At 44.5% G+C, this 576,716-nt stretch overlaps 1 protein-coding gene and 1 non-coding gene across 2 annotated transcripts; both read left to right on the top strand.

The window, feature by feature from the left end:
* The first annotated feature begins 113,929 nt into the window (after positions 1-113,929).
* LOC129402741 (5S ribosomal RNA) lies at positions 113,930-114,048 on the top strand. Its single transcript, XR_008628794.1, has one exon. It is a non-coding gene; the product is annotated as a 5S ribosomal RNA (ribosomal RNA).
* A 168,472-nt stretch (positions 114,049-282,520) lies between these two features.
* On the top strand, positions 282,521-557,308 carry RUNX1 (RUNX family transcription factor 1). The gene is made up of 8 exons (XM_055127814.1): positions 282,521-282,655; positions 282,822-282,941; positions 454,445-454,698; positions 460,578-460,734; positions 484,048-484,152; positions 511,642-511,833; positions 549,885-550,046; positions 556,735-557,308. The coding sequence occupies exons 2-8, from the start codon at positions 282,884-282,886 to the stop codon at positions 557,211-557,213; spliced, it is 1,407 nt and encodes a 468-aa protein (XP_054983789.1). The 5' UTR covers positions 282,521-282,655; positions 282,822-282,883; the 3' UTR covers positions 557,214-557,308.
* The last annotated feature ends 19,408 nt before the right edge of the window (positions 557,309-576,716 follow it).

The raw sequence follows: 576,716 nt of genomic DNA, 5'->3' as shown, positions 1-576,716 counted from the left end.
TTAGAGAGCCATCGTGAGGGTACAGTTACAGATCCATATATCTTTGTGCTCATGTTTCCCCCATACAAAGTTCGATAACCCATCCCTTCACCAGTGCCCATTCTCCACCACCAGTAAACCCAACATCTCTCCCCCCCTCCCCAGTCCCGTCTCCCCCGACCCCACCCTGTCACTATGGCAGGGTATTCCCTTTTGTTCTCTCTCTCTGATTAGGTGTTGTGGTTTGCAATAAAGGTGTTGAGTGGTCATTGTGTTCAGTCTCTAGTCTGTATTCGGCCCGCATCACCCTTCCCCCACATGACCTCCAACCACATTTTACTTGGTGGTCCCTTCCCTGAGTTACCCAGAATGAGAGACCAGCCTCCAAGCCATGGAGACAACCTCCTGGTACTTATTTCTACTATTCTTGGGCGTTAGTCTTATAGTCTATTATTCTATATTCCACAGATGAGTGCAATCTTTCTATGTCTGTCTCTCTCTTTCTGACTCATTTCACTTAGCATGATACTTTCCATGTTGATCCACTTATATGCAAACTTCATGACCTCATTTTTTCTAACAGCTGCATAGTATTCCATTGTATAGATGTACCAGAGTTTCTTCAACCAGTCATCTGTTCTAGGGCACTAGGGTTTTTTCCAGATTCTGGCTATTGTAAACAGTGCTGCGGTGAACATATAAGTGCATATGTCACTTCGACTACACTTTTTGGCTTTTCTGGGATATATTCCCAGCAGTGGTATTGCTGGGTCAAATGGGAGCTCAACCTCTAGTTTTTTGAGAATTGTCCATATTGTTTTCCAAAAGGGCTGAACTAACCGGCATTCCCACCAGCAGTGTAGAAGGGTCCCTTTCTCCCCACATCCTCTCCAACAGCGGTTGCTTTTGTTCTTTTGGATGTGTGCTAGTCTCTGTGGTGTGAGGTGGTATCTCGTGGTTGTTTTGATCTGCATCTCTCTGACGATTAGTGATGTAGAGCACTTTTTCATGTGCCTGTTGGCCATTCGTATCTCTTCCTTGGGAAAGTTTCTGTTCATTTCTTCGCCCCATTTTTTGATGGGGTTGGATGTTTTCTTCTTGTAGAGTTCAACCAGTGCTTTATACACCATTGATATTAACCCCTTATCTGATGGGTATTGTGTAAATATCCTTTCCCATTCTGTAGATAGTCCTTGTATTCTGGTCACTGTATCTTTTGCGGTGCAGAAGCTTTTTAGTTTAATGTAGTCCCATTTGTTGATCTCTGTTTTTACTAGATTGCTTAGTTCCATGTCATCTTTGAAGATACCTTTATCTTCAATAGCGTAGAGGGTTTTGCAGACCTTGTCTTCAATGTACCTTATGGTTTGTGGTCTGATGTTGAGGTCTTTAATCCATTTTGATCTGACTTTTGTGCATGGTGTCAGGTCCAGTTCTAAGCCCATTTTTTTGCATGTGGTTGTCCAGTTGTGCCAGCACCATTTGTTAAAGAGGCTTTCCTTGCTCCACTTCACATCTCTTGCTCCTTTATCAAAGATTAGATGATCATACATTTGAGGTTGTGTGTGGGGATTTTCCACCCTGTTCCATAGGTCTGCAGCTCTGCCTTTGTTCCAGTACCATGCTGTTTTAATTGTTACCGCTTTGTAGTAGAGTTTAAGGTTGGGGAGGGTGATGCCTCCCATCATCTTTTTCCCAAGAATTGTTTTAGCTATCCGTGGGAGTTTATTGTTCCATATAAATTTCAGGATTGCTTGCTCCGTTTCTTTGAAGAATGCCATGGGTATCCCTATAGGGATCGCGTTAAATCTGTATAATGCTTTTGGGAGTATTGCCATTTTGACAATGTTTATTCTCCCTATTTATGAGCAGGGGATATGTTTCCATTTCCTCATGTCCTCTTTTATTTCATGGAGTAGCGTTTTATAGTTTTCTTTGTAGAGGTCCTTTACTTCTTTAGTTAAGCTGATTCCAAGATATTTGATTTTATGGGGCACAATTGTGAACGGGATTGCTTTTTTCATGTCCCTTTCTTCTGTCTCATTGTTTGCATATAGGAAGGCCATGGATTTTTGGGTATTGATTTTATAGCCTGCGACTTTACTGTATAGGTGAATTGTTTCTAAGAGTTTCTTACTAGAGCTTTTAGGTTTCTCTAGGTATAGCATCATATCGTCTGCGAATAGTGAGAGCCTGATTTCTTCCTTTCCGATCTGAATCCCCTTAATATCTTTTTCTTGCCTGATGGCTATTGCTAATACTTCCAATACTATATTAAAGAGAAGTGGTGAGAGTGGGCATCCTTGCCTTGTCCCCGATCTTAGAGGAAAAGCCCTTAGTTTTTCTCCATTGATGATAATGCTTGCCCTAGGTTCGTGGTAGATGGCTTTGACTATCTTGAGAAAAGTTCCTCCAAAACCCATTTTGGTGAGAGTTTTTATCATGAATAGGTGTTGGATCTTGTCAAATGCTTTCTCTGCATCTATTGATATGATCATATGGTTTTTATCTTTACTTTTGTTGATGTGATGGATTATGTTGATTGATTTCCGAATGTTAAACCATCCTTGCATCCCTGGGATGAATCCCACTTGGTCATGGTGTATGATCTTTTTGATGAGTTGTTGGATTCTATTTGCTAGTATTTTGTTGAGGATCTTTGCATCGGTGTTCATCAAGGATATTGGTCTATAGTTTTCTTTGTTAGTGGTGTCTTTGTTTGCTTTTGGTATTAGGGAGATATGTGCCTCGTAGAAACTGTTCGGAAGGGTTCCTGTCTTTTCGATTTCCTGGAAAAGCTTGAGGAGAACTGGCAACAAGTCTTCTTTAAATGTTTGGAAGAATTCGCCAGTGAATCCGTCTGGACCTGGGCTTTTGTTTTTGGGGAAACTTTTGATTACAGTTTCGATTTCCTTGATATTTATGGGCCTATTGAGGTATTTCACGTCTTCTTGGCTCAGTCTTGGGAGATTGTAGGAGTCAAGGAATTCGTCCATTTCTTTTAGGTTCTCTTGTTTCGTGGCATACAGACTTTCAAAGTAGTCTCTGATGATCCTTTGAATCTCCTTGGTTTCTGTTGTGATGTCCCCCTTTTCATTTCTGATTCGGTTTATTAGGGTTTTCTCTCTTTCTTTCTTTGTGAGTCTTGCTAGCGGTTTATCAATCTTATTTATTTTCTCGAAGAACCAGCTCTTTGTTTCATTGATCTTTCGGATTGTTTTTCGGGTTTCCATATCGTTAATTTCTGCTCTAAGTTTTATTATTTCTTTCCTTCGATCTAGTTTGGGTTCCTTTTGCTGGTCCTCTTCTAAGATCTTGAGCTGCGAAGTCAAGCTATCTATATAGGCCCTTTCTTCCTTTCTGAGGAAGGCTTGCAGAGCTATAAATTTTCCCCTTAACACAGCTTTAGCTGCGTCCCATAGGTTCTGGTAGCTTGTGTCTTCATTCTCATTTGTTTTGAGGTATCTCATAATTTCTTCCTTGATTTCCTCCGTGACCCACTCATTGCTCAATAGTGAGTTGTTTAATTTCCAAGTGTTTGATTTGGTTCTCCGTGTCTGTGCATGATTAACTTCCATCTTCAGTGCATCATGGTCTGAAAAGATAGTTGATACAATTTCTATCTTCCCAATTCTATTAAGGTATAATTTGTGGCCCAGAACATGGTCTATTTTGGAAAACGTTCCGTGTGCGATGGAAAAGAATGTGTATTCTTTCTTTTGGGGGTATATAGCCCTGTATAGGTCTATTAGCCCTGTCTCCTCCATTTCTTCCTTCAGGGCCATCGTTTCCTTGCTGAGTGTTGTTCTTGTCGATCTATCCAGAGGTGATAAGGCAGTGTTGAAATCTCCAACTACTATCGTGGTGCTAGTTATGTCCTCCTTAAATTCTGTTAGGAGTTCTTTTAAGTATTTAGCTGGTCGTTCATTAGGTGCGTATACGTTTAGGAGTGTGATTTCTTCCTGTTGTATATATCCCTTGGTGAATATAAAATGGCCTTTGCTGTCCCTTCTGATCTTTTTCAGCCTGAAATCTATGCTATCGGATACTAGTATGGCCACCCCTGCCTTTTTTTTTGAGGGGGCTGTTTGCTTGCAGGATTGTTTTCCATCCTTTGATTTTGAGTCTGTGTTTGTTCTGACTATTCAGATGTGTTTCTTGTAGGCAGTAGAAAGTTAGGTTTAGTTTCCGAATCCATTTTGCCACTCTGTGCCTCTTGATTGGTGCATTTAGCCATTTAACATTAAGAGAAATTATTGCCATGGGATTTTGTGCCATTTTTCTGTAGGGTTTGTTGTTCTTATAGGTCTTTTTCCTTGTCTTATAGTAGCCCTTTGAGTCCTTCTTTTAAATTTGGTCTTGAGTCTATGAAGTTCCTGAGCTGTTGCTTGTCCATGAAATAGTGTATGGTTCCTTCAAGTTTAACTGAGTGTTTAGCCGGGTAGAGTATTCTTGGTGAGGCATTCATTTCATGAAGTTTTTTCACTATATCCCACCATTGTCTTCAGGCTTGGAGGGTTTCTTCTGATAGGTCTGCTGTGAATCTAAGGACATTTAATATTGCCTTTGTATATGATCTCCTTCTTTGATCTTGCTGCTTGCAGTATTGTGTCTCTATCCACAGCATCCATCATTCTGACTATGATATGCCTTGGGGATTTTCTATTTGGGTCCCTTTTAGCTGGCACCCTTCGGACTCCTTGGATCTGGATGTCCGCATTCTCTAGCTCTGGGAATTTTTTAGCAATGATGTCTTTAATGGTGCTTTTTTCATTGGGATTGGTTCCGTGTGGTTCCGGCACTCCCATGATTCTTATGTTGTTTCTCCTGAGGTCATCCCTAGGACTCTAATTCGCTCTAGAGCCATTTTGAGGTCTTTTGCCATTATTTGTTGATGCCTATATGCTTTGTGCAGCTCATCTTCAAGCTCACTGATTCTGTCTTCGGCTGTAGTCATTCTACTATTGAGGGCTCCTACGGAGTTTTTCATTTCATCTACTGATTCTTTTAGTTGTGTGACTTCTGTTCGTAGCTTTGAAATTTCTGCTCTCATTTCTTCCTGGATTATCTTGGTGGAGCGTTCCAATGCTGCATCCATATCCTCCCTTAATTTATTGGATGTTCGTTCCATAGTTTCTTTGAGTTCGTGAACCATCCTCACAATTTCCTCTCTGAATTCTTTATCTGAGAGGAGGATGTATTTCTGGGAGGTCGCTGCTGAGGTTAGTGAGATATTTTCTTGGCTCTCTCCTGGTGGTGGGGATTTTTTCTGTTTCTTCATGTTGTTATGGGCTTTATTATCTGGAGCTCTCGTTAGCTTGGGAGGAACCTCAACTGAAGATTTGGGGCTATGCTCCTTTGACAAAGGATTTTTGTGTGCAAGTTGATGTGTTCATTGACAGTTTTCATGAAGTTAGGATAGACTGGGTTAGTTGAGTATTAACATGTAGTAACTAAGATGATCAGGGAGTTCTTCGGAGGAATGAATTCTATCAATTGTGGCCAAAGGACAATGCATGGAATGGTAAAAAAAATAACTGCGGCCGTGTTAGCGGCCATGCTCTGGAAAGAGGCCACGCCCACTTTTTAGGCCACGGCCCCTAAGATGAGGACACGCCCCTAACCAGCGGAGTGGGGATTGGTCAGGATCCGATGGCGGTGGGGAAAGGTGCCAGGCGGGGGTTTCAGGACAAGCCCCAAGCCGAGGTGGGCAGGGGGTGGGGAGGGGGCTTCTCCGCGCTGAGGCAGGCTCTCCAAGGGATTGCCTATTTACCTGCAGGGTGGAGACTGGTCAGGATCCGACGGCCTATTTCATTGGTACATATTTTAATAATTAGTTTAATTGTTTTTCTCTTAACATTAAAAGTTTTTGTGACATTGAATAATTTTTAGAAATCTTCTTTAATAATTGTGTATGTTCTTCATATGGAGACTATAATTATTTTCTATAGTGTTTATGTTCCTATTTTATCAACTTTTATTTTTATAGTATAATAAGAAATTCTGTTCTAGGCAATTTTGTTCATTTATCTTTAATAATACATCTAATTAATCATACATCATAAGTTACCAAAAGAGAAACCATTGTTAATAGTAATATTCAGTGCTTGGGATTGAACCCAGGGTCTCACACATGTAAGGCAAATTCTCTATTTCTGAGCTACATTGCTGGACAAGTTTCAACAGTCAGATATCCTTAGTACGTTTGCTACATTGATTATCAAGATATTTATTCCAGTTTATATGCTTTCCAGCAGAGATGAGATCTCTCACCAACATTAAGCAATCCTAGGAAAATAATTTCTAGTTGTCTTTTGAACAACAGCTAATAAATGTCATCAAAAATTTTAAGAGAGGTTAAAGCAACAGTACTACAGCTGGTAGACCACTTGCCTTATCCATGGTCAACCCAGTTCAATCCCTGGCTCTACAGATGGTCCATTGTGCCCACCAGGAGTGATCCCTGAGTGCCAAGCAAGGATTAAACCCTGGACACTCCTAAGTGTGGCCTCAAAACAAAAACAAAAAAGTACTTAGAGAGGCCAAGAGACAATACAGTGGGTAAGGCACTTGCCTTTCATGCTGCCTACCCTTGTTCTAACCCTGGCACTGCTATGGTCCCCTAAGCGTCTCTAGGAGTGATAACTGAGCACAGAACTGAACCGAGTAAGCTCTGAGTATTACCATGTATGTCCCCAATACAAAAACACTGTCACTATCACTGTCATCCCATTGTTCATTGATTTGCTTCACCGGGCACCAGTAATGTCTCCATTGTGAGACTTGTTACTGTTTTTGGCATATCGAATATGCCATGGGTAGCTTACCAGGCTCTGCTGTGCGGGCAAGAAACTCTCAGTAGCTTGCTGGGCTCTCCGAGAGGGACGGAAGAATCGAACCCAGGTCGACCACATGCAAGGCAAACACCCTACCTGCTGTGCTATCGCTCCATAAACAACATAGAAACAGACATGTACAGATTTTAATGAGTCTAGTATAATTTTGTATTTTGAATAAGCAACAGTAGAACATACGTTTGGGTGACAAATAGTTATAAAGATTTAATAGTGATTTAGTTATAATATACCCAATGTTAAAACTGCAACCTTTGCTCATAAAATCCTCATGGACTTATTCCCTGTCCATAGGCTTGCTAGTTTTTTTCGTTTCCTTGCTTACATATAGACACACATGTTTTTATTTGTCTCTAGGGGAAGTTTCACTTTTATATAGAAACATATCACAAAAGGCAAGTGAACAACATAAATTTGTCTTGAAATCTATAGAGGGGTTGCAGAGATAGTGTGATGGGCATGCTTTAAATGTGGTACCCTTAGTTCCTTCCCTGGCACCATATGGTCTTCTGAGTACTGCCTGGGGTGACCCCAAGGATATAGCTGGGGTTAGACACCTGAGAACTTCCATGTGTAACCCCAAATCAATCAATAAATAAGTAAAATCTGCTGAAATATTTTTACTTTGAAGAACAATAAAGTTCAAGGTAATAAAACTGCATATCAGTATCCTGGAAAAATTGGTTCTTATGAAGAACTTTAAGCATCAGAATTGCTACAGACTATTTAAAGTCCTTACTATCTATAAAGGATGAGAATTTTATAATTACCTTTATGGAAATAACCTCTATGAATTAAAATATAAGAAAGTTATTCTCAAAATTTACACTAATCAAAAACAATCTAAAAATTTCTATCAAAGATTATGATTCACAGTATAAAACTTAAATAAGAAATTGTGAGGAATTTCCACATACTGAGTAATTTCATAGATTTTGGTTACTAGCTACAGTGATCTGTACATTGTACAAAAATCACTTACAAATACATACACATACATATGTATACACAGCTGTTAAAACAAAACTAGACAATATAATTTGACCACAGAATCCAGAGATGCTAAAAACCAAGACAGTTCCAATTATTTAACCACAGAAATGCAGACTAATTTAGCCACATCATACAATGAATATAACCAGAAATAATAATTTAATACTTTAATCCAGAATATTTTGAATAAAAATATGGTGATTGCTTTTAATCTTCCCAGCCCAGCTATCTTGGAAAATTGCCTGCCATGTTTATTTTTGTCATGGACATTTAATATTGCCTAACAGAACATAGTTTATAGATAAAACACTAAAAACATAAAATGGTTCAGTGTTAGGCTAACTCAGATGGTCTGCATAGATATTTTTGTCTCTCTAAAATAAGTGAATATAGAATGGGAAGGTGGAATTCAAGAAAGTCTTATTTGATGGGGCCTGGAGCGGTAGCACAGCGGGTAGGGCATTTGCCTTGCACCTGGCCGACCCGGGTTCAATCCCCGGCATCCCATATGGTCTTCCCCACACCACCAGGAGTAATTCCTGAGTGCAGATCCAGGAGTAACCCCTATGCATTGCCAGGTGTGACCCAAAAAACAAACAAACAAACAAAAAAGTCTTATTTGAGTTCAATAATAACTAAATCATGCCTTATATCCAGTGTCCAATACCATGCATGGCAGTGCAGATGCTCTCAGGAGGTGTTAGTTAAATAGAAGGAATAATGTATTAGCAACCTGCTTCCATAGAACACTATGATAAAATATAAATGGCACAGAACAATAGAAATTTATCACCATGGATTCTGTCTGTCAGGATTTGGGGCACAATTTTATTGTGTCCTCTGCCTCAAGGTTTCAAATGACTGCCATGGCAGTATTGATTTGGATTATGGTCTCAACCAAAATTCTTCTGAAAAAATGACTTACTTCTAAATCTATACAGTTGTTGGCCCAGCTCAGTTCCTCATGGTTGTTGGACTAGGACAGATAGACTTACTATATTGAAGGGATTGACTGGATTGACTAGAGATCCTTACGGACTAGACACTGGCTTTGGGGTTGCTTCATCAAAATCAGAAGGGAGAGAGATTTCAGCAAGAGGTGCTGTATAATTTTATGTACTCACCCACATCATCCAGCCCCATGTAACCTGTGTCCTTTTCACCATAGTCATTGGTTAGCTTCAAGTCATGGTTCTATAAATCATTTGAGATGAGGGATCAAATGAAGGTATGAATTATGAGAGGTAGGGATATGTTAGCCACCCAAAGATTCTGTCCATTACAGCTGGATACCCAGGTACAAAATGATCATTTTTTCACAAGGCAGATTCTACATTATCTAGAAGAAATTGGAATATGTACACCTTTCAAAAATTATTGTGGGAAAGACACCCAATGGTGCCTGAGCAGAGGATGGTGTGTAGAGCCAGAATTGAGTACAGGGCCTCAAACATGCAAGACATATGTGCATCTTTTGAGCCATATTCCCAGTTCCTATATGCATAGGAACTATATATCTTTGAAATGTTTGAATGATGTCTTCTATTTAAAACATTAATGATGTCGCATATAGCATTCAACTTCAGAAAAAAATAAACGTATGTTCCCAAATTCTGGTTGCCTCTTAAAGAAATATTTGATGCCTACTGTGGTTAGGACTGGTTACCAATTAATAGAGTAGTAGCAATAAAGTTTGACATACAATTAGTTTGTCTGCTAAACATCTGATTTATGTCAGGCCCTCTCTGGACCAAGTACCTAGACATATTACTCAGGAAAAAAGTCAGATTTTTACTCTACTCTCAAGTGTAGGGACTTACTGGAAAGTAGGGTCACATATCAATGGTATTCTCTCTGGAATTTTCCATCCCATAGGCCACTAAACAATGAGAGCTAGTGTTTAGAAGATACATGGTAAGCTGGAGAAGCAAAGAAGTAAAATGTCAACTAAGTAAGAAATAAGAAACGAAAGGAACAGAATCTAACGCTTATTAGTTCAACAAATATTAAGCTGAGTACTTCAACATGTACAAGCATTTAAAGGGAGACAGTTGCCAACCTTGAAATGATGAGAATTTGTACCCAATTGGATTCTTAACTTGGATTCTTAAATAGTTCCAAACTGACATAAGCCACAATGTTCACTCAAAATATAATGGTGAAATAAACTATGTTATGACCATACAATGAAATATTACACAACTATAAGCCAAGGGACAACTTATTTTCCACATAGATATATAAGATATTTGAAAACATTCTGTTGAATTAAAAAAAAACATACAACATAGTACATCCTATGTGGTTGCATTTCCGTGAAGTTTGGAAACAGGCAAAACTAAACAAGAGTAGAAAGAATAGTGGTCAGCCACAGAAATGGTGGAAGGAAATACTATGGAAACAGCTTTGGAAAGGAAACGGGGAAGTTGTGGTTGTAGCAATGTTCTCTTTCTTGATCTGAATAGTTGTGATACAGGTAAAAAAATCTTACTATAAACAAACTTCACTAAGCTTAAAATCAGTGTACTTTTGATTAGAAATGGAATAAAAACAAAACAGATGAAGATAGTCCTAAGAGTTTTATTAAGAAAGAAAGAATGTTAGGGTTGAAATCAAGGACCCCCATGGAGTAATGCCTTGGCTTAAGTACCACGGCCTGGAAAGATATCTGTGCAACTGTCGTTTCTTCTGAGCACTATAGAAGGTCAGATGGGGGAGTCCAAGATGAAGTGAAAAGATGCTTTGGCAGGGATGAGTTATGCATGACGTATAGCTCACAACTAATGTATAAAGTAGCCTGAGATGAGGAGAGGAGTGGGCAGGGATGGGGTCGTTCAGGGCCCTGGAGCGGCCATGAAGAGTTTAGGTTTTACTCTAAGTGCACTGGGAAACCACGGAGAGCTTTAAGCAGAAAGTGAGATGAACTCATTTGTAGTTTGAGAAGCAGTCACTTGTGGCTGCAGAACGTAGCATGCGTGGATGAGAGGCAAAGGGGGTGCAGATAAAGAGACAAAAATCTGGGGAAGGGGGAAGAAAACGTCAGGTTTAGGATGGAATCTCGACGTGGTGTCCGTAGATCTTGCTGGTGAGCTGAGTGTGGTTGACGGCTCTGTAGGGACAGAGGCAGGGTTACCCTTGGATGGCGCCATTTTCCGAAATACACAAGCTCGAAGAGGGTGTTGGAGGGGGTAGACAGGAAGCAATAGAGCTACTTTGGCAATTTTAATGTGGAGACCTCAGTGGGCCAAGCGGAGGGAGGTTGATGCATTAGGCTGGAGCTCAGCAAAGAGGCATTGCCATTAAGTTTAGGTAATATTTTTCCTTGGGAGTGGATGCACTCACCCCAAGCCACTGTGGAGTGAGAAAATGACCACAAGATGATTGGGTTATCAATACAGCATGAAGCTGTCTCATCTGAAGGGTTCTAAGGTCAACCTCTCTTTGCTTACTCTGAGAAAGTCCTGGATGCAAGCCCTCCATTTGGGTCATCCCCCACCTTCTTTTATGTAGACTCTACCAAGCCCCATCCTCGCTGAAAAGGATGCTTTGAATGAGTCAAAGAAACAAGAATGCCCCCATCTGTACTTACTAAAATCATTAGATAGATATGCGCCCAGCTGACCAGTGAGGGAAGTTAGTTGGAGGTTAAGAAATAGACCCTGGGTCGAAGCAGTCGAAGCAGGATCAAAAGTCATCACTAGAAATTGACATCAGGTTACTTCTAAAGCATATGTCCAGAGCAGCAAACTGAAGGAAGAATCCACTCACAGCCTATAATTTACATTAAAAAGACCATATCCCCAGATGGGGATACAAAATGATTCTTTCAGTGACACCATGGGCAAAGCAGAACCCAGCCCATCAGAAGGTGCAGGTCATACCTCTTCCCATGAGAGGAATTCAGTTATTCCTGAGATGGAAAGAATGGAAGAGTCTTTGTGCTTAGATAAAAGTTAAGATAAGGGTCTGGAGCGATAGCACAGCAGGTAGGGCATTTGCCTTGCAAGCAGCCAACTGGATTTAATTCTGGACATCCTATAGGGTCTCCCAACCACCGCCAGGAATAATTCCTGAGTGCAGAGCCAGAAGTAACCCCTGAGCATCGCTGGGTGTGACCCAAAAAGCAAAAAAAAAAAAAAAAAAAGTAAAGACTAGGCCTCATAACCAAGTCCCAACTCTGTAGACTGCATATCAACTCTCTAGGCTGAGAACAAAGGAGAAAAAACTGAGAGCCTCCAGGCTAGCACTTGCCCAGGACGGCTCATGGTCTTCTTTCCTTACGTGGACAAACTGGTGAGTCAACTCACAATCTGCTTTGTGGTCTATACCGATGCTTCTCCTATAGGGCCAAATGCCCCCACATCAGGAATCAGGAAATTCCAAGGGGGCTCTAGGTGAGAATGATATCAGAGCTATGGAAAGCAATTGACAGCTTGATGGGGCACAAGAAGAAAACTAGATCAAAAGCGGGTCATGGTCAGAAGATGATTGAGAAGTACTCATCTGGACCTATCATTTTGTAAATGTCTGGTGCATGATACACATTTCCTCTTGTTGCACGTCTAGTAATCATGATACAGTTCTTCAAAGAACATCATGAATTTCTAAGCATAAGAGCTCTGAAAGCTGTTTCATCAAGGCACCAAATTGGAAGCAAGATTTTCAGTGTGTGAAATTCAGAGAAGAGTAAAATAATATCCCATATGAAGGTCCTAATAAAAATTGCTTTTAGTGAAGTTCAAGACTGTTAGTTGTACTGCAGTTGTACCCCAAGCACTGCCAGGAGTAATTCCTGAGATGCAGAGCCAGGAGTAACCCCTGAGCATCGCCAATTGTGACCCGAAAAACAAAACAAAAAACAAAAAAAAATAAAATAACCAAGACTGTTACTTGTACTATGTTAGAAACAAACACCACACACACACACACACACACTTGGTGTGACTTCCTTTTCAGTAATTAGGGTAAATGGTTAGTTGCATTTTGGGAGTTATGCCATCTGTTTTTATTAAATCTCACACATCTGCTTACAAAAATGGAATAGAGATTTTCTTGAGTGAGATCTGAGATACCGAATTTGCATGAACTTTATTCAAATATTTTGAATTCTAAGAAAATATGAACAAGAAAGTGCATCAAACCTTCCTCTTTTTGAACACATTACCTCTTTTGTATGGCAATGCCACTTCTGTTCCTCTTTCTTTAGAGCATGATCAATCTTTCTCTTCACTGTCCCCTCCCTTTCTTGCCCAAACCTCCATGTGTTAGTGTCCTGGGTTGCCATAACAAAATACCAACTGGTTGGTTTGAAACTCAGAAATGTCCTTTCTCACAGTTCTTGAGACCAGAAGTGACAAATAAAGGTATCAGCAAAGCCATGGTTCCTCTTGGTGCTAGGTAGAACTTTCACCTGTCACCTCCAGGGTCATTACCAACCCTTGGCGTCTTTAGTCTTGCAGCAGAATATTGCTGCCTGCCCCTGTTGTCAGAAGGTGCCCTTCTGTGTGTCTGTATCAAAATTTCCCTTCTTTCAAGGAAATTGATCATATTTATGTTAGAGCCCAATGTTATAACCTTAACTTTCTTTAATTTGCTAGGAACTTATATTCCCATATAAGGTCATATTTACAACTACCAGGTGTTATAACTATAGGACATATTTTGAGAGTGCACAATTTAATTTATGAGATCCCATATCATTGATGTATACTTGTAGTATGAGTTCAAATTTTAAAAGAAAGACAGTTAACAATTTCCTTAATCTACCTATAGAGTTTTATTATTAAAATACTTCCAAATGCTACTATTGACAAAAATTATCTTTTCAAAAGATAATTAAGGAAACTTTAGCATTTACTTGCATTTTACAAGTGCCCCCACTCAGAAATACAGAAATATCTCTCTGTGTCTTTATCCTTCTCTATCTATCTATCTATCTATCTATCTATCTATCTATCTATCTATCTCCTTTCCTCTACCTCCTCCCATTTTAATTTATATTTTTAGGTTTTGGTAAGATTTCTAAATATGCATCTTAAAATATGATGAATATATAATCGAGAAGGTTTTTTTCTTTTTCTATTTTGCTCTTTTCCTGCTTAAATAAAACAAAGAAATAACTTAAATGAATTCTAAATCATGGCCAAGGAAATCAGTCATCTTTAGGTGACTCACTTTTAATTTTCCATTCTGGCCCTCTTTTCAGCCCTAACCCTCAACACAAGAAGGACCTTGCTTTAATAAGATCTTCTATTAGATGACTCTTCCTAGAATCTAACTTTGATATTAATAATAACTTTGATTTGATTAAGCTTGCTGGCATGAAACTGTCTTTTGTTCAGAAAAAGTGTATGATATGAAAGCAAACCAATTCTAATCTGCATGACACTGAATGGTCACTGAATGTTTCTGAGTTTCAATTTCTTCATCTTAGAATAGGGATTGTTAGGAATGGAGATGGTGAGAGCTTAAAGGCCATGACTCAGATTTTCAGAAAAATAGGGTGTTATTTTCCATAACTCATTCTGTTTCGGAGCTTCCCTATTCACTCATAAAAGAGGAAGAAGAAAGCTTAACTAGGTTGGTGAGCATATCTTAGTGCCTTCTTGCCTTATAACTCTCTTTTAAAAGGACTCAGTTCTTAATAAATGGTCAGACTTCTAAGAGTTTGAATTGAGTCAATTTTGTATTTTTCCCTGGCCCATCAAAATCCTTGGTGCACTTCTCACCCAAGTACTAAGACGTGAATAGATGGTACTAGAATGACTCTGGGTCCCTAGTCTACTTATTGGGGAAGAAATCTTGCATAACAGCTCCATATTTGTTTGGTTATATTTATTTCAAATGTCTGACATACATATGTCTGTAAAGAGAAAATTAATTAGTTGTTGATGAGAGTTGGGAGTGAAAAAAAATACTAGGAGTGAGTCCTAATGGATGTGGCATTATTTGGGGAGTGATGGGAATGAACTGGAATTAGTGCCACTAGCATGAATATACTAAACATTGCCAAACTGTATACTTTAAACCAGTATTTTTTGTATGTTGGTATGTAAGTCCTTTCTCAATTCAAAGCTATCAATTATCAGAATTATAATTGGTGTATTTTACTTTGTTATTAGGTCTTTCATGCACATTTTACTGTAATTTGGATTCACTGTTTTTGAGAACATGGAAAAAATTTCAGCCACATATCCTGTGATCCTGTGTGGGTGAGTTTGTTTTGGGTTTTTTGTTTGTTTGGTTGGTTGGTTGGTTTTGTATTTTCTGTCCTGCTACATGGATATTAATGCATTTTTTATTCTTTTGACCACACTCTCCTTATTACTGCAGCTACATAATAGACTTTACCATCAAGTACAAATTTATTCCTCTTTATTTTAGCAATTGTAAAACACTTACCTTCCCATGAAATTTGAGAATTAATGAATCTAAAAAAAATTAATGAATCTATATACACAAAAGATCTTTTAGGAACATTGACAGAAATTACATTAAATTTACAGATTATTGGGATGAGTTAGAAGATAAACTATATTATGTCTTAAAATCCATGGGGAAAATGTCTCCATTAATTTATTTACATGATGTTTGATTATTGTTATAAGAATTTTGAAATTTACTGCATGCTGTTTCTATAAACATTTTGTAAAACTTATACCTAAATATTTTTTATCTTCTATTACTGCAAATGATATTTAATTTTTTTCAATTTCCACATGTCCATGTCTAGTATATAGGCTATGTAGGGTTTTTTGTTGTGTTTTATTTTGGGCCACACCCAGTTGTGCTCAGGACTTACTCCTGGCTCTATGCTCAGAGATAACTCTGGTGGGGGTGGAGGCACTGTGTCTCCTGGCAAGGCTCAGGCGACCATATAAAGTGCCAGGAATCAAATCCAGGTAAGTTGTACACAAGACAAGTACCCTGAGTACTGTAAGTCTCTCTTGTCCATAGGATATATAGTTTTTGTTTGCCACAATATACCCAGCAATGTTACCTAATGTACTTTTAATTTATTTCACTTTACTGAAGCAAAATTGTCTTATTAAAAGCAATTTACTTAGAGAAACATGAGGGGACAGAAAGAGAGAGAGAGAAGTATGTTTAAGAAAGATGGTGGGCTTATACAGAGGAGAAAAAGCCTAATTTACTTTCTTTTTTTTAGTTCTACACCTTTTTTATTGTCAAGGTGTTTTTAATTTACAAATTCTTTGAGTTAATTTAATGTGGACATGTTATTTGCAAATAGAAACAGTTTTCTTTCTTACTTCTCTACATATTTTTATATATTTTTTCTTGCCTTGTTGCAGTGGGCTACATATTTCAGTATTAGACTTATTAAGAGTAATGAGATCTGGGCTGGGAGGATTGGTCCCAGGTTCAAATCCTGGGGGAGAGAGAAGGGACCACTATGACAAAATGATCAAAATGATCACTTTGAATAAGAACTTCACCCTGAAAGTAGGGAAAGGAACAAACATGATAAGCTCCAGTATTATCTGTATTGTAAACCATAATGCCAAAATGGAGAGGAAGAGAGAGAGGGAAAGAGAGAGAAAAAGACATAGAAAGAGAGAGAGAGAGAGTGCCTGCCATAGAGACAGATTATGGGGGTAGGGGAGGGCTGATGGAGAGATGGGTGTTGGAACCCCATCATGAACAGTTTTGTAACTGCATCTCATGGTAATTTAATTTAAAAAATAAATTAATTAAAGAGTAATGAGAGTCTATATGCCCATAAAATATAGTGGAAGGTACCAGGTCAGGGACAATGCCTTATAATCAGAAACCAGTTATATTCTCACTGAAGTCTCATAAATTCATTACTGAGAAAATACGATCACGTTTAAAAGATGGTCTGCAAAAGTCTGTAATGTTAATGCAATAGTGAGAGTTGGGGGTCAGAGATCCAGCTAACTCCTAAGCAACATAAAGAACTTTGGGGCCGGGGCTGGAGCGATAGCACAGCGGGTAGGGCGTTTGCCTTGCACGCGGCCAACCCGGGTTCTAATCCCAGCATCCCATATGGTCCCCTGAGCACCGCGAGGGGTGATTCCTGAGTGCAGAGCCAGGAGTAACCCCTGTGCATCGCCAGGTGTGACCCAAAAAGCAAAAAAAAAAAAAAAAAAAAAAAGAAAGAAAAAAAAGAACTTTGGGGCCAAGAGTGAAAATTACAGATCAAACATAAAAGTATCGGGCTTGATGGGTACTCAGCTTTCCAGGATACCAGAGACATTGCCCAGTAAGGAAACTTCCAGAAACTGGGTGCAGTCACTAGATTCTGAAGATAAATTATAGCAGACAATAGTATGACAGGTCGCACTCCCTATGTATGCTCAGTCCTCACTCCACCATCAGTCCCAAGGCCCATGTTTCAAAACAAAACCATCAGTTCAATTGTCAGAGAGAAGTCACTACTGTCCAACAGGGAAAGAGACTGGACTTGGAGATCAAGCCAGTCTCTTGGCATCCGTAAGCCCCTTTCAGAGGTGACACTTCCCAAGGTAAGGTGCGGGAAGTAGACTGAAATCCCAATGATATTAATAAGCAGAATAAGAGAGTTAAAACTTCTCCCCTGGTGCATCTGCCAAAGTCTCAGGCTAAAAAGCGTTGCCCTTCTGTGATGGAAGAGAGAAACTTTCCCACCATTAGAAACCAAAGCAAGAAAGTCTTTATATCCACCAATGAAAGCAGTTATTTGGAGCTGGTCCTAGAGAAATGAGCTAGAAGCACTCGACAGGCTCAGACAGAGGAGAGACCTGATCGTGATGATCGTGAGTAATTTTGTACTTACTGAACCCCTCTTCCCAGGGCTTACATTTTTTAAAATTTCCAAAAGATGGACCCCTCGTCCCCCACTACTCAAAGGTGCTGGAAAATAAAACTTTAAATGAAGGAAATAGAGTAGGTACCAGAGAAGATTAAATCTGTAACAGAATGAGAAAGAAAATTTCTTAGAAGTAAATCTTTTTTTTACTTTTTTTCTTTTTGGGCCACACCCAACAATGCTCAGGAATTACTCCTGGTGGTGCTTGGGGGACCATATGGGATGCCAGGGATCGAACTTGGGTTGGCCTTGTGCAATGCAAATGCCCCATCTACTGTACTATCTTTCCAGCCCCAGTAAATCTTCTTGAGGGTCAGAGTGAGAGTGAGCAGGTAAGATGCCTGCTTTACATGTGACTAACCTGGCTTCCATCACTAGCACCGTATATAGTTCCCTTAGCACTGCTACGGGTGATCCCTGAATGCAGAGCAAGAGTAATATATGAGCACTGCTGGGCGTGGCCCCAAAAGAAAAATAAATTTAAAAATTATACAGAAATGGAGAGGCTAAATTGATACAGAAATGGGAATCTAAAAGACATTGAATTAAGAAAATTATTATGTATAAAATAAAAAGGTAAACCAAATGCAAACTAATACAGAACAAAGTATTAATCAAGTAAGGAAGGAAAAGCAGGAACAGAAGAAATTCTTTACTAAAGAGATTTAAACCATAAAACCACAAACACACATTAGACATAAAAAACACAATGAATAAAATTAAGACTACTATGGAAAATATAAGAAACACACTTATTCTCACATAAACATAAGTAAAATTGTTTTAGGTTAAAATTACAAAAAAAAAGGAGACAGAAATAAGAAGACAAATGAAGAGACCCTATAATAATTATCAGTTCACATTAGAACTGAGAACTTAGGATAATGGGTATACCAAAATATGGACAGAGAATGGAGGGAAATATGTATTATTTAAAAAAATAATAAACTTGAAAAATGACCAGATTTTATGGAAAAATACAGTAAATTGATCAAATACCTGAATTTCTAAATGCAAAATATCATATACCAAGAACATCATTGTTAAATCATCAGAGTAAAAAAGTTCATGGTAAAGAAAAATATTAAAGTGATGCTAGGAAGAATAGGTGCAAAATATAGAGGCACTCTGATTAGTTTACCATCATCAGATTTCTCAGCAGAATGTTATATTGTAAAAGATTATTATTTAAATATGGTGGAGAAATAATGTATTTCTCTGATAAATAAAAGTTATTTAAATTTATTGCCATTTAACTTGAACTGCAAGACTCTAGAGGAGTTATTTTTTAGAAAAAGTAATAAACTAAAGAAAATAAATCAGGGGTTGAAGCAGTAGTACAGTGGGTAGGTCATTTTCCTTGCATGTAACTGACCCAGGTTCAGTCCCTAGCATCACAAATGGTCCCCTGAGCACTTCCAGGAGTAAATTCTGAGTGCAGAGCCAGGACTAACCTCAGAATATCAGCAGGTGTGCCAGTAACTTTCCCCCCCCCCACACCAAAACAAACAAACAGACAAACAAAAGAAAACCCAAGAAAATAAAAACTTAAACTATGAATATGTAGCATTATTAAATCAAAAATACAAATAAGAAAAAATAGCACAACAAAACATCAAAGGGAAGGGAAATAGAACATCATATGTTTAGTCTAAAGACGAGGAATTGACACTATACTGACATGATTGTCTTAGGAAAGATAGACTGATTCTGAACACATGATGACAAGAAGAGAAAAAAAATCTAGAGCGGAGACACTTAGAAGAAAATTGAGAAAACTGAAAGACTCACCAAGGAAACCTAAATAAAAGAGAAATTTATGCAAACACTAAAACTACAAACATCCAGAAAATAAAAAGAAAGGATGACAGTAATGAAGCCACATATATCAATGTAAGTGTGTAATCCTATCAGTCAAGAGACACAGGATGACTGTCTGAGTCAAAAAGATGATTCAGGGGCTGGAGCAATAGCACAGCGGGTAGGGCGTTTGCCTTGCACTCGGCTGACCTGGATTCAATTCCCAGCATCCCATATGGTCACCTGAGCACCGCCAGGGGTAATTCCTGAGTGCAGAGCCAGGATTAACCCCTGTGCATCGCTGGGTGTGACCCAAAAAGAAAAAAATATTCATCTATATTATATGGACCAAAAAATCAGATCCAATGTTAAGGCAGACATAGATCCACAGTGAGAGGCTATAGTCTCAGTATAGCATTCATAGTATAGCATTTAAAAACAATGACACAGAGAAAGGGGGAAGAAGCTGTTATACTGACATACTGAATTGAGTAGTTCTGGTATTACACTCAATGGAATACTATTCACTTATTGGAAAACTAAAGTCAGTGTCTTTTGTGACAACCTGGATGATTCCTTAGGTGAGATTGTGTTCAGTGAAACAAGTCATGAAATAAAAAAGAATGGCCACCAGATGGTTTCACTCATAGATGGAATACAAATACCAAAGTAATTCACTGACAAAACACACCAAAGATGACTTTGAAAAAATACGGTGCTGCCAGAGGATAAGTGGGAGTGAGCAAGATGAATAGGGGGTGATGGCCCTGGTGAGGGATGGTTCTGGAAATATGGTGGCCCTGGAGCTTTGGTAATGATTATGGGGAGATTTAGATACCTAAGATTGTGCAGTATATATCTAAGATTGGAAAACTAGGACAGAGTATTGTAAATGGGTGAAAAAATCCATAAAATTGAGTTTTAAAAAGCCCTGAAAGAATAGACAACCTTGCCATGGTTCGATCTTCCGTAGCCAGGGTCCCATGTCTCACCATTAGGATATATTGTTATGCAAAAGCCTTTTTGATTCACATCTTGAAGAGCAACATGTTAGTCCTATCCTATGCTAAATACCAAGCTTTTTCTTTTCTGGGATATGCTCTTGGAAATAAAAGCAAGGTTATACCTTAAACCTTATTGGAATTTCCTCAAATATTTCTGGCTGTTTCAAACACCATGTTCCGCCCCGCCCCCCGCCCCCGCCAATGTCTCCATTCTATAAAGCAAGAAGAACTGGGTCTATGATTTTCTCTCTCCTCTTTGTTCATCCTTAAGTGGCTAAAATATTTACCTTCTATCCTCAAGCTACAGGAAATGGGGCTCACATTCTCTGAGTTCCCCAGGACAGTTCCTGCAAAGTTTTATATGTAAACCAGGAAAGCTGGGAGACTACTGGAGAAGAGTCATGAAGTACAAACCAGTTTCAATAATACTCAAACATTAATTATCTTTTAAAAGATGCATTAGCATTCTCAGTAATGTTGCAAAAACAGTCTTGGGTCAAACTGATGGCAGTTTGGAACAGTTCATACAATTACACTTGACACTAATAATATTCATTATGTTTGTTGCCATCATTACTCAGTAATACATATATTTCATAAAAGAATGCTCTGAATGAAACTATGAAAATTATTGATGGTATTAAATAAATACTGATGTGTATACATTTTTAACATTTATATAACAGATAACAGGACTGGAAGTAGCACTGTCACTGTCATCCTGTTGTTCATCAATTTGCTCGAGCAGGCACCAGTAACATCTCCGTTGTGAGACTTGTTACTGCTTTTGGCATATCGAATATGCCACTGGTAGCTTGCCAGGCTCTGCCGTGTGGCTTGATATTCTTGGTAGCTTGTGGGGATCTCTGAGAGGGGTGGAGGAATCGAACACGGGTCGGCCCTATACAAGGCAAACGCCCTACCCGCTGTGCTATCACTCCAGTCCAGGACTGGAAGTATGTGTTACTGACATCACCCTTTTTTTCATGGAACATCACTATTAGTTGAAGGAATTATTGGAAGACAAATTATAGCTCTTTAGACTTGGGCATTTGATGCAATTTTCTCAAAACTGAGCAAAGTGAACCCATTACTTTAAGAAAAACCACTGGGAGTATTTGTTGCTAGCATGAAATTGGAGCTTTCAAATTAGAATTTCAGGAAATTAGAATATCTGATTCAAATTAGAATTACAATTCAAGTTAGAATTTCTTTCAAATTGGAAGTTCAGGAAACTTATAGTCATCATATGAAGAGACGTCCCAAGATTAAAGACAGTCTTAATGTGATGGGTGGTGATATTAATTAACACAATATTTTAAATATTGAGTAATAAAAACATGTCAACCTTTGAAAGATCTACATAATTTAGCAAACTCATATTTTCCAAAAATCAATGCATGATATTACAAAACATACATGAGGAAAGAATCTATTTAAAAATGAAAGATGGATCAAGTAATTTTAGTATAACAGAATATAAGACTAATAGTTATGGTTTATATTCAAGATTGCAACTAAAACTTTAGAAACTCCCACTTGTCAAGTGTAATATCAATTAAGAATTCCACAATAATCTGAGATGGCTATTCTCATTCTCTGGCTTTTATTAAGAACATATGTGAAGCTTGATTTTCCTTGTATAACTTCAGCCAAAACAATCTGTGTTCAATAGACTGAATATGGAAGCAAAGTCCAACTTACATTCTTAAAAATAGCAATACTTTGTCAGTAGTAGTAGTAAGTTATTATTATCATCATTATTATTATCTTGGTTTGTGGGCAGTACTCCAAGCTCAATGGTCAAGATCATTCCTGGTGGCATTCACAGGGCCATCTGGTGCTAGCGGTTGAAACTGGGTCTCCAACAGGCAGAGTACACACTCAGCAGCTCAGGAGTCATCTCTCCAGTCCAATGCTAACTTTCTTTATTGAACTAGAAGATAGATTTTCAAGACTATAAAAAGTAATTTTTGGTTTGAGTAATGTAATTCTCACTAAATTGTATTTTCTTATGTAATATGCAATATTCTTACCATTACTATTTTTAAATAAATATTTTAAAACTTTCCATTTTAATGTAAACTGGTGTCTATTAGTAATCAAACTAACACTGTAGCACTGCACTGTCATCCCATTGTTCATCGATTTGCTCGAGCAGGCACCAGTAATGTCTCCATTGTGAGACTTGTTGTTAATATTTTGGCATATCGAATACGCCACGGGTAGCTTGCCAGGATCTGCTGTGAGGGTGGAATACTCTCGGTAGCTTGCCAGGCTTTCCAAGAGGGAGGGAGGAATCGAACCCGGGTCAGCCACGTGCAAGGTAAACACCCTACCCACTGTGCTATTGCTCCAGTCCAAGCTAACACAACAAAACTAAAACTCTATGATGCTTTTACTAATTTTCAGTAATCCTGAGGGATTCTGGGGCCAAAAAAATTGTAATTGGAAAACTTTTTTATTCCAATTACAAAAAGGAGACTGGGTATCTATCAAATTCTTTTAACTTCAGATGCCTAGTTTTTAAGATGTTTGTTTAATTTGACCTTAAACCTAGTTCATGCCACAAAACTGACCAAATTTTCTATGTTGGGGTAGTATTTGCCTTAATAGTGTTAATATAATAACAATAATGTTTTTATTGTATTACTGGGTATTAAGTGATACTTGAATAATTGTTAACTGAATGGGTATATTTTAGAGACTACTCAAAAATATTTTTCCATCCTCCAGTTATCTTTCCCCAAACAAGGTAAAACAAAACTCTAAATAAAATCAAGCAACAATATTGGCTTTTCCCAGTACACATATGACCTTTTATGACTTTGTAAACTGAAAGTAGCCCTTCTCAAATCATTGTTCAAGAAGTATTTACTAAATAATTGAAATGTAAAAGTACTTAAGTAGTGACGTGTTAGCCAGGAATACAAACACCATTAAAACACAATCACTCTTTTATACACTCCAGAACTACAGTTCTTAGCTATGGGGATACATTGTAAACATCTAGGGAGCCATTTAAAAAGTACCTATACTCAGGTTCTAATTTAAATGGTCTAGGTGTGGTTCGGACTTCAAGAGTAGTTAAAAACTCTCCACTGAATTTTAATGGAAACTCAGAGTGGAGGGCCATGGACTCAAACTTTAAGCTTTTAAAAACACTCACTTATAGTTAGAGACTTGTTCATTTGTCCAACGGACATATAGTGAGAAATTAGTGTTGGTCCAGGTACTAAGGTGTTGGGGATAGTGGTAAGTAAAACAAGACATCACATCTACTCACTAAGCTAATTCCTAGAAGAAGACAGACAAAAGCTGTATATGTAAACACTCAAAAGCCTATCATACCTTTGGTGATAAGAGGGCTGAGAAATATAGCAAGGTGAGGGAACAGATAGGATGCATGAGACTTTCCAGATGGGACCTAAGTTTTAAAAAAGAGAGAGAAACTGGGAAAAAAAATAACTAAAAAAGTAACTGGAAGACCTGGGGGATTGAGAGGAAGGGAGGAAGAATGCAGGCAGGCAGCTGTCAGTCAGAGGAAGGTACCTCAGGACTTATCCCGTTCAGAGAGTTTGAAGGAGGCAGTGAGGAGAGGGGTCGTTGAAAGCAGATTGCAGGAGGTGGGCGGAAAATGCCTTCGATAAGATCTCTGCTTTTCATTCTGAGAGAGGCTCAAGGACACAGGGAAGGGACCTTGGCTTGAGAGAAGTGACACTGAGAGATGCCTGGGAAGGAAGCTACAGAGAGCATCAAGTAAGGACAGGGACATATTTTGAGAATGTGTTGGGAGCCTCTTACAGCCACCCAGGGAAGCAGTTCTGAGGGGATTTGAGCCAAGGCAGGAGCTGAAGTTAAGTTTTGCCCAGTACTCACGGTAGGTAGGGGGAAGAGGGTGCTATAGCATTGAATTTGGGAGTCAGGTAGTGGTGACTCAAGGCTGACCCAGGAATTTCTTCCAGATCAGACACCTATATTCTCCAACGTAGCCCAGAAAGCATCTTCCCCAATTTTAAAATGAGTCATGAGGCCCAACGTGGGGGTGAGTGAGCCATATGAAACTCTGAAGCTAACTCCCATGAGACCAAGAGCAGATGGAACTGTTTCCTGCCAACCAACTCTTCAGACTACAGCTCTATAATGTCCAGATTACAAAATTAAATCAGGTAGTGATGCTAGAGAGCAAATCCCACTCTCCCCAAGTTTATAATCTAGCTGTAAAGCCAGGATGCAGAGATAAATATTAAGCCACGAACTTCTTAAGTACCAAGAGCTAAATGATCAGGGAGGCAATAAATACTTTTCCATATCTGAGGACAAACGGAGCTTGGTGAGCAAGGAGAATTGAGTCAGGAAGGACACAATAAATGGAGGTTTTAATGAGAACCACCACTGCCAATAGAGTCAAAGGCAAGCAGTGCCCCCCCCACACACACATACACACACACACACACACACTCATTATTTCTAGGTTTCAATATCACAGTTGGTTGGATCAGAGGGTTCATGTATGTGTGTGTCGAGGTGGTGGGGGTGCAGGGGAATTCAAGGGGGATAGAAAAAGAAAGGATCTAAACCTGAGGTTAAAAAGATAATTGGAAACCACATTATAAGAAATATTAAATGCTCATCTCATTGTGAGTGAGCCCATATCACCATCCTCATATAGATAATAGAGATTAGAAAAATATTAATGTGATTTCAAGGTGATAATTAAACTTATTAGGAAAGCAATAATACAATCTTCATTAGAACAAGTTAAGAATATAGCTCTAATTTAATAACAAACCAGATTAATCGCCGAGTCCTCTGAAGACATTGTGTAATCTGGAGAGCCTTTGAACTTGATGGGCAATTATTGTCAATAAGAACAGAGATTCCTTTGAAATAATAAGACATTACAATAAGGTGCAAAAGCAGTTGAGTGACTTCCATTTGTACAAAAACAGAAAAACAGCTTCAGGCCAAATGTGTGACTGATTCTGGAGAGGTTGGACTCAGAACTGTATTTGGTCTCAGGGCCAACTCTAGAACATTTTCATTTGTTTGGTGGGTGGGACCAAAAGGGAACAACTGGGGAAATATTTGAATGGCAAAACTCTTTCAATAGTGCCTGACTGGTTTGGGAAGTTTGAGGGTGTGTATTCAGTATAAAATGGGGGCACTTAGGTCCTCAATCTATCATAATATTATGGAGGGAATTGCGTAAAGAGAAAGGGCTAGGAAAACTGGCTAGTTATTTCATCACGCTTTTGACCTATGAGAGGAACATGTTTATAAAACAACATTGTAGACCACTTGAGAAAAATCAAGGCTATACCGAGACTATTTAAAAAAGAAACCAATGTATTAATTCATCCCATTCAGCCTTTAAAAATTATTAAATATGCTGGCGATATTTTCGGCTGTCCCTACGGAACAAACAATGTGAGTCACAGGGTTTAACATCAGAGTGCCTTTAGCAGTTTGAAAGTGCTTAGAGACAAAGAAGATGAAGTTCATTGAGGTAATGAGTTGATAGTGCCCAACAAAGAACCGGTCTGACTGTCTTCACACCCGCTTCATCCAATGCACTTGGGTGCTATTGTCGCATATTCAATGTGAGTGAAATTTCAGTTACCCAAGGAAGTTTGGGGGATTAAAAATCAGAAAACTCGGGGCCGGAGCGATAGCACAGCGGGTAGGGCGTTTGCCTTGCACGCGGCCAACCTGGGTTTGATCCCTGGCATTCCATATGGTCCCCCAAACACTGCCAGGAGTAATTCCTGAGTGCAAAGCCAGGTGTAACCCCTGAGCATCGCTGGGTGTGACCCAAAAAGAAAAAAATTCAGAAAACTCTAAAAATCGTGTAAGTAGAGGGGGAGCATCTTATAAAAAGAGAAATAAACTATCAACAAAAAAACTACCTACACACAAACACACAGAAACAGAAGTAAAGGTGTTAGCTCTGTACTAATAGACAAGCGATGCCACAGAAATTCTGTTGTTGGTGTGCAAGATAAAGAAAAGAACCCACTTGGGTTAATTCCATACCCGTGATGCAGGCGAAAGGGAAAATAAAGGCAAGCTTGGATCAAAGTATGTGGGAGAGGGAGTGGAAAACTTGGCTCTTTGTTTCCCTGCTGCCTGGCCTTTGCTGATGGGTTTGAGAAAGGTCAATCCAATGAGGCATTTCTCGTCTCAGACCCATTCCACCTGGGGGTAGCCAGGGGGAAATGCACTAAATTGCCACCTTGATGGAGGAGGAAGTGGAAGGAAGATGGGAAGGGAGGGCTGACCTACCCATCCCAGTCATCTTGTGGCTGCTGTGGACAGATCCTTGGATGTGGAAGAAGATCTTATTTAAAATCCAGTGCTACCACTTACGTGTGATGAGTTGTGGGCCAATTACTAAACCCCACTTTTCCTGTAGCCACATCCCCTCATTTCTAAAATGTGAATTATGACTACTTCACAGTTATGCGTGTATGTTGTTTTATCTTTTGGTAGATAAGCGTGCGAGAGCTTTCAGGAAGGGAACGAGATTTAATCCTAATGAAAATCGAAGAGCACTCCATATGTGGAAAGTACTATTATTCTATTGTTACTATATTATTATTATTATTATAGGTAGTGGCTTGGGTGGGAAATATAAGGGTTGACTAGAGGGTCTCAGGACTGGTTTGACAAAACTCTCATATTTTTTCCTCAACACACTCTGTTTGTAGTGAGAGGAATAGGTTTTATATTCTTTTATTGTGAAAGTCAAGAGGTTGAGGGATGACAGGAAAATAAATTGATAGTCACAAGGGATGGTTTCAGGTGAGCGTCAGAGAGTCTGACTTTCTTGTCAGCTTTTCAGGACACAAAACAATGTGTATTTTATGTTTGATGAAGCAATCGTCTCTCTTTGACATTTCAACCACAAATTGTGGTTCTGCATAGTAGTCTTAAAATTTTTAGTGTAATAACACAGAGGAAAATGCATTTTCATTGCTATTTGTAACAGAGAGAAACAATGGCTTATTTGAATTGCAATTTAGGGGTTTTCTTTGTGATAAAAAATAATTTTTGATGTTTTGATTGAAGAATTACTACAATGGATTCCTAAGAAAGTTGGCTTATCTACCCAGGATATATTAAAAATGTATTTATTTATTTTTAATAGATGGCAAATTTCCATGTAACATTAAGAAAACAGATTACAATTCACTTACACTAATTGATTATGTTGGCTTGTTAATCAGTTTAATCAACATTTTTTTCTGACATAAGTGGGACATCATTAAATTGCATCCTCACTAGAATATAACCAGATTCAGACTATAATATAATATAAGATCTCAGATCTTGTGCATGGCCTGGAAGAATGCACAGGGATTATAAACCATTGAAGTCAATACACCTTTATGTATTGTGGTTTAATAATGAAATTCAGCCTGCGCTCTGTTTGCCAATATTCACCAAAAAATAAAAATTAAAAAATTGCACAAAAGTATTAAACACGTGAATTTTCTAGGAGCTTTCAAAATTGACACAAATATATGAAATTCTGGACTATAATCTCTTTACTTCTAACCCATAGAAGCAGAATGAACAATAATTTTAGTCATAATTCATCTATCTCTCTAGAAAAATAATTATCAGATTTTTTCCAGAGAAACAACTTTTTTTTGAGTTATACCTATTGACTTTTAATTGAATTTTTTCTCTTTCTGATTTATCTTTAAGCTCTTAATGATAGTAACAATGGTAATTAATTTTATGTGTCAACGAGGGTTTGTTTTTAGATGAGATTAACATTTAACTTGGCAAGCTTTGAATAAAGCATATTGTCCTTTATAATGTGGGTGGGCCCCATCCAGTCAGTTGAGAGCCTTGAGCAGAAATAAATCCAAATGCTTTCTCCAGATGGCCTATGGACTGTACCGGTGACATTGGCTCTCCTGAATTTCATCCTTCTGGACCTGGGGCATTGGCTTTTTCAGAGCTCATATTTAAGATTTTGGACACACCACTCTTCATAGTCAGTTGATCAAATTCATTTTAATAAGGGCCAGGGATGTAGTTCAACAATGAGCACTTGCCTTGTGTATATGAGACAATAGGTTCAGTCGCTATCATTTCAAAAAAAAAAAGAGAGAAGGGAGAAGGGTGAATTATTCTTTAGGACCAGAAAGTCAGTAACAGCTGGTAAGGTATTTGCTTTGCATACAGCCAAACCATGTTAGATCCCCAGCATCACATATGGTTCCCGGGGCCCCATCAGAAGAAAGTTCTGAACACAGATGGGCATGACCCCAAAACCAAACAACAACAAAAAAATCACTATAATCAATCTCTTTTCCTATAAGTACACACATCCTATTGGTTTTGTTTCCCTGGATAATTATAACGAGTACAATATATTTATAAAAATGTCTTGATGATGACATAAAAAATCAACGAATGGCAAGATCTCAGAAGGTTGTGTTAATTATGAAGATTGTCAAGGGGTGAGGGAGCTAATCCTCACCAAGCATCCATTATGCAAGGTGATGGGTGCATGTGAATTTTTCTCCTTTGATCTTCATGAAAATCTTGACTCATGGGTATCACAATGCCCGTTTAACAGATCAGCACATAAAGTCAGTGTATATGTTACCTGGGAAGTTAGCCTGAATATTCTTTATTTCTTCCCAAACGTTTCAAAAGAAAAGTCAGTAATAACCCTTCTACCCCCAAGTTCAGCTCCTTTAGGCTAAAGTTACAAGACAGACCCTAAAATTCTCAGGCTAGAGGTTTAGCAGAACTGGCAAATTGGAACAGACTCGCACAGTCTCATGATAGTTTATAATTTAACTTTGAGTAATTTTGTTGCAGATCAGTTGTTAAGCATTATTTAAAAATTGAATTATGTTAATTTAAGTAAAATGTATTAAAAACAATGGCCGTAAATGTTCAAAAGTGAGAACGAAAATGAAAAACAAAAAACACCTTTCAAAGTTCATGACCATCTCACCCCAAAGCCAACGCTTACAACAGTCTATAAATGTTGTTTATTTACCCATCACTTCTAAGGTATCTTGAGCCAACCCATGTTATTGCTAATTTCTACTTTGACTGGGTTACTCCAGAGATACGGCAACCAATTTAAAGGCCATATGGGGAACAAGAAAAAAGGAATTAGAAATCTAGACATTTTGTAAATTAATCTAAGTCCAGAGACTACCAAGTGTCATAAATTTATTTCAACTATTTTAGTGTTAATGTTCCTGTAGCATTGATAAGATACAATTTTGATAAGAATTTTTTATGTACACTGGCAGAGAGATGGGTGCTGGAATACTGTATGACTGAACCCCAATCACAACAGCTTTGCAACTGTATCTCACTGTGATTTAATACAAAATATAAATTAAAAAATAATTTCAAATATTGAGTGATCAGATTTAACATATTGATGATGCAGCTATCATATACCAGAATCATAAAATGGAGTGAGAAGGTTCTCAAGAGAGTCATGACAACATTTTATGTTTTCTTATCTAAATGGGAAAGATGACAATTACGCCTCAGTCATTTTATACACATTTTACATGTCCTACTTTTTTTAAAAGTTCCCAAGAGCCCTAGGGGGTAGATACTAGGTTTATTGCTTTATGTGCATTTAACAGAACATGTCCTTGGAGAGATCAACACCAAGTCCAAGTTCAGTTTGCTATTAGGAGTGTTTCAAGCTAGCCCTTGGGCCCGTCTTCATAAGGGCAGCATGACATTATTCAATGTTGCTCATTCTAACTCCTAGTGGGATAGAGACCAGACTGATACTAAGCTAAAATCAAAGCGCTGGAAATATGAGAGATTCCTTTTAAGCAGAGAGGTCAATGATCTGTGGGAGAGATGACATCTGAGCTGCCACTTGGAAAATAAGGTGCATTTCTTTGTTCTTATTTTTCAAAATTTTATTTAATTAAAGCACCATGAATTACAAAGGTATTCACAGGTTGATTTTGGACATACCATATTCCATCACCAGTTCCACCACCAGTGTCAATTTCCCTCCGCCAGTGTTCCCAGATTCCCTCTCCTACCTCCCCCCACCACACACACTCCATCCCCAACCTGCTGTCTTGACAGGCACCTTTGAAATTGGATTATTAAAGTGTGAGTCTCGTGATTTCCATGTTGCTAACTCTGTGATTTGGATATTTAGCTCTGCCATTCCTTAACACCACAATGTGCATGGGTCCTCAAATCCCTACACCTGTTGCTTCTTGTCTAACTCTTCTCGCCTTCCCTTTCACTCTATTTTTTTCCTTTCTTCTCTATTCTCTGGAGTGAAGGGCGATCTTCGTATCCCACCTTAAACAATTGCATTTCCTCATCCAGTTTGTCTAAGTACCACATATATGTGATATCATCCTGTGTTTGTTCTTCTCCTTCTTCATTTTTCATATGGCATAACTTTCATGTGATAATCATTTTCATATGATAATCTCCTCATCAACCACCGTCCAGAACTCACAGCCACATCTCCCGGAAGGCAACATAAAATGAGGCCCCCATAACCAAGCCACCAGACTCCGCACCTGGCTGTTTTCACTTGGAGTGCCCCAGAGGGGGGCAGGTGAGAGCCCTTCCCGCCCCAAGGGACCTAACCCCAGAGCCGACCTCCACAACCAAACTACTGCCATGCTCCAGGCCACTTTCCACATGCTTGAGTCAAGCTTCATGTATGAGTGAAGATATTCCTAAATCATGTGGCTGCAAAAGCATCATAAGACACTCCCTACTCATTTTCCATAATTACCACACCATATTTGATTGGAGGTAAGATGGCGCCAATGCCACCCAAACTCTCATGCTCTCCTGACTCTCCTGAACCTGGCTCACCATCTCGCCTTAGACAACGTGCGGCTCAGCACTCCAGGCATGAACGCTACACGTGATACCCACGTGATTCCTGATGGACATCACCAGCTAATTTTGCAAGGTTCAGACAGAACGGCATCTGCAGGCATGGAGAAACCACGGCGGCAGCTGCAGCATCACTACCTGCCCACGCCGGACCGAGTAGCAGCACCAACGGGCATACAGCCGTGGCGGCAGTGCACACAGTGGCTCATCCACTGTGGGGTGCTGTCAGTCAACCACAGGTGACCTGGGACTCAGCGCAGGTGTTCGACCTGGCACAGACCCTCCGTGATAGGGTCCTGCTCTGCCAGCTGCTCAACAACATCTGGGCACACTCCATCAACCTTAAAGAGATCAACCTAAGGCTTCAGATGTCCCTGGTGCTGCCCAGAGGCACAGGTAGGTGCGTGTTTGTTAGTGTGCAGATCATTGCAACATGCCAGTTGACCAAAGCTTACATTTGGTAGGCTGGGAACACCTGTAAAGGCAATTAGAAGAGAGGCCGCCCCAAACGCCTCTGCCTCTGTCCCTCTCGCAGAGCCGGCATGCTACCAAGACTATTCCACCCTCATGGCAGAGACTGGCAAGCTACTGGTGTACTCAATATGCCAAAAACAGTAACAACGACAGTCCTCATTTTCCTGATCCTGAAAGAGCACCCAATACACCGCCAGGCTACACTAGCATGCGACAGGGATGAACGGAGATGTTACTGGAGCCCATGTGAGCAAAACAATGGGATGACAGTGATACGGTGATATTTAAATATATGGATGAGAGGTAAACATGGCATGCAGAGAGATAATGTTGGAAAACTTGAGATGGGAAGCTACTAGCAGACCGAGGTTGAACAGGTGGACTTTCTAAATGGCATTTAGACATGTGAACTAAGGAGGAAAACAAGGAAGGTGGCAAGGACAGACTCATGGCAAGAACTCTTATACCATTCTTCCGGGGTTGGGTTTTATTTTATACACAATGAAGCCAATGAAAGCTTATCAGCAGAAAAGTGATCTGATGGCTAGAATATGCTGGGTTTACAGGAGGGATGTCCAATTCTGATCAAGCCTAGTGAATCTCATAGGATTCTTTTTCAACTATTCTAGGATTGTCACACCCATCTGGTAGGAGTCATAGAAGACCTGAATCTATCTAGTTTACTTAAAAGGTGTGTTTGCCCCAAGGGTGGTGAAAGAGATACTCTACTTCCTGATATCACATCAGAATACTTCAAAAAAAAAGTTTTAAGTTTGTTGTAATAGTGATATCATGACTACAATAATATTAACCTGTATGCCTTAAATATAAAAAGTTAATACACCTGGCTGCAGAGTAGTACAACCAGTAAGGTAGCTTGCCTGGCATGTGGCTGACCTGGGTTCAATCTCTGGAACCCCATATGGTACCTTGAACCTACCAGATGTGATGCCTGATCACAGAGCCAGGAGTAAGCCCCAAGCACTATGGGTGGACCCCAAATCCCGCATATATATTATATGTGTTTTACATATATATGTATATATTTCACTGTATCACTGTATCACTGTCATCTTGTTGTTCATCGATTTGCTCAAGCAGGTGTCAGTAACATCTCCAATTGTCCTAGCCCTGAGATTTTAACAGCCTCTCTTTACTCATCCTTCCTAACAGTGCCCCACTGGAGGCTCTTTCAGGGTCAGGGAAATGAGACCCATTATTGTTACTGTTTTTGGCATATCAAATACACCACAGGGAGCTTGCCAGGCTCTGCCATGCGTGCAGGATACTCTCCGTAGCTTTCCAGGTTCTTCAAGAGAGAGAACTAGACAATAAGATCACGCTTCTGGGAGCTTTGTTTTATAGTCTCTGGATCTTGGCTGTTGAGGGGGTTACATGGTGCCAGGGGCAGTTTGTGGGTGTGACTGCCAAGCTACTGGGAAAAAAGGGGGATCTAGGAGGAAAGGCCCAGTCCCGATCAGAGCAGACTTGGAGATCTCAACCCCAGGTCCCGCACACCTGGGTTCCTCTGCCGGTTCCTTCATGTGTGAGGCTCATCTGAGCGTGTGGAGAGTGGCCTTGTGTATGGCTGTGGTTGGGTTCCAGAGGTTTTCAGGTGCCGGGGCTCTGCTTGGGGCAAGGAGTGAAACTCAACATGCTCCCTCCGAGGGGCCTTGGTGAAGATGGCCAGGCACTGCGGCAGGAGACTCTGCATATATATATATATATATATATATATATGTATACATATATATACATATGTACACATACCTATACTATCATCAAAGTGTCAAATAGCCTCAATCCCTGTTTTTAAACTACTTCTATTTTTATTAATTACTATTTTACAATCACAGAAATATTGTTCTATACTTGCAGTGCTGCTAAGCCAGAAGAAAGAAGAAAAGCACAAGTTAAAATCATAATGTCAGTGGAATTATCTTTTTTGATGAAAAAAATGACAGGTTTTCCAGGAGTCTTTCTTTGTTGGCATCTACTAGTTTGGGTGGTAATGACAAGAGTTATGTGGCGATATTTCTTTTAGCTGAACTCTATGATAAACCAGTAATATTTTAAGTAAGAAGAGTGATAGAATAGATATTAGATAGATATCTATTAGAGGTAGCATGGAAGGGATAATAAAAGATGAGACATCTCCTAGGAATCAATTAAACTTAGTTTACAATTTCTTTAAAGAAGGGAAAAGAGTCTGATCTAGGCTATTAGCAGGTACAGAGAAGAGAAACCTTGAGGATGAGGTGTTGAATGGTAAGTGATAACCTCTGAGTACTGAGTTTGTGCTGGACATTCCGGTGCATTTCACTTAACCCTCACAACAGAACACAACTGTTGTTCTGTCACAGAAGAGAAGGAGGAGCTCAGGTATGAAGTCACATTCCAGCTGCAGAAACACCAGGAATCCCCTAGCTTGTATTCTTTCTGATGCCCACTATGCACCTGGGAGAGGTCCACACAGATTTCTTGGGGTTTCATCTGGTAGAATGGGGTGAATGCACCACTTGCCAATTTTGGACTAGGTTGTGAGCCTTTACCAGGGAAGTTTGAAGTCCTTTGAAGATAAGCCATGTGACAACCACACGGTTTTACTGTCCAGACTTCAGCTTGATTATATTTATCCTGGAAGGAATCCACAGGGACGGACAGACACACCGCTTTTTAGTGACTGATTTCTGAGGCATATTTTATATCTCAATAAACATTACTGTAACATGCTTTAATTGCTTGAGATATTTTTCCTAGAGATCAAAGACATAAGTTCGGAAACATGTACACTAGTTTCCTTCAGCTTCTCTTACAACATATTAATGGAGATGACCTGTGTCAAGAAAATGAAGGAACAATAACAGTTTTTACCAAGGTCTCTTTGGGTGAGTTGGTCATTCAGGGGTACGAGAACCCATAGAGTGTCAGAGATCAAATTGAGAAGAAGCATGAGGAGTTTTCAAGTCTACTGGCGGAGGTAACCCTAACTCCTGGTGGGATAGTTTGATCACCTACTCTTAGCGCTTCAGTTTTTCCTAAGTTCTAACAAGCTTTCTATTCCAGAAAGTGAGACAGAGAGAAGCAATAGGGTATAGATTCAAGACCTCTACACAGAGATGCCAACAACCTAGCCTTTTCCCACATAGCAATCAGCATAGGTATGTAGTCACTTTTGTTTTCCAGAGGCATAATAATTCTTGCTTTTTCTTTCAAAGCCTGCCAGTAAAAAGAAGAATGAGCTAGGCGAATGTTCCTCTTTGTGATGATGAAGATGGGAGGAGTATGAAACCTTTGCCAAATGGATTCCAGAGTCCCACGTTCCCAGGGGCAAGAGTCCATGAAATTTTGCATCAGACAATGCCATGAAGACTGTCTAACTTTGAATATTTACCTCAGCCCAACCCAAACCTGCAATCATCCCCTCCACATCTGCCTGTTTTTTCCCCGACTTTAATCCATTAAAATTATTTGTGTTCTTGACATTAGAAAAAAAAATGCATCCAAAGACAGACTGACTAGGATCAGCAAACAAACCTCAATAAAAATATTAAACATATAATCATATCTCTTTATATTGAATTACTCAGGTAAAAAAAAGTCATCCAAAAAGATTTAGTTCTAGGCTGAATTATTTCAAAATGACACAAGCTACACCTCACCTTAGTTTTCTTTACTGAGAGTTATTTATCTATCTATTTATGGTCTTCCAACGGTGCTCAGAGGGCCCCAGTGGCCCTCCCAGAGAATGTCAGGCAATGGGGCCAGGGATTCAATGTGACGGCCCATGGATGAGATGCTACTTGGACTATGTGGTGTGGAAGATTACATGGGAGACCCCAGACATGCGCAGGAGGCCTCTGGGACCATTTTTCTAATGTCTGTAGACAATTATCAGATGCCTCTAAGACTACATTCCCATGACACTTTTGGGGAGCATGTGGTAAAACCAGGGTCATGTGTACACCTTAACCCCTGTATACTCTCTCTAGCTCTAGTTTTCCTTTAAATTTAGAAACCAAAGGGCATAATGTCAGATTTCTCAATGGCAGAATCAAGGAGGAACGTTACCGTGCTGGAGTAACTTTAGGCAACCTGCTAGACAGTCTGGATTCTGGACTATCCTAATGGAGTAAAATGATGGGGGGAAAAAATCAGTGAAGGATAACTAAGAAGATGCTCTGGGAGTTAAAATAATCAACCACATAGATGAAAAAAAAGGGGGGAAAACTATTTAAATTGAAATTCTTTGGGGAAAAGAGCTGAGTTGACTTCAAACTCAGTTCCTGTCAAGAAAGCCGAAATGTCACAGACTATACGACAAAGTTAGAGTTTCTATAAGCATTTGCAATTATTTATAGTCTATACATGTGTTCTTTCACCCAGCCACCAGCTGATATAGAGGCATAGTTAACAAAGAATGCAGTGAGTGTCCAGTCAAGGGCTGGGTCACTTCAGCTTAAGTTAATGGTGTTGGGACTCGAGAGATAGTACAGTGGGTAAGGCCAGGATCTGATCCCCATCATCCCATGTGGTCCTCTGAGCACCACCAGGAGTAATTCCTAAATGTAAAAGCCAGGAATAACCCCTGAACACAACCAGGTGTGACTAAATAATGCATCCCCCCTCCACAGCCACCAAAATTGTTAATGATGTTGTTCCAGAAATCACTGTATCACTGTCATCCCATTGTCATGTATTTACTCGAGTGGGCACCAGTGATGTCTCTATTCCTCCCAGACCTGAGATTTTAGCAGCCTCTCTTTACTCATCTTTCCCAACAATTGGAGGCTCTTTCAGGATCAGGGGAATGAGACCTATGGTTACTGTTTTTGGCATATTGAATATGCCATGGGTACCTTACCAGGCTCTGCCTGTGTGGGTGGGATACTCTCAGTAGCTTGCCAGGCTCTTCAAAAGTTGTATATAATATATAATATACACGTAGTATAAGTAATATAAATATTACTTTCTATGATTTGTTGCCTACTGTCTGAACTCCATTAAATATGGTGTGGTAATTATGGGAAATGAGTGGGAAGTGTCTTATAATGTGTCCCATGACTGAGAAGTGGCCACGCAGTCCAGAAAGTGGCCTGGAATATGGCGGTGGTTGGGTAGTGGAGGTTGGCTCCAGGGGCTGGGTCCCTTGGGGAGGGAAGGGTTCTCACCAGTCCTCCTTTGGGGTGCCCCAAGTGAAAACAGCCTTTCGAGGAGTCCCAGGAAGTTTGGATTTAAATATGTTAATATCAACCGCCCCTCAATTTTTCAAATACTCTGAAAGTGTAAAAATACAGACTATATCTAACCAATTTTTTTTCTTAATAATCTGTTATTACATGTTTGTCTCATGGGAGAAAGACTAGACGGAGATAGAGGCATAGAGTTGGTCATTTTCTAGGTTATAGTGGAAGTGGAAGTTGAAGCAATGGAAGTGAATAAAACATCCAGGAAGTTTATCTATCAGGGAAAAGTTTTAGAATTTAGTGCATCTATTGATTTGTAGCAATACTTCTTGTTCCTATGTTGCTTTCATAGCTATTACTCTAAGAACGACTATCTACATTCTTACATTTTCAGACTACTTTTTAAATACCATACTGCTTCATAAAATATCTGAACTTAGAAATTGTACAAGTCATTCACTATCTAATAGTACAATTATTCGTTCACTATCGTTTATGCTATAGGTCATATGTGTGTATGCTTTACAAATATAATATTAGAGTTATAAAATTTTACTTTGAATTTTTTAATTGAAGAATATTGCATCGTAACTGATATAGTTCAAGAGATTGTGGATGGCCATTAACATGTGCCTGCATTAAGTTAACTTTACCACGAAAAGTTTCATCCCGCCACCCACAGGCGTTTCCACTTTGTTCTGACTTACAATCTTGTCCCACTTCCATTCTGGTTACTGATATAAATGGTTTACCCACACAATTACTTTTGAGTATTCGTTATCCTTTTCTTAAGATCCAACTTGTATCAAGTATAAATTCTCATCAGTCTAAAGCTATTCTTAAAGCTTATCTTTAGTGACCATATTTTACCTTTCTTATGATTTGCATAGTTCCACCAGACAAGAAGTTAACAGTAATTTATGTTATTTCCCTATATATAATATTCATTTTCTTCTGTCTTACGGATTTCTTAATTTATCATTGATTTCTTAAGATACTTATGATATTTTTGTTTCTTAAATTCAATTTTATGAACTGTTTAAAACTTTGTGTCTTTAAGCAAATAAAAGATTTTTAGTGTTACCATTCGAAATGCTTTATTTTCCTATGCTCTTCCTCTTTTTTTATAACTTAAATTACACAACTGTTAAGACTGTTTATATGAGGTTTGTCAACTTTTAATATGACAACTTCTTTTCCTCTTCTTCAGCTTTTTGAACTGCCTTATTGGTCTTCAACTCCACTGTCTTGTCATTTGAACTCTGTCACAAACCCATACAGTTAATTTTTTAAGTTAAGTTATTTGCACTTTTCATTTCTAGATTTTCCACTTTATTGCTTAAAGTTTCCATGTCACATTTTCAAAATTTTTAAATACATTTTTTATGTTTTCAAATCAAAGTTAAAATATTCACTTGGAATTCATGTTCACCAGTTCCAATATCTGGGTCCATGGGGTATCAGGGGCCAGATTCCATCATCTATTCTTGGATTTGTATACTATCATTTTCCCTTTGTATTTGAGTTCGATTCCACCATCCCTCTCAGAGAGCCTGGCAAGCTACTGAGAGTATCCGCCTGCATGGCAGAGTCTGGCAAGCTACCAGTGGCTTATTCAATATGCCAAAAACAGTAACAATAAGTCTCACAATGGAGACGTTACTGGTGCCCGCTCAAGCGAATCGATGAACAGTGGGACCACAGTGCTACAGTGCTTTGAGTTGTTTTACCTTGCATGTTGACTAATCCCAGATATTGTGATAAGTTTCAGAGACATTAGAGTCTGTTATATTTCTCCAAAGAATACTAATTATTTTGATGTAAGCAGTGGTTAACTTGGCTGGAACAGAATTCTGTTTTTACCATCTCTGTGATTTGCTAAAATCTACCTCCACTTCTTTTAGCCCCAACTGAATGCTTAATTTGCTTTATGGTGCAAATTTCAAGGGTCATTTAGGGCTGTGAATGCAGTTTTTATATTAAAAAGAAAATGTGTATAGGATTCTCTGGCTGTTTCTTCTCTTGTTTATTTCTCCAAAATGTGCTTCCAGGTTCTTCAAGTCTATGACTCTTGCTTCGTATCCAAGTTTCCGTTGTTCAGTGTTCAGTGTAATTGCCACTGTTGTCTGGAAAATAAAACAAGGTAAAGTGCATAAAACTCATCAGTTCCGTTTCCTTCTTCAAATAATGTCTGCAGATCTCTGCATTCTTTTGTTCTCTCACCAGTGTCTTAGCTTAATATTTGTCCAAAGTTTATAGCTGTTACCTGTAATCTAATTTGTATAATGGAAATTACTCTTTCATTATCACACATAGAAATTCCCAGCAAGTAGAATATGATATTGGGCTTAATTTCTCAGTTCAGGACCTCCAGCAGTTTGAGCCTAACTGGACTATTTACAATAGCTCACCTCCTCAAGGATTGCTTCTCTCAGAGCTCAGACAGCCAGACACCTCACTGTAGAGAATCCGAACGCCACAGGGAACACGTAAGTGGCTGTCTTCATGTGAGATTCCCTATTTCCAGAATTGTTCATTCAAATTTACTATCTATGCCTACATGGTTAGATAGTATCTATTATTTAATCTCTATTAAAATCGATCTTATCCTCCTTGAAAATTCTTACACTGTCTAGATTTTCTTACTAAAAAAATGATAAAATAAAATAAAAAGCAATATTTTTCTTGGTCAGGGTGCACAAGATTATATTAAACTGGAAATGTTAGCACCTAACCTTTTCTGTTGTGATTTTCCTACCCCGTTTTCACCTTTGTTCCCAGCATGTAGATTGTGCCTTAAGAACAATCATATCCTGCTGATGAATCAAAATCACCAGCAGCTTTATACCTCTCTGTACTTGGAATTGACACTTTCTTATCCTGATTAAATTTCTCTTTAGCATTTTGTGACACCATAGGATACAGTTATATAATAGGTCTATCTTGACCATTTATGTTACAATGACTAGCATTGTAATCCAAACCTGTGTTTATTGTTGTTGCTGCTATTGTTGTAATTTGTCTTCCACATTGAAATAAGGTTGGAGACTTGCTTTGACTCTATATGGGCCAGGGAGATAGTAGTTGGGGGTTAAGATGCTTGCTTTGCATGCCCCTTAGAATGCATGTCAGGGACCTTCCACACTTACAGTTCCCAGAGCACTGCCAGGGGTCACTACTGATCAAAGAGTCGGGAAGAACTCCTGAGTAGCACCGGGTGCAGTTCCAAAACAAAATAAATAAATAAATGGCATCTCCAGCTTTCAGAATGGTGTCTGGCCTTTGCTTTTCAATTCAACCAATACTTGGTGAATAAAGGTTGTTCTCATTAGCTATAATTTCATCTCACTTCTTGCCCAGAACAGCCTTGTCAAGGTATACTGAGAATGGGACTGAACGGTTACTTTCCCTTGGAGATTTCCTCTCAACATCTCCTTATAAGGATGGAATGAATGACATATGTATAGCTCATCATCTTCCTGTTTTCTATTTCTTGTTATGATGACTATGTTTGTTTAGTACCCGGCCATGGTTCTAAAACTGCATCCCTCACGGACAGACTCATCCATGTCATCCATTGGAAGTCTTCCCACTCTAGCCTTGGGTTCTTTCAGAATGGCAGCCAGTCTGGTGGGGCTGCCCATGTGGAGAAAAGCTCCTTAGTTTCCATGAAGCCTACAAATAAGGTCCAGTATAGACTCGATTATGCAAAATTCTGAATTTATCACATTTATATTTAAGTGTTATTTTGGCATCTTGGAGAAACTGATTATAGTTTATTATTTATCAAGCAGTCTTAAATATTAGTTGGGAAGTTATTAATAAGCTTAAAAGGGGGGTTCTTCAATTGCTTTTATTTTGGGGCCCTAAAATCAGTGAATACCAATCGAATCATTTCCTTTGCAGTTGCTATTTTCAAGCCTTCTCATGATTAAAGCTTTAGGTGTATTATGCTTTTCATATTGAATTTGCACTCCGATCTCATTTGCTAACTCTCAGATTAAGCATGCTCATCCAGTAAGCAACCATAACCCTGACATTTGGAGAACACCCTCTCTTCAACGAGACAGCATCAAAGAAATATAAATTCAAAGCATGAAATACCACTTTATTGTTTGCTAATTTGGAAAAAAATATGGAATTTCCATCCTATGCTAAAAAATGTAAAAAACAGTTAAATTATTGCCATCAAAGAAGGTAGGAATCAACCCATCTTTTTTGCTTCTTCTGAAATCTGCTTTTAATAGCAATAGGATAGAAAACGTAGGGAGGAAAGAACCTTCAAAATGAAAGAACACTCTTTATGCTCTTTATGCTGTTAATTATTTTTTTTACCTCTTTATAAACCCTAGGAACACGGATGACCAGTTTTTTTAGTGCCAAAATAAGGGTAGATAAATGTTCCCAAGGGAACAAGTACAGGGACAGCAATTTCTCAAGGTCTCAGATTATATGAGTTTTGAAAGCGATGCATACATGCACTTGTGTGCACAACAATGCACATATAAATCACGGACTTTCCCTGAAATGAAATACTGAGGTCATGTGAGCATATTTCAGCCTTTAAGACACTTCGGCTGCCTGCCCAACTATGACACACAGCCCATGTTTATAAAGTCAATTTAATTTCAGTTGTTAGTATCAGTTACCATCATTCCAGATTTCAAACCACCAGGCCAGAGACTTTCCCTGAGTTCTTGCAGATCTTAGTAGCTGTACCAGGCATTTGGCACTTTTTTCCTACTCCCTGATGGTTCCTGGACCATCTTTTTGAACAGGCCCTTTCTCTTCATTTTATTATAAATTCTTGAATCCAGGAATCATGTCTGATGTTTCTCAGAACCCTTGCTAATGTCTACTCCAGAAGCCAGCTCTAGCACTGGCTCCAAAAAAAGTTGTTGATTGATTCAAAAACAGTTTTCAATGTTATGAAAAATTACTCTTAAAAGGAAAGAATAACTTTTGTGATTGAAAAAATAAGATGGATAGGCAAAAAAAAGGTGGGGATGGGGGTGACATCTTAAGGGTTGCTTATTTCTGTTTCAGCACACACATAATTTTGGTATGAACTCCAACCCCAATGCCATGAGAAAAGTAGGGATAGATTGGCAAATCAGGTCTAGTGTTTTCACTTCTTCAAAATTTGTTTCCATCACAATCAATGGGAAAAAACCAAAGCCGTCCTTGAGAGAAGGCACGTTTTCTCGTTCGCTCTCCTTCTCCTTCCCTCCCCCCATCCCTCTTCAGAAGCTGAGTCAGATGAGGCCAAATTTCCAGTTAGAAGTTGGCATGGGAGCCGAGCAGCTGCTCAGAAACATCCAGTGGACAGCAAGTGGCACTGATGGAGTTAATAGCTGTGAGTCACTTGGGACATTCACAGCTAGTTGGGGGGGGGGGGGCGAGGAAACCAGCTGAAACCGTCCCTTTGCTGCAAAGAGAATTTAGACCCATTGAACAAGCACCAAAGAATATGAGTAGAGGTTGGTAACAGAGCTGCATCTCTTCATTGCCTCTGGATGCTTCACTGTTCTCCATTTTCAACTCTTTTTTTTTAGGTTTCTTTTTTTTTCTATTGAATTCATGAACAGTGATGGGAAGAACAGGATGAGCAGCTGGTGGACTGTTTGGAGTAACAGTGGGGGCTGGGGGTATCTGGAACTGCTCAACACAAGTTGTCCTGCAAGCTTTGATGATGACTTGGACATATAAAATTATGGGTCAGAAGCAGGAAGCTGAGTGTTCTTCGTGCCAGTAAGACTTGCTTGGCAAATGTCAGGTTTCAGAAAGCTTTTATTCATCTAGGAATATATTCCCACAAATGTTATAATATTATCAAAGGGGCTCAACTGAACAACAATGAAAACACATTAAAGTCATTCAAAAAAATCCAAAAAGTATTTTGTGAACGTGAACATATGCAGCTTTTTTCTTAACACAGAAAGTGTAAAGACATGATGGAAAGCTGCTGTGTGTTGTATTAAAAATATGATAGGAAAAGCTAATAAATACGCTTTAGAGAAAAAAAGTTGCCTGAAACAACATAATCCTGGAACCACACCTTTTGCCCCCTTCAAACTATTTTTTAAAAATCCTTTCAAGACAATGATCTCGGCTTTATTATTTGTTTATTAGTTTTTATAGATAATTTAATTTCTTAAGTTGTCTTTCTTTTGGAACCACACTTGGTAGTGCTCAGTGACTACTCCTGACAGTGCTTGGGGGGGACATTCTCAGTCCCCGGAATCTAACTGGAGTCATTCTGTGCAAGGCCAGCACCTAAAACCTTGCTTGCTCGCTCTCTATCTATCTGTCTCTCTCTCTGTCTCTCTCTGTCTCCCTCTCTGTCTCTCTCTGTCTCTCTCTGTCTCTCTCTCTCTCTTCTGGCTCCAAATAGCTCAACTTTATATTTCTCACCATGAAAATTCCAGTCAGAAATAATATATATATGTTACAAATGGTCATTAGAACTAAACTTAATAGTTCTAAAGTTCTTGTGTGAGGTGATTTCCCCATTTTGAAGAGATCTTATTCTTCCCATTGCCTGATTTGTTGCTAGCTGTTTTCTATAATTAAATTTTTTGGGAGGCTTGGACCTAGAAGCTAATTTTGAAAGTTTTAGCCTGTACTAAAACAGAATTAAAAATAAGTTAACTGGGGCCAGGAAGGAAGCCCAAAGGCCAGGGGTGCATGTCTTGCATGGATAGGGCCCTGGTTTAATTCCCTGCACCGCACGGTCTGCTAAGAATCACTTGATAGAATTTGGATGGTCCCGAGCACCTCCAGGATGGCCCTGGTGGTATCCAGCACCACAGAGCCTGGGCAGCACCTCAGCCTCAGAGCCAAGCATTGGGCTTAAGGCCCGGTGGGACGAGTTCCATTTGGAATTGCCCCCCAAGCTCCATGAATACTGCTTGGAAACCAAATCCACCTGCCCCCCCACACACACACACCACAAATAAATAAATTTCTTTCCCAAGAATAAATTTTTTGTACTTACTAAAGCTGGGTAAATTAAATTACTCTTCACCAACTGGTAGAGTTTGCTAAATGCTTTAATGCGTTGAATAATTTTAAAGCACATGATATTCAATGCATTTAAAAAGTGGGCTCTGCTACTTTGCAAATGCATACCCTAAAAAAAGTGGGCTCTGCTACTTTGCAAATGCATACCCTAAGTTTAAAGGAGAATCCCGCAGCATCTATTATCACAGAGGACTGTGTGTATATGAAGGGGCTCTATAAGGGCAGGAATTGTATGGGTGTCACTCACCAACAACCTCATGGTAGGTGCTTAATAAATATTGGTTGAATTAATTAATTTCAACTACAGAAACTGGAGGGCTGACAAGGACTGTCATCTTTTCTTGGCGGAAGAACAGCTGAGTCATTAGGATCAAGGAGAAGAGAATGTGGGGTTTAGCATGATTTAAATCAAGATTAAAGAAGCCATTAGAACACAAGGCGGATAGTGGGAAGTAGAGAAAACAGAAGACAATTGTATAAATATGTTTGTTTTGGCCTTAGCTGAGCCTGTTGTTTCTCATGGGATTCAAGGTCAACCCAAAATCCCAATTCCACAACTGGCAAAATGAAAACTCATTTTATTTTTCATCCAGGCATCAGGGATCAATGGGGCAGAGAGAGAGAGGGGTGGGGGGAGAGGGAGAGAGAGAGAAAGATGAGAATAATAAAGTGAGGGAACAAATGGGCCTTGAGAATATATCACGTGATTTCTATTGTCCGGGCATGAGAGTCAACATCTCAATTTTTCATCTCATTTTCACCTTGCCTTGATTTTCATGAATAACTCATAAATATGAGGGCTCAATGTGGGAGTCCCTTAGAATATCTTCAACATTCTCATGTTTTTGCTGGGTGTAAAAACTTACTCAGGACTAGATAAGCTTGATTGTCTTTTAATTGTGATGATTAAATGGAGAATGGCAATACTCTTGTCAGGTAAAAGAACTTTTTCATATATGTGGAGATATATAAATCCATACTCTATATTACTATGTACATTCTGAATTTATCGCTATGATTAGAAAAAACCCTGATTTTCTATAAAATAAAAAGGATCAAGGGGTTGGAACAATAATGACAGTGACTCGTGCCTTGCATGCAGCCAATTTGGATTCCATCCTGGGCACCGCATAAGATCCCCCGAGTCCCCCAGAACTGATCCCTGAGCGCAGAGCCAGGAGTCAGCCCTAAACACAGACAGGGGTGGCCAAGAACAGCAACAAAAGCTGAGCAAATCTTTGACCTTAGAACTATTTTGCATTTACTCTCATTTCTTTCTCGAAGCACAATTTTGATTGCTACTACCTGATAAACGCACTATAAGATACTGTGATTGGGGGATAGGAAGACAGCACAGCGTTCAAGGGTGCACGCTTTGCATCCAGAGGGCCTTCATTTTGTGGTTGCCACATGTTCTCCCAGCACCACCCTGAATGGCCCCGTGACCCCCGGCACAACTCCCAAGCAGTGGTGCACCCTCGGGTCCTTGAACTTAACCGTCTGGTCTAATTGGCTGAGAGTCACTGGGAGAAATGCCCACAGCCCCTGAGCACGGCTAGAGCCCCCCATGCTTCAAACTGTGGATAATAATATATAAAATGATACCTGTTTTCATTCTGGGTGCTAATCTTCCTCCCTCTCCGTAATGGAAAAGCCACTTTGTCTTGCTGTCATCAGATTATTGGGAAACCAAAGTTTGATGCTAATGAATAGAAAGATATTTTCCTCTCTAGATGATAACTAGGTCTTACATCATAGACAGACAGACAGACAGATAGAGATAGATAGATAGATAGATAGATAGATAGATAGATAGATAGATAGATAGATAGATAGATAGATAGATTAAACAGGCCGATCAAGGTTTAAAACTTAAAACCTAACCCTTCTGTGAAGGCCATTTATTATATGAAATCAGTATGTGCATGTTGTTGATAAAGCTAGAGTTGGAGTCATATAGCTCCTTTTGTCTGCTTTTATTACCCTATTTTTTTCAAACAAAATGAAACCAGACTCTCCCGCATGCGAATCAGCTTGTACTTGTCACATCTATATCAAGCATCTGAACTCATTCCATTAGCAGCCTATTTCCCCATTGGACTTCCTACATTTGGTAAAGCAAACAAGCACTGCATTGTGTCACATCGATGGTGGCACTCCTTAAGCAAGCCAGTGAGTATCACAAGCTGCAATGAAAGTCAATGGCACTTATTAATAAAAGAAAAAAACAACCTTTAGGTACCACTCCCTGATTTAAGGGCCTGCTAATCTCAAGGTATGAGGTAATTCAGACCCAGTGGCACACAACCTCTTCTCAGGCATCTGCCTTTTCCACACTGCCCTATCCTGGGTGCCACATCTTGTCTAAAACACAGTCAGAAAAGACAGCTGGCTACTGGACAACTGGCTTGAAACCTATCAAGAGGGTTCTTTCCAAACCAAAAAAAAAAAAAATCTTATGCAAACTGAAAAAAAAAAAAAAGGCTACCCTCGAATCTGATATCAATTCTTTTTTCTGTGTTTTTCTGAAATTGTCCTTATTTCTCAATCATGGCCTTAGATTCGTAAGGTATATTTTCAAAACCTCAAAATATGTTTGGAGCAAAAAAGGTCAAAGAGCTTAAATCAGGGCCAAGGAGAGAGTCCAGAGGGTGGGTGTATATAGTTTGCATGTTAGATTCCACCCCCAAGACTGTGTGGTTGCCAGAGTACTGGGGATCTCTAGGGGGGAGCCTTCAGACACTTCCAGGTGTGGCCCCCAAAGGGAAAACAAAATAAAGAGCTTCAACAAGCTCCAGGCATCACAGAGAATTGTTTGTGTGTGTACTCAGGGTCTTTACAGCCTCAGTCCAGACAGAGTCTTCCCAGCCCTGCAATGACATCTCAACGGTACCAAAATAAATTTTAAAATAAAGTTCTGGCAGCTGCCAATATGAAATAGTCCTGTATATAAACCTCATGAAAAAATCTTTCATGTTAATAAATGAATTTATTAATTCATTTCTCATTATAATTAGTGATTCTTTTGAAAGGTAAATTTGAAGCTAGCACTTATTCTTAACGCGAAAACTACCTAAGCTCCCAAGGCTCACATCTGGAGAGAGACTGGGTTTGAACGGTCCCTCTAACAATACTGGACATATCATGATTTGTCCTAACAGAATAGCAGGGAGGGGTGTTGTCCCAAAGTTGACTCCATCAATGAGAAGCATGAGATTATCTCTTTCTAGAGAGTCGGTTTCCACAACCTAGTCACCCTCTTCCTGTCAATAACTGCTCAAACCAGAGAAAGAAAGCCAGCAACGGGGACGCTGGCTTGAGACTCTGCTGTGTCATTCACCAGCTGTGATTTGGACAACTATTTATATTTAACTCTGGGCTTTGTTTGCTCTGCAGATGCCCTAGGGATGGGATGGGGGAAGACTGGGGGCATTGGAGAGGCCGTGGACCACCCTGGAACATTCGGCGAGCACTCTGCTGTGCTTTTACTTCACCGTCCTTGATCACTTAGTTCATGAAAATGATTTCCATTCTCGTGGATGACTTGCCTCCGATTGGGGATGAATCAAAAATAATCTGTTTCTGGAGTCAAGTACCTGCACCCTAAAGATTGCCTGTTTTGTTCAGTCCTCAGAGACCATATCCACCCCTGTTTCCTCTTGCCATGCTGTCTGATAACTTCAAGTTGTCTCCCAGTGCCCCCCCTCCCATCTCCTTCCCATCCCCCAGCCCCTGCTCCCATACATCTAGGTTTGCATTTCCTTTGGTCCACAGCTTCACAGACTAAACAGTATCCTACTGGTGAATAAAGATGCCTAGGTGAATGTGTCTGGAAGCCGTGAATATGTTCCCTTGTATAGTAAGTTTTTCAAAGTTTCACTAAATTAAGTATTTTTTAAATAGAGAGCTGATTTGAATTAGCTAATTGTGTCCTTAATATAATCCCAAGTATTATTCTTGAGAAAAACGGGGGAGATTTTCTCAAGATAAAAGGGGAGGCTCCAGCAATGGAAAACAAATTACCCAATGCTTTCTTTTCAGCAGATCGACTTTAGGGGGGAGGAACTCCAAATCAATGATAGTGAATTTTTTGTTGAGATATTGAATGTAATCAAAGTAAAGTAAATTGAAATTTACCAGTTACACATGCGGGATGGGGGGCTGGGGAGGTGGGGGGAAGGGGGGAGGTATACCGTGATTCTTGGTGGTGGAATATGTGCACTGGTGAAGGGATGGGTGTTTGAGCATTGTATAACTGAGACTTAAACCTGAAACTTTTGTAAATTTCCACATGGTGATTCAATTAAAAAAATAAATAAATAAAATTAAAAATAAAGGGAGGCTCAAGACGACCCTAGAGGGAGAGATTTAAGCGTTGTAACTAGAAAGTTGCAACTAGAAATCAGAGGATGTCAGCAGTCACCAGAAGCTGGAAGAGGCAAGGGACAAAGCCTTCCCCACAGCTTTTACAGGGATCCTGCCCGTACTTGTACCTTAATTTTGGTTTAGTGTTTCTAATTTTGGACTTCTGGCCTCCAGAACTCCAGAACAGAAAATATTCTCTGTTCTTTCTTGCCATCTTGTTTGTTATCATTTTGTTACAACAGCCAAAAATGATTCAAGCATGTAAGAAGTATCATATAATAAGTAGTATAACAAGAAGTATAATATAAAGTTGGCTTTTTTTGTTATTCTTATGGTGCCCTGCTGGTTTCTTTCTAGTAAATCTCCAAAAGGTGCAGAATTTTGCTTGCTTGGTCCAGTTGCATTCCCGGTGCTTAAACCTAGTGCCTGCATATAATCAGCCCGGCGAAATCATTATTGGATAAGAGGTTAATGAGTTCTCTACAACTGCTTACATTTTTTTCAGGTTTCCAACCCCATACACAAACCTAAATAGACCATTTAGTGGATGCCCCAATCCTTACTTCATGCACCTCAAATCTTTGTTGGACCTCACTTCCTGTCTCCAATCAGTGGTCACACTCATTTGTAATAGTCTGCTGATCCTTCCCACATCTGTCTGCAAACGTGACCTTGGTTGACACCTTTCATTTCTTTTCTTCATGGCAGCAGACTCCTGAGCTTCCTTGAGTATGTCTGCCCTCCCTTCTTATAGGCAGTAGCTCACCGTTTCGTCTCTGACCCTCTGCAGCATTTGATTACATTCCTGTAATACCAAAAGCCAAAGATCGCTGTACCAGCACCTTTCTTTCTTCTGTCCTTTGAGTGGGCATGCTAGTTCCCAGGGTCCACCAACAGGATATGGCCTAGGGACTCCCTGGTTCTGATTTTACTCCAAAGTTGGCTCAGAAAAGTTAGCACAGCAAAGTTTGTGGTGTGACAGTTACATAAGCCAAAGTGCACTGTTGTTCATTGTTCAGAACGTTTTTGTCTGCCTGTAACCTTGGCAAGGTGACTCCGTAGCTTTCCCCATCAGAGAGTAAAGTCTGTTTGCCCTTGGCTCTTTCCTCTTCGCTTTCTCTCAGCCTTCTCGGTCTGGTAACATCCAGTCAGAGTCATGCCCCAGCAGCTGGCCGCCTCTCCAGGAACCTGACCCCTCCCTGTGAATAAGCCCGGGCCTGTCTGCTTGGGGCCAGCATCCACAAGGGAGACTAAAGTACCCACCCTACATCAGCAGAACTGCCTACCTGTATCACAGTTGACCTTGGAGGCTTGATTGCACCCAGCCCATTCCAGGAAGCCCATCTGCAGAGTTGAGACCCATGAGCCTTATCTAATATTTTAAGCCATTCCGCCCCCCCCCCCGAATATTGTAGAGCGATAGGTTGCTAATGCAAGAATGGAGAGTCAAGGTTTGCTCTTATTCACTCAAATTCAGATAGAATTATACCCCTCCAGCAAGTATTTTCAATTTCTTTCCAGAGAATTAAGTTCCTTTGAAGTCCCATGATACTCAGTGGATGGCATGTCTTCCCCCTCTTGTGCTTTTGTTTTATTTATCACCTTGGCATTGATACTATTTGTATGTTATCTCTGTGTGAGGCGGTGTGTTGTAATAGTCAATATCAAAGATTCTGGAGCCAGACAGCGTAGGATTTACTCCTGACTCCACCTTTATAAGTGCATGACCTTGGCAAGCTCTTCATTTATCTTTTGTAATTTTCTCATCAGTTAGATGGGGGTAACGATAATATCCGTACTTCCTATAATTGTTGATCAATTAAATTCATATTAGTAAGTTTCCAGGTGTGCATACTTTGCTCGGGGAATGAATGTGGGGGAGAAGGGGAAGTTTGTTTCTCTCACATGAATGACTAACTTTTCAGGAGGGGAATCTCTGTTCTTTGCGTCTTTGCGTTGCTTAGCACCCGACAAATTCTAAAACACAAAAGAAAGCAACCCCTATTTTGTCCTGATTGACTATCTTTATTTTTATTTTGTACTTGAGAGGAACTCACTGGAGGAGAGTTACCATATAGTTAAAAATTCTTGATCCATTCCTTCTTTGTTGGCTACTTGGGTTGTTTCTGTATCTTGGCCGTTGTACTAGTTTTGGAAGTGAGCATAGGTATTCTTATATCCTTTTGAATTAATGTTCTTGTGTTTCTCACTCATATGTGAGACCAAAAGATATATAGCAAGGTAGCAATAAAGGGCCAAAGGCAATATAATGGAAGAACTAAGTCACACAACTGAGTTGTTTTTTGGGGGTGGGGAGCATTTGAACGAGAGTTAGGTAGGTGTCCGTGGTGTGGGGAGATAGGTAGACTGGTGATGAGTGTGGTATTGGAATTATGTGCATAGGAAACCACTAGTAACAACAATGCTGTAAACCACAAAACTTCAATCAAAAAGAAAGAAAGAAAGAGAGAAAGGGAGAAAGAAAGAGAGAAAGGGAGAAAGAAAGAAAGAAAGAAAGAAAGAAAGAAAGAAAGAAAGAAAGAAAGAAAGAAAGAAAGAAAGAAAGAAAGAAAGAAAGAAAGAAAGAAAGAAAGAAAGAAAGAAAGAAAGAAAGAAAGAGAAAAAGAAAGAAAGAGAGAAAAAGAAAGAAAGAAAGAAAGAGAGAGAAAAAGAAAGAAAGAGAGAAAGAGAGAGAAAGAAAGAAAGAAAGAAAGAAAGAAAGAAAGAAAGAAAGAAAGAAAGAAAGAAAGAAAGAAAGAAAGAAAGAAAGAAAGAAAGAAAGAAAGAAAGAAAGATAGGAAGAAAGAGAGGAGAGAGAGAGAGAAAGAAAGAAAGAAAGAAAGAAAGAAAGAAAGAAAGAAAGAAAGAAAGAAAGAAAGAAAGAAAGAAAGAAAGGAAGGAAGGAAGGAAGGAAGGAAGGAAGGAAGGAAGGAAGGAAGGAAGAAAGAAAGAAAGAAAGAAAGAAAGAAAGAAAGAAAGAAAGAAAGAAAGAAAGAAAGAAAGAAAGAAAGAAAGAAAGAAAGAAAGAAAGAAAGAAAGATAAAAGAAAGAAAGATAAAAACTTACCTTTTCTCTGGAAGTCAAAATTGTAATAGAGGAGCCCCAGGGATGAAATTATGGGGTCAGCCAGGGTTTATTAATTTCTGGAGGTTCTAAGGGAGAATGTGATTCCTTGATTTCATTGCTTTCTAAAGGTCTCCTGAAGGCTTTGGCTAGTGGTACCTTCCTCCATCTTCAAAGGTGTCAAGTTTCATCTCGCTAAGGTTTCCTACTAGTCATCCCTACCTCCTCCCACAACCAGGAGAAGTTCTGGGTTTTCATGACTGGTGTGATTGGACTGACCACACCAGAATAGTCAGGATCAGCTCTTCGTCTCTCAATGCTGACCTGACAGCTAAGTGTTCGGTTTTGCATATGCCAACGTTCACATACTTACACATTTTAGTGATAGGAATTTGGAGACACCTGACAGGCTATTGTTTTGTCTGGCACAAGTGAAGACAGCATGGACCAAATCTCTAGGGTAGGCATGGCGTAAAAAGGGAAGCAAATTGAACTCTCAAACACCATCCTTTTCCCACCACTCTGAGACCATATTTATATAGTGTGACATCAACAGAGTAAAGAAAAATCAGCAGAGCTACCTAAAGCATGTACAGAAAATAGATCAATTCTTTGTGGCATGATCTTAAGCTTCAGTTTTGCATTTGCCCTTCACAAAAGGTGTTTTATGTATTTCCAATCATCGTGGTGTAATGGGAAAGAGTCCTGATATTATTTATGTCGTGAGTTAGTAATTGTTTTTCATATGTGTATGTCTATACTATATATGCATATATTACATAACCTACCTTTGGAATTTTATTAAACTTTGATTAGAACAATTTTTAAAGGCAAGCAGTTAATGATCCTTTTAAGTTCAGTCTTGGTAGATAAGATCAGTATGAACAGCTACATACCAGAACATTGCTGTCAAGCTGTGTTTAACACCATTCATGTATTTCAATTTTCATTTAAAAATATGTCAGATACTTGGGGCTTAAGTGATAGAACAGTGGGTAGGGCATTTGTCTTGCACATGGCCAACCCAGGTTTGACCACAGCCTTCCATATGGTTCACCCATAAATCACTAGGAGTAATTCCTGAGTGCAGAACCAGGAGTAACCCCTGAGCACTGCCGGGTGTAAACCAAAAGCAAATAAATAAATAAACACAAAACTTTCTAATAAGACTATGATGATGACATGCTACTTATTATCTGACTTTTGATATTCTTATTGTCAGTGAATTCTGTGACGTATGTATTCTGCTCTGGGTTATCTTCCTACAGAAGTATTTCCAACCAGTTTGATTCAATCAGAAAGGGTTCTGATATGATTTCTGTCTCATGAGTTAGAAATATTTTTCCATATTGTACAACAAAAATAATAGCAATGAAAATGAAATAAGTTACAATTCTATCAGTAAGCATCTATGTGGTGTTGGTTACAAGTCCAACACTGTTGTGAATGTTTTCCTTGCAGCCAAACATCAAAGCCAAAAAATCTGTGAAGCTTTACAACAATCCTGTGAGGAAGGTATTCTTTCAGAAATAGGATATTTAAGTATGGAAGACTGTGTGGTATTCTTGGAGTCAAGTACTGATAACTGGCAAGAAGAGGGAGTAGCTTTTGTTCTGGGGGGAATGGATCACACCTGGTGAGGCGCAGGAATTACTCCTGGTGGTGCTTGAGGGATCATATGGGATGCTGGGGATCGTACCTGGGTCAGCCACGTGCAAGGCAAGTGCCTTACCCACTGTACTTGGACCCAATATGATGGAGTTTTAAGCTGTGCATTTTTTTTCTTTTCTTCTTCTTCTTCTTCTTTTTTTTTTTTGCTTTGTTTTCTTTTATTTTTTTTTTAATGAATCACCGTGAGGTACAGTTACAGACTTACGAACTTTCATGCTCACGTTTCAGTCATACAATGATTGGGTACCCATCCCTCCACCAGGGTAATTTTTAGTGGGGCCAGGGGCAATGCTCAGGGATCACTCCTGGCTCTTCTTATGCAGCAATCACTCTTGTTGGGCTCAGGAGACCCTATAGGATGCCAGGGATCAAACCTGGGTCAGCCACATGCAAGGCCAGAGCCCTACTCACTGTAAAATCCCTCCTGTAAGTTGTGCTTTCAGCACAGTGCTGCTTTGTAGTTGCAACTTTGACAAAAGTTGCATCATTCACACAACTCACTGAAGGAAGTCAATAGAGCTGCTCCTGCTTGGAGAAGAGTGAGAAAGCACTCTTATTCTCCAAGTTTCATCAAATGAGAGATAAGCACAGGAGTGAGAGCTTTGGAGCAACCTCATGGGGTCAGGGAATGAGGGACTAGGGTGGAGGCCAGGAATGTGTTGACTTCCTGTGAGCCTCAACACCCCAAGTTCTTGGGTACAGTCCAGGAATCCTACAAGCACCAAAGCATTGCCTGAATTGCCAGCCGGCTGGCTGAGAGAGCGACTCCTGAACCTCCTGTTTCAGAACTTATCTCCTCTGTTTTTGTTTTTTAAATGCAGCTTCACAGCCAGAAGCAGTGCAAGTGGGTAAGATACTCACTTGCACTGACTATCCTGTATTCAGTATCCTGCACCCATGGGTCCCCTAAGTATCACCAGAAAGATATCTGAGCACAGAACTCAATATAAAGCCTGAGCACCATCAGGTGTGGCCCAAGACAAAACAAAACCCAGACAGCCTCATTCAGTGCAGTGAAGAAAAAGATCAATATTGCTATAACGTGTCACTTAATATTGTACTTTGAAATCCAATATTTAAAATTTGCATCTCCAGTATAGATTATTAATACTGTGCTGTAGAATCAGGTCAATTAGCGCTGTACCTGGTATTGGCTGATGAACTTTGCACTCCAGCATTGGCTAGTTAATAGGGACCCAGAACTGGATTTTCCCATCTATGTGATAGTCCACATCCCCCCTATAAGGGCTATGCTGATGGCAAATCTGAGTTACACCCAGCTACATCTCCTCCACCTCCCAGTCTCCGGGTGATCTGTAAGAGGACAGAGAGGAGGAAGTGCCTACATTAGAGCAATTGGAGGGGAAAGAGGAATTCTCCAACATAAACTTCTAATCACAAAGTTAATCAGCAGGCATAAGAGTTGAAAGCAATGATCATCTGCATTGCCCGAAGCAGTTGTGAGCCATTCTTTGAAAAACATGCAAATGTGTTGCATCCCACTTCAAACTGCTCCATTTTCACTTTTCACAAGCAGAATTTCTGCAGAATTTTCCAGCAGATCTTGTTTTTCCTGATAGACAGGCACTGCAGGTCTGATGAAAGGAGGCAACTGCAGGTCTGATGAAAGCTTGACTTTTCTTGGCCACCTATGGTGCTGTCTACAGCTGCCTAACACCAATGTATCATTGGTATCACTTATCATCCCATTGCTCATCGATTTGCTTGAGCTGGTGCCAGTAACGTCTCCACTCGTCCCGGTTGCGTGCTAGTGTAGCCCAATGACATCTGCTCACTCCAGGAACACAAATTGCCTCAAACCACTCAGTCAGGGTCTTGATGAAGAAATCTGACCATCTTGTAGGTGGGCGGCCAGGCATTCTTTTGACATCCTGTGGAATCTGGTCAGTAACAGCTCTAGTTCAGTGGTCATCTTCAAATCACATTGTATGTCCAGCCCATCTGATTTTCAACTTCTTGGCAAACGAGATAGCATCCCTGATTCTCAATTGTCAACAAAGGTTGGAACTCTGGATTTCTTTTCTCACTTGAGTGAAATGTGATACGCCAAGCATAACTCTTTCAATTCTTCTTTGAGAGACCCGAATAGCATTCTTATCCTGTTTTTGAAGGACCCAGGTCTCTGAGGCATAAGTTAGTGCAAAAGGAACAGTGGAGTAGAAAAGATGTGCCTGGAGTTGGGGGTTCTTCATCCTCTTAACTTCTTCAATGCTCTAGAAGGCGTTCCATGCCACTCTCTTCCTTCTGTGCAGCTCAGGTGCTAGGTTGTTCGTCATGCTGTGTTCTTGATCTAGGTACGACGTACCTAGGTATGACCTAAGTATGACCTAGTATGATGACTGGAATGGGGAGGAATGGGAGTGAAGATAGACGGTCAGCAACTACGCCACCTTCACTTCTCTGATGACATGTTCTAACAACATCAAACATTAGCCAAGTGGCACAAATGGTGGCCAACTTCGACCGTGAGTGTGGAAACGTCAGACTGCAGCTGAATCTCATGGAGACAATGTACCCATGCATACTTTTCATAAATAATGGAATTGCAAGTGATTGGTGAGGCCTCGTGCCAGCAAATGACACAAATCTAAGACCAGATTTCCATATCTGAAACCTGGAAATGTATGCTAGACAAATTACAGACATGGAGAATGGATGTTGTTAGAAGAGGTGAGTTGAATGCCCCTGGAACTCACCAGTGACCCAATCCAGGGCCAATGCAGGGAAAGAGCTCATTGTTGAGTCATATCCCTGTTTCACCCATACTGCATTCTGTATCAAAAAAATTTTTTGAGATTTTTTGAGTTTACAATGCTATTAAGAATGATTTCTCATGCACATATTTCCAATACCACATGCATCACCAGTGTACCCCCTCTGTCTCCTAAGACCCCAAATACCACTCTCTCCCACCCCACCCCCATTCAATTGTGTAGATCCGTCCTTCCATTATGTTGAATTTGATCCTTTGTTGCTACCTTGCTACTTATCTTTAAGCTCCATATATAAGCGAGATCATTCTATATCTGTCCTTTTCCTTCTGACCAACATCACCCAACATGATATCATCTAATTCCATCCCTATTGCAGCAAGTTGCATGATTTTGGTCTTTCTTAGAGCTTTATAATATTCCACTATGTCTATATACCACAACTTCTTGGTATATTCAACTACAGTTGGGCATTTGAGTTGTTTCCATAGCCTGGCTATTGTATTACATATGGCAATAAGCATAGGCTTTCATATATTCTTTCAAATTAATGATTTTTGAGATTTAGGAATATATGCCATGAAGTAGTATCACTGGTTCTATTCTTGTTTTCCAAGAGATCTCCACACTGCTTTCCATAAAGGGTCAACCAGATGACAATCCCACCAACAGTGGAAGAGGACTCCTTTCCCATCACATCCCCACCAACACTGACTGTTTCCATACTTTCCAAACCACTTTTTTAGTTAAAGTGGTTTGAGAAATAACTGAGACCCAGTTCTATGGGGACCCAATTCCACTGATCTGTTCATAGTCTATGAATCCATTATTTTGAACATACTTAGAATAGAAAGAAAATTGATTTACGACCAAAAAATATGAAAGATATTCAAAGGAAAACTAATTAAGATTAAAATAGCCTGAATCTGTTTATCAAAACTCTGGTTTTGAGATTATTGAAAACAAAGGCATGGGTCAGTGTCGGATAACATAGCTTCAGGTAGTTTAGGTTTATTGGGTTACTCCCATTACAGTGCTCCTATTCCTCTTTGTTTATTTGTAGCTTCTTTCTTAGTGTTCTGTTGACTTGTAAATAATGTTTTTCTCTTCTCCTTGAGTCCTTTGCATAGTTTATTCAGAGCAAGTCCTTTTTGTATGGACACAGGAAGACTTAACAAATGTTATGCTTTTGTAACCTGGGAGTCATTTGACTCTACATGATATTTTCCTCCAGGGCATCTGTTCTCTTGACCTAAGCCTCAGCTGCCCTTACTTCCTAGCATCCCCAAAGCAGGGTCCCGACAACGTGGGACAAGAAGGACCCAGGGCAAGCGGTGAGTTGTGTGCTACCCTGGCATCGAGATGGGCCTGGCCAAAGTGCCTAATGCTTAACTATAAGTTAAGAGCTTGATCATGGACAAATGTTGTCATGATCCAAACAGTGATAACTAGATTCGGACCCTGCTAGGGTGAGGAATGATTAATCTGGCCTGAGTGCTGTGGTCTGAGCCTGTGGCAAGATGTTGCCAGGAGAGCTGCCTTGCAAGCCTCAATGTATCCCTTGCTATGTCCATACAAAAATAACTAGTATTAAGATGTTAATAAGTTCCTGGACTAAGGAAAAGAAAAAAACCTTAAGAGTGAGGAAGGGCTTTGGAATGCCCTGCCCTCAGGAAGGGCTTTCTTATGTTGATTTTCCTACCTGGCTGGGTGTAGGCTAGAAGGCAAGGTGGGAGAGAAAAGGAGGAGGAGACAGAGAAGCCGGAATGAGGCAGCAGTTGATCCAGAGAGAGGACGGAGCTGGGAGTGGGGGAGATGAGAAAGGTGGAAGATTGAATAAACGGTAACTAATCAGCAACCAGCTTGGTCCTCGTTCTTCCTTCGCCTGTCCTTGACCACCGGCCGCCCCGATCCAGTCCACACACGCCGGTTCCAGAGCACCGAACTCGGGTGGTGAGACAGAGCCTCCCGGAGAGCCCGCGAGTGCTCGCGCCCCTTCGGCTAGCCTTAGTTTTTTTACAGGTCAGAGAGGTAGTCCAGAGGTTAAGGCATTTGCCTTGCATGAGGACAACCCAGGTTCAACCTCCAGCACCTAATATGGTGAGTAAAGTCCTGAGCATCACCAGGAGTGACCTCGGAGCATAGAGTGATGACTATCCCTTGACCACGTCTAGGTGTGGTCTCCAAAACAGAGCATCAACCACAAAGGCAAATGACACTCAGGCAGCCTTCGAGGGTAAGCCGGAACCAGAAGCGCCTGCCTGCCCAGATCAAGAATCCTGTGTTTCTGCCTCAGTCTTGTGAGCCTGCACTGGGTGCTCTGGAAAGAGACACCCGGACAGATTCAAGTAAGAAAAGGCTGCCTCTCCTGGCCGGTCATCAATGGCAGAAATCCCCTGGCTCCCTCTCCTAAACTCTCGACACCCACAAGCATCTGTTATATGCCCCTATTTGTGCAGCCATGTTCTGGGGAAAATGTGGACATGCAAGAATTTCTGTCACTCATGTCTTTATCATTTATAGAAGGATCCAGGATAGAGGACACTAGCTAAGCAATTCAGATGGCCATCCTGGTGCCATCTGACTGGCTAGATGGTTGAATGAATGATTACATCTAACGAAAAAGATCGGAACCTGAAAAGAAAATCTTTTTGAAGTTATCTGCATGCAACACCATAGCAGTGTATGGTAATCTTTCATTTCACCTCAGGAGGGAAAGGATTATCTCATTCATCAATTTATTTTATAATCACCATATATAAATTACCAATAAACAGAGAATTAGAATACAATGTTATTATTCGATGAGTAGCATTTAGTCTTTTGATGAATCAGAAGGCATATGCTCCTAAGCATCAGTAAGAAGATCATTAGTGTTACAGAAGGGGTGTTCTGACAGCCTTGTCAATTATTAAACACCCCAACCTAATTAATCTATTAACCCAATTAATAGGCTGACAAAACATGCTTTATCAGCATGATCAGTAGTTGTGTATTCTCACCCTAAGCTGTTGAATATATTGCACAAAATATTTCCAACTAATGCATCCACTAATAGACCAAATCACAAATTATGGAAACTAGTCTTGATAATGATCTTGTTTTCTGTAACCCAAATCCCAGTCCTTCCATGGAAATGACTCAGTCATACTCTAAGCAAACCAATAAGAGCTTTGGGGTTGGATGATTGGTTGAATATTGGGTATACCACTGGTTGATCTTTCTGATGACCATGCAAAAAAAGATAGACACTACCCTCATCTTTTTGATAAATTATTTATTGTTCACATGAATCTAGACTTTAAAAGTCTCTTCACAGTTCAACCTCAAGTGTGAATGCTTCAATACTCTGTGTCAATAGGATGGAAATAGATCTAGAGTCAGCTAATTATTGCATGTTGTTGTAACTAGAAACACACCCAAACTAAATTTGGCACAGCAGGAGCTACCCACATGTGCCCCCAAATCTGATAATTAGAGTCTATTTTTCTCAAAATGAAAATGCCTTTATTGTTTCTGCAGATTGCAAGAAACAGTGTGATTTACACATTCTCAAAAGATATATATAACATAGAGAAGGAAAAACTCCTGAGACATTGCTACTTATAGGTAACAATTTTGCTAAATATCTATCCAGATACATCTTTGTGCACCTATTTTTTACAGAAATGAAACTTCAATGTTTACTAACTTGGTTATTTAATAGTAAAGGTACACATTTGTGTCACCATTTTAGATAACATACTAGTATTCTATTTTCTAGTCGACTAGACCAAAGTTTGTTCCTAGTTCTTCAATTTAGAGACTTAAGAATTGTCTTCAATATTATTAACAACATTTCATTGACTCTATGAGTGTATTTATAAAATGTGGAGCTGCAATGCCCCTATTGCAAACCACGACACCCAGGAGGAGAGAGAGAGAGAACAAATTGGAATGCTCTGCCACAGGGGCGCAGTCGGGGGGATGGGTTAGGGGGGTGGGAGCGATACTGGGTTCATAAGTGGTGGAGAATGGACACTGGTGGAGGGATGGGCTCTCAAACATTGCATGAGGGTAAAACAAGCATGAAAATGTGTGAATCTATAACTGTACCCTCACTGTGACTCACTAATTAAAAAATCAATAAATTATTTAAAAAATAAAAAAAAATTGGAGCTCTATCAAAGGTGCTCAGAGCTCACTCCTGGCTTTGCCTGAGGGATCACTCTTGGTGGTGGGCTGGAGCACCATATGTAGGGTCAGGATCAAATCCGAGTTGACTTGATTTGCGCAAGGCAAGCACCTTACCCGCTGTACTATTGCTCCTGTCCTATGAGTATCTTTTGCGTATCTGGTACTAATTTGTCCATCAATCTCTTCATGCTTATGAATACATTATTTTCTGCTTCAAATCAATTCTCCAAACTGAATTTGGGTCAGCTGGATTAATGACCAACCTTTTATTTTTTAATTTAAACACCCTGGTTTGTAAAGTTTTTCGTAATATAGTCATTACAAGCATTCAATATCCAAACACAAACTGCACCACCAAAGTTACCTTCCCTCCACCATTTTCTGCGTTTTCCCAACCACCAAACAAGCATGCCCCCTTAGCAAGCACAAAATGATTTATTTTATATTGCTTGTTACAACCAAGTGGCTAATGAATCACCATCACGAAATCCTATTGATCATTGCTCGAGCGGTCTCAGTAATCTCTACATTCGACCTAACCCTGAGATTTTAGAAGCCTCTCTCTTCTCGTCCTTCCCAACGATGCTGCATTGGAGGCTCTTTCAGGGTCAGGGGAATGAGACCCAGCATTGTTACTGGCTTTGGCATATAGATACACCATGGGAAGCTTGCAGGGCTGTCCCATGTGGGCAGGAAGCTTTCAGTAGCTTGCAAGTTTCTCCCAGAAGCTTCTGGGAGCTTGCTTTTAAGTCTCTGGTTGTTGGCCGTTGATGGGATTACACACACCTGGGTTCCTCTGCGGGTACCTTCATGCATGAGGCTTGTCCGAACGTGTGGAGAGGGGCCTTGAGCATGGCTGTGGCTAGGTTCTGGTGGTTTTCGGCCACCGAGAGCTCTGCTCGGGGCGGGGAGGGAAGCTGGAGCCCATCCCCTCTGAGGGGCCCCGGGGGAAGACAGCCAGGCGTGCGGGCAAGAGACTCTCTGCTAATGAAATTATCAAAAATATTTCCATAAGAGAAAATTGGTGAAAATTGTTATATCTAAGCATGGGGCCTATCAATTTTTAAGGTTTTGCTCTTATTGCAAAGTTGCCTTCCTCCAGGAAGACCACCACAACTCTCTTCTCCATTGGAAATATTTGAAAAGTATCAAAATATTATTTTTAATAATCGGGCACAATCCACATACCTCAGGTGTTATTCTAACCAACTGAGAATTATTTACTGTCAGGCAACACACACACACACACACATTAAGTTTAGGTTCAGAGTAACTGTATCTGATCTAGAATAAGGTCTTCCTAGCTTCCATCACCTATAAGAAGCAATGCCCGATGCATTTTCACCGACTGATTCTCTCTCCTTGTCCTATCTTACCAGGTCTAAGTGGATTCACGCTGGGGTCCCATACTGATCATCCTGAATTACCCTGGAAATTGGCTCTGAGGTTCCTGCTTCTTGCTCCAGCTGATATTCTTGATCATGGGAGGTTTTCCATCTTTGCATGTCAGTCAATCCCAGAAAAAGCTCTTTCTCACTCCAGCTCTATATCCTGAAGCTGAGCTCTGCTTACCTGGTCTGAGGCCTCTTTCCTATCTGTGATTCCCCCAACAATCAGTAGCACTGTAGCACTGTCATCCCATTGTTCATCGATTTGCTCGAGCGGGCACCGGTAACGTCTCTATTGTGAAACTTGTTATTACTGTTTTGGGCATATCGAGTATGCCATGGGTAGCTTGCCAGGTCTTCCCGTGCAGGCGGGATATTCTCGGTAGCAAAGGCAATATAATTTCTATAGCAGTCTTTCTGTAGAAGACTTTCTTCTTGATTCAAGTTCTAGATAGACATCCATCTGCGTGCACATAGAATTCTGCCTCGTCCTTTACAATACTTTGAGTAGGTTTCTCATGTGTATTGAATGGGGACATTGTTTCCTGAGCATCTGTATACTGACCTTTCGCTGCACTTGTATTGAGGCCACCACGAGCATAGATCTGTGTTCTGAGAGCATCTGATTTGATCTGTCGTGATCGCTTTTCTTTCTGGGTTTGCTTGGTAATGCGCCTTTGGCTGTGCACTTCCCCCATTTAGTCTACAGTGTCCACCCTCACACACCAGTGCCTGGAGCTTTTTATTTTTGAATGTTTGAATATTTATTTTATGGAAGACTTATTGCAGGTTCAATTTTTTCATGAAAAATTCAATATTTTAACAGTGTATGCACTGCAATAATGTCTTAAAATTTTTAGATGACTGAGTGTAAAATTGTTTAATCAAATGTCATTCATAGAGAAAGTAAACTTTTTAAATATATTTTTAATGAATCACCATGAGATACAGTTACAGACTTACAAACTTTGATTATATTTGTCATACAATGATTGAGTACCCATCCCTCCACCAGTGCCTGTTCTCTATCACCAATGTTCCCAGTATCCCTCCCGCCAACCCCACCCACCCTGCTCCCCAGCTCTGTGGCTTTTGTCTCCAAATAAACTATGTACAAATCCTTGTCTCACTCTGTTCTTTGGAAGAATAGGAGTAGATACTACCCATCACTGTGACTTGTAATGAAGTAAGGTAGCTGTAATTAGCAATTATCATTTACTTTCAACTATTGATTTAAGATGTACCAGGTAGGCCTTCTTAAAGCAAAAGTTGGCATTGACATTTCACAGAGGCAGTAGGTATTATGAAATTAAGATGCCAGGGATTTATTGGGAAACCCATGACAAAATTGATGCAATAGCTATAATTCCATTTTGAGCATATAGAGATGGAATGATGTACTCAAATACCTTCTCAGTGATCCTACACTGAAAGCTTACCCTTTGATATACAGCAGAGGGTCTCATTATCTATACCTATTTGACGGATTTTTAAATTAATTGTCTTACATTAAGTAGATATGAATACTTTATGGATTTTTAAAAAGTAAAATTATATTAAAGGATTTTATTTTTATTCCCCTTTACAATAAATAGAAGAATATTCGTTGGGGGAGGTATGTGTGCTCCCAAGCAGTGCTCAGTGGGTTCTGGATTTACTTCTAGTGTTTCTTGGTCAAATGGATCACTGTATCACTGTCGTCCCATTGCTCATTGATTTGCTCGAGCAGGCACCAGTAACATCTCCATTGTGAGACTTGTTTTTACTGTCTTTGGCATATCAAATACTCCACAGGAAGCTTGTCAGGCTCTGACCGGTCAAATGGATTGTATGGTTCAAAGCTCAGACCTGGCAATGTGGTACTATTCTGACTCTGGTTCTGGGGGTTGCCCAATCGTTTTTTGTTTTTTGTTTTTTGGGTTTTTTTTTTTTTTACACAGAAATGCATACAGACGTATAGTTTTAAATTTAGAAGATCAAGGTTAGCTCCAAAAATTAAATCAAAAAAATTTTAAGCCACAATTTCTAATACTTTCTCAATAAACTGCAAAAGACTTCTCACCAGGTAAAAACAAAGATAGCATCGGTTTCTATGAAAATGTCCTTGGTTTTAATACTCAAGGAATAGAAAGTGAAAGATGTAAGTTGATGTTTCCTTGACCATGTACACTCTCTTCTGTGGTCACTTCCAAAGTTCCAATGACACATTCCAGGCCATTCTTTTGCACTCTGGTCTTAATGCCACCCTTTAATATTTGGCAGCTAATAATCCATATTTTTAATCAAAATGTTCCTATAAGGAACAGTTAAATCCGCAGACTCTCAAAATAGATTGGTAGTTGCAAGTGACTAGGGACTGGGAATGAGAATAAGTTTTAGTACGGGTATTTTTAGTAGGTGATAAAAATATTCTGAAATTGAAGGCTGATAATGGTCACACAATTTTGTGAACATACTCCAACCTCTGAACTGTATACCTTGAAAGAGTGAGTTGCAGGTAAATTGGATCGCAATGAAAAATAAACCAGAGAAACGAAAAGCTTGCTAGACATAGTTGTATTTTCTCTTGGAAATTTTTGGAACACCTAAGTTCATTCTTTACTCTGTTCTTTTTCGAAGGAGAAAGGAAGAAGTAGAATGAGGTTTTCTCTAATTTCTCTGGCGGTCACGATTGGCCATTGGCCGTGAAGCGATGAGATGTTAGCGTCTGGGTACCTCTCTGTACATTGTAACATACTGCACATTGTAACACCCTGACTTCCCAGAAGCCTGACCACATTATTCCCTTGATCCAGACTATGGCTGTCACACTGTCTTAATGTCAGGATGGCACCAGGGACAGCTGTAACCATCCCCAGGACCTAATCCCTCCTCTGAGCCACCGAGCACCAGAGCCACAAGTTAATAGTTAGCAGAGGAACGGTGGGGGCTTGGCTTTTTATTCATCTTCCTATTGGCAGCTGAAGAGAAGGCCCCACTGGGGACCAATTATTCTATTTCGCACAGTACATACAGCAGCAAGCTGCCGCCAGCCCTCCCGGGAGCCGCTCTGCTGGGCTTCCCTCACAGTGGCCGGGCGGGTGCTGCAGACACAAGTTGTTCTTCATGTCAAAACTACTCCTAATGACACAATTAAATAACTGGGGACCACAGAGAAACTCTTAATTAGGTAAACACGGCTCGCTGAGAAATGATTGCCCAGTTTTAGACTGGCCGTTGCTGTCAGATTGCTGGAATAAGCGTGCTCTGTGATAAATGAAGAAGTAATTTTTAAGGGCCCTGTGTCCCTCCTGGTTGTTTATTCTAATTTAGAGTGGGTTGTTCCATTTCAAGACGTTGCATTCTTTAGTCAGCCAAGGGAGAGAGATCGCATGGGTGAGGAGAGAATCACTAAACATTCTCCCAGGTACCAGGCCGCAAGGGACCATGTTTTAAAATCTTTAAACAACTGGCATCATTTAACATTTCCCAAGCTACATTTAGAATAATTTCCTTTATTTAGTAATTAAGGTTTTTATTTATGGCTTTAAAATATTTTATTTTATTAAAGCACCATGATTTAAAAAGCTATTCAGTTGAGTTTTAGACATATAGTGTTCCATCACCAACCCACAACCAGTGTCAACTTCCCTCCACAAATGTTCACAGATGTTCTTCCCCCCGCTACACACACACACACACACACATAAACACAGACATTTTTTTTTTCTCCTTCCTATACACCTGGGCCAAGGGTGATCTAGACCTGCCTACTACAAACCATCGCATTCTCCTTTCCAGTTATTGTAAATGCCACATATCATCCTGTGCTTATCCTTATTCTGGCTTACTTCATTTAACATATCTTCTAGTTCCATCCATCCTGCAGCAAATCACATGGTTTCATCATTCCTTATAGTTGCATAGTATTCCACTGTGAACCAATAGCACATCTTCTATTCTCCATCTTCTAAGCCACTTAGGTGGCTTCCCTGGCCCACCAACCCCAATCAGCCATGCACTAAGAAGCCTAGAACCCAAAAACCTTTCCCTCTGCATCTGTCCCCCACCCCTAAATTCAGTTCTTTGTTTGAGGAATGGGGTCACAGTCAGTGATGCTCAGGGATTACTCCTGGCTCTGCACTCAGGAATTTATTCTTGTGGTGCTCAGGGGACCATCTAGGATGCTGGGAATTGAACCCAGGTTGGCCATTTGCAGGGCAAATGCCCTATCCGCTTTACTATCACTCTGGTCCCTAAATACAATTCTTATTTGTAATTTCCCTACTTCTTTTGCTCCCTACATCCCGCAAAGAATCATATGCTTCATTTTTTTACAAATAATTATTTTATAGATTATTTATAGTATAAGTTTATATTCATGGGCTGTTGACTATTTTTTTTTAATTCTTTTATTGATTCACCATGTGGAAAGTTACAAAGCTTTCAGGTTTAAGTCTCAGTTATACAATGCTCAAACACCCATCCCTTCACCAGTGCACATATTCAACCACCAAGAATCACGATATACCTCCCCGCCCCCCACCTCCCCAGCCCCCCACCCCGCATGTGTAACTGGTAAATTTCACTTTACTTTGATTACATTCAATATTTAAACAAAAAATTCACTATTATTGATTTGGAGTTTCTCCCCCCTAAAGTTGATCTGCTGAAAAGAAAGCATTTGGTAATTTGTTTTCCATTGCTGAGAATGAAGAGATATGAGGTCAGGAGGCCACACTAGCAGCAGCATAGTTTTGGATTTCTGTATTTTAGTATTTTAGTAACTTTGTCCAGAGAAATGTCTGCCAGGAATCGCAACATTGTAAGCTTGTACCTCTCAGCTACTGTATATTCCACATATGAGTGTGATCTTTCTATGTCTGTCTCTTTCTTTCTGACTCATTTCACTCAGCATGATACTTTCCATGTTGATCCATTTATATGCAAATTTCATGACTTCATGTTTTCTGACAGCTATGTAGTATTCCATTGTATAAATATACCAGAGTTTCTTTAGCCAATCATCTGTTTTTGGGCACTCTGTTTTTTCCATATTGTGGCTATTGTAAACAGAGCGGCAATGAACATGGAAATGCAGATTTCATCTCTACTATACCTTTTTGCCTCTCCGGGATATATTCCCAGGAGTGGTATTGCTGGGTCAAATGGAAGCTCAATTTCTAACCTTTTTAGAATCATCCATATTGTTTTCCAAAAGGGCTGAACCAGTCGGCATTCCCACCAGCAGTGAAGGAGAGTCCCTTTCTCCCCACTTCCACACCAACACCGGTTGATTTTGTTTTTTAGGATGTGGACCAGTCTCTGTGGTGTGAGATGATATCTCATTGTTGTTTTGATCTGCTTCTCCCTGATGATTAATGATGTTGAACATTTTCTCATGTGCCTCTCAGCCATTAGGATTTCTTCTTTGGAAAAGTTTCTGTTCATTTCATCAGCCCATTTTTTGATCGGGTTGGCAGTTTTCTTCTTGTGGAGTTCAACCAGTGCATTATATATCCTTGTTATCAACCCTTTATCGGATGGGTACTGCATAAATATCCTTTCCCATTCTGTAGATTGTCTTTGTATTTTGGTCACTGTTTCTTTTGAGTTGCAGAAGCTTCTTAGTTTGAGATAGTCCCATTTATTTATCTTTGTTTTCACTTGCTTGGCCAGTGGCGTGACAGCATTGAAGATACCTTTGGCTTCAATGTCGTGGAGGGTTTTGCCGACCTTATCTTCAATGTACCTTAGGGATTCTGGTCTGATGTTGAGGTCTTTAATCCATTTTGATCTGATTTTTGTACATGGTGATAGATGGAGGTCTAAGGCCATTTTTTTGCATGTAGCCGTCCAGTTTTGCCAGCACAATTTGTTAAACATGCTTTCCTTGCTCCACTTCACATTTCTTGCTCCCTTATCAAAGATTAGATGATCATATATTTGGGGGTGTATGTCAGAGTATTCAACCCTGTTCCATTGGTCTGCAGCTCTGCCTTTGTTCCAGTACCATGCTGTTTTAATGACTACCGCTTTGTAGTAGAGTTGGAAGTTGGGGAGGTTGATTCCTCCCATTTTCTTTTTCCCAAGGATTGCTTTAGCTATTCGTGGGGGCTTATTGTTCCATATGAATTTCAGGAGCGCTTGCTCCATTTCTTTGGAGAATGTCAAGGGTATCCCTATAGGGATCGCATTGAATTTGTACAATGCTTTGGGGAGAATTGCCATTTTGACAATATTAATTCTTCCAATCCATGAGCAGGGGATGTCTCCATTTCCTCGTGTCCTCTTTTATTTCCTGAAGTAGTGTTTTATAGTTTTCATTATACAAGTCCTTTACCTCCTTTGTTAAGCTGATCCCGAGGTACTTGATTTTTTGAGGCACAATTGTGAATGGGATTGCTTTTCTCAGGTACTTTCTTCTCTCTCATTATTTGCATATAGGAAAGCCATGGACTTTGGGGTATTGATTCTATAGCCTGCAACTTTACTATACGAGTCAATTGTTTCTAGGAGTTTCTTGGTAGAGGTTTTAGGGTTCTCTAGGTATAGTATCATATCATCTGCGAATAGTAAGAGCTTGATTTCTTCCTTTCTTACCTGAATTCCCTTAATATCTTTTTCTTGCCTAATCGCTATTGCAAGTACTTCCAGTACTATATTGAACAGAAGTGGAGAGAGTGGGCACCCTTGTCTCGTCCCTGTTCTCAGATGGAAGGCTCTTAGTTTTTCCCCATTGAGGACAGACAATGCTTGCCATAGGCTTGTGATAAATGGCTTTGACTATATTGAGGAAGGTCCCTTCTAAACCCATTTTGGCTAGTGTTTTCATCATAAACGGATGCTGGATCTTGTCAAATGCTTTCTCTGCATCTATTGATATGATTATATGATTTTTATCTTTTCTTTTATTGATATAATGGATTATGTTGATTGATTTCCGGATGTTAAACCATCCTTGCATCCCCGGGATGAATCCCACTTGGTCATGGTGTATGATCTTTTTGATGAGTTGTTGAATTCTATTTGCTAATATTTTGTTGAGAATCTTCGCATCCGTGTTCATCAGGGATATTGGTCTGCAGTTTTCTTTTTTTGTGGTATCTTTGTTTGCTTTGGGTATTAGGGAGATATGAGCCTCATAGAAACTGCTTGGGAGGGTTTCTGTTTCTTCAATTTCCAGGAAAAGCTTGAGAAGGACTGGCAAAATGTCCTCTTGAAATGTTTGGAAGAACTCGTTAGTGAATCCGTCTGGACCTGGGCTTTTGTTTTCGGGAAGACTTTTGATTACCATTTCAATTTCCTTGGTGTTAATTGGACTATTCAGGTACTCCTGGTCTTCTTGGTTCAGCCTTGGGAGATTATAGGAGTCGAGGAATTTATCCATTTCTTCTAGGTTCTCTTGTTTCATGGCATAGAGATTTTCAAAGTAGTCTCAGATGACCTTTTGAATTTCATTGGTTTCTGTTGTGATGTCCCCCTTTTCATTTCTGATTCGGCTTATAAGGGTTCTCTCTCTCTCTTTCTTTGTGAGTCTTGCTAATGGTTTATCAATCTTGTTTATTTTCTCGAAGAACCAGCTCTTGGTTTCATTGATCTTTCTAATTGTCTTTTGGGTTTCCATGTCGTTAATTTCTGCTCTAAGTTTTATTATCTCTTTCCTTCTGCCTGGTTTGGGCTCCTTTTGTTGGTCCTTTTCTAAGGTCTTGAGCTGTGAAGTCAAGTTATTTATGTGTGCCCTTTCTTCCTTCCTGAGATATGCTTGCAGAGCTATAAATTTTCCCCTTAAAACGGCTTTAGCTGCATCCCACAGGTTCTGGTAGCTCGTGTCTTCATTCTCATTTGTTTCTAGGTACCTTTTGATTTCTTCCTTGATTTCCTTCCTGACCCACTCATTGTTCAATATCGAGCTATTTAATTTCCAGGTGTTTGATTTGGTTTTCTGCATCTGTCCACGATTAAGTTTTATCTTCAGTGCATCATGGTCTGAAAAGATAGCTGGTACAATGTCTATCTTTTTGATTCTGTTGAGGTATGCTATGTGGCCCAGCGCATGGTCTATTCTGGAAAATGTTCCATGTGCACTGGAAAAGAATGTGTATTCCTTTTTTGGGGGATATAAAGCTCTGTATAGATGTATTAGCCCTCTCTCTTCTATTTCTTCCTTCAAAGCCAGTATTTCCTTGGTAAGTTTTAATTTTCTTGATCTGTCCAGAGGAGACAGTGTGGTGTTGAAGTCTCCAACTACTATTGTGTTGCTTGAGATGTCCTTCTTAAGGTGTGTTAGCAGCTGTTGTAGGTATTTAGCTTGTCCCTCATTGGGTGCGTAGACATTTAGGAGTGTGATTTCTTCCTGATGTACACATCCTGTGATTAATAAAAAGTGGCCTTCACTATCCCTTCTAATCTTTTTCAACCTGAAGGCTATGTTGTCCGATACTAGTAAAGCCACCCCAGCTTTTTTGAGGGAGTTGTTTGCTTGCAGGATTGTTTTCCATCCTTTGACTTTGTGTCTGTGTTTGTTCTGGCTATTCAGATGTGTTTCTTGCAGGCAGCAGAATGTTGGGTTGAGTCTTTGAATCCATTTTGCCAGTCTGTGTCTCTTAATTGGTGAATTCAGACCATTGACATTAAGGGAGATCATTGTTATGGGATTTTGTGCCATCTTTGTGCAAGGGTTTGTTGTGCTTGTAGGGGTTGTTCTTGTCTTACAATAGCCCCTTTAGTGCTTCTTTTAGGTTTGGTTTTGAGTCTATGAAGTTCCTGAGCTGTTGTTTATCCCCAAAGTAGTGTATGATTCCTTCTAGTTTGAATGAGAGTTTAGCCGGATAAAGTATTCTTGGTGAAGCGTTGATTTCATTGAGTTTTTTCACTATATCCCACCATTGCCTTCGAGCTTGGAGGGTTTTCTCTGATAGATCTGCTGTGAGTCTAAGGGGTGCTCCTTTGTATGCAATTTCCTTCTTGACCTTGCTGCTTGCAGTATTGTGTCTCTCTGGTTGATGTCCATCATTGTAACTATGATATGTCTTGGGATTTTTCTGTTAGGATCTCTTTTAGCTGGCACTCTTCGGGCGCCTTGAATCTGGATGCCCGCATTGTCCAGCTGTGGGAAGTTTTCTGCAATTATATGTTTGACTGTGTCTTTTTCATTGGGGTTGGTTCCCTGTGGTTCTGGTAGTCCAATGATTCTAATGTTGTTCCTCTTGAAATCATCCACTAGGACTCTGATTCTGGCTAGAGCTATTTTGAGGTCTCTTGCCATGGTTTGTTGTTGCCTGTAGGCCTCTTGCAGCTCATCTTCAAGCATACTGATTCTGTCTTCGGCTGCAGTCATCCTATTGTTGAGGGCAGCCAGAGAGTTTTTGATTTCATGTACCAAATCCTTCATTTCTTTTTGAAGGTTTTTTATTTCTGCTCTCATTTCTTCCCGTATTTTGTCGGCTGTCTGTTGTATTGTTTCTGCCAGGTCTTCCTTGAAGTTGTCCATCTTTGCATTGAGTTCATTGAACATGTTGAGGATTTCAACTCTGAATTCTTTATCAGAGAGGTCAAGTTTGTAGGAAACGCCCATTGAGGTTTCTGGACTCCTTTGATCGTCCTCTGCTTGCACTGGGGATTTTCGCTGTTTCTTCATGTTGCTGTTGTGGTATGAAAGAGAGCCCTTGAAGATGAGTATCCCTGTTTCCTTTTGTTGCAAAAAAGGATTGTGGATAGGCTCAGTTAATAGTGGTTGCCTTTTTTACTTGCCGGTTGTAGAACCTGGTCTCCTACCGAGATGTTTCCTTCAATTCTTATGTGAAGTCTTGTGTTTTATTGTGCTACTGCTTGCGAATTGCTAGGATGTTAGTCTTGGATAGGATGTTGAGGAAACTATCTGCCCCTGCATGAGCGGTGGCCGGCTGGCAACGAGGCCACGCCCACTTTTCTTAGGCCACGCCCCCCGACGATTAGGCCATGCCCCTTTCTCACAACCGGACAGCCGTCATCGGGCTGGGGGTGGCGAGCCGGCCACTCAGCCGGCAGTCCGGAGGGGAGGGAAGCCCGGGGTGCTCAGGGCCGCGGAGCAGGCTCTGTTGACTATTTTTTAATAAGCTCCATTTTGGTCAGGAAGCTGGAAAGGCGACATGCCACAGGCAGATCTGAGCTTGAGCATCTCCGCGATGGTGTGAAGCAATGCCCCCCCCTTGACTCCCAATCTCTGACATTGTGTGAATTGGGTCTTGCTTTCTGTATTATAACAAAAAAATCCATTTTCTCTTTTTATGCAAATAGGTTCTGGGGGACACAATTGTTTCCATCATTGAGTAACTGTTTCCTTTTTTAAAATGTGGTTGTTGTTGGATGTCTGAGGGTTGTTGGCTTGCTTGCAGTAGAGCTCAGATACTCTTGTGGTGCTGAGGATAGACCTGGAACTATCAGGGTGACATGGACTGGTGCTGAGGATGGAAGCAGAGGCCTCCTCCATGCAAGGTCCCACCCAGGTCCCAAGTGAACATCAGTGGTTCTCCATAACATTTTCTTTCTTCATAAATTAGCTTAGATAACTTAAAAGTTATCTTTTATATAACAAGATGAACAAAGTTTTCTCCTAATCTGAATACCATTATTTATTAATCTCATTCATATGTTGCCATGCAATTATATTGATGGAAGTAACACACATGACCATTGTGATTCATTGTTATAACAGATTAGCTGAATATATTTTAAAGAAGAAGTTTAAAGATTCATGGGGAACATGAAAATGTGAAAACAAAATTCTTAGAGGTAGGAAAATTAGATGTTGAATACCTTAAGCCATATAGATGTCAGAGTGGTCAATTTTTATTATGATTCTCATTATATAGGTCCCAACTGCATTATTCCTCTTAATGCTGGTTCTTTAATTAATTCAATCTTCTATATATAACATTACTCTCATTGGTAGATGAGAGACTGAGAAATCTGATTCTGTGCCTCTGACTGGCCCACTTGTCTGTGAACCTCACTCTACTTCCTGTGCAATAGGACTGCTATTTGGCCAATTTCTACACATCATCATCTTTCCGTGACAATCTCAATAATTGAAGCAATTTCCCTTTCTAAAGCCTAGCTTACAGATGACCTCTGTTTTCACTGACAGTCACCTACCAGTTCAGTGAACTATTCCACTTTCATGCTTTTTGTCCCAATAGGGCCTCCAATATCTTTCTCTGCTATCCTCCTTTCTACTCTGTTTTCCCCTATTTCAAACTCCTCAGTCCTGCTCAGATGACATCCTGTGGTCAGACACTTCAACTTTGTTCTTGCACTCAGCAGGGAGCCTTGAGGTTCCTCTGACCTACTCTTGGTTCCCTGACACCAAATGCAATCCCACGTCCTCCCCAAACCCTTCCTCCCAGAAGGATGCTTTTCACTTCTTGATCTTAGACTTCAGAGAATCACTGAAGAAAGAAAGATACAGACATATGCAAAAACCTAGTCTTTTATTTTGTTGTTTGCTTTTTGGGTCACATCTGGTGATGCATAGGCACAGGGGTTACTTCTGGCTCTGCATTCAGGAATTACTCCTTGCAGTGCTCAGGGGACTATATGGGATGCAGGGAATCAAACCTGGGTCAGCCACATGCAAGGCAAACACCCTACCCACTCTGCTATCACTCCAGCCCTGAAAACCTAGTCTTCTATGAGCTAATTTTATTCCAATGATCAATAATTCCTTTCTTCCAACTGTAGCTATAGTACCCCTCAAAGAATCTGTATAGAGGCTAAAGCAGTAGTATGACAGGTAGGGCACTTGCTCTGCATGCAATCCCTGCAATCCCTGGCTCACCGTATGTTCTCCTGAGCTTCACCAAGAGTGATCCCTGGAGACAGAGTCAGGCTTAAGTCCTGAGCGTGGCCCCCAAACAAACCAAAACAACAAAAGAGGCTATATAAAGCCCTTATTCTTCAACACCCCTGCATCCCAAATACATCCTACCTTTCACTCACTTATCAAAGGTGTCTCTGACAATATTCTGTATGCTCTAAATGAGTGTGGAGATGCTGAAATTACTAAAGAAAGCAGACACTGGACTCCCATTCAAAGAGTTTTTATATCTAAAGGTGGAGAGTTTGTGGTAATGGAGAAAAGACATAAATTCAGACTGTCAAGAAAACCCAGGTGGAGGAGATGCAAAGGGAAATCATTGTGATACTTAGGTCTGAAGTCAGCAACACCCAGCATGAATCTTATTTATCTAATTTCCTTGGAACAACAATGAATTTCACTTTCTGATTCAGTCTTTAATTATATTTCCTCCTCCAAGGAAATGCTTCCTATTCTTCATTATAAACCAGTCCCAACACATGCTCTCTTGAACACATTCCTCCTAGCCTGCTCAGTCATCCCACTATTATTTTCAGTTATCTCACTTTTGATAGAATATTTTCCCATTAGTTTCTTTTCCCTCAAAATTTTACAAGTCACATCAGTAAATATTAAATTGAATTGTTTCCCTCTACAATGGCTTCTTTATCTATCAACTATTTAGAATCTGTTACCAAATTGTTACCCAGTTTACCTAATTTTTTCTAGTTTTTTAAAAGAATATTCAATATTTTACATATAAAAAATGGAACAAAGAATATCACTGTCACTGTCATCACTGTCATCCCATTGCTCATCAATTTGCTCGAGCAGGCACCCGTAATGTCTCCATTGTGAGACTTCTTGTTACTGTTTTTGGCATATCGAATCCGCCACTGGTAGCTTGCCAGGCTCTGCTGTGCGGGAGGGATACACTTCGTAGTTTGCCAGGCTCTCCGTGAGGGGTGGAGGAATTGAACCCGGCTTGGCTGCATGCAAGGCAAACATCCTACCTGCTGTGCTATTGCTCCAGCCCGTAACATATATGTAACAACAAAAAACAAAATCCTCTATATAAATCAAAAATCCATAGATACAAGCTTGAAGCCATCACATTTTTAGAACAAGACTAATTCTTCATAATCTTAGATTTAGCAATAGGCTCTTAAATATGGCTACAAAATAAAAATGTGGTGAACTGGACTTCAACAAATTTTAATTTTTATCATTAATTTGGAGAGGCATCAACCTGCAGTGCACAGGGTCTACTCCTAGCTCTGTGATGGATGGGGGTTTGTTCCTGAAAGTAGCTTGGGGGACCATACAGTGACTGGGATGGAACCTAGGCTTCCTATAGGCAGTAAGTGCAAGCCAGTCCTTTGAGCTGTATCTCTGGCCCTTCTCCAAAATTTTTAACTTCTGGACCAGGGAGAGAGTACAAGGGCTAAGGCATTTGTCTTCCATGCATCCAATCCTGGTTTGATTACTGACCTGGTTCTTTTTCCAGTGTTACATGGTCCCCAGAGCAAGCCCCCTACCTCCCTCAATGCTGAGCCAGGCCTAGCACCTGAACTCCACAGGGTGTGACCCCTCTTCCCCAGAAAGGCAGATGTTATGTTCTGTGTATTCTGCCTCAAACAAAAGAAGAAATACTTGGAGTAGTCTCTGCCCCTGGGAGAAAATCCACAGCCACAGACTTTAGTTAATTCCTCTCATCAGTAATAGCAGAATTTTGACCCAAACAAAGATCGCCTTATGGATTTACCAATTGCTCCAGCCCATTACATATATGTAAAAACAAAACACAAAATCCTCAATATAAACCAAAGATTCTTGAAGATTCTTGAAGATTATATTCCTCAATATAAACCAAAGATTCTTGAAGATTCTATACACAGGGTCAGCAACTTCCTCCTTTCCTCTTATGTTACCTTACACATGTGCCGGAAGTCTTCCTCAGAAGTCCTCAACTGTTTCCTGCTAAACATTGTAAAGGCAAACAGCTTCATTCTGTGGTAGCTAATCCAAGCTGAGGAACCACGGTAATAAAAGCTGGCTACTGAGATTGTGACTGGGAAGCAGTGGTAAGAAGACACTTCACCATAATGCCCCAAAGTAGAGAGAGCGTATGGGGAATATTGTCTGCCACGGAGGTAGGGGGAGGGTGAGGGAAAGGGGGTATACCCGGGATATCAGTGGTAGGGACTGTGCACTGGTGGAGGGGTGGGTGTTTATTTATAAATGTCTTATCATAGTGAAGTGTCTTATAAATATGAAACAATACAACATTACGTAATTTTAAATTCATATTCTTCGACCAAAGTTTGTCCATCTTTGCTGTGATTAACATTCAGGTCTGTATAATTGGGCGTGAGAAAGTGTGTGTCGCATGAAGGGGTGGGAGGGAATCCTTATACCCATAAAGCTTTTACATCTTTAATAGATAACGAGAAATGGGATTACTCCATCATATGGTATTTCTTTGCTTAATATTTTGAGGAACCACCATATATTTTTTTAAATAGCACTGTAGCACAGTCCTCCCATTGTTCATCAATTTGCTCAAGCGGGCTCCATTGTGAGACTTGTTACTGTTTTTGGCATATCAAATATGCCACGGGTAGCTTGCCAGGCTCTGCTGTGTGGGCGGGATACTCTCGGTAGCCTGCCGGCCTCTCTGAGGAGTGGGACGGAGGATCATACCCACTTGGTCCCATGCAAGGCAAACACCCTACCCACTGTACTATTGCTCCAGTAAATCTTGCGAAAATACATCTTCCTTAACAGTGAGAAGGATCCCTTTCCTCCACACAATGAATTTAACACAACCTTCACAACATAATTCCAAGCACAACAAAATATAAATTAACATGTAAACACCAAATAGAGTTCCAAGCCTATGTATCCTTCTTCAAATTGTTATTTTCATCTGGCATTTTGTGTTTTGAGATAAATCCCTGTTGATATGTACTTTTCAGTCATGAATTGCATTCCAGTGCCTCCCTCTGTATACATTTCTTTATACACTCAAACATAGATGGGTACACCTATGTCTCATCACTGTCCATTCTGGTGTTACAAGTTTAAATTAAAATTACATTTACAATTGTTAACCATGAATATCTTTGGTGCCTTTTTGTGTTCTTATGTAAATGTACTTCACAGTAGGGCTGAGAAGTAGAGTTTCTACTATGTAAAATGTAATTCAAATTTTAATTTGAATTAATGAATACACAAATTTTAAAAAGCACTATTAGGGCCAGAGTGATAGTGCAGCAGGTTGAGCATTTGCCTTGCATGCAGCCAACCCAGGTTTGATCCCTAGCACCCTATATGGTCCCCCAAGAGCCCCCAGGAAGTAATTCCTGAGTGCGGAGCCAGACGTAATCCCAAGGTATCACCAGGTGTGACCGGAAAAGTCAAAATTAAAATTAAAAAGCACTATCAACAGCCTAGGAAATATGGAAACAGCCTAGGAAACCACTTTGTTGCTAATATAAAAAAATAGTGAGGCAGGAGAAGATAACATGATATGATAGAGAAAATATGTTGAAACAGAAACTACAACTCTTCATTCAAATTCCTTATGCCATAATCCTGTCATCTTGCTTCCACAGGTAAGTAAAAAGTCATTGCAAATGAAAGTTAGACTTCTAGACTCGGATTTCCAATGAAGGCATTTTTCCTTTTGAAGACATTATTCATGCATTATACTTTTACCTTTTTGTCATCACGTTGTTTTCCATTTTATTTTATGAACCAGACTAGTCTCTTCTTATTAACCTCGCCAGGCCAAGGTTGGCCAAATGCTTCCCGAAGGCCTGTGTGACTCTGCAGGTTCGGGGCCAAGTTAGTCCAGCAACCTGCTGTGGCCATTTGCAAATTCCTTTCCCTCCCCTGAGCAGCTTTTTCCTGTGCTTAAGGATGGTAACTAACAACTGTGCCATGGTTCTGAAACCAAAACCACAATTGCAGTGCTTAAATTTAGGCCATTGCCTTGTGTTGCCAATTTAGAGATGATGTGGTTAAACCAACAGTCATTTCAACGACTGCTGACATTTCTGATGTTTTGAATTAAAAATAAGCCCTGTTTTTTCTCTAACAAAATTAATTTGCCATTGCCATAGGAATAAAATGACACATTCATCAAGATACTTCTCACCCACATAACAAATTGAACATTTTAACCCCAAGGCCTCGTGGGATAACAATTTGCCAATATTTAGGCCTTAATCCATTTCAGTGCTTCTGGGAAATATAAAGTGCTTTTTATTTCTTAAAAGTATGATCTGTTTGTTCTTATTTGCCATAACTTGTGTTGATGAATGGTGATTTCTGTCTGTACTGATGACAGTCTTATTGAAGGGACAAAGACAAATCCACTGAGGTGCCTGGCAGTTGGGGTAGAGATTTCCCAAATAAAATAAATAACACTATTTATTATTTATTATTGATTTTCCTCTTGCCTACCAGTATATATTCATATATATTATCAATACATAAATACACAAAACATGTGTTATTGACAAACAACACACTATATTATGTGTGTGGGACCCGGGGCTGAGATCTCCAAGCCTGCTTGGATTAGGACTGAGCTTTCTCCACCCAGACCCCCCATTTTCCAGTAGCTTGGCAGCCACACCCACAAACTGCCCCTGGTGCCATGTAATCTCACCAACGTCCAACATCCAGAGACTGTAAGACCAAGCTCCCAAAAGCTTTGCGGCCGCATGACCTCTAATAGCCTTGTTCTCCCTCTTGGAAAACCTGAGAAGCTACCAAGAGTCTATTGTCGCGCCAGAGCCTTGCAAGCTCCCCATGGCGTATTAATATCCGAAATACAGTAAAAGATATATACATACCTCTCGGAGAGCCAGAAAGCAACCGAGAGTATCCCACCCGCAAGGCAGAGCCTGGCAAGCTACCCGTGGTGTAGTCGATATGCCAAAAAAACAGTAATGATAGGTCTCACTCTCCTGACCCTGAGAGAGCCTCCAATCATTGAGAAAGACGAGTAAAGCAGGCTACTAAAATCTCAGGGCTGAGTGTAATAGAGACGTTACTGGTGCCTACTTGAGTAAATCAACGAACAACGAAATGACAGTGACGTGACAGTGACAGTGACATTTGCTATTAATCTATGTTGGATATATATGTGTATATATATACATATATATATGTATAAGTAGACTGCCATAGACAATGATATGAAGGGTTGTCTTTTTTTAATTTTTTTACCAGATCACACTTGGTGGTTCTCAGAGCTGACTTTCTAGTTCTGTTCTTAGGGATCACTCCTGGCAGGGCTCAGTAGACCACATAGTGCAGAAGAATAAACCCAGGTTGGCTGCATGCAAGGCAAGTGCCCTACCCACGGGCCCCAGTGTGGGAGCTTTCCTATCTCTGGAGAATGAACTGGTATGCTCTTCCCACCACTGTACATAGAAACAATGAGAACAAACTGTTTCCTTAGAACCGATCCTGATATGGTTTTCAGAAGACTCAAATCTATATTTGGATGCATATGTTATCTTTCACAACCTAAGACATATATAGGGGTTTAAAATACTCTGGATTTGGAGATATTATAAATGTACACAAGTATAAATAATAAAATTTATTTTCAAGAGAAAATTGTGTATTTGGAGACAAATCTAGTTCTGTAGGAAGGGCTATAGCTGAATAGTTGAGAAACTATTTTAATTGATGTCATCATACTTTTTAAAGCATTTCTAATGTTTTAAAATATTATTTATTTTATGCAGTCACCATGACTGACAAAGCTGTTAACAATAGAGCTTTAGGCATATAATCTTCCAACACCAATTCCACTATAGGCTCAACTTCTTTCTTCTAATTATAGAGAGAGAGGTCTGTGAATATCACTTTGCACATGAGTAGAATTTTGATTCTGATTTAATTGTTAGAGAGAATTATTAAGCCAAACCAAAATTTAATTTATAATCACTGGATTCTTGTCAAAAACTTCATTTCTTTATATTGCCACCTGAAAGTCATATATTAACCTTAGGTCCTCCTTGTTCTTCAATGGGTGGTATATGGCACAAATAATTATATCTTTTGAATAATCAAGACCAGACCTAAAGATATCTCCTAGCTCCTATGTGATAAATTTCAAGAATAGTTAAATTGGACTTGCAAGATGATATAATGAATCTTTATCTTGCTTTGGTTTCCTGTTTGTTCATCTGCAATTTCTTGTAAAAAGTAGGTGATGTGACAGACAAATATTTGTGAATACTCAGAGAAGCAAATTTCCTTAAATGCTTTAGGCAATAGGAATGTATTTTGTAGAAGTCCTAGTATCAAATGACTGAAAATAAAAGAGATGAATTGAACAAATAACAAATCTGGGTAAATAACATTTCAATTTCTGTAGACTACAGAAACAATAAAGGATCAAATTAAAAGGATATAAACTCATTAGGAGAGGTTTGACTTTTAAATTGAATTATTGAGAAAGACTTCATTTCCTTTAATGAAAATCAATACCATTTTAAGACCTGACACACTACAGAAGGGCAAACATGTTTTTCAAAAGAGTGGGTCACTTGCTAACTTGAACGGGGTGATTCTGAACATTAATACAAGACATTAAGACAAGACAAACCTATATCCTCCATAGATCGATCTTGGGAACACTATATGTGTAGAAGATGGATTAATGGTGGGTGCCGTTGATGAAGTAAATGCAATTCCCTTCCTCACTGTTAGGGAAGAGGAGGCCATGGCTAAATCCTAGGAAGTTCTTGCCCTTCAATGTGGCCTTTCACCCAGCTTCAAACCATTGCCTTCACCTGCTTTAGAGTTGTTGGAGAGAATATCAGATGTATAGGAGCCTTGACGTGGATGTCTTGACCACTTCCGAACTCAGAAAATTACATTCTGATTATCAATGCTCCCTTCTTGTGGTTCTATTTTAAAAAGATTAATGACTCTGGCTAGAATCTAATTTCCTCTTAGAATTAATGCTGCAGAATGAATGGGTCTGCTGGTCACATTTCAAAGGATAAATAAATGGATATCCTTGTTATGGTCAGGGTCACAGCAATGACTCCTCAGTGACTCACGAGTCATTGGTGTACACAAATGACTTAACTTGGGTCCTAAGAAGCTACCAGCAGCATTGAGAGGGACCAGCTGGAGTCACTGAAGAATGTGTTCATCATCTGGGTTCTAATCTAGTCCATAAACTAATTTGCCCTTGAATCATGCACTGAAGTTGCTAAGGGTGGAAAGCACACATAGACCTGTGAACTCATTTGCTTTCTCAAGAGGAAGATACACACATATATGTCCATAGCCCACTATATATTTCATTGGAGCAGGGGGAGTGTTTTCCAACTAGCACAATGCTAGTGCATGGAACTTGCTAAATAGACAGACATGGAAATAGGTAAAGATGGAAGAAGAGAAGAAAAGAGGAAAATAAAGGAGGGAGAGAGGGAAGAAGAGAGGCAATGAGGGAGGGAAACAGGAAGGAAATTAGGAGGGAAGGAAGGAAGGAAGGAAGGAAGGAAGGAAGGAAGGAAGGAAGGAAGGAAGGAAGGAAGGAAGGAGGGAGGGAAGGAAGGAAGGAGGAAAGAGGGAAGGAAAGGGGATCGAAGGAAGGGAAAGAAGGAAGGAAAGGAAGGAGGGAGGGAAGGGAAGGAGGGAAGGAAAGGAAGGAGGGAAGGAAGAAGGAAGGGAGGGACAGTGAGAAAGAAAGAAGGAAGAAGGAGGAAGAGAAGGAAGAAGGAGGAAGGCAAAAAAGACAGGAAAGAAGGAAGGAAGGGAGGGAGGAAGGGAGGGAGGATTTTTCTCTCTCCCTCTGCCGACTTCACTCCACATGATATCCTCTAATGCCATCCACATAGCAATGTGATTCAATAATTTCTTACGGCTGAATAATATTCCACTGTGTATACATATACCATAACTGCTTTATAATCTAAACTTTAAATAAGAACAAATATTCCTTTTTCTATATTTTTCTCATAACACTGCACTGTAGCACTGTTGTCCTGTTGTTCATCAATTTGCTCAAGTAGGCACCAGTAACATCTCCATTGTGAGACTTGTTGTTACTGGTTTTGGCATAATGAATATGCCCTGTGGGCAGGATACTCTTGGTAGCTTTCCAGGCTCTCCGAGAGGGATGAAGGAATCGAGCCCTGGTCGGCTGTGTGCAAGGCAGACGTCCTACCCGCTGTGCTATTGCTTACAATACTATATTTTTCTCATATAGTTTTATTTTATTTTTTTATTAGATACTAAGACACCAAGGTTTTCATAGTCATTCTTAGCTGAATTTCTGGTGTACAGTCCCACCCCCACCGCCCCCAGGTTCCTTCCCATTCCCCAGACTGTCTCCTGACAAGCTGAATGTAAATTTGACTGTTGTAAGAATAAACATTCCAAATGCCACATAGAACTAAAAAAACTCTGCCCTTGCTACTTGGAGTTCAAAGTGCTACCCTTCTTCTTTTGAATCTACTTGAAAGACAAGTCTAGTATAAGGACTAGAGAGTGACCAGCACAACCAGTGAGAAATTTTCTGTTCAATAGAAGTAATGTGCTGAGTCCTCAGGAATGGTTAACCACCTATCTCATACTGGGGGACTTAACTCTCCTAGAATACAAAGCTTCTTAAAGACAAGTAATAAACACTTTCTAACCAAACTTGATACTTTTACTATGTCAGTAACTGCAGGAACCCTCACACTTTAGATCAGCAGAGGACAAATCTCTCTGTAAGGGTCAGAAAGCACAAAAAATCATTCTTAAAAGTCACCTGGCAGGCTGGAGCGATAGTACAGTGGGTAGGGCATTTGCCTTGCATGCGGCCAACATGGGTTCGATTCCCAGCATCCCATGGACCTCCTGAGCACTGCCAGGGATAATTCCTGAGTGCAAAGTCAGGAGTAACCCCTGTGCATCACCGAGTTATGATCCAAAAAGAAAAAAAAAACTCACCTGGCCTCCATCATAACTGTTTAGAAAGAGTCTCTAGAAAATAAATAAATAAATGAAAATAAGTGACTGCTCTAGTAGATTTACAAAAGCAGACAGTTGGCTAGATTTATCCCATGGGCAATAAATTGCCAAACTCTAAATTCAATGACATCAAAATATTTTCTTGGGAGAAGGAGTATTTAATTGTTCATATCCTTTAGAATAACTAATTTTCCATCTGTTTCATTATTGTTTTAAAATTCTCTTCAGATAACACACCCGCTGATGGCCACTGCTGTCTGCCCCTGATGTGGCTTTTTGGCATTCCACTCCCTACTTCTAACTATGGTGTTGTCCCTTGAAGACTGCCTTTATATCCCAGGCACTTGGTGAGCCTAGATGGACCACAGAACCATGCCTGTTATGAGAAATTAATTCTGAAATAGATCTGTACACTCTCTGTTCAACACTTAATATATTTAAATGTCTTCTAAATATTTGTCATTTTTCCTCACAAAACAAATTTCTCCCAATGTTCTTCAAAACTTTTCCTCACAACTGCCATTATTTTGTATACTCTTGAGTAGCTTTGCTTGAGTCCATAGATTTAAAATAATTCTATTTTCTTCCTTTGCTTCACCAGTCCATTCCACCCATTTCCATTTCTGCTGCAGCTGTAAGTGCTCTGTGGCCACTCGGGGTTCCTTGTCCTGTCTTGCCCTGCCCCGCAGACTCCTTCTCTGAGGCCAGACTTTGCCTGTGCTTGTCCTGAAGTCTTAAACAACGGTCTCAAAGCCTCAAAAACACACAAAGAGAACAGGTGTGTCCTTGCCACTCCTCCCCCTCTCCATCAGGAGCAGGTGCTGCTGCTTCTAGAACATTCCTCCTGTTGCTTTTGCTAATCAGCTTGCTTTATAAAATGTCTCAGGTGCTGTCCAACTTTAGTCTTAACTCTCCTGTTTTCTGAAGCCTGTAACTTTCCCGGGATGTGCTTCATTGAGTCTGTCAGGTTTGGGGGCTCAAGGTGGGGGCATTGGGGTGTTGTATTGATACAGAAATGACCCTCTGCACTTGCTTTCCTGAGCCCATGGAGTGTAGGTTAGGAGCAGAGCCCTGGATGCCAGCTTCTTCTTAGTAGCTGGAATAGCTGAAGACTTTATCTTTAAGCTTTGATTTACCTTATATTTAAAATAAGGTAAATAATTCCTGATTTTCCAGTAGATCTGAAAATGTATTGAAGAAACGTGAGAACCTAGAAGCTACTTTAAAAAAATATTTTATTTTATTTTTTTTGCTTTTTGGGTCACACCCAGCGATGCTCAGGGGTTACTCCTGGCTCTGCACTCAGGAATTACTCCTGGCGGTGCTTGGGGGACCATATGGGATGCCGGGGATCGAACCCCGGGTCGGACACGTGCAAGGCAAACGCCCTACCTCCGGCCCCTATTTTATTTTATTTTAACTCCCGGACTGGAGCAATAGAACAGCGGATAGGGTGTTTACCTTGCATGCGGCCAACCTGGGTTCGATTCCTTCGTCCCTCTCAGAGAGCCCAGCAAACCACCCAGAGTACCCCACCCACACAGCAGAGCCTGGCAAGCTCCCCGTGGCATATTTAATATGCCAAAACCAGTAATAACAAGTCTCAAAATGGAGATATTACTGGTGCCCGCTCGAGCAAATCGTCGGACAACGGGACGACAGTGCTACGGTGCTATTTTAATTCTCAAATAGTGCTCAGGAGGCATGGGGGTCCCTCCCAATCCCAAGAACTTTGTGGGGCCAGGAGTCTTGTGAGAGGAATTGAGGGTTTGGTGCTACTTGGGCTCTGGAGCGCTGCAGATACCTGGGCCATCACGATGATCGGTGCTGTCTTAGGGCCTCCAAGACTGCACCCCGCCATGTTTGGGGGTCTCCAGGGATGTCCTCAGTGATGTTACAGAAACCTTATAGTGCCAGAGGGGTTGAACACACACCTGGCATACCCCTTGACCGCTGTAACTATCTGTCTGGACCTTTCATGTTATTCTTTTGGCCACCCTGACTGGTTGCACAATTTATGCACTGCACAAAAGTGTTCAATCAACTCTCAGGAGGGGGAGCTGCAGAAAAGAAGTATTTTTCTTCCATGAACTTTTCTTGAGGGTTGTCCTTTTGCAGGAGTCCTCCCAGCTGTCTGTCTTCGTCTCCCGTGGCGTACCAGGAGGGTTTCTTTAAGGATGCCATCTTCTGCCTAACTAGACTTCCCATCCTCTCTGGGCCCTACTGAAAGTTTTCCCTTCTTGAAAAGATGTCAATAAACCCTCACTAGCCCTGGCAGAGTGGGTAATCCTGCTCTTCTCTGTGCAGAGAGGGGGTACTGGCCTGGGCTGGGCTGGGAGGGACCTCCACTGCCTCCCTTGGCCCATCTGAATGGAAGAGTGAGACGTGCAAAGGGCAAGTGGCCTGGGCAGAGACAGAGACTTCCAAAGAGCTGAATAAATACATACTAACTAAAGCTGATACTTATATTATCAAAAGTCAGTTGCTGCAGGAGCTCCCACACCTTAGACCAGCAGTGGACAAACCACTCTGTAAGGGTCAGATAGCACAAAAATTATTCTTAGGATTCGCCTTGTTTCCATCATAACTGCCTGCAGGAAGTCACACCCGTGTTGTATTTTGTATCATTATTTTTAACATTTGAAGAAATTTTAATTCATTTATCTTCCAAAACAATAACAACAGCAACAACAACAAAATCATCTGTTACTCCCAATCTTTCCTTAAATTCCCTTCCCTTCACCCTTGACCTGGACCCCCATCTTTTTTGCTCTATCCCCCTCATCTATGCTGACAATGTCCACAGGTCTAGTTTTATTTTGTCTGTCCATCTGTTTAATTTCCTTATATATGCACATGCGGATTGGAGCGATAGCACAGTGGGTAGGGCATTTGCCTTGCATGTGGCTGACCCGGGTTTGGTTCCTCTGCCCCTCTCAGAGAGCCCAGCAAGCTACCAAGAGTGAGCCTGGAGAGCTACCCGTGGCGTATTCGATATGCCAAAACAGTAACAAGTCTCACAGTGGAGAAGTTACTGGTGCCCACTCGAACAAATCGATGAGCAACGGGATGACAGTGATGCACATGGATGAAATCACCCAATACTTGTCTTTCTCTGTCTAACTTAATTTGCTCAGTGCAATCTCCTTGACTTTGCTTTATTTAGCTACGATGGCCAAAACGTTCACTTTCTTTGCTAGTAACTGAATGGTATTCCATTGCCTAAATCTACCAGATCTTTATTCACTCCTCCATCCATGGGTGCTTTGGTGACTTATATATCTTCACTGTTTGTAAATAATGTGGCTACAAACATTAGGTTGCCTACAGCTGTGTGGAATCTGACAAAGCAAACCAGAAGTGTGCAGAGAGATTCAAAGGACGGGAGAGAAGTATTCTGGGAGCAAAGAATCTCGCATTTCTGCAAAAGTTTGCGTTCACAAGGTAATGTGCCTGACTGGGGAGCAGGCCCCAGAAATGGATGCACTGGAAGGTTTGAACCCTCACATGCTTCTTCCTTTCCTCCCTCCATTTCAGGCGCTGTCAGGACCCTCTGAGAGATAAGGAAAGGGGTTCCCTCTTGGCTGAAGGCAGCGTGGCGAGCTGGTTTCCAGATAGATCTCAAGGCCTTGCTTGACCCCAGGCCTCACGTTGCTCCAGCTCAGCAAGGCTGTAACAAGATCCCCGTGGCCACTTGCAGAAGCGCCAAAGCCCTGGTCCCAGAGGAGGAGGTGCCAGTGCCTGCTGGGCGGGGGAGCTCGGCCAGCACCTCTGACCCAGTTCTCCCAGGAACACAGAGCGGCCCAGTCCCGGGCGCCCTGCAGCTTCCTCCAGCAACTGGTCTGGGGAAGCCATTATGCTTTGCTCAAGATGGGTTTTTCCACACACACACACACATAAGCAATTGCCCAGAAACTACGAGGCAATCAAGAAGAGGCAAAAGGTCTTTGGGTTTTTGTTATTAACTCACTGTCTCACGGGATCATGTGAAACATCAAAGTAGCTGCTAGGAATTAAGACATTCGGCTCCGAGGGACAACTTCCTGCCTTGTGGTGGGAGTTTGTTCTCCCTCAAAAAGAACCCTATGGGTAGAATATGCTCCTAGGTGAGGTCGTGTAGCACTGGCACACTGTCATCCCATTGTTCATCGATTTGCTTGAGCGGGCACCGGTAACGTCTCCATTGTGAGACATGTTGTTACTGTTTTTGGCATATTGAATACACCACAGGGAGTTTGTCAGGCTCTGCCATGCAGGCAGGATACTCTTGGTAGCTTGCCAGGCTCTCAGAGAGGAACAGAGGAATCGAACCCTGATAAGTTACATGCAAGGCAAATGACCTACCCCCTGTGCTATCATAAATATCTGCCTGTTGTAAAAATGTGCCAGGTAGGTGTAGAATAAAGTTGTTCAGGGTCTTTTAGATGTAGGGGCAGGTGGGCAAAACTAGAATAGGAAACTGCCAGGACTCTAGATTTTCATGGTGCCTCTGATAGCGATGTGGAATACCCCAGCCTCCCATCTCCATGCAATTATTGGATGTTGATGGATTCACTCACTCTTCTTAATGTCTCTGTCAACGCTGGCTCCCTGTTGGGACCCCAGTGAGGCTGGGAGGGTGATAATGAATCGAATGAATGGCCTTTGTGACTACTGATGGCTGCTCAGGTGACCCTAAGCTTGGACAGTCTATGTGTGTATGTCTGCATCCTTGTGTGTTTATTTGTCTCATTTGCTGTTTCCACAGAAGCTCTGCTGGACAGAGATCAAGGGTACCAATTGGATTGACTTTAGACAGAGATCAAAGGTACCAATCTGATTGGCTTCAGACATCCTTTAAATGGTTTCCAGTGCTCTAGCGGGGACACACAGAACTTGCTAGTTCCCCAGGGATTTTTTTTAATGGCACCCCAAGACCTCAGGTCCCAAACCCTAACCCCATCTCCAGAAAATCACAGGGAGGGGCTCATAGCATGAGTCTCCTTGTGGGGAACACTGTCAAGTCTCTGGTCTCTTGCTAGCTCTGTGACCTGGGGGAAATTATTCACTTTTCACATTCTTACTTTCTCCTTTACCTAATCTATAGTACTATATAAAAAACAAAAACAGGAAGTCAGAGAAGAATGGAGACTGTACAGGGATAGTTAAAGGTCATTAAGACATTGAAGGATCTAGGAAAGGAGTGAATGTGGAAGGGAGAAAATGGAGATGAGAGGTGGGAGGAGGTGCAGAGGAGAGAGGAGGAGAGGGATGAAGAGAGGAGGGAAGAATTTGGTTTGCCTCTCTGATGGGTTGACCCTAAGGAAAAGAGACTTGAATTGACCTCTATGAGATTATGACAAAACCTATTCCTGTCTACTACATTTCTCATGGTTCACAAGATACTCTCCTAGTTAATAACTTTTCTTGAAAAATCAAAGTTTTTCATATTTGTAATCATCAGGAATGTCAACCCATTCAAATAATGGCCTACTTTATTGAGGAGGAGAGAAAACACTTAGGGGAGAAGTGGTCCAGAAAGGAACAGTCTCCAATAGCATGGTCGTGTCCATCTGCAGAAGACCAGACAGGGATATACCAGGTAGAAACATTGTAAAATGAAGCAAGCCCTGGATTCTAGATCCCAACCCTGCCCTTCCTTGCTGGGAAACTTGGGACAAATGACTAACCCCTCTAAACATAGGTTTCCTTACATGCAAAATGAGCATAAGTCTCTGCATGACTCAGAGGTGGTGGAAAGCAATAATAGTGATCAGAATTCAATCATGGGTGTACTAAAAGGCATTGTCCAGCAGGAAACACTTAAAGCCTGAAGAGTTATGGTGACTGTTTGGTTTTAAAATCTAGCAGTAATTTTACAGCATCTGACTTTCTTGGCATACACAACACTTAAAAAGCATGTTGTCAAGAGGACAGTTAAGGACAAGCTGGAAAACTGCCCGGTTCCTGAACATTTGATCTCCATGGAGCATGATGCATAAGGAAGGGCTATTGGTACAGAAATCCTATTTCTGGGGAAGCTCTTCTAGGTGGTTCTATCCTTTCCAGCTATCTCACCTTCTATTGCCTTCCGCCCCTAGAGAGGGACAGACACTTCCTTCTGTCCTATCCAACTTTAAGCATCTATGATCCTGAGACCAAGACGGCCTATAGGGAAAGTTGAACCAGATTCCACCTTCCTTTTCTCTCTTTCCCATGCACTTATTATTTATGTACAAAGTTGCAAATGAATGCCTTGCTTGGAGGTGTGAGGAGAGTGGGACAGGTGTCCAAGAAGGTAAGATTGTTTATGAGAATGTACTCATGAATGCCATAAGATTTGTCAACTTCTAGATTTTGGTACTTTCTTTAAAATGTAGGCTGAAGGAACTTTTTTTGTGTGTGTGGGAATTTGTATTTAGTCCTGGTCAGTGTGTCTAACCATGATAGCTCATAGACCACCTGATAGCTTATAGACAACAGACAACCATGACTGGGATCTCAGAACCATGTACAGGAAAGAAAAAAATTTTTTCAAGGGAAATTTCTTTCTCCTCTTCCTAGCATTGCTGATACTAGAAACTCCCATGATTTGTGGGAGGAGGACAGATAGTGGTCAACCCTCCCAGGCTTACAGAGACCCTCGTTTCATACAAACCTCGAGTTACTGAGAAAGCTGACAGCTTTGACACTCCCATCCCTTACTTAGCGTTTTTCTGTCCCTACTAGCTTTTTAGCTTCCAACCAGCCCTTTAAGATCACTTCGTATTTTACTCACCATTTTGGCATGTTTTGAAGAAGGATGCTCAGCTATCACAGCTCTTCACAGGGGGCAGGTGAAGCTTTGATGTTAGGAAACTTATTCGGGGGCTTGGAGTACAGCTCAGCGGCTTAGATCACCTGTCTGGCAAGTATAAGGTCACAAGTTCGATCCCTGGTGCTGCCAGTTGGTCCAGGTGAGGTTCCTCATGTCTCTCCTGTTTGAGCTCAGCAGCTCGGCTGTCTCACAATCCCTGTTGCTGTCAGTGATTTCCAGGCACGCCACAGCCAGGTGTGTGTGAACTCTGCAACTTAAAGGAGCCCATCTCATTGCAAGCACCGCCAGGAACAAAGATGTGCAAGTCAGTGGCCAAGTGTGGAAGTGCCACATGGCCAGATGGGGGTGTGAACCCTGATTGTCTCAACAATAGTAACAAGAAACAGAAGACACAGAGTCTGAGGGGAAAGTTTATTTGACTCCCCTGGACTGAAAAGCAAGTGAAGGAACAGAGAACTCCGGAGACAAGAGGAAAGGGGGGACATTTACAAATGGTCTGGCCTCAAGGAGCCATTGATAAATGGAAACCCCAACCAACTCGTTGGTGGGGATGATTTTGTCCTCAAAAACTAAGTTTTCTGGAGTAAAGAAATCCATCCACAGTATCCGGGGAAACTTGGGGTGCAGAAGCCTCTTTTGCGGCTTCATGGGTTTTTTTTTCCTCAGTGCTTCCCTACCCACGCAAGTAATTTTTCTTCAGTACTTAGAAAGTCGAACTGGAGTGATAGTACAGTGGGTAGGGCGTTTGTCTTGCATGTGGCCAACCCCAGTTAGATTCTTCCATCCCTCTCGGAGAGCCTGGCAAGCTACCGAGAGTATCCGCCCACACGGCAGAGCCTGGCAAGCTCCCTGTGGCATATCCGATATACCAAAAACAGTAACAAGTCTCACAATGGAAAAGTTACTGGTGCCCGCTCGAGCAAATCAATGAACAATGGTACGACAGTGCTACAGTGCAGTGCTACTCAGAAAATCAATCTGTGTCTTCTTCAATCACATGAAAATATTTCTTTTGCTATTTGGTGTCAAACAACCTCATGCAAATTCTAGCCAACTTGTGGAAAACCTGATTACCAATATCTTCATAACATCGAAAAAGAATACTATGTAGATATGTGGGTATATATGGATATATAAACACCTGTACATATATGCACTTGTACACATATATGCAACACTGTCTTATAGCCTAGTTCTCCCTCTCGGAGGACCTGGCAATCTACCAAGAGTTCCCTGCCCTCATGGGAGAGCCTGGCAAACTCCCCGGGGTGTGTTCATATGCCAAAACCAGTAACAATAATGGGTCTCATTCCCCCCAACCCTGAAAGAGCCTCTAACGTGGCACCATTGGGAAGGACAAGTAAAGAAAGGCTGCTAAAATCTCAGAGCTAGGACAAATGGAGACATTACTGGGCCCCCTCAAGCAAATTGACAATCAATGGGATGACAGTGACAGTGACAGTGGCAGTCTAGCATATATGTACACATATGTGCATATAATATCCTAGAAAATAGTAAATAAACCTTTTAAGTAACTTGGAGGCAGAACATCCTGGTATATCTTCAAATTCTTCACAAGTCCTAGGACACACAATCCCCTAACATGATCGATACTCTGTGAATATATTTTTGAATGAACAGAGGCTATTATTCATGATTGCAGGGCCAAAGCCTGCCCACAGACATTAATGGCATGGATAATCTGAAATGCGTTGAGGCAAATTTTCACAGCCTAACTAAGACACATGTCTCCAAGATTAGGGTTTGCACATTCCAATCCACCCTGTTCTGCTTTTTACCACATTTCTATTTCCTGAGTCATTATGCCTCTCTCCTAATGCTTTATCATGCACCGTGCTCTGTGCACTCACCTCTGGAATTTGGGGTGGAATTGAATCACAGATTTTAGTTATTCTGCAATGTATCTCTTCAGTTTTCTTCCCCCCTTACCCTTTATCGATGAATGAAAATATTGGTTAAAAAATAATCCGCTATTTTACACATCTTCTCCAATGCCATCTTTGCTACACTATTTACCCTTTCTCTCAGGTACCGTGCTTGATCTAGGCACCCCATCCTCCCAAGTTGTGTCAGTACTTGGGGTCTTCAGCTGCCCTGAGCACCCCTTGTGGAGAACTATTGTCAGCACAGTCACACACAGAGCTGAGAGGCCTCTTCTTCTGTAGCTCTTATATTCCCTGAAAGGACTTCTCAGGCTCTGTGGTGCTCATCCTAGGGTGCTCACCCACAGAAGACAATATTTGCTTCTCTTTGGGTACAGTTTCCAGCTCTTCTACCAGGGCCAACCTTCCCACGTGACTTTGGGGGGAAAAAAGCCTGAGTTTTTCCTTGAGTAACTCCTCAAGGAAAAGGTGAACCCACAGAAACTCCAGCTTCGCTTTTCTTTGCCAAAGAGACAAGAAACCAAACAAGTATGTTAATATCCTTGAACAATGACGCACAAGACTGCCCCTTGGAACCAGGAGGGGCTGATTTGCAAGTGCATAGCTTCTGGGAGGCTGACAACAAAGGCTCTATAGACATGGAAGAGGTGGAGACAAGTTGATTGATCCAAGAGGAACCACTTGAAACATTAGCCTCTTCTATCTACCTTTCCTCTTTAGGTATAAATAGCTCAGCTCAGGACTGGGAACATCTGGGATGCTTGGAAGCCCATATTGTTACATTGGTTCACCATGTTCTAAAGAGATTAGTTAAGTAGCATTTTCAGGGTTGAGGCGGCTTTCCAAACTGCTTACCCTCACCCATTAAAGCATTTTATAAAAATTAAAATAAAGGCTAGAGAGGTAGTACAGAGGGTAGAGCACTTGTCTCACAGGTGGCCAACCCAGGTTCAATCCCCAGTTACACCATATGGTCCCCAGAGCCCTGCCAGCAGTGATTTCTGAATACAGAGTTCTGAGCACCACCAGGGGTGGCCCAGAAATAAGAACAACAACAACAACAATAATAATAACTGTTGTTCATCGATTTGCTCAAGCAGGCACCAGTAACATCTCCTTTGTGAGACTTGTTGTTACTGTTTTTTGGCATATTGAATACGCCACGGGTACCTTGTCAGGTTCTGCTGTGCGGGCAGGATACTCTTGGTAGCTTGCTGGGCTTTCTGAGAGGGATGGAGGAATCGAACCCGGGTTGGCTGCGTGCAAGGCAAACACTCTACTTGCTATGGTTGGAGAGATAGATAAAGCAATCCTTGGAAAAAAGAAGATAGGAGGCATCACCTTCCCCAACTTTAAATTGTACTACAAAACAGTAGTAATTAAAACAGCATGATATTGGAATAAAGACAGATCCGCAGACCAATGGAATAGAGTTAAATATCCTGACACACACCTTCAAATATATGATCATTTAATTTCTATAAAGGAGCAAGAAACATGACATGGAGCAAGGAAAGCTTCTTCCACAAATGGTGCTGGCAAAACTGGACAGCTACGTGCTAATAATAATAATAATAATAATAATAATAATAATAATAATAATAATAATACCTCCTTGCCTTCCAGAGAAGGGAATAAAGCATGTTATGAGGGAAATATAAACTGATGCAATCATTTTGAAAAATGGCATGATGTTTCCTTAAGAAACTACTGTCACTGTATCATTGTCATCTCATTGCTCAATGATTTGCTCAAGCGGGCACCAGTAACGTTTCCATTGTAAGACTTGTTGTTACTATTTTTGGCATATCAAATACCACTATAGGGCTCCAAAATTTCACTTCTAGTATGTAGTCAAAGAACACGAATAAAGTTCGTAGGGGATTAAAAAAAATAAAAGTCCTCTCTATGCCACTGTTTGCTGCAGCATTATTTACAATACCTAAAATATGGACGCAACCCACTTTCCCAACACTTGATGATTGAATAAAGATCTGGTACTTTCCTTCAGTGGAATGTCAGCTATAAAATATGATGAGATTTTGTGACTTGCAGTCAGAGGATATGGTTCAAATAAAATTAGTTGGTAAAAAAGGCAAGCATTAGGAAGTATAACTCACATGTACAATCACTGTATCATTGCATCACTGTCATCCTGTTGCTCATTGATTTGCTCAACCAGGAACCAGTAACGTCTCCATCGTGAGACTTGTTACTGTTTTTGGCATATCAAATATGCCATAGGTAGCTTGCCAGGCTCTGCCGTGTGGGTGGGATACTCTCGGTAGCTTGCCAGGCTCTCCAAGAAGGATGAAGGAATTGAACCTGGGTTGGCCGCGTGCAAGGCAAAACTCCCTACCCACTGTGCTATTGCTCCAGTCCCACATGTACAATATAAAAAAATAAGACAAATGAACAAATAAAACAAAGGAAAACTGGAAATTAACAAGAGAAATGAAGTTACTTGAGGGGAAGAGCACGGCCCATGGGAGAAAGCGTGAAGGAAGGGTGTTGGAATTTATTTCCTTTGTTAAAAATATTTCTTTTCTCCAAGAGAAAGACCTTGCCTAAACCAGTGAAATGACTATGGTGCTCCAAAATAAAAGGTCATTGACACAAAGTCTTACTGGGTGGCCTGAGTAACCCCTGGCACTACAGGACCTGAACACCAACACAACCACATCCAACCACATACTTAGTTGATCCACCTGGGTACTGCTTGGAACCCCCCGCAACACGCAAACAATAGTTAAAATATAGATTGATACAGTGATGTGGGCCAGTGAGAGGGACCCAGGAAGCAAGAAATGAGCATTGCTGAGAGTCAGGACCGCACTCTGAGGAGCAGTTGGGCTCTGCAGAACACAGAACACTTTTGTTTAGCTCTTTCCTCCTCCTTGTCCTCCTCATAGAACCAGCGCCAAAAGGATATAGTCACAGCTCTAGGAGAGGAGCCATACACAGTGCTGGTCCCCATGCCATCCCTTCTGCATGCTCCAAGCATCCCTCTTTGAGAGGCGGAGGGGTGGTTCTATTCTAGGGAACATACACATCCAGGAGGCAAAAGGAAGGCTACATCCTCTCAAACTCACAGCCATGGAACACGACAGTGGTGCTCCCGTTCAGCCACTGCTGCTCCGGAGTGTATTAAAAAGTCAGCAGTGCCCCACATGTAAATAGGTCTATTCTGAAATGAAAGGTTGTCATTTCTATTTTCACCAATTCAAGAGCTCACATCTGTCGCGTCTTTCCAGAGGTGCACATAGTGCTTAAATTCTCTCCATTCAGCTCATTTCTCAAAAAAAAAAAACTGAACTGAAACATAAATAGATCTCTCTGCATTCATACCCCCATTCCAGTTGAGGGGAGCTATTTCTGTATAAACATTTTTGGTTAAGTGGTAATGTGGCACCTGGCAGCAAATTCAACAAATATCCCTGTAAACTGTGTCTAAAATAGTGATCATTTGAGGACATTTATTTGCTCTTTGGAAACCATCCATTCATGATCTGGAAACAGTTAGTCATTTCTTTACTTGACATAAGAGAGTTGAGTGTGCCTTTCAGATCCATAGTAACAAGTATCTAAGGGCTCTGATACTGATCCTTCTTGTGTCTGAGGTGGTGACCGGCAGATTTTTGATTGGGAATTGAAGGGTAGGTAGACAAACAGTCAGAAATTTGCCATATGGCTCAGGTCTAACGAATAGAGACTTACCTTTGGACACTGCCACCACAGAACCCTCTTCTGCTAATTTCTTATTCTCTGCTGTCTCTGCATCCTCTTTTTAGGATTCTAGATGAGTGACTAAAAGACCAGGAAACCAATCTTATATATAAAATAAGAGTGATTTAAAAATTCATTTGAAGCAATTTTGATTTATATGTATTATATGAATTGTAAATATTATATTAATATATGTTTTTTGAATTATATATAAATAAAATCTAACATGGTCTCAGATTATCTTTCATATCTTTTTCATAAGGTCATTAGTTATTTGCAGGGTTTCAATCTACCCTCCAAAAATCAAGGTTCAGGAATAAATATATATATTTATATATATAATATATGTATGTATATTTATATATCTTAATAGTAACACAATCTTCAACACTAATCAGAGTAGTGCTTATGTCTGTGCAAAGTAAAACAGAAAACAGATCCAATTATAAACAAATCGATTTAATCCAAAGCAATTTAAACATTATTCACACTTCATTATTTTCCTTCTCTTAAATCTCTTGATAAGTAATGATGCCCTACTTTGTCACTTGCTAAGTGACTGGAGGAATAGATGTCTTGAATGAGGAAAACCAAACAAAGATGAAAGCACACGCACATGCCTCCAAAGAAATGGGGAAGTGAAAAATTTAGTTTCCTCTACATACATAAAATGTCCAGAGAGAATTACTACCATTTGCCTCTAATAAAAAACAATAATAATAAACTCCATGGGTGGCAAGATGTTTCAAATGATAGAGCAAATATCTACCATGTTCTAGGTCCTGAGTTGGGTCCCTAAAATCCCAAGCACCAATTAGGAGGAGACTCCAAGCCCATTTTAAAAGGGTCCTACATTAGTAGCAATAATAATAATAATAATAATAAATTCCAAAAGTTCACTAGACATAGCTTATAGGATTTCCCAAATCTTTGCTCTTCCTTTTGCCTAACCTGAAATTATCTTCCATTCATCTTATTCAAAAGAAACTTCAAGGGCCGGAGCAATAGCACAGCGGGTAGGGTGTTTGCCTTGCTTATGGCCGACCTGGGTTCGATCCCTGGCATCCCATATGGTTCCCCAAGCACCGTCAGGAGTAATTCCTGAGTACAAAGCCAGGAGTAACCCCTGAGCATCACTGGGTGTGACCCAAAAAGAAAAAAAAAAAGAAGCTTCAAAATATAGAATAACATTTATCCTTTTATAGACACTTTACTATTTCCCCCCCCCAAATTAATCATTTCCTCTTCACTTCCATTTGGAACATGTTTTTGGTAAGGGCTGTCCCAGGGAACCGGGGGCTACTCATGGTGATCCTCGGACAACCAGGCTGAACTGTTAATGCCGGAGCCCAACAATCCTTCGCTGTGGTCTTTAGGGGACCATGTGGTACTGGGGAGAGAATTCCATCCCTGCACACAAAAGACATGTATACCTGGCCCCTAGACCAATTCCCCACTTCTAAAAGTGTCTCTTGTTAACCTGTCCTGGTGTTCTCTCATTACTCTTCTTTCGAATGTGGTTGTCCATTCTCACTGAACATACTGCAGTCTTCTTTATGTTTAAGATGTCACATACAGTAACCTGGAAATGAAGGATGCATCACAGATCATTCTTAAATTTTACCGACCTTGAACCTACATTTCTATGGGGCTCATTTGTTTCTTTTAACTCTTTCTTCTGAGAACCACAATTCTAGCTTTCTTTCCCCTCCGATCAATGCCCCTTTTATCCCCCTTCAAAAAAACATAGAATAAGTCCATTTCCTCTTGCAAATGATCCCTGGGAAAAATGGAAGGCCCCATTCATCACAACACTCAGGAATATATATCTCCTATGACCTTTTGCTCACACTCTTCACCTGTGTGTGCCCATGATTGCTGGTGCCTTCTTCTTCCGTGGGTGTGTTGTCAGGACGAGATACCCTGGTACACAGGTAGACTGGTGAGCATTGTACAACCACCAAAATTATCTAGGATTGTATCAGATAATACAATTTTTGTATTTTTGTACAAATAATGCTGTTATTTGTAGCAAATAATGCTGTTCTATGCCTCCCACTGAAGTGAAATTTATTCAGTTAAGTAATCCAGCATTTTTGTTATTATAGTTCTTGTGTGCCTATATTACCAATGGTAGTTACTTTCCCTTTAGAATCTAAAATGATTTCTCAGACATAGGCAAAAATAATCAGGTCTCTGGCAACCAAGGAAGGCCTTTCCTTTCTTTTTTTTCTTGTCTTTTCTCCCTTTTTTCCTTCCTTTTGGATTTTCTTTCTTTCTTTCTTTCTTTCTTTCTTTCTTTCTTTCTTTCTTTCTTTCTTTCTTTCTTTCTTTCTTTCTTCCTTCCTTCCTTCCTTCCTTCCTTCCTTCCTTCCTTTCTTTCTTTCTTTCTTTCTTTCTTTCTTTCTTTCTTTCTTTCTTTCTTTCTTTCTTTCTTTCTTTCTTTCTTTCTTTCTTTCTTTCTTTCTTTCTTTCTTTTTCTCTCTCTCTTTCTTTCTCTCTCTCTTTCTTTCTTTCTCTCTCTTTCTTTCTTTCTTCCTTCCTTCCTTCCTTCCTTCCTTTCTCTCTCTCTTTCTCTTTCCTTTCTTTCTTTTGTTCTTTCTTTCTCTTTCTTTCTTTCCTTCCTTCCTTCTTTCCTTCTTTCTTTCTTCCTTCCTTCCTTTCTTTCTTTCTTTCTTTCTTTCTTTCTTTCTTTCTTTCTTTCTTTCTTTCTTTCTTTTTCCTTCCTCCCTTCCTTTCTCTCTCTTTCTCTCTCTTTCCTTTCTTTCTTTTGTTCTTTCTTTCTTTCTCTTTCTTTCTTTCCTTCCTTCCTTCTTTCCTTCTTTCTTCCTTCCTTCCTTCCTTCCTTCCTTCCTTTCTTTCTTTCTTTCTTTCTTTCTTTCTTTCTTTCTTTCTTTCTTTCTTTCTTTCTTTCCTTTCTTTCTTTCTCTCTCACTCTTTCTTTCTTTCTTTATCTTTCTTTCTTTCTTTCTCTCTTTCTCTTTCTTTCTTTCTTTCTTTCTTCTTTCTTTCTTCGATTTCTCTCACTTTCTACGTTTTTCTTAAGGACATTGTTTTTTGTGCAAGTGGCAATGCTCAGGGGCCACTCTTGGCTAGAGGCACAAGGATCTCTTTTTGGTGGTACTCTGGGGCTCATGCATTTCTGGGAATCAAGCATGAACATCCTGAAGGCAAAGCATGTGCTCAACCCTTTGGACATCACCCTAGGCCAGGGAAGACTTTCTGAACTTAGAAGTCTGCGGTTTTGATCAACACATCTGCAAAGTTGCCAAGCACAAGGACAGGTAGGCAAGAGAATTATGAAATTTCAGTCTGGGACTTATCTGCAGGAGTGTGCAGAAACAGACCTGCCTGAAGATGTGAAAAGAACCCAAATGTCCTACTCCAGTAAATGTCCTGCATCAGTTGGCAAATTGTTTTTGCCCTGGGTCCTCAAAGTCTATAAAAAGGGATCTTCAGAATCCTTCTTGATTTTTGTGACTAGAGTTTATTTAGATTGGAGAATTCTGCCGAATTAACAGTGGTTCCATCTCTCCAGTGCCTAAGTGACCAGTCCCATTCCCTTGAGTTGAAAGGGACTTTCACTCCTGACCTCTCAGTAAGACAAATAATTCAATAAATTATACTTGGTTAGTCTCCTGATCCACAGGGAAGAAAACAAAAGGAAATGAGGACAGCTAGAGCTAAGACTTTGTATGGCCTCCAGAGGAATGGGGTAGTAATGAGGAGGGGTCCCCTTCTCCCATTTGGTCAGACTTGGTCAATCCGATGAAGCCCCCCGGGTTCTGAGTACAAAAGCACAGAACCGCTTGAAAAAGGCTCTGCCTGGTTTCTCAGGGTCTGTAATCTCCTAGGCTCGAAGCCAAAGGAGAGGGAGCATGTGTGGGAGGAAGCATTATCTAATATTAGTCTCTCGACGCATATAAGAACTGAAACAAATGATCGTTTACTGGTATCTTGCACCAAACTCGCCTGAAGAAGAGAAACTCTCAGATGTTTCAACTCAACAGCTGTGCATCAGAAATAGCAGTCTTATAGACACCAGGGACTTTGAAACATGGATTCCAGAAGTCGGTCTTCCGTCATGGATACTCGCTCTCTTGTTTTCTGTTCTTGGAATAAAATGGGGCCATTTTGCAGGCACAGATCTAATAAATGCATCTATGCATTAAACACTGTGTATTTATTTGTGTCTTGATGTGTGTGTGAGTGTAAGTAAGTAAGTGCTCATAATCTCTCAAATGCAGATGGAGAATGGCTAAGAAAAGTACACGTTAGGGGTTAGAGTGATATTACAGAGGGTAGGGCGTTTGCTTTATGTATGACAAGCCCAGGTTCAATCACCAATGCCCAACAGGATCCCCTGAACACTTCCAGGAGTGACCCTGAGAGCAGAGGTAGAAATAGACCGTGAGAAACGCCAGGTGTAGCAAAAAAAAAAAAAAAAAAAGTGCATGCTAAAGAATAGTTCAATCAACTTTAAAAGTCTATGCAAAGAGATACACGAGTTTCATTTTCTTCTATGTTAATCACTTCGAAAAATAATCAAATAATGAATCCATGAACCTGGACATTTTGTGCATGATGGTTATTTCTCTTACACATTCTCTGCTGGACATCTCCCAAATTAGGGTATATTGCCCATGTCTCTATCATGAAGTAAGCCAACTGTGGTCACTTACTCAAGAAGCATGGCTTCCCTATGCAGGCTCCATTGATTTCATCATTAACATGCACTAGAATTGATAGATTAATTTATCCTACAACCATCATCTGCTCTGCCTGGTCAGTATTCAAACAATTCAAACTCAAAATTTGATAAATATTTTGAGTGTTGTTTTCCATTTTCCTGGGCTGATGATTAATAGAGAACACAATAAACATAAAAAGAAAGGGCATATGTTTGACTTTGGAAAACACAGATGCTTTCTAGAGTAACTGACAGTGAAAATGACATTATGTTCTTTGTTCACTGGTAGCTGTTGTGAAATTCTCTGCTTTGTGTTCTGAATCTAGAAATTAATCAATTTCAGCTTGGTTTTTTCTACATAACTTGTTGATTTTAAGTTTGAAAAATTCTTTAATTACCATCAATAAAAGTTGTAATTTCTCCTAAATTCTATGATGGTAAGATTACCACAAAAATGAGTATGAAATGTTTATCACTTTTTCTGAACTGAAAACACTGTTTTCTCAATGTGAGTCTTTATCATTAAAAGATTTATTGGTTCAACTGTGAATAACTGTAAATCACAGTGATCAAATTAAAAATAAAAAGGATGTATTCAAAACGCAGCTTCAAGTAACAGGACATAAAAGGAATAACTGCATACACAAATGAAAAGCTCAGAATGTCAGCAGTTCAGGGGTGATGCAGTGTTTGGATTCTTTCGAGCATTCATGGACCCAGTCTCTTTTCACTTCTGCATCTCACCATTACTAAAGTATGGTCTGGTTTCTCAAGGTCCAAAAGGTTTCTCAAGGCAGCCAAAGAATCACTCATCACATCTATATTCAAGGAGTCACAGATAGATAAAGAGAACAAAAAAAAAAGGAACACATCTAGGAATACATTGCTAAGCTCTTGTCAATCAATATTTGGTGCCGGATTCTGTTTGCTGCACAGCAGATGACGTGGGGGAAGATATGACAACTTTGGCCATGTAAGTTTAGTCTGGATTTTACAGAAGAGGAAGAGTAGCTATGTTTAACTTAATCTGCGTTTATACAAAACGTGTCACACCTAACAATAAGAGATATTGGGAAAATGAAGTTTTTTCTTCTTTAATTAACCATGGAACCAACTTCATATGAACATTTCTGTTATTATGGGGGAAGAGGAGACCCCAGTCAGGGAAAAACTAGTCATCATTTTATGAAATTCTAATCCTTTAAAGGGGAAATGCTATCCTGTTCACTTCTAAACAGGAGACTCACTTTCTACTCCTATTCTATTCAGATGCATTTATTTCTGATTTGGGTAGTCTAGGCTGAGGGTCTTTGTGTCTGTTAAGTGGTTTTATATGTCATTTCTTAATTCAGTAAATATTGATGAGACATCTGTTAGGTGTTAAGAACTGGGTTAGAGTTTAGGGACAGTAAGATGGACAGATGACTCCTGGTTTCGTAGAGTTCACAGTCACATCAATGCTGGTCCAGATCAAGTAAATGCAAGAGATGATGGGGCAAGAAAGACCCAACTGGGTGCTGAGGTAGCTGAGGTATTTAAGCCTATATGTAGAAGAGTATAGGAGGTGTTGATAGGCTTTTCCAATAAAAGAAGGTCTATATCCACGGCCTCAAGGTAAGGGACAGCAGCGGACTTATGAGGAACTGACAGATTTTTCAATAGTGATTCCATAAAAATAAATAAATATATGATAAATAGAAAATAAATAAACTGGTGAGTGGTACTGGAGACAAATTATCAGTATTAAGTGTTATGGAGACATAATTGCCTGGGCATTATGGTTTAAATACAGATAGTGAAAGGCCATCCTGTATATCTCATTACCTACTTTCAACATTTAGTTCTTGTCCAGAGTGAGCATTTCCAATTAGTATCATCATACTAGTCTCTTCTCTAACACACACACACACACACACACACACACACACACACACACACACACACACACACACACACACACTTGTAGCAAGATTCCGACCATTGACCGGTTCTCTCAGCCTCTGTTTTCCTCGGCCTTGGATATTAGTCTCATACTATTTCTTTATATCCCACAAATGGATGCAATCATTCTATATATTTCTTCTTTGAGGAAATTTCTGTTCATCTCTACTCCTCATTTTTTTATGGAGCTGGATGCTTTCTTTTTATTTTTGGGTCACACCCGGCAATGCACAGGGGTTACTCCTGGCTCTGCCCTCAGGAATTACTCCAGGCTCTGCCCTCAGGAATTACTCCTGGCTCTGCCCTCAGGAATTACTCCTTGCGGTGCTCAGGGGACTATATGGGATGTTCGGAATCGAACCCGGGTTGGCCACATGCAAGGCAAATGCCCTACCTGCTGTGCTATTGCTCCAGCCCCTGGATGCTTTTTTTGTAGTAAACTTCTACCAGTACCTTGTACATCTTTGATATATAAGATGTGTGTTGGATAAATAATTTTTCCCATTCTATCTTTATATCATGTTCATAATTTCCTTGGAGGTGCAGAAGCTTCGTAGTTTAATGTAGTCTCATTTGCTTATCTTTGTTTCCACTTACCTGGTCAGTGGTGTTTCATCCTTGAAGATGTCTTTAGCTTCAATTTATGAAGAGTTCATGGAGAATTTTCCTCTCTCTACCTTATGGAATCAAATTTGATGTAAAGGTCTTTAAATAATTTTGATTTGACTTTTGTGAACGGCATTAAAAAGAGGTCTGAGTTTAATTTTTGCATGTAGCTGACCAGTTTTCCCAACACCATTTGTTAAAGAGACTTTCTTTGCTTCATTTTATATTTTTCACTTCTTTATCAAAGAAAACTGATCATATAACTGAGGGTCTGTCTCGGGATACTCAAGTCTATTCCACTGATCTGAGAGTCTGTCTTTATTCCAATACCACACTCTTTTAATTACTACTGCTTTGTAGTACAATTTTAATTTAGGGAAAGCAATGTCTTCCATCTTCTTTTTCCCAAGATTGCTCTAGCTAAACTCTTCAGGGGGATTTATGTTTCCATATGAACACCACTTCACTTTAAAGCAAATTTCCCCCTAGCCTTTTCCAGCCATATTGCCCTTCTGTCAGTCTTGAGAGAGCTGCATTACCTGACCTGTAAGCTGCAAGCATGCTGAGCCTTTCAACACTTGCCCATCTCCTTGACACTGAGGGGTCTGAGACTTCATAATCTGGAAGAGAGGGAAGAATTGCAGATAGCAAAAGGAATGAAAGAATTAGGAATACCCTAATTCTAAGACATTTTGGGTAACTTCTCTTTTGCTCTTGTTTTAGATGCCTCTGTGTTTAAATGCCCAAGTGAGCAACTGATGAGGACTCAAACTTGAGTAACCTTCAGATTCAAGTGTACCCTTAGATGAACATTCACTTCATCTAAGAGATGAACTTGCAGTTCATGTACGGAGGGACAGTTAGTCAAAGCGCTGGGGGTTGCCCCTCTCCCCAACCTGCCTGCACCCTCTTTGGGATGCAGATATTTTAGCAAGGCCAGCAGTCACTATGTCAAGTTTGCAGACGCTATTGTTACTATTTTTGAGAGCAGCAGTAAGTTACCACAAAATCTTGATCTTGGAGGGTCAGGAAGGCACATGTTCTCCTTCACATCTGGGGCTGCTGCTAAAACCAGCTCTGTTGTGTCTGTATTGTCTGTGTTGACGCTCTTCAGGATTCCAAGAAACAGAAAACTTGACAAGTGAAAAAAAAAAATCCTGGGTGATGCACAGAAAAGTTGAGCTAATGGGCTTATGTATTGCACAGGCAGCTATGTTTCCATTAATGTTTGTTTGGTGCAACACAAGGGACGCTCCCTGTTTCCCGAGGAACACATGGAATGTACCATAGTCTCTTCTCTCAGAGTTTTATCACTCCTAACAATGGCAAACTGTCTATGGTTCTGCCAAAAGTTTTAATCCTCTTTGTCTGGATCTTCAACTAGGTGACGTTTTACAATCTCAGATAAGATATTTCCTGAATCACATGCTTCTCTTTGTGAGGAAGTCCTCTCTCCACTTCTAAAACATGAATTCTCTGATGGGAAAAAAATAAAGAAAGAAAAGCCCTGAGTTTATTCTGATGGAATGTTCTATTATGCCAAATACTGTCTTCTTTCTGGGTGGAATCAGAATACATTTCACATTCACTTGATATCCACTGAACCATAAATATTCTCAGTGAGAGTGTAGTGTTGACACTTCTCTATAGAGATAGTGCCGAATGAGAATCATGTGATTATGTGGAGAAAAGAGAATGTTCCTTTGGTTTCTACCACAAAACAAGTGACAAATGGGGCATGCAGTGGCTTTTGTCTTTCACTTTAGATGTGATAAAATTAGTGTACAAATTCAGGGGGCGTTGGAGTCAGAAAGAAGATCCCAGAATTCCCAAGTTGGTTGTAACATCATTGGTATTTTGTGATTGGTGATGGATTTTCTGAGAAGGAAGACTAGGAGAATAAAATGAATACCAAATAGTGCCTCCCGCCCCCAGTCAAAACCCTCAAATCATCAGAGGTAGACCCCATGAGAGTGAAATCTTGTGATCTCAGACAGCCTTTCCAAATACAACAGAACTTCGTTTTTCATCTACATTTTCCATATTTCTCAGAACCGTGGGCTGTTTACAGAGTCGGAGAACTTTTTGCTTTGACATGAAGCAATCCTGTCCTTTGGGAGCCCCCCAAAGGTTTGAGAGAGTTCCAGGAACTGAATTTTTAGTGCACTGTGGGTTTGTTTTCTTTCCTGTTGTGGGTGCTTATGTTGGAGGCACTAAACAACACTGCTAGCACTTTCACAGCTTCTCTCGGTGGGAATTTATTTTTCCTTACAAAGTCGTGACTTTGTAAGGAAAAATAAAATCATGAAGACTACTTCAAAATGTGTGTTGGTGTCATCAAAATCAGCTTGTTGCAAAATATTATGATGTCTAGATTTAATTAGACATCAGTGACATATTTCAGGATTACTAGGAACTGAAGAACATAAATAAAAACAAAAAGTTTGAAACAAGTTCATGAAGCAGAATTTTAAATGGAATGTATTACTTTCTATTCAGATCATCTAACCCTAAGCAATAATGTCTAGTGCAATTTTACCCCTAGAAAGCACACAAACTTAGGAGATAGCTTTACTGAATTCTGTGCTCCCAGTTCATGGGAGACTATGCTTTTGTTTTGTTTTGGGGTGTGACCCACACCTGGGGGTGCTCAGAGTTTACTCCTGGCTGTATGCTCAAGGATCATTTCTGGTGGGGCTTGGGGACTCATATGTGGATAACAGGGCTCAAACCTGGGTCAGCAAGGCAAGTGCCCTACGCCCTATACTCTCTCTCTCTCTCTCTCTCTCTCTCTCTCTCTCTCTCTCTCTCTCTCTCTCTCTCTCTCTCTCTCTGTCTCTGTCTCTCTGGACTGCTCATGTGACTATGCAAGGTTCCAGAGAGTTCCAGAAAATTCTAGAGGGTTAGAGAAGGTTTCATCTCTTCAGGAAGAGAGGTCACATTAGAAGTAAATGTAGTCCACTTCTCATTCTTTCTTGGAGAAATAAACCAGTGACAGTCTTCTTCTATGGTAGTAAATCAGATAATTTCCCCCAAAGGGAGCCGTGGGAGGCAGAGGGAGGCCAGAGCTCCAGCAGATACCACCTGAGGGTCTGGAGAGAAAGTCTGACTGAACTCACCAGCCCCTTGATGAGTATCGTGAAAGGCTGAGCCATGGGGGCTGAGGATGGACCCCAGGGTGTGACTTGAGCTCTCCAGGTGGTGCTGCATGCTGGACAGAAGATGATGAGAGAGGAGGAGCAGCAGAGGAGCAGAGTGTCCCCGCAGAGTGTCCCCTCAGGTCTCCCTAACGCACCTGGAGGTGCCAGCTTCAGCTTCAGGACTCTTGTGGGCCCCAGGTGACCAAGCACCCATCACTAACCCTCTGAGCAGCCATTCTGCAGGGATCACGCTCCAGGGTACCAGGAGCCCAGAACTGGAGCCCAGATGCCGCTCCCCTGGGGTTTGCAACTCTCATTCTATGCCCTGGTCTCCTTCAGTCAGACGGCCTTTCCCTGGGGGCCACCTTGTTCTCTTTTTTTCCATTTCAAGAAGCACACCGGGTACCTGTGGCATCAGTTACTTCGCTCACAGAGAGACGGGAATGAGCGTCCCCAAACTCAAGTGCTCTGTGGTGTAAATCTACACGGTAGAGTGATCTTATGTTCCTGACGATAGTTGGAATTTGGTTCTTGTCAGGTTTCCCAGACCAAGAGAGAAGGAGCGTGGACAGACAGGGAGAGCCCACAGGTGAACTGCATGGGGACCAATAGCCATACTCATCCGTACCTTCCCAGGCCATGGTCAGTATCACCTGTGTCCACCCTCTCTCAATCCTTCCTCTCGTCTCACCATGCCCATCTCTTCTCCAGAAACCCAAGGAGGAAGCCCCATTCCTTCCTTCCCAACACCGTCTAACACAAGGAAGCCCAGTTCTGGGCACACACCTCTGTTCTCCCTACCCCAACCTGGACTCTGGTCCTCAGTCCTCTGGTGGCCACCACAAACCCCTCCCTTGGACCTCTTCCTTCCTCTGTGTCCCCAAGGCCTCTGGAGAGCCAGGTGTGTGTGTAAATCCCAGCAAAGCCAAGGAAGCAAGAAAGAGCCACTGAGACTAAAAATAGGGTAAATAGGAACTGAAAGTCAGTGTCTCTCTCGTCTTTCTTTCCTCATGTCTCCCCCCATTAATGGGGCGGCCTCATTCAGCGGCCACTGAAGTTGGGGATTACAGCAAACACCTTCTGGGACCCTCATCAGCCACCTTCAGAAAGGGTCTATTCCCAGCACAGATGAGAGCCAGCCTCTGGGAGGAGGGGTGGGGGAAGCAATCTCCTGGCGTTGGCTGGAAAGATTAATAGAGATCTCTCCTGAAATGTCTCTGTGCAGAACGATTTAAACCTTAGAAACAGCCCAGGATCCCCATACTTGGAGTTAACCCTCCTCTCTCCCCCTCCCCTCCCTATCCACTGGGGCAGTTCTAGGAGGTGAGTTTGTAGCATGAACAAGACCTGGAAAATTCGTTAAACTCCCCCTGGCCGGGTCAAGGCACAGGCCCTGTGATGTGTGTGCGGGTTCGTGCCATCCAGGGCCAGGGCTTCATTCATCACTGCCTTTGCCTCCTCAGACGGGAAGTGAGGGCACAAAAGCTCAGCAGGCCTGCAGGGTAGGGTGGGGGCTGCAGTATCCTGGCCAGCTGCGGGCTATCTAAGGCAATTATCCCAGGGATGGCCACTAGCCCCAAAACCACAGCAGCACTGGCCCCCTGGGCAGGAAAGGGCAGTCCCTCTCACACAGGGGCACAGAAGAAACTACCCCAGTCATGGTGGTGGCCATGGGGACATGTCTCCAGGTCGCCCCTCACCCCCACCCCCCACCTCCGCATGGGAGCCCATCAAAGCGCAAAGTGACAGATTCCCCCAGCCTGGAGCATCTCACTGAGGGGTCACTGTTTATCATCTTCAGGGGGTGCGTGGGGATGGAGACTGGGCTCTACTCTTTTGCAAGCCCCCAAACTGGCTCATTGTTCTTGACCCTGCTCTCCCCACCTAAGACCTCGGTGTCGCACATGGACTGAATTAAAGACAGGAGACTGTTTCTGTCTCCAGAACTCAGCAGATGCCAAAACAAATGTACATTAAAAAAAAAAAAAAAGTTGGGCTTTTGCTTTCCTTTATCTCCAGGCTTATTTCCCCCTACAGGAGGCAGTGAAACAGGAAAGGGAAAAAATGAGGCATGTGGACCCTGCCTCTCTGGATAACTGGCCGGATCGGGGATGGGTCCTGGTGGAGGCTAGGTCACTCCAGGATTTATTGCACGCTCCTGGAGCTTTTCCTTTGCCTCCTGCTGCTTTTTGTAGGTGTGGCTTTTCCCCTGGGCTTGAGGGTCTGGGAAACTACCTCCTGCGAGAGGGTTGTCTTGCTCTGATTAAATAGGTTTGATGTCTTTTCTCTAGATTTTTCCAGGTCTTGCAGGAAATGATTCAGAATATGTTTTCAGGGAAATAGTCCCTCTGAGGGGCTCCTGCATTTCATAGCATTGCCGGGTCAAACAAATATTAGGTATCCTTGTACTGCAAACCATAATGCCCAAAAGGAAAGAGAAAGAGGGAGGGAGGGAGGGAGAGAGAGAGAGACAGACAGACAGACAGACAGACAGACAGACAGACAGACAGACAGACAGACAGAGACAGACAGACAGAGAAAGACAGAGGCAGGGGGGCGGGGGGAGTGCTTGCCATAAAGGCCAGCTAGGGAATTGGAGCTATTAAGGGGGAACTAGGGACATTGGTGGTGGGAAATGTACACACATTGGTGTACATGAAACACATTGTATGACAGAAACATTGTATGACAGAAACCTAATCATGGACAACTTTGTAACCGTGTATCTGATGGTGACATATAATAAATCACGATCACGATATCCCGTTAATCACCGATTTCTCGGGCAGGCTCAGTAACATCTAATTTTGTCCTTTCCCTGAGATCTCAGAAGTCTATCTCGACTTGGCCCTCCTAATGATGTTTCACTGGGGGCTCTTCAGGGTCAGGGGAATGAGGTCCAGCTTGTTACTGGATTTTGCATATGAATACACCATGGGAAGCTTGCAAGGCTGTCCCATGTGGGCAGGAAACTCTCAGAAGATTGCCAGTTTCTCCCAGAGGGAGAACTAGGCTAAAGATATCACTTCTGAGAGCTTGCTTTTAAGTCTCTCTCTGGATGTTGGCCATTGATGGGATTACACACACCTGGGTTCCTCTGCTGGTACCTTCATGCATGAGGCCTGTCCGAACGTGTGGAGAGGGGCCTCCAGCACGGCTGTAGCTAGGTTCTGGTGGTCTTTGGCTGCTGGGAGCTCTGCTCGGGGTGGGGAGAGAAGCTGGAGCCCATCCCCTCCAAGGGTCCCCGGGGAACACAGCCAGGCATGCGGGCAAGAGACTCTCTAATAAAATGATACATAAATCAATATAATATAATTAAAATAAATAACAAAATGAAATGCTATGTATCTGCATTCAGTGTAAGAGAATCAAGGAGTCATTTTTGGAATATTCAGGTCAATGATGAATAATGAAATGATGGATAGGGCCCATGGCATGTAAATGATTTCCTAAAATTTAAATTTAACTAGGTGTTGTATCTTTTAATGTCTTGTCCTATTTGACAACACAGAATAGGTAAGTGCATTTGGCCATCAGAGGACATAGAAGATTGGAGATGTGCTAGATGTAGCTACTCACTGGAGCAACTGCTTTATTTCTCACCCCTGCTTAGCTGGTACCAGACATGGTAGCAGCTTGACTAAAGGAATAGAAACACACTTTGTGATCATATCATAAGAGACATCATCGGCAAGTCCTGAGGAGAATCTGGAGACTGTTCCAACAACAGTTCCTGACAAGCTCAAATTCTTGAGATCTGACTAGAAGAAAGTAAATCGAACTTTTACCCAGGAAAGGAAGGGACTAGATAATTAATGAGCAAGACTTGGGGATGGAGAAAGGGAACCATGCGTCTATGTGTGACTCAGCATCAAAGTCAGCAGTGCTCCCATTTGGATGATCATTTCAACCTAAGGTGTTTTTTTTTTCTCCCCTAAACCCACTTTCTGGATTGTATGGAATCAAGCAAGAGAGTAGTCTCTGACTTAAGACCTTTTCAAATCACAAGTGCCTAAGTTAAAGAAATCTACTCTGGATTTGAAAACATTCCCAGGTTCTGCTCACCAGAGCTAAAATTATACTGAATTATCATCCCTTCTCCATGCTCAATTAGAGGGAAAGTGTGACTCAGCATGCGGCCTCCATGAAGACTCTCATCACCTCCTGTGAAGCAGCCCTGCCAAGGGATGGTGACACCATCACCTCACTGAGCTCAGACCCTGCTTGGGAGCCAATAGGTTCCTCTCAGACTGGAATTTTCTTAAATGTGAAATATCACGGGATGATTTTCTTCCTTTACGAATGAGGGCACCTTCTTGTGCTTTTAAAAATGTCCCTCACACTCTGCACATCCCTTAGCAGCTTGCCTGCTGCCGCTTCCCTCAGAACGCCTCCTGGGAAACTCTGAGAAAGGCTTTATTTAGAAGCAATTCAGCCTGTGAGTCATGCCACATTTTGCTTGTGTTTTTCTTCTCCAGTCGTCCTGCTACCATAAACATTTATACAAAGCCAGGATATTTTATAGCACTTCCAACGTCCATCTGCTACAGCTGCTCCTTCCCCACCTGAAGTCATCAACTTTCACATAAAGAAAGAGCTGGTTTTCTTTCAGATGCTGATGGAAGGTGCTGGAAATGGTGACTGGCGATCCTTAAGCAACATTACACATTAGTGAGCATTTCTTGTCAAATACTGGAGGAGCCTCCTCCTCAGAGACCTGGTCCTCTGAAACTAGAACTCTGCCCTTTTTGGAAGAGCAGGAAATGATTCCTTTGTCTTGGAGGGGAGGATGGGGAGAGAGGGCTGTGGGGCAGTGTAGAAAATCAGACTTCCATTTCCTGACCCCATTTTTCTCTTAGGTGTCCCATATTTCTCAAAAACTCAAAGGAGTTGACTGACGATGACAGTCACACAGTCCCAAGGTCAGATACTTCTGATGTGATTTCACTGATTCCGACTGGATTTCAGTGTCATATTTAGATTTGTGACATGGCAAATTCCACTTATGATCCACTTCTGATTTTACCTATTATGTTTATATCAAAATGCCAATTCTGTTTAAATTGCAGAATCCCAATTATCCCTTACTTTAACACACACACACTTTTCATTTTTCCTCCATCACACAATTTTTTATGTTTCCGTCAATTCCTTGATTGACCCTTGTCTCTTATTTGTTCAAATGATGCTGTCAATTTTTGTTGTTTTTGCTTTTATTTTTAATTGATATATCTTTTTTTTTTTGCTTTTTGGGTCACACCCAGCGATGCTCAGGGGTTACTCCTGGCTTTGCACTCAGGAATTACTCCTGGCGATGCTTGGAGGACCATATGGGATGCCGGGGATCGAACCTGGGTCGGCCGCGTGCAAGGCAAACGCCCTACGTGCTGTGCTGTCGCCCTGGCCCCGATATATCATTTTTTTACTACATGATAGAATTTCAGGTTTTCCATCATGTCTATATGTGTGTAATATTTACCGCATCTGCTGCTACAGTTTCAATGTCTTTCTGCTGCATAAAGGATCCTTCAGTAAGTTCCTCCCCTACCCTTTCCTCCTGTCACCAGCAGAATTTACACGGTGTCTAGGAGTTAGTTTTGTTGTGCTTTGTTACTGTGCTTGATTATTCCTGTTCCACATAATGGCAGCATGTTCCGGTGAGAGTAGAGACCACAGCTGCTTTATGCAGTCATCTATCAATGGGTGTTTCGGTGGATTCTATGTTTTGGACTTGTTGAATAATGCTCTAGGAACGTACGGGTACAGACATCCTGTTTAATTCTTATTTTCTTGCCCTTTGGTTAAAAGTCTAGGAGAGGGGTTGTTGGATCACATGGAGTTTTCATTTTTGTTTTGTTAAAGAAGCTTCATACCATTTTCCATAGACTAGAGCTGCCAAATTTCTCCTGCATGTTGCTAAGTTACTGAAAGAATTGGGTGTTAAGAGTCTGTTTTTTCTCCTACTCAGTACAAAGTTGATGTCAATGGTAAAATCTCATTGAAGGTGTGGGAAATGGACCACTGAACTATTTGTATATCAGAGATTGGTACTAGAATGTCTTTGTTGTTTGAGAACTAAGGAAGCGGAGCAGAGCAGTATAGAGCAGCTTCCAACGAGAACCCTATGGTGCAAATTGCAACTCCATTCTTACTAGTTTGGTAAGTAAGCTTCAGAAAATGACCTGAAGTATGAAAGACTCAGTTTCTTCATCTGCGAAATGGGTAAAGGAGTAATATCTACCTCAATGGCTTGTTGTAAGGTAGTGCTTAGAATATTCTTCTTATAGGAGGCTCTAGATTGGTATTGGATATATATATCTGCTCAGTTAAAATTCATTGAATTCGGTGAATATATTGCCTTTTCTGACAGTCATGATGGATTAATCTATCCTTATGAAAGAAGGTTTTTAAAGGATTTTAAATAAGGGAAGGCACAGTCTGAGTTTCATGTTTGAAACCATTCTGAAAATCTTGTTGCAGTTGGAGGACTAGTTTCAATAATCTGAACTTGTGGGTACACCCATGGAGTAGAAAGCAATTGGAAATGAGGGGAAGCCGGAAAGGCACTGGAGACAGACTGGGTGACAGGCAAGAGGGAACAAAAGAACAGTGGAAAGTTAAGGCATCTGGCCTGAGCAAACCAGCACAGCATTCACTGTGAAAGGACAAGAAAGGACTCAATGAAGTCAAGAAAAAAAAAATCTAATGCTCTTACTCCGAAAGGATCAAGGACATCATAGATGCTAAGTAGCTGATGACTGATTGATTGAAAACATAAGGGAAGAAATGGGCTAGTCGAATCCTATTAATTATTAAACCGATAGCTTCCTGAATTACTTGTGGTCTAAAAAGGTGATGAGACTGGAAAAAATGTCTTGCTTAACAGGAATGAGAAGATTTAAGCAAAAAAAATATATCTGTGAAGCGCATAGAACTTCCTGAAAGACTGTATTTCACTTTGGCATCATTTGTTCTAACAGTGTCTGCTTTGTCTGCTCAAACCTATTTAGTTATGAGCAGTGAGTCTAGTTTTCATTGACTGACATCTGCTAGGGAAGCTGAAGAACAAGTAAAACCCAGAAATAAAAAAGCTAACCATTTCCCTTCAGATTCTTTCTCCAAATGCCCAAGAAGGCAGCTGTGACATGAGGCAGTTATCAACCCTCCATGAAGACCTCCAGGTGAAGTGTACATCTACTAGGTCTCTTGTACATGCAAATTTATGGAGACATGTTAAGCTACCAGTCCCAGTTTGTGGTAATGTTTTTTGTTTGTTTGTTTGTTTGTTTTTTACCAGATTGTTGAACTACTTCTGCTCTGTGCAGAGAGCTGGGCTTACTGGAGGTCATGTGCTCGTTGGAGGTTGGAGGAGGTATTCATGGTCTTCTGAAGACTAGCTTTAAGCATGCAAGTACAGGCTCAGCAGTGATAGTTGTAGCCATCATTGATGGTAGGAGCTCATTTGCTGGGATACCCAGAGAATCAGCTGGTATATAGGCAACAACACTCCCCTACACTGGTCCAAAAATTGTTGACATTTTCATCTTGGCTTTCATAATCCAGAGAAAGAGGATGAGTATACATGTATGCCTTGTGTTGGGAGACTAAAACAGAGAAAGAACATCCCAGTGCCCAGTGCAAGACTGGACGGAGAAGAGCAAAATCAACGGCTCTTAGGTTTTTTAAGTCTTTCTGGTGTTCAACCCTTCTCTTTATCTTGGAAAGTGTTAGCAAGTCAAGTGCTATAGAAGAATGGGTAAGCTCATGATAACCTTTCAGTATCTGTATTGCGAACCATAATGCCCAAAAGGAAAGAGAGAGAGAGAAAGAGGAAGAAGAGAGAGGGAGAGTAAGAGACAGAGACAGACAGAAGGAAAGTGCCTGCCACAGAGGCAAGGGAGGTGGGATGGGGCCAGATCAGAAACTGGGGACATTGGTGGTGGGAAATGTACGTGACACTGGTGAAGGGATGGGTGTTGGAACATTATATAACTGAAACCCAATCATGAACAACCTTGTAATTGTGTACCTCACTATGATTCAATTAAAAAAAGAAAAAAGAAAAAGAAAAAATGGGTTTGTAAGTGAAGAAAGTAGAAACAAATGAAACATTATAAAGTTAAATGAGAAAAATTTGAGTTTATGAATCATTATAAATTTTATTTTTCTTTTTCAGGAACAGGGATTAAAAGTAGGGCATAAGAGCTGCATTTCTGGCCCAAGATGGTGAATTCTATGAACTGACATCTTTTAACTGAGATATATAAACAATTTTTACTTATATGTAAAATAGCAGAAAACATTTTTTACTTATTGTTTACTTTTTGTGTTACTATTTGGAGGGAACCGCCCGAGTGGTGCCCAGCTGACTGGGAGCCACTTCTGGGGAGAGTAGGGCCAGTGGTTCAGTGCGAGGGTTCAAGAATGTGCAGCTGTTTGGGTTCTATTTTGCCAGGTCCATGAGGGCCACCCCCAAAGTGATTGTGGATCTCCAGGGTCTCGTGTGGAGATGCGGAGGGCCTTGAGAGTTATGTCCAGTGATGCGTGGGAGGTCGTATGATGCGGGGGCTCAAACCCAGCTTGGGCATATTCAAGACTTCTTGTGATTTTAGAAGTTTATTGTGTTCTTCAATGCACTTTTGCATAGATATAACTTTAAAATTTCCTTTTAAAAAATCAACCCTGATTTTGCAGTGGAAATCAATGAAAAGTATGGTTATACTTTTGCTGTCATCCTGTTGCTCATCAGTTTGCTCGAGCGGGCACCAGTAACATCTCCATTGTGAGACTTGTTACTGTTTTTGGCATATTCAATATGCCACAGGCAGCTTGCCAGGCTCCGCTGTGCAGGCGGGATACTCTCAGTAGCTTGCTGGGCTCTCCAAGAGGGATATACTATGGCCATACCTCCCTGAACGCACCCAATCTCGTCTGATCTCGGAAGCTAAGCAGGGTCGGGCCTGGTTAGTACTTGGATGGGAGACCACCTGGGAATGCCGGGTGCTGTAGGCCGTTGTGGGGTTTTGGGCCTTTATACTTTTCATAAGTTCATCATATGGAGTAATTGAGGAAGGCCCACATCTAATGAGAAACCCCAGTCAGCAAGACTTATCAGTACCTCATGTTACTTTTGATTTTCTCTCAGTAAAATTTGATCAAGACAGTATTTTTAAAAAAAAAAACTCATGTATATGCTTCCTTGCTTATAGTTTTAAAAGTTTATGTTCTACTTGATTTACTAATTTAAACTTTTGACACCTATATTTTGTCTTGTTTTTTTTTCTCAGCCTTGTTTTATTTCATGTCTTGTATCTTTTACCATATATATGTATATATGTATATATGTATATTTACATATATATATACATGCACACACAGGCCATGTTCTATGAATTTTCATAGCATGTGACTCTAGAAACTACTGTGGTGGGTCAGGACATTTTATTCTCCTCCATCCCTTGTCTTTCAACTCCCGAAGCAAAGAATCCAGAAGAAAAGATACTTGCCAGAAATTTCCAAGTAGCAATCAAGCTGTTGGAAAACATTTTCCACCTCTTATTTCATTCCTTTTGAATCTATGACTGTTGCAGTTTTCCACATTCTTATATTGACTCAACAAATGTCCCCTGGGTATTTCCATCTTCTAACTGTTAGTTCACTGTCTTTGCTTATTCATGTCCAGTTGCTTCATGGCCCGAGCCAGGGTATCAGTGATTAATGACTCAGTGCTATTTCAGGAATCCCCAGCATTTTCCATCTGCTGACTCACCTAACAGTTTTCATGCTCACCTGTTGGGAACATGGCTGTGGCCTAACACATGTAACTTTGGAGGACAAGAAAGCTGCTGAAATTTAGACACAGTTGAAAAGCTATATCCTGGGTTAAGCCTTTTGTCTGCTTTGCTTTCCATTTCTGTAGATCTTCCTTTTGAGTTAGTGCCCTGAGATCGTGAGAGAGATTTGTCTTACTCATCTTTGAATCACCAGTGTCTGCCATAACACCTGGAACACAAAACAGCATCTGTGCTCAATAAATATTTGTTGAATGATGGAATCATGTAAACTTGAGAAATCTTAAAGATTGTCAACTTTGGTGAATTATAGAGTTGGTTTTTGTGAATTATTATACTTGCAACATGGGCGGAAATTTTGGTAGATAAAGGTTTAGGTCAATATTGAGGAAGATGTTTAAGCGCCTAAGTTTTGGGGGTAACTTGTGAAGAACCAGAAACTCATAAAAAGAACCAAATAATGGCTAAAGCAGTATCATGAATTTTAAAAGTTTTAATTCTCATGAGGGCATTCTCTTACTCCTTGTGTTTCCTATATCCATCCTTAGTTTCTTTCTGACTTTAACATTCAACCTGACTCATATTTATTCCAATCTCTTTCTTCAAATATACAAAAAGATTTTCATGAAATACACAAAGATGGCATGTTAAGGGCTTTCAATACCATACCCAGATTCAAAACTTGCTAGAATAATTCATGGGACTCAAAGCATTGTCACATTCATGGCTACCATTAATTAAAATGAAAAAAATTTTTAAAAATCAGCAAAGGAAGAAAACACAGGAAGTGCAGAGAATACCCAATACAGGGTCCTGAGAATCCTCTCCTAGAACATGGAGCAAGGTGTGCTTATTTCTCCAACATCAATCAGTGACAAGACGTATGCACAGTTGGTACTCAGAGCTGTGCCTTGGAACTTATCATGTAAGCATTCACTCTCCCTCTTCACATACCAGAATTCCAGATTCCCCAAGAAAAGAAAAATTTAGCATGAAATACATTGTGTATATAAACAATGTAGGTGCCACAAACTGTGCTTAGTTAGAAAATGGTCAGAAATCCAAATTCGAAATCAAGGTTTCCACACATCAGCTAAAAGTTGACCTTGCAAGAAGACCTTTGTACAATTAGTAGTCTTGGGTTTCTGATTTCTTTTCTGCATACATGGATAATCCACACTCATCCTCTATTTGTACTGTTCTCCCAAAGATTGCTCTCTGAAGGATTGTCTTCATTATTCAAACATTAATTCTCATGGCGCCTTCTGAGAAAGTACTTCTCTGATCATAATGGAAGTCATTCCAGCACATGCATTACTCTTTGCTGAATTTTAAAAAAATTTCCCGAATTTAACTTTATGTTTTATCTTAGCAAGCACATTTACCCTTTTTTTAAAAAGTTTGTTTCAACATTCTATGTCCAGGACCAAGAAGACCACCTGGACCTTTCACTCAATAATGTTTATACAATTTATTACGTGACGGCATGGTGTGAAATTCTCTTATTTGCTTCTGCATTGAATTTTCTATTACCAGAGAATATTTGAACTCTGGAATTCAAGCTCCACTAGACCAGAAATGACTACTGTCTTGTTTGCACCCAGCACCTAGCAAGATAGCTGTGAATATTTCCTAAGTAGAAATGAATATGCAAGCATATTTATATACATTTAGGTTCTATGTTTTTCCAAAGCATAGTAATTATTATTCTACACTTTCTAATTAGCTTAACTATAAAAGACATAGAACTCTTTTTAACTGAATCTTTTTCTTTGATAAATATTGGTGGAATATATAATTTTTCATTGAATCTGGGTACTGCAGTACTCATTGGGAAGGTTACTATACGTCCAAACAGTTTATGACCAGATTTAACATGTGCCCAGGAGAAAGGTTAAATAGATTTAGAAATTAATAGTTATTAAAGAGTACTTATTATATTCTTGATATCAACCCTTTATCTGGTGTATTGAGCTTATTTTTCCCCATTCATTTAGGAGTCTTTTAGTTTAAACTCATGTTTTCTTTTTCATAAAGAAACTTTTTAATTCGATGTAGTTCCTTTCTCTTACATTTTTATTGTTTCCTTTGCCAATAGCATTGTATCATTGAAGATCCCTTTGAGCACAAAATCTTGGAGTGTTTTTTTTTTTCTTTTGGGGTCACACCCGGTGTTGCACAGGGGTTACTCCCGGCTCATGCACACAGGAATTGCTCCTGGCAGTGCTCAGAGGATCATGTGGGATGCTGGGAATTGAACCTGGGTCAACCACGTGCAAGGCAAATGCCCTACCCACTGTGCTATTGCTCCAGCCCCAATTTTTGGAGTGTTCTCCCTATATTTTCCTCAGTGTACTTACTTTACAGATTCTAGTCTTTGATCCTCTTGGTATTGACTTTTGTGTAGGGGGTAAGGTATGGATTTAGCCTTAGTTCTTCTGATTAAATTCCTGTGATTTATGTGATTATCCATTTTTTTCTGACACATTTGCTGTAGAGGTGATCTTTACTCCATTCCAAAGGAGTTCTCAGCTCTTTTGTCAAAACTTAGTTGACCATACACAAGGTAATTTTTCCTAGGTTATTTGATTCTGACCTATTGATCAGAGAGTCTCTATTTATACCAGTGGCATGCTATTTTTGTCTTGATAGCTTTATAATGTAGTTTCAAGTTAGGTACCACTCAATTTCTTATTTTTCAGTATGACTTTGACCATTCAGAGTCTACTATGATTTCACATAAACTTAATTACTGATTTTTCTAAGAGCTTGAAGAATGTTATCTGAATTTGGATAGGGATTGCATTGAACTTATATAATAATTTAGGTAAGATTGACATTTTGACAACATTGATTCTTCCAATCCACAAGCACAGAATAGTTTTCCATATCCTAAGGTCTTCATCTATTTCTTAAGTGATTTAAAGTTTTCATAGTACAAGATTTTCCATGTCTTTTGTTAAGTTGGTTCCTTGATGTTTTTGAATGGGATGGAATCTTTGATCACTTCCTCCTCTTATTCATTATTTGCATATAAGAATGTGACCAATTTTTTTTTTAATTTTATTGAATCACCATGTGGAGGGTTACATAGTTCTCAGGATTATGTCGGTTATACAATTCTCAAACACCCTTCCCTTCACCAGTGCCCATCTTCCATCACCAACCCCCCCAGTATGCCTGCCGCCCCCTCCCACCTCCCCAGTCCCCACCCTTGTACTTGATAAGTTTCACTTCGTTTATGCCTTATCTCGATTACATTCCATGTTTCAACACACAACTCACTACCGTTGTTGGGGTTTCCCCCAAAAAAGAAAAGCAGTCCTATTGCCAAGGAGGCATTTGATAGTTCTCCACTACTAAGAATATAGAGATATTAAGTCCCGCTGTTTGTTACATAACTTTTCTTTTTCCCCCTTGCCCCGCGCCACCGAGTTCACGCCTGTTTAGTAATCGTCACACTGCCTGACAAGGGAAAAAAAAAAAAACGAAAACAAAAAACGAAAAGGATGGTTATTTCCCGTCATCAGCAGACGTGGGGCTCTGGCTTAGTTGATAGACTAGTAGAGTGTCTGCAAGCAGTTTCTGGAACCGAAGGTCTTGCGCTGGTATCGGCTCCGGCTCGAGATTCCACCAGCGTCCCACTGTTCCATGTACATAATTTTCCCCCTTATATCCCATTCCCACGCCACCAGGTCTGTTTGCTTAATGGACATCACACTGTAGTTGACGACACGCCGCGTTTCTTCCCGAGAAAGAAGAAAATTTCTTCTCAGCTGGCGTGGGGATATAGCTTAGTTTAGTCTAGAGAGATGGCTACCGTTTTGATTGCCTTCAATATTTCAGCAACAGACTTACTATTCTTGTTAGGATCTCCCACAAAAGTCCGACCCATTAAAAGCGAACCATTACATATTGCTGATGCTAAGATGACATTAGGTCGCGTGGCCGCAGCAGCGGCTGCGCGGTTTTGGGTTTCTGTATAAAGTCCAGGGAAAGTACAACCAGAAATAACATCACTACAAACTTTTACCCTTTTATGGTGCTCATAAGATGGAGAAGTCCTGCGCTGTGTTCAGGAGGGAGGAGTTGAGAGAGAGAGACAGGTTAAAAGAATTGGGGGATGCCCGGTTCCCACTGTTTCAGCGCACCGTGGGGTCTCTGGGCCCCTGCCGGAATTAGTTCAGTGGGCTGCCTGGAGTCCAAGGGCGCTCCCTTGGGCTCTTCCATCATGCTCGCTCCGCAGCCGGATCCAAAGGGAAGCACACGTGGGGGAGGTGGGTTTAAATATCTATCTGTGGTGGGCGGGGGTCGCCGCCCCCGCCCCCTGGGGTCTCCCGCAAGCGCGCGAAATCGTCCTGTTTCAGCTGGATCGCCAGCTCCATTTTGCGCTCAGGAAAACCGCGGATCCTGCGCTGTGCTCAGGAGGGAGGAGTTGAGAGAGAGAGAGACAGGTTAAAAGAATTGGGGGATGCCCGGTTCCCACTGTTTCAGCGCACCGTGGGGTCTCTGGTCCCATGCCGGAATTAGTTCAGTGGGCTGCCTGGAGTCCAAGGGCGCTCCCTTGGGCTCTTCCATCATGCTCGCTCCGCAGCCGGATCCAAAGGGCGAATGTGACCAATTTTTATATACTGACCTTGTAGCCTGACACTTTGCTGTATTGATTTATTATTCCTAGGAGCTTTTGGTGGATATGAGGATCTTCTATGTATATTATCATGTAATATGGAAACAATAATAATTTGACTTATTTTCAAATTTGAATCCTTTTGATTTTTTTGTTTGTTTGATAAATGCTATAGCTAGGACTTCTAATATTATATTGAATAAATGTGGAGAAACTGGACATTTTTGCCTCTTAAGGAATTCCTTCTGATCTCAGAAAGAAAGAATTCTTTCAGTCTTTTACCATTAAGATCAACAACAAAAATAATTAAAACTCCCAAAACCCTTTTTAAAAATGGGGAGAGAAAATAAACAGGGACTTCTCTGAAGAAGAGAGATGGATGGCCAATGGGCACCTGAAAAATTTATCAATATCACTTATTATTAGGGGAATAATCAAGACAAAAAATAAAATATCATATCACACCAGTAAGAATGTTGCATATTTAAAAATACGGAAACAATAGGTGTTGGAGGGAATATGGTTAAGAGAAATTCTTATCCACTGCTCATGGAAATGTTATCTGATTCAACCCCTGTGGAAAACAGTATGGAGATTTCTAAATAAGGTAAGAATTGAGCTGCTACGTGGTCCAGAAATTTCATTTATCCATTTCTGTGTATCTACCCCCAAAACAAAACCAGGCTTGATTCAAAAGGACATATCCACAATATACATTCATTGAGCACTGAATACAGTAGCATTGAGGATAGTACCTAAGATATAGAATCAACCCAGGTTTCCAAGAATAGAGGAGTGGGTGATAAAGATGTGATATAGATGTATGCAATGGAATATTATGCAGCTGCAAAGAATGATGAAATTTTGCAATTTACTGCAACTTGGATGGAACCAGAGGTCATCGTGCTAAGTGAAGCAAGCCAGAAGAAGGACCAACACAGGATAACCTTAGTTATCTGTGGTATATAGAATAACTGAATGAGGAAATGCGAGGTACTAAAGAAGAGATAATTCAATCAACCTTGATCCCAGAATATTGGAAGAAGGACAGAGCTTGGAAAAAAATCAAGGGGGTAGTATCACTTGTCATCCCGTTGATGTTCGATTTGTTCAAGCGGGCGCCAATAACATCTCCATTCGTCCCTGTCCCGTGCTAGTGTAGCCCAGTGATATCTGCTCACTCCAGGAACAAGAAGACCCTCAAAACGTTCATTCAGGGTTTTGACGGAGAAGTCTGACCATCTCATTGGTGGGCGGCCACGTGGTCTTTTGACATCCTGTGGAATCCAGTCGGTAACAGCTCTAGTCCATTCGTCATCTCTGAATTGCATTATATGTCCAGCCCATCTGATTTTTGACACCTTGGCAAACAAGACAGCATCCCTGATTCTTGACCGTGGACAGAGGTTGGAACTCCCAATTCCTTCTCTCACTTGAGTGAAAGGTGATACTCCAAGCATAGCTCTTTCGATTCCTCTTTGGGTACCCAAATAACATCCTCATCCTGTTTTTGTAGGGCCCAGCTCTCTGAGGCATATGTTAGTGCAGGAAGAGCAGTGTAGTCGAAAGATGTGTCCAGAGACAGAGGTTCTTTGTCCTCTTAACCACTTATTCTTACTACCACCCCTCCCCCACCCGATTTAAAAGGGGTAGTAAGAAGAAGCAAATGTGAGGTAATGGGAGACAGGGATCAAAGACCCTGGGTACATTGGTGGTATAAAAAAAATGATATAGCTGTATATTCAAATTTTAATCAATTTGAAAATGCAATCATTTTGAATTTAAATCAATAGCACTTAAATTAGAATATATAAACCAAGACTATAACCAAACTTAAAATCATGCCTGTCAAAGATGCAGGCTGGACAGTGGAGAGGGAGGCAGAGAAGGAACCTGGGGGAACCAGTGGAGGGAAGTTGACACTGCTGGTGGGATTGACCCTGGAATATAGTATGCCTAAAACTCAACTATGAATAACTTTGTAAATCATGGTGTCTTGATTAAAATTAAAAATTAAAAAAATTATTATCGATAATGTTCAAAATTCTATTAGGTACCTAGACATTATATGCATCAATATATATTTAAACACATATATGCCACCATTTAAGTATATTATAAGGTAGATGAAATATTAGAAGTGAGCATGGATTTCAGTCAACTGAAGAAAAAGGGTTTAACAGAGTCTTAATAGAGCCTTATAAAAGCATTCAGAAGGAGATAATCCCTAGTTGAAATAATGACCAGCAGAGAGTAATCAGAAACTTCAAGCATTACATATTGGTGAAGCATGTGAATCAGCAAGAATGAAAGTTTTAGGCAGGAGTACAAAAGCTCTGTATTGGTTACTTCTCCTTGACTTCTCAGGTGATTGTAATCACTGAGTGACTCAAGCATCTAGTATGCGTGTAATTTGGAATTAGGTGCGTCTTATGACTCCATGAGATTGTATGTAATGGAATATTATGCAGCTGACAAGAATGTTGAAATGATGCAATTTGCTGCAACTTAGATGGTACTAGAGGTTATCATGTTAAGTGAAGTAAGCCAGAAGGAGGACAAATACAGAATAATCTCAGTTACCTGTGGTATAAAGAATAACTTGATGAGGGAATGTGAGTCCATGAGAAGAACCGATGTTATAGTGTGAAGAATGGTTTAGAACATTTCTCAATCTCTTTTTGAATATGACCTTCTTTCTCCCTCATTTTCTTCCTTTATTCCCCTTGTTCTGCTGGTACTTAGTCTCATGACAGAGCTCACCATCTACTCAATTTCACCGAAGGGCCTTCTTAGAGTAACATATGGGTCCTGCACAGATGGGAAGTGAGAAAGCCTGATTCAGAAGTTCCTGTAGTAATCAAGTAATCAAGGGTATGAAGTAATCCTTGAGAAGAAGCCTTGATTAGAAATAAAGAAAGAATTCCATCCCACCTCTGACACCTGCATGATAAATAGATAAATGATCAATATTCTCTCCAGGGGCTGCAAAGAGCAAATAATGTTCAAAGAGAAAGTAAGCCACTCAACTGAAACACTGTTTTACCCTGAAGTTCTATTATCTTCATTATTTTATAAATTAATCACATGCAGACATTTCGCCTTCTCTGTAGCCGTTTTAGTGATTGCATTGATAACTTTCAATAACAGTATAACTGCATTTAAGCCAACAAAACATAAACAAGCTCTACTTACAAATTCTACTCAATTTTTAGGTAAATAATCACAGTGTTTCTTTACCCAACTCTGACAATTAATTAAAAATAAATAGTGGACACTGGTTCTTCGAAAAAAATCTGTATTTCATAAAGTTATCCCTAAGGATACATCTACTTATCTCAATTTTGAGACAATTTGGTAGATAATTATATTTTGGAAAAAGTCAGAACGTAGTAAGGACTAAAGTCTGGGGAAGGAGCAATAGCACAGTGGATAGGGCACTTGCCTTGCACACAGCTGACCCGGGTTCAATCCCTGACATCCCATATAATCCCTTATGGACTGCCAATGGTTATTCCTGATTATAGAATCAGGAGTAAGCCCTGAGCATCACCAGGTGTGGCCCCAAAACAGACAAAACAAGACAAATAATGGCATAAAATCTATTTTCAACAATATAATATTAATAACATGAAAATCTAGTTATAAGATTAATGAGTAATTATTTATTATTAAACACAGGTTAAAATTATTTGGCCACACCATCCTGGTATCCGACAACATAGATTTCAGGATGAAAAAGATCAAAAGGGACAGCGAAGGTCATTTTCTGTTTATCAAGGGATATGTACAACAGGAAGAAATCACACTCTTAAACGTATATGCTCCTAACAAACGACCGGCTAAATATTTAAAACGACTCCTAACAGACTTCAAAGAGGACATCACTAACAGCACAATTGTAGTCGGAGACTTCAATATGGCCTTATCACCTCTAGATAGATCCACAAGAACAAAACTCAACAAGGAAACACTGACTCTGAATGAAGAAATTGAAGAGAGAGGCCTAATAGACCTATACAGGGCCTTACACCCCAAAAAGAAAGAATACACATTCTTTTCCAGTGCACATGGAACATTTTCAAAAATAGACCATGTACTGGGCCCCAGAACATACCTCAATAGAATCGGAAAAATAGAAATTGTATCAACCATCTTTTCAGACCACGATGCGCTGAAGATAGAAGCTAACCACCCACAAATACGGAAAATCAAATCAAACACCTGGAAATTAAACAATTCCATGTTGAACAATGAGTGGGTCAAGAAGGAAATCAAGGAAGAAATCAAAAGATACTTAGAAACAAATGAGAATGAAGACACGAGCTACCAAAACCTATGGGACGCAGCTAAAGCCGTGTTAAGGGGAAAATTTATAGCTCTCCAAGCATTCCTCAGGAAGGAAGAAAGGACCCACATAGATAGCTTGACTTCACGACTCAAGACCCTAGAAAAGGACCAGAGAAAGGACCCCAAACCAGACCGAAGGAAAGAAATAATAAAAATTAGAGCAGAAATTAATGACATCGAAACCAAAAAAACAATCCGAAAGATCAATGAAACAAAGAGTTGGTTCTTTGAGAAAATAAATAAGATTGATAAACCGCTAGCAAGTCTCACAAAGAAAGAAAGAGAGAAAACTCTAATAAATCGAATCAGAAATGAAAAGGGGGACATCATAACAGAAACCAGTGAGATTCAAAAGATCATTAGAGACTACTTTGAAAGTCTTTACGCCACAAAAAAGGAGAACCTAAAAGAAATGGATGGATTCCTTGATTCCTATAATCTCCCAACACTGAAGAAAGAAGACCTGGAATACCTGAATAGACCCATCAATGTTAAGGAAATTGAAACGGTAATCAAAAACCTCCCCAAAAACAAAAGCCCAGGCCCAGATTGTTTCACTGGCGAATTCTTCCAAACATTTAAAGAAGACCTATTGCCTGTTTTCCTCAAACTTTTCCAGGAAATTGAAAAAACAGGAACTCTCCCAAACAGTTTCTATGAAGCACATATCTCCCTAATACCAAAAGCAAACAAAGACACCACTAAGAAAGAAAATTACAGACCAATTTCCCTGATGAACACCGATGCGAAGATCCTCAACAAAATACTAGCAAATAGGATCCAACAACTCATCAAAAAGATCATACATCACGACCAAGTGGGATTCATCCCAGGGATGCAAGGATGGTTTAACATTCGGAAATCAATGAACATAATCCAGCATATCAACAAAAGTAAAGATAAAAACCATATGATCATATCAATAGATGCAGAGAAAGCATTTGACAAGATCCAACATCCTTTCATGATGAAAACCCTCGCCAAAATGGGGTTTGGAGGAACTTTCCTCAAGATAGTCGAAGCCATCTATCACAAGCCTACGGCAAGCATTATCCTCAACGGGGAAAAACTAAGGGCCTTTCCTCTGAGATCAGGCACAAGACAAGGATGCCCACTCTCACCACTCCTCTTCAATATAGTACTGGAAGTACTTGCGATAGCTATTAGACAAGAAAAAGAGATTAAGGGCATCCAGATAGGAAGGGAAGAAATCAAACTCTCACTATTTGCAGACGACATGATACTATATCTAGAGAAGCCTAAAACCTCTACTAAGAAACTCTTAGAAACAATAGACTTATACAGTAAAGTTGCAGGCTACAAAATCAATACCCAAAAATCCATGGCCTTCATATATGCAAACAATGAGGCAGAGGAAAGGGACATGAAAAAAGCAATCCCATTCACAATCGTGCCCCAGAAAATCAGGTACCTCGGAATCAGCTTAACCAAGGAAGTAAAAGACCTTTACAAAGAAAACTACATAACGCTACTCCATGAAATCAAAGAGGACATGAGGAAATGGAAACATATACCCTGCTCGTGGATAGGGAGAATCAATGTTGTCAAAATGGCAATACTCCCTAAAGCATTATACAGATTCAATGCGATCCCTATAAGTATACCCATGACATTCTTCAAAGAAATGGATCAAGCAATCCTAAAATTCATATGGAATAACAAACGTCCAAGGATAGCTAAAACAATTCTTGGGAAAAAGATGATGGGAGGCATCACCATCCCCAACCTTAAACTCTACTACAAAGCAGTAACAATTAAAACAGCATGGTACTGGAACAAAGGCAGAGCCGTAGACCAATGGAACAGGGTGGAATATCCCTACACACAACCCCAAATGTATGACCATCTAATCTTTGATAAGGGAGCAAGAGATGTGAAGTGGAGCAAGGAAAGCCTCTTTAACAAATGGTGCTGGCACAACTGGACAACCACATGCAAAAAAATGGGTTTAGACCTTGACCTGACACCATGCACAAAAGTCAGATCAAAATGGATTAAAGACCTCAACATTAGACCACAAACCATAAGGTACATTGAAGACAAGGTCGGCGAAACCCTCCACGATATTGAAGATAAAGGTATCTTCAAAGGTGACACGGAACTAAGCAATCTAGTAAAAACAGAGATCAACAAATGGGACTACATTAAACTAAAAAGCTTCTGCACCGCAAGAGATACAGTGACCAGAATACAAAGACTATCCACAGAATGGGAAAGGATATTTACACAATACCCATCAGATAAGGGGTTGATATCAATGGTATATAAAGCACTGGTTGAACTCTACAAGAAGAAAACATCCAACCCCATCAAAAAATGGGGCGAAGAAATGAACAGAAACTTTACCAAGGAAGAAATACGAATGGCCAAAAGGCACATGAAAAAGTGCTCTGCATCACTAATCATCAGAGAGATGCAGATCAAAACAACTTTGAGATACCACCTCACACCACAGAGACTAGCACACATCCAAAAGAACAAAAGCAACCGCTGTTGGAGAGGATGTGGGGAGAAAGGGACCCTTCTTCACTGCTGGTGGGAATGCCGACTGGTTCAGCCCTTCTGGAAAACAATTTGGACGACTCTCAAAAAATTAGATATTGAATTCCCATTTGACCCAGCAATACCACTGCTGGGAATATATCCCAGAGAGGCAAAAAAGTACAATCGAAACAACATCTGCACATGTATGTTCATCGCAGCACTGTTTACAATAGCCAGAATCTGGAAAAAACCCGAATGCCCCAGAACGGATGACTGGTTGAGGAAACTTTGGTACATCTATACAATGGAATACTATGCAGCTGTTAGAAAAAAGGAGGTCAAGAATTTTGTAGTCAAGTGGATGGGCATGAAAAGTTTCATGCTGAGTGAAATGAGTCAGAAAGAGAGAGACAGACATAGAAAGATTGCACTCATCTATGGTATATAGAATAACAGAGTGGGAGACTAACACCCAAGAACTGTAGAAATAAGTACCAGGAGGTTGACTCCATGGCTTCGAGGCTGGCCTCACATTCCGGGGAAAGGTCAACTCAGAGAAGCGATCACCAACTACATTGTAGTCGAAGGCCATGTGGGGGAAGGGAGTTGCGGGCTGAATGAGGGCTAGAGACTGAGCACAGCGGCCACTCAACACCTTTATTGCAAACCACAACAGCTAATTAGAGAGAGAAAACAGAAGGGAATGCCTTGCCACAGTGGCAGGGTGGGGTGGGGGGGAGATGGGATTGGGGAGGGTGGGAGGGACACTGGGTTTACGGGTGGTGGAGAATGGGCACTGGTGAAGGGATGGGTTCCCAAACTTTGTATGAGGGAAGTATAAGCACAAAAGTGTATAAATCTGTAACTGTACCCTCACGGTGATTCTCTAATTAAAAATAAATAAATTTAAAAAAAATAAAATAAAATAAGTAAAATTATTTGGCCACAGAGGAACCCACTAAAATGGTGATAAATGAAACCAAATATATCCATAAGCAGTTAAAACATAGAAATATTTAATCTGTCCATCATTTGAAAAATTATTATTCAACCAAGCTTCCAGAAGAGAGCAACGAAGAGAGTTTCTTGTCCCCATGCCTGGCTGTCTTCCCCGGGGTCCCTTGGAGGGGGTAGGCTTCAATTTCCCTCCCCGCTCTGATCAGAGCTCCCAGGGCCAAAGACCTCCGAAACCCAGTCAAAGCCATGCTCAAGGCCCCTCTCCACACATTTGGACGAGCCTCACACATAAAGAACTGGCAGAGGAACCTAGGTGTGTGGGACCCGGGACTGAGACCTTCAAGCCTGCTTACATCAGGACTGGGCCTCTTCTGCCCAGATTCCCCATTTCCAGTAGCTAGGCGGTCATACCCAGGGACTGCTCCCGGGCCCGTGTAATCCCATCAATGACCAACATCCAGAGACTATAAAACCAAGCTCCGGACATCATATAGTCTTCTCTGGGAGAACCAGGCAAGCTACCAAGAGTTTCCTGCCCACATGGGAGAGCCTGACAAACTCCCCACGGCATATTCATATGCCAAAACCAATAACAATGATGGGTCTCATTCCCCTGACCCTGAAAGAGCCTCCAATGTGGCACCAGTGGGAAGGATGAGTAAAGGGAGGCTGCTAAAATCTCAGGGGTAGGACGAATGGAGACATTACTGAGACCGCTCGAAAAATTCGACGATCAACAAGATGATGATGATGATGATGATGATGATGATGATTCAACACTGAGAATTCAGTATTCTTATATTTTATACAGAAATCATCAATTTGGCAGATTTAACTTAAGAGAACTGAGCTGTCTCATATGCTACCCAGGTGTCTGACTCAGATTTAACCCTCAAATACTTTAAAAAATATATCACTCTAGAAAAGCAATGATTAGTGTAAGAAATGTAGTAATTGGCAAGTATTTTTGTCCTGTAAGCATTGTTATTTCTATTGAACATATGGAGCTGCTTAAGAATTATTATATCCAGAACCATAATATCTCACAGTAAGAGACAATGAAAAATCAAGTAGCTGAAAAGTTTTGCACATTTTTTATGCCCCTGTCATGTTTAATGGGTTTATTTGCATTATTTTATTTATGCATCACAAAAATACCCATGAGACACATACTATTTTTTTCTTTCCATTCTTTTTAGATGAAGAAATTTAAGTTCAGAGAGTTAAGTAACCAAATTCAGAAAATGATAGATAGACGACAGTCTGAATGTATACTATGTGCCTGATTATTTAATCAATCTCAGAAGTTTAATTGCCTTGCACAGACCCTCATATAAAGAGAAGAGATAAACTACTGACCCTCCCTGAATTTTAACTTTATAAACTCAAACTTCCTTAAAATTCAGAGCATGATGTTTTAAACTAATTAATGAATTCTATTGATTTATTCACTTATTTATTTTGGCATTTCCTTAATGATTTGTGCATGTTTCTAAACATCAGGCAATGCTACAAGTTAAAGGAACTTTAGGTCTGAGTGTGAGATCTATATTCAATGCAGAAATTTAATCCGCCCACCCCTTTAACTTTAAAGCATGACTTTTGAGTTAATTACTACCTACTACTATACCGTGCTAATTCCTTTCTTCTTACTGCCATCTCTGCCGTCTTGATTCCTGGTTTTGCCTCTCTCTTTGAGCTGCCTATATCTTGTAAGCAGGTCTTGATGTTCTTGTTCCTTAGGGTTCTTATGTTCAATGAACATGGAGACCATTGATGTCTACCTGTGGGCACAAGGAAATTATGAAAGGAAGCAAACACTTTATCTCATCTGCTTCAGCTAAGATGGTTTTAGATACATCCTAGACTCACAGGACGAGAAGTGAGTGGGTCCAGAGTAAGCTTGGTGTCCCACTGAGTCCTCAGAGTTGTAGGTTCTCCCCTTTTGGAACTCCATACTCTGGTCACAAAACAAATGCAGCTGTTCCAGAGACCACTTATAGACACAGCCATATTTGAGCAGAAACTACCATACTAAGTAGTGATCTTTTAATAGGGAATCAAATATTCCTACAATTTTCAGGGATAGCCTCTCTTCAGGTTCCATTGTACTAATGATCTAAATGTCACTGTCACTGTCATCCTGTTGTTCATCAATTTACTCAAGCAGGAACCAGTAACATCTCTATTCCTCCCAGCCCTGAGATTTTAGCAGCCTCTCCTTACTCGTCTTTCCCAATGATTGGAGGCTTTTTCAGGGTCAGGGGAATGAAACCTATCATTACTGTTTTTGGCATATTGAATACACCACGGGTAGCTTGTCAGGCTCTGCCAATGTGGGCAGGATACTCTCAGTAGCTTGCAGGGCTCTCGAAGAGATAAATGATCTAATTGTAAGGAAATTAATAAATCTATATCTATAGTGATTTCCAGACACTCTGTGGGGCCAAGGAGGCATGAGTCCTGTGAGCCAGTTAAGTTCAGAAAGAGGAGATAGTTAAGTGTAGACAATCCAATTAGCATGTTGGTTTACCGGATCTCCATGCTTACATACTAGCTGCTCTATATTTACTTGGGGTTAATAGGAATAAGAACTTTATAAGTACTTGTATTTCATGAACCATGATTTCTAAGACAAACAAAGTAAACATTGGGCTAAGGTTTAAATGGATTAGACCTGGAAAAATTTAGTTCTGTAACTCTAAATGATCACTCTCAAAGAATTTTAATTGGGAGATCGATTGGATAACTTAAAAAAATCTACCTTTTAGTAAAGTCAAATATTTCTCATATTTGGAATAACCAATTGGCATGAAGACATTCGCCTTTTATTCAAGTCTAGTTTATTTTTATGATTGTCTATAGCTATTGTGTATGGACTCCAAGAATAATTGTCAGAAGATTACAATCTTACCTACTGATAAGCCAGACTCATGGTTGTTTAGTGAAACATTAAAAAAATTACATTTACAATGCTGTTAATTATAAGATTTCATGCACACAATGGCCCAATACCACACCCTCCATCAAAGTGCCTGGCCCCTCAATCCATGATCCTGTTTGGTGAAACTTTAACCTGACATAGATGAGTATATGAATAGTATTTCTAGGCTTTTTCAAGTTAAATGCAATCAAAAGAAATCCATCAGGATACTAAAAACACAGTATGAACATCTTTATGTGAACCAGAATTTCACTGGGTCTTTACTAGGTTAAGATAAGTAATAGTAGCTAGCAGGAGACAATGACTCATTTCTGAATAAGTAGAGGTAATTTTCATACTTGTGCGTGAAGAACATTGCTCTAGGATCCTGGCATCCCAGCACAAAGGCAATCTGTTCATTTATGATAGTCTTTCGAAAGAAATGGGGTCACACTTAAAGACCATGGGACATCGATTGTCTGGAAAGTAGGGAATGACAGGGCTGTGCCAGAATTCCACAATTCTATTGCTGGGAAAATTTTTATCTGAATTCAGAACTCCCCTTCTGGGAGTAGATGAAGTTATCTTGAAATGAAGTTTAAAGGGGGAATTTGACATGAAGTGTATAGGCACTAAGCATATCTACGTGTCTTTCTATTACAATGTGTGTGTGTGTGTGTGTGTGTGTGTGTGTGTGTGTGTGTAAAGGCCTCTACCTTGGTGTCCATGCCTTCAGAATTATAGATATATGACTGGTGACTGTTTGAAAAGGGAATTGTTTTATAAAATAGCACCCATATATTTAGGGTATACATAGACATGTAGACAATTTCTTATTAATATGCCTGTGATGACAATATGTCACTTAGAGGGTAATGATGGCTTTCAGGTACTTGGGTAAAGATAGCGAAATAAAATAGCTATCTCTGGTTAGCCTGAAAGTGTCCATCCATCTGAAGAATGAAGCAGAAACTTGGGGAGTATTTATGAGCAATTTTCTTTAAGCCACTTGAACTTGAAGGGTAGTTTCTTTATTAACAAGCAGCGAATTATATTCTACCCTATGGAGCTTTCAGCTATGAAATTAACTTCTCCTAAGCCTTGTTTGAGTGAGACCAGGTGGTTCATGCTTTTCCCTCCCACCCCCAGTGAGAATCCCTTCGGGAAAAAGGGAAGTAGTGAGATTTTAACATGTGTATGGTGGAAGATGGTCAATAGACAATTCAAAAATGACCAGAGTCATTTTACCCAAACCCAGTGAAAATGATCTAATAAGCCCTAACGTTTTGAATGTAATATAAGACTCATCTCCCTTTCTTGCTTAAAACCCGAAGCTCCCCCTTTCTCATATTTAAACACAGTTATCAAAGATTTAGTGATTGCACCATTGGACTGAGTTCAAACAATACAGGCAGGAAAGAATGCCCAGCTGTCAGAAGTGCCCCAGACAAATCACTGTACATCATGGACTGGTTTTAATTAACTGCAGGCTCTGAGCTGTTCTTTATCCTGCCCTCTTTCCTTTGGTAACTTTAAACAAAGTGATTTGTAGCAGTCTGTCTTCTAGAGTCTGTACCTCCGTGGAAACGAAGGATGTTCATGGAAATAGCTTGAGCCAAAGTTCAAAGCAGATTGTAGCCTCTGAAGGATACCTTGAAAGTTTTGTCTTGCTCCTGAAAGAATGATTGAAGCTCATCCTTTTTTGTTTGTTTGTTTGTTTGTTTGGCTCCTAGAGGGCTGAGTGAGTCTCTAGTGCGGAATTGTTGCATGGTTGTTTAGAGTGCTGATGTAATTCTAAGAACTTGTTAAAATACTGTAGGTAATGGGGAAAAAAAATAGCTAATGCTGCAAGTCACCACACTGAAGAGAGATTTGGAGAATGACAGTCAATGGAGGACTTGTCAGTCTGGAGAGAAGCAGATGGGGCATTCGCCTTGCACTTGGCTGGCTTGGGTTCAATCCCTGGCACCCTACGTGGTCTCCTGAAGTCCCAGGAAGGATTCCTGAGTACAGAGAAAGGAATATATCCAGTGCACCACAGGGTGTGACCCAAAAACAAAGCAATAGAAGACATCTTCTCATGAGTTCACACATTTCTCAGAAAGGAAAGATATCTCTGGACCAACAGACACTGTAGTATCCCTCAAATAATATAAATATTAAGGATGGAAGCTACATTTCAAGTCATGCAGCCTGACCCTTGTCTCGTGTCTCTGGAAAGCTTGGTTGCTGCGTGTTACCATTTGGAGCATAAGTGAATGAAGCAGATGTCCCAGATAGAACATTGCTGAGGTCACAGGGCCGGGTGCGGGGAATGCCACAGATGCAGGCATCTGACTCCCACAAGAGAAGGGGGCTTCCAGCAATTAAGAAAGCACTTCATGTAAGGATGCAAAAGTTCCTGCTAAGGACTGAAAAATCCTCTTTTATGTGTGAAGAATTGCAGGCATATCTCTTAATGCCACAGTGATCAATCAACCGGGGAAAGCAGAATTAGAACCCTATACTCCCCTGTTTCCGTGAATATTCCGAAACCATTTTATCTAATGCTATCCGTTTACCAATTAAGCCCTGTTCTTCATGGAGCAGAACCAGAAGTCTAACCATTTTCTGACTGCTGGAAAGAAGATTGAATAAAGTGGCCAGGATCAGGAACTCTTAAGCTGGTTTCTGGCACTGAGTTTTACAACTGCCACTTGTCAAGTAAACTCAGATGAATTATCTATCCAGCTCTCCCTGTCTTGTTTTTTTCCCATCTGAAAAGTAAGGGAATCTATTGCATTTCTCATAGAATGATTGTGAGGATTAAAGAAGCTATTATGTGTATGGGACATAGTAAATTCTATAGAAATGTTGACTATATTTATTTATATGGTCTTTAATCCTTCCTGACCTGACTTCCAACAGGATGACTCCAAAGATCCAAGGTCTCGGCTATGCTCATGTTATTCTATGCTAACAATCTTGGCTTTACGTCTTTCTCTTGTAGCTTTTGATGTCTTTGGACAAAGACAAGGCTTGGAAATAGTCTTTCAATTTCAATAAAACATCTATCCTTTTAATATCAAACTGCCAAGAACAATGGCATGCATAGTTACAAAGTACCACCTGGTGATGTTTTCAGGTCCTTAATGGGACTTGAAGGGGACTGACTGTCCTGCTCCGTGGCAGCATCTGGACTCTCCTGTAAACTTGACTATGGTCCCAGGTTACAGAGGAACCCATCTCACGGAGAACATCCCTCACCCAAATGCTCCTTCCGGTTTCAGCAGATTTCCACTGCCACAAAACAGCTCTGCCCCTTATACCAAGATTTGAAGTTTCCAGTTTGAGGAGTTCCATTGGCTAAATAATGGCCTGTGGCCAAGTCTGTTTTGAGCTAATAATGGTCTTTACTTTTTTTTTTAATTTTTATTAGTGAATCACTGTGAGGTACAGTTACAAACTTAAGAACCTTCATGTTTGCATTCCATTTACATCCCTCCACGGGTGCCCGCTGGTCTTTACATTTTTAGAGGACTGTAGAAATAACAACTGTCACTGTCACCCCATTGTTCATCGATTTACTCGAGCAGGCACCAGTAACGTTTCCATTCATCCCAGCCCTGAGATTTTAGCAGCCTCTCCTTACTCGTCCTAGAAATACAACAACAAACAAACAAAAAAAAAACTTGAAAGAAGTTGTCTGTAGCTGTCAAAGCCTAAAATATGTGTTATGTTACCCTTTAGATAAAAAATGTTAAACATTGATTTAGAATATAGACAAATTCATTTCTTTTTTTTCTTTTAAAAAGTTATTTACTTTTTTAATTGAATCACAGTGACATACACATTTACAAAGTTGTTCATGATTAGATTTCAGTCGTACAATGTTCCAACACCCATACCTTCACCAGTGTACTTTTTCCACCACCAGTGGTCTCAGTTTCCCTCCCTCAACCCGATCCACCACCTGCCACTATGGCAAACACATTCTCTCCCTCTCTTTCTCTCTACCTCTCTCCTTCTCCCTCCTTCTGTCTCTCTCTTCCTCTCTCTCTCCCTCTGTCTCTCTCCCCCCACTCTCTCTCTCTCACTCGCTGACTTGCTCCCTCTGTCTCCCTCTCCCTCCCTTCCTCTTTCTTTCTCTTCCTCTGTCTCTCTGTCTCTGACTCTGTCTCTCTCCCCAAATACATTTAACATTAAAAATCTCAGGGAACATAAGTTAACATTGTATGAATCAGAAGGCATATGGACTCCTAATATGTCAGGTTCAAGATGATGTATTCTAAGAATTTGTAGCAGTGATTTGTAGCAGTCTGTCTTACAGAGTATCAAAACTTATATCTTACAGAATATCAAACGCTTTCAGTTTTGTTTGGATTATAAAGTGTTAAACATATGGATTCCAAAATCTTATAGCCTTGGATGAAATCTAGACCCTACTATGTATTAGTTGTCATGTGTTTCATACTCTTTTCAAGTCTGGCTTTCCTTGAACGTAAAAACTGAGCACGTTAGAAGTCACCGCAGCCCACTGGGGGAAGGCTTCAAGGACCAAAGGAGATGATGGCTGTGAACCACTCTGCACGGAGTTCATTAAAATTTACTTGTCACTGGTCTTCCTCCAGCAAAATAATATTAATAATAATAACAATAATAATAATGTCTGGAGAGCCCGGCAAGCTACCGAGAGTATCCCGCCTGTACGGTATCGATTGTCCATCAATTTGCTCGAGTGGGAACCAGTAACGTCTCCATTGTGAGACTTATTGATACTGTTTTTGGCATATAGAATATGCCACAGGTATAGTGGCATAAAGTAAAGAAAGTGAAAATAGAATTATTTGCAGAGAGAGAGAGAGAAGGTTAATAGAAGGTTTGGGTTCAACTTTGCATGGAACTGACAGCTGTCTAGGGCTATCAGCATGGAGGTTCTCCTTTAATTCAGATGCTGGGATGGAAAAGATACATTAAATAGAACAGCAATGAAATAAAGAACTCTGGGGTTGAAGTAAAGTATTTAGGGCTCTTGGTTTTTCTTTGGCTGACACTGGTTCCGTCTCCAGTGCTGTCTATAGTCCTCTCAGATTTGGGAGTCAGGCTAAGAGATTATTATAGCATAATTTCACAAAGTGTGTTTGGTGCCATGACTTTAGAGGAAAAATGTGTTTCTGTGGAGTTGTCTGACAAGTCTATATTCTTCAAGTGAAGTTCATTCATTGCTGTATGTCTAAATACCAAATAAAAGAGAGAAGCTCTTGAGAATGATCATTTGGAAGTATGACTCAATTAGGGAAAGGTAAAATTATGAACCTTTTGTTGAATGGCAAAGTGGTGTTTAATTTTTGTGTTTGAATACTCTTACATGTTGACATCCGTGCTTCAAGGGTTCAAAATGAAAGAATGGGGGCTGGAGTTATATTACAGTGGGTAGGGCATTTGCCTTGCATGTGGCCAACCTGGGTTCTACTCCCAACATCCCATATGGTCCCCCAAGCACCTCCAGGCTTAATTCCCGAGTGCAGATCCAGGAGTCACTCCTGTGCATTGCCAGGTCTGAACTAAAAGGGGAAAAAAAGTAAGAATGTGTTCTTTCAGTTAACATAACAAATAGTTTCTTTTAGCACTTTAATTTTTAAAAAAGGATATGGAAATTTTCTATAGATCCCATAGATCTTAAAGGTTGACAAGCAAGACAGAATTTCCACCCGATATTGGAAGTGGGCCTCCCAGATGGAACAGAGATGGGAAAACATCTCTGGAAAGGAATTCTCTTTTATAAGGCTTGGAAGCCCAATAAAATATCTCCAACTCTCAAAACAGTCTTTGAACAAGGGTAAAAATGTTCTTGTACTATTGAGAAAAATGCAACCCATGACATAGAGGAATATTGGAATAAACTATTTGAGCCTCATGCATCCCAAAACACAACATCAAAGGGCTTGTATTTGGGGAAAGATAAAGCAACATTCCCGTTTACTTTGTGCAGCAGAGACAACATAAATATACTCCATAAAACCTACCATGCAAGTTTAGTTAATATGTAAAGTCCTAGTAGGAAATTATTTAAATTTGTTCTCATTAAACAAGAACTAGCATTTTATTCATTGATTTTAATCACTCAGTTTGTCACCTTCAAAAGCTTAGCTGAGAGTCCTTGACCCCAGTAAGGAATAGAACTTCACCAGATTTTGCTCTGATATTTATGTGTTGGCAAAATTTTCCACAGCGGGCTGGAGTGATAGCACAGCAGGTAGGGCATTTGCCTTGCACGCGGCCGACCCAGGTTCAAATCCCAGCATCCCATATGGCCCCCTGAGCACCACCAGGAGTAATTCCTGAGTGCATGAGCCAGGAGTAATCCCTGTGCAATGCCGGGTGTGACCAAAAAAAATTAAAATTTCCCACAGCATTTTATTTTATGAAGTCCTAGGAAGACATTAGTGGAAAGAGAATTTGGGCTGTACATTATGTGCTCTTTAGTTTCTGCTGCAAGTACAGTAAAATGATTACTTTCTGCATCTTTCTGAAGCTAATTCAGCTTTGTAACATTGCCCCACGAATGCCAATGAAAGAGTTATTCATCTTTGTACGCCAAATCAGTTCATTAAATGGGTTCATATTTGTCCTGTTGTTAGAAGCAACTCTATCCATCCTGGACACAGAAAGTGCTCTTCTTGGATACTCTTCAACTTCCTAGGGAATTAATTCCACCTTAATCAACTGGTCTCCGCATACATTTTCAGAGGCATGTGTTTAGTCCTGTTGTTTTTCTGGAAATTGTTTTTCTACCCTTTGACCCAGCCCTGGCATACATCCATAGTCTTCAAATTTTCTATTTTACCCTCTAACCACAATTGCCAATGTGAGAAGCAGTTAGTGATGATGGAAATATGAAATGTTCTTTTAATTACGTGTGCAGGTAAAGCTTAATTAACTGTGCTCTAATTCGGGATGAGCAGGTTCTTCATGAGATTCCTGGGCTTCCTTGTTCTTTTCCTGCCTTTTGGAGATGATGGCAACTATCATTTGTTCATTTTCACATCTCTAAGGACAAGGCTCTAATTCTCTTCCAACATTTTCCAGAGAAGAAATATTCCAAAGAAATTTCTAAACTCCATAGCCAGTTTTTTTAGGCCTCTTTAAAGGGTAGAGATTTTCTTCCCCCTTCCAGCTATGTCACCCCAGCAAGTGACACAGCCAGGCCAGCAAGTCAAGGTTTCTGCTGATTCACTCTCCTGTGTTTGGGAGGGAGAGTCTCATATTACCATCTGCCAGGAATTTATCTTTAAATAAATATATGTATATATTTATTTGTATTTATATAAGTAATTCTCAAAATGACTCCAAAGGTAAATTATATTTTGTTTTTAACATATAAAGAAACCGATGCTCACAAAATTTAAGCATTTGTCTAATGGTCAGACAACCAGTAGTTTAGGGAGCAGCTGTAGAATCCCAAAGCCATTATGGTACTGTCACTTCTCCCTCCAGATCTTTTCTAGGTTAATCATTTTATCCACGTTAATGTCTTCCTTGACCTCACTTTGATCTCTATCAGACTCCCTGTCTGTTTCATTGAATCACCTCTCGTTCCTTTCTTTCAAAGAGTGCCTGATAAATCTCAACCTCATGTCCCCATTGATTCTCTTTCCAAACCAGTATTTTCCTCAGCTTTATTGTTGGGAGTGATTGACACACATAACCAATATTTAGTAAGCATCTGCTTTACACAAAACACTCTACCACTAATTCTCTGCTTTAAATTCAGATGTTGACCTAAAAACAACCAGATAACAGTCACTCTAAAAATCACCAAGATGTTAAACTATCAACAAGTCAAACTATACACATTATATAAAGGATAATGAGATGAAGATTCTGATTTACCTGTGTTTCAAAAAAACTGGACACCTGAGTTGCTTTCTTTGTTCTACTTCACAGAAGACCATGAGTTTACCCTTAGCTCATGAATGGATCAGACCCTCAATCATATGTGAAAACATAAACGTAGTGGTTAGCGAGGGAGAGGGCAGAAGATTGGTTTTCTAGGGGTAGGGACAGAATTAACTTTTAGCCCCCCCTCCAATTTTTTTTAGAAATAGCCTCTTCAAAATCATCTACTTTTTGAAATCTAGTTCCCATCATGCATCTTCTAACATAAATCCCAAATTATCATTTTAGAAATAAGTTTTATGAGAAGACTAGGTTTGGGGGGGCATTTAATTTTACTTTGGATCACCTATCTCTTAGTCTATGAGGTATATTGTATTTTTAAAATCAGAATTTTGTTACTTTTAACAGCCTGCCACCACTCAGACCCATCACCTAGATTATACAAATAGTGGTTTGTTTTACTTCCTTTATATATCTCTTTCCAACTAATCATCATATCATCCACCAGATCATAATATTTTTGATGCATTTTAAAATAAATTGCATAAATCAGTTATTTTATATGTAAACATTACCAAAGACATATCATTCACAGAGCTCAAGTCTTATGTAAACAATATTTTAGGGGGCAAATATCTGAAATAAAATACATACATGAATCTTATGAACCTTTCTAAAAGTTCTGACGTAAGTTTACAGGCTTATAATTCAAATACTGTGCACATAGTGATGACATATAGTTCAAGGAATAAGTTAAGTATATAAGGAACAAAATATAGAACAATACCAGTCTTGCACATAACTCTCTCATAGCCTTTATCCAACCCACTCAAAAGAATGAACTTCTAAAATCTTTTAGTTATACCAAAAATGACATTACTGTACTTTGCAAAATATTTTGTGGATCTCTTTGGTTCTCAAATTCACATTCACAACAGGAGAATTCACACTTGTACTTATATTCCAATTGCAATACAATTTAAATAAAAGTCATTTCTCATTACCCAGAGTATGGAAATCTCATAAATAAGAATCTCAGCCAGAATGATAGTCCAACGAGGAGGGCATTTGCCTTGCATGCGGCTGACCTGGGTTCAATCCCCAGCATCCCATATAGTCTCCCAAGCACTGCCAAAGGTAATTCCTGAGTGCAGAGCCAGGAGTAGCCCCTGAACATTTCCAGGTTTGGCCCCAAAAGCAAAAGCTAAGCTAAAATAAAAAAGAATCTCATATTTGTATTTCTTATCACAGCTTACTCCGTTTGTTCCTCCTTTATGTGTTTTTTTCCACCATTAGTCAATGGCTTATCCATATGAGATTTCCAAAGATGCTTGAACACATTTCAAGGAAGTTCAGCCTGACATTCTGTGCTTCTTGTTTGGCTTCAGTTTCCGTTTTGCAATTGAGACTCCATTTGGCTTTGGACATGGTCTCATTATCAGTCATTGAGTATGTGCCATGTGTGGAGAAAACTGTGGCAGGCTGACACTAGAGATTCTTCTGAATTCACTCATGAGGATTTTTGGCTCTACTGGGCATTGCTCATTGGACACGGAGTCCTGTAGAGTGATCGGGGCACCTGCTGGAGCCATGCTACACAATGCTCAATTCAGGCTCACTTATTAGTCATATGGCACATGCTTCTGACTAACTTGATATCACATGTGTCACAGGATGCCATGCAGTGGAGTGACCTTTTACAGCATGAGCTGGTACATTCCATTGTCATAAGTGACTTTTTTGTAGGATTTTCTAGTTTAGGAATCTTCAAAAAAAATAGAGAAGGAATAGTGTGGTAGAGTGCTTCCATCTTCTTGGAGAAGAGAGATGGTTAATAGTTTACAAACATGGATCCAAATTGAATATTTTCCTTTTAGGTGTCCTTGGTCTAAAGGATAAGGAGACTCATGACATTTCAATGACAGATCTCAAAAAAAGTTGCAAGTGTTCCATCAGAAGATAGAAACTCTACAGAATAGGAGGCATAGTTCAAAGCAAGGTGTTTTCAGAGTTCTCAGGATTTTTTTAAGAAGAATAATTTCTCTGTTGGTGGAGCAAATGTTCAAGGGCTAATCTTGTTGTTGCCTAGAGTTGATAACTAGGTTCTCACTGGATAATCCAGAGCCAGAGTCAGAGATAACATCCTAATCATTATAATGGGACAAATAATTATAAATATTTCTTCATTCTTGCAATATCCCTAAGGGCCTAGTCAAGAAACATCTTGTAAATTTTTGGACACAGGAAAGATTTCATTGAGGCAACTGTGTAAAGATGTGTACTTTAGAAGAAGACCTGAAGAACAGTAAAGCACTCTCAAAGTTTCTATGTTTAGGACTAAAAGAACAAGTGGGAAGATGTATGCCCTCGAGTAAGGTAAAAGCTAAAACTGCAGAAGAGGTTGCATCCAAAACAGGAACTGTAATTCCCAATGGAACACTATTCAGCTATAACAAAGAACAGTGAAAATGGAAGGAACACAGGACACTGTGTTAAAGAAAATAAGTCAGAACAAGAAATATCAATGCTGGATGAATTTAGTATTTGTAAATGGAAGGAAAACGTGATTTATGAGTAGATAAATCAAAATAAAAATGAACAAGTGGACCCTGACAGTATAATTAAAGGTACCTAAAAAGAAGCATGTAAGGAACCAAGGTGGGTTTTATTTGTTCTTGATTATTATTCTTATTAGCTTTTGGAAACAGAAAAACAGAAACTGTGACCGTATATATTGGTCCCTTGTGGACCAGGGAGGAAGCAGGGCAGGAAGAAGAAAGAGAGGCTGACTGTTCTCGCCCCCAATTCCTGCCCTCTCGTTCAGAAGAAAGCCTGGACAGTGAGTTAGTGATTCACAGACATCAGGCCTGAGGACACACGGAAATTCAGTGCCCAGGAAACAGTGACCATGAAGAGGAAGGGGACCCTTTGAGAATCACAGGACACTTATCAGAGTCCCATTCCATTGCACCCATGCTACAGACAGACCGTTCTGAGAATAACCTCCTCCAAGATAATCCCCAAAGTAGAGTTGGAAATCAGACATAGCTACTTGGTTGTGATTCACAATCAGAAATCTCCCCTTGTCCATGAAATGAGCCCAGATTTCTTGTGTGGTTCTGAGCCCCACATCTTCTGTGTGGTTCTAAATTTAATGGTAGCGTAAAACACCTAGAAGGAACACAGAGCTGTGACCTTACATAGAATTACACTCCCAAGGATCACTGCTTCTATATCACTAAGATCACCTACTCCTGACCTGTAGGCTAGTGGTCTCAGTGAGAATTAGACCAGAATAGTTACTAGGGACAGTGGCCCAAAGCCTCACAAGACCCTTCACTCTCAATCCACCGTGGGAAGACCCAATTCATCCCTTAATAATAAACATCCCTTTCTAATAAACACCATTTCCAGTGGAAATGAATCTCTTTAACTATTCCAGAAGTAGGAATAAGGAAACAGGTTCAAAAATGTGGGCAGACAGGAAAAGGGAAAGCAATGGAGATGACATCACACCTCAGAGGAGGACATTCCCAGAATTTAAAAAAATGTCCAACAAGAAAAATTCAGAAAATACATAAGAGGAAAGAAATGGACATCTGTTAAGATCTTAGCTCACGTAGGCTCTGTGCTAAGCTAGCGCCTCTCATTTATTAAAAAAGCACAGCGAGGAGGTTGTTACTCACACTTTGCAGATGAAAACAATTGAGTTAAAATGGTTCTGACCAAAAATCATGCTTCTGGGAATTAGAAAGATGCACGGCAATAAGTTTTATGGGCAAAAATCAAAGCCTCCTTGATGAGGTTTTCTACTCCATGTGTTAGACAACAGGAGAGATAGAGCAATGCCAGTGGTAAGAGCAAGGTGGATGGAGCAGGAAACCAAGAATGGACAGTCAACATATGGACTGTAGCATTCTATGGAATGACATTTCAGTTGTCAAGTGCTTGTCTGAGCATGATACCCAAGTGTGGTAGAATAACTTTCCACTTCCACCAGCATATATCTACATCCTAACTGTGAGAGCTGTGAATTTGTTAACCCAACACGAAAATAGGGATCATGAAGATGTGATTCCATGACAAGTCTTCATGGGGAGGCTATTGGATAGTCCGGAGGGGCTTCTTGTGAAATCAAATATGGTTATGAAACAGAAGCATCTCTGAATCAGAGGTGAAGACATAGAAGAATCAGAAGTAGGAATGAAGGGATCCCATGAGCTTCAGTGCTAAAGGAGTCAAGGGGTCAGATGCTTCACAGAACCACAGAAGTTTCAGAATTCAGATCTGGGCCCAAGAGAGTACAGTGGTTGAAGTACTTGCCTTGAGCACAGCCAACCCCTATTAAATCCCTGCTATCATGTATGGTCTTTTGAGTAAAACCAGGAATGATTCATGAGCACAAAACCAGAAGTAAGTAAGCCCTGGGCCCCAAACCAAACAAGACAAATGCAGAATTCAGGTATGACGATCCCTTAATAGTTGGGTCTGCAAGACCCATCTTGAAATGACTTTCAAAACTGGTACACGTTGCAGGGGTATATAATGCAAATACAATATGCTTTTAAGATCACAGGTAAACTGTGTTTTCATCTGGTCATTAGTACCCCTGATGCTGATCTTCCCTTACCCAGTCCTGGGGAATGTCATTGCTCCCATCAGCAAAAGAAACTTTCCTCTATGTGTGAGAATTTCCCCAAATTTTAGCAGCGAGCATGCCTGTACCTTCGGATTTCCTGAGCTCCCTTCCATCTTCCAGGTGAATTAAGCCTGCTAATGAACAAAGACAAGGGAATTTTATCTGGAGTGTGAGTTCCCCCAGCAGGGTACCCCATTGGAATCTCTGGAGCCTGATTCCCTTATAACAGGCCCAGAGATCATGTTTGGTTTGGTGGGGTGTTAAAAGTCAAAGATACCAGAGAAGAGAGTGAGTCTACGGCTGGCATAAGGGTGTTGATGATGTTGTCACACAATTTGGAGGCATCGTTGATCTCTAAGTGCCTCTAGACCATAACTATTTAATTTCATCACCTTGTAGTCACCAGGACTTCATGCCAATGGCAGTGTAAGTTAACCTTCCAGCTGAAGTAGAGATGAAATAACAGTCAGTAAGCAGGGAAGACTAGGATGTTCCAATGACTGATTCAAAACTGACATTCTACAGGATGCCCTGGTTACCAGAGGCCATGAGTCTGAGCAGTTCAACCCTACCTCACCTCACCTGCACATTTCTTTTTTCTTGTTTTGTTTAATTTTTTAAATTTTTTATTAGAGAATCACTGTGATGTACAGTTACAAATTTATGAACTTTTGTGTTTGCATTTCACTCATACAGTGATTGTTGACCCATCCCTCCACCAGTGCCCATTCTCCTCCACCAATGATCCCAGTATCCCTCTCCCCACCCTATCCCATCCCCCACCACCTCACCTTGCCTCTGCGGTGGAGAATTCCCTTTTGTTCTCTCTCCTTTTGGGTGTTGTAGTTTGCAATAGAGGTATTGAGTGACCTTCATGTTCGGTCTATAGTCTACTTTCAGTTCGCATCTTCCAACCCAAATGGGTCCTCTCAACATCCTCTACTTTTACCTGTACATTTCTTAATGCAAGGAAAGAGATGATGGGAGACTGAGACTCACTTATATTGTTCCATGGCAATAGTTCATAAATTGTATGGACAAGCATTTTTTCTCAGTCTGACTTAACAGTCAAAGGAAAAAGTCTTGAGCATAAAATGCTGACAAAAGTCCTTAGGGCAGAAGAGTACCCTGGTATTTGTTCAAGCATCTGCATGTTCAAACGTGTTCTAAGAGCGGCGAATGTGTGTATTTTCTGTAGATGCTATAACTAAATACCACAAGCTGGATGGCCTTACAGCAGAAGAAATTAACTTTCTCATAAACTGGAAACCCCAAGTCCAAGCTCAAGGTATAGGTAGAATCATGTTCTCTCTGGAACCAAGAGTACGGAGCCTTTCTGCCTTCTTCATCTGGGGCCCTGTGGTTTTTTAGTGTTCCATGATATCACTCCATCCACTGTTACTCCACATGATCACTGTTACTCCACACTTCCCCAGGGATATTCATCTTTTCTCTGTGTTCATCTGTCTCTCTTTCTTTTTTACTCTTGTATTAAGACCTGCACTAATAACTTACATTACATTAATTTTATCTATAAAGGGGCATGTCTGTATATTCTGAAATTTCCATAATAAAATGGTATAGAGTTGTGCTTAAACAATGGAAATAAATTTTCATAGTCAGGGATATTTTAAGTCTTAGATTATGAGGCTGACCAGTCTGGTGTCTTGTGGCCTCTTCCTGACTTTCAGGTGGCTACCTTCACATGGCAAAGTGTCTGTGAACTTATCTTTCCTAAAAGGCTATGGTTATGTAGGATTCAGTTTCCATCCTTCTGATCTACTTTACCTCAATTAACTCCTAATGACATTACCACCAAGTGTAGTCACGTAGTAAAGTTGTGACTCCTACATAAATATTGCGGGAGACATAATTTGGCCCATAGCATTCCATCCTTGTCCTCCTTAAATTCTCACATGAAAAGTACATTCATCCCATAACACAATCATCCAAAATCTTCAAGCATTGCAGAAAAAAATTCTGAAGTTCAGAATCTTCTCTAAATAATATCTAAATCAGATACAAATGGGACACATATATAGCCTGAGTCAAATTGCTCTCAAGCTTTGAACCTGGGAAACAAGGAAAGTTATCTGCTTCTAAAATACAGTGGTGGGAAATGCACAGGGCAGACGATAGGGAGAAACTGAGTGATAAAAGAAAGGAAAAATGGAAAGATGGAAGACAAGATGGAAGAATAGATGGAAGACAAAAGATAAGGATGAAAGGAGGAAGGGAGGAAGGAAGGAAGGAAGGAAGGAAGGAAGGAAGGAAGGAAGGAAGGAAGGAAGGAAGGAAGGAAGGAAGGAAGGAAGGAAGGAAGGAAGGAAGGAAGGAAGGAAGGATGGATCAGGTAAGTAAAAGCCTAGCAAGGCAATTTTCACAGAATTTTTAATCCATTCATTCATTTAAAATATTTTATTATCATTTATATAAAATGGCTGCTATATTGAAACCATACAACGGTAACTTACATGGCTTCAATGAATAAACGTACTGCACTTTCAATACCACCAAAGTGCCCAAGACCCTCCACCTCCACTACAATCTCCTAATCAGCCCTCTCCCTCCCCTCTTCTGCCCCCCTCCTTATAATCTGGATTCTAGCCCTCTGGCTAGATAGCCTGTCGTCCATTGGAGTGGCAGCATCATGCACTGGCTCTTCGATGCAGCCTGCTCACTCTTCAAAGATTAGTCCACGTGGGTTTCTACAAGGATGGCCCACCTCTTCAGACCTTAAACAAACTCCCCATGACTCACTGAAATCCGAGAGGTTACCTTATCCTTTAAACTGGCAAAGGAAAGAAACCTTCCCCGGGGCATAGGGTAAAGACGGGCAACCCGAATGATTTCTGAGTGGCCTTTAATCTCACCCTTTCCTTTCCTTAAAGAATAACCAGGCGTGTGTGTAAGTGGCTTGATGGTCCAGTTCTGCAGCATGCTAATCAAAGAGTCCCTCTTCATTCCACCCTGCTGTCAGCTCAAACTGGCAGTGTCTTCTGGGATATTCCCACCTCCACATCTGTCTTGCACTAAGATGGCCCACTCATTCCTGAGTCACACCCCTGATCTCTTTATCAAATGATGACTCAGTCTTGCTTGTAATGCTCTCTCAAAGACAAAGCTTGCAATTATTTTTTTAGATATGGAGAGGCTAAGAATTTTCACTATTTTAAGTTTGGGTTCCTCTGTGTATAACCAAATCTTTCTTGAATTTACCTTTCCTTTTCCACTTGGAATCTCAGCAGCCAGCAAGAACATATTGCTAAGAAATCCCCTCAGTGAAAAACCTGATTTTATTTTTCTCCCACGAAGCACCAAGATAAAGGTAGCTTCTTTGCCACTCGCTAGCAACCATCTCCTTCCCCTGGTTTCCAACATCATGGTCCTCCTTTTCATCCCAGATCTCACCACAACCACCCTCAAACTCATTTCTAGCCTAGACCCCAAAACTCTTCCAGCCTCTTCTGATACCCAGTTTCATAGTTATTACTGTAGGTTTCAGTGTCTGCTATAGAAGTACAAGGTACAAAAATCCATGATTGGGTTTCTGAACACACTTTTTTCTGGGTTACCCCCATCCCATTCCCAGAAGTGTCTCCACAGCTATGGAGAGATGAAGAGTGTTTCCCTGTAGGAATAGAGGAAGGTCAGGTGGGGTCATGAGGGTGAGGTTAGTTAGTGGGATTGGTCAAATATTAACATTGCAGCCATTTTATATAAATTAAATGAAATATATAAGACGTAATTAATTAAAATTTCTCTGAAAATTTCCTTTCCATTTTTCTTTTACTTGCCTGTCACTTCCTTCTGAAGAAAAAACCCTCCACAGAATTATTTGTTCATGTTCTTGTAAGGCCAGGCTCCTATTGGCTCAGGACCCCACTCTTATCTTATTTAAACTTCATTACCTCTTAAAGATGTGGCAAACAGATATAATTCCATGAGGGATCTGGGCTTCAACTTGTGGAGGACATGGTTCCTAGCAACCTTATCTTTAAATGAGATTACATTCACGGGTACTAGGAGTACGACTGAAGACGTCAACACATCCTTTTGTGAGATGCAGTTCAGTCAAGTGCACATGCATTTCAGCAAGTGTCTGGAATAGCCATTGCCCCCTGCAGGGTACTGAAAGAACTGCCTTTCCGTTCTTGTCCTGGTTATTGTAATGGCACCCCACTCAGTGTGTACTCAGGAGAGAGCTTCTGGGGGGTTCTGACACCTGGAGGAAGCTCAGAGCAGAAAGGCAACTGTGGCTGGGGTGAGCTGCCAGAAGAGGGATCCCTCCCCACATCCATCTGCCCATGAAGGCCCAGGACAGACCCCCAGGCTCAAGACTGCAGCATACATCACTCTGGCAGGGGGCAAGTCCTCCCATATGGGTTTAAGCTGCTGCCCCTGACCTAAGGCAGTAGGGGCCTTCACACCTCTTTCTTCTACTGCTCAGATACCTTCCACATGTTGTACACACACACACAGTGTGTGTGTGTGTGTGTGTGTGTGTGTGTGTGTGGTGGGGGGGCTGGGGGGATAATCATTTCCTTATTTTTTAAGTACACTGATTGCTTTCATATGTCTATTCTTTGGGGGAGGGGGAAATCTATATTCTAACATACTCTTAGTCTATTTGAACAAGCTTAAAATAAAGAGACCTGGAAGTCAGGTGTGACAGAGCTCACCAACTTGGGAAAACTAAACGATATGCCCACGCTCTCTGATCAAGAGGTGTCCTTAGCTGGGAAGTTCATTTTTCACTGAGAGTCGGGATTATAAGATCATCAAGAGTCAGAAAGACTGGACCTGGCGCCAGGCTAAGTCTCATCCAGGCCACCCACCCAAACAGAGTCCAGCAGGCAAAAACCTCCAGAATCCAATCGCTGCCATGCTCACGGCCAATTTTCCCAGGCTCGGGACAAGCCTCATCTATGAGCAAATCTGTTGGAAAACTCAGGGGTGCAGGTTTTGTGACTGAAATCTCCAGGTTCTCCTGGGGTTGATAACGGTGACCTCCCCCATCTCTTCCGGGAGCCTGGCAGTCATTCCCACAAATGGCCTCTGGCACCGTTTAAGCTCATTAATGGCCATGATCCAGAGACTCACAAATACATCTCAGAAGAGATCAACAAGCTGCCGAGATGCCTCCAGACCCCAAAGTCATCTCCAGTTAAAAATTTAACTCTAGCTGTATCACCCGATTTTAAATTTTAGAATTTCTCAAATGTGTGGCCGCACAAATCTCATGCTCTACGCCACTGATGCACCAGGCCTAGCACACCACTTTGGATAGGGTATAAAGGCAACCAATCTCAATTAAAACAAAACAAAGCAAACAAACAAACAGTATATATGCACACAAGGCTCAACCTGTAATAACATGTTAGTAATCTCTTATACAAGGGCTTAATGGCTCCAGGGTAAGGCATAACAATCTTCACATACTTTCTTCTAAGGAAACTTTTCTCTTTTTTTTGATCATTTTAGCAGATTATTCATAACAAGAAATACAAAATAAATTATTTAGGGCATGCTGTTGGTGGGAAAATTCAAAATAGTGGTGGTGGGAAGGTTTAATGGTGGTGGGATTGGCATTGCAATACTGAATGTAATAAATTATTGTGAACAACGTTATAAAACATAAAATTAAATTAAAAGAAAATGATTCAGAAAGATTTACTTTCCACACAGCGTTAAGTCTGTAGGAAGGAAAAGAATAGCTACCGAATGAGGTCTCTCATATGCGGGACTTCAAAGACACACAGCAAAGAAGCAGCATAGATCCAAAGGAAGAACTGATCCACACTATTGAGTTGGGGGTGGGGGATTTGAGAGGGAGGGTTGTTGGAGTCCTTGGGAAAGGCAGGTGAATATGTTGGTGATGGGTGTATAGTTGGAATTATGTGTATAGAAACTCTTATTAATAGTGTTTTGAACTATAGAATCTCAATAAAAAATTATTTTTTTTAATTTTTATTTTTTTGCTTTTGAGGTCACACCCAGCGACGCTCAGGGGTTATTCCTGGCTCTACACTCAGTAATTATCCTTGGCGATGCTTGGGGGACTAATATGGGGTGCTGGGGATTGAACCCAGGTCAGCCATGTGCAAGGCAAACAGCCTCCTCGCTGTGCTATCAATCCAGCCTAGGGGGAAAAATAAATCTTTAAAGAAGTAAAATGGGAAGATTTAGACAAAAAAAAATTTTTAGAGATTTAAAAGTCTTGGTTTCTTGCTTTTGTTTTTGGGTCCCACCCAATGGTGCTCACTCCTAGCTCTGAGCTCAGGGATTGCTCCTGGCAGTACTTGAGGGACCAAATATTACATGCTCTATTATCTCTCTCGCCCTCTCCAGTCTTAATTTTCACATGACTCAAGGGAAGTACGTTAGGGTCCCCACAACTATCCTTTCTTATCTGTAAATCGGAGTTATCAGAGCCAACCACAAAGGAAGACTGAGAAAACAAGCTAAGATGATACATGTATGGTGTTCAATGCAGGCCCAGGGGAAAAATTCTTCAAGAGCTGGAGTCCGTACTGTGTAGGTGGAGGGTCTAAATTTGCTCCTTGGCATGTCAGGGTCCTTTGAGCATATCTTGAACGACCCCTTATGAAAGAAACCAAAGGAGAAAAGAAAGAAAATGTAATCAATTATTCCATGATTAGCAATGTTGGCCATTTCGATGTACACCTCTGTCTTGTCACGTATGTACACCAGGAAAACACAGAACAAAGAAAGAGATGCACAAGTCACTTGTCCACGCAGTCTGAGGTCCACCTACACAACCTCCCAGGATGCCACGGTCTCCCAAGTGCCTTCACGAGCTGGAGTGGACAGAAGGTCGTGTCAGACCTCTGGGCCATTTCACATTATTCTCCTCCCTATGTGGCTCATCTGACTGAGTTGACTGAGGTAACATCTCTGATGTGACCTCCAAGGATCTCTGAACCCTTTGGAGTGGATTTATTGAAGTCACTGCTCTCAAAGCTGAAAGCTTGATTTATTTTGCCTCAGCCACTTTTATTATTATTTTTATTATAGGCTCGGTAACAGAGTTAAGTGATAGGTTAAGTAATCCTGTTACCTTACATGCCTGCGGTATTTAAACTTATGGCATCGATGTACAGTGACTGCACAGTCCTACCACCACAGTCCCCATGACTCTCCACCCCATCCCTATGTCACCCCTGACCCAACTTTCTTCCCCCATTGTTCATTGTTTGACAGTTATGGTTGGTTTCATACTATTAACTCCCTACAGTACCTCTGTGCGTTAGACCCTTGCCCATGCTCCGATGTTAGCTCTCGGGGCAGTTTTTCACAATGATAAACGTGGTTTCAGCGTATTACCCAACACTCCCACTCCTTGGTATTAAAGGGAATGAAAACGCGTGTCCAGAAAAGACCTCTGAAATAATGTTCATGGGAGCTTTAGTCATAGTGTCCCTGAAATGAATGGAGCCCCACTGTCCATACGGCTGAGCAGATGGATTGAGTTACAATACTGCCCTACTCAGTAGTGACAAAGAATACAACTCATACATTCCAATGGCACAAATGACTCTGAAAACATGATGGAGGAAAGTAACCTAGACACAAAAATAATCAAGTGATTAGGTCTTTGGGGCTGGAGAGATCACGTCAGAAGAAAGTCTCTGGCCTTGCATGTGGCCTACTCTGGTTGGAATCTCAGCCATCACCTATGAGAGCACTGCCCAGGGTCACTCCTGAGCAAAGAGCCAGGAATTACCCCTGGGCACTCCTGGGGGTCCCATGGCACACCTGGTCATTGAATCTGCTACACAAAAATTTTTAAAATAGTTCCTTTGAACTGGAAAAGCTTTCCCAAGGAGATAAACATTAAACAGCAGTTGCTGTTGGCTTTTATTTGTTTTTCTGGGTTTGTCTGCTGGGCTGTGCTCTCGGGAAGGAGACGCCTACTAAACTGAAGCACAAAAGCTAGTTGTAAAAGGATCCTATGGTGATACTCTAATCTGGAAGAGCTGTCCCCAAAGCCAGAGCTACTCGTATACAGAGCACAACACTCATTGTGCATGTTACTAGTCTGCTGCCACATTTCACTGTGTCATTGGGAGTGGTCCTCTCACTTTTAATTCAGAGAAAACTTAGACCTAACTTAGGGCAAGTCCCTTGATTTACTTTTGATTGTTGAAGTTATTGCTCAGAGAATTTTCATAACATTGATGTCAAGAAATTGGGAACTTAGGGGCTAGAGCAATAGTAAACCAGGTAGGTCATTTGCCTTATAACTGGTAGACCAGAGTTCTACCCCTTGCATCCCATATGGTTTCCTGAGCACTGCCAGGAGTAATCAATTCCTGAGTGCAAAAGCAGGTGTAAACCCAAAGAATTGCAAAAAAAAAGAAAAAAGAAAAGAAATTGGGAAATTGAATTCTGCTTCCCGCTGCCTATTCACTTGATGATGTTGATACATTTATCAGTTTTTTGGCTGGGGGCTCCAAAGCAGTGCTCAGCTCATTTGTGGAATGTAAAGTAACAGAATGGGAGACTAACACCCAAGAATAGTAGAGATAAGTACCAGGAGGATTACTCCACAGCTTGGAAGCCGGTCTCACATGCTAGGTGAAGAAGCAGCTCTGATAGATAAGGGATTACCAAGCAAAGGGTGCTAGGTGGGCCCACTAGGGATGGGAGATACGGGTTGAAAATAGACTACAGACTGAACATGATGCCGACTTAATACCTCTGTAGCAAACCACAACACCCAAAAGGAGAGAGAGAGCAAAAGGGAATGCCCTGTCACAGAGTTGGGGTGGGGTGAAGGGGACAGGGTGGGGGTGGTGGAAGGGATGTTGGGACCAGTGGTGGTGGAAAGTGGGCACTGGTGGAGGGATGGGTACTCAATCATTGTATGACTGAAACGCAAGCATGAAAATATGTAAGTCTGCAACTTTATCTCACGGTGATTCACTAATAAAAAAAAAGTAATAATAAAACAAATAAAAACAAACAAACGAACAAAAAAACCCCCAAAGTGCTCAGGAAGCTCAGGGGCCCCGGTAATGATTCATGGCCAACAGAACCAGTTGTTGGATGCAGGAGCCCTGGGATTTGGAGCTGCTCAAGTGCTGCAGTGCTGGGGGTTACCTGGGCCACATCCCGGCAGAGTTCAGGGGCCTTCAGGTCCAAGTCTGAAATACTCAGGGGACCGTGGAGTGCCAGAAATAGAGCCCAGATTGGGTGCTTGTTAGGAAGGCGTCCCAACGTTCTGTGCTAGCTCCCGGCCCAGACATGTTCATTATTATTTTATTTGGACTTCTACGTGTTGACCTGGGCTTGACCTTATATAGTTTCATTGTCATTGGGGAGAAGAAAATAGGTAGCATATATAAAACCACAGTGCTGGGTACACTGCAGGTAATCTTATCGGAAGCAGTGAGAGGTTGGCTGCCTACCAGCCAACCGGAGGGCCTGTCCTTCAAATCCTTGGCACCTAGGTGGGAGCAGCAATGTTGAAGGGCGATGAAGCAAATAACTACAACATCACAAAATCCTCTGACCAGGGCCAGAGCAATAGTACAGGGAGTCGGGCATTTGCCTTGCACTTGGCCAACCTGGGTTCGATTCCCAGCATCCCATGTGGGAATCCCCCAAGCACCACCAGGAGTAGTTCCTGAGTGCAGAGCCAGGAGTAACCGCTGTGCATTGCTGGGTGTGACCCAAAAAGAAAAAAAAATTTCTCTGACTCTGTCACACTTTTCAAAGCAATTTGACTATGCAAGCAGCAATCAATATCCCATAAATGGATCACCGTGAGTCTCTTCCAGTGAAACCGTACTAGTAAAAACACAGTAAGCCAAATACAACTGTAATCTGAAGGCCCTTTTAAACAGACGGCTTCATATGGTGTCATCAATGAAGCTCTCAGGTAGATTAACCCATTTGTCCTTGGCCATTGCAGTTTCTTTTTTTCTTTTCTTTTCTTTTCTTTTCTTTTCTTTTCTTTTCTTTTCTTTTCTTTTCTTTTCTTTCTTTTTTTATTGAATCACCATGAGATACAGTTACAAGGATTTCATGTTTGAGTTTCAATCATACAATGATCAAACACCCATCCCTCCACCAGTGCACATTCTCCACCACCAATGCCCCCAGTATACCCCCCCTTTCCAACCCTCCCCCTGCCTCCATGGCAGATAATTTCCCCCATACTCTCTCTCTACTTTGGGGCATTATGGTCTGCAGTACAGATACTGAGAAGTGATCATGTTTGGTCCTTTATCTACTTTCAGGTCACATCTCCCATCCCAAACATTTCAATGCTACCATTTCTGTAAAAATTTTCACCTCTGTCAGTGCTGGGAAGATTAGGACTTCATGTTCTCGATCCTTGGAATATGGTCATATGACCACATTTTCCCATCATGAGGAGAATGTAGGTACCATGTCCCAGTGGTCTGTGAGGTCCTAGAAGTCAGGAGCTACTTCTGTTTGGGAGATTTTTTTGTTTATTTGCTTGTTTTGTTTCATGGGATCCACGCCAAGTGGTTGCTCAGGGTTTACTCATAGGGATCACTCTGGCACCACACGTGATGTCAAGATCAAACCCGGGTCAGTGGCATGTAAGGCAAATGCACTAGCCACTGTACTATCACTTCAGCCTGACTCAGAAACTAAAATATTCCTCAAATATTTAAAAAATGATGAGAAATCACCTCGTACTTGTGAGGATGGCACATGTCACGCAGATGCAGGAGCAGAGGCAGGGGCCGAGCTGGGGAGTGAGGAACATACATTCGTTGTTGGTGGGAAGGTAAATAGGTTTCGCCTCTATGGAAAATAGTAGAGATTTCTCCAAATGAGAAAACTATATCTACAATGCAATCCAGCAATTCCACTCCTTGGTATCTATCCCAAGAACACAGAAACACTAATTCAAAAAGATAAACGCACACCTGTGCTCATTACAGTGCTATTTACTATAGCCAAGATCTGGAAACGACCCAAAACCCAACAACAGATGAGTGGATAAAGAAGTTGCAGTCTCCATACACAAGGGAATGCTTCACAGCTATAGGGAAAGATGAAATCTTGCCTTTTGCAACAACCTGGATATAACTGAGGGGGGAGGGGGTTATGCTAAGTGAAATAAGTCAGAAGGAGAAAGACAAATTCCAGACAGACCCATTCATGGATGGAATATAGAGACCAAGTCCAGGAACAGATAAAACCAAACAAAAACAAATCCTTGAATTCTGACCTCAAAGCTGATTAGGTGGAATAAAGATGTAGAGGATCTGATAGATTGCAATGGAAATATATGGATAGCTAGTTGGTGGGTGTGGTGTGGCCAAATATTTTTAAGCAGTTTAAGCAGTGTGGCGTTTTACCCCTAAAACATATACCATCTTGCAAACTAATGTTATCTCAATTTAAAAAATAAAACTACAACTAAATAAGAATAGGAATTGAATAGCCATACTTTTCATTTCCTCAGAGGATTTTAAAAAAGTGATGAAACCGTTTAAACGGAAGTTGTGGACATGCCAACTCTACTGGGGGGTGATTTTTTTGAGTACTCATAAGTGAAGGGAGAAGGTGCTATTGGCATCAATTAAGTAGAAACCAGAGACAATTAGACACTACTAAACATCTATAGTGCAAGGAACAACCACTTCCAAGGGGAACAGTATATGCATCCCAAGCATCAAAGAGATGAAGTTGAGAAATTCTGCACTATTACAGATGAAGTCTTTTATAGGCCATTAGTGCAGACCATGCACCAGGCCCTTTGCAGTTGATGCAATGCTTCCTAGACAGTCCCACCCAAAGGTGCATGGGGAGAGTCAGAGGAGATCCCGGGGATCAGTCTGCATAAATGATTAAGTCTGTGCACATGTAAAGACTCTTCTGTCAGTGAACCGATCCTGGAATGCTGATACTGTGTAGGTTAATTCTGGAACATTCTTCAGTTTATCCTGCCCAAATCCTCCCCTTCAGTTCAAGCCCTTTTCCTATCACTCTCTTCTCAGCAGAAAGAGGAGTGCCTTGGCCCTCTTTCAAGTGCGGGGGCTCTCGGATGCCACACCTCAGCCGGCTTTAATGTAGGCGAAATTATCAAATTCCTTTTAGCTTTTTCTCTAGGTCCTGTTCCCGAAGCCTTTAATTATTTTAGTTTTTACAAAGATTCTCCTGTGGATTTTCTCCTAGCTTGCCACATACCTCCCACAATAGTCAGCCTTCACCTAAAAGGGCTTCCAATTAATCTTCCCCTCAGACAGAATTACCCCCTGGTTTTTGCAAGCCACAGTGACTTTCATCTTTCATCCACATATGCATATAACTTTGGTGATAGTCTGTCTTCCTGCTGAAAAAAAAAAGTTCTCTTTAATGTCAGTGGATTAAGAGAAAAAATGCAAAGTTTGTAATTTGGGGGAACCCCTAAATAGATAAAGGGTAAAGTTTCTTGATCGGTTAACATTTAAGGAGATTCTGTGGGACCCTTGGTGGTGCTGTCTCTCCTTTGGTTACGTGATAGACTGCATTATGTGCTCCTAAAATATGATACAACAGATTCCACTTTCTCTTTTTTTTTTCTTTTTGGGTCACACCTGGCGATGCACAGGGGTTACTCCTGGCTCTGCACTCAGGAATTACCCCTGGCCGTGCTCAGGGGACCATATGGGATGCTGGGATTTGAACCCGGGTCAGCCGCGTGCAAGGCAAACGCCCTACCCGCTGTGCTATCGCTCCAGCCCCCAGAGTCCACTTTCTAAGGTGGGCTCCTAAACAAGATAACCAGGAAGTAAGGGGAGAAGTTGGAACACTTAGAGGAAAGATGACGTGAAACTCCACAGTGAGACAATGGTACCTTCTGCAAGGCAACACATGGACAGACTCCTTTATCGTGTATGGCCCTGTGGACACAGCCACTGTGACCTCTGGCCTCCAGAACTATGAGAAAATCTACAACTCAGTTTGTGGGTCTTTGTTCCAGCAGCCATAAGAAACCAGTACAGTCACTAACGCGCTGACCAGGGTTCAGAGTCACCTTGGAGAATGCAAAAACTATCCACCACCATTGACCTGTGCAAAACAAGGTGTCGGTCACCCAGGGTCACCCACTCTGCCAATCCCAAAGTTCAACCTGAAGTCATGGATATGGCTTTCAACAGCTTCTGACAAAAAATATCCTCTGATCATAGACAGACAGATATGTATACATATGTTTAAAATGACTTACACACACACACACACACACACTGAATTATAAGTTCCAGGGATGGCCCAAATCAATGAGAAACAGCAGTTGTGAATAAGTACCCTGACTTCCAATGTAAGCCCCTGGAGTCAGGTTGGCTTCTGCAACACTTTTCCAAAGGTCCTCAGCAAATAAAGCCAAGCTTGCCCCTAGTGAAACCCACTAATTAAGGTATCCTTCCTTTCTTATCTATCTTCCCTCCACTTTCTGACTTCCCTACTCTCTCCTGGTGAATACCTACCTAACTTAAATTCTTGTCTTGGTTCTACGTTACGAGAGTTTTAGCTAGAAAAGGGAAGATGAATGGCTGGGGTTGGAATCTTGGAGCCAGCATTGTCCCTATGGCTAAAAAACAAAGGAAAGGAAGAGCCACGAGGCACTAGGATCAGTCCAAGAACAGACTTAACCACGTAGCTCCGCAAAGCAAGATCAAAAGTCAGAGCCAATGCCTGAATAGACCATTGCTAACATCCAGAGGTTCCGGGCATGGCCATACTTAAGAATTCAGGATGGCTGAGTCCACAAGATGACCATGCTTGTGTTCACTGATGTAGTAACCATCTATCACACACTGGGCTAAGAGCTAGAGACACAGAAAGCATAAGGTTCACCCCCTAACTGAAGAAGATTGCCTTCATGCAAAAAGAAACTCAAGCACGGGAATGTGTAATTCAAATTACAGGAGATACAAGCTAATTGGGACCCCGGGGAACCAGTCTCTGCTTTGCAAGGGTAGGAGGTTAGTGTAGAAAGTGAGTGATTGGGAGGAGAAAATAGATTAGCAATTGGGAGGAAGCGAAGGAGGTGGGGAGAGGTGTTACGATGAGCAGAGCCGCAAGAGGACAGCATGTTGCAAAGGCTTCTGGGTAAAGAAAATATTTGTTCCCCTAGGAGTCCTGATTTGTAGGCAGCCTAGCATAAAAGGATGCCGGGTAGTGGTGATGTTCTAAAGGATTTTGTATGCTGTACTAAGAATTTTCTTTTCACATGGTCAGTACTCAGAAGGGTTGGCTCTGTGACCTTGAGGTCTGGCCTGTTGCACAACACTGGGTGTTTCAGAGACGCCACACTAGTGTTAGAGCTCTCCTGTCACCACCTCGAGATTTTTATTTATTTTTCCTCCTAAAGTGATTTGCCTTTGCACTGGGCTCTGAAAAATTATATAACCAGTCATGAAACCGAGGAACCAAGCAATGAATATCCTAAAGAGTCCTTTAAGCCAGGTCTTTGATATCTGAGTTAAACATTTCTAAGGAAAGCAGGGTGCTGAGGGAATGTGTCTGGGAACCACAGAGCTTTTGCTCCATTTGGAGAAATTGAAAAGCTCACTGGCCAAATCTGAGTTTTTCCAATTATATTTAGCATAAAGGAAGTTCAGAAATCTAAATCGTTTCATCCTCCTTCCTTCATTCATTCAATATGCATAAACTATTTAAAACACTTCAATATATTCAGACACATTACACAACATTTATTATAAAGTGAGAATTCATGGGTAAGTCATGTCAATCTGGCAAGACTTCAAAGTAATTTAGTCTATGCTCTTTAAATCTACCATAAATTATGAAGCCTTTCTCCACCCTGGAATAGAAATCTTTCAACTTCTTTATGAGGAAGATATTGCTATCTTTAATTTCCAAATGATAAGGCAGAAGTTCAGGGTGCTTCTCTGTTATCCAGAGTAAGTTTTCCAGAAAACATTTTGAGGATCGCCTTCCATAGCAATGGTTAGCTAAAACCCATTCAGGTCTTTCTTGTTTAAGACCCTACTTGAGAGGTTAACAGAACTCTGATTCTTCTCTTACACACACACACACACACACACACACACACACACACACACACACACACACACATATTCCATCACCACCACCACCAAAGAGATCTGTTAGGCCTAGATAATCCTTCTCACCTCCTCTTGTTGTGATTGGCCTACAAATATACAAGGGATCTGATTCTGACCAATGAGATATCAGGGGAAGTTAGGAGGGATGATTCATTTAGAGAAAAGTTTTCTCTTTCTTAAGCATTACTACAACAAGACTCAAATACCCTCTGACATCTATATAACATTTCAACTATACAACTTTCAATCACATGAAGATCTTGCGTAAGTCGCTGAAAAAAGGAATCTATTCAGATCAACTATTTCATAGGTTTTGTTTCTTCTTACAAAGGTTAATTTCACTAACTGAATTGAAAACTTTAAAGCGGAATAAATCGGTGATATCTAGTGCATTCGCAACACTGTGCCACCACAACAACAATTCTAAAAAGCATATTTATCAACCCAAAAGGAAAATGTCTACTATGTTTTATTCCCCACTCTTGTCCCAGCTGGAGCATTTGTAAAATGAAAGTCTCGTGTGGGACCTTTTGTGCCTGGTTTCATTCGTTTAGTATAAAGTTTTAGAAAGACAAATCTGCTATAGTATGAATTAACTTTATTCCTTTTTATTACTGAATAATACTCTATTGTATACACAACCACTTGCTTTTGTTTTTACCCACAGATGGTCAGTTGGGCTGTTTCCACCTTTGGGCTACTGCAAATAGAGCTGCTGTGAACAAGCATTTTCATGTATTAGTCTGAGTAACACCGTAGCACTGCCATCCAGTTGTTCATCGATTTGCTCGAGCGGGCACCAGTAACGTCTCCATTGTGAGACTTGTTGTTACTGTTTTTGGCATATTGAATACGCCACGGGCAGATTGCCAAGCTCTGCCGTGCAGGCGGGATACTCTCGGTAGCTTGCCAGGCTCTCCGAGAGGGACGGAGGAATTGAACCCCGGTGGTCTGCATGCAAGGCTGTGCCAGATTTTAATTCTTTTACAATAGACATAGAAATGGCATTGCTGAGTCATTCGATAATTTCAAGTTTAAGGAACTACCAAATTTCTTCCTGCAGTTGTTGTACCAACTTACCTTCCCACCAAAGCAATGTGCAATTCATTTCATTTTACCAATTATGCCAAACTGATGAGGTTAGGCTACTGACATTGGAGGGTCTGCACCTAAGTTATTTGCCTTCTCAAGTTTTCCCAGTGTCAGAATTTGATTTTACATTTTTCACTCAAGTCCAATTTCTTTCCATGTTTGAAATTCTCCATTTCCTGGTCCCTTCTCTTAGAGAAATCACAAATTTAGCATACTAAATTAGTTTGTCCAGATAGTCATAAGAGTTATGAAAAAAAATCCCAGCACGGGTACCAGGTGAATACTATGCTGTTAACACAGACATATATGTTTACTTTACAAAACTAGCCTCATGAATAAAAAGTAGCTCATAGTAAGTGTTCAGTAAACATGTATTGTATCAAAGAATTGTGTGCTTTCATCTGAGGGCATTTTATGTCTCTGGTGGCAAATAATCTAGATGCTGCCTTTGTTTTAACATCTTTCTTTGTCTGGGCAGCACTCCCAGAGAAGTGGGGTGTGGACTGGATGTGACATAACTCCAGCAATGAGAGAACGAATCTCTAACCCTCTAAAGTGAAAAATAGTGCCTTTATGTGGCAAGACCTTTCTCAATTTGATTTACTATTATCCCATTATTTAATCCATAAACACATATATCACTGATATATTTTAAACAACACATTTCCGATTTATTTATAAGGATTTATTTATAAGTCCATCTTCATCTCTCAGAACTTTGATGTTTTACTGCCACCAAGTAACTAGTCCTGATTTCAAATAATGAATATTTTGTAGTGAATAAAATTCTTTCTAAATCAATAAGGTTAATAAGTGATTCTGTCACTTGGGCTTGTTCCTAAGTTAAGGAGGGGGGAAGACAGAGCTAACTGAAAAGCTGGAACTGAAAATAGATTATAGCATTTTGCCCTAAGGCCTTGGCAATGATTGAAACAAAGTGTTTTGAAACAGAGCAAATTGGCATTTCTCTGACTTCTGATGTTCAGTCTCTCCTAGCAGGACACCTGGTTCAATTATACAAAACAGCCATTCAGAATTATAGCCTGGGCTTTTGTTATGCAAAAGGTAAATGAGGGTGCCATGAACTCTTCCAGGAAAAGCTGTTTCTACTTTTTCCCTTGGGAGAGCTCTCCACTCAAAAGGAAAATAAAAAGGGGGAAAAAGTCAAGAAAAAAGCAAAGGAAAACTGGTGTTGACAGGAAATTAGAAGGCTTGAAGATGAGTAGGTTCTGAAATGACTTTATAGAAGAGTTCATACAATGCTATAAAGTGTCCTGTCTCCACTGCCAGTGAATTCAATTAAACCTCCCTCCCCGCCTGTGTTGGAACATTAAGTTATCCTAGAACATTTTGAAAAGCTTCTACTGGCTCTCCCTTCCCAAATTCTCCCTCTACAAACTTGCTTTGATTTTAGCTGCATTTATATTCTGACAGAAATGATTTGATTGTAGAGAACCTTGGCTCTAAGTGATGGTGAGACTGTGAACCACGCCCCAACACTTACGGTTTGCATAAGACAATGCTAATAAATAATTTCGGAAGCAACGCTTGAATTTAATATTTGAGGTTGTTTGCACTCAGGGCTCCAAGTTTGACCCAGGTTGGGCCCAAGTAGCCTGACGCAGAGCGGTGCCTGGTCCCTGAGCACTGTAGGGGAGATTCTTTCCTCACCAAATTAAAACTATGAAAGAGAGGAGGGCTACTTCATGAAAACAAGTGAAGCAAGACGTCCTACTCCTTACCTCCATGACTAATTTTTTCTTTAATTTTTGTTTAGCCATGGTGGTTGACAATACAGCTAACGATAGTTTCACGCACACCATATTCCAACATCCCTAAGACTTCATCCCTTCATCAGAGTCCCAAGGTCTCCTACCCCAAGTCAATACCCACCCTTGGTAGATTCAGTTCTGGAGAATGACTCTTGGATTCTGTGCCGTCGGCCAATTATTGTTTCCCCATTATGCTATATATTTTTAAATTTTATATATATGAGAGTGATGGATCTATATTTATCTCTTTCTTTCTGACTGACTTCACTCAGCATGATTCTCTCTAGATCCATCCACATGGAGGCAAATGCCACAATTTCACCTTTTCTTAGAGCAGAATAGTATTCCATTGCGTGTACAGATCACAGTTTCTGGATCCAATCATCTGACCTTGGACACTTGGGTTGTTTTAGGATCTTGGTTACTGTGAATAGTTCTGCAATTAACGTAGGAGTATAAGTGTCTTTTTTACAATGGTGTTTTGGGGCCCTTGGCATATGTGCAAGAAGTAACATTGCTGGGTCAGAGGGAAGCTCAGATTTTTCTGAGAAGTCTTCATGCTGTTTCCACAGAGGCTTAAACAGTGACCATTCCAACTACAAGTGAATTAAGTTCTTTGTCCCCCACCTCTGCCCTAGTACTAGCTGTTTCAATTCTTTCTGATGCAAGCCAGTCTCACTGATATTGTTTTGATTTTCATTTTCCTGATAAGAGACAAAGAGCACTTTTTTGGGTACCTATTGGCCGTCTGTATGTCTTCTTTGAGGAAGTCTGTTCAGCATTTCCCTTTTTTTATTTTTTGGTGGGGCTATTTAGTTTTTGTTGTTAAGTTTACTCAGTGTTTTATATATCTTTGTCATTAACCCTTTTCTAGCTGGGAGATGAGAAAATCTTTTTTCTATTTTGACAGATGTCTTTTTATTCTAGTTTGTATTTATTTTGCAGTGCAAAAGCTTCTGAATCTTCTGTCACCCATTTATTTATTTTCACTAACCAAAACTACCTCTGTGACTTTAACCCTTTGGATACAATGGCCTCCCTTGAGGGTTCCCTTGTGATGTTGTGGAGATGTTGAGCACTGTGGAATCAGGAAGTTCCAAAATATAACTAAAGCGGGGCAGGAGTGATAGTACAGCAGATAAGGCAGCTTGCCTTGCATGCAGCCTACCCAGGTTCAATCCTGTATGGTCCCCTGAGCACCACCAGGAGCAATTCCTGAGTACAGAGCCAAGAGTCTAACTTCTGCATCTCCAAGTGTGGCCAAAAAACAAACCAAAAATAAATGCAACTGAAGTGCTTTCACTCAGTGAGTATTGAAGGGGTAAGAAAACAATGCATGATACCCCAGGAAGCTTCCCAATCTGACCTTCATGCCCTCCTGAGCTCAACAGAATTGTTGTATTGAATGCTGAGTGTGGGCCTGCTTTGAGAGTGGACCACACAGCAGTAAATGGAACCAACTTCATCCATAATGAATATTGTCTATTTGCAAGTACACACACAAGAAGGGGCCATGTGTGAAGAAGAATGGGGGAATGTGGTGTGAGGGAGGGAGTGGTTTCCAATGGAAGCACTGCAGGAAGTCCTCAGGATGAGCAAACTGGGCTAATATTTCAGGGAAACATAGAAGAAAGCAGCAAGAACCCACGTCCTAACGTAGCAATGCTGTGTCTGGGAAAATCAAGACTGTCCTAGAGGTGAAAGAGTTAGGAGGAAGGAAAAAGAGAGGATGAATAGATAGAAGGTGTGGAGGACTGTGTGTGACAGGGATCTCAACATGATGACAATTGGGGTGGAACTGACATTTGAGGGGCAGAGGAAAGTGACTCCACACCTGGCCTTTACCTCCCGGATACCATAAGTAGGGATATCAGCTGTCCTCTAAGTCCTGACAACTCAAAATGTAGCTGAGTGCCCCTGGAAGGGAGCATGCAATTTAAAGCAACACACTCTGATTCATGGCAAGAATAGAGCCTGGCCATGACCCTGGATGCTCCGTCTATGTGCTGTGGGAATTTGATGGAGGGTTTGAAGCAAGAGGATGCTGCAACCTCATTTGCACTTCAAAGGGAGCACTGGCTGGTGGGAGTGAGTGATAGAGGAGACCCCTAGAAACTCAAGAAGAGATAAAAGGGAGCCCCCATCTTCACACATGCCCCGCCCCCAGGTATCATTGCACCAAGGTATAAGATGACCCTTTTTTCTCATGTCCAACACCAACTCCAAACGCTGAGCCACCAAGGAGGTGTTCAAAGGTACTTCCTGGTGGGAAGGACATCCAGAAAATGATAGCTTCTTGGGTGGCTCAAGACTCAGGGCTATGAGGTTAAGGTGGTGTGCTATACAAGTAGATCTGTACAAGCTGGTTCCTGTGTGCATGAACCTCTCTAGCCCACAGCCAGGGGATTCACAATTGTCAATATTGCTTTGACTCAAAATGCACAAACAACAGAAAACAAATAATTGCACTGAATAGTCTCTTTCTTCTCATTCCCACCCCTCTCTGAGGTATGAAGACTCCATCTTGGCTGTGGTCTTTGGAGAGACTCTGGAAGTTGGTGATGGGTCCTCTTAGGCTGCAAAGCCAGATTTTCTTTAAGTATCTCATCAGAGTAACCGATTTACAACCCAACTCTGGAACATTGGATATTGGATCTTTTCAATTGAATTCCCATACTCTGGGTTGAAGGAAATGCTGTCCCTTCCACATTCCAACGTTAAAACCACACTCGCGCGCGCGCGCACGCGCGCGCACGCACACACACACACACACACACACACACACACACACACACACCGGTACATTATGAGGTAAGATCTTATGAAAAGGTATTTGTGTTCAGTGAGGTTATGATGAGGAGGGTAGCTTATTCCACTAGGATTTCTCTCCTCAGACCAAGAGGAAAATATACAAAGTGTGTCACAGGGAAAAGGTCATGTGAGGACACAAGGAGAAGGCAGCCATCTGCAAGCCAGAGAGAGAGAGAGAGAGAGAGAGACCTCAATAAAACAGTCAGCACCTTTCTCTTGGTCAATCAGCCTCCTTAACTATGAGAAAATCAGTTGCCAAAGTTCGCATCTCCAGTTCTCTGTTAGTCCCTGCAGACTCCAGAGCCCCTCCCCCTCCCCCTCCCCCTCCCAGATGTCATCCTTATGTGGACAATGACACTTCACCTCCATCCAATGTAGTCACCTCTGATCTCAGTCACTGTCGGACTTTTAAAATTCTTATTGAAATTCTCCCCCTCAAGTCCCCCCATCCCTCCCACCTTGCCCTGAGTTGCCTCATATGGTGTGTCTTGATTCTCCAACGAATTCTCTGACTCCTCCCCTTTGGTTTCCTTCACTGACTCATCTTTCTTGGCACTTATCTTACACGTTAGCTCTCCCCAGGGTTTTGTCCTCAAAGCTCTTCACATCTCAAGTCTAGACACTCTCCTAGGAAGACTTCTTTATTCCCATAGCCTTAACTACCACTTCCATAAGGATGACTCATCCATTTATTTTCCCAGACTTGATATCTCTCTTGAGCGTCAGACCTTTACTTTCTGACTCTAACTTGACCTTCCACTGAGGATGTCACCACCAAACCTCTCATCTAAGCAAGGAGTTTTAAAGGCACCGGTGAGTCTGTCCTTTATTTTTTCAACAAAATCCAGTGGATCATAGGATATTCATGACTCCATTGTCTTGCTTTAATGTTACCATCTCCTGAGTCATCTTTCGAGCATTTACATCTGCTCAGGCTATTACCCCTGGCTTAAAAGTTGTCTGACTTTCAATCATGACTTTCAATTTCCTGTTGGAAAACCCTGAGTTCCATCTCCAGAGCATTCTACCTTCCTAACAGCACCTTTTCAGTACCCTAAGACACCAGTTATGAGCCCTGAAACACATGTCTCTTCATCCTTTTGCTTCCTTTGATTCCTTGTCCTTTGTCCCTTCTCTGCTTAAAAGATAAACAAACAAGCCAACAAAAATCTTTTTGCAGACCAGATTTAAATGTACCTTCATCCCCCAAACCTTTTCTACCATGCCAGGCCGAATCTGCTGCTCCAAATTCTGTGCCTCTGGAGAAGCTGTCGCATGCTGTATCTATACTGCTGGATAAAAGCCATGTTCATCCTTGGTGGTCTAACTAACCTGGCATTATTCTTGACATGCAACATGGACTCTGATAAGCATTATTTAAGTGAAAGTCTAATGAGCAAGACTTTCCTGGTATGGTGAAAAACCCTCCTTGGCCCCTCTTACCAAAACCCTGAGGTAGGTATGAGGTTCAGGATTGAAATGCAGAAACAATCGGAATCAGGAATTCTTTTCTGCATTTCTTTGGGTGAGAGTCACTTCTAGCAGGAGAGCAGTTGGGGGTTAAAGTTCTGGGAAGTCAAACTTGGGCTTCCACATACATTCCAACACTGGCCCCAAAAGTATTTTTTTTCAGAAGACAGAGTCAATGAATTTTAAATCATTTCATTTACTGTAAAAGTAGTTTTTTTAAATTCTGGATAGATATTTTGTATTATTTTATCTTAAAAGAATTTCCCAGTTCTTTCTTTCTTTCTTTCTTTCTTTCTTTCTTTCTTTCTTTCTTTCTTTCTTTCTTTCTTTCTTTCTTTCTTTCTTTCTTTCTTTCTTTCTTTCTTTCTTCCTCCCACTCTCCTCTTTTTCTCTCTTTCTCTTTTTCTCTTTCTCTTTTTCTCTTTCTTTCTCTCTTTCTTTTTTCTTTCTTTCTTTCCCTCCTTCTTTCTTTCCCTCCTTCTTTCTTCCTTTCTTTCTTTCTTCCTTTCTTTCTTTCTTTCTTTCTTTCTTTCTTTCTTTCTTTCTTTCTTTCTTTCTTTCTTTCTTTCTTTCTTTCTTTCTTTCTTTCTTTCTTTCTTTCTTTCTTTCTTTCTTTCTTTCTTTCTTTCTTTCTTATTGAATCACCATGGGATATAGTTACAAAGCTTTCATGATTGAGTTTCAGTTATACAATGGCCAAACACCCATCCCTCCACCAGTGTTCATTTTCCACCACCAATGCCCCAGTATCCCTCCCGCCACCCCCACCTCACCCCACTTCCTGCCTTAATGGCAGAAAATTTCCTTTTTGCTCTCTACTTTTGGGCATTATGGTTTGCAATACAGATACTGAGAGGCTATCATGTTTTGTCCTTTGTGTACTTTCAACATACATCTCCCATCCTGAGCAATCCTTCCAACCTAATTTCCCAATTCTTATAGTCTACAATTGGGAGAGTAGAAATGAGAAGGAAAGTATTACTCTTAATTTTAAATATACTAAGGTATTTTTTGTAAATAAGGTAATGTCATTTTATCTTCTAATTCCATCTGGAATCCCACAACAATCAGGAAAATAGCACTTGACAGAATGTTCTCCAATTTAAATTAATAGTGGGTAAAACATCATAAAAGAAATATATTAAGCAGGTGGCATATAGATTTGCAAAGTTGTAGGTGGTGGTTTTACTGAATATCCCAACATAATCATCTGTTCATGATTTTTTTGTGATGCGTACAGGAAATAAGCATCGCATCTATATACAATGGGCATTTACAGTCTTTAAAGATGGTTTCTACAGCGAGTGGGTTAGGCAATCAGAATCCCATATTCCAGTAACTTATTTTCCTTAAATTCTGAAAAAGTTCAAGTGTCTGAATAAAATGTCACAAAAATCACCACCAGGAAAGTAGATATTTGTGCAGTCAAAATTAAAGATGGACATTTTCATGACTGACCATAATCTGATGATAAGTTTAAAATCCATCAACCAAGAACTATGTAGGCAATTGTCTGAGTTTAGTGTTTAAAAAAACCCAAGAATTTAAAAGATAAGAACATTAGGCAAATTCTAAGTATAAAACAATTAATGCATGTCTGCTGATGTTGTTGACAATGAAATGTTTATTATTACCTATGCTTTAAGTTCAACTTTAAACCCACAGTTATTTTTTTCACTCCCCATTTTAGTGTTTTGCAAACATTCCTCTCTGCTCAGTATCGACAATGTTTTTTGAAAATTGAGGTTCTGAAACCACTCACAGGTTCTTTGGGTGGTGGGGGGGAAGGGGGGACGCTCACCAAACTGTGATCAGGGCTTAGTTCTGGTTCTGCACTCAGGGATCACTACTGGTTCTGGCAGAGCTCAGGAGATCATATGTGGTGTCAGGGATTGAACACAGGCTGTCCAATGCAAAGCAAGCACCACCTCCACTGTACTCTATCTCTGGTTCCATTACATGGTAGTTCTTTTTCCTATTTTAGGTGATATATCTCCATAGTTATTTCCAGAGAGATGAATTTTTAAGATAAAAATATTTAAATTTAAGAATCTGTAAGACACTAGCTGGTATGAAAGAAATGAACAAATTCAATTATATAAAATAACACAGAAAATCATGGATTCTGGTAGTGACTAATTTTTTCACAGAGCAAACATTGAGTTTTTTTTTTCAGAAAATAACTAAAGTCAATGAATCTTGAAGAAAATAAAATATTAAATGATTTGGTAAACACTGTGTGAGCTGTTCTACTGAGTGTTTTTAAGAAAATTTAATTATCAAATAATAAAAGACAAAGGATCCATGGTCACAGGGTATCTTTTTAATTATTTTTTATTAAAAACACTGTTTTAATGAATTATCCCTCAACAACAAAAATTTGTTCATTTTACAGTTGTTTCAAGCATTTAGCATTCCAACACCACCAGTGTGACCTTTCCTCCGCCAATATCCCCGGTTTCCATCCCACGCCTGCCCTCTTGGTACATAACAAATTTGCTTTATGTTGCTTGTAGCTCTGTAGCACTGTCGTCTGTTCATCCATTTGCTCCAGCGGGCACCAGTAACGTCTCCATTGTGAGACTTGCTGTTACTATTTTTGGCATATTGAATACGCCACGGGGAGCTTGCCAGGCTCTGCTGTGCGGGCGGGATACTTTCAGTAGCTTTCTGGACTCTCCAAGAGGGACGGAGGAATTGAACCCGGGTTGGCCGCATGCAAGGCAAATGCCCTACCAGCTGTGCTATCATGGCAAATGACCAGAAAATAAATCAGTAAGCACCAATTTGTGATAACTGTGTGATTTTGGCCTATGTAAATAGAAAATTAAAACCATTTGATACACTATGATCAATGCCTATTCTCATATAAGTTTTCAACTCAGGAATCTAAAGTATATTATATTACATTTTATTTTGTACTTGGATTTCATTATGGTAATAACCATGCACCGGGAATATTTTTAAAAGGTAAAAAGTAACAATAAAAAAGTATTATGTTCACACTCTTTTGTACTAGCTCCCTCCTTCTGCCTTAGTTATAAATCAGAATAACTTTTGTTGAATTTAACCTGAAGATATTTGCTCTTTAGATAAGATATTCCACTCATAAAGCTCAGACCATGGACTCAATTTTAAATCATTTTGCTTATCATATAACTTGACTTTTAAAGTCCTGGATATTTTGTATTCTTTTGTCTTAAAAGGATTTCCTAATTCTTATAGTCTTATAGTCAAAAACATTTTCCTGAAGACACTAATTGTTTTTCAGGGAAGAAGAGTAAATTCTATGAATATGCTGATAATCCTGTGTTTAAACATAAATTTTGAAAGGTTAACATTACAGAAGGAAAACTTAAAAGTATTTTCTACCTTGACGAGATGGAGTAGACTGCATAACCAAAGAATATTTTCATTCATGGTTCTAGTAGAAGAAGAACTTAAAGAGCAATGCTGAGTTGTTTGTATGTTACTAGTTAGGTATTAATCTAATACAGAGATCTTTGAAGACGTTGGATTTTAGGCTGTTATCCTAAATGTGCAAGTGACATTTGTTAGCAAATTTACAAATACTCGGAAGAATAAAATACTATTTTAAACAGTATTATGCTAGATTTAGGATAACTAAAAGAAAACCACTTTAACTAAAGGGGTATTGAAATAAACACAAATAAACCCACATCAGCTGTGAAAACAAAATTAAGACTGCATTTCAAAATGTCGCTTAAACTGTCCCTAGAATTCCTAGAACTATGTACAAAGACTAAAACATGCCCTTCCCAGATGAAATTTCAAGGTTCATTTTACTAACAAGAACTTCAAAATAATCTTAATGTTGGCCTTAAATTAAAAAAATCAGAAATATTTATCTTTCAAAATATTTTCCTGAAAAACATTTTTTGATAATTCTGGTTTTTGTTTGGGGGGCTTACTCTTGGCTGTACACTCACTCTTGGCAGGGCTCGAGGGACTATATGTGGTGTCAGAGTCGACACCACTTTTTTTGGACACTATTTCTAATCATCTTCTTGATTTACATGACTGTGCATAGAGTCATGTACAGAAGGCGTATGTCTCTATAGAAACATATATATCCACAGAGACATGCACTTTCTGTACATGACTATGCATACATATAGACACACACATTAAAATATATACTTATATATTTTAGGTGGTTGGCATTAGATACAAAATAGAGAAGATATTCCCAAGACCCAAAGATGTCAACTAGGCATTATTCCTCCTTTGGGATTCTCAGGGGGACCAAAATTCAATCAAAACACTGTATGGTTTGGAAAGGATATCCTACACCATTGCCTGTGGGTTTTGAGGACTCAGAAAAAAGCTTCCACCATTTCCAGGCCAGGCTAGTTGTTCTGATTTCTATAATGCTAGTGGGAGAGAGAGACCCCATGGTTTCTATAATGCCAGTGAGAGAGAGAGAGAGAGAAATAGAGAGAGAGAAGGGGGGAGAGGAGAGACAGAGAGACAAAAACAGAGATTATTGAGTATCCCTCCCAGCCCCGAGCAGAGCCCCAGCAGCCGAAGACCTCCGGAACCCAGCACAGCCATGCTCAAGGTCACTCTCCATATGCTTGGACGAGCCTCACGCATGAAGGAACTGGCATAGGAAACCAGATGTGCAGGACCTGGGGCTGAGATCTCCCAGCCTGGGATGGGGACTGGGTCTATTCTACCCAGATTCCCCATTTTCCAGTAGCTAGGCAGTCACACCCACAAATTGCCCCTGGCACCGTGCAATCCCATTAACAGCCAACATACAGAGACTATGAAACCAAGCTCCCAGAAGTGTGCAACCTCATCTTTCTCATAGAACCTGGCAAGCTACTGAGAGCTTCCTGCCCTCACAGGACAGCCTGGAAAGGTCCCCATGGTATATTTATATGCCAAATACAGTAGCAATGATGGGTCTCATTCTCCTGACTCTGAAAGAGCCTCTAATGCAGCACCGTTGGGAAGGACGAGTAAAGAGAGTCTGCTAAAATCTCAGGGCTAGGACGAATAAAGACGTTACTGGGCCTGCTCGAGCAAATCAATGGTCAACGGGATAATAGTGATAGTGATAGTGATAGTGATTAGAGCTCTGGGGAGTCTCCTAAAAGCATTGAAATACGTCCCGATGATTGGGAAGCAAAGTCCTAGGATCCCCTATGAATCATTATTTTCCTGCTACTGGAGTTCAAGGAGACAGCGCACTTAACCATGGGCCAACAAATAACCTTGTGACCTGAACTACTCATCATGAAGTATGTTATCTGACTCACCAAGTCATAAAACTGGGCATGCACAGCAAACTCATCATCACATATGTATGTACTCATGCAAATCTGTGTGTATATGTATACACACACATATATAGAAGTATGTGACTAGAACTCTCCTGAATGAGCAAAAAAGTATGAGGATGAGGTTTTTGGGTTTTTTGTTATTGTTTTGATTTTGCTTTTTGGGTCACAGCTGGCAATGCTTAGGGGTTAATCCCTGGTGCTGCACTCAAGAATTGCTCCTGGCGGTGCTCAGGGAAGACCGTATGGGATGCCGGGGATCAAACCCACGTCAGCCCCATGCAAGGCAAATGCCCTACCCACTATACTATGACTCCATCTCCGTGAAGATGGTTTTATTTCATCAGAACGTTCACTCTGATGAGGGTGACCTCAACAAGGCAAAAATTTAATGATCAAGTGGGGAGAATGAACCATCCTACAGAAAGCAGTCAGCCAGCTATTTTCCCACCTTCTACTGTGCTCATGAACATAGCAGCCAAATGGCCAAAGCAGCATGGGTAGAGGTCATGCATGGGCACTAACACATGAACTATCACTCACAGGTGCACACCTGGCTATCATAACTGCTGAGTGCTCAGTCCACTGACAGTGGAAACCAACCCTGGATCCTGAGGATTGTAGGTTTATTCCATTGGGCAATTTTCCTTAAGGAAAGCATGGGATCATTGCTCAAATGGGAATTAGAATCTGAAGTTGGATTTGCCTTCCCTGCCCTCAGTGATTCGCACATAATTTGTGGGTTTGCAAATGGGGGAGGCACCGCTCACTAATACCCCTAGTGACCTCAACAGCAAAGCTTTTGATTGCTATTCTCATCACCTAGGCACAACTGGCCTAGTAGTCCGAGAAATAAATGGCAGAATGCTTCTATGGGGGATGTCACGATGATCCCATGGAACTAGAGGCTGACTGCCAAGTGACCACTCTAGGCTCCTCATGCCTCGGAATAGATAAGTAAAGAAAGGATTTGCTCTGCTGGTAGAGAGTGATTGATCCTGGATGCCAGTGGGAATATAAGTATAGGGCATTTGCCTTGCACGTAGCTGACCCGGGTTCGATTCCTTCGTCCTTCTCGGAGAACCTGGCAAGCTACTGAGAATATCCCGCCCGCACAGCAGAGCCTGGCAAGCTCCCCGTGGCATATTCGATATGCCAAAAACAGTAACAAGTCTCACAATGGAGACGTTACTGGTGCCTGCTTGAGCAAATTGATGAACAACAGGACAGTGCTACAGTGCTACTCCTCAGTTGGTATCAAGATGAGACTATCAGCCAATAGGTGATGTCTTAGGATGTCTTCGTATCCCCATCACTGAAGAACTTTTCCTCTCTTTTGCAAAGATGTTAATTCATATTTTTTGGTTTACATACAGGATAGTGCTGTCATGTTAGTGAAATTGTCATCTATTGTCATCATCTGATGACTAAATGTGGTCTAAGGGAGGGCTTTTGGGTGCCAATTCAAGAGCTGAAATGAGACGGCTGATTTTTATGTGTTTAATTGACTGGAACATGATGCCTGGACATGTGGTCAGAGATTACTCTGTGTGTGTGTCAGGGTGTTTTTTGTGTGTTTGACATCTAAATTGACATGTTGAATCAATCACATTGCCTTCCCTAATGTGGGTGGGCTTCATCCAGTCACCTGAAAGCCTGCACTGAATAGAACCAAAGAGAGTGGGAAGGCAGTTAAGAGAATGTAACCTTCCTGGATGCCTTCCAGCCTCCACCTTGCTTCTCTGTTGATATTCAAATATACAATATGCAAAAATAACATGCATGTGTACAAAATATGCAAGAGACATTATACGTATAATTGTATGCACAGAATATATGTGATATACGAGAAATATATGTATCGTATCCATATTCTCATATTCTCATTGTTCTCTTATGTAGAGAATCCTTATTAATGTCCAGATAGCTATCAAGATCATTCTTTTTTTTATCATGCAGCATTCAGTTTAATTTTTTTAATTTAATTTTTTTTAATTAGTGAGTCACCGTGAGGGTACAGTTACAAATTTACCCATTTTCATGCTTGTGTTTCCCTCATACAACGTTCGAGAACCCATCCCTCCACCAGTGTCCATTCTCCACCACCAATGAACCAAGTATCCCTCCCACCCTCCAATCCCGTGCCCCCTACCCCACCCCGCCTCTGTGGCAGGGTATTCCATTTTGTTCTCTCTCTCTTTTGGGGTGTGTGGTTTGCAATAGTGGCCATCATGTTCAGTCTCTAGTCTACTTTCAGCATGCATCTCCCTTCCCACTCGGGATTTCCAACCACATTTTACTAGGTGTCCCCTTCTCTATCTGGACTGCCTTTCCCCCAGCATGTGAGGCCAGCTTCCAAACCATGGAGCCAACCTCCTTGTATTATATAATTATCTTGGGTGTTAGTCTCCTACTCTGTTATTTTATATTCCACAGATGAGTGCAATCTTTCTATGTCTGTCCCTCTCTTTCTGACTCATTTCACTTAGCACGATACTTTCCATGTTGATCCACTTATATGCAAAGTTCATGACTTCATCTTTTCTAATAGCTGCATAGTATTCCATTGTATAGATGTACCAAAATTTCTTTAACCAGTCATCTGTTCTCGGGCACTCCGGTTTTTTCCAGATTCTGGCTATTGTAAACAGTGCAGCGATGAACATATAAGTGCAGATGTCATTTAGACTATACTTTTTTGTTTCTCCAGGATATATTCCCAGAAGTGGTATTGCTGGATCAAATGGAAGCTCAATTTCTAATTTTTTGAGAATCGTCCATATTGTTTTCTAAAAGGGCTGAACCAGTCGGCATTTCCACCAGCAGTGTAGAAGGGTCCCTTTCTCCCCACATCCTTTCCAACAGCGGTTGCTTTTGTTCTTTTGGATGTGTGCCGTTCTCTGTGGTGTGAGGTGGTATCTCATAGTTGTTTTAATCTGCATCTCCCTAATGATTAGTGATGCAGAGCATTTTTTCATGTGCCTTTTGGCCATTCATAGCTCTTCCTTAGAAAAGTTTCTGTTCATTTCTTCGGCCCATTTTCTAATGGGGTTGGATGTTTTTTTCTTGTAGAGTTCAACCAGTGTATACCCTTGTTATCAACCCCTTATTGGATGGGTATTGGGTGAATATACTTTCCCATTCTGTAGATTGTCTTTGTATTTTGGTCACTGTATCTTTTGTGGTGCAGAAGCTTCTTAGTTTAATATAGTTCATTTGTTTATCTCTGTTTCCACTTGGTTGGTCAGTCAGTTGCATGTCATCTTTGAAGATACCTGTAGCTTCAATATTGTGGAGGGTTTTGCAGGCCTTGTCTTCAATGTACCTTATGGATTGCAGTCTAATGTTGAGGTCTTTAATCCATTTTGATCTGATTTTTTTGCATGGTGTCAGGTCGAGGTCTAAGTCCATTTTTTTGCATGTGGTTGTCCAGTTATGCCAGCATCATTTGTTGAAGAGGCTTTCCTTGCTCCACAGTACCATGCTGTTTTAATTGTTATCACTTTGTAGTAAAATTTAAGGTTGGGGAGGGTAATGCCTCCCATCATCTTTTTCCCAATAATTGTTTTAGCTATCCATGGGCATTTGTTGTTCCATATGAATTTCAAGATTGCTTGATCCATTTCTTTAAATAACTTCATGGGTAATTTTATAGGAATTGTGTTGAATCTGTATAATGCTTTGGGGAGTATTGCCATTTTGACAATGTTGATTCTCCCTATCCATGAGCAGGAGATATGTTTCCATTTCCTTGTGTCTTCTTTTATCACATGGAGTAGAGTTTTATAGTTTTCTTTGTAGAGGTCCTTTACTTCTTTAGTTAAGCTGATTCCAAGGTTTTCTGGGGCATGATTGTGAATGGGAGTGATTTTTTCATGTCCCTTTCCTCTGTCTCATTGTTTGCAAATAGGAAGGCCATGGATTTTTGGGTATTGATTTTATAGCCTGTGACTTTACTGTATCAAAATCATTCTTAAAATGCATTATAAATAAATACAGGTGTGCTTATTTTTCAGTCACCAAATGACTAATTTCAGGTTGGAAATGAGCCTACAAAGTGTTTTGATACATTTGCAACAACTGTAAGTTTCCTTTCTCAACATTTTGAAATTTTTCTCTTAATACCTTACAATTTTCATCATTTTCTTTGTTAGTCTATTTTATTTTATTTACTTGTTTTTCATTTTAAGCCATTCTGTCATTACTATGCTTTATTTTCTTATTCTTATTTTATTATTAGCACTGTAGCACTGTCGTCCTGTTGCTCATCAATTTGCTCCAGCGGGCACCAGTAATGTCTCCATTATGAGACTTGTTGTTACTGTTTTTGGCATATCGAATACACCATGGGGAGCTTGCCAAGCTCTGCTGTGCGGGCGGAATACTCTTGGTAGCTTGCCAGGCTCTTTGAGAGAGACAGAGGAATCGAACCCAGGTTGGCCGTGTGCAAGGTAAACGCCCTACTCGCTGTGCTATCACTATTATAATTTTAATAATAAATTTTATATTATAAATTCTAGTTTATTAGTTAATGGTACATTTACCTATTTTGTTTTTGAGGCAAGAACTCCCTATACAGCATTTCTCTGTGGAAGTTAGTGTGTCTTTATTCTTCCTGTCGCTTCATTTTTAAGGGGTGTGGTGTGTTCAGGAGATCATGTGGTGCCAAGGTTCTGTCCTGAGCTCTGAATGCCAGTCATGGCTTCCAGTGCTTTGAACCATCCCCTGACCTTCATCTGGTCACTTCCACGATTTTCTCATTGTATTTGATTTTCAGCCACTTTCTCTGATAGGACCATCTCTGGTGTTGATGTGCAACTTTGTGGGCCAGAATCTCTGGCTTATTAATTTTTGCTGGCGTGGTATTTCCTGTTTTTTTGGAAAATTTCAATCAAGGCCCCTTAATATCCTCTGACTACACCATCCCATTTCTTTTACTCTTTGGAAGGGGCCTCATTACCTCAGAACCTCATACTATAGCTCTTCTGTCTTTCATTCTTCTGTACTTTGGATCCTGAGGCAGAGGGAGGGGACTTTCAAAGTGGCACTCAAGGGGGCCACAGGTAGGGAGCAAGTGCAGTTGATTATTCAATGTGAGGGCCTAAGTAGTGCTAGAAATTACCCAGGTCACTCCACTGGTGTTCAGGGATCTCCCAGACTGTACCAGGTCACTCCACTGGTGCTAGGGGCCTCCCAGCCTGTACCTGGCAATGCTCAGAGGGCCATGTGGTTCCAGGGAATAAACTGGAGTAAGCCAGATGCCAGGTCACCTTAAGTCAGATACTATCTCTCTAGTTCTCTTTTTATCCTTTTATCTCTATGACTTTTTCTAGAAATTTTCTTGAGTCTACTCAGTTCACAGTCTTGTTCTTTCATATACTCCTATGCTTCCACTGTTTCTAACTTTACTTATTGCACTATTCAATCCCAAAATTCCCTTTGAGTATCCCAACAGGTCAAATTATTCATCAAAATTACTCATCTTTTCTTATGTTTCATTAACCACATTTGGGTATGTACAATATCCCATCACCAAATATATATGTATGCATGCATATTTGTATGTCTGTGTATGTGTGTGTGTATAAAATGGCATTTGAATAGACCTCTCCTGGATGAGCAAGCAGGTATCAAGATGGTTGTGTTCCATGAGAATACTCACCAAGGAGAGACCTCAACAGAGCAATATTTTAATAATAAAATCAATAGGATGAACCTTCCTATAAAAAGCAATGAACCAGCCAATTTTTTTCACCATCCTGTCATCATTCTATGTACTCACAAACATCACTGTATCACTGTCATCTCGTTGCTCATCGATTTGCTTGAGCAAGCACAAGTAACACCTCCATTGTGCGACTTGTTGTTACTGTTTTTGGCATATCAAATACACTATGAGTAGCTTGCCTCTCAGTAGCTTGCCAGGCTCTTGGAGAGGGGTGGAGGAATCGAACCCGGATCGGCTGCATGCAAGGCAAACACCCTACTCACTGTGCTATAGCTCCAGTCCACTCACAAACATATAGTTTTTAATTTTAATAATTTCCTTATGTATTTGCTACATGATGACTTTTTTTTAAAGACTTTGTTTTCCTACAGACCTGGTTGACTTCCGCTTACAGGAAGTCAGAAACACTAGCGAGCTAGGATCAATTTCAAGGATGAAGATGATCCATTCTGTCAAGTTTCTCTGGCTCCCATCCACTCCGACTCTTAAGATAAAGAATTTGTTTCCAAACTAAAGATAACACAAAACTTTCTCTAAAACATGCCTCCTTGTAAAACCCAAGCACCTGATTTTCTCCCACACACCTTGTGAGGTTGGCAAAAACTCTAAATATCTTTCCATGTTCTTAGTTATCTCTTCCAAAATTCAATTCATTTTTAGAGTAAAAAAATGTCTTCACAGGCTGAGACTCTGGATTTCTGCTTTTTTTCCCCCAGATTTTTGCTCCTTAACTGACTTCTTTTGTTGTTGATCTTGTGAGGTTTTCTTTTAGGCTGGTGTTGACTTCTTTTTTTTGTGGGGGAGGGTTGTTTCGTTGATTGATTTTTGAGCCTCACTATCTTCTAGGTCCAGGGGAACAAATGGGGTGCCAAGGATTGAACCTGGGTGGACCCTACCCACTGCACTATGACCATTGTATTATTGTTATGACCCCTCTTCATTTCTTTGACAGTAGTCCTATGTCCTTAGCCAGACAACGTGTTTGTGTGTGCGCGTAGTGTGTACTTTATCCAATGTTGATGGAAAGTTGATTACCTGATCCACTACTTTGAGAAGTAGAAATCTGGAGATTATATTTTCAAAGGTATATTGTTGTTTTGGTGATTATTACGAAAGAGATCCAGGTGAGAAAATGTTTAATTTTAGTATTTCCAAACTTATTTTGCTACAGATTCTTTTGTTTTTATGAAGCAGTCCATGCAACAAATGTTCTATCCGATCTCAACTTACAAAAGGCTTAGATTTCAAAAGACTGCCCCTAAGAACGTAGCTTTTAAGTTCAAAGTGGTGTTGAACAAGGAACTATTGTATTCACGTTCACGCAAAGTGAAGTTCCAAGAGAGGAATTCTGTCTGGCTGTCTGATGGTTCTGTCGTGACTCATCCCACTCATGTAGCCATTGTCATTCTTTCACCACTTTCTTTTTTCCTTTAAAATATTTCTCCTGTTGTTTTTGTTGGAATCTATATATAGGAAACCTAGGCTTGGTAAAGAAGACACCTTGGGAAAGGTATGCAATGACATTTTAAAATATTTTACTTTGAAACTATAGAGTGTAGGAACTTATGATGTAACACAGAATCCAAGTGTACCCTTCATCTATATTTCCCCAGTGATGGCATCTTTCATAACCAAAGCAGAGTATCAAAACCCAGGAACTTATATTGGTGAATATTATTAAATATTGCTAACTGGAAAATTTGTTCAGGTTTCACCATTTTCTTATGTGCATTTAGTTGTATATGTGTGTTTTACCCTAGACAGCAGATTCCTAAACTTATTTGGACTACCACTCCCTTTTGAAAAAAAACAGAATTATTGAGTATCTTCTACTCCCTTTTGAGAAAAACAGAATCATCTAGCATCGCCGGGAAATCTACCTTTGTTTATTGAACAAACAGAAAGTGCCCCCTTCGACTGCAACTGAGTCTCTCACTGTCTCCAGAATCATTCCAGTGCTCCTCCACTCCACCCCTTTCCCCCCACAGTGCTATCCTAAATTTAAAAAACACCAATATGCACCTTAATCTACTGGATAGATTATAGGTATTCAGAACCCCTAACACAACCCGAATACAGCACTGTTAAATCCCAAGGAAGTCCCTTCTCTATTTTTATCCCACTACACTGTCCCTTGAAAATCATCAATCTTTTTATTCGCTGCAATTGTATCTTTTCAACACTGTTGTGGAAATAAAATTAAACAGCATGTAACTCTCAAGGCATCCACTTTTCACTAGATATACTATCCCAAGAAGGTGACCCAATGATAGCATTTTCACCCTTCCTCACATCTTCTGTACCAACACTGTATCACTGCCATTGTCATCCCGTTGCTCATTAATTTGCTCAAGCGGGCACCAGTAACGTCTCCATTTGGCATAGAATGGCTAAAAAATTTTATTCTACTCTGTTTTTGGTGAATATTGGCCCACACCCTGCTGTGCTCAGGCGGGGCTTATGTCTGGCTTGCCTGACCCCCAGCTCCGTGTTCACTCCTGGTGGTGCTTGAGGATGTTGAGAATGGATGTAGTGCCCGGGATCTAACCAGGGCTGGTCATGTGCAAGGTAAGTGACTTAAACCTTGTACATTCTGTAACCCTTCTATTTCTGTTTTTGAGAAACTAAGAGAGAAGATAAGAAATTATCTAAAATCTAGAATTAATGACATATCCTTGATACTTGAGTTCAGAGATATTTACCACAAACTTTGTTTCTCCAAGACCACTATTTCTTTTTTTTCTGACCTCAGTAAAGCAATGGGTCAACTGATGGTCATGGCTGATAAACACAATCCACTGATTATTTAATCAAAAGTTTGTTATATGAAAGTCAATTGCTGAACTTTGCCTGCAGCGACTACTGCATTATTCTACTTAGTAAGAACTAAAGGGTAGGTAACTTGGAACTCATTCACATACTTACTGCTGAAAGACTGTCTAAATCTCAATAGAATTACTAAACTCCTAGCTCAAGAGTGAGTACTTCAGAAAAGAGCAATGAATACATTGACTGTGTCTACAACTTGCATTTTCTAATTTTCTTTATTTCTCTCATCTTGGGGGTTTATATAAAGGTCACCAATTTTTAATGAACCCAATGACTATTCAAAAGATTTCTGCAGTGGCAGAGACTTTTTCTGGAGGGGGCAAACATATTTCCTGAAGCCCAAGAACAGACAAACAGTTCAAGATTTGTCATTTTCACAAGTATTCCAAAAGACTCTTTGGAATCAGATACTGGCTACAAAGACAGCTAACATTTCTCTGGTTTTTTTTTTCTGTTACTGTGAAATCAGGTGACTTCCCAGGACCTTCCAAGGGAGGCATTCACCTGTTTTCCTTTCACCTGCTGCTGACTTTCCTAGCATAAAATCCAGAACATCATCCAAGCAACAGGAGGCCCTTAGGAGCTTCATCTGAGTATTGATTATTGTGTGTCAAGTGCATAGATGCAGCTTGGTAGAAAATTAGGAATGAGAAAGGAAAAGACATTATTGCACGGCTTCCCCAACTAAGCATCCCAGGGTTATCCCACAAATCCTGACACTACAAAAACAATAGAAAAGCAATTGTGATCTAAGAACCACAGTGAGGATTACAAATTTTGTTTTTGTTTTTGTTTTTTATATTTTTTATTAGAGAATCACTGTGATATACAGTTACAAACTTATGAACTTTTGTGTTTGCATTTCACTCATACAGTGATGTTTACCCATCCTTCCACCAGTGCCCATTCTCCTCCACCAATGTTCCCAGTATCCCTCTCACCACCCCCACCGCATCCCCCACCACCCCACCCTGCCTCTGTGGCAGGGCATTCCCTTTTGCTCTCTCTCCTTTGGGGTGTTGTAGTTTGCAATAGAGGTATTGAGTGGCCTTCATGTTCGGTCTATAGTCTATTTCTCTTATAGTCTATTTCAGCTTGAGTCTTCCAACCTGAGAATGGGTCCACCCAACATCCTCTACTTGATGCTCCCTTCTCTATCTGAGCTGCCCTTTTTCCCCAGCATGTGAGGCCAGTTTCCAAGCTGTGGGGCAGACCTCCTGGTCCTTATCTCTACTACTCTTGGGTGTTAGTCTCCCACTCTGTTATTTTATATTCCACAGATGAGTGCAATCTTTCTATGTCTGTCTCTCTCTTTCTGACTCATTTCACTTAACATGATACTTTCCATGTTGATCCACTTATATGAGGATTGCAAAATTTTTACTTCAAAAATATAACAGGTGTGGTTGGAGAGATAGTACAGCAGGTAAGTTGTACAATCTCTTGAATGTGGCCAACCGGGTTCAATCTCTGGCACCACATATGGTTCCCTAAGCACTCCCAGGAGTGTCCTCTGAGTACAGACTCATGACAAAGCTCTGAGCATCACTGGGTGTACCCCCAAAACCAATACAGATATCTGTCCATCTAGCTAGCTAGTTACCTAGCTAACCAGGCATATCATCTCTCGCAAACCACCTTAATATTCATTTTCTGAGATTTGATGGGCCTGGAGTCATTAATTAATTTGTAATCTCCCTCAAAGATGAAAGGATTAATCTTGTATTTGGGGAATTAACTAATACCACTTATTCATATATGTGATAAGGATTGTATTGATGCCTATTTAGTACTTTCAGAATTCTCTTAGATATTTTCCTCTAATTTTCCCCATAATAACTGAAATAACTTTTTCCCTCATATACTTTTTACTTTATAAGATTATTTTTATCTGTTTTAATGATAGTCAATATTATAGTGTCTCATGTCAGATTTGGAAAGTGGAAGGTTTTCATCAAAGCAAAGGCAGACGCCAAAGATCTTAGTAGCATTCTCCCATTGCTACTCAATGATTAGTTTTTTCTTCAAATTAAGGAGGCATATTAAATTTTCTAAACAATAAGAGTCAGCTCCTGAGAAATGAGGGTCTTTATAAAGGCCTTAGGGGAGGAGCAATAGTACAGTGGGTAGTACGTTTGCCTTGCACGTGGCTAACTCAGCTTTGATCCCTAGCACTCCATATGGTTCTCCTAGCCCACCAGTAGTGATCTTCCTGAGCACAGATCCAGGAGTAAACCCTGAACACTGCTGGCTGTGGGCCAAAAATGAAAAGAGAAAACAAAACAAAAAGGTAGGTTACCAATTTTCAGGTCAAAGAACTGGGACTACCTAAAATATGGAAAAGTTGATTTAAAAAAGCAAAAAAACAGCAAAATTGCTATAGAATGGAGATAAAAAATGCCGTTGGCAAAACACAACATCCTTGGGCTGGAGCGATAGCACAGCAGGTAGGGCATTTGCCTTGCACGCAGCCAACCCAGGTTTGATTCCCAGCATCCCATATGGTCCCCTGAGCACCGCCAGGAGTAATTCCTGAGTGCAGAGCCAGGAGTAACCCTTGTGCATCGCCGGGTGTGACACAAAAAGGAAAAAAAAAAGGCAATGTCCTTTTCCTAAAAAAAGAGAAAAAAGAGTTTAAACAAGAATTATTTTTAAAATATAAAACACTGGGCATATTGACTATCAAATATCTCTTCAAAAAGTAACCTTTGTTGAGAACTAATTATAAGGTACCAAGTGTGTACTCAGTTCTCCTCTAAATAAAAAACTCAGGAGCACAAAAATTAGAGGGAAATTTACAACTTTTCCCTCACATTCTCAGCTGGAGGCCACCCACCAGTATGGGAATCCTGTATCCTTTACCTTCAAAGCAGATCAAAGTGCTTAGAAACTAAAAGCTGAAAATTTAGGCATAGCTTTGTAACCCTAGGGGGAAGATCATTTTGTAGTTTCCATCATACAAGGGAAGGCGGTTAATTATAATAGGAGGCGGTAAAACTTAGAATATCTATATAAATCATATTAAGTGCATATATTATTCCTCACTTTACACAGAGATGAAGGCTAAGCAACTTTATGGCACTGAGAGGAAAGGAAGATGCATGGAAAATGAATGTTTTCAAGACATTTTATTGATGTTTATAAATTTTAGAGATTTACTAACTTCCCACTAATGGCAGAGACTTAAAAAGAAATTAATATTGTTATTTATACCATGTGACCATTCATGGACTTAATAAAAATCAAACCTAACATAAAAATTTTTACCTGTAAAGATTATCAACAATGGTTCTATTTTGCAAAAACCCCACCCACCTAACAATGTGATCATTTTATCAACTTTTCCTTTCGAATCAGCCTTCCAAAGATTGGGCTGTTCTGACTTGTAGGAACAATAAACAACCTTGAGAGATTACAATAAAAGGCTGCAGGCTTCTTTTAATTTTCAGCAAACCCTTTGTGAGAATAAAAGAATCACTATCCTGAAATGACTATAGAATTACATCATTGATCAACTATGTCCCTTGTGGATAAGAACTCAAGGTGAGACATGGTGTGTGATAGAAATTGCTTCTTTGGTAAAACCGTCAACAATCACAAACTCTAGACAAAAGGCCTTTCTCCATCCCTGCTCCATCCCATCTAAACTTCCCCTCTTCCATTCCTTCAAACCTGGAAAAAGGACTAGAAATTTGGGTGAGGGAATGTGGCATAGTTGTGTTTGTATTTTCTTTCTCTCAAAGATTACTCACAAAATATTATTTCTTTTTTGTTTTTAATTAATAAATCACCATGAGGGTACAGTTACAGATTTACATATTTTCGTGCTTGTATTTCAGTCTTACAATGCTGGAGTACCCATCCCTCCCAGTGCCAATTCTCCACTGATGACCCCAGCATCCCTCCCACCCCCCCACTCCATCCCCCCACAGCCTACCCCACCTCCATGGGGGGGGCATTCCCTTTTGTTCTCTCTCTCCTTTTGGGTGTTGTGGTTTGCAATGGAGGCATTGGGTGGCCGTTGTGTTCGATCTATAATCTGCTTTCAGCACGCCTCTATATTATTTCTATTATAAGTTGCTTTTAGATAAAGTTTTCAGGCATTACAGATATCAACTATTTGAGAAAACCAGACGGCATTCAACCAAAAAATATGCATATCAGTGGAATAAATTTCTCTGTAAGAAAGGGACTTTATTTCATTTTAGAGAAACTTCTGAATTGGTCCCGGGTTGAGTTTCCTGCAGACAAACTTTCTCAGGATGATGAAACAAACAAGTCTGTCATGTTCAGCAAACTATGATCTTCCTGGGGGTCAAAACTGACAGTAGGAAGTTTGGATAGTTTTTCTCTGAGAGTGAAAATAGTTCAAGTATCACTGAGGAGGCTTTCTTCCGACTTTCCTTGAGCAAAAACTTTTAAAATTACACTTTAGACTCGTGTTTCCTTTATCAGTTTGAACAATGATATGATTCTGTATGAGTCAAACACTTTCAACACTAGGAGTGATATCAGCAATAATAATGACAATATTGATGATATCGACTAGGCTGTTATTGATAATGACTAAGTAAGAGAAATATGAGTAACGGCTCTGTCCGAGGATCCTTGACAAGCATTGTATTCCAGGTTAAACATGTCCCAGTTAAACTTGTTAACAACTATATAAAAAAAAAAAAAACTAAAGAAAAGTGAAAATCAAAACTGTATGGGCCAGGGAGGTAGGAGAGCGGGTAGGGTGTTTGCCTTGCATGTAGCTGACCAAGGTTTGATCTCTGACATCCCATAGGATTTCCAGATTATCAGCAGGAGTGATTTTTGAGTGCAGAGCCAGGAGTAGCCCCTGAGCAGCTCTGGGTATGGCCCCCAAACTGAAATAAATAAATAAATAAAATTATCCTCAGAAAAAAATAAAGTCTGCAAAATTGTACCTAAAGTGCCCATACAGCCTAATTCCATGAGCTAGTGGGCTAGACAGATAATACAGCAGGAATGTTGCTTTTTTTGAATGCAGCCAATAAGGTTTGAATTCCCATCATTGTGTATGGTCCGCCAAGAACTGCCAGGAGTGAACCCTGAGCACGGGGCCAGGAGTAAGCACCGAGCACTGTCAGGTATAGCCCAAAAAAACAAAATAAAATTCTCTGAGCTTACAGGAGAGCCTTCATCCTACTGCAATGATCTTTCAGTAATATTTATGAGTGTTCCGTAAAGGTGGTGTATAAAACCTTCCACCCGAAAATCACGTGTACCTTCAGTTACTGTCAGATGTCCTAAACCAAACGAATGATTTTTACTTATTGAACAGTTTTAACCATACTCGTTTTAAATGTCTGTTCTTCCCTACCCTCTCATCAGCAAGAACAATATGCTGAAGGCATAACTCCCACGTGATGTGTTTTGGGAAGAGGACATACAAGTATGTAATTAAGGATTGGTGGAGGAAAGGTCACACTGATGGTGTTGAAACACTAAATGCTGGAAACTGTGAAATGAACAACTTTATAAATCATGGTGTTTTTAATAAAAAAATTTAAAAAGAATGTAATTAGGAGTGGTGATGTCATAAAGGAGGGACCCAGGGCCAGTAGAATTAGTGTCCTTATAATGAGAGACACCAGAGATCCCTTACTCTCTCTCCGTCCCTCTCCCTCTCCCTCCCTTTTCCCTCTCCCTCTCACTCTTTTTCCCTCTCTCTCCCTCTCCCTTTCCCTCCCTCCGTCCCTCCCTCTCCCTTCTTCCCTCCCTCCCTCTCCCTCCCTTCCTTCCTCCCTCCCTCTCTCTCTCTCTCTCTCTCTCTCTCTCTCTCTCTCTCTCTCTCTCTCTCTCTCTCTCTCTCTCTCTTTCCCTTCCGACCCCGCCCCCTCTCTCTCTGGAGCAAAGAAATAAACTATCTTCAAACCAGGAAGAGAGAGCTCACCAGGAACCAAATTAGCTAGCACTTTGGTGTCTACAGAACTGTACAACCTAATTGTTTAAGTCTCTCAGCTGTATTTTTGTTATGGTAGCATGAGAGACTAACTGAGTTGCTTATAAAAAAATAAAAGTAGGAAGAAATTTTTTTAATTACAAAGCAAAACAAATTGCTATTCATAACACATAAATTGGTGAGTGCTCATTTTCATCTTTTTAACTTTTATTTTAGGCACATAAATATAATGCTGTTAATAATATGGCCAGGGTTTAATACATGTTGATGTTTTAAAGACTTGGATGGGAAGAAAGAAGAAAGTAAAAGATAGGTTCAATTTTGTTGTTTCCCTGACATATTTTTAAAAATTAAGTTCACAGTACCGTCAAAGTCACTTAAAGCTTTAAATATATGGGCACCAGCGTTGAAGGGGGTGACATTTGGTTTAGTATGTAATTTTCCAGAGCATCCAGAAAAAATACACAGTGCCTTTAATTGCCCTTATTCGGAAATGCAATTTGTGTTTTCATCTTTCTGGGTTAAAAGTGCATTTTAGACAGGAAGAGTCTGGAGCAACACATTAGCCAGGAATCGTCGTGTTTCCGGTGGCCCACGTCTGGGATCTGGTTTTGCTGCAGCCAGTCTGGGCACCCAGCCAGCAAGGAAGGGATTACAAATACGGAGAGGGAAATTCTGCAAACCTTTCTCACTTATTTTTTTCCTAATTAATGTAAATTTGGGAAATACGGTTAGATATGGAGAAATGTACTGCCTCACAGTGCCACTAACTTTACCTTCCTCCCCACCAAATGCATTTTGTAACACTGCATCAGAAACAATCGTGTGGAAATGTGTCAGGAGTTGTGGCATGTGAAGCAAGCCACACACTCTCATCAGAATTTCTCATCAAAAGCGAAGAAGAGGGCTTTGGAGGCCAGGTGTCATTTTCAGACATAGAAGGAAGTCAAGAAGTTTTCAAAGGCGGAACCATCAGTGATTTTGGCACTGTCTGCTTTTCCTTAAACTGGAGAAAAGAGAACAAAAGGCATGAAGTCTTTCAGAAGTGCCAACATTTAAAATTCCTGTCCTCTTCAGGATTGGATTAGGGATATGGTCTAGTCGTAGATGGTTGCCTGGGCTTTGTAGAATATAGTCTTCAGATTTCTCCTACAGACTTCAGACTTCTTCAACTTTTGCAGCCATTGTTGAACAGAGGAGAGGAAGGAAGGGACACTTACTTCCGGGAGTAAGGTGTCAGGACCAACATTAACACACCATTTTATACTTGCACGCCCACTTTTATAACTCTGGCATGACTATGAAAAGTAGTACATATTTCCATCTACCAGTTTGACTCAGCATGGGAAAGGGGGCAGTTTTTTCTCACCTATCACCCTCAAATATTGAGCTTGACCCAAATTTGAGCATTTTTCTTAAAGCAATGCTCCTCAAGACTGATTTGTGACCTATCAGTTAAACACTTCTCATGATGAATTAATGCCATCAACACAAGATTCTTGAAAAGGCACCAAGATTTAGTCTTATTAAACCAATATCCAATGAATCAATATGGAAAATAATCAATAATGAAGTATTTCAAACTAAATATTATTGCTGCAAAATTATTTCATCAATTGCATCTTCCATAATTGGAACAAAGTCATTCAATGATTCCAGACTCAAGTCTAGTATATCAAGTATACGCTGTATTAAAATCTAGGATCCTTTCATGGATTCTTTCTGTTCTTTCTGTTTCCATAAACATGGAACAAATTTTTGCCTACTCATTCAGAACTTCTCATCTAATATAGTGTGGCTGCAGAGGAAGAAGCTGCCCCTGATTGCCACTGCTCTCAAATCCCAACTCTTGATCTCTATATATAGCAAGTGTATGGATTTACATTCTATGAAAGCACTTCTTTACAATTGTTTACCCTTCCTTTGGTGTTGTAAACTGATTCTAGAAAAGGGATCACTAAGCCAATGACGGTTGGATGGATTGTTTGGGATGGGAGATGTGTGCTGAAAGTAGATAAAAGACCAAACATGATAACCTCTCAGTATCTGTATTGCAAACCATAATGTCCAAAAGGGGAAAGACAGAGAGTATGGGGAAAATTGTCTGCCATAGAAGCAGGGGGAGGGTTGGGAAAGGTGGGGGAGGGATACTGGGACATTGGTGGTGGAAGATGTGCGCTGGTGTAGGGATGGGTGTTCGATCATGGTATGACTGAAACTCAAACATGAAAGCATTGTAACTGTTTCTCACAGTGATTCAACAAAGAAAAATCAATCAAAAAATAAAAGAAAAGAAGAAAAGAGAAGAGAAAAGAAAAGAAGAGAAGAGAAAGAAGAAGAAAAGAGAAGGGAAGGGAAGAGAAGAGAAGAGAAGAGAAGAGAAGAGAAGAGAAGAGAAGAGAAAAGAGAAGAGAAGAGAAGAGAAGAGAAGAGAAGAGAAGAGAAGAGAAGAGAAGAGAAGAGAAGAGAAGAGAAGAGAAGAGAAGAGAAGAGAAGGGAAGGGAAGGGAAGGGAAGGGAAGGGAAGGGAAGGGAAGGGAAGGGAAGGGAAGGGAAGGGAAGGGAAGGGAAGGGAAGGGAAGGGAAGGGAAGGGAAGGGAAGGGAAGGGAAGGGAAGGGAAGGGAAGGGAAGGGAAGGGAAGGGAGGGAGGGAGGGAGGGGAGGGGAGGGGAGGGGAGGGGAGGGGAGGGGAGGGGAGGGGAGGGGAGGGGAGGGGAGAGGGGAGGGGAGGGGAGGGGATGGAAGAGAGAAGGGAAGGGAGAAGGGAAGAGGGAAGGGAAGGGAAGGGAAGAGAAAAGGAAAGGAAACTGATTCTGATCATTGTTTGGGGTAAGTTTTGATTGTTCTTGCTCCTCTTGCAGGGAGCTTAGGTTTATTGAGCTACTCCCACAACAGTACCCCTGAGGCACACCCAGCTTTATCAAGCACTAATAATCCTATATTCCTTTTCTCTTTCTCTTTCCTTTATGTCACTTGCATGGTTTAGCAATGTCCTTTTTGCATAGACACAGGAAGACAGTTGATGCTATGCTTTGTAACATGGGAGTTAATTGACTCAAATTAATATTTACTCGTGGGCATCCATCATACTTATCTGACTTAAGCCTCAGTTGCCTTTACCTCCTAACACCTCCAAACGAAGGGTCTGGATAAAGGGGCTGGCTGGACCCAGGTCAAGCTCTAAAATACCCAGGCATAGAAAGGGGACAATAAGTATAATAAGTTAAGAGCATAGTCATGGGACAAAATCTGTCATAAACGAAAAGAAGTAATAAGGACCCTGTTGAGGTTAGGAAAGAGTAACTTGGCCTGAGTCTGGAATATATAGCAAGATGTCCCCAGGAAGAGCCAATCTTTAAGCTTAATATATATCTTCCTTTGTTCATACAAAATAGCCAGAAATATTATAAGAAAATGTACTACAATTGTTTAAATGGATTACTAGTTGAGGAAAGGAGAAAGCAATACACCCTGGATGGAATTCCACCCTTGAGCAGATGTCCTAGAAATCTGGAGTGCTGAACCCTCAGAATGGATTTTGTCCTTGAGTTAATCTCCTAGAACTTCCCCTGCAGGCGTGGCTTTACCTCTGTTTGTTGTTATGACAATGTTCAACCCCACCTATGTGTACCCCCACCCTTCATGATTTCTACATAACTATGCTGTAAGGGAGAAGGGGGAGCTAGAAAGAGTAAACTGGTAGAGGACTTTGAGGTCTGCGAGGAGACTAGGACGATGGAAATATGATGACTGGGACTAAGACCAAAACTACGACTAGGATTGTGCTGTACAGGAGAGATCAGACTATGCTGGGGAGGACAGAGTCTGTCCGTGGTCGTTGGCTGGCCAGTGGGAATGATTCTCAGCCACCAAACTACATGCCCCAAAGCCTTTTCTTTGAAACTCACACTAGTGTCCTCAGGTTCCCTCCTATCACCCCCTCCCACCTGCCTCTATGACAAGCGCTTCTCGCTTCTCTCTCTCTCTCTCTCTCTCTCTCTCTCTCTCTCTCTCTCTCTCTCTCTCTCTCTCTCTCTCTTTCTCTTTCTCTCTCTCTCTCTCTCAAACTCTCTCAAAATATCTCTCTCAACGCCTCTCTCCCTCTCTGTCTCTCTGCTCTCTGTGTCTCTCTCTCCTTTGGGGCATTGTGGTTTGCAATATTGATACTGAAAGATTATCAAGAAGATCCCTTACCGGGGCTGGAGCAATAGCACAGCGGGTAGGGCATTTGCCTTGCATGCGGCTGACCTGGGTTCAATTCCCAGCATCCCATATTGTCCCCCGAGCACCACCAGGCCACTAGGAGTAATTCCTGAGTGCAGAGCCAGCCCTGAGCATCGCCGGGTGTGACCCAAAAAGCAAAAAAGAAAAAGAATATCCCTTACCTACTTTTAACCTTCAGATCTTGTCCAGCCTGATCATTCCCAGCTCTTATTGTCACACTGGCCCCTCTCTGTCTTACCTACCCTCAGCCCCAGGCACTTGTGGCTAGTTCCAACCATTGACCAGTACTCCTGGCCCCTGTTTCCAGCCAAAGTTTTTATAGATGCATTGCTTTAAGAAAGAACTGTGTCCAAAGCCGCACAAATAATTAGTGACAAGACCAGGAAACCCATTCCATCATTCCAGTTTGCTCTGTGTCACCCCAGATTTGAAACAGAAAGCTTCCCACACTGAAAAACTCCTCAGTCCCTGAAAAATGGGCAGTTTTTCATTGTAAGCCAAACCAAGACAGGATCCCAAATCATTGTCATCACTGCATACTCAGTCCCAAGTGAGATCTTAATGGGATATACAAATTTGCACTTACTCACTTTACATATATATAAATATACACATATATATGGAAAGTAGTATGTAAAGAAATATAATTCTGCAACATAATGTGTAATAATTGTACATAATTCCATTGTATAGGTCTACCAAAATTTACTCCCATCGGGGCTGGAGCCATAGCACAGTGGGGGGTAGGGTGTTTGCCTTGCACGAAGCCGACCTTGTTTGATTCCCAGCATCCCATATGATCCCCTGAGCATCGCCAAGGGTAATTCCTGAGCACAGAGCCAGGAGTAACACCTGTGCATTGCACCAGGTGTGACCCAAAAAGAAAATAAAAAAATTTACTCCCTTACTTTTCCATGAATAGATGTCTAGACCATCAAAAAATTTTTGTGGAAAAAGAGTTCTATAATGCAACATATCCTCTGCATAGCTTAATCTACTTATATCTTAGGTATCTTGGGGCCGTTTGTTTAAGGTAAAATTTTCAGGTCACAGAAAATGCATGTATTTTTTAAACTACTGGTTACATATTGCCAAGTGCTCTGCAGGGAGATTATACCAATTTATCTTCTCCCTGGGGATCATATTCCTCCCAAATCAATATCATCAGTCACTGAATCATTCCAAATTTGATATGTAGAGTAGATAGAAACAATTCACTAATAATTAAATTGACACATTAATATGCTTTTATGTTTTTGTTCATCATTCAAATTTTTGTGCCAACTCTGTACAAGGTCTTCATCATTCTTCTATTGGATCATTCATCTCCCTAATATTTGAAGATAATCTGGGGGATGGATTTGGGCCTTATCTGGTGAAGCTCAGAGGTTACCTCTGGTTTTACTTAGAGGTCCATAGGTGCCGTGGGAGCCCTGGGGTGTAGAGATCTTTCATTTAGGCTGCTTCCCAAGTGTCCTTAACAATAATTTTGTCAATTTTTATTTCTAGGGTCTTTGGGTCTTATAGGTAGGTAAGAGAGAGGGTCCTTTGATTCTAAGATTCTCTTACTCAAATCATCTTTCTGATGGCTGTCTTGCAGAAATATTGTTATGAAGTTATTGATGCAGATGTCAATCAAATCCTGGAAACTAGCACTCCTCTGTCACTTACCCACTCTCTCTGGCATCGTCACAGAATGGTACAAAGGGATGGTACATAGTGAGGTTACCATCCCAAACCCGTAGAATTACAGAAGAGGAATGCAACAAAGTCATGCAGAGCGACTGAGCGGTAAAACCAGTGATAGGACACAGGAACCCCACAGCAGATTCACCTCCTCTCACCTCAGTTTCTCCATCAGTGCAATGGGGATAAGAGTCTCTCCTGACCTCCCTTTGAGGAGGGCTCGGAAACCGGTGAGGTAACGTCTGCGGGGCTTCTGAGAGTCTTAGATGAAAGGCACTGTATTAAGTATAAGGTGCAATTTTTTCATTTTGCACTTGAAAGCTCTGTAAATGTTGAAAGGGCCTTTTTCTATAAACACGCAGAAACAACAGTATGGGAAGTGACCCCCCACCCCCGCCCATCCCATTTTTCATATTCCCAGGCAACTTTTACCCAATTACCATTTCCAAGGATGCCACAACAGGCTTTTATGGGGTCAGGGGCATGGAGAAGGTCGAAGGCAGAACTCTCCTCCAGGTGTTTCTCAGGCCCGGACCCTCCCTAAATTCCACGTCAGCTCTCAGACACAATTCACAATTCTAACCACAATTCACACCAAAACTCTTCCCTGCACCAGCCTTAACCTGAGGCTCTCTTCCCCACCAGACCATAAGCCACAGATGGACGGGACAAGACCCGTCTCGATCCCTCGGTGTCTGTCCTCGGGGTTAATATTCTTTGAATGAATGAAAACAAATTTGTGAATCCTCTCAACCAAGCTGCAAGGCCCGTTGATGACAGAGACACGAGGATTACTCTCATATGCAAAGGGAACCATTTGAACTCGAGACCCTCATACCTAGGTACCTAGTACTCCAGGTATTTTGTGTCTTCTTGTAATCACCCTCCCTCTACCGCACAGAATATGGGTGTGACGCCAGTTTTATGGGCTAGACAGAGATAAAAAGCTGGAAGCTGAGAATTCAGTGTGTTTTAGTGCTTTTTTTTTTTTTTTTACTAAATTATAAATGAAGGTGTTTTTTTTTTCTTTTGCCCCTCTCTTTTTGTAAGGTTCTGCTATAGGACATGCACATTGCCCCAGTCATCATAATCAAAGTCCTAGGAAGTAGAATCCCATTTTGAAGATGAACAAATGAAGGCTTAAGCAAGGAGCACCGGGTCACACAGCCCAGACTTCCCTCACATTATCAGGTTTGTTCATCTCTGTTGTGGCTTCGCTCTCCCACTATCTCCCTGCCCTGTGAACTCCAGTCTATATCTTTACAGACAATTTCTCTCGCTCATAAATGAGAAGTCTTCTGGAGGACAGCAGCCCGGTATTTTGGAGGGCAGTCATGGTCGAAATATCTAACAGCTCGTGTGTCGCAGGCCATCCGGTACACACACACACTACTTATAAAACCACCGGTGGCTCCAGAGGGATTCCACATACAATGCAGGACTTCAAAGTAACTTTGAATTTCAGCACAATAATCATTGGTGTTTTTAGTATACAAAATACCGGGGGCCTAGGTACTGAAATTAAAGGGAAAAACTGTTAGAGGAAAACTGGAAGCCCCTGACTCAACCTTGCAGAGTTGGGGGTTGATTTCCTAATGAAATCATCAGACATTTAATACGGTGTGTTGCTTTAGAGGTTGGGAGTGATTTACCTGCTTTTTAGCGTTGTGGTTGGGGTAAGAATCTCACCTCCAGTCGACACCTGGACTTACATGCTTTGAGATTCCTGTGCAGTCTGTTATGATTTTATTTTTATGATGAATTCATTTGCATCCTTTGTTGAAACTGCCCTCTTAGCTGAAGGGCAAAGCCGTGACAGTTTGAAAAATAATTAAGATAAAGCAGCAGCCTTATTACAATACATGTCAGAACTAATCCCCAGTACGATCATCAGAGTACTGTTTATATCAAATACAAATACAATATTCAAAATGCTACGTCCATGATGTCATATTAAGTACATATTGAAACCATTCAACTGCTCACCCAGTTGTTTTTTTAAGTTCAGAGTGTTTTTTTCCCGGGGGTGTGGACCTATAGGTTATTTTTATTTTATTCACATATGTCTACATTTTGAAGTTTTCTTGAGGGAATATATATCTTCTATAAGCATAACAAAGGGAAAATATATAGCTTCTATAAGCATAACAAAGGGGCCAGAGAGATAGTGCAGGAGTGAAGGTTCTTCTTGCCTTACATATAGCTGATACCAACTCAATACCTGGAACCAACTGGTGGTCCCCTTAACCCCTCTAGGAGTGATCCCTGAGCATAGATGCAGGAGTAAGCCCTGAGCCCCTACCAGGTGAGCCCAGGACCCCTCTTGTTTCCCCCCCACCTCCCCAACACACACACACACACACACACACACACACACACACACACACACACACACACGCGCGCGCGCGAAATTAAACTTTCATCAGGATCCAAGAGCCTGAAAATCTGCAATAAGGTGAGAAGCTTGAAAATAAGGAGCAATTACATTCTTGGAGAAGTGTGGTAGTTACACACATAATGGGGAGAAGGCCAAAACTGTCTCCCCGTAGAGTGGAAATAACCGGTCAGTCACGCCAGGTTCTACATGACATAAATAACTGTTTGCACTCGTGTTTTTATTCCCCCCCCCCAATACACACACACTCCCTTGACCAATTTGTGTACTGTGAACAGACTCTATGATTAACTCGGTTTGCTTGCCAAACTTTATTCAATGTATTGTACATAGCTGTAAACTTATGATAAGCATTTTTAATCAGTCTGCCCCATCTGAGATAGAGCACCCATGGGAACACACAGAACCCCCTGTCTTCATTATTATCCCTCCTGAGAGCAGTTTGGGTTCTTGGAGCTGAGCCATTAAGGAAAATATTTGCGTGTTTCCTTGAGTATAACAAGATCGCAGGAAAGGGCAAGGAGGTGTTATCCCCGCTCCCCAGTCCCCCACCTCCTTGAGAACATTTGTTTAGAAAGGGACTAGACTTTTTAATATATATGCAAAGCACGATAATGAGATGTACTTGGCCAGAACATAATCAAGCAAGATCCCATCTCGTTGCAACACTCAGAGTGCCAGGGCTGAAGCCATCGTTACCGTAACTCATCCTCGCAGCCCTGTGAAGTGGCCGCCCACACAGGAAATGACTTGGAACAGGTGGCCCGCGGAGCCTGCTGGTCTTGTCTGGCTCCACGGGTAATGCTTGTGGGCTACTGAGTCACTGAATAATTATGAGCTTGAACAAAAGGTTCTCAGATCAGCCCTAAGTCAGGACAGAGAAAGGCAAGGTGTAGCGAAGGCTGTCTCGGCTTGCTGGCTGCTCAAGCCCTGTTGATGAATGAGCCTTCCTTCCGTAGGAAACAAAGCACCCTTGGTTTGTGTTCCTGGCTCCCCCAGCACCTGGTGGCAGCAGGACGAGAAGGGACAGGTGAGAAAAGACACAGCCCAACTTCAAGTTTAATGAATGTACATGCTTTAGAAAAGTTTCTCCCTGGAACTACTGAGACCAGAGACTGTCATTTCTTTATTCGTGGTTAGCACTGGACGGTGCGTGGACAGACATTTTCCTGGTCCCAGCTCAGAGAGTCATGGCCTGGGACCCATTTCGCAGATGAAGACATATGGCCTTGGATGGTCATACCTTTGCTTTATCTTTTAGACAGGCCAGAGTATCCGGTGGTCAGTCTCTTGGATTATTTCTCTTAAGGTGGGGGCGGGGGTGGAAGGGGGGCAGGAAATATGGTGAATTATTTAGCTGCCAGGACCTCTGACTATGACATCACAGGGATAAAGGGTCACTGCAGGTGGGATGGTTCCAGCAGAAGCTGTAATGGGGTAGCTGTTTCCCTCACTCCGCAGGGTTGAGTTCTTGTCAACAAGACTCCAAGGAGAAACTAGATTGAGGAGATGGAGCTATTGACCCAGGAATGTCAGGGAGGGCCAGCAAACTACCAAAAAGCAGAAAGGGGTAAGAAAGACCCACTTTGGGGTTTCTGAGGGGCTGTGACCCCCCCCAAGCCTGTATCTCAAATTTGTGAACTCCAGAACTGTAGACAATACGTTTTTATAAAGTTTGTTTATAGCAATTCAGGGATTTTTTGAAAACACTTTTTTTTGACCGAGGTTTATGATTTACAATATTGTTAATGGTGGTTCCCCATGCACATGATTGTTGTTCACTCAGTCATCCTGAATAGAATAGGCAGAACACTAGGTGAAGGACAACCACTAGGTGAAGGCCTTTGATTCTGTTGAGACTGAAGCGGTTATCAAAGCCCTGGCCAAACAGGGTGTTCAAACTTAGTACATTAAGATCCTCCATGAGCTACATTACGGATTCACCACCAGGATCTCACCATTCTACAAGGAAGTGATCATTGACGTAAAGAGAGGGGTTTGGCAGGGTGATACCATTTCACCAAAACTCTTCAGTGCCACCCTCAAGAACATCATGCAGTGACTGGAATGGGATGACATCGTTCTAATAACACCAAACATTAGCCAAGCGGCACAAACGCCGGCTCACTTCGACCGCGAGTGTGGAACAGTTGGACTGCAGCTGAATCTCACCAAGATAATGTTCATGAAAAACGAACTAGTCCCTGACATTCCATTTGCTCTCAAAGGAACAAACATCTCTGAATGCAGCAGCTATGTTTATCTGGGTCGAAAACTCAACATGAGGAATGACTTGACACCAGAACTGTGTAGGAGGAAGAGAGCAGCATAGAATACCTTCAGGAGCATCAAAGAAGTTGTTAAGAGGATGAAGAACCTCCGGCTCTGGGCACATCTTTTTGACTCCACCGTTCTTCCTGCACTCACATAAGCCTCAGAGACTTAGGCCCTACGCAAACAGGATGATATTCGGGTATCCCAAAGAGGAATCAATGTAAAGAGAGGGGTTCGGCAGGGTGATACCATTTCTAGGAATACCATGCTAGGAGTATCATGTTTCACTCAAGTGAGAGAAGGAATCCAGAGTTCCGACCTCTGTTGATGATCAAGAATCAGGGACTCTGTCTTGTTTGGGGTTGAAAATCAGATGGGCCGGACACGTAATGCGATTTAGAGATGACTGAGGGACTAGAGCTGTTAACAACTGGATTCCACTGGATGTCAAAAGTCTGAGTGGCCGCCTACCTACAAAATGGTCAGACTTCTTCATCCAAACCCTGAACAAACAGTTTGAGGCTCTTCGTGTTCCCGGAGTGAGCAGATACCATTGGGCTACACTAGCACGTGACAGGGACAAATGGAAACGTTACTGGCGCCCGCTCGAGCAAATCAAAGATCAATGGGATGACAAGTGATACAAGTGAAGTGATGATTCAATACCACACTTATCACCAGGGTGCCCACCTCCCTCTCCCAAGGACCCCAGCATGCCTTTTCTTCCAAATCCTCTTCCTAACTCAGCTGTCTGGATCAGTTAACTCATTGTTAACCTTGCTGTGTATCTTTAAGTGCCACACACGAGAGAGATCATTCTGCATCTGTCTTTCCTTCTGACTGACATCACTCAGCAGGATGTTCTCTGGGTTCTATCCAGATTGCAGCAAGTTGCATAATTTTGTCCTTTCTTAGAGCACCGTAGTATTCCATTGTGTATGGAAACCTATGTGCCACACCACACCAGTGAGAATGGCACTTATCAAAAAGTCTGGGAATAGCAGGTGTTGGTGGGTTTTGGGGAGAAAAGAACCTTTAAGGACCCACTGTTGGGGAGAATGCTGCCCGGTGCAGCATCTATGAAAAGCAACATAGTTATCTCTCCAAAGATAGGAATAGAACTCCATATGACCCAATCATCCCACTTCTTGGCATCCTTCTCCAAAAGTACAAGAGTACTCCAAAAAGTACTTTGGAAGGATATATGCAAACCCGTACTCATTGCAGCGCTTAGCACAACAGCAAAGCTATGGAAAAAAACCCAAATGCCCAGCTACAGAAAAATGGATCAAGAAGTTGCAGTATATAATATTTTCCTTTAATTCGAGGCACTGTGATTTACAATACTGTTCATGATAGGGTTTTATGCATATCATGTTCCAGCATCACACCCATCACCAATGTCCCCAAACTCAACACCAACCACCCTTGCCCCCTGCCAACCAGATTCCCTCACCGTGGTATGCTCAATTCTGTAACACGTTCTCCAGTTTTGTTGTCCTTGTTATTCCCTTAGTATTTTTCTGGACAATGAATTTTGATTATGTTTCGCTGCTTCATTCAGAATACTCTGTTTAAGCAGCCCTAATCTACTCATATGGATGGTAGTAGACACTGGTTATTAAAGAGAGAGAGAAAGAGAGAAAGAGAGAGAGAGAGAGAGAGAGAGAGAGAGAGAGAGAGAGAGAGAGAGAACCAAGTGCAAAGTAGAGTTTCATGTGAGATCTCCATCCAAACCCCGTATGTGACCTTTTCCAATTTCAGCTCCCAAACACCTCTGTCAGCTAATCCTGGAGTTCCCTGGTTGCATCCCTGAGGTGGTCTGCAGAGATCTCTGGCCCTCCCCTCCCACCGGGGACTGGTAGCTTTACCCTGTAGATTCCTGTAACTTCTGCCAATAGCCATATTCTGCCTTAAGAACTTTCTGTCCTTAAAACCCTTCCTTCTTGCAAATCTCTTGGCAGACACTCCTTTCTGGTTTGTTTTGGTTTTGGGGTCACACCCAGGGTTGTTCAGGGCTTAGTCCTGTCTCTGAGCTCAGGGATCCCTCCTAGGAAGATTCAAGGGACTATATAGGATGCCGGAGATCAAACCCAGGTCAGTTGTCTGCAAGGCAAGCACCCTACCCATTGACTATTTCCCTGGCCACTGGGCAGACACTTCTGCTTGTCAGATAGGATACTTTCTGATTCATGAGTCATTTTCAAAAATGCCTGTGAGGCATCTTCATTTGGAAATTTCAAGAGCTAGCAAGAACCTGACCCTAGTGTGCCATATGTGGAGTCCTTCATCTTGGCCAGAGGTTAAGAAAGGAGTTTTCATTCTTCAAATAGTAAAGATTTCCCCCTCACCTGGAATAGCACTGTAGCACTGTCATCCCATTGTTCATCGATTTGCTCGAGTGGGCACCAGTAACGTCTCCATTGTGAGACTTGTTGTTACTGTTTTTGGCATATCGAATATGCCACAGGGCATTTGCTAGGCTCTACCATGCAGACGGGATACTCGGTAGCTTGCCAGGCTCTCCGAGAGGGATGGAGGAATCAAACCTGGGTTGGCAAACGCCCTACCCGCTGTGCTATAGCTCCAGTCAGGATAGTTAAGTTTTAACAAGAGGATTGTATAAACTTCATCAGCTGTCCAACTGCGAGTGGCTTTGCTAGGAAGTGGTGACTGAGGTCAGAAAAGCGGTCTCAGTGCAACTGCTAGAGTATTTCTGGGAGACAGCGAGTTAGAACTCAGCCCTGGAAACGGCAAAGCTGGAGGGACAATGTCTCTAAGACCATCTTCCCTTCTGACACGCGTGGCAAATTCTGGGTCTTCTGAAAACAGCTGTTTCAATAGTTGCCTAGTAAGATATGCAGAACTCAGTGAAAGTGGTTACCCCCTAGTTATGGCTTATTAAAGGGAGTGGACAAAGAGGAGAACCCAGAGCATCAGGAGCCAACACAGAACTTGTATTCCCTTGAAGCTGGGACAAAGCTCTATTTTTTCCTCCCAATGTGGAAGTGTGACACTATGGCATAGCCAGAAGGGAAAACTCCTCGTGACCTGGGGGTCATAGCTTTACAGAAGCTCTTGAGTGGCTAAGCGGGAGTTTACAGCCCTCGGAGGGAGGGTGAGAGCAGGCACCCCCAGCCTCCACCCTCAAGCTTGGTGGTGGAGCTCCAAGTCCCCACCCTAAATCACCCTATTATTATCTGGCTGGTCTGAGGCCCCGGGGCAAGCAAAGACTCTCCTATCAGACATTCCAGGGGCTTAGCAATGACCTCCCAGAAACAAAGGGCAAAGGCCAGACTTCTTGGGGCAAATTTAAATTCTTTACCAGACCCCAGATTAAACACAGACTTCCACTGTGCTGGAGGCGCCAGCCCTGGTGTGTGTCTCCTGCGGCTGGGTCCCCCTCAGGCTGCCTCTGTGCCCCCCCCACCCAAACACACACATGGGCCTGTTGTGATCGGGAACCAGATGAAAATGGATCCAGAAGGAACCAGAAAGTCCTGGCCAGCAGGGCTGACTGGGATGTGGGATAGTGGGGGGGAGGGAGGGGGTTTGGAGAGGTGGGGAGGGGAGACCCACATAGACACAGCAGGTCTTGGTAGGATCAAGACAGCCTGCAGTTGTCACAGTTGACCCAGCCGTACCCCAGGGGGACAAGTGTCCTCAGGAGACCTCCCAGAGCCCCAGTGCTAGGGAGAGGACAGATGGGAGTGACCCACCAACTCTTCGCTCTCTTCCTTAGGAGTGGGTTTTGCTGCCTGAGTCCAATACCGGGGACTCTCCTTCCAAGTTAAGTCAAGAAGAGCGGCAGGAAGTGGATGTCCAGGGGGCAGTCCCCTATGCTGAGGACTCGGCACATCTTTTTGACACTAGCTGCCTCGGTCCTTTGACACTAGCTGCCTCGGTCCTGCCCATCAGGGACCTCGTGCATCTAATTTCTGAGAACTTAACCACCCCATGGAATATACTAATTCCACACAAGCATTTGCAGAGCATTTGAAATATTTTTACAATGTAGTCAAAAATCTGTGTGTGTGTGTGTGTGTGTGTGTGTGTGTGTGTGTGTGTGTGGTGAGGGGGGTGCAGAAAATCTCTGGAGTGATCCCCCTTATCCCAGCTGCTGCCTTAATGCGGCTCTTCTGTCCCGCCTGTATATTTTGATGCAAACTCAGCTTCAGGCTAAAGGGGCAATTTTAAAAGGCAAAAGAGAAACTGGGGCCGTGGGGAGGCGGGGATATAGGAAATGAGTGTAATCACTTACAGTCAATTTCAACCTTTTTTTTTCCCTCAGACTTTACAGAATTTAGAAAAGATGCATGGCATGATAAATGACTAAAATGGATTTTTTTTTTCTCGAGTGGAATTCTAGGAACAACATACCTGCCCGGAGAAGTGGCGTTGAGCGTTATCAAAATTACTTCCATGGGTGCTTGAGATCTACAGGATGGAAGAAATGTGTTTCGAATCTTGAGTGGGGATCCATCATTTGAAACTCATTTACTCTGACTTTTCCGTAAGTCATGCCAAAGAAAATAACGGAGTCCGCCCCTGCGCCATGGCCCGCCCCGCCCCCCACCGGGCCCACTAGCCTCCTGGCCCTGTGGCAACTCGGAGTCAGTTCACTGAGCCTCCGAAGAAGGCTCCTGGCGTCTGTTTCTCATTGTCAACAGCAGAAACTCGCGTCACCTTCGGCAGAGTCCTCTTCATATTCCGTAATGCATGAGGGACCCCTTTCCGATTGTATTTCTTATTCTGCCAAGCTAGCACAGTTTCTCTTAACTTCAAAAGGTTCTTGGTCTCTGCCTGATTAACTCCTCCATTAAGCTTGGGTGGGGGAGCTTTTAATAAAGAGGCCTGAGGTGAGTTACTTTATTCTAGGTGAGAATGCAAAATGTAATGACCCAAATCCCTGAAACCGAGAGGCAAAATGTCTTGACAGCAGAGTAAAATACAACGAAACCTTAAGAAGACTCTAAACGAGAAGATGCTTTCCTTTATTCAGGAGAGATTTAAAAAAAAAATTAAATGTTGTTAAATTTAAATGTTAAATTTAAATTGAAAAAAATTTAAATATCCTTAGATGATGATTAATTATCATAAACCTCTAAAACCCTCCTCACCCTTAGAACCAGGTATGAGCGGTTGCTTCTAAGCCATTAGGCGCCTTAGCATAACTCAGACTGTGCATGGCGTTTTTTATTTTTGCCAGTTGTGCACAAATCATTTAGAGAATATTAATATCATGCATAACGTCCACATTTGGAAAAGGCTTGTGACTGACAGGGCTGCAAAGGCCCGAATCTTCAACAGCCTGTTTTGATCATGGAAGTTATTCTTCTTTAAGAATCAGACCACCATATGCCTAATATTTCCCACTCCCTTTTTTTTCTTTTCTTTTTTTTTTTTTTTGTTTAATCAGGGGATCTCAGCACATTGGATCTCAGGATAAATTTCAAATATATGAAGACAGTTCCCAAAACTCAAGCCAGCACACCCTTGGCGCCTGTGGTTCCCCCTCGTCAGACTTTATCTGTGGTGAGATCAGCCCTAATAATAGTCATAGCGGATGTTTATTGAGTGTTTACTGTACCCTGGCTCTGCTGCGTGTTTTATGCATGTTGGGCTATTAAGATCACCCGAGGACTCGGGGAAGGACCCATGAGACAATTTGCCAAGGTCCGAAGCAAGAGCAGCCTTTCCACACCCAAATCCACTTCCTTCCTTCTCACTACACTGACCCTGTGTTGACCAAGAGCAGCCGTGTTCATCCTGAAGGTCACAGTAGCACAGCTACACAGCCCCACACCAACACCCCTTTTCCTCCTGGAACTGCCATGTGCATGACTGAAAAGCACACTTTATCCCACGTCTAGTTGACCCTGACTCCTCAGCACAATGGAGAATCTCTTCTCTGGGCTGAGGACCATCATCACAAAATGCATTTGACCCCGACCTAATTCCTCCCCAGAGTCATGTGCATGCACGTGATAAACGGGCCAGTGCTATCAATATTTATGAGGAACATTTAATTGATCAGGCTAAGATTATAATAGTATGAAAGGAAAGCAACATGTTCCGAGTCAGGCTTTTCAGCCAGTGTAGACGCTTCATCCCACTGCCCCCAAGACACACATATATAAACTTCAGGGATTTGGCCTGGCTGTGGAGGAAAAGTAGAAAAATGCAGAGCTGCACCGAGAAAGGTCACTGGGTCCTTTGTGTGAGGGAATGCAAGGGAGGCTTTGAAAAGAGATAAGAGGGCATCGGACGAGAGTCTTTTTCAGTCTTTCTGTGGTCTAGAATCCTCCTGTGCCTCAATTTTTATTAAGGAAGTTGTTTTCTTTTATACTTTACCAACATGTGCCCAGGTTCTGCATAATAGATCACTGGACGTAATTTCCTGCTGCGGCACGAGTGTGAGCTACTACACTTGGAAAAAGGTCCCATGAGGATTACTTCTGGGGAAGATGATAGGTCAATCTAGCCACACGCACTACCACTACCTCCCCCAGAGGAAAGTCAGCCTGCCTTCATACCCTCACTTCCCACTGCCCCCAACCCCTTCTTGGTATCTGCTTCCTAATCCTGTCCAGAGCCCCCAGCAAACATGCTTCTCAGTCCCCTCCGCCTTGGTCAGGATAACTTGACGGTGGATAGAGCCAGACGTAAGACTCCAAGACATACGACTCCGTGGACGCTCAACTTTTCGCACTCTGCCCACCTGAGGCTTATCTCCAGGTGTTCCAACAGCCTCCCACACATTATGTCTGGCTGGGCCTCCCACCCGAGGGAAGAAGAAACCAAAAAGGTCACTTGGATTTTACTACTTAGACATTTAGAGGGTTGCTGTGATGGGGTTCAAGACACTGGTAGCTATCACGCACACGTTGTTTCTAGACCCTTTCACATAAGCTTTGGAAGATTTGATCTCAAGAAGGACATGGAAATAATAGGGCATTTTGCAACTTGTGCTTGTGGAGCCACAGAATGTTCCAGAAAAAAAAACTAGAACCCCCTCCCAAAACCAAAGCAGAATCCCCCCCTCCTGCCCCCAGCAAAACCCAACTTCATTTTTCCAAGAATGGTCTTAGTTGCCCTTTGGGGAGCCCCATATGATGGCCTGACCCCAGGCTTCAAGTGTTTGGAAACCACTGGCTTTCATGCTGGCGAAAGGCTTCACTCCTGGCCTGGTTCCTTTGGAGGATTGACAATCTGCAGGTGATGTTTTTTGTTGAATTAATCAGTAGTGATAGGAGCAGTTTTGAGCCTTCAGAATAGTCTTTGTCTTTCTCTGCTGAGTTTAGAACCCAGTGGTGTGTTACAGAGAATCATAGAAGGTCATTTATTTCAGGTGCAAACAGTGCTCCTCTACCCAAACCATTAAGATGTCCCCGAAAATGTTCAAGACTGGACTTAAGTCACATCAGAAGGGTTGGGTTGAACATTATTCCAGGGGGCTTTTGATCCCTCCATAATCTACTCAACTTCTGTACTAGAAGTTTGAGAAATCTGTAGAGGGAAAAAAAATATCAAAAGATTGACTTTAGTTTTAATGAGAGCAAAAAAATAGGGGGTTAGGGTTAGCCATCAATAGACATAAATATCACTGAAATTTCAGAAATCAGACTCTAGCATATGCAGCTATTCATTTTCACAGCCCTCTTAAGATTTATGTCCACAGTTTTATTGTAATAATTAATCTGGATGATCTAAGATTATGTTATTGCCTTAAAGGCTAATGTGATGAAAAGATCAAGGCATTTAATGAAGTGCAAAATTCATCCCATTTAAGAGAAGCCATACTTTGCTCTCAAGAGAGAGCCAAACAGAAAATGTGGCTTTTCACGCAAGTTATTTGTTTTCATTTAAAATTCTGGATGGCAGGATAAATTTGTGTCATCTCACATATAAATACCATCAAGTGTCAATGAAGCAATTGAATTCCTTTGGACCCAGCCTCCCTTTGCAGCTGGATACCTCCTCAGCTGGATGAGGCAAATCAGCAGACATTTATTTCTCTAACTGAGGGACACAAGAATATCTAGAGCGATCGAGCATGGTTCAGATGTGCATCCTGAGTGAGAGCTTGCAAGCTCAGATACCACAGTTCTGGCTCAGATGCCTTTCATTTTTTTTTCTTTTGGGGTCACACCTGGCGATACACAGGGGTTACTCCTGGCTGTGCACTCAGGAATTACCCCTGGTGGGGTGCTCAGGGGACTAGATGGGGTGCTGGGAATCGAACCTGGGTCGGCCGTGTGCAAGGCAAACGCCCTACCCGCTGTGCTATTGCTCCAGCCCCAGATGCCTTTCATTTTAAGTGTGCTAGTTAACTGAAAGCTAATTTGTTGTTGTTTTTTTTTTTTTAAAAAAAAGTATCATGGTGTTGGTGGAAGCAAGAGATAGTAGAGTCACTGAAGCCACACACCTAGTGTGTGGCCAATTTGGATGTAATCCCAGAAGCACCTGGTTCCTCAAGCATTGCCATGTGCAGTCCTGGAGGCCCCATGCATGGCCCAGGTGGCCCAGGTAACCAACCACAGCACTGCAGGGCCTGTAGAGCATCACACCCTCAAACCCTTGCACTGAACTGTCAGCCTGGTTTGAGAATCTCCAACCCCACTCCACCTCCCCTACCCTTAACATCTCCTAAGGAAATCTTTCTTTCCTGTCGGAAACAATTTCTTTATTTCTTGTGTTAAAATGAACGTAGCATAAAATGTACCATCTTAGCCAAACATACAGCAGCATTAAGTACCTTCATACATTAGTTTCTGCATAGTAAAAATTTAGATATACATGAAGAAAGGTAATTAAGAAAGAAAATGTACGTTGTATGGATACTAAAAAAGGGCCTATCCACACCCATTTAAGTGGTATAGCCATGGAAAGAGATTGTGATAAAATAATTGATTCTTGGTTGTCTACAGTCATTAAGCATGATCACAGATCAAGGTAACACAAAAACATAGCGGGAAATTGAACACACACACAAGTATTCTAGAGAAGTTGATTTGGGGGATGGGAGACACAGTATGTTTGTAAAGCAGAAGCTACAAAACACATTTTTTTAAATAAATTTATTTATTTTTAATTAATGAATCACCATGAGGGTACAGTTACGGATTTATACACATCTGTGCTTATGCTTCCCCCATACAAAGTTCAGGAACCCATCCCTTCACCAGTGCCCATACTCCACCACCAGTAAACCCAGCATCCCTCCCATCCTCCCCAATCCCATATCCCCCCACCCCACCCTGTCACTGTGGCAGGGCATTCCCTTCTATTCTCTCCCTCTAATTAGCTATTGTGGTTTGCAATAAAGGTGTTGAGTGGCCACTGTGCTCAGTCTCTAGCCCTCATTCAGCCCGCAACTCCCTTCTCCCACATGGCCTTCGACTACATTATAGTTGGTGATCCCTTCTCTGAGTTGCCCTTCCCCAGAATGTGAGGCCAGCCTCCTAGCCATGGAGTCAACCTCCTGGTAGTTGTTTCTACAATTCTTGGGTGTTAGTCTCCCACTCTGTTATTCTATATGTCATAGATGAGTGCAATCTTTCTATGTCTATCTCTCTCTTTCTGACTCATTTCACTTAGCATGAAACTTTTCATGCCTATCCACTTAAATAAAAAATTTGTGGCCTCCTTTTTTCTAACAGCTGCATAGTATTCCATTGTATAGATGTACCAAAGTTTCCTCAACCAGTCATCCGTTCTAGGGCATTCGGGTTTTTTCCAGATTCTGGCTATTGTAAACAGTGCTGTGATGAACATACATGTGCAGATGCCATTTCGATTATACTTTTACAAAACACATTTTTATTTCTCTCATGTGAACTAGCGATAGCACAGTGGTAGGGCATTTGCCTTGCATGCAGCTGACCCAGGTTCAATTCCTCCGCCCCTCTTGGAGAGCCCGGCAAGCTACTGAGAGTATCTTGCCCACATAGCAGAGCCTGGCAAGCTACCCGTGGCATATCCAATATGCCAAACACAGTAACAACAAATCTCACAATGTAGACGTTACTGGTGCCCACTCAAGTAAATCGATAAGCAATGGGATGACAGTGACAGTGTGAACTAGAGCAGGTCACAGGGACACCAACCCAGCTCTGTTAGAGGCTGGTGTCCAGAGAGAGGAAACTCGTGGATGATAATTGCTGATATAGGTGGCATATGGGAAGATAGAAATTCCCAGAATCAATTGTCCATGTAAAATGAATCCCATAAGAATATTAGATGAATTCTCCCCCTTTGGCCTGACATTCAATATCTTCAAGAAAGAGCCGCTGATGCCAACACACATTCATTCCAGAAACACATGCGTATACGCCTTCAGATTCCCTGTTGTATTAATAGTACCCTCTTGCACATGCCGATGTGCCAATGTGTTTTCTATCTTCCTTGTTCTGAAGACAAAATGCAGGCTGTGTTCACACTCAGAGTGAGTATTAAAAAGCAGGAATAATGAATGATTCCCAAGAACTCTGGGGGCTCATAAAGCCCATGCAGGTGTGCATAGTCTTTCAGTGTACTGTCTACAGAAAATTTGACAACAAAGCTGGGATTAGGAATGATGGTCACTAAGAAGAATTGGGTGGGCCCTGCCTGCACCCCTAGCTCTCAGCACAGACTTGATAAAGGGAAACTTCGAGTCATCTGTATCCTTTTCCCACCAGCACACCCACCGGGAGGTAAAATATCCCGTTGGGGTTGTCAGCGTTGAAGGTCTGCTCAGATGCGGCCAGGCACTCAGAAACACCACACAAGGTTTGAGTTAAAGCCAAGTAGGAAATGGAGATTTGCTGGTTCGAAGTGAAGGATGACAATGGATTCCAGCGTTGAGCATGTAATAGATGCCGAAAAATGTCATGTCCCTCTTTAGGCATGAATGCTTCAGAGCAGATGTCTCTGCAGGAAGAGACCCACCCCACGGCGGGGTGGGGGGGCGGGGGCGGAAGGAGCCCAGAAGTGAGAACCAGCACTTGCATGATCAAGGCTCGCTTCTGACACTAATTGGTTGTGGAAGCTCGAACAAGTACATAAATTCAGTGGCTCTCAGCTCCCCAGCAAAACAAGGCCATGTGGGCATTGAAGGGCCCCTGGCCCCTGCAAGAGGAAATCTCAAAGAACAAACCAGCATTGCACCGATGCAGCTATATTGATTGGTACCTAAAATTCTTGGCATGGAAAACTTCTTCCCTAAGGCCATAGGGGTGAGAGCTGGAGCTCATGCCTTCATCCCAGCCCTCCCCCACCCCCCATCAACAAAGTCACCAACATTCATGAGCATCCTGAGCACTATCTCCATGAGAAATAAATGACTTCCAGTCAGCTTTCTGAAATGGCCCGTTCTGACTCCAGTCCCTTGCCTGATGCTACGGTTGCATTCTAGTGATGATGCCATCAAACCAGAGCAGCTGACAACCACCGTCAGGTGGATGACCACATTTGCCCTGTTGCATAAAGGTAGAGTCAAGGCAGAGAGCTCATGAGTGAGAGAGGAATCCAGCAAGCGACAAGAAACCCAGACATAGGTGGTACTCACTCACCAGGCCAGTGTTGAAGTGTGTGAACACCAATAGTCAAAATCTAGGAACAACCTGAGTGCCCGAGAACAGATGACTGGTTAAAGAGACTTTGGTACATCTACACAATGGAATACTATGCAGCTGTTAGGAGAGATGAAGTCATGAAAGTTCCTTATAAGTGGATAAACATGGAGAGTATCATGCTAAGTGAAATGAGTCAGAAGAGAGGGACAGACACAGAAGGACTGCACTCATTTGTGGAATATAAAATAACATAACACGAGACTGACACTAAAGGACAGTTAGGCACAAGGGTCAGGAAGATTGCTCCATAGTTGGAGACCTGCCTCATGAGCAGAGGGAGAAGGCATCTGGAATAGAGAAGGGATCACTAAAAAAATGATGGTTGGAGGGATCGGTCAGGATGGAAGATGTGTGCTGAAAGTAGATAAAGGACCAAACGTGATAGCCTCTCAGTATCTGTATTGCAAACCATAATGCCCAAAAATAGAGAGTATGGGGGAAATTGTCTGCCATGGAGGCAGGGGGAGGGTGGGAAAGGAGGGGGATATATTGGGGAGATTGGTGATAGGAAATGTATACTGGTGGAGGGATGGGTGTTTGATCTTTGTATGATTGTAACTCAAACATGAAAGCTTGTCACTATATCTCATGGTGATTCAATAAAAAAATTTAAAAAATTAAAAAATGAAGAAATGTGTGAACACCTCTATGCATAGTAAAGACTATAACAGAAATCTTCTACCCTGCCTGTGTATCCTTCAGAGAATCTTTGTAAACTAAGTGACTGTATGTTTTCTTTTCCTCTTTACTTTGATCATACTCTGGTTATAAAATTGAGCATTCTGTGGGCACAGCAAAGCACCCTGAGGGTTTCTGGAAATCTTGTGCTGAATCCGATGTCTCAGATTCTTGCATTGGCTCCGTACACTGTCCTGGCTGTGTCCCATCTGTTGTAAATCCCTGCTTTGCCCCACACTATTTTGGAATTGGAAAAAGGGATTTTGTGACAAGTTGCTAAAATGATTCAGAGTTGCATACTGAACATGGCAAGTGTGACAGACGATTTCAGGGGGAATATTATCTCTTGGAGTTCCCCTTGTATTCCCCCAAAGAAACTTTGCTACAAAATACTCCCGAGAAACACCCCCCCCCAACACACACACACACACACCCTCACCATTTTGCAGAAACGTGACAGATCCCAACTCACTCTCCCAGAAATCTGGGTCTGCTAAGGAAGAGATCAGGAGGCTCACTTTCTCTCTGACTCTTCTATCCTGTCTCTATTGTATGAGGAGCTAAATTGTAGAAAAAGAAAATCAGTGAGTTACTTGGCATAGGACATTTGGCCGGTAGACCTAGAAAACCCTCAGCTATACAAGCAGCTTCTCCTTTAGCCCTCCCTAGCTCTACGAGATAAACACCAGTTCCTGGACCTGTTTGACAAAGGAGAAAGAGGTTCGACAGATGACACACAGCCAGTGAAGGCTGGCGGAGGCTGAGGAAGGCTAGTCTCCAGCCTTGCCTGGAGAGCAGAGCTCTTGACTGCATCCTCGCTCCACCCTGAGATCACCTGGGCTTGGAGTGGGGTGGAGGAAAAGAAGAACCCTTCAACATGTGCCATCTGGGGAGCCCCCTCTCTGGGTTTTTTGGGGTTACTGGCTGCAGCCTCATGATTCATCCCTGTCCTTATGGACAAACTTATAAGTTTGGTGCCTAAACAATTTCTGAAAGCTTCTTCCTGCCTTTCAGCTTGATCCTGAGGCAAGAGGTGCAGCCTCAGGTCCTCGGGAAGAAAGGCCACCAGCTGTGAGAACCATCTCCTTGTCAGCAGTGGGATCCTGACCGTCAGAGCCCTGGGCTGCACTGGGAACTCAGCCTTCAGTGCTAGGTAGGGAAGTCTGGCAAGATGAAGAAGCCTCTGTCTGAGCTTTTTCCTCCGAATCTCCTTTCCCCCAGAATTTGTGTCCCAAGCTCTAAAGGCTACTTGCTCCCATATGTGTGTGCATGTGCATGCCCATGCACTCATCATGCACACATATGTATGATGAGTCTGAAAGCTGATTTTTAAAGGATGCCAGCAGCGCCCCAGTCTCTACCCACTAGATGCCAATAGTACCCTCCACAACATGCTGACATCCCCAGGTGTCTACAGACAGACATTGTGATAGAACCCATAGCAGAGAAGCCCTGGGTTGAATTTCAGACTCAGTTTCTGGTATTGCAGCCCAGCCCTCGCCCTACCTGTCTCTGACCCACCCTCCACTCTGAATCCCACTGTCCGTGGACGCATGTCCTTGAAGATTACAGGCCCACATCCTCATCCCAAAGTGTATGTGATTCCCTTACACTGTAATCGACCCCTACAGAGGAAAGCAGGGGGTGAGCTATTTCAGAATTTACAAGACTGTGGGAGCAGAGGGCCTGCGTCTGTCCTTCTCCCTGTCTTCTCCAGGAGGGACAAATCACTTCTCCAGGGCCCATTGTGGGCAAATGTCACACTGATACCATTTCAAACCCAGGTTTTGTGCTAGAATAGCATCTTGCATTCGGCAGAAATGACTGATTCTGTAGGTTGAAATGTCTTTCTAGGCGCCAATGTCTAGGAAGGGGTGTCCAGAAGTAGTGCAGGTGAATCACCCTGCCCCACAGGGCCTTTCATCCCATGACTCAGTACAGAATGTGTACCCAATGCAGTCAATGTGGTGGGTACAGTCACCCTCCTCATAGCCAGGGTGGTTCTTTGGAGAAGCCTAAAACCAACAACATACACAATGTCAATCTATCAAAAAACGGATAGTAAGGCCAGAGGCGAGGTGATGACTCTGAGCATAAAGCTATTAACCATTTGCTTTCTTTAGGCTTGAGATGAGGTAGGCAACAAAACTGTCCAAACTTCTCAGGACCTTCTTTCTTTCTTTCTTTCTTTCTTTCTTTCTTTCTTTCTTTCTTTCTTTCTTTCTTTCTTTCTTTCTTTCTTTCTTTCTTTCTTTCTTTCTTTCTTTCTTTCTTTCTCTTTCTTTCTTTCCTTTCTTTCTTTCTTTCTCTTTCTTTCTTTCCTTTCTCTCTTTCTTTCTTCTTTCTTTCCTTCTTTCTCTCTTTTCTCCTTGTTCTTCTTGTTGTTCTCCTTCTCCTTCTCCTTCTCCTTCTTCTTCTTCTTCTTCTTCTTCTTCTTCTTCTTCTTCTTCTTCTTCTTCTTCTTCTTCTTCTTCTTCTTCTTCTTCTTCTTCTTCTTCTTCTTCTTCTTCTTCTTCTTCTTCTTTATTGTCTTCTTCCTCATTGTCATCATCTTCATTTTATCCTTTTTCTTCGTTGTCATTGTCTTCTTTTTCTTCTTCCTCTTCCTCCTTCTCCTTCTTATTAAATTTATGATAATTAAATTATCCACTAAATAATTTAATGTATCACCAAATTCTGGTACTATGTTTAATAATCAAATAATTTGAGATATCCAAATGAAAATGAAAACAATTACCATGATAAGAGCATAAAATATGAAATCCGTAAATTCTCTTTAGTACTAAATTAGGAAACTTACCTTGTAAAAATCCAAATGCGGGTCCTTGCCGCTATAATCTGATCGCCGTTTCCAACCACTATGGAGGGATGGGAGGAGGACATTATACTGCTTTTGCAAAAAATAAAGATGATGGGAAATGGTACTACTTTGATGACAGTAGTGTCTCGACAGCATCTGAAGATCAGATTGTGTCCAAAGCTGCGTACGTGCTCTTCTACCAGAGGCAAGACACTTTCAGTGGAACTGGCTTTTTCCCTCTTGACCGAGAAACTAAAGGTGCTTCCGCTGCCACGGGCATCTCGTTAGAAAGTGACGAAGATAGCAATGATAATGACAATGACATAGAAAACGAAAACTGTATGCACACTAACTAATGAGAGTCCCAGAAGCCATAAAGGAGAGACTTTCCTGCTGGTGGTGTCTATGGAGATGATGGAGTCACCCACCACATTAAACACGAGTTTGAGATGGGAAGTTTCAGATAACCGAATGTAAATCCTTTATCAGATTTTAACTTGTGCAGTACTTGAAGTGAAACACAATGAAAACTTTAACAGAAATTGTCTCTTAATACATTTACAGTCTTGTATTTACAAGCTAAATATATATAGGAAATCACAAATAAATCCCTTTTAAGTTTGAAAAAAAAAGAAATTACAAATAACCAAAGTAAAAGGAGAAAAATACTGTCTTTGTAAATTAATGATCCAAAGACAGCAGTTGGTGTGTCATTTGTCCTGCCAACCTCCTTTGCACTTATATGTCTGTGTTCATATAAGTACACATGGTTATATACATGTGTCTACTACACAGATCCAATACATATGCAACACAAAGAATAAACATGTGCAATATAAGCAAATACATACCACAGATATACAGCATGAACATACAATGCACTTACATAGACACTACACATGAATACGCCCACACATACATACATGTACAACACACACAGCACATACATAAGCACAAATGAATGCATATGTAAACATACACAGATGCTTCACATACACACACATGGGTTTATGTGATATAGGCTATTTTTATATTTTTAACTAGCATGTGTAATCAACATCTGCATCCAACTTTTGTTGTGTTGCATGGGATTAAGTACCAGATCTGAGGCCCTCAGAGGTAGCTCTCAGGCTGTTCACAAAACATCCTCGCCTTTCCCCTTTCCCCTCTCCCCTTCCCTTCTCTCTCCTCCCCTCCCCACCCCTCCCTTCCCCTCCTCTCCTCTCCTCTCCTCTCCTCTCCTCTCCTCTCCTCTCCTCTCCTCTCCTCTCCTCTCCTCTCCTCTCCTCTCCTCTCCTCTCCTCTCCTCTCCTCTCCTCTCCTCTCCTCTCCTCTCCTCTCCTCTCCTCTCCTCTCCTCTCCTCTCCTCTCCTCTCCTCTCCTCTCCTCTCCTCTCCTCTCCTCTCCTCTCCTCTCCTCTCCTCTCCTCTCCTCTCCTCTCCTCTCCTCTCCTCTTCTCTCCCCTCTCCTCCTCTTCCCTCCTCTCTTCTCCTTTTCCTTACCCTCCCTCTCTGACCCCCTCCCATCCCCTCCTCTCCTTTTCCTTCTCCCCTCCCCTGCTCTTCCTCCCCTCCACTCCTCCCTTCCCTTCCTCCTTCCTGAGGCAAAGTGCTGAGCTGCTGAGGACATTCTTTTAAACAGCTTCTCCTCCCAGCACAGAACTGTGTTAGCAAGAGACACTTATAAACTCAGAGACAACAGGGTGGCCTGCTCTGTGCTCTGGGGAGTTTGGGATACGCTGTCTAATGGCCCTTCAGAGGGTTCTGCCAACCAGGAGCCCCAGCCAGCAGCCTGTGCCCCTCTCCCCACGGGGAAGGCGGTAAGCGCGTGTCTTCATGCATTACAACGTTCTTGGAGCTGCATGTTGAACAGTTGGAACCAATTAGGGGTGTTTTACTCCATTTGTGTGTGTGTGTGTGTGTGTGTGTGTGTTAGAGAAATTTGTGCCTTCATCTGCGGTTTTTGGCAGCCACGATCTTCTTCTCAGCCAGCTTGGACTACAGCAGTGAGCAAATGAGATCTATTGATAAGGGAAGCATTCCTACCTTGTGTCTGTTTCCTCACGGTCTGTATATATAGACTGCCCGCACTTCATTCACTTAGAATAGACTTTGTATAAATTCTCAAGGCAGCTACCTTCATTTTTTCTACCCTTCTTTCTTTTTTTTTAATTTTTAAAATTTTATTGAATCACCATGAGAGAGTTATAAGCTTTGGCGTTTTAAAGCCCCTGGATGAGCTGTAGCCCCCAGAGGCTTTACAAAGCAGCAGGAATCGGGTTAGAATGGGAATCGGGACAGCAGAAACCTCGGCCCCCTCTCCGTGAGTCAGACCTGCCCTGCGCTTCAGAGTCCTGCTCAGGTCACCAGTGTACCTGCCTGCTCTCATCTCTAAGTTGAAGCAGCAAGGCTGTCCTCTGAGAAGTGGAGGAAATGATTCCTGCCACATCCTGTTAGTATCAGAATGCAGTCACATCACCTAGAGGTCAAGGTTTGCAAAACTACTCTTCATCGATGGTAAATCCTGGACTTCTGCCTTCATTTCTCAGGGTAGCTGCAACCAAGCACTGCAAATGAAGCAACAGAAATGGATTTCCTCAGAGTTCTGCGGGTTGGGAATCCGAAACAAAGATGTGGGCACAATTGATTCCTGCATCCTCCCTCCTTGCTTGGAAAGGATCATTGCTTGCTGGGTCTTCACGGGATCGTCTATGTCCAGATCTCCCCCTTTTATAGAGATCTCAATCAGGTGAGGGTAAGAGTTACCTGCATGACCTCCTGTTATGTCGATCACCTTTTTCCAAATAAGGTCACCTTCTGAGGTCCTAGGGAATACACAATCCATGCAGGAATTTCCAGGAGATGCAATTCAGCTCATAAAAATCCCTGTGACTTGAGGCTGACAGACAAAGACAGTAGGCACAAGGGCCAGGGGAATTGCCCCATAGCTAGAAGACTGCTTCATGAGCGGAGGGGAGAAGGCAGATGGAATAGAGAAGGGATCACTAAGAAAATGATGGCTGGAAGAACCGGTTGGGATGGGAGATGTGTGCTGAAAATAGATAATAGACCAAACATGATGACCTCTCAGTGTCTGTGTTGCAAGCCATAATGCCCAAAAGGAGAGAGAGAGTATGGGGAATATTGTCTGCCATGGAGGCAAGGGGAGGGTAGGAAAGGGAGGGGGGTATACCAGGGATATTGGTGGTGGGGAATGTGCACTGGTGGAGGGATGAGTGTTTGATCATTGTGAGATTGTAACCCAAACATGAAAGCTTGTAACTATCTCACAGTGATTCAATAAAATTAAAAAAATAAATCTCCGTGACTGACAAATGGTAACTTCTATATTAACTTGCAATGGCCAAGGTGACCAGCTCTGAGGGAGTAAGGTGCCCACCAGACAGGGCAGCAAAACAGAAGCTATTGCAGCCGTCAATATCCCTAGTGGATCACTGTATCACTGTCACTGTCATCTCGTTGTTCCTCGATTTACTCGAGCAGGAGCCAATAAAGTCTCCATTCGTCCCAGCCCTTAAATTTTAGCAGCCTCTCCTTACTCGTCTTTCCCAATGATTGGAGGCTCTTTCAGGGTCAGGGGAATGAGACGTGTTGTTGTTACTTTTTTTTTTGGCATATCAAATATGCCACAGGGAGCTTGCCAGGCTCTCCGAGAGACATATATAAAATTATTCACCTAGGTTCCTGCAATTCCATTCCCTTTTACTTCCTTCTACACTGGTCTACACACAGACTGTAAATGCAGATTATAAATTTTCCCAGTGAAGGAAAGGTAGGAGGGCAGAACTTACATCCTTACTTCACACAGATGGCCAGCCTTGGTTTGGGAGGTGGAGGATTGAACAAGAGGATCTTAGCAGCAGCTGGAGGGAAAATACCCTTTCTGAATCAAGGTAGGGTCATATCATCGTGCATAAGCTTGAGTGTATTTACATGCCACATTCAAATATCAACATAAAATTTCACCTTGGTTTATTTTTTTTTCTTTTTGGGCCACACCCGGCGATGCACAGGCATTACTCCTGGTTCTTCACTCAGGAATTACTCCTGGTGATGCTCAGGGGACCATATGGTATGCTGGGATTAGAACCCGAGTTGGCCGCGTGCAAGGCAAATGCCCTACCTGCTGTGCCCCATCACCTTGGTTTGAGATTAGAAAGGAATCCCGTTGCTCATCGATTTATTCGAGCGGGCACCAGTAACGTCTCCATTGTGAGACTTGTTGTTACTGTTTTTGGCATATCGAATACACCGAGGGGAGCTTGCCAGGCTCTGCTGAGTGGGTGAGATACTCTCGGTAGCTTGCCAGGCTCTCTGAGGGGGCGGAGGAATCAAACCTGGGTTGGCCGAGTGCAAGGCAAATGCCCTACTGCTGTTCTATAGAAAGGAAGTAGTCAGACTTGTGGCTGTACGCCACAGGTCTGACTCTCAGAACATTTATTTCAAGTCATTAACCATGCATTTTAGATCTTTGGACACTCTGAATTATTGGTCTTCACAAACACCCAGCCACAGCAAAGCAGTGCTCCCTCTGCGTATTAGAGGTAGGAGACCAGTGACTCCCCCTTCAGACTGAGTAGCAACAAAGGAGCAGCCAAGTCTTCAAACTCCCGTATGTCTATGATTTTATTTACAAAATTATATTTTTTAAAAAATTGGCTATGTGCCTTAGTCTCCTTATAAACTCTCTAACTTACCCAAGAGTTACCCATGCCATTCCTGACATCTTACTGCCGTCATGACCTGTAAAATGATTAGGACTACTACATATTCCTCCCAACAGGCTCAATTTCAAGGGAAACTATTGAAAATTTCACTGTAATCCCATTGCTCATTGATTTGCTTGAGTGGGCACCAGTAACGTCTCCATTGTGAGATTTGTTGTTACTGTTTTTGGCATATCGAATACGCCACGGGGAGCTTGCCAGGCTCTGCCATGCGGGCGGGATACTCTCGGTAGCTTGCTGGGCTCTCTGAGAGGGATGGGAAGAATCAAACCCAGGTCAGCAAGACAAACGCCCAACCCACTGTGCTATCGCTCCAGTCCACTATCACTCTAGCCCCTATGTGTATATATATATAGTGTAGGTAAAAAAGTGGTGGTGATGGGGGAGGGTTGGCACGGAGGGAGAAGTGGAGATTCTAAGTCAAAAAAATGTGAAGAAAATGAGGAAACATTATCCTTCTAATACTACTCTAAAACCTATAGGATGTCTGCAAGTGGGGAGAATGGTGAAGCTTTTCCTTGAGCTTCATATGAAACAAATTGGAAATAAATTTGTCTTGACTTTTTGAAACTGGAAGTTCTGTGTTCCAAGGGTGCAGAGTTTCTAACCAGGACATCTGAATCAAAGGGGTGACCTCAGCTTCACCGCTCTCCTCCGGCTGGAGACATACCAATTCAGTGACAACGAACAGGACATTCCAGTGTTTGTGTCTCCACCCCAGAGACCCACGTATTTGGAGATGGGCCTTCAGAGTTATTTGGCTCCCCTATGTCTGAGTACAGGCAAGACAAGGGCAAGAATGAAGCAGCTCCAGCATCAGGCCCCATAGTTCTCCTTCCTCCAAAAAGACCCACTGTATCATCCAAGGCATCCCAAGCCTTCTTCCGTGGCACGTAGTGGGCGTTTTACCACAGAATTGCTTCTTCCAGGGACTTTAGAATGCCGAAAATATATTTAATGTCTGAGGACTGGTTAAAAGATTGTAGAAGACTGAAGATGAAGATTACAGACAATAAATAAATGTACACCATCATCAATAACTCACTGTCTCTCTAAAACTCTGATTGTTAATATTTTTTCCCCAATCACCCCCACCCCACATTCATTCCTATTGTATCAAGAGCATAGTCTCATTTCCCAGGTTCTAGGTCATTCTTATTCTTGCATGTGAATTCTCTTGTGCTCATACTTTTAGTTTCTGCAATACGTTGAGTCTATCTCTGTGAATATCACCCATGGATTGAGTGTTCTATATTAACACACTCCTTATATCTCACACATACAATTGGCACATTTCCAATTTGTCATCCATCGTTTAAGAAACTCTGACCTAGCTAGATTGATTCTGCTTCCCCAGAACCCTCTACCCCTGCTGCCCTTTTTTCCTGTTATTTTAATTGTGACTTCTGTTAGACATCAATATCTGATATCTGATATCAGAAAAAATGGGTAGATCCCCGACTGCATCATGAGTCTGTAACAGTGGGATATGAGGGTGAAAAGAAAAAGTTGGTCTCTGTTTGCAATGAATTGAATTGTAATTCTCAAAGCATCGTTCACAAGCCCTAATCTGGCAGAATGGAACATTATATTATTTAGAGATATACTCTTCACAGATAATTAAGTATGGATGCAGTTGTATTGGATCACTGATGGATTTAATAACCATTCTCTTTATTACAGAAAGAAGAGGATCATTTCAACATGAAAATGCAGGATACACATAGGAAAGAGCTAGTGTGAGGGCAGAGATAGAACTTGGAGTAGTATAGCTAAAAACTAAGGAATTCCAAGGATTGTGATAGACCCTCAGAAGTTAATATACAAAAAGAGATCCTACCCTAAAGTGAGTATGAGTTACCAAAACTTGTTTTCAGACTTATGGATCCCAGAAATGTAAGATAATACAAATCTGGTTGCCAAATTCACCAGTTTGTGATAGTTAGGGTAACATTGGAGAAATAATAAATTGATTAAAGGCTAGAGTGGAGTAAGGAATCACTTTCTCGGTCTTGACTTCTGCTCCCACCTGAAGTCTTGATGACTGGGGCTACAGTGACATTTTTGTGACCATGAAGCAAAAAGTAAATCATGTGTATTCAGCATGGCAAAGCAAACTGATTGGAAGAGTGGAGGTCATTAAATACACTACTGAACCCACCCCACATTTGCTGCCTGTCATAGTTTGAGTGATAATTTGGGTGATATAAGAAAAGCAACTGCTCTTTATCAGCTACCATTCTGAAGTGCTGTCACTTACCACTGAAAGCATTCCTAACTAATTTGATAAATTAGTGCTTTCACATTCAATCTCATGTTCACATTGCTCTTTTTCATTAACAGGTCTTCACAAGCTTCCCTATAATCTGCCCAGTGTGGACCAAACTCCTGTACCAGGTCATTCAGGACTTGTCCTTATGGACTCATGCCTCATCTACTATTTTCCAGTTCTATACACAAACTTGATATTGGTGAAATAGGAATCACTATCGTGGAATCCAACTCTAGTTATCTTAATTTCTAAACCTAAAATATCCCATTGTGATACAGTTACCATGAAGAACACAAAGAAATGCATAAAGTACAAAACTACATCCCTCCTGCATATCCCACACAGAACATAACATCTCCTGGGACCAGTACAGGAAACCCCAAATAGTAATAACAAAATATAGCTTAAATGTATTTCAGAACGAAGAGAACACCAAACAGTTGGTCCATCCAAAGAGTTACCTGATGATAGAGGGTCACAAGCAGTGAACTGGAGAGACTCACTCCCAGTTTGTAACAGACACAGTGGAGAATCAGCCCAAAACCCCACCAGACTTACTGACCAAATACCCTGAAAGACTTAACCAGCACTAACCAGACATACAGTCTAAGGAATTTAAAGATGTTTAATGAGCTCAAACAATCAATAGAATGGAATCCAATAAAACACAAGAAGATATGAAAGTAGAAATGAGAAAACTATGAGTATAAGTGACAGAAGAAAAGAATTTGATAGGTGAAATAAAAACTTCACTGGAAGGCCTCAGCAGCAGAATAACAGTAATTGAGGAAAGAATCAATGAGCTTCAAAATGAGATGCATTAAACCCCTAGTCAACAGCAGAAGATGGAAAAAATACTCAAAATAAATGAACAACAGAAAATTAAAGAGAAACAAAGTGAGAATCTTGGAGTCCTAGAGACCCAGAACAGCAATTACAATGAAGGATCATTGGTAAAAAAAAATCATCATTGAGAAATTTCCAGAGTTAAAGGGCACATGAACCCAGATTCAAGAGTCCTACCAGGCAAAAGAGACTAATAAAACCAAATAAACAGACTCCAAGACACATCCTAATTAGGAGAGCAAAATGCATGGATAGAATATCAAAAGAGGCAAGATCAACAAATGAAATCAAATACAAATCACATACAAATCATCTCACATTAGAGAGATTGGCACACATATAAAACAAACAAATAAAAGAAAAAAACCAGCAATAGCCAATGTTGGCAAGGATATGGGGAAAAGGGGACCTTCATTCACTGCTGTTGGAAATGTTGACTGGGTCCATTCTTTTTGGAAGACAATATGGACATTCCCCAAAAAAACTAGGAATTGAACTTCCATATGACCCAGCAATTCCACTCCTGGTAATGGACCCCAAGGACCCAAAAATGCAATGCAGAAAAGCATCTGTACTACTATGTTCATTGCAGCACTATTAACAATAGCCAGAATCTGAAAACAACCCAAATGTCCAAGAACAGATGACTGAATAAGAAACTGTGGTACAAATACTCAATAGAATACTACTCGGCCACCAGAAAGATAAAGTCATGCAATTTGCTTTAATAGATGGATTTGTGGAGCATCACATTGAGTGAAGTCAGTCAGAAGGAGAGAACAGACTCAGAATAATCCTTCTCAGATATGGGATATGAAGAAACTTTGCAAAGGAATATCAAATGCCCAGAGGAATAGAAATTAAAGTCCGGTGTACTGGTCTTCAAGAAGTTTGCCACTGGGTGGGAGTTGTTGTGGATAAGTTAAGGAATGCAACATTAGGACAATGGTGGAGGGGAAAAGTGTCTCTCACAGAGACAGGTTGTGGGGGCCAGGAGGGAAACTGGAGACATTGGTGGAGAGAGTAGTGGATACTGGTGAAGGGATTGGTGTTGGAACATTGTACACCTGAAGCCCAATCATGAATATCTTTGTAACTCATAGTAATTCATTTTTTAAAATGGGGAGGGGGAGCCAGAGAGACGGTATAGCAGATAAGTCTCTTGCCTTGCCTGTGTCCAATTGGCTTTAATCTCTGGAACCACGTATGGTCTCCTGAGCAACTCCAGTAGTGATCCATGAGTACAGAGCCTTGTACTAAGTACAGACTTGTACTAAGTACTTGATAGAAAAGAAAAAATTAATGATGTCATTTGAGCCAGTCAATTTATTAATAAAATAACTGAGGCTATCAAAATCATTTATTAAAAGACATTTTGAGTAAGGAATCCAAAGAATACTGGCTTTCTGAAAGACCAATGTGTTGAAAGAAGAAACTGAGCTCTGTAATTTCTCTTCCTTCTTCATTGCATCACCAGTGTTACTTTTTCTTGGAGGGAGGAGGTTATGCCATAGGGGCCATACTTTGCAGTGCTCAAGGATGACTCTGGCTCTACACTCAGAGATCACTCCTGGTGTTGCTAGGGAACCTGTGTAGTGCTGGGGATTCAACCTGAGTTGGCCACATGCAAAGCAAACACCTTAGCCACAGGTACCATCTCTCCAACCCTCCTGTTTTACTTCTTCACCTAGATTATTTCCATATGTCCTTTCATCCACATCCACCTTACTGACCAGGCCATCTCCTCTCATCTGAACTATTATAATTACCTTGATCTCTTCCCTCCCTCCAGTTCATTCAACCCAAATGAACCCAATGTCATTATCGATCCATGTCATTATCAATCGGCTTTCTAAGTAACTGTTCACATTATAGTAGTATGTTGAGTTTGTTTCCTTTTCCTTGATACTTGTTTAAAATATTTATAGTCAATGTATTAATTTTATACCTTTTACTTTTAATTAGCCCCGCAAGCTACTGAGAGTATCTCACCCGCATGACAGAGCCTGGCAAGCTACCCATGGCGTATTCGATATGCCAAAAACAGTAACAAGTCTCACAATGGAGACATGACTGGTGCCTGCTCGAGCAAATCGATGAACAATGGGAGAGCAGTGCTATAGTGCTACTTTTAATTAATTCTTATTTTGAAGTACATTTAAATGTAGTAATAAATAACATTTCCCTTCCCTTAAAACATAGATTTAAAAACAACAACAGGATGCTCTCATTCTGAAGACCCTATTTCCTGTCTTACAGATTATGGTTTTTCTAGTGCTGGTTTTTGGGTTCCACAGTTTTCCTGATTCTGTAATTCATCATTATTATTACTGCTGACTTATATGGTCAAATATGTTTGGTTTTACCCAGCATTTCATTGCCCACACTTTTGATCACATTCAACATCTGAGACATTTCTTCTGTGTTTATGTTCTTTCTGTCTGAAGTATATCTTTTCAAATTTCCTTGTGTAAAGATTCCGTAGAAGGAAGATTCTTTCCATCTTATATGAAATGTGCTCACTCTCAATCTTGGAAGAGACTTTCGCTAGTTAACATGTTCTTCTTGCACTTTATTTCAGTGTCTTTGGACATGCCTTAACTTTGAGAATCGTGCTGTTTATATGAGTATTATTTCTTTCTGCATCTGTCTATCCTGTGGCATTTTAAAACTTCTCATCATTTCCAAAATTCTATAATGTCACTATTATATGCCTGGATACAAATTCCCTTCTTTATTCTTATTGATATGTATTATGTATTCTGAATCTGAAAAGTCTATCTTACAAAAAAATCTGAAAAATCATTAGCTTCTAGTCCACAAACATTTCTTCTCTCTCAAGGCCTTCTGTTTTGAAACTACAGTCCCTACTTCCCATTATCCACTACCCTTTCAAAGTTTTTATCTTGTCTCCTTGGGCAGCATTTTGCATTTCCTCAGACAGACATCTTAATTTTCTTTTTCTACCTTCAGCTGTGAGAGTGGAAACACTGTCATTTTCACTCTCTGCTGTCTGGAACCTAGATGTCAGCATCCCCAAATCCCAACTCTCTAAATTAGATTCTCCTTTGACAGGAGATGGAGGTTTAGCAGTATGACATATCTGCCTAGCAATTGGCACCAAGAGCATGATTGGATGGGCTCCTAAGATAGTGACGAATAAAACAATGGAAGGGAGAGAACTTGATTCATAGATGAAAAACAAAATCATGACCCTGATCCTCACCTTCTCTGATTACCAAAAGGAAGATCCAATGCAGAGATTCTCTGTCTCTGTCTCTGTGTGTGTGTATGTGTGTGTGTGTGTGTGTGTGTGTGTGTGGTATTTAGATCCTCAAAGTAGCTCTATATATAGATCACTCCAGGAACGGCTGTAAGATTATTCACAAATGTCATGCATCAGGGAATGATAAAAGTGGTAAAATTTGGCTTCTTTTATTTATTTGAAGACTTCATTTAAATATGTTTCCATTTAGGAGCCTCCCTAGTGGTGTTCAGGGACCTGGGCGCCACTCCTGGGATTATTCAACCTGGGAGTTAAGAATCTGAAAGTTTGGTGTTCTGGCCCCATGGTGCTGTGGGCCAACAGAACCACATCCAGCAGTGCCCAGGTAGGGCCTGCGGTTGAGGGGATTACACACAGGGTCCCCCACTCTCGATGGCCCATCTGTCTGTGCTATCTTCTCAACTCTTTTTCTTTGTTGTTTTTGCTTTTTGGGTCACACCCGGTGATGCCCAGGGGTTACTCCTGGCTCTGTACTCAGAAATTACTTCTGTTGATGCTCGGGGGACCATATGGGATGCTGGGAATCGAACTTGAGTCAGCCGCGTGCAAGGCAAACACCCTACCCGCTGTGCTATCACTCCAGTTCCAATCTTCTCAACTCTTGAACACTTAATTGTTCACTTTGGTTATACCTGTTGGCAATCTACAGAAAGTCAGACAGAGTCTGTCTTGGCTGGGCTTGATCTACGCAGGGGATTTCAATACTGTTAAAGTACAGGGCTCCGTAGAGTAGTGTTGAAACATGTCATGGGAAGTTTTATCCAGTTAGGAGAATGCAGGGGCCTTTCATATATTGATGACCTCCTACTTACGTGATTTTAGCAGGATTTTTTCAGCTTTACAATCAATGATGGGAGAGCAATACACATTCAGTAGAAACTGTTCTTCGGGCTTTGAATCATTTCTCAGATAATGAAGATTTTTCTCATGAGACTGGAAGACTGTGCTCCACAGAATACAAGTAGGGATCAATTCTACTCTGGGCCAACAAGCACAGGAAGTACCACTCTTGCCCTGAATGCATCTGCAGTAGCCGTGACCCTGGTTCCAATCCCTGACACCACATATCTGTACCACTGTTGTCCTGTTGTTCATTGATTTGCTCAAACGGGCACCAGTAATGTCTCTGAGACTTGTTACTGTTTTTGGCTTATCAAATACGCCATGGGTAGCTTGCCAGGCTCTGCCGTGCAGGTGGGATACTCTCGGTAGCTTGCTGGGCTCTCTGAGAGGGATGGAGGAATCGAACCTGAGTTGGCTGCATGCAAGGCAAACACCCTACCTGCTGTGCTATCGCTCCAGTCAGACACCACATACAGTCTTCTGAATACTGCCAAAGGTCACCCCTGTGCACAGGGCCAGGAATGGCCCCTCACCATTGTTGGATGTTCCCCCCACCCACCTCCACCACCAAGGAGGAGAGACACCATACCCGGGTCCTGCCCCCTGAAAATTTCTCTGAGAGCCTCAGCCAGCCTGACAGCGGCCAGCCCCTGGCGGGAAAGGTTCATCTTGGAGGATAACTCTGAGTGAAAGAATAAGCGTGTTGAAAGCCCCGTCGAGGGAAGTTGTTAGTGAGAGCGAACAGCGCCGATGATAAGGGGACTTTTCTAGGAACAGAACATTGTTGTTGACGTTGATATGAAGCTGCGGGGGTCTTATCTGGCATGCGCCAGGGCACTTCCACTTCTCTCCAACAGTTTCCGCTCCAAATCTTCAATGAAGATTCACCCGTTCACCACAGACCCCAACAACAGAAGGTCAGGTGGCAGAAAAGAGACTTCTCTTTGAAAACTCTCTTTGAAAAGAGACTTCTCTTTGAAAAGACTCGGCAGAATGGAGGCTGGGATGGTGGGGGCGTGGGGGAGAAGGGGGTCGGGAAAGCATCTCCCCAGAAGCGGTGGGAGAGACCTTCCAGGCCTCTCTGGGGGGAAAAGAGTCTCCCCCCAGAGTCTGTTGAAAGCTGCAGTGGAAGACAGGGTTGAGAAGAACCAAATAGCCTCTGATGCTGGGATCACACGCCCTCTCACGTGATAGTTTGTCCCTCCAGAGCCCAAGACGACTTCGTTTCACTGCATACTGCCACAGAATTTATGCCATTAGAAAAAAATTCACTGTCACTATCACTGTCATCCCGTTGTTCATTGATTTGCTCAAGTGGGCACCAGTAACGTCTCCATTGTGAGACTTGTTACTATTTTTGGAATATTGAATATGCCACGGGTAGCTTGCCAGGCTCTGCCGTGTGGGTGAGATACTCTCGGTAGCTTGCCAGGCTCTCTGAGAGGGGCGGAGGAATCGAACACGGGTCAGCCAAGTGAAAGGCGAACGCCCTACTGATAGAACGCTGTACTATCGCTCCAAAATTACATAGAATTATATATCACTGTAAAACTTATTATATTTTAAAATAATAGCACAGCAGGTAAGGCGTGCACCGACATTGGGGAATCAACGTCTTCTCCCAAGAGGAGAGTGTGACCGGAAGCTTCTCTGCTCAGCTGTCAAAGAAGGACAGCGTACTAGAAAGGGCTTATGAGCCATGATGTGAGGTCACATGTCAAAGGGACTCACAAAGGTGGCCAGGCGTCCCCACGCCGTGAATGAGCTCTCAGGAGAAGGACCCCTCGAGCTGAGAGAGTGTGGCCACGGTAGGTCTGATGGGGCGGCCAGGAGTCAATAATGCCTGAGGGAAGTCAGATGGTGGCGGGTGACCGGGGGTTTCCACCAGTGTCACGGGGATAATTTCTAATCTTCTTTGTGATCATTGGGTTCTTATTTGTATCCCTCACTCCATGGATGGCAGGCTCTCCGGGGGCAGAGGAAGAGTTTGGGCTTTTGTTTGCTTGTTTATTTGTTTTATTGAATCATAGTGAGATACACAGTTGCAAAGTTGTTCATGCTAGGGTTTCAGTCAAATAGTGTTCCAACACGCATCCCTCCGCTAGTGTACATTTCTCACCACTAATGTCTCCCATTTCCCTCCAGCCACCCACTTCCAGCCTGCCTCTATGGAAGACACCTCTCTCTCTGTCTCTCTGTCTGCCTCTCTCTCACTCTTTCTCTCCTCTCTCTCACTTTATCTTTCTCTCCTCCCTCCCTCCCTCCCTCCCTCCCTCCCTCCCTCCCTCCCTCCCTCCCTCCCTCCCTCCCTCCTTTTGGGCATTGTGGTTTACAATACATATACCAAAAGGTTACACTTTTACCTTATATCCCTTTCCCTGCTTTCAGCACTCAGTTCTTATCCAAAGTGACCATTTCTAACTAGTACAGAGGACCAGTTTGAAGAGCTCTCATGATTTTCTCCCCAGCATGGACCTAGGAGATGCTAAGAGATATTGACGGAATGAATGAGAACAGCCATTCCTACTCAAAGTACAAATGTTACTATTATTCTTTGAACAGAATTTTGTTTTCTGTTACTATTATTACATGGAAATGAGGTTCTTAGAAAGATACTCTACCTTATAAGCGTACAAAAGCATCATCATAATCCATAAACACAAAATGCAACAAAAAATGGAAAAGTTGGGGCTGGAGCAATAGCACAACAGGTAGGGCGTTTGCCTTGCACACGGCCGACCCAGGTTCGATTCCCAGCATCCCATATGGTCCCCTGAGCACCGCCAGGGGTGATTCCTGAGTGCAGAGCCAGGAGTAACCCCTGTGCTTCGTCTGGTGTGACCCAAAAGGCAAAAAAAAAAAAGGAAAAGTTAAAGGTCCCACTTTTAATGAATAAAAGAATTGAGATTTTTCTATGCAAATAGAATAAAATAAAGCTGAGAATGAGAAAATGTCAGGACAGCAGGGGACACAGGGAGTGTCCAGTGAATTGCAGTCAAGAATAAGTGGCCAGAAGTCCAGATGAGTGCTTTATGTCCCCATTCTCCAAATTCACATGCTCCAACTATATCTAACAAATAAAACAAGGGTTTCGATTGAACGCAGAAAGGGAAACACCTCCCCTTGCCACCAGCGGGATCTAAAGGAGCCGTTTCGCGATGGCCCCGGGACACTGCGGTCTAAGAAATGTCGTGCTCAAGAGAAACAGATCCCAGAGCTCAAGTCAGCCAGAGCCAAGGGTACCTGACGGGAGAGACGGGGCTCTGATGAGGGCACTGTGCGGAAGAACATTTGCTTGAAGATTAAAGGGAAGCGGCAGAGTGGGAATAAACGGGGGACCACCCATCCAGATGGGGGGAGCGATCTATGATGCTTTCCAGGCCCGGATCAAACAGCAGGCACAGATGTTGCTCCGCGCGCGCCCGGTAGTGGGCGAGGGGAGGGGCTGAGTGGAGAGGGCCAGAGAGACATCTGCCAGAGATCGACGGCAACCAAAAGAGGAAGCAACACCAGAGTGGCTTCTCAGGATCTGTGCTAAGCCACAAGGAAGTGGCAGCGCCCTAGAAGAAAAACAGGTCAGGGTCCCTGGGAGCCAGCCGTGGGCGAGCTGGTTTTGTTAGACGGATGTCCTGGTGACACACAGCAAGGCAAGGCAGAGTTCTGAAAAATGCAGAATCCAGAGCCGTAGGACTTCTCCCAGGACTGGAGAAGGAAAGAGTAGGTTATCTCAAGAGAGTAGTGAGGACGTGTTACTAGCACAATCCCAACTGGGAAGAAAATGGGGAAGTGGCTTAAGAGGTGGCCAAACAGGAAATTCTCTGTACAGTCTGACGTGAAAACACTTGCACATAAACAGACCCAGAAGATAAAAATGAAAGAAGATGAATACAAATGAGAGTCAGAACTAGTTGTCAGAAAGCCTTGCACTTTTAAAAAACTTGAAAAATATTTGAAAATCAAGCAAAACACAAGGACAGGACAGACCATCTCTAAGGCCAACTGGTATTTAATACCGACAGACAAAAGAGAGAGAAGTAACGACTCAGTTACGTTACAAGTATTTGCTGATTATTTTGGCAAGCCAGCAGCAGGCACAACTCTGTTGCTATGGAACTCACAGATTAATTAAAGAATAAATATAAAGAAGGTACATTTTATACTGGACTGGAGCAATAGCATAGCGGGTAGGGCGTTTGCCTTGCATGTGGCCGACCTGGGTTGGATTCCTCATCCCTCTCAGAGAGCCTGGCAAGCTACCGAGAGTATCCCGTCTGCAAGGCAAAGCCTGGCAAGCTACCTGTGGTGTATTCGAGATGCCAAAAACGGTAACAAGTCTCACAATGGAGACGTTACTGGTGCCCACTCGAGCAAAATGATGAACAATGGGACAACAGTGCTACAGTGCTACATTTTATATTGTGTGGCTTAGAGTTGTCAGTTATAAACATTTTCCCCAAGGACAAAAATGTAGAGATGGATTTTAAGGACACTAGTAGTACCATGTTGGAAATACTAATGATGTAAGTAAAATAGAGAAAGAAGAATCTGCTGCAGAGTAGAAAGAAACACTGCAAAGAGATGGAGAGAGGACGTGTCATCAACTTCCTTCACCATCTGAAGAGGACACAATTCCTAACAACCAAGTCCCTGCAGAGACTGGGTCATATGAATCTGATAGGCGTGCAGAAAGGACGGTCCTCTGGAGATGTCAAATGCATTTGTGGGATGCTTGAGACAAAAATGGAGTCTTTATAAGGTTTGTAAAGTCAGGTGGGAGAAAACATTTTTTCCCCCAAAATGTCTGTCCATGATAGCAGCACAAGATAAGACAAACTCTATAGGAAAAGTAACAATTAACCTTTGTGTTTGGCTCTTATTTTTAATGTCCATTTCTTGATGTATGGAGGAGACTTAAACATAGAGCTCTGCACTTAGCGGAAATAGAGAACAGAATAAAAGTAGCTGGAAATTAATGATAGCAAAGAGGTCATTGATAAGGAAAGACCCTGGAGGAAGTAGATAGGGGCAGGAGTTGAAGGCCAAGCGAGGACATTAACTGTGAAAAGCGGTGTCAGCTTACCAATGGAAATTTTCTTTCATGGTTAGGGAAACAAATCCACCTGTAATCAGTTCTTGGAACAGGACTTTAAATTTATTCTGTTTGGGGGCCCGCACTCAGTGATGCTCATAGCTTACTTCTGGCTCTTGTTCAGTGATCACTCCTGGCAGGTTCACAGGATCATATGGGGTGTCATGGATCATACCCCAGGTTGTCTACATGCAAGGCAAGTGTCCTACCTGCTATTCTATTGCTTTGGCCCTGGACATATAAAATTTTTTCTTCAGCTGGTCTCCATTTCTTGGAGAATTCAAAAAGGATGCCAGCCTCACACCCCAAAAAAGAAAGGAGTCAGTTTTAAGGGAACTTTGAAGATTATAGAGAAACAAGTATTTAGGGAGAAAGAAGAAAGAGTGACATTATGATATTCTGAGTCCAACCTGGCAGATTTGAGTCCCTGGATATCCAGCAGGCTATGGTTGCACAGAGAATCAATTATGTCTTATTTGAACTTCACCAAGAGTCCCAGTGAAGAAGAGGTGATGGTTGCTTTGATCCAAGCATGAGGTTTGCTAGGTAAGAAGAATAGAAGGATAAACAGACATAGAAATGAAAATTGGACACGAGAGGTTTTGAAATGGAAGATTGTGGGCTCTAAACTCTTCGGTACTTGAAGAGAGACTAGAAATGGGTTAACTGCAGAATATTCTCTAACCGATCCGAGAACAAGTAGAGTAGGCAGACAGCAGTATGAGAACAAGAATAAATGCAAAATTAAGAGCAGAAACAGAGATGCCAACATGTAATTTTTTCACAGAAGGAAGAATCCTAACTTCCACGAAGGTAAAAGCACAATCCTAGAGTGTGTTTAGAGTGACAGGAGGTGGAAATCAATAGTTTGAGTCAAGAAGAGCCTGTTGAATGAATGTTTCTCTTCAAAACTATTCTTTTATTCTTCCCCAAGGGAATAACTAAAAACTAAGCATGAATACATGGATTCAGAGTTGGCGCTTTTCCAGCTCTAGATGATAAGAAACCAAAAGTGAGGGGTGGTGAGTGAAAACAATCGTGCCCTGAAAACTAAGGATCCTCCTTGGGCAGAGAAGGAGAAAGAAGGAAATCTGCCGGAAACTGGTGGATCAAGAGAAAATGGAGGAAGCAAGGATCTGGAGGGACTTCAGAAACCTAAGAGTGGGCGTAGCAGAAATAAAACTCTGTGGGGGTGTCGAGCAAAGTGGGGAGCTGTGACTTAACGGAATTTTTGAGAATGATTGGGCGTTAGACTCCGCTGAAAGCATCTCTGAGTCAAGGCTGAGATGAAATGGTGATGATAGGAGGTGACCTCATTATTCTTAAACTGACACATCACCAGCATCTTTTCTGTTTGAAGAAGATAGAGGGTTGGTCAAAATTTAGTCCCACTTCTATTTTGAGTCCAGGGGAGACTCCCACTCAATACTCTTGGACTTGTAGTCAACAATCATAAATCTGTTTTGAATGTGTATATAAATCATTGAACACTTTAGGAATGTGTGTTTTAATTTTTTGTTATGTCTTAATTATTATGGGTGTATGTGATGCTCTGTTAAAATACGTTGCATTGTGAAGGAGGGGACTGGTGGAAGGTAGAATACACATTATTTTTTGACCTTTTAGGATAAAGGACCTAAATAAAAATTGTTGACTGAAGAGTTCTGTAGAGGTGAAGGATTTCCCTGAAGTTAAGCAATTTGACAGTCATAGAAAAGGAGGCATGACAAAATGGAAATGACATAACAAGTGCACATTTTAATTTAATTTTATCCTAACATATTGACTGCCATTTTCCTCTTTATATCGTATGTCAAATCTTTACATTTTTCTATGTAAAAGAGGTTTGTTTTCAGTTAGAACAATGATGAAAAAATGTACTACACTGAGACCTGTTTCACTCTTCATGTATTATAGTTTAGTCAACAACAAAGTCAAATATTCAACTTCTCAGTAAAAGATGAGTTTGAGTGAATAGACCACAGCAGGTCCGTGACTGTTAAACTTCTGTGCCCTTAAGGAAAAAAATGTCACCCACTGGATTCCTGAGTTAAAATACCCTAGAAGTCTTACTCTGCTCAGCTACATTCATGTCAGGAATTATTTCAAATGAGGTGCATGAAACACCATCTCACACCAGTGAGGATGGCACATATAAAAAAATAATAGGAACAATCTATGTTGGCACGAATGTGGTGAAAAAAGAACACTGTTGGTGGGAATGTCATCTGGTTTAACCCCTATGGAAAGCAGCATGAAGTAACTTAAAATTTAGTATCCATATGACCCAGAAATTTCACTTTGGGATATCTCCCCCAGAACAGGAAAAAAAGATTATTCAAAAGGATGTATGCACATAATTCATTACATCACTCAAAATAGCAGCTAAGATCAACCTAGATATCCAACAACACATAAGTGAATCAGGAAGATGTGGTATATATACACAGTGGAATACAATGCAGCTGGAAGAAATGATGGAATCATACAAATCAACTTGGATGGAACTGGAAGATATGTTAACTGACATTAGGAAGAAGGAGAATAAGCATAGGATGATACCACTTAGATATGGTAGTTAGAGTAACTGGATGAGAAATGCAATAGGAGGAGGGATTCCTGGATCATCCTTGGTCCAGAAGCATAGGGAGGAGAAGGGAAGACAGCAAGCAAAAGGGGAGGTGGTAGGGTGGGTGGAAAAGAAGAGACAGATGAGGATCAACAGGCATAAGCATCAAGGTACATAAGCATAAACTCCTTAGTACATCATGGTACTAAGGAGTGATAGAGCTAAATACCCAAACCACAGAATCAACAGCACTAAAATCATAAGACCCATATCCCTCCTACCACCATCCCCCCAAGCTTTCCTCAATTGCAGGCACTTTTCTTCTCTCTATCCCTCCCTCCCTCCCTCCTTTTAGGCATTGTGGTTTGCAATACAGATACTGAGAGGCCATCATGTTTGGTCCTTTGCCCACTTGCAGCACACATCTCCCATCCAGAGAGATCTCTTCCAACCATCATTGTCATAATGGTCCCTCCTCTGTCCCAACTGCTCTCTCCCCCAGCCTTTAAGGCAGGCTTCCAACCATAGACCATTCATCCTGACCCTTATTTCTACTGTCCTTGGGTGCTAGTTTCATACAGTTTTACAGACCCCTGTGGGCCTAGTAGGTTATTTTCTCTGCTTTGTAGACTTGTGTTACAAGAGCTCCTATGGGGAGTGAGTGATGGATGATCCCTTGCTGTCAAGTACCACGTCTGGCCAGAGTCTTGGAGGAGGTGCGCACTCAGTGCCTTCTATAGCAGGTTAGTTTGTGGGCTTAAGTGAGAAAGAACCCTTGGTGGTATGGCGATGTATGACTAAGATAGTCCTGAACCAAGACAGGGCACAACCATAACTAAAGAACGTCTGGTGACATTATTCAGAATTTATTTTTATCATAATTATGAGGAAGAACTTTATGAAACAGAATTCCTAAGTTCAAGCATTTAAAATGGTGACAGAAAACTCTAGAAAAAAAATCCTAAAATAAAATTTGAAGAGCCATGATCATAGTATGTACATGTTTGAGGGTTGAGATGATTCTGTATAATGAACACAAGAAATAAAGTTGTATAAATTTGGTAAATAATTGCCCTGATTCAAATAATGAATTAAAATCACTGACTGTGACCTGATTCACCTCACAAGTCTACAGAAATTATATAATCATCAACAAAAATTCAATTTGGGCTTCTAAGCACCAATATTCTTTTTTAAACCACAGCTTATCTATGTGAAAAATTCATCAACGCCCAAAGAGATTGCATTCATTGACAGGACAAGCATATGCTTAGAGTCTCTGTGGCAAGTCACGGGTCATCTCTGAGATGGTAAGAGTGCCAAATTGTCCCCATCTCAACAAAGCTAGCTGTTTCCAATGAGACACAGACACACTGACAGCTAAAGTAGAATCTATGTGCTTGATTCTTAAAGGAGCTCATGAGAAGGAGTCATTATTTCTGCCAGATTGAGTTATAGAAAGTGTCTTGGAGGGGATAACCTGAAGGCTAAATTTTAGTGAAAAACATTTTCTAATCGAGAAAGCAACATTTTCTAAGAAGAAAGAGGAAGTGTTTGTGCGTGTGCATGTGTTCAAGTGTATACATGGGGGGGAGCAGGGAAAGTGAGGGAACTGGGTAAATAAAGCAAGAATGGCAATGAGTATCTCTATCACATCACATCACAGGTCAATGCCCTGAGCACTGGAGCTCTGTGTGATGTTCCTGCCAACATCAGGATCCCCTATGCACGGATGACGGGAAGACTAGACCAGCCCCCTACTTGTGGAAGAACCACTAGCATACGCCTCCTCTAAAATTAGCCTTTCCTCCACATGGCTATCATGACATTTTCTATGGTCATCACTTAACATCCCCTTGAGTGAATATACTTCTGTATTCTAATCCAAATCACATATGTTGAACTTGGAACTGCTGTTTGGGATAAAACAATGAATAGCATATGTTCCATGTTCTCATGCAACTAACTCACAGTCTAGGAGAGTAAGTACATAGCCAAATAAAGGTGAATAGGCATTATACCAAAGGCAGGAATATTCATGATAGGAGAAGGTGTGCAAAACAGTGACACATTGGTTCACTCATAGCCGGATGTAAGTGCCTTTGGATTCTAACCAACGTATTTAGACAATGTGAAAATATTAACACAAAGGCATCACAAGAGGGTCTAAAATTCTATGTCTGGCAGCAATGCTGCTTCATTTGGGTGCATTGAGAAAAGCAGCCCACAATAGATGAATGGCTCATGAAAATGTGGTGCATATGCACAGTGGAATACTATGCAGCTGTAAGTAAGATTGAAATTATGCAGTTCATTGCAAGACGAATGGAATTAGAAGATATCATTAAAGGAAACCCAAAGAAGGAGGACATACACAGGATGGTCTCACTTATATGTGGTATACAGAATAATTGGAGGAGGAGATACAGTATATAAAGGGGCGGGGGTGCCTGGATCACCCTTGACACCAGAGAGTAGGGAGGAGATGGGCAGAGAAGAAAAGAAATCTAAGGGGAAGAAAGAAGAAAAGGACAGGAAGAAACAGAGAAAAGGGAGAGGTCAAGGGATATAAGTGGCATAGAAAAGAGGTATAGATACATATCCAACGCACAGAATCAAAAACACTGAAATACTGAGATCCAAACTTCAGTAACCAAACTTTAAAAATGTGCCTGTCAATATGGTGGAGGAAGAATAAAAAGAAACCTGGGGAGGCTTGTGAAGGGACGTTGACACTGGTAGTGGGATAGGTGTTGGTCCATTGCATGCCTAAAACTCAACTACCAATAACTGCAAATCAAAGTGCTTTAATAAAAAAAAATAAGTTTTTTTAAAGAAACAGTCCGTTTCAATGTGGGAAATAGCAAAGGTGTTAGAAAAGGTGGTTATTCAGAAGGATGATCAGACTCACTAGTGATGAGCAGAAATAAACCATCACTACTCTAAGTGTAGGACGTAAAAGGATAAGAAGTGGCATTGCCAGAGCTGGAAATTGGCATCGTAGGCTAGAGACAGCACCTATCAGAACTTTCCAGAAAGAAGAGGAAGGGAGGGGGGGAAATACCCTACTTCTTTTCTACCTTACCCTGTGGTCTTTAATGTAAATCTCCCCTCTAATCAAAATTTAAGACATATTATGTATTTAATTGACAGTATCAAACAATAATAAACCATTGGCCTTGGATTACAAAACTTAATAAATAGTGGGGGAACAATAGGTGGGCAATGAAGACACATAAGATACATAAGGTGTATTCATACATATGAACATATATGTACAATAAGTTCAATATATAAATTAAACTTATTGTAACCATATTACCTAAGCTATAATAAAAATTGAAGCAAAAGTAACAAAAATATTCAACATCATGAAAAGGAATGTCGTGCTTTAAAAGATACCAAAAATATTATAGTTCAAATCGAAGACTTGAAAAATTAAATAAAATAGTGGGTTTCTAACCACAGCATAAAGATACCATAAGTAAAGTAGATACATCTCACAGCATATTGGGAGACTATATTTGCAAATACCATGGCTGGTGAAAATTTAGTATTAAAAAATAGCAGTTAAACAACAATTAAAATAGAGTGATGGACCAAAGAGATAGCACATGGTCATCGAGTTTAAACCCCACCACCACATATGGTACTCTGAGCACCATCTGGAATGATCTCTGACCACAGAGCCCTGAGTAAGCCCTGAGCACCCTCCAAACAAAACCCAAATATAAAAATAAATAATAAAATGTGTGCAGCAACATTAGTGAAATGCAAAATAAAATCACAACACAATTCGATGTCACGCTCACTAGAATGATTATAATAAAAACACAAGAAAAAAAGTGTTAGCAAGAATATGGAAAATCTAGAATTCTTATATTTCCTGTTAGTGAAGTTATATAGAATTTTCTGATGGCATGTACTTTCTTAACAAGGTAAATATTTCATATGACTCACCAAGGTAACTCCTAAGCTATGGGTCAAGAGAAATTACAATACAGGTCAATAAGAAAGACTTGTTTGTGAGTATGTACAGCAGCATTATTCTTAATGGCCGAGGACTGAAAACAACAAAAATATCCATTTTCTGGTGAATAGGTAGTACCACTGGGATACATCCTTATATAGACTCTGACTCAAAGTTAAAAAGAATCAATATGCATGTTGACACATGCAACAACATGAATGAACCTCACAAGCAGGAAGCTAGATGAAATCAGCCAGAATCAAAAGGTTCCTTACTATATTATTTCATTTTATGACACTATGGAAAAGGCAGAACTATGGGAACAGAGACCAGATGAATAGTTCCTGGAGCATTGGGAGAGTACTAATTTAAAAGGAGCAGGATGGGACAAAAGGAGACTTTGAAAATTTTTTTTAATTGAATCGCTGTGAGATAGACCCTTCCAAAGCTGTTTATGATTAGGTTTCAGTCATACAATGTTCCAACACCCAACCCTCCACCAGCGTATATTTTCCAGCACCAGTGTCCCCAGTTTCCCTCCCATAGCCCCTCACCCCATCCCCAGCATACCTCTATGACAGGCACTTCTCTCTGTGTCTCTGTCTCTGTCTCTCTCCCCCCCTCCACTTCTGAACATTACGGTTTGCAATACAGATACTGAAAGATTGTCACGTTTATCCCTTTCGTCTTTAACACTCAGTTCTTGTCCAGTGTGATCATTTCCATCTGTTATTGTCTTATCTACCCTCCACCCCACGCACACTTGTAGTAGATTCCAACCATTGACCAGTCTTCCCAGCTCTTATTTTCCATGGCCTTCCGTATTCGTCTTCTACTGTATATTTTTATATACTACAGATTAATGCAGTCATTCTCTATCTGTCCCTCTCCCTGAGACTCATTTCACTCAGCATGGTACTCTTCATGAGGAGACTTTGAATTTGATGAGTGTGCTCTACACTTAGTTTGTGGTGGTGATTTACCAGTTGTTGGGTGAAACTCTTCAAACTATACAATTAAACACAGCGAATGTTATAGAGTAAAGGTACACCTCAGTAAGCAAACAAAAAAGAACCATTAGCCTAGTAGGAGAGGCCATCTGGGAGAACGCTGACAAGGAGGACGACCAGTGAAGGAGGGGAAAGAATTTGATGAGGGGAAGCCTGCTTGAGAAAAAGGAACACGATAGAGATGAACTGCCTGTAGGCCAAAGAGTTCAGAAGTATAAATAGAGAAGGAAGAATGATAAAATAATACATGACTGGGTGTGATAATAGAACTTAAAGGAGCCTCTTTGCAAGAGGAAAATACAGGGGGGGGGAGAGGAAGATTGTCATATCTATCATGAGTAAGGGAGAAAGGCATGCACACCATAATTCTGTCACTTGTTCGTTTACTCACTCATGTGTCTATCCGCTTGTATATGCCTCAGGAATGCATTCTGTGTTTAATCCATATTTTCTATAGGGGGTGGTTAAGAGCAAATGAAAAGACTGAGAGCTGAACTCAGCCTCAAGAAGGATGCCTGGGTGCAAAACCCACCTACAAAGTGGACCTTCCTGGTTCCATACTTGTTCTCCACCATGACACATAAGGGAAAAGAGGACGGAGGGTCTTCATGTTCTGAATCAAAAGAGAGTTTCTTGAGGACTGTGCCTTTTGTGTGTGCCGGTCCCTCCCTTCTGGCTTGAGTTGCTGGAATGAGCATGTGTCATGTAGAGTTACATCAGGTCATCTTATGACCATGAGGTAACAAGTCTGAAGACAAAGGCCAAAGATCACAGACAAGGAACAATCAAAAGAACCTAGGTCCTTTGTAGAAAATAATAAAAATGGTCATATTGCTTGAGTCACCTTTAATGTCTTTCTGTTCCTTGCCATCATAATTCAGGGAACATCACCCTGACCCAGAAAATCTTAATGTGGGTTATCTCTTCAAGTGAGAACCTAGCAATGGCCTCTATCATTATTCATGAGACCTCATCAAAGAGGTAGAGTATGCAAAGGTACTAGCAAGAATGTGGAGGAAGGGAAGGCTCTGCTAGATTTCTGGAAAGGTAGCATTTACTGAGATGGAAACTAGTGGGAGAAGTAGAAGGTACTAGAATCAGTTCTAGTTTCTGGAATAAATGGGTGGTACTGAGAACAGAGGTTAGAGAGAAGACCAATCCATTAACTAGAGAGGGAGAATCAAAGAGGCCAAAAAAGGCCAAGACACTCTTTGGACTCGTGAAGAATGAACTCAAAGTTCCTCAGAAGTGAATCCATTGCATTTTGTCTTATTCACCATGTGGTCACTAAGTCAATGAAAGCGAGAAGCGCATGTGCTTTAGGGTTTTGTCATTTGCTATCCAACCTAAGGGATAGGCAGAGAGATCAGGAGCCAGAAGTACAGATCTATATGAAGACAGTGATTCAGGACCCTTTGACACGAGCCATAGAGGTCACACAGTTGACAATTGAAGATATCTTTGCTGACTCACTTGGATTCCAGTACAGAGTTGATATTTGCTTTATACCCATCTTTCCCTTCTCTTTCTCCCAGGAAAAACATATCTTCACAGAACAAATCTGAAAGTAACTATCTAGAAAAAAGAGGACCAGATAGAGGGTCATGGGATGTTAAAAGAATTTAAACATTGGGTGTTTTTTTTTTTCGAAATAGTGGAAACTTTTAAGAAACAACTTTGTAAGGGTCTATCTCACAGTGATTCAATACGTAGTGCCTTGCTCTACATATTGTTCATAGGGTTTGCTTGTCTTGTGTCTCTAAAGACATTATGCAGTATATAAATTATCCTTTTTTTTTGTTCCTTGGCTAATGGTTTAGTTATGGAACTTGGGGGGCCAGTCTTACCTTAGTCTAGTTTTCCTGCCTTTTGAGTTCAACTATGATCTTTTATCCAACTTTCCTTTTCACCTTGTTCTATCTCTGCCAGGCCTGACATAAAACCAATCATGCAAAGCTTTCAAATTTTAACCAAGTGAAAAAGGAAGAAAATAAACTTAACCAAAAATAACTGCATTATTCAATGTCACGTCAGTTTTATCCTAGCCCTCTGTTTGGTTTTTTCTACCTGTGCGATCAGGAACAGGAAGGGTAACACCTGCATCCCAGTTTTCTCTTCTTTAAAAAGAAGAGTCATTCTTGCCAGATCTAATTTACAGTCATCGGAGGATGATTCAGCACTAAATTGTCTCAACTTTCTTTATAAGTGAAGAGAAGCAGTTTAAATGAGTCCATGTGCTTTGAGCACTAGTGTGTAGAATACTATAAAATATTAACATCATTTTAATTATATAACAAAGTTTAATTATATAACAAAATACAAACATTTCTATAAATATATCTATAGTCTAACCTTTTAAAAGATCCAAAACTTGATCTTTTTCTTTTATTTATAACCAACAAAGAACCAAATCAGAAAATGTGAAAGAATAGCAAGGTTATTTACTTAATAATGTATCAAGTTGCATATTAATAGCACTACAGAAGACATATAAATAAACATCAAATACTTTTAGATCAATATTAATATTGAAACCATACTCAATGAGAAACATTATAAAAAATACTTTGACAAGAATTATCTTTTCCATTGCTAGATGTATATTTTCTATAGGATATTAGCATTAGTGTTTTGTTTGTTTTTGAGCCACCCCTGCTGCTCAGGGTTTACTCCTGGCTCTGTATTCAAGAATCACTTTTGATGGTGTTTGGGGGGTTACACGGAACAGAGGCTGAACATAACTCAGCTATGTGCAAGACAGGAATATTTTTCTGTATAATATCTCTTCATCCCTTTAATATTTTTAAGGGTTCCAATGGTCTAGACATAACACATATAGTTATGAAACTTGATAAATTTTCACAAGATGGACAAACCCATGTAACTAACATACTAATCTGAAAATAAAGATTATCAACATCCCCAAACTCCCCTTCTGTACCTCACAGCCATGTCCTTCTATGGACCCCAAGTAGCTACTCTTTTTTTTTTTTAAATTTATTTATTTTTAATTAGAGAATCACCGTGAGGGTACAGTTACAGATTTATACACTTTTGTGCTTATACTTCCCTCATACAAAGTTTGGAACCCATCCCTTCACCAGTGCCCATTCTCCACCACCCGTAAACCCAGTGTCCCTCCCACCCTCCCCAATCCCATCTCCCCCCCACCCCACCCTGCCACTGTGGCAAGGCATTCCCTTCTGTTTTCTCTCTCTAATTAGCTGTTGTGGTTTGCAATAAAGGTGTTGAGTGGCCGCTGTGCTCAGTCTCTAGCCCTCATTCAGCCCGCAACTCCCTTCCCCCACATGGCCTTCGACTACAATGTAGTTGGTGATCGCTTCTCTGAGTTGACCTTTCCCCGGAACGTGAGGCCAGCCTCGAAGCCATGGAGTCAACCTCCTGGTACTTATTTCTACAGTTCTTGGGTGTTAGTCTCCCACTCTGTTATTCTATATACCATAGATGAGTGCAATCTTTCTATGTCTGTCTCTCTCTTTCTGACTCATTTCACTCAGCATGAAACTTTTCATGCCCATCCACTTGACTACAAAATTCTTGACCTCCTTTTTTCTAACAGCTGCATAGTATTCCATTGTATAGATGTACCAAAGTTTCCTCAACCAGTCATCCGTTCTGGGGCATTCGGGTTTTTTCCAGATTCTGGCTATTGTAAACAGTGCTGCGATGAACATACATGTGCAGATGTTGTTTCGATTGTACTTTTTTGCCTCTCTGGGATATATTCCCAGCAGTGGTATTGCTGGGTCAAATGGGAATTCAATATCTAATTTTTTGAGAATCGTCCAAATTGTTTTCCAGAAGGGCTGAACCAGTCAGCATTCCCACCAGCAGTGAAGAAGGGTCCCTTTCTCCCCACATCCTCTCCAACAGCGGTTGCTTTTGTTCTTTTGGATGTGTGCTAGTCTCTGTGGTGTGAGGTGGTATCTCAAAGTTGTTTTGATCTGCATCTCTCTGATGATTAGTGATGCAGAGCACTTTTTCATGTGCCTTTTGGCCATTCGTATTTCTTCCTTGGTAAAGTTTCTGTTCATTTCTTCGCCCCATTTTTTGATGGGGTTGGATGTTTTCTTCTTGTAGAGTTCAACCAGTGCTTTATATACCATTGATATCAACCCCTTATCTGATGGGTATTGTGTAAATATCCTTTCCCATTCTGTGGATAGTCTTTGTATTCTGGTCACTGTATCTCTTGCGGTGCAGAAGCTTTTTAGTTTAATGTAGTCCCATTTGTTGATCTCTGTTTTTACTAGATTGCTTAGTTCCGTGTCACCTTTGAAGATACCTTTATCTTCAATATCGTGGAGGGTTTCGCCGACCTTGTCTTCAATGTACCTTATGGTTTGTGGTCTAATGTTGAGGTCTTTAATCCATTTTGATCTGACTTTTGTGCATGGTGTCAGGTCAAGGTCTAAACCCATTTTTTTGCATGTGGTTGTCCAGTTGTGCCAGCACCATTTGTTAAAGAGGCTTTCCTTGCTCCACTTCACATCTCTTGCTCCCTTATCAAAGATTAGATGGTCATACATTTGGGGTTGTGTGTAGGGATATTCCACCCTGTTCCATTGGTCTACGGCTCTGCCTTTGTTCCAGTACCATGCTGTTTTAATTGTTACTGCTTTGTAGTAGAGTTTAAGGTTGGGGATGGTGATGCCTCCCATCATCTTTTTCCCAAGAATTGTTTTAGCTATCCTTGGACGTTTGTTATTCCATATGAATTTTAGGATTGCTTGATCCATTTCTTTGAAGAATGTCATGGGTATACTTATAGGGATCGCATTGAATCTGTATAATGCTTTAGGGAGTATTGCCATTTTGACAACATTGATTCTCCCTATCCACGAGCAGGGTATATGTTTCCATTTCCTCATGTCCTCTTTGATTTCATGGAGTAGCGTTATGTAGTTTTCTTTGTAAAGGTCTTTTACTTCCTTGGTTAAGCTGATTCCGAGGTACCTGATTTTCTGGGGCACGATTGTGAATGGGATTGCTTTTTTCATGTCCCTTTCCTCTGCCTCATTGTTTGCATATATGAAGGCCATGGATTTTTGGGTATTGATTTTGTAGCCTGCAACTTTACTGTATAAGTCTATTGTTTCTAAGAGTTTCTTAGTAGAGGCTTTAGGCTTCTCTAGATATAGTATCATGTCGTCTGCAAATAGTGAGAGTTTGATTTCTTCCCTTCCTATCTGGATGCCCTTAATCTCTTTTTCTTGTCTAATAGCTATCGCAAGTACTTCCAGTACTATATTGAAGAGGAGTGGTGAGAGTGGGCATCCTTGTCTTGTGCCTGATCTCAGAGGAAAGGCCCTTAGTTTTTCCCCGTTGAGGATAATGCTTGCCGTAGGCTTGTGATAGATGGCTTCGACTATCTTGAGGAAAGTTCCTCCAAACCCCATTTTGGCGAGGGTTTTCATCATGAAAGGATGTTGGATCTTGTCAAATGCTTTCTCTGCATCTATTGATATGATCATATGGTTTTTATCTTTCAAGTAGCTACTCTTGATTTCTACTTAAACTTTGTGTAAATGGACTATAACACAGTTTGTAATTTTTTCTTTCGCCAGATTTTTGAAATATTAACTATTCAGTATTTAAAAGATTCATCCTTATCACATGTAACATAAAGTTACATAATATTTTTTCACTGCTGAGCATCATCCCGATATATGCATATCTAATTTTTTCATTCTGCCATTAATGGCCACTTAAAGCTATTGATGGCATTATAGCAATGATTATTCTTAGATCTAGCATTCATATGAAATTTTTATTTGTATTCTAGAGTGCAGATTCTAGCCAAAAAAGATTTAACTTTGGCAATTACACTCATTTTCCCAAATATTAAAGCTGACTTCTACTCTACAGTGAGTGAAAAAATTAGTTCCAACAATTCTTCATCCCCAGTAATATTTGGCATTGTCAGTTTTGTTCATTTGTTTGTTTGTTTAGTTTTAGTCCTTCCCATGAATGAGTGGTATCACTGTATCACTGTCATCACGTTGCTCATCGATTTGCTTGAGTGGGCGCCAGTAACGTCTCCATTGTGAGACTTGTTACTGTTTTTGGCATATCGAATACCCCCAGGGAGCTTGCCAGGCTCTGCCGTGCAGGCGGGATACTCTCGGTAGCATGCCGGGCTCTCTGAGAGGGACCGAGGAATCAAACCCAGGTCGGCCTCGTGCAAGGCAAACACCCTACCCACTATGATTATTTAAAACTTACAGGATCTTTTGCATATTAGAATTCATTCTTTATATACTGTCCACATACGTGCACATTCCAACTTGCCGGGGCCACTGGGCACTAATGCCAGAGGGCTGGGGCCTAATCAATTATGGCAGATGGATGTGACCATTGTTTCAACCTTTGGCAAACAGAAAAATGTGCACCAATCTATAGACACATACTCCAATTATCCATGGGCAACAGCTCTGACCTCGGTATTTTGCTTTTTAATTTGCATACTTTGAGGTATGACTGTATATACTCATTGATAAATTATAAATTTTCTTTTTTGAAGTGTTAAGTATTTTGCTCATTTTTCTATTTGTCCTTTTTTACTGGACTGGAGCAATAGCACAGCAGATAGGACATTTGCCTTGCACATGGCTGACCGGGATTCGATTCCTCTGTCCCTCTCGGAGAGCCTGGCAAGCTACCGAGAGTATCCCGCCCGCATGGCAGAGCCTGGCAAACTAACAGTGGTGAATTCTATATGCCAAAAACAGTAACAACAAGTCTCACAATGGAGACGTTACTTATGCCCAAGGGAGCAAATCGATGAACAATGCTACGACGGTGACAGTCCCTTTTTATTGGTTTTGGGGGGGTTCTTTGTCAAATAGAGAAATAACAAATCTATCTTCTCCATATGTATAGCACTAACTTTCATTCACTTAATTGAATATCTTAATTATAACATCATTCCATGGCCAATAATTTCAATATTTGATGTTTCATATATACTAAAAAACCTGTTTATGTCAAAAAATAAAGACGATACTATTTCATATAATTCTCCAGGAGCTTTATAATATAAATCCACACTTAAATCTACAGTCTGCCCATAATTAACATGTGCATATGGTATGAGATACATGATGAGATTCACACTGTATCACACTGTCATCCCGTTGCTCATCGATTTGTTCAAGCGGACACCAGTAACGTCTCTCGATTGTGAGACTTATTTGTTACTGTTTTTGGCACATCCAATACACCACGGGTAGCTTGCCAGGCTCTGCCGTGTGGTCGAGATACTCTCGGTAGCTTGCCAGGCTCTCCGAGAGGGGCAGAGGAATCAAACACGGGTCGTCCGCTTGAAAGGCGAACATCCTACCACTGTGCTATCGCTCCAGCCCCATGATGAGATTAAATTATTTAAATGTGGACGCCAGCTTGTGTTTTTAATATCTTAATTTCTTTACAGAAGAATCCTAGAATTTGAATTGCTAGGCCAAATGATATTTTCTAATCTAAAAAGCCACTGTCAAATAACCCAATTATCACTTTTTAAACATAATTGTTTTTTATGTATAATAAGAAATGCTTAGTACTTATTTTGGATCAGGGTTAAGGTGATTGTTTTCCTATTTCTTGGTTAATAAGCGAGATTAGAAATTATATGTTTGTTGGCTTCTAATTGTTCTTAGACTTGCCTGTTCACAGTATTTGTCTTCTTAAGTTCTCTAATTCTTATAGTTTGTAAAGCTCCCCTACAATAACCTATATTACTCCCTTATGACTATTTTTTCCTTTTTTCTCATTTGTTCTTATATTTATGATATCTTCTGTACCTTGCATTTTTGAACATTGATTTTAAAGGTGAAGTGGTGCCCACTCGAGCAAATCGATGAACAATGGGAGAACTGACATTCTATAGTCTCAATAACTATAGCTTTCTAATAATCTTCAAACTTGGTTATATATGTTCTCCAAGTCTATTCTTCTTGAATATGTATTTAACTTTCTTGAGCTTTTGCATTCCCATACCTTTGCAAATCATATTGTGAAGTTCCAGAGACATAATTACACATTCTTGTTATTTATTTTATATTATATTTAACTGAAAGTTCAATTTAGAGAAAATGGTCACTTTTATATAGAATTTTCTAAACCATAGGTTATAGAAAATTTTTGTACATCTTTCTGTCTATTAGTGAGCATTTTATTTACTTTTAATTTTTTATTAGAGAATCACTGTGATGTACAGTCACAAATTTATGAACTTTTGTGTTTGCATTTCACTCATACAGTGATCATTTACCCATCCCTCCACCAGTGCCCATTCTCCTCCACCAATGATCCCAGTATCCCTATCCCCACCCCTACCCCATCCCCCACCATCCCACCCTGCCTCTGTGGCAGGGCATTCCCTTTGTTCTCTCTCCTTTTAGGTTTTATAGTTTGCAATAGAGGTATTGAATGGCCTTCACGTTCGGTCTATAGTCTACTTTCAGCTCGCATCTTCCAACCCGAATGGGTCCTCCCAACATCCTCTAATTGGTGTGTCCTTCTCTATCTGAGCTGCCTTTTCCTCCAGCATGTAAGGCCAGTTTCCAAGCTGTGGGCCTTCAGTGCCTTTTAAATCCTTGATATCAACCCCTTATCAGATGGGTATTGAGCGAATACCCTTTCTCATTCTGTAGACTATCTTTGTATTTTGGTCACTGTTTCTTTTGAGGTGCAGAAGCTTTTTAGTTTAAGGTAGTCCTATTTGCTTATCTCTGTTTTCACTTGCTTGGCCAGTGGCGTGTCATCTTCGAAAATACCTTTAGCTTCAATGTCGTGGAGGGTTTTGCCAACCGTGTCTTCCATGTACCTTATGCATTGAGCATTTTAGTTTCTCACAAACATTTTATAGCTGAGAGCCTTTTCTACTGCTTTAATTTAGATATTTCTAGCAACATATGGATAATGAATCTTTTCTCCAAATGTGTAATTCACTAATAATGACATAATTAATCTCAAATATTTTCAATTTTCTAAGTTTTTATTTAATTTCATTGTCACAACATTTGTACTTTTCAACTTCCAGGTAAATATTTTGCTTCATCACTTGTTTTGTTTGAAATATTAATTATATCTTAGATAGTTACAATACTGAGTTAGGTTTTTTATTTTGTCTTTTCTTTGTCTCTCTCTTTCCTGCTTCTTGTTATGCCTAAAATTTATATTGAATTATAAACACTTTTATGAAAAATGATTTCCAAAAGAACTTTTTGCACCTTTGAAAATGGTTATCAATGATGCAGATTCTTTAATCCAGAATTTAAGCTGAATTGAATTTGAAATTTAGTCTTTAGAAGGCCTCTTTGGGATTCTTGCTGACTCTCTAAAAAGAAGAGATTAAATATTAAATGCATATATCTGAAGTCTTGAAGCACCAGAACATGTAAGAGGAGACATACACAAAGCTGTTAGCTGGCAGTGACTGCCATCTGGGAACATAACAGGTCTGTTGACTGGGTCTCCCATGCCCTGAACATGAGGTCTTGTTATCTAGACCAAGAGAGAAGGTGTCAGTACAGCATTCTCACCAAGCTTTATTAGTGAAATGCACTGATTCAAAGATATCTCACACTCAAGTGGAGAAGAAAGAGGTCCACTTTCTAGATGGACAACTAGAAGTGAATTTTGAATCCATCTTGAGTTTTCCTATAGTCAGGTACATGAAGGACACTATACAAAATATATATACATATATATATACATATAATATATATATTTATTAAGACACCATTATTTACAAAGTTGTTTTTAATAGAGTTGTTTTAGACATACAATGTTCCAACACCAATCCCAATACCCACATCCCCTTTTTTTACCAGTTTCCCCAAAGTTTCCTATCACCCCACCACCATCATCTGCCACCTTGGATGCCATATAGCAAAATTTGTTTCATATTACTTGCTCCAACAAAGCTTAAAGAAATGTCAAACGTAATTGTCAGGAAAGAAATCAACAAAAGTCAATTTGTAGTGAATCATTGATACATGACTTTAACCTATATAAATAAAGAAGTTCAAATCATTTCATACATATAGTATACTGCTTGTTTTGATTTGCATAACTTAATTTTCAATTCTGGCATCTGAAATATCACTGTCACTATCATCCCGTTTCTTATCGATTTGCTTGAGCGGGCACCAGTAATGTCTCTATTGTGAGATTTGTTAGTGTTTTTGGCTTACCGAATACACCACAGGTAGCTTGCCAGGCTCTGCCGAGTGGGTGAGATACTCTCAGTAGCTTGCTGGGCTGTCCAAAAGGGGCGGAGGAATCGAACCTGGGTTGACTGTGTGTAAGGCACCCGATGTATATTGCATTAAATTTTATTTTGTACTTGGATCTCATTGTGGTAATCATCATATCTTCCTTCATTTATGAGTGGGTTTTTTCCCTCTTGACATCACTGTATCACTGTATCACTGTCATCCCGTTGCTCATCCTCATCGATTTGCTCGAGCAGGCACCAGTAATGTCTTCATGTGAGACTTGTTACTGTTTTGGGGATATTTTGGCATAGCTTTCCAGGCTCTGCCATGCAAGCAAGATACTCTCAGTAGTTTGCCAGGCTCTCCGAGAGGGGCAGAGGAATTGAACCCAGGTCAACCCAGTGCAAGGTAAAACACCCTACCCGCTGTGCTATCATTCCAGCCCACCCTCTTGACATAAAAAATTTATTTTGTATTACATGGTCCCCCAAACACTTAAAAGAATGCCAGATATAATTGTCAAAAACAAATCAATAAAAATTCAATTTGTGATGCTGATTTTAACCTTTCTTAACCTAGTAGAGGGCAACTATACGCACCTTAAGCTTTGAATGCCATACTCAATGATCGAAAGTTTCTCCTGTCCTGTAAAGGAGCTCCCTTAATGCTTCTCACAAAACTGATTTCGAGGCTAAGAATTTCCCAAGCTGATACCTGTCCGTGAAGCTCTATAGTTTCTCCATATCTAAATGATAACCTAGATGGATGATGCTCTTGGTGAGATGGTTATTTGGTTGTTATTCTTCTGACTTTAGAGTCTCATTTGATAGATCTGCTGTACCTCTTACAGGCTATCCTTTGTATATGAGTTCACTTTTTGCTGCTTTCAATACTTTATCTCTATCTTTGGATTTTGTCATTTTGAATATAGTGTGTCTTGGAGTTTTCCTGTTGGGCCTCGTTTCACTGGGACCCTTTGGGCCTCTTGGATTTCAGTGTCTGTACTCCTTAACCCTGGGATGTTCTTATTCTTTAACTATTGTTTCTTCTTCACATTTTCCTTATTGCTCTTCAGGGACTCTGATGATTCTTACATTGTTCCTCTTGCACTCATCCCATAGTTCTCAGGTATGCTGTTCATTTCTTTTCAGACAATTTTCTGCGTTCTGCTGTTTCCTAGTGGATTCCTCCTCCTCATTTTGGAGCTCTTCAATATTTTGCTTGGCTGCTGTGACTTTGCTGTTCAGAACTTCTATTGACTTTTTTTTCCCATATCACCTACCATGTTCTTTATTTCTTCATTTCTGACTATAGTCCTTTTTTTCATTTCGACTCTAATATTTTCTTGTGCTGTTTTCACTACTGGTGCTATCATTTCTCTTAACTCGTTGAATATCCTCATTACAGTCTCACTAAATACATTGAGGGTTTACTGGTGTTTTTTTGTATCTTGGTGATATTTTTTCTCTCATTGAGCTTGGTGGGCTTCTCTGTGCTTCCCCCATTGGTTTTCTAGTGTTCTTGTTATGCTGGAGGTGAAACTTTGCAGTTAACCCCCTGGAAGATGCTAAGGGATGAAACTAGAGGTTGTTCGTCTTCTCTTCCCCGTCCTCACAGGATTACAGGCAGAATACCTGTGATCAGCATGTAATCTGCTGAATAGATCCATTGCACAGCTGCATTGGTGGCTATGTGCGTCAGAAGCTGTGGTGTGGACTCTTCATATGGTGCAAGTCAGGTGTAGAGGCTGCTGGGACCACTGGGAGGGTAAGACTTTACTTCCTGTTTAGAATACGTCCAGTGATTTCAACCAAGGTAAGCCTCACCTGGGATGGTGGAGCAGCAATCAGGAGGTGAGCACAATTTTTTTCCTTTGGGTCACACCTGGCAATGTACAGGAGTTACTCCTGGCTCTGCACTCAGGAATTACTCCTGGCGGTGCTCAGGGGACCATATGGGATGCTGGGAATAGAACCCGGGTCAACCACAGGCAAGGCAAATGCCCTACCCACTGTGCTATTGCTCCAGCCCCAGCACAAATATTTTTAACCAGTATCTGAGTTGGTTATTTTAAGTTGTTCCTGACATGCATATTTTCTCCTTACCTCTGAGTATCTCAATTTACATTATGCTGTATCACTGTCACTGTCATCCCATTGCTCATCGATTTGCTCCAGCGGGCACCAGTAACGTCTCCATTGTGAGACTGTTGTTACTGTTTTTGGCATATCAAATACGCGACAGGTAGCTTGCCAGGCTCTGACGTGCGGGCGAGATACTCTTGGTAGCTTTTCTGGCTCTCTGAGAAGGATGGAGGAATTGAATCTGGGTTGGCCATGTGCAAGGCAAATGCCCTCCCTTTGTGCTATCACTCCAGCTATGCTACAAAATTTTAAATTCTTCTCCTTCACTCTTACTTTTTATCTTCTTTCATTCCCTCCATGTATGTCTCTCGAATATATTCCCTTTATCTTCCCCCCACCCTCCCCCTCACATCACTGCAATACACACTGGAACTGTAGAAATAAGAGATAGAGACAGAGACTTGGGCTACACAGTTGGCACGGGTGCTTCTGGAATGACGTGTCTGCAAGTTGGCAATGTCCCCTTTGAAGCTTGGGGAACAGAAAGAAAATACCAGATGTACATTTTTCTTCATTGTACAAATTTGTGGTTTCCAGTCTACACTTTGCAAAATATTATTTCCCTTTTTTAAAATTTAAAAGAAAAAGACTGAAAATAACTGTAAATCACAGTGGCATCACTGGGTAACATCTTGATGATTTAAGTGCAAATGGATAAGAAACAAATGGGTTTTCTTCTATGTAAAGCACACACATTGGAAATTACTGGGGGAAGCTTCTGGCAAAATGTGTTTCTGACTTGGTAAAATCAGAGCCACTTGGGAGGTGTAGTTCAGGCAGGAACAACTCAGATGCCAAGTGTGGGCTGAATTCATTGTAACCCACTGCCAAGGCAGAGCTGGGATTTCATTCATGTTCAAATCTCCCTCACTTAGGTGATTTTTTTCTTTCACATTATATACTTGGCAAATTGAAAGATTCCTTCCATTTTGGGTTCCTATGAGCTCTATGTCCTGGCATGAGGTAGGTAACCTAATACAAAATGACATAAAGTTTGGGAAAACCAATGACTTGATCTCATGTTCACTTTAATTTGGAAAAGCTGAATAACATTCTATTACAATTCACTCCAATTTTCATCTTCTCAATGAGAAGCAAGAGGTTGCCAAAGAGAGGTAAGGGGGAAAGATTTCCACATGGGAAAGGGATCGAGCAGTCCTCCTGAGGCTGTGAGCATTCTTGGTGAATATTTAAGGACACGGGACACAATCACCTACCTCTTCTCCTCTGGGGTATTCATTCACAAAGTATGTTTTTAAAAAAAATTGTTGGACGATGTGAAGCTCTATACTCACAGAACACTCCTGGTAGTGCTCAGGGGACCAGATATAGTGCCAGGCTAGCAGTATGCAAGGCAAATGCCCTACCTGCTATAATTTGGCTTCAATCATCACTCCCTATTTCTAGCCAAATAACAAGAATTAAGAATGAAGAAGATGCCTCAGTCCTCCCCTGATGTCGGAAATCATGCCTTCAACCCACCCCTGGTGCCATCCTGTCACACACAGCAGTTAAGAGTGTCAGCGGGCACACAACATCAGAGAATTCTCTGGCCCCATGTACCAAGCCAATATCACCAGGTCACCCCAGATGGAGCAGATGCAGTGTCCCAGCCTTCTTCAGGTGGAATCCCAGCAACTATGAGCTTCTACAAGCATGGCTCTGGTATGTGGGTATCAGGACTATTCCTTCGAAACATTCGGCTGCTTAAGTGGCTGTTTGATCTTTCCTGTATGCAAAGTGAGCAATGGAAAATAAATGATCTAGCATCTGCCCCTGGGAGGCAGGCATGAACGGTGGTGGGAATCACAGTATCACAGTATCCCATTAATCACCGATTTCTCGGGCGGGCTCAGAAACATCTCATTTTGTCCTTTCCCTGAGATCTTAGAAGTCTCTCTCAACTTGGCCCTCCTAACAATGTTGCACTGGGGGCTCTTCAGGGTCAGGGGAATGAGATCCAGCTTGTTACTGGATTTTGCATATGAATGCACCATGGGAAGCTTGCAAGGCTGTCCCATGTGGGCAGGAAACTCTCAGAAGATTGCCAGTTTCTCCCAGAGGGAGAAGAAGGCTACAAGAAGTAGGCACTTCTGAGAACTTGCTTTTAAGTCTCTCTCTGGATGTTGGCCCTTGATGGGATTACACACACCTGGGTTCCTCTGCCGGTACCTTCATGCATGAGGCCTGTCCAAATGTGTAGAGAGGAGCCTCCAGCATGGCTGTAGCTAGGTTCCGGTGGTCTTCGGCAGCCGGGAGCTCTGCTCGGGGTGAGGAGGGAAGCTGGAGCCCATCCTCTACGAGGGGCCCTGGGGAAGACAGCCAGGCATGCGCGCAAGAGAGTCTCTGCATCACTCTCTTCTGGTGGTGGGAATATCCATCAAAATATAATGTCCAAAACTAGAGAGAGAGTATCTGAACAATTTTCTGCCGTAGAGGCAGGGTAAGGACTGTGGCAGAAGTGGGGGGGGAGGGAATAATGGAGATATTGGTGGTGGAAAGTGCACTGGTGAAGGGATGGGCGATCAATCATTGTATGGCTGAACATCAAACATGAAAGCTTTGTAACTGTAACTCACAGTGGCTCAATAAAAAAAATTTTTTTAAATGAGGGATATGGGGACAGGAGGGAAACTGGGGACATTGGTGGCAGCAAATACGCACTGGAGAAGTGATGGGTATTGGAACTCATAAAACTCAATCATGAACAACTGTGTAAGTGAGGTAACTGTATACCTCATAAGTGATTCAATGAGAAACATTTCTTTGAAGTTTCTTCTCCCCCTTCCTCTACCACTCATACAGCCTCTGGTATATACTTACTTTGCTCAGTGAGTCTAAACAATAACAAAGAAGGCAAGGCTCAAGTAGCACCAACCAGTGCACTAGATCGTCATTCGATTACTTTAGTAACAGCATTGTGAGATATAACAATTATCACGAATTTACTCTTATTGATCTATAATCTGCTAAATTCATTCGCCTTTGTGCTATAACAAACAATATGAAGCAAATTTATTTATGCCTGAAAGAAGGCAGACTGGCATGGTTGTTGGGAAACTGGGGATATCGGTGGAGAAAGGGCCATTCTTCTGGTGTTGGAATGTTGAATGCTCATAACAACTCGATTATGAACACGTTGGTAAGTTGTAGTATTATTATAGAAAAAGTTTTAAAATAATGGTTTCTCATGCACATAATTTCAACACCAAACCCATCAACGAATAGATATTTGGGATGCAAAGTTAAGCAGCTACAGATGAGATGATCCTGGACCCCAGATGAGATCCTGGATCTCCAGTTAAAAATTACCTGGCCCCAGATGGATCCGAAACTCAAAAACAGATGTTCTTATCAGAGACAAAAGCGATGATGCACAGGAGAAGGACAGATAAGTAGAGAGTCATATATTGGAGTAAGGGGCCGAGGGGGGGATGGTCCAATGGACTAGAGCATGTGCTTGGTACACAGGAGGCCCAGGTTCCATCCCCCATACCACATAGGTCCTAAGCATCACCATAGGTGGTCCCCAATTTTTCTTTAAATGGGGTTATGGTGTCAGCACCCAGGAGACAGGAATGGATTCCAAGCATACTTTCCCTGACTGAGCTGGATGTGCCTGGCGGCATGAGCCCTTATTAAGTCTGGGTGCAGACTCCCAGCCCAGAACACTCTGCTGGGAACAGATTGTATTGCTGTTTCAAGCCTTCCAGTTGTGGGAACTTGTTACAGCAGCTACAGGAAACTAATACACCTACTGATTTCCTTTCTCTTGGATAGGTTATTTGCAGCATCAAGAGGTGGGGACCGCAGGTCAGTCTTCCCTGTCACATAATTCCTTGGCTCTAATGTGTGTCTAGCGGTCTTTCCAATTTCCTTCTGGGGCTGACCGTCTAGAGCTATGAACATGCATAGCCCAAAAGAGTCTGAGAGAAGGATCAAAGACAGCAAACCCCCAAGTTTCCTTTAAATGAACACTCCCAGAGACTTTAAGGAACAATCTTTTTATTTTCTGAAATTGTACTGAATTCTCTACTGAGAGGAAGAGCACACAGTTAACAGAGACAGGGTTTAATAGTTATCCCAAATGTTGCTTTCTAAAAGATTTTTTAAATTTTTACTCATTTATTTGTGATAGTGAGGCTTGAGCCCACGGACTCCCATATATATGAATTATCCTCTGCCACTGACTTCAGCCCTAAGTTCCAACTGTAGCTTTCCGACAGCTAGAAACAAATCCATTCCGGCACTTATTTTTCTTAGGCATTCAAAGTTCTTGGCAAGATTTTCCTAAACATGTGGGTTGGCTATCTATGACCAAAAGAATTCCCATTCAGCAGGAATGAATGTCTGGAGAATGTATCTTCGTCCCAGCAGTTGTTCTGTCTCCTTGTTTGTCTTCTCTGCTTTGTCATGTTACTTCTCTTGGCTTCAGGAACGCTTCAGTTTGCCTTTCCCTCCGCATAGAAGAAACACTGCAATGATACAGAGGGTTTTCTTTAGAATCAAGTAACACATTCCTTCGCACTATCATTGTGCAATGATTTGAGTGTAAGCTTTGCCTTCAACCAAGCCCAGGCCCAAATGTTAGCTTTGATTTGAGAGGAATGGGACTTGTAGGGGATGATAAAATCTCTTGGGGAATCAATATCTTTATCTGTGAGATGGAGAAGTTGGCATCTAGCTGATAAGGCAGTCGGGAGTGGTGCAGCAGATATAATAGGAAACGGAATTAGTGCTCAGTGCATCTTTTCTCGAATATTTCTCACTCATGCCTAAATGGATCCTTTACCAGCCATATGGAAAATTCAAGGTAACCATTAAAAATAATGCGTCACTGCCTCATGTGCTGGGGAAGAAGGCAGCTGGGATAGAGAAGAGACCACTAAGTCAATGATGGTTGGAGGGATCGCTTGGGATGGGAGATGTGTGCTGAAAGTAGATAAAGGACCAAACATGATGGCATGTTTATCAGTATCTGTTTTGCAAGCCATAATGTGTCCAAATAGAGAGAGAGTAGGAAGGAAGATGCCTGCCACAGAGGCAGGGGGTGGATTGGGGTGGGGGTGGCAGGAGGGATACTGGGAACATTGATGGTGAGAATGTGCACTGGTGGAGGGATGGGTGCTTGATCATTGTATGACTGAAACTCAATCATGAAGGTTTTGTAACTGTATCTCATGGTGATTCCAATTAAAAAATAAAATTTAAAAAATTCTTCATAAAATATGAAATAAAAAAAACTTGGGAGCTAGTTCAAGTGATAGAGTCCAGGCTTAGCACATACAAATGCCCTGAGTCCAGTCCCTAGCACCACTGCCTCCCCAACCCACAAGGACTTCCAGGTGTAGCTGCTATAAAAAATAAATAATGATGTCTCATAAAAGTAGTTCATAATGTGAAGAAGCCTGAGTTATATTACCATGTGAAAAAAAATCCCAATTACCAAGAAGTATAATCCCAAGCTAAATAATAAAATACACAGAATCTGTACAAATCTTAATAGAAATGTATAGAAAAATAGAAGAATATCTGCTTTAATAATGGTTATTTCCAGTTAGCTATATTTTTGTCCTATTTTTCAAGCTTTTGTATAGTAAATTAAAATATCTTAAAATAAGACACATAACCAGGAAAAATATTTAGTGTGGTCCCAGGAAAGTTTACTTTGCCTTCATGCTTATTGACCTATTAGGGATAAAAAAAGGTCTTTAAGATCAAAAAGAGAAAGTGTATATAAAAATGTTTTTAATGGTGATCTTTTCTTTCACTTTAGTTTTGTTTTGTTTCTGGACCCCACCCAGAAGTTCCGCTCTCTGATCAGGGATCAGTTCTAGCGGTGCTCAGGAATCATTTACAATAAACGTGACTGAACCAGAATCGGCTGGGTGAAAGGCCCCTAGAAATCTCTGACACCTAGAAATCTTGATTTAAGTTTAATTGACCTTAACATAAACAGAATTACTCTAGTTTTACTGCCAACACTTTAGAATTGAGTGACTGGTATTTGTTGTTGGATTGAAAGGGATGTTGAGCTCAAAGCAAAAGCTTGGATCTCAATATTATTTCTTTGCTATGGATTTGCGAGAAGATGGGAGTATGCATAGAGCTGGCTCCAGAGGTATGCACCCTATGCGGTCTACTAGTCCCCGGGCTCAGAAGGATCATTTGCTTGGTTTAATGCTTTGTTGTGCCACCTTGAAATTTATACTGAATGAACTTCAACAATTATATATCCCATTTGGAATGTAGATGACAATATGTGTCTAAAACCTTGCATATAATTAAAAATGCATACTTTGCAATAATATGATAGTGAGTGAGAGCAAAAAAATTGTGTTTCTGAGCTTGGAATAAATTACAAAGAGAAATGACAGCTGGTTGCCTTTTTGAGATGTATAACAAAACAAGTTAGTTGAGCTCTAATTAAGAGGCTTTCTCCTCTCACTTCATATTAAACATTTTTGAAGTTGTTCATGCTTTAGGTATAATTCTAAGTGAAATGGGAGATGCCTGTAACTATAGAAAAATATGTTCATTCTAACATAAATCTGTTTTTCTGTCTATGAAGAAAAAATATTACTAAGAAGACATCAAAGTTATACTGTCCGTAGGATCTATTTCTGCCACAGAAATCCTTCACATGATCTATATATCCGGAGATTAAGGCATCTCATGGATTTGTGCTGGACTTGGCTGACTGCCACTGGTTTTGCTTGCCTTCCCTCTCTAAAGGCTAAGGTAATGGGGCTGGACAATACAGGGCCATCGGTAACAGTGGTTGGCCATGACTTCTTCCTCTCAGCCAACATGATTGGTGGTTTTGAAATCAACACAGCATACTGCATGGGCTTCACGGTGATGTCATCTTATCTCACTGGGAGGAATTGGTTGCTACCAGTTTCTGAATTAATCAGTTCCTCTCAGTAAAGTAACATATTTCACACCAGCAATGAAAGAATGTTAAACTTTTCAAATCAAAATGACAACCCCAGCCACTCAGCACCCCTGTTGAACCACAACACCCAAAAGGAAAGAGAGAACAAAGGGGAATGCCCTGCCACAGAGGTGGGGTGGAGCGGGAGGGGGAAATGGGTTTGGGGGGTGAGAGGGATACTGGGTTCATTGGTGGTGGATAATGGACACTGGTGGAGGGATGGGTGCTCAAACATTGTATGAGGGAAACACAAGCACGAAAATGTATAAATCTGTGACTGTACCCTCATGGTGATTCACTAATTAAAAAATAAATGAATTCAATAAAAAAAGAATAAAACAAAACAAAAAAGAAAACAAAATGACAACCCCAAGCATTACTCAAACCATCTCTTGTCCAGTCAACATTCCTTCTCTCATCTTCTTTGAGAAGTATTGACAATGTATTTATAATCATAGTGGTTAACGTTAATATGGAAGGTAATATGGAATATGAAAATCCTTTCCCACCCCGAGATGAGATTTCTTTCATTTTCAACTCTCCCCAGAATTGCAGAAGCAATGTTAAACATACCAAAAACTGATCTCTGTTATCAGAGATTTATAGCCGGTTGACTTTTAGAAGTTAGTGACCTGCCAAGTTTGAAGCTCAAAATAAAAGTATACAAAAATGACAGAAAAGTCTATTGCTTTCTCAGTCATTACCTTTGTCCCTTGGAGAGAGAGAAAAATCTTCCTGTGTCCATATCAAGAGAAATTTATGAATGCCAAGGTTTTTTATTTATTTTTTTGTTATTTTTTAATTTCATTTTTTTTCTTTTATTGAATCACCATGTGGAAAGTTACAAAGGTTTCAGGTTTAAGTCTCAGTTATACAATGCTCGAACACCCATCCCTTCACCAGTGCACATATTCCACCACCAAGAATCACAGTATAGCTCCACCCCGCCCCTCCCCCACATCCCAAGCCCCCCACCCCGCCTGTGTAACTAATAAATTTCACTTTACTTTCTCTTTACTTTGATTACATTCAATATTCCAACACAAAACTCAACTATTTTGTTTGGAGTTTCTCCCCCTTAAAGTCGGACCTGCTGAAAAGGAAACATTTGATAATTTGTTTTTCATTGCTGAGAATGAAGCGATATGAGGTCGAGTGGCTGCACTAGCGGCCACATGGTTTTGGATTTCTGTATTTTAGTAGTTTAGTAACTAAGTCCAGAGAAATATCTGCCATAAATTGCATCATTGCAAACTTGTACTTCTCAGCTACATTATATTCCACATATGAGTGCAATCTTTCTGTCTGTCTCTGACTCATTTCACTCAGCATGATACTTTCCACGTTAATCCACTTATACACAAATTTCATGACTTCATGTTTTCTGACAGCTACGTAGTATTCCATTGTATCAATATACCAGAGTTTCTTTAGCCAATCATCTGTTTTCGGGCACTCTGGTTTTTTCCATATTGTGGCTATTGTAAACAGAGCAGCAATGAACATGGAAATGCAGATGTCATCTCTACTATACCTTTTTGCTTCTCTGGGATATATTCCCAGGAGTGGTATTGCTGGATCAAATGGAAGCTCAATTTCTAATTTTTTGAGAATCGTCCATATTGTTTTCCAAAAGGGCTGAACCAGTTGGCATTCCCACCAGCAGTGAAGGAGAGTCCCTTTCTCCCCACATCAATGCCAACACTGGTTGCTTTTGTTTTATAGGATGTGGGCCAGTCTCTGTGGTGTGAGATGATATCTCATTGTTTTGATCTGCATCTCCCTGATGATTAGTGATGTTGAACATTTTCTCATGTGCCTCTGAGCCATTCGGATTTCTTCTTTGGGAAAGTTTCTGTTCATTTCATCACCCCATTTTTTGATCGGGTTGGCAGTTTTCTTCTTGTGGAGTTCACCCAGTGCATTGTATATCCTTGATATCAACCCTTTATCAGATGGGTACTGTGTAAATATCCTTTCCCATTCTGTAGATTGTCTTTGTACTTTGGTCACTGTTTCTCTTGAGGTGCAGAAGCTTCTTAGTTTGAGATAGTCCCATTTATTCATCTCTGTTTCACTTGCTTGGCCAGTGGCATGTCATCTTTGAAGATACCATTGGCTTCAATGTCGTGGAGGGTTTTGCTGACCTTGTCTTCAATGTACCTTAGGGATTCTGGTCTGATGTCGAGCTCTTTAATCCATTTTGATCTGACTTTTGTACATGGTGATAGATGGAGGTCTAAGCCCATTTTTTTGCATGTAGCCGTCCAGTTTTGCCAGCACAATTTGTTAAACATGCTTTCCTTGCTCCACTTCACATTTCTTGCTCCCTTATCAAAGATTAGATGATCATATATTTGGGGGGGATGTGTCAGAGTATTCAACCCTGTTCCATTGGTCTGCAACTCTGCCTTTGTTCCAGTACCATGCTGTTTTAATGAGTACCGCTTTGTAGTAGAGTTGGAAGTTGGGGAGGTTGATTCCTCCCATTTTCTTTTTCCCAAGAATTGCTTTAGCTATTCGTGGGGGCTTATTGTTCCATATGAATTTCAGGAACACTTGCTCCATTTATTTGAAGAATAACAAGGGTATCCCTATAGGGATTTCATTGAATTTGTACAATGCTTTGAGAAGAATTGCCATTTTGACAATATTAATTCTTCCGATCCATGAGCAAGGGATATCTTTCCATTTCCTCATGTCCTCTTTTATCTCCTGAAGTAGCATTTTGTAGTTTTCATTATATAAGTCCTTTACCTCCTTAGTTAAGCTGATTCCAAGGTACTTGATTTTTTGAGGCACAATTGTGAATGAGATCGCTTTTATCATGTTGCTTTCTTCTCTCTAATTATTTGCATAAAGTAAAGCCATGGACTTTGGGGTATTGATTTTATAGCCTGCAACTTTACTATACAAGTCTATTGTTTCTAGGAGTTTCTTGGTAGAGGTTTTAGGGTTCCTAAGTATAGTATCATATCATCTGCAAATAGTGAGAGGATGATTTCTTCCTTTCCTACCTGAATGCCCTTAATATCTTTTTCTTGCCTAATCGCTATTGCAAGTATTTCCAGTACTATATTGAACAGAATTGGAGAGAGTGGGCATCCTTGTCTCATCCCTGTTCTCAGAGGGAAGGCTTTTAGTTTTTCCCCATTTAGGATGATGCTTGCTGTAGGCTTGTGATAAACGAATTCCAAGATTTTTATCCAACCAAGTTTCCTATGCTCAAGACAACTGAGGTTTCCGCTCATGCTTTCTAGGTCTTCTGAGAGAGTCAAGGAGAATTGAATCCAGAGTTCTTGGTACTCCTGAACAAAAATGGAAAAATTAAAATACCATTCACGAAGCCTGCACATGTGCCAAAAACAAAACCCAATCAGTTTCTTCACAGGACTCCTAGGGTTTATGAGTTGCCAGTGGCTCCCACCAATCAAGCAGCTTAAACCAACACGCATTTGCTCTGTCTTCCTAGGGGTCAGAGTGAATGTCACTGGACAAGAATTAAGGTGGTAATATTGGTGAGAATGCCAATTTCTTTTCCTAGGTTGCATAGGGAGAACCTGTTTTATGACTATCAGGCCAGTTTCTTTTTTGTCACACTTTCTCTGCCCAATACCTTTTCCCCCACCCTCCAAACAGGTGTGGCCACAAAGTCCAGTTTCACATTTCATCACCCTCTCTCTGAGATGCTGCCTCCTTCTCCCGTTTTTAAAGACACTTATGATCCTATTGGGCCGACCCAGTTATTTCAGGAAAATCTCCCTACCTCAAGATCCTTAACTTAATCACAGCTGTGAGAAAACTAATCACATCTGAGAGAAACCTATGTCGTATCATCAAATTGGGGATGAGGGCATGGACCTCTTAAGAGCTGGCATTGTATCCTGTGATGCTCTTCGGCCCTCCGTGTTTATATTATCCTGTCTGGATAACTCTGACTGCTGTGCTCACCCTCCCCCCCCACCAAAAGCCTGCGGGAACTACCGATGGGTTGAGACGTTATTATTGCTTGGCGCATCTGAGCCAGCTTCATCAACCCAATGGGAGGAAATGGCAGCGATGTGAAATAATGTCCACCAGAAGAGGATCACCACTTCTCCACTCACCTGCTCCTTCCATCCATCAACCTCTACATGGATTCCAGAGGGTGAATAGGTAAGGACATTCCAGTCCTTGAGGCCAGTATCACAGACCGCTCTGATCTCCTCTCCTCATCTCTTTACTTCCAGGTATCCTGGGAACATGTAGGCAGGTGAGAGGTTTACCAAACACAATGGGACTTCAGGTAGCCATGTACAGGCACAATTCATTGATTTCAGAATGACAAGTGGGTCCCTACAGTTTGAGCCTTCCTCTTCCCAAGACTAGCCTTGAGTTTGACCTGAGTCTGTTCAGTTCCGTACTTAATCCTCCTCCCAATTATTGCCCATCCACTTTAGGGAGTGACTGTTGCTTTGATTTCCATTTCCCTTGTATGTTATCCTTGTGGGTGAGACCAATGAACACTCATCTGAGTCTTTGCCTAGTGAAGGGGAAGCTAAAGGTTCAGGCACCAACCATGTTGCATCTTGTTTGTAAGGGCCCAACAAGTGAGGCACAGTTCTTTTTGAACCTGTCTTGCAAACCTCAGAATCCTACCTGCTTCCAGAAGCAAGAAACTATCCAGAAATTTTTTAAATTTATTTTTAATTTATTTATTGAATCATCGTGAGAAGTTACAAAGCTTTCAGGTTTAAGACTCAGCCATACAATAATGAAACACCCGTCCCTTCACCAGTGCACATTTCCCAGCACCAACAAACCCAGTATAACCCCCATCCCACCCCCTCCCCCTACCTGTGTGCCAGATGATGTCCACATTACTCTCTCTCTACTTTGATTACATTCAATATTTGAGATTTTTCCCCAACACTTAGATCTGCCAAAAAGGCAACATTAGACACTTTGTTTTCTATTGCATAGCATAGAATAGCATAGGATGTCATGTGGCCGCAATAGCGGCCATGCAGTTTTGGAATTCTGGAATTTTAATTATTAAATCTGGAGGGATTTCTGCCAAAAGCAGCTGGGATTTGAGATTTGTTTCTGAGTCTCTGGAATCATGAGATTCCAGAGAGGCTGTTCGTGGGCGGTGACTCAGGGTCTCTTTGGAGCGGGGGAGGAAAGGGCCTGCCCCACCCCTATCCCGTGAGACCCCACGTGCCTTGTCACTGAAGACCCAAACCTGTCTGTCCATTGGCCTCTGTAAAATGGCAGCCCCCAAGCTGCCAGGGGGAAAAGGTGGTGGATCAGCACCTTTTCCCACCTGGGGTGGCCCAGGGCTGAAAACCTCATTCGGAGTCCAGACACATTTCTGCCAAAAGCCGCTGGGTTCCGAGATTTGTTTCTGAGTCTCTGGGATCATGGCCATTCAGCAACTCAATCAAGAGTCTGAGCTATCCAGAAATTTTCTAAATTCACCGAAAAATGTATTTTATCTATTCCCTTAGTCGATACACCTTCCTTCCACACCTTGCATCAAAATTTATTTCTTGAATGCTGATGATTAAAGTTCAAGGAAGTTTGTTTTGTTACCCATCAGGTTTCTTAACCCCCATCCCTATAAATAAGCCTGTGTCGCAACCCATAAGGCAGAGAGATAACCAGAAGCAAGCACTGTGGTTGAGGCTGAATAAACTCACCCAAACAGAGGCCTTTCCAAATGAATGTTGGATGGGTAGAACAAAGAATTGAGCGCTATTGCCATCCAGAAGAACCCCATCATCAGAAGTACCAGGGCATCTGTTTCCTGCATTTTCTCACAGGAAGGTGACCCTGCTTCCCTACCTAAGCTGCGGGCCTGCCTTTGCACAATCACAGGGAGCCGAGAATAGAAATGGTTTTGTCTGCGTGCAGTGGAAAACATCAGTTGAAACAGGATGTCGAAGATCTCCCCAGCTGACCCAGAAAACAGGCCAGGGCAGACTTGAAAGCAGGACCGCTTCATTCACAAAGGCTTTCTGCGATCGGCTCTTTCCCAGCCTAAACAGAGTCACGCACAGGCCCGGCCAGTGCTCCCACTTGTACTCTCTCGGCGAGGCGGCAAGGGCTGGGAAGGATCGTCGGCAGTCAGCCCCCATGGACAACGGCCACCGGCACGACTGGGAGTAATTACCGGCTGAAGAGCCTGTTCCTCTGCAGAGCAAGCCCTCTGCCAGCTACTGCCCTTGAGGAGCAGGAGGGCAGGAGCTGTCCCACGTCTACTTGTTTTCTTCCCCTTCAGTGGGACAGTTTCAACTGATTTTGATTACCCTGGCGCCAAATAAATGAAAACATTTCATAGACATATAATCATCCATCACTGTGAAGAAAGGAAAAATGTTTCATGTTCAGGGTGTTTATAAATACACTTAATGAGAAAAGGACAGTGCTGTCTTCCCTTCTCTTCCTCTGCTGCTGTGGGCCACGGGGTCCTGCCTGGAGACCCAGCCAGCACCGCAAGCGTGCCCCCAAAGATCGTCCTGACAGCTTGCTGGTGCTCGAAGGAAGGCAAGCCCCTCCCAGGCCACCTCCTAGTGTGCAATGTCTCACCCTGGGCCAGGAGAGGAAACAGGAAAAGATAAGAGGCTGGGGCATTAGGAAGGCAAAGGCAGGCTCTGTTTGCATCCAGTTGAAGGCACCCTGGGTTGATTTTGAATGGATGCATGGTAGGGTGTGCCTGCTTCAGACAGCAGGTAAGTAATGCCACTGCATGCCGTGGGAGAGGGGAAATAAGATCTATGTTTTTGGTAGGTAAGGGGGACACCTCCCAGAGGTATAGATACAGAGTTTATGCCCAGCTGTGTAATGCCCTGAAAGGCACTTTGGTTTAAAATTTACACAAGGTGACACACACTTTGGAGGATGAAGCTTCAGCAACACACTCTCTCTAGTCTCTTATCCTAGTGGGTCTATTTCTCCCCATTTGCTTTTTTTTGGAGAGCTAGAGCGGTAGCACAGCAGGTAGGGCAATGCCTTGCAAGCCGTTGACTGGGGTTCGGTTCTTCCATCGCTCACAGAGAGCCCGGAAAGCTACTGAGAGTATCCCGCCTGCAGGGCTGAACCTGGAAAGCTACCCATGGCATATTGGATATGCCAAAAATAGTAACAGCCAGTCTCATAATGGAGACATTACTGGTGCCCGCTCAAGCAAATCAATGAGCAATTGGATTACAGTGATACTGTGATTGCTTTTTTTACTTTCCTGCATAAGTGGTGTATTTTTAAAATGAATTTTAACTTTTCTGTGTTTTTAAATGCCCATGCCCATTCATCAGAACCAATCTATACCCTTGCTTCCTCTTCCCCTGTGGTAATATCAGATTTGTGTACAAAATTTTGTGTCGGCCATTTAGTTTCATTCAAATGGACAAGATTTTGTTTTGCCCACTTACTTGCTTTGTTTCCTTATATTATTCAATTTATTATTCAATTTCTAATAATATTGGAAAAAGGTATCCAATATTCATCCCTTTTTGATTTTTTTCTTTCTATGATCCCCTTGAGTTCCTTCTATTTTATTGCAAAAGACAAATATCTCACCTGTTTTTTGGCTTATAGTATCCTAATATATATGCACATGTATATATTTATATACCAGATCTTCCTTATTCAGTCATCTATCAAAGAAATTACAGGTGTCCAATTGTCAGCTATTGTAAATAGTGTCACAACAAATATTAGAGTGAACATATCTTTAAATTAATGACTTTATACTGTTCACATAAATACCCAAATGGAATTTATAAAGTCAATAGTAGTTCTGTTTTTAATTCTTTGAAGAAGGACCATATTAGTTTCCCAAATAGTTGCCTCAATTTGCCTTCCCATTAGCAACTTTCCCTTCATAACCTCATGTTGGTGAAGCCTTTAAAAATTTTTTTTTGGTCCACACTCTAATTTTTTTGGTCCACACTCTAATTAAGTGCTTAAGGATCACTTCTGAAAGGGCTCAGGGGACACATGGGTGCCATGCAGTCTTTTGATTTCGGGCCTATCATTCTCTAGGCATCATAAATATCCATGAATCATTTAAGGCTCTCTTGCCTACAAAAAAACTCTACAAACATAATCAAACAATAATGTCTCTGAATACACCCTCTTCTCCCCCATGTTGAATCAGTTTTGGTTTCATTTTCCCTAAATGTTATTTCTTGCAATGTGCTAAATATTTGCATTCACTTTTGACTCATAAGGCAGGCCAGAACTCTGGAATACGTAGGAGGTTCCTTATAAGTCTTTTATGCAAACATCTTTATTTTAGACCCCAGAAGGGGCTGATCCATTCAAACACCCCAAAGTAGACTGTTAAACTATTGTCACCAGAGATGGATTCTCACTTCATCAAGAATCTGGAAGTCATTCAAACTGCAAAAAAGGCAAGAGCATCAAGGAGTGTGGCCTCAGATTCTGAAAAAAGGAGAAAGTGCCACTTAATTTAAGAGCTTATTCATCCTTCAAGCAGAAACAAGTGCAGAAGTGAGTGATTTCTGTGATCTACCATCTTTGGGCCAGGGAGACAACCAGAGCGGGGGCGGGGGTGGGGGCAGAGGGAGGAAATCCCCTCTTTCAGGGCAAGAGGGATAGCAGCACACTTGAGACTGCATTTCCCAGGGCTATTGTCCTGACAAACACACCTCTCTCATGAGAGGTCTTCACAGCGGGTCCTGTATCAAAGTCAAGTGAGGTGAATATTGTTTATAGGGCTCTGTCTGTCCTCTGCAGGTGCTAATCAGTATCTCCCAGTAATTGGAAATGCTCTTCAACCTCAGGTGAAATCCCAGAAGTGCCCATTCACAAGGCTTCAGATGTGTCAGAGCTCTCCAATGTGCCGTCACTGACTCGCATGCCAACCTTAATTCCAACAAGTTGCAATTAAGGATAGAACATGACATGACTTGCTGGGGTCAAATAATAAATAGAATAATAAAGACCCTCTAAGGTTGGTCCAAATGCCCGTCTTCCCACCTGTGTTCTACTGCTTCTTCTGGTTCCAATTTCTCTCTATACTATTTTTAAATTAATTTTTGAAACACACATAAAAAGTTTAAGAATATTAGGGCCCATCATCCTCCTTGAAACACTCTTTCTCCCTTGCTTCCTCCACTCTACCACTTTCCCCTCAGTGACCTCAGTTTTATCATCAGTCACTGGTTTATTTATTAAGTCATTCACTTGACGGAGTCCTTCCTAGTGGGACTGCTCAGTGCTGGGTCACTACGAGCTGTACTGAGGAGTTGGAGAGGGACATGCAGTGCCAGGGATTAAACCCAGGCCTAGAACTGACAAAGCTCTCACATTTGAGTCACCTCCCTGCCCCCCACTAATTTATTTGTACTTGGTCTTCTCCATTCATATGCCTTGCTTCCTTAGTTGCATTTATAGGAAAAAAAACTCCCAATATTGGTCATCGACTTTTTGCTTCTTATAATCCCTTTGGCAGAGAGTCTCTTGCCTGCATGCCAGACTGTCTTCCCTGGGTCCCTCGAAGAGGGTGGGCTTCAGTTTCCATCCCTGCCCCAAGCAGAGCTCTGGAGGCCGAAGACCTCTGGAGCCTAGCCACAGCCATGCTCAAGGCCCCTTTCCACACGTACAGATGAGCCTCATGCATGAAGGAACCAGCAGAGGAAGCCAGGTGTGTGGGACCCAAGGCTGAGACCTCGAAGCCTGCTCAGATCGGGACTGAGCCTCTTCTGCACAGATTTCCCATTTTCCAGTAGCTAGGTGGTCACACCCAGGGACTGCCCCTGGTGCCGTGTAATTCCACCAACGGCCAACATCCAGAGACTATAAAACCAAGCTCCCGGAAGGACATCTTATGGCCTAGTTCTCCCTCTGGGAGAGCCTGGCAAGCTACCGAGAGTTTCCTGCCCACATGGGAGAGCCTCGCAAACTCCCCATGGCGTATTCATATGCCAAAACCAGTAACAATGATGGGTCTCATTCTCCTGACCCTGAAAGAGCCTCCAGTGCAGCACCATTGGAAAGGATGAATAAAGAGGGGCTTCTAAAATCTCAGAGCTAGGACAAATGGAGACGTTACTGAGACCGCTTGAGAAATTTGACAATCAACAAACAGGATGATGATGATGATGATGATGATGATGATGATGATGATGATGATGATGATGATGATGATGATGAATCCCTTTGAGCTCCTTCCATATTATTGCAAAAGGCAGACTTTTATCTGTTTTTACTGCTGAATAATATCCCAGTGTGTATATGGGCTGAATCTTCTATAGCCAATCATCTATCAAAGGACACTTATTTCGATGGTATCCAAATCTTAGCAATGGGAAATAATGTAATATAATTGCAATATAATTGAGTGATATGTGTTTATCCTATTGATTGTCAGTTAATTTCAAACATGCCCCAATTCTTCACCCTTCCTTGTATACTCATCTTATGTGAGGTGACTTCGCAGCTCTTCTGATCAAGAGATTCCGTCTACCCAAAACAAAGCTGCCCTTGTGACTTGCTTGAGCCAGTAGAATGTGGTAGGAATGACGATGTGTTCTTCTGGCTTTGATCTTGAGGTGATTTCTTCTCTTTCTCTGTCACCTCCATCTTCATAAGAGGACGCCATCTCACAGAGCAAGAGGGCCAGGCAAGATCATCCAAACTACTAACCCAACCTAGGCCCAGGAGAAGATAGATGAATGAGTCCAGCTGAGCTCAGAATTGTCTAGATGACACTTTGAATAGCAAGACTAGTTCATGTTAAAGGCTTTCAGTATTGTGGCACAGTTTTACTTCACCATGTTTATGGTAATAGATTCCAGATATGCCAATCAACCAAAAGGTGGTGAGTCTCACCAATTTCTAATTTTTTATAGTATAGTATCACTGAATAAGACATGGACTTGAATTCCAAATTTTACTCCCTGTTGGTGAAGATAAAATGTGCATATTATAACAATAATTTAGGGTGGTATGTAACACTTATTGTATGATTGATTGAAAAGTATTAAGATATTTGAAGGAAGAGAAAAAATGTAATAGCCAATTTGAATTACTTCACAGTTGGCTTAACTGTGAAATCATCCTCTCTCCTCACGAACAAAATCTAAAAATTACCTAAACGCATTCTACTTATTATGAAGACATGACCAAATACAGGCCTAGGCATGGTCGACTTCTATTATCCCTCAAAAATGCTATTTAAATCTCCAAAGGTAACATAGAACCCCTTTGTAGTATAATTGAACACCTTATAAATAATGTTCATTGTGGAGACAAGAAAGACAATAAAATTTGCGAATAACCTCCTACAAACCCTCTGAACTTTAGTGAAAAATATTCCTACTGACTTCAAGCAAATGATTCCAGTGTTGATCTGCAAAGCCTGTGACATTAGAACTCTTGTTTAAATAAATCTCCTGTGTCCTAGCTTGGGTGAGTTTTGGATTAGGAAAAAATGAAAAAGGAAAGACAAGGGATATTATCTCTGTCTCTCTGTCTCTTTCTCTCTCTGTCTCTCTTTGTCTCTCTCTGTCTCTCTGTCTCTGTCTCTGTCTCTCTCTGTCTCTCTGTCTGTCTGTTTGTCTCTCTCGTTCTCTCTCTCTCTCGCTCTCTCTCTCTCGCTCGCTCTCGCTCTCGCTCTCGCTCTCTCTCTCTCAGGAAGTGACAACTTCTCATAGAACTTGGAAGCAGCCTGTCTTGGTTTTAAACCTTGGTTTCACACTTTCTGTGTGGCTGTAGAAATTTCTTTTTGCCTTTCTGTATCAGTTTTGTCATGTATAAAATGAGTGTAAATAGGAAGCAGGGATAATCAAGTGAGCATAAACCACCTATGACAGTCACTGGTATAATCAGCAAACATTTACTGAATTCCACTGATGATTAAATCAAGCAATATCAGGTTCTTTTCGATCAGGTTATAATCATTTTTAATTTTATATTTAAAAAGGAACACTATTTGGGTGTCCCAAAGAGAAATGGAAAGAGCTATGCTTGGAGTATCACATTTCACTCAAGTGAGAGAAGGAATCCTGAGTTCTGACCTCCATCAACGATCAAGAATCAGGGACGCTTTCTCGTTTGCCAAGGTGTCAAAAATCAGATGAGCTGGACACGTAATGCGATTTAGAGATGACTGAGGGACTAGAGCTGTTACCAACTGGATTCCAAGGGACGTCAAAAGACTGAGTGGCCGCCTACCTACAAGATGGTCACACTTCTTCATCCAAACCCTGAACAGTTTGAGGCTCTTCGTGTTCCTGGAGTGAGCAGATACCATTGGGCTACACTAGCACGTGACAAGGAAGGATGGAAACATTACTGGTGCCTGCTCGAGCAAATCAAAGATCAATGGGATGACAAGTGATACAAGTGATATTTAAAAAGAAAATATTTTAATTGATCAAAGATCACTAATGTGACAATGAAGACAAATAAGATCATTCTTGTCCTTTTACAAAGAAACCTCTTTCCAAGTGAAAATATAACTACCATAAAAGGAAAAAGAAATATTTATAGTCATTATTCCTTTGTACTATTTTAGTCTAGCCTCATCTTTAATTAAGATTTGAAACCCCATTTAGCTATGTTTACGTGAAATGTTGGGTTTTATTGTTTTGGAGTTTAGATCTACTTAGAGAATATAGAGCCTAGAAGATGGATTATTTGCAAGATATGTCATCTGCCCAGGATCCTGGGAAAATGGAAAAATGTGTTTGAGTTGAAGGATTTATGCTCCTTATACCTGGACTCCTGTGCATAGAAATTCCCAAGTATAGGAAGACAAAAAAAGAAAAATAAAGGCACAGGCTATGCTTATTCCCAAGGATTTAGGGGGAAAGAAAAAAGCAAGTTAAAAAAAAAAAGCAGTCTTGCACTGAAGGATAGTAAATTGGGATTAGGAATTGTCTGGTTGGGTCCCTACTACCACATCTGGGTTCTCTGTCCTCAGCAGTGGCTCCTGAGTTCGTGAGCAACCCAGGAATATTGCCAGGTATGGCCCAGAAACCCCAGATAAGAGTAAAACAAAAATAAAAACAAGAAAATCCTCTCCTACAAAGTTCGGTGACATCAAAAACTATTGTCACCCCCCCCCAAAAAAAAAGTTCTGTGGTACCAAAACTGGAAGCATTTTGTTTATTCTAAGTATCTTTCCAAATGGGAGAAACCAAGGTGCAAGTATCCATGAAGAGGTAGTTGCCTTTATCAAGGAAACAGAGGAGGCCTTTGGTGAGAGATGTACTTACCTATGGGTGTCTAGCATGGCAAAAATAAGGAGCAGAGATAGGACTTAATCTTTCACCCTTATGAAGATTACAAGCCAGGCTAACCATTAAGTTAATATCATTTATAAAACACTATAACTGAGGCTGAACTCAAGGGCAGGCAGCAGTTGAAGCAATTTTGTACAGCACATAGTAAATGTCTGGAATTTTGCATGACATCTAATCAATTATTTTCCCTCTCTTTCTGATAAGTGGCCATAGGTCAGGTGTCCTGTATTAGGTATCCTGAACTGGCCCCTGCTGTACCCAGCACTCAAACCAAAAAGTCATTAGATCAAGAGGCACTTTTGAAACATCTGTTGATAAGTAAAATGACAAACATGGAGAAACACCTGAGTTGTGACTCCATGACAATTTAGTAAGGGAACAAGGGCGATTTGGGATGTAAGCCCTTTTTGGTACATGTAACAAGTTCTCTTTCAATGGTAATCAACCATCACACACACAAAAAAAACAGCTGTCCTTGGCATCAGAGAGAGAAAATGACTTGCGAAGTGGATATTGGTTGGAGCCAATCTCAAAGTGGACATCACGTACCATCTCTGTGGTTTACATCTACAGATTGGCTTCTTCTCCACATTGCCGTGTGTCCCTGCACCGCTGAGACACTGAATGCAGGGCACTTCAGAGAGACTCTGGGATGCCACGACAGAAAGGGGCTGAGCACACAAGGGTGTGCAAGCAGGGTGCCGGGAGAGGAATGCAGTGTGTAGAAAAACATTTCCTTGATACCAAACTATGGATATTCTCCCTCTTCCCCTTAAACAAATAATACTTCCAGTAGTCCTACCAATTATTTATTAAAAATTAATCAAGACACCATCCCCATTCCACCCCCCCCCTCACTCCCTCCTAACCCTGCTTCCTCAGTGTCCCATTTTTGGCCGCACTGGGCTGGCCCAGGACAGAATTGGGAGGGATTCAGGCGGGGGGGGGGGGGCACAGAGCAGCAGTCCCCTTGCTCGGGTGTTGCGCTGTCCGGGTGCTTGCCGCCTGCCCTGATGGTTGGTAATTGTGGGGTTCATTGTGTGTCTTTGGTGTCTCAGGTGTATTTCCTCAGCCACCATAAAAAGAAAACGGTAAGGGCAAGCGCATGGAGGTGTTTATGTTTTCAGGCCCGGCCAATTGCTTGAGACTTTAAACAAAAGTGGGTGCAGATGGAGTGGGGTGAGATTAGGACGCTGACTACAATGGAAACCCAAACCTCTCCCTGCCCGGCTCCCAGCTGTCATCCAGCAATTAGCACGCCCCGCTTCTCCTTTGCAAAAGAGGCGGAGGAGAGGAACAATGCCACCGCCAGTCCTCCCGGACAAGAAAGCAGGTGAGTCCAGCCTGGAAAACAAGGTAAGCGATCCCTTTCGCTATTGTGTCCTCCTCTTGGACAAGCCACTGGCAAGGTGAGCCTGGTATTAAACTCCCCTTCAGGGCCTTGAAAGAGCTGCCATGGCAAGTAGGAGGGGCATTCGTGCAAGTCCACTACACACACTGTACTTAAATTACCCCCCCACCCCCCCGAGCTTGCTGCTGATTAGATAATATGTGTACATCTGTGTATGCCACATTAGCGCTGTCAAAGAGATGCCCGATTAAATACAGGAAACACCATTCAATGTGAATTTCAATGGAGCTGTGACTAATTCCTTCAGTAAGTCCCATATAATAATTGGGACACAGTGAAAACACAATCATTCTTTCCTGTCAAGATTATTCCACTTAGTATAGTGTTGTCTCATGTATTAAAATGTCATCCTTCTGTACAGTAAAGCAACAGTTCATTGTGTACCCTGCTTTTGCTTCATTTCACTAAACCTGACAACCGTACCCTCCTAGCCCTCCAGAAGCGTATCTTGAGTAGAAATTCCCTTGAACTTGAAAATGGGTGCCAGGTCACGATACTCTTTAATAGCATGAGGGGTTAGATGCAGTGAGATTACCGAGCTGTTTCAAATATTCTCAGTTCACTCTAGAAGACAATTAAGTCGAGCTTGTCCATTTGCTGAGAGAGATGAGTCATAACAAACACTTTGCAGTTCAAAGGTGTTAAGGAAATGAAAAGTTCTTTGGTTGCCTTCATTTTTTTGTTTGTTTGTTTGCAGGTCACACCTGGCAGTGCTCAGAGGTCTACTACTAGCTCAGTGCTTAGGGATTGCTTCTGGCAGTGCCTGAAGGATCATGTCACACCAGGGACAGAACTCAGGACTCCTGCATGCAAACCACAAGCTACAACCTTGTGGACTATTTCACTGACCCAAGTGATGAGCTGATAAACTCGTACTATAGAGCAACTCGTCATCTGAGTTTCTTAGTAGCCACACAGGCCCGAGGGAGTCCAGGGATGCTCTTTCCCAGACACAGCACCTCACAGAGATAGAATTATCAACATGAATCCCTAACTTCATTTTCTATATTAAATTTCCCACTGACATCTTTGAAAAGCAGATGCTAAGCGGCATGTTGTCCTGAGAGAGATAATAGGATCAGCATGATTCCAGAGCATTCCGTGATTTGTGGGTGCCAGAATCCTAGCAGGCCATGGGTACACTTGAATAGATCCAAGGGAAATATAGGTGCTATGTAGACACTCACACAGGAGTTTTTATTCAGGCTTTTCTTGATATTTAGATGCTGCAAAAAAAAAAGACGAATCATTTGGCTTATCATTAAATCAATGGTCTCTCATAGGTCTGCCATTTATATGGTTGACTAACTTCAGGAATGAAAAATACTGAAAGAGGATTAAGATAACACGTTTGGGCTTGTTCACATGTTGGTGCCAAATGAGGACAGAGCGAAGAAAAGTGAAGTCAGTATCCTGGACTCAAGTGTGTGTTCATGTATGTATAAGTGTGCATACGAGTACCTGGTGAAATTATGTTTTTGAAATGAAATCTAAAACAAGTTCATTTATATCCTAGAAAAATAAATCTTCTTTCTTGTTTTCTAACTTTTAAAATAAAGTTCTAGATTATTCAATAAATAGGACAAAGGTATAGACCTACGTTTCTCAACCCTTTTCAGATTGTGCTCACCTCTTGACCTTGTTTTCTTGCTGTGCCCCTGTATCCTGATTGGCCCCAACTCTTTTGTTGTGACCCTCCATATATAAGATTTTAACCTGGGTGCCCTTGGAATATCAGGGGGTTCTTAGGAAACTATGTGGCCCCTGACTGAGAAAAACTTATCTAGACTACCAAGTAGATGAGACCAAATTAAAAAAAAAACTTTCTGGATAATCATATCGCTTAACATTGTTCTGGTTGCTTCTAAAAATAATAAAGATTAAGCAAATGCCACTCAGGTAACAAGTACTCTATGAACTGTGTGTGCTGGATGAAGTAGACCTTGTGGGTAGTCTTAAGCCATAAGGTAAACTACACTGACCCAATTACCTAAAGGCAAGAGTCAGATCTTGGCTGTATCTATTTTAAACTGGCTGACCTAGCATTGCTAAGGGAGATAAATAACAAAAAATAAATATATCCCACTGCCACTCTCCCTTGGAGCTGTGTGGATTAGGATTGGTACCAAATATGAGTAGTACTATGGAGATATAATCAGTGTGCCTGATTACAAAGGTTTTGTAGGATCTAATCATAAAACCCACACTACTTTTTTTTATTTTGGCAAAATATATCATGATGTTAGTCATTTATAAGCATATAATTCATTGTCATTAATCATATTAACAGGTCATAGGAGATAGTACAGGGTTAGGGCACACCTGGCTTTGATCCTTGGTACCACATGTCCCCTGGTAATAACCAGGCATGTGTCTAGAGACCCCTAAGCATCCCCAGAGTGATCCTGGTGGTCCTTAGCACCACAGAGCCCAAGAAGCACCATAGTGGGCCATAACACTGAACTGCCACCCTAGTTAGGAGTGGGATAGCCCCTCAAAGTAATATTTATACTGTTATCAACCATCACTAACTTCAGAATTTTTCCCAAATGAAACCTCTGAAACCATTAAACAATGTTCCATTCCCCACCTTGTCCAGCCCCTGGTAACCTCGATTATACATTATCTCTTTGCAGTTGCATATACTTTGGGTAGTTTTGGTAGAATTATAGACTATTTTTCCTTCTGTGTCTGCCTGATTTTGATAAACATGTTTTTTTCCAAAATCCACTCAACTCTCTTAACATCTCATTACTTTTTAGGAAAGCATAGCAATTCATAGTATGTCGGGTTTCTTTTTTTAATCCATCTGTCACGAGGGACACTGATTTAGTTCCACCTTTTAAATATCCACTTAGTTTCAAACCTACTTGGAGTTGGTAACCCATTCTCCTCCCTCAATCATAAGTAAAATCCTACCATTACTCTAAACTCATAGTCTCAAATAATCAACACTGCAAACTTGATTCAATGCCCAGTGCAGTTGCTGGAACTCGTAAGTTGACTGTGGGCTGGGTTAATGGAAAGTGACACACTTTTTTTTTTTCTTTCTCCAGCCTGGTATTTCTCTGCCCACTGTAACCCTTGCTAAGCAGAGTCTTCCCACTCCAGTGCTGGAGAGGGTGAGGGGTCAGGAGGAGAAACATTAATGGGAACCAGTTTATGAGCTGTTGTTTCTAGTGGTTTGGATCCTTCTCATTAGGACTTTACTGTGCTTGGTGTGGATTGTGGCTCTCCTCTGTAATGTCGTGACTTTAACATTACCTCTCTCATTAGTGCTCCTTCTTCTGCTCCCCGCACAGGCAAGGTGGTCCTCTCTAGATTCTCAGGTCTCATCCCAGCTTTGTTTCCAAAGGCCCACACAATGCCTTGGAGATGAAATTTCCTTTATTGGGAAGTTTATTTGAGTGAGAAGAATACCCTACTCAATATATCAAGCTATCGATAGCACAGCAGGTAGGGCATTTGCCTTGGATGCGGCCAATCCGGATTCGATTCCCAGCATCCCATATGGTCCCCTGAGCACCACCAAGAATAATTCCTGAGTGCAGGAGTAACCCCTGAGCATCTCCGAGTGTGACCCAAAAAGCCAAAAAAAAAAATTAATATATCAAGCTAGCATGAGGCTTGAGGCTTCCATGTGTCAAGTATCTCAGAGAAGGTCCTGGAATTCCAAATTCCACCCCCCCCCCGTCCTACTTTACAGGAAGCCACTAGCTTTCCCCCTTAGCTTTAGTGGCACATGCTCTCTGAGAAATCCCACTCGAACCTCTGTCACCAGATTTTACAGGAGTGACTGTCTGTCTCCTACACCTTAAGCACCAGGGCACCACAGGAATGCAGCCATCATACTACAGCGTGAGTTTTTGAAGACTCTTTCTTTCCAAGAGTCTTGCCTCATCAGTCCTCATTGAGTATCAGGTGTCCATGTGATTCTTGAACACCTACTTAGAAATCTCCACATGGCCCCTGTCTCAGGCCTCCCTCTGATGTGGAATGTCCACTTCTATCTTGGTAACACAGGTGGCCATTACGACCGTCATTACTCAACACCCAAGCTGTAGAGGAGGGTGGCCGTCCGACGCTTTGAAGACTCACATTCTTTGGGCACACATCAGCCCATCTCAAAAAAAAGGCCTCAGAATCTACCTGTTCCATGGACTGCAGGCACCAACAGCACTCAAATAGCTTTGTTTAGATGTGACTTCTCTCTCCTCAATCCCAGTAGATGCTCTGTAAATATTTTTCATTGAAACAGCAAAGGCCATACAACCAACTTAGATGTATGTGGAGCAACATATACGTGTAATAATACATTCCCAATTAGCTTCCTGTTCCAGCAAAGGAGGAGCCGCTTGTCTGCATTCCAACAAAATTGGATGTCACTCTTTTGTTTAGTCTGAGGAGGCGTCTGGAAGGAGCAGATCTAAAGTGGCTCTTTCTTGCCCATCTGTTGACCTTTCCATGCCTTTGGTTTTTGCTGTCTTTCTCTTTTCCATGTCAAACTCCATCCCCCTCCCCTCGCCAGCAGGGTCTCCCGCCCTTGGCTTAAGCTTCACTTCTCTTCCCACCTCTGTCAGATGGCTGTCCCCTCTCACTTCGCCGGTCTGAGCATTTCCATCTTCCATTTTCTACTGTCTCCCACTTTGAGAAGGAAGAGCAAGGCCACCATCAATCATTAGGGCTGGTAATTTCTGTGTTCCTACCCTTCTACCACAAACATTACGGCTACCATTACGCAATGGTACAAACCCCACCAAGACTCTGTGACTTCCATCAATTCACAGCCTCCGTGGGGAGGCTTAGAAGCTGTGTTGGCCTGGGCTGCATTGCACTGCAAATTCAATGGCAACTCACTTAAATTTCTAATGGCCAGTTAGCTACTGGTTGACAAGCAGAGATACTGGCTCTCTCCCATGGGACTCTTTCCAAGCCTAGGGAGGTAAACAAGGTCTTTCCCAAGACCTGCTTCTAGGGTGAGACTGCAAAGAAGCTCTTACTCTCAGGCCCTGGAGCATTTAGGGCGGACCTAAGTCCATATCTTTAAATTTTTGCATCATGTGTAATGCTATATTCTGCATTTGAAATAAAAAGATAGAGGGGCTGGAACAATAGCAGTGGATAGGGTGTTTGCCTTGTACGTGGCCAACCCAGGTTCGATTCCCAGCATCCCATATGGTCCCCCCATCACCGCCAGGAGTAATTTCCCAAGTGCATGAGTCAGGAGTAACCCCTGTGCAATGTCAGGTGTGACCCAAAAAGAAAAAAATAGAGAAAAGGGGGCTAGAGCAATAGTACAGCATGTAGAGCACTTGCCTTGCAGGTGGCCAACCCTGGTTCCATTTCTGGCAGCCCATATAGTCCCCCAAGCACTGCCAGGAGCACATCCAGGAGTAATTCCTGAGTGCAGAACCAGGAGTAACCCTTGGATGTGGCAAAAAACAAACAAACAAACAACAAGAAATAAATATTGCCATTTGGAATCATGGGTAAAGCTAAACAAAATATGTCTGATGTCAAAATACAAAAATACTGCATGTTTTCACAAATATATGGAAGATAAAGAATCTCACCAACCAAGCCAAACCAAGCGAAGACAAATCCTTAGATTTGGACAGAAGAATGGTGCTCACGAGAAGGGTCATGCTGGGAGAGACAAACAGAGGGGACTGGATGGTGGTGGGTGAACACTAGATCATTTGTGGTGTCTGTGAGGGCATTCATGCAATTTTCCAAATGAGAAGTAGTTGACCTGAAACTTAGTGTTTCAAACTAAGGCTTCCTTACTTCCCACCTCCCTTCCCTTTCCTTGTGTTGTTGTTGCAGTGACCCGGGTTGTACGCTTTAGTTATGTGCTAACTCTGACCTGGATGTTTACCAGAGATCCCGTACTCTGCAGTGATGCCAACTAGCCCAAATGTCAGAGCTGCAAGGTCCACGCCCAGTGCCTATGGATGGTACTCAGGGGTCAACTCATGCTTGTAAGAAAGATTTTTTTCTGCTATTGAATCACCTCCAGAGTCTCCCTTGTTTCTGAATGAGAAAGAAAATGGCATTCTGGGAACCTGACTCATCTCTCGACTGTCCCAGCTCTGCTCATACATGCTCTTTGAAATTTGCTCTTCATTTCTTTGTGCATAGTTCAGATATCGCGACTTTTCTTCTGAGCAAGGCCAGGTCTGCCTGGTCCATGATTAGGAAACAAGTAATCATTGATATAACCACAGGTACAGAAAACAAGTGGGCTGTTTCTGATATTTGGTAAAACTCGAGGAAAACACTGAAAGACAGAGAACGAAAACATGAGAGAGGAACTGAATTATGCTACCAGAGATAAAGCAAAGTAGATACGTGTCATGGGAATTGAGAAATGAAGGGAGGACCAGACTGTCTTGAGCGGCAGACTGCTCACTGAACACAGAGAAAGATGTAAGTCATAGACCTGAAAAGGGGGTGGGCAACCCCCAGTGTAAATTTCTTTTTCTATAGATAAGGAGGTGAAAGGGAGTCCAAGGCTTATATGCATGAGTGAAGAGAAAACTAAGTATACACACACGCATGGCTAGTGATGGCCAAGGTAGGGAAGGGATGGGCAAACTCCTAGGGAACATTAGAGTTGAGAGGGGAGTTGACTGAAGCAAGTCAAAAGGACAGTGGTAGATTTCTGATTAAAGACAAAAGCTGTCCAGGAAGAGAATAAATATCTTCTCTTAGTTTTGGTAACTATGTTCCGTGAATATCATTTCATCAACAAGCATGCTAATATATACATAAGAAACAATCTTTTGCAAAAGCTTAGAATTTGGGGGAGGGTCCAAGATGATTTGGGCACAATCCTACATCTTTTAATGTTTCTTAAGATTGATTTTCTGAAACACCTCCTCCCAATGTCTCTCTTAGAATGACTGGGTGTGTGGTTTTTGCTTTGTTTTGTTTTGTTGTTTTTTTTTTTTTTTGCTTGTGCCTTGGAGTTTAAATGAGTGCTTGACACTAGATAGTTCATGTGGGTAAGCTAACTTCCATGGATCTCCATTCCCATATTAATCTAAGAATTGAAATATAAAAGAAATAGGAAATTCTGGAAAGCATAGAGATACCAGCTAAAGAATATGGCCTGTCAGTGATGGAAAGCCACTACAACACTGATGGGTTCTGCACACAAAGGCCGTTGGTTTCTGATGATATAGAGATCCAAGCGAAACCTCCTTCATTTGACCTCCCATGAAACTGCTGTCCTTTCTTGTCAGTCCTCCAAGGTCCCTCTTCCTAGAGGAAATTTTATCCCAAGTATGTCCTGTACAAGGAATATACCTTCAATTAATTTAATATTTGGAAATATTTGGAAAAAAGTGTTCACCAATTTTTTCAATCAAATGTTAATACCAGATGGTGGTTAATACCATTGGATGGTGCTGGAATGGTAATACAGTGGGTTGAGCACTTGCCTGTACACAACTGATCTGGGTTTCATCCCTGACACCCCATGTGCTTCCCCAAGCTGGCCAGGGTGATCCCTGAGCACAGAGCCAGAAATAGGCCCTAGCACTGCCAGGTGTGGCCTCCTCAAAAAAATCTTGAATAAGACATCTTAAGTTTGTTATATTTTTATGTTAATCATTTAAAATTAATTTTCATTACAGTTTAGGTTATGTGTTTATAGTAACATTGAAATTCATGGTCTACCAAGTTAGACCATGTCCTTAATTAAGTCACCTTCGTACCATCCATAACCCCCCAGCCATCCCCCTGTGTCACCTTTAGCCCATCTACTCCCTAGCATCCTCCAACCTGGTGCTGTCATTTTGTACCCCAGTGTCCAAGGTTTATTATCATCCTTAGGTATTTTTTGATGGGTAGAAAAATATATGATAGATCATGCACGGCAGAGCCTGGCAAGCTCTCAGTGGTGTATTCGATATGCCAAATACAGTAACAATGATGTGTCTCATTCCCCTTACCCTGAAAGAGCCTCCAATGTGGCAGCGCTGGGAAGAACGAGTAGAGAGGCTGCTAAAATCTCAGGGCTAGGACGAATGGAGACATTACTGGCGCCCACTTGAGCAAATCAATGATCAACAGGTTGACAGTGATACAGTGATACCTTCAATTAAATTCATATAAATAAATACATATTAATATATTCTGAGTAGTGCTATAGATGTTGTGTAGGTTTCAGGCATCCCCAGAGGTTGAAGAATTTGGACAGTGTAGTTAGTGTAGTATTGGGCAATATTTCAGTTCCTTCTCCGATTTCTTTGACTAAATAAAGAACTGGAGAAAGATGAAATCAGGGACTAAACATCATCTCACTCTTCCTTCCTGGGTTTCTCCCCCCAGAAATCCAGCCAGTCCCTGAACTGGCAGCATAAGGGGGAAGGGGAAGGAGAAAGCCAGCATTTCACATGTAATGTTTTCTCAGTAGACTTGATGCTTCTGAGTTTTGACATTTTGAGATTCTGTAAAATCTTTCAGCCTGCATTTGTGTATTGATGACATTTTTTCCAAAAGAACATTTAATTGGAAAAACGAAGTGAAGAACACTAAGGATTTCTTACTGACTGCAGAGGATATTTTCAACTCCTTATCCAACCCTTTAATTTAGTCCTGACGCCATGTTTTCATGATACTAGGCAAGTGCAAGTATTAAAATTCATGCATTGCATGTTTCCATACTGAGATGGCAACCACAGTCTTTTATTATTCCATTCAAAACCACTTTGCATAGTCCAAAAATTACTGATCTTCACAGGAGCCCAGGGCAAAAGATAGTATTATGCTTCTGTTTGTCAAGCATCGCATGGAAGCTTATTAATTTGCCTGCCAGCAGGAAAATGAGTAGCAATTACAACACAAGTCCAAAGTTCTCAAAACCAGGTGCTTTGATCCGACAGGAAACCTTCATCATTATTGGTCACATCAACTGAATCATTGAATTTTAGTTTAGCTAACCAACACCAATTCTGGCTCCTTGAACCCACAGTAATTTTACACTCCTCACTTTCTTCACCCGCCCTGCCTAGATCTCATGCTAAAATTAGCTTCAAGTTTGGACAAACTGTTTGGAAAGTTCAGTACCAGCTTGGAATGTTTTCCATCGTTTGACCAAACCTCGAATGCTGAGCATGTTGAACATTCAAAGAGAGACTGTTTCAGTTTTTAAACCGTGCTGATTTCAAATGCACCCCCCCCAAAAAAAAAGAAAAGGAAAAGGAAAAAAGAGAAAGAAAAAGAAAAAAAGCCAAAATTCTGTGTAGAGAAATTATTCCAAACAAGATTTCTGGTCCCAGGCAGGACTGAAAGGATCCAGATGTTTCTGAGAGGAGTTGCCAGGATCTTGGGAGCCTGTGAAGGGAGGGATGCTAGTATACTTGTGAGGACCACAACAGGGTCCGGCAGAAGGAGGTAATGCACTCAGAGGTGGACTTAATGCATGGCAGAATGATTTACCCCATTTGTACCACATGGCCGTAGAACACATGGTCAGGACGAACTTCCGGCTCTGATGTGTCTCCAAACAACAAGGAAGTGAGAACTTCACATGAGGCCACATCTCAGGCGGAAGAGCCTTTGTTTATATGTACACGGACATGAGCTAGGGGAGATGGAACCCAAAGGAGCCTCCCTACATTGCCTGGACAACATATAACCATAAACTTGACTTCATCTCACACTCGAGAAGACAGATTTGAAGGGAAACTCCAAACAGCACACTCTCTTGGAGCCATGGGACATTCAGGGATCACAAAATTGTGCCGAGGTGACAAGGTAGAAAAGATCAACCATTCAGAAAGCTCTAACACAGAAGAGATCTCTAGAAGGAAGTCACCATACCCTATGAAAATCTTCTCATTCCAAGTCAAACCAAAGTCCTACCTCAGCAAGACCTCTCAGAGCTTAACAGCTGTTGGGATGCTTGTGAAAGTCACTCCCTGGCTCTGTAGCCCAGGATTCCAGTTCTTCACAAGTTCCCCCACTGTGAAGTCAGCGTGATGTCAATACCATCAACCCCTTTGAGTGGTGAAACCGGTTGAAACACATTTATTTGAGGCAATTATTGTTAAATAGCTTTTCCTACCGTCAGACAGCTTTCATTGGCTGGATTGGGGCTCAGTGCCTACCTTTGTACTTTCAAATCCTAGTTTTCCACAGCAAAATATGTTCACCCAAGGCAGCTTAAGAAATTTATTTGGAAGCTGCTGGCTGGTGGCTCCCTAGTTTGTTGTAGCCGTTCGTCAGATTGCAGGAGTACAGATACTGGTGCCTAAGCCGAAGTTACACACACACACACACACACACACACACACACACACACACACACACACACACACCAAGTGTCCAGGGAAGGAGAAGTTTAACAACTCCAGTTATTTCAAACCTTCAGGTGACCTGAGAACAATGGAGAGTTCCGAGATAAAGCTTTGATGTTTATGTACCAGTTTAAAAATCACCCCAAAGATCATTATCAACACACACACACACACACACACACACACCATGGAAATTTCTGGAATACACCTCTGTTGGAACATAAAGATGCAGGAAATACTGAGAAGGTGTGCTGTAGTAATAATAATAATTTGGCAGCATGACATAGGGTTTTAGATGTTTGAGGAAGGGGTGGTGTGGGTGGGGCTTCCATTATCTGGTCAGAGGAGTTTTTAATTAGATTGGACTGCACACGGAGATCTATATGCTAATTACAGGCTTAAACAACTAAGCATCTTCCCCCGTTCACTGGCATTTTTATAATCTTTAAAAAAAACGACACCTGAGTCCTTCCCCCTCTTGTCCCGCCCTCAAGGCTGACAGGCAGCAGTGGCAGCCAATCCCCACGGGTGGGGGGAGGGGGAACTGCTAGCCAATGACTTGGGCGAGCCCTAGACCACGACCATGGCAGCCACTTCCTGGGCTCCGTTGGTCAGCCAGCAGCAGGGGTCTGAGTCACCCGCAGGAAGTAGGGCAGAGGGCGTGGGCCTGGCCACACTCGCAGAGAATCTCGAGCACTTGGAACTGAGAGCTGCGTGCTCCTTGGGTCCTTAAGGAAGTGGTCAGGCCAAATTCCCCCGCGGGGGGCTGAGGCTTCACTCACCGTCGCGGCTTGGAGGATGCCTAAAGTTGCTCCAAGTGTTGCTTGGCGAAGCAACGTAGTTGTGCCACGGCTGTTGCAGTGGAGAACCCGGATGAAGGAAGACGGCCCTGGCCTGCAGGCAGGCTGCCCACTCTGGCCCCGGGTGCCCTGCTGAAACCCTGGCCTAGGATTACAGGGCATGCAAACCACCCGCCTCCCTGCCCGCGGTCCTTCATTCGACCTGTCCTGCAAAGCCCCCCACGGGGAAAGGTCATGCCAGGCGCTCAGTAGGCGGGAGAGAGGGGAAACCAGAGTCCCTGCTGGACACTGGAGGCCTAAGGCATCCAGGGAGCTTCTAAGAGGAAACAGCCCATTGAAATTGCTCCCTGGAAGTCTCAAATAACTAAGAACTCAGCCCCAGATCTGAACTGGGACCAGTAAGAGGAGAAGAGAGAACAGAAACCCCTTCTGGGGAAGCGCAGGAATGTCAGGTTAATTATCTTTACAAGCCTGTCGCATTGAGAATGAATGGGAAGCAGGCATTTTGTTAGGATATTAATAAACTTCATAAAAGAAATACCCCACAGCACTGTTCTTTGAAATATTAATAAGGCGTCAACGTTTGGCAAGTGAATTTCGCCCAAGTCTGGGAGAAAGCTGTCGTTGGAGTTTCAATTCCTGCTGTAGTCAAAACAGGAGTGAGTAAAGTTTATTTTATTCCTTTGAAAAGACCGGCCCTTCGGCCCCTGCACGTGATAGCACTAAGAGTGTGGGCAAAATCAAATGAAGGGGGTAAGAAGCAAGCCCTTATTCTGATCAGACACTTTCCAGAGCTCCCCGCTGGTTCTTGAAGACCAGTTTGGGACCCGGGGCTGGCATCTGAGAGCCTTCGACGGTCTCCTGGTGGCTCCTGTCCGCACACGTTGCAACTCAGCATAGCCAGGAAGTCAAGGAGGATCTTTGTGCAGTCAAATAAAATTTGAAAAGGGGTCCCTTTCTTTATCTTGGCATTCTGAACGCCCTTTAAGCTGTGAGCAGGTAAAGTCAGTGGGTAGGAAAAAGGAAATTTGTGTGCCCGAGTGGTTTACGTCCCCCCCACCTGGAAAATCACCCGCGTTGCAGCACCCATGTTTGGGAAGGGATGGAATGTCTGATATTCTTCAGTCAGTCCCAGACACAGCAGCTGGCTCTGCAGAGATACTCATCTCTCCATCCACTGTGGAGATCCTTCCGTAGGGGCAAATCTTCATTCTTTAGAGCTGGGCTGAGTTGACCCATCGGAGGCAGATTGGAGTTGAACTAGAAAGAAGGAATTTTACAAGTGAATCAAACAGAAAAAAAAAAGATTACTGGTTGGGTGGAGAGATAGTGCAGGGGAATAAGCCTTGAGTATAGCCAATGATGGTTTACATTTCTCAGTACCACCCTTCCAACTCTGCCTGCCTGGGGTCACCCCTCAGCACAGAACTGGGGGTATGCCTTGAGGACATCAGATGTGGCCCCAGAACCCAAAACTAAAACAAACAAATGAAAACAGTTCCTGGAGCACTTCTGCCTTAGCCCGAAATAGAGTCCCTCTTGTCCTTGTTTTCCTTCACTTTGTTAATGTGTCTACAAGAAAGAAAGAAAAAAGAAAAAAAAAAAACTCCTGTGATTCTTTTCTCTTTACTGAAAAGATGTCCATGTAAGAAGACTAAAACCACAGCATTTTGGTTTTGTAATAACATTCCTTTTATCACAAAATGAAAGTGCTTTCTTTCTCTCTTTTTTTTTTTTAATCAAAATTTTAAAATACCAGTAAGTGGCTTTTTGGGGTCAGACTCACCAAAAACATTCCCTCTGATTATTTTCTTTTCCCCTGAATATGCTTCTGTCGCCTTTCCCAGGGACTGGATTCTTCTGAGTCGATGTCCAACACCTCAAACGGTGGGGTTTGCAATCCTGTCTGAGCAGCAGCTCCGTGCCAGGGTTGAATTACTATTGAACAAGCAAGCGATGAAATCTTTATCAAAATAATCCTGAGTTCCCTAAACCACAAATATCAACAAGAGGAGCCACGTTGTCCTAGATCAGCACAGAGCATTGATATAATAAGAGACTGAGTCACTTTTTTGCTACTGTCCCTTTCTCTTGCAAAGTCTCCTCAGCTATTTGCTTGCACAGCCTGGGGGAGGCAGGTGGAGGGAAGGAAGGGCATTGCTCAGAAAGCAAAAAAAAAAAAAAAAAAAAAAGACAGAAAGAAAGAAATTGACATCACTTGAGTCACGTGATTGGCAAGAGCCAATGGAGATGGGCTGTGGAAAGGGGAACAGTTAAATTTGTAATTTGGGTTGTGTGAAAACTTCTTTGGGCCTCATAAACAACCACAGAACCACAAGTTGGGTAGGCTGGCAGTGTCAGGAGTCTGAGCCGGGCACAGTGGTCAGCAGGCAGGACGAATCACACAGACTGCAAACCACAGGGTTTCATAGAGTGGGGAACACCAGCAACCCACAGCCAAGACGCCGTGCGCTTTTTTTTTTTTTTTGAATCTTTAACAATTTGAATATTTGTTTTCGCAAAGGTACTTTTCCTCCCCCCACCCATGGGCTCAGGGAGTCCCAGAGGTGTGGAGGGAGGAAAAAATAGAAAGAAAGATGTTGGGGCAAGGATGGGGGTGGGGGGCAGCGAGACAGGGTGGGGGGTAAGACAGGCTAGCCCAGTGACCAATGTTGGTTTTTGCTCCGAAGGTTCAAGGAATCTTGGACTCCCCCTCTACCTTCAGCTGAGGGTACGTTTGCAGAAGGAAGCCATGGCCTCGGAGAGCTTATTTGAGTCATTTCCTTCATACCCACAGTGCTTCATGCGAGGTGAGTACATGCTGTTTTTTTTTTTTTCTCGTACCTACTTGTGTTTGGCTTTGCACAGAATCAGATGGCAGCTCGTGGTATCTGGGCGCAGGGAGCCCCTGCTGGTTCCCTGTGTGTTTTGGGGTGGTGGGGGGGGGGGAGGAAGAATTCAAGCTAACAGGCATATGGTTACAAGGCTATTGGATTACTTATTCCTCGGTGGCAGCTTCTCGGAGTGTTTCAATAAACCTGCGGGTGTGTGGTTGAAGGGCTTTGCCACCGCGGGCGAGCGTGGTCGGATTCAGAGGCAGCTGGGGGATCGCTTCCATGGAGACCCCCTGGAGTTTGGGGGGAGCCTACAGGTTTTTTTGTTGATTACCTCTTGCCCAGAAAGAGGGCAGCGGAGTGTGTGCGGGGTGGCCCCAAGGCCCGCCTGCCCTGGGGGTTACTTAGCAGGCACATGTCCACTGGGATGGGTCGCCTTTGTGGCAGAGGTGGACGCCTGGATTGACCCAAGATCTGCCCCAGGGACGGGAGGGACAGAGGGCCACTCATTTGTCTCTTGAAGACTGAGTCTGTACAGAAGCTGCCGGAGAAGACCGGGCAAGTGCTGAGCCACCAGGACGGGGTCAGGCTGTGTGACCGCTGGGAGCCTCCTGCGAAGAGGCAGCCTTACACAGGGGATAACGCGAGCGAGTTGTCACAGCCAGCGGTCTCTCTGGCAGAGAGCAAGGAGAGGTTTCCTTACAGCGAGTGCTGTCAGAGCTGGACGCATTTGCTCGCGTGCTCCCGAGAGGAGCAGGGGGTGTGGACGGGCAGGCTGGATGCTCGGACCGACCCGGCCTTTGAAATGAGCAACCCTGGAAGCGAGCTGGTGTGTGTGTGTGTGTGTGTGTGTGTCGGGGGGGCAAGGGGGGTGTCTGTGTGTGTGCACATGGGCATGCATTGTGTATCTTTGGTGGGAAGAGAGGGCCGGGCTTAAACAAACAGAAATAATGGCAGAAAAATGTCAGGAAGGCACGGCCGGGTGTGGGGACACGCACTTTGACCAAGACTTGCAAACAACTGCGGCTGACGGTTTGGCAGCTCTGAGCCGGAGTGGCATTGGGTGGGCTAGGGGAGGCGGGAGATGGTGAGTGTTCTGGCTACAGGCACTCTCGCACACCCAAATAGTATCTGTGACTCATTATTTGTTCCTACAGCCAAGCGAGCTGGGGAATGCAGAACACTGCCAGTCCCCTGGTCACAACAGACACTATTGTGGATGCCTCCGTGGCTGTGGGTCTTTGCCATTCCAACAGTCGGCCAAGCCGAGTGCATGCACGCACATGGGTATGCACACATGTGCGTGCATGTGTGTGTGTGTGGGGGGGGTGCTGGCAGGGAGATTTTAAGTGAAGAACAGGAAAGCATGAAACAATTCAAGCTCCCCCCACCCCACAATGAGAGGGTTTCCCAGTGTCACTTTCCTGGCAACCGAGGGAAGGTTCATTCGTGCCGTTGAATCATGATGTGTGAGTCACACACCCGAGCACGCAGGCCCGGCCTCCTACGGCCAGCGCTGGCCGGCTACCCCCTCGCTGCTACATTTCCTCTGGGCCGCCGACCAGCAAAGGAAGCAATATTTGTAGAATAACAGCAAGAAAAAAAAAAAAAGGTCTTCCTGTCCTGACTCCTTTCAATAACCCTCCGAATGTTGATTGTTTCCTCCTCCGTCAGCTCAGGAAATTGGAAAACAGTCTCCTGGTACCTAGATTGGATTTCAGAGTGTGTTGTCAGGTCTTCCTTCCTCGCCAGCCAGCCAGGACAGGGAGGGGACCCGGTAATAGGACAATCTTGGTCTCCCGCCCCCCCCGCCCCCGCCCCAAACAGCTACCTCAAGGTGCCCAGGGGGCCACCTGGAGTCCTTAGGTGAGAACAGAGGACAGTGGGCTTCCAAAGGAGAGGACCCCAATCCAAACTCAGAGACAATCACAGGGAAAGGCGTACTAAGTCCTTCTTTTGGTAGAACAACAGAGGGCTTTGCAGAATCTCAAACTCGGATAGAATATTGGGGTCTAATGGTAGCGAGCCAATGTGGCATCTTGACAGTTTCTGGGTTATCTTTGTCTGGGGACTGTGTGTCCAACTGCAAATATTCAGACTAGTCATCCACCCAGCACCCTGGGACTGGAGAAGGGGAAGAAAGGCTTGGCCTTGCCGGTCCCATGGGCCTCGCCTAAAAAAAATCTATCCCTGTGGCTTGCCCATGGCTGTGGGCAGAGTTTGGCCCCATCTCTCAGCTCCTGTGATTGACCTGCAGGACATGTTCCTGCCTCCACCTCAGCTGCGAGCTAGGGGGGAACTCTTGGGTGTTCTTTCTGGCACGGTGCTTTATCAGGCCTCCCAGGAGGAAACCCATCCCTCATTTCTGGGGAGAGCATCCTGTGGATATGGGGGGGGGGGGAAGGGGGGAACGAGAGTGCTCGGGCCCAGGCAATTCTTGCCGCCTTTGCTGCAAGAGGCAGGCGCGGGCAGGAAAGACTGGCATGCAAAACGAGTGTGGTCTACCACAAAAGGCTCTGGGCTGTCTACTCTAGCACGCGAGCCTTCTCCTCATCAATGGAGGCCCCAAGATAAGATGTGATTGAAATTCTCGGGAATCATCCGCCCTTGAGATTCACGTAGAAACCAACCTTCTCTTCCCTTCGACGATACCCCGCATCGAGCAAAGAGCAGAAAGGCGGTGGTACGGACGTGTTTGTGCATGATGCTTCGGGTTGGCTGGTTCTTAGAAGTGGCTTAGTGGTCTATGCAAAAGCCTGAGTGCTAATATGCCTCCGCTTCCTAGAACCACAGGTGAAAATCTCAGCTGGGTTGGTGCTGGCAGCGTCTCTTCTAGGGCCTCTCTCAAAAGAAGGGCGCTCTCTGGATACCCGGGTGCTCCTGATTTGGGGGAGGGGGGCATGTGTATGTAATGAAGATAAGAAGATTCTCCTGGCTCAATTGAAGTCTTCTGCTCACACAAGGGCATAGAGCAAATTCAGTCTTGAGCACAGCACATAACCTGAAATATTCTTCTGGAACTGACATAGCAGACCATGAGAACCTGGTGATTTTCAACACTGAAATGTGTGGTCTCGTGATGCAGAAAGTGAGATGCCTCAGGGGACAGAACAGGTGTAGCTTTAAGAAAAAATGTGAGGAGGGAGGGCTGGAGTGATAGCACAGAGGGAAGGGCATTTGCCTTGCACACGGACAACCTGGGTTCGATTCCCAGCATCCCATATGGTCCCCTGAGCACCGATAGGGGTGATTCCTGAGTGCAGAGCCAGGAGTAACCCCTGAGAATCGCCGGGTGTGACCCAAAAAGCAAAGAGGAAAGGAAAGGAAAGGAAAGGAAAGGAAAGGAAAGGAAAGGAAAGGAAAGGAAAGGAAAGGAAAGGAAAGGAAAGGAAAGGAAAGGAAAGGAAAGGAAAGGAAAGGAAAGGAAAGGAAAGGAAAGGAAAGGAAAGGAAAGGAAAGGAAAGATGGGAAGAGAGCAGGTTTGGATAATTTGTCGAGAGTTATGTGGTGTGAGGAAGGCTCCCGTCATTTGAGGCATCTCTTCTTCGAGATGGCTGCTCTCTTCCTGTGTGCTCAAGAAGCATTTGCTTTGCATATCTCCCACCCGCCCTTCCTGTAAAGACACCAGCCACACTGCGTTCAGGCCCACCCAGGGACCGTAGTTAACCTCCACACCCACTCGATAGAACCCCCCCCTTATCCAAATGTGGCCACATCCGGACAGCTTAGCAGGTATTCCTTCCACCTATCACCTGTGTGGGGGGGGACACAGTTCTGTGTGTGTACTTGTGTCTTTACAAATGAACTCCCTGGGTCCCCAAGGACACTGTCACTTTTCCTACCTGAGTTTCTTGATGTTGAAGAATCAGACCCAGGTTCCCCCTGGGTGCAACGGTGCATTGACTCTCAGGCTGCCCACACATTTTGAAACTGAGGGTTGTGGGGGGAAATGTTTTAAAGGAGGTGTGAACAGTCTCTCTCAGCTCTGAACCATGCCCTTTGCCATTTCATCCTTGGCACGCAAAGAGCCTTTTTGAAAATGACAACATGATTTCAAAATGCTTGAGTTTCAAAGGCGCCCAAGAGCCTCCCCACCCACCCCCCTCCAAGCCACCTGGCCTGGGCTTCCTGCAGGGGAGGGGTGGTGGTGGTGGCTGGAATTCTGAACCTTCCCAGACACACACACACCTGCTCACGGCCCCTGTGTGGGGGGCCCAAGCACAGCCAGGAGCAGGAGCAGCAGAAGCGTCTCCACAAAGAACAGCTCGCCCCGGATCTACACAGCCACGAGTCTCTGATTGCACTGGGAAGCAAAGGCAGAGCCAGGAAATTTCCTCTGTTCTGTTCTCGTTCAATAGATTGAATGTGCACCCAGAAAGCCCTCACCCTTTCCCCTGGGAAACGGGTTGACTCTGGTGGCTGGACACGGTGTCAGCACGCACAGATGCATTTGGGAAACCCTGGCCTGGCTGCCTTCAGTCCTGAGGAGAGAGCCCAGTTTCATCTGTTGGTGAAAGGCAGCGAGGGGGGATCTGACTGTGGACCCCTAATCCCCAGCCCCAGAGTACTGTGGTGGTGACAGCGTGGTTCTACTTTTCCTTCTCTCTTTCTGGCTTGAGGCAACAAATTGCATGAGGCAGCTTCTCTGAGTCGAAGTTTCCTCATATCTAAAGCCAGGAGGGTCACATCCAATCACCCGTGCCTGGGAGATGGCCTGGAAGCCTTGCAAGGCTCCCTGGAGAAATAGGCAAAAGGCTTGAGGAAGAAAGCAGGAGAGGGTCACCCAGAGAGGGCAGAGAAGGTTCTGGAAGCAGGTACAGCCCAGGCAAAAGTGGAGCAGCTGCTCGAGGGAGGACTAGTGACCCGAAAATGCCTCATGGCTTGTGTTGGAGGTTGAGAGGCCACAAGTGGCAGTGCTCAGGAGCTCTCTCTCACTGTGCTCAAGAGTGACCCCTAGTGGTGCTAAGGGGACCCTCTGAGGTGCCAGGGGTTGGAACCAGGGTCATGGCTAGAGCAGCCGCAGGCAAGGCAAGTGCCTTCCCTCCTGTACTGTCTCTCCAGCCCCCACATGGCTTTCCAGTATCCTGTTGTCTGTCCCCTCCTTCTAAGTACCCGTAAAGAAAACCAAACGATGGAGTCTGCCACAAGCGTGTGTGTGTGTGGGGGGGGGGGCAGAGGGTAAGTAAGATAGAGAAGGGACCCGTATGACAATAACAGTTGGAAATGATCACTCTGGACAAGAACTGAGTGTTAAATGTAGGTAAAGGAATACACATGACAACCTTTCAGTATCTCTATTGTAAACTACAATACCCAGAGAGAGAGAGAGAGAGAGAGAGAGAAAGAGAGAGAGAGAGAGAGAGAAGTGAAATGCCTGCCATCGAGGCAGACTAGGGGTGGGGGGTGATGGGAGGGAAACTGAGGACACTGGTGCTGAGAAATGTGCACTGGTGGAGGGATGGGTGTTGGGACACTGTAAGATTGAAACCTAATCATGAACAGCTTTGTGAGGGACTATCTCATGGTGATTCAAAAAAGAAAGAAGAGAGAGAGAGAACCAAACAAGAGTCAAGTCCTTTACATAACACAACAAGTTCAATATTAAGAACTTGTTGTGTTATGTAAAGGGCTTTTGAATATTAAGAATATTAAGACTAATGGGTCCATGTTGTAACACAAGTTTTTACAGATGTTTCTCCATGTTGGAAGCCTTGGTTTGGCATCATTTTCCTGCAGGTTCTTCTCTCTAGGAGGTCCACCGACCCCTCCGCCATGCTCTGCGTGGGGTATGACTGAGGACTGGTGAAGGTATTTCTGAGAGCCTTATCCGAGCCTTTACCTGGAGGTGATCTGGGCTTGCTTAGCTGGAGGTGGGTACAGCCACGTGTCCAGGGAGCTTAAGCATGTTCTCGGTTTCCCAGGTAACTTGCTGGTGACCTAAATGAGTCATTCATCGTCTGCGTCTCATTAATGTTTTGCAAAGGAGACTGAGAATGTTCTAGACATGCTTGCCTCCCATCTACTAAGTTCCTGTTTGAAATCTTTGAAGGCATCAGAAAGAGGTGCCATCAACCCCCACTCCACCCCCACGTCAAATAGTTTATCGGTGTGCAGCGACTATTTTTTGCTGTTATTTTCCGATGGGAGATTGGTATCGCGCCACTTTGCACACATGAGAACCCTTTTTCTGTATGCTCTCAAATTAATAAAACCTGAAAACACTTTCCCTGCACTCCGGTTCCTTGAGCACTCCTCTTCCTCTCCAGGGTACAATTCTCAGCTTTATTTTCACCTTTCCGTTGAGTACTATAACCTTTGAGCACTGGGTTTTACTTGACCGACTGATACCACCCCAAATATGACAACTATGGTAGTCTCAGACTGAGTGAAAGGAGCAGTCAGAAGTTTTGCAAAACATGAATATAATCAGGGACATCTTTACAAGAATGATGGGATACAAAACAGTGCTGGGAAGTTCTCACGGTGGGTGGGGAAAGGAGCTAAAACCCACCTGTGGCAGGAGTGGAGAGGCGCCTTCTCCCCTTTCTGAAGTTCTCTCTCTCTTCCTCTTTCTCTTTACTCCACGGCTTACACTGAAGGATGCCAGAGATGGGAAAGAGGGGACTAGGATGGAGAAAATACACTAACATTCGAAGGAAGAACAAGATGACCCAATTGTTTAATATATGGTTAGATAACAGGGTTACAATAGTGCTAATGTTTGTGGTCTTGTTGCACACAATTAGCACCGCCAGGTGCCCAAGACCCCCACTCCAGCCGTGCCCTATGTCAGCTCTAGCACTCTAGCACGCCTCTTCCTTCATGCCCACTTTTCCCTCCTCTGCTTGGTATTCAGTTTTGGAATCCAAAGTCAAGGGTTTGTCATCATTCAATCCTGTCTCATCCCTTGATCTGTCTCTATATTCCACCAATGAATAAGATCATCCAGTATCTGTTCTTCCTGTGACTTATTTTAGCAACAATTAATAAGAATGTCCTCCAGTTCTGAGAGGGAGAGAGAGAGAAGAGAGAGAGAAGGCGAGTGCCTTCCATAGAGCCATAGAGGCAGGCTGGGGGAGGGTGTGTGATGGAGGGATACTGGGGTCATCGGTACTATCAATGATAAGACCCGATCATGAATAGCATTGTAACTGTGTATCTCAGGGTCACTTAATTATACAAACAAACAAGTGTTGTCCAGTTCCATCCATGTCACAGAGATTAGCAAGATTTCATTTTACATTTTAGAGCTGCATAGTATTCCACTGTGCATAGAGCCCGCCATTTCTTTGCCGGAAGGACCTGCTTTAATAGGAAGCTGTTCAGCCAAGATCTGTCAGTGAGAACATGGAGGGACCACTTAAAAGGAAAACCTTCCTCCAATGGCTTGAGCAAGGAATAGGTCTGCCCTGAGACAGGTGGTTAGCAAGGAAGCTGCTTGGTGGCGGGGCCAGGACATGTCTATGTTCTGCTCTCACAGTGCCAGAACTGTGGCTAGATGCCCAGCAGCCCAGCTCTCACCGGGCAGGAAGCGGGTGGGAGGCCTCTTCTAGCGGGGCTCCCTTGCTCTGTTTAGGAAAAGAAAGCCCCCTCTGCATGCTTGCCCCTAAGTAGCCCCCAAACTCTCACTGACTCTCTGGCCAATTGACAGCCGACTTGTCCATTTGTTGCCAATAAAGCAGAGCACAGGCAAAGGCAGGCTGGGCGAGCCTGGGGCTGCTCTGGGTCCGGCGACTTAACCCGAGCCCAGGCCAAATATGTTTTCCCATGACATGTGCAATTGCTGCCTTCCCTCATCCATGGTGCTTTGGAACAACAGCTGACCCTTGAACAACACAGGCTTGGATCGCCCGGGACCACGTACTTGCAGAGTTCCTTGCAAACAGACGGCACACACTTACAGGATTCATAAACATAGTCCAGGGACTCGAACGTGCTTCTCTCCTCCTGCAGATTCTCTTGTTAGCCTTTTCTTCGCTCCAGCTGACAGTGTCAGGAGACTACTGCCACTGAACATACGGCATATGGGATCATGCCCTGTTTATGTTCTTTACGACACATGGTCAAGAGTAAGCTGTCAGAGGCTCAGTGTGGGAGGGGGCAGAAGTCAGAGCAGACTTGGGACTGAGCTGATGACAGAAGGGCGTGCGGGATGGGGTCCTTCAACCCCGCATAGATGACTCAAAGGTCAATGGTATAAACAGAGAAACTCTGAGTTTTCCTTCTTGGAAGTGGTACATGGGTCTTGAGGGCGTGGGAGAGGGAGTTCTGTGGAACACGAAGCAGTGACGGTCATTCTTAAGTTACTGAGAGCAAAACAGAGCGGAGATGAGGCGTCACACCTGTCTTTGGTGGCAGAGCTCAGAGTTGCACTTAATTCTGAGACTCTCCTTTATTCACAAAGGCCTGGGTAAGAAACTCACACCTGGAGACTGCGCTGACATCTCTACCAGTAACTGAAAGCAGTTTCTTGTTGTTTTTTTCTCCCCACAGTTGAATTTTAAAAAAACCCAACCCCCCAAAAAAACTTTTTAAGAGAATTCCCTTCTACAGAATTTTTTAGGGGGAACTTTCTTGCCACTTACCATTCTTAAATTTGCCAAAAGATATTTTTATCCTTGCGAGAAACTTGACGGCCCAGATAATGGTCTTCCGTCTCAGAGATAGAACACGTATTCATACTTAGTATTTGCACAAGTTACAGATTATTTTTGCTTCATAATTACTGGTCCTGTCTACTTCCTGAGTCTAGATGCAAATTTTTCTTCCTCTGGGTCAATGCTTCACTGAAAGGGGAAATATAAAACAATTTTATTTGTGTTTTCCTGAAACAAGAAATCGTGTAAATTTTTCCTTCGATTTGGCTAGCTGCAAGTTTATAGTTCATTTAGAGAATCATTTGTTTTCTATATGACACTGTCTTCCTAGTCCATGGAACCCACATGTAAAATGTCCCCAAATATAAAGTATAAAACACAAATCTGTAAGTGGGTTAGTGGGGTTTGCTCAACCGCTCTTCACATTCCAAGACTGATGCCTTTTTGTATAAACTTAAGGCCTCTGTTAAATGGTTTCTGAGTCCAGGTCTGAATTTGCATGATCTTGTAACCATGTCCATCGGGAGAGAGAAGTAAACCATACTTTCCAAATCTTCTACGTTACCTTCCTTGCCTAGAGACCATTGTCATGCCTTTTCTTTTTGAAATCCTCACTGAAACCTGGGATGGCTAAAAAGAACCATTCCTGACTTCTGATCAGAATGAAATGGGTTTATCATGAGTGATAAACCCAACATAGCCGGAAGTGGTGCAGGACCATCGGTCTCTGCCTCTCTGAAAGAGCTAATTGTGTTCCGTTCAGCACTTAAGTTCTGAGCAACTTGCAGGAGTATCTGACATATTTTTTTTTATTGAATCACCGTGAGATAGAGCATTACACAATTGTTCATGATCGTATTTCAGTCATACAATGTTCCAACACTCATCCCTCCACCGGTGACATTTTTTAGTAGATGCTATAGTCTTAAAAATATGCAAAATATTTCAGTTGTCTGCCAGCCATAGAAGAGCTTGAGAAATGAAGCTAAGAGAGGGGGCTTTTGCTCTGAACACAGGGGAAGCTGTGTGGTCTGACTTGTGAGTTTTCAAGGCCACCAACGCCAGAAGTGTTCTCCCAACCTGCCATGTAAGAGCAATTTCTTATGCTTTTCCTTTTTCTGTGTAATTTTATAAAGTATCTATGGCCTTCTGTGTTTATCCTTTTAGAGCCTCAAAATTGGGAAAAAAAGAGAGAGAGAGAAAATGGATGAACTGAATGTTAGAGGTTTGGGTGACATTTTTTTTTCCAGGAGCAGTTTGAAAGCCAGCCCCCGTTTGCTGCCCTTCATTACATAGTTTCTGTTGGACTTTAAACTCTTCACCCCCACCCCACCCCCATGGCACCATCTGTAGGCTGCATTTGGGCCGCCCCACCACCTCGCCAGAGTCATAGCTGAACTTGACCCCATCTCACTTTGAAGCCGGAGTTTATAAAATCTGAAACTGTGTATATGTCTTCAACTCATGCCAGGGTCTGGAGGACGATAAAGAAGGTTTTAATATATATATAACTCTATCCTTTGGGAGTTTTCTCTCTTATTTCAGCCCTGCAGAATGGTCTACTCTGCATGGGAAGGGGTGAAAATGAAATTTATCGGTAGGGGCAGGTATGAACAGAAACTCAGGGATTGTAAAGATCAGAATGGTTCACACCCCTAACTCCTGGAGGAGAGGGAAAATGATTAAACCACCATAAACAAATCTTGGGGACTGTACAGGCTGGGAGGAGTCATTTATAGAAAGAGGTACAGAAGCCAACAATGGAAATTTTGTTCCACTGCCAATCATCCTTCATTGCACTTCATAATTTTTTTAAAGCTATGCTTCCCTTTCGGCTGTGTCTCAAACAGAGAGATAATTGTATCAGAGGCAAAATAATAAGTTTCAATAACAAATGAACTATGGATGTATGAACTATGAGACCTTGTTCTGTTCAATGCTTTCAGAGTTATGTGCATTTCCATATAATCCAGCATATATACATAGATATTATTTGTATAGTTTCAGTTGACATCAGAAAACTATGTCCCTTATGTATACAAGTATATTTTACATACCAGACATATGTGAGATTCAAACATGTACAAAAAGTTGCACTGTATGTAACATATAAACACATTTATATATAATATTGACATATAAGAGTGTATGTTCATATAAACATTTCCGGTGTTGCCATTTTTTTTCCACTGTCTTTTTTCCTGAGTCCTGTTATGATCTCAGCCTTCTTGGGCTGGATCCAGAGTCCTTCACTTGTTCATGGACTCACAGCTGCCTAAGATAAAACCAGCACCCAGCTCTGGGAGGCTCCTGGCCCCTGGAGTTCTGCAGACACTAGTCTTTAGAGGTCAATCTCATTGTAAGTGTAAATAATTAGTCTAATTACTCTAATCCTCTTTAACTGCCCCTTGATTGGTCAGACGTGCTGCCCTTATAGGCTAAATCCCTTTCACTGTGTGGAGAATAATTTACAAGGTGCCTGGGTGCAGCTAAGATACTCTCAACTCCCTGTCTCTCTCGCTCAGAGCTGGGTCGCTGCTCCCACAGGCAATAGGACTATTGCAGAGGCCGATGAAATCTAAAAGTTGGCCGGATCCAACATGGACACATTCATGCAGGGGAACAAGACTGGTGGGTCCTATGGCTGCCAGCCTCTAGCCCCCAAAGGGACCCTGGTGAAGTGGGTCCCTGTCTTTCTATAAAGTTTGAACCCAGACCACAGTTGTCGTCAGGGATGTTGGTCCTCAAACATTTCTGATGGAAAACTCTTATTCTCAGAAGAGAAAACAAAGAACTCACAGGCGGCCCCTTCCCCCACTTTCTCCAACTCCCTCACCCCTAGCTTTCTCTGACCTCTTCTGGCCGCCCTCTCTCCATTTTCATCACCCCTGCCTCTCCTCCTTCTCACCCCTCCCTACTCTCTCACTCTCTTGCTCTTGCGAGCTCTCTTTCTCTCCCTCTCTCTCAAACACACACACAATTTTGACAAAGCAGTTTTCAAAATTCACATGCTTTAGACTTCATACTGAGTCTTCTTCACATAATGTACTAAATCCAACAAAGCATTTTTCGGATGGGGTGAAAGCTAGTGAATGTCAGAACAGTGATTTCTATATTTTCTCCAAAAAATTATTCTTTAATTTTCAAAACGTTCTCACTATGATTTATAAAGCTCGTAATAACAGTTTCAGGCAGTCAATGTTCCGATCCAAACTCACCAACAGTATCCAGGTTCCTCCACCCGTTACCCAAGTTTTTGTCCCTTTTTTTCCATCTCACCTTCCTAACAAACTAATTTTTAAAAATGTACTTGCTATAGTTTGGGTCACATGTTTACAAGGGCAATGACTTGCGTTTTTGATGGACATAACATAAGGATTTTGGTCAAGGGTCTTGGAGGTAACTAGGAACAGCCAAACTATGATCATGCTTCATAGGTAAAAGATACAAGACATGTTCACAAATTTTTGCACAATCATTTTTTAAATGATATGCCTGTATCATATATAATTGTGGCATGTACATTATACAACACATTTCAGAAACAGAAACTAAAATAAAAGTGAAAATATAAGCTGTGCTGTTTTTTTCCTTCCCCACACTTGAATACCTCAGTTTGGTGGAGAAAACCTTCAGACTTCTATAAGTGTCTTGTTTTACTAACTAGTACTCGGCTTCTGCCAGGAAAACTGCCATTTGTCTGCTAGAGGCATGGATCAATGTGCAAGTACAAGCAGCATTGCAGAAAGATCTTAAGTTCTCCATCCTTGTGCCACTTTCCACAAATTTTGTTGGGAGGCCAGGAGAACAAGCTGTCCAGTGGGGAACCATAAACTCCTCAGTTAGGGCAGTTGACTGTTTCCACCAGCGTTTCTTGCTTGTGTGAACTTGAGCCCTTACCTACTGCTGCAAATACCAGGTTTCTATTTTGCAAAGCAGGTACTTCATTCCTGCTTTGCCTAGTTGCCTTTTTTTAATTTTATTTTTTATTCAATATAGAAAAAAAGTGGCAACTATTGATATAACTCTAGGATTAAAATTGATTAGAAACAAAATTTCAATATTAATATCAAGATATCTAGAAAGCATACTTATGTGAACATTGTTAAATCTGATCATAGAGTTGGTAAGCCTTGTCTAAGACTTTATTCAGCTCTTTGGTGCTTCCAGAGGTGTTGTGTGGATGCATATGTGGCTGCATGATCCAGATACTCGCAGATCTACGGTCTGGACCAAAGAGTCAACAAAACAGCAGATGTAGGTGGTTGGGGGGATACTGGGGCTTCCAGAAGTATGGGGGTCGGGGAGATCCTACCGATGCAAGCTCTGGGGAAAAAATACCAGAGTTCTCAGCCCAGGGGCCAGTACCTGAAATTATTTGGAGACGGGTGTCTCTGCAGAGAATATCCTGAGATGGCGCAGTTGAGCCATCGATGTAGCTGTAGTAGTGGGGATGGGTGCTGCTGCTGGAGCCTTCGTTTGCGGGTATTCAGCCCCCCTGCCTCCCATGGGTGCTCCAGGGTTTTCAGCAGTGGGGACCAATGTCCCCATAGGGTTTAGCTGCTTGGTGTGCACCTCCTGGCAGAGTTGTTCGGGATTTGGTAGAGCAGAGCTGGTGAGGTATCCACACAGGGCCAGACATGGACGGCACTGCTGGGGCTTTCTGGATGGCTCTCTGGAGGACTTGACAGCTTGTGCATAAAGCTCTGGGCACAGAGTGAAAATAAGTAAGTCAATGGAAGCTCTACGAACACTTGGTAAGGCCTGTAGACTAGGGACTGGACAGGGTCTCAACTTCAGTTAAGCCTAGATTCTGAGTCAGAAATCAAGCATTTGGTGAGAAATGAGGTCTCCCTCCCTCACACAGAGCGGTGAGGACGTGTGTGGTCTTGGTGCTATGGCAGGAGCCTAGTTTACGAACATTCATACTGATCCCAACGACGGCTAGTATTTACTGAGCAGATATGTTGTCCCAGCCCCCTGACCAGGCTAAGCATTTGCTTGAGCAACTTTATGAAATTCTTTCCCACAAGTCTGGGAGTGGACACTCTACTTTCTAGTCCCACTTTATGGAGTGAAGTAGGGCATGCCGAGGTGGGTGACCTGCCTGAGAAAAAGAGGCCCTCTGGGGACCAAAAGGAGACAGTGGAGCTCAGAACCCACCATCTGCTCATAGGTGGGAGGAGCAGGTGGTCTCATTCTCTAGGGTGGATCAACAGAGGGCTGAGTCTCAGGGGATTATAGACTTGCTGAGGCCTCCGGACCGCAGGTGACATTAGAGTCCTGGGGTACTGAACCTCTGGTGTCTCCAAGCTTGGGACCTGACCTCTCTCTCCTGGAATACTTACATCAGTTTAAACACTTCCCGTGGTGGCCTGGCAGCTAGTCCATCCTTCAAGAAGCCAAGGAGCCCCCTCAGATGCAAGCAGTCCCAGTGCTGTGAGGACACCAGGGTTCCCAGCAGGGCACCCGTCCAAGGGATCACCTCCATTTATTTCACTGACTGAGATGGATGTTCTCTCTGAGGCAATTAATTCAGTGGTGACAGCCCAAAGTGACCTCTGTCCCTGCTTATAGACAGGACTCCCTATACTGGCAGGTGCCCACAGTCGGGGGAGAGGGGGTGGAAGAAAGACAGAAAGTGAGAGAGCAAGTGAGAAAGAGAAAGCAAGTGTGAGTGAGAGAGAGAAATGAGGAAATCAGAATGTGAGAGAGCAAGTGAGAGTGAGAAAAGCAAGAGAGAGAGAAAGAGAGACAGAAAGAGAGAGAGAGAGAGATCCATTCATTGCTGGCTATCCTTAGAGAAGCAACTCAGGCCTGAAAGCACAGAACATTAAGGCACTTGCCCTTGAAAAAGGTTCTGTCCCCTCCACTGACACCTAGTCCTTTCTTCAAGGAGGTGGATTTGAGGATTTTTGTTCTTTTTGTCTTATAATTAGAGGCATCTCTCATGTGCTCGTTCTACAGCTAGTTGCCACAGAGCCAGAGACAAATTCCTTCCCCTCCTTCCTCCTGGGGCCCTGCACGGCCAAGGCCAGAGTAACGACTTACACCCTTTCCCCCAGCCAGCTGCCAGGCTGGTGAGTCCCTGGCTGCTTAGCAAATGCAGGGAACCCAGCCAGCCTCTAATTGTTGCTATGCAAACGTCTTAATGGAAAGAAATTAAAAGGTGCTCAAGCTAATTATTCTCTGCAATAAAAATATAATCATCAACTAATACAGCTCCTTTGCGAAGGGGATTCTCTGTTAGTGGGAGGAGTCGCTTCACTTGCTCAGAGCCTGCAATTGAGGAAGCAGTAAAAACTCACCATGTCAACCTCGCGAGTATGTATGTCAAATCCTTGCGTCTCAAAAAAACACCTTCTTCCTGCTCCCCAAGTCTTGTATCACCTGCATATACCCCAGCTCTGCTCTCTCCATCGTTCTCTCCCTAGAAACCCCCATGAGACCTGGAGGCAAGGATGGAGTCCTCTCTGGGGACTGCTGACCCCTGACCACAGCCCCCTTCAGATTTTCCATTGCTTCTACGACTGTTTTTTTTTATAACCACAGAAGTTTAGGATCTAGAAGGTTTTTTGCATCCAAGGAGGCAGAGTTGTTTCAAATAGGCTCTTCTCTTGGGGCAGGAGCTGCTAAGCCTTGCATGTGGCTGACCAGGTTCAATCCCCTGAACCACAAATGGGCCCCCAAGCCTTGCTAGGAGTGATTCCTGAGCTCAGAGCCAGGAGTAAGCTCTGAGACAACAACAATAAGAGACAGGAGAAAAACGGTGATCAAATACTCTTCTGAACCAAGATGAGGTGGTTGAGAGGAAAAGAAAGCAGAGTAACCCTTTGGTGACCGTCAGATGCCAGAGATTTGCATCAGCACTCCTGGAATCTGGACCCTGTGACTTGGTCTCCACCAGGACATGTCACCAGTTTCTAAAGAGAAGGAGGATTTGCCTCTCTCTGTAGCATGGAGTGTGTTGCTACACTCACTGCTGCTGGGATGGATTCTGGGTAGCAAACATTGGGTTATATTGTTGCTTCATCATTTGGGATGAAGGCCAGGATCAGCCAGGGTCTTCTAGTCTCCTGATCTCTTCTCATCAGCTCTTAACCCCCCACTTGTTGGCAAGGGAGGAGGGGCACAAAACAAAAGATGGATTAAAGAGACAGGCTGGGGATAGGGCTGAAAGGGAACCTAAGCTCAGTGGTGCAGAGAAGTTGGCACTGGCACCCGGAACATTGTATGCCTAACACTGAACTGTGACTATGAATGACTCTGTGAAGCATGGAGCCTTGTGAAAGGAAAGATTTTGTGTGTGTGTGATATTGGTAACTTCTGGTGGAGGAAGCAAAATTTTATATTATTATTATTTTTATTATTATTTTAATTTTATTATTATTATTATTTTAGACAAGATTGTTTTAAAAAGAAGCCCAGTGGCAAGGAAGATATCTTGTTTGTCAGGGAACATGCTCTACATGAACAGAGGCATGAGTTTGATCCAACACAAACACACACACACACACACACACACACATATGCACACACACATGCATGCATGCACGATTTGGTATGGCCCAGGAGTTCCCCAGCAAAACCACATTGCTGAACCCAAGCTACTTGATTTGCCGAATATTACAAGGGATTAGCTTCCAGATCCACTGAGCAGTGCTCAAAATACTCTGCTTTACAAAAAATAAAAATAAATAGGAAGAAAGAAAACAGCCTCCTGTTTCTCATCTCTACAGTGAGAGGAGGATGTGCGCTTTGAGGGGTGAGGTGTGAGCACCGAGAATGTGACCCACCAACCCACACGGCAAACATCTTCTTGGCTTTAACTTTGGTGGTGCATTTCTCCTCTCTCCCTGCTATGCCTTTTCCCCCCCACTGGGTGACTTTCTTCTTGGTCTTTGCTTCTTTTCCTTGACATTATATTAGTCTGACACAAACCACGCATAAAAATGAGCCGCACTGGGCTGGAGCGATAGCACAGCGGGTAGGGCGTTTGCCTTGCATGTGGCTGACCAGGGTTCGATTCCCAGCATCCCATATGGTCCCCCAAGCACCGCCAGGAGTAATTCCTGAGTGCACGAGCCAGGAGTAACCCCTGTGCATTGCCAGGTGTGACCCAAAAAGAAAAAAATATGAACCACACTTGTGTCCTCCCTGTAACTGCATTGGCATCCGATGTCTCCTTGCGGGTTTGATCACCGTACTTTTCAGAACAAGATTGATGAGGGGGGAGTGGGTCAGAGGGACTCCCAGAATGCCATCCTCCTCGGATGCCGTGCACCCCTGGTGTCGAGAGAGTACTGAAGTCCCAGAATCTCAAGGAAGAACACTTGAGGCTCCCAATTTCCTCTCTACTAACCCTCCAAAGAGACGTCTCACTGTGAACAGCGAGGACCAGCTCAGCCTTTGTTGTGGGGGACTGTCCTGTGTTTTGTGGGCAGTTAGCAGCATCTCTGGTCCCTGCCCATTGGAAGCCAGTAACACCCTCTCCCCAAGCTGTGTCAATCAAAAATGCCTCCAGGTATGGCCAGACATTTCACTGAGGGGCTTCGACTCCAAGCTGGTTCACTCTGAGGACCACTCAGGTGAGGACGGAGTGGTGGGGATACTGGGACAAAGAGGATCAGGCTTCACAGGACGAGTTCCACTTAGGTCCCCAGTCTGTCTGGCTAGAAGTCCTGTTGATGTCCTCATGGGAATGTGACAAACACCACCTGGTCTAGGGACTTCTTCCTGTGCTTTATAGTTTAATCGAGTGCCTGTGTAGAAAATAAATGTCTGTGAGCCAGAGTTAAAAATTACAGGACTGAAGTCCAGTCCAATTCCTATTGGGCTACTTTCACCACATGGAAGAACCCCAGAAGAGATATTCTTTCTTTCTCTGCATCTGCTCAGAGAGATCTTCGGGACGGGAAATCCCAACCATTTTTATTTCTCTCTCAAAAAAGGGGAGGGGGGCGCTGTAGTGATAGTCTAGCTTATGGTGTGCTCACATTGCACACAGCTAACCCAGCTTCACATACGGGCCCTCAAGGCCCACCAGGAGTGACTGCTAAACACAGAGCCGGGAGTAAGCCTTCAACACTCTGAATTTAAATTTAAAAAAATAAGAAATAACTTGTGTTGGGGCTGAAGAGAGCACAGTGGTTAAAGCACTTGCCTTCCACATGGCTTACCCAGTTTTGATCCCTGTCACCATCACTGTCATCCCATTGCTCATCGATTTGCTCGAGCGGGCACCAGTAACATCTCCATTGTGAGACTTGTTATTAGTTTTGGCATATCCAATATGCAACGGGTAACTTGCCAGGCTCTGCCGTGCGGGCAAGATGCTCTCAGTATTTTGCCAGGCTCTCCGAGAGGGGAAGACCCTAGCACCTCATAAGTTTCCACAACAATTTCCAGGAGTTAGCCCTGAGCACATATCCAGGAGTAAGCCCTGAGCACACATCCAAGAATAAGCCCTAAGTGCTAGCAGCTGTGGCCTCGAACATTTTTGAAAATTAAAAACTAATTTTATGGAGAGAGACAAAAAAAAAGCACTTCCTTTACGAGGGTAAAGTGTTTACTTGCCTTACACTTGACTGACCCGGGTGCAATCTTTGGCACCACATATGGGTCCCCCAATACCACCAGGAGTGAGGCCAAGATGTGATCCCGGGGGGCCACACGTGTGTGTGGCCTCTCCGCAGCTGCACGAGCGTGAATCCAGACCCAGCTAATTTACTTTCAGTGTGGGCAGCTCCTCGCAGAATGTCTCCAGACTGAGAACTAAGCTGTGGCCCCATGCCCGCCCAGGAGGGGAAAGGTATTTCTCTCTCTCGCCTCTTCCTTGCTGGGGGTGAGGGGCATGGTGACCGCCATATTATGACGACCATAGATGGGGTTTACAAGCTTGCAATGATCCAATACCTGGAAGAAATCTCCCTGGACTTAGTTGTTAAAGTACAGAAATCCAAACCTCATTTCTCTTCACAACAGGTCTGACTCTAGTGGGGTACTCCTAACAATAATAGTGAGGTTTGTGTTGAAATATTGAATGTAACCAAAGCAAATAGAAAGTAAAGTGAAATTTATCAGTTACAAGGCGGGGGGGGGTGCGGGGGCCGGGATGGGAGGTGTACTGTGTTTGTTTTTTTTTTTGGTGGTGGTGGGATATGGGCACTGGTGAGGGGATGGTTGTTCAGCATTGTATAACTGAGACTTAAGCCTGAAAGAATTGTAGTTTTCCACATGGTGATTCAATAAAATAAAATTCTTAAAAAAAAAAAAAGAAAAAAAATACCACCAGGAGTGATCCCTGAGCACAGAGCTAGGAGTAATCCCTGAGAACTGCTACATGCTGCCAACCCTCCATTAAAAAAATAATAATAATAAATAAAAGAAAGAAATAATTTTGTGGAAAACAGAAGTTTGGTGAATCTCGCATAGCACACACATGTCATTCAGTTCTTGCCATTTTCAGGAAGTCTCCAGAAGCCGAGTGCCCACAGTGCTCTACATAGTTACTTTGTATCTCTCAGGTTAGGAGAAAACTGCCTGCATGTGAACTGTCTGTAAGTGGCATTGCACACGTGTGTCCGGTATTTCGGCCTTTGACTTACAGCATCTATTGAACAACTATAGTGTTCATCACCCCAAAACACATCTGACAGCTGCCCAGAGTCCCTCAACACCCGCCTCCCCTCAGCCAGGCCTTTGCCCACAGTCAGAGATGCTCTGTTCAAGTTGGTCTTCCTCTGTTTATTCCATTCAGGAAGGTTCCTGTTCTGTTTACTTCGTTTCATCTAAGCCCACACAGTGTGTTCCATTCGCTCTTCTTATCGTTTTTGAAGGGGTGGGTGGCAGGGAAGGAGCACTCAGCAATGCTCAGGGGTTACTCCTGCTTCTTCACTCAGGGCTCACTTCTGGCAGTGCTCTGAGAACCATATGTGATGCCAGGAATCGAACCCACGTTGGCTGCATGCAAGGCAAAAGCCCTACCTGCTGTACTATTGCACCAGCCCCTCTTTTTTTTTTAATTGAATCACTGTGAGATAGTTACAAACTTTCATGATTACATTTCAGTAATCAAGAACCCATCCCTTCACAAGTGCACTTTTTCCACCACCCATGTTCCCAGTATCCCTTCCCCCTGATTTTATCCTTTATATGTGCCCTTCATATTTGCTGTCCCTTCTTATGAGCTTGATTGGTTCCGTCTTCTTTCCCCTTGATCTCATTCACACATTAGCGACTCCGTGTGAGAGTTTGCCTTTCTCTTTATTTTCCTCATTTTCTTCTTCTTTCTTGCCATCTTGAAATAGCTTAGATCAGTGGTCCCGAATAGGAAGGAAGAGTTGAGAGAGGAGTGAATTGTACTGTAACTGCACGCCTGTCAATCTCTTTAAGAATTTGAAGTGAGGGTCTGGAGCGATAGCACAGTGGGTAGGGCGTTTGCCTTGCACACAGCCAACCTGGGTTTGAATCTCAGCATCCCATATGGTCCCCTGAGCACCGCCAGGAGTAATTCCTGAGTGCATGAGCCAGGAGTAACCCCTGTGCATCGCCGGGTGTGACCCAAAAAGCAAATAAAAAATAAAAAAAAAGAATTTGAAGTGACCACACCTGATGATGTTGGAGCACATGAGAAGGACACAGGCACTTATTCTACACTATACATACCGAAATATCCTCCAAGGCCCAAGAAAGCTCTCCTCTGTGAAAAAGTACCAGGTTCAAGTATAATCAAGTTGAAATTACCACTTCTATTGTCCCCAGGGATATGGTGGCAGAGATATGCATCTGCCCTTAGTTTCTTCTTGGTGTTTTGCTTTCTAGAAAGTCCATACCTTGCCCCTAAAGTTAGAAAAGCAACTGTGTGTCTTCAGAGAACAAGTTCCTGCTAAAATTGAAGGAGAACCTAAAAGGGTCTTAGAAATTCTGGGAGCAGAAGATCCCCAAGAAGCTGAAGGATCTCCGTGACTCTTCGTGGTCCAGATTCCATGAAAGGCACCTTAGTATTATGAAAGGGGAAGCCTCATCTTTGGATGCAGAGGAGAGAGCTATCACCTGAAACAGATGGCCTGAAGACTATCAGGAGGACTTGGAATATCAGAGGAAAAGGAAGAAGACAGATAGAAGACAAGAGAATCCAGCAGAAGAAGCCAAGGCTTGAGATCATAGTGAAAGACCCTGGTGAAAGGTTGGAAAGGGGAGATAAGGAGAAGGCAGGAATCGTAGGAGTGAGATCAAGGGACACCACTGGGCTGGGAAGGAGGATGACCAGATAGCCAGCAGGGAAATGCCGAAAGCCCAAGAGGCAAGAGATTCTTACAGATGTTAAGGGCGATCCAGAAAGTTCGGGAAGAATGAGTGGGCCAGTCATGAAGGCACTGGAAGCGAAGAACAGCTTAAAACACCAAGAAGCACTTCTCCTGAAAAAAGACTTAAGCTGAGATGAAACTCTAGGATGGAATCACCCACTGTGTGCCGGGAAAGCCATCCATTATCCTACTCCACCACCAGTGCTCTAGGAGTCAATATTTTACTTGCTCTGAAAGTGAAAGAAGAGCGAGCATAGAGTTGATAAGACAACAGCAAGGAAGGTTGTGAAAGAGAACCAAGGCTGCATGACTAATCAAGCTCGCTGCGTGGAACTCTCCTGATCGCTTTCCACTAGGTCGTGAATGGACTGCCAGACCTTCCTTGCACACAATGCACTGATGCTTCCTCCCATTTGAGTTTGGAGAAGAAATTTGGGGGTTTGTTTGTTTGGGGGCCACAGTCAGCAGTTCTTCAGGGCTGACTCCTGTCTCTGTGCTCAGCACTCACTCTTGGTGGTGCTCATGGGGTCATCTGTGATGTTGGCGATCCAACCAGGGTCAATTATGTGTAATAAATAAATAAATGCCATACCACTGTCCTAGACCTCCAACCCTGGGGTTGGCTTTTATTTGTTTATTCATTTATTGGGGTGGGAGAGCTGATCAATGATCAAATCAAGCCCAGAAGGAGGGAGGGAAACTGGAGCAGAAGAGAAAAAAATCAGAGGCTGAGAGTGGAAAGCTAACCTCCCACATTTGTTGCACAGATTCATCATTTAGAACTCATGGATATGAGCTTGAACATGAATCAGACTTAACAAAGATAAATCCCCCTGGGGCCAGAGTGATAGTACAGCGGGTAGGTCATTTGCCTTCCACAAGGCAGACCTCGGTTCAATCCCTGGCATACCCAAGCACCGCCAGGAGTAATTCCTGAGTGCAGAGCCAGGAGTAACCTCTGAGCATCGCTGGGTCTGACCCCCAAAAAGCAAAATAAATAAATAAAATTTAAAATAAATAAATGAATGGATTTCCTGAGTCACAGAGCTGAGAGAGGAGCTGAGGCCAACACCGCCTTTTTCTCACTTCCTCTGGGTCTTTCATGACCATCTTTCCAGACCCTAAGACCCCTCGCCCTCCACTTCCCTTCCAGCTTCTTCCAATCCTAGAGCCAGGGCGTGCCTGGCTCAGCACACCCTACACACAGGTTAGTCTGACCCATCAGTCTATTTTCTGTAACCAATCCGTGCCTGAGTCTGCGCTGGAAAACACCTTGGGGGAACACCAAGATCACGTGGCAAGGTACTTCCCAGTAGATAAAGGAGGGAGAAAAGTCCAAGCATAGAGAAAGAGCCAAGAAACTAAAAGAGAACTGAATATCATCTCACAAATACAGGAGCTGCCACAGAGCAGGACAGGAGCTAATGGCAGCAGGAGAAGCTGCTCAGGAAGCTACTCACTTGGAGAGAAGAAGCAGCGAGTGTCTGGTACAGGGCTGGGGGTGGGGGTGCAGTGGAGATGAACTGAGCAAGGCAGCCAGTGGGGCTGGTTCCGGGGAGACTTCCAGACAATGGCCACATTCCTTCTACTCTCTGCCCAACATGCAACTCACATGGCAGGCGGATCTTGGCATTCTGAGTGGACCCCAGTAACGTCTCCATTGTGAGACTTGTTGTTACTAGTTTTGGCATATCCAATATGCAGTGGGTAGCCTGCCAGGCTCTGCTGTGCGGGTGAGATACTTTAGTATTTTGCCAGGCTCTCCGAGAGGGGAAGACCCTAGCACCTCATAAGTTTCCACAACAATTTCCAGGAGTTAGCCCTGAGCACATATCCAGGAGTAAGCCCTGAGCACACATCCTAGAATAAGTCCTAAGCGCTAGCAGCTGTGGCCTCGAACATTTTTGAAAATTAAAAACTAATTTTATGGAGAGAGACAAAAAAAAACACTTCCTTTAAGAGGGTAAAGTGTTTACTTGCCTTACACTTGACTGACTCGGGTGCAATCTCTGGCACCACATATGGGTCCCCCAATACCACCAGGAATGATCCCTGAGCACAGAGCTAGGAGTAATCCCTGAGAACTGCCACATGCTGCCAACCCTCCATTAAAAAAATAATAAAAAATAAAAGAAAGAAATAATTTTGTGGAAAACAGAAGTTTGGTGAATGACGTATGGCACACACATGTCATTCAGTTCTTGCCATTTTCAGGAAGTCTCCAGAAGCCGAGTGTTCACAGTGCTCTGCATAGTTACTTTGTATCTCTCAGGTTGGGAGAAAACCGCATGTACGTGGCAGCGCTCAGGGGATATTCTGATTCTTTGCTCAGGAGAAGCAGGACCTTGCGGTACACGGGATAAAATCCAGACCTTCCATTAGCAAAGCATGTGCTGACTCTCGGGCCTGAAGCCGGATCTTGGAACTGGGTAGCAGGACTGGACTTGAACCTGCAGGTTGGGGCCCTGGCTTGGTAGGACAGAAGAATCCCATGAAGTTTTGGTTAAAATGCAAATTCCCTGCACTAGAGAGCAATGCAGAGTCTGAGGTGTTTGCCTTACACGCAGCCAACCACCCCCAGAGCCACTTTTGTGAGCAACACCAGGAGTGAACCCTGAGCACAGAGCCAGGAGTACCACTGGGTGAGGCTCAAACTCCAAACTGCAGATTCCTGGAGCTGGAGTCTCCAGGAGAGGCCCCAGGGCCCACAGGCACCTTAATAGTCCCACGTGGCCTTTGAGACACAGGGTCTCTGTCTGGTTTTAGATGAAGTTAAAATGAAATTTCAGGATTTGGTGGAACTTGGTGGCTTTGCTTCTGCATCTTGTAGCTCACACCACCTCTGGCAGGACCCCTCCACTACAAAAACAAAAGTGCCTGTGATTTTACTCTCAGACTGAGGATGGGGCCATCCCCTCCCTTGGGTCCCAGCTAATGCTGTCTCCTCATTAAGTGCACCCAAAAATGTAATGGAGAATGCACGATGCAAGGTCCTGAAGTTAGTCTGAAACTGGGTCTAGGACACTCAAATATGGGCTTCAATAAAGCTCCATATAACAAGATAGTTTCTTGGGAGGAAAAAGAATAAACACAGCATGGGTGAATTTCAGCTAGCAGTATAGTTTCTGGGGAGAGAAAAATAACAACATAGGTGAATTTTGACTGGTAGAGGTGAATGTTTCCAACAATAGGAAAAACCCTGTCCTATTGCGTTCTCTCTCTCTCTCTCTCTCTCTCTCTCTCTCTCTCTCTCTCTCTCTCTCTCTCTCTCTCTCTCTCTGTGTGTGTGAGTGTGTGTGTGTGTTTGTGTGTGTGTATCTCGCCTCTATTCTGCCATCTCTGGTCCACCAAATCCAGCATCTCTGTTCTTTTCTGGCCGGATTCCTTCCATGTGGCGAATAACTCATTCCCAATGTACGCTCTCCCGAATCAGCTCCACGATTCTCACTTGGGATTTTAAAAACATCCTAAGCTCTTTGGGACTCTCCTGCCCCACTGAGCATAACAGGCAGGAGTATGCCGTTACCAGCACGGCGCCTGGCAGGTAGGTGCCCAGCCAAGGAAGAAGCCCCTCTTGGCTACAAACTAGCAGAATAGTCACCGGCTTCCTGTAAGGCGGACGCCTTCTGTGCACATGCCCGGACTGGGTGCCTGGAATCATAGGGCGAGAGGCTAGAATCTCAGAGTCCTGCCGTTCCCACTGTGCCTTGCCATCTCCTGGGAAGGACACATTCGTCTGCCTTTTCTCCAGAGCCCCCAGGGCTTGGCGGCCCGTGCAAGTCTGGAGATAGTGCATTGTCGGGTGTCCTTGATGCCACCCTCGCCCCTAGGACTGGGGCGCCCTGGGTCAGCTTGGGGAGCCCCGGCTGTGAAATAAGTTGCATTGGAGTGCCCAGTTTCGCTGGCTCCTGCCTGCCCTCCCTTCTGATGCTCCCCCCATCAGAAGGCACCTGCAGAAACCTTGCAGCTCTGGGAAGCGTCCTGCCTGTCCTTCTGATGCTCCCCCGCCCCCCCGCACCTGCAGAGACCCTGCATCTCTGGGAGGCGTCCTGCCCGCCCCCCTGGACGCTCTCCCAGCACCTGCAGGGGCACCGCATCTCTGCGAAGCCGCTTGAAACCCACCCGCGCCGGGAGGGTGGGGCCGCACTACCTCTTTTCTCTCAAAGAGCCTGGGGATGCGGAGGGCCTCGAGGGAGGCATCCTGTTTGTCGAAAAATAAACCGGCAGTTAAAGCCGGGTTGCGAGAGCGAGAAAACCGCAGGCGTGCGCGCCTGTGATAAGGCGCGGGCAAGCAGCTTTTGCAGAAGTTCCGTCCTGCAGCGAGCAGCGCGCTGCCCGCGCCAGCGCCGCCTTTCCTGTCCCTGCCGCTCGCTCGGGTTCCTCGTCCTTGGCTTCTGCCTGTTGCTCTCCGTGAACTTGGGGGGGGCCGAGACGAGGAGGCTGTCCGGGATTCGGTCCCTGCTCCGTGAGGCGGGAGGGACGGACCCCTTTGCGGGGACTTGTGCACAGAGCCTGGCCAGGAGCTGAGAGTCACAAGCAGTCGTGGACAAGCCGTGGTCCACAGTGTAGACGCGGCTCAAGTGGCTTCACGTCTGCACTTTGGATCTGACTTTGAATTGAATTAAAGAGAGAGAGACAGAGACAGAGAGAGACAGACAGAGACAGAGAAAGAGAGAGGGAGAGAGAAAAGGAGGGAGGGAGGGAAGAAAGGGGGAGGGAGGGAGGGAGAGAGGGATAAAGAAGGAGGGAGGGAGGGGGAGGAGGGGAGAGAAAGAGGAAGAGGGAGGGAGGGTGGGGAAAGAGAGAGGGTGAAAGTGAGGGAGGGAGGGAGGGAGGGAGGGAGGGAGGGAGGGAGGGAGGGAGGGAGAGAGGGGCAGGGAGGGAAGGAAAGAGGGAGGGAGAGAGGGGCAGGGAGGGAGGGAAAGAGGGAGAGAGAGGGAGGGAGAGAGGGAGGGAGGGTGAGGGAGAGAGAGAGAAAGAGAGAGAGAGCATAGAAAAAAAAATGAAAAGTCAAGCCAAATGAGATATGTAACACCAAAAATTGTAAGGAATGGGGCCGTCCAATTCCCAGGTTGGTTGCTTTGCTGGAGTAGGATGACCTGGCCTCATTCCATGCGGTGAATTGCTAATTACCGATCTTCCCCTTTTGGGGGATATTAAAAGCTCTTTCCCCATTTGCCTGTTATCAGATAAGCAAAGCAGATGAGAAGTCAGTGGGTAACCACAGGTACAACCACAGTATTCTCTGGAAACCAACGACTTGACCCTCCGAGAGAGGGGTGTAATTGAGAATTAACCTGAAAAGAGTTTGGCACAAGTTATAAAACTCAGCGTTCTCCAATCAGTAAGAGGGACCTCTCTGAGCATAAAAAAAATAAATAAAATAAAAATCAAACAAACAAAAACCGTGCTGACTCTTTCCCCCATCCCCACCCATACAATGGACCGGCTCAGAGCCAGAGAAAGCAGGGGCCAGCTGGGCTCCAGCAGGAAGGGCCCAGGGCCGCTGTCCATCAGGGGGCCGCTAGCTATGCCTACTCTTTCTGGAGTCCCACTTTTATTAGTCTGGAAACAAAGGTCAACACCTGACAGGCACCGGCATGTAGGCACCTCTTCCGTGTTCCTGAGAATCGAGTACTCAGGGGAATCCCATCTCAGCGTCCTTAAGGACCTCAGAGGGCCAGACCCATTTTCAGCATCCACACCTAGACCGTGTTCCCATTTTCCTACTTTCCAATGTAGCAGTTGCTGAAGAGCCCTCCCACCACTCCCCACTGCCGGGGTTCCCTGTTCTTTTTCTGGGTACAGGCTCAGGCTGACTTGCCATGTCCTCCTGCTCCGTGTCTGCCAGTTGGACCCCAGGCAGCAGAGGGACCCGCCTAGTTTGGCTCCTCTGTCCGTCAGTCACCGTGATCATGAGATAGAGGGGTGAAAAGACAGGGGGCAGGAGATGGTTGAATCTTAGGGAAGGAGGAAGAGGAGTCAGAGCAGCACCAGCCAGGGAGGACAGTCCAGTGTGAGGACCCCGGACTGTCACTCAGAGAGTGTGTCATTGCTGTGCGGGAACCTGATCCACTGGATGTACTGTCCAGGCCTGGAGAAGCAAAGTGGGCACTTAGAAAGGCTCTTTCTCTCGTGCCCAGACACATCGTTCTTATGGTTGGCCATCCTCACTGAAGAGTCTTACAGGGACTCTTTCTTGCTTGCACATTAGAAGCCAAGGCCTGCGTCGATGGCGAATGGCTAACGGTCCCCAGGGTGGGGATCCCTCTTCTGGAACCCAGCCTTCTGTAACAGCCAGGTCGTCCCCTGGCGGGGTGGACCTTCACGTGGGGAGCTGCTCTTTGGAAAGGACATTGGGGATGAGTTTATTGGGTCAAGGAATAAGACAGCCTCCTCTGCTGACCATGAGCTCACACCTCATTTGTGACCAAGCAGTATTATCCATATTATGAGAGACTGGAGTGACTGGAGCAATAGCACAGAGGGTAGGGAGTTTGCCTTGCACGCGGCCCACCCAGGTTCAATTCCTCCAACCCTCTCAGAGAGCCCGGCAAGCTATTTAGAGTATCCCGCCCGCACAGCAGAGCCTGGCAAGCTACCCATGGTGTATCCGATATGCCAAAAACAGTAACAACAAGTCTCACAATGGAGACGTTACTGGTGCCCGCTCGAGCAAATCGATGAACAATGGGAGGACAGTGCTGCAGTGCAGTGCTATGAGTATTTGGGGTATCAGGAAGCCTGAAGGCACCATCAGGCTGCTGATGCACTCGCCTCACTGGTACAGGTTGACCTGATGACGGCACCATACTCCCCTGGCTGTTTCTAAGAAATTAGATCCATTGCTCAGGTCCCAGGAACAGTGATTATTTCTGAAAATATGCCCCACCTTATGAAAACGCTTCTGAGTAGGAAATGTCAGCATCCATCATGAGAATATAGCCAAATGCCCCCATTGAAATTATCAGGTTATAGGAGAAGCCGATCTTCCGTAGGGCTTTAAAAACCCAACCTTCATTTACAGTCATGCCTGCTTAAAAAGAAAATGTGAAAAAAAAAAAAAAAGCACAGTCAGCTAATGCCCTGAGCCATCACAGAGAGCCCTTGGCGCCTACACTCAGATCCCTGGGCTGTGACGGGCCCAACATCACTGATTCTGACTACTAGTTAAGGGATCAAGATGTAGAAAGTGGGCAATGCCTTTGTGACTTTGGGTTGGGGGCAACATTACCATTCTCTCCCTTGTAGAAAGCTAAGTAGGTTGGCTGGGGTGGGAGCAATAGTACAACAGGGAGGGCATTTGCCTTGCACACATCCAGGTTCAATCCCTGGCATCCTATATGGTCCCCTGAGCCCACCAAGAGTGATCCCTGAGCCCAGAGCCAAGGGTAAGCCCTGAGCACATCTAGGTGTGTCAGAAAGAAATTGGAGGAAGGAAGGAAGGAAGGAAGGAAGGAAGGAAGGAAGGAAGGAAGGAAGGAAGGAAGGAAGGAAGGAAGGAAGGAAGGAAGGAAGGAAGGAAAGGAGGGAGGGAGGGAGGGAGGAAAGGAGGGAGGGAGGGAGGAGGAAAGAAAGAAAGAAAGAAAGAAAGAAAGAAAGAAAGAAAGAAAGAAAGAAAGAAAGAAAGAAAGAAAGAAAGAAAGAAAGAAAGAAAGAAAGAAAGAGAAAGAAAGAAAGAAAGAAAGAAAGAAAGAAAGAAAGAAAGAAAGAAAGAAAGAAAGAAAGAAAGAAAGAAAGAAAGAAAGAAAGAAAGAAAGAAAGAAAGAAAGAAAGAAAGAAGTGGGAGGGATGTTAAGTACAGGCATCGTTGAGAATGAAACTGCATTCCCCTAGTCCTCTGCTTCTGTGCCTTAGACAAGGTCTAATTTCCGAACAGGGGTTCCTGTTCCTCCCTCACTGGGGCCTGACCTCAGGGCTCAGCAGTGGTGACAGCCTGGACCCCTGCACCTGGGTTTATGCATCCCCATGGATCCTCCTGCTGGTGTCATACTGGGGGCTGATGGAAACAAGTGCCACTGGACTCCTGTTCTAGTATTTCTCCAATCCTGTAGAGCATGACTCCCTGAAGACCCTGTTGGATTCAATGTTTCTGAAAATCCTCAGCAAAGGTGATGCCCAGGTTTATGAAAACTGCGATTCTCCTCCAAACCAATCCAAGAGGCCAGTTGATAGAAATAAGAGTCGAGTTCCCATGGTATACTCATCTGGATAAAAATACTACCAAACTTAGAAATAAAGAGCCACAGAAACACTTCTCCTACTCAAGTATCTTCCATATTCATTCATTTTCCACCCTCCTTATTTCTGTTTAAGGATGAAGGCCACGGAGGCCTTTCCTGGCAGCTCAGGGTCAAGATGAGACCTCACCCTGGACACGATGTCCTTGTGAAGCCAGGTGCACACGCACACGCGCACACACACACACACACACACACACACACACACTCACATGCACGCACTCACACTCTAAATGGGACGGTGAGACAACTGTAAATGTCCCTGGGATGAAGGAGGAAAGCAGGGTGCTTTGAGATGACCCCACAGACCTACGGGGACATGTCCACTCCCCAAGACGGAGGCCCTGCCCATAATGGATTGCTTTCTTTCATCAATCTTGTTATGAATAAAAGATGTAAACCATATCTTTCTCAGTTGCTACAGCATCTGAAATATGGGATACTGGGTATTGAACCCGGGTCGGCCACATGCAAGGCAAACGCCCTACCCCCTGTGCTATTGCTCCAGCCCCTGCAATTCACTATCTTAAAAGTATCATTTAAGAGATTTGTAGGTTGAATTAATCTAGTCACTTAGTTCTTCATGGACATTTTCACTATTACCCCTCAGCCCAATCTCCCAAAATATTGGTGCAAGTTTAATTCTGAAGCTGAGAGAAACAGAGGAAGAAGGGAGAGAGGTGGCAGGTGATGCTGGCAGTTTCCACTTCCTCATCCTGCAAGGAGGGAGGCTGTCATCACTGTCACTGTCATCCCATTGCTCATCAATTTGTTCGAGCGGGCACCAGCAACGTCTCTCATTGAGAGACTTATTGTTACTGTTTTTGGCATATCCAACACGCACGGGTAGCTTGCCCGGCTCTGCCGCGCGGGCTTGACACTCTCGGTAGCTTGCCGGGGTCTCCGAGAGAGAGAGGGAGGCTAAAAGATCTTCCAGGCTATGTGCCAGAGAAAATAAGTCTTTTAGAAGGGAGGCTAAAAAGACTTATTTTCTCTGGTGCATAGCCTGGAAGATCTTTTGCATAACCTAACCCTTTCAAGCCCCATTGCCTTCAGCTCCAAGTGACTGAGAAGGACCTTGTATCTTTGAGCTTCCTCTACCTGGTCCACAAAGCAGTTCAGAAGTATCAGTGAGAATGGAGGACCCGGTCACACATTTTTTGGGGGGTGCTACTTCAGTTCTAAATGGGAGGGAAATCCAACCCAGACCCCCAACCATTGTGCTTTCTGCAGGAGTATCTTGCAGCCTGGGGTTCATCTCTGCTCTGTTCAAGGGATGACCAACCGCTCTTGTTTCGCAGCCTGTCCCAGGCTCTCCAAGGATAAAAGCAAATGTATGCTATTTCTGTTAGAAAAAGAAAAAAGAAAATGGCATAACCTTTAAAGACTTAGAGAACAATTCTTCCTTCTTTCAATTCCTTGTTATGCATACAGTATGGATCATTGTGGGGTGCAGAGAGGCTGACTTGTTTAGTTCTTTGTCATGCTTGAATAATCTAGAATGGATGGTTCCAAATCTGAAGAATCGCTTCTTCTCTGGAGACCATGTCAATGGCCCACTTATGTGCTTTGTCCTTGCTCCCATCTTTGTCATGAAAATTATATCCTTGTCCTAGGGCTCTTCATTCCTACAGTAAAGCATCCCTGGTTAGAACCTTCTGGAAGCAGGAGAAATGAACCAGTCAATGAGCAATTGAGTTTCCCACAAGGCGCATATGCAAAGGGCTTATGAATTGTGCCTTTGTTGTGTGGATGGTCTTGCCTGCTATAGGTTCGTGTTTATGATTAATCAGGTAAGGGGCTGACCTGATGCAGTCAATCCCCCTTCCTTGGATGGGCAAAGACTAGGATCTCACTCATTTTTCAAGGCTACCTGACCTCTCTGCAGCTTAGAGAACACCACTGTACTTGCTTACTGCAATTTCACACTATTTTTCCAAGTGTCAACAATGTAATTTAAAAAAAAATTTTAAAAGACACACTGAAATTTTTTGTTATTTTAAGCATATTTTCTGTGTGTGGCCAGAGAAATAGTATAGCAGTTAAGGCACTTGTCTTGCATGCAGCTGATCTCGGTTTGAGCCCTGGCACCCCACAAGGTACCCCCAAAACTCCTAGGAGTGATCCCTGAGCACTGAATCAAAAGTAAACCCTGAACACCACTGGGTGTGGCCTAAAAACTAAAAACAAAACAAAATAAACAATTTCACTAACATGAGACTAATACACAAGCATAGTAGAGACAAGGGCCAAGAAGATTTCTCCACGATTAAAAGCCTGTCTCATGAGCTGAAGGAGAAAGCAGCTGGAATAGAGAAGGGATCACTAAGTCAATGATGGTTAGAGGGATTTCTCGGGATGGGAGATGTGTACTGAAAGTAGATAAAGGACCAAATATGATGGCCTCTCATAATCTTTATTGAAAACCATAATGCCCAAAAGTAGGGAGAAAGAGGGAAATTATCTTCCATAGAGGCAGGGGGAGTGGTGGGATTGGGGCAGGGGGAGGGATACTGGGAACACTGGTGGCGGAAAATGTACACTTGTGGAGGGATGGTATTCAATCATTGTATGACTGAAACTCAAACGTGAAAGCTTTGTAACTGTATCTCATGGTGATTTAATTTTAAAATAAACAATTTTACTTTTAAAAAATAAAATAAAGGGGCTGGAGCAATAACACAGCGGGTAGAGCATTTGCCTTGCACGCGGCCGACCCAGGTTTGATTCCCGGCATCCCACATGGTCCCCTGAGCACCACCAGGAGTAATTCCTGAGTGCAGAGCTAGGAGTAACCCCTGTGCATCACCAGGTGTGACCAAAAAAGAAAAATAAAATAAATAAATAAAATGAAATAAGGCAGTAAAATAGTTTCTCTGTGTATCGGTAATGTGGTACTGGGCTTTTTATGGGCAGTGAGAGAAGTAGGCAGCTTTTAGACACCCCAGTTACCATCTGGGGATGACAGAAAGGCACATCCAACCATTGCTTTGTATCCTAAAACTGCATGTGAAGTAAAGATGGGAATAGTGGCAGTGGTGCGTGTCAAATCAGAGAGTTCTAGAAAACGCATCACAGGGGTTGGGTGATCAGCTGTTGCTGGGTCTGCCCAGGAAGCCTCCAGGAAGAAGTGAAGGGGATTCTACTGGTGTGACTGTGCCTGTACCCAGCCCTGGGCTGGAGGACAGCTAAACTTAGTTCATCCCTTCTATTAACTTTACAACTACTCCGTGGGGCAGGTGTGTCTTGTTTAAGAGACGGAAAAACTGAGGTTCAGAATAGTGAGCAGATCATCCAAGGTCAAGAGCCACTTAATGAGCCTCGAGTTAAGCCTGGGTCTTTATGACTCCACCGGTGGAGTGGCTTTACTCCCAATAGCAATTACAGAAATCATTACAGGCCTATTAGTTTCGCTTTGTTGTCAGTTTTATTGACTCACCATAGCACACTCTGTGTGTGGCTGACCAGCCTTCAGCCATGTTCCAGTGGCCACCTACCCACGGCTTTGGAAACCTGTAAAGAGAGACCCTCAGTCAACACTGGGCCGACCGAAACCATCCCGTATTCTGCCATTTGGCCCAGAACGGGTCTTCAGTCTAGTGAAATATAAACCCATTGCCCTCTTTCTGCAGCCCAGTGTGATGACCTCTTCTAAGGCCTTCCTGCTTGGGGAATGATTCCCAGTGAAGTGTTCTTTGTTGAGCAAATGTTGTAGCATGTAGCCAGCTTCTATAAACAGCTTCTCTCCTAAGGAGCACGGATGAGTCAGTTGTCTGGAGCTTGAGTGATGTTTTCTATTAAAATAAGGTTATAAGTGGGAATTGGGTTTATGGGATGCCCCCCCATCAAGTATCAAATGCAAAGGAAATGTATCATATGGGTCCTGAGGGAAACGTGCTGGAGGAGGAAGGGAGAATGGTCTCGTGGGGTTGCTTGGTCATCTTCTCCTTCTTCTGGGCTTCTTTGCCATCTCCTAATTAGTGTTCTGACCCCCACCCAACGCAAACTTGTTGTGTAGGCCAAAGAGAGGCATATCCCAGAATGTTCTACTGCCTTCTCCATTCCCAAACAAGAGATTGTTTATAGCCTAAATAAATGGACAGGCTGGGACAAGCTTGTGTATACACAAGGATATTTTCTCATGCAAAGTGGCCCCTTTGAAAATGTGTGAGTTCCTCCCAGTAATGAAAGCCTCGGGACGAAGGGCCTACTTCCCAGTGACTCTCCATTTCATCTTGGTTCCCCCACTAGCCAGTGTCATGGGTCTGGCTATGACATCTTGCCTTCCTGGCTTTACGTCTAGGACATTCAGAGCAACGTATGGCAGATGACAGAAAACTCCCCAGGGAAGAGTCGCAAGATCCTTTTTTATGTCAAAGCTGTTGAAAAATGCCCAGAAATGAGAGAGAGTTATGTACTTGTGGCAGTGGGGCTACATATCTCTTCATTTCCAGCAATGAAAAACTAATTATCAAATATATAAGGTCTGTCTCTCTTGGGTGGAAACTCCAACAACTATAGTGAGTTTTGTGTTGAATTATGGAATGTAATCAAGGTAAAGAAAAAATGAAGTGAAATTCATTACTTATACAGTAGGGGGTAGGGGGTGGGGCGGGGGTTTACTGGGGTTTTTGGTGGTGGAATATGGGCACTGGTGAAGGGATGGGTGTTTGAATATTGTATAACTGACATATAAACCTGAGAACTTTGTAACTTTCCACATGGTGATTTAATAAAAAGTTTTAAAAAAAATAAAAATAAAAAAATAAAAATTTGGATGGATAAAATAAAGAGTAAAAACAAAAAAAAAATGCCCAGAAATGGAACCTTCTGATATTTGCTCAACTCTTCTCCTGAAATCTATTTAAGAGACGCAAACCTGCCCCCTTTATAAGGACCCTGCCTATTAAGTAAGACCTCGTGACCCGCATAAATTAGGACTTGTAAAGAGGGACCACAATCTTGGGTGATGTGTGTGGTGATCTCATTGGGAAATACATCATGATGGTCTGTCCACCCAAAGGAGTCAGAAAATAAATGCTTCCTGTGAAAGGTACCACAGATACCTCTGGTGTGAAAAACATAAAAATCTGGATCAAAGAATGGGTAACCAAATACAGTACACAAACCCTGAGAAATCCCGTTCACACCTCATCGATGCCCTGTGGAGCACACGCTGCCTCTGAGGAAAGACCAAGAGGAGGGTGTGGGTGGTGGTGATGCTCTTGAAGGTAGCATGGACGGGCAAAGCTGGGGTGTCAACTCCTGACAGGATTTCCTGACAGGGCTTCCCTCAAGGGAAAGCATGTGGAGATGCCTGTATACAGACATGTAGGAGCTTCTCCCTTAGCTGGTTTCAGACCCACAGCAGGACAAAACATAGGTGTCTGAGGGAAAATAGAGTCAACACATCAGGTTGGCACCAGCACAGAGTGGAAGCCTGAGGGTCACTAAGATAGACAATGAGTAACCGGTTGTTGATTGAGGTCCGACTGAGGAGCTGGGTCTTCTCCCCTGAAGGAAGCTCGGGAAGGGGCAAACATTGGTAAGGCTCGGATGCTGTTTCTGGTGTCTCCTGCATTTTAGTGGTCTGTTGCACCATGCAACCGGGAACTTGGGAACCTGAATTTGCTACTTACAGAACCAACTCAAGCCAAGGGATTCCATTCAGAGTCATCTTCCTCACGCCTGCACCCCCGAGAGAGATGCTTCCTCTTCCGGGGGTGCTTCCACAACTGTCAGCCTCCCTACACATCCCCCCAGCCTCTGCTTCCTCCATTGGCTTCAGTCTCTAGGTCTGTCCCTGGCACTCTGTCCGTCTTGCGGGTCACTTTGCTGTGCTCTCACTTCTCCCTGCGACCCTCTCCCTCTCAGCTTACACGTGTGCTCAAGAGCTTGTTCTGACAGAAGCATATCAAAACAAAAGCAAAGGAGCCCTCCAGCTGCTCCTCTCTTGCCTCTACTCACAACAGCAGTAATAATAACGCACACATGGCGCCTATTCTTCGTGCTTCCCACACCGGGACTCATTCATCCAAGGGCACTTCTTAGAACTGTGTCAAATAGTGAGCCCATCTTTCAGTTGGGAAGACTGAAATGCAGAGGGGTGCAGGAGTGGGAGAAGACAAAAGTGGTAACAATCTCAGAGTTGGGTTCCAGACTCCATCCCCTTCCTCCTCTCCATCACCTGGCTTTGCTCCTTCTCCCTCAGACCTGTGAAGAGTTGGGGTGGGCCTGGGGATTGTGCAGTGTTGCGCAGTTTTGTCTCTGTCACCCAGATCTCAGGAGAGAATCCCAGGAGGCCAAGAAGTGGCCTGCACAGCTCTGAAAAGAAATATGCACATGCAGCTGAAAAGAAATAGCATACATATACACACAACACATGCATAAGTCACATGTACACACATCACTCACACATACACCTACCATGCACTATATATATTCTACTCACATATACACTTACCACATAACACAAAGCACACATCACACATGTACACAATTACACCTATATACACAGCCACATACCACATTTTATACCCTGCCACCCCCCACACATACACACATGCACACACACACGCTACATACACACCATACCATACAGACAACCAGGTACACAGAGCATGGGTAGAGACAACACTTTAGGGAAGAGGGCTTCAACGGGCTAAACTGGATTTCTGTCAGCAACACAACATCTGAGTAACCATTGAACAATGGTTCCCACCAATACAAAATCCTGCATGCCTTATGGTTTTGGTTTTTAGTGATGAAGGAGCCAGTGTAACGAGCCTTCAATACTCAAAGTGCAGTGCTAAATTCACTCAACCTAGACGTGCAAACCAAAGGAGTTTAGGGAGACACACTTTCCCCACCAGTTTTGGTGGCAAGACAGTTGGACCCATCTTCCCCTGCTCCCTCCCGTGAAGAAGGTATCTTCACCATCTCCCATCACTTAGTGTTCTTCGTGGTAAAATTTTAGAGAGACTGTAATTACCAAGGTTGCAGTTCACCCCAGAGATTGACTTCAATATTTTTGTCTTTGCATGTGGGTTGAGGAAAATTTGACTGTGGTACTGTGGTACTTAGAAGTTCTGGTTTCACATTTTTCTCAGCATAATGAAAAAAATCTATCAAGTGGAAAGTTCGTGGGGTGGTGTGAGGGGATCTGGCCGTTTGGATCACAGACTCCCCTTGAACTTGACCAAGGGGAGCTTTTTTTAGTTCTACCTCATTAGTCATCACCTCTAAAGAAAATCTGTCAATTCTACCATCTCCTGCCTGACGAAGTGTACAGTGCTAGGGTCGTTGAGGACAATGGCTTATGTATATCTTTGCTCACACTTGCAAAATTCTCCTGCAATTCTTTGAAGGGTAGCTGAGCAAAGTGATAACTTCCTGCTTTATAGGAGCGGAAGTAGACGTGTGGGAAGTTAGAACATATGCTGATAAGCATCAATCCTGGACAAGAAAGGTGTCTGAGTCCTAGTCTGTGCACCTTTTTCACTTAAGAAGGGTTGGCACCTTTAAGCTTTCTGTGCCACCCAAAAGTAGTGGAACATTGCAGTGTTACACTGATTCTGTCAAATGATCCATGAGAGTGTTATGCTTTCAGATGTTGATGAAATTATCAGTTTCCTAGGAAATAAAGCCAGCCAACTCAAAGTCTAGCTGAGTCTGCTTAATCTACATAGTTGCATAACTGTATATCAAAAACACAGATTCAACAATACTGAAAACATGAGATCTAAGCTGCAACCACTAGAACTTTGTAATGTGTCTGTTAAGGAGACAGGTGAGATGTGGGGTGGAGACAATGTGGGAACATTGGTAGATGGAAATTGAGACTGGTGGTAAAATTGGAGTTGAAATATTATATGCCTAAAACTCAACTACCAATAACTTTGTAAATTATGGTTCTTTGAGTAAAAAAATTATTTTAAGAGATAGTGGCTTCTAGAAAACATTTACTTTTTATTTCTTATTCCAAAAATACTGATTGAGGGAACTGAAAAATCATAAACAACAATTAGTTTGCATTGTCCAGAGCATAATCCTGAGAATTATTCCAGTCTCTTGTAAACATTTTCTATCTTTTCCCCTTATACTCTTATTTAAAAATTATTGGTTGCATTGTCTTTGAAATATTGTTTTATAACTATGTTCTGCCTCCTAGAAATATTATGATCATGTCCAGGTTACCAAGAATTTCTCTAAAATATTAGTTTAGCCATTATATAGTTTTTTAAATAACTTGATCATTTATTTAACCATGCTAAATTTACAACATTATGTATTGTTCAAGTAACAATTTAGATAAAGTCTTCAGTTTGGGGTAATTTACATTAACCCATAAATTGTGTTCTTCTGCAATGATTACAGTGAAGATATTTGAACATTATCTTTAGGTTCTCTTTGGATGATGTCCTAGAGGTTGGATTTGAGCACAGAGGGTATAGATATGGAGCCAGAAATAGTTCAATGGACTGAGCATGTACTTTGCATGCAAAACGCCTGATTGGTCTTTGGTACCATATGGCCCTCCAAGCACTGCTGGGAAAATCACTGGGTGTGACCAAATCAAACCATGGTGCACACAAACATGTTGCCCTTGACTTCCAGTCCAGGTCATAGGGCACAAAGGTGACCTTTCCTCCATTTGAACATCACTGGCCACCAGCCATGATTTTATTTTTTTTAAGTAGGGGAAGAAGTGTCTGGACTGTACCTTGCCATGCTCAGAGCTTACTCCTAGTTTGGTGCTCAGGAATCACTCCTGATGGTGCTCAGGTACCCTATGTGGTACTAGGGATCAAAGCCAATCTGCTGTATGAAAGAAAAGTGCCTAGAGCCCTGTGTTTTGATCCTTTTTGATGTGACCCACCTTCAGACTGTAAGTGAGAGTCTTACCAACTCACGTGATTGCTTGAATGTTTTAAATTTTCCAAGTCATTCTGTTCCCATGATTCCTTCCTTTCTGTGGGTCAATGAATAAGTGCATAAGGAACAAGGCAGCAGCTGCTCCTAGAAATACTATGGTAGACATATGTTTAAGGGTGCTGGTATATTGGTCTCATTTCAGTGAGTCCTTGTAGCACGCAAGGGTCACCTCTCAAGTTGGTATCATCAGCTGGCTCTCTTCATGAAGAAGCTCTTCCTGTGGTCTTCAGGCCCCAGGCCATTGGCTTGTACCAGCACACAGACCCCATCTATGTCATTGGCCCCTTCTTTGATCTCTCCTCGTCAACTAGTGTGTACTATTCCTTCCCAGATTTTCCTCTTGGGCTCTTTCCCTTAGGCAATGGGCATGATCAGATGGTGGTGAAGACATAGAAGAAATCCTACCTTCTCTCTTGTATGTGATCCGCTAAAATGTACTCCTGACTTATTTGTATACAAGGTCTGCTAAACATACTAGCATCGAACATAGATTCCAGGGAAGGTCATCTTCCTTTCCTGATGAGAAAGATGAAGTTTTTGCAGAAATAAGCAAGAGTTGCCCCAAGGAGATCCATCTATATAGTAGATTGTAGGTGTGGGAGATTTTTGCACCTAAGAGAGAGGCCTTGTAATGTCTCTTTGTAGGGTAGGTGAGGGACGGAGAAGAGTGGTGAACTCCCAGTAATAATCAGGAAGCCCAGGAGTCCCAAGTACAATTTTCAGCCTACTGGGCCTGCAGTTCAATGCAAGAGCCCAAAGATGAGATGCTGCTCAAGTCCAGAGGTGCCGGGGGCCCCAGGACCACACATGGCAGTGCTCAGGGGCCTCTAAGACTCACCAAACAATGCTCAGGGGACCATGTGGTGCTGGGAAATCAAATATGTCTGGGGGTCATGCTAGACATGTGCTCTTCACTACTGCACCATCTTCCAGTCCCTGGAATGTCCCTTAAACATGAACTCCCTTGGGGGGGGGTGGTGACATTTTTCAGTGAAACTTCTTTAGAAAGATGTGAGGGGTTAGAGAGGGAGAAGCACGTGTGCAAGAGTAAACACAGAGTGGAGCTCCAGAGTAAAACCAGGCCAGTGAAGAAACACGGAGACAAGCCAGGGAGATGTGTGTTCAAGGGAGAACAGGGGTTTGAGTAACAAAATCTATAGGTTACCTTTAAAAAAATAGCTCCCCCTTGTAAGTTTAGTGATATCCTATGTGGCCTTCCTCATCACCAAAGAAGACAAAAATTAATAATAATAATGTGACTTTTTGAGACCTCAAGTCCTTATATGCCAAAAAGTAGGGTTGTACTGGAAATTTCATCATCCATGCTAAAATATAACTCTTAGAGCAAAGCACCAAGACTTACACACACATAATAGAAGCACGGAACATTCAATGTTTTTTTAAACCTCACTATTAAATTCGAACTCCATGTTAGGCATGGGGGCTTAAGCTAATGATCATATTTACTTTAGTAAACTATTAAAAAAACTAATTCAAAGTTTGTTTCTGACCAGCTACCTTCTTAATCCCACAGCACCTGCCAGAAGACATCCAATAACCCACTCTTTAGGTCAGAAAAAATAAAGCGTACAAAAGAGAAAGCCTTGGCTGGAATGACTCATGTTACAAGCCAGCTGCTTTCCAGAATCCGTTAAGCTTTAGGGTCCAGATCTCCTTTTGTGGCTTTCTACAGACTTTATTTGAACAGAGAAATTACAGCAACATCGCCCACATAAAAGCCAAGGGGAGAAGCTTACTGGGGCAGAGAGAGTGCCCAAATTTTTACTATACTTTAAAACAAAATGGCAAAGGTGTTAGCAAGCATTGCATTTGATTTCCCGGTCATAAGTGGCCCCCACGTTTTGGGAGAGTTGAGACGACCGAACTTGTACGTGATGAATTTCATTTGACGGTCAGCAGGGAACTTGCCCCCAGACACTGACTGTCAGGACGTGAATACCTCATCTGACCACAGACTTGTACAAGATAGATTCCATTTGATGTTAACAGAGAACTTTCCCCAGACAGCGATTCTCCAGGACACGAACACCCGGTCTGGCTATTTGGGTTCAGCGAGATTTATCACCTAGCGTCCTCCTCAGCTTCCCTTCACTGACGCCAAGTTGTTGGGGCTTCTTCTTTTTCCATTTCAAGCGATTAAGGGCTCGGCCTTGTCCAACTCCATGAGCATATTCTTTGCCAATAAGAAACAATGTCTAGCCCAGCCACTGATTTTCCCCCCACCCCGCCCCCCAAGGGACAGCCCATGAGTCAGTGGTGACTGTCTCCGAGCCTCCAAGTTGAAGTTGGAGAATGCTTCCCAGTAGGAAAAGCGCCAGGATTAGTGGGTGGCATTTTCTGTGGGACTGAGACAGAGGAATGGCCTGAAAAAGTGAAGTATTTCTACTGCTCAATGGACTGAGATTTTTTTGTGTGTAGGACTTGAAGGAGTGCGTGTATGTGTGTGTGTGTGTGTGTGTGTGTGTGCGTGCGTGCGTATGTGTGTGTGTTCATTTTTAATTCATCCATTGATTCATTTAACTAATTTTTTATGATTCACTTCTCTCTGCCAAGAAGTATTCCAGAGGTTGGGAATAGAACGAAATTTGACACAAAATCAGATAAATGCATTCTCAACAAAGACTGTGCCTTTATGTGACGTAGAGAGTATGAATGTGCAAAGAATATGAATTGGTGATGCTTTGGGTTGCCTGGTTATTTAAACATTAAAATAAAAAATAATTAAACAGATTACTAAAAAATATTCCATTTTAAGCACTGGTTATTTATACCCCCAAATCTAGAATATTGGGTACTTAGAAAATGATCGTTGTTCTAACGTTTTTGGAGTGATCATGCTTTTCTCATGATGAAATGCAGAGGAAAGCAACTTGGAACAAGAACATGCAACATGATTTTTCCTGCTTCTGAAACTAGAGAAGAAACAGAGTCCTATTTAATGGCATCTGACAATATTCAGGTGCTCACACATTGGAATGTTTTCCCAGAACAATTCCAACACAGCACTTCATTCTCTCCTTCCTCATCCTGCATCATCGATTCATGCAACTCTGTGAGAACGTTCAGGGTAGACATGTCTAGAACAGTTATATTGGGGTGTGGTTAGTCTGACACTACTTCGGAAAAAGAGTGATAGGGTGGCTAAGATTGGAAGTGGTGTGGACTCACACTCTCATTGTTTTCGCCCATGGGAAAATAGAAGGCCAGAAATGTTACGTGGTTTGGCCAACACATTCAGTTAGTGTCAAAAATTAAATCGAACAAAAAAATAAGAACCCGGAAAGAACCAGACTCGAAGGATTTGGCTTTTCTTTTAATAACCTTCTTGTCAGGTTAACTCAAGAGCAGTATACCCTGTAGTCATAGGGCTGAGACAGGGATGAGATATGAGGTGTGGAGAGGCTGGGGGTGGGGGGACACTAATGGCTCTTTCTGGACTGTCCCAACAGAGCAGTTCAACTGTCTTGTTCATTTATTCCCTTGGTTCATGTTCAGGTGTCTTGTGTGCTCCTGTGTCAATACATCTTATCCCCAGAACAAGACATTTTTGCAAAGATGACTCACATCGCCTTGACTAAAGTAAAACTTTCTCTGAAGACTCTAGGGTCTCCCACGCGTAGGTCATCACACTTGGTGGGGTTAAAGTAGAAGGACCCAATTTTTGAGGAAAATATATTTTTACATATATATGTACATATATATGTATATATATTTGTGTCTATATATACATATATGTATATATATGCACACAAGGCTTAAGCTTTAACAACATGTTAGTATTCTCCTATCACTGTATCACTGTCATCCCGTTGTTCGTCAATTTACTCGAGCAGGCACCAGTAACATCTCTATTCCTCCCAGCCCTGAGATTTTAGCAGTCTCTCCTTCCTCGTCTTTCCCAACGATTGGAGGCTCTTTCAGGGTCAGGGGAATGAGACCTATTGTTACTGTTTTTGGCATATCGAACACACCATGGGTAACTTGCCAGGCTCTGCCCATGTGGGTGGGATACTCTCGGTAGCTTGCCAGGCTCTCCAAGACGTGTTTGTTGCCTACTGTCTGAACTCCATCAAATATGGTGTGATAATTATGGGAAATGGGTAGGAAGTGTCTTTGTAAAGTGTCACGAAGCCCCTTTGTGGCCGAGTGGTCCAGAAAGTGGCCTGGATCATGGGGGCAGTTGGGTAGTGGAGATTGGCTGCCGAGGCTGGGTCCCTTGGGGTCGGGAGGGTTCTCACCCGCCCCCTTCTGGGATGCCCCCAGTGAAAACAGCCTGGCGCAGAGTCTCTCTTATAGAAGGGCTTAATGGCCCCTGGGTGAAATACAACAATCTTCACACACTTTCCTTTAAGTAAACTTTTTTGGAGCATTTTCAGTGGTTTATTCATAACAAACAATACAAAATAAATTATTTTGGTTCTGCTTTGGGGCAGGGGTTGGGGTTCGAATGGAAGCATCCAAAATATGGTGGTGGGAATGTGTAACGGTGGTAGGATTGGTGTTCAAATATTAAATGTGACCAAATACTGTGAACTACTTTAGCACTGTAGCACTGTCGTCCCGTTGTTCATCTATTTGCTTGAGCAGGCACCAGTAGCGTCTCCATTGTGAGACTTGTTGTTACAGTTTTTGGCATATTAAATACACCACGGGTAGTTTGCCAGGCTCTGCCATGCGGGCGGGATACTCTCAGTAGCTTGCTGGGCTCTCTGGAGGGACAGAAGAATCAAACCTGGGTAGGCCACGTGCAAGACAAATGCCCTACCCGCTGTGTTATCGCTCCAGAAAAATAAAATAAAAAATTTTTTAAAGATTGTATGGTCTCCATGATCTTCCCACATTAGGATCCTCATGACAACAACATGCAGTTGGTTTGTGCCAACATATTCCCTTTCCCTCTCTGGGTTCCCTATTAGCAAAGAGTTCTTGAGTGGGGTTTTTTTCGGCCTTCAAATCACTCAGCATTTTCACAGCCCCACTTTCAGCCCCTGAAAACATGTGAACTGGGAGAGAAATTAATCCTCACCTACATCTCTGCCAATCCTTTGTAAGAGCCCAAGAATTAAAAGCGCCAGAGAAAGGACTCGATCCAGTGGAGTTGGCACAGGGTTGAAAGATGCAGCCAGGTTCCTTCTGATGGATCATATTTCCCTTTGACATGGCTCTAAATTCTTTAGGCCCTGCAGGGAGACCACTGATAGTTGCCTGTAATTCAACACACACACACACACACACTCACAAACTCACACACACACACTCACAAACTCACACACTCACACACACATACTCACACACTCTCACACACACTCACACACACTCACACACTCACACACACACTCACACACACATACTCACACACTCACACACACACTTACACACACACTCACACACTCACACACACACACTCACACACTCACACACACACACATGACCAGCTCTCCTGAAAGCCAAGCACCAGTCTCTCTAATTTGGTTTGAGAATTTTTTTCTTTACTTTTTTTCTCACTGGAGGAGTCACTCTTTCTTCATGGAGACTCATGTGAGATATCTCACTGTAAGTATGATTTCGTCTTTCTCCAGAAGTCCTTCTTAGGTAGGGTCCCGGGTGACCATAATGGCACCAGAGCTGAGGTTGCCTCTGGGTATCTGCTCTTCCTATCATGATGACAAGGTGCGGTGTAAGAAACTCAATCTAGCAACTCGGTCAACAGTTCTTGGAGAATATCCAGAGCTCCCCACTGCTGTAGTTTTGTCCATAGCAAGAGTCAGTGAAGGAAGACAAAGGTAGAATGAGGGTGTGGGATATGATAGGTATGTTTTGGACCTGTTGCATGTGAGTGTGTGTGTGTGTGTGCTGGGAGGTATATTTTGAATATGTTGAATATGAATTTTTTTCAACCTCCCCATGGGAAGACATATAGACACAATACAAAGGATATTCTGCAGTCTGATGGGAGGAATGCCAGGGTTAGAAGCAAGGGTATAGGAATGGAGACCCCATCAGTCGTGGACTTAATGGCCTTGGTCTATGGTTGTTGTTGTTGTTGTTTAATTTTTTAATGAATCACCGTGAGATACAGTTACAGACTTACAAACTTTCGTGCTTATGTTTCAGTCATACAATGATGGAGTACCCATCCCTCCACCAGTGCCCATTCTCTACCACCATTGTCCCCAGTATACCTCCCGCCACCCCTACTCCATCCCTCCACCCCCCTCCGCCTCTGTGGCAGGCACATTCCCTTTTACTCTCTCTCTCCTTTTGGGTGTCATGGTTTGCAATACAGGTAGTAATGGGGAGGACCTTTACCCCCAAAGCTTAAAAAATTTCAGCGACAGGCTGCAACATCTATGCAAGGAGGCACAGTTCTGGGTGTTATGACCATAGGGCTCAAATCCTAGAACAGTGTTACACTATAAAGTCTAGTAATAGAGTATAACACAAGCCTACCTACATAATGTTCTAGCAGCCACAATCAAATAAATTCAAGCACAAAAGGCTTATTTTATTTTTATTTAGGCCTTAGAGTCAATATTATCATTTTAACATTGCTCCTATGCACAAGTATTGAAGATCACCATGGATGTTGTTTCACCAAATTTCTGAGACCTGATAGAATATATTTCACATTTTAAGTTGCTTTTTAATATTCAAGTACTACATTCCAAGTACTTGTTAGGCACATGTTGCTTATGGCTACCCTATCTGACCGCATGGCTCTAGAAGCTATGACCTCCCCTCCTCTCCTTTCCACCCCAGCCCTCGGTGTCCTGGAATTACTGACAGCCATGGACAAGCCTTGATTCAGAGCCTGCCCACAGCCTTTCCAAAGTGCTAGGCTGGTCACTGGGATCAGAAGCTTTGTGGCTTCTCCCCCCTCTTCATGTCCCTATTCTCAACCCATGAAATGCAAAATGGGAATGGCATGCAGCAACATGCACTGAACATGTGTACGGGGCTGGGCTGAGCACTCCCTTTGGGGCACCATGACATTATTTTTCTTGTAATGCTCCCACGGTTTAGAAGACCACCAACCTTGGCCCCAGTCACCTAGAGCACAGAAACTCCGGTCCCAGTCTGCCTACTCTGGTTCTCAGGCCCTACGCCTCGTGGAAAACGGGGCCCTATGTTTGTCTGAAGGAAACAGTTTGACCTGGGGGTTTAGAAGTTAGAGAGAGCAAGCATTATGGCTCTTGTGGACAACCAAACGGATTCTCTTCTACTTAGGATTCCTGATTAGGATAAGGAACTAGTTTGACCCCCTTGAAACTTGCAAGGCAGTGAAGACGATCTCCCAAAACCATACTGAGAACATGTCAATTCAAAATTCGCATTCCTCTGCAGGTGGGCATGTTCCCGCCGTTTGGCACTCTCCTGCTCCCGATGACAGTGCTCCCAATTACACATATTTGCACTGGCTCCTCAACCCTCGAGGACTTGGTGGCCAGTACTGATGAACCTTCTTGTGGTCCCCGGCTTCAGGGATGACTTCAGATCAGGCTCAGCCTGCCAAGGATGATGCGAGACACTTACTCACTGCTGGAGACCCCAGGGAGGCACTTCCCTGCGGTGAAGATGCTGACCCAGCCAAATACCAGCCCGGGCCTTCTCGCTGTGGGTGGGGGTGCTGGCCCACATGCATCTCACTGGGACAAGTTGTGACTTTGCATGGGTGAAGGTCACGGAGCGATGCTGCTGGCTCTACCAGAAAAGCATTGCATTGTGCCCCCACCCCCACCCCACACACACACAGTTGGCTACTGGCAGCCGGCTACCGGCAGGAGATTCAAGGGGATTTAATACAAATGAGGCGGGTAGGAGGTCCCAGCTTCAGTCACTGTCAGGCTCCTCCTTGAGAAATGGGGGAGGGGGGACAGAGAGAAAAGATACCCGCCCACTAGGGGACGGGTGTCTAGAAGGAAAGGAAGGGATACTTAGATCACTGAAATCCTTTGCAGGGGTGTGGAGGAGAGGGGAGGAAAGGGGGATGATTATTAGCTACCAAGATAAGGGTGAGATTAGATTTTCTCTTAGGTAGTAGAGTGTTTGGGAAAACTGAAAGTTCTTAGGCTTAAAATAGAGAACAGGGACTGTAGAGATTCTCCATATGGATTCATTTTATCGTGGGTGGGGGTCTGGGGGAGGTGTAGATCAATCTAATCTGCCTCCAATTTGACTCAAGGAAGGAATTTAAAATATGGAGTCTCTGTGGGCATAAGAGACTATTTCCTGGGGCATTAAGTGAGTCACACGAAATCCTCATGGTGTTTATAGAACTGTAGACAAAGCGGGGTAAAATGCATCTGTGTCTGACTTCTCATCTCTGTGTCTAATTCCTCTCCATCCCTGCCTATCTTTGTTGTCCTTGTTTATTTTGAGCTCTCCTATCTCCCTGCTCTTATCAAATGAAGCAAACACGTTGGAATAAGTCCTTAATAAAGAGTACGATTTCTCCCTATGGGTTGATTAATAAAAATCCATCTCTGACTTGTTCCTGTAAAAGCAGGCAGTATAGGCTCAAGCAGGGGCAAGACAGGGTTAAGATCATCCTCAAACACCAAAATTGAAACCAAAAATCAGGATCTCCCAGGCCCCTCTTGGAGCAAAATCAAACTCCCTTGGTGATGGGAAAGTGATGTAAATGTGACACATAAGCAGCATGCCCGAGTGATGTGCTTGACGGTCTGGTGTCTGGTCCAGAGCTCCACGGCCAAGTGCTTACAAGACCTGAGGTTCCCAGGCACTCATCTCTCCAGGAGGCCAACCACAAGCAAGGACCCGAACTTTGAATGACACCGCGCTCCCCCCCCCCGCCTTGTGTGTCCATAGGTCATACCCAGGACATGATATTGTCTCATAAAAGACGCATGTGCAGAAACAACAGGATGACTTGGAAGTGAGGTGGCGTCAGATGAGACCCATTTCGTGCAAGCCCTGGTTGCTTTGGGAAAACAGGCTGATTCCTTCTCAGCGTCCTGGCCAAGTTTCCTGGGATCCAGGCTGAGTTCCACGTGACTTTAGCCCGGACACGATGGGCTCTGTCCCTGTGTGACTACAGTACTCTCTAGAGTTTGAGGGGCAACAGGTTTCACTTGGGACCCTCGGAGAGTGTCTATGACATTAAGATCTCCAGTTCAAAATTCTACTGTGTCAGAGCAATGGAGGTCTTGGTAGTTCCCTAGAGCAGGACGTCCCAGTGGGAGCTTCTGGGCCTCTCATTTTCCAGAAACACTGGGTACATCAAAATTCAGATACAAACAGAGAAGATTTGTCATTCTGGGGGAGTGACTAGTACCAAATCAATCCTGTGGCCCAAGCTGAGAGAGATGCTAGATGATTCAAGGAACTAGATAAATAAACAGACTGCTGTACTCCGAAGTCCTCTCTTCTCTTCTTTGTACCATTTCCTGAAGGCACTGCCATCTTTTCCTTGCCTTTTTGTTTTCTCAACCAAAAGTGGGAGTGAAGAAAAAAATTAAACTCAGTGGGGTTTGTCCATGGATTGATTAGGCTATACATCTGTTGAATAAATACATCTGTGCAAATCTGCATACATCTATGTGCTACCAAAAGTAGTGTGTTTGGGGGGTGGAACTCTAAGATCAATGGGCTTCGTTTTCACTGGACAGTGTCTGTCCCTTGGAGGGGATTCGAAACGATGCTCGAGGCTTCCCAACTCATGGTAAGGAGTGTTCATGTAGAATCTAGGGGAAGCCATGGGGCCCTTGAACTGACACCCTCGGAGTAGAAATAAGCCATGTCCAGGGACCTTCAGGATGTGTGGAACCTGAAGATGAAGTTGTGGCTTTGGGCTGTTCTTTGGGAGATTTCAGGGAATCATGAAGTTGGTGATGTAATTCTGGAGAACAATCCAAAGATCCATTTAAAATAAGTACTACATGAGTCATATCTTTTAACAGACGGCTTCTCTCCTTCTCATTCACTCATTATCATCAAAGTGAAAAATCATAAGTCAAGTATGTGAAATTATAAATTAGTTTGGCCTGTAGATGTTCCCATGCACTGTTCGCCACTGGTGGGAGTCTCCCATTACTGCTCATCCTTCTCCTTACATATCCATTATTTTCCTACCAGCTGTCTGCTTGCTCCCGTGGTACCAGGATTTGATCTCACCCAGACAGATGCAAGTTCTTGGCATCCCACCTATCATAATAACTGTGTCTCCACTTACTCGGGGTCTTTGCCATTGGACATTAAGATGAATTCAGATACCCTAATGACTTTTTCAGACTGGGTAGTTATTTCAAATGTATTGGGATTTTGGGAGCAGTATATTAATAGAATTGAGTCTTTTAAAGCAATCCCAAGTGAAAATGATTTTTAAAATGATTTTTAAGTGGTGGGGTGGGGGGTGATTTTTAAAATGATTTTTAATTGGTGGGGTGGGGGGCAGAATATCGGAATGCTTTTGGGTGTATTAGTAAGCTGTCTTGTTTTCGCACCAACATTGAATAAATTATTCCAAGGAGAACTGAGACAGAAAATCCCACATGTTTGTTTATTCCCCTTACAAAAACAGTAGATGCAACTGTGTTGATCTTTCATGCGTTTTACAGTGAGTTTTGCATTCCTTAAGTAACTTGAGTACCCACTATGTACCTGACACAGGTCAGGAAAATTGGCGTACAGTTATAAAGAGACAATAATCCCTTACCTCCTAAAGTTGGCATTCAAGAAGGCAAGTAAAGCATATAGTGTGGGCTAATGAGATTCAGAGTGATTGAGAAAATGAAAAGCAAGTAAGAGGATTGGGAGCCCAACAGTGGGAAGACAAGGTAGCAATGGAAATGTGACAGGACCAGTGACTAAGGTGGGAGCGTTCACCTCACCAGGTAAGACAGGCATCCATGGAGAGATCTGGTGGCAGGCCATGGCAATTGGGAAGAGTAGCAGCTTCAAATGTGACTATTCGGATTTGGTGTGAGCTTCCTGTTTTTGTGAAAACTGTAGCATTGTAGCACTGTCGTCCCATCGTTCATCGGTTTGCTCGAGCGGGCACCAGTAACATCTCCATTGTGAGACTCATTACTGTTTTGGGCATATTGAATATGCCACAGGTAGTTTGCCAGGCTCTGCAGTGCGAGAGGAATACTCTTGGTAGCTTGCCGGGATCTCAAAAAAAAAATCATTGAGATTTTATTCGCAGTTTGTTGAATCTGTACACAGCTTGGGGTAATATTTTTTCTTCACAATATCAAATTTTCCAGTCAATAAATGTGGGGTTTCAGTGCATTTATCTGAGTCTCCTTTCATTTCTTTGTCAGATGTATAATTTTGCCTACCTAGTTATATATTTTTCCTAAATGTTTTAATATTTCTCATGTTCTTTTGCATGAAACTAATTTTCAACTTCCATTTTGAATTGCTCACTACAAGTATACACCTGATATTTTGGTTTTTGTTCTTTTTTATAACATTCTGCAGCTTTGTTAAATCTACTTATTCAGTTTTACAATGTTACTTGTGGATTCTTTCTGGTTTTCTGTGTATAAGAAAATGTCATCTAGGAATAGGGATAATGTTATATCTTACTTCCCATTAGGATGGATATTATGTACTTTTTTGCCAAATTAGCCTAGAAATTCTGTGTTAGACAGAACTGGCAAAAGTAGGCTGGCTTTTATTGTTCCTAATATTTTAGGGATTTTTTTCAGCTTTTTACCATTAAATATTAACTGTAATCTTAACATGTGGTCTTTATCATGTTGAAGAAGTCCTCTCTAGTCCTAATCTAGGACCAGACTAGTATTGGGGTGATCAAAGCAGTATTGGTCACAGAGATAATGGTTGCATAACAACATTGTGATTGTAAATCATATCACTGAATTTAAAATAGCTAAAATAAAAGGCTAGAAATATAGTAGCACTGTAGCATTGTCGTCCCATTGTTCATCAATTTGCTCGAGCGGGCACCAGTAACGTCTCCATTGTGAGATTTGTCATTACTGTTTTTGGCATATCAAATACACCATGGGTAGCTTGCCAGGCTCTGCCGTGCGGGCGGGATACTCTCGGTAGCTTACCAGGCTCTCCGAGAGGGACAAGAAATATTGTTAAGAGATTAAAGCACTTGCCTTGTGTGTGGTAGAACCTGTTTCTATCCCTCTCTACCAGATGGTCTACCAACCATTAGGAAAGGCAAATTATTGTAAGTAGAGGTAAGAAATGAGGGTTATTTGCAGGGATGACAAAATAATTATTTCAAAGAAACCAACATTATTTGAAGGCAGAGTGAAAAGAGGAGACTGAGAGACTGTACAACATGTGGCGTACTTTCTTTGCATTCAGCCTGTCCAGGTTCCATCCCCATAATTCCATATGGTTCCCCAACCCCTCCCAGGAGTGATCCCTGAGCACAGAACCAGGAGTAAGCCCTGAGTACTACCAGCTATGCATGACCCTCCCACCACCACCACCACCAACAACAACAACACCAAAGAAGTATAAGATAGTATAACAGTAAATAACAAAACAACCTCTAGCACCACCAGTCTAGGAATGGGGGCTGCCATGGGGGCAGAAGGACAGTGGAGGGAGGAGATAAGTCCCGCAGGAAAGACCAGGACTTGGTCCTAGACATCATGGGGACAGTTTTCTGCTTCATGCTGCCTCGTCCCTATCTTCTTCCAACTCCTGGTCCCACCAGGAGTAATGGCTTAGCTAAACATTTCCTACATCTGCAAAGCTAGCATTATGACGGAGCCCACCTGCAGGACCCCTAGAAGAGAACTCAAGGTAGGAGGCCATTCCATGGACAAAGATGTAAGACAGGGCTGAAAGAGATAACAAAGAACTTCCAAATACTGTGAGTAGCTTTTGCCACTTAAACAAGCGCAAGGAGCAAAAACCACGCCACTAAGTATTCATCAGAGTAAGTGCCGATGTCTCCCCAGAACCTTCCTCCCAGTAGGCAGATGGCAGTTGGCTGGCTGGTTGTTAACTACCAGTTTCCAATGAAAATTGCGGGATCGTGTTCCTTGTAGATTTGCAATAGAAAACAAAAGTAGACTTGAGTTTCCATTTTAAGAACCTGTTATGGGTCTCTCCAGAGCTAACCTAGCATTTGGGGCTATTTCAACAGTTGGCACTCTAGCTCCAACCTCAGAAATCATTTGCCTTCATCTGGATTTTGAAAGGGACAAACCTTCTAAGTACGGTTCCAATACCTCAGTGAGATGCTTCACTAGCTTCTGCCTAAGGCACAGGAAGCTTGACCTGGTCAGAACCAGCTTGAGTCATTTAGGCAGTTCCCCAAAGTATAGATCCAGCGGCCTCTAGGAGACTCGTCTTCCTGATGAACAGTCACCAGCGGTGAATGAATTAGAAAGCTTTGTCAAATAGCATGATCACGTCGTTAAAAGAAGGAAAACAGAGGAGCTACATGGTCTTTGCATATTGTGAGAGAGAGAGAAAGAGAGACTCATGATTCCTCATGAACATGTGCTCCCTATGGGCTGAAGACTTGACCAAGTGTGGTCACAAAGCTCAGGACTGAATCAGCTGTCCCTTTCATCTTTGTCTCCACATGTTGAGCACAGCATTGTGTGTGTGTGTGTGTACATGGTACATCGTGTGTTTTTAATACGACTCTTTCTTCCAGGGAGTTCAGAACACACGTGTTCCTTTTAACTCCCACCCTGAGATCTGCAAGCCAGAGAGACTGTTCTGGAAAGAGTTTGCAAAGGTTGGTGGGAGGAGGGCGGTGGGAGGGGCGGATGATGTACACCAGAGGGGAACTCAGGAAGCATCTTTCTCCCGGGTCACCCCCTCGCCAGGCCGATTCATGTGTGGGAGCTCACAGGGCCTTGCTGTATCTTGGTCTCCCTGCCCGTAAAACACAGATAGTAACACTTGCCAAGCAGACACAAAGCGGAATGCCTTTTGTGATCTCTGGAGAAGGAGACAGCCTGTTAACAGATGCTGATGCTGTATGATTCTAGGGCAGGCATCTAGCCACAAGTGAGCATTGCCACCAGGGTTGTTTCTGGAACCCTCGACATGTGCAGCCCCATCTCTCCAAACTGGGTCCAGCTGGCATGAGATTAAGGGTTGCTCTGCCCAGCTGTTGGCGTCCTGCTCACCCGAAGGTCTGGAGAAACCCTTCTTCTTACTACCTGCCTCGGCTGCCCAGCATGGCAGGTTACCCGGCGGAGCCCGTCACAGGTGTCCTTCCAGCCCTGTGCCTACCTACCTCTGGTGGTGGCCGTGGAGCACCTACTTGGAGCTCCCATTTGTGGGCCAGATAGTAAAAGCTGGCTCCTTCAAAGACAGTCTTTTGCTTTGAAACACAGATTTCTCGGTTGTCATTCACGGGTGGATATTCAGTGGACTGAATAGAGAGAGGGATCTGTTTGGGTCTTGAGCAAAAGAGTTGGTGGCATGAGAGAAGGCTCAGATTCATTGTCTCTTTCCTCACCCCGCAGTGTCCAAAGCCAAAGAAAGGTCTTTGGAAGAGTGGGGAGAGACAGAGAGAGAGAAAGAGACAGAGAAACAGAGACAGAGAGAGAAGAGAGACAGAGAGAGACAGAGACAGAGACAGAGAAAGAGAGAGAGAGAGAGAGAGAGAGAGAGAGAGAGAGAGAGAGAGAGAGAGAGAGAGAGAGAGAGAGGAAGATGGGGCCGGAGAAACAGGACAGCCGGTAAGGTACATTTCTTGCACAATCCTGGCCTGGGTTCTATCACTGGTGGAAGGTTCCCTAAGCCCCCAGTGATCCCCGAGCACAGAATCAGGAGTAAGCCCAGAGCATCACTGGGTGTGACCCACACCCATATAAAAATTAAAAAGAGGTGAAGGAGGAGAAAGACAAGGAGGAGAAGGAGGAAGAGGAGGAAGAGGCAGAGGCCGAGAACGAAGCAGTGGCAGCAGCGTGCGGGGTCAGGAACTGTGGCCGTTATCTCTGGGCGTCACGCCGGGCGTCCCGGACAGTGAGTGATCCTTCGGAGGAAGCCGCAAAGCACGTTCTCAGGGAAACGGGGCTGATCTCGGTGCCCCCACCGAGGGCCCTTTCCTCAGCCCCTTTCTCCCCCTCCCCATCTTGCTTCCCTAAATATTTTCTAGAGAGGAAATCAGGATGGCAGAGATATTCATGCTCAGGGACTTAACCCTTTCCTCATGGGCTCCGAGTTCATGTCAGACCTTGAGACGGAAAGCGTTTGCATCTCCAAAGGCAGATGTGTGTCCCAGGGGGCCAGGCCAGGGCTGGAGAGGAAGGCAGAGGGGTGAGGGATGCTTCGTGCCTGTGCAGCGCAGGTGGGAGGCTGGCCCTGAGCCTTCCTCCCTCCTCCCGTGCCCCTCAAGGCAGAGGAGGCTGAGACAGCACCGCAGAGGAGCGGGGCGGGCTGAGGAATGGTCTCCGCTGATAAAAGGGCAAGAGCAGTCCAGGCTGTTTCCCCTCCGAGCTCCCGGGCCTGAGGAAATGGATTTGAGTATCAGCGTGGAGCATTTCAGAGAGACTGAGGGGAAGTCTGCTCCAAAAGGACAGGCCTGCTGCTCCGGCTCTGCTCTTTCTTTGAAGAGAGTTCTGGAAGGTTCTATCAGCCACTGATGCCCAAGATGAGGAAGATCTCCTCCAGGGCTGAATTTCAGCATCGGAGTTTTTTGATTTTAGCAAAATCACCCCTGAGCTAATTTTAGCAATTCCTCCTGGCAGAGAAAGGGCTCCCCACCCCACCCCACCCCACCCCCCCAATCCTTGGCTATCTGTTTTTCCACACCCCATCTCCTCCCTCTTCCTTTGATGTCGGCGGGACTCTGAGTCCAGGACAGATAGCCTACAGGAAGAGATGCTCGCGGTCCTCACAGCCCTATCTCGCTGCAGCCAGGAGCAGCCCGCCCGCCGTATCACCCTCGCTACTATTGCTGTTATTAACTATTATTATTTCACTGTGATGGGTGGCTCCTGGGTTGAAGATTAATGCTCAGAAATGATCACGTTTCTGGCGGCCCTCCGAGAGCACGGCATTCCTGATATGGGTAGAGGCGGGGGCCTCGGCTCTGTCTGACCTAACCTAAAGATTTCATTCACATTTTTTTTTAAACTCATTCTAAATGGAGGCCATGAAAGCCTAACGTGTAGTGGCAGAAAGTGGCCCAGAGCCACCGGAATATGTTTCTCATTGTGGAAATGGCAAGTGAGTCATTTTCTTCTCCCCAGCAAATTCTTTGAGTTCAGTTAAAAGGGTTTGAGTGCTGGGCTGATGTTGTTGTTGTTCTTTTGCACTCCGAAGTTCCAACTTAGTTTTTTTTGTCTCGAAAGCGAACTCCATGGGAAGAGGGGCGATACTGTGTCTCGTTGGAAAAGGACGCCCATAGTGCTCATGTTCTTTCGCTCAAAACCTCACGCCTATTCCGGGTTGTCTTGATGTGAAGTTCTTGGCCTTGCTGGATCGTTATGCCCGGTGGAAATCAGACTGTTTAAAGGTCTAAATCGCTAGATCATTTACAGCAACTTGTTCTGGGAGGTGGAGCTAGAGAAACTGACGCCTCCACTCCCAGCCTCCAAGCCCATCTTGTGTTTTCAAAAGAAAGAGGAGGTGACTTTGGTAACTGAGAGGAGACAGATAGAGAGAGGGTGGGGAAGGTTTGGCATTCTTGCTCAAACTATGATTTAATACGTGTCCATATCATTCCAGGCTCTGGGGTGAAAGCTTCCTTCTTGGGGCTTCCGGACACTTTAGGGAAGCATCCATGAGATTTGAGCACGGAGCTGGCCTTGGAGACTCATCCTGGGGGCAGAGGCCACACAGGGTCAGAGAACCTCTCGGGAACTGTGGGAAGGCCACGTGAACAGATTCCCCCGCGGGTCCCCACAGTCCCACATGTATCTCCAAGTCTCCCTTCTCTCCTGCTCCCCATCACGGACCTCCCTCCCTCCCTCTCACTCCTTTTGCCTTCTCTGCCCCCTCTGAGCCCCATCTCAAGGCTGAACAACAGACACGGAGATGAACCAGGTAGAGTCAGCCCGTCACCCGGAAGTCCTGCTGGTTGCGGATGCTGTGGGGAGAATTCCCACCCCGTGAGAGGCGGGAGGCCGAGCTTCAAACGCCATGGTCTGTGATCCTGCCAAGTCTGAGTTCCCATGGATCTACACGCATGCGGGCAGGTGGCAGGCAGCTTAGGTTCAAGGCCCACATGTCAGAAAGCAGACAGGGAGATCCCAGTAATTGTGAACATCCAACATTCTAAAAGAGCATCGCTCCACAGAAGGGAGGGCGAGAGCGTTCTCAAAGGGACGGATGACGGATTGAGGACCCCACGGGCGCAAAGACAAACCTGCATCCCCAGATGCGCCTTGCACATCTGGGAGGCAGAGGAAAGAACAGGGAGAGCCATGGCGAGGTTAGATCCTCGCTGGCCTTTTCTATAAACCATGGTCCACAGGACTCCAGGACAATGAACGAATGCTAACATCTCCACACTTCAGTCTCAAACCGTCTCCCCAGAAATGAGCAGTCTTTGTTCGCAGCAACTGACATCTAACTGGCCTCAAACAAGGTTGCTATATGCTGTTCCCCCAGCCCTTGAGGGGAAAAGAGATGATTCAAATCCATTACTCATTCTCTCATTTTCCAGTTTTCCAAATTCAGTGAAAAGTTGGTTCCTAGGTCACCCAATTCCACCCTTTGTGGTCAGGGTTCAAAGTCTCCATCTCTGCTGGGAAGGGTGGGGTCTGGTGTGCTGGGGCCCCCCGGGACTGTGGGGGGGCCCTCCCTGACTTGACTCCAGAGCCAGCTGCCTGCCCCTCTGCTCGAGTTTCCCAGCACAGCTTGCTCTCCGCTGCTTGTGGCCCAGGAGGCCACAGCGAAGGCCGCGGTGCCGGCGCGGAGCTGACTCATGCTTTCCTGGACTTCCTGACACCGGGTTCAGCGGCCGATCTCAAGCCACGACGGGGCAGCTCAGCTGCGCTCGCAACCGTGTCGCAATTCCAGCCAGGAAACCAAACTAACCGCCCAGGACTTGGCTGCGGACTCGGGGGTGTTGGAGAAGAGAGGTTCCCAGTCTCTGTTTAGGCTGGAAGTCAATGCCAGTTTTTTGGCTGCTCTTTGGGTGTGTTTTGTCTCGACCATCCTCTTCTCATCCCAGCGGTGCCGTGGACAGACAGTTCTCTCTGTGCTGAAGGTGTGGAGCAGCATGCCTGCACACACGAGACTGTGCAGTGGTTCCCACCCTCTCATATAAGCTTGGTTTGCTTGTTTTGATTTTTTTGTTTTTGGATCACACCTGGAAGAGCTCACGGCTTACTCTAGCCCCATAGATTTGGTGTGTGTGTGTGTGTGTGTGTGTGTGTGTGTGTGTGCGTTTTATGTCAACTTTTTTAAAAAGGTGTAGATACATCAGTTGACTGATTTAGATAGCTTTCTACAAACGTTGACTTAACATTTTTTAAAAGCAGGGGTGGAGGGGGTCATTGGGGAGAGAGAAAGAGTATACGGGCTGTTGCTCTTGCCTTGCACATGTCCAGGTTCAATCTCCAACACGCCATCCTTGAACCCTGCCAAGAGTGATCCATGAGCACTGAGCCAGGGGGAAAACCCTGAACACTGACAGGTGTGTCCCTCACCACCACCCAAAAAAAGGAAAAAAATAAGGCCCCCCAAAATCTTTCATTCTAGGGAGGTGGAGATGTGCCTCAGCATCTAGAACTTGCTCTGCATGTATGACACTCAGGGTTCCGTCCCGTCACTGCAGAAAAAATTTCAAAAAATCAAAAACCCCCCACTGTATCCTTACCAGCAGAGGAAGGAGGTTGAGCGTTTCACTGAGATCATTGGCATCTTGGCTAAATAGCTCATTTCTTTTCAGGGTTCATCAAATGTCTTCAAAGACAAGTTCACATTTTTGAAGGAAAACTGGATAGGCCGTGATCAAGAAGACCATGTGCTTCTGGAAGCTCCAGGCCCCTGGGGTGGCCTCCACTGCTCCACATTTACTAGGTCGTGATCTTAGTGTTGATTTCCTCCCCAGACGTCAGTCAGGGGAGAGGTGCTTTCTTCTCTTGCACCTGATTTGCCAGGGGGGGGGGGGGGCGGGAGGTGGCGGGGGAGGAGAGCTCCTGACAACATACAGCATATTATCCTGCCTCAAGGGGCAGTGACCTTGGCCAAAGCCATTTGTCTGAGTCTCAGAGATTAGGAGAAAGTCCATTCTGGCAAAAATGAGTGAGTGGGGCTGAGTGATAGGAGAAAATGCTATCATTGTATTTAATCCCAGGTCCTTCCCAGACATTTCTACATTCCTCTGTGTGTGTGTGTGTGTGTGTGTGTGTGTGTGTGTGTGTGTGTGTCTATGTGTGTGTGTATGTATGTAGGAAAAGCAACCAGACCAATACTGTCCTCCAGACCGGTCCTGATGCCATTACTGGTGTTTTACCAGAGACAGAGAATCAGGTCGGAAGTCACTGAGTTCTTTCACAATCCCCAGCAACCCTGCAGTTCTGTTTGCCCCCAAATCCTGCTCCCAACATGCCTCTATTTCTGAATCATGGTTTCACCCTCCCTGTGGCAGCCCAGGCTCCCGCTTTCCTGATAGCGTCTCCAAAGCCATCATCATCTCGGTCAGTTTCCCAAGGCGCCCGGACAGAGCTCCCGGGTGGGCTCCTTCGGCAGCATCTCTCCCGGGACACAGTTCCAGGGCTTTGGGGTGACATCCGGAGACTTGGCCTTTGGGTCTGCCTGATGGTTTCTAAGAGCTGCTGAACTTGGCCTTAGGGATCTGTTCTGAAGCAGGCACCCGAGAAGCACCCCCCAGGGTGCTGGTCTGTGCCAGAAGCTGTCAGGCAGAATGCCGGCCCCCTTCAGCCTCCGGGGCACCCCAGAGGCCCCAGACTCCTGCTGGCAGGGATGAAGTGGAGTCATTCAGGGGAACTGGTTGCCTGGTGGGAATGCTCAGGGGGTGGGGCAGCCTTCCTGGTCTTCAACCCCTTCCCTGCCACCCTAGAGGAGAGACTGGATCTGGGTGGGCTCCTTGAATCCTGCGTGCGGCTGCCCAGATGGAACCCGTGGAGGGCCTGTTCCTCCGATCTCCCGGGTCTGGCCTGGACCTCCTTGGGGACAAACTTTACACAGGCACAGCTGGGTTTTGTGTTTCCACTCATGACGAGTCTTTTGAGTTTCTCTGGAGAAGAGAAGTCCCCCCATACCTTCTGCTTCCTGAAACCACTCCTTGCTTGTTCATTGATTTCGCGTTCACTCCCCTGGGTTGTTCCTTGCCCACGCACAGCCCGGGCAGTTGGTTGCACAGTCCACCCCACTCCGGAGACCTAGAGAAGTGTTGTCTGGCCTTCCCAAAGCCCAGCTGCTGGGAAGGAGGCCCGGGCTAGTGTGCCAGCACAGTTCCCTCCCCAGATCCGGGAATCGCGGCACGCCCATGCTGGGCAACACGTCCAGGGCAGGCCAGGCGGTGGCTGGCCTTCAGCCCCATGCTGGGAAAGGACAAAAGTCACAGCGCCTAGTAAAACCAGGCCCCCAGTTCCTGAGAGGTGGATGATTGAGTACTTGTGACTCCCATGGCTGGTGGTCGCCAAACAGGAGAGCAGTGATGCTTTCTCGGAGAATACTGGATGCTGGGTACCAGAAGTCAAACCCCGGTCACTCGGCCTCTAGACACTTCTCGGGGTTACATAGTTGGCTCAGAGGAGCTCAGAGCTGGGGAGGAAGAAGAGATGGATGGGAAGGGGGAGGGGCCTTGAGCACAGAGGCGGTTTGCAGGTTTGTGTATCTAAATGACAGAGACTAAAGTACTAAAAGCGTGAAATCCAGACCACAAGAAGCAAACTGAAAATATTCCTGTCGAGGATTCATGCTGGTGGGTGGGAAGGAGAACCCGGGGGACACTGGTGGACAGATGTGGACACTGGTGTTGGCATCAATGCCGGAACACGCACGCGATGCCGGAAACTCAACTGAGTAACTTTGTAAATCACAGTGCCATCATGGTTTTGAAATTTTCTATAGAAAAACAATTTAATTAATAAAAATATAGAATTACAGGGCCAGAGCAATAATCCAGCAGGTAGGGTGCTTGCCTTGCGCGCAGCCAACCCAGGTTTGACTCCTGGCATCCCACATGGTTCCTCGAGCCTGCCAGATGCAATGCCTGAGTGCAGAGCCAGGAGTTCCTGCTGAGCACCGCTGGGTGTGGCCCCCCAAAGCAAAAAAAAAAAAAAAAAAATCAATGAATTAATTCATTTAATCAAAAGATCTCAGAGCAGAAAAGGGACCCTGTGAGTTGTAAGAGCAGCTCAACCACCCAAGTCAGGGTTCCCTTGCTGGTGCTCTAGTTCCTCCCCCTGCCTCCCTCTGAGAAGGCCCGAGCCCCGTAAAGGCGGAGGCAGAGAGGTCGGGGACGTGGGCTCCCTGTTCCACAACTGAGGCCGCAGAGACGTAGTGAGTCTCAGGCACCAACAAAGCTGCAGCCTTGTCCTGGGGCTCGGCCCCGCCGCACAGCCTCCAAAGAGTTTGCAGATCTGTGTGAGAAACTCTGACTGGACACGCCAACCTTCTCAGCATGAAGCTTGTTCATGAAGCTGTTTCAATTATACCAGCACCAACATGCCCACAGCCCACAACTTTTCCTGATTCTTTAAAAAAAAATTAATAAGAAGGAAGGAAGGAAGGAAGGAAGGAAGGAAGGAAGGAAGGAAGGAAGGAAGGAAGGAAGGAAGGAAGGAAGGAAGGAAGGAAGGAAGGAAGGAAGGAAGGAAGGAAGGAAGGAAGGAAGGAAGGAAGGAAGGAAGGAAGGAAGGAAGGAAGGAAAAGAAAAAGAAAAGAAACTTTTTTTTTTAATACAGGCACTGTGGTTAGAAAGCCACTGAGCAGTTTCAGGCCCTGTTCCAACTCCAAACCCACCACTAGTGTCACCATCTCTCCCTTGGTGCCTTGAGGTTTCCCACCTCCACCCCCCACCCCAACTCTTTTCTTTAACAAAAGCACATTTTGCATTTTACTTCGCATCATTTGAGTTACAATACTTAGGCCAAGGTTGCCCCAAGCTGCTTTAGGTAGGTCTCACTGTGTTTCAAGCTGCTTTGGGTAGGAAGGAAAGTCAAGATAAAAAGGATCTTGCTGGCTATGTATGTGTGGGAGGGAGAGGAGGTAGAGTCTGAAACAGCCTGGAAGGGAAAGAAATGACATTGTTTCCTGGGAAGCACAGGCCAGCCAGATGGCTGACCAAGAGAGCTATCAAATCTCAGGAGCTTGGGGCATCCTCCCTACCTCCCTCCTTGACCTTTTGGAAAAGTCTCTGACCTTGAACTTCGGGTGTCGGTAACCTCAGCTGTCCCCAGAAAGGAAAGGGCTGTCAGTCATTCACACTTTAGTTTGAAACACAAATCAGCCTCAGTGTGAACAGTGGTAACTGGAAAGCCAGGGGTAGGGGGGCAACCAAGGTAGATGCTCTATTTCTTCCCACTTACCTGAACTCACACCTGTCGGCACCATCTCAGTGCCCTTTGAAGATCTGGGAGCCCCAAGGTCCTGCCCTGGGGATTAGCTGGCACATCCGGAGTCCGGCCAGGTCCTACCTGGGGTTGGCTATTCCTGGGGTCTGGAGGAAAGGAATAGTCCCTGGGAATGTGGAGCCCCCGGGGATGGTTCCTGCAATGCTCCCAAAAGAAAAACAATGCCAGTTTCTCCCACCAGTGCTTCCTGCCTTCTCTGTCACCTGTGCATCACTTTTAGTTTGGGCTTGGGGGCCACACCCAGCGGTGCTCAGGGCTTACTCCTGGCTCTGTGCTCAGGGGTCACTCCTGGCAGAGATCTGGGGTCTCTATGTGGTGCCAGGGATTGAACCTGGTCAGCTGCACGCGGGGCGTAAGGACCTTGACACAATTTACTATCTCTTCGCCCCCTCCTCCTCCCAAATGCATTGTTGAGGCAGGGAAAGAAGTGAGAATCCTGGCCTCCGGGGGTCCTGGCTAGGGAATCTCCGTGTGAACCCACCACAGCCCGCACCTGCATGGGATTTCTAGCCGAACCCCAACTCTGCTGTTCTAGGAGGACCAGGAGAGTCTGAGTCTCTGAGACTCCCCCGACAGGCACCTGGCTAGCACCCCACTCCGGCCCCAGCCAGACCTGCTCATGTGGGTGACTTTTTTTTTCCTTTTTGGGTCACACCAGGCGATGCTCAGGGGTTTCTCCTGGCTCTGCACTCAGGAACTATTCCCGGTGGTGCTCAGGGATGCATATGGGATGCCCGGGATAGAACCCGGGTCGGCCGCGTGCAAGGCAAATGCCCTACCCACTGTGCTATCGCTACGGCCCCACATTGGTGACCTTTGCAGGCCCTTTGGGGAGCCAAGTCTTTCTTTTTCTTCACTTCACTCTGAGCCAGTGACCTAGGGATTCTGCCCCACCCCACCCCCCGTCGTTCTGTTTTGCAAAGAACCAAAGAACCATCCTTGTCTTTTTTCAGGCGCTCCTACCAAGCATGAGATACTCTTCTCTCTCTCTCTCTCTCTCTCTCTCTCTCTCTCTCTCTCTCTCTCTCTCTCTCTCTCTCTCTCTCTCTCTCTCTCTCTCTCTCTCTCTCTCTCTCTCTCTCAGGTTTTATGAGGATTTTTTAGTCATGTCAGACTTCAAAGGAAGCGTCTCCCCCCCCCCAAGATCCCCGCCAGACTCACATTTGCGATCCTTCCTCATTCCTGCGGGGTAAGGATGTGGTGCTAACACATGTCTCCCCTCTCCTGGATGAGCCCGTCGCTTTTAAGTGATTTCACCGACGCCCTTCACTTTCTCTTTGGAACCTAAAGGCGAGTCTCAGGAGCCAGCAGCTGCCTGCCAGCTTGGAGGCAGGGCTGCCTCGGTGACTTCATTCCCCACAGCTGGCCATCTCGAGGCCCCTCACCCGCAGACTCCCTGCCTGGTGTCAGCAGTCCACAGCCCCCCAGCCTCCCCCCTACACCGACCCCCCCCCCACCCGCAATGTCTGGCTTTCCTCAGTGACTCGCTAAAAGCCCCTGTTCTCGCTAAGTCACTAAAACCCCAGCCACAAGGACCGAAGTGAGGTTTAATTGAATCTTTCGGCAATGATTCACAGAACAAAGCCTGCCTGTCTGACCTGGAAACCACACAGTGGGGAGTTTAGAAACCCTCAGCCGAGTCAAAACAATGTTCCCGGGTCAGCCACTGATTGAAGTTCAAAGGCAGGCAGATGGCAGGCAGAGCATGGTGAGGACAAGGGAAATACACTTACCTAGAGGAAGTCTAGGGCCAAGCCTGCCCCCGAGTCTTAGTCCCTCAGGGACTGTGCGGAGCACTGGATGCAGGAGGCATCCTGGGGGGGGTGGAGGGGGAAAGTGCTTCCCAGCCAGGCATCAAAGCTAAGGGATGGCTGTTAGGGGCCTTGATTGGCTTCTCAGGGCTTCGAGGGACAGAGAACCACAAAGTAGTGCTTGAATACGACAGCCATGGATGTTCCCACAGTTCTAGAGGCTGGAAGTCCAAAGTCAAGGTGATGCTACACCAGGCTCCTGGTTTGAGCTCTAGAAGAAGCCCTCTGGTGTCTTGATGCTTCTGGCGACCCTCAGCAACCCTAGATACCCCATGCATGGTACCTGCATCCCATAGATCACACACACACACACACACACACACACACACACTCCTCTGTCTCTGCCTCTGATTTACCACAGCCATTTTCCTATTTCTCCACGATCTCTCTGATGTCCTTTCTCTCTGCAGACACCTTGTTTTCCACTGAGGTCATTCTCTAAGGTTGCAGGTGGACCTGAATTAGGGGTCTACCCCGGAGACTGTAACTCTCTTATTGACTTCCACACACACGCCCGCTGCCCCATCTGGGGGAGGGAGTGATTTCTGGCCTCTAGTTCGGAACCTCCTCCAGGGACAGAAAGCTGGGCATTATAGAATTGAATCTGGACTTTGCAACTTCCATGCTGGTGAAAACCAACGGAGTCCAGCTCATGCCTGGGCCCCACTTGATGGGAAGAGTTGGGGGGTAGGTGTGGGGAAGTCTAAAAGGTGAAGCAGGGGCAGAATCACGGACAGGAGGGATCTGTCTAGAGTCTGGGCCAAGAGCGCCATCTGACATGGGCTCTCGCACACACTTTTCTAAACACTGTACCTGATATCATATATTTGGAGAAGAAAATTGCTGCTTACACTGGAATCTCATCAATTACATAACAACATAAATGAGTGAAATAAGTATTTACCCCATACACCATGATCTCTGCACAAATATGAGGAAGGGAAATAAATGTCCCTGAAGAATATGGAAGGAAAACCCATAAAGAACCTCAAAGATCCCTCCTACAAGATTTGGAATAGGGAATCAAGATGGCAGGTGGGAACAGTTCAATTTGGTGTACTTAATGCACAGGGCAAAAATGATGGGGATCAAAAAGAGGAGATGGTGGTGGTGAAATTGTCTCCATGATCCCATATTCCAGAATGTTTTCCCTTCCTGCTACTCCTTTCCAGTTACCATCTTCATTCCAACATACTTACCAGGTGGTTGGCCAGTAATAGGTTATGTTGGATCTATCTAGTTCATCTCCAGAATATTTATAAAACCCATCCCTAGCTACCCAAGAACCAAGTTTGCTGCAGACCCAGCACACAGGAGAAATTGCAGGATCTAGTCCAGTAGGGACAGGCTTGTACCTCCTTGCCATCCAATGGAGTTGGGTTTTATTTGCAGCCTGGAGGCACCTGGCATGCGCAGATGATTTGGTTACCAAAGACTCCAACATGCTGATAACAACTTATCAGAAAGTGAAAGCTATTTCTCCAACCTCTTATCTAGCAAAGTCTATCAAGAGCTTTGGAGAAATAAAGACTACTGTTCCAGAAAGCATGACTCACTCAGTATTGGAGCTTCATTTCCTGTGATTCGCCTCTAAGAAGCGGCACAAAATAATGCTTATCCTTTCTGGAAGCCATACCGGAAGACAAGACAGATGCCTCGGGTGTGAGTTGGAGCCCCAGATAAAGTCTCACTCCTCCAAACATTCTATTTGATGCATGTGCTGGTGATGATACCTGTATTTGGTGTCTTCTCTCTTCATAACCAATCCAATATCCGCGAGAGAGGAGAAGGTGCCACAGAGAAAATGAGAGCTGGGTGCTCAAGACATTCCTATACCTAGGGTGTGCAAAAGACACTTTCCAATCGTCAATAGGCGAGAGGACAGCGGTTCATCTATTCTAGGGAGATAAGCACTCACATGGGTGATAAAGGAAGTGGACAGGCACATGATAGCTGGATCACATAAGTCACCTTCTGCCTGTGTGGCTGCCTTTAGCATTAGCATGCGGTGAAGACTGTGTCAGTTAAGTGTTCACATAGCAAAGTCTCAGCCCCATTGTGTAGTTACATGGTCATCAGCTGTTCTAAACTGTCCATTCTGACTGTCTTTTGAGCACCAGCCCCATGTGAGGAAGGGAAAATTGAGGGTAGAGATATACACTCTACACACACACACACACATACACACACACACACACACACACATACACACACACACACACACACACACCTCTAACAATAAGCAACTACCAAAAAATAAATTTTTGGCAGCACCTTATGACTAAAGAAACAAGATGTTGCCATTGTACAATATAGCATCATCTTAATAAAGCGATCTTTTTAAATGTAAACTAGATCATTTGGTGGTTTGGAACAGTATTTCTCAACCTTTTTTTTTAGACCATGGCCCCCTTCTGACCTTATTTCCTTCCTGTGATCGCACTGTCCTATTTGATTGACCCCTAGTCTCATTCTGTGGTACCCCCATATTCTTGTGTGAATTTTATATGTGATTCCCTTGAAATGCCCTCAGGCACACAGGAGCCATGTGGGCTGTCATTGAGAAACACTAGTTTAGAACACCTAAATTATGAGACCAAAGGGTTTCCCTGGCTTAACAAGTAACATCAAGTGTGAAAAGCTAGTTCACAAGAAATATTATTCTTCTGAATTTTATGGCTCAGATGTCCCAACTAGTTATTAAATCTGGTCCTTATTCAACTCACAAATTATAAGATGATCGATATCAAATCAACAAATCATTTAAGGTCTTCAAATAAAGGTCCAGAGACAATATCACCTAGCCATAACCACAAGTTTCAGGCAAATACACATCCAGAAAAGTAAATGAACCTTCACTAGTAAGTGAGGAATATTTCATCACACAGACGTTTTCATCAGCATCGTTTCCTAGGACTCCATATTTTTATCTTGTTGTTTGATGAGTTTATTTATTTGAGGGAAGAGCCTCACCTGGGGGTTCTCAGGACTTACTCCTATCTCGGTACTCAGGGATCACTCTTGGTGGGACTCAGGGGACCATATGTGGTGCTAGACATCCAGCTTACTTCAGTTATGTGCTGGAGTGACAAGAGAGTGGATAGGTTCCCTGCGTCATACATGGCCAGCCCAGGTTTGATGAGAAGTTTAACTAGGACTGTTATGTATCTTCACATCCAGTTGTCAGAGTAAAGTCAAATCTCAGTTGTCCTAAACAACAGGTTGTCACAATTGTCACTCTCAGAATAATATATGGGGGTGGAGTGATAGGACAGGGGGTAAGTAATAGCACAGGCCAACCTGGGTTCGATCCCTGACACCTTGTATGATCCCTGAGAAGGAGAGATCACGAAGTGCAGAGCCAGAAGTAAGCCCTGTGCACACCTAAGTGTGGTCTAAAAAAAAAAATAGAAAAAGAGTTAAATTTGGGTTTCATGCGTGTGTGGGATCTTCAGAGAAGCAAGTGTCTTTTTCTTTTTTTACATGAGATTGGTCCTAAAAGTTGAAGAGTTTGAAGCTTACTCCCCAAGGAACATTGTAAAGCAACTTTCTTATATTTCAAACTCTCTGCTGCTGTTGAATTTAACAAGAATTTTTCTATAAACTCGTCTTTTTTGATATTTGGATGCCTTAATATTTTAAATATTTAAGTCAACAATCCATAACTGGCAGTTTTGCTGATAAAGTACCTTTGTAATGATAGACTTAGTGTTTAAATTTCCACCTACGTCTTCTCTAAACTGGTGACCTAATTGTAGCTGGTGCTTCCAGTAGAAATATTCTCTTGTTAACTTCAAGTTATTTCTGGGCACAGCTAAAACACAACAAATCGCTTTTTAAGCTGACGATTCCAGATTCTGTGTCTTATTTTCCATTTCTTCTCATCCATTTTTCCATGTAGGTTTTATCTGCTACCTATAAACCATGAAAAACAAATTATTCTGTTCAAATCTTTGGAAAGGGCTATTCATTGGCACAAAATCACATTGTCTGGTGTTTTTTTTTTATTTTGAGTTTCTGGAAGGGAAATTCTCCTTATGAGGACACTTAACTTTCCATCAGTAATGGGGAAAAGTATTTCTCTCCAAGTTCATATGAGAAAAACTCAGCTAGCAAAGATCCACAGAACTGATCTGTTGTTGTGAGGATGATAATGGTATAATCAGGGGGCCGCATCTGAGTGGTGGCTGAGGTTCACTCAGCAGTGTTTAAGGGCCTTTTAAGGATGGAGATTGAACCCAGGTCCTCACACGTGTTAGGCATGTGATCTATCACGTGAGCTAAATACCGAGGTTCATATGTCATTTCTAATTCATCTTTCTTGACTGATACTGATCTCTCTTCTGCTGGGGAGATGGGAATACACAAAGAAGAATGTTAAAAAAAAGTTGTGAGGGTGAGCATCACATTTTGGAAAATTATTTCAACTATGTGCTATTTAAATGCCACCCTAAGATCTTTAAGCACTGGAGACTCCCTGTCCCTGGTCTGTGTGGATAACCTATAGCTGGCCTGTTCCATTGTGTCCATGGTCCCCATGTAGTTCTCAGTGACTAATAGGAACTCTGTTCAAGCTAAAATGTGTCCTACTGGGAAAACAAATTATACGGTCCCTTCCTTTGCAACTTCTGTTAGCTGTTTTCTTTTCTTTTTTTTTTTAATTGAATCACCATGAGATACAGCTACAAAACTTTCATGTTTGAGTTTGAGTCACACAATGATCAAACACCCATCCCTCCACCAGTGCACATTCTCCACCACCAATGTCCCCAGTATACCCCCCTTTCCAACCCTCCCCTTGACTCCATGGCAGACAATTTTTCCCACATACTCTCTCTCTATTTTGGGCATTATGGTTTGCAACACAGATACTGAGAGGTTATCACATTTGGTCCTTTATCTACTTTCAGCACACATCTCCCATCCCGAGCTATCCCTCCAGCTATCATTGACTTAGTGATCCCTTCTATTTCCCAGCTGCCTTTTCCCCCAGCTCATGAGACAGGCTTCCAAACTATGAGGCAATATTCCTGGCCCTGTGTCTACTGTCCTTGGGTGTTAGTTTCATATTATGTTATTTTGTATTCCACACATGAGTGCAGTCCTTCTATGTCTGTCCCTCTCTTTCTGACTCATTTCACTTAGCATGATACTCTCCGTGTCCATCCACTTATAAGAAAAATGTTAGCTCTTTTCAAGATGTTTCACTTATAAAGACCACAAGATGAAACGGGAACCTACCCTATTCCTTGTGCAAAGGTTCTAAGACAGAAAGGGGTTGAGTGCTCTGCTCCTCGGTGACAAATGCTGAACCAAGGTTAGAATGGCAGATCCTTCTGCAGCACCTACATCAGGCAGGACTCAGCTAAGTTTTTTATGTACAGTGATTTTTAGCAACAGCCTTTAGGAGGGGAGTTATTATCATCCCCACACACAGCAGTCTCTTGTCCCTGGTGAGGACTCAGGTGCAGCTGTGTGTAGAACTCAGTAAACTGGTTCTTGAATCTGGGGCGCTCAGCCTTGCCACTGTCTGCTGAAGTGAGCATTTCTAACCTCGGCCCTCCCCTCAACTCAGGGTCATGTTGTTTTCAAACCGAGGAGAGAAAGTTTGTTAGTGAACATCCAAGATCAATGTTTCAGAAGTGATATTTTTATGTGGTTATGCTCATCCTTCCAAATGCACTTGAAATTAGATAGGAAGGGACCAGAGAGAGAGAAAGAGAGAAAGAGAGAGAGAGAGAGAGAGAGAGAGAGAGAGAAAGAGAGAAAGTACAGTGGGTAGGGGGCTTGCTTTGAATGTGTCCAACCCAGTTTGATCCCCAGCACCCCATATGGTCTCTGAAGCCCACCGGGAGGAATCCCTGAGTGCAGAGCCAGGAATATATCCTCCTAACCATTGCCAGATGTGCCCCCACCCACCACACACACACACACACACACACACACACACACAAACACACAATAGATATGAAGAATTGGAGAGATAGTGAAGCTGATAAGGTGCTTGCTTTGCAGATAACTGACCTGGGTCTGATTCTGGCATTGTATATGGTCCCCTGAGCACCCAGTAAGAGTAATGCCTGAGCACAGAGTCGGGAGTAAGCCCTAAGTATTGCCAGGTGTGTCCCCAAAATAACAAAACAAAACAGATTGGTCTGAAATACCCATACAAGATAATGTATATGTCGTTAAGGGACATAATTTGCTTATAAAGCAACATACAATGACCACACAACATCCCCCTTCGTGCCCCTCAAGAAAGTAGCTAAAGAACGATTCAGTGGTTTCATCATTCACATTTGGTTTGCCAAAGTCTCTCTCTGACTAAGCCCATGAGCCTCTCCAGGGCACTATGTGCCTGTATAATTTTCTTTGTAGAACACCTGACAAAATATCCATAGAACAAATTTTACTCCTTTGAACAAATTTTATCTTTGTTTATCATAGCAACTTTGATGAGCACCATTGAGTATGCTTCCAGAGTGCTTTTTCCACTCATTTTTTAATTTATTTTTCTTTTTAAACCGTATTTAAACACAATTGCTTACATCGGTTTTCATAATACAGTTGTTTCAGGTATTCAATGTTCCAGCACCAATCCCAGCACCAGTGTGACCTTCCCCACACCAGTGTGGCCTGTTCCCCACCCCTCCAAACCTGCCTCTTTGGCAGGCACAAGATAATTTATTTTGTATTGCTTGTTATAAGAAAATGGCAGTAGAATTATAAAAAAATATATAGTTCAGTACCAAAAAAATATGAAAAGTGTCATTGTGCTATGAAAGTCATTTTCTCAGAACTTATTGAGCTGCTTATTGCTGGCTGAGTCTTCTGTGTCATTGCTCTTGCTTATCGAGGTTGGTGGGCTTCTATGCTACTTTCCCATCTAATTAATTGTGATGCTACTGGGTTGTCAGGATTGTGGAATTTGGAGGCGTCTCTCAGATCTGTAGAATATGGATGATTCTTGGCCTGCCCCCTTCCCAAGGAGGCCCCGGGTTCTCAATCTAAAAACTGGTGTACCTGTGAGTTTCTTTAGCTTGTTTTGGCATCTCTTTAGAGAATCATCTGCTTTTCCACTCAATTTAGAGTAAGTTGCTGAGGGGGGGCTAGGGGTGGTGGGGGGTCTAGGGGTGTGGGGGGGTCTAGGGGTGTGGGGGGGCTAGGGGTGTGGGGGACAGGGTGGAGCTACACTTGTGATTCTTGGTGGTGGAATATGTGCACTGGTGAAGGGATGGGTGTTTGAGCATTGTATAACTGAGACTTAAACCTGAAAACGTTGTAACTTTCCACATGGTGACTCAATAAAAAAATTTTTAAAAAAAATAGAATAAGTTGCTGTTTAATACCCACCACCAAAGTGCTCTGTCACCAATCATTGAAGTCTCTCCAGTCTTTGTGTCCCTGTCCTTCCTTTTTGTCAGCCTCACTTCTGGAGTATGAACCCAAAGTTCACTGTAGATTCATTTTGTCTGGTTTCATATCTTTATATCATCCATGTGAGTGAGCTCACCCAGTGTTTGTCTTTCTCCTTCTAATTTATTTCACTTGAAAAGAATTCTTCAATTTCATCCATATTGTTACAAAAGCAAGATTCTATGTTCTTTTTTTTTTAAAGGATGAGTAGCATTCCATTAGGTCTATACACCATATATTCTTTATTCACTCATCTCCCATTGGGAGCTTGGGTGGTATCCAGATCTTGACACTGTAAATAGCATTGCATTTGTTCTCTCAAATTAGTACTTTTATGTTCTATGACCAGATATACCTAGGAGCAGAACTGCTAGACTGTGTGGTGAGTCTAATTGTTCACATCTTCAAAAGCCTAAATACAGAGAAAAGGTTTTTCTAACGATTGTTTCATGGTGATTATAGAGTGCTTTGCCTTGAGAGCTGCCAATTTTTTTAAAGAGGAAAATCTGCATTGGCCATCAGGATTATGAGTTAAATTTAATAGGATTACAAAATGAGTGGGGCTGGAGCGATAGCACAGCGAGTAGGGTGTTTGCTTTGCACACGACCAACCTGGGTTTGATTCCTCCATCCCTCTCGGAGAGCCCAGCAAGCTACCGAGAGTATCCTGCCCACATAGCAGAGCCTGGCAAGCTACCCATGATGTATTTGATATGCCAAAAACAGTAACAACAAGTCTCACAGTGGAGACGTTACTGACGCCCACTCGAGCAAATCGATGAACAATGGGACAACAGTGCTACAGTGCTACAAAAAGAGTAAAGTTTAAAGCATAGATTTAAGAGCAAAAACCAAGTCCCACAAAGAATATTTCCTATCCCGAGGACTGGGCATATCTCATCAATGCTATTATAGAACTTGGGAATGGAAATAGATGCAGCCTCCCTAAGCCGTTGTAATTCCCAACAACTATGGTGTATCCATTCAGTGCTCAGAGATGGATGAAGAGTGTAAATCACAATATATCTGCAGTCTCCAACTTGACAGAACTTCCTGGAAGTAAGTATGCTCCTGGAAGTTTTAAGGAGCCTGTTTGATTCAGGATGAGCAAAGATGTTGTTTTCTATAGAGGGGGAAAGAGGAGACCACAGATCTACCTTAAACCTTCTCTCCTATCCCAGTTGGTTAGACCAACATGATTCAGTATCAGAAAAGGCATCACTAAGCAGAAAGAGGTTGAAATAATAAAGCAACCCATAGTTTATCAGCAGAACTGGCAGAAACATCAGACAATCCCTTAATTGCTCTCTACAGCTGTTCTTAAATATTGGTATTTCCTTGGTCTGATCTGGCTTACAAAATTAGCAGCAAATGTTGAAAAGGTTAGTGCTTTTAAACCAGGAAACACACAGCTATGAAATATGTGAAGCAATGGTAGACAAGTCAAAAAAAAAAAAAACGAAAAGAAAAAGAACTTTCCAATAAAGTAATGCTCGCCCAGCAACTTCTTGTTATTCCAGTTAAAAATAGAATCCTTAAGCTTGACAATATTTTTTCCTCTTGGGAAAGTACAAATAATACCCCAAACTAGGCTTTTGGTCATATACTTGAGGATGATTTTTTAAAAAGAGGGGAGGAGATCAAAGTTTATTTCTTTGTTTCTTTAAAAAATAGCATTTCTGTTCATGTCCCCCGCAAAGACCACCGAACTGAATTCTGTGCAAAAATGATTCCAAAATACCATCCTCCTTTTATAAATGTAAATTAAATTATAGTAGAAGAAGTTTAGAACAGATTATGCATTGAGCATAAAACACTCCTTATTCATGAAAACAACGGACACATTCCATATCATCTCATGAACTCTAATTAACGCTATAACCTAAATTCTTTACTTCTCATCCCTTCCACAGATAACGTGTCTTTTGAGGGAGATGTTATGTTAGAGATGGAGATAGTCTACAGGCTTCCTCAGTCTCCCGGTCACATCCCATGCACCAGTTTATGGCCACATGATCCCAATGTGTTTCCAAAACCAAAACATCTTTGGAGGAGAAACTTCTAAAATACATGTGAAGTGACACATGATTCAACCCAGATCATAGATCTGAGTGTCTGTATTCCATGTGTATGAGTTGTAATGACAGCATAAAAATATTCTGAGTCAGAGCAACAGTATGGTGGGCAGGGCACTTGCCTTGCACATGGCAAACCCTAGTTCAATCCCCAGCATCCCATACAGTTCCCTGAGCTCTGCCAGAGTGATCCTTAAGTGTAGAGCCAGGAGTAAGCCTTGATTGAGCACTACCAGGTTTTCCCCTCCATCCCCCATCCCCCCAAAAAGTATTCTAGTTACCCACTTGTCTTGGGTAAAGATAGGTAGTTAGAGATGGCAAGTCATCAGGTTAGAGTTTTGACTGAGATGATGACATCTAGTTTGGCTATAGAGAAATATGATAAAATTATCTAACACTGCTCAAGTATTATAATAGCCCAAGATCAGTGAACTAACTCAAGTTCCCAGGACCAGTTTGGGGAGCTTTTTAAAAATATATATTTACATCTAAATGGAAGATGATCAAGAGAATAACATTTATTGCTATGATGAGGCAAAGTGTCTTTTCATGAGAATGCTGGGAATTGCACTTGATATTTGGGAATGTGGGAGATTGGACACACAAATTCTTATCAATTTTCTGAACTTTAATTTTCCTCTTAAAAATAAAATGAATAATTGTAATTCTATTTAAACCAGGAACTTTTCACATAATATTATTCCGTAATTTCAAGTATATCTCATTATTGATCACTATCAGAATAAGGATGGCTGGGATTTTAGCAATTTTTAAAGAAACATAGTCAACAACTGCATTTTTTATGTTCTTCTACATTGGTAATGTGAAATTATATTTAGAGTTAAGTCTTACACTAAAAGTAATGAGAAATTATGTTTAGAGTTAAATGCTACATTATCTACATTTTGCTCGATTTGTGATCATACAATAAGTTAAAGCATCCAGACCAGAGTATATGTTGAAAGCACACTTAATAAGTTTGTACATATGTGACATCATATGTTTGGAAGCAACAAACATTGTTGTTTCCCATGTTTTCCCCCCAAATTTCTATGGCTGACTGAAAAAACAGACCCGTAAATGAATCTGTTAGAAGAAAACAAGAGCTAAGTAGCTTTTGCCATTTTGTATGCTGTTTATAATTCTATTTTTTAAAAAAGAGAATCCCAAGGAACTATTTAGTGTGCAGAAGTTCCTTCCAGAAGGAATGTTGAAAGAAAACAGGAGCAAACTGTGACCCAGGGGAGTGGCATGGCCCTTATAAAGCTAATGCTGTCTTCATCTGCTCCAGATTTCATGCCAACTCAATTTTCTTCATTTTGAACTCCTTGTCTGAACCCAAGATTTCAGGTTTGGCAAACAGAACCAAATGGAACATGAAATGTAAAACAAGATCCATCCAAACACAGTGAGTTCTCTCTGGCTTCAAGTCAAAACTTGGCTGAACCACAAAGCTTCACCTGGTTTTGAGTAAAAACCACACTGAACCACTATTTTTTTTTTTACGGTTTCAGTTCGAAAATGGAGTTTCATGCAAAGCCTGCCCCAGTTTCAGAAGAACTATTTGGCAGAACACGGGCAAGTCTGCAGCTAATGTGGACTTTGCTTCATCAGCACCCCCGGGTCACCTGGCATGGAGGTGATTACTTTTTGTTCTGCCCTCAGAAGATCCAGGATTTGAGCATGTATGTTCATGCTCTGAGAACCATCAAGTATATCAATAAGAAATACAACTGAGTGAAGGGACTGGTGTTGGAGCACTGTACAACTGAAGCTCAGTCATAAATAATTTTTAAAATATAGTTGATTAGTCCATCTCCTTGCGTTTAGTTGTTGGTTTGGTTTTTTTTCAGGAAAAAAACTTTTTGAAAAGCAATAAATTAAAGATAAGTAGAAGAGAGTGATATGATGCAAAGGTCTATCTATATATGAAGGGAAAGAATAGACTTAAAATAATTCCTCAGATAAGCAGAATTAGAAACATGGTGGAGAAGTGTATGAAGCTACTCCATTTTAACCTCCTTAACAGATTAAAATCTTTCTTAGAAGCTAACAGTATCAGATGAGTCATTTTTCCCGGAAATAGGGTCCAATGTAAAAGAAATCTAAGTTGAGTTTTTTTTATTTTTATTTCTTTTAATTTATTTATTTTTAATTAGTGAATCACCGTGAGGATACAGTTACAGATTTATATACTTTTGTGCTTATGCTTCCCTCATACAAAGTTCGGGACCCATCCCTTCACCAGTGCCCATTCTCCACCACCAGTAAACCCAGCATCCCTCCCACCCTCCCCAATCCCATCTCCCCCCACCCCACCCTGCCACTGTGGCAGGGTATTCCCTTCTGTTCTCTCTCTCTAATTAGCTGTTGTGGTTTGCAATAAAGGTGTTGAGTGGCCACTGTGCTCAGTCTCTAGCCCTCATTCAGCCCGAAACTCCCTTCCCCCACATGGCCTTCGACTACATTATAGTTGGTGATCCCTTCTCTGAGTTGCCCTTTCCTCAGAACGTGAGGCCAGCCTCCAAGCCATGGAGTCAACCTCCTGTTACTTATTTCTACAGTTCTTGGGTGTTAGTCTCCCACTCTGTTATTCTATATACCATAGATGAGTGCAATCTTTCTATGTCTGTCTCTCTCTTTTTGACTCATTTCACTCAGCATGAAACTTTTCATGCCGATCCACTTAAATACAAAATTCATGACCTCCTTTTTCTAACAGCTGCATAGTATTCCATTGTATATATGTACCAAAGTTCCCTCAACCAGTCATCTGTTCTAGGGCATTCGGGTTTTTTCCAGATTCTGGCTATTGTGGTGGATTATGTTGATTGATTTCCAAATGTTAAACCATCCTTGCATCCCCGGGATGAATCCCACTTGGTCGTGATTTATGATCTTTTTGATGAGTTGTTGGATCCTATTTGCTAGTATTTTGTTAAGGATCTTTGCATCGGTGTTCATCAGGGATAATTTTCTTTCTTAGTGGTGTCTTTGTTTGCTTTTGGTATTAGGGAGATGTGTGCTTCATAGAAACTGTTTGGGAGAGTTCCTGTTTTTTCAATTTCCTGGAAAAGTTTGAGGAAAACAGGCAACAGGTCTTCTTTAAATGTTTGGAAGAATTCGCCAGTGAAACCATCTGGGCCTGAGCTTTTGTTTTTGGGGAGGTTTTTGATTACAGTTTCAATTTCCTTAACATTGATGTGTCTATTCAGGTATTCCAAGTCTTCTTTGTTCAGTCTTGGGAGATTGTAGGAATCGAGGAATCCATCAATTTCTTTTAGATTCTCCTGTTTTGTGGCATATAGACTTTCGAAGTAGTCTCTAATGATCTTTTGAATCTCACTGGTTTCTGTTATGATGTCCCCCATTTCATTTCTGATTCGATTTATTAGGGTTCTCTCTCTTTCTTTCTTTGTGAGTCTTGCTAACGGTTTATCAATCTTATTTATTTTCTCGAAGAACCAGCTCTTTGTTTCATTGATCTTTCGGATTGTCTTTTTGGTTTCCATGTCATTAATTTCTGCTCTAATTTTTATTATTTCTTTCCTTCGATCTGGTTTGGGTTCCTTTTTCTGGTCCTTTTCTAAGGTCTTGAGTCGTGAAGTCAAGCTGTCTATGTGGGCCCTTTCTTCCTTCTTGAGGAATGCTTGTAGAGCTATAAATTTTCCCCTTATCACAGCTTTAGCTGCGTCCCATAGGTTTTAGCAGTTCGTGTCTTCATTCTCATTTGTTTCTAAGTATTTTTTTATTTCTTCCTTGATTTCCTTCCTGACCCACTCATTGTTCAACATTGAATTGTTTAATTTCCAAGTGTTTGATTTGATTCTCCGTGTCGGTGAGTGGTTAGCTTCTATCTTCAGCGCATCATGGTCTGAGAAGATGGTTGATACAATTTCTATTTTTCCGATTCTATTGAGGTATGTTCTGGGGCCCAGTACATGGTCTATTTTAGAAAATGTTCCGTGTGCACTGGAAAAGAATGTGTATTCTTTCTTTTTGGGGTGTAAGGCCCTGTATAGGTCTATTAGGCCTCTCTCTTCAATTTCTTCTTTCAGAGTCAGTGTTTCCTTGTTGAGTTTTGTTCTTGTTGATCTATCTAGAGGCAATAAGGACGTATTGAAGTCTCCGACTACTATTGTGCTGTTAGTGATGTCCTCTTTGAAGTCTGCTAGGAGTTGTTTTAAATATTTAGCTGGTCGCTCATTAGGTGCATATATGTTTAAGAGTGTGATTTCTTCCTGTTGTACATATCCCTTGATAAACAGAAAATGACCTTCGCTATCCCTTTTAATCTTTTTCAACCTGAAATCTATGTGGTCGGATATTAGGATGGCCACTCCAGCTTTTTTAAGGGGGTTGTTTGCTTGCAGGATTGTTTTCCATCCTTTGACTTTGAGTCTATGTTTACTCTGTTTGTTCAGGTGAGATTCTTGCAGGCAACAGAATGTTGGGTTTAATTTCCAGATCCATTTTGCCACTCTGTGTCTCTTGATAGGTGCATTTAGGCCGTTGACATTGAGAGAGATTATTGTGATGGGGTTTTGTGTCATCTTTCTGTGGGATTTGTTGTTCTTATGGGGCTCCTACTTGTCTCACAGTAGCCCCTTTAGACCTTCTTTCAAGTTTGGTTTTGAGTCTATGAAGTTCCTGAGCTGTTGTTTGTCCGAGAAGTAGTGTATGTTTCCTTCGAGTTTGAGTGAGAGTTTAGCCGGATAAAGTATTCTTGGTGAGGCATTCATTTCATTGAGTTTTTTCACTATGTCCCACCATTGTCTTCGGGTTCGGAGGGTTTCCTCTGACAGGTCTGCTGTAAATCTGAGGGGTGCTCCTTTGTATGTGATTTCCTTCTTTGACCTTGCTGCTTGCAGAATTGTGTCTCTATTCATAGCATCCATCATTGTGACTATGATATGCCTTGGAGTCTTTTTATTTGGCTCTCTTTTTGCTGGTACTCTTCGAACTCCTTGTATCTGGATGCCTGCCTTCTCCAGTTCTGGGAATGTTTTAGCAATGATGTCTTTGACTGTGTTTTTTTCATTGGGGTTACTTCCCTGTGGTTCTGGTACTCCAATGATTCTAATGTTGTTCCTCTTGAAGTCATCCCCCAGGGCTCTGATTCGTTCTATAGCCATTTTGAGGTCTTTGGCCATGATTTGTTGTTGTCTATAAGCTTTCTGTATCTCATCTTCTAGGTCGCTGATTCTGTCTTCAGCTGTAGTCATTCTACTGTTGAGGCCATCTAATGAGATTTTTAGTTCATCTACCGATTCCTTTATTTGTGTGATTTCCGTTCGTAGGTTTGAAATTTCTGCTCTCATTTCTTCCTGCATTTTCTTGGTAGACCGTTGCAGTGCTTCATTCATCTCCTCCCGTAACTTATTGGGTGTCTGTTCCATGGTTGCTTGTAATAGGTCGACTCTCCTCCAGATTTCCTCTCTGAATTGTTTATCTGAGAGGTCGTAGATGTGAGTAGCCCCTGATGATGTTTCTGGAATCTTTTCATTTTCCTCTCTTGGTGGAGGGGATTTTCGCTGCTTCTTCATCTTGATATGGAAGTGTAGAGTCTGAGCTTTGTGGTTCTTTATTCCTGTTCCCTCTTGTTGTGGGAAGGAGGTTTTCTGTTTATGCTAAGCTTCCCTTATTCACTGATAGGTTGTATAAAGTTAGACTAAGCTAATGGGTATTTTGCATAGGTGGTTGAGATGATTAAAGTGATTTTCAAAGAAATAGACAATACCTATTGTGCTAAGGTCAGAGATAATATCTGTGGAGATAATATCTGCGGCCACTTTAGCGTTGGCCGCTCTGACAGAAGGCCACGCCCACTTTGAGGCCACGCCCACTGAGCTACAGGCCACGCCCCCAGAATCTTCCTGGCGGGGTCGAAGTTTCTCGCAGGACAGCGCAGCGCAGAGAAGCGTTTCCCGGTTGGTCCTCACCTGTTCAAGACCCGTGAGATGGGGCAGCGCTGGTCTTGATTGGCCGCGGCGGCGGCAAAGTGGGAGGGGATGCAGAGAAGCCCAAGCCGGCAGAAAGCCTACTTGGGGGACAATTTCTCAAGTCCGCACAGCGCAGGGCTAAATTGAGTTTTTTATGGCATTATGGGAAGTCTCCATTGCTCTCATGGTAAATTAAAATCATGCTTGGGATAAATAGAATTGCCTCATAAGAATTCATAATCGGGGCCGGAGCGATAGCACAGCGGGTAGGGCGTTTGCCTTGCACGCGCCCGACCCGGGTTCGGTCCCCGGCATCCCATATGGTCCCCCGAGTACCGCCAGGAGTAATTCCTGAGTGCAGAGCCAGGAGTAACCCCTGAGCATCGCTGGGTGTGACCCAAAAAGCAAAAAAAAAAAAAAAAAAAAAAAGAATTCATAATCTGTGTAGAAAGGAGTCTATCTGTAACAAAACATCTTTTAAATCATTAAATTCAAAATTGAATACAGGGATGAAAATTAGGAGGCTAAGGTATTAAGGGACAGATTTAAGATAAAAGAGATTTATGGGTGCCATCCTATGAGCTAGAATATATAAGCAAGTGATAGGACCAGGTTGGGATACAGCTTTGAGTGCTCTAGGAAATACACAAGTAGAATTCCCAAGGTCTTCCAGAAACTTGGGTCATGATTCTAGAATTTCATAAAGAGTCCAGAGTCCTGAAAGAGTTCTGGACTGTAGATGTAGATTTTGCAGTCAATAATGTCCAAGAAGTAGTAGGTGGATTGTCACTCTGGGAGAAGAGATGAGGTAGCAGAGGGTGAAGAGAGCAGGGGGGTCTTCTATCCATGCGTCCTATAGATGCAACAGGATAACCAGATGGGACATCACATGAGAACAAGGCCAAGCAATGAAAATATAGGAGGCTCTTGCCACCAATGGATATGTAGACTCTTGCTATCCTTTCTAGTTAATCCATGAAAAATCCCAAACCACTTTTTCCTTAAAGTATAGTCAAGGTTTACCTAAAAGTGTTTTAGTAAATAATAATGACCTTCATACAGGGTCATTAAAGTGCTCCCAGTAGCCTATATCATATAACCTAGCTGTGTGATTGGCTATATTTTCTAGGTGTGCAGACTCTGGTGAGGAAACTAAATTGTCCCAATGGTGTATTTCTCAGGATGTAGGTTCACCATTTAGTGGCATGTTTGTAGAAAGTCATGTCTCACTTCTCCCTATAAGATGATAGAAATAAACTAAATCTATAAGCACCCACTTATACAAAATATATATCAAAGGAGATCATTTGTTTTAAATAATGCTAAGGATGCTACCTCTCGGAGAACCCAGCAAGCTACCGAGAGTATTCCGCCCGCATGGCAGAGCCTGGCAAGCTACCCGTGGTGTATTTGATATGCCAAAAACAGTTATGATCGGTCTCATTCCCCTGACCCTGAAAGAGCCTCCAATCTTTGGGAAAGATGAGTAAGGAGAGGCTGCTAAGATCTCAGGGCTGAGTATAATAGAGACGTTACTGGTGCCCGCCCGAGTAAATCGACAAATAACCGGATGACAGTGTGACAGTGACAGTGAATATTAAAGATGTAATTTCATCAGTTGGTAAATGTTGGAAATAGTAACATGACTTATTTTACCAAGAACAAAACAAAATTTCAGTTGCCTATACTTTCTAGAATAAATGTTCTCTTTTGGTTAAATCCATTTATTTTCTTTCTTACAGCAGGACATATTATAAATTTTTTCTTAAAGCAGGACTAAAAAACAGGACTAATATAAATATTTGAGGTCAGCAGATGTAGCCAATTCTCACTTCCAAAGCTCCTTTGGCACAAAGTCAGAAACAAATAAATAAGTTTTATTTATTCATTTATAGAATTGGAAGATATTTTGCTATTGAATATTGATATGGAGGCAGAAACTAAATTTATTCACAGGTCCCAGCAGTAACTATTAAGTTCTCCAGTTTAAAATTTTATGGATCACTTGGAAGTTCAAACAATGGCCATAAAACTCCTGGTTTTTCTAGTGAAAAATCAGCTTCTAAACTGCCACATAAATGGAATAAACTACAGAGAGATCTGAGTCGTAGATATAAAAAAAAGCCACATAAACTCAATTGTCTGTTATTGTGCTTAGAATAAAATGTTCTGAAATATATTTAGAAAATTATGGCCTCAAGTGATCAGTAACAACCCTACAGAGTATCATTGTCCCAGAGATTGTTCTTCCAGCAAGGATCTCAGCACTGCGCTATCCAGGCAGGCCACAGAAATCCTTTATAGGGATCTGGTGAACCACACAATATACAGTTATGCTTGTTCTGTGAAATATGTGGCTCTTGAGGTTTGATTGTTGCAATTCACAGGCTTCTTAGTAGAATCATTTCTCCCTCTGAACCACCAGAGTTTACCTCCCTAACTATTGCCCTTTCAGTGACCTGACTACTTTCTGGCTTTTGCTGTGGTTATGCTTGCATTGCCTTCGTCAACTCAGTAAAGACACGATATGTACCTTCCCTTTGATGAAGACCTCATTCATAGTACATTCACCATGCACAATTAATGAGAGGAAAACAGGCAGGTATGGTGATGGATGGACAGTGGTTTGGTGGTGAGATGGATAAATGTGTAAATCAATGAATGGATATACAGCTGATGAGTAGGTGGTTGAATGGAGGATCAAGCGGACAATAAATGGGTAGATGGATAGGTTGGGGATGGATGGAAAGATGAAGGATAGATGTACTGATGGGCAGTGAGGAAAGGCAATAAATATGAAAACAATATAAATATGTCCAGAAGGCAATTAAAAGAATCAAGGCAATAGGGTACACCTTTAAGAAAAAGTAGATGTAGAGTGATGAAACAGCGGGTAGAGCATTTGCCTTGCATGCGGCCGACCCAGGTTTGATCCCTGGCATCCCATATGGTCTCCCCAGCACCACCAGGAGTGATTCCTGAGTGTAGATCCAGGAGTAACCCCTGAGCATCACCAGGTGTGATCCAAAAAGAAAAAGAAAAAAAAAAGTAAATGCCATTCTTGGAACTGTAACATTTATAAGGAAATGATAAAATTAACAAAGTAAAAATGTCCCATATTCTTCTTATTGACTTATGATCTAAAGTGTAATTAAGAGAAAGTAAGGAATTCTAAATTACATGTCATGTCTCTTAAGGTCATCATATTTATTGGTACATGTTAGCTATTCCCAAATATGTAGGTGGTGAAAGGAACCAACTGAACATTATAGATCTTCACATCGCAATGGAGCTGAACACTAATGTGGATCAGCCCATTCAAACTGTGCAAAATACAGTGTAGTGTCGATAAACATAGGCTTATCAGGTCTCTTAGTCTTCCTGAGCCTCAGTTTTCCTATAGTCTTGGCATAAATATATACTATCCTCCTCATTTTTAAGCTAATGAAGCTCTAATGTGCTAATATGTGCAAAACCATCACTTGCAATCAGCCCACATGGCCAGGTCAGTACTGAAATCCACAATTACCTAACTCCTGACACTTTTTTTTCACTTTTTATTTTGAAATAACTACAGGAAAGTTGCAAGAGTAATACAAAAACCTTCTGTATGGTGTCCTCTTTGCTCAGGTTGACCAATTACTCTGATCTTGCTAAGATGCCCATGGTTTTGATCAGTGTGCTGTGGCATCCTTCAGAGTCCATAAAATGAGACAATTACGGTCTCTGCCTCCAAGGGTCATGGTAAGGATTAACAGAGTTCATGGATGTCACGAAGAAGACATCGACGAGTATAAATGAGTAGTTGCCCCAAAGCCTCTTGGGGCCTCTTACTGATTTAGAAGCTCAGGTAGGAGACAAAGTAGGAAGTATGCCTTTCCTCCCAGCTGAGGGGAAGAGCAGAGACCAATGCAGGAGGTGGCACCTGAGGTCAGTCTCCAATGACCCATCCAGTGTCAAAACCAAACCAGAGTCCAGTTCCACGCAATAGTCTTCTTTCTCCCTGCTAAGAAAGCTGAGCCCAAGAAATGTCTGCAGTGTTCATTGACTGAATAGGAGAAGGTGAGTGGCCAACCCAGTGCATGGACAATAATAGATTTGGGGTTCCCCCTCATGTTTCCCAAATGTGATGCTGTGACGAGTGGCACATCCCTCAGCTTATCTTGTAAATCCCCCTTCGGTGCAGAGAAGTCACCACTTCTCAGCTCTCATCCCAATTCTTGGAAGTGAACAAGGAGCTTTCCGAAACATCTTTCATTTCATTGACCTGCATCCACAAAATCCCTGTCCACGGGCATACAAGTGCCTCTCTGTGTGTCGTGGCCACAGCTACCTTTCTGAGACACACTAGTACCTTCCTCCACTAATTCTCCCAGGAGAAAAATTTTCTTGGCATGAAGAAGTCAAGTCTGTCACACAGCCTTGTTGTTTATGTCAGTTGTGCATGGCCCCTGCAAGCACAAAATACCCAGAACAGATACGATCCATCCCTCGCAACAACACTGTATCGCATAAGAAATAAAAACCACCCCTGAAGATGATCAATTTTGCAAAGTAAGCGTGACACCCGTCTTTTGTCCTTCTCTCAGTTCTCATTCTGCTTTTAACTTATTTGTGGAAAGTTATAATTAGATTGTGCTTTACCCTTTCTTCTTTAACTGATAAAGCACCGTAAATCCTGGCGAGTATCCATGAGTGCAGTCACTTATGAATCTTGCTATTTTTTGCACTTTTCACCATATGCAGCCCGGCGGAGAGGCATGGTTCCGTGTTCCTGGCATGCGGGACAGTCACTGAGAGATATCAGATGGTCTCCTGGCAGGAGTACAAAGTGCCTCTTGCTGTTTGATCTACTGTCTTAAACTTAAATGCAAAATCTGATAATTGGGACAGGCAGGAGAAGAAATTGAGCAGTAAAGTTCTTTTCATTTCCTTTGCCATTTCTCCACGTTTCATCTTCTCTTCCTTCCTTCCCCATCTATTTCTCCCATCTCCCTCTGTTTTTTTTTCTTCTTTTCCTCCACCTCTCAGGGAGACTCACTGCCTTAGGAGGGGAGTGAATTCAAAGAGGCGGGTTTATGGCAGGAAGCTCTGTCCTGGGGGGTTTCTGTCTCTGCCCGGCTCCTTGCTATGTGCACACCCCTGATTTTGGCTCCTCTTGCCACCGTGCTGGGTAACAGTCCTGAGCTTTGTGAACGCCAGAGTCAGCCCTGGCTTGACTTGTTTGGAGACAGGGCTGTCTTTCCAGACTTGGATTTGTTTCATGTCAAAGGAATTCATTCGAGGCGCTCTGACTGGGGGCATTCTGCAGACAGAGTCTTGGACTTCAAAGAGCACAAAAGATAATGAAAACGGAGCGTCTTCTTCATGCAGGAGGACCTGGAGATAGATATGGTCTGACTTAGGCATTTCTGCCCAGTCATTTCTAAACAGGGAAAGAGAACGGTCTGTTCTTGATTTCACCACTCCGGGGCCTATTACAGAACTGCCCGTGTGGTTACTGCATTGTTTTAACTGGATGGCAACCCAGCTATGGCTTCCGGGTAAGCATGTGTTACTAAGGCAGGGACAAAGTTCACAAAGGACAAAGAATTCTGTCAGCATCACATCAAATCAGCCTCACGTGAGTCATGAAGGTTTTCCGTAGGTCAGGGACCCGCTTGCAGTGGCAGATGCTTCATGGACACCTGGTAGTAGTTTTAGAATGTTCCAGAATCTCCTTTGGCTTCAAAGACCACCTTAGGTTTGAAGAAAGGAGGATCCGGAAGCAAGTTACATTGTGCTTTCCCTTAACTGCATCCTGAGACCACTATTACCCACTGGACTCAGGATCAGAGAACATAAACCGAGCCCTGAATTGTCCAAGGATGCCTCGAGAGCCTGCCTGAGGGTCAGGTAAGATGGACAATGAACTGGCCTCCGTGAGCACATGCTATGAGTCTGCTAATGACAGCAGGGTCACTTCCTGGTTAGTGGGTTTTTTTTTTTTTGAGGGTTCTATCCCCATTTGGACTCATCAGAGGGTCCATGTCAAAAGTTTCCTTAAACTCAAGCTTCTGTTTTTTCCTTTCCTTTTTCTTCTTTTTTTTCTTTTTTGTTCTGTTTTTGTTTAGGGTCCATAGCCAATGGTGCTCAGGGCTTCCTCCCACTTGGCTCTGCACTCAGGAGTCACTCCTGGAGGGCATGGAGAACTCATATGGGGTGCCGGGAATCGAACCCAAGGTCTGTCACATACAAGGCAAATGCTGTCCCCGCTGTACTATCTGTTTGACCCCTCAATCTTCAGTCTCTGGAGCATCCTGGCCTCCCCTGTGAATGTCCTGAGCAGGCTCGGGCCCCGACAGAGGAAGAGGCCAGCAGGTCAGAGCAGCCAGCAGGCACCGGAGCCCAGAATCCGCTCCGCCCTGCAGGTCAGGCAGGCGAGCCAGGACCTGTCCCCATCCCAGCTGCTCTGCACCCGGCCTCCTGGAACACTGGGACCCGGGCAAGGACGCAGAGACCCGGAGCCAGGGCTGGGGAGGGGACGGCACCCACTCAGAAATCCTCGGTGAGCAATTCCAGACCTCCAGGGTGGGCAGAGATGCCCCACGGTTCTCTCCCCTACTCGACCTTGGCACCGAGCTTTCAAAACCCATCGGCACCGTGGGAGCCGCCCAGGGCCAGGCGGCTCTGATCCACATGGTGCCTGATAGCACCCTGGCCGCGGCAGCTGGTGCACGGACTAGGCAGGCTGTGGCTCTGTGCCCAGATGTTTAGCACCTCGGGGGTCCTGCGGAGCCCGAAGCCAGTGTCCCCGGTGACCTAGCTGGCAAGCTGTCACACCCACTCCTGCAGTGCTGCTGGCCCTGCCCTACCGCGGGTGAGAATCCGCCTGTAGCTGGAGCCCCCACCCTGGAGCCTTTCCACCGTTAGCCCAGAAAGGATGCCACCGTGAGACGTGCACGTATGTCAAGCACTGATGGGTGGCAACGCTGGGCTCCCGACTTCTGGGGACTTTGGGGGGGTCAGTTGTTGACCTTCCGGCTCAGATGGCCTGGGAGTGACAAGGCAGAGGTTAGCTCCGCTTCAGCTCCTGGCGGTCGGGCTGGACACATCTCCGGGGACAGCTGCACCCGATCCAAAGCTCTGTGGAGGGTTGGAGACACAGGGCGGGAGGTATGGCGCTTGCCTCACCTGTGGCTGACCCGGTTTGATCCCCCAACATCACCCCCCACCCACCTCAGCATTGTCAGGACTCAGTCCTGAGCACAGAGTCAAGAGTAGCCCTTGAGCGCCCCAAACATAAAAGCCCTTTGGGAGCGGAGGGGGTTGGGAAGCTTGGGGGAAATTTTATTTGCTTTTGCTTTCTTTTTCCTTTATGTTGGGGTGCTGGATGGAGGAGTGCTGGGGCCAGAACCCAGAGACAGGTTTGTGCAAGGTCATTTGAATCATATCCTTGAACCCCCGAACATTTGTATTGTTTTCATCACTTTTCAAAACTATCCGTGTGGGCAGGCCAGAGGGGTATTCTCAGAGGCAAGGTGCCTTGCACGCGGCCAACCCGGGTTCTACTCTGGCATCCCTTAGGGTCACTGAGTGCAGGCAGCAGTGAGCCCTGGACAGAGCCATGAGCGTTGCCAGGTGTGGCTCCCTAGACAATATGTTTGGGGCATTTGTTTTCATGAAATCCCCGCCTTGCCCCCGCTCTCCTTCCCGAGAAGGAGACAAGGTGAGTTTGGGACATGTCCCCCCTCACCCTCAGGCGGGGACCTGCCTCGATCCTGCTCCGGCTGCACATTTTAGTAATGAGAACAATTTACGGTCACTGCCAGGCCTTTGTCTGCAGCCTCCATCGCCGTGAAAAGTGAAAATCGAAGACACTTGGGTGGAAATTAATTTAGAAACAACATTACCACAACTCTTGCATGGTGTATGGAACCCTAATAGCCATTTCAGCAGGAAAGGCAAAACTATAAATAGACGAGCAAATGACACTCATTTCCACTGCAGCAAGCCCATAATTGAATCAATTAGCTGCTCCTTGGGGAGAAGGCAAGTTGTTATTGATTGCTGGGGCAAAACCCTCCATGAGTATACAGGATTCGGGGAGCTGTCTCAAGTTGGCTGGGCTACCCTAGCCTCCTTGGCCCCCGGGAAGCCTCCATTGGCTTGTCTGTGAAACGGGCTTCTTGGAATCTGCATCCAGGTGCTGATGACGTTGAGCAGGAAATAGGAAGGACTTTGTCACCGAACTCGAAGATCACAGAGGTAGCTTTTCTCCCCCCCAGAAGTCAGAATTACGTGTAGGAAGTAGAAGGCTACAGGCATCTCCCCTGAAGGGACATGTCCCGCCCTGCACCTTCTCTCTTCAGCTCTGGGGACAGGATGGAGTATGGTGTATGGTGAATAGCAAATTAGCCTCTACTGGGGGCTGGAGAGATAGTACAGTGGGTAGGGTACTTGCCTTGCGTGTGGCCAACCCAGATTTGATCCCCAACATCCCATGTGGTCCCCCGAGCCCTGCCAGGAGTAATTCCTGAGCAAAGAGCCAGGAGTAACCCCTGAGCATTGCCAGGTAGGGCCCCCAAACCTAATGAAAATAATGAGAATGATGATGATAATAATAATAATCCCTTATTTTTTAAATCTTGGGGCAACATTTGGCAAAATACTGGACCTAGAACCACTTCCAGAGGTACTGGGAACCCCCAGGGCTACTCCCAGTGGTTCTAGGCAGAGAACCATCATGCACTGCTGGGTACTGAACTCAGTACGTGCCAGTCTGTCTGCGCTCACCCACATGGCTCTCTCCCTGACTCTAAGGCAGCGCCTTGATCCAGAAATGGCCTGGCTCTCAGGGAGGAGACCCAGACCCCAGGCCCTACCTGAGCACCCCCACACACCGCCTGCATATGTGCACCCCCTTGTCCCCGATTCCCAGCTGAAGAGCCCTGGAACTGGTGAGTGTGACCACCAGGAATTCTCAGGAGGAAATGAGGCCCCACAGAAAGTAAACAAGGACATGCAGTTCTTTATACAAATATCTGGAAGGACACTGCACACATCCTCCCTCCCTCCTTCCGCCCGGAGCAGGGAAAGGAGGGCTCGCTTCCCTCTTCCTTTCATTATCGGTTTCTTTCCCTTTTCTCCTAATACCTGGTGTCCCCCGAGCAGCACAGCAAGCACGCAAACAGCAAGTTGTCTGGGCCTCTGCGATGGAAAAAGGCCTCCCCAGAGGTAGCCCGGCCCCACTAGCAGCCCAGACATGTGCTCCAGATGATTTTCATGGGCCTGATGGACCTGTGGCCGTTTCCTGAGGCTTTGGTGATGAAGCCCTCGGATGGAGCCAGTGTGCCATCTGTACTGGGATCTGCATGCGTCTGTGTGCTCACGAGGGAGAGTGTGTGTGACGGCATGGAGTGACTGTGCACACAGTGCTGGCTGGGTTGGAAGTGTGTGCATCACACGTGAGCATGTGCGGCCGGGTGAGTGTGCCCAGCTGTGAGCAATGCGGCCAAGCGACATCCAATAGCCTGGTTTTATAGTCTCTGGATGTTGGCTGTTGATGGGATTACACGGCACCGGGGGCAGTTTCTGGATGTGACCGCCTAGCTACTGGAAAATGGGGGAATCTAGGTGGAAGAGGCCAGTCCCGATCCAAGCAGCCTTGGAGATCTCGGCCCCGGGCCCCGCACACCTGGGTTCCTTTGCCGGTTCCTTCATGCATGAAGCTCGTCCAAACGTATGGAGAGGGGCCTTGAGCATGGCTGTGGCTGGGTTCTGGAGGTCTTGTGCGCTCACAGTGTGCATGCCCGGGAGGGGTGTATACATGTGCGCATACACGTGTGTGAGAGCACTGTCAGGGTTGCCCTGTCTGTCCATCTTGCCCTCAGAGGAAGCAAGCAGAGATTTCAGACGTTTCATTTTCAGTTTATAGAGGAGGAACCCGAGGCCTGAGAAGGACGCGATGCTCCGGGTCACAGAGTCCGTTTGTGGCACATGCCAGACCAGAGAGCCCAATTTCCTCTTCCACTTCCCCTTCCATCTGGCCACGTTGCCTTTCTCTTGACCAAAGTTGGGACATTAACCACCCCCCTGCCCCTTTGGGGCTTGTTCCTACCTCTCCCTCCCTGCACACATGCCCTTGGCCCTACAGAGTGTCCCTGACAACATTATGCGTTCCAAAGCACACCACTCTCCACTTTGTTTTTAATACTAAAGAATTTTTATTCAGAGATAAATGAGGGGGCTGGAGCGATAGCACAGCGGGTAGGGCATTTGCCTTTCATGCGGCCGACCTGGGTTTGATTCCAAGCATCCCATATGGTCCCGAGTGCCGCCAGGGGTGGTTCCTGAGTGCAGAGCCAGGAGTAACCCCTGTGCATTGCCGGGTGTGACCCAAAAAGCAAAACAAAACAAAACAAAAAGGTAAATGAAAGAAAATGCATTCAAGAGCGAATACAGCCTTCTCCGGAGAGCAGAGAGAGCCTCGAGAAGAAAGAAAGGGATGACACGGCCCAAGTGGGGGTGTGGGTGACTCCGAACGGCAGGCACGGACTCATTCTCCACATTAGAGGGTGGGACTGCCCAGGTGCTCCTGCTGGAAACTTAGGTCTTGGCCCAGCTAACTGAGTTTGTCACTGTTGTGGTTGGCTTTGGGGGTCACACCCAGCAATGCTCAGGGGTTAATTCTGGCTCTGCACTCAGGAATTACTCCCATACTCAGGGGCGTATATGAGATGCTGGGGATTGAACCCCGGTCGGCCGCATGCAAGGCAAATGTCCTCCCCTCTGGACTATCGCTCTGGCCCCATAACTGTTTTTTGTTTGGTTCTTTTCTAGAGTTCAGCATGTCACAAATCCACATGTATCTGACCCTTTCTAGCACCTCTGCGAATAGAGACAGGACAGGAAATGACTGAATGAATGAATGAATGAATGAATGAATGAATGAATGAATGAATGATGGGATGAATAAATAACAGCTTTCATCTTCTACCTAGTTGAGACAATGATGTCTCTAGAATATTCTGAGACCAGGAGCTCTGCCCAGATGTTTCTCACTCAGTGCTCTTTGTGGCTCGCTGAAAAAATCCCCCTTTATAAAAATCTCCCTAATAAGTCATTTATTTGGAAAAACACACTTAAAAAATAAAAACTATAAACTACTTTCCAAAAATGTATTCTGAATCAAATATAAATAACTTTGCATAACTCAAATTAAAGAATCCCTTGGCTGTAGAGTTTAAGGTTAAAATATTGAATAATACTATTTTTAAATTTAATTATGGTTTTGGTATTACAACAGTGATAAAATTTATTATTTTAATTTTATTTACATCCCACCATGCCAAAGTGTCCAAGCCCCCCGCCCCACCCCCGCCCAAGCACTGTCTCCTTGTCACGCTAGTCTCATCTCCTCCCTCCTTCCCCCTGCCTCACCCTCCATCTCTACTTGTAATTTATTTAGTATTCTAATACTAAGACTTTGCCATTGTTCAGTACTGTGTATTCTATTATATTTTTCTTCTATAGTCCATCACTGTATCACTGTATCACTGTCATCCCATTTCTCATTGATTTGCTCGAGCGGGCACCAGTAATGTCTCCATTGTAAGACTTGTTATTACTGTTTTTGCCATATCGAGTATGCCACAGGTAGCTTGCCAGGCTCTGCCGTGCGGACGGGATACTCTCAGTACCTTGCAGGGCTCTCCGAGAGGGATGAAAGAATTGAACCCAGGTCAGCTGCATGCAAGGCAAACGACCTACCCGCTGTGCTAATTTATCAAGAAATTTCCCCTTTCCCTCTGAATTGTTGTGCTTAACATGATACACTCCAATTCCATCCACATAATAATGCTAACTGCATTATTTCATCATTTTTTAGAGCTGCAAAGCGTTTCATCATGTGTATCTACCACAGCTTCTTGGTCCTTTCTTTCACTGTTGGACATTTGGGTTGTGGCCATATCCTAGCTATTGTACGAAGAGCTGCAATGAACATGATGTGCAAAATCAAGTCCTTCCCTGGGTTATATGAGTCTGCCTGTCTGACCCTTGGGGGAGAAGCCCTCTATATGAATGTCTCACTCATCCAATGGCCAAATCCACATCTTTCCCGACCTTCAGATCTACCTCCCTCTAATGCTTCTTAGGGTTGGTCGAGAGTTTAAACAGAACGTCAAATAGGAAAAACACCTGAGCCCACCCCTAGCTGTCATGTTCCCCCTATTCCAGGCCCTTTCCTCCCTCTCTCACATTGGTTGATGGAACTGGCACTTTAGCAAATAAAATGACTGGTGGACTTTTTAACAATACAGATGGCCTTGGAAACCTTCTTTAGGCAGTCAGCTCATGTATTTTGGGACACTGAGACCCCATGAGGAACAGATGCTGAACCTGTCTGTGACAGAGCTGAGGTGAGGGCTTGTTATCCTACGTAGGATAATAAGAGCTCGTATTCCACTCTGGACACTTTTGTTCCCCCTGCCCCCTAATCCCCCCAGCCTGAATACCAATGCTTTTCCTCTCTTGGATCACTTTGTATGTTGGGGCTTAGTGTGTGTCCCTTACTGCTGCCTATTCAATCACACCTTGGAACTACAAACCACGGAGACACAGCCCAGCTTTCAGAAGGACACCAGCCTAATCCACAGGACTCACAAGATCTGAAACAGGAACTGTCCACCTTGACCTCTGAGTCACCTTTGGGGTTTTGAAAAGTGATGGAGAGCCAAGAGCTTCCCTGTGAACTTGTAATTCCTTTCCTCTTTGCTTTGTGGACCAGCTGTACGACAATAGGGCAGGGCCGTGTTTTGACTAGCAAAGTACAAGCACCTAGATTCAAATTTTGTCCCCCACCACCCCACCAGGGACTCTCAGGCTGTTGGGAAAGTGGCACCTGGAAGGCAGGGCAGTGAAGAATGCAGGACAGTCTACTCACTTAATTCTCTGGAAACTAACTGCACCCTGCAAATTAATTGCAAAGAAGACCAGGGATGTCTGTGATGGAGGAAGAGAAATAGCATAGGGTGCTTCATCTGGACTGGGGCCCCTAGGCTAAGACTTTCAGGCTCAGGTGCTTAAGCCCATGCATGGCCTGCAAAGGCCAGAATGCAGTGACAGCGAGACAAGTTCATAGGCAGCACCCGGAGATCACGCCTCTTCATAGTAGAGGGATTAGAATCGACAGTTACCTGGTGAGTGCAGCTTTCTCTAAGTCATTCCCTACAGACTGCCTACTAGCTCTCAGATCCCATCCAGAAGGAAGTATTAACCAGAGTATTAAAAGCAGAGAAGGAAATCACTGAGGGCAATCGAAGCATCCTGTTTTGAGTCCTCAGCAAACTCTTAAGTCACAGAGGATGTTGTCTTTTGCCTTTAGCAAAACACAGTCTCTCCTTTCGAAGGGGTTTAAATGGCCGTAACACAGTTCAATGGACATCTCAGGTGTGTAAAAATTCTTAAAGATCTAGAAATTAACAAAACACATAAACAGAGCTTCCATTAAGCTAGATAAAAGCCGAAACACAAAAGAATGTAGACTTAGAAATCTTCACTAATTCAGAAACATAACTTCCTTCAAGATCAAATATTCATGGTTCCCCATTTCTTAGGGAGGAGGCCTACTTGGGAAAGAAGATTGCCTGAGTACTGTGACTGCGATCGTTAGATACTCTAGGTCAGAGTTTCTTCATCTTTTATCTGACCATGGCCTCAGGTCTTGTTTCCTTCTTGTGACTTCTCACTATTCCACCTCTTTGTCTCCTAATCTCAAACCATACCCCCCCTTCATGTAATTTTTCCCTGTGTCCCCCCTTGAAATATCCTGAGGGCTTACAGAGGGCCACACCCAATTTTCCCCCTCATTAAGAAATTCTGCTCTTGAGTGCAGTAACAGACTGATGGAGGGTCACTTATAACTTTTGGTACAAAGTAAGACTCTGCCTGATTGCAATGACGCTGTTTTGCTGAAATAGTTATCAAGGAAGTCGGTAGGGGTGATGGAGCCATCACAGGATGGCTGGTTGTCAGTCTCTTTATGGAAGACCCATTCTTTCTTTCACAGATGGCAATTTATCTTTCTCTCCAGTGGTGAGGCAAAATAATTAGGAAACATGTGAATCTCCTTATTCCTTAATACCTGTCATGTTTGTTTAAAACTTCATCATGCCTTCTATTATTTTTTCTTTGAACATTTAATTTTTAAATTATGCTATGTAGCTGCACATCACTGAGTAATGGGAAACTGCATTCTAGGGGCTGGAGCAATAGCACAGCAGGTAGGGCGTTTGCCTTGCACGCAGCTGACCCGGGTTCGATTCCCAGCATCCCATATGGTTCCCTGAGTACTGCCAGGGGTGATTCCTGAGTGCAGAGCCAGGAGTAACCCTTGTGCATCGCTGGGTGTGACCCAAAAAGCAAAAATAAATAAATAATTTTTAAAAAAAATTTAAAAAAGAAAATGCATTCTAAAAAGTATAAAATTGATTTTAGAGTTGTCTAAATATCAGAGTGTATAATGACACAAACCAAGATTCTCAATTACTACACATCAAGACTATTGTTAGGAGCAACTGTTAAATATGTGTTGTCACTGAAACATTTCTATGTGACCCATGACCCTAGCAACTTCCTTGACAACTATTTTAGCAGAACAGCTTTGTCTCATTCAGACAGAGTCCTACTGTTCCAGTGATGCATCTCACAGGACCGTGGTCCTCAGAGGCCGCATTGTGTGGCCCAGGATCACCTCAGGTCTAGCACCTAGATTTGTGTCATATACTCAAATGACATTCACACACCTAACAAATCACCTCACAACCTCTCTCAGACCATATCCCCATCATTAGGAAATGAGTGAGTGTCCTTACACAATGGAATACTGCTCACCTGCCAATAGTAGAGGAAATTTTGGTGGAATATTACTCAGCTCTCAAAAAGAGATGAAATTTTGCCATCTGGGATGGCATGGATGGCCTAGAGGGCATTAGGCTCTGTAAAATCAATCACCTGGAGAGAAATAAACTTTATGTATTTTTATTTATCTGCCGTGATATGACTTCTTAAGCCACTCAACTGTAATTATTAGTTCACAGTTCTATGCTCATCCAGGAAGGTCTGATGATATGATTCTTGTATCATGGAGGGTCTTTTAGGACAACTCCCAGAGTTTCCCATCTTTCATCAGCCATGTGCCTTTGCACATATTCCAAACAACTTCTCTCATCTTCTCCAAAGTGTTCCAGATGCCCATGCTTATCTAGTCAATGACAATGACATAAAAAAAAAAAACCTATCTAGGTAAAAAAAAAATTCTACATAGTCAATGAACAGAAACCCTTTCATAGATGTCAGCCACCTTGCAGTGAAACAGCCCAGGACAGAAGGTCCTTCCGTCATCTCTCCTAGATGGGTGGATCACAGACCATCTCTGACCTAAATCTAAGTGGCCTCTTTCCACAGGATTTTTAGTCTAGGACTGGTGTCACTGAGGAACTCATAAATCAGATTAAAGACTAGCACAGGTGCTCCCAGTCTCTCTCAGGGACTCGGGCTCCTTCCTGCTCACGGCTCTGCCATATGTTCTGTACCTGACTGCAGGAGGGAGGGGGAGGAAGAGCTATACAGGAGGACCTTGGGGAGACCTAGAAGGATACCCACCTCTTGTGTCCCAGTTCTGGGACTAGGTCCTAGAGCAACTTCCAACTTCCTGCAAGATGGAGGCTCCAGCAAGAGCAGGACGAAGGTCTGGCGAGCTCTTGATTTAATGTCAGTCACAGAACTCTTCCCCAATCTTGGCCCCAGGCATGGGAACTGTTTGGGTCTGGTTCGCTCTCCGTCCCCAGGCTTTCTGGCATCTTCTGTGCCCTCCACTCCACCTTCCAAATTTCCCGCTGGGTCCCCACTATGCTTACCTACACCCACCAGTCCAGCTCAAGTCCACCTGCCCCCCCATGTACGGGGCCCCACCTCAGTCCCAGCTCCTGCTTGTCACTGGGTACCCTTGAAACGAGCCAGTGGCACTGGTTTGCTTAGTTGAAAGTCGCTATAGAAATGTGAAGGGTCTCAATCCAAGGATGCGGAAAGGTCACGTTAACTGAATTACTGTGGGAATTTCTTCAGACTTTAGACACATACCACGTTGCTCCTTGCATATACAGCGTAAGCTTATATAGCATTGTACCCAGCACCACAAAGTGTTATGTCCTGGGGCTGGAGAGTCAATTCAGCAGATAGGGCATTTGCCTGCATGCAGCTGACCCAAGTTCAATTCCCAGCACCCCATATGGTCTCTGAGTGCAGGGCCAGGAGTAAGTCTGAGCACTGCTGGGTGTACCTCCTCTAAGAAGAAAAGTTTTATGTTCTTGATCACGAAATCCCATTGATCGTCGAGTGGCTCGAGCGGTCTCAGTAGCCTCTACATTCATCCTATCCCTGAGATTTTTAGAAGCCTCTAAAGGCTTCAGGGTCAGGGGAATGAGATTCAGCTGGTTACTGGCTTTAGCATATGAATACACCATGGGAAGCTTGCGAGGCTGTCCCATGTGGGCAGAAAAACTCTCAGTAGCTTGTGAGTTTCTCCCAGAGGGAGAAGTAGGTTATAAGATATCTGGGAGCTTGCTTTTAAGTCTCTGGGTGTTGACCATTGATGGGATTACACACACCTGGGTTCCTCTGCCGGTATCTTCATGCGTGAGGCCTGTCCAAACGTGTGGAGAGGGGCCTTGAGCATGGCTGTGGCTAGGTTCCGGTGGTCTTCGGCTGCCGGGAGCTCTGCTTGGGGTAGGGAGGGAAGCTGGAGCCCATCCCCTCCGAGGGGCCCCAGGGAAGACAGCCAGGCATGTGGGCAAGAGACTCTGTGGTCTTGATATTTCCATAAAATTGAAAGTTTTTTTTAATTTTTTTATTTTTTAATTTAATTTTTTTAATTTCATAAAAATTGAACTTAAAAAATTTATATTTCCATAAAATTTCCATAAAATTGAAAATTAACTTTAAAGAGATTTTATGGACGGGAGGGTGGGGGGTCGCCTAAAGGTGCTCAGAAAGTCTGGGTTTCCCACCAGTGATTCCCAGCCTTCCTGGTTGGTGATTCAGTGCGAAAGCCCAAGGAAGGAGGAGATGCCATTTAGACCCTTTGGTGCCCCCCTCCCCCAGTGGAGCTAGAGTCTCTGAAACTGCACCCTGTGATGCTTGAGGGACCAGGAGGATGACAGGCTCAAACTCAGGTTAGGCTCAAGCTGGCCCGATACCGTCCTCCCTGTGCTCTCTCCTGATCCCTAGAGATATTTTTAAAAGAAAGGAAGAGGAGAAAGTATCTTTTCACGGTCTTTGGGTTTTGTGTTTATTTGTTTATTTATTTCTGCAGTGGGGGAGGGCAGTCTTTGGGGAATGTTGGGGTGTGTGGGGGTGTGGGAAACCAAGCATTAAGCAACTCAGCGCCCGCCTTGCTCGGGGTTTTGGAAGTGGGTCTGGGCGGGGGGTGTCTCCTCCCCGGGTTGAGAACACACCGAACCGCACAGCTGTGTTCAGACCAGGCCTCTCACCTGTGCCATCCCTGCAGGCTCTTTCTCAAAGTGCAGTGCCAAGGAAGGCCTCCCGGCAACGCAAAGACTCGAGACTGTGTGGCAGTAGCTTCCACAAACACTGAGGACTTTCAGTTCTGTCACTGTGCTGTGACTTGATCAGAATTGTCTCCAGTTGAACTTTCAAAGAGGAAACTTCTTGACTATATATTGAGGGAAATGTTGTCCATGAACACCTGAATCTAAAGCATATTTATCTCTCTCCCTCGTTTCTCCTTGCTCTCTCTCCTCTCTCCTCTTTCTCCCCTTCCCTCTCCCTCTCCCTCTTTCCTCTCTCCTCCTCCCTCCCCCACACCCACATCTCTACTCTCGCCCACCCTCTCTCTTCCTCTTTCCTGTCTCTTCACCCTATCTCTGCCTCTATCTCTCCATTTCCCTCCCTCTCTTCCTCTCTCCCTGTCCCTTCCTCCCCATCTTTCCTCCCATTCTCCCTTCCCTCCTTTATATTTTTTGTTATCGAATCACCTTGTATTACAAAGTCACAAAGATATTTGTGATTGAGTTTCAAGTGTACAATGTTCCAACACCAATCCCTTCACCAGTGCCCACTACCCGCCACCAATATCCCCAGTTTCCCTCCCATTCAGGCACTTTCCCTTCCCCGTTGTTCAAGTGTTCCCTTCCCTAGCTTATCCCCTCACTTCTGCCCCAGTGCCAAAGTTTCTACTGAAGACCAATTCTCCTGCTCTGCATTTCTATTGCCATTGGGCATTTGCCCACTGAGGTTTAACCCCTGTGAGGTTTCTTTATATCCTGCATACAAGAGAGCTTGTTCTGAGTCAGTTCCTCTCCCTCTGACTGATTTCACTCAACATGATACTCTCCAGATCCATCCACATCGCAGAAAATTGTATGACTTTACCTTTTCTTATGGCCAAGTAGTGTGTGTGTGTGTGTGTGTGTGTGTGTGTGTGCACCATAGTTTCTTTATCCAATCATCTGTTTGTGGGCATTTGGGTTGTTTCCATTTTTTGGCTATTATAAATAATGATGGGTCTCATTCCCCTGACCCTGAAAGAGCCTCCAATGCAGCACCATTGGAAAGGATGAGTAAAGAGAGGCTTCTACAGGTCTGACTTTAGGGGAGAGACTCTCCAAACAACAATAGTGAGTTTTGTTGAAATATTGTATGCAATCAAAGTGAAAGTAAAGTGAAATTTATTAGTTACACAGGCGGGGGGGGCTTAGGGTGGGGGGGCTAGGGGAGTGGGGGGGGTTGGGGTGTGAGGGGGCGGGGTGGAGCTATACTGGGATTCTTGGTGGTGGAATATGAGCACTGGTGAAGGGATGGGTATTCGAGCATTGTATAACTGAGATTTAAACCTGAAAACTTTGTAACTTTGTAACTTTCCACAATAAAAAATTAAAAAAAAAAAAAGAGAGGCTTCTAAAATCTCAGGGCTAGGACAAATGGAGACGTTACTGAGACCGCTTGAGAAATTTGACGATCCACAGGATGATGATGATGATGATGATGATGATGATGATGATGATGATGATGATGATGATGATGAGATAGTGCTGCAGTGACTATAGGCATGCAGAGGTCTTTTCTGCGTTGTGCTTTTGAGCCCTTGCCTCCCTGCCTTTCGTAAGGAGTGGAGTTCCTTCTCAGCAAACTCTGTGACTGTTCCTGTCTGGATTCATGCAAACTCATACACTCTGCTCTTTCCCCAAGCAGAAAACTCTCTCTTCCTCCCTCCCTCTCTCTCTCTCTTCCTCTCTCTCTCTCTCTCTCTCTCTCTCTCACACACACACACACACACACACACAAATGCCTCTTGTGATGCATTTCACGAGGGAAGCACTCAGCATGCACTACCTGATGTGCTGTTTCAGCTGCCAGTGGACTTCACTTTCCCCGTTTGTCTTGTCTGAGTCAAGTAGACCAAGATGCTATTGGAACCCGGAGCCTTTTGAGCCAAAACCCTCCTGACAATTAAGCTGGTCCCAGGACACTTGACTTCTTGCCTCTTCTGGGAAAGGTAACCAAAGGTCCCCATAGCTCCTTTGCAATTACTAGACTAGAGCAAGGCATTTTATTTCCTAACCATGACAGCAATAAGCAATAGAGCTTCAGTAATGCTCCAGGCAGGCTCGTCCCAGCCAAACCAGTTTCTATGCTCATTAACTCATTTCCATCAATTCTCCAAGATTCGCCTTCTGGAGGCCTGGGAATCTTTCGGAACTTTGCCCAGAGAAAAGTGACCTCCCTCCATGGTGTCCATAGTGTTTAGTGCCTCAACAGAAACCTCGGTACCACTCACTGTCATCTAGGTCATAGCCATCTTCAGCAGGCCTGACCAGCTGCCTCCGAGGCCCAAACCATCACCTGAGAAAGAACAGTGCCTCCTTTCCATCCTGTGCCAGCCCCTTTCCTCTGGTATATCCGTCTCTGCCATGTGTTTCTCCATGGAAACATAAAGAATCACTCCCAGTTTTCAATTTCCCAGGTGCCAGTCACAGTCCTGAGCATCTGATTGTATTATCTCATCTAATCTGCACAAGCCCGAGGACCCTGCTGCTCACACTCAGGTGTGGAGATCTCCTAATTGCAGGGGCATATTAAGAACAGACTTCTGGGGCTGGAGCGATAGCACAGCGGGTAGGGCATTTGCCTTGCATGCAGCTAACCCAGGTTCAATTCCCAGCATCCCATATGGTCCCCTGAGCACTGCCAGGGGTAATTCCTGAGTGCAGAGCCAGGAGTAACCCCTGTGCATCTCCGGGTATGACCCAAAAAACAAAGAAAAAAAAAGAAAAATAGACTTCTGGGTGGGAAATGCAGCTCAGTGGGAAAGCTCCTGCCTTGTGTGCATGATCCAAGGAAGATTTGATCCCCTTGAGCACTGCCCTCCATCAAAAAACCTTAGACTTTCAGTTCTCCCCCCTTTCTTCAAATCTCAAGGTTTAGTAGCATGGGTGGCCACCCAACAGTGCTCCATTTAAGAGACCTGCAGGTATTTCTGGGAAAAGAAAAGATATGGTCTAGAAGGCTTTCTTGGGAACATGCTATCTTAGGAGGCATACACAAACATTCCCCTGATTTCCAAAGGTCTGCTCAGACTTAGTCAGGACCCACATCAAGTTGATCTTATGGCAAGTCCAAGTCCCACAGTCCTCACCAAATAATTACACCCCTCACTCCCTCACTTACCTTATAAGGACTGATGCTTATTTTCCTCCCAAGGGGTAAGGTCAGAGTCAGAGTAATTAGTGCTAGTTGGCATTACAATTGGCTTCACTGCCTTCACACAACCAATGTGTGTGTTTCTCTCTCTCTCTTCTCTCTCTCCCCCTTCTCCCTTCCCTCCCCTCTCTCTCTCTCCTTCTTACTCTCTCTGCCCCCCTCCCCCAGTAGTTAACCATACCCTCAGGAAGAGAGGAAAGGGCTGCATGGTCTTGCAGGACAATTTGGGTTCAGTTTAGGAGTTAGAGAATGTCTGCTTGCACCTCATGGGCCACAGCTCAGCCAACCAACCCAGCTCTATGCTGAGGCAGGCTGAAGAAAGGGCAGAGAGCTGTGGACATGAAATGACCAGCAGAGGGAGAGAGTTGGGACTTACTTGCCATCCACTACTGAAGTTCTCCAGGTTCTGGAAACTTCTGAGACGGGAACCAAGGTTCCTCCATCCTTCAGAACCTGGCAAGCTACCCGTGCTGTATTCAATATGCCAAAAACAGTAACAAGTCTCACAATGAAGACGTTACCCATTGAGCAAATCAATGAACAACGGGATGACAATGACAGTGACAGTGACAGAGGTGAGAATAAAGTAATGACTTAAACAAGATAAAAAGTATTTCTTTTCATGGTAATTCCATATATAAATATCTCAGAGCTGACCTGGCAGCCTTACCACGTTATCAGGAATCCAGGATCCTTCTATCTTTCCTCCCTGTCATCCTCAACATAGCTTCCATTCACAACGATGGATCAAGGATGCCTCATGGTGCAGGGTGACTACCAGAGCTCCAGGCATCATGTCAATATCCAAATCAGAGAAAATGTAGAAAGATAAAAGAGTTCTTTAAAGATATTTCCAGGATATCAAACCCAGAATGTCAGAATGTGTGTGCATGACTGTCTGGCTTCAATAAAAGAGGAGAGAAGAGGAAACACATTGTTTCCTAAACAAATTTGGGACTCTATTCTAAAGAGGAACAGAGTGAACATTGAGTACCACTTAAAGCTTGTACCAAAAAGAGCACCTGTCAAATCTTATTGAAATGAATTTTATCTGATTGGACAGCACATTAATGGAGCAGCACATATTGATTATATATTTTATTACATTTATTATATATTTTACAGAAGTAACATTGAACTACACATCCCATAACCTTGTTTCAGGTGTGAATTTTAAAAAATCAACGTCTCTATGCTGCATTATGTTCAACAGTAAAACCTTATCTTCCCCTGCATCAAACAGTTGATTCCTTTTGCTCAATTTACCCTTCTACTTTCGCTCTTCTTATCTGGAGATGACTAATTTGGTCTAATAACCTAAAATTTTACTTTTGTTTTATTTAATTGGTTTGGTTTGGAGTCTCCACTTTTACCTTTGAGTGAAATTCTATGGCATTTATATTTCTCATTCTGACTTCTTTCCTTTGGCATAAACCCCAATAGATCTATTCATGTTTTGGAAAGACAGAATTTTCATTTTTTTTATAGTTTATAGTTCCATATTGTATATATAGACATCTCTCACTATATATCTTATCTTTATCCAATTATTTGTCAATGGGTACTTAAATGTTATTTCTAACTATTGGCTATTATAAAATATACTAGGATGAATATGGGGCTGGCAATATGCTTTTGAATTAGTGTTAGTGTGCATCTAAATGTCAAAAACAGAGACTCCATAGCTGATCTGTTACAGCTTAATCATACCTTCAGTCATTGTTTTGTGCCTTTTAGACTTTATAACTATAAATAGGAATAACTTTACACTCTAGATGGAAGGGTGGCTGAGTTATAATAGAGGTACCCCCAATCTTCAGGAATACAGATATTTGGGGTGAAAGATCCATGTAATTATCAAGAATCCATGCAATTCACTCAAAAGATAAAACATCATTGAATCTCTCATCTGAATAAAATGGAGGTTACAAAAATATGGATCTCAGCCAAGAAGATTGCTCAAAGAATTAGATCACTCATTTTCATGTAGGAGGTTCCGGTTCAGTCCCCAGAACTACATGGTCCCCCAAGCACCACCAGTAACAACCCGAAACCTCCAAGCATAGCTGGGTGTGGCCCTAAAACTTAAAGAAAAATAAAAAAGGTCTGTGGTGTGAGGAAGTCATTAATAAGGAATGAACGTGACCATCAAATAAAATGTCTACAATATCCTTACCTAACACCTGCATCTCAATTGTTCACTAAACAGAAAATCTGATCAAAGTGGAAATAAAGGTCCTTGAAAACAGATCTCCCAGATCCACATTGCTTGCTTGTTCGTTTCCTGTAAAATATGAACATTCCTTTTTTTTTTTCAAATTTTTTCTTCAGTCTTCCAGAAGGATGAGGAACTAGGTGACTGAATAATATAAGGGAACTTAAAAATCTTAAAGCAATTACAAGCTTACAACACTCATTCCTTCCCGTACCACATCTGTTCACTCTCTGACCCGCCCCGGGCATTTTGCTGTTGGAATGAGAAGGCCCCAGAGAGCTCTAAGTTGCTACTGCAGGCACCTCATTGGATGATTCATACTTGGGAGGTGCAGGGCACAAAGAAATTCTCCTATTTAAAAAGAAGTCCAGTTCAATAACAGGCAGGAAAGAAATTCTCAAGTGTCTCAAGTTCAAGTGACAGTCACTTGGGTTGAATCATTGTTGGTTCTCCTTGCGCACTTTATGGTTGATGCTCTGGCCTTCGGACCTCTGAATGGCTTCGGGAAACTGCCCCTTTGATGAGACGTGTTTGTATAGTGTCTCCACCCACAAGGAGGTACCTACCATTTGTCGATTTTGTAAAACGTGTAGACCTTGGCCTTGATTTCCAAAGGCTGCGGACAGATGGCTTCTAATATCTCTGCTAAGTAACTTCATCGCGAGTTATTTTAGAGCGAAGCAGCTTGTGTTCCTATAATCGTTTACTAAATGTCAGTAAAGGATTTATAAACAAAACTTTAATTATATTCCCTGGGATTCTCCAGGATGTTCGTGCTTTCCTTAAACCATGCTGGAAGTGAGCACAAAGACGGACACCTGTGAGGATTAGCGTGGGAAATCTTGGGGGTCTATCTCAGGATTCCGCCTACCACAGAGGCTCTCTAGAAAGCAACCAAATTGTTGCGTAATTATATGTATAATTAATTATTACTTAAGCTCTTACTTACAAGTGCTTGAATTTTCTTTTTGCTTGTAGGCTATTCTCATTAGCTGTCATTGAGCTAGGCAGAAGAAAATCGCCTTGCCATATTTCCCCAATGCCGTTTCTTTCCCATAATTTCCATGTATCTATTATATCTAATATTACTTTTTGTTGTTGTAGTGAGTGTTGGGTGTGTGTGTGTGTGTGTGTGTTGGGGGGTGCCGGGGATCAAACCCAAGAGCATTTATTCTACCGCTAAGATTCATCATTGGACCCTATAATAGTTTTTAAAATAAAGTTTTAAATTTATTAGCTATGATTATTAAACAAAATATATAATATAAGTTATGGTTACTAAGACTTGGGCACTCAATGGTGAGTTCTTTATTTTCCCTTATAAATGACAACTTGATCATAATAAGTACATTTGCAATGGAGGGAGGAACAATAACCATCATTTACCTTTATTTCAACTTGCTAAAAAGAGCTCAATGGTCACTTTATATAGTCAATCTTTAGTCCTTGATTCTGTCCGTGATTCTGTCTCACAACACTCAGATGCCAACCTGGGCATCACTTATTTTATGTCAGTTCATTTAGAGGCAGACCTCAGGTGGTTTATCTGGAGGAAGTAGTAGTTTGTAGAAGAGCTTCATCTATTATTCATCTCTGCCTAGATACTTGCCAGAAGGAACATAACCCACCAGCATGAACTGCAGGTTGGTTGAACAAAGCTGGGGCAGGTTCCTGGGTCAGCCATGTGAAGCTTTGACAGGGACACATATCAGGGAGACATATTTGATCATCCCCGTGCTGTCACCTCCCGGCTGCTGGTCACAAGGCTTGGGGTTGTTCCCTTCATAGTTCTGCAACATTAAGTTCTGTTTCCTCTTACAATGAGAAGCTAAATATTTTTAAAAACATCATCCTGACAGTTCCCTGGCCACAGCAGTCAGCTCTCTGCGATGCAGTTTGCTTCTCTGTTTTTGTTATAGAAAGTTGGACTTAAACACACAGGGAGAATACACCTGCTCGATGCAGATTTCCTGTACGGTTCAGCAGCTGGAAGGTGTGTCTTCAAGAAAATTGAGGATACTGGTTTTAAATCCTAACATTAATTAAAAACAATGTTTTAAAACAGTAAAGGGGATTTTATAAGACAATTGTTCTATAATTATTGGTGGTTTGCCAAAAATAGTTTGCGTGAATATCATTTAGTTCATTTATTCTCCCACTGGTAGGTCAAACTTGATATAAACATCTATTTTACCGCATCTATTAATTCCTTTCTTCCAAGCCCTCAGACAAGCCCAGTCTAGTTGTTTGGGGGATGTGACAGGGAAATAATGCAAAATTAAGTGAGTATCTTTTAGTGATAAACTTAATGCAGTATATGAACATGTCGAACATGTCGGGCTTTGGGGGGGGTGGAGGTAAAGTGGCTACTTTCCTAGATACCATAATAGGATACCGGAAAATATTCAAATATCATAACAAAGTGTATACACAGCAAGAAGGGGAAAGGCCTTCAATAACCCTTTCATGGGGCAAGAGCAAAGTATATGCCTTGACTAGGAAATGTTTCAAGGAGAATGCTGTCGGGGGCTTTGCATAGATGTTTGGAGAGGAAGAACTGAATCAGCGGCTGTTGATACTGGTGACATTTGAGAAAGCAATTTCAAAAAATCAGTGGGAGTAAAAAGCAGGTTCATGTGGTGAGATGCGAGGACATGGCAAGAATGTGGGGGTGGAAGGTGTGAGTTTCTGGTGGGGTTCCCGCAGGGCAGCAGCGACAGAAAAGAAACTGCTGCACTTTCAAAGGATGCTGGTAGAAAGGTCCAGGGCTGCCGGGTCCCCTACTAGGCAAGCCTGGTCATGTTTATGCATAGACACATGGGCCCACACGCATCTTGAGATGGAACCCTTGTGACATTCTTAAAGGCCATCTCTAAAATGGATTTTTCTATATATTGTGTAACTATAGAGGTGAGGACTGCCTGAAACTCTAGATAATGCCTGCATTATAACTAATGTCCATGCACAATCGATGTCTCCAGTACTAGGTAACCGTCACCTACCAGATATTCTGCTACACATTTTACCTAAGAACATGTCGTGATAATATCAGTATTGGTGTGCCCGCTCTCTAGTAAATGATGTACTTGACTGAATTCATTATTGATCTTAGGTATCAAATAAGTGATTTAGAAGGTAACATTGGAGAAAAGAGATTGGAATCCAATACAGGGCATCATTTGGCAAGTACTATAGCTCGGTTTGGCATTATAATAGTTACCAGATAAGTTGGAAGTTATCTTCTTTAAAAATGTAATAAAAATAATAGTAATGTGTGGGGCTGAAGAGAGAGTACAGGGCTTACGATTCTTGCTTTGCACACTGCCTACCCCAGTTAGATCCCAAGTACCACAGGTGACCCCTGGGCACGGAACCAGGACCAAGCCCTGAGCATAGTTGAGAGTGGTTCACCCAATCCAAATAATATCATTATAATAAAATACTGTGTGCTTCAGGCACATTAAGTTCACCACTAAGAGTTTAATTTTATCCTCCACCATGTAATTGCCCCTTTTTGCTCAATTGACCACCCACCTATCCCTCCAGCAACCATTAGTTTGGTGTGATAGTCTAAAAGTTTGTTTTTTTTTATTAAGTTTATTTATGCTTCATTTAGGTTGTTTTATGTGCCACATATAAGTGAAGTGATCTGTTAATTTATTGAGAGTAGAGGTGTTAAAATGAAATCTATCTACAGAAGAGTGCTAATGTAGTTACGAGTTGAATAATGGTGATTTTACAGGGAAAGTGCTAGAAGATAGGTTTAATATCAAAATGTCAAGACACTGGAATTACTAAAAATAAGATCCTTCCTGTAGCATAGCCACAACATGATGGGGCAGGGTAGTGAATTCTTCTATTACACAGTACAGTTGCAATTCCCTCCTGTTCTCACCTTCCCAAGGCAAAGTGCATCTTCTGACTTGAGAGATGACATTTTCTCTTCCATAGGTTTATTACATGAATTGTAGCACTGTAGCACTGTCTTCCCGTTGTTCATCAATTTGCTCGAGCGGGCACCATCTCCATTGTGAGACTTGTTGTTAATGTTTTGGGCATATCCAATATGCCACAGGTAGCTTGCCAGGCTCTGCCCTGCAGGTGGAATACTCTCAGTAGTTTGCCAGGCTCTCCAAGAGGGATGGAGGAATCGAACCCGGGCCGGCTGCATGCAAGGCAAACGCCCTACCCTCTGTGCTATCGCTCCAGTCCTACATGAATTATGAGGATCAAATTTGTCAAATGACCTTAACACTAGAGAAAGCACTCAGATCAATCCAAGCATCCCAAGACATCTAATACCGGTGAATGAGGAGTTAGGCCCGTTCTGTGGTGTTTGGAGCTTACTCTGTGCCCTGGGATCATTCCTGGTAGTGCTCAGGGAACCATAGGTCATGCCAGGTATCAAGCTGGGGTTGGCTGTGGACAACACAAGTGCCTTATCCCTGTACTACCTTTGCCCCACTCCAAAGCAGTCTGGTATTTCAGTATCTATTTAATGTGCAGCAAAAAATTCATATTTGGGTGCCTCCAAATATGGTCTATTTCAAACTAACACTCTCTCTGTGTAACTCTGAGAAAAACTCTCGGAGAAAAGCAATGATACATGATCTGGCTTTATAATTTTATCATGATTACTATGTAATTCAGGAACATTACTTTGTTTAATGAGGCTGAGAATCTCAAAGAATAAAAAGAATAAAGTAAGCACATGAAATGCTTTCATGAGTCATGTTTTTTCCTACTTAAATAAAAGAAGAAATTTGGGGAAGAAATTGGGAGAAGAAGAAAAGATATTATACAGTCCAGTGTTCTGCAAATGCAAATGTCCCATAGCATCCACACCACCTATAAGTGTAAAGATTTAGCCCGATCCCAGTTGCATAAAATAAATATGGGAGAACTAGAAGTTCCTCTCCCTAGTTATACCAGGTCCAGTTATCAATATATAGGTATATCCATATGTAATTTTCATTTGTGTGTATTAGTAGAAGCCTCAGGAGACAATCTTATGTCTCTGAACTGCTTTGAAGGGTTCAAAGCATCAGCATAAATAATTTATGGAAAATCACATGGTCGAATCACTGAATCCACACTGGGACCAGTTATATGTTCTTTCCCTATAACCACACTGGCTTCCTACACTCATCTGTCTCTCTTGTATTAAGTAAAATGTGTTTGTCTAGTTATTCCCCTTATCTATCTTTGGTGTAGCGATGGGAAAAGTTCTGATTCATACATGTTAAATAAATTGCCAAGAGAATATTGGAGACACTTGGCAAGATCTTTGGACCTGAGCGACAGTACAGTGCTCAGGGCTCTTGCCTCGCATGTGGCCAACCTAGGTTTGATCTCCAGCATCCCTTCGGGTCCCCTGAACCCACCAAGAGTGACCTCTTAGTGCAGAGAGCTAGGAGTAAGCCCTGAGCACCACTGGGTGTGGCCCCCAAACAAAAACACACTAACAAGAGACTAAAGACCCTGCTAAGACTTTAAGAGTCATGCTTTGGGTCTTGTGTGCTGGAACAGACCTAACGTCTTTTGTGGGGTTCTTGTTGGAGCCTTGGATGGGGTACGTCTGGCAAGTACGGCAAAGAAGCAAAGTGGAGGAAAGCGTCTCCAAGCAGATTCTTTTCTGTCTTTAGTTCCTGGGCAGTTCTTTGTATTTTTCCACACAGTGTGAAAAACAGAGTCATAAAACCAAGACCGGTAGAGGAGTCAGAGTGAAATTGGTCTCTTTTCACTCTGAACCTTTGTGGTTGTTTTCTGCAGAAACTCATCTTGACGACATGATTGATTGGCCCCCGTGGACCTTTTCCATTCGGGCTTTCCAGATACCCCAATTACTTGAAGACCTGCAGTGTGCCAAGACAGTTGGAAGGAGAGTGGGGTAAACACTGGCCCGGCTGGCTTGGGGCTCGGAACCCAGAACAAGGAGAGATCCTGATAGCCTTGAGAGTTCCAGAGGGGAACACTGGATGTGACCATCAGGTTAGTCAGGGAGGAAGGAAAGTTTCCTACCCTCTGACCCAAGGCTCCGAGTCCCTGTGCAGTCTTGTAGTTTCAGCATCTCCAAGTTGTGCCCTTCTGCTGGGGGAAGCCTCTGGAGTGTAAAACCAGTGTGATTGGCTCTCCAGCTAACGGCAGGCTTAAGTGAGCCCCAGCAGCAGAGGGGCATCTGGTGTCAGCTCACCCCTGCAGAAGCTCCATTAACCCTGTTAATTGTCCTCACCACTCTGCCTTCAGGACCATGCTCACCCTCCCCTGTGGATGCAAAGGAGGCCTGGTATGTTTTCAATTTGTGGCCAGTCCTGGCTTTTGATGCCATTTGTATTCATCAGACTAATGGAAATATCAATTAAGCACAACCAAGATGAGCTCTTAGAGCAATAATGGACACGTACCTGAACCTGGAGCGGAGGGAAGGGAGCCGTGTACTCCGAGAGGCATCTGGAGCGTGGCTGTCAAGTGACACAGGAACTGCACAAGAGAACAGCACGACTGTCTGCAGAAGTCTGTTTACAGACAGCCTCACTAGTACAATCACCAATCTACACGTTTCTGGTGTGTACTTTTGGCTTGACTGCAGTAGAGTCTACCCACGGGTAATCTTTTAAAAAATGCAACATAGGGGCGGGAGCAATAGTACAGCAGGTAGGGCATTTGGCCTTGCAGGCAGCTGAAACAGGTTCGATCCCTGATACCCCCATATGGTCCCCCAAGCATTGCCAGGAGTCCTTTCTGAGCACAGAGCCGGGAGCAATCCCTGAGTATCATCAGATGTGACCCAAAACCAAAAACAAACAAATTAAAAAAACAACATAAATAACAATGAAAGGTCAACAAATTGAAGCAAGAGCAGGTGCGCAGGTGCCATATGTTACCCCATGAAGGTCTTTTATTTAACGTAGGAGGTGCCTTAGGGAAAGATTTCCAGCTTTCTAGGACCATCACAGACTGGAGCGATAGCACAGCGGGTAGGGTGTTTGCCTTGCACGCGGCCGACCCAGGTTTGATTCCTCCGTCTCTCTCGGAAAGCCTGGCAAGCAACCGAGAGTATCCCGCCTGCACAGCAGAGCCTGGCAAGCTACCTGGGACATAATCAATATGCCAAAAACAGTAACTATAAGTCTCACCATGGAGATGTTACTCGTGCCCACTCCAGCAAGTTAGTGAACAACAAGATGACAGTGCTACAGTGCTACAGTGCTAGTACCATCACATCTCTGCTATTTAAGCTCACTAATTCAACTCTGGGTTCAGTTGCAGGGAGGGTGAGCAGGGGCTCATAAAATTTGTAGGTTCTTTCTTCTTCACTGTTTCCTCATTTTCCCTGAGGAATTAAACTGTATTTTGCATAGGTCAGGGGACCCTCCACAAGGAGATCCACCATTTAAATAGTTTTCTACATTTCCAAGATGAAGTAAGCTTGCAAGCCTTAACTTGCTGCACATGTCTCTCATTAAATAATCCTCCCAACTTCAAAAAAATAAAAGAAAGAAAGAAATCATCTTTAGCTAAACATCAAACAATATATCAAACAATCCTAGCCTTCCATACCATTAGGAAATTAAATTCTATATGTTCATCTCTGAGATATCTGGCTTTAGTAAAATGACCTTTAAGAAGTTTGTGCATGAGTAGAGCTAAAATGTTTTCTTCAGAGTATATAGGCTGATGGGCTGGAGCGATAGCACAGTGGCTGGGTGTTCGCCTTTCACGTGGCCAACCCGTGTTCCATTCCTCTGCCCCTCTCGGAGAGCCCGGCAAGCTACTGAGAGTATGGAGCCCTCATGGCAGAGCCTGGCAAGCTACCCATGCGTATTGGATATGCCAAAAACAGTAACAATAAAGTCTCTCAATGAGAGACGTTACTGGTGCCCGCTCGAACAAATCGATGAGCAATGGAATGACAGTGATATATGCTGACATTCAAGTGTGCTCGTTAAGAAAAATTTTAGCATGTTATACAGGAAAAGACAAGAGTCTTGAAAGATGCTTCAGTGCATTGTTTTAGAATCAGAGGCATGGTAGCCTTCCTAGGCCAGTAGGTTTTCCTGTTTCATAAGCAGACTCTCTCATGTAACATACTCAGGTACCCGACCCAGGATGCGTTGAGCTGAGCACCCATCTGAGCCCAGATGGAAAGGGAGGTAAATAGTCTTATAGAGTGTTGGGGGTCAACATCAGACATTGTGCAGGAACAGCCTCAAGTTGAAGGGTGAAAGAACGCCTGACTCAGTACTGGTAGTTTTCAACACTGATGTCAGTCCCAGCATCTCTGACTCCTCCTGCCACAGGAATCCCTCTGAGTCAGTCCCAGCTCTCTCCTTCAAGTGTGTTGTGTTCACTTCAGTTATTTCTAAAATGGGTCCAGAAACCCAAACACAGCCTACATGGGGTTGCATTGAGAGAGCAAAGGAGAGGGGCAATCTGTGGTTTCAGGGAAGGGATATCACTGGATGGTGTTTGCGTTGGAGATGTGGAAATTGAGTCCCAACGAGGAAATGGTTCAACGTTTCATTCTAGTCAATGGGTTAATCAGGAGGAGAAACTCCCAACTCAAGGGATGATCTTTCTTTCCGTAGGATTGGACCAATGTCCTGTGAACAGGCCTGCCTCCACATAGGCAGATCAGTCCATCCGTGAGCAATCTGCCTCTTTGGCCTGGACATAGGACACAGAAACACAGGACACGAAGATACAGGGGTCAGGTTGATTCTTGAACACCAAAGAGAACATTGAAAAGGCCGTAATTATGGATTAGGGTGTGCCAGATAGATATTTAATTTGCTCACACATTGATCAGATGAGTAAGACTTGAGAAAGGAACAAAGAGCCCTCAGTCCAGACCTTTAGATGGGAAGGACCTGCAGAAAGCCACTCATGTCCTCTTAGCAAGTTCAGTGGCTTAGGGCCACAGTCAATCTCTTATGACGGTGGCGAATAAAATGTTTTCAGTTCTCACACTCTCTTTGACCAGTGCTGGGTCATTGGTCTCAGGGAGGTAGATGAGATCTGCGTCTATTTTATGTCAACTGGAAGACAGGAAGATACACTTTGAAAGAGCCAAATGCACACTTCAAAAATTTGTATATCCAGTGGAAGTATTATCTATCAATTACCATTGTTGAAGGTACAGGAAACCTTCTTTTCGAAGATCTCAGGGAAAGCATCATCTTATTTCCTTTGGAAAACAGACCAGATCAAGATTAAATAGGCTTGAGTGATGGTAAGAATTCAGAAGAGCCCACAGCCTAGAATAAAACTAAATGAAGTGAATCTCATCTCTCCTTCAATATAGGATTTAGAAATTCTGTATTAGCTAAACATCAAACAATATATTGTGCTCAATTTTTGATTAAAAATTGAGCACAAACAGACTTTGACATTTATTCCTGGATTAGAGTATATAGTTGTGTGTATATATAGTTATATTATTTATATAGGGTTATATTAATTATATACATATTATATCATTTATATGGCATTATATTAATTTATATAGGATATATACAACTGTGCAAATGTATACAGTCTGTTGGCTAGTTGTAGATATACCTGGTCATTATGCTATGAAAGAACAGATCTTTAAAAGCATTAGGAGAGTTACTTCTTACAAGCCCCATTTGTTCTTCTCTGTATGTTTAGAACTTGGCTTAATTCTAGAATTCTGGATTCCAATGACTAACACAGAATTCATTTAATTTCTGGGACATGGGAGAGCTAATGAATACTTAGCGCTGGATAGACCACACACAACTTTCCTTACAGACCAAGAACTCTGGGCCATGGCTCATAGGGAGATCTCAAAAGTACCAATGTTCTTCCTTCAAAGGCATATTCCTCCATTCATTTGCAACTGAGAATCCAAAAATTGAGCACTTCATGATGTTTCTCTACGCTCATGCCACTCACTGAACAATGCAAAACCAGTTGTAGCAGCTTACTGTTTACTAGAAAGGTCAATATAGTGTCAAATTTTATAATATAATTTATTATAATATACTGTATATAATATAATGTTACCATTTTTCATCCAGAAAAATTATAACATTCAACCAGAAAAAATTATAACATTCAAACACGCGCTCACATCTTTGCTGCAGGTCATTAATGGACGACTGATTTTCCTTGAAATTAAAAACAAAAGAAAATCTGAAGAGAAGATGCACATTTGTTTAAAGATTGCACAATTGTTGAGCGAATCTGAAAGGGCTTGTCTGAGAAGGAAAAAAAATAATAATAAAATTCTGGAAACAAAGGAAGGGAAAGATCACAGAGTTTGAAATGTTCCAGAGTTTTCTGAACCACCCATGCAGAAGCTTGGTTGGGCCTAGGGGCCCCCACTAACACAGGCAGCTCTTGCTCCCACTGTTTGTTGTTTTGGCAGATCGGGTTAGAGTCCCAGGGTGGGAAGTGGCAGGCAGTCCCTGATTGTCTCTAGCACCGGGAGACTGTCTTCTGTTCCATACCTTCCCAGGAAACCGGAACCCCAGTGCCGATGCTGGCTTCAAGGAGTCAAGACAGAGACTAGAGCCCCTGTTCCTTCTCCTTCTCCTAGGGCAGGTATACACAGCTTGGAAGGGTGAATTCTTTCTGCCCTGCATGACCATGCTTAGCCTATTTCTCACAGGATCCTTTGGTTCTCCGTGAAAGTCTTGTTATCTGTCGATAGCACCATAGATGGACATGAGAGAAAGCAGCTAGAACCCACTGGAAATCCGACAGAGGCCACCATGAGATAATAGGGTTGTTCCATTTTTGTTATTGTCTGTGGAAGCCACTGTTAGAATAGGAAAGTAAATCTGCTGAGTCTAGCACAGTATTAAGTTATGTTTGTTGAAGGTTTTTTTTTTTTTTTGTTTCCTGGCCTAGGTTTTTTTATGGAAAACCTACTAGTAAATCCACTGGAATTCTCTAACATGGAAAACACCTGTTAGTCATATTAACTATTTATTTGTTTTTTAAAGAATTTTAAAGTATATTTTTAGCAAATTTCATGCTCTTGGATTAATCATGTGATATGTTTCTAAATTTTACCTAGAAAATTTGTGTAAAGATATTTGAAGTGAAATTTTTTAATCAAAAAAAATTTTGTCTTCAAATGAGCAAAGATTAACTGCTGGGACTTCCCTTAAAATTATTTTTTCCAATAGAAAGCACAGTCTTTTTTGTTCCAACTATTTGCCAAATAACAAAATCAAGATGATTTTTTAGTCTCAGAATATTCTTAGGAAGCTGTTTGGATAAAAGTCATCATCAAAGCTTACTATTTATGCTACTGTATGTGCAATAAAGATATCAAGAAAGATTATTACAAATAATAATATAAGGTGTATCAAAGACATTGCATGGAAATACGTTTCCACTTATAATAGAGATTTTATTAAACGACCAAGTTTCCACACTTTTAAAAATATTTGCTTATACTGGAAACAATCAGTATTGGCAGGGATGTGGTGAAAAAGAAACCCTCATCCACTCTCAGTGAGAATGTCAGCCTTTATTGAAAACAATATGGACTTTTTTTTAAAAAAAAAAAAAAGAGTAAAAATAGATATCCCCAGATGACCCAGCAATCCCAGGTGTTGGTATCAATCTTGCAACACACACACACGCACACACACACACAAAAAAAACCCTAGCAATTAGAAAAGATACATGCAACACTTATGCTCTTGAAAGTATTGAGTACAATAGCCCGATATGGAAACAATCCAAATGTCCAATGACAGATAAGTGGACTGTAGTCTGTAAACACAATGGAATACTTTTCAGCCGTAATAAAAGATGAAACTGTGCAGTCTGCTGCAACCTGGATGGAGCAGGATGGTACCACATTAAGTAAAAGGAAGTCGCAAAGAGAGGAATGAACACCAAATCATCTCACACATCCGTGCTATATAGAGAAAGAATACAGGGGAATGGAAAGTATCTAATGATGGTTAACACTTGGCTTGGCCCTAGGCTAGAGATCTGAGAATGCCAACTAAGAGGGAAAAGGGGATAGGGCAGTGGGAGCGTGTGAAAGATGAGGCCAGCTGGAGGTAACATGAGGACATTTGAGTTAAGGATCCTGGACACTACAGTGGTAGAGAAGTGAGGTCATCATGTATATTAAAACCATAAGTGTACATTAAAACCATACATTCATAAAACCATGAACATTATTATAAGTATGTGCACTAAACTGTCACGGTGTCTCTGTATCACTGTCATCCCGTTGTTTGTCGATTTACTCAAGCGGGCACCAGTAATGTCTCTATTACACTCAGCCCTGAGATATTAGCAGCCTCTCCTTACTGTCTTTCCCAACAATTGGAGGCTCTTTCAGGGTCAGGGGAATAAGACCTATCGTTACTATTTTTGGCATATCGAATATGCCATGGGTAGCTTGCCAGGCTCTGCCGTGCGGACGGGATACTCTCAGTAGTTTACTAGGCTCTCTGAGAGGTATGTAAATATCTTTTACTGTATTTGGGATATGAATACACCATGGGGAGCTTGCAAGCTCTCCCGTGTGGGCAATAGACTCTTGGTAGCTTGTCAGGTTCTCCAAGAGGGAGAACAGGGCAAAGCGGCCACGCGCTTTTAGGAGCTTGGTCTTATAGTCTCTGGATGTTGGCCATTGGTGGGATTACACAGCGCTGGGGCCAGTTTGTGGGTGTGGCTGCTAAGCTACTGGAAAAAAAGGGGGATCTGGGTGGAGAAGGCCCAGTCCCAATCTGAGCTGGCTTGGAGATCTCAGCCCCGGGTCCCGCACACCTGGGTTCCTCTGCCTGTCCCGTCATGCATGAGGCTCGTCCAAACACACTAAACTATAATCATTTAATTTCTTAAAAAATGAGTTGGCCAAGTGGCAGGAATAGGGATGGGAAGGGACCTTGAGACACAGAGGGATACTGACATAGGTGCTGGGTGTGAAGTTGGAACACTGTCAGCCTGAAATTCTATTATCAACAGTAGTATAAATCATAATGCTTAAATTAAAAATTGATTTAAAAGGGAAGGCTGTAGCACTATAGCAGTGTTGTCCTGTTGTTCATTGATTTACTTGAGCGGGCACCAGTAACATCTCCATTGTGAGACTTGTTACTGTTTTTGGCATATCGAATACACCACAGGGAGCTTACCAGACTCTGGGAAGGGAAGACATAAATAATAAAGATTAACTTATAACTTTTATTTGTTTGGAGTTTGAGGGGAGGTGGGGGAGCACACTCAGAAGTGTTCAGGCCCTATTCCTGGTCCTTGGCTTAGGTATCCCTTCTGGCAGTGCCAGCACCATTTTAGCTGTTCCATAGTTTTACCTAATTGCAAGCATATAGTACGTAGCACTGTCGTCTCATTGTTCATCGATTTGCTTGAGTGGGCACAAGTTACATAAATTGGTTTCTTTCTTTTTATTAGTGGAAAGTCCGGCAAGCTGCCAAGAGTATCCCGCCCGCATGGCAGAGCCTGGCAAGCTCCCCATGGCGTATTCGATATGCCAAAAACAGTAACTACAAGTCTCACAATGGAGACATTACTGGTGCCCGCTACAGCAAATCTATGAATAACAGGACGACAGTGCTACAGTGCAGTGTGACAGCATTGATTTACAATACTGTATTTCATGAATACATAACTTCAAACTTGATAAATACAGACACCACTCCACACCGACCACCAAACTTATAGTGCCTTTACACTATCAAAACAATCCCCTTATCCAGTGTTCCTGCTTCCCCAGCCCGTAACCACCACTTCGTTGAGTATTCTTTTGTGTGAGTTAGTAAGAATTATTTCGTGTAAATTAACTGTGAATTGTTTTGTGTGTTCTGTTTATTCACCAGATAGCCCTCTTGAACTACTATGTAGCTAAAGTTCAAGTCTTTTTGTGCCTTAGGAACTCATTTTTTAGCAGTGAACAATCTTCCATTATCGTGATATATCACAAAGGACTTGTTGCTTTCCATTTTTGGCACTCAAGTAAAGTTGTTGTAGACACCCATGCCAAGGTTTTTTTATAGACATGATTCTCAACTATTTTATGGAAGTATCAGGAAGAATGATTGAGGAATCACTTGGGAAGACTATGTTAACTTCTGTAAGATTTCTGTCTTGTAAGGTTTATAAGATTTCTGGCTTCTCAGGTTGCTACACTATTGTGAATTCCCAGTTTCAATGAATTAGAGTTCCTTTGTTCTGTATCCTTGGCATTTGATGTTGTCAGTTCCAGAACTTAGACATTTTATCAGATATCATATTATCCTGGTATAGTGGTTCAGGAATATTCTTTGTTGTTTTGATGTTTCACTAATGACATGACTGGAGCCCATTTATTTGCTTACTTTTCATCTTATATGTTCTTTGACAAGGTATCTGTTAAGGTTTGGAGCCTGTTTTTAATTCAGTTGTTGTGGTTTTGGTTTTGGGTTTTTTTCTTCCGCTTTTTGGGTCACACCCAGAGATGCTCAGGGGTTACTCTTGGCTCTGCACTCAGGAATTACTCCTGGCAGTGAATCGAAAGAGCTATGTTTGGAGTATCACGTTCCACTCAAGTGAGAGAAGGAATCCAGAGTTCCAACCTCCGTTGACGGTCAAGAATCAGGTATCAAAATCAGATGGGCCGGACACGTAATATGATTCAGAGATGACTGCTGGACTAGAGCTGTTACTGACTGGATTCCACAGGACGTCAAAAGACTACATGGCCGCCCACCTGCGAGATGGTGAGACTTCTTCATCAAGACCCTGAGTGAACAGTTTGAAGCTCTTCGTGTTCCTGGAGTAAGCAGATACCATTGGGCTACACTAGAATGGGACAGGGATGAATGGAGACATTACTGGCAGCCGCTCGAGCAAATCAAAGATCAATGGGATGACAAGTGACAAGTGATAAAGTTGTTCACAGTGCCAATGTTACAAGCTTTTGATTTTCCAGCACCAATCCCCCACCAGAATGACATTCCTCCAGCAATGTTCCCATTTTCCCAACCACCCCCACAAGCCTGCACCCTTAGCAGACACATAGCAAGCTACCCGTGGCATATTCGATATGTCAAAACCAGTAACAATGAGTCTCACAATGGAGATGTTACTGGTGCCCGCTCAAGCAAGTCAATGAGCAATTGGGTTGACAGTGACAGTGACAGTGAGGTTAGTTGGATTCTATGTTATCTAATTTATCTATCTATTATCTAATTTGGTGTGCTCCTACTGGAATTTCAGTATTGTGGATTTTGAAGGTGTTGTGTGGCCACATATGTAGCCCCAAAGTCAAAATACTTCAAGATCCATAGTAGTAGGGCAATGTGTTGAGATGGTGGGGACTGAGGGAGGAGGGAGTGGCTGCTGGGGTTTCTCAAAGTATGGGGGACAGAGCATGGGAGAGGCAGCCCTCTGCCACTCTGAGAAGACTTCCAAAATTCTCAGCCTGGACACCTGAATACCTGGAACTTTTGTGATCTGGTGTCTGTGAAGAGATTATTAGTGAAGTGGACTTGAGTCATTGGCATGGTGGCAGTAATATGTGTGTGTTTGCACATGCGTGTGTGTGTGTGTGTGTGTGTGTGTTGTGTGTTCAGCTGAAGGGGCTTTAGCGGGGCAGGGACTTGTCCTTGCCCCTTCTGGAGATCATGCAGAGTTTTTAGCCCAGGGGACAAGTTTGCCCATGAATTTTAGCTACTTGGCTTGTGGTGCATGCTTTTTAATTGATAGTCTCTTCCTGGTAAGGTTGGGCTTTTTCACTGTAAATAGTCTATAATGCAGATTTGTTCGTTGCTCCTACTAATCAAAATGTAAATTTTGGAAACTGTACATTATACTATTTATACACTTAGGAAATGCAGGATTGACTGTAAATAAAAAACCCTCAACAGTTTGCATACTGAGATGAAGCACCTTTGGGGAAAATTATATTAAAAAGTAATAGCACACTTAATCTCTCATTTCTTAGCAAAGTGAAATCGTTTACACACTCTAATATCCATGAATCAAAGACACTGCAATTTTAGGAAAAAAAATTCAATGGACTTCATGTTTTCTTTATTTTAAAATTATGAAAATGCAGGTTATAAGGAATTAGGATATGACAGGGAATATTTTCCTTCCCTCCCTTACTATTAAAGAAAGAGAACAGAAAGATTGTCTTTTTCCAATAAAACCACATCACTGGGCTGGAGGGATAGCACAACAGGTAGGGCCTTGCCTTGCACGCAGCCAACCCGGTTCGATTTCCAGCATCCCATATGGTCCCCCAAGGACCGCCAGGAATGATTCCTGAGTGCAGAGCCAGGAGTAACCCTTGAGCATCGCCGGGTATGACCCAAAAAGCAAAAAAATAAAAACAAAAACAAAAAAACACATCACTTTGTTGCCTCTCAAGTCCACACTGAGTCCCAAATTGGGTTTTGATTCACTTTTGATCCAATTTTTTAAATTTTAGCTTTACTTTCCCAACTGAAGAATAACCCTTCCTAGAATATTTTGAGTGAATGTTGAGGTCACTTGACTGATGTCTTGCTTGTTATTTAATTATCATTCATCCTGTTCATGGATGATTACTAATACATTTTTATGTAAATATTCATTCCAAACAAAATCAAACCCCAGTGGTATGCAGGAGCTACTCCTGGTATCATGCTCATGGGTCACTCCTGGCAGTATTTGGGTCCATGAAGTGCTGGGGATTGGAACTTGGGGCTCCTACATGTAAGCATGCACTCTAGCTTTGTGAGTCTTTTACTCAGCCCTATTCCTCTTTCTTTTTTGAGATTATCTCGCCTGCATGGGCAGAGCCTGGCAAGCTACCCATGGCATATTTGATATGCCAAAAACAGTAACAATAGGTCTCATTCCCCTGACCCTGAAAAAGCCTCCAATTGTTGGGAAATACAAGTACGGAGAGGCTGCTAAAATCTCAGGGCTGGGATGAATAGAGATGTTACTGGTGCTCGCTCGAGTAAATCGTCAAACAACAGGATGACAGCGACAGTGACAGTGATTCATTCTAAAGGAGACAAACTGTGGAAACCAAGTCAGGGAAGCAGAATTCATCAATTTAGTTCTTGGACTAGTAACAGGCACATCTCCCCCACACAAGCCCTTGTGAATCACTCCAGGCGGCCCAGCTCTCAACAATAGATCATTGTAGGTTTTGGCCAATGGCCACAATGTTCCAAAGGCATTCCACCAGATCTGTATTTTTTTAAAATATCATGGTAATAACAACAATAATAATAGCTATAAGTGTTTGAGTATTACAGAAAGCTTGCATGAAACAGAGAATGTTGCATTAGACAGTCCAGCAGAATAAATGATAACCTGGCCTTTGATTCTATGTGTCTTTATGAGGTGACAAAGATTGGACCCATCTGTGCATAATCTTTCATGCGATGGGCCAGGCCCTCTGTCTATGTGTGCAGAAAAGAGATGAGGCACGCCTAGGACAGGGGCACAATAGAATCTTTTGTCTCCTTTTCAATGGAGAACATTTTTAAATCTTTTATTTTTTTTTAATTTGGAAGCCAAACAGAGAATTGGTTTTAGTGTTTAAATCAGATGAGCCCTCTTCCCCACTAAACAGTCATAAATAGCAGTCTGGCAAGGGAGGAAAAGTAGCTGTGGATTCCCGAGTATTTCTGTACTCGTGTGCTTAGAGGGTGCAGAAGATAGCATACGAGCTGCTCTGACAGATGCCTCCAGAGCCTTAGAACAAAGTGCCTCCTCTCCCACCCGGATGGCAACTCTTCACCAGTGCATTGGAGTCACTTTCTGTGACGCTCTCTTGCCACACTAAAATTTTGTCTCTCCATCTCTTCCATTGCTCTTGCAGCCGCATCTCTGGGCAGCTAGAGAGCAGACTCTTGCCGCACCTGTGCTGGGTTCGTATTCGTACACGTTGACGGGCCTTTTAGCACCAGCGCCTTCTCTGCAGATGCCCATCTGTTTCCATTGAAATCCCTGCACATCTGTTCCGCAGGAGAGGGCTAGCTACCAAACACTACTGTTAGATTTCTCGCCAGCAAGTCCCAGCCCTTCATGTGGTTTCTGTTTTCTTCTTTAAACAGTTAATTATGTTTCATTCTTTCTTCTCTAAAAGCTAAATTTAGCCAAGTTTGAGACTAATTTAAAACATTTTCTGGAAATGACAATGTGCTATTGTGGAAAAAAAAAAACCAACAGAGGGGTTGACTTCCAAAGGGTGATTGCCAACGAACAGACGCTCCGGGAAAAACATGAGCATGTCAGCCTGTGTCTTTAAGGCTCAGATTTTATGTGATGTGTGCGGACAAATCACACTGGGGTCATAAATTCATTCACCGTGGGTGCTCCTGTGTGCATTCTGATCCAGAAGGGGGATTCTGGGAAAGGAGACTGCCGGCTTGCCGTCCCTTCACGTTAGTCAGCTCTTTGTGTGGGATGCGAGTCCTGTACCCTGTGCGTCTCTTGGTGTCACTGAGGACTGCTGTATTCTGCATAAACGTTGGCAGATGCCCTGTTGCACAGACCTACTGCACTGGTCCACTTTGCAATCTTTGGGACACACTCTCAAATTTATATTCTGAGTTTTACTCGAACATTGCCTTCGGAACTGGGAATCCATGGCTCTCTGGGGCCTGCTGTAGCCCTTTAGTTCTCAGTGGGGAGTGGCTTTGCACTGTAGAGAACGTTGGCAATGTTTGGAGACGAGCTTAGTTGTCATGTCAAGGGTAGGAGTCGAGAAAGGCTGGGGCTGCTGTTGTCCATCCTGCAGGACACAGCACGGTTCTTGCAACAGAATTGTCAACAAAGCCAAGGTCAAGTAGCCCTGATTTAGGGATTGAAGAGTTAGCACAGCAGGAAAGGGGCTTGTCTTGCACGCATCTGACCTGGGTTTGATCCCCCCAGCACTGCATTATAGTCCTCCAAGCACCACTAGGAGTGGTTCTTAAACACAGAGCCATAAGTAAGGCTGTGCATCGCCAGGGTGTGGCTCAAAAAGAAAAGAGAAAAAAAACCTACTTCGACATGCTACAAAAATTAACTTGCAACCTTGTTCACAGAAAGGCCAGTAGAATTATTATATTTTTGTTCATAGAAATCACATGGTTAGCACCCGTGCCAAAACCTCTGCATCCAGCACTCTGTTGTAAATGTTCAAAGTCATACTGAGCCCCGATTTCATTAATCCCTCCCTAGATGTCTGTACTCTGTGCATTTCTGAAGGTATTGTCTATAATGAGTGCAAACACTAAGAAACTAAGGTTAGATAGATTGGATGTGGGAGTCAGGATTGAAACTTAAGTTTCAGTTCAACTCTGTTCTAGTTAGAATTCAGTGACAATTAGACTCTAGAAGCAACGTGGATATAGTAGAAGGAGAACCCATCTCTGGGAGAAAAAATTCTTGATTCTCCTTAGTGTTCCTCAAGATCACACCAACTAGGCTAACAGGGGAGCCAAAAGTATACTTTCGTTTCTTCTCTACTTCACCCTATGATTCATTTCACTCCTTTAAAAAGTGTCATTGATTTGAGAATTCATCATCAAGTAGAAAAAGCAATCAAAAGTCAGTAGAAACCCAATTAGTGGTGGTCCTTGAGTACAGAGCTAGGAACAAATTCTTCTAAAAACCACCAGAAAGAAATAAAATAACTGGAAAAAAAGTTTAGAGGTCAGAGATAGTACAGCAGGAACTTGCCTTGTACGCACTTATCCCAGGTCAATTCCCAGCATCCCATACCATCCCCTGAGCACCACCAGGAGGTACTCCCGGTAGTTCAGTCAGGAATGACCCATGATCATCATCAGATATGATCCAAAAACTAAAATTAAAAAGTTTTAAAAAGAGGTAGGAAAAGAAAGTCTGAAAGAACAGTGAGGGATAATGGATAGAGGAAAGTCAAAAGGTAAGAAGTGGGGGAAATGAAAGGAAATACCAGTTATTTCCTGGTGGGATGTTAAAAATCTTTGACTTATGGGAGCTCTGGGAAATCTGGGTTACTCCTTAACTCAGTCCCCACCTGATCCTTCCTGTGGATTCCCACTCACTCAGCCTCCTTCTAAAATCGTCAAGCCATCACACCTTTGATATCAGCCTTCCATCCACCACAACTGTCCTTCTCACTGCTATATGTGCAGGATGGGTGACCATAGAGTTATCCCTTTATCATACATCAGTGCTCCTCAGACACAACTTTTTTTGTGGTCCCTAAAATCTAATATGTGAGGCAGCCTGGAGACTCTCATATTAGAGTGCCCAACTCTTTAGTTCTTCTAAGACCAGGTTCTCAATAACTGGACCAATGTTCAAATATCAAGTTGGTCATGGCATGGAGGTCAAAGCCAAGCTAAACAGAGCTTCTGGATACCTTGGTTTAGCTGTTCTTGACTAGCCAGACAGATCTTTGCATTCTGCAAATGTGAATTAAATATCTAGGAGCTGTCAACAGGAAAATGAACATGACATATCTCTGCCTTCTCAAAAGCAAAGTCTGGCAGAAGGAACATAAGCATTAGCCTATTATCACTAAAGCTAAGACCTGCGTCCAAAGTTTATACTCTAAAACTTTATTGATGAGGAAAACAGGCTCGACTATCCTGAGAGGAAAAATGAAGGAGAAAAAGGAAAAAGAATAAATTCAAGATTCATTAATGATCTAGCTTTGACCTTATAAGAACTCTAGTCTCTCAGGACATTTAGGAATATCAGACAAGATAGGCATGCTTTGGAACAAAGGTGGACAACTTCTTGCTGCCTCCACACCATCTCCTGTCTATCACTCATCAAAAGCCATTCAACAGGTATTAAGTCTCTTGTACTTGTAGGTTGTTATCCACACCTCCAGGAGGGTACTGGGCAGAAGGGCATCTGCACATGAGCTCCAGAGAGTGCAGAGGTATGACTAACTCCACTGTCCATAGTATCATTCATGGGGATTCTTTGATCTGTGGTGGTGATAGCAATGACCCTAGCTTTATGGTCACCTCTGACCAAAAGTGAGACATGCTCTTGTTGGCACAGACTCAAAAAGGGCCGGGTGGTACATGAACTAGTTTTGTCACCCTGCTGTAAGCACAGCACAGTGTATACTGCTTTTCTCTCCAAACCAAACACTGAGATAAGACTTAGCTTTGGAAGTAATTTGAGCATATTACAAGATATTTCGGAATACAGAAACCACCCTACTGAGCTTTTTGTAGCACGTAACAAACATCTCTCAGCTCCCATGCACTGAGAACTCTGTAGAAAATGGAAGCGTATAGGTTGGGAAAGAGATGTTTAGTTCTAAACAGCTTCACTAGGCCAGAAGGATAGAAAAGCAGATGGGGCATTTTCGTTGTGCATGGCCAGCTTGGGTTCGGTTCCCTGCAGGCCATAGCCCACCAGGAGTGATCCATGAGCCAACTTCAAGCGTAAGTCCTGAGCTTCTCCAGGTATTTCCTGACCAAAAAAAATTTTTTTTTTACTTTTTTGGGTCACACCCAACAATGCACAGGGGTTACTCCTGGCTCATGCACTCACGAATTACTCCTGGTGATGCTTGGGGGACCATATGGGATGCTGGGAAACAAATCCAGGTCAGCTGCGTGCAAGGCAAGGCAAACACCCTACCCACTATACTATCACTCCAGTCCCCAAAATAAATTTTGTAAATAAACAGTTTCATCAGCAAGATGACCCTAACCACTAAATTTCCAAGATAAACATTGAATTCTTGCTTGAACGTCTTTTATTTGTTTTGAGGCCGTATTTAGTGGTGCTCAGGGCTTACTACTGGATTTACACTCAGGAATCACTCCTGGTGAGACTCGGGAACAATATGGGTTCTGGAGATCAAACCTAGGCCAGCCACAGACGGGACAAGCCCCTTGATCTTCTGCACTAGCTCTCTGACTCCTTGCTTGAACTTTTGCCTTGTATGTTTTGTTTTGTTTTTAATTTTTAAATTTATTTATTTTTAATTAGAGAATCACCGTGAGGGTACAGTTACAGATTTATACACTTTTGTGCTTATACTTCCCTCATACAAAGTTCGGGAACCCATCCTTTCACCAGTGCCCATTCTCCACCACCCGTAAACCCAGCGTCCCTCCCACCCTCCCCAATCCCATCTCCCCCCCACCCCACCCTGCCACTGTGGCAGGGCATTCCCTTCTGTTCTCTCTCTCTAATTAGCTGTTGTGGTTTGCAATAAAGGTGTTGAGTGGCCACTGTGCTCAGTCTCTAGCCCTCATTCAGCCCGCAACTCCCTTCCCCCATATGGCCTTCGACTACAATGTAGTTGGTGATCGCTTCTCTGAGTTGACCTTTCCCCGGAACGTGAGGCCAGCCTCGAAGCCATGGAGTCAACCTCCTGGTACTTATTTCTACAGTTCTTGGGTGTTAGTCTCCCACTCTGTTATACTATATACCATAGATGAGTGCAATCTTTCTATGTATGTCTCTCTCTTTCTGACTCATTTCACTCAGCATGAAACTTTTCATGCCCATCCACTTAACTACAAAATTCTTGACCTCCTTTTTTCTAACAGCTGCATAGTATTCCATTGTATAGATGTACCAAAGTTTCCTCAACCAGTCATCCGTTCTGGGGCATTCGGGTTTTTTCCAGATTCTGGCTATTGTAAACAGTGCTGCGATGAACATACATGTGCAGATGTTGTTTCGATTGTACTTTTTTGCCTCTCTGGGATATATTCCCAGCAGTGGTATTGCTGGGTCAAATGGGAATTCAATATCTAATTTTTTGAGAGTCGTCCAAATTGTTTTCCAGAAGGGCTGAACCAGTCGGCATTCCCACCAGCAGTGAAGAAGGGTCCCTTTCTCCCCACATCCTCTCCAACAGCGGTTGCTTTTGTTCTTTTGGATGTGTGCTAGTCTCTGTGGTGTGAGGTGGTATCTCATGGTTGTTTTGATCTGCATCTCTCTGATGATTAGTGATGCAGAGCACTTTTTCATGTGCCTTTTGGCCATTCGTATTTCTTCCTTGGTAAAGTTTCTGTTCATTTCTTCGCCCCATTTTTTGATGGGGTTGGATGTTTTCTTCTTGTAGAGTTCAACCAGTGCTTTATATACCATTGATATCAACCCCTTATCTGATGGGTATTGTGTAAATATCCTTTCCCATTCTGTGGATAGTCTTTGGATTCTGGTCAATGTATCTCTTGCGGTGCAGAAGCTTTTTAGTTTAATGTAGTCCCATTTGTTGATCTCTGTTTTTACTAGATTGCTTAGTTCCATGTCATCTTTGAAGATACCTTTATCTTCAATATCGTGGAGGGTTTCGCCGACCTTGTCTTCAATGTACCTTATGGTTTGTGGTCTAATGTTGATTGCCTTGTATGTTTGACCCCCAGTACCCCCTCATGAAAATCAAGCAGCTTTGCTTGAGCACATTTCGTAATATATATGCATTTGTCCCACATTTTCTTACAAAATTTCTGTATGTGGTCATGTATACCCATGAAGAGAAAAAGAGTGGAAATTGAGAATGTAGACACAATGAGGACACCGGTAGGCTGTGGGAAGTAGCAAGGGTGGCTAATTGGTCAGACAAGCAAAAATGAGAGAAATTAATGACTCGGTGAGAAAGGCTGAACACATACAAGTTTGTGCAAGATTCAGCAAGAATTATTGGTTGACATGACATCAGCTGCCTGGACCAAGAATTTTCTAGAATCTATCACCTGAGTTTGGCTAAATGGAGCAGAAGAGCCATGTGGAGTGAGGGAGACTCAGTCTGACTCCGAGTTCTGCTCCTTGAGTTAGTAACCAACTGGGTGGGCTTTGTCCAACTGTTGAACTGTTGTACGGCTAGATTCTATCTGGGAGAGGTAATAGTCTCTCCAATGTTAGTCCCATTGAATGACAGTGTACAAAAGTATGATCCTACAGTAGAATCCTCAGCTATGTAAACCCCACTGGCATAAGAGGAGCCATATTTGCACCAGAGGTGTGTTGGGAGTTGTTGTTTACAGAGAATCTACTATTTCTGTTGGGTTGCAAATACCTTGGATATCTCTTAGAGGGGCTCTACTAGCATCACAAGTCAGAATGTCTGAAATAAAACATCCTCTTTCCTCCCACCATTTTCTCCTCCCTATGTTCATTCCCTCATTTATTCAATCACTCACATTTATATTATTCATCAGTAATTATTATAATGTTTGTGATCTGCTAGCTTATATTTGAAATAGATGAAAATCATAAAGCTGCATGAATGTCAGTAATCCTGATTAGAAAGCTCATGTTTGAGGGGCTGGAGCAATAGCACAGCGGGTAGGGAGTTTGCCTTGCACACGGCCAACCCGGGTTCAATTCCCAGCATCCCATATGGTCTCCTGAGCACCGCCAGGGGTAATTCCTGAGTGCAGAGCCAGGAATAACCCCTGTGTGTTGCTGGGTGTGATCCAAAAAGCAAAAAAAAAAAAAAAAAAGCTCATGTTTGGGCCAGAGTGATAGTGGATAGGGCATTTGCCTTGCATGCAGTTGACCCGGGTTTGATCCCCAGCACCCCATATGGTCCCCCAAGTACCAATTGGAGTAATTCCTGAGTGCAAGGTCAGGAGTAACCCCTGAGCATTGAGTCAATTGAGTCACTAGGTGTGACCCAAAAAAGAAAAAAAATCTCGGGCTTATTATTAGCTCTGAAGAATCTATTATATCTTCTCTATTCTTATCTCTTATCTGAACCCCTCATTCATTGGTCTCCCCCTATTCCCTTTCTGTTGATTCTATAATGTAATCTACTTGGCTTCCTAAATGTTTTGGTATAATTATTCATCTGTCATACTCAGATCTTCCATGATTCCCCTTTGTCTCTGGAATGAAGGATAAATTTCAGGACAACCCAACCTCACCTATGTGACCTTTCCTCCCACCCGCTGCCCTGCAAATATTTCATTCTCTAGTTCAAAGATGGGTAATTCCTGGTAGGAACACAGCCACCTCCTCCACTCTGCCTCTTGCAAACAGCAACAATTGATCAGAGCACTCCTTCCCCTCATGGCCCTGGTCAGAGCACTCCTTCCCCTCATGGCCCTAGACCCACACTTCAGCTGCGACTTGATCAACTTTATTTGACCATCCTCCCTGCAAGTCATCTTGTTCCTCAAAATAGAACCAGAATCTGATGTTTTCTTTGGGTTCAACCTGTTCAACTATTCATTTATTATTCTTAATGTTTTAAAGACACGTTTGTTAATTGATGTTTTCAATGCAAACCATCCTTAGAAAACAAAGGCACTACCTTTCAGACACCAAGGAAAACAATAATATTATTGGAGGGATTTTAAAAGAGTGAGTCACCCCTAGACATAGGTGTGTTAAGTCCAACTACCACAAACCACTTCATAATTCCTTTTATGAAGTCACCATGACTCTGAACTCTCAGAAGAACCCCAGGTAAATTAGACAAACCATGTACTAGAAAACAAAACCCAATTATTTTCAGCCCAAAGATGGAGCCTCTCTTATTCATTCCTGCCTGGCTTTTTTCATAGCTACTGAAACTGCATCATGATCTCCTATGAGAGTAGATAGGAACTGTGTGGTAGATTCAATCACAAAAGCTCCCTGGAGAAGATGACCTCTTTCCAAAACTAAGACCTCAATGTGATTTTAGAATTGAGTTAACTCTCTCATAGATATGAATGTCATTTATCTTTACAGAACAAAAGCATGTGAATTACCCTTCTTTTGTATGTGCTATTGGATGTGATTTCTACTTGCAGTGAAATGATTGTGAATGTTGCAATATTAGGAAAGTTTTAGAAAGATCACAGCAGTTCAGAGAAAACCAAGCAGCACTAGACAAAGTGTTCAAGAAGCCATTATAGAGAGCCTGAGAGGTAAGGTAGCAGGTAGGGCATCTGCCTTGCACAATCTGACCCAGGTTCAATCCCCAGTACCCCATATGGTTCCCTGAGCCTGTCAGCAATGATCCCTCAGCATAGAGAAAAAAGTAAACCCTGAACACTAGAGGTGTGGCCCAAAAACTGAGAAAAAAAATCATACGCATCTCCTACGCACATCCATATGAATGTGAGTGTGTGTGTGTGTGTGTTCAATGAAGAGAATAGAAAAGCACAGCTTCAGAGTAAATCGTTACTGAATTATTATTACAATAAATCCCTTCTCAGGACCTCAATGTTATTCTTGTTTATTTTTGTTTTTTTTGTTTTTGCTTTTTGGGTCACACCCGGCAATGCACAGGGGTCGGCCTCGTGCAAGGCAAACGCCCTACCCGCTGTGCTATCGCTCCAGCCCCCTCAATGTTATTCTTAAGTTCAACTTTTCTAACATTAATTTTCCTATGTATTGTTTCTTCATTAGTTTTTTGTCAAATCCAGCACCATTTCTCTGCTGATGGTCAAGTTTACCCACCAAAATATATTCCCATTGGAAGACTGATGTGGGTACCTTGGAAACATGTAACAAAACTCAGGAGAACCATAAAAAAATAAAAACCTGAGGCTCAGATTCCAGAGTGGAGATATCGGCCTCCTCCATCTGGCTGCCCTCTTTGTCTCTTGTCCCTCAGACTTCCCCATTCGCTTTCCCCATATCTCTAGGAATAAGCCTACTTCTACAAGTTCAAGTGGAGTCAAATCAGCAAAACCAGGCTGTCTGCAAGAGAATCACTAGATTTTTCTTTGTGTCTTGACCTGAGGAGAATCATCCTGCAGAAGAATGTTTTATAATCAGTCCCCCAAAATAAATACATTACAATGAAGTCAGAAAACTTATTGAGAGTCCTTCCTTATCTATCTGATCTTTTCCAAATAAATTGCCTTACTGAATTTTAGAGGAAAAGGCATCTCCCCTGCCCAACTTCTCTCTTTCCCCAAGTTGCGTCAGCCTGATGCACAGAATCAGAAAACCAGGATTTAAGGATACAGGGCAGAAACCAGAGATATAAAGGGGATTTTTTCACAGAATGAACCCCAAAGAGATCTAGAAGACAAATGTGCAATATTGCAGGGACCTTTCTGGGTCTCAGAACAGGTCTCAGAACACTTGGGTAGACACTGGTGGGATTGGCCCTATTAAAGGATTTGATGACCACTGTGGGTACCAATTGCTGGCTTGAACTCAAAAAAGAGCACTCCTGTCTTGGCCTCTACATCAGATTCCTTGCTCTCAAGAAATATCTTGCGGCAGCCAAAAAAGAAGTAAATGATTTTAATTTTAGCCTTCTAGTTTGGTCCTTGACCTATTCAGAGAGGGGTCAAGATAGAGTAACTATCACAATGTTCAAGATTATTTCACTTCAAATTCTCTTGTGCAATGTGACCATTCAGTATTCACTTATATTCAATAACTAGACATAAACTTAGAAATGTAGACTCTAGAATACTTTTCTCCAATAGAAATGTCTAAAATTATGGAATATTCCCAAACTCTGTACTGCCCAGTAAGGAATGCATGAGACATATGTAGCTGGTGAGCCTTTGAAATATAGTCCTAACAACTAAGGAACTTTATTTACATGATATGGAATCTAAATTAGCACAGAAGACTAGGACTATTTCTGGATTATGCAGTTCTAGACTGTATTCTCTCCAGTGGATGTGAGACAGGTGCATCTCTACAAAGATGGAAGCAATCTCACGTTTGGGCAAAAGTTAACCAGAGTGCATCAGAGACTACATCTTGGAACTAAATTCCAACAGAAAATGGACTGAGAGATGCCTCAGTAGGCTGAGCATAGGCAGGGGAGGCCTGGCTTCCATCCTCAGCTCCACATCCGGAGCCATCACCAACATTGGTGGGTGTGGCCACAAACCAAAACCTGGTATAATTTAGGTAGTAATTTTTTTCTAACACCTAAAGCGCACACACAAATGCATACACACACACATCAACAAATTGAACTTCATTAAAACAAAAAGTAGTACTTCAAAGGACTGGAGTGATGGCATGGTGGGTAGAGCGTTTGCCTTGCGCACAGCTGACCCGGAGTTGGATTCCTTCATCCCTCTCGGAGAGCCGGGCAAGCTGCTGAGGGTATCCCACCCGCACAGCAGAGCCTGGCAAGCTCCCAGTGGTGTATTCTATGTGCCAAAAACAGTAACAACAAGTCTCACAATGGAGACATTACTGGGGCCTGCTGGAGCAAATCGATAAACAATGGGATGACAGTGCTACAGTGTTACAGTGCAGTTCTAGAACTCTGGGTAAATCAACGGTTCTGACTTAGCTACTTTTGAGATCATTTTGTGGAGGTGTTTGCTTACTTGTCTTGCATGATAACTTTTTCCTTTTTAACTATCTATTATTGAAGTTTAAGTAATAATAATAACACTGGAGAAATTTACAAAAATGGCGATAACTGAAATGCATTTCCAGCAATTGTCACTTAATTTGATTTAAGTGCAGTTTTAAGTGGCCCTGATTTTTAAAAAGTAAACTCTCCGGGTAAAATTTGTGGATTTTTATTCTAGAAGATACTGGAGAATAGAGCTATCTGTGAAGTCCTGCCATTAATTACGGATGAAGTCAAAACCCCAATAACATCCAATTCATCAAACAACTTGATTATGTACCCAAAGCAAATCTTTGCAGAAAACATCCTTCAGACACCTACTATGTACTAGATAGTACATTTAATCTATCCTAAGCTTACTGTGCTCTAAAATAACCATTACACGGTGCTATCTTGCTTTAAGACCTTTTTTACAGTGTTTTGCCAATGACCTTTGGTTTAAAGGATAAGTGATAGGCAAACTAGATAACTTTATTGAATTCTGAGTTAAATACACAAGCAAGTTGTGAAGGCTTAAAGAAAGACCCTCAGAAGGAGTGAGTTGCCCCTTCCACATGAGGCATACAAGAGAAGAAACTCTATCTTTGGCACAGAATCTGTACATGCATCCACCATTATATATACCAACCAAGCATCATCCCTCACTCATGGGAGTCAGTCTGCAAGTGGGAGAGTGATGAATGAGTACCAGGTTTCCCTAGACTTTTGTGCTTAAATAAACTGGATGCAGGACATGACAAGTGTCCAAACCCTCTGTTATGGGGAGAACAGAATGCAGGTTCCTATTGACATTGAGTGCTTTTGGAAGAAGGGGTCTGCCTAAAGTGCTCAGGGAGAGCACGGTGCTTCCTGGGCCCTCTAAAAACTCCTGGCAGTGCTCAGGGGCATCAGTGATGCTACAAGGACCGTGTGGTACCAGGTATCAAAACAGGGTCAGCTGCTTGCAATACATGAGCCTTAGCCCCTGCACTGTCTGATTCCAGCATCTAGTTTTGTTTTGTTCATTAAAAGTAGAAGTAGGAGCCGGAGTGATAGTACAGCGGGGAGGGTGTTTACCTTGCACACAGCCAACCCGAGATCAATCCCCAGCATCCCATATGGTCCCCCAGCATTGCCAGGAGTAATTCCTGAGTGCAGAGCCAGACTAACCCCTGAGCATCGCTGGGTGTGATCCAAAAAAACCCAAGATAAAAAATAATGAAAGCAAAAAGAGGGACAGAACATGCATGAAGTTGTTCAAAGAAGTTATCCAGAGTTTGATGTTTTGAATGATTTTGATCACATTTTTTTCCATTGTATTTTCTACTTGTACAAGAAAAGAACATTCCTTCAATAATAAAAGGTATATTTAAAAAAAAAGAGAAAATGGCTCGCACATCAAATAGAAAAAGACAGGACATATTTATACTTGATTGATTAAATCTGTCAGCATTTGGATCCACAGCAAACACAAACTTGGATTTTTCTAAAGCTCTTTGGGGCTTCCCATAAAGCAGGCTTTTTAACTAATGTTTTGAACATATCAGGTTAAGGTATGCAAAACAGTCTCTCCAAGAGGGGTTTAAAATAATGCATTAAGAACTGAAGAATTAATAGGGATTCCTTTCCTAAGCAGAGGAAGAACCAAGTAGTTGTTTGTCTTTCTTTGCTTGAAACTAAATACTTCGTACAAAGATTGCGTAGACAGATAAGACAGATGTTTACTGAGACAGCAGCACTTTGTGCAGAAAGTCAAAACAAAGGGGAGGAGAGGAGGGGATACTCTCGGTCACATGACTAGGGTGCAGCCATTGAGTCTCCCAGCATCTCTTTAGCCAGATGGCCCAAGGCTTTTCTTTCTGGCTAAGATGTTGCCTCAGGGAGCCAGCTGTTGAAATTGGCATTTAATACTAAAGAACATGGTGGAATGGTTGCTTAACTCGGAATTTTTTTTTAAAAGTCTGCACTTGAGTATTTTATAAAATTTGACTCCTATGTTCTAAGTGGAAAATTCACCAAGAAAATGCACCAAGGAGGGGCCAGAAAGATGCTACAGAAGTAGGATGCTTCCCTTGCGTGGGCCGGCCCGGGTTCAACCCCAGGCATTGCTTATGGCTATCCAGGCACTGCTGGGAGTGATCCATGAATGTAGAGCCAGGAGTGATCTTGGGTTGGCTGTGTGCAAGGCAAACACCCTACCTGCTGTACTATCACTCCGGCTCCTACTTCTGCTTTTAATGAACCATAGACGAGGATAAGTTAAATGGCACAGGCCACTTCTTTCCATGGTTGCATAAAGAACACAAGAGAATCCACCACAGAGCTGGAATTTGGGGAACTCCAGTGACTCTTCACCCTTCAGATTATTGCAAACCTTCACTTCTTTTTTGTTTCCTTGTTTTGGTGAGGGGGTCATACCCGGTGATGCTCAGGGGTTACTCCTGGCTCTGTACTCAGGAATTACTCCTAGTGGTACTCAGGGGACCTTATGGGATGTCGAGAACTGAATCTGGGTTGGCCGTACAACCCATTGTACTGTTGCTCTAGCCCCACAGACCCCATTTCTACTTCATACAGATCTCTACAATCAAAACAGTGTTCTCTTTCTGAACTTTCTGAACTGTACTATAATAGTACTGAAATAGTCCATCTAGTTTCTGCCTCTAAGGAACTTAGTGAATTAGAGGTACTCCTTCCGTGGGCTTCCATAACAAGATACCATCAACCGTATGCTCTCACAATTCTAGAGGCTGGAAGTCCAAAACTGAGTTATCTATAAGAATGTGTGTGTGTGTGTCTGAAAGAGAACTCCCCCTTGCCTCTTCTGTGGTGGCTGTAATCCTTAGCATCCCACGGCTTGCAAAATGTTCCTCACTCCTGTCTCTGCTTCTGGCATCACGTAACACCATGGGCTTATCTTCCCCTGGGATTTCCCTTTCTTATAAGGACACCAGCTGTGTTGAATTGGACCCTTTTCCAATCACTCTTCTTAACTTCTTGTTAACGGCAACAACCCTATTTCCAAATCAAGTCTCATTCAAAGGTCCTGAGGATTCAGTTGTCAACATTTCTCATTGGGAAGACACACTTCAATCCATAACATTCAGAAGGCCCAAAAAATAACCTCACATGATCCAGGAGAAGAACAATTAAAGATCTAAGTTAGTCGTGCTTCAGATCTATGACCCATGGACACAAAAGTGTCCGTGCTATAGAAGTGCTCAGGGGGCTGGAGCAATAGTGCAGCAGGTAGGGCATTTGCCTTGCATGCAGCCAACCCGGGTTCGATTCCCAGCATCCTATATGGTCCCCTGAGCACCGCCAGGGGTAATTCCTGAGTGCAGAGCCAGGAGTAACCCCTGTGCATTCTCCGGGTGTGACCAAAAAAGCAAAAAAAAAAAAAAAGAAGTGCTCAGAATTATTTTAGAAGGATGAGATTGTTTGGGAGCGTTTGAGATTTTACCACATTCTGAATAGATCCTGGTAGAAAAGGTGCGTGGGGGGAGTAGATGATACTTTAGGGAGAGCAGCAATATTTAACCCCTTTCACATAACAAATGAGGTGCTACTCTGTCAGATTTCTGCCCTTCACTTTAGTCTCATGTCCCAAGAGACTCACTGGGCAATGTTAAGCCACACCAAAGACCTCATGCAGATTCACTAGTACCAACACACCTGTTGTTTCATCCCAGCTAGAAGAAACTACATGTTGAAACATGTAGTTTCTTCTAGCTGGGATGCATCCTTGTGGGTTCCTACCATGAACACATCTGCCAATATGTATCTTCTTCCATAAGCCCAACCTTGACATCATAATTTCAGGAGTCCTGATCCCCTTGAAAGAGTTAGTCATTCCTGACTGGTGCCACCACCCCCACCTGATAGATACGATTACCCAAGTGTATCTGAAGAACAAAGGCTTTGTCCCACTCTTCTTCATATTTTCAACACTGGACAACACAGCCAAACTTTGCAAATGGTCAGTAAAGATTTCCTAAATTTTAGTTACACTGAATCATTTTATGGAAAGGAAATGAGGAGATGAGCTTAATTAGGGTCTGGCAAGGAACCAGGATTTAGTAACGGGCTGATGACCAAGCTAGTCGGAAGAGAAGTGAGTCATTATAAGCAAAGGGACAAGGTTCACCATTAGAGGGGGATCACTGCTTGGGTCCCTGCCCTGATTGTGAAATAGCCTGAAGCATGGGGGAACATACAAAATACTTGATACAATGAGAGCCTTTGACGCAAGATGAAGAAGGCAGGACACGTGGGCAGAGGCCCCAGTGAACAGTCTCCAGCACTTGGGACTGCACCTTCTCAAACAGGGAATTATATTTGAAATTGGGAGACATGGTTTAGCAGTAGTGTGCAGGACAGAAAGGTGAGGTCAAAGTCAGATGCAGGGAATATCCTAGTATTCTAGTAGCTCTAGTAATAACATGGGCAGGCAAAAGAAACCATGGCAGTAGGAAGAAAGTAGCAGGCAAGAACCAACAGAGATGTTTACCTCTAGTACAAAGTTGCAGCACCAGAAAGATAGAGTTGAGATATTCCCCCTCGAATGACAGCTAACAGAATTGCTGTGCGAGAAGCAAAGAATACAGAAACCCAGTAGGTAAGGGGTCTGCCCCACGTTCAGTTCTGCACATGAACCCTTTCCATTCCCACAGGACATTGAGGTTTTCTCAAGTTAACAACCAGGTGGTGGTATGAGGGAGGCTGGATATTTTTTTAGTAACAACTATTAAAAGAATTTGCCAAAACCAAATTCTGAGTCTATAGAATGGTGCCCTAAGTTTTCATGACGTCATGTCATGCAAGTGTGAATAACTGACATCCAGGGTAAGCGGGACCCAGCTTGTCATCACCTGGTTTCTTCACAAGTCCAGTTATGGACTGGAAAGAAATGGAAACCACAAAGCTAACGGACAGCTACAGCTCACCTCTTAAAGAACACAACCTAAATATAGAGCATCACATTGACTGTTGAAGCAGATGAAAGGGAATCTGCAGTGTGGGGTTCTTTAATGCCTTTGCTTTTTCTCTGTCGGAATCTTGAGTTATTTAGTCACCTGTCCTAATAGCCAAGGGTGAAGTAAGACCCTCAGCACACCACACTAAGGAGCAAACAATTACCAAAAGGATGTTAGTCATGACTGTTCATCATTCTTGCTTTTTTATTTTGCCTCTTCCCTTCCCTTTATCGATGTTATTGTTCAATGACTGGTGATCACTCGCATGCTTAATTGTGGTGTGTACATACTTAATTGTGGTGATCCTATACATTCTGGTTATAGAGCTTATGGGGTTGGGGGGGTTAGAGTGTACACACTTTAGTCATGAAGCTCACACATTCTTCCAGTAGGTCACATATATGCCCACCTTTTAAGTCCAAGTGTTCACTGAGGACTCTCATTCTTAAGTTGCTGTGCTTGCACATGTGTCTGCTTTGCAGCCAAAATCACTTTCCAAAGAGCTGAGAGGCAGACCTGGTGATTAAATGCTCAGCCTCCTGCTCGCAAGTCGAGAGCATTGTGGCTAAGCTATTCCCAAGGCCCCATCACCTGTCATTTTTTTGACCCGCATATTCTTGGAATCATAGCCGTGAGCATGCCTGGTTGTGTTATCATAAACAAATTATTCCTCTTATCCAGGATTTGTTTCCTCCTTTCAGCAAATCAATATTCAGAGGATCAACATCTAAGAGTTGGGAACAGTTAGAACGTAAATATGCATGAAGTTCTTCAAAGAGTGCCAAGCTTTGAATAAGCATTCCACCATGATGGATAAAGCAGTAATGGGAATTTCTTCAATAAGAATAATGTTAGGGCCAGAATGTTAGGAAAGCGAGGAGGGCATTTGCCTTGCACATGGCCAACCCAGGTTTAATCCCTGGCATCCCATATGGTATCCCAAGCACCACCAGGAGTAATTTCTGAGCACAGAGCCAAGAGTAACCATTGAGAATTGCCAGGTATGGCCCAAACAACAGCAACAACAACAGCAGTAATAATAATAATAATAATAATAATAATAATAATAATATTGATGTATTTGTGCCAGAAGCTGCAAACAACCAAAACTCCAATTGGGCACAAAATATCCTGGAGTTCTCCAGTGCCTCATATCTCTGAAGCTACTAGAATTTCCCAATTGAGGAGGTCGGTGTGGGATAGACAGTAGTTCCTAACATAGCACTAAAGGCGGAGCAAGGGTGGGGGTGGCAGGAAGAAAGGAGCAGTAGGCAGTTGCAAAGAACTTTAATTTTTCAGTGCCAAGCATCTTGCCTATATTTATGACCTCAAATAATGTCAGAAGCAGGCGTTACCTCTGGACCACAGAGCTGCATCCCTGGCCCAGAGAGTCTCTTTCTGTTCCTAAGCCACGGGAAGGAGGCCTTACTGTTCTCCAAACCCCTCTAGTCTCCTTCATCTGTCCTTGTGTCCAGCTCACTGTTGCCTCTTTCTCAAGTGCCCTGCACCTCTACTTGCCCTCACTTCATCGCTTCCTGTCCAGAACACCAGGATGCTCAGGACATTCTAATTGGTTGCTCTAATTTGGTCTGTCACACCGAGGGAAGACATTCTCTCTGCAAGCCTCCATGCTTTATCTATGGTATGGTGCCCACACCCAGCAGTGTTCAGGGCTCACCCCTGCCTCTGCACCCAGGAAACACTCCTGGTGGTGCTTGGGGGACCGTATGTACTGCTGGGGATCATATTCTACCCACTGTTCTATGCTTCTGGTCTCATAGTCTATTTTTTTAAACACAGTGATTTATATATATATATATTTTGTGTGTGTGTGGGTGTGTGTGCGTGGTGTATTAGATATGTCAAAAACAGTAACAGTCTCACAATGGAGATGTTACTGGTGCCCAATCAAGCAAATTGATGAACAACAGCACTACAATGCAGTGCTACAGTGTGTGTGTGTGTGTGTGTGTGTGTGTGTGTGTGACACCCAGCGATGCACAGGGGTTACTCCTGGCTCATACACTCAGGAATTACTCCTGGCGGTGCTCAGGGACCATGAGATGCTGGGAGTCAAATCCAAATCAAATAGGGTGCAAGGCATACACCCTACCCACTGTGCTATCGCTCCAGCCCCTAATTTTCTTTGTATAATTCTTTTCCCTCTTTTGTTAGTTGATTCCCAGGTACTTGATTTTTTTTGAGAGCCATTTCAAATGGGATTTAAAAACTAGTTTCTTTTCTTTCTCACTGTTTATAGAAATGTGGCAGTTTTCATTGTATTATTTGTAGCTATCACTTTATTGTATTGATTTATTTCTAGAATTTTTTTGTGGAGACTGTCATCCCATTGCTCATCGATTTCTTCTAGCGAGCACCAGTAATGACTCTCATTGAGAGACTTATTGTTACTGTTTTTGGCATATCCAATACGCACGGGTAGCTTACCTGGCTCTGCCATGCGGGCTCGATACTCTCGGTAGCTTGCCGGGCTCTCCGAGAGGGGTGGAAGAATCGAACATGGGTCAGCCGTGTGAAAGGCGAACGCCCAACCGCTGTGCTATCATTCCAGCCCTTTGTGGAGACTAGGGTTTATATATATATATATATATATATATATATATATATATATATATATATATATATGTGTGTGTGTGTGTATATATATGTATGTATATGTGTATGTATATATATATAATTGGAAGATTCTGGCAAGCTCCCTGTGGTGTATTCGATATGCCAAATACAGTAACAATAACAGGTCTCATTCCCTTGACCCTGAAAGAGCCTCCAATTGTTGGGAAAGACGAGTAAGGAGAGGCTGCTAAAATCTCAGGGCTGGGACGAATGGAGACGTTACTGGTTCCCGCTCGAGCAAATCGATGAACAACAGGATGACATGACAGTGACAATAATATAGTGATGGTGACAATATAGCAACTACCTATAAGTGAGGGAGAGAATGGAGCAAAATTCTCAACAAGAGAGATTTCCCAGGCTCTGCTTGTAGTTCTAGTAACTCCACTGCCCAGAACCTTCTTCCACCATCCAGGAGAAGATCTCCCCTGCTCTCTCTTTCTTTCTAACCACGGGCTCCTGGTTATGGCCTCGACGCTCACAGCAGGAAGCTCTCCTGATTTCCAGTGAAATCCTGCTCCCTCCGGAGCAGCCATTCATCTAAGAAGCACACAAGAGAATACCTTTTAGGGGACAAAAGAACTCCAGAAATTTTAACAGGATTTTATCTTGCCATAAGTATCCAGAAAGGTTGCCTATGTCACCTTTTAAAAGACAGTTCATACCGAGTGCCCAAGAGCAGACAACTGGTTAAAGAAATTTTGGTACATCTACACAATGGAATACTATGCAGCTATTAGGAAAGATGAAGTCATGAAATTTGCTTATAAGTGGATGGTCATGGAGAGTATCATGCTAAGTGAAATGAGTCAGAAAGAGAGGGACAGACACAGAATGGCTACACTCATTTGTGGAATATAAAATAACATAATATGAGACTAAGGGAGAGAATAGAGCAAAGACAGTACTTGTCTACAGCCAAGGACAGTAGACACAAGGGCCAGGAATATTTTTCCATGATTGGAAGCCTTCCTCATGAGGTGGGGGAGAAGACAGCTGGGATAGAGAAGGGATCACTAAGTTAGTGATGGTTGGAGGGATCTTCGGGATGGGAGATGTGTGCTGAAAGTAGATAAAGGACCAAACATGATGGCCTCTCAGTATCTGTATTGCAAACCATAATTCCAAAGAGTAGAGAGAGAGTATGGGGGAGGTAGGGAGAGGTTTGGGATGGGACATCAGTGGGGAAAGATGTGCACTGGTGGAAGGATGAGTGTTCAATCATGTTATGACTGAAATTCAAACATGAAAGCTTTGTAACTGTATCTCATGGTGATTCAATAAAAAAATAAATAAATAATTGAATAAAAAAACGATTTATAGGCCATAGAGATAGAGCAGGAGGTAAGGTACTTGCCTTGCATGTGGCAGACCCAGGTTCAGTCCCTGGTAGTACACAGGGTCCTTCAAGCCCCGCCAAAAGTGATCCCTGAGCACAGAGCCAGGAGTCAGCCCTGAGCACAGCCAGGTGTGGCCAAAAAGAAAAGTAAGTCTGTTAATGTCAAGGAAGTGAGTACAGCTGTTTGTGTTTGTTGTGATTGTAGGACTGAGGGCACCAGATCGGGGAGGGGTGGGAGAAGGGTGAAGACGGGGTCTTCTTGAGCCAGAGCCAGTTGGCGTGGCCCACATGTCAGGCATGGACCTTGAGTCCCTTTCATCTCTCCATCTGAACTAGAAATTTGTCTCCCGGAAGGATCAGGTTGCGGCCATTTTGTTGACTGCTGTCTTCCAAGTTCCTAAACCACGGCATAGTCTGTAACACAGGCACTAACACCCCAAGGCATGCAACAGACATGAACTTAGGCCTCTCTCTCAAACACAGCTGGAAATCACAGAATGTGCACATGTGCCTTTTACCGTTGGATCCACGTCTTTAAAAGTTCCTCTGAAATCATCGTTCTTAATCTTCGACAACGTTTATTTGCACTCTCCCCCCCACCACCACCAATTTTTTTTAACCTGAATCTAATAATACTCCATTATCAAGCATCAGTTTCCAAAATACCTGCCACTTCCTGCATCTAATTTTGTTTCAGCTCTATAAGGAGACCACCCAAACGAAAAAGGAAGTATTTTTATCTCCATGCTAATTTGGTAAATCATTCCCTCCCCGCCCACCTCCCACCGTCCCCCAAGAGCCAAACTGGATTGGGTGTGTGCCAGGTTTGTGGTGACGAATAAGCCAGAGAGGCTTGAGGGCAGCCCAGCAGGCTGCCAGCAGCAAAGGTCAGGTGGCAGGACCCAGCGAAATGCTCCATCAGCCTCCATGCTGAACTACTGAGGTAAAAGTCATTGGTTTAAAAAAATAAATCCACTTTATAACCAGCCTTATCAGGTCTCATAATCACGTCAGAGTAGGTCACTCTTCCAATTCCCATCGGTCCATTCTCATCAGTCTTCGTTCAGGGTCCTCTCCACCCATAGGCACCACTTCTCAAAGACTTCATTTGCAAATTCATGCACAAAATTACTCATTCTATCAAAAGTGGCATTGGAAAAGACTAGTTCAAAGCATGCACTCTGGAGTCAAGCTGTCTAGGGTTAAATAACTGCATTCCTCGCTGTGTGACCTTAGGCAAGTTCGTCAAATGCTCTGTGCCCCAGGTTTCTCACGTGAATTATAATACTGACCTCATGGCATTGACGTGAAAGGAACTATACATTAATTTATAATAAATGGATATATTGCAACAGGGTCTGGCATATACTAAGCATTATGACATATCTAGGAATACACTCTATGGAACTTTACTTTTATCTCTTACGTGCCTTATGTCACATCATTCATTACCACTTAATGAAAGATCAACAGTGTAGCCCTCACGGTTGTAAAACCATGATACTTTTTCCCAGTGAAAATAAAATAAAGAATCCATCAAAAGGGACAACATATAAAATAAGTGGCTTTTTATGTGATCAATGTAATGTCTTTAACAGGCCACTGTGGCTAGGAATTTACACCTTTCCCCAAGCAAAAATGGTGAACTTCAATACTAGTAATCGGATGAGTTTTTTTTTAACTCATAGGCCAGAAGACAATTGTCCAATCCAGGGTGAGAAATATCACCAAGAGACTTTCAAGGTGAGGTGTGTCCCCATGCTATTGCATTTGTCATATCATGAGAACCCTCAAGGGAAAAACTCCAGTTAGTGCAAAGCAATTTCTCAGATCAACCAGACCTTAACATCGCATCATAAATTGGGTAAAAGCCAAGGACGTTATAACCATCTTTTAGTCTTCTGTTTATGTGTCTGGAGTCCAGTTGAGCCCTCTTACAAATTGATTCCAAGTTCCAGGGATGATAATTGGCTGGCCTGGTGTACCCAGCCAAGATCCACATTCACTTCAGCACTTATATTAGAGCTAAACAATCCAAACTTTCTCTCCCCCGTTTACTCTGAGTCTATCTACCTTTTGATTTCTCTCTCTTCTTGGAGATACATCTGCCAAGAAAGAGAAAAATTGGGGCTGTCATCATTTCATTAAATGGCTTACCAGTAGAGATGTTCTTGATTGGATTTAGTGTTGGAGCTCTGTCCGACATCTTGTACATCCCAAGGAACAAATACTCCTGCATTCAGAATTGGATATAGCGTGCTGCCTTATTCTCATTCCTTTCCTTATACTGAAGCCTCGTAAAGGTGTTGTATAATGTGGTCTTTTGACAGCCTGGGCATCTTCACCTAGCCTCATTTCATTGTCCCATTCCAAAGAGTTGTCTCCACCCTGTCTTCTCCATCTGCCTTCTTTCCTTGGTTGCCACAATGCCACAACTCCCTCAACAAGACAATTGTCACAACTCCTAAACGACCTGTGGGTCTCCAATCCCAACCTATGAGACATCCTTCTCTCTGATATCTGGGACTCTTTCTAAAGTGTGATTGTGCTGAGATCTAACAATACCTCTACAATGTCCATCTGCACTTAGAGAAAAGGTCTCCTTATGCTTTACAAATAGAAATCACCATACTTGACCCCACTTCTGACACAGAGCTTCAAAACTATGGAGATGTCCTGTAAAAATGACAATATAGCTGTCTTTTGTTACATAGGTGGGGTCTTCTGAGACTGAACCTAAGGATGGGGAGAGGTCAACAAAAGAACTAACCAGGTGATTTGAAGGTTGGAATTTTCAGTGCCAGACATGTACCTCCAGGGAGAGGAAAGGGACTGGAGATTGAACTCAACCCCTAACAGTCAATGACTTGATTAGTGATGCCTTAGGTCTTGAGCTTCCTTAAAACCCCAAGAGGGAGAGGTTGGAGGAATTCCAGACCCCAACATATGGAGATTTGTGGAAGTTGGCGCCAAAAGGGTACAGAGGTGGGTCTTGTCCCTTGCCCTCTGCACCTCTTCAATTGGGCTATTCTTATATTGCATCCTTTAGTAATAATGCAGGGAGTAAATTGTTTCTCGGTGTTCTGTGAACTGCCCTAGCAAATTAATCAAACCGAATGAGGAGGGTGTTGAAACCTCCAGTCTACAGCTGTGGATGATGCCTGACATGGGAGATTGGGAGTGGAACTGTGCCCTTCACCTTCCAGATTTGGCCCTAGGTCCATATAAACAGCGCCAATAGTGTTGAATTGTAGGACATCTAGCTTATGACTGAGACCTTCTTGGATGATGAAGGAGGGGGTTACCTTCTGCGCACGTTGGGATGGGAGTCTGAATTCTCACTTCCCAGCCCCCTCCTGGGGGAGTTAGTGTTATTGCAACTGTGGCCTCAGAAGCAGCACACTTTCAGAGCAGAGCTTTGGCTGTCCACAGTCCTGTGCCTAGGAAATCCCAGCTCTGCCACTCATGGTGTGTGTGCCTGGGTTGTAACTGACCCACCCTAAACCTCTTCCTTTATTAATACAATTGGAGGAGTCTTGGAGCCCCTTGTCAGGCAGACTTCTGAGACTGAACTAGATAGCATGCACACAGAGCTGCTTTGTCCCCCTCTGAGATGTAACTGCATACCACATGCACGGTTCTATTCCCTCCACTCCATCCCTGGGCCCCTGCTTCCTTGGCCCAATCGGCACCAAATTCATCTATGACCTTCAAGGCACTGCCCACACACTACACTATTCTAGGTCCAATTCTTCTGCCGTCACTCTCTCCGAGCTTCCCAGCCCTCCTTAAGAGAACTCCCCTCTTCCCTTCCTTATGGTTTATAACTCTTGGGTTTTGCCTCCAGCATTGCATTTATTGTATTCCACATCTAACCTCTATCTCAAAAGACCAATCTTGCCATGCCTACTTGACTACATTTTCTAGCGGATTAAGACTGTTTCTACATTAGCCTTACCCCTTAAGAAGACCCCGAATAGGTTTTTGCACACTGGTCGGACAGGCCTTACATTCATAGACCATGGAATGTGTCCATGTGGATTGCTTGTTGAACCTTATAGGAAGTGTTGGTGATCTGACAGCAGAAATCATTGCTCCTTTTGTCACCTGAGACATCAAGTTTCAGCAGTTGAAACACAGTATGTCTTTGGGTCCAGATGGTGCCTCAAACATAAAGTCAGTTACTTGACTTGTGTTTCACTTCTTGTGTCAGAAAATCAATCAGTGACTTCACCAAAATCTGCAGACTTTCCTCTATCTCTAGAACCCTGGTAAATAATTTATGTTGCTTTTCTCACGGACCTGAAGGGGGAAAATTTTTGAAAGATCTCTTTTTATTCGCCCTTAAATCCTTCAGAAGAGTCATGTTGAGTCTACTGTGATGTCTGCTTCCCATAGTCTCAACAAATCCAGAGAAAAACCTACACAACCCCAAGTTAAGGTGTTTCACTCCCAAAGATGAGGCCTGAGAAGGGGCCATTGGAATACTTCAACCCAGAGGACGTTTCTTTTTTTTTTTTTAAATCTGTGTATTCACTTTTCTGTTCCCCATCAGCAAAATACCACTGACCTAGAAAGGTGGAATTTGCACGTGTTAAAATGTGATGTTTTCGGAAGTGAGTCACCCAAATCATATTGATCCCTGGCCCTTACTTTCCTAGGCTGACAATACTTTCTTCTCTGCCAAGAAACAACAAGCAGGATAACAGACATCATCAAAATGGACAGTCCCATGAATGTCAATAAGATAACATCCAGCACACTACATCTGCCTTTGTGTGTGTGTGTGTGTGTGTGTGTGTGTGTGTGTGTGTGTGTGTGTGTATGCTGCTTCGCTGGATTTTAAAATGCTTTTCTCCTTTGCAGCTGCATGTTTCAGTTCTTGGGAGAACCTGAGCAGGGATGAACTTGACCTGACCTGGTTGCTGCAGCTCTTCTCCGTCTTTGAAAGTCCATCCCCTTGCTTCTGCTTCCACCCAGGCTATAGCTGTTCTATTTCATTTCTTCCCCCTCCTAAGTCTCAGTGAATACTTAAGATGTTCTCAAATTAGTAAGAGAGCATACCATGAAGATCTTTTAGGGTTTTAAAATACTTTGTCTGTTGGGTTTTGTTTTGTTTTGTTTTGTTCCTTTGCAATTGAAATTCGTTCAAGTCCCATTAATTGGGCAACTGCTAAGCTAAACATTGTCTAAGGATTGTCTTATAGGATATCTCGTCTAATCCTCCTAACAGAGCCATAAAGGAGGAATTATCCCCATTCTCTAATTCAGGAAACAGATTAATTGTCCAACCCAAAGGAAATCGCACCCACTGCCAGGAAGCCAGGCTCAGCTCTATCGCTGTCAAGTTCAAGTGGGTTCACCCCCATCACCACGTGTCAGCTGTCCTCACGCTCTGACCATATCCAGCTCTGCCGTGAGGCCGCTGGGGTCAGCTTCCCGCACTAGTGAGCCAATACTGCCCTGGCAAAACTCCACTGGGACACAGACCTGCCAGTAGCAGTGTCTACTGCAGGCCTTCGGCCCTGGAGGTGGCATGGATGAGGGGGCTGAGTTCTTAGGGCTCCACTTCTTTGACCCAGACATACCAACCACTACAATGAGAGGCAAAGGGGGTCCTGGAAAGAGACTTCATCAAGGTCCCATCCCTGTGGCAGAAAGCAGCAGGAGGAGCAAATAGACCCACTCTCTTGAAGCATTCCTATTGAGCTTTGTTTTGTCTTTTATTAAAGCACCATGGGGCCAGAGCGATAGCACAGAGGGTAGGGCGTTTGCCTTGCACGCGACCGACGACCCGGGTTCGATCCCCGGCATCCCATATGGTCCCCCAAGCACTGCCAGGGGTAATTCCTGAGTGAAAAGCCAGGAATAACCCCTGAGCATTGCTGGGTGTGACCCAAAAAGAAAAAAAAAAGCACCATGATTTACAAAGTTATTCATCGTTGAGTGTTCCATAGACAGTGCTCCAGAGCTGATCCTACCAGCAGTATAGACTTTGCTCCATCAGTGTCCCCAGCTGTCCACTCCCCACCTCCCATCCCCCAGCTGCCATCTTGACAGGCAGTGTCAAGATTTTAAGTTCGGTTGTGAAATTAGGATCTCATGATTTCAGTGTTGTTGGCTTTATGGCTTGGACATTTCCCCTTCCTTTACCTCAGTGATGTACCTGAAGCACCTTTCACCCCTGCCCCCCACCCCACCCCCACCTTGTTGCTTCTGTCAACCCTTAGGAGTTTTATATCAGGGGACCAGTGGGTGTTCAGTGGGTGGCCATTTTCTGGCACAAGGCACCTTTCTTATTCTGTCATCCTTGTCATAGAAGTCAGGCCCACAAATCCCTACAGACCAAGATAAGAGGAAGTCCTGGTTTCCACTGACTCACTGCACGACCTAGGGCAAGCCACTTAACTGGTCTGTGTTTTAATCCAGGTGTGAAAACTCTGCCTGTTTATAGGAAGGGCCCCTGCATGGCTGTCTTCCATTGTGGGCAGAATTGAATGAATCTTGCACATTCAGCGTCCTAAGTCCGTTTAGCCCAAAGGTGACCCTAGAAAGAGCAGAACTCATGAGCCTCCCTCCTCTTCCATCCACGTGTCCTTAGCCAACCCTGTTTCTTGGAGTTCTTCCTGGTAGGCACAGTGGGGCAAGACTTGGGAATCCCAAGTCTAGCCAACTGAAGAGCAGTGGATTATTTCATGCCTCCTGAGCGTTCTAAGTCTGAGCAGCTATAAACACACACTCTCACACAGACACACCAAGCTGTATTCTACCCCATTGACGGGCATGGAAAGGACACATGTTTTAGATTTTTCAGACAACACTCCATGTAAAAAGCCTTTCCTTTTATAGAGGCATATTTTTAACCTCTCCGAAGCTAAACTCTGGGCTGAATTCAATCCCCACCATCCTCTGGGCCAATCAAGAGCATGAACACAACTTTGTGTCAGTGTAATACATTGTTAAGTGATATGTCAGAAAATCAATTAATTACTTTTAAGAAGCAGTTAAGAGTAGCCCGACAATGCTGCTGTGTGAATTATTAAACACTGCGATGTAAGGTCCCACCCACGCCTCAGCCTGAAGTCTTGTACCATAGGGCAGTGCAAAGTGGGCATCCCTCCCCCGAATGGTAATTGAATAACACAGTGGGTAGGGCATTTGCCTTGTACACGGCCAACCCAGGTTTGATTTCTCCGTCCCTCTCAGAGAGCCCGGCAAGCTACCAAGAGTATCCCGCTTGCATGGCAGAGCCTGGCAAGCTACCCCTGGCATATTTGATATGCCGAAAACAGCTTGGAAACTGACCTCACATGCTAGGAGGAAAGGCAACTCAGATAGAGAAGGGAACACCAAATAGAGGATGTCGGGAGGACCCAGTCGGGTTGGAAGATGAGAGCTGAAAGTAGACTATAGACCAAACATGATGGCTACTCAATACCTCTATTGCAAAATACAACACCCTAAAGGAGAGAGAACAAAGGGGAATGCCCTGCCATAGAGGCAGAGTGGGGTGGTGGGGGATGGGGAGGGGGTGGTGAGAGGGATACTGGGATCATTGGTGGAGGTGAATGGACACTGGTGGAGGGATGGGTAAACGATCATTGTACAAGTAAAATGCAAACACAAAACTTCATAAGTTTGTAACTGTACATCACAGTGATTCTCTAATAAAAAAAAAACAGTAAGAACAAGTCTCACAATGGAGATGTTACTGGTGCCCGCTCAAGCAAATTGATGAACAACATAGGATAGTGCAACAGTGCTATGGTGCTACGAAGGGAAGGGAGTCAGAAGAGAGAGAAGTGGCAACGCTTAAGAGACATGTATCCATGGAGTGTGCTAACACAGCTGCACACTGCCCCTATTTATGATATTTGTATCCTATCCCTGGTGTTCCCATGCAGCTCCCTAGGCCTCCAAAATTGGTGACAGAAATTCTGCTCCTAGATAGAGTCCTGGCCACACATGGACAAATGACTCTGCATTAGAGTCTTAGACGTTCGTCCTATTCCTGAGCAAAGCTCAGTGAAGTCCCAGCTCTGTTTCTTCCTGACAGTTCTAGATCCAGTCCAATATAGAGAAGGCCAGAGAGGAACCCCCATGGATGAAGGACAGGGGTCTTCCATCCCCCTGGTTTCTGTTGTGGACATTTAGATTAGATCTAGTCACACTTGCACATTGATTGGTCTTGCTCACCTGGAACTAAAATGAAGCTAGAGCTGAGTTTCAAATATGCACCTAGCTATCCACTCCCACTCTTGATTAAGTCTGTATTGTGAAGATTGGAGTCACAATCAAAGAGCTATAGCTTGCTGTTATAACATGAGGGGATGGGCTGGGTCTTTGAGTTGGGAGTTGGAGGGGAGTAATTTCTAGCTAAGTCTACCTTGTGGTATTTCTGTGGTTTCAATCATTTGGGGGAGAGGAGGTAGAGTTTGGGGAGATCATACCCAGCACTGCTCAGGGCTTACTTCCAGCTCTGTACCCAGGGATCATGCTTGCTGGGGCTTGAAGAACCATATGGGGTGCTGGGGATTAAGCCCAGTCAGCCATGTACAAGGCAAGCACCCTACTTTCTATACTGTCTCTCCATCCCCTGTGGTTTTGATTTGACCAGAGATGTACATTGTTGGTCAGAAAGCACCAGCATTCTCTGGTTGGGAAGACACACCTGGACAGCTGTGGCCACCACTGGAGTCAGTCTGATCCAAGAAGCTCAGAAGATTGTTGATCTAATAAACCTCCAAATTCTTCAAGGAGCCAAGAGTCACAGAGAGGTTGCCCAGACTTCTAGCCTTACCGGGCACCATGGAATTCAATAAGCAAGTCACCAAGGGGCATCCTGTTGGTTTGTTTCCTGTTCCCCAGAAGTTGGGAGCAATTTCCACTGCCTTTTACCCCACCTTCTGAGATGTGGCTCCATGGGGCACCATCAGCTAGAGAGTCACAATCTTCATTTATAAAACAATAATTCCGTGGGACTGGAGCGATAGTACAGTGGGTAGGACATTTGCCTTGCACATGGCTGATATGGGGTTTTTTCCCCACATCCCATATAATCCCCCAAGAACCACCAGGAATAATTCCTGAGTGCATAGCCAGGAGTAACCCCTGAGCATCGCCAGGCGTGACCCCCCTCTCCAAAAAAATGACTCCACTCCAAGCACCTTTCTCCACCCTACAGAGAGCAGGAACTAAGGAACTAAGTGTCCCCACTGCTCAGACAAGAAACGAGCAATGGCATGAGACACATCCAAGGATGCAGAAGAATCCCTGTGAGTAGAGGGGAGCCCTCGGCATACTCAGGGGACGGCCCTAGTCATTACTTTTGTCGGTGAATGGGGAAAGTCAGGGACCAGGGAAGAGAGAAAGATTAAGGAATTATGGCAGGAAGAGCTGGATGGAGCTGGGGGACCCTCAGGAGGCCGGAACAGAGAGGCTGAGGAGTAGGGGTGCTCTATGAGGTCACAATGGGGAGTGAGACAGCTTTCTGAGAGTCTGGGTTCAAGCAGACTTTGGGGCACACATTCGAGGTGGAGGTCCCCATTTCCCGGGGCCTGGGAGGGGGCTCCAGGCCCCTCCCACAGTTGCTGTCTGCACAGGGCCGGGCACTCACGGCTTCTCCTTGAATCGATGCCATTTGCTGCTGGGCTTACAATCCCCCTAGCTCACCTTCCTGCCCGTTTTCATCGATTTGAGTTCAGCCAGTGTGTGATCTGTCTCCTCACCTCGCACACTCAGGTCCTGGGCTCTGGGAAAAGCGGCCAAGGTGTCCAGATCAGGAAGCTTTCCTCTCATCAGAGGGCTCGGATGACCCTCAGTGCACTCCATCGGAAGCCTGCTGCCTTCTCTTCCCAGCCTGGCTGGCTCTGGCAATATTTCAGCGACTCGCCAACCTGAACCTTTGACCTCTTGAAAGGGGTGAAATTTTTACTAAGGGCCCCAGTGGCAAGGATCCTTCCGGGTCCTCAGAGCACTCTCAGGCCCTCTGGAAGAGAGAACCAGTGAATCTTTGGGCTCTATTTTCTCTTCCTCGGGTAGCTCTGGACTTCAGCAAGACGGCCCACCTTTGTTCTGAGTTCCCAGAAGCCTAAGAGAAGTTCCCTACTAGAAAGAAAATAAAAATATCTCTGAAAACTATCCCCGTCACTGAAACTTCAATCAAGAAATCACAGCAAGGAGAAAAACACAGTCCAGAGACGCTTCAGCCCTAGAGCCAACGGGGGAAGTTGAGCAAAAGTAATAGCAGAGCCCTGGGCTCACCAGCCAGACAGCAGGGAGCCACGGGGCATGACTCAGGCCCCCGAATGATGCTTGGTTTCTGCATCGTGGCAGGGAGCGACATCCGGGAGCCCAGGGGGAAGGAGAGAGCCAGGAAAGAGGCAAGATCTGGTGCTGACTTGTTGGAACTGATCGCAGAGGCACAGGGGACAAATTTTTATTTGGAAGCTCGTTTTGACTCAGGACTGGCTGCTCTGGGTGCTCCTGTCCTCTAAGTGGAGCTGGTGGCCCAATTCACAGCCAGGAGGGTAGAGCACTTGGCAAGCGAGACCAGCCCTCACAGAGGTACAGGTGCCCTTCTGCCACAGCTCAGAATGTGACCGCCAGGGAATGGTGCCTGACGCTGAAGGAAAAAAGATGAAAAATGTGAAAGTAGAAAACAAAAAGGAGGGAGATTTCTGTGAGCTGTGGGAATGTGGTGAGAAGATTCCAGAAGACTGAATTTCCTGTTTCTGCCTTGGACAGTCACTCAGCTCCTCCGTCTTTCCCAACAAGAAAACAAGTGGCTCTCTGATTGAGGAGTGCGCCCACGACAGCCTCAGACCCAGACAATCTCCCTTTGGAGCCAGCACATTCTCTGCCACTGACCCCAGACCTGCTCTGTAGGATGTCCAGCTGGACATCAACCAGTTTCCTTTGGGGCGATGGAGTCTCCACCCAAGTGGGCCAACTGTGAGAGCCCAAGAATGCAGCTTAGTCCCTGTAGTGGGGTGCCTCCAGGCTGCACCCAGTGATGCTCAGGGGACCACATGGTGGTCAGGAGAACATGTGGTGCCAGGGATTCAGGCAAGCATCCTAACCCTTATACTATCACTCCCGCACCTTCCTCCTTCCCTCCCTCCCTCCCTCCCTCCATTCCTTCATTCCTTCCTTGCTTCCTTCCTTCCTCTTTCTCTTTCCTTCTCTCTTTCTCACTTTCTCTCCTCTTCTTTCTCCCTTTCTTCTTTCTCTATTTTCTTTCTTTCTTTCTTTCTTTCTTTTCTTCTTTCCTTCCTTCCTTCTTTCTTTCTTTCTTTCTTTCTTTCTTGCTTGCTTGCTTGCTTTCTCTTTCTTTCTTGAAATGCTTATGCTCTCTGTAAGAGCAACCAAAAACCAGCTTATGAGCTGCAGTGAGAAGTTGCTTTGTGCCCAGAGAAAATGGCAACAGTCTCACTCATCTCCCCCCCATCTCCCCCGTGTTTCTCAGTAGCAAGGGAAGATGTCATTGGACATCGTGAAAATATATATAATGAAATAAGTGTGTGTGTTGGGAAGGGTGGACAAGGGAGGGAATGAGGACAAAGTGATCCAAATGGAATCCATGTGTTTTCTGTGCAAAAGGAAACTCAATGTTCATGTGAGCAAACGTTCTTTCCTGCAGCCAGGATTGGCACTCTCTTCTGTCCATTGGCACAGCACCAAATGCAAGCAAAGCCAGCATCTACTTAAGACCCCAGTTATGGTCTGACCACCAACTGCATGGGACAAGGACTCAGACTTACACCTATATCTGATGAACAAGGAACCCCAAATCAGCCTCACCCAGAGCCTGTAGCACCAACCAAAAATGAGTTTGATCATCATTAGCCTTTTGGTACTGCTCGAGGGCCCAGGATTAAGTAGTACAAATGCAAAAGACCTAAAACATCTGCATAGGGGAATTTGCCACAAAATACCCTGAAGATAAATAACCTGAAGGTCCATGCCATACCTTACCATGGACCCACAAGCATTCCCATGTGCCTGAGTGCGAGCAAACACACACACATACACACACACACACACACACACACACACATTCTCTCTCCCTCACCCTGAAAGATCTCTGCCAGAAAGATGGATGAGCCTGTTCCTCTTTCTTTAGAAACACAAGATAAGCTTTACAGCTCCCAAGTCATTGGTCTCACTCAATGTCTATGCAAAAGACTTTCAAAAACTGACTCTAAGAAGAGGAGTTTGGAGCAGGATGATAAAATGTGTTTGATAAAACAAACTCTGACGAACTTTAACAGTAAAGATCTACCCATTGGGAAAGCAGGACTAGGTAGCGGGGTGTGAAATTGCGTTATCTCCAGCTTCAGTGCTAAAAGATAGTCGCACAGAGCAGCAGGCTTTATCTGGCCTCCACAAGAATGGAGATTGCGCCTTCCCCTGAATGACCCTGTCTGCAAAGCCCAGGAAACACCTTGCAGAAAAATTGATGCAATGCTTGTCATCCTGTCCATGGGTGACAGTTAAAACAGTGTTACAACATAGCATTGGGCAATAGCCTTGCCATACCACCCAAGTCTCAAGTTTGCACCATTTGCCTCTTGGAGAGGCAAACTGGGTTTGGGGGGGTAACACTTTCTGCTTCTCCTCTTACCATTAAGGAAAAAAAAATACTCATCTCACTTGCTTTCCAGTGTAATTTTAAAAATAATTCCCAGTTGGCATTTCAGGTAGGAGATTTGTCTTTGTAAAGGTGTCTTTGCATCTTACTATTTTGCTGGGGTGTTTTTTTTTGTAAGGGACTTTCAAACCATTCTCTGTATCTCCTCTTGGAGATTTATTGCTGCGACCTCTGACTTTTCTGGGGCTGGAGTTTAATTTACGTGATTGCAATCAGGAAACTGCTTTGAAAGGGAAGAAATCCATTTTGCTCTTTCATGAGTTGTCAATTTTCTGTAAATAAAATTCGCAAAGTCACAACACAGCTTGCGTGCTGGAGGAGAGGTAGGTAGGACATGGGGCCGGACTCTTAATTAACCAGTCAAGGAGTCTCTCTGTTTGACCACTGGTGCAGGACCTTGCAGGGGGAAAGACATTCATTTTTCACTTTTCCTCACTCTGTGGAATGAGAAGTACTGGCTAACGTTTTGCAAACTCCCCACATAGAGGAGACCTTCAGAGCAGCTTCCCTCTGCTTTGCTTTCTTCTAATCCTTTACCTTTGATGACCTTGTTTGACTTGATTCCAAGTGCTTAGGCAGTTAGAAACTAATTTGGTCTTCCTGATAACCCTTGGACAGCCCCAAAGCACATGGCCAGGGAAGGAACTGAAGCACAGCTGGACAGGGAGACTTGGAAAGACTCAGAGAACTACACACCGAGTTAGGGACCAAACAGAACTAAGGGGTGGGGAAACGCTTTTGGTCAGAGGCTCTCCGATGCAACCAGGTGACGGAGTCCATGAAACACTGAACTCCAGACAGAGAGCTCTCGGGAAACGACTGTAGGTAATAAGAATGGAAACTTAGGGCTGGAGCAATAGCACAACAGGTAGGCTGTTTGCCTTGCATGCGGCTGACCCAGGTTCGATTCCCAGCATCCCATATGCCATATGGTCCCTTGAGCACCGCCAGGGGTAATTCCTGAGTGCAGAGCTAGGAGTGACCCCTGTGCATCACAAGGCGTGACCCAAAAAGCAAAATAAATAAATAAATAAATAAATAAAGGACTCAAAACTTGCTCCCGCTCTGGAAGAAGCACCCAGCTTCTGTCTTCTCTCCTCTTCCCTTGCTTTCAACTTGATTGTGCTGAAAAAATTCTTAGCCCCTCACAATCACCACCAGTCACAACGAGGATTTAGAAGTCACTGTTTAGAAACTGCCCTTGGCCTCATCTTCCTTTTTACTAAATTAGAAGTGAGAAATGTACAGTTCCCTGCTCCTGACCCCCGCTGGGATTCTTTCACTGTGCTTTGCTAGTTCCAATAACCCGACACCCCTCTCCTCCCCACCCAGACTGAGCATTAAGGAAGCTTATGTCCTTAAGTTCCGCCTTCCAAGGTAGGCAGCTCCTGACCCTTCTGGCTTTGAATCTACCATCAAGTCCTAATAAATAATGAATACTAATGACAATATCAAGACACCTATTTGTATTGTACTCCCCATGAAGGAGAAATCAGACTGCTCCCTAAAAATGGCATAGGTCTCTCTAAATAAAGGACTTTAATGCATTTTATATTTAAACCATAAGGCCATGGGCTCAAACCCAAATTGAGATGGGTTCTGCTCCTTAAGTACCATTCTGGAAAAGTCGCTGAAATATTTATCTGCCTCTCTGGGTTCATGGTTTCTAAAGCAGCTCATTCCCCCAAGAACCTCCCCCTCATCCTTCTAAAGGGGACCTGTCTGCAAATTCCTTAACCTGGGGAGGGGTTTTTCTGTCAGAAGCCAAAGCCCTTGTTCTGGAAAGCCAGCATCAATGGAACTCCTTGAATGGGGGGTAGGAGTGAGGGAGGAGAGGGAAAGAGAGAGGGAGGGAGAGAGAGAGCAGGAGAGAGATTGAGACTTGAAAAATTCACACAATTCAAGGATTGATTTCTCCTTGCAGCTGTTCAGGATCTTACCTTCCACTGCCCCCTCTCTGGGTGCAAGTTCTTTAAACTCTTGAAGCCTGAAGGGATAATAGATCCAAACTTAATAGGATCATCATGGGGATTTCAGGAGAAAGTACTCAGGTGGCATTTGGCAGGGGGCCTGGGGTTCAGGAGTCACTCAGTAAGTAAAAGAGATCATTCTTAGTAGTATTAGTAGCTGTTAGCACTCATTAGCATAGCAGAACCATCTGTCCAGAAATAGACACAATCACTGTTATTCTATTAGCATAAATGAGATTGTCACTTTGGTTGAATCCATTCCACAAAATATTTTCTCCTCTCATAGAGAACACTTGTCTGTGTGTTCCCATGCCAATCTTGTATATATGCTTTTTGTTTTCTTTTTTTAAGAGCCAGAGCACAGTTGGGTTTGTGGAAGGAAGGAAGGAAGGAAGGAAGGAAGGAAGGAAGGAAGGAAGGAAGGAAGGAAGGAAGGAAGGAAGGAAGGAAGGGAGGGAGGGAGGGAGGGAGGGAGGGAGGGAGGGAGGGAGGGAGGGAGGGAGGGAGGGAGGGAGGGAGGGAGGGAGGGAGGGAGGGAGGGCACTAAAGGATTATATATACTTACAATGATCCCAAACTTTGTCTTCTGCTTCTTAGAGGGCAATCTAGCTCTTTTTCAGAAAACTGCTGTCTCCATAGCACAAGTTGAAGTGCCTCTGTCCCTTCTTACTAAAGGCAAACAAACAGACCTCCCACAGAGGATTATATTAGAGTTTGTAATTATTTTAGAAGAATTGTTAAAGTCTATATTCTTTGTACTTCAACATTACATACCGTTTTTAAAATCAATAAAGAAAAGAGGTTTTTTTAAAAAGTTTTTAGTTTTTGATGGTTGGGGGATAGGGGAGGTTGCTTGATGCGTTTCTGGTGGTCCAAGCTTCTGTATGTGTATTTCAAACCTGATAACATCCAAGTCAGATTCTACTTTTGCTGTATTCATTTTCAACAATATGGGGTACCTACTGCTTCTGCCTGATTTCCCAGTTTTAATCTGAATTTGTGTCTCATTTGACTCAGTGCTGGAATTACTTTTAATCCTGAAAATAACAAATAGCATCCTAACATTCTCATTAAATACATTTTTCTGGGTTTGGTCGTTTACCCTTAGACAGTCTGGTTTTCACTAGAGAAATGTCTTTTGGGGCATATTTGATAAATTGAAACTTCGTTTATCATGATCAGGATAAAAAAAATAACACACAGAAAAGAAAATAAAATTCCACATAGCTTTATTTCTCATTCACAGCAACCAAGGGGTTAATCCGAGGTCTTAATCCATTTCCACTCTAATTGGGAAGCGTAGGGGGAAATCATTTCAGTGAAAAAATGAAAATTACTAGCCTATATTATGCCTACGGCAAAAAGAAAAGAAATTAATTCTCTTGTGAGCTTGGTTAGTGAAGGGGAAAAAAAATCTACTTTTATGCAAGTCACTTCAAGTCATTGTTTAATTTGCCAGTGTTCAATAATGATGTCCCGGACAGCAGCCTCCCGAGGTACCCCCGAGACTGAGCCCACCGTGCAGCATCTGAGCACTGTGTTTCTTTTTTTTTTTAGTCATTTTCAGTATTTTTATTTATTTTTTTATTAGTGAATCACCGTGGGGGTACAGTTACAGAGTTATACATTTTTGTGCTCATGTTCCCCCCATACAAAGTTCGAGAACCCATCCCTTCACCAGTGCCCATTCTCCACCACCAGTAAACCCAACATCCCTCCCACCCTCCCCAGTCCCATCTCCCCCCACCCCACACTGCCACACTGGCAGGGTATTCCATTTTGTTCTCTCTGATTAGGTGTTGTGGTTTGCAATAAAGGTGTTGAGTGGCCATTGTGTTCAGTCTCTAGTCTACATTCGCCACTCGTCACCCTTCCCCCGCATGACCTCCGACCACATTTTAGTTGGTGTTCCCTTCTCTGAGTTGCCCAGAATGAGAGACCAGCCTCCAAGCCACGGAGTCAACCTCCTGGTACTTATTTCTACTATTCTTGGGTGTTAGACTCCTATTCTATTATTCTATATTCCACAGATGAGTGCAATCTTTCTATATCTGTCTCTTTCTGACTCATTTCACTTAGTGAAATTGGCATACTTTCCATGCCAATCCACTTATATGCAAACTTCATGACCTCATTTTTTCTAACAGCTGCATAGTATTCCATTGTATAGATGTACCAAAGTTTCTTCAGCCAGTCATCTGTTCTAGGGCACTCGGGTTTTTTCCAAATTCTGGCTATTGGAAACAGTGAGCACTGTGTTTCAATTTCTCAAGCGGTTCCAACTCAGCCCGGGGCTCGGAGACAGAAAGCAGAGTCCCCTACCGCCAGAATAGTTGGTCAAGTTTTCTTCTTCTCCAGAAATCCACTTTTTTTGCCCTGTTTGGGGAAAGACAGTTCTTGACTGGATAGTTACTGTTTTAGAAACAGATTTCAAATAGAAGAAATAGATCTGATTGAAGACTGTCACTGTCACTGTCATCCCGTTGCTCATCGATTTGTTCTTGATTTCAGCTCTTTCTTATTTCTCACAACAGCTTGCCATTTTAATTATTTTGTGGAGTTTGACCCTTCATGTTTCCACAATAAAGCAGGAGAGTTATGTATGGTCTTAGCCCACTGTCATGCAAACTTCTGTTTCACAAATTCAAAGAGAGTTGGAATAAGACGAGAGACTGCACCCTCTTACCTGAGTTCCTGGGCAAGTGGGAAGATGACTGGGGTCTGAGAGATAATCCAGGGATTCAGGCTCTTGCCTTGCACATGGGCGACCCAGGTTTGATCCTGGAACCACATTTGATCCCCTGAGCACTTCTGGGAGTGATCCCTGAGCACAGAATCAGGAGTAAGCCCTAAGTACTGTGGGGTGTGGCCCCAAAAAAACAAAATAAAAAATGAAAGTATTTTGTCTACATCTTTTCTCTTGTAGGTGAGTAAACTGAACTGAGGTGGTTATATAACTAAATGGCCACCTGGTTAGTAACAAGCAGGACCCCCCCCCCACCAGTGTTCCTCTGAAGGTAATTACTTTCTCACCGTACTTACTGAGCTTAGAGCTGGCATGAATTAGTGCATCCTTCATCCCTCTGTCTCCAGCAACTTCCAAACCTAATTTTATTTTTAACTGGAACCAAGTGAATGGTTACCCAGCAAACTTCCCATCATTTCTATCTCTTGCTATAGACAAAATTAAATAAATATTAAAAATTACATATATAAATGACTGATAAAAATATTATAGTACTGAGAGTATATATGTGCACGTTTGTGTATTCCTAATAATCAGAACACATTAAATATTATAGTTTTATATATAATAAAACATGCATTATAGAGTTAAATGTAGAATATAAAGATATTCAATTAGCATATTTAATATATATTATGAACTGGAGCGATAGCACAGCAGGTAGGGCATTTGCCTTGCATGTGGCCAACCCAGGTTCGATTCCTTCATCCCTCTCAGAGAGCCCAGCAAGCTACTGAGAGTATCCTGCCCGCATGGCAGAGCCTGGCAAGCTCTCATGGCATATTCAATATGCCCAAAACAGTAAGAACAAGTCTCACAATGGAGACGTTACTGGTGCCCGCTCGAGCAAATCGATGAACAACGGGACGACAGAGCTACAGTGCTATGTGTGTATAATGTACATATGTGTATATAATAATTATAATATGTACATACATATCACATATAATATATATCCCAAACATCCAAGAATGGTTTCCTATATGATGTAAGTTTGTATTTCAGCCAGCTATGGGGATTTCCTTTGCTGGGCTTCTTTTATTGAGATTCTCTGGTTTTCAATACTGTTATTAATGGCTTCTCATGCGTGTAATTCCAACACCACACCCATCACCAGTATACCCACATTGCTCCCCCAAGGACCCCGCCACCCCTCCCCCTCAAACCTCCATACCAACTCACTTGTGAGGACCAGGTCTTCCATTATGTTACCTTTGGATCTTTGCGGCTGCCTTTCTCTATATCTTTAGGTTCCCAACTGAGAGAGATACTTCAGTATTTATCTATTTCCTTCTCACTGTCTTCACTCGTCTTTGCTGGGCTTTAGCCTCACTTCCCTATATTCAACATTTCGGCTTACTATACCACCAGCTCACAAAGGGTAACTGGGCCCATTTGATCCTGTTGACTTACGAGAACTTAATCCTCACCCTCCCTGAGATGCCCAGCAGATCCAGAACCAGTTATATCTGATGCCCAGACTTACTGTTCTGTGTGAGTTTCAGATGAAGGGGATCAAACTCAGGGCCTCACCCCTGTAAGGCATGTCTTCTATCCCTGAGTCACATTCCTGGCATCCCCTAGTTATTTTTAAGCACAAATAGGGTATAAGGGGGTGGGGGGGGGAGACAGACATTTTCATTTCTTAACTCCTCCCCACCCCCGTGGATGAGGAAAAGTAAATGATAAATTCACTGTCACTGTCACTGTCATCCAGGTGCTCATTGATTTGTTCGAGAGGGCACCAGTAACATCTCTCATTGAGAGACTTATTGTTACTGTTTTTGGATTATCATTGGATAATGATAAATTCATGGAACCAAAATATAGTCAAACCTCTCTTAAGTGACCTGGACAAGTTCTGAGTAATGCATCACTAGGCAATTGCATCACCTTGGGAACTTCACTGAGTATTGTGACCAAACGCAGACAGTAAAATCTACCACACACCTGGGTGGTGTGGAATCACTGCCCTCCGCAGGGTCCCCCGTTGACTGAATATCAATAAAAATGACTCAACTATAAATTACTTGCTTTGAAGAGGAGAATTCACCGTGAAGTAATATGCTGGTGATGAGAAATAGGACTGTCATACATTCATATCTCAATCTTTTTATTTTTTAAGTACCATGATTTATAATACCATTGATAATAGGATTTCATACACACCATCTTTCAACATCACATCTTCCACAACTCATCCCCTCTTTTATTTATTTATTTTTTCACTCAGAAAAAAAATAAGTTGTATTTCTTCTTTATTATGGTGGATGGCTTTTAAAATTTTCCATCATGCCCTGGAACTCTTTATGCACAGACATTCGACTATATCAAAGAGGGCCACAGATGGAACCACTGCACCTTCCTGTCCCTAAGAGTGGCTGATTTCGAGATGAGCCTTGCACAGAGGATACTCTCCCAGGATCCTCAGAGGAGGGATATCACTCAAAGAGATCCTGGCTTCACACACACAGTAGCTTTCCAGCCCATCATTTCAAATTTCTGTCTGTGGCAAATGAAGCAGAGAAGGTGGGGAAGGTCCTCACCTGACATGGGTCGCATCTGTGAGACCTGGACCCCTGTACTCAACCCTCAAGTTTAACAGGTGGGAACCATGTATATCTACCCCAAAGAGATGCTTGAATCTTCAGGGTTCCCATCAATGAAGTAGGGACAGGCACAGTGGTGTCTGTTAGGGGTGTGACCACTACCACTTCTGTCCTCTTCCTTGCTCTGAAGACTAGAAGAAAAACAGGCAGTTCTCTCATCCCTTACACCTGGAACTGCCTTGTTGAGTTGAACGAACCCTGTGTTTAAACTATAAGATTTTTATTCAGTGGATATATTGAACACTTTCCCCAAAAATCTATATATTATATTTCAAAATAAACCTCAACCGGGATTGCTATTTGAGAATGACCAATCGTTTAACCAACTTGCCGTTCTATTTTAAAATCACAGGCTATTATAAATAGAATCTCTTATGCTAGTCTTCACTGTTTCTGTGAATTTTGTCATAAACTAGCTTGGCTGGAAAGGGCTATGAAGCCTTGGTCAGATTTATTCAGACCTCAAAGAAACCTGAATACTATTGAATAGGCACAGCCATCAGTGAGCGGCAGCTGTGAAATGGAGATGAATGATGCAGAGGTGGACGTGTGGCTCCTCAGAGGTCATAAAAATGCATTTGTGGTGATGATAGAGGTTAAAAGGTCTTTGCTTGTCAATTGGTGTCCCTGTACATGTCCAGTGTCTGATTGCCTGGGCCCCGGTGAAGGGATTAAAAACCCTGAACTTTGTGTCAGGACAACTCAGAGGAAGGGCAAGATACATTCCTTAATGGCCTGAATGAATAACAAGTTAAAAACAGGAGCTACTTGTGCATTGGCCAGAGTGACCAATGGCTACTCACAGTGAATGATGCGGATAATTCTAGATTTCACATTCCAAGATGGCAGCCACGATCATAGATGAGGATGAAGAACCAAGGCCATAATGAGGGGCATCATAAATGAAATATACACACAGCCGTTCGAGGACTTCATTCCTTGGTAGGCCAATGAGAAAGAAAATTACATATCTCAATTATTTTTACGTGGATTACATCTGAAGATAAAAAATGGATTTTGTATTTAATGTAATATAATAGATTTGGGGGCCAGAGCAATAGCACAGCGGGTAGGGCATTTGCTTTGCACTCAGCTGACCTGGGTTTGATTCCCAGCATCCCATATGGTCCCCGAGCACCGCCAGGAGTAATTCCTGAGTGTATGAGCCAGAAGTAACCCCTTGCATTCCTGGGTGTGACCCAAAAAGCAAGAAAAAAGAAATACATTTTAAAAGTGAAGTTTACCTATTTCCTCTGTGGGTTTTTTTTTATTTCCTTAATGTGGCTGCTAGAACCATGCTAAATTATAGGGACATCTCACGCTGTATTTTTATGGGAACTTACAGCTCTAGAATAAGAAAGATGCCAACATAGTAAAAAGGGAGTGCGTCAGAGCTAGTAAAGGCATGTGATCTGATAAGAGCCAAAGGATAGGCACCTTCTCCCCAGGGGGTGTAGCCCATGGGTTACAGCCAGGCAGTCCAGAGGCAGACTGTGTAGGTTCAAATTAGGCCTGTCACCGAATCTGTCTCTCCATAGGTAGAGCAAAGGGAATAATTATAGGCCGTGTAGCCATGAAGCTCTCGGTGTGAGGTCTGATGGCAGAACCCTGATAAAAGCCGATTTTGATGATGGAGGTTGTTTGGTCTGCTCAGGGTGCTGTAACAAAAGAGCACGGGGGCAGTATACAACAGACACTTATTCTGGCATCATTGGGTGCTGGTGAGAAACCCGGTCCTGACTTGCAAGGGGTCACCTGCTCACTGTATCCGGGAAAACAAGAGAACTCTGGTCTCTTTTATAAGGGTGCTAATCCCATCAGGAGAAACCTGCCCCCCTTGAGACCTCTTGAGAGTCTAATGACCTTTCACCTCCTGCTACTATCTCAGTTAAAACTTCTTCGCAGGGAAGTGGGGAGTTTCTAGCACCATCTTTTAAGGTTCAACCAGAGAGAGCAATCTCTACTTGGCAATGTGGTCTGTGACAGTCTTTTAGGCCCCGCAGCCTAGCGTGTGCTGGGAACAATCTTCAATCTTCACTGGCTCTTGAGCAAATGGCCTTGCCAGCTCCAGGACTCCACGTGTGTGTGTGTGTGTGTGTGTGTGTGTGTGTGTGTGTGTGTGTGTGTGTGTGTTCCTCCAAGCTGATGCAGCAGTTGCAGGCACCTCCAAGAGTTGGTCGGAAATGCAGGATCTCAGGCCCAGCTCCAAGCTGCTGATCAGAATCTGTACTTCAGAGGAGCCCTGAAGGCTTTGGGTGTACCTTCAGTTGATGCAATGCTATCTAGGAATTCCGAGAAATAAGACAACCTTGTTAGTAGGTGTTCCAAATCTCTGTGTTTGCATGGGAGGGGAGGGGATCATTAGTAAATGGGGAGAGGGTAAGACACCATGGCACCCTGATGATCCAGATACAACCATGAGATTAGACAAAGGGGTCAAACAAATAGGACGGGCTATCAAGTTTGATGGTAGGACTTGGAGAGAAAATAGCTTAGGTGTGTGGCCTCCTGCCACTGGACCTCAAACATTGAGGAGCTTAATGTCACCCCATCTGCATCGCCCCATAATGATAAGGGGAGAGCAAAGTCTTTCACATGGCTTCCCCAGAAAATTACCACACACACGGCCTAACTTAAACCACACCCAGCATTAGCTCACACATCTGCAGGTCACATGTCCAGTTGGACTCAAACTGGCTTCCCCACTCAGAGCCTCACAAAGCCAACATCAGGATGTTGGCCTGGCTGAACTCTGGTCTGGAAGTTTTAGGGAAGTCCATAATCTACTCCCAGGGCCTGCAGGCTCTTAGCAGAAAGCAGTTCCATGTTACTTGACAAGGGGCCTCTTTCCTTGCCGGTGTTCAGCCAGAGGGATCACGAGCAACACCAGTAACTATCCTCTTATTCTTGCCCATGGTTCCCTCCAGCCTCTGGCCAGCTCTGATAGCTGTGTTATCTCTGACCTCACTTCTGCCCAATCTGAGAAAATTCTGCTTTTAAAGGTATGTGTCATTGGCTTTCTTTGGAATGATCTTTCTTTTGGCTGATGATGATTCAGGCCAACTGATTTTTTTAATCCCCTTTTTCCTGTAATATGACCCAAGTCTATACCTCATCATATTTAAGGTCTTAGAGATTAGATCTTAGAGATGGGCTGGAAGGGCTGTTTAAGGATTCTGAGTGCCCTACCTGGCTTCTGAATCAAAATACATTCACCAAGCAATCCCATCTTCTGCAGCCGAGGATAAAAGAGAATGGGGAGAGAGTTGAAGAGTTTGACCAAGGACTGTCACTCCACATAGAAACTAGGGACAATCCTAGTTTCTCACATCACTGAGATATGAGAGTCCCCAACACATTCAAACAGCTCAAACATATAGCTCAGAGTCATGCAAAGAACATGAAAATCCTATGGAGGTCCTTGAGAGGAACCTTTCACCTAAGACAGAAATCTAATCTGCCTCCAAGAGAGAAAATCGGGAGGGTGGCCTTAATCTTTGATTTGGTTTGGACTGTGCTTTAAAAACAAAACCTAGTATTGAAAGTACGGCAATGGGCCTGTATCAGAATATAAAGAACTGTGTTCCAGGAGATGATTCTGAAAGAGCTAGACGAAAATCAATGAAAATCTTTTTTAGGAGACCATTGCAAGAGATTTAGAAAGGGAATAGGAGAACCAGAATAATGTGAATAGGGGTGGGAAAGGAATAAACTGCAACAGAAAGGAAGTCTTGGCAACAGATAAGGTGAGGTCAGAGATAAATTCATGGGTCTAAGTCTGGAAACCGGGACATGTTGGCATAATGGGGAAAGGCAGAAGAGGAGCTGGTTTGCTGGGGAAGTTGATGGATTTGGTCTTCAGCAAATGCACAAGGTCAGTGCTAATTTTTTCAAAGGTCTTCCTTCTCGAACCCCCAGCTCAGCTTTGCATCTTCCTCCTGCCTCCACACCCCTTCCCTCCCTTCCCCAACAAGTGCTCACTTCCTCTTTCCTACCTTACATTCACTTTTCCAGCTCTGTTCCTTTAAATCTCTCCTGGTACAGGTTACCAACACTGTCACTAGATCAATAGTAACTTTTATTTTTTAGTGTTCATGCCTCTCATAGCTTTGGGGACACTTGCCTTTCCTCTCAAAGCTCTTTAGCTTTAAGACCCTATTCTTTCCTTTCTCCTCCTAGTTCTGTTTTCTTAGTTCTTCCTCCCATTCTATTCTGCCTTTCACTATCATGGATGATACTTGGGCCAGAATAAGGGGCACACTTATTCTTCTCTGATCTCAGTCCCTCTCTTCCATCTCCACTGCAGTCATTCTCCTGGTCTTTATTGCTACCCCCTTCCAATTCTCCCATCCAGGGGTCGGAGCGATAGTGCAGCAGATAGGGTCTTTGCCTTGCATCAGGTGGACCTGGGTTCAATCCCCAGCATCCCATATAGTCCCCCAAGCACTACCAGGAGTAATTTCTGAATGTAGAGCCATGAGTAACCCCTGAGCATCACTGGGTGTGACCCAAGAAGCAAAAAAAAAAAAGCAATTTTCTCATCTACCCCAGACAAATGTAGCCACCTAAATTAAGTAGTTGTTATCCCAGATTTCAAATCTCTAATACAAGCCCATTGGCCTCAAGCCCAAATTCTTTGGGCTATATGAGTTGCTTCTATGACCTGGGTCCACATTGAGCAGCATTTTGTCATTTGTGAGTTGGCCATTTCCCAACCTGATCCCAAACCTTCAACTTTACTAGAGTTGTCATGTGATTAGCTTTGCAAATCTATACCTTTAGCAAGAGAATCTCTCTGTACCTGTCAGCAGCCCAGGGCTCCCTCCCTCTTTCTTTATTTTTTACTACTGAGAAAGAAGACTAGCACCCTGATTGAGACAAAGAAAGAAGGAAGAGGAAGGCTGAATGAGAAAAATCAAATGCTCCCAATCTGGGAATGTCTTCAGGGTGCCATTTTGACCTGAATGCAGGATACAGTGATAAAGCCAGTTTATGCCTTTGTGACCCTGAAGTCTTCTCAATCTAATGAGTTTGTCCTCAAACTGTGTATAATGTGGGTACCCAGAAATAACTTTGGGAGGTAGCTTCTTAACAGTTGAGATTTTCAGGGGGGCAAAAAATATCAGGGATGTTTGATGGAGATAATGAACCAGGAGAGAATAAAAGCAAAAGATGGAAACAGCTTAACCCCCCAGAGCTCTGCCAAGGACCCCCATACAAATACCTAACTGTAGCCCCAAAGAAATATAGCTCATCGTGTATATACACTCATATGTGCAAACACACACGTGCGTCTGTGTATGTAGATAAAGTTCATCTTGCACAAGTTTCTTAAACTCACCATATGCATGTGAGGCTCTTAACATTTGTAGATGGGGTACTGAGGCTGGTGTGGCAAGGATTAAATCGGGCAAGGTGTGTTCAAGTATTTAGCCCTTTCCTGGCATTCACTGAGTCGCCATCAATTAGAGAGAGGAAGAGAGAGAAAGGAAAGGAGGAGAGAGGACGGAAGTGCAGGATAAGCTAGCCAGATCAGGTCCCACCCGGGAACATCCAAGAATGCTCATCTCAGGGGCAACTGACTTCACATCTGCTCTCTCACCTGCCCTCACCCTCTCTTCCTGCTCCTCCCCCCCCCACAACCCCCTCAAGCTCACGTGTTTGCTATATTCTGAGAAAGCTTTCAACAGAGGACAGGCACACCTTTGCAAATCCACTCACTTGCGCCTTTGTTTTTAGGTTTAAAAGAATCTTGGCTTTTTCTCTCCAAATCGCTGAAATATTAGGTGTGTAAATAAAACGCTTGCTTCTCCTGTTTCTCAGCCTCAGACATAAAAAGGCTTCTGAGGGTCTCAGGAGAGAAATCCCATAGTGGTGGATTCTGCTGGGTCTCTTTAGGATGAATTCAGCTGTCTGGTCAATCTAACTGTGGACGCCCCCCAGCCCCCACCCCACGCCCTCCAAGGCCCCACCATGCTATTCAATCTCAACTTCCTAACTCCAGAGTACATTTGTTATTTCTTACCTTATCATTCATAATTACTGCGAACGATTCTCCCCCTGCCCTATTTTTCAAAAAAAAAAATCTTTATGGATTCATTTTACAAACACAGAAGCCCCAATCTTGTGTTTTTTAGAGTTCCTTTGAGACTATACATACTTAATTCCTTTACTCTTTCATCATAGGGCAGTCTTTCAGAACCCCTTATTACTGTAGTTGTTCTTTTTGCTTTGGCAAAAGTATAAGACTAAGGAGCTGCAAATCTTGTTCTCCTGCCTGTTTAAATAGCGTCTGGAAATCTGAAATAATTACCTCTTTCCTAGTTTTAATGTTTTTTTTAAAGCTATGTTGTACCAATATTGTGGGGTTGAAAGCTATGTGTCTGAAGCAGCAGAGGTACTCAAATTCTTAGGCTTTGAAAGATGGCCTTCCTTCCTTGCTACTCATTCACTGCAGCCTTTCTCAACATACCAGGCTAATAGACAAATCTTAAATTCAGAACATGTATGTTAATATTCAAAGCAAAGAGAAACAGGCCTATATGGATTTAGCTAGAACTATGCAGGTAGCAGTATGTACTAGGTGATTCATATTTAGAAATGATCACAGGAAAATTATTTTCAATAATTGATATCTATAATTTCAAAAAATGAGAAGTTTCACTTTTGTGCTCCTAGAAAAAGGGGGGAAAGAAACAAGGGGGTGGAGGGCTTCTAAAATATGCTATCTCTGAAAGTAAATGGCCATGTTTATCTCTTTGAGGATACACTGCAAATTGTTTTTACATTGTCACATTTTACTTCTTATATTTAGCTTCTACTGTATGGCTGATCTTGAAATGCTGCCTTCTGTTAGGGTTTGGTTTTAATTTCAACTTGCATTGTGATTCATTGCTATATGCTCCAAATATATTTTAAATGTTAATTAAGTAAATCATATTTGCATCACAAATAAGAGTTTAAAAGAGGTGATTATATGAAAGATAAAGATCCAGTAATTGCTAGCAATGAAACACTAGTTGAAGCCACATAAAATCATGTGCATATAAAAGGGCTCATTTTTTTATTTGGTGATCTACTGTTTTAAGCTATTTTTATGCCAAAGCAGGGCAATAACCTATAAAAATCTACATCAGGGCTATATGGTGTAAAATGCAATAATCTAGTTTTAAAAAGAAGAAAAGGAATGTAGAGTTTATACTTGTATCTATTACAATCAGAATAAAATAAAGTATTAGCAAATTTCATGTCAGTAGTCAGTATGTCATAAGAGTTTTTGTTTCTCTCTTTTCTTTCAGAAGGTACACATGGATGGAATAAACCCATCTAGAAACATTCATGGCATATTAGTCTCCAAATTAAATATTTTTTTAAAAATATGCACATTTGCATGCATACATTTTTACTGGTGTTTCTTAGAAGTAAGTTATAATACACATTAGCCAAATAATTAGGACTTTTTTTGCTGATTCAAAAAGAATTTAAAAGCTGTTCCCCAAATTGTAAATGGCAAACTATATAAAACATTCCAATAAAATCTTAAATGATAATCCTTAGTTCAGCAGTGCTTACCACAAGTGTCTTCTGCTGTTATTAACTGACATTCATGGCTTTAAAAAAAAAAGAAGTAAAGTTTGGCTTTTATTTGTTATAACCAAGCTGATATCTTTGGTATAGCAGAGCTCATGCAAAATATAAAGAAATAAAATTATGAGGGGAAATGCTTACTAAGCATCCCTAAATTGTAGCAAATTTAAATATTTCTTTCAGTTTGCTACCTGTGTATTGCACCATTGATTTATGGCATTAACGCAAAATCTTCACACATCATCTCCACCATCCCTGGGTAGGGTTCCTGTGGGAAAGCAAGAAGGGAAGGATCTAAAGAATCTCTTTCCAAAGTAATTACATTTCAAAGTGAAGTCTCCAACTCACTCCACAGGGGGAAAATGTTTTTGATTAAATTCTAATGCTAAAAATGGTTTTGGTGTCTAGCAGGTGACACAAGGACGTGTTAGTCTTGATCAAAATGACGAAAATGCACCCACCGCTCTGCTGAGTGTTCCCTGGGACCAAATGCAGCAATAGACCCAGAATCACGAGCCAAACACATTCTCTAGGCTTTCTTTTTATTTCAATCACCCCTGAAAAGAGAAATTATTCTCTTAGAAATTGTACCTCTTTTGAAACGCAAATTCAGAAATATACTATTGCACAGAACGGGAGTGATTTAAGACAATGGTGATATACTAATCCCATCTGCATGCATATTCTGTTTTTGAGGTGTTGAAAATATAAAAATGTAAAATGTTTAGATATTTCCTGAGACCGCAGATAGCTATATATTTACTTAAAGTTCGAGAAGAAAACCCTCCATGAGCTGTTGTTTTCCAGTGAATTTTGATATTTCTCTTCCAACTAACCAAGTGTAATTTTTTTAAAAATTCGCGGGGAAAGCTTACATTTAATTTCTGTTCGTAAGTCTTTTTGAAATTCGCCCTCACACTGCAAATTTGGAAGAATCTGGCATAGTGCGACCGCACAACCTCCCTTCGTTGCGTTCAAGATTTTACTTTAGGGTACGTTTGTTTTAGTCTTATTCCAGATGAATGTGGGGACTTTTTTATTTCCTGCCTTGGTGAAGCAGAGAAGGGGGGCGAAGTTCTATATTGGCGCTGAAACGCATGTTCTCTCTAGGTGTAAAGAAAATTCTTCATTTCGGACAGGATACCACTAGGCTTTATAAGCATCGAAAAGAATATAAAATAAAATAAAAATAAACACCCTCGGACTAAGGGACTCCAAAGACCCCCGAGTTAAGCCTAACGCCGCCCGCTTTCCATTTATCTCAGGTCCTCGAGGAGAAGAGTGTTTTTAATTTCTGCTTTTCAGCCGTGCGCTCCGCAGCGCACCGGTGCCCGCACCGCACCGCACCGCACCGCACCGCACCTGCAGCCCGTCCCGCCCGGGTCCCGAAAGCCCAAAGGCGGGCCTGCCAGCCGCGCGGCCTTAGAATAAATCTGCAAAAGCTTCCCTTGCTGCCGTTGACCTTGTCGGGATCCGCACGCGGGATTTATCGGTTGAAACTCTCAGCCGAGCGGCGCGCGGCGCGCTGCCCTTGAAAGGTTAAACTTGGTGCGGCTTTCGCTGGTCCAGGCAACTTGATTCCCGCCCGAGACCGCAGCCCCTCGCCGGGTTTAGGGTTGCAGGCAAAGGGCCCCGAGATCAGGAGGAGCCTTCTCTGACCTTTTCTGGGGACGCCTTACTCTGGTCCGCTATTCCCCTTCCCCCGAAGCCGGCCGCCCCCAAGGCCACTTTCACCCGCCGCGCACACACCCGGGGATGGAGGGAGGGGAGGGGGCGTCCTGAGGATGCACTTGACCTTGGGATCGCTGGGTCGACTTTAAGGGGGGAAGCATCTAAATTTCGGGGGTGGGGGAAGAGGTGCTGGCTCCAAACCGGCCTTAAGAGCTGTCCTGGCCCGCCAGAAGCGAGCCGGTGGCCCCGCGGCACCTCCAAGGTGCTGCAGCGAGGGCGCAACATTTGGGGGTACTGAGCACAGCGCAGCGTTAGAGAGCGGAAGGCCTGGGGTCTTCCTAGCACAAATGGGGCTTCTTCCAAACCCTTTAGAAAATAAAACACCCGAGTGTTCTTATCCGAGGCCAGAGGCCCCAGACCCATTCCCCAAAATAAAGTGCCAACGGGGGTGCTAGGAACCCCGGGTTGTTTTACTTAAGGGGGAGCTAAGAAGGGCTCACCCCGCCCGGTCCTCCAAGGGAGAAGCGGAGAGGGCTCGTGGGAATAGGGGCTTCGGGGGAGCCCCCCGTGGGGCTCCCTGGAAGGTCGGACAGCGGAGCCCAGCAAAAAGGGGCTGGGGGAGAGCCGTCCCCTCGCCGCGCGCAGAAGCGGGCTAGTGGGCACCGCGGAGACCCCCGTCCGAGAGGTGTCTGTCCGCCGCCGCCGAAGGAGGACGCGGCGGCCCTGCCTGGCACCTACGGGCGCTTCCTGGCGTTTCTACCCAAAGTTCTGTTCCGACGAGAGCGACCCGAGAGCCGCGGCGACGAGGGGGGTCGAGGAGTCCCGCGCCGTCGGGGGCGTGTCCCGGTGCCCGGCGCGCGTGGCGAGCGAGGGCGGCTGCTGCCCCCTGCCGTCGGCCCGGGGCCCGTCGCGCCTCTCCGGGAGGGCGCCCGCCGCCAGCTCCGAGCCCGGGGCACCCGGCCGCCTCCCCGCCCGCCTGCAGCGGCCCGGGAAGCCTCGGTCGGGTTGGAGGGGCGCAACCCCTAGACGAGTTCCGCGCGGCTGTGCCTCCCCGGACCCCGCAGCCCCCCGCCACCCATCTGCACGTGCACGCGGGCAGGGGAGAGGGACCCCGGGGCCGTTGACCTGAAAGTTAGGGTTCTGGGGAGAGAGCGGGGGGCCGTGATGAGAAGGAGCACAGTGCGACCGGCTAGCGATCTCCACCCAGAGATCGGGGCCCCAGGGCGGCGGCGGCGGGGCTGGATTCTCCGGGGAGGAGGGAGCCCCGTGGCTGCAGAAACGGGCTCTGCACGCCCGGGGCGGGGCCGGACCCTCTAAGCTCCAGGAAAATGCCCCCGGCGCCGCAGAGACCGACGCTGTTAGGGGAAGTTCCCGCCGCGCGCCCAGCCGGGGTGGGTCCTGCAGCCGAGACCGCTTGCGCGCGCGCGGGAGTTAAAAAAAAAAAAAAAGTCGGGGCCGTTTCCGGGGACCCGGAGGGTGGGTGCGGGGCGCGGGTAATCTGGGTCCAACGGCGGCGGTGCTTTCCCGCTGCCCGGGAGGTGGAGCAGAAGTTCCAGTAGCCCGGGCCGCGCCCAGCGGCTACTTCTCAACTTTCTTTCCAATCTCCCGCTCTTTGGGGGTCTTTTACTAGCAAACTCCTAGGCTCTGCCGGAGCGTGGCGCGACACCAAGCAGTTAAGTAAAACGCACCGAGAGAGCAAAGTTAAAAAAAAAAAATTAAAAAAAAGAATCGCACAACCGTGTGGTGGAGACCGAGAACCCTCTGGTGTCAGCGCCACTGCGCTGCAGCGGCCAATCGGGCCGAGGGGGCGCGCAGAGCCCGGCGCCCGGGAGAGACCGAATCCCGCTCCCGCCGGGGAAGCCGAGGCTCCGCCGGGGGGGAGGGGGGTCGACTCGGTCCCCCGGGTCCCCAGCCCGGTCTCCTTCGCCCGGGATCTCGGGGCGGCAGCGACCTCCCCCGGACGCACGGCCCCGTCTCCTCCCGGCGCAGGCCGCTCCGGGCGTAGAGGCGCGCGGGCCGAACCTTCCCCCCGGCCGGCCTCCCCTTTCTCCACCTCTTCCACCCAGGGCCCGCGGCCGCCCGCGGCGCCGCTAGCTCCCCTGCTGCCCCGGGGCCGGGGTTTGGCGGGGGTGGGGGGGGGAACAGCGCGCGCGCGCGTGCCAAGCCGCGGGGCCGGAGCCCGCAGCGGGGCGGAGCCGGGGGCGGGCGGCGGGCGTGCGCGCGGAGAGCGCGGTGGCCGCGGCGGCCGCCCGCTCTCCGCCCGGCCTGTGCGTACAGTAGCGCGCGGCGGCGGCGGCGGCGGCGGGGGCGCGCGGGCCAATTCCAGGAGCCCGCGGCCGCGAGCCGCGCCCGCTGATACCGGAAAGGCTCGTGATTGGCCGGCGGCCGCCCCTATGCAAACGAGCTGAGGGAATGGAATTCCTCGGGCCGGGCTTACAGTAAAAGCACGTTCATTTCCAGGCACTCTCATTCATAGAGCCAGCGGGCGAAGGCGGGACGGGCGCCCCGCGGCCGGACCCAGCCAGGGCACCCACCACGCTGCCCGGCCCTGCGCCGCCAGGCACTGCTTTGCCGGGGATCCTGGGGACACCAGAAGAAAAAAAAAAGTCAAGCTTTGCTGCTTCTCCTTGATTCCGCCTTGGAGCTTCGATTGTCCTGTGTGGTTGTTTTCTTTTCCCCTTTTATTTCTGACTTTTGAATGAACTGGTTTCTTGGCTGGATGGTTCAACTTCTTTCCTGGCTGTGAACTTTTTCCCCGTTTTTTTTTTTTTTGGTTTTGGTTTTTTGTTGTTTTTTTTTTTTTCACTTCTTCCTTTGACAACCGCTGGAAGAAAGTGCGCGGTGCTTGCAGGCGAGCCGTCAAAGTTGCGTGCGCGTGGCGGGGTGCGTGGGAGTGTGTGCGTGCGGGTTGTAACTCGACCGTCCTCCCCACCCCGTCTGTTTCCATCGGCGCTGCGGAGCGTCCTCGCCTGGCCCCGCTCCACCTGCCGCGTTCGCGCGGGGATCTTGGGGGTCTTGGCGGGGTCCCGTCCGTCCGTTTCACCAGCCGGCGCTCCGGCGGCGGCGGCGGGTGGAGGAAGATCGTCTCGTTACTGCCCAAGTCGGGGTGACTCACCCAGTCTGTGTAGACAGTGTCTGGCTTCGGAAGAGTTCTCGTCTGGCGTGCGTGTGGCTCCGCTGCTCGGCGTCTCCCACCAAACCGCAGGATCGGTCAACTTAACCAACATCCCCAAACCCGAGTTCTCAGATGTGGAGAGCTGTACCCTGAGACTTCAACTTGGACTTTTTTTTTTCTTTTCCAATTAGCAAGAGATCTTTGAAAAGCTGCATGTTTCTGAACTGAGCGTTTTGCCAGAATTTATTGAGAGAACATGACAAGTACTTCTAGCCCGGCCCTTCTCCAACTACTGAAGATGATTTTCAAGGCCACTTAAAAAAAAATCTGCAGCAACATTAATGGATTCCTGTTGTGTTTAAATTCTCTACAGATTGTACTGTAAATATTTTATGAAGTAGAGCATATGTATATATCTATATGTGTGTGTGTGTGCACATACATTAGTAGCCAGACCTTGGAAGTCGCAGCTGTAGCTTTGGAGGATTGAAGCCAGGTTTGCATGACCAACGTGCTGCTGTCGATGGAAGACGCGCGTGTATTTCGTGTCGTGCTGGGACTCTAGACAAAACTCACCTGGGGGAGGGGGAAAAAAGAAAAAAGAAAAGAAACAACCAAAACCATAAGCCAAAATCTGACAGGGGACAAACTACTGGAACTTCCAAATTATGTCTTTGCTGGTCCTTTTTGCCCTCGCATTAAAATTTTAGGACGCTGCCGGGAATTTGGCCTCCGGGAACTTTTATAACAGCCCAAGATTGACCCAGAACTCTCAAAGCAAGACTTAGAAGAGCTTGTCCCTTGGCACTTGACTCTGGATTCTGGGCGCCCGCTCTCCTAACCCAGCACCGAGCGGGCCGCTTGCTCGGGACCCTGCGGGGGGTCTGCGGCCGCTCGGCCGGACCTAGAACTTGGCAACCCCCACCCCCCACACCCCCACGTCTGGATTGTTAGAAACTTAAGTGCCCCCCATCACCGCCGCCGCCGCCGCCCCGGACTCTGCCCGGGTCCTCTCCCCGCCGCCGCAGCCAAGGCTCCTTGAACTTGTATGTGGCTCTCCCGGGAGCTGCTGGCTGGAGATCCGCGCGCCGCAGCTCGCCGCCCGGAGCTCGCCGTTTGCAGGGTCTTTACTCAACCGGCTTGTTGTGATGCGTATCCCCGTAGATGCCAGCACGAGCCGCCGCTTCACGCCGCCGTCCACCGCGCTGAGCCCGGGCAAGATGAGCGAGGCGCTGCCGCTGGGCGCCCCGGACGCCGGCGCCGCCCTGGCCGGCAAGCTGAGGAGCGGCGACCGCAGCATGGTGGAGGTGCTGGCCGACCACCCCGGGGAGCTGGTGCGCACCGACAGCCCCAACTTCCTCTGCTCCGTGCTCCCCACGCACTGGCGCTGCAACAAGACCCTGCCCATCGCTTTCAAGGTACCGGGGGGCCCCCCGGAGCGGGCGGCGGGGAGCACTGGGCGGGCAGGCGGGGCCGGCCTAGGCCGAGCCCGGGGACGGTCCCCGGGGCTCCCTCGGGCCGCCAGGCCGGCGGGGCCGGGTTCGAGCTCGGTCCACTTTTAGGCCCGCGGTCCAACCCGCACAGCCGGGATACTGGGGGCTGGGAGGAGGGAAGGATGCTGCGTTGCCCTGGAGACCCTAAATTGGGTCTCCAGGCTGGGGAGAGAGCCCGAGGCGCCCGCTGGGGGTGCCTCCTTTGGAAGGATAAAATAAAAAATCATGACAGTCCCCCACCCCACCTAATTAAAAAGTCCGCTAAACACCGACGGGTACTTGCTGGGGGCCCTAAGCTTGGCTGTGAAGTAGGGGAAGTTTGCAGGACCACCTCGCGGGCTGCTCCCTGGGCACTGAGATCCCCGTCCCTCCCTCTGAAGGACGGAAACAGCAGGAAATCAAATCAAGATACTTTCCTACCCACGGGGAAATGAAAAATCAACCAACAAGGAAAACTGTCAGAGCTCCTAACTGCCCTGTAGGGAATGAGCATGTCCAAAGTCCGTGGCGGGGCGTGTAGTGAAGTTTGCAAAAGTTTTCTGCACACTTTAATTTTGCGAGCTTCTAGCCTAGCTGCTGCCAAAAGCTGCCAGGGGCGAAGCCCGTTGGTTTTTTTTTTTTTTTTCCTTGGAACCTTCCGGGTCCTGTCGCTGGTTCCCCTTGGATGGAGCCCTCCCCCACACCAGGGTGCCAGGTGGGTAATACTGGGCGGCAGGACGTGTCAGGATAGAGCCAGGGTCTCCAGCGCCCGAGACAGAACTAGGAGGCGGGGTGGGTGGTGGGGGACAGGGAAGGCAGCCCGGCTCTGGCCTCTCATGTCATCCCCTCATCCCAGATCCCTTGGCTGCCTCTAGAAAACCCGGCCTTCAACACAGAGAGATAAACAACCCCAAGGCGGTTTAAAACTGCCACCCACCACCCCTGGGCCCAAACAGGAGAAGTAGGATTCTGTTCTGCTGGCTCCAGTGCATTCAAAAAGGGGGTTGTCTTGTAGGGAGGGAGGAACGAGGTGGGTAGAGGGATATTTTCTGCTCATTCAAAGGGCTGAAGTAGGCAAGGGAGGGAACTGAGCAAATCTCTCTCTCTCTCTCTCTCTCTCTCTCTCTCTCTCTCTCTCTCTCTCATATCTGATTAAATAAGTCATCAAGTGATTCTCTTTAAAAGGAGATTTCATTTCATATCAGCTTGTTCATGGTTCCTGGCCTCTGCTGCCTCTGAACCACCTGACAATGAATAATCTTCTCTTGGAGGAAAAGGACCGCCAGAGTGAGTTCTTTTCTCTTGAAAGGTTCGTCCACTTGCAGATTTAGAGCATGTTGTCTGAAACCAGAGGAACCACCAGGCTCTAGGTTCTCCTGCTTTCTGGAAGCTGGAGTGTTGGAGGGGGGTGAAGGAGAGAGGCCAGGATTCCCTTCCCTGCATCCTTGCAGAGACTAGGTTCAATGCCCCTTTCCACTTTAAATCACCCTAATCCCATTACATAAAGGGATCCCGCAGGCACCTCTGGGCAGGGTTGGGCTCCGTGGTCACTTGCAGATAAACACCGGAGGAAACTTGGTCCACAGCCAAAGGGCCTTTTAAACCTGGGTGCCCCTGACGATCTGAGGAGTTCCCCCAGTCTATGGCTTCCCTGAGGGGGAAATTTGGACCTCCTTGGGCTCTTCTCCCCTCCTCTGGTGGGAAAGCGCCCCCAGAACACTAAGGCGTGCTTCCTTCAGCTCCAGGAGGGAAGCAGTGTCTTTCCTCAAGTCACCACAGGACAATCTTCTTTCTAAAACAATGGCGAAGTTGCTTTTCTCAACCACCAGGCAATTCACTGTTGCAGACATCTGGGTAACAAGGCCAGTGTCCTCTTTAAAAAAAAAAAAGGACTGAGTTTGTTTTGCAGAGTGATGGTTGGTAGACTGCTGAGAGATCAAGGTATAGGGCCCTTGAGAACCAAAGTTCCAGTGGGGTAGGGGTACTTGAGAATAGTAGGGGAAAGGAGCGGAGGGGGAAAGGCCTTTTCGCTCCCCTCTGTCACTCCTCCAAGTCCCCAGAAAGGGAGGCCTCCCGTGGAGGGTCTGCAGGAGTCTGAGAGAGGGTTGGGTTGGCAGGGAGAAGACTGGCAGGGTACACAGAGACCAGACTTGCAAAAGCCTGCAGTGAGCTCGCTGCTCCTTCCAGGCTGCCCTCCTGGCCTTTTGCAAACCTGCCCTCCTCCCCTCCCGCCCCCCCCCCCCCAGTGTCTTCAGAAATGAAGACTTTCAATTCTGCGTTTTACTTATATAAGCCTCCGACTATCTCTGTAAGAGGCGAAGCAGAAAAGCAAAATGACAAGAAAGAGGAGAAAGTGGGCACAAATTCGAGCATCTGAGGCTCTGAAATGAGCGCAGGAGCCATTCTTGAGGAGACTTGGGAAATTCTGGGTGTCTGTCCTCTGCTTTAATCTTCGCAATGAAAGGGAGATTCTATGCACTTTCCTTAAAAGAGATGAAAACCATCCTAATTGCCTATTCTGGATCCTGAAAGGGTCCCTCTCCCCCCCGCCCCCACCCCCCAATCAAGCCCCAACTTCTCCCAAGCAAGTTTCTTTTTTCACTTTTTCAGCCTAGGAGGAAGACGTATTTGATGAGTGAGAAATCTTAAATTTGCTGCTTTCCCATTATTTACAGAAGCTGTCTGCAAAGTTGTCTGAATGACTTGGGCAGTGCCTTGTACTATTACAAGTTTGTCTAGGTCTGATCCTCCTGTGTCTCAAGGCACAAACATGCCTTCAGTCAGTTCTGAGGTTCTGAATGCTGTTTGAAGCCTCCCTTTCATAAAAAGGCAATAAATTGTTTCTCCCCCGCAAGATCTCGGCCTCTGAGCTCTGCATCCAGCGTCATGGCAGAATGCTAAATTCCGCTCCACAGCTTTCATTGAAACACTGGGAAATTAAGGGATTGGAAATAAATGAATGGTAACTGTAATTTCAGCTTAATTAGAGATGCTTTAAGATGCCAGGTGAGCTGTGAGCAGGCAGCCAAGAGCAGGATCAGGAGGGCCGAGTTTACCAGAGGGTTGATATTTGGCTCAACTTCCTGATACTCTAAAAACAGAGAAGCAAAACAAAAATGAGATCTCCTCTAGCAAGTCTCTTCGTGACTGTTTGGTCTGTGTTAAAATGTAAATGTTTGTGTTTCCTTATTCATTGTTTATAGTATTCCATTCCAGTTGCCTTTTTTTTGCTCTTTTTGCTGTTTGAAGTTAGATTTTAAAATCTTTTTTTCTGCATATTGCTTATCAATGATGAGTCTGTATTGAATGAACAGCATGCTAGTTTTAGAAATGAGTTCTTTTACTAGTCTAAATATGTTGTTACTAATTAGATGATATACGTTTTTAGTGTAATTTTCCTAGATTAAATATCCCTCCTTCCGCCCCCCCTCCCCGCAGATTCATGAAAGACTGAGTAAGTGATCTTTGAGTCTCCAAATAGCTTTGATTTTTTTTTTAAGTGAATCGTAGGAGTTAAACACTTAATTTAAAAAAAAAAAATCTAAGTTCCAAAATACTTTTAAACCACCATGCTACTGTATATATGTTTCCTCTTGGTAGAAGACTCATGAATTAGCTAATTACTGATGAGGAATCTTTTGGAAAAATCAGACATGGAACCCTGGCTCAAGGAAGGTGATGTAGAACACATTTGGGTAGTTATAAAACAAAATTTATTTAGTTGAATCTCATCACAGATGTAACTCCAACAGCAAATCATTCTGTCTGAAAACCAAATAGCTGATCAGGCCTGTATTCTTACTGAATGTTGAATGAAAATAGAGAAGCCGGCTGTTAGGGAAGGTGGGATGAGGAAGTAAAAAAAAAAATCCGTATGTCCAGGGAAGGCATTTCAACACTGTGAGCTAATTTTACAGAGAGAAGTGAAAACAGTGGAAAAACAAAAGTGGAAAAAATTTGTACAAGGCTGTAAAGAACTGAACACATTTTTGAGGGCCTAGAAAATAAAAGGTCATCATCGCTAAATAACTGATCTGAGATTTATTTCCATGATGTTTTTGAAACAAAAGGGACGTGTCATAGTATTGCATTTAATTAAAGGACAACAAACATCCTTATAATGGGAACTAAATACCTAATTAGAGGGTGCTTAGGGGATAAATAGCTATGTTTCTAAGTCTCCTTTAAAGAAATCAAGTCCAGCAACGGGATGGAAAGAATTAAAAGGAGAGATAAAAGACTGAGATCTGATTTGACATGGAAGTGGGATTAAAATTGATGAAGCTAGCGCCCAGGTACAGCCAGGAGGTCCACTCACCTGAGGTTGTCTTGGGGTCAGATGTACATCTGCCTCTCCTAGTGATTTGGCTCTTTGTCCGTGTCATACCTCCCAAGTATCCAGCTGCAAAAGCCTGGTACTAAATGGAAAGAGTAGATAGCCCTCCGGATAAAGTGGGGAAGAGCAATGACTAAGCAAGCCATTCAAGAAGAAATTTTTTTTTTTTTAGAGACACAGTTTTGCTATTGCCTCTTGGAACCTTCAGTACAGACAGGAAAAGAAGACTGAAAATGTTGATATTGACTCCTAAGTTTTGAAGCAAGCCATAGTAACCTTGGGAGGTAGAAAACAGAGGAAGATGTAATCACTGGAGAAAGATTTCCTCTTGCCACTCAACCACCCCTGCAAACAGATACTATATCATCGGTCTGCAAAACACACATTTCAACACTGAGAAAATAGCCTTCAAAAGATCAGAAGTGACAAAAACAAGTATAACTTGGGGTGTTGAATTTGGAATTTGCTGGTTCCTTTAAAAAAAAAAAAAAGCAGGGTAGGGAGAAGGTGGCTAGAAATAAATGAAAATAGTTTCTAGACGGTTCACAAGATGACCAGTAAGTGGAGACTTGGCAGAAAGAGCCTTCCTGCCATGCTTTTCAGAGCATTTTATCTTGAAATGACTGTTTTTATGTTACATGCAAAGCATACTAGGTTCTACCCTTCCCCTCCAATAGGCAGAAAAGAAATCTGTTTCTCCTCAGTTACATGAAAGGGATTCTTCTTCCAGGTCAGCTGGATTTGGAGAAAGTCTCTGACATTTGTCAGGAGGTAGTTACCTGGGGGACACACAGGTATAAAAAGACAACGTAGTTGCCATCCCTGCCTTGAGAGGGACCACAGAACAGACATCTTCTCTAAGGTCTGTCCTTTTTGTAATGAGCAAGGATGTTTCTGATTTGTTTTGTGCTTGCCTGTATGTGAAAATTAAGGTAATAGAAACAAGTATGGGGGTAGGAAAGATAAACATTTAAGTCTTTCAAACATTGCCTGGCAGGTCGCGAACAGAGGTTGAGTTTAATTTTAGCAGGAATCCATTTAAACACCTAAAAGTAAAACAAGCCCCATGAGGCCTGTTGGTGGCCGTCTGGGCAAGTGAAATTCGGTTTAGGTTATGAACTGCAGAAACAAGACCTTCTGTTTCTCATATGCAGAGGATTAAGAAAAGATCATTGTATTCATGAAAAAGCCATACATTTTCCATGTTTTGGCTATCTTAGTCTCTTTCTACCTGTACTGCGGGACCTTAGGAGGTTCTATTTAGATGAAGTTTGGTGAATGTTTTAGGATTTGAGCATTTATATTCAATTGTGCACCATGGAACTCAAAGTAAAATTTCCCATCCTATTGCTTGCAGTGGAATCCTTATTCTTTTGCAAACTCAAAAGTCCTCCCTCCATAGATTTAAGTGGATGTGACTTCCTGCAAAAAAGGATCGAAAGGTAAGGTCATTTCTAATGTCTTTTTTTCTCTCTTGGCTGGCGTTTAGGTGGTGGCTCTGGGGGATGTTCCTGATGGCACTTTGGTCACGGTCATGGCAGGCAATGATGAAAACTACTCGGCCGAATTAAGGAATGCTACCGCAGCCATGAAAAACCAAGTTGCCAGATTCAATGACCTCAGGTTTGTCGGTCGAAGCGGAAGAGGTATGTACCTGTGAAAACTGAATGTGAAACGCAGTCACAAACCCCGAGTTCAAAATGTTTATGTTTTGATGAAGGGATTCCCTTGAAATATGCTCACTTTTTATGATGGTGGCTTCTGTCAAGCTTTCTCTAAAAATCCTTATTTGAAATCTAATATTTTTTTCAACAGAATCTAGCTTTACATGATTGCTTTCTATTTTTGAGTTGGTTCAGGATTTATTTAGAGCATGTAAATGGGAATTGTGAATTTCAAAGAGCCCTACGGATCTTTCTTAAAATGTAAAACTATAAAACTATCATGATAATTTAGTTTAATATTCTACCAACTTTGACACAGTTTCCAAATGATCAGGTCTAGTGATTTTTAAGGGCCCTCCACTATGTGCTACTGAAACATTGTTTCAATCAAACTTCCTTTTTTATGGTCAAATGTGAAGAAATACTATTGGTACCATTCTAGTTCAGTACATTTGATACAAGGTGACTCTCCTCTTACTTATAATTTAGATCCTTGTTATGATTTGGGGGAGTGGCTGGACCCAGTTACCATTTTAGTTGCTAATGATATTAAAGGCTGGATTATCTAGAGGAATGATTGCATTAGTGTGATTCTCTGTGTAGTTTTATATTGTTTGCCTTCCGTCCATTATCAAAGTATTAGAGCAGAAAGAGGAATTTTGGCTTGTTGTAACCCTGTTCTCTGGTTTCCAATCATTTTTCAAGTATTATGTTTTCTTCATATTGTAAGCACTTAAGTCATATTTTATAAAAGTAATAACAAGCAAAAGTTTAATTGAGGAAGGTAGGATAGTTTGTTTTGGAAAATTCACTTTATAATATTATTGATATGTTTATGAATAAAAGTTATTTCAAGTATAATAAAAAGGCCTAATAGCAACCATAGATAACTATTATGTTGAAAAATTAAAGGAACATCAAAGGACACTTAAACATATGTGTGATCATTACTCATAGAAGCATTAGGAAAAAAATAGAAAATCTATGTTATTGAGACACATTTATTAGTTGAATAGAGGAAGAGGGCGAAGCTGTGTTGTTTTGGGTGGAGGGGATCATTGTGCTATTTTAGATGTCTGAAGCATTTTTAAATGAGAATTATAGGTGGAGAAAATAAGAAACTTGTAATGTGATTGAAAATATATGTTTATCGTACTAACTATGTTAATGATAGGGTAATGCTAAGAAAATTATATCCATTTATTGAAAGCAGGAGTGATGATGCTATATGGTATAAAAGCAGAAGTCATTAAATGGGTTCACTTGTTATATTAAAAGTCCCCGCCTTTCAGTAAATGGAATTCGCATTATGATTCAGAGTGTGTGTTTAGAAAACATTTTGAAGGCTCTGCATGAGTAGCTGGCAGAGTGGGTGAGAAGCAATAAAAAACAAAGGTCTTACCGCCCGCCCTGTGCCTACCAGCTACTCGCAATCTGAATTCCCATCTGCTGGAAGAATCTGCTATTGAGAAGCTGTAGCTGAAGCTTATTGGATAGCTTTTCTGAAGAAATGACTCTTTTTCAGAACAGGCAGCTCTGTGGGTCTCTGTGTCAGGCTTGGCTTCTAAAAGTGGGGGGAACTTTTGGACGACCCACCCCAGTGACATGCAAAGTTCAGTGGTGGCTTTCCGGCACGAGGCAGTAAGTCGGCGATCATAAAGCATGAGATTTGGAAAGCAGCTTGCTTCCTTTTCTGGTGTGGGGGGCTGGTCTCTCAGCCCTCATTGGCCGTCTCTGTTTTGAGTGGGTGACTAATAGGTGCTTGTGTTTACTTGGGTAACAGTGAACTGTTTCCCCAAGGTGTGGATTGTTTGCGTTCAGCTGCCTCCTTCTTACTAGTGTGCCCTTGAGTTTGTGTAAAACCCCCCCAGGAAAGTAGCTGCAACAAAGTCGTTTTCTGATTCTCTGGAAGGGGGGATGAAGTGTCGTTTGCAACTGGGCACTGTTTCTGAACAGCTTCCCACAAGGTATAATAAGCCACCCAGGACACAGGAAACATTAATGGCACGTTTGACCTAGTTAGTCACTGTGTGGAGCTGGTCTTGGGTGATACTTGGGGGGCGGGGGTCTATAAAGGCCCCGATTGACTCCGTCTCATAATTTCTCTCCCTCATCGTAAAAAGCAACTTGATTTTCCACTTTCAAGTGTCAACATCAAAGTCTGCCAGACCTTTTTCTTTTCCCTCCTCTTTCTTTCTTTCTATTTTTTTGGCAATTTGCTTCCCATTACGAAGAGAACAGATGATTCTCACTAATTTTGACAATTAGTCTCAGTCTTCCTCCCTGAATCTGGTCCTTTCAAAGTTCCATTGCATTTCATTAAGTGAGCTGAAGAGACTCTTGAAGCTTTCATTTTTCTGCTCGGAAAATAGGCTTGAAAACCTATCCCTGGCGTGTGGACACCCCCCCCCCCCAACTGGCCCAGGAGGTCCTGGCTCTTGGCTCACGTGGACAGTGCCAGGCCAATTTCACGTTCCGTCAAAGGCCTCCGGTCAGACAGATTGTCTGTGGCTCTCAGTGGCCTTGCGGGCTGGAACAAGAAGCTCCCTCTTCCTTTCTGCAGCTGCTGCTCCGTGGGGATCGTAAAACCTTGTAGAAATTGTCCGCGGCTGAGCAAGGAAGGGTTTTTCTCTGTTCAACAAAACTGATCTGTCTGGGTGTTGGCGGGTATCCAGGACCACAGCCCCGAACCCCGGGTTCAGCCTGTGACTGGGCAAACCTGCCTGTCCGGCTTTCTGAGGCTCTGCTGACAATCCTGGCCCAGACGAAGAGTGGCAAAGGCGTGAGCAGTCTGCGCCTTCTTCTTTTTTCCCACTTCTCTCCTTTCTCTGGTCAGCTGAACTCTTGCTCCAGGGAGAGCACGCTTGCGTTTTCCACCCGTAGATGCAGGAAGAGCCCGCCTCGGAACTGGTGGTTCAGTTGGCACCACGCTTAACTCCACATCCTGGGGCTGCCTGCCACCTGCCCCCAAAAACTCACATTCTGTCTGGATCCTAAGGAAAACTCTCTCCCACGAGCTCCATTGACCAGCCCGTGACGTCAGTCCCCGAGGCAGATGCTACTGATATTTTTCCGTTTCAACCAAGTGTCTTCCGGCTGCAAGAGAGCGATGTTTAAGAAATTTTAGTAATGAAATCTAGGAGTGCTTCCGCCCCCACTGTGGGCTTAGTCAGCTGGGAAGGAATCGGTCCGTCAGGGACACGGCTGGAGTTAATTCATTTTAGGACTCAGGAGGAGACTAAGCCGATGGTGCTGTCCACCCCATCGTGGAGAGAGGACGGGACCGCGCTGCCTAAGCCCTTCTCTGTTCCTCTAACAAAGAGCATCTTCAGTCTCTCAGGAATATTTGGATAGATGAGGAGACCCTTTAGAAGCCTTCTACCAAGAGGAGAGAGTTGGCCTTGTGTGTGCCAACATGCAGTGTTGCCTTCAATGCCAGCTGCCAATCATTTGTGAATCTCCTTGAGACCCGTGGATCGGGTCCCCCACTGCCCGACTTGTGAATCAGGAACTTTTTCTTGACTACGAGGGAGCTAACTAACACTGAGTCTCAAGCCTTAGATAGCTGGAAAGGGTGAAAGAAACCAAGGAGGCGACTTACCCTTGCTCCCCGCCTGCCACCACCCCCACAGACTCCGAGACCATTTGGGTCACACCTGTGTTATAGCCAAGCCCAGTGTGTGTAACTCAGAAAGCGGAGTCGCACTGAGGCAGGTGAGGACCTTACAAAGCCACCAGGCAATGGGGGTACAATTGGGGTCCCTTGCCGAGGGGAAGGGGCCCAGCAGAGAGGCCTCTCCTCAAAGCGGGCCCAGCCCCGGCCTGCACAGCTGCCGTAGGAATTTCCACATCCTGCTGCCCCTCAAGGCCAGATGTTTTATAGGCCCTTCAAACGGTTTAGTTTCTGGGTGGTGGGGCCAGGGAGATAGCGCAAGGCTTAGGGCGCTTGCCTCACAGACATCTGATCTGGGTTCAATCTCTGGCATCATATGCCTTCCCAGCACCCCAACATGACCAGATAGAGCCCCGGAGGACCCCAAACACCATGAGGTGTGTCCCTCGTGGCCCCCAGGACTGCTCCGCCTGAGAAGGACCGTATCCTTGGGCCCTGACATTCAATCCTCTGACTCAACTGAGCATCAACTGGCGTGTCGCCCGGAGTCCCGAGTTCCTTGTGCATCGTGGGGGAGGCCCTCCCCACCCTGCAAAAGATTTCTGGGAGGAATTGGCCTTGATGTTCACTTCCCCAACAACTCTAATCTTGCCTATCTTAAAAACTCCAGCCTTTCCAGGGGCTTCTCTGCAGTGGCCATTCCCTCCTGAGGGTGCTCTGTGAGTATCCCACCAGACAGATGTTCTCCCGTCGCCACCAGGGCGGTTGCGTTCTGGTTGCATGTTTGCCACGCATGGCACTTTCACGCTTCAGTTCCTTTGCATTGTCTGGGGAGCGGGTTGAGGAGGCTGCTTCTCCGAGGAGAAAGAGACTGTGGTTGGGAGGAGGAGAAGGTGCGTTTGGAGAAGAAGCGACTGTGCTGGTCTCCTAAACGGAAAGAGACTTGTCTCGGTGGCAGGGTGACTGCTGAGACACGGTCTGCATGACTCAGAGCATTATCTCAGGATCCAAGTCATTCTCTATCCATCCATCAGAGACTGCTAATGGGGGAAGGAGTGATTCATCTGACAACCCCAGAGTGGGTCTGCAGAGAAGATTCCCGAAGACATGCTGGCAGTCTTGTCTCCAGGAGAGAGTGTAGGAGATGCACCGCGGTTGTAGTCAAACCCACACTCTTGTTTCTGGCCCCTGGGCACGCTTATTCACTTGAAATAATGCCTCTACTGAAATCGGCCTTCAGACTTTAGTCTGGGTAGAGCAGGATGAAAGAAAGATCTAGTTTTCTAACACATCACGCAAATAACTCTTTTTGAGGTCAGACCAAAAGTCTGTGTCCATCGTTGGATGTGAGCTTTCTTCCAGATCGGATTTCTCATTGTTTCGCCAAAGGAAGAAAGGGTCACAGCACTTTATATTCACTTTCTGGGTTGGTTTTGTTTGGGAACCACACCCAGCCAGTGGTGCTCAGGGCTTACTACCCAGCTCTGCACTCAGGAGGTTGGCTGTGAGCAAGGCAAGCACCTTACCTGCTATACTCTCTCTCCCAGGCCCCCATCATGACCCTTTCTTAAAGCGAGTTGCTCCCCACCCATTTCTCCTTCCAACCCTGCCCTATCTTAGTGTCGTGGCAAGGACCACCAAGAAGAGCTTTCTTCCAAACAGCGCCTTTCCGCCAGTCTCATAATTCATTCCTTCTTGGCTTTCTTGCTGATTTTATGAAGGATCAGGCGCTGCTGATGCTGTCAGACAGATTTTTAACATCAAACACATTTGTCTGAGCAGGATCCTAGAGCTGATGAGAAGAAGCTGGATTTCTCCCTGCCCACCCTTTGGGCCGTGCTTGCTGGGCGCTTCGGTTGAGGAGGATTCGGGGTGGGAACAGAGGACCATCCATCAGAAAGAGCCTCTGAAAGAAATAATGGTTGAGTGGTTTTTAGAGCTTCCTGTTTCAGCAGCAGGCGTTATAGACATAAACAGCGATCCGGCCCACGGCTGCAGGCCGCAGCACTACTCTGGTTCTAATAAATTAGCCCCATATTTTCTTTTTGTGATAGTTGATGAGAGGGCAAGAGAGAGTAGAGGAGACTGGGCATGGAAGGGCATATTCTGTGGTTTTTTTTTAATATATATATTTAAAGAAAAATGGCTTGTGGAAGGGAGTGATGGTGTGTGACCTGATGACTTGCTTACTGTTGATGATTATAAAACATGTTCACATCAGTCAGGGGATGTGAATGAATAGCCAAGGGCGGTCCACAGGGAGATTTTGTATGGTCTGAAGGCTATGTTGGATGTGGAGCTGGTGGGGTGCATTTATGTGTGTGTATGTGAGTATATGTATTGTGACTAGGTGAGGAGGTATGAGCATTTCAGGGGTGTATGAGGTGAGTGTGTCTCGATGGGTGAGTGTGGTAATGCATGTCTGTGAATACATGAGTTTGTGGGTAGATGTGAGTATGTCGTGGAAGTGAGTAGGTGAGTGGAGGTGAGCATGGGAGGATATGGTTGTATGTGTGCATGGGGATGTATGTCAGGAGTGAGTGTCTGTATGTGCGTGTGAGTTTGGGGGGAATGTTATTCATGCCGATGAGTTTGGGGTGAGTGTATTGAGTCTATGGGATACATATTGGGATGAGTATATGAATGTGTGGGTGTGTGGGGGTGTTTTTGTAAATGTATGTGGTATGTTTCAGTTAGTGTGTATGTAGGTGTGCATCGGTGAGAGTGTTGTGTAGATGAGTGTGGGGGTGTATGTGAATGCGTGTGAGGGGAGGAGTGTCTGTAGATCAAAGTGTGTGAGTGTTTACACATGTGGGATGAGTGTATGAGTGTGTATTTAAATAAGACTGTGTGGGTGAGTGTGTAGGTTTGTGTGGGTGAGTGTTGGAGTGGGGGGTGTAGATGAGCCGATGTCTCTGCTTCCTCTGGGAAGACTCATCCCAGGCCCAGTTACTCAGGGGTGAATTTGCACTAATAGCATCTCTGGCCCAGAATGAGAGTGAGCCTTCGGATCTGGGAGCTGCCGGTGGCCCCTCTCAAGTCTGCTCCCTCAGGACCCTGGGGACCCCTTGCTACTCTCAGGATGCGGACTCACGAGCCCACCCACCTTGAGTCTAGAGGAGCCCCATATTCACAGAGTGTTCCTCAGGTTAAGAGTGTGGAGTGCCTGGGCTGGAGCGATAGCACAGCAGGGAGGGCGTTTGCCTTGCACCCGGCCAACCCGGGTTCGATTCCCAGCATCCCATATGGTCCCCCCAGCACCACTAGGAGTAATTTCTGAAGGCAAAGCCAGAAGTAACCCCTGTGCATCACTGGATGTGACCAAAAAAGAAACAAACAAACAAAAGAGTGTGGAGTGCCTTCACACATCCTCAAGAAGGGCTCCTGGCTTGCCCCCCACTCTCTCATCCTACATCGGGCCACACACCATGCTCAGAAACCCACTGATGCCACTGAATTTCTCCAGGGAGAGCTTCAGGTCATTGCAAACCCCTAAATCAGGAGGCGACCCCAACATCCTCTTAGGAGAGACTTGCAACCATCTGCTGTGTCTCCCCACGGAATTCAGAAAACGCCCACCCAGGGCTTTCTCAGAGATGTTGGGAATTTTCCTTTTATTTCCACTGCCTGGAGAGTTCAGAAGCATCCTATAAGAAGCAGAGTGAGAGCGCAGAGGCACCACCGTCCCCAACCTGCTCCTAGGGAGCCCCTGGGGGCCAGGACAGGGCTAGGGGTGCTGGCCAGCCTAGCTGCTGCAGCAGTGGTCTTGGGTGAGTGGCCAGGGCACACGGGTGCCTGCTTGGGCTCCAGCAGGCAATGCAGGGGGCTCAGGGCCCTTCCTGGAACCATGCAGACTCACTGCGCCTCTCACCCCTCCATGCCAGCCGCCAGGGCGGGCTGGCAGGGGGCACCCTCTGGTTTGCTCAGTGCCAGTTTTGTGACTTTTGTTTCTCCCCAGATGTCTTCTCTTCCTTCCGTCCAGTGCTGGAGAGTGGACACAGTCCATTTCCTCTCTGGGCTTCTATCTCTCGATCTTTCTGCACGTAACGCAGGAGGACCTGGTCTAACCTCATCCTACGTCTTCTTGTTTTGCTTTGGGGCCACACCCCGCATGCGGGCTTACTCCTGGCTCTGTGCTTAGAGATCGCCCCTGGCAGGGCTCAGGGCGGGTGTGGGGGGGGCCTTAGGGGGTGCCAGGAACTGAACCCAAGCAAGGCAAGTGCCTTCCCCTCGGTACGATCCCCTCAGCCCTCCTCATCCTGAGTCTTGACCGTGCGAAAGGGCGGGTTTCCAGAACCTACCATGCGTGTCTTCCCAGGCATGTGCCTTCCTCGGTGCTGCTGGGAACCGCAGGGCAGCTCTGTGGCTGCATCTCATCCGCCCGTCACCCATGAGTGGCACGGATGGTCTCCCTCCGGGGTTCCCCCGCTGACCTGGCAGCCGCAGCGACAAACATGTGGGTGACCTACGGTGAGTGGGAGTGGCGGGTGCGCTGCCGGCCTTAGCGTCAGGTGGCCCGGACCAGGGAGGGTCTTCCCATCCCCCAGTGACTCTGGTCACTGCCACGTCAAAGGCCACCCGGTCCTCCTGGAGCAGGGCCTGGGCTCCCTCCCCATCACCAGGTAGCACGTGTCTGCCGCTGCATCACAGCGCAAGGCTTTAGGCGACCAGGTTCCCACAGAACTGAACACTCTGGGTCAGAGAGGTAGGGCAGGGTGAAGGTGCTGCCTGTGTGGGCTCCCGACACCGCGTGGTTCCCCGGGCACTGCCGGCTGTGGCCCCGCTGAGCCCGAGCAGCGCCATCTTGTCAGGGGTTGGCACTGAACCAGGAGCCTGGTTGGCCAGGAACCACCAGAGAGGCCTCCTGCGCTTCCTGAGAATCACGTGAGAGACACCCCCCACCACACACACACACCCCAAATCAAATGCGAATGTCTCACTGGCTCTGAAAGCCTTCTTTCAGCTCTGCCAGCCTTCCTGAGTGCTGATCGGCTAGCGGGACACTGTCCCGCCCTCAGCAGCCACCCTGCCTGTGGTGACCCAGAGGTGCAGGTCACAGGGACTCTTAGAAATAGGAAACGTGCCCAGCTCACTGGCCTTTTTTATTTTTTGGTGGTGGGGGAGTCATATGTGGTGATGCACAGGGGTTCCTCCTGGCTCTGCACTCAGGAATCACTCCTGCCGGTGCTCGGGGGACCCTATGGGATGCCGGGGATTGAACTCAGTTTGGCCGTGTGCAAGGCAAACCCTCTCCCTGCTGTAATTATCACCCCAGCCCCGTGTCTGGCATCAGGGGCACCTGTCTTGGGCATCCCGGCACTCCCATGCCCCTAGGGCTCAGTCTGGGGCGTACCAGCCCCTGATTCGGGAGCACAGAGATTGAGAGTGGACGGTGTTCTGGGGGCATGCCGTGAGAAGGATCCCTCCTGACTCACTGATGCCCCCATGCACACCTGGGGAGGGCCCCGTGGAACTGAACAGGGAGTCAAGTCATGCAGCTTCGCCCCCAAACCTGAGATCAGCTGCAGGGGCTGGACCCCACCAGGGCTTCCTCCGGCCCGTTTCTGTCCCGAGATTTCAGGCCAAGGAGGCTTGACCGAGAAGCCTGAGCCAGGAGCCCTGTGCGAGGTCGCTGTGGGCTAGTAGCCTCCTGGCCACCAGCTGCCCTGGCTTGGCTTTCCCATCCCTCTGCCCAGACCCTCTGGTCTCAAGTCCACATCCTCCCCCCGGCCCAGCCCCTGGGCCCCCAGATTAGGCCCCCCGGGTGTAGGTCAGTGAATGGAAGCTCCAAAGAGTGAGCTCTCCTAAGGAGCACGTGGGGGCTGTGTTCGTGACAAGCATGTACAGACCCCAGGGGCTGCCGCCTCCAGCATCACGGAGGGCCCCCTCCCCACTCATGGACCAACTCCCCTCCCACACTGCGCAAACATCTCCCCTCTCACACTGAAAGAGCCCAGGAGACGCAACCGAGACACCGAGACCCCATGGTACAGTCAGAAACTCGGCCTGTACCTGACATCCCCGAGGGGAGGAGTCTCAGCACACAGGGCAGTGTCGTCTAATGGTTAGCGCCGCCAGGCCGGGCCTCTGCTCTCAGAGAAGGAGTCTCGCTCGGGCACTGCTGCACACCTTGACGGCTGATTCTCGCCTGTTCTGGGCAGCACCCTGTAGGTCGGGGGAAACCAACAGCCCAGACCTTGCAAACGACAAGCAGAGGCTGCCCACTGAAGAGAGGGGGGACCGGGGGAGGGCTGTGCCCCACCCTACCCCCCAGCTTAGAGCTGTGTGTCTCCGGGCAAGTTCCTTAAACTCTCTGAGCCCCACAGACTTTGTCGAGGCAGAGAGACGAGGCTCGCCATATGACCCGATCTAAGACATACCTTTGGGGTGCCAGGGATTGAACCCAGCACCCCACGCACATGCAAGCCCCAGGCTCTGCCACTAAGCCTCACCCACGGCCGGAGATAAGACATCTCCCAGGCTCTCCAGCATTACCTGGTGAGATTTGTTGCAGGAACATGTTGGCCGTGCGGATGACAAACACTTTAAGCCTCTCACCAGCACAAGCTTCCCGCACCTGTATTCCTGTGTGTGGGCTCAGGCACTGTATCCCGGAGGGGACCTGGGTCCTCTGCTCCGTCCCCACCAGGTCCTAATGTCACAATAGGCTTATTTCTGCTCCTGGGCACCGAGATTGCAGATTAGCAGCGGAGGAGGCCACATGAAATAGGGACTGTAACTTGAAGCACTGTTTTTCATGTTTCGTGGGAAAAGCAGTTCTCCCCTACTTGGCAGCCCGCGTCTTTTGTCCAAACATTAGTAGCATGCAAATATTTATGACTCATCCCCCCCCAACCCTCCCTCCTCAATTCCCAATCAGAGGTGAACAATTGCATGTTGCTTTTTGACAACGAGGCAGAAGAATCCTTTTGTCCTGTGGCTGAGATGCCACGGGCAGCTTCCCGGTCGCTCTCCCTGCAGGTCCTCACAGACCCCACCCCCAGCTCGAGTGTAGACGCTGCAGCTTGCCTGGGATTCAACTCTCGCCCCGAGAGCCCTCTGTTTCCGCAGCATCCAAAGGCTGCCAGGGAAGGTCCACGCGTGTTTTTCTGGTTCGGCTGCCCGTATGGGGAGAAAGGGTTGCTCTCGCTGCTACTCGGAGATGTATCTTGTGACACGGCCGTCTTGCATCCAGCCACCGGGTCCCAGGTGCCACTGCTCTGATTCCTGGCATCACCCCGGGAACCCCCGGCTCAGGTGCTGTGTATCTTTGGAAGGCAGCGCCTCCGGAGCCTGCGTGGGGCCCTGGCGCAGCCTCGGTCTCACCCTCTGCCCGACAGACACGATAGTGGCTTTACCAAGAGGCCTTCCGAGGTTCCTGAGGGTTCTGAAAAATGGGAGCTGGGGAATGTGCATGTTGCAAGACCTCAGCAGCGACGGGGCTGTGACTCTCGGGGTGTCAAGTCCTAGATTGAGACTCGCAGAGGGAGGAGGGAGATCGGCAGAGGGAGGAGGGAGGTGAGCAGAGGGAGGAGGAGACTCACACAGGGAGGAGGGAGACTCAAAGGGGGGAATGAGACTCTCAAAGTGGGGAGAGAGACTTGCAGAAGGAGGAGGGAGAATTGCAGGGGGAGGAAGAAGACATGCAAAGGGAGGAGGGAGACTGCAGAGGGAAGAGTGAAGCAGCAGATGGAGGAAGCAGAGGGAGGATTAGGCAGCAGAGGGAGGAGGGAGACTGTAGAGGGAGGAGGGAGACTCTCAAAGGGAGGAGGGAGACTGCAGAGGGAGGAGTTAGGCAACAGAGGGAGGAGGGAGACTGCAGAGTGGGAGGGAGACTGCAGAGGGAGGAGGGAGATAAGCAGAGGGAGAAGAGAGGCAGCGGGGGAGGAGGGAGACTGCAGAGGAAAGAGAGAGACTGCAGAAGGAGGAGGAAGGCAGCAGAGGGAGGAGGGAGATAAGCAGGGAGGAGGGAGGCAGTAGGGGAGGAGGGAGATAATCAGAGGGAGGAGGGAGGCAGCAGGGGAGGAGGGAGATAATCAGAGGGAGGAGGAAGACTGCAGAGGGAGGAGGGAGACTGCAGAGGGAGGAGGAAGGCAGCAGAGGGAAGAGGGAGACTGCAGAGGGAGGAGGGAGATAATCAGAGGGAGGAGGGAGGCAGCAGAGGGAGGAGGGAGACTGACAGAGGGAGGAGTCAGGCAGCAGAGGGAGGAGGGAGATTCCAGAGTGGCAGGGAGACTGCAGAGGGAGGAGGGAGGCAGCAGGGGGAGGAGTCAGGCAGTAGAGGGAGGAGGGAGACTCCAGAGTGGCAGGGAGACTGCAGAGGGAGGAGGGAGACTGACAGAGGGAGGAGGGAGACTCCAGAGTGGGCGGGAGACTGCAGAGGGAGGAGGGAGGCAGCAGGGGGAGTTAGCATGCCTTCGGGCCTCGTCGGCAGGGTGCTGGTTTCCACTATCCGCTCCTCAGTGCAAGGAATTTATATTCCTTAATCCTATAAGAACCTCGTAAACTGCAAGTGCCCGGGACTCGGCGAGAACCTCATAAATCCCTGTGCATAAAGACTTGAATACTAATGAGAACGGTCACAGAACGGTTCTAGACATGTGCCGGGTCTGGTCGCGAGGCGGGTCTGTGTTCTCAGAGTGAGCTGGTGAGTTTCCCCTGGGTGTGGGGCTCGCCCCCTTCAGGGGAGGTCAGAGTCCCTGTCCTATAAGAAGCCCCAGAGTTTGGTCAGAGAGACAGGAGAGGGGTTAAGGCATGCGCTTTCACGCATCCACCCCGGCTTGATCCCTCGTACCCCACGAACCTCCAGGCGTGGCTCTGAAGGTCCCCCAGAGCCCAGCACCCCAGGCCCACACTGCACCCCATTTTTGGTCTGCTAGGCTCAGAAGGGCTCGTGGCCTCCTGCCTGCTGCCGGGCACTTCCCCACTGAAGAATCCTCCATGGATTCTTCGATCCAGGCATGGACGGACTCATTCATTCATTCTCCCATCAGACATGCGTGCTGTACCTCCCGTGTGCCAGGCTCAGAGACCAGACAAAGAGAAGGCAGCACTTCGGGGGTTGGGGGGGGCACTGAGGGGCTGATGGCTAAGCCGACCGTGGGGTCCGGGCCTCTGTTAAAGAGGAGAGCATGGAGCAGAAAGGAGTGATGGGCATCTCCCCTGGCTAGGGATCTCCCCTGGCTAGTGACCCAAAGTTTTAAGCTTTGGGGTCATTCTCAGTGATGCTTCCTGGCTCTGCACTCAGAAATTACTCCTAGTTGGTGCTCGGGGACCATATGGGATGCTGGGGATTGAACCTGGGTCGGCCGCATGCAAGGCAAACGCCCACCTGGCTGTACTATCGCTCCGGTGGTCCTGGTCTTGGCTGTTTGGGTTGGGGGGGGCGGGTTTCAGGGTGATGAGGAGTGTCCACTTGAGGGCATCTCGGAGAGTCCGAGCAGGGAAACCAGAGTCAGGAAGGGGCACCTGGCCTGGAAAGGACAGACAGACAGCTGGGGTCAGCTGTGCAGAGGGCTGAGCCCCCGAGAGCTGGCTCGGGCCTGCACACCCCCCTGGGAATTCACTCTGTCCTGGTGGGCTGGAGGACTGCCAGATGGCCTCAGCAGGGAGGTGACATCACCACAGACAACTTGTAGGAAGAGGGAGGGGGGGTCTCTCCAGGGCTCCTGTGGGGGACCTTGGAACCTCAACGGGACCTAGAGCTCAGGGGTCACACGCAGCACTCCTCCTGATGGCCTTGGTTCGGTGCCAGCTGCCACTGTTTCCTCCTTGTTACTGACAGATAAATGACGCTGAACCAAGTGACACTCTGCCAGGGCATGCCGGACTGGTAGGAGAGTGCGGAGAGTGTCCTGGGCGCGGCCGGATGGAGCCAGACACCCACTGTGCCCCTCGACGTCACTGCCAGCCAGTCTGGCCTCTGCCCGTGTCCCAGTGGACCCAGACACCGCCCCCCCCCCCGCCCACCACCAATTTGGTCAATGTCTCTGAGCCCAGAAACCAGTTGCCCCAGGCTGCGCCCTGCACATTCCCCAGCCTCACCCCAACTTCCCTCTTCCTGCCTGATCACGCACCCCTCCATGGCAGCCACTCCAGGAAGAAAAAACCCGGCGGTAGGAACCGAGGTGCCTTCTTCCAACTGCCGACCTAAGGCTTTGCCCCAGAGTTTGGTCAGAGAGACCGACCTAAGGCTTTGCCGCATTGATCTGCGGTTCCAGGGGCCGTGGGCACGAGCAGGATGTCAGGAGGAACTGGGTCAGACCCTCGTCACCTGTCCTTGGTGACCTGGGGCCCAATGGGTGGAGCCTGGGGAATCGGGAATCCCAGCGGACATACTGGGGGCAGCCAACCTTAGAGGGCTGACTTCTGGGTCTTGCAGAGCGTTGGGGAGAACAGGATTAAAAATGTGGATCCAGCGGCTGGAGCGATAGTAGGGTAGGGCATTTGCCTTGCACGTGGCCGACCCAGGTTCGATTCCCAGCATCCCATAGGGTCCCCTGAGCACCGCCAGGAGCAGTTCCTGAGTGCAAAGCCAGGAGGAACCCCTGTGCATCACCGGGTGTGACCCAAAAAGAAAGACAAACAAACAACAACAACAACAAAAACCATGGATCCACCACCAAGATATTTGGGAACCAAGATAGTCAGGATCATAAGGAAGAGCTGCTCAGGACCTGGACCTTGGGGAGGGGGGAGGGGGGCGTGGAGGGCGGAGATGCTAAGGGCTGAAGCGTCAGGGCAGACCTGGGGGTTGATAAATACTCCTGAGCCTTGCGCCCACGTGACCTGAAAGGATGAGCTGTGATTAGAAGTGAAACCGGACCGGCCCGAGAAGCAGCTGCCCTGGACGGCCAGCCAAATCGTCCACGGATCCGGTGCTCAAGCATGACTGGCCGCTCGGAGGCTCAGTGCTTGCGTGCCGGAGGCAGGCACTCAACCACACCCAAGCACCCCCTGCTCCACAAGGTCCCATCAGCACCACCAGGCGTGGCTCTGAGAGCCCCCAGCCACTGCGGTGACCAAACGCTGAATCCTGTCCAGTCAGCTGAGTATCTGTCACCAAGAGTGGCCTGGGGGGGTCCTGTAAACATTAGAACATGGTTTGGAAGCCCTCACCTCCTGCAAAAAAAAAAAAAAAAAAGAAATGAAAGCACAATTTTGCTTTCATTTTTATCTGGGGGGGGGAGGTGGCCGGGCCACACCCCGCAGTTCTCAGGGCTTACTCCCGGCTCTGTGCTCCGGAGTCATTCCATTCTAGTGGTCCTCTGGGGAGCCCATGCAGTGTCAGGGATCGAGCCCGGGTCAGCAGCATGGAAGGCAAGTGCCTTAATGCCTTACCAACCTGAGGCGCTGTCTCTGCAGGCTCCATGCACATTGCTAATCTTTCTAAAGGTAAATGAGACACTCTCCTTGTCCTTAAATCACTCATTTTTACGGGACACGGCCAGTGCAAAGGCTCTGTGTGTGTTTCGTTTCCTCGTAACTGTTTTTTCAAATGATCCGCAGGGCTGAACAAACAAACGCTGTTTCTACGGAAAACAAAGTTTTGTATCTGAAGCACCTGACTTTTGTTCTGTGCCAACACATAGCAGGATCCCGCCCCACCCCCCGGACCCCCAACCACACTTTGCTGGTATAAAAGCAAATACAGGGGGCTGGAGTGCTAGCACAGCGGGTAGGGCGTTTGCCTTGCACGCGGCCAACCCGGGTTCGAATCCCAGCATCCCATATGGTCCCCTGAGCACCGCCAGGGGTAATTCCTGAGTGCATGAGCCAGAAATGACCCCTGTGCATTGCCGGGTGTGACCCAAAAAGAAAAAAAAAAAGCAAATACAGTGGGATAAAGACCCCATCGTGCCCTGAGCCCACAGAGCAAAGTATTTCCACAACAGCGTCTTCATTTCACTTCGATCTGGAGAAACCAGGGAATTCCACCCAAGCTGACGGATCTTGTACCTATTCAGAAATCCCCAAATAAATAATTCTCCAGCTCCACGATCCAAAAGTAGTGCCGAGTATTTGGGTAAGGAAGTGAATGGCGAGAGAAAGTATTCATTTTGACTGAGGTTTTCCAGTGGAAAAGCAAGGCACACACATTCGGATGCCTTGGGAGAAGCGCTCCGCCCACCTCTCCCCGCATCTGAGGGGCATTTCTTTGAGTACTTAGTTACCCGTGATCAAAACCAGACCCTGCACCGTCTGTATGGTCAGAGAAGAATCCTTCCTGCAACATTTCCGAATCTTTGGGGATTTCCAGGATTGGCCAAGAAAAACAAAACAAAGCTAGAGGTTTCATTGGCTTTCTTGGTTTCCCAAAGCTGTAATTTTTAAAATTTTATTTTGTTACTGTTTCCTTTTCATTCTGCCCGGGTGCTTGAAACTATGGGAGCATGCTGGACTGCCCTGCAGAGGTTCCACAGAAAATGGGCAAGGGATGGGGACAGAGAGATAGCACCCGGGTTCAATCCCTGGTGTTCCGTATATTCCCAAGAGCACTGCCAGGAGTGATTCCTGAGTGCAGAGCCAGGAGTAAGCCCAGAGCATCGCCAGGTGTGGCCCTCAAAACCAAAAAGAAGGAAGGAAGGAAGGAAGGAAGGAAGGAAGGAAGGAAGGAAGGAAGGAAGGAAGGAAGGAAGGAAGGAAGGAAGGAAGGAAGGGGGGAGGGAGGGAGGGAGGGAAGGAGGGAGGGAGGAAGGAAGGAAGGAGGGAGGGAGGGAGGGAGGGAGGAAGAGAGAAAGAAAGAAAGAGAGAAAGAAAGAAAGAAAGAAAGAAAGAAAGAAAGAAAGAAAGAAAGAAAGAAAGAAAGAAAGAAAGAAAGAAAGAAAGAAAGAAAGAAAGAAAGAAAGAAAGAAGAAAGAGAGAGAAAGAAAGAAAGAGAGAAAGAAAGAAAGAAAGAAAGAAAGAAAGAAAGAAAGAAAGAAAGAAAGAAAGAAAGAAAGAAAGAAAGAAGAAAGAGAGAAGAAAGAGAGAGAGAGAAAGAAAGAAAGAGAGAAAGAAAGAAAGAAAGAAAGAAAGAAAGAAAGAAAGAAAGAAAGAAAGAAAGAAAGAAAGAAAGAAAGAAAGAAAGAGAGAAAGAAAGAAAGAAGGAAAAGTTTAAAGAGGAAGATGGGCCAGGGAATGAGGTGATGGTGGTCTCCTGTGAGCCATGGGACACCCCACCCTCCCCATTTCCACCCCCTTGGGCCCTGCCTGCTTTGCATGACAAGGAGCGGGTTTCACATCCCACAGAAACCAACTCCCCAAAGGAGAAGCTGATTCACAGGCCCAAACCTCCAGCCAGGGCCCAGAGCCCTAGGAACGGATGCAGAAGCCTAACCTGAGAGTGGGGTGACGACAGGCCGGGAAGGGAGGGCCAGACCAACCCCCTGGGACGGGGAAGGATGTCTGCTGATGTGCGTGACCCCCCAGTTCCCTCTCAGTTGCTCTGTTTCCCGTGCCAGGGACAGTTTCAAGTCCTGGTCCTAGCCCCGTGGTTTTGGGGGAGCGTCATGCCGTTCATGAGAAATCTGAGGGCTAGCCACTTCCCAGATGTGGAAAGTCTGGGCAGAACTGAGGTGTCCAGCTGGGACAGGGGCTTGACTAGACCCTAGTCGCGGGCACCAACCGGCCAAGGCTTCTAGGCCAGTGAAGGGTGGGCTGTGTTTGTCATGGCTGCCCGGCTACACGTGGCCAGGGATAGACGCTCTCCCGTGATCTCCTTCCAAGACTCAGTAAAGTCCTCAGACGTTTACCTTAGCATTTGGAGGCACGGACTGGCATGGGAGGAAGGGGCAACCTGTGCCCACCTGGACGTCATTTGGGCCTGACTTGTTGATAAAGCAGGTTAGCCGGCACTGTTGTACCGTGCAGAGGTCACTAGCTGGTGGGGCAGGAGTGAACTTGACCTTGAACTCCATGCTGCCATGTTCATAATCCCGCATCTCAGTGGATGTTTTTTTGCAGTTCTCTACTTTGCTAGAATTCCCCGGGGAAGCAGGGAAGGACCCAGTCACTATCCATCAGGCGCCCCCACCCCGCCCCACCCTACCCCCGACCACATTCCCCTTCCACCCACCGTGCCCTCCCTGGCATCTGCTCTCTGGCTGCTCCCACGGGGCTGGTTTTCCTGGAGCCTACTTTCCTGTGTCCTTAAGGAGCTGGGATTTAAGATGCGTTTGTTCGCCTGACTTGCACCAGTGAAACAGAGGGTCTGTCCCCGTCACAGTGGCTGCAATGAGATACAGAGATGGAGGGCAACAAGGTCGTGCCTCCAGACAGCTGGGATTTGAACACAGGCCTGCGGGCGGCAGCAGACACTGTCTCTCTGCCCACCTCTGCGTTGGCGTATCTCTGATGTCGCGTGTTCTTGGGCTGCCTCCGTGCATGACTGGAGGCCGAGTTCTCTCTCCCTGGTTGCTCCTTCCCAGGTTCTTGCTGGATGCCAGCATCTGTGACAATGAGTAATAGAGATGTTGCTGGAACTCAACTGTCCCCATCCCACCCCTGGCACTCAGGCTGCTGTTGGCTTTGGTTTCCAAGTGCAAGACGAGCCTTAGGGTCCCCACTGTGCTTCCTCTCGTGCCCTGGCAATCCCCTCCCTCCATTCCATGGACACCTCAGTCTGTTCAATGGTGGCCCCAGCTGCCACCCCCTCATAGGGCTCCCCAGTGCACTGGTCAGACCCTCTCTGGCAAGAAGTTGCCCAGCTCCCAAGGTCAAGGGCATCTGTGGTGTTTTCCGGCCCCACCTATCTGGGGGTGGGTGTGAGTCAGACGATGGCTCCTCCTCCGACTCCTTCTTTAGCTGCAAAGTGGTTGAGAACAACACTAGGAGTTCGCCCGCCCCCTCACCCAGTGAATGCCAGGCCTAGAGGTCATTTGAATGAGGAAGTCAGGCTCCAGGGGGCAGCCACCGTTCCTGCCAGTGCTTGACAAGCGGGTGGGTGGTGGGCGTGGCAGGTGTTGATGTTTAGGGGGGATTGGCACAGGTGTCACCACTGCAGGGGCCCCTCGTCATCAAGGATGGTGCCAGAGTGTGTGGGAAGGGTGAGAGAGAGATAAATAACTAATAAAGCCCCCTGAGTGACTCATATCACTGTGCCCCAAATGCCCCCACTCTCCCCCTCCCGTGCCCAGCCCCTCGGTGGGAGATCCAGGTAAAGTGGCATCTCTCAAGACAGGGCATGGAGACAGGAGCTGGGGGTGAGGGTGATGGGCACGGAGCCCACCCGTCCTGCCCCATGGGGCCTTGTTCCTCATGAAGCAGCCAGCCCGTGGCTCACTGGGTCTCCTGGCATTCCATGAACGCTCATTGCCTGGGCTCAGGTCCCAGGGAAGGGTCACTCTGGCTCTTGGGACACACTTAGGTCCTGGAGAGCCACAGCGGCTTGGATGTGGACGAGGACTCAGGCTGCGGCCAGGGCAGGGGCATCTGGAGGTAGCAATTTAGGATATGGTGGCGGTAAAAGGGAAGCTGGTGAGAGGTCCGGGGTGTGGCCTTATGATTTGGGGCCAGCAGCCTACCCTCTCTGAACCTTGGCTCTTTTCTTTCTCTGGGTCGAAGGCCAGGGCATCCGCGTTTGGTTTATTTCATGGGAATGTGGTAAAGACCATCAGACATTGTATCTGGGAAGGCGTATGAAGTGCGGGATGCTGTGGGCGGATCTAAAGATGCCGGAGAGATAGGACAGGAGTTAAGGCTTATTCCTTGCACGCAGCAGAGAAGCAGACAGCACTGCCTGGGGTCCCTGAGCCCCTCCTGGAGGGAGCACAGAGCCAAGAGTAAACCGGGGGCACCCACAGGTGTGGTCCTGACTCCAGAATGTCTGTGTACAAAGAATGTCGCCTACGAAGGCACCACTTGCTTATGGCCTAGGAGACCACGAGCAGGCCAGAGAGAGCAGGGCAGCCCCTGGGGAGGGAGATGGTTTCACGTGTCTCCAGCTCATTTGTCACTCACAGTCCGCAGTGACACTTGGTGTTTGTGCTGGGCTGAACAGTGATCCTGGAAGTATAAGTGCCGAGGCTGGAATGTGGCTGATTCCAGGAAGACCCCCAGCACCCCGGGGTCCCCCAAGCATTGCCTGCTGCAGTCCTGGGGAGCCCCCAAACACCAGGGAGCTGGCTGGGATAATCCTGTCATAATAAAATTATAAATAATAATACAATAATAAAATCCTCATGATCCCAGGATCCTCCTAACTCTTCAGGACCCGAATAGCACCGAATCCTTAGGCCTTTGCGTTAAACCAATGTCCCGATTGGCGGAGAACTGTCAGGGTTGGGGTTGAGGGGGTGTCTCCAGCACTCCTGAGCACAGCTTGGGAGAACTCCCACCCCTCCAGAGAAAATTAAAAAGGTGCATGTCTCCCGGGAACCTCGGGCCTACATAAACGTGACCTTATTTGGCAGCGAGTGTTGTCGCCAAGTTAAGGGAGGTCCTGTTGAGCGAGGTGGCCCCGGGGCTCAGTGGCCAGTGTCCTTGTGGGCAGAGGGAGACTGGGAGACAGAAACGCCCGCGCCCAGGCAGGCACAGAGCCGTGGTGCCAGTGCAAGAGTGGACCGGCCGGGGAGGAGTCTCGGGTCCCGGAAGCCTCCTCGGGAAGCTTCCGGGCCCATGTCTTGATCTTGACCCTCGGCACCCAGAGCTGCAACTCCTGTGGTGTCCGCCGGCCAGTGGGCGGTCCTGCCAGGAAAGGACCTGTGGATTTTCACAGACTCTCAGGACTGCCGTGAGGAAGCACCCGGGGCTGGGGCGCCGGAGGACTCCGCTGCCCTAAGATCACAGCGGGGTTGGAACGTGACTTGGGCTGTTTCTGCAAAGCCCGAGTTTGCAGGCCAGGAAAGAGATCTGGAGAGATTGGGTCAAGGCTCCCACCTCCTGGGCCCGCGCAGGGCGGACTGGCCTGCTCCCAGGGACCTTACTCTCTCTCTCTGTCTCACCCCCTCCCCGTTTCTCTCCCTCTCTCTGTCTCCCTTTCTCTGTCTCTGTCTCTCTCTCTGCTGCTCTCTCTGTCTCTTTCTCTCTCTGCTGCTCTCTCTCTGTCTCTGTCTCTCCATCTCTGTATCTCTGTCTCTCTCTGTCTCTGTGTCTCTGTGTCTCTCTGTCTTCTCTGTTTCTCTCTGTCTCTGTGTCTCTGTATCTCTCTGTCTTCTCTGTGTCTCTCTGTCTCTGTTTCTCTCTGTCTCTGTCTGTCTGTCTGTCTGTCTGTCTGTCTGTCTGTCTGTCTCTCTCTCTCTCTCTCTCTCTCTCTCTCTCTCTCTCACAGCCCCAAGGACATTTTCTCTGTCTTGTTTGTGTGCCCGGCAGGCAGGGAGTTGACTGTCTGGGCAAGGTGGGCTGTCCGGTTCTGAACACGGTCTCGTCTGAATATGGTCTCGCAATGGGTCAGGGCATGGGTGTCCGGGCTTCTTTCCCTTTTGTGTCTTTAGGTTTCGTTTCATGTGACCCGATTAAAAGAAGGAAGTGAGTTAATACTGAGAACCAAGCCACCCGTAAACAGGATTGTAAAAGAGAGTCCTACAGCACATGCGACAAACACACATACACAGCACATGCAGACAGCACAAACACACAGCACACGCAGACCACACAAGCACAAAGCATACACAGACAACACAGACACACAGACAATACAAACACACTCACAAATACACACAACACACAAGCACATACTACACACACAGCACACATAGGTAGCACACACCACAAATAGAGAACACAAATACACAGCACACACAGATATCACAAACACACGTTACACACAAACAACACAACACGCAGCACATGCAGACAACACACACACTCAGACTGCCCACACAGATAACACAAACACACAGCACACATAGGTAGCACACACCACAGACAGATAACACAAACATGCAGCACAAGCAGACAACACACTCGACAGACAACACAAGAACCCAGAACACACCACAAACAATACAAACACAGCATTCACAGATTATACATGCTACTACAGACAGCACATGGCCACACAAATAATACATCCCACAGACACAAGTATAACACACATACCATGTACAACACACACCATGTGTAACACAGACACAAAAAAGACAATATACACCATACACAATACATACCCCCAACATACACAGACAACATACAACACAGACATACAATACACATAGTGCACAACCATATACAACACAGGTACATAGCACACACATACCATGTACAACACAGACAATACATGCCTCAGACAACACAGACACACAACACATACAATGTACAACACATATGCAACACACACAGGATTCTGAAAGGTGGGGAAGGGCTATTAAGTCATCTCCCAGGGGCGCTGGGGAGAGTACAATGGGTAAAAGGGAACTTGCCTTGCACACGGCCAACCGGGTTCTATCCCAGGCAACCATATGTCCTCCGAGGCCACCAGGAATGGTTCCTGAGTGCAGAACCAGCAGTAACCCCTGAGCACTGTTGAGTGTGACCCCAAAATCCAAAACTTAAGAATCACCTTCCAGGACACCCTGGGCCTTTGCCAAAGGTTTGCTAGCCAGAACCCAACTGAATCCATCCTCTGAAATACTCAGTTAATAAGAAATGTTTTAAACTAATGACACTTTACATTGATACTTATTTTATTAATCTTAATGGTTCATGCTTTTATGTTACTAATATATAATTTATCTTTATTAGGATGTTTATATATTAATAATTATAATATTAATTAGTAAGATATTTTATTCCATTAATTGCATATTTATGTTGGTGTACATATGATAACATAAGCATTTATGAATTTTAAGTTATCGAATGCGGTGCCACTAAGCACATATGCTGTGAAGATATGCCCACATTTCATAATTGTATGTGAAATGTTTCTACAAAAATCTCAGTGTCTGTTTGTCCTGATAGAGCGGCTTGAATCTCTATCAGTTATATAGCCTATTTATTACCTAGACATTGGGGTCTGGCAAAGCCTATGACTGCCTCTAATTTCCTTCAAAATAATATTTTAAATCAATTGAAATTCCTATTTTAAATATGTAGGACAAATAATCTGAATTTAGTCTGTCTTCCCCTTGAAGAATTCTTTTTCTCTTAATCCTCATAGATACAAAAAAAAAAAAATCGGAGAGGGAAGATGGAATTGGAATTTGCATTGCTTTCTGCCCCGTGTTTCTACACTGGGGAAATGGGAGGAAATACGGTGGGGTGATCTGAACCTAGGGGTTTTGCCTTGAAACCAAAAAAAAATTTAAAAATTAAAAATTTCAAAAAAACAAGAAATCTGTCAAAATTCCATGCTGTTTACTAAAGATTAAAGGGGAAAGGAGACCTATATAGATAACAATTGTCTATAATTTGCAACATGTTCCTATATATACGTCTATCTTTGCCGATAATAATAATTTGGTAGCTGCATTTTAAATATAATCCTCTTGATTAGTGTATTATTTTAAGAAAAGACAGATCTAATGCTTAATAAAAGAGTGGTATAGCAATTCAAAAAAAAAAATAAAGGGGCAAGGAGAGGAAGGATGGGGCGCATTATTACCTGGGACTCGGCTGCAGGTGTGGGCGCTGAAGCGCAGACAGCACACTCCCCCCGGTTGCGGGAAACACCTGCCCAGCTACCAAGCTGGACAGCGGAGATCAGTGGCTGGCCACCCGTGGGCACCCCTCATTCTCACCCGTTCTCCTCCGTGTTCCGACAGGGAAGAGCTTCACTCTCACCATCACCGTCTTCACCAACCCACCGCAAGTCGCCACCTACCACAGGGCCATCAAAATCACCGTGGACGGACCCCGAGAACCTCGAAGTAAGTGGGGCCTCGAGGGGGCGGGCGCTCTCGGGCACTGGGGACCCTGGCTCAGAATTCTTGCGTTGGACAAACCTGGCTCAAATGAGGCTCAGGGAGTGGTGTGCCGTGCGTGTGCGTGTGTGTGGTTGTGTGTATGTGTGTGTGCGTGTGTGTATGCGTGTGTGCGCGTGTGTGGGGGGGTGGGTGGTTGTGTGTATGTGTGTGTGCTTGTGTGCGCGTGTGCGTGTGCGTGTGTGTGGGTGGGTGGTTGTGTGTATGTGTGTGTGTGCATGTGTGTGCACGTGTGCGTGTGTGTGGGTGGGTGGTTGTGTGTGTGTGTGTGAGTGTGTGTGTGTGTGTGTCGTGGTGTGTCTCGAGGGCACTCTGAGCTCTGGGTTCTTGAAGGACTCAGGACCATTGCTGAAAGACTGAAAGACTGGTTTCTCAAGTGGGGTCAGAAACAAGCATATAATTGAGGAGTGGGCTGGCCTACAGGCGGCCCGCCGAGGCCTCCGGGGAGCAGATGAAGCACAAAGCTCCCGTTTTTACCTTCCGGACGGGTCTTTTCTCAGGCTGTGGAGATCAGAAGCAGAAACTTTGGAAATCCTTTTCCCTGCTTTCTGTGCGCCTCCCATGAAAATCCTGTTGCAAGATAATTTAAACATAGGGGCTCGGAGGGCTCCTCGGAGGAGAGTGCCTGTGGCGAGGGCGGTAGGGAGACAATCAGTAAATATAGAATGATGGTACCCTGAAAAAAAAAATAGCTCCTGGGAGGAAGACTTTTTGAAAAGGGAGTGGAGTTGTTTAGTCTGCACAAGAGCCGTCTTCACGGTGACTTAATGACTACCTTTGAGTAAACATGGGCGAATGCTTTTTTTCCAGAGCCACGCCCTGGCCCTGGCAGGGGGCCGCCTCCCAGGCCGGGCTAAGGAGCTGACAGGAACCTGTGCAGGGCCCAGGCGGAAAATCAGAATTCCCTCTTCCCAGCAGCAGGGACGTTCAGAGTGAGAATCCCGCTCACCCTCCCAGGGCAGGAAGATGGGGAAATGTAAGAGAGTAGGAGAGCCAGGGCTGAGTTCTCCAGGAGGGGCGCAGCCAGCCTTGCTTCTGGCTTTTTCACCTAAGCCTGGGACACTCCTGGAATCTCTCTGAACCCCACTTCCCTCCGCCTGTAGCACTGTAGCACTGTCTTCCCTTTGTTCATTGATTTGCTCGAGCGGGCACCAGTAACGTCTCCATTGTGAGACTTGTTACTGTTTTTGGCAAATCAAATACACCACGGGGAGCTTTCCAGGCTCTGCCGTGCAGGTGGGATACTCTCGGTAGCTTGCCGGGCTCTCCGAGAGGGACGGAGGAGGAATCGAACCTGGGTTGGCCGCGTGCAAGGCAAACGCCCAACTGCTGTGCTATCACCCTCGCCTGTAAATTGGAGATAATAATGAGCTTCAATAGAAGGTTGACTGGGAGCCTCAGAAAGAGTTCGGACCCCAGAGGAACAGACCTGCCTGCGTCTCTAGCAGCTGTCCACTCAGGGGTGGTGGAGGAGGTATGGGTCCTGCCTGCGTCTCTAGCAGCTGTCCACTCAGGGGTGGTGGAGGAGGTATGGGTGTTCCTTCTCATGGCACAGGGATCTATGGGGACCCCAAGGCTGCCCCCGGGGGGAGTCCACCTGCAGATGCACCCCGTGGTCTCACAGCTCGCGGCTCTCTTTCTTGCACTGCTACAGGGTGCAGAGTGGTCCACCCAGCACTCTGGACCATGCCCAGTACTGCCTTAGCTTTGCCCGGGGGCCCCAGAGTGGGCAGCGTCCCTCGAGAGCCCCCTGCCAGCAGGAGAGGACAGCGCTCCTTGCTCCAGGTCCAAGAGCCATGTGGCCCACCTCTCTCCATTTCTGACTTGATTTTCTCCCGCTCAACTTCTCCTTCTTCAGCCCAGGGAGCCTTTCTGGCCCTGCCCAGACTCAGGGAATGCTGGGAGCTCAGTGGTATTCTCTGATACCAGTTATGTGTGAAAAGCCCGCTGTGGCCATATAGGACCACACATATGCCATCTAATCCAACATGGATGCTCCCAAAGTCGACTATTAATAATCGTCCCTTTGGCTTAGAATAGGTGCCCTGAGTAAGCACTTGAAAATCACACAGCCCATCTCTTGGACAGCCCCAGTGCAAAACTACCCTCCTCAGGAAGCAGCTGAAACTAGGACATCCCTAAATATCCTTTCTTCGGTTATTCTCATGCAGAGAAGGGGAAATTGGGGATCTCTCTGGATTTACTGCAGCCTGCAAAGGACCAACAAGGGCAGGGAGCTTCACAAAAACAAAACGGATGGCCACTCTGGTCTATGGCTCATGGTCAGAGGGAGAAAAGGGTCTCAGAACGGTTTTCCCAGAGCTGCATCTGTGTTTTTCTAACTTAGAAAAACCTTGTCATTCAGAAAGGCCCTTGGAACAGGCCGAAGGGATTAGCCCCAAAGAACCATCGTGAGGGAATCTTTCCCTCTAAATGGAATGTGGGTGTCGGGAAGCATCCGATGAAAGGTGATAAGTCTGTCCAAAGAGGTGTTAGAGCCATACATTCCACCAGAGAGAAGAGCCAAATGCATGCAGATTTCCAGGCTGACTAGGATACCGTAGTATTTTATTCACATCTGTCCTGTCACCCGCAAAACATGGGATCCCCCTGGCTAATTCTTTCATGATGGAAAGCTTTTTATTTTTTTTTGCCTTTTGGGTCACAGCCGGCGATGCACAGGTGTTACTCCTGGCCCTGCACTCAGTAATTACTCCTGGTGGTGCTCGGGAGACCATATGGGATGCTGGGAATTCAAACCTGGGTCGGCCACGTGCAAGGCAAGCGCCCTACCTGCTGTGCTATTGCTCCAGCCCCCATAATGGAAAGCTTTGACTCAGGGTGGCGACTTCTCATTTTGATGAAGTTACGTCTGAAACCATTGTCCTTTTTCTTTAAAATCTTTCCAAGATAATTTATGGGATCCCTTCCCAACGCTCTTGAGACATTTGACCTGCGACCTGTGACCCTGTGTATGTTGATGGTGTGCAACAGGTGCACTTGAGAAATGAATATGTTACAAAATGATTTCCGAGTAAAGCCAGCTCACTCATTCATCACTCATGTAGTTACACTTGATGTGTTACAAACTTTCAACATCAACTTGCTTAGGATATTTGATATTTGGATATTTGAAATATCCAATTCCGTATTATATATTCCACCATGTTGTTCACTACCATGTAGATCATACTTTAAATTGACTGCCTTTGAATTGTTTCCCTTAGCCCAGTACCCTGAAAAAAATTGTCCATGTTGTAACAAATGGCAATTTTTTTCTTTTTTTGTATTGAAATGATATTGCATGTGTATGTATATGTGTGAGACTGTGTACATCACATCTTCTTTACCAATTCATCTTGTTTCCACGTCTAGGTTACTATAAATAATTCACAGCCATGTTCTAATGTAATGTTGAGAGCCATTGCATATAAATCAGGCAGTGTGTCATATCAATAGATTGATAAGACCTCCCCAAGTCCCTCTATCACTCTGTTGCTTGAATACTCAGTGATTTTGGCAAAATGGCCATGGCATTGCCAGGTGGAATAATAATGAAAAGACATCTTGCTTCATGAAATCAAAAACCATAAGCTAGAAGGATCCTAACAAAGGCAAATAGCCTCATAGATCAGGAAAAGCAGCCCAGAGATTTATGTAAGCTGATAAGAATCTGTCGGTGGTAGAGTCAGAAATAGAATAAGGAGTTCCTGGTGCTCCATCTTACAGTTTTCATACATCCCCTTCTCCTCTCCTACCACCCTGCCTGTATACTGTCTGTTCTAAATACTCCCCTGGCCTTGGAGAAATAAGGTGGTGGATAATGAGACTTATCTATGTCCCATCTCTGAGACTCTCTAGAAGAGGTAAATGAAACTTTCAACAGGAAACTGGAAGGAAAACTCCTCCCACTCACCTGCCATTCGGTGATGAAGAAAAGGATGTAGGATTAAGGAGTAAGCCAGCCTGCTGGCCACCTCCCTTTAATGGTTTTCGGTGATAACGTGGTAGTGAAGATCATGTTCCAGAGAGGACTCAAAACACTCTTCGTTTTAGACAGTTCTCCAGAATGATTAGGCTGAGGACCGTGGGAGGCTTTTCCCGCATTCCACGGGATATTTCTTTGACATCTCTGAACAATAGAGAAACAACGGTTCAAAATGAACTTTTATGAAGAAAGAACACGCCTCGAAGGTGTGCTCTGTGGAGACGAGTCTTTGCCAGCCTCCACGAAGACCCGTTTCCTGCTCCCGGTGAGAGGCCTGAGTGGATTGTGAATATGTTGAAAGATCTTTTCTTTCAACAGAGAATCTCGAGTGAAAGGGAGTTTCCAAAAAGGCATTTTTGAGAGTGAAATTTTTTTTAAATGTCAGTTTTGACTTTAAATATTTGTATTAGGTAAGGGGCTCATGAAAAACTACCCCTCATCCAGTTAATCTGTCCTACAGTAATACTGAGATATCAAAGCTCATTCTCTGCAAAGAGTTCATGAAATCACGTGACTGCATGAATGAGCCCAGAGCCTTGAAGGAGGGGATTTCTCTAAGGAGAGGTTGAAGACAGTGAGCAGTTGGGACCCTCATTGACCCCAGAGGTTGGGGGTATCCTCCGGGGTATCCCAGTGCATGGATTAACCAATCCCTCTGATGTCTTCAGCTATTCCCTGTGTGGCCAATCCTCTGTTTTATCCAGAACATTGAGTAACTTAATTAAAAATGGAAAAGGCGGGGCTGGAGCAATAGCACAGTGGGTAGGGCGTTTGCCTTGCATGCGGCCGACCAGGTTCGATTCCCAGCATCCCATATAGTCCCCTGAGCACCACCAGGAGTGACTCCTGAGTGCAGAGCCAGGAGTCAGCCCTGAGCATCGCTGGGTGTGACCCAAAAAGCCAAAAAAAAAAAAATGGAAAAGGTGAATAACATACATCGTAGTTGTTTGGGGATATGTCTGCCCTTGGGTTAAAGAAGTTCTTCGTGAAAACTGTTGGGTTAGAGATGAGCTAAGTGGAGGCGTTACTTAAACCCTTTAGAATTTTCTATTTTCTGGGGCACTATTTCTTGCCAGTTAGCCATTGTTTATAGGGACTTAGAGTGAAAATAGCAAGATTGAAGGACTTAATCCCCCATCACTCAATCGCTTTGTTAAGTACTTTGCGGAGCTTACATCACATGAATATAATTTTCTTCTATGATTCTGACTACAAAGAGTAAACCTACACACGAGAGAGAAAAGGAAGACGGGATGTATACAGGGTGCCTCTATTTTGGTGAAAAAAGAGAAATGCAGAAAAGTTGTGAGCAAAGTTAGGGAGATGATGACCTGAAAATATTTGAAATCGGGGTTTCTCTGAAAAATATGGGACAAGCAGAGATGCAGAGTCCTGCTCCTGGGCTAAACTAGTGGGTTAGTGCTTTTAGAGGATGTTATTTTCTCTTAGTAATAAATGCCTGATTATAATCAGGGCTAACTGCAGTGCCTTATTTACCCAGTGCTCTTGAGAACTCCTCACAGGAATGGGTAGGAAAGTGGAAGCAAAGAGAAATTCCCTGCCTCCCCCAAGGTCACACAACAAGCCAGCCCGAGTTAAGACGAGACGTAGCAGCCCCACAATTCACAGCCACCAAGGTCTATTTTTAAGAACAGCACCAACTGCTCCCTGAACTTCATTGTATTGATATTTGTCGCCAACATTTTTTTTCATTAGGAAAGTTTATCAACCTGGTTCCGCTCCAAACTGTCTTCCTTCCATAAACCAGCGCCTCTGAGCATCCCTGGGGAGGGGGGTAGTACGGGTGCTTTTCTGGGAGTGGGGTTGCAGAGAAGCACCTTGCCACCTTGGGCCCCAAGCAGGGGGTGTCCCGACGCAGCCCCACTGGCTCTGCGCCCACCCTGGGTTCTCTGTCCTTCATCCACTTCTGCCTGGGAGCTTGACTCGAGCTGGGCGGGCGGCCAGGACTTCAGCCTCTGCGTCCAGTGTTGCCCGGCAGGAAAGATGAGCAGTAAAACACAAATGAGCTCCAGGAGAAACGTCCAAGGCGCGCTCCCTCTGGGCGGAGAGTGCCCCGGAGCTGTGCCCGCGAGGATGGCGTCCGTGGCATGCTTTGCTCGGGACTCGTTAGGAAAAAAAAAAAAAAAACGCTAGACAGGTTTATGGAGCTGTCACCTCAGGATTGTTGCTATCTCTCCGTAATCACTTGGTTTGTTGGGAGCTGTGGCCAGCCCAGGTAATGCACGGGGAGGTGTTTTCGTCCTCTTGACTGGCATCTCGGCTTAGGACTTTGGCCTTTCTAGATAAAACTCCTGCTTCACGAAAGAGAACAGAAGTCAGGCACACTACCCTGCCGCCTAGACAGAAAGGAGGCTCCGGGAACGGAGAACAACCTCCTGAGTTGATCATCCTCTCCATTCTGCAAGGGCGTTTCTGTGTTAAGATGGCATTGGGGGAGGGGGGTGACTTCCAAAAGCATTACCATTGTCTCTGGGCTAAGCTCCCCAGCTTCCCCAAAATTGGCACCAGCATTTTCTTTAGCATTCATAATACACCTACCTAAATATTTCCAGTAAACTTAAGGGCCTTATTGTGTTTTGGTGGGATCAAACTGGACCAAGAATAAAAGAATGCCATATACATGAAGAGGTCCCTGACCTTAAGTTTTCATTGCACTTGATTCAGGCCAGGGTCTGACAAGATCCTGGCATAAAAGGGAATGTAAGAATACAGAGGGAGGGTGCATTTGTCCCCAAGAAGCAGGTGTAAACTACTTTATCAGCTTTCGGAGACTCAAGAGGCCTTTTCGCTTTTAGTAACTCACTCAATTTTTTTTAATAGAAGCCACGATAATTTTTAGACAGTGTTTCATATATTTTAGATTTTAGATAGTATCACTCTAGAAAGTTGGGGGAAAGGAGTTCTTTCAGGTAACCATGAGAACCCAAAGAAATGATCTAGGTACTTTCTCAGTCTTATGTGGGGTGTATGGGGAGATGTGGGTGGTTAGACACCAAGCATGGGCCGACACCTGGAATTTCCCTTCTGTCTGGATCACAGTAACATACATCTCTGTTTTGAAGTCTAGAGCAGGGAGGTTGAGATCTAAGCTAATATGTCACAGTCTTCGTTAGAATTTCGTCTGTGCAGTATGCGATAAAAAAAAAAAATCTTGTCTGCATTTAGGGCTTTCATTTCTTAATCTTAAAACATGTCAAAAGGTTCCTGGATCCTGAACTGGAGGACCCGGGTTTCAGGGTGGCGCCAATGAACTAGAGGGTATGAAATGGGGCAATTATCTTAAGAGCCTTAGGACTCTCTTTCCTCTTCTGTTCAACCAGGCAATGGGATGAGATAATCTCTAAATTAGTCCCCGCTCAGAAGGGGTAACAAAATATCATCAGAAAAAACAGAAGCCCAAGCTCCCCACGAATGGGGGCCCCCCGAAAGGCCAAACTCCACATGTCCTTCTTGGACCCTCACCTTTCTACATCCCAGCCCTCTTACACACACACACACACACACACACACACACACACACACACACAAGTCAGATGGGAGATACTGCTGTTCTTTATTTACTCACTGCATTCTTTGCTGTATATATATATTTGAGAGGGCTTTGATCAGTGGCTTTTGAAATGATCTAGCTGCAAGCCGCTCATTTAATTTCCCGTGGTCCCAATCGTCTTTCCCTAGTGATTACCCCGTTTTCGACCCTGAAGGATTGTGCAGGTGACCATTTCTGGGGAACAGCAGGCCTGGGCAAGCCTCTGGGAAGCAGGAGCAGAGGCTGAAGGGGTCTCGAGCCTTGCCTTGGGTCTCGGAATCCTTTGGAAAAGGCAAACACTTGAAACAAAAAAGATGACTGACCCAAAGTTTAAAAAATGTATGGGGTTGCTATCACATTGCATTTTTTTAGACATTGAATTAAACATTTATACATTTTGATTTTTTTTTCAATGTTGTATTTAAGCCCAGGAAAATATGTTTTGGTTTCTTATGAATCCTTGAGGCCTTCTAACTGCTGTTGCCCAGTCCTTGTCCCCCAAATGTCACACTTCCGGAAGGACAATTCCTACCTCCCATGGCAAGCCCGACTTGACATGTAGCAGCCTGGGGTGGGGGCTTCCCTGTACCACTGTCTCTCACCCAGTGCTCATGTGGGCTCACATTTCAATGATGTGGGGCTGTTTCTACACGGATTTTCGTATAAGCGGAGGATTTAAACTCACAGTATTGCTAGAGTCCAGCACTGTCAAAACATTTCCCATCCTTGGGGGCTGGAGCGATAGCACAGTGGGTAGGGCGTTTGCCTTGCATGCGGCCGACCCAGGTTTGATCCCCGCCATCCCATATGGTCCCCCCAAGCACCGCCAGGAGTAATTCCTGAGTGCAAAGCCAGGAGTAACCCCTGAGCATCGCTGGGTGTGACTCAAAAAGCAAAAAAAAAAATAAAAACATTTCCCATCCTTGTAAGCTACCCATGGCGTATTGGATATGCCAACAACAGTAACAATAAGTTTCACAATGAGAGACGTTACTGGTGCCCGCTCGAACAAATTGATGAGCAATGGGATGACAGTGACAGTGAACGTATTTTCCTAGTGGACTTTATGGTAGCAATGCAGTATACAGCACGTAACAGCTACCAGATGCAAAATGTGTCTTAGTCGGCTGTGTATGTTAGGGTAGAGACTTCTGTTCAACAACAGACCGTTAGTCCTTAAGTTGGGGTGGGGGATTCAGAAGGTATACATGGGTTTCCTTTTCCTTTTTACAAGTATCTTAAGGAAGGCCAACGCCAGTAGACATTGACCCAAGGGTCCTAGTCGTTTTTTAAATTCCCCACCCCTTTTCCTTTATTGTTGTCGATGATGTTGTCATCACTGGGTGTTACACACTTGTTCAGCTTTGACCATCACACATTTTTTTTTGGTTTTGCGTTGTTTTGTTTTGGGGTTCACACCCGGTGATACTCAGGGCTTAGTTCTGTCTCTGCACTCAAGAATCCCTCCTGGCAGTGCTCAAGGGACTATATGGGATGCTGGGGATCGAACCTGGATCTGCGGCATGCAAGACCCAGGTCTGGGTCCCTACCTGCTATACTATCACTCTGGCCCCTATAATGGGTTTTCAACCGTGGTTTTTGAGGTCCAATGCTACAAGAGCCTCTAAAAGAAACACAGTGCTAGAAAGGCCATAGGAAATGTGCCACGGTCTCTTGGGATCCCAATTCCTGTGCCACACCAGTTGTGCCCACATCCTGGGAGTTTCTGCACCCACAAGCCACAAACCGGCTTTGCCAGCATAGAAAATACAGGTCAGTTCCTCATGTTCCCTAAACCAGTGTGTCTTTCTAGACTTACTCCAGAGTTCTTGTATTGTTTTGGTATGGTTATTCTTGTTTCAGAGGGGGAAGAATTTTTAGGGTATCTGCTATTATTTCCCAGCAAAGGATATTAAGAGACACATTCCCAGCCGTCACAACAGACCCTCCTGCGCATGCTCAGAGCCTAGCCCGAGGCCCTCTGTCCCGGAGACGCTTGGGGAGGATCCGTTGAAGGTCCTCGCTGCCCCCAAGGGTCCCTCGGCTTGTCGGTGACAGTGCTGCGGTAAGTTATGCCGCCTTGGCTACTGGGCTCTGTGTGCATTTTGACCATTTTTCCAACCCTTATTACTTTTCAACTTTTATTTGAGTTGGGGGAAGATCTAATTGAGTTTTCCCCAAAATATGGCCCTGGCAGCCTTGGAGCCTTGGAGCGGAACAAGACTTTAGGGTGAAATGGCTTCCGTGGGTCTCAGAGAACTCTGCCATCACAACTGCAGCAAAGAAAACCAACAACAAAGTCAAGCAACAGGAAACAAAGCCCCAGACCCACAAGACCCTTTGTTACTGCTTTCAATAATGAATCGAAGGCAACCCCCTCTGTCTGGTGCTCTGTTTCTGTGGAGATAATGCCCCATTCCTTCGCTCTTCCACTGTCCTCACACTCTGGTCCTTTACAGTTTTCTAGTTTACTTTGAGTAGGTGGGGTGAAGGCACCCCATCCTTACTAGGCATTGCAGTTCTATAATGAGACGTTGCAAGACGCTGGCATGTGGTTGGATGTCCAGTGCCGGTTCTGTATAGACATTTCAGCTGCTTTGTCTAAGCCACTTATGCAGCGTCACTGGGAAATTTGCACAATGGATAGACAAAGATTCTGGAAGTACATTTACAGAGGAAAGCCAAGGTAAAAAACCATTTAAGTACCCAAAGCATAGTTCCTTCCTGTCCGCCTTTTCTAAAGGAACCCAATCGAATTAATCCACCAACTCCCTAGACCCCTATAAAGTAAGTTAATGGCAATACATTAGTTTGGTATGCCCATAATTTACATATACTCAGGTTCCATTAAAGCCCGTATTGACTAAAACTCAGACTGTTATCGAAATCTTGGAATGTACTTTCATAGACCCAAACATTGAACCTTTGCAGTGGCATTTGTTGGTTTTGTTTTTCTTTTACTTTTCTTTTTTTTTTCCCCCGCTGTGGCTTAGATGTTAGTCTTTTGGTCATTTGAGATTAAAATGTAAACATTTGGATTAGGTAAATTCTTAAGTACTGTATGCATTTATGGCCCTTGGTGGATTCCTTCCCAGTCGCACCTTATTTTGACTTAACCTTTGAAGTGGTTTTTCATTTCCCATGCATCTGTACGAAAGCGCTGAGGAGAAATAGCCTTTGTCACATCCGCTGCTCTGTCCCCGGCAAGTTTACAAGCACCTTCTATGAATTTCAGAAATGAATCAGGCGCTGCTCTGAGTCCCGGGGAGTGAGAATGGAATGTGGAGTCCAACCAACCTCGCCTGCTCTGCCAGGCCGTGTCTCTGCTTTCCCATCTGTAGCTTGGGCTCAGCGATCCCCCGGGTAACGGGTTGTAAGGAGGATGCCCAGATCTGCACATTGAGTCAAGTGGCACGGTGATGACAGGGAGATGATGCACTTTCGGTCTGAGCCATCACTATGGAGGTATATGCTCTGCTCAAAGGCAGCTTCCGCCCTTTCTTGGGCCACAGTGCTTCCCCAGGGCATACAAGAGAATGGCGGGGTCAGCCCTCAGAATACAATCTGAGAGAGAGAGAGAGAGAGAGAGAGAGAGAGAGAGAGAGAGAGAGAGAGAGAGAGAGAGAGTGAGTATGGGGTGATTACCTTTCATGCAGCCAACTCTGGTTCACATCCCTGGCACCAGATAAAGTCCCCCAAGGACAGCCAGGGGACACTCCCAAACACATCCACAAAGGCTTTTGGATTCCAAACTTCCCATATATTTACAATACTAAATACTGATTTTTTTTTCCTTTGAGTGAGGAGTTCTTTTATCAAACAAACAAAAAAAAAATTATCAAATGTAGTTATTTCCTTTACAAAAAAAAAAAAAAATGTCCGGGCTCTGTAGCCACTAATGTCCAGTCCTGAGTCCTGACTCTGTGCTCAGGGATCACACTAGGCAGGGCCTGGGCACCATACGGGGTGCCAAGGATCAAACCTGGGTTGGCCACGAGAAAGGCAAGAATCTAACCTGTTGTCCTAGCTCTCGGCCCCTAAATGTAGCTAGTTCTCTGGTTTTGTTTTGTTTTGCTTTTTGGGTCACACCCAGCTAGGCTCAGGGTTTACTCCTGGCTCTACACTCAGGAATTACTCCTGGCGGTGCTTTGCGGGGAGGGAAGGCAAATGCCCTACCCACTCTACTATCACTCCAGCCCATGTAGTTATTTCTAAAGTGAATGTCAGCACCCAGTTGCTGTGTGACCAGTATCTAGATGCCGTGACCAGTGTGCTCAAGCATCTAGAAACTTCTGCAGGTTCATCTATAAAACACGAATAATAATATGGGCTCTACCTCTGCCCAAGGTTGTTTGGAATTGATTGAGATTGACTATTGTGCAATGCCTGGTAAATAGGCTATCCGTTGCATAATAGACAAAGAATTAATATGGAACCAGATCATACAAAAATAATCGTTCAAAAATGTTTAGATGCCGGGAATGTGGCTCAGCGTGTGTGAGACTGTGGGTTTCCTTGCACATGTGAGACTGTGGGTTCCATCCCTAGCATCACCAAAAGAAAATTCTGATTGTTTTGTAGAACACAAAATTCTCAGGGATCTTAAAACAATGATTGAGGAGAGACTTTTGTGTCTTTGGTCGAGGAGAAATTTGTTGAGAAAGAGTAGAGATGTTCATATCAGCTGCTCCACTAGACCCATATTTTAGAAATTTTACCATTTGCTTGCAGCCGACCCTGGTTCAATCCCCAGCACCACATATGGTCCCCAGAGCCCACCAGCAGTGATCCCTGAGCACAGAGCGAGGAGTAAGTCCTGAGCACCATCAGATGTGCCCCCTAAAAGAATATATTAATATGTATTTTTTTGCCTTCTCCTATTGTGTACTTATAAGACTGTGCAGAGAGCCTGAGATGTATTTTATTTTATTATTTTTAAAAAAATTTTAACTGTTATTTAATTTTATTTTTATTGAATCACTGTTAGATAGACCCTTACAAAGCTGCTCATGATTAGGGTATACAGTGTTCCCACACTCATCCCTCCACCGGGGCACCAGTGTCCCCCATTTCCCTCCCATCATCCCCCCACCCTACCCCCAACCTGCCCCCTCTCTCCCTCTCTGTCTCTCTGTCTCTGTCTCTCTCTGACTGTCTCTGTCTGTCTCTGTTTCTCTCTCCCTTTGTCTCTCTCTCTCCCTCTCTGTCTCTATGTCTCTGTCTCTCTCTGACTGTCTCTGTCTGTCTCTGTCTCTGTCTCTCTCTCCCTCTGTCTCTCTCCCTCTCTGTCTCTCTGTCTCTGTCTCTCTCTGACTGTCTCTGTCTGTCTCTGTCTCTGTCTCTCTCTCCCTCTGTCTCTCCCTCTGTCTCTCTCTCTCCCTCTCTGTCTCTCTCTCTCCCTCTCTGTCTCTCTGTCTCTGTCTGACTGTCTCTGTCTCTGTCTCTCTCTGACTGTCTCTGTCTGTCTCTGTCTCTGCTTCTCTCTCCCTCTCTCTCTCTCCCTCTCTGTCTCTCTGTCTCTGTCTCTCTGACTGTCTGTCTCTGTCTCTCTCTGACTGTCTCTGTCTGTCTCTGTCTCTGTCTCCCTCTCTCTCCCTTTCTGTCTCTCTGTCTCTGTCTCTGTCTCTCTCTGACTGTCTCTGTCTGTCTCTGTCTCTGTCTCTCTCTCCCTCTCTCTCCCTCTCTGTCTCTCTGTCTCTGTCTCTCTGACTGTCTGTCTGTCTCTGTCTCTCTCTGACTGTCTCTGTCTCTGTCTCTGTCTCCCTCTCTCTCCCTTTCTGTCTCTCTGTCTCTGTCTGTCTCTGTCTCTGTCTCTCTCTCTCTCTCTCTCCCCCTTTCTGTCTCTCTGTCTCTCTGTCTCCCCCCCCCTCCTTTTGGGCATTGTAGTTTTCAAGACAGATACCGAAAGGTTATAATGTATATCCCTTTACCTACTTGTAGCACTCAGTTCTTACCCAGCATGATCATTCCCAACTATTACTGAGGAGACATATTTTAATACAGATCTCTATTCCAAGGGATCTGTTGGCCTGCGCTCTGTCAGGATGGCGCCCACAGCGGGCAGGGCCAGGCTGGGCCTCTGAATCCTCAAGCAACCTGCTGAGGGCCTTTTTTTTTTTTTCCACTCATGGCTTTTTATATATGCTGCTCGCCGGAGAATTCTGGATTTAATTTCAAGAAGGTGACATGTTACACCCGGGAGCCTGCTGCCCGGTTCCCAGGAGGGGTCAGATTGCAGCTGCTGCTGCTGGGGGGGGGGCCGCGTGGGGAGGGGGCACGGGCCATCTCTCCAGGCAGGCACCCACCCGGGGCGGGCTCTGGTCTGTCCGGTCCATCCGTGGACACGCACCGAGGGAGCCGGTTCCGAGAAATGTGCTCGAGTGCTTGCGTGATTCAGCCGGTCTCAAAATAAATAGGGAGCCGAGAGCCGTGCAGGGAGAAAGCTGGAAAACACTGAAATCTGAGTCTCTGGGCTGGGCTGGGGATGTTTGCAGGAAAGAATCCTGGGCCCTGGGCGAGGCGGGCTGGCCTGGTTCTGGGCACTGCGGCTCAGCTGTCCGGGTCCGGCGCCCGCCGGGGCAGCAGAGGCAGAGGGAGAGAGTGTGGGAACATTTCCACCTCCCAGCAGCTGCGAAAGGCCAGGGATTCTTTTTTGTTTTGTTTTGTTTTGTTTTGGCGTTTTGGGTCACACCCGGCGATGCACAGGGGTGGCTCCTGGCTCTGCACTCAGGAATTACTCCTGGCGGCGGTGCTCAGGGGAACCATATGGGATGATGCTGGGAATCGGAATCGAACCCGTGTGCGAGGCAGACGCCCTCCCCGCTGTGCAATATCGCTGCTCCAGCCCCGCAAGGCCAGATTCTGTATGTGTGTGTGTGTGTGTGTGTGTGTGTGTGTGTGTGTGTGTGTGTGTGTGTGTGTGTGTGTGTGTGTACACAGGAGCTGTGGTCTTTTCCAAGCATCTTCGGACTGGGAGAAGAAAACCCTTCCCTCCCAGCGCCCCTAAGCACCCCCCCAGGCCCTGGGCCCCCTCCTCCCAGTTCCGACCTGGGGAGCCCCCTGAGGTCCCTGGAGGTGGAAAGGGCCAGGCAGAGGAGGGGAGGCAGCAGGAGGAGGTGCGCCGGGCACAATCAAGGCCCAGCCCCTGAGTGACGGGCCCTAAATAGGGAGAATCAATCGTAGATTTCCTCTGACTTGGGCAACACTGAAAAAAAGAAGAAAAAAAATCCTTCTATCCACAAAGCGCTCGATTGTGCAGAGCAGAGTCATGGCCTCCGGGGGCAACTTCCCCCGGGGGCCGCTGACTCTCAGGCCCCGCAGAGCTGCGAGAAGAAGCTGGGCGGCCAGTCCGGGCCCCGGCCCCTCTCTCTTCACCCGGAGACTCGCGCCTCGCTCAGGGGCCGCCCTGCCCTCCCCTCCCCGCAGCGTTCCTGCCGTCCCTCCCTACCTGCCCCTATCTGCAGCATCTAGCCGCAAACAGCTCTGGCTGACCACACCACTTCCCTATTGAAAGTTAAGACTGACTCATTCCTTGTTGCCAACCTGCAGCCAAAGAAAACAAGGCAGAGAATAACCGGCTTGTATTGGCGTTGGGAGAGCGCTCAGGGGCTCGGCTCTGCAAACCCATGCAGTAGCGTTACTATAGCTCCCTGCCGAGCTGCGAGCTGCCGAGACAATGAAGGAGGAGGCAGGGAGAGAGACAGGGAGAGGGAGAGAGAGGGAGAGGGAGAGGGAGAGGCAGGGAGAGAGGGAGAGAGACAGAGAGAGGGAGAGAGAGAGGCAGAGAGAGAGAGAGAGGAGAGGGAGGGAGAGAGATGGGGAGAGAGAAAGAAGGGGAGAGAGTGAGAGGGAGAGAGAGGGAAGAGAGGGGGAGAGGGAGAGGGAGGGGAGAGATGGAGACAGCGAGAAAGAGGGGAGAGAGAGAGAGGGGGAGAGAGGGAGAAATATGGGGAGAGAGAAAGAAGGGGAGAGAGTGAGAGGGAGAGAGATGGAGAGAAGGAGAGAGAGAGGGGGAGAGAGAGGGAAAGAGAGAGGGAGGGGGAGAGAGGGAGACAGGGAGAAAGAGAGGGAGAGAGAGAGGGAGAGAGAGGGGGAGGGAGGGAGAGAGATGGGGAGAGAGAAAGAAGGGGAGAGAGAGGGGGAGAGAGAGGAAGGGAGAGGGAGGAGGAGAGGGAGACTGGGAGAAAGAGAGGGAGAGAGAGAGGGGGAGAGAGGGAGAGAGAGATGGGGAGAGAGAAATAAGGGGAGAGAGAGTGAGAGGGAGATAGATGGAGAGAGATGGAGAGAGGGAGGAGGGGAGAAAGAGGGAGAGGCAGAAGGAGGGGGAGAGAGGGAGACAGGGAGAAAGAGAGGGAGAGAGAGAGGGAGAGAGAGGGGGAGAGAGGGAGAGAGATGGGGAGAAAGAAGGGGAGATAGATGGAGAGAGGGGAGAGAGGGAGGAGGGGAGAAAGAGGGAGAGTGAGACAGGGAGAAAGAGAGGGAGAGAGGTTGAGAGAGAGGGAGAGAGAGGGAGAGAGAGGGGGAGAGAGAGGGAGACAGAGGCAGAGGCAGAGAGAAAGGTGAGGGAGAGAGAAACAAACAGGGAAGCAATGCATTGCCTCCCGCCCCCTCCACCCATACGGTGGGGCTGGGCAAGGGTGGGCAATCCAGCGTGAGGCTCGGGCTGAGCCGTGGGCACAGAGAGGGCCTGTGTGGAGTCACCGGGAGAGACATCCAAAACAGCCCATGAAAAAGGCGGGGTTCCAGTGCATTCCTAGTTGGGGGGGGGGGGGGCTGGCTGCGGTGCCCGGAGCCTGCCCTGCTGGCCAGCCGGGGGCACAGGGACAGGGAAGGGGTGACCCTTCTCCCCCGCCCTGGGGGAGAGGATGCTCACGGGAGGATGTACACAGGGTCTGCTCTGAACGTGCTCTTCTTCCGGTCTGGCTGGGGGGAGGCGGGGGAGGGGGGGGAGGGGGCAGGCGGAGGGGGTCTCCTCTGCTTGGGAATAAACAGGTCAACCCCCCAAGCCCCAGCAGCAGTGCCTCGCTGGTGGGGAGGCGGCACAGAGCCCGGGGTGGGGGGCGGGGGCAAGGCCTCCCCATAAGATCTGCTCTGTGGGGAGATGGTTCCGGCCGGGCTTCAAAGTTGTGCACCCCAGAATCTGATCCCAGGCCTCGCGTGGTCCGGGCAGCGGGCAGGGTGAAGGCCCACTGGGTCCGCGCACAGAACCACCAGGCGGAGGGGGCTGAGTGTCACCTGAGCCCAGCTTGGGAGTCAGAAAATGAAAAGTCAGGGGAGGGAGGGAGGCCATCAGCCTCCTGGGGAGCCGCAGGGGGAGGGCGGAGTCACTCCCTGACTTCCTGCTCCCCCAGGGCCTCTGGTGGCACCTCCAGCTCCTGCCGCCCTGGGGACTGGCCCAGACCCTGGGCACTGGTATGTAGGGAGAGGAATGAGGGGGGGTCTGGTGAGTCAGATGCCCCCCTCTCCCCCTTCAGTTGGGAGCGACCCCAGAACCAGGGGCTGGGCACTCAGGAAGGGCATTTCCGGTTCCTTTCTAGTGTGTGCACCCTGCTGGCTGCAGGGCAGAGTAAGTCTCCTCAGGAAAGGAAGCTGCCCCCTCCCTCCCTCCCTCCCTCCATCCCTGTCCCTTCCTTCCTTCCCTCCCTCGCTCCTTCCTTCCTTCCTTCCCTCCCTCGCTCCTTCCTTCCTTCCTTCCTTCCTTCCTTCCTTCCTTCCTTCCTTCCTTCCTTCCTTCTTTTCTTCCTTCCTTCCTTCCTTCCTTTCTTCCTTCCTTCCTTCCTTTCTTCCTTCCTTCCTTCCTTCCTTCCTTTCTTCCTTCCTTCCTTCCTTCCTTCCTTCCTTCCTTCCTTCCTTCTTTTCTTCCTTCCATCCTTCCCCCTCCCTCCCCTCCCTCCCCTCCCTCCCTTCTTCCTTCTTTCCCTCCTTCCTTCCTTTCTTCCTTTCCTCCCTCCCTCCCTGTTCCTTTCTTCCTTCCCTCCCTTGTTCCTTCCTTCCTTCCTTCCTTCCTTCCTTCCTTCCTTCCTTCCTTCCTTCCTTCCTTCCTTCCTTCCTTCCTTCCTTCCTTCCTTCCTCCACTCAGTATTTATCAGGATATCACCCAACCGTGGAAGCACACTCAGTGGCTTACCCCCACCCCGTGTCCCATGGACACATTCTGTCCACCAGCTTGAAGGGGTGGGGTAGGGACCCTGTAAAGCCGTGGGAGGACCTGGGTGGGGAGCAGGAGCACCCAGACCACGCTATGAAGTGGATAGACTGGACCGTGGGAATGATCTTTCCTGAGTTCCCGCCTGGGCCTACCTCTGCCCAGGTCTCCCCGGCCCCGAACCCCAGGCCAGCTCCAGCAGGCATCCGGGCAGCATCTCCTGAGCCCGTCCCTGTGGGCACCCCCTTCCCCCGCCCCCATCCATTGCTTCGCCCCAGCCCCCAGCCACAAGTCTCCTTCCTTCTCTCGTGTTCTGTGAAGCTCTTCACTGCATTGGCCTTGGTCGGGGAGGATGCGTAGGTCTCCCGGGTCTGCTTGGTGACGTGACATCTGCATGTGTCACGTGATCACTCCCGCTGCCCCGCAGCTGCACTGACCCCCGCTGGCCTCACCAAGTCCCTGTGCTTCAGAACTGTCCCCAAGGCAGGGGCTACTCCATAGGAGGGTGAGAGCAGTTCCCATGCTGGGGGCAGCTTTGAACTTCCTCGAGGGATCCCCCTACCTCACCTCGCTTCTCCGGGGAAGACTGATGCCCTGCACTTAAAGTCCAGCAGGGGAGACACATCTTGAACTTGGGAGCTGTCCCTTGTCCTGCCCCTCCCAGGGCTCCCACTGTCAGGAGCTCCAGAAAGCAAGCACTATCCTCCTCTCCCCCCCTCCACCCGCCCCATCACAGTCGCCCACTTTCACGCCAGACCAGACGGGAGCTGGAGAAACCAATGGGATGGTACAGGGCTTCAGGATGACTGTTGGGGGGCGGGGCTGGTGCCCAGGAGCCTGGAGAGTGAGCTCCAGCCCCCCGCTCCACCACTGTGAGCTTGGACTCCAGAACTCTGCTTCGTGCGTCATTTCGGCCTTGTGAAATTGGGGTACTGTTTGGAATGGGGGTGCAGGAGCTAGCAGGTCAGGCGCGGTCCTTTGGCCTGAGGACTCTTTGCTGCTGCCTTTTGACACAGCTTTGCTTTCTGTGACCTTTCTTCCGGCTCATCTAGAGCAGAGAGGGCTGAGCCCAGCTCTGAGGTCAAGTGTGGGATGTGGGATGTGGGTGGTGTGTCTGGTGTGTGGGCATGCATGCTTCGTGTGCGGTGTGTGCGGTGTATGTGTGGTGTGTGGTGTGCTCAGGGTGTGTGGTATGTGAGTGATGTGTATGGTGTGTGTGTGTGTGTGTGCATGGTTTGTATGCGGTATATGCGATGCATGCGTGGTGTGTGGTGTGCTCAGGGTGTGCGGTAAGTGCGTGATGTGTGGTGTGTGTGGTTGCATGCAGGGCATGTAGGATACGTCAGGTGTATGTGGTGTGTGTACTGTGAGGTGTGTGCACATGGTCTGTGTGCTGTGTGCGTGCTGAGTTTCTGGTGTGTGGCTTGGGCGTGGTATCAGTGGCGTGTGAGGTGTGTATATGTGTGTGTGTGTGTGTGTTTGCGGTGTGGCGTGCATGTGGTTCGTCTCTATGTGCTGGGGCGTGTGTGGTACACGTGGTCATCGGCCCTATGGGAGAAACCAGTGCCAAAGGGCTGGCTCGAGATGGCGTGTCAAGTTGAAAGAGGGTGCTCAGGGATTCCTCCGGAGATGATAGCGTGTCCCCAGAGACTTGAGGGATGAGAGGGCTGTCCAGGGACATCCAAGGAAAGGGAATATTGAACTGCAGGCAAACAGGAACAGCAAAAGCCCAGAGACAGCCAGGCAGGAGAACAGGTGTTCCTCCCTTCTGGTTTCAACTCACGGGCCACCCCCTGATAAGGTGCGAATGCTGGGCCTCCCCCTCTCCCCACCCCCCTTCCTACCCTTGGAGGGCCAGCCGGAGAGGACCATGGTTTGGGGGAAAGCCAGGCCAGGGGCAAGCACCCTGCCCCCTGAGTCTCGGTACCACCAGCTCTACTGTTACCCTCTGCAAGAGAACGAAAGCTTTGCCAAGCGCAGGTACCGCAGCCCTCGGTGAGTCCGGACCTTGTCTCTCGGCTTCCCTAAGGGGCACGTGGAGCAGATTCCCCCCACTGACGTCTGCTGATTGACCCACCTGTCGGGAGTGGGGGCATGAGTGTGGAGTGCCCGCGGCAGGCACTGGGCTGAAGGGGTGTCGCTGTTAATACAGGTCTGGCGGTGGACATGCCATTGGTTTTCACTTTCTTTTGCCCCTGATAGGAGAGTTGAGCCAGGCACCAGTAAAGTCTCATTGTCTCCATAAGATAATGAGCGCCACAAGATTCCGTATCGAGGTTGGACTTTCTTCCCAGCCCCCCGAATTTAGTGAGTCACTCCCCTGATGAGTGAGGCCCTGAGGGATCGACGGGTGGTCCCAGTGAGTCAGAGAGCAGGAAGATTCAAAAAGAACATGCAAGTGACTGATAATTCACTACCCGAAAGGCCGGTGATGGGTGGGCAAGCATCTTGCCCAGCTGCCAAGAAGGTGACCAGTACTTGGACCTGCTGGGTAGCACCCCAGATTGGAAGAGCTGGTGGGGATCATGATAGCGTCCTGGAGACAAGCTTGACAGTTGAATCTGGGACTGGTTCCTGAAGGCCAGGTATCTGTCTGAAAGAGGGCGGGTGGGGAACAGATAGAAAACGTTTGGAAGCCCTCACGTCATATCAGGTTGTTCAAGAAAGCTCGTGCTGAGAGCCGTCCAACAAGAACCCGTTGAGTCGCTAATCGCTTGCAGATGTAATTGCTGTGAAAGCTTTTAGAGCCCCCTCGGAGTAATCCATCTTAGTCCTTTAATTCCAGCCTTCCAGATAAGGAGACCAAGCGCTGAAGAGACTTGCTCTTGTCCACAGGAAAGTTGGGTAGAAAAGCAGGTTTCGGGCCGGGAGTTCTTAAGCGTTCAAATGGACACTCACACTTGTCTGGTGCCGCGTAGCTCCTGAGAGGGGGGAGGATTAGAGCAATGACATGAGCTCCCAATCCTAGGGCTGCACAGAGCTCTTAACTCTTGCATTTCTGGATGGAGCTGCAGGGCCCGGTGCAGGTAAGCCTTTCCCGCACACCCCCCAGAGTCCTTCCTGAGCGGGTCTGCCTCTGGGTGAGAATTGTGGGTTCACCTGAGGCCTCAGTTTGGTTTTGGGGACCACAGCTCAGTTCAGCGATGAAAGAGTGAAAGTCACGCACTCCTTACCTGCCATAGAGCAGGGGGATTTCCAACTATATATATTGAAAAATTTTTTACTAGTAATAATTTTTTAAAAAACACCAACTAGGGGCCGGAGCGGGTAGCACAGCGGGTAGGGCGTTTGCCTTGCACGTGGCCGACCTGGGTTCGATCCCTGGCATCCCATATGGTCCCCCAAGCACTGCCAGGAGTAATTCCTGAGTGCAAAGCCAGGAGTAACCACGGAGCATCGCTGGGTGTGACCCAAAAAGCAAAAACAAAAACAAACAAACAAAAAAAAACACCAACTAGTTATCACACACACACACACAGAACCCCAACCTAGTTGCCCCGGTGGACTCTGAATTCCAGTTCTACTTATGTTTAAATTCCAGCACCTTTGAAGCACGTTGAAAATGCATGCCGAAGCAAGAGGCCACCCCCCCGCCCCCGTCACCCCCATGACCCAAAATATCCACATTCCTAGTCTGTTCCCTGAAACAGCAATTTTATCCTCATCTGATCCTTCTTAGAACCCCAAATTTCCTAGCTGCACCCCCCGCCCCCAGCCCTCCTCAGCCAGAATGTCTGAGTGGCGCCCGTGACCGCACAATTCCAGGTTCGTCTCTACCCAGGTCCTGTCTGATGCAGGCACCAGGGACGGGAAAGGCAGGTGTCAGCTCATTCCAGCGCTTAGATGTCACTGAGAACGACCTCGCTGTTCAGCTGGGTGTGAAGGGGGGTCCAAGAGTCAGTGTTTCTTGGTACAGACTACGATGGGAGCGTGCAGGAAGGTGGAGGGGGACATACAAGTGGACTCTCCCTGCCCCTCTTCTCCAGTTGCTGTGTGACATTATGTCAGTGATAGAACCTCTCTGAACTTCCCTTCCTGCCCATGGGATTTCCAACCAAGGCTGATTCCTCCGCCTCCTCTCCGGGCCAGCAATCTTCCACACTTGTCCTCTGCCCCTAAGCTGGAGATGTGGAGGAGATCGGGGTAGGGGGTCAGGAGGAAGTTAGGCTCCCCGTGTTTTTACAGCATTGGTAACACGTGAGCATGCGTGTATATGTAGTCTAACATTTAATATAAGAATCTCTATTATGTATATTGCATATTTTACATAGGGTATCACTTCACTTGTCATCACTTATCATCCCATTGCTCATCGATTTGCTCGAGCGGGCACCAGTAACGTCTCCATTCATCCCTGTTGCTTGCTAGTGTAGCCCAATGGCGTCTACTCGCTCCAGGAACACGAAGAGCATCAAGCAGATCGTTCAGGGTCTTGATGAAGAAGTCCGACCATCTTGTAGGTGGGCGGCCACACGTTCTTTTGACATCCCGTGCTGCCCAGAGGAGCAGGCAGGTGCAGGGCTGGACTCCTTGCATTCGTCTCTGGTTCCAGGGACTGTGTCGATCTGGCCAGTACTTTCTGTATGTGAGCAGCATGTCCATGCACAAGGTGTGTGGCGTGTTTGTCAGCATGCAGATCGTTACAACATGCTACCCGCATGGCAGAGCCTGGCAAGCTACCTGTGGCATATTCGATATACCAAAAAACAGTAACGAAAACGGGCCTCACTCCCCTGACCCTGGAAGAGCCCCCAGTATGGCAGCGTTGAGGAGAACCAGCAAGGAGAGGCTGCTAAAATCTCAGGGCCGAACTAGGCTGCCAAAACAAAGAAGGACTAAATATAGGGTATATGCCTAAAATAATATCATACATATAATAATAGAGATGGTCATAGGTGTGTTGCATGGCATGTACCATGTGCAATAGTGGAAGTGTTGCCTGGCTTTCACCAGCAGGTGGGATAGATTCTTGGTTGGCAAGGTTTATTTCAACACTTGCCAGGTATGTCCAGGACGCCACTCTCATCCCTTATCATTGCTTTAAGATCTTACTGACTTTTCTGAGCCTGACCCTGGAAGTTGGACTGTTTGTCCGGGAAAAATGAACAGTTCTCTTCAGACATCAATTGCCTTTCCATGGTCATAAAGTAGTAACAAATAAGGGGGGGGGGATCCATATCTTAATATCCAAATTCGTGTCCTACATACCAGATTAATTGGCAAATATCTTTTGAAAGAGTCGCGATGTTGTTGAGATGGATCTGTGTGTACATACATGCATACACACACATACACACAGTCATAACCTAGATGTCTTTTGAGCATTAACATTTTGCATAGATTTTTCTCAGCTGTCCGTAATGGCAGTGCTGTGACATAACTTCTTTATTTTCTTGCTGAGGCGTTATGAGGTAACGCCATATCGGAAACATAGACCAAGGTACTTAAGTCTGGAAAACCATGATCTCTAGCTGGACATCTCAAAAATAAAGTCTGGTTTCTTTGGGAGGGGGTGTGAGGGTGTGAGGTGGGTTGACAGAAGGTGCTTGGTGTACTTCAGTGAGTTACAGCCTCAGACCCACACTGGTGTCCTGGAAAAGGCAGTTCAGTCCTAGATGACTGGGCCTCCGTCTTCGGCCCAATTTCCTAATAGAACGCACAGAACACGTCATCCTTCAAGGGAGCCCCATGCACAGCCATCCAGCAAACCTCAGACTGCATGTCCTTAGAATAAAATCAACTGTGTGGCGCAGCCAGATTTATTTTGATTCCTTTTTCTCCTTGAACTTTTGGTGACTGTACATACTGATGAAGTTCTACTGGAGTCCTTTTTGGAAAAAAAAAAAAGAATCATGAACATGGTCCTAGAGAAACATAATTTCGGATCCCTTTCATCTCTGTTTAAGATCCATTGAGATGTCTGGCAGTGGCCACTATTTTAAGCACTTCCCTGTCAACTGTCACTCTGGCTTCCCAAGCCCATGCCAGGCTATGGGGGAGTCTCAGTTGAGACCACCAGAAAGTGGGCGCCAGAGTTGACGTCCCCGTTGCCCTCTGAGGCTCAGTCGTCAGAAAGAAAGAAGAAAAGCGAGTTTCCCTGTGGACATTTCCCATACTCCCGTATTTACAATTCCAAGGGCAAATTGACATTCTAATTGCACACAGACACAGGAAATGAGACAGAGAGCCTTCTCCACCCAGGCTGGAAGGTTTTCTATCGGAAGCTTCTATATTTCACACAGAACCCTGCTCTTTGGCACATAAAATCTGATGGTTTCAGAAAAAAAAAGAAGAATTGGGTGTTCTTCTGATTCAGCTTCTAAATGCATCCAAGCCACACCTTTCAAATGATAAAGCTTTTGATTTCCCTGTGGCACTGGGGTCGCACCTCTGGGGCACAGAGGAAGGGGTTCGCAATTTCCTGCCAAGGCAGTAAGGTTATGACTCCCAGGAAGCGAATGTAGGGAGGGAAGGAATGCCACCCCCCTCAGCACCCCCTAACACCTCCGGCACTCAGCCCCGAGACTCCTCTGGCTTAGGAAATCGCTCAGAGTGGAGAATTGTTTTCTCAGAGAGTTATGCCTGAACATTCCTGCGAAAGTAGACAGTCATCAGCTAATCTCTGTAAATGACTACGATTTTGGCAGGTGTCAGCTGGTCCAGAGATCACTCACACGTTAAAACTTTGTTTTTTAAGGATGGGACAATGAGAAGGGACTCATAAAAAATAAGTTTCTTTAAGTCACGTCTCTTCATACCTGGCCACCAAGGAGCCTTCGCTCAAATGATTTGTTCCTGTTTGGTTTCTTGAGGGCGTAAGGCCCTCACTTGTGGTATCGTAGCTGAGAACAGGGACTGTGAAGAAGCTGCCCCCCCTTTTTTTTTAATTTTTAGGGGGATCCCACATGATGGTGTTCAGGGCCTTCTCCTGGCTCTGTGCTCAGGAATCTCTCTTGCAGTGCTCAAGGGTTGAATTGTGGTGCCGGGAATCGAACCAGACTTGGCCACATACAAGACAAAATGCCTTAGGGAGTTGGAGCGGTAGCACAGCAGGTAGGGCGTTTGCCTTGCACGCGGCCAACCCGGGTTCAATTCCCAGCATCCCATACGGTCGCCTGAGCACCGCCAGGAGTAATTCCTGAGTGCAGAGCCAGGAGTAACCCCTGTGCATTGCCGGGTGTGACCCAAAAAACAAAAATAATAATAATAATAAAGAGCCTTAACCACTGTGCTCTCTCTCTGGTCCAGGGGAGAAATTTCTTTAGGGGCCGGCCTTCGCCTCCCCCAAATCAGAGGCTGCCTTGTGCCCAGAAGGATCTCAGGAACCTCTTTGCCCACACGGCCCACACTCTAAGAAGACAGTGCTCTTCACAACTGCCTCTGTGTGCCCCAGAAAAAGCTCTGTAAAATGGGCGCAGAATTTGCTAGAAGCTTCTGTCTCAGGCTTTTGCCGCATTCCTCCTGAGGCCCTAGAACTCTCCAGAGTCCTCGCCTTCTTCCCTCCTTGAACCCGATAGCCCGTGTTCGAGTCAGGATAATGCCGGGGATGGCCTGTGAGAGGCAATCGTTGGGTTTTTCCGAGAGAGAACCCCAGCTCTTTCAGTCAGATCCTGAGGAAACGGAGCCTGGGTTCTTAAAAGCCGAAGAGGGAGGAGTCCAGGAGAGCTCTGTCCAGAGACACTGAGTTGACTCCCCTGAATGACAGAAATAGAATGTTCTAGAAAAAGCCGTTTTCGTACTTCAGAGGGAAAGGATGACAGGGGTTGTTCCGGGACCTGGCCCTATGGCCTTTCGCCCACAAGGCCGGGAGCTTAAAATACTCCGCCGGTAAGAGGCCTCTCACATGGGAGCCGGCCTGTGTGACTCAGGCTGTTTGTGTCAGGCCGAGTGTTGTGGGCTGCAGGGCTGAATCAGAGTCCAGATTTGCCTTTGGTGACACATGAAAAGAGGGAGCGTTGCATTTGAACTACACAAATATTATGCTTAAGTATTTTTCCTCCTCCTGGAGCCAAGCAGGTCTTGTTCGTGATAAAAATCGCTGCAGTATAGTGGGTCCTTTTTCTCGGGCTGCAATCTGAGACAGGGGCAGCCCGTGCCAAGGGAGAACCGGCTGGCCACAGAGATTTGGAGCCGTCCTACACGTTATAAAATTTAATTTCATAATTGTAGCGATTGGGAGCGGGGCCTGACTCGTCCTTCTGCCCTGCCCTGAGCCGGGCTGGGTGTGAGGGGGGTTGGTAGGGGGAGGGGGTCCTCTCTCTATGGGGGGAGGGAGTCCTCTCTCTACGGGAGCCGGGTGCAGGGGGGGGCGGGGGTGTCCGGCGTTTGCAACAGACCTGGGGCATGGCAAAGGAGGCGGCTTTTCCGATTTCGAGACCCTGTGAGCACGGGGGTAGCAGGGTGGCTGTGGAATCCTCCATTTGAACCTGAGCCGTGAAGGTTTTTTTTTTTTTTCTGTGATTCTGGGTGAGGTGGGGGGAAGAGGGGGTGAAGGTGGGGGGGTCCATGGGTCCATCAACCCTGTTTGACAGGCCCGTCTCCAGTTGATAGCCTTTGGGGGGGGGGGTGGTGAAGGGGCTCTCCCAAGCTATGCTCAAGGCACCCAGGGGCCACTCCTGCAGATTTGTGCGCCATCCCAGCAACGGTTACTTGGAGCTCCAGAGGCTATGAGCAGCTCTGGCCTGAAAGTGCCTTAGGGCGGGGCGAGGGGGCACCCAGATCACTTGGCCACCACGGGGGCCTTCGGGACCACACCCAGCAGAGTCCAGTGGCCTTCGGGGCTGCCCCTAGCAATACTCAGGGATACCCTATAGTGCCAGGGATTGAACCCTGGGCCAACTGTGTGCAGGGCCCCTGCAGGGGCCCCGGTACCCGCTTCCTGGCCCTCTGTGTGGTGCTGACTTTGAGGAGGCAGAACCCTCCCGATACCTCACCCCCAGGGGGGGCCTCCGGCCCCACCTTGGATCTCAGCGTCTCAGGGAAAGTGTTTCCAGTCTGGGCGCCCCTCCGAGAGGCTCCAGTGGGCCGGGCCTGCTGGGAACGTGCATCTGGACCAGGTCCACTGCTCCTTCCGGTCAATTCCTCCTTTGGGGGGTGCACGCAGGAGTGGCGGGAGGAAGAGGGCTCCTGAAAACACTGGGGGGTGCTGGGCTGCGCAGGCCCCGCCTTTCTACAGGGGCGCCCCACCCTCCCAGGGGCGCTGTGGGTTTGCAGCCACGCCCCGCTTCCTGCGGGAAGGAGACCGCTACTCTGCGGGGCCCCGGCCCACTTTGCTGCGGCTGGGGTGGCCGGTTGGCAGCCTGGGTGCCACGGCGGGGGCGGGGCCCCTTCCCTGCTGCCATCCGCGAACCCACAGCCAGTGGCCGGGTGCCAGCCGTTAATGTGCTTTCTGCCCCACCCCCACCTCCTGGCATGCCCGCTGCACTCTGCCCAGTGGTGATGGGTGCAGAGAGCCAGGTAGGGGTGGGTGGGGGCGGGAGGCAAGGCTCACGCTGGGGGGGATGCGCACCCTAGGCCAGCATCCCAGTTTGCAGTGGGGACTCCCCCACCTCCTCCCTGCCCCGCTAGCAGCAGCACAGCAGGTCACCTGGACCCAGCGCCTACAGAAGCAGGGTGGGGGCGAGGGGGGCGGGAGGGGAAAGACAGGAGCACCCCTACTTTTTGGCCAATCCACAGTACATGTTCTGATCTCTTCCTCCTCCTCCTCCTCCTCCTCCTCCCCTGCCTCTCCCCCTCCCCCCACCCCCCCACTAGGACATCGGCAGAAACTAGATGATCAGACCAAGCCTGGGAGCTTGTCCTTTTCCGAGCGGCTCAGTGAACTGGAACAGCTGCGGCGCTCGGCCATGAGGGTCAGCCCACACCACCCAGCCCCCACACCCAACCCTCGGGCCTCCTTGAACCACTCCACTGCCTTTAACCCTCAGCCTCAGAGTCAGATGCAGGGTAAGTACCAGAGCCCGCTGCCTTCACACCTCACCAGGGTGCAGTTCCCCCGCCCCACCTCCTGCACCTCACCAGGGTGCAGTTCCCCCCCCCCAGCCCACCCCCGCCCTGCATGGTTCTGGCTTCACCTCCCTGCTCCTGCTGCCAGGGGGTGGGGGTAACGGGCCGGCTGGGCTGGGTGCTTTCAGAACTGTGCTCTTGGGCCTGCCCCAGACCAATGGTGTCCGCTCAGCCTGGCACAGATGCCCCCCGCCCCCCGGCCCCCCCACCCCATACTAGAGGTCTAGAGGAAATCTGGAGAGCTGTGGAGAGAAAGGGTCTGGGCTTGGGGGAAGCGTTGGCTTGGGCTCTGCTTGTTATGGTAGAACACATGCATCATGCATGAACACACGTGTGCACACACACGCGAGCCGCCTCCACCTCAGAGACTTCCTAGGTAACGTAGGTTCTTCTAAAGGAATGACAGAACTCTGGGGAGACCGTGACATGAAGGGTTCGATGTGTCACCCATGAATGGGATTGACTCATTTGGCCAAGAACGCCCTGCTCTGGAGCAAGATGACACGGCAGCGGGGGGAAAAAGGAAAAACAACTAAACAAAACTGTAAAATACAAGAACCACATCAAACCCACTGGGCAAATCCAATCACAGTCCAAATTCATGCACCGGAGGAAGCAGTGTCATCCGTGATAGTTTGCTCTGCGATACCATTTCGAATCTCCATCCTTTTCTTGGGCTGTGCGGGACACACAGCTGCACAGGCCAGGGGCCCAGAGACATTCTTTCCTCGGTGCCTTGGCGCGGGAGAAAGGGCCAGAAGTGGCCAGGACTGGCCCCTGTCCCAGGAGAGGGGGTGTGAGGCCTGATGTGGGGGAGCGAGGTTCTCAGTCTGAGCCGGACAGGGCTGTGCAGGCCGTCTGCGTCCTTTGGGATTACTAGCCCATCTATATTGGTGGGTGCAAGCTCATGGGAGTGTCCTCAAGGACACACCCACTGCCCGCAGTTAGCGCTACTCGGCCTTTCCATCTCTTGGGCTCATTTTCTCTTATTCGAGCGGAAAATTCCCGGAGTATCCTCCCATAAGCCCCGACGGATGCAGCTGTTCCGTGGCCCGTCTCAGCACTGTCCTTTAGCCAGACCAGCAGAAGCCGAAAGCTGGTTTGGGGGCACCGGGCGGATTCTTTCCTTTAGAGCCTCATTTGCTGTGTCTTAGGAAAGGGGTCCACGCAATCATTGCTTTTCCTAGGTGCTCAATAATCGTGCATTCCTCTTCCAAATGTACAATTAAGATTTTTTTTTCCCAAAATGCAAATGTGGGGAGTAAGTTAAACCAGATGGCCCCTGGGGAGTGGGAGAGATTGCGTTAGGTGAAATGATATTTTTTCCTCTGAATGCAAGAAAATCCCAGAGGAGAGTCTTTGATCGTGTGCCACTTGAGTTCATGGGTGACCTCTTCAAGGTTCCGTTTGTCGCCTCCGAGGTGGGACTTCTGTGTCTGTGCTCCCTGGCATCTCTAGCCGGGGACAGTTTGGCCCATTATGGGATTTGCCCTTTTCTCCGGATGATGGAACTCTTACCACAAGGACACTCTGCTTCATAGGGGCAAGTTAACGTGGCCCCCAGAAGCGGGCACTGGTTCACACACACTTTGGGTGAGGAGTGCCCCAACGCTGACACACTCGCTTTACCAAAAAGAAAAGGGACTTGGGTGAGGTTGCGGTAGTGCTGAATTCTTGCGGTGGCAGGTTGAGGCGTTCTTCAGCTCTTTGGAAGACCGTGTGCTTAGCACGGTGTTAGGTTAACACAGAGCATCGCCCTCGTCTCTTGTTAAGCCTCTTGATTTCTGCCACCACCGAGTAACACTGACTTACTTTCAGAGCACCCGAGGGGTTTGGGGGCTGCTCTGAAAAATGTGTTAACTGTATTACTCACTTTCTTTCTGAAATGTGACTTCAAGTCTTCACTTGTAAAATGGTAGGAACAACTTTTAAAAAATAAGTGTCTGGGGTATTTTCATATAAAGCTAACTTTCTTTTTTCTTTTTTTCTTCCTACGAGAGAGAGGGAGAGGGAGAGGGAGAGAGAGAGAGAGAGAGAGAGAGAGAGAGAGAGAGAGAGAAAGAGAGAGAGAGAGAGCGCGCGCATTTTTGCCTAGTCCTGCTAGGTGTAGACCCTTTGGGTATTTTTTTGCCCCCAAAATTAGAATATTATCAGGGCTCATACTCTGACCTCTTTGAGTCAGAGCCTTCATTTTGTCCTTGACAGGTGGGAAAACAGTGATTTGGCTGGGTTAGCCATAGTGTCGCTATGATATTTAAGAAAATGCTTTCTCTAACAATTCAGTATGTGTTTATGGCTCTCTTGGAAACGGCAGCAGAGGTTGTTAGAAGAAACATCCCCCTAGGAAGCAGTTCCGGAATGGAACTCTGCGTGACAGACGTGTGAATGTGCGGAAGCACCAGCTGGGGGGTCCATGGTGGGTTTTGGTGAGTCGGGCAGATCCTTGTTGCATGGGCCTTGCTGGGGAGTAGGAAATCTCAGGGCAGAAATAACGCCCATATTTATCTGGACTCAGGTGTGCTTGAGAATGCCTCGGAATAGGTGTCTCAGGCTTTCTGCACGCATTGCCATGCCGCCCCACCGCTGTTTGTTTGTGGAGGTTTGAAGGACAAAAGGGCCGGGGTTCCTTTCCACTTCCTACTTTCCCAGCTCTGACAATGGCCTCGCAAGCCACTTTGTCATGGCTACGCGTCTCTGCAAGTCCAGGCAGCCCCACGCCCGCCTTCACACTGGAAAACGCTCTCCCCGTGGTGGGGAGGAGAAGGGACACATGCCCAGGGAAGTTTCTAGAAAGGCAAGGTGCTGTGGCAATCACACCTGCCTCTTAGGGATGTCAGCAGACAATCCACAACCCGAGCAGGTGATTCCCTGTTTTCCCTCCTTCTGGACCCAAACGCTTAGGAGCCTTCTGAACTCCCTCCCTCCAGGGAGGACAAAAGGGAGTGTGGCCTTTGGTGCAGAGAACTGTCAGGCGAGTAAAATGAGGAGGTCATTTTGGTGCTTCTTGTGCTGCTGTGAGCACAGAGATAGGAGGTTTAAGTCTTTCTCTGGACCAGTTGTGTAGCACTGCATTATTCATCCATTTGCTCAAGCGGGCACCAGTAACATCTCCATTGTGAGACTTGTTGTTACTGTTTTTGGCATATCCAATACACCACGGGGAGCTTGCCAGGCTCTGCCATGCGGGCGGGATACTCTTGGTAGCTTGCCGGGCTCTCCGAGAGGGATGGAAGAATCGAACCCGGGTCGGTTGCATACAAGGCAAACGCCCTGCCCACTGTGCTATCGCTCCAGTCCCAGTAGGAGAGATATTGACACCAGCCAGACCTTTTATGTATGTTCTTCTCTTCTTTCCACACTCATCTAGTTTCCAGACAAAGTTGATCCTCAGAGCTTAATCATCGCCCCACCATTCCAAGGCTGAAAGTGGTGATGGACCTTGACTTGAATCCAGTGCCCCTTCTCCTGGCCTCCTACTCTTAGCTTCAGAATCAAGTAGACACAAGGTTGACCACTGTCAAGGAGAATCCCAGTCTCCTGAGGGAAGATGGGACAAGCACCATTCTGGCCACCCACAGGGCTCTCCCGTGTTGAATATGTTCTGGCATCATGTGGCAGTGAATCGTTTGAGGAGCAGAGCCTCACGCTGGACCCAATCTTTGCTTCCTGTAGTAGGAAACTGATGACTTTTCTAGTGCAAGACCCTCTCTAGTAGGACCCTGGGGACCCAGTCTTCTTGGAGACAAACCCCAGCAACATGGCATACACTTTGTGCCGAGGAACCTTTCTGGGTTTTAGAATTTAGTTTGGTCAAGAGTGGCCCCGACCTCCTCTCATTATCTCCTGGTTTTTAATACTACCATTCTTGTTCCCCCACCCCCACCCCAAGGGAAAGTGATCACGTTCTGTTGTTCTAGCATGTACCTCTCCTTGAGATAGTTTCTGTTTTGTCTCTTGGTGGTTTGGGTGTTCTTATCAGCTGTCCAACTTTATCAGCTGGGCTGACAAAAGGAAAACAAATTTTCTCTTTTCCACTTTCTTGTAGGAAAAGAGATAAATCCCCTTGCCAGCCTTAGGCATAAAATATCATATTGCTTATCATCTGTTCCCGTTCCCTTCTCACTCTCTATCATCATCTCTTCTCTCTCTCTCTCTCTTTCTCCCTCTCTTTCCCACTCTGTCTCTCCTCCTCACTCTCTCTCTCTCTCCCACGTCCTTCCCTTCCCTCAATTCTAGATGCCCCCAAACAAAGTGCTCTTTGGTAATCTTGAGACCAATGGCAACACATGCCAGAAATTCTCTCTATAAATCTATACACGGTCATTTAATGGCTACACCAGCCAATTTCCAGAGTGCTGAAAGTCAGCTTCTAAGCCAGGCCACAAATAGTACCCATAAAAAAGGACTCCAAGCTCAGTGTCCTCGAGTTCAAGCTCTTTCTCAAGACATCCAACCCTTCCAAGCAAGGCAAGCACCCTGGAAGGGGAGGGAGGCAAGTGCAGCGTCATCCTCGGACACACCCCCAAAAGCTTACTCTGCACCCCTTTCCCCTTCCCTTTGTGGGGCCCCAGAAGCCGATGAGCTTCCCAGGAGAGACTGGTCACTCGCTCTGTGTGCTCTGGACATTCTGCCAGCTCTCCTCACAGTCCCCGTTCTGGGGAAGTCTGATGCTCTGACCAAAGCATTATACTGGAGACACCCCCAAACAGAGAAAGAAGGATGGGGGGGAGCGAACCAAGCCACAGATTTCTCCTTCAGTCGAAAAGCCAAAGCCCTGGCTTTGTCTTTTCTTCATTTGGGGTCTTGTGTTTGGGACCACCACCCCAAGTGGGGCTGGGGGCCACTTCCTGCCCAGGGACTGCCTGCATCTAAGGTGCTATCAGCACCCAGGGGACCAGGAACATCAAAAAAATTTTTTGAAGCATTTTTCCAGACCCATATTTTCAGGAATGTTTTGGTAAAACCCTGCGGACATCTTTTGTAATTAGAAGGAAAGAGACTTTGCTGCTGGAGTGATCTTAAAGACTGACTATTCCCTCGGTAACTCTGGGCTGGGGCGATAGCACAGCGGGTAGGGCGGTTGCCTTGCACAAGGCCAATCTGGGTTCGATTCCTCCATCCCTCTTGGAGAACCCAGCAAGCTACTGAGAGTGGAGAGTGTCTCACCTCTCTCTCTCTCTCTCTCTCTCTCTCTCTCTCTCTCTCTCTCTCTCTCTCTCTCTCTCTCTCTCTCTCTCTCTCTCTCTCTCTCTCACACACACACACACACACACACACACACACACACACCCTAAGGACAGTAGACACAAGGGCCAGGAGGAGTGGGGATTGGTCCGTGGTTGGAAGCCTGCCTCAAGAGCTGGGGGCGAGGGCAGTTGGGACAGTTGGGACAGAGAAGGGACCATTATGACAATGATGGTGGGAGGGATCACTCTGGGTGGGAGATGTGTGCGGAAAGTGGGTAAAGGACCAAACATGGTGGCTCTCAGTTTTATCTCTTTTTCGATTTGTTTCTGGGGTACACCCGGCTGTGCTCAGGCCTTACTCATGTCTCTGTAGTCAGGGATTGCTCCTGGGGGTGTCCAGCAGGGGTGTTAGGAATTGAACCTGGACTGGCCACCTGCAAGGCCAGTGACTGACCAGCCCACTGTACTATCTCTCCGACCCTGGCTCCACCTCTTCAAGCCTGGTTTCCTTCTCTGTGAAACGGGAGTGTTATCCTGCTCTCAGAGCCTAGCCCGGTGGCCCCTGATCAGGGGGGAATGAGCGACAGCTTGGCTTACACTTACTCTGAGTTGCTACTTACCCTCAACTTCAGCCAGACCCAGTGCATTCATTTCCTGAGGCCGCTGGAACAAGTCATCACGCATTTGGGGGCTTGAAGCCACAGAAATTCTTGTCCTCCTGGTTCTGGGAGCTGGAGCTCCAACTGCCCACAGAGCTTTGCTCCCTCTGCAGGCCCTGCCGAGGGTCCTTCCTGCCTCTGGAAGCTCCCAGAGCCCCTTGACTCACCCCTACGCTGGCATGGCTCCCCACTCCCCCTCCCCCCCTTCTCTAGGGTCCACCTCTTCTCTGGGGTGTCTCCTCTTCTGCCTGAGGGAGGACACTTGTCATTGAATTTCGGCCCCACGCAGGAAACCCACGGTCATCTCCTCTCAAGACTCTTCACTCAGTCATATCTGCAGCCACCCTGGTTCCCAAATGAGGTCACTTCCCAGCTCCCAGGCGCAGGAGATGGACAGGCTCTGGCGGTCACCTTCCTCTCCAGTCCTCTAAGGCCGGAAGGATGGCGAGCATGGGGCAAAGCCAGATAACCCGTTTCTGTGGGGTTTCCCATATCCAAGACCGTGGGCAGGAAGTGGGAGCTCGGGGTTAGGGTGGTAGTCCAGTGGGTAGGACGCTTGCCTGGCATGTGGCTGACTCGTGTTCGATCCTTGGCATCCCAGATGGTCCCCTGAGCGCCATCGGGAATCGGGAGTAATTCCTGAGTGCAGAGTCAGGAGTAAGCTCCTAGCACAGCCCGGTGTGGGCCTCTTCCCGCCCCCCCCCTCAAAAAGGGAGCTTCATGGCTCATGCCTCAAGGTCACCCTAATGCTTTCTGGGGGTCACCATGTCCCCTACCATTCTTGAATTTTTGATTTTTTTTGAGGGGGGGGGAGTGTTCCTTGTCCATCCCAGCAGGAAGAGGATATACATTTCCTTCTATTGAGGTAATTGGATTATAATTTTGTATAACTTCACCTCTCCACAACCTCCATTCTGTCATGAGAATCTGCAGGCTGGTTCTTCCCCCTTCCTACTCTACCCAGTAGCAAAATCGTAACAGTATTTCTCTTTCTCCCTCTGACTTACACTGCCACACACGATACCCTCCAGCTCCATGCATATTCTGGCAAATGATAAATGAGAGGGCATTGTCTTTCCTTACACCGGAGCTGTGTCCCATGTTGTGGAGTGGCCACCTCTGCCTTATCCACTCATCCGTCCTTGGGCATATAGGCTGTTTCCAGAGATATTGTGCAATGAACTTGAGGGCACACATATCTTTTGAAATAAGTGATTTCTTTTGCATAAATAGCCAGACATAGGCTTGCTGGATCATAGGGAAGTGAGGTTCTTCCTATTTTCTCGGGGACCTATCTACAAAGAGCCAGAGGACCCAATAGTATAAAGGGTCTCTGTTTAATGTCATAAAACAATGCGGACCAGGAAACAGAGGGTCTCAATGCCGTTAGCCCTCCAAAACTCATGAGGAATGGGGACTGGAGCGATAGCACAGTGGGGAGGCATTTGCCTTGCACGCGGCTGACCCGGGTTCGATTCCCAGCATCCCATATGGTCCCCCGAGCACCACCAGGGAATATTCCTGAGTGCAGAGCCAGGAGTGACCCCTGTGTATCACCGGGTGTGATCCAAAAAGAAAAAAAAAAATAACTTCATGAGAGATGATAGCAGAGCATTGGAACAGAAGGCTCACGGACACCACCACGGCCAGCTGGGACAGGCTCAAGCCCAGGGTCTCCCGGGACTGGGCAGATCACTGTTGTTTTGCAGCAGGCTGCTTAGCGTCTGTCTTCGTGGCAGTCCACTGTGGCCCCGGGCTGGTTCTGAGAGGCTGGTGATTCACTTTGCATACCTCATGATCCCCAATTTACAAATCCCCCAAAGATAGCCTTTTGGATTTGGATATTTAAAGAAGGAGCTTTGACTGTAGCCAGGCAGTCGTTGAGTGGACTAAAAGTTTGTGCCGAGAGAACAAACGCTATCTGCTGATAGAAAAACAGAGCCGGGAAAAACAAAACTCTCATTAGAAAGCTGCTCTCCGGTTCCTCATGGTCCCCTAAACTGAGTCATTGGTTTCATTCATTTGCATGATTTTTTCCTCATACTGTGGAACAGAAATACAGGCCTGCGGTAATTTAGTTATTTTAGGGCTCTTTTAAAATACAGCATGTCTGATTTAAATAATGTCGAGGAACTACAATTACTTCTGTCTTATTTCCGTCTGGCCCTCAGAACAGAAGCCCACTTTTAGGAACTGTGTACAGGGCAGGGGGGGTCCTCAGTGGCTAAAGCCAGGAGCACGTGATGTCAGGATACATTTGTATGATATTTTTCATACCTTCTTCTCAAAACCAGAGCCCCCAGGAGCTTTCTTGTTTTCTCATTATCAAACAATTGTCTTCAAAGCAGTAGAACGGGTGCAATTGTTATGGAGATTAAAGACGGGATTGCAAAACGCCTGTGAATGGAGCCTCCAGTGACAAACCCAGTTTCTTTCCATGGACTTTTCTCCCATAATCTCTTTCTGGCAGAACATTTTATGTTTTGTTACTAGAGATTCAATTACCACTTACAGTAAAGACAACAAAATGATAATTTAAAAGAGAGAGAGAGAGAGAAAGAGAGAGGTTGTGAGAGAGACAGAGAAAACTCACCCTAAAAACAAACATTAGCCAATCATGTTTATTTTCTGTTTCTTTGTGCACGTTGGAGGGCTGGTTAAAAAAAAAAAAAAAGTCATGTCTACATCTTACCCACCTGACTTTGGATTATTTTGAGTACTGAGCTATTGGAAGTCTTCACAGGGAGTGCAGCCTCTCTCTGAAGTGGTGCAGCTAGGACAAGGACTGTTTAAACCCGATATGTGGACCAGAGAGATAGGACAGTGGGGAAGCCTCCTGCCTTTCTTGGGGCTGACCCATGTTTGATCTCAACACTGGCACTCAACAGGGTCTCCCTGCAGAGCCAGGAGTAAGCCTTGAGCACAGCTGATGTGGCCCACAAGCAAACAAACAAGAACCACCAATTAAAAAAAAAAAAAGGCAATACGCATTTTCAAGAAAAAAAAAAAAAGACAAAACCCAGTCACCATGTTTCTACATAGCCGTGGGTAGGAGAAATAGAACCAAAAGGATCGATATTTCCCCCCTAAGTTAATGAGCCCCTATCCTGTTCAGTATTTCATACTCCCTTAGGTCCTACCTAGGATCTAGAACATTCCAAATGGAGTGTCAGGCTTGGCGGAAGCATCTTCCCATTGGGTTCAGTAACAGGAGTGAGGGAGCCCACTTGTAAAGGTGATTCCCCCTCTCAATGGAGCCCTGGCTTGTCCACTAGAAAGTGGTAGGAGGAAGGGAGGGAGTGGGCAGGGTCAGGTGGCGGAGGGACTCTGATCCCCACATCTCGGGACACCTGCAGCTGCGTGCCAGAAACTACCGTGTGCAGCACCCGGCCCCCTGGGATCTGCCACTGGTGCCGCATGCAGGAAGCAGGGCCAGGGTTCCAGCTCAGACCCAGCCCCTGCTTCTGGGAGGAAGTGGTCCTTCCACTCTGGGGTCTGGATGGGACACTATCTTGGTGTCCTGGGTGCAGAGAATTCCCAAGGGAGACTCCGAGGAGTGCAGGCTTCCAGCTGGCACTGCCTTAGCTGTTCTGCAGCTCGCCCGGCATGTGAGCAAAGTGCTCCCTTCCTGGGGCAGAGAGGTCCTCTCGGCCTTACGGTCAGTTTTGGGGTGCAGGGAGTGTCTGCTGCCGGCTCTGCTGCCGGCTCTGCACCTCTTCGGAAGGGCTCCTGACTGTCACTGGCTGGGGGGCCGGGGGGCTGGAGTGTGAAAGCAAATCCAGAAGCAATTGTCAGACTAAGGATGGTGTTTCTCGGAGTTGCAGGTCAGCCCTGGGATGAGGGCTGGGCGGTGTGAGAGGCATCTTGGGGGCCATCGCACTGGGGTGACTGCTCACTCCACCCCCATGATACAAGGACCAAGTTATGGGCGCATCTGTAGGTGTCAGCGTCGGGGCTGGTCGTGGCAGTTCTGCCTGTGCGTGGCCTACGTCAGAACTCTGCGCGCCCTGTACTGGGTTATCAGTTCCCCTCTCGGAGGAACTGCATTCACTGCCTGAGACTGAGGCCGTAGGCAGCCAGAGGTCAGTGAGTGTCTAGGGATAAATGCAGAAGCTCTGGAGCCGGGTGGTTCCTCCGCGCCCTTGCCGCCACCCCCAGTTTGGTAACTGCAGCACGCTCGTGTCTCCCTCCCAGGTTGTCGGGGACACGACTGCCTCGTAAGGGACAGACAGAGACGAGGGCTGGCTCTCACGTTTGCCAGAAACAAGAATAGAAATAGGAATGACCGACGTTGCTAGACTTGACTGTTGCCGTTGGCTGGTTTAAGCTCACCGCTGGCCCCTGGGGGCTTGTGGGGACCTGTCACTCTCTGCTGGCCCCTGCCTGTGTCATCTGCGATCAATAAGGCGTTCTTACACTAAGATTCTGTCGTTCTGGAGACCTCGGGGTTTCACCAATCACACTAACATTCTCTGGGAAGCCAGAGGGGATGTGCCGAGTCCCTCCTGCCATGGGCCCCGATTAAAAGGCTACTTTTATCATGGGGGGGGAGGGTGTTAATAGTTTTGCTGTGTGATTGGCCTTTTCTGAGCCACCATATGTTGCTAAATGAGAGAAGTCATTGCCCAGACCTGGATCTGTTTAATTTAATATGATTTTCCACAAATTACAAAGCATGACTTCAAAATTGAATTTGTGTGAAATTACGGATAGCCAATTCAGGTGGAAGAGAAAGGAAATCTTGTTATTCTGATTCCAGAATCTCTTCCCGTTTTCTCTCATTCGATTCTTTCACGCCTTGGGGGGGACTCGGGGGTGCCAGGGGCCAGGCATGATGGGCTTTGTGAGGAATCTCTTTGCTCTTTCAAACTTCCAGTCAGGGCGGGAGGGAGGGGCCTCTCGGAGGGGGGACATAGCAGCCCGGCCACATCCACGCTAAGACTTTTGTCCACCCGGGGTGTTTCCTCCCATCTGATTATCGGAGGGGACGTGGGGACAGCAGGGGCACCCCCAGAATGCACTTTGTAAGGCAGCTTAGGCTCCGGATCCCCACTGAACCCGGAGCTTTCTAGGGAGGTCATGGACGCAGACGTTGAGATTCAGATCCCAGGTCTGCCATTTCCAAAGGGGTGTGTGTGTGTGCGTGAGTGAGCTGGTAACATGCTTGACGTCTTCTACACCACTGATCCCTATCTGTAAAATGGGCGTGATGCTAACAGCACTGAATTCAAAGGTCTGGAAAAACTAACTTGCATGAAGCCTGGGGTGCCTGGCCCCGTGGGAAAAGCATAGAGTGGATGGACTCCTGTTTCCGAAGAGCCAAGGTGCAGACCGCCAGCGCCCGAGCACAAAGTGTCCCTTCCTTTGTGTGGTTTCCCAGTGTGAGCGCAGCACACAGGGCCTCCTCTGCGAGAAGCCTGTGCTTTGAAACTGATGCTTTTTAAATTTTTTTTTATTTTATGAAGTAGTTCACAATATTTGATTACATTTAATATTCAAATGGACTGGAGCGATAGCACAGCGGGTAGGGCGTTTGCCTTGCACATGGCCAACCCGGGTTTGATTTCTCCATCCCTCTCAGAGAGCCCAGCAAGCTACCTAGAGTAACCCGCCCGCACGGCAGAGCCTGGCAAACTACCCGTGGCATATTCGATATGCCAAAAACAGTAACCACAAGTCTCACAATGGAGATGTTACTGGTGCCTGCTCGAGCAAATCCATGAACCACAGGATGACATTGCTCCAGTGCTAATATTCAAACACCAACGCCACCACTATTACACCTTCCCACCATCATATTTCGGATGTTTCCATCCCAAACCCCAATCCCCGCCCCAAAGCAGAACCGAAATAATATATTTTGTATTGTTTGTGATGAAAAACCACTGAAAATGCTACAAAAAAGTTTCCTTAAAGGAAAGAGGGTGAGGATTGTTGTATTCCACCCAGGGACCATTAAGCCCTTCTGTAAGAGATCACTGACATGTTGTTAGAAGTTGAGCTTTGTGTGCTTTTTATATATATATATATATATATATATATATATATATATATATGTTTTAAAAAATGTGTATTTCCCCCAAAGATTGGTGGCCTCCCCCTTTGAAACCTATCAAGTGTGGCGCAGTACTCTTGGAGTATGGGTAGGTTGTGTGGTTTGAAGTATCGTACAGCCGCAAGTGCAGCTGCACGGTCCAAGGGTAGATTCCCTCATGGGTGATGCTCTACCCAAGCGTGTGCCACTGATGCGCTCTTAAACACTCAGCGAAGGACCGGAGGCGTTCATCTGGCGCGTGCTGCTCTCGATGGGTGTCATTGTGTCCTGGGGTCCTCCACGGCCGCAGGTTCCAAGCAGCTGCTCTGACCGGCACTCCCTGAGGCCCAGCGGGAAGATGGCCGGGGGCAGGGCTCTGCGGAGGTGGTTGTAGGGATGTCCTGGGAAGCGTTGCTCTCACCAGTGCACGCGTCCCCACAGATGCGGAGAAAACCGCACCTGCTTGGGTTCGAAAGGGCCTGAACTTCCTCTGCTCCGAGCCCCCAGCTTCTCCTCAGGAGACACTTGGAGCCTCCAGATTGGCTGATTCGGGGGTAGACCTGAACCCGGGGGACTGTGACTACGGCCCCAGTGTTTAAGCCGTGGTGGGCCCCCTCCTCGCTCCCCATTCTCCCGTGGAGAGCATGACTCTCCCAGCTGTTGGCACCGTCTCGCCCTGCTCCGCCTCCTGTGTTGAGCTGGTTCTAGACCCCCCCCCATGCCCCTCCGTAGGGTGCTCCATCCCCAGGTTGCCAGCTGTCTGGCTCACTTGCATCCTGGAGTTTGCACTTCCCGCCCCCACCCCCTTCCCGTCCCTTTTTGTAGTTGTGGTTGCAACAGAGGAGGGTCTCAAGCGCTTGTCGGTGGTGGTCCAAGACTTGGACCCAAACTTGGTTGCCGTGTGCTTGGGCGTGGTGGCAGAGCTACACACCGGGGTGCGGTGCGGATACTCACATGCACAGCGGTTGTAACACACACCTCTAAGGGCAGAGGCTCCTTTGGGCCAGACTCACAGCTTCCCGCCCGCGGCAATTCCCACTCTGCCACGGCTCCATTTCCTACCACTGAATCTCCTTCTTTGGGAGACGATTGCTTTGATGGGTGGGGGGAGTACCCACTGTTTGCTCAGGAATCACTGTCACTGTCATCCTGTTGCCCATCGATTTGCTCAAGCGGGCACCAGTAACGTCTCTCATTGTGAGACTTCTTGTTACTGTTTTTGGCATATCAATTATACCACGGGTAGCGCGATACTCTTGGTAGCTTGCTGGGCTCTCCAAGAGGGGCAGAGGAATCGAACAGGGGTTGGCCGCATGAAAGGCGAACGCCCTAACACTGTGCTATCGCTCCAGCCCTATGCTCAGGAATCACTCCTGGCATACCCGGGGTCATATGTAGTGTAAGGAATCAATCTCATGTTGGCCGCATGCAAAAAAAAAAAAAAAAGACATCATCAACCCCAACCCTGTAGTATCTCTCCCCCATCTGGAGGGAGTTGCTTTTGTTGTTAATTTTCTTCTTTTTCAATGCAAGGCTATACTCATCTTTTCTATATTTTTAAGACAAAGATATATAACTGTTCATCTCCCTATCTCTAAGTCCTGACCCAGGGGGTGTGGAACACGGCTGCTAGGAAGAGGCCAGCAGGACCCCAGTGGCTAGTGACTAGTGCCCCAGTGTGCCATGTCCCCTGAGCCCCGCCCTGTCCTGTCCGTGCATGAACTGGACACATTCAGAGACCCCGAAAGGCACCTTCTTTGGCACTTTCACTGAGCCTTCTGCAGCAGGGTTTCTCTGTCCGAGTTTCAGCTTCTTGGGGACTTTGAAGTAAATACTCCCCTACATCAGTCGCACCCAAAGGCCTTATGGCTGTCTGTGGCTGCGGCTGGGGGTAACACTGGGGTCTGGAGGCAGGTGTGTGGGGGGTGACCAGCGGGGAGCAAAGGTCCCTGAGCCGTGGTGCCAGGAATGGGGCAAGGAGCTGCGTCACAAGGCCCTGGTCCCAGCTCGGTCCACCGCTGCCAACCTGAGGGTATTCACTCCCTGAGCCACGCGCGGCCCATGGCCACGTGGCAGCCCAGAGACCCGGGCAGGCGTTCACGCGGGGCTCAGGCCCTTGTCCGTGACTTCGGGGTCCGAATGGCAGGGCTGGAGCTCTCCCAGGGTTGCTCTGGGTGTCCAGGGAGAGAGAGAGACCGTCCCTTAGAGGTCTGGGTAGACTGAGGCTTCTGCCTGTCCGTCCTCCTGGTCAGGGCGACCCCGTGACTCCTGGTCACCGCCCCCAAGTGCAGCTTTGTGGAGACTGAACCAGACTGAGAACCCCCGGCCTGAACTCAACTCTCTGGGCCAAATGGACCCGCCTTCTCTCAGGGCTCTGGGGACGTCCTGGCCAACTCCTGGACAGGGCACTGGGGGCGGGGGGAGGGACTGAGGACCCCCAAGGGAACAATGCACAAAAAATAGGAGGCCGAAGAGCTTTTCTTGCTCAAAGAAAATCCGTCCACCCCCACAGCAGCTGCCCTGCCCCCCACCCCGCCGAGCCCTTACAGGGACCCAGGCGTCCCAGCCTCTGGGGGTGAGTGGACTGTAGGAAACTCAGCCCCGGGGAGATGGGCAGGCCCCTCTGCAGGAGCAGGAGATGAGGATTCAGGAGCCCCGAGAGGGGGCGGGAGAGAGAGGACAGCGGGCAAGTTCCTTTCCTCACACGTAGCCAACCTGGGTCCTACCCGTGGCTCCCCACACGGTCCCCGGGGGAACTGCCATGGTGATTCCCGAGCACAGGGCCAGGAGGAACCCCCGAGCATCCCTGCATGTGGCCCCAAACCAAGCAGACGGCAGCCCAGAGAGGCCAGGAGACTTGCCTGAAGTCACACAGGAGCGCCCACATCCAAGGGCCCGGCCTCCCCACCACCCCAGCCCTCCTTCCCCGCCCAGGAACCCCTGCCTGCTCCCCGGCTCGGGCCCCCGTGCTCACCCTCCCGAGCGGCCCCTTCCAGCCTGCACGTCTGCGAGAGGGGCGGTTGGAACAAGATGAGGCAAACCCCGGTGTGCGCCTTGGCGGGCTCCACCCAGCTTCTCATCTTCCTACTCCGGGGGGGGGTGGGGTGTGGAGGTGGGATGGGAGCGAGGGCTGTGGGGTGAGTGGTGGGGGGGGTGGAGGGGGCGAGTCTCAAATAACCCAAACAGGCAGGGTCTGATGTGCAGACAGTCTGCAGGCACCCGCCCAAGAAGCTGCCGGCCGGCCGGGCCATCCCCTCTGATTTATGCTGTGTGTGTTAAGCCTTAAATTGCCGAGACTCTGGCTGGCTGCAGTGGTATTACTGGAGAGCTGTTGCATGTTTTCGACTCCCGGGGCTGGCTCCGGGACGGGAGGTGTTGGCTCGGCCCCAAGTCCAATCTCACACCTGTCTGACACAATGAGGGCCTTGTTCCACGCATCTCTGCCAGTCACCCCCCGCCCCCCCCCCCCAACAGCCCGACCTGCTGATTCTTCACATTCACAGTGAGGTGGGAGCGGGGTCCCGGGGACACAGGGAGACCAAGGTCAGGGACCTGCGGGGCTTGCGGGGAGGGGGCGGGTGCTGCCTCCCCTTCCCTGTCCTCTCTGCTCCCCCCCGCTGGCAAATGTCTGCTTCGCCTTCAGAAAGGAACAAACAGGCAGACTCTGCCTGTCACACAGTGCTCCGGGCTCCAATCCGCAGGCCTGCTGAGAGGAGCCAGGGAGGGAGCTGCGGAGAAACGGGGTGCATAAGAGAGGAAGGGGTGCAGCCCCCTGTCCTCCAGTCGCTGGAAGTTGGACTTTTTCCACCCCCCCAGCCCCCGTGGGGCCTGAGCGTGAGAGGTTCTCCCTCTACGCCAGGGAGGGGGCAGACGGCGGGGGGAGGGGTGTCTTTTGACCCTCCCCCCACCCTCACCCCGCACCCAGCTCCGTATTATTCTCAGATGAAAGCACAGATAGTCTCGGCGCAGCCACTGGTCCCTGGCAGAGCCGCGGTCCGCACATGCCTCAGTGTTCCGGAGTCTCCGACAGCCGGTGGTGGGGTGGACAGGACCTCCTGGGGATCCCAGCCGGCACCCCAGGTCCATAGCTCTGAATGCTCATGACTTAGCTGGGGACATCCCAAGATGCCTTTCTTTGACCGCATATCCCCCTCCCACTGCCCCCCATGACATTGCCGGCCCCGGATCGAGCCTGGGAGAAGGCTTTCCCCAGAGGATAAAGGTCGCAGCCGGGGGAGCTTGATCCCCCCAGCTGTCCTGTCCTGAGCATCCGAGGAGCTCCAAGGATGCCCCCAACCCCCTTGTTCTGCCCACCTTGTGCTCCGTGAGCTCTGAGCACTAGCCCCTCTGGCCGCTGTGTCCCTTGAGAGAAGACGCCTGACGTCGTTTCTCTGGGGCTTCCCAGAATCACACGCCCATGGCCCCGGCCTGCCCCCGTGGCACCCCTACACGTGCGCCAGCCTACAGGGCGGCAACACAGCTCTGCACGGCAGAGGGAGAGAGCAAGTTGGGGGGCAGCTCCTCTCGGGCCTGGGCTTGAACCCCTGGACGGTTGTCACAGTCTGTGTGGGCCGTGGGGCGGGGGCGGGGTGGGCACAGCCTGGACCAGCACTTTCTCCCCGGTCACCCCCGGAGAAACTCCGTCTCAAGGGGCATTGTCGCCACCCAGGAGAGCAACTGAGGAAATGGCACCTTTTCAGGCCACTTGCTGTTCACGAGTTCCCCCGACCACCAGGGAAATCAAGTACCCACCTGTCAGGGTTTCTGTTCCTTGTTTTGGTTTGGGAGCTCCACCCAGCAGTGCTCCGGGTCCTTATGGGGTGCTGGGAATGAAACCGGGGTCACAGCTGCATCCAAGGCAAGCAGGAGCCCCCGTTTCCAAGGACGCGCCCTCCCTCTAAGCCCACCTGGCTCGGAAGGGACGGAGTCGAGCAGAGACACTGGGAGCCCGCGAAGCCCGACCTCCCGGTCTCCTCTCTGCTCTCACCTCCCAAGGCGGCTCCGTGCCGTCAGCCCACCCAGAGATTCCCCCGGCCCCCCGGCCAGGCCTGTATTGGGGGGTGCCTCGCCTGCCCTTCTCAAACACTCCAGGCTTCTGCTCTTCCCCCTTAACCCCTCACCGGGTCCCTGCACTCGCCCGGCTTCTCCTGAGCTGCCCCCCCATTTGTTATCAGGTGGGTGGGCACATGCTTCCTGAGTTTCCGGGGTGCAAGGACAGGAGGTTTCCCTCGGGGCCAGCAGATCATTGAAACGGAGGTGCCTGACAGCTAGCCAGGACCCACCTAGAGCCCCCACCCACCTGCACCCTCCCCACTGCCCACCCCCAGCTGCCCTCTGGCTCCTCATGGACCTACACACACACACGAGCACACACACACACACACACACACGCACACGCACGCGCACACGCACACACGCACACATACACACGTGCACACACGCACACGCACGCACGCACGCACGCATGCACGCAGGCTCTCCCCCGCCAGACCCGACCCTGCACCCTCCTCTCCCGGTCCAGGGCTCGGAGGGTGTCGTCGCTAAGGAACCTTTTTCCCAGCTCTCAGCCCGGTGGGCTCAGCCTAGCCCCTCGCACATGCGCACCCCAGCTCCCAGCTGCGCCTGCTCGAGGGAATCCTTTCTTCCCACCCACCCACGGACTGGCCACCCTCAGGGGGACTCCCTGGGCCGACACTTTCTGCCTCCTGGCGCCCAGGGTGGGTGCTGGCTGGTCCCACCCCAGGAGCCCGCAGGCCTGAGCCCTCCCTGGGTTTCCCCTTCCCAGCCCTGGCTGCCTTCACGGTGCCTCTGCCCTCGTGCGCCCTTGGTTCGCGCGCGCCCCATCTGTGCTGGGAACCAGCACGCGGGTGCGAGCTGTCTGGGGTCACCAATAGCACCCTCGTGGCTGTCCTGAGGCTCCCCTTTATTAGAGATTTGGACCCTGAAACAAGGACATGTACTTCCCTCCTACCTCCCGGTCGCCCCACCCTCCACCTCACCAAGTTCCCCCCCCAGCTCCCACACTTGGGAGGGGGGGGGTTCTCCCAGCAGATGCTGGGGGTCTTTCTTATGCCTTCAGCCCACTTTCTTTCCAACATCGCTCTTGACTTGAATAGCGCCCCCCTCCCCTACACCCCTAATCACAGCCCGCTGCACACACCAGCCCTTCCCCATGGCCCCCCGCACCCCTCCCGGGCAGGTCCTCACATCCGACAGCTGGTGGAAGGACAACCAGAGGCAACAGGCCCACCCCACGTGGGTCCTGCCGGTGTCAAAGTGACACGGACCCACCCGTGGGCCTCCCCCAGCCCCTTCCCGGCCACCCTCATCTGCCTTCATCCTTGGAGCCTCTTTTGTTCCCTCAGGGACTTGTTTGTTGAGACTGGTTTGCCTTTAGAAAAAAAAATCTCATATTTTTTTCAAAGAAGACAGGAAGTTCCTGTTTATTAGAAAGGTTGTTGGTTTCCAAAGAAGGAAGCAAGCAGCTATAGGATGGTTCCACTCAGCCTTTCTTTCTTTCTTTCTTTCTTTCTTTCTTTCTTTCTTTCTTTCTTTCTTTCTTTCTTTCTTTCTTTCTTTCTTTCTTTCTTTCTTTCTTTCTTTCTTTCTTCTCTCTCTCTCTCTCTCTCTCTCTCTCTCTCTCTCTCTCTCTCTCTCTCTTTCTTTCTTTCTGTCTCTCTTTCTGTCTTTCTTTTTCTTTTTTTTGCTTTCCCGGGGTGGTACACAATACCAAAAAAATAAGGAGAGGGGCCAATGGGCGCGCTGGTCGGGCACACAAAGGGAGTTGTTATAATAGGCTTTTGTTGGTACTTGCATTTTCTTGTTGGAAAACAGAGCAAAGACCCTGAGGTGCCGAGGTGCGGACAAATGTCTGATGTTATCGGCCCCTCGAAATCCTGCCTGGAGTCCGGTGGCGGGCGGGATCCAGCCCTCGCGCGGGGAAGGCGGGCGCGGGCAACCGGTCCGGCCCAGCACAAACGGCGCTTTGAGTCTTTCGTAAACAGCCCGTGCCCCAGGGCGCAGATCCTTCCCGAGTGCGCCCAGGTAATTGCGTTTTCGCGGCTGTCTGGCTGTGCGCATCCGTCTCCTCGGCAGCCCCAGACGGTCAGGCCGAAGCTTGTGCGTCTGCAGGAGCGGGCCCGGCGCACTTAATCCACTTGAAAGACGGGCGGGCCGCTGCGGTGCTGCGCGCTCCTGCGTCTGCGCCTGGGGAGGCGGCCCGGCCTGGGCCTTGGCGGGCGGAGCACGGTTTCAGAGCCAAGCAGGCTGAGGAGGGGGCCCAGCGGGCGCTCGGAAGACCCAGGGTGACCCCCCCAACCCCCCCTCCTGCAGCCACTTCCTTGCGCCTTTTTTTTTTTTTTTTTTTTTGCTTTTTGGGTCACACCTGGCGATGCACAGGGGTTACTCCTGGCTCTGCACTCAGGAATTACCCCTGGCCGTGCTCAGGGGACCATATGGGATGCTGGGATTTGAACCCGGGTCGGCCGCGTGCAAGGCAAACGCCCTACCCGCTGTGCTATCTCTCCAGCCCCTTGCGCCTGTTTTTTTGTTTTTTCTTTTTGAGTCACACTCAGCGATGCTCAGGGGTTACTCCTGGCTCTGCACTCAGGAATTACTCCTGGCGGTGCTCCGGGGGCCACATAAGATAGAACCCGGGTCGGCCATGTGCAAGGCAAACGCCCTACCTGCTGTATCACTTCGACCCCTGTTTGGGTTTTTTCTTTTTTCTTTTTTTTTTTTTTTGCTGGGTGCTCAGAGATCACTCCTGGTGGGGCTTTGGGGACCCTATGGGGTGCCGGGATCAAACTCGGGTGTGTCCCCTCTGCAAGGCCAGCATCCTACCCTCTGTCCCACCTCTCCTTGCTCCCCTCAGCCACCCCTAAAGCCCAGGGGCCGCTGCGGGGAGGGCTTAACTGTGGGGTTGGGGTGCCCGATCACCCATCACACTCACAGTCCCCAGGGCCACATCTCCCTGTGACCCAGCTAGCTGGGCCGGTAGGTAGGTTTCAGTTTGCCTTTGGGTTGGGGGAGGTTTCAACCTGTCTTTTATTTATTTATTTATTTATTTATTTATTTATTTATTTATTTATTTATTTATCTTGCTTTTTGGGTCACACCCGGCGATGTACAGGGGTTATTCCTGGCTCTGCACTCAGGAATTACTCCTGGCGGTGCTTGGGGGACCATACAGGATGCTGGGAATCGAACCCGGGTCGGCAGCATGCAAGGCAAACGCTCTACATGCTGTGCTGTCGCTCCAGCCCCTATTTATTTATTTTTATTGTTTAAATTATTAGGGCCACATCCTCCAGCAGGACTAGGGGGCTGTCCCTGGCTCTGTGCTCAGGAGTGGCCCTGGACAGGGCTCCGAGGGCCCTATGTGACACCAGGGGATTGAACGGGGGAGCCTGCTGGGTACAAAGCCAGAGTCTGAAACCTTTGTTTTGCGTCTCTGACCTCCAGTCAGTTTTATTTTTTTACTTTATTGGGTGGGGACGACACTCTGCTATGCTTGGGGGGAGGGGGGGCATGGAGTGCCAGGGGTCGGACCCGAGCCCACAGGCCTGCAGTATCTATGTCCAGCCGCTCCGACCCTCCTCCAGTCTCTTCACTTTGACGAAGCCGGTAACCCAGTCGCAGGGCTATGCTGTCCGTCACCACTTTGTCCCTGCCCCGGCAGGACCCCGGGGGCTGGCGGGGGGGCTTTGTAGGGGTGGGTGGGGGCGAGGCATCTCTATCCGTCGTCCCTCTCCGAGGGGCTCGCACCGTCGCAGCGGCTGCTCTCTGCTCCCTGGCTCCTGGCGAGGCTGGAATGAAACTCTCGGAAGGCTGACAGAGATTTGCATCATTATCTGGTTACATGTGACTCATGCCGGGCAAGCTCCAGCCTGTCCCCCCAGGTGGCAGAGCCGTGGTCAGCGCCCCACGTACACCTGTGACTCCCCGCAGGGTGCCAGGCCTGAACACTGGAGGGGTGGGGGTGGGAGCTGGGGACAGGGCTCTCTGCTCCATGTGGCCTTGGGCCACTGCTGCCTCCCACGAGGACGCCACCAAACATCTCTCCTGACACTGAAGCCACATGGCCTGGAATTGGTGGCCAACTGCCTCCCCAGGCTCCAGTTCCTGCCGGGCCATTAGCCCATGGGGCTGGGCTCTCCACCATGGGGAACTATGTGTTACACTCTAGGGAGTTTGGCAGCACCCCGGGTGCCACCCGGCAGCCACCACACTCACTCGCGATGTGAGAACCCACAGATATCTCCGGTTATCCCCAGTGTCCTGTGTAAACGGGGCTGCAGGCAGGGATGGGAAGGAGGCGGCCAACGGGAGTCAGCCAAGCGTGGGTATGGGTGTGACTCCACCTGTTTCCCCGGGGCAGGGCAGGGGGATTGCCCCGCCCCCTGCCAGTGTTTTCAGGGGGGCTACGAGGTCCATTGTGACTGAACATTCTGCTGTTTGATTTCTTCTGAGTCTGAGTCGCTCAACACCTCGCCGCGTGAAGCAAGCCTTCCCTCCCCAAGGTTCTCCAGAGGGAGGCTCCGTCCTCCACACGGCAACTTCATTCGTGGAAGCAGGAAGGTTGCATTTGCAATACGGTTCAACAATTTTCTCTGCATTCCTGAATGAAGTTGTGATGCTTTAGACAATTAGAGGGCAGTTTGTAACCTGGAGCGTGTGTGTGCATGTGTGTGTGCTTGCACGTATGTGTGTGTGTGTGCGCGTGAGTGTGTGCGTGTTTTGTTTTAGATCCCAACTTTCTTTAGTTCTTGAATGAAGTTGTGATGCTTTAGACAAGTAGAGGGCTGTATGTTACCTGGAGCATGTGCATGCATGCGTATGTGCATGCGTGTGTACGTGCTTGCGTATGTGTGCGTGTGTGTGCATGTGTGTGTGCATGCATGTGCACATGTGTGTTTTGTTTCAGATCCCAATTTTCTCTGAGTTCTTGAATGAAGTTGTGATGGTTCAGACCATTAGAGACCATTAGAGAGCTGTTTGTTACTGGAGCATGTATGTGTATGCATGCGTGTGTAGTTTTATGTGTTTGTGTGTGTGTATGTGTGTGTGTGTGTTTTGTTTCAGATCCCAACTTTCTTTGAGTTCTTGAATGAAGTTGTGTTGCTTTGGACCATTAGGGGGCTGTTTGTTTACCTGGAGTCTGTGTGTGCATGCATGCGTGCATGCGTGTGTGTGTGTGTGTGTGTGTGTGTGTGTGTGTGTTGTTCCAGGTCCACATCCGCCGGTGCTCAGGGCTTACTCCTGGCTTTGCGCTCAGGAATCACTCCTGGTGGGTTCAGGAGACCCTATGGGGTGCGGAACCTGGGTCAGCCGTGTGCAAGGCAAGCAGGCGAGCGCCTACCCTCTGTACTATCTCTCCAGCTCCTGCATCTTTTCATCTCAAGCTCTGTGTTTGGAGTTGAAAAGGATTCCAGCCGATTTCCACTTGCCTTTCTGAATCAGAATTGGGGGCGCTGCTCCTCGGCGGCCGTGGAGATGGCCCCCAGATGAATCTGGCTTTATTGGACGGTGTCCTTTGTTCCCAGGACCAGGGATGAGCTTATGAAAGCGCGCATGGCTCTTATCTTCAAAGGGCTCCTTTATGCAGCAAAAACTCCACCTTGGCAACCTGTGTTATTAATCTATTGCAATCCCCATCAGGTCACGGCGAGGTCGGCACTTTGAGGGGGAGGTTAAAGGATGAGGATGTGTGTGAACAAAATTCCTCTTGCACCCATGTCCCGCGGATATGGAGAGAAGTCTGCAGCGGGAGTTAGACCCCGAAAAAGCGGGGCGGGGCAGAGGGGCTTGCTGTCTGAAGCCGCTGCAGAAATTGCTTGTAATTCCTCCGAGCTCAGAGGTTTCCAAGAAGCCCAGTTGTCCTAAAAGGCCTCAACATGAGCTCAACAACCTGGCGCTGAGCAAGGAAAGAGTTTGGCTTTCCTTTGACCTGGCCACGTGACCGTGTTGGGTCACGTGGACCGTGCAGGCATTGAGCAGAGCTGGACAGGAACACGGAGTCATGGCTTTTTTTTTTCTTTTCTGCTTTTTGGATCACACCCAGCGATGCTCAGGGGTTCCTCCTGGCTCTGCACTCAGGAATCACTCCTGGCGGTGCTTGGGGGACCATATGGGATGCCGGAGATCGAACCTGGGTTGACCGCGTGCAAGGCAGACGCCCTCCCTGCTGTGCTGTTTGCTCTGGCCCTGAGTCATTGCTTCTTTGTCTCCTTTCTCTTCCTCCCCTGCCGTTGCTGTGGTGGTGGACACGGCTCACCCAGACTCGAGGCGGGGCTCACACACCTCCCCTGGGGGTTCACACCTTGGTTGGGGTACTCTCACCTGCCCTGGGGGTCCCCCACCTGGCCATAGGCGGAGCCCGTGGGTGGAGCCTGGAATGGAAATTGCGGACTCCGACCCGCGAGTCAGGGGTTTTCACCGCTTTGCGGGGAGCTGCTTGTACACGGAGCAACCTCGAGTCTCAGAAGAACGATAAATACAGCTCTGGGAAGGAGTCTGTGCGAAAAGCAGGCAGAGCGGGCATGTCTGCAGGGCGGCTGCCAGACCGCCGTGGGACCCGCAGTCCCGCGGCGAGCGAGAGGAAAGGCCAGAGAAGGGCGGAGCAGCTCACTGTTTTGAGCACAGACTGACCCTAAACTCGAGATTTCCTTTGTTTGGGGGGGGTCACACCCAGCAGTGCTCAGGGTTTGCTCCTGGCTCTGTGCTCAGTCCCGAAAAGATTCTGATGATCGTATGTGGTGCCGGGGATCAGACCCGGGTCAGCCTGTGTAAGGCAAGTGCCCAACCGGCTGTCCTATAGGCTGGGGCAAGGGAGTGTTCTGAAGGCTCAGTGTCGGGGTGAGGGGCCAGGGGAGGAAGGACTCTAGCTGGCCCCTCCAGTCAACACTGGGCTCTGTGTCCCGGTGATAGGCCAAGGGCAAAAGGGGGTGACGCCGGGGTGCTGCTCCTGGGGCTGGGGGGCTGGTCTGATGGGGGGGAGCCAGGAGAGGGGGCGGGCAGGGAAGAAGGGTCAGCATGGGAGGGCTGGGAGGAAGGCAGATGCTTGACCAACCCACGTGATGAGCCAGAGAGCACTTCCGGTGAGGCCTGGGGAAGCTCGTAAAGACAGATGTTCGCTGTCTGTGAGTCACACCTCAGAGGCTGAACAACGACAGACCTGGCCTCCACTCGAAGGCCCGGGTCTCAGTGTGTGGGGCTGGGGGCGGCCAAAGCCACCCTCCGACAATGTGGCCCCGGGGCCCTCACTGAAGGAGCCCAGGCTTTGGCTCCAGGAAGGACTGAGCCCCCTTGTTCTCCGGGGCAGGGGTGGGGAGTGTGGGGGGCCTTTTGGGCCAGGAGCTCAGGCTGGCCCAGGACGATGTGCTTCCTGGGGGCCCTCACAGGGCATCACTGTCCCTGATTTTGGGGACACTCCCTGCATGGGGTGGGGGGAGGCTGAGCCACTTGCCTATGTGACTTCTGGCTCAGACATCCCAAGACGGGTGTTTGTGGGACCCTGCTTCAAGCCCCAGGGCCAGCTCCGGAGCAGCACTCCCGAACCCTGAACACGTCGGGGCTGACCCCAGCCCAAGGAGAAGGGGGTGTCTCCCCAGTTTTGGGGGTCTCTGCTAGCGGGCACCGGATGTTTTCTTTCCTGGTTTGAGCCACTTGCTTTGCGTGGAGAAAAATGCTGCAGCTCCTGACGGGTGCAGGTGGGAGGGGGGACATACGAGGAGTCTGCCGAAAGGGAGGCTGAAGACCCCACCTCCAGGCTCGGAAGTCTGACAGTTTACGAAACCACGACAGGGAGAGGAGGAGGAGGAAGAGGAGGGCCGGGTGGTTAATAGAGGGGGTGAGGCGCCTGCCTGGCAAGCAGCTGACGGGGTCCCCATCCCCTTTGCTCACCCCTAACCATGAGCCTGCCAGGACTGACCCCTGGGTGCAGAGGCAGGAGAAAGCCCTGCGCACCACTGGGTGTGGCCCCCAAAACCCAAATGAGGGACTAGAGCGATAGCACAGCAGAGAGGTCATTTGCTTTGCATACCGCCAATCTGGGTTCGATTCCCAGCATCCCATAGGGTCCCCCCGAGCACTGCCAGGAGTAATTCCTGAGCGCAGAGTCAGGAGGAACCCCTGAGCAGCGCCAGGTGTGACCCCAAACACAAAACCCAACTGTCATCCCGTTGCTCATCGATTTGTTCGAGCGGGCACCAGTAACGTCTCTCAATGTGAGACTTATTGTTACTGTTTTTGGCATATCCAATACGCACGGGTAGCTTGCCAGGCTCTGGCGTGCGGGCTCCATACTCTCGGTAGCTTGCCGGGCTCTCCGAGAGGGGCGGAGGAATCGAACACGGGTCAGCTGCGTGAAAGGCGAAACAAAACCCAACAAGAACAAAAAACCCAAACGAAAGGTGAGAAGAAGAGGCGGGCTGGGGGGACCCTGGTTCTGGCTGGCCCAGAACCAGGTCCAGGGCCCATGGCCTCTGCCGATGCCCCAGAGGGCAACTGTCTTGGACAGGGTGGTGAGGGGGGTGGCTGGAGGGCAGCAGCTGCCACGGAGGCCCAGGCACGGCACTGGCCAGGGTGGCCTCGGGGTAGGACGTGGCAAGAGCGGCCTGAGGGCCCTGCCATGCTGCAGGCTGGGTCCCAGCTGGACAGCACCCTCAGGGTGGAAGCGTGCCACCCAGGGCCTCGTCCCAAGCTCCAGCTACACGAACTCCTCTGAGGTCTCGGCCGCTTCTGACTGTGGGCAGAGAAGACCCCTAGTGCCGCTGCGTGAGGGGGGAGGGGAGTCGAGGGGGCGCCTGTCATCAGCCCGGCCTTTCCTGACCCCGCCCAGCCAGTGACCTGCTTCCGGCAGTCCCTGTGCTCACTCTCCCCTGGACTGTGGAACCAAGAGTGTCCGCCCATCGGGTCCTTGCTGTGGCCACTCACACGTCCCGGCCACGCTCTGTGCACCTCCCCCGAGGGGAGCTCCCTGCTTGGAGGGGCGGATGGGAGTGACTCAGGCAGGGCTGGACACGGCCACCGAATGACCAGCCCCAGGTCACAGGGGCGGCCTGGCCGCGGGAGCATGTCAGGTCCGGAAAGTGTGCATGGATGGATGCAGCAGGCAAGGGCCAGGAGGGCTTTAGGGGGGCCCTAGCTCAGCAGCAGGCCCTTGCCCTGAAAGTGTGAGGTTCTGGGTTCTCTTGGCATAAGGGAAGAAAGCGGGGAGAGATGGAGGAGGAAGGGAAGGAGGGAAGGAGGGAGGAGGAAGGGAGGGAGAAAGGGAAGGAAAGAAAGGAGAGGAAAAGAGCCTTCGGGGAAAGGTGACTGCCAGGGCTGTTTGGGGGCCATTAGCAGGCCATTAGGAGAGGGGATGGTCCAGCCACCCGAAGGCTCCTTCCATCCATCCCTGGACAGCTTCCAGGGGCGCGAAGGCCCCTCTCCCGCCCCCTGGAGGAGAGGCATTGGCCCAGCTCCCATCTTTCCTCCTCCGAGCCTCGGGCTTATCCACGAGCCTGTCCTCGGAGGCAACTGTGCCTAAGCCCAGAGCATGCTGCCTCCTTCCAGACGCGTCTGAGACGAAGGGTGAACTGTTTCCCCTGGGAACTGTCTGGCGGAGCTAATGAGGAGGAGCACTTGGCGTTTATAGAGGGCCTTTCATCTGGGCGCAGCGCTGCCGCAAACACTAATTAACTCTCACACCTGTGAGGCAGGTGAGCAGGGCGACCCCCAGTTTCAAAGATGAGCGAACGGAGGTTCCAGGGGGGTTCCAGGGGGGAAAGGGGCCCCCGCGCCGAGCCACCAAGGTCGGGAGGAGCGAGGGTGGGGAAGCATATTCTGGTGTCAGGAACCCCAACCTTCCGGACGCCCAGGACCCCCAGAGCCAAGGCGCCCAGCCTCTCTGGAGACAGGTAGGGAGTCGGGGTCCCCCAGAGGCAGCTCCCTTCCCCCCACCCTGCGGCCCCGGGCAGCCTGCCATGGGATCCCTCAAAACCCCCGGAGGCCTTGAAAAGGCAACATCCCCGGCAAGTCTGTGTCCTGGCTCGAGACTGGTGCTTCCCGTCTCGGTAATTGCAGGAACAATGAACGTTCCGCAGCCGGACCCACTAACCAAGGTGTCTGAGGCCAGCCCGAGGCCAGCGGTTGGCAGACACCGGGGCTCTTTCCCAGCCTGCCTCTTTGTCCAGGGCCTGGACCTGGTGGGAACTGACTCATGTTATCAATCACGGGATTTCACTGATAGTGGGGAGATGCTAATCCGGCGTCTGCACCGAGGGCACGCTGGCTCGGGGCAGCCCTCCCCCCTGGGGGTTCGGGGGCTGTCGCTTTGCTCCCCCCCTCCCCGGGGAGCTCCATGTCTGCGAAGATGGGAAAAGGCCTCTTTCAGGGCGAGGAAGGCCCCCAGCCCCGAGGCGCTCACAGCTGCCATTCCACAGTTCTCCAGGCCTTGGGTGGTGTCTGGCATGCATGGGGTTCAGGGGTGATGCGTGCGGTGGGGGACCCCTTCGGCTTGCGAGGAAGCCCCCTCCCCAGCTTTTCTCTCCTGGGGTCCCGGAGGGGGAAGACTCAAGCCCCGGACGGGGCTCGCCCTGACACATCACCCTGGAAACTGACTCACATCTCTGAGTCCTGAGTCACATCCTGTTGTGTGTTCTGAGGCCTCCAGGAGGGCATTGTACCAGCTCCCCGGGACAGGGGTGAACTTGGAGGGCATCCTGGGAACTGCCCTGCTGTCTTCCAAGGCGTGAGAGGGAAATTTTTGTGGTGGTGGTTGTTCCGGGGGCAAAACCAGGGTTGGCCCCCAGGGATCTGTGTGCTCACTGAGCAGGTTTGGCTCCTTCAAAACTAAGTGCCAGCGCCCCATGGTGTGCATAACTATCTGCCCTTGGCTTCAGTTGCTCTGATTGGGAACGCAAAGACTCGCACTTTCATAGATAAGGGCTGAGTGACCAAGGAGAAGACTTTCTAATCCAACCAGGCGGGAGCCAAGGTGCTTTCTCCTGGCCGGGGCTGAGAGCAGATGCTGGCACATCAAGGGGGGGGGGGGGGGGTGCCACCAAGTGCAGAGAGGCACATGTCCAGAGGAATCGTTCTGGAAGACATCTCCTGTGGCCTGGGGAAGCGTGAGGACACAGTAATACCTTTGGAAGTTTTCAAATAATGTGTTGTGATCACTGGTTTTCTGTTACTTTGCAGTAATTGGATACTCTAGTTTGTATTTTTTGTTCATTTCTTCTGCTTGTCTTTGGCTTCTAGGGTCCACTTCCCCTTCCTCATTCTGGTTCCCTCAGAAGGAAGCTTAGGTGGTTAATGGTGCTGCTTCTTTTCTATTAGATGCAGTTAATGCTGTGCTCGTCCCCCCAGATGCTGCTTTTGCTGCATCCCGTGAATTGGGATAAGTTGTGTGTTTCGTTTGCTTCTGCCAAGTTTTTATCGTGACGCTTCTCATTTGACTTGTGTATTATTCAGAAGGGTATCATGTAAATTCTAAATGTTTATAGAAATTTTCCCAGCTAGCTTTCTTTTTAAAACGAAAATTTTTACATCCATTTAACTTTGAGAAAACTATTTTATAGGACTTTTATTCTTTTATGGAAGGTGTGTTTTGTGGACCAAGTGCTGGTCTCGGTGAATGAATGGTCTTGTGAGCTTGAGAACATGTATTCTGCTGGTGCTGCACAGAGAATCCTATAAAAGTTAACTGGATCAAGTTTGTTGGCAGTCAATGTGTCAGCTGATGGATGAAATATTTAAAGAGGAGTGTTGAGGTCAGAGAGATCAAACAGGAGGTAAGGCATACGGCCTGCATGTGACTGACCCCTGTTCAGTCCCCAACACCAGATGGCCCTGACCATTGTCAGGCACTGCCCTGAAGACCCTGGACACCACCTAGTGGCCTGGGCCCCACCCCCAGCTCTGCAGGGCCCAAAAAGCACCATGTCCCCTCACCGAACCACAGGCCCTATTGACTGGGGAACCTCCATAAAGGGTCCCTGGACTACCTGAACACAGATTGGGAGGCCTTCCAAATAAACAATTTTAAAATAAGATTGGGCTGGAGTGATAGGCAGTGGGTAGGGCATTTGTCTTGCACACAGCCAACCTGGGTTCACTTCCTCCACCTCTCTCGGAGAGCCCGGCAAGCAACCAAGAGTATCTCGCCCGCACGGCAGAGCCTGGCAAGCTACCCATGGCGTATTCGATATGCCAAAGACAGTAACAACAAGTCTCACCATGGAGACATTACTGGTGCCTGCTCAAGCAAATCGATGAGCAACAGGATGACAGGGATACAGTGAAAATAAGATTAGTGAATGGGGTACTGATGTCTCCAACTCTAGTACTGCATTTTTGTTTCTCCTCCAGCTCTCTGTTTTGCCTCATGTTTTCCCCCACCATGTGCTGTAGATGCATACACACCCAGGGTTATAAAAATTTCTCAGAAAACATTATTATCATCTAATTTCCTCATCCCCTTAAAACTGTTTTCTTTCTCTGTCAGTTTTATATGAAATTAATCCAGCTGTTTTTCTTTGTTTAATATTACTTTTATATACTCCTGGCCATGTTCCTTGACTTTTTTTTTTTTTTGCTCTTTTTGGGTCACACCCGGAGATGCACAGGGGTTACTCCTGGCAATGCTCAGGGGACCCTATGGAATGCCGGGAATCAAACCCAGTCAGCCGCATGCAATGCAAATGCCCTACCCGCTGTGCTATCACTCCAGCCCACAATGTTCCTTAACTTTTAACCCGAGTCTATATTTAGAATACGTTCCTGATACACAGAACCACCTATAATAGAGTTCTGTTTCAAATCCAATCTGATAACCTGTCTTAAATGGTCCTTTTTACACTATTAGTATGTTAAACGATAAGGCTGAATAATATCTATTTTATAGTCTTGACTGATTTTTGTTTGTAGCACTGTTCTTTCTTTACTCTTCTTTTTTGCCTCGCTGCTTTTAACTGAAAATTGTATAAGATTCCATATCTACTTCCTATTATTTTTATCTTTTTACTTTCTTAGTTTTTTTAATCCTTTTTGGCACCATGATTCACAATACTCTTAATTTAGGCACAAGACAAAGCTCTCCTCTCTCACCACTAATATTCAGTAGAGTACTGGGAGTCCGTGACATATCAATTAGGCAAGAAATAGAGATGAAGGGCATCCAGTTGGAAAAGAAATCAAATGATTACTATTTACCTCCTTTTTGCTATTGTTTGTTTGGGTGGGGGACACACCCAAAGATGCTCAGGAGTTACTCCTGGCTCTGCCCTCCGGAATTACTTCTGCTTTGCTCAAGGGACCTTATGGGACGCTGGGGATGGATGGAATTCCGGTTGGCCATGTGCAAGGCAAGAGCCCTACCCACTATACTATTTCTCCAGCCCCAGTATTTGCCTCCTTTTAAATCATACTTTTATTCCTCCCCTTCCCATCATTTTGGCATAGCAAAAACCATCTGCTGTGATTCTCCTGTGACTGACAGGGTGTTCTAGGGTAGTCAACCACTAAGCTCATGTGCTCAGTGTTCACACATGTGCTGGCCAAGTGTCATGCTCCTGGCCACTGAGCATGACACTTGGCCAGCACATGTGTGAACTACACATCTTTGGTCGTAGAACTTCCTGGGGGTTGAAGATATTAACTGTGATGTGTGCATCCACCTGTCTGTGTGCCAGAGATGGCACATAACCCCCCTTGTAGAGCTGGGGATCCCAGACAGCAGAGCTGCTAGTGTTGTACTAAGCACGCGCAGGTGGCACAAGGGATCAAACTTCTAGCCTCATGCTTGTAAGACATGCACTTTTGCCACCAATCCATCCCTGGGTTCCCCTAACTTAACACTCCTTAATAATAAATGGTTTTAGTTGTCTAGTTTGTGCACACATGCGTAACAAGTCTGGGTCACTGCAAGTAACACTTTGTCACTTTTCTCTCCACTTCTGTCACTGTCATTATTTCACTCATCCATAGCTTTGAAGCACCCAATGAATTATCACTGTTATTACAAACAAATCTTAATATAGAGCAATGAAAATACCTTATTTTATCTTTATTATTCCTCTGATGTTTGTTCCTTTCTGTATGTAGAGTTTCCTGAACTGTGTTATTTCTCTTTTCCTGGAAGATCCTTATTTTAACATTCCTTGCAAGTCAGCTGGTGCTAAATTATTTCAATCTCTGTCAAAGAGTATTTTTCGCCTTTTGAAGGAGGTTTGACTACAGGATGCTAGTTTGGTGACTATATTCTTTCCCCAATACTTTATTTTCTTCACTCTCCTTTAGCTTGTTTAGTTTCAGAAAAGAAATCCAACATAACGTTTTCCTTGTTTCTTTCTAGATAAGCCTATCCCACTGTCTTCTTTCAAGATACTATCTTTGCTTTCTTGTAGTTTGAAAAAGATACACCAACCAAGTGGCAGACTATTTGGTCTTTCTTTCCTTCTTTTCAAATTTCAAAATACTTTATTTACCATTCGTTGGCCTTTTTCTAGCTCGGTATTCTGAGCTTCATGGATCTGTGGTTTGTTGTTCATCTTGGAAAGTTCTCAGCTATCAATATTCAAACATGTTTCTGCTGTTTTTAATCTTCCATTTATGACATTGCCATTTTGCCTACGCTACAAATTTTGAGGTTGCTCCACATTTTGTTTTGGATTTTCTTCCCTTTCTTTTTTGTTTTCACCTTTTAGTTTGAGGAGTTTCTTTGGACATATTTTCAAGTTCATGGATTCTTTCCTCAGTCATGTCCGGTATTCTCATTAAAGGCTTTCTCTCTTCTGTTAGTGTTTTCTTCATCTCTAGAATTTCCTTTTCGTCTTTCTTAGAGTCCATAGTTACATTATTCACCTGCGCTTGCACGTTATCTTCTTTATTTTTTGAGAATTAGTAACTTTTATTGCCATGCCAATATTAGAACATTACTGTGATAGAATAGTTTTTAGATGTTTTCATATGTGTTTTAAAAAGTCTTAATTTGTAAGACAGCTTGTCTTTGCAAAGATGGTTCTGGACCCCAGAGTCACCATCCAGTTAAAACTTTAACTTCAGCTGTATCACCCCATTCAAAATTTTAGAATTCCTGGACATCTCATACTTTATGCCACTGATATACCAGGAATAGCACACCACATTGGATGGAATGTAAAGGATAAGGCAACCAATATCGATTAAGAAAATATTAACACACAAGGCTTAACCTGTGACAACATGCTAGTAATCTCTTCTACAAGGGCCTAATGGCTCCAGGGTGAGATACAACAGTCTTTTTTAAGGAAATCTTTTTTGATAATTTTTAATAAATTATTCATAACAAGCAATACAAAATACATTATTTAGAGCCTGCTATTGGGGCAGGTTTAGGTGGTGGTTGGGAAAATTAGAAACAGTGGCTGCGGGAAGTTGTAATGGTGGTGGGATTGGTGTTGGAATATTGAATGTAAGAAATCATCATGAACAACTTTAAAAAAAAAAGGATAATTTGTCCAACTGTCACTGATCTTTCAATACAAAACCTGTACAGTATTTGGTATAAAATACAATAGCCTTCTTTTTGTATTAGTCTTTAAGACATGAAGCATTAGTTCCCTGGCTGGTAACTTCATAATCTGTGTCAGATCTGAGTCTGCTTCTGATATCTGTTTTCCTTCCCTCGCCTCCTCCTCCATCTCCCACTCCTTCTGCTTTTCCCGCTCCCTATCTGCAACCCTGTCTTCCTCTTCCTTCCTCTTCCTCTCCCCTCCACCCAAGCCCTCACTCACGTGAGGCATATGCCATACCAATGGCCAAAATCCCTGGTCTCTGTTTTATCTCAAAAAAAAAGGGGGGGGGGGGTTTCCTTGCCTTTTAGATGCCTTGTTATTTTTACTTTTGATAGCTAGGTATCACTGTATCACTGTCATCCCATCGATTTGCTTGAGCGGACACCAGTAACGTCTCCATGGTGAGGCTTGTTGTTGCTGTTTCGGGCATATCGAATACGCCACGGGTAGCTTGCCAGCCTCTGCCATGCAGGCGGGATACTCTCGTAGCTTGCCAGGCTCTCCAAGAGGGATGGAGGAATTGAACCCAGGTTGGCTGCGTGCAAGGCAAACGCCCTACCCGCTGCGCTATCGCTCCAGCCCATAGTTAGGTATGGTGCCAAATAATAGAAACTGGGTTAAATAGATTTTTAAGTGTTAGGTTCTATGTTCCTATAACCAGGACTTGAGCTGCGTTTAGCATTTGTACTGCTGTAGACACCAGAGGGTTCAAATTCCTCCAGTGTCCTTGTAAATATTTTTTTATCTCCCTTTGACTTTAGGTTTCCCTAGGAACTTCTTGACTAGTGTGTCTAAGAGCTCCTCCAGCCCTAATTCCACGGGAATTTGGTGGCGTTCCTGAATGAAAAGCCCGTGGATGTCTCCCTGTTCCCACAGCGGCACAGACAGACACAGGCCAGGCTGTGTAGCACCTTGTTTCTTACTCACACTCATTTATATTCAGTCTCCCACAATTTGTTAAATTATTATTTAACGTTCCTACCAGTTTATGGTTCTTGCGGTTTGTGCTCCCTGGAAGCTGGCTCAGTGTGAGTTTCTGGCTTCACCCTCTGTGTAAGATTCTGGGGCCAGCTTATGCCCTGGGGCTTCAGTTCCCCCCCAAGAGAGCAGAGACGGGGTGCACGGTCAGTTTGTTAGCATGTTCTGTTGTAAATATGGGAGCAACGAGTTCCATCATCTTCACATTTCAGAGCTAAACTTGGAAGCAACATGGCATTTGAATTGTTTAAAAAAAGATCACTTTTCCTACTGGAAACTGTTTTGGTATTGCTGTGTGCCGACGTCCAAGAGCACCAACTTAATGCTGTATGCCAGGGATAACGTCTAAACCACTAGCTGTCTCATCCCCACTTCCCCAACCTTCTTTAACCCGCCCTTCAGATGGAAGCGGGGGCTCAGGAATGGAAAGGGGAAGGAGGTCTCTTGTTTGATGGTCTTACAAGAGATCATCTTGTTTGAATAGATCATCAAAAACCTGAAAATAAGCTATTCCGACAAAGACCTTGGTTGCCTCATATACCCTGGGAAAAGCTAGGTGTAAAAAGGCTCACATTTAACTTTTCTGTACCTTGTTCTTATTTTAGAAGGAAACACAAATTGTTGGAGATTAGACCCTCACGTTTTCCATTATTGCCTTAAATCTCATTTTCTTTTCCCTTTATCATTTTGAGTTCCTGAGCTGAGTTTCTCTCCAGGGCTGAACCTTGGTTAGCAAGCCCTGTATCAGTGAAGAGTGCTTATGGGAGCAGGTGTGTGTGTGTGTGTGTGTGTGTGTGTGTGTGTGTGTGTGTGTGTGTGTGTGTGTGTGTGCGTGCGCGCGCGCACCCTTACCAATAAATACCAGACTAGTCCTTTGGCATGGATTCATAATTCTTCCTAGGAATATGATCATAAAAATAAGTCCTATGCATATAAGCATTTCATATGACCTAACACAGGGCTACTTTACATATAGCTTATCTCTTGTTAAGTCCTATTAACCCTTTGAAGTAGGAAACCGATGGATCAGAGGAAGCACATCGCTTGCCCCAGGCCATATACCTAGCCTGTGGTAAAGATAGGATTGAAACTGAAATCTAGTATTTAAATTAGGTGCTTTCCCTGCTCTCCTCCTTTCAGACACAGAACAGAATACGAAATAAATACCACTTGGCTATCAACAGTGTGGGAACAGATATTTGCAAGCCCAGATTAGGCTGTTGTTCTCCTGGATGCAGGCCCCATTCCCTGAAGGCAAAGACTCTATCCTCCATCCAGGACTGATGCCATAACAGTAGAGGCCCTAGTAAAGCAAAAAATGTTGATTGATAACATAAATGCATGACGATGTGAATAACTCTCTGGGTCTACGAAAGAATGAGTGAAGCAATTCTCTGCATCAGGGTGATGCAGTCGATAGGAAAATCCCTTTCCAAGCATTATAAAGTCCTAGGACCTTCACTAATATACTCTCAGTGCCAGTGGGGCAGGGGAGATACTCCTCTTATCACTATTACCAGCTTACTTACCACAGGTCAGTCTAGAGTACATTTTTAATGCAGTTATTTCATCAAGAACAGGTAACTCACCTCAGGGAACTCAGAAGAGAGTGACTGAACACTCTTCCTCAGCCCGTGGGTTTCTTTCCGATTAACCCTCTCTCCCTGCCTACTTCCCCTTCTCAGCACATACGTATTTATTATCAGCATTCCACTCTCTACCCCACACCTACACCAGACTCTTCCCAGACCCCGTTTAAAATACAAGCAAGAGAGAGAGAGAGAGAGAGAGAGAGAGAGAGAAAGCCCAGGGTGAGGGGTGGGGAGGTGGGGGGGGGGGGAGAGGTTTCCCTTGCATACTGGTGACCTGGTTCAATCCCCAGCATCTTCTATGGTCACCCCAAGCACTGTCGGAAATTCCTCCTAAGCACAGTCAGGAATAGACCCTGAATACTGCTCGGGGTGGCCCCAACACCCCACTCAAGCCCCAACACCCCACTAAGCCAAAAATTGCTGTATTCCATATATATCCATTAATATTCTGCATCATTCCCACAAAGATGATCTCCCAGTACCACAAGGAGGTGCTTACAGTGTGTTCTGTCAGACAGGAGAACAAGGAAGTGTAAGCCCATCCCTCCACTGCCATTTCTACACCAGGGCCCCATCAGGGCAAGGGCAGATACTTGCCGACCTTCCGTTTTGAATGTGGGTTTTTGCTGCTTATTAGTAATGCAGGGTAAAGATGAGAACAGTTGGAGGGAGAAGCTCACCACCACCACCTTCTGGCCCACCACCGGCAGTGAACACAGCCCACTTCTCTGCGCTCTCTGGAATGAACAGCCCTGGCCCGGCCCGGGGGTCTTGGGGCTTTGTATACAATGATACCGCCCCCCACTCCGCTCCTATCCCACCACACTGGAAAGCTGAGTTATGGTGTCAAGGAAGAAGCTGTTGGATCCCGAACCCTGTGTTAAAAAACAAAGTCACAGAATTGAGACTTTAATCATAAAGATCATTTTGACCAAAGCGTCTTTTTAAAAGGCTGTGAAACATTATGCAACGTTTGCATGGCTTAATTATGAGTTTAGAAAAGCCCAGCACAACTTTTTCACTACAGTAAAACATGACAGAGCATGAATCATGGCATGATACGTTATGCTTACTGTGGTTTTAGACTTGGGGTTAGGGTGCTGGGCTGTCTACACAACGAGGCAAGAATTACTATGCCACAATTCACACCCCAGAGGGCTTTATGACAATTATAAAACTACTTTTGTTTGCCCTTTAAGTGATTAAAATATTTGAGCAGAAATGTATTTACTTAGCAAGTGTATGTAGAAAAAATGTTTGTTTTATAGAAAAGTATATGAATCCTGCACAACCCTATGAATCTGCCCCCACCCCCACACACACACACACACATGCACACACACACATTGATTGGGAGCAAACTATTCGTAGTAATATGGGAATATTGAATAATCAGCTGTCGTTTGCCGTTTGCCTTCAATGATTGGAAACACTGTTATCTGTAACTACATGGGCTATTAGACTACCATCGATCGCATTTCCCAACTCTTCTTTATTACTAGCCCAAATCCTCTGATTCAGATCTTTTCATTTTGGTTGCAGGGAGAGGGGAGGTGGTCCTATACTCACTGGGCATCCAGTTTATAGTCTCTCTTCAAAGATTCCAAATTAAACTGTTTGCCTGAGCTTTTCCCATTTGAACCCTGACTTGGCTGAAAAGGACGGAGAAAGTGGCAGCTGGCTCGTCTAAGGGAACAGGAAGAGACTGTCAGGAAAAGACCGAGGAGCAAAACTTGGCCTGACTCCGCCATCCACTCTGACAATGCCCAGGAGATGGACAGAAAGGCAGTTTGGGGGGCTGGAAATGGAACACCCCCGAAGGAAGTAGATCTAAGTGACTGTGCATTGCGTGGAGGGGAAAGCACTTCCAGGGTCATAGCCTGCACACCACTTAACGCCCAACTCCTTCCTGGGGAACTCTGCGCCTTTGAGTCTGACTCCAGCACCACCTGGAAACTCCTGGGTGCTTAAGTAGGTTGCTTTTGCCTTTGTCCACAAAGGTGACACCCTGAGGGTAAATCCATGTGTAAAGAAATTAAGCTCTTTCTGGTAGGTCAGGGTCCGGCTGGGAATTTCCTCAGTACTTGCCCTTGACTGGAGGGGCCTTTGTTTCTCTCTGCTCTCCATTTGCAGTAGGATGCTTTTGAGATCTAAGACTGCCAGGAGTGAATGCTGGGGACACAATGGCAGACACCCTCTTGCCTCAGTCTTCTGCAGTCACACGTCCATGTCTGCTCCAGACCAGGCCACTTTTATTGGCAACCCACAATAACTTATCATAATATACTTCCTTCTAAGCGTGGCACACTGGAGGTCCTGAAAAATGACAGCCCACCATGTTAGTCTGGGTCATCAAGGCAGCTCTCTGTATTAACTCATGCCCACAGAACTAGGACAGAAAGAGGATATCCCAAATTTGTAAATTATTTATTTTGTTGCGGGGGGGGGCAATCCCAGTAGTGCTCAGCACTTACTCCTGGCTCCACACTCAGGGATCACTCCTGGAGTGGCTAGGGGACCGTATGGGATGCCAGGGATCAAACCCGCAACAGATCAGCCTCATGCCAAGCAAATGCCCTACCCACTGTACATTGTGCTCCAGCCCCTTGACTCTGTAAAATATGTATGACGTTGGTTATTGTAATAATGGATGAAGCCAAAATGCCTGTCAGTAAGGATGTGCTGTAGCTCAACAGTTTAAACGTGAATACTTTGACCTAAGAAGCAAGTCAACTTCCTGTCATTCTTAGTATGATTAAACCCTCTGGAAGAAATGATTAAAAACCTCTGGAAGAGGAAAATCTCCCAGAATCCACATAAAATGCATTTCATTATATTTGGGGGCGAGCCGTAAATCATCAAGCAAAAGCCAACACTTAAACAGTATTTATTCAATATTGGCAAACATACCACAGATGTGTGTGATGCATTTCAACAAATTAAATGACCTTATTGTCCGCCTCTCAGCTCTCCACATAATTGACCTCCCCTGTTCTCCGCAGATACGAGGCAGATTCAGCCGTCCCCGCCGTGGTCCTACGATCAGTCTTACCAGTACCTGGGATCCATCACCTCCCCTTCGGTCCACCCAGCAACACCCATCTCGCCTGGAAGGGCCAGCGGCATGACAACCCTCTCTGCAGAGCTTTCCAGTCGACTCTCAAGTAAGCAGCTTGAAAACACTCTTTTCTTAAGGGTGGAAAATTGGAGAGATGGGAAGAGATGCAGGAAGTACTTGGCAGTCATCTGTAATTGGCTAAAACACAGATTATGGGCACAGTTGTCTCTCGCTAATTTTGCATCGATTTTCCTTGAGATTAGGAATGCAGGAGCTGAAAGACTCGGAGGGGTGGGCCCTTGTGGGCATCTGGGGGCTGCTCTCATTGGACGGGCAAGGGTGGCAGCTGAGGAGTTAGTAATACAAAATGCCAAAGCAGGGAGTAGAGAGAGTATAGGGGGGAAGGAAGGCACTTGCCTTGCATACAAATACCTGGGTTCAATCCCCAGCACCCCATGTGGTCCCCTGAGCACCACCAGGAGTGATCCCTGAGCAATGAGCCAGGAGTAAGCCCTGAGCATAGCCAGGTATCACCCCCGTTCACAAAAGGGCTAGCGAAGGCAGATGCCAGAACCTAGATGGCACAGGCCCATCCAGCAGGGCGAAGCTCTCACTGGTCAGGTCAACAGCGCGCAGGGCTTGCTGCAAAATGAGAAGCAAATAACACACCGACCGAGACGTTTCCCAGCGAGAGCTGCCCCTGCCTACCGGGACTGGAGGAGGACATGGAACGCTCAGGGGCCGTGGTTAGCGTAATTGTTGTTAATATGAGCTCATTAAATATTAGTCATTTAACCTATGAGACCTTTGGGCTTGGCACTCACCTTTGCTCCTGGGCAGGGAAATCAGAGGTAAAGAGAGAAAAAAAAATTCCTTTGTTGAAAACAGAGAAGAAACTCCCAGTTTGGGGCTTTGAAATTGGAGCTGAACCAAGCTGTGGAAATCTGTCCGAGAACCTCAGCAGGAGGAAGCGGGCAGGCAGGCTTCTGGGTGTGTGTGGGGGGGGGGCACTGGGGAGGGGTCAGGAGGTGGGGGGAGCGCTGCCTTTCAGTTCCTGGGGTCAGATGACAGCAGATTAGGAGGCAGGCACAGAGCAAAGGCCTCACATCTGCCATTTCCGCTGGCGGGTGCAGTCGTGCCGGGAAGCCGGTTCTGATTATTTGCCATTTCACCAAACGTTCTGGCCTCCGCTCAGGGCTTCTTCTAGCAGCGCTGTTGACACTGGGAGGCAGGTGGAGCTTTGCCGGGGAGGTGGAAGGGGTGGCCGTCCTGCCCATTACTAGCTCTGTAGCAGCTCATTTCCCCTCTGGACACCTGTAGCGCCGCCCCTCCCCCCCCACCCCTGCCCCGCCCCCGCCCGTGGAAAGTCACTGCTTGCAAGTGTTCGTGGGCTCAGCAGCAAAATTGGAAAGCCCAGTTGCGCTGCGCAGCTTTCACATTACTCTCAGACAGTAACGCCAAGGCACCGGCCCCTCCTGGGCTCTGGCGCTGGGGGAGAAGCGTGGGAATGAACAAGGCCGGCTCTGCTGACGCTGCTGCAGTTCTGTTCCCTCCGGGACCGGTGTGCTTCCAAAAGCACCTGTCAACTTTTATTGATTGCTCAGTGCCATCTGAGCACTGGCCACGGGCTACCTCTGAAAGTAGGGCTGTTTTCCTTGGAAATGACTCTCCCAGGCGAGGTAAATTCTCAGGAACTCTATTACATAAGTCTTTGACCTGGGTCGCTGCCCAAGACTGGGACCTGATGGTCCAAGAACCCAAAGGAACATCTGTCCCAGAGGGCGAACGTAAGGGTGAATTTACGTCCCCCCCCCCCCCATTTATTTATTTATTTATTCATTTATCTGTTTTTATTGTGGCAGTCTCGGTTGACCAGAGAGAGCGTCACTATTTCCGTGTTTCTGAAGTACAATGTTATCTATCACACCACCCTAGGGCACACTCTGACATCTTAGCACAGTTACCCCTTGGAATAATCTAGACTCCAGAGAGCCAAGGAAGGGCACTTGATAGCACTCGAGTTGGTAGTAGATTTGGGGGGTCGCTGAGGAGGGTGGAGAAAGTGTGGTTACAGCCCCTGCCCTCTCGGGAATGCCTCTCAGCTGTCCAGGAATGGGGACCGGAGAGTTAGTGCCAGATGAGTTCTCACCAGGGATGGAATAACTCTCCAACCTGACAGGACTCCCTCTGAGCAACCCAGGGCGGACACTGGCCTGAGAAGCGTCCTCCTAGGCCTGGGGGCAGTAGGGGCTTTGTGTTACCCGAACAGGGAGCACCGTGCTTGGAGGGCCTCCTAGCCAGCTCTGAGAGCCCCACACTGGCTGTGTCTGCTTTTCCTTCTGACCCTCTCTCTAGCCCTGTGCTCTGCCCTCTCTCTCCCCCTAGCTCCACCTGGGCTTCTCTCTGCTCTGAGGGGGTGTGGGGGGCTGCACCCCGTCTGTCTCTCTCTCTTTGCAGACAGATTCCACCACACCTTGTCTGAAAAGAAATGTCATCTGGACGGTTTTCTTTTCTCCCGCCTCCCCTCATTTTTCTTTCTCTTTCTTTCTTTCTCGCTCTCTCTCTGTCTTTTTTTTTTTTTTCCAAATGAATGTTTAGCTGCCAACCTGGGCGACAGACAGCATGCATTAATCTGAGTCATGCAAAAGATCCTTTTAAGGCAGCCATTATCTTCTCGGGCTGTTTAATCCTGTGGGGGCAGGGGAGGAGCCCGCAGTGGGTCTGCTTTCATCCGTGTCAGGCAGCAGAACGAAGCCTTGAGTCGTCGTGGCAAATATTTAGCCCCATCGGTGGAGAAACATTTCCAACTCACATACCTGAAGCTCCTAATCCCCAGATTTCCGACTCTTTAAAAGCGCCCTGCGACTATCAGGGGTCTCCATCTCCACCTCCACCCACACTCCTATTGAAAAAGGAGCACCAGGCCAGCTGGGAGGACAAAGGAGTTGTGACTGGGCAGGGGGGAGGGAGGGGGACTGATCATGACCTTGTTGAAGGTGTCAGACTGGCCATAAAAATAAAAACATGGATTTGAATAGATCACCTGGACCACAGCATGTCTAGGGGGCCCAAGCTGCCCCCTTATCAAACTGTATAAGGACAGGATCATTTGGCCAACTGAACAGGCTCTCAGCTGTCTGACAGTGCAGTTGTGCACATAGAAAAAAAGAATCATAGGCAAATTTAAGATCTGTTCACATAATCTACCCACAAGTAGACTGACCCGGGTTCAATCCTCAGCACCCTATCTGGTCCCTAGAGTTGGCCAGGACTGATCCCTGAGCTCAGAACAAGGAGTAAACCCTGAACAAAGCATACCCACAAGCCAAAAAGACAAACAAACAAACAAACAACAACAACAAAACTGTTTTCCCCAGACAGCTGAGAGTGTAACATCATACCAAGACTTAGGCCCATGACAAACCACAGACTCGCCCAGTATTCCAGTAACTTGGTACCATCACATCACCAGGTTACCACGTAGAAGCTGGAACGGCTGGGCAGAGCATGTCCAGACATCTCTGTGGAACAGGGTGACCTTTCACTCATTTGCCAGTGGATTCACCTTTTTGTCTCAGGGCAAATGAAGCAAGAGGAATAGGGGTGGAGTCATTTATTTGTGTCCGGTATATTGCATCAGATGACAACAAATTGATTGTATTTGCCTAATGCTTTTTCCTCCTTCCTAGCCTTCTCTCTGGACTATAGAAATCTAACTGGGGGAGAGGCAGGTGGCGGCGGGGGTGGGTCAGGATGGAGCACAGCTTTCTGTTAACTCAAACATGGCATGGCTCTCCATGTAAGCAAAAACAAGTGACCCGGGGTCTACCTGTTCACAGAGGGCTCCAGAGAGTGGGCAGGGAGAATCCTGGGGAATGAGGTGTGCTCTAGCCTCAGGAAGAGGCGCAGAGTGTCATGGAAGGGCAGCCCCGGACCCACTGTCAGCCTGCAGCATTCTGCCAGCCCACACGTCTGACTCGCTCTTTGAAACGATTAACAGGAGTGTTTGTTTGAAAGTCAAACTCCTGGTTTCCTCATTAGCAGAGAGATTTGCCGCAGACTTGAGTTGTTTCTATAAACTTTAATTACCTCTCTGATGAAGAGTAGATCCCCTCATCACCTTCACCCCAAATTTACAGAGGGGTTCATTTTTCAAAATGTGTTTGAATAATAAAAAAACACTAGAGGGTAGGAGGAAGTGAAGCGGAGTGAGAAAGACCAGTTCAGGGAGAGAGGGGTGTGTGTGTGTGTGTGTGTGTGTGTGTGTGTGTAGAAAGAGGAGAGAGGAGAGAAACACTGGCTCTCCCTGCTGGAATAATAGGCTGGAAATATGAGGAAGTTGTAATGGCGACGCCTTCCAAAAGCAGATTAATCTGCCTGGTAGCTTTCCTTTCAAAGCAAGTTTTTGGCCCCATTAAGGGGTTTCTCTATCAGCCTGACTACAAAGGAACACAGTCACAGGCCATCTGAGTCTGGAGTTATTTTTGTATTAGCTGATTTGAGAACTTATTGATTTAGGGGGTTTTGTTTTGTTTTGTGGCCACACCCTGCGGTGTTCGGGGTTTACTCCTTGTTCTGAGCTCAGGGATCACTCCTGGCCAACTCTAGGGACCAGATAGGGTGCTGGGGATTGAATCTGGGTCAAGGCAATCACCTTCCCCACTGTCTTATCTCTCCAGCCCCAAGAGAAAGAACTTTCTAATTTTAACACATCTGGTTCTTGCTTCTGCTCTGTTGGCCATCTTTTGGACCTCCTGAGGTAAAGACTATAACTTGGGTCTGGTCATTTATCAAGTAATTCTGATGAATAGAAAATCACCCAGGTTACCAGTTTCTGTTGACAGTGGTGACTCTCAGTAGGAGTGCCATGCCTTACTTCTACCCCCAGAATATCTGGCCATACCTAAAGACATTGTTGGTTGTCCTTGCAGGGAGAGTGGAGGGCAATACAGGCTTCTTGTGGACAAAGACTGAAGATGCTACCAAACATCCTATAGTGCACAAGCACTCCCCACCCACTCTCCATCCCATGCCCCAACAAATAACTATCTGGACCCAAATGTCAGCAGTGCCACTGTTAAGAAGCTCTCATTGACAGGATATAGGAGATTCTTCCTGGCATCCTAAACCCCTATTAGTTCCCATGGACAGCCTGCAGTTAGGAAAATGTAGAGGGACACAATGAAGGTCAGGCCTCTCAAAGAAGGCTAATGATGTTATCAGTGTATAATCAGAGCATAGTGAGTTTTCCAGATTAAGTTTTGGTGCTTCTGATACAATTTCAACATACGTGAAAAATGCAAAAGATAAACCAAGATAAACCAAGGTCCTGCACCCACTCATGTTAACAAACTAGTGAAAAAATAGTGAATATTAGAAGATACCAGGTGAAATCAAGGTGGTTTTCTAAAAACATAGAAGGGACCTGAAAGTAGATATGCACTCACTACGATAGCATCATTAAGTTGGATCATAGGAGCTTATCAATTTTCAACTGCTAAGTCTACCAAAATGGAAATTTATTCTGATTCAACCTAATTATTATGTGTAAGGTATTATAAGTTTATTAATTACATATGCATGATGTTACAATAAATCACATTATGTGATAAAACCTATTAGTATTAATCCATTAGTACACCCATTGCATTAATAATTATATAGTGCTATACTGTTTGTCCTCTATCATTGCAATTATATTAGTATCAGATATAACATTTACATTAATAATGGCTTGTTAACATCCTGATTAGATACAAGACTGGCAAACTGTTTTCTGTAAAGAGCCAGATACTAAATATTTTAAGTTTTCTGAACTCTAGAGTATCTATGGCTATCACTTAAGTCTCAGTAGCTCAAAAAAAAAAGCCAAAGGCAATACATGAAAGAATAAATGAGGCTCATTCCAATAAAACTTTGGATATGGACACTGGAATTTGAATTTCATATAAGTTTCACATCAGGAAATAATCGTCTTCTTTGGAGTTTTTCCTCTACTATTTTTTTTTAAATTCAACTCATTCTTAGGCATTGGACCATAGAAATATTGAAAGCAGCTGGATTTGGCTGGTGGTTTACATATGGTTTACCATCCCAGGGAGCCTATCATTATTATATGTACATTGTACATATGCAGTTATGTCTATCCATTTGTTATGTTTATATTATGTTCATAGTACATTCATACCATGCTGGAGATATATATATACATATAGATATATAAAATTACATGACATGTCATATATACCATTTCTGTGAGCAGAAGCTTTCTAGGTAGTCCTGGGCTCCCTAACCAGTAGCATCCTGGGTAATCTCCACTTCCTCTGCCGCTAGCACAGTGGCTGGTCCTCAGCTCCCAAGCATGCTGGGTAATTCCTAGCTCCCCAGTCAACTAGCATCCTGGGTAATCTCCACCTCCTCCGCCACTAGCACAGTGGCTGGTCCTTAGCTCCCAAGCATGCTGGGTAATTCCTAGCTCCCCAGTCAACTAGCGTCCTGGGCAATCTCCACCTCCTCCGCCACTAGCACAGTGGCTGGTCCTCAGCTCCCAAGCATGCTGGGTAATTCCTAGCTCCCCAGTCAACTAGCATTCTCGGTAATCTCCCCTCTCTAGGCTGAAGCCTTCTGGGTAATCATCGCCTCCCTAACCCGTTGCATTCTGGGTAGCCCGGCGCAGAGGCATGATGGGTAACCCGCCGGTGGGCGGGTCCTTGGGGAGAAGGGGCGTGGCCTGTACAACTCACCTTTTTGTTTTGTGTTGGTTCTTTTTGGTTTGTTTTTGAACCCTCTCACAGCTGCACCCGAACTCTCAGCCGCCTTCGGCGACCCGCGGCAGTTCTCCACGCTGCCCACCATCTCCGACCCCCGCATGCACTACCCCGGCGCCTTCCCCTACTCCCCGACGCCCGTCACTTCCGGCATCGGCATCGGCATGTCGGCCATGAGCTCGGCCACGCGCTACCACACCTACCTGCCGCCGCCCTACCCCGGCTCCTCGCAGGCGCAGGGCGGCCCGTTCCAGGCCAGCTCGCCCTCCTACCACCTCTACTACGGCGCCTCGGCCGGCTCCTACCAGTTCTCCATGGTGGGCGGCGAGCGCTCCCCGCCGCGCATCCTGCCGCCCTGCACCAACGCCTCCACGGGCTCGGCGCTGCTCAACCCCAGCCTCCCGAACCAGAGCGACGTGGTGGAGGCCGAGGGCAGCCACAGCAACTCGCCCACCAACATGGCGCCCGCTGCGCGCCTCGAGGAGGCCGTGTGGCGGCCCTATTGACCGCCCGCCCGGAAGTCGTCGTCGTGCGCCGGAAGTCGCCCCCACCGGAAGTGTCCCCACCGGAAGTCATCGCCCACCGGAAGTCATCCCCGGGAGGAAATCACCGCCGTGCAGAGTGGAGGGACCCCCCCTGGGGCGGGGGCAGGCGGCCGTAGGTGGCGTAGTCGGTTGGTGGGGGATCGTGCCCCTTCCCCCAGACCTGCCCCCTGGTCGCCTGCTCCCTCTCGGGTCCGCCTGCCCAGGCACGTGCGCCAGGCCAACAGGAAGATCCCGGAGGGAAACTGTGAATGCTTCTGATTTAGCAATGCTGTGAATAAAAGAAAGATTTTATACCCTTGACTTCACTTTTTAACCAAGTTGTTTATTCCAAAGAGTGTGGGACTGGGAATTTGGGGTGGGGGGGTTGTTTCTGTTTTTTAGTGGGGGGTGCAGGGTAGGGGGGATGCAACTCATCCGGTTTGGCCTCTGATTCCTATTTTTAATTTTCTTTCTCAGCACCTTATAAATTGCAAACTGCGAATTTGCATTTGGGGTGGTTTTATTTGGGTTTTTTTTTTGTTTTACATATATGAATTTGAGCTTGCTTCTTTCTGGCTTTGGCAATTGAAAGAAATATTACTTTATTTTTTCTGTAAGTTTTATTTAACTTCTTTTTCGGACTTTTATGTAGTTGTTATCCAGGGTTGGGTTTTTTTTTCTGTTTTTTGTTTGTTTGGTTTTTGGTTTTTTTTTTTTTTTTTTGGTTTTGGGGAATTTTTGTTTTGTTGAGAAACAGCTACAGCTTTGGGTCATTTTCAACTACTGTATTCCCACAAGGAATCCCTTGATATTTATGTATCTTGATGTTTAGACACTTACTTATGTGTTGATACTTTTTTAATTATTTAAATGTACTTATATTAAGAAGAGAATATCAAGTACTACATTTTGTTTTTGAGAGTAGCTGAAGTCAATTGTATCACATTGAAGAAGGCTGGGAAAAAAGGATGGGTAATGTGATCACTTGGTTGTCTAAATATTGTTTACATTAAACTCCCTTTTATGTTAATCCAACGAGTTGGTAGCTGATGCAGCAATGTTTTTCACAGGCTGGGGGTCGCTTCAAAGATCTGAAGTATGGAATTTTCTGCCAAGTTCGATAAAGGGTCTCCTCTCTGCTTCCCTCCCTTTAGAGCAAGTCAAGTCTGATTCCAGAGGATTCAGGTAGTTGACAAGGATGGCACCTCTAAGAGCACTTCTTTTCTGAGAGAGTTTGCTCACTTCGTGGCCTTTGACAATTTCAGACAGCTTTGTAGCCATTAATCCAAAATAAACTCTGTGGAGGAAGGTAGCCATGGGAGAACGGGATGAATGGATTTTGGATTTCCTTAACTACTTTTTCCTTGGGTAGGAAAGAAATCATCTGAATCCAGAGGTCAGCCCTTTCTTAGCTCCAAGAAAATATTCTTCTGTATTTCAGTACCTAATCGTGGATGCAGAACAGAATTAGTGACAGTTCCTAAGGCTGGGATTGGAAGAGACTAGATGGGCTGCCTCTGCCTGCTTTGCAAACGTCCAGCAGAGTAGCTGCTGAGTGGCCCCAGCAGTAGGTCTGAAGGAACCAGCATCCCTCTGTGTGCCTTAGTAGAGTCACTTGGGAGAGCCTGGTCCTATTTGGGCAGGACCCCATTCCTCATTGCTCACTCCCCACCCATCTCTATTGCTTTTGTGGGGCTGAGACCCTCCCTGTGGGATGTGTGCACTTTGACCCAGAATCAGCATGACAGGAAGGATTCAGCATCCCTGCCCACAGCTACAATTTGGTCATATCCAAAGTCACTGTCAATTTTAAGGCACTATTTTTTTTATTGGACAATTCAGTAAGAATGCAGTTGCTGTACAACTCATCAATGCTAACTGCTGATTTTTACATAGGTGTGCTCACAAATGATCTGGTGGTTATTTAGTGTACCTCTTAAAATAGTTGAAATGATTTCAGGTCAACTCTGAAGAGTATTTAGCAGGACTTAGAACAGTGTTTGATTTTTATTTTATAAATTTAAGGATTCAGATTAGAAAGATCTTTGGCTGCAGGCAGCAAAACGGCTGGAATTATTTAAAACGTGTTTGCATTTTCTTATATATATATATTTTGATTATTTGTTTTACACAGATGCAGTAGCACTTTGGTAAGACTTAAAGATAAAGCAGTTTGTGTTGTCAGGTCATTCTTATCTAGAAAAGAGCTAGAGCAGATCTTGGAGAAACTCTGAATAGTTCCACTTAGACATAATTTCCCCTCTGTAATTCAGTTTCATGTTTTATAACATAGTACCTTTTTTTGGTATTAAGTTTACCCTTGAGTGTTGAAAAATCTCTATTTTTATCTCAGAAACAAATCCTGAGATTGTTTACCCTAAATTGAACTTAAATGTTCTTTCACCATGTCCCCATATCTGGCTATCTGACATGAAAAATTTGGGAGGGGGGTACGGGCAGGGGAAGTTTCTATTTTTCAGTTCAATTCTAGTACTTGAAGCCATTGTAAATTCCAGTCATGCAAATAGGAATCAGATATCTTATTTAATCTTCACTCTTGATTCTTGAAGCAGTAGGAGAGCTTATCACTGACATGTAGATCTGCTGGATTGACCAGCCCTTTACCAGAATACATAGTTATAAATTTAAGAATTCAGATTAGAAAGATCTTTGGCTGCAGGCAGCAAAATACATAGTTTTTAAACCATTCAAAAAAAATTCAAATCTTGTTTGGGCCAGAGGTCTTAAACTGTATTTACCACCTGAGTAATTTATTTGTTGCCTTTAGATAAGGTGTTTCTTCTATGAGAAAACCCCTTAAGTCTATAATATAATAGCTACATATATCTGGAAGGATTTGTCCAAGGGCAGGAATCAAACAAGCCAATCCTACTGCTGATTCTTGCTCATATTTATCATTTCAACATGGACACACAGTTCAGTTTTTCTCACTCTCTAAATTTTGTTTTATATTCTCTGCCTTCACCCAATAGAGTACTCTGTACTCTGTTCCTTTTGCAAACCCCACTTTCTCCCTCTTTCATTTTACTTTGTGTAAGAAGAGAGCACACACTCATACCTAACTGCAGTTTTCCTCCCTTTCCTTAAAGTAACATGATGAGTCAGCCTTTCTCCTGCTTATGGCCTTCTTCCAGCAGAACAGACATTGCCAACCATTTTAGATCTGTTTGCTGTCCAAGTGCAGAAACAAACCTTCCCGGGCAAATTACAATCAGTGAGTTCATAGACCGCCTTTCTGCTGCCTAGAGTTTCTCTGCGGATAAACATAAATGCTCTGATTAGAAAGGAAATGAATGGTTTTACTCAAACGTCCTGCAATTTAAGATTGCAGATTTCTGTCTTGAATACCTGTTTCCTTGGGACGTTCCGTCCTGTTGATTTTTTGTTTGGGTGGCTTTCATTTTCTGGGGGTGGGGGGTGACATGTTTGGGGTCTTTTATATATCAAATCTGGTTGAACAACAATCTCAGAAAACATTTTTTTTTTACATCTGAACAAAATGCCTTTATTTGTTTACCTGCAGTATACTGTTGTTTGGGGGTTTTGTTTGTTTTTATTTGTTTGGAGTGTCCTCCCTTTAGCCAGATCAGTATTGATAAGGCTGATCATTTGGATTTTTTTCTTCCTTCCAGAAGAGTTGCATCAATGAAAAAGTTCATTGTATTTATGTATGTATATAGATTTAAGCTTCATTATAAAATATTGTTAATACCTGTAATAACTTTTTCAATTTTTGTGTGCATTTCTAAGGACTTGTTCTTATGTTTGCTAAATACTGTAGACAAAAAAATGCTTCTTTCTACTTTGTTTATTTTAGACATAAAAATGAGCTACTTTTTATTCACTTTTGTAAAGAGCTAATAGCATGGTTCCAATGGTTGTTTCTTTTTTTTTTTAAAGTTCACTTTTTGTTCTAGGGGAAATGAATATACAAAAAAAAAAGAAAAAGAAGAACTGTTGGTTATTTGTGCTATTCTGGATGTATAAAAATCAATGGAAAAAATAAACTTCAAAATTGAAATGACATCATAAGACATCTATTGAGCAAGTAAGAAAGAGAAACACATGACAAATGACAAATAGATGGTAGCACACAGATCCCTCTGTGTTCTAGTACCTATTTGTTTAACAGCAATTGGATCTGTTCAGAAAGCAGATCAGTGGGGATTGGTATGTGGTTTCTTTCTCCCTGATACCAACCTACGAAACACTTCCTGAAAGAGCTCTATTGCACTCTCCAGTTTTTAACCAGATGCCTTAGGAGAGAGCACTCCCTGGGACCCCCTCTCTAAGGTATTTGTAGATAGCTGGGAAGAGCAGGTACTCCATCAGCTTGGCCCCTCCCCTCTGCCAGGAGCTGGCATTGGCTACACTGCTATTCCCTGGACCATCACAGTCTTCCTTGCTTTGTACTAATTTTTTCTGTTAATCTGATATTATAACTAGTGGATGACAAATAAACAGCTTGGCCAAGTCCATTCACCATATCCAAATGGTCTGTCTTTCTCTGAGTTGAAGTGCTGGGAAAACTAAATGTAGCACCACAACACCTAGGACAATCCCTCCAACAAACAGAACTGCACAGATGTGTCCCATGTGTGTCCTCCCTGCCTCCAGTGCTGCCAGCAATCCTAGGCTACCGAAGGTGTGTTGGCCTATGTTAGACCCCAGCTCTCCAGCCTGCTCTTTTGGGTACAAAAGACCACTAAAGCATGTTTGAATGCTTGTGGGATTTTTTTCTTTCCAACCTCAAAAAATAAAAGGATATGACTTCAAAGCAGTCACCTACATCTGCCCCCATTTCTGTAAATGATAGGAATTAGTCTTGAGTCTTGGTAGGGAGATTGGCCCACGGGGCTACTACCCTGTGCAGAGTCGTATAGTCTTTCATTCAGGGCTCTGAACCAAGTCACCCATGAACCAAGAACCACTAAGACTTCTTCCTGGTTCTTGTCGCTGTCTTCTCAAGGCATCTAGGATAACTACCAAGGATGTTAAGAACCCAAGAAAAAAGGATGGGAAAGATGGATCCAAAAGAGGAGGAAATGACTGTAGCACTGTAACACTGTCGTAGCACTGTCCCATTGTTCATCAATTTGCTCGAGCGGGCACCAGTAATGTCTCTATTGTGAGACTTGTTACAGTCTTTGGCATATCAAATACGCCATGGGGAGGTTGCCAGGCTCTGCCATGCAGGCGGGATATTCTTGGTAGCTTGCCAGGCTCTCCAAGAGGGACGGAAGAATTGAACCAGGGTCAGCCACGTGCAAGGCAAACATCCTACCCTCTGTGCTATCGCTTCAGTCCATGAGCATTAATTGGAAATGGGTCAAGGATCAGGCTATATCATAATGATATACTACCTATACCCCAGGGGTCCTTGTGGACAGCATGGGTGGTAGGTTTATGCCAGTACTTCTGTAACAGTCTCACCATGATGGGCACTAAAAAAGTGCTCTGGAGGCCTTCTGCCTGGCCCTTCGTTTCCAGTTACCTCACAGGAGAAAAAAAATTAAGCTAATGGCCTACCTTTTTGCCAACCATGGGGATCTTGCTTTAACTTATTAAATTCAGTTAAAATATATTGAACAGTATTTATAAGTGTTTGGCTTGGGATCAGAGTGAGTACAGCAGGTACGGTGCTTGCCTGACATGCAGGTGACCTGGGTTCATTCCCTGGTATCCCATTTCATTCCCTGAGCACTTCCAGGAGTAATTCCCAAGTAAAACCAGGAATAACCCCTGAGCAGTAACCCCCAGGAATGACACTGGGTGTGGCCCAAATGAATAAACAAAGCTTTTGGCTCATAATCCATGCTCCATCCATGTGAAGTAAACACACACACACACAGATGTGCACGTGTGCATAGAGATGATACCCCTAAGCTTCAAAAATGCAAACATCAAATACAAAATTAGAAATGCCTTCCACAGTTCCCAATCCACACTTACTGTCAAATGGCTTGTGTTCTCTGCTCCAAGATTTTTCCATACCCATAATAGACACACCGGACTGGAGTGGTAGCACAGCAGGTAGGGCGTTTGCCTTGCACACAGCCGACTCGGGTTCTATTCCTCTGCCCCTCTCAGAGAGCCTGGCAAGCTACCAAGAGTATCTCACCTGCACGGCAGAACCTGGCAAGCTACCATGGCATATCTGATATGCAAAAACAGTAACAACAAGCCTTATAATGGAGACATTACTAGTGCCTGCTCGAGCAAATCGATGAGCAATGGGATGCAGTGATAATAGACACCATCCATATACATCATTATGCCAAACAGATCCCTCTACAGTTTTTCATGCCATATACTGTGCGCATGTATAGGACAACTGCACCCTCAGATCTTTCTTCGTTTCACTGGCTGAACTGCATCCAGTTCTACGTACTAATCACTTTCCCCCTTGTCCTGTAGATGGGCATCGAGGTTAGCTGTACTGTCCGGATATTCCATTCTTCTGTATATCCCATTTGCTTGTTCTAGAATTTTTGTATATTTAAAGGGAATTTGTGATCCAATATGATTGAACATTTTAACAGATACCTCCAGATTACATTTTCCCAAGATGTGTTTGAATTTGATTTTTATAAGTGGAGTCACCATGTGTGATAAAAAAAAAAGAAAATATAAATCTGGCAGGTGGATTGCCACTGTTCGTGTCAGAGAGATTTTTGCCTTTTAATATGTGCCAGGTGTTCCAAAAGAGGAATATGTGTCTGGATTGAAAAATAAAACAATGGATTAAGGACTTACTTCAAATCAATCTCTGGTTTTAAGTATCTTTCACAGGCTAACATATTTAATTCTAACAATGATGCAGGGTAAGAGATACTGTCATTCTCTTCGTCTTGCACACAAGGAGACAAAAGTACCACTTTTGTAAGCAGATTGCCCACCATTCTACAGTAGGGGATAAGATGCCAGTGACCCTGGCAATCTGGCCCAACCAACGGTCTGTGCTAATGTTCTGAGCAACGTGCACCAAATTATCTCAGTACTCTGTGGTGGGTCATATCTTCAAAGAATGCCAACTCCTAGCTAGTCTGAAAGCAGAAGGGACAAATAATTCTGGGCATTTCTGGGGTAAGGTGGTCAATTATCAGACTTCAGAAATAGTGTTCATCCTTTCAACATTCAATATCATGGAGACAAATGGCTTGGAAGATGACTCAAAAGGCTAGAGCACATGCAGAAGCCCTGGGTTTGATCCCAGGCACCACCCATGGGTCCGAGGGCAACACAAAGGGAGTGATCCCACCTCTCTGGTGCCTAGATACCTGCCTTCGGCCCCTGAAAAGTCCCACTGAAAACTATGTCTCATTGCTGGTAAATCACAGACCTAAGTTTCCTGATGGTTTTTCTCTTTTATTTAAGTGAGAAGAGAGAACTGGGAATGTGCTCACAGCCCCAGTAGGAGGAGTGTTAGCTGGGTGCCAAATTTTAACATTGGTAATTAAACTTTGCATAGCTCAGATTCCCCCCTCTAGTTCCTATTTCATTGATGCTGTTGTAAGGAATAATTAATGTTTGGAAAGGGTATTGGGGATGAAAAGTCTTACATGCACACAAAGCATGATCGTTTGTTATTACAAATAATAGTATACAGTCACTTTCTCCTCTTGCCCGGTGGTTACGTCAGGGCTTCTGCCAGCAATGAAAGGCGATAGCTTCCCTCTTACAAAGTGGCTTCCTTGCAAGAGGGGCTTTAGCAAGAGTGAGTTTCCCCAAAAGGGAAGGTAGACCCCCACCAAATTACCAAGTAATATAGTATATGTGCAATGGTGTGTTCAATTCCTGGTTTTGAAGTCCCAAAGTTCCCCAAACTGGGTGGCTTAAGATAACAAGGATACATTGCTCCACAGTTCTGGAAGCCAAAAACTTAAGATCGGGGTGTCTTGTTTCCACCTGGAGGATCCAAGAGAGAATTTGCTTCTCCTCCACTTCTGTGTTCCCTTCACCCCGGAGGCTCCTAGCTCTGTAAGCCTCACACTTCCACCTCTCTTTCCTTACAGTGTCTTCCCTTTCTATCTCTGTGCTCAGACAACCCTCTTATTAAAAGAAAAAAATGTTTCTTCACACAGAACTTGTGAAAAAGGAATGGAGGGTGCCTCTAAGGGTCTGGTTCTGAGACCCATGAAGAATCAAATGGCCATGTTTTGGTTGAAGCGCTGAGAAAGAAGGAGTCTGTCAAAAGACCTCCATGGCAAGGTGGCGCGGTGGTTGGAAGAGCATCTGTCTTATGATCTACAGGGGTTTTTCCAACCATTGTTCCATTCATTTCCAGGGGGAGATAAAAGCTGCCTGCCTTGCTTGTTAGAAGTGCTGCTTAATAACACATACATGGGGTCCATGAGGAAACAGTATTCCATTGTCCAGCAACTACTCTGTGATCTAGAGCTGAGCCTTTGCAAAACCAGCTGGACTCTTGGACTCGCCTCCCTATGTTTCCCTTGTTGTCTCCCTGGCTAGGCGAGGAATTTCCCCCTTTCATACATCACTGGGAGACTCAGAGCATGACCTAAATGTTAACTTCAGCTTCTCCCCGCACTTATCCCAGGGATGGAGGGAAGATGTCATGAAGCCGGTGCCTTCAGTTTGATTGTCAACAAAATGATCTTTGTGTCAGAACCAGCAAAAAGCCAATAGAATTCATTTGTACATGTCCCGAGTCCTCCTTACCTGTGGAAATATGTTCTAAGAGCCCCAAGGAATAGTACCGAACCCTATAACTACTGGGTTTTTGTCCTGTACATACATTGTAGCACTGTAGTACTGTGGCACTTTCATCCTGTTGTTCATCGATTTGCTCAAGCGGGCACCAGTAACATTTCCATTGTGAAACTTGTTACTGTTTTTGGCATATCCAACATGCCACGGGTAGCTTCCCAGGCTCTGCCATGTGGGTGGGATACTCTTGGTAGCTTGCTGGGCTCTCCAAGAGGGGTGGAGGAATCGAACCTGGGACAGCCGTGTGCAAGGCAAACGCTCCATCCACTGTGCTCTCGCTCCAGTTCTGTACATACACACCTTTGTTCAAGCTTACCTTATAACTTAGGAACAGTGAGAAATGAGCAGCAGCTAATAAAGAAATCATAGAAATATTAGGTAATGAAAGTTATGCAAATTTCTCTCTCTTCTCCAGAGTTACCTTATTGCATATAATATTTTCAGTCATTAGTTAAATCATGAAAAGTGAAGCTGTGGACAAAGTGGGAGAACAACTGCACCTGAAATACCTGTTCTTCCCTTTTATAGAATTTTAGGAAGCCCAAACTTGCTAGGTGTGATGGATTCCCTTGGGCAGAGGATTGCCTGGAAGACAGATCACTCCTCTCAGCAGCCCTTGCAGCTTGTTGTCCCACATAACACAATTCTGGCCAATATTACACAAATGGAGGTGGGGTGTGGCAACCTTTGAAAAACCTTCCAAAAGATGGGTTGTGGTGTCTGCTCTGCCCTTGCTTCCTCTCTCACCAGCCTTGCTGTCTCGAATGAGGATATGGTGTTTAAAAGTAGAGGGTCCAGGGCTGGAGCAATAGCACAGCGGGGAGGGCATTTGCCTTACACGCATCTAACCCTGATTCGATTCCCAGCATCCCATATGGTCCCCTGAGCACCGCCAGTGGTAATTCCTGAGTGCAGAGCCGGGAGTAACCCCTGTGTATCACCGGGTATGACTCAAAAAAACAAAAAAAAGGTAGAGGGTTCATACATGAAAATAAAAATAAGGATGCACCAGATGTGGGGTTTGTGTGGTAGAATACATGCTTATGTACAAAATCCTGAATTCAATCCCTGGCAGTACAGCCTCTCTCCCACTTACTACTAGGAAGGTCCTTCACAAAAAAAAACTTGAAAATATTTTTTAAGAAAATAAAATTGGATATTATCAATACAAAATCCAGATGACATTTGGTGAGGAAAGGGGGGACACAGGAATCCAGGCAACAGTTATGCTGCATTTCTTAGCTGAGTTGGTTAATATATGCATTTCTATTTAATCAAAATTGGTGAAAGTAAACTTCTAACTAATGAGATCAAAACTTAAGTTTGGATAGCTTGAGCTTTCTCTGGTCCAAAGTGTCTTTGGAATTCAGTGAGGTTATATGCCACTTGATATCACAGGTCAGTGATCACCAAGAGAACAAACTACCAGGATAAAAGGTTAGTGTAGATCCATACAGCAGATCCCAATTCCAGGGCCTGGGGCTTTGATATGCAGGAAAGAATTTATATCTTCTCAAGGATTGGATCCTTTGGACCAGAGAAGAGCAGTACCAGTGTTGTTGAGACTAAAAGTATTCATGGGCCTAAGTCACAGCTTCTCTGATTGTCCTAACAACCATCCTCAAAGCTCTGACAATGTCAGGGAAGACATTTATGAGCCTTCTCTGTTTGCCTCATGAAACAGAGGAAATAGGCATCTTGTCTATAGATTCACTGTCCAGATGTGGTTAATGATTTTAATGCCAAAGGAGGAGGAAATGTATATGGACACCAGGGGACAGGAGATAGTCGGAGATCCTTTATCAAAGTAAAAGAAGGTGGCAATAACCACAAATTTAATTCAGAAACAAAACAGTCTTTCTTTTGGTTTCAATTATCTCTTTCTTCCTTCATAAATACCTCACATCTGTTTAATGATTGGTTCAAGCCCCACTTAAAATAACAAACCCGTAGCTAGATTCCAGTCCATTGGTTAGCAAGAAGGAAAGCAAGCTTGCTTCGTGCTATAAAAAGTTTGATGTAATTGCTCTCCTCCCCGGCCTGTTTTTGTCTAAACTGCAAACTCCCTGTGTCCTAAGAGTCCTCTTGGATTTTCTCCCAATATTTGAATACATAAATATAGGTCTGCAAGCACACTGCCCCTATTTATGAGCCTTTTAAAGATCAAAGAGTCATTTTCAACTCTTGGGCTTGTCACTATAAAGCATACTGTACTTTACCATTTAACGGGTAGTTCCTAGAGAATGGCCCATTAGGCCCTTCTTGTCTTAACACTGAGTTCTGAAGGCTGTGTAGAGAACTGCCTTTAATGGAGGATTCTGCTCTATTTCCAACATGTTAAAAGGCTCAGTGACCGCCTTTAATAGAAATGAATTTTAAAGGGATAAGGCATCAGCAGATCACCTACAGAAGTTGCTATAACTGACTCGAAATTGGCTGGTCACATTGAGAGAAGAGAACGTCACGAAGCCAGAGAAAAATTCAAGGACACGGCACAGCACTAGATGATGTCAAAATTTTTAAATAATGGCTCCAAAATCACAGACAGTCAAAGGACTAGTTCACTCTCCTTAAAAGTCATGATCCTCAGCATGTTTACCTTGTATACCTTGAATTTTCTTACAGCCACTTTACATGGGTTGTTGAGTTTCAATCTGAACTGTAGGGAAGTTTAAGTATTTCTTACACAAACTAAGATGGAGGCAAATAAAGAAAAGGAAACATAAGCCAGTGCGAGGCAAGTGACTACCCACTGCAGTATCTCTCGGGTCTTGACAGCTGCATTTTTAAGTTTGATTGTTGTAGTTTGGGTCCCCTACTTATGGTAGAATTGGATCTAGCAGAAGTCATAGAGGTTTTTCTATTTTTTTAAGCAGCACATATAAAATGGCATAAGAGACATGAGTCACCTGTTCAAAAGCCTAATATCATCAAAAGTCTAAAAAATAGGTAAGATAATAAATAAGAAATATCTGCAATGGTATCCAGAAAAGATTTTTGAATGTACTTTAAAAAACAATAAGGATAAATACTTTTTAGACCACACTAGGTAGATATTTTAAAACTATATTTATATGTCAACATGTTAACAGTTGTTGAAAAAATAAAGAAAATATATCTTAAAATAGTCAGAGGGATTTGCATGGGGAGGGCAAGAGATGTATTACCTGTGAATATATAGCCAGAAGACTAGTAGACTATATTAAAAAAAGAAAAATTGAGACCAGGAAATGATGTAGTAGAGTGGTTTTCAGTTACTGAAATAAAATAATTGGTGGAGAAAAATTTTAAATAAAAACAACTTTGGATAGACAGAACCTGAAAATTTGTTGATAATGGGACTATAATACAGAATAGCATTAAATTGTACTCTGGAGAGAAAATAGAAAAAACTAAGCTATAGATAGAAGTTAGGGTGGTGATTAAATCTTGGATGATAGGAATAACTCCTTAGAAGGGGCCTAATAGGACCTCCTGGCACGTTGATAATGTTCAATGTCTGACATAAGTAGTACTTACACAGGAGGGATTCATTTTTAATGATTTAACAGTCCAGATCACAAATATTGGTAATTCAGATTGTTAAACCATTTCTCTCTATATATGTGTATATACGCATTTCAATGCAGAAATATACAAGTGAACTTTAACATAACCAGAACCTTAGACACCTGAGAACTAATAAACCAAGTAAATAAAAATTGCATATTGTTTTATAATTTAATAAGGCTTATATTCCCTTGTTCTTTACTCCCCAAAGCAGAGGTAAAGTTCACCAATGGTTATTATTATTATCACAGTACATAGGTAAGAAAACAAAAGTATTGTCATATTTAGAGACTAAGATAATACAGCTAGTCAACTAATAATGACAGAAGGACCCAGTTTTGTTGCACCATTGAAATTATTTTTCTTTTTTCTTTTTTTTTTTTTTGCTTTTTGGGTCACACCCAGCAATGCACAGGGGTCACTTCTGGCTCATGCACTCAGGAATCACCCCTGGCGGTGCTCAGGGGACCATATGGGATGCTGGGATTTGAACCCGGGTCGGCAGCGTGCAAGGCAAACGCCCTACCCGCTGTGCTATCACTCCAGCCCAGAAATTATTTTTCTTTTGCGGTCCAAATTAACCATACTCATTCAAACCATTTCAATGAAGTACATGAACATGACTATGAAAATTATATTTTCCCCATTCCCTTCCAAAGCTAATTATCCCACATAAATATCTTGGATAGAGTACTTACTTTGATGTAAGATCAAATTGGGGACGTGAGGACTGGATCATACCTTCCCATAAAGTTGACCTGTAAATTTGAATGTGATGCTGCAGTGCTCCAAGCATCATTTCCACATATACACATTGGGATGAATAATAATAGGGCTGTTGTGAAAAGCAAGTTAAGTTTTGTAGGAAATTGCCTAATACTACTATCACTGTCATCCCATTGCTCATTGATTTGCTCAAGCAGGTACCAGTAACGTCTTCATCATGAGACTTGCTGTTACTTTTTTTGGCATATCAAATACGCCACGGGTAGCTTGCCAGGCTCTGCCGTGCGGGCGGGATAGTCTTGGTAACTTGCTGGGTTCTCCGAGAGGGGCGGAGAAAACGAACATGTGTCGGCCAGCCATGTACAAGGCAAATGCCCTACCCGCTGTGCTAAGCGCCAGCCAGCCAGAGATACAGAGAGCAGTAATCCAGTAACTGCATGGAGCCCAGCCTTATCTTTAAAGACACACTGCAGGCATAAACTGCACAGATGAGTTGAATCGTCAGCAGAGATTACTCACTGGAAGCAAATAATACCTAAAGCAGCTGGATCTTAGTTGTATTTGTTCTACTCTTCTGTCCTAGGCATCAACTTTAAAAGAGAGTATTTTTCCCTTTGGAGATCAATTCCCCCGAACTGATCAAATAATTATGGAATAAGGCCTAGAGATCACCTATGCGTTACCCTCACAGAACCTTTGCGAGTGAACTGATTAGCTCAAGATCATTAATCAGTGAGGCACAGCTAGACTTAAAGTCTAGGTCAAAATCTGCCTGGTCTTCAGTAGGAAACATACCACCTAAGGGGCCTTGGAAATAGAACAGGGAAGGGGCAATGGCTATCATGGAGGAGAGGGAGGAGGTGGCGGAGGAGGAAGAGGAAGAGAATGAGGTGGAGAATGAGGAAGAGGAGAAGGAGGAGGGGGAGGAGGAGGAAGAGGAGAAGGATGAGGGGGAGGAGGAGGAGGAAGAGGAAGAGAAGGAGGTAGAGAATGAGAAGAGGAGAAGGAGGAGGGGGAGGAGAAGGAAGAGGAGAAGGAGGAGGGGGAGGAGGAGGAAGAGGAGAAGGAGGAGGGGAGGAGGAGGAAGAGGAAGAGGAGGAGGTGGATAATGAAGAAGAGGAGAAGGAGGAGGAGGAGGAGGAGGAGGAAGAGGAAGAGAAAGAGGTGGAGAGGAGAATGAAGAAGAGAAGGAGGAGGAGGTGGTGGAGGAGGAGAAGGAGAAGGAGGAGGTGGTAGAGGTGGAGGAGGAGGAGGAGGAGGAGGAGGAGGAGGAGGAGGAGACGGTGCTGAAAGGTGGTAAAGCACTGTGAATGAAACCCTATTGGCAGCAGTACAGTAAACCACAGTGCAAAAACTTTCATGTTTATAAAAAGTGCCCCTCACAGAGGCAGACTGGTGGGTGGGAGGCAAAGCCGGGGTGATGGGAAATTGGTGGAGGAAGTGAGTCCTGGTGAAGGGATTGTTGTTGAGACAATGTGTGCTGAAACCAAATCATGTATCACTTTGTAATTTCACAGTGAATAATGGAATTTTTAAATAAATAAAAAATAAAAGAAACTCCAAAAAAATGTAATGCAGCTTCTAGGGACTGGAGAGATAGACAGAGTTTAAGACAACATAATTTACGATGCCGTCATTCATTGGTACTATCTGGTCTACCCAGCCTACCAGATGAAACCCCAGAGGCCCTTGAGACCCCCAGGTTTCCTGGTGATGCCGGGCACTGCGGAGACCAAGACACCATGCATCCTCCAGCCCTAGTCTGACCTGCCACCAGGACTGGCCAAAAATCACCAGGCAGGTTCCCCCAAATTCCAACTTATACTCCCCAAAACTTTATAAAACCTGTCCCCTGCCTTCAAAGTTATCTTCTTCCCCCCAAATTTATAAAATCTGTCCCCTGCCTTCAAAGTTATCTTCTTGGTTTGGGGAGAGTCACACTCAACACTGTTTAACCTTCAAATTCAGTGAATGCACCTCAACCTCTCTGAAACCTCTCTCCAGGCCCATGATATCATATCTTTCTTGTCTTTGGGGGGGTGGGGGGATGGGGCTGGTTCTTCTTCATCCCAGAAGAGGGTAAAAGTGGAACACTTCTTTTCTATCTAAATTTCTCAAAACCAGTCTGTGAAAATAGAGATGTAGCCCCCAGACAGAAGCCACCATTTCTTCTACTCCTCTTTCAGCTCATCTTTAACACATTTTTTTTCTGGGTCCTGGTGGTGCCTCCTTGTGATAATCTACTAGGTTACCTTTAGTGTTCTCCTGGGAAGACAGATAAGACATGGTCTGTGTATTACTTATTTTTAAATTCCCAGGGCACAAATATTCAGTGAACCCTCAAAAGATTTATGTAGAAGAAAGAAAAAAGAGAGGAAGGGAGAGAGAAAGACAAGAAAAATTAAATGGGAGAAAATGTGAGGGCAAAGGAAGCAAGGTTTCCTTCAAACATCCGCTTCTTTCTGTATGCTCCAGTCTCTTCTCACTATCCCTCTCACCTCACTTGGATTTGGTCAATGTTCTTTTATTTTCTTTTTGGGTCACACCTGGTGATGCACAGGGGTTACTCCTGGCTCTGTACTCAGAAATTACTCCTGGTGGGGCTCAGGGGACCATATGGGATGCTGGGAATTGAACCCAGCTTGGCCGCATGCAAAGCAAATGCCCTACCCGCTGTGCTATCACTCCAGCCCCTGGTCAATGTTCTTTACATCTTCCTATATCCCTTCTCCCACGCTATTTTCAGATATAGTTTTAGGACTAGTGGCTGACATACTAGTGTGATTTGGAATCACAAGTTATTTCTATCCAATAGGATATGAATTTCAAGTTTCACTGGGGCTAATCGCAAGAAGCTTCATGCCTGGGTATGAGAAAGCAGGTGATAAAGACATGGCTTTGGTGACAAGCATCTCCTCCATAGTCATGAACCTGCCCATGCTTAGTTTGCTCAAAATAAATCCCAAGGATGCTTACTTGATCTTCAAAGCCTTGAACTCATTCCCTACTTGTTTCTTCATTCCCTACTTGTTCCTCTGACACCTAACTTCACACAATGCCACATGCTCCTGTTCCAGCGGCCTTGGGGTCTCTCACTTTGTCTGTTAATAGGTGTTGGGTTAGTAAGCACCTCACTTGGCTGTAGTCCTCAAAACACTGGGGCGGCCCATCCATCTCAAGTGTCACAGGTGAGTCAGCCCAGAAGGTGTGACACAATGATTGCTGCTTTGTGTTGGCTTCAGGTGGGGTGTTCTGTAGTGGCACCAACCTCTCTGCCTCTGCCACAGAGCCTGAAGTTGAATAGCTGGCTGTCTCTGGGCTCCTACAGGGCTTAATTAGTACCCCAGTAGTTTCTCCGTGCATGCCTACAGCTCTCCCCTCCAGCAAGACGTAGATACCTCCAGAGTGAATCTGCCACAATCTTTTGATATTCTATTACTGGAGATAAATCTGGTAGTACCTCCAGAGACCAAAAAAAAAGCAGCTGTTGTCATCAATGACACCATGAACTAGGGCAGCCTAGGGTTGGAGGAGCAATACAGAGGGAAGGAAACGAGACTCCATCTTGGTCCATACACTGCATCCCCTCCTGTAGAGTAGGTGCTTGGTTATCAAATGAATGAGGGAGGGAAAGAATGAGTACATGAATGCATGAGCGGAGGGTTATTGTGGAGTCGGTGCTCACCACAAACCATGCATCCAGCTAGAGGTTCTATTCCCTCTTATAACTTGCACTTCCAGGAAGATGTTGCCATCAAACCCTAAGATAAGGCTGAACGTCCATGAGCAGGAAAGCTGTGGGTTGTGTTCTGACTCTGTGGAGTTAGGATATTCGTGGGGGCCAGAACAAGAAGCTCTGCACAGTGGTCTCCTACAGACTGCCTCCCCCGATGTCTCCAGTCCCTGCTCAGGGGAACAACAGGGAAAATTATAGTTTGGGCTCATGTCTCATCAACCGAGAATGTGAGCATCTTTCTAATGCTGAAAAATTGCTCTTGAAGAAGACAGAGCTTGCTCAGACACCGGTAGATTCAGTTTCCTGACTCATTCATCAACTCAAAGTGGCCACTCCCAAATTTGGGCCAACAGTTTCCTGGGGGAGCCAAAGTCTTCAGAGTGCACCCATCTAAACCTGCTCATTTCCATGGTACTCTATCTCTTGGCCCAGCAAGAATACTGCTAACTTTCAACATTGGGTTCTGTGCTTTCAATGAGCTGTTGGGCTTCCCACAAAAAAACGGTCCTTCCAGATCACAAATCCCATCTTCTTCACAGAGTACTCTGAGCACCCTGACCCCTGGAAATTTCCCTCTAGAAAAGCTGCAAAAGTCATTGTCTGGACCATATGTTGGTACTGTCCAGGAATCACTATTTAGTCCAAATTTTGTATCAACTTTTAGATCCATGGGGAAAAAGCTATGTCTTCTGTTTCTTTGAGTAGCAAGATAAAATTCTTAGATATTTATTAATTCTATGAGTTCTTTGGAAAAGTTAGGCCACATTTAGTGATGGCCAAGAGCTATTCTTGGGGTGACCATTGGTGGTGGTTGGAGGACCATATGTGGGGTCAGGGATAGAATCAGAGTTGGCTGTATGCAAAGAAAGTGCCTAACTAGTACTATATAGTTGGTCCTCTGTGAGTCCTTATTGCATGCAAATGTGCCAATTAGAAAGGCAGCAAAGGCATCAAACATATCAAAACCCTTTTATAGTAGAGGCAGCCACCACATTGTGTCTTGTTCCCCTCACGTGCTTGCCCCCCTTCTTGCAGAAACATACACTCACTAATGAGATTTATGCTGAATACCTAAAACAGAGTCCATATCATGACTTTTGAGGTTCATCTTAACCTTGGAGCCTCATAAAAACCTCTGAGAGTTTATCACTTTTTTTACTGCAAGAGAGAAGTCTGAGATAGCAAACGTTTAAAAAATGGGTTGGAAATACCCTCGATAAGAGCTAGAATTCTATTTCTCTAAAGGCCTACCCAAGCTGTATCACCGTATCACTGTCATCCCATTGCTCCTTTTGCTCAAGCAGGCACCAGTAACATCTCCATGGTGAGACTTGTTGTTACTGTTTCTGGCATATTGAATACGCCACGGATAGCTTGCCAGGCTCTGCCGTGCGGGTGGGATACGCTCGGTAGCTTGCCAGGCTCTCAGAGAGGGGCGGAGGAATCGAACCCGGGTCGGCCACATGCAAGGCAAACGCCCTACCCACTCTGTTATTGCTCGAGCCCAAGCTATGAGAGGAAAATAGAACAAGCTGTATGCTGTAGGGAACTAGAGAGGTGCTGTGACTCCCTTGATACCGAGCTAAGATCTGGGAACTAGTGGTGAAGGAATGATGGGCAAGGTCTAACCAACAAGCACTCTCTGCAGAGACTCATGCATATCTCAACAGCTGCATCTCTGTAGAGGAATTCTGAGAAGAATCTACAAAACTTACAAACATGTGCTTCCACCTCCATCCTAGTGATGGCCCTCCTGAGAAATTTTCCTGTTGATCTAATGTTACCTGTACAGATGTATGCACACAATTATCCACTGAAGTTTTGTTTGTAATAAAGGTTGGAAGCAGCCAAGAGGCCATCTGGAAGAGACGAGTTAAATGGATAATGGACTGTTCCATTTCTATAAAATAGTGAAGACACACTCTACCTAAGCATATGAAAAGGAAGTGAAGCCAATTGTAAAACAAGGAGAATGCTGTGCAGCATTTTATGTAGAAAGGGAGGAATGAATATATACTCACATTTGATTCCATGTGGAAGGATTTCACAAGAAACCCATAAAATGGGTGCAGGCATCTTTAGTTACAGCTTTTGTAGAGTGTTTTGTTTTCATGTGAAGTGATTATAGTTCTATTAGGAAAAAAATCCAACGAGGTTGCATTTCTGCACCCCCGAGTTTAAGAACTGTAAAAAAGATCCACTACCTGCTCAACCTGTATCCTCCATGCTGAGATATTCAAGGAGCATTGGCTGATGGACTGATTCAGATTTGAGTGAGTCAAGAATAGGTTATCCCTCTGTCCAACAAGGACATGGTGCCAATCTAGGTGCCAATTTGACCCTTGCCTGAGAAACACGGGTTAAGTTGGCCAGTGAACACATGACTTAAGGCAAGTGGTTCTCCCTCTCCTATGTCCCCTTCTCCCATAGAAAGAAAGGATCAGGTTGGTTCCATAATGGGTGGGAGTACACAGTCATGATGTGGACCAGGGCAGCAGAGTGGGACAGGGACCGTCAGGATGGTGGGCTCTCTCCAGGAGTGCTGGCACCCGGAGAGAGCCATGCTCATCCAGGATGCTTGGAAAGAAAAGGGCAGTAGGGGAAGTTGTCTTAGGCAGAACAAAGATATAGTTAGACTGTATAAGGAAGCCCCAAATAGCACATGATTGTCATACTCCCTGTCACTCAGTGCCAGCCTTGGTCAGCCATGCAGACCCAGCTGC

This window comes from Sorex araneus, chromosome 2, assembly GCF_027595985.1.
Source record: "Sorex araneus isolate mSorAra2 chromosome 2, mSorAra2.pri, whole genome shotgun sequence".
In the NCBI taxonomy this organism is placed as follows: domain Eukaryota; kingdom Metazoa; phylum Chordata; class Mammalia; order Eulipotyphla; family Soricidae; genus Sorex; species Sorex araneus.
This window is presented reverse-complemented; position numbering and strand designations above follow the sequence as displayed.

Bases quoted from the DNA above. Each gene is read 5' to 3' on its own strand.
- RUNX1 (XM_055127814.1), top strand. From the start codon at position 282,884: ATGGCCTCGGAGAGCTTATTTGAGTCATTTCCTTCATACCCACAGTGC. The intron at 454,699-460,577 runs GTACCGGGGGGC...GCTGGCGTTTAG, and splicing joins CCCTGCCCATCGCTTTCAAG to GTGGTGGCTCTGGGGGATGT. The intron at 484,153-511,641 runs GTAAGTGGGGCC...CCCCCCCACTAG, and splicing joins CGGACCCCGAGAACCTCGAA to GACATCGGCAGAAACTAGAT.